This window comes from Trachypithecus francoisi, unplaced genomic scaffold (assembly GCF_009764315.1).
Source record: "Trachypithecus francoisi isolate TF-2019V2 unplaced genomic scaffold, Tfra_2.0 Lachesis_group2, whole genome shotgun sequence".
NCBI classification, from domain to species: domain Eukaryota; kingdom Metazoa; phylum Chordata; class Mammalia; order Primates; family Cercopithecidae; genus Trachypithecus; species Trachypithecus francoisi.
In genome coordinates this window covers 117,745,384-118,282,305 of record NW_022681465.1, presented here as the reverse complement: position 1 = coordinate 118,282,305, position 536,922 = coordinate 117,745,384, and the positions used below count along the sequence as shown (strand labels likewise).

The window sequence follows — 536,922 nt, the reverse complement described above, 5'->3', positions numbered from 1 at the left end:
TTCTTTTTCTTTTTTTCTTTTTAAGACGGAGTTTTGCTCTTGTTGCCCAGACTGGAGTGCAATGGTGCCATCTTGGCTCACTGCAACCTCCGCCTCCCAGGTTCAAGTGATTCGCCTGCCTCAACTTCCCAAGTAGCTGGGATTACAGGCATGCACCACCACACCAGGCTGATTTTGTATTTTTAGTAGAGGTGGGGTTTCTCCATGTTTGTCAGCTGGTCTTGAATTCCTGACCTCAGGTGATCCGCCTCCTCAGCCTCTCAAAGTGCTGGGATTACAGGAGTGAGCCACCGCACCTGGCAGAAGTTTTTTTATTCTAGTAGTTTAAAGATGTTGCCCCAATGTCTTCTGGCTTGCTTTATTTTTTTCTTCTAACAAGAAGTCAGCTGTCATTTTAATATTTTTTCCTCTCTATGCAATGTCTTATTTCTCTGACTACTTTTAAGATTTTCTCTTTATTCCTGATTTTAAGCAATCTGATTATAATATATAGTATATATATTATACAGTAAAATATAGTATAGTTTCATGTTTCTTTTGTCTGGGGTCCTTTGATTTTCTTGGATCTGTGGACATATAGTTTCCATTAAATATAGAACATTTGAAGCCATTATTATTTAAAATACTAAAATATTTCCTTTTCCCTTTTTTACCTCCTCTCCTAAGAGATTCCAGCTCCACATACATTGGGATATTTGATTTGTCCTATAGCTCACTGATATTCTATTTTCTTCAGTCTTTTTTTTTCTCAATGTTTCATTTCTGATAATTTATATATATATATATATTTTTTTTTTTTTTTTTTGAGACAGAGTCTCACTCTGTTGCTCAGGCTGGAGTGCAGTGGCGAGATCTTGGCTCACTGCAAGCTCCACCTCCCGGGTTCACGCCTTTCTCCTGCCTCAGTCTCCCGAGTAGCTGGGACTACAGGCGCCCACCACCACGCCCGGCTAATTTTTTGTATTTTTAGTAGAGACGGGATTTCACCGTGTTAGCTAGGATGGTCTCGATCTCCTGACCTCGTGATCCACCCGCCTCGGCCTCCCAAAGTGCTGAGATTACAGGCTTGAGCCACCGCGCCTGGCTCATTTTTGATAACTTCTATTTTACTATATCCCTGTGTTCCACGAATCTTCTTTTGTTTATTATGTAATTTGCTGTTAATCCCATTCAGTGTATTTCTCATTATCTTTTTTTTTTTTTTTTTTGGAGATGGCATCTCGCTTCATCGCCCAGGCTGGAGTGCAGTGGCCTGATCTTCGCTCACTGTAAGCTCCACCTCCCGGGTTCACGCCATTCTTCTGCCTCAGCCTCCCAAGTAGCTGGGACTACAGGAGCCCGCCACCACGCCCGGCTAATTTTTTGTATTTTTAGTAGAGATGGGGTTTCACCATGTGAACCAGGATGGTCTTTATCTCCTGACCTCGTGATCTGCCCTCCTCGGCCTTCGAAAGTGCTGGGATTACAGGCGTGAGCCACCATGCCCGGCCTCTCATTATCTTACACATACTTTTTATCTCTGAAAGTTCTTTTTTTTGAGACAGAGCCTCACTCTGTTGCCCAGGCTGGAGTGCAGTGGCACGATCTCTGCTCATTGTAACCTCCACCTCCTGGGTTCAAGTGATTCTCCCGCTTCAGCCTCCCAAGTAGCTGGGACTACAGGCATGCGCCACCCATACCAAGCTATATCCCTAAGAGTTTTGGGTTTTTTTGGTTTTTGTTTGTTTATTTTTTTACATCATTCATGTTTTCCTTTAATGCCTATGTTTTTTTCTGCATTCTTGACCATATATAATATAATATCTGTTTATTGTCTTTTTCTGCTAATTTTATCATTTGTGTTCATTCTTTCTTTCTCTCTCTCTCTCTTTCTTTCTTTCTTTCCTTTTTTTTTGTTGAGACAGAGTCTTGCCCTGTTGTGCAGGCTGGAGTGCAGTGGTGCGATCTCAGCTCACTGCAACCTCCACCTCCTGGGTTCAAGCAATTCTCCTGCCTCAGCTTCCCAAGTAGCTGGGACTACAGGCGGGCACCACTACACCCACCTAATGTTTTATATTTTTAGCAGACATAGGGTTTCACCATATTGCCCAGGCTGGTCTTGAACTCCTGACCTCATGATCCACCTGCCTTGGCCTCCCAAAGTGCTGGGATTACAGGCATGAGCCACCGCGTCCGGCCATCATTTGTGTTATATCTGAGTATGTTTGTGTGTGTGTGTGTTTTGTTTGTGTTTGTGTTTGTTTTTACCAGAAACAGATGTTTACTGTACGAGAAAATAGATATCAAAAAGTAGCACAAAAAGGAAGCATTCTGAAACGAATACTGCGGAGGTAACTGGAAATTCGCATGGAAAACCGACACAACAATTCAGATGGATTAAGAAAACATGAATACACACACACACATACACACACACAGAGAGAGAGAGAGAGAGAGAGAGAGAGAGAGAGAAAGCCAAAGAAAAAGTAGTTGAAAACAAAAGACAACATTTATCCCAAATGTAGAGGATTCTTACTAAGAACTGAAGATATTACATAAAAGTAAAAGTTCAGGCTGGGCACTGTGGCTCACGCCTGTAATCCCAGCATTTTAGGAGGCTGAGGAGAGTGGATCACCTGAAGTTGGTTGTTCAAGACTAGCCTGACCCACATGAAGAAACCCCATCTCTACTAAACATACAAAAATTAGCCAAGCATGGTGGCACATGCCTGTAATCCCAGTTACTCGGGAGGCTGAGGCAGGAGAATCACTTGAACCCAGGAGGCAGAGGTTGCAGTGAGCCAAGATCATGCCATTGCACTCCAGCCTGGGCAACAAGAGCGAAACTGTCTCAAAAAAAAAGAAAGAAAGAAAGAAAAAAGTAAAAGTTCAACAACTTTGAGTAGTTGGAAAGTTAAAATTTTGGACAGTACAAAATAACAGCCTACAGTAGCTGATGCCTGTAATCCCAAAACTTCGGGAGGCCAAGTTGGGAGGAATGCCTGGGCTCAGGAGTTCAAGACTAACCTGAGCAACATAGCCAGATCCTGTCTCTACAAAAAATAAAAAAATAGGCTGGGCCCAGTGGCTCACGCCTGTAATCCCAGTACTTAGGGAGGCCAAGGTGGGTGGATCACTTGAGGTCAGGAGTTTGAGACCAGCCTAGCCAACTTGGTGAAACCCTGTCTCTGCTTTAAAAAAAAAAAAAAAAAAAAAAAAAAAAGGCCGGGCGCGGTGGCTCACACCTGTAATCCCAGCACTTTGGGAGGCCGAGGCGGGCGGATCACGAAGTCAGGAGTTCGAGACCATCCTGGCTAACATGGTGAAACCCCGTCTCTACTAAAAAATACAAAAAATTAGCCGGGCGCGGTGGCGGGCGCCTGTAGTCCCAGCTACTCGGGAGGCTGAGACAGGAGAATGGCGTGAACCCGGGAGGCGGAGCTTGCAGTGAGCCGAGATCGCGCCACTGCACTCTAGCCTGGGCCACAGAGCGAGACTCCGTCTCAAAAAAAAAAAAAAAAAACCACAAAAATTAGGCATGGTAGCAGGCACCTGTAATCCCAATTGCTCGGGAGGCTGAAGCAGGAGAATCGCTTGAACCCGGCAGGCAGAGGTTGCAGTTCCATTGCACTCCAGCATGGTCAACAGAGTGAGACTCTCTGTCTCAAAAAATAAATAAATAAATAAATAAATATAAAAAATTATCCAGGTGTAGTGGCACCAGCCGTAGTCCTAGCTATTAGGGACCCTTGAGAATCCCTTAAGCCCAGGATTTAGAGAATGCAGTGAGCCATGATGACACCACTGTACTCCAGCCTGGGCGACAGAACAAAACCCCAACTCAATAATAATAGTAACAACAGTAGGAAATACTATACTAGGGGCAATGCCACCAACACAAGAAGCCAAGACCACCAGTGTTCACAATATATCCTCTGCTTCGTTTCATACATGTGGGCAGGATGCATGTGCCATGAGACGATGTAGGCAGTATTCGGACATGCCGAGTGATCAACCTTGCCAGGAAACAGATGCACACAAAAACAGAGAGGTGCCAATACCAGTTGAATCTATGTGGCTGAGGCGGCAGTGACAGGAGCAGCAAGCAGTGCTGCACTAAACCCACACCTGAGCACCCAGGGTCCGCAAGGTCTGGACAGGCGCGGTGGGGGCTGTGGGGCTGCCGGCTCAGGGGCTGGTGGTCCAGGAGCCCTCTTCAGGACCCGGAAGCACCTTCCTTGGATCATCAACTCCTGTCTGGGTTCGGGAGGTGGCACCACTGCCAAGCACGGATCCCAGGGGAATTCTGGTCATGGTGAGAGCAATCCACTTGTCCTTGGATTGCTGAATTTGCAGTTGGAGTTTGAGGAGGAAACCAGGAGAAAGCAAACCTCAACGAGGTTCTGGAAAGCGCAGCCTGATGCGCTTTCTGTCTCTTTTGATTGACCGATTTTATCCTCCTTATGGGTCATATTTTCCTTCTTCGCGACCAGATAAGTTTTTTTTTTTTTTTTTTTTTTTGAGACAGAGTCTCACTCTGTAGCCCAGCCTGGAGTGCAGTAGCACGATCTCAGCTCACTACAAGCTCCACCTCCCGGGTTCACGCCATTCTCCTGCCTTAGCTTCCCAAGTAGCTGGGACTACAGGTGCCCGCCACCACCCCTGGCTCATTTTTTTTGTATTTTTAGTAGAGACAGGGTTTTACCATGTTGGTCAGGCTGGTCTCGAACTCGTGACCTCAGGTAATCCACCTGTCTCGGCCTCCCAAAGTGCTGGGATTACAGGCACCCGCCAGCATGCCCGGCTAATTTTTTGTATTTTAGTAGAGACGGGGTTTCACCATGTTAGCCAGGATGGTCTCAATCTCCTGACCTCGTGATCCACCTGCCTCGGCCTCCCCAAGTGCTGGGATTACAGTTGTGAGCCACTGCACCCAGCGCCATCAGGTAAGTTTTGATCAGATGCCAGGGTGCCAGGTATTGTGAGTTTTACCTTGATGAGTGCTGAATATTTGTTTGTTTGTTTGTTTGTTTGTTTTTGGAGACGGTGTCTCCCTCTATTGCCCAGGCTGGAGTACAGTGGCACAGCCTTGGATCACTGCAACCTCTGCCTCCCAGGTTCAAGGGATTCTCCTGCCTCAGCCTCCTAAGTAGTAGGGACTACAGGCACGTGCCACCATGCCTGGCTAATTTTTGTATTTTTAGTAGAGACGGGGTTTCTCCCTGTTGACCAGGCTGGTCTCAGACTCCTGACCTCAAGTAATCAGCCCACCTTGGCCTCCCAAAGTGCTGGGATTATAGACATGAGCCACCATGCTTGGCCGAGTGCTGAATATTCTTTTTTTTTTTTTTTTTGAGATGGAGTCTTGCTCTGTCGCCCGGGCTGGAGTGCAGTGGCCGGATCTCAGCTCACTGCAAGCTCCGCCTCCCGGGTTCACGCCATTCTCCTGCCTCAGCCTCCGGAGTAGCTGGGACTACAGGCGCCCGCCACCTCGCCCGGCTAGTTTTTTGTATTTTTAGTAGAGACGGGGTTTCACCGTGTTAGCCAGGATGGTCTCGATCTCCTGACCTCGTGATCCACCCGTCTCGGCCTCCCAAAGTGCTGGGATTACAGGCTTGAGCCACCGCGCCCGGCCCTGAATATTCTTGTATTTAAAAAAAATACTGCCCAGCATGGTGGTTCACTCCTGTAATTTCAGCACTTTGGGAGGCCAAGGCAGGGGATAGCTTGAGCCCAGAAGTTCAAGACCAGCCTGGGCAATATAGTGAGACCCTGTCTCTACTAAAATTAAAAAAAAAAAAAATTAGCCAGATGGGGTGGCATGCACCTGTAGTTCTAGCTACTCAGCTACTTGGAGGCTGAGGAGGATCTCTTGAGTCCAGGAGGTCAAGGCTCCAGTGAGCCGAGATCAAGCCACTGCACTCCAGCCTGGGTGATAGAGTGAGACCTTGTCTTTAAAAATTAAATTAAAAATACTATCGAGTTGGCCAGGCGCAGTGGCTCACGCCTATAATCCCAGCACTTTGGGAGGCCAGGGCAGGTGGATCACCTGAGGTCAGGAGTTTGAGACCAGCCCGACCAACATGGTGTAATCCCGTCTCTACTGAAAAATACAAAAATTAGCCAAGCGTGATGGCGCACACCTGTAATCCCAGCTACTGGGGCGGCTGAGCCAGGAGAATGGCTTGAACCCAGGAGGCAGAGGTTGCAGTGAACTGAGATCGTGCCACCGCACTCCAGCCTGGGTGACAGAGCAAGAATCCATCTCAAAAAAAAAAAAAAAAAATACTATTGAGATTTGTTTTGTCACACAGTTAAGATTCTCAGAATGAGTTTGATTCATTGTGAATCTTGCTTTTCAGTTTCATTAGGTGGAATTAAAGCAGCCTATTATCTAGAGCCAGTTTTCTCACCATTTCTGAGGCAAAAACTCTTGAGTACTCTACTGGATGCCCTGGACAGGATGAGGTGTTCCCGCTCTGCCTGGTGGGAATGTGAGCGATCCCCAGCCCTGTGTGAGCTCTAGAGATGATTCTTTTGAGGGAATTCTTTCTCCAGCTTCAAGTGGTTACTTTTCTTTTTCTTTTCTTTTTTTTTTTTTTGAGACGGAGTTTTCACTCTTGTTGCCCAGGCTGGAATCTCAACTTATCACAACCTCCGCCTCCCGGGTTCAAACGATTCTCCTGCCTTAGCGTCCCAAGCAGCTGAGATTACAGGTGCCCGCCACCACCCCTGGCTCATTTTTTTTGTATTTTTAGTAGAGACAGGGTTTTACCATGTTGGTCAGGCTGGTCTCGAACTCGTGACCTCAGGTAATCCACCTGTCTCGGCCTCCCAAAGTGCTGGGATTACAGGCATGAGCCACCACGCCCAGCCTCAAGTGGTTTCTGTCACACGCCTCCGTGTGAAGAGACCACCACACAGGCTTTGTGTGAGCAATAAAGCTTTTTAATCACCTGGGTGCAGGCGGGCTGAGTCTGAAAAGAGAGTCAGCAAAAGGTGGTGGGATTATCATTAGTTCTTAAAGGTTTGGGATAGGCGGTGGAGTTAGGAGCAACTTTTTGGGGGGCAGGGGGTGGATCTTACAAAGTACATTCTCAAGGGTGGGAGAATATTACAAAGTACCTTCTTAAGGGCGGGGGAGTATCACAAAGTACATTACTGCAAGGGTGGGGAGGGCATATTGTCATAAGGCCAATTGACCAGTTAGGGTGGGGCAGGAACAAATCACAATGGTGGACTGTTATCAGTGAAGGCAGGACCTGGCTATTTTCACTTCTTTTGTGGATCTTCAGTTGCTTCAGGCCATCTGGATGTATACGTGCAGGTCACAGGGGATATGATGGCTTAGTTTGGGCTCAGAGGCCTGACAGTTTCTATACATGCCTTTGCTGATTCGTCTTCAGTTGAAGACTTGAAGGGAGCCTTCTGCAGCTGTCTGGGTCTCTCTGTGTGTAACTCTCTCCTCCCCAGTACTCTGCCCTGCAAACACTAGCCACCTGGGCCTCCCCAAACTCCTAACACTACCTCAACTCAGGGAGACAAGCAGGCTCCACACATCCCCGCTCCCTTTGCTGTGGCCTGGAAACGCTCCTAGAACTCAGCCGGGCAATCATCTGTTTCCCCTCTCAAGCGTGAGTGCCCTGTGCTGACTATGTGACGTCTGAAAACACTTATTTCATATATTCTGTCAAGTTTTTAGTTGTTTAAAGTGGAAGTGTAAATCCAATCCCTGTTATCCATCTTAGTCAAACACATTAGTTTAAGACTGTTGTTTTTTGTTTTTGTTTTTGAGACGCAGTCTCGTTCTGTCACCCAGGACAGTGGTGCAATCTTGGCTCACTGCAACCTCCACCTCCTGGGTTCAAGCGATTCTCCTGCCTCAGCCTCTCAAGTAGCTGGGATTACAAGCACCCACCATCATGCCTGGCTAATTTTCATTGTGTGTGTGCGTGGTTTTGTTTTGTTTTGTTTTTTGTAGTAGAGACGGGGTTTCACCATGTTGGCCAGGCTGGTTTTGAACTCTTGACCTCAGGTGATCGGCTCCCCTCCACCTCCCAAAGTGCTGGGATTACAAATGTGAGTCACTGTGCCCAGCAAGACAGTTGCTTTTTAATCTAAGGTTTGAAGTTGCAGTTTCTTCTAAAATTTCCCAGTGGGGAATCATAGCGTTACATGAATACTAACTATGTTCTGGACACTGTGAAAAGCTAGATTCCAGCTTTGGGGAACTTGTCTCTTTTTTTTTTTTCCTTGAGACGGAGTCTCACTCTTTTGCCAGGCTGGCGTACAGTGGTGCGAACTTGGCTCACTGCAACCCCTGACTCCCAGGTTCAAGTGACTCTCTTGCCTCGGCCTCCAGAGTAGCTGGGACCACAGGTATGTGCCACCACACCCAACTAGTTTTTTGTACTTTTAGTAGAGACAGAGTTTCACCATGTTGGCCAGGCTGGTTTCAAACTCCTGACCTCAAGTGATCCACACCCCTGGTGGAGATCTGCCTGCCTCTGTTGTTATTTTTAGAAACTAATGTTTATTTTCCATCAGTCTTATTTTCATGTTGCTTAAGAGTCTGCGGGGCTGGGTGCAGTGGCTCATGCCTGTAATCCCAGCACTCTGGGAGGCCGAGGCAGGTGGATCATCTGAGGTCAGGAGTTCAAGACCAGTCTGGCCAACATGGTGAAGCCCCGCCTCTACTAAAGCTACGGAAAAATTAGCCAGGCGTGGTGACAGGTGTCTGTAATCCCAGCAACTTGGAAGGCTGAGGCATGAGAATCACTTGAATCCGGGAGGCAGAGGTCTCAGTGAGCCAAGATTGCACCATTGCACTTGTCTGACAAAGTAAGACTTCATCTCAAAAAAAAAAAAAAAAAGCTCGTGGAAGAACAGCTTAAGACCACACAGTGGTTGTTCCTACCCATTTAGTGGCCTGAGGAATGGGAGCTGCAGGTCAGTCTTCCACGGCAGGCTGAGCGTTTCACGTCTTCAGTAGAGAACTGCTGGATAGACACTGGGTACCTGCATGCCTCCGACCAGTGTGCAACCTCAGGCTGAGTAGCAGTGAACTCAGGAGGTGGAGCAGTCCATTCACCATTAAATCTGAAATTCCTCTGTCATCTGTGGTCATAGCTTTTTCAGCAGTAGCCTGTTCTTTTTTTTCTTTTCTTTTCTGTTTTTTTTTTTTGAGACGGAGTCTCGTTCTGTCACCCAGGCTAGAGTGTGGAGTGCAGTGGCACGATCTTGGCTCACTGCAACCTCCACCTCCCGGGTTCAAGTGATTCTCCTGTCTCAGCCTCCCAAGTAGCTGGGACTACAGGCATGTGCCACCACGCCTGGCTAGTTTTTTGTATTGTTAGTAGAGACGGGGTTTCATTGTGTTAGCCAGGATGGTCTCGATCTACTGACCTCATGATCCACTTGCCTTGGCCTCCCGAAGTGCTGGGATTACAGGCGTGAGCTTTTCAATCTCTTCAGGGTCTCTGTAGAAGCAGAGATCAGGTATGACCTCTTGTGGGTGTCCACAGGAGACAGCGCCAGGCATATGCAGAACTCCCTTAGCCAGCACTCCCCACATCAGACCCCCTGAGAGAGCTCCATTGTTGCATGGGATGGAAATATCCACACAGCGCAGAGGAGAACCTGTGTTCCACAGACATATGGTAGGTAAGTTATCATGAGATGCCTCTGTGAGAGGCCAGTGGCTACACTGGGATCAGTATCTACCAACAGATGCAGTTCCCAGAAGGCTGCCTGGACCTGGTTAGTGAAGGTTCCAGGAGTGAAGTGGCCAGCAATAGGAGTGGCTCCTGTGGCAGCAGCAAAGCTTAGCTCAGCCCACTGACCAGGATTCCAGGAGGATATGAGACTCACATCAGAAGGGTTTTAATTTTTTTTTGGACAGGAAGTAGAACGTATTGGTGAATATTAAGAGGGGGCAGCACAGTGGAAGCCTTCATGAGTGCAGGGCCCGTCACTTGTCCAGAGGGCCACGACTGGGGATGTACTTGATCCCACAGCCATCTGGGATGAGCCGCTTCTCAGCCACCATGTCTTCAAATGCATCGACATTGAACTTGATGAAGCCCCACTTCTTTGAGATGTGGATCCTCTGGTGGCCAGGAAACTTGAATTTGGGCCTGCGCAGGGCCTCAATCACATGCTCCTTGTTCTGCAGCTTGGTGCAGATGGACATGAGAACTTGGCCAATGAGAACCCTGGCCACAGTGCCCTGGAACTTTCCAAAGGCACCTCGCATGCCTGTTCGGAGCCTACACTGGGGTGGTGCAAAGTCAGAAACATGAACATCCATCACCTGTCTCCAGGGTCCCTTAGAGCAACCCATACAATAAACAGGCTGCATACACTACCAAGGAAGCTGCTGTTTGCAGCGACTGCACACTGGGCCCCCATGACGAAAGGAACTCAGTCAGCTTAATTGGCTGCAGAATCAGAAGGGTTTTCAGTGGCAACAATGGTACGAGCTGCCAACAGAATCAGATTCTTCAAATTTAGGATGTAAATGCCATCACTTTTCCTTTTTTTTTTGAGACAGAGTTTCGCTCTTGTTGCCCAGGCTGGAGTGCAATAGCACGGTCTCGGCTCACTGCAACCTCCACCTCCTGGGTTCAAGTGATTCTCCTGCCTCAGCCTCCTGAGTAGCTGGGATTACAGGCATGCACCATCATGCCCAGCTAATTTTGTATTTTTCGTAGAGACGGGGTTTCTCCATGTTGGTCAGGGTGGTCTCGAACTCCCAAACTCAGGTAATCCACCCGCCTCGGTCTCCCAAAGTGCTGGGATTACAGGCGTGAGCCACCGCGCCCAACACTTTTCCTTTATAGATATACTGTTCCATCTGGAACCAGGTTGGTGCCACCTAAGTGGGTTCCTGCTGCAAGAAACTAGAGGACATTTCCCTCCTTCATTTGCAGGACATCGAGGCTCTGGACATTGTGGAAATTTCCCTTTAAGTTATGATAAGAATGCAGAAGAGCGCTGTATGGCCCCCTCTAGGGGTAGCATGAAGAACCTACAGAATGTTAAATGGGGTCTTACTGATTATCTCGGGCTCCCGGTTCAGTCTCCAGTCTGAGGAAAATAGCTGACATGTCTCCCTCTTTCTAAAGTGCACCAATCAAGCAGAACCTACTAGAAGCTGCTAACCCATCCTATGGCATATAGTTCATTACATATCTCCAGACCACAGAGAAGAGTAACCAGGAGAGTCATTGAGGAGACTGATCGGAGGAGACACAGGATTTCTTTGACAGGAGTTACTGGCCTAGAGGTGAGGGCTATTCCTACCCTGGACCTGAAGTCAAGTCAGAAGGCTCCATTAGCCGAAGTGCTGTCCTGCACTGGAGCAAAACATGATGAGAGAGATCTGGAAAAGGTGACCCGTGTCTCCTGGAGTTAAGGGAGTGCAGAGTCTGCTTTCCAACTCTTTTTTTTTTTTTTTTGAGAAGTCTCACCGGGCGCGGTGGCTCAAGCCTGTAATCCCAGCACTTTGGGAGGCTGAGACGGGCGATTCACGAGGTCAGGAGATCGAGACCATCCTGGCTAACACGGTGAAACCTCGTCTCTACTAAAAGAATACAAAAAAACTAGCCGGGCGAGGTAGCGGGCGCCTGTAGTCCCAGCTACTCGGGAGGCTGAGGCAGGAGAATGGTGTAAACCCGGGAGACGGAGCTTGCAGTGAGCTGAGATCCAGCCACTGCACTCCAGCCTGGGTGGCAGAGCGAGACTCCGTCTCAAAAAAAAAAAAAAAAAAAAAAAGAAGTCTCACTCTGTTGCCCAGGTTGGAGCGCAGTGGTGCGATCTTGGCTCACCTGCCACTTCTGCCTCCTGGTTTAAGCAGTTCTCCTGTCTCAGCCACCTGAGTAGCTGGGACTACAGGCATGCACCACCACGCCCAGCTAATTTTTGTGTTTTTAGTAGAGACAGGGTTTCACCATGTTGGCCAGGCTGGTCTTGAACTCCTGGCCTCAAGTGATCCACTCACCTCGGCCTCCCAGAGTGCTGGGATTACAGGCGTGAGCCACCACGCCTGGCCAGTGCTTCGCAACTCTTGCTTGGAAAAGTCTGAAGGCCAGAGGCTGGCTAGAGCTACCTGGGTTGGCAAAGAAAAGAAAGGACTATGGTGAGCTTGACTGCACTTCCAGAAGTAACCAGCTTAGAGAATTCTTAAAAGGACCTTACCAAGAGGACTTTACCTACTCGGTGAGGCAACGCCAGGCTACAAAGTCTGATTTTTTCCCCCTAGATTGATTGATTGATTGATTATTTTATTTTGTAATCTACCTATATTGCCCAGGCTGGTCTTAAACTTCTGGCCTCAAAATGATCCTTCCTGCCTCATCCTCTCAAAGTGCTGGGATTACAGGCATGAACCACTGCATTCGGCCTCCAGATTTAAATACGTTGCAAAAATAGTACCAGAAAAAATTCCGTATACTTTTTGTCCAGATTCCTCAAATATTAACATTTTACATAACCATAATACATATATAAAAGCCAGGAAATTAACACCGATACAGCACTATGATCTGATCTATAGACCTAATTCAAATTTTACCAACTGTCCCACTGATCTTTTTCTGGTTCAGCATTCAGTGCAGCATGTCACCACACATTAAGTTGCATGTCTCCTTAATCTTCTGTAATCTAGAACTGTTCCTCAGCCCTTTGTCTTCCATGACCCTGACGTTTGTAAAGATAACTGGCCACTTATCTTGTACAATAGCCCGCATCTGGGGTTTGGCTGAGGTTTCCTCGTGACTAATTCAGTTCTGCATTTTTGTTGTGAATATCAGAGAAGCCATGCTATGTCCTGTGTGCATCATGTCAGGAGGCACATGATATTTTTCCCATTTCTCGGGATGTTCACTTTGATCACTTGAGAGGGTGATGTCTAGAGGTTTCTCCACTACAAAGTTACTCTTTCCCCTTTGTAATTAATAAGTATTTTGTGGGAAGATCTTTAAGACTAAGTAACTATCCCATTTTCTGTATTATTTTACCTACTCATCCTAGCTTCTGTTGAAGTGTTTTTACCTAAAAAAGTTATTAGCATAGTATTTGCCAAACAATGCTTTTCAATGTCTATTTGCTAGTTGGAATTCTACTGTAAGGAAGAATTTTTCCATCTTATCTCTGTATTTATTTATGTCAGGATGGATTCATGATTATTACTTTATTCTATGTGTTGTAATGTATTACTGTTAGTATTTACTTTCTTTTTTCTTTCTCTCTCTGTCCTTTTTTTTTCTTTTGAAACAGGGTCTTGCTCTGTTGCCCAGGCTCAAGTGTGGTGGCACAATCATGGCTCACTGCAGCCTTCACCTTCCAGGCTTAAGCAATCCTCCCACCTCAGCCTCCAGAGTAGCTGGGACTACAGGTGCACACCACCACACCTGGCTAAGTTTTAAATTTTTTGTAAAGCTTGGGTGTCACTGTGTTGCCTAGGCTGGTCTCGAACCATGGGTTCAAGAGATCCTTCCATCTTGGCCCCCCAAGGTGCTGGCATTACAGATGTGAGCCACCAGGCCCAGCCTGCTCTCTTGCTTAAACTGTTTAAGGTTTGGCCATTGGAACCCCTTCAAATGGGCTCCTGTGTCCTTTTGACGCATCCCATCATTTTGTGTGTGTGCGGTCCCTATTTTCTGTTGCACATTAATTTTGTACTTTCCCTGCCCTAGCACTGAAATCAGCCACTTCTTCACGGAGATGTAATTCCTTTCATTGGCTAATGGTATTTAGAAATCCAGACCTGGGTGCTAGTTGTATTCATTGGTTGTAGGATGCATGCGCGCGCGCGCACACACACACACACACACACGCACATTAGTTCATACCTCCAATTGCAAACCACAATAATAGGTTTCATGCAGCCTTTCCCATTTCTTATTTTAACTGCTTTCTCTGACAAAGAGAAATTTAGCTTTCATTGTCCATAATGCATTTATTTTCTCCAATACAGATAAATTAGTTTCAGAGATGCTAATATATGTAGCCATGAGAAAAACTACTAAGTATAATACTTATACTCAATATTTTTCTTTGGCCTTATAGGACATAGCCAAAAATGCTCTTTTCCAGAGTTACTTAGGGTAGTTATTGTCTTCCTCCATCCCCAGTGTGGTTTGGTATTCATTTTTGTTACAGCCAGGTTATTTTTTATTTTTTATTTTTAGTTTTTGAGATGAAGTCTCATTCTGTTGCCCAGACTGCAGTACAGTGGCAAGATCTCAGCTCACTGCCATCTCTGCCTCCCAGGTTCAAATGATTCTCCTGTCTCAGCCTTCCGAGTAGCTGGGATTACAGGCGCACGCCACCACGCCCGGCTAATTTTTTGTATTTCAGTAGAGATGGGGTTTCACCATGTTGCCCAGGCTGGTCTTGAACTCCTGAGCTCAGGCAATCCACCTGCCTTGGCCTCCCAAAGTGTTAGGATTACAGGCATGAGCCACTGCGCCCAGCCAGTTTATTGTTTTTGTTTGTATTCCATTTGGGGCCCTATCCTATCTTTGTTGATTACATTTTTATTCATTTTTAAGTATGTGAAATATTTACATGGTTCTAAAAGTCAGAAATATACAAAAAGGATGGCTCAGAGCAGTATCACTTCCCCTATCCTTTCTACGCTATTCCTGTCTACTGCCTATAAATTACCAATCTCATTTGTTTCTCTGTTTTTTTGAGATGGACTCTTGCTCTGTCACACAGGCTGGAGTGCAGTGGAGTGCTTTCAGCTCACTCCAGCCTCTGCCTCCCAGGTTCAAGCAATTCTCGTGCCTCAGCCTCCTGAGTAGCTGGGATTACAGGCGCCCATCACCATGACCTGCTAATTTTTGTATTTTTAAGGGACAGGGTTTCACCACGTTGGCCAGGCTGGTCTCAAACTCCTGACCTCAGGTGATCCACTCGCTTTGGCCTCCCAAAGTGCTGGGATTAAGGCGTGAGCGACTGCACCTGGCCCAATTGTTACAGGAAAGTGGTCTCGATCTAGACCCCAGTAGAGGGTTCTTGGATCTTGTGCAGATCCAAGAATTCAGGGCGAGTCTGCAGTGCAAAGTGAAGGCAAATTTATTAAGAAAGTAAAGGAATAGGCCGGGTGCGGTGGCTCAAGCCTGTAATCCCAGCACTTTGGGAGGCTGAGACGGGCGGATCACGAGGTCAGGAGATCGAGACCATCCTGGCTAACCCGGTGAAACCCCGTCTCTACTAAAAAAATACAAAAACTAGCCGAGCGAGGTGGCGGGTGCCTGTCGTCCCAGCTACTTGGGAGGCTGAGGCAGGAGAATGGCGTGAACCCGGGAGGCGGAGCTTGCAGTGAGCTGAGATCCGGCCACTGCACTCCAGCCTGGGGGATAGAGCGAGACTCCGTCTAAAAAAAAAAAAAAAAGAAAGTAAAGGAATAAGAGAATGGCTACTTCATAGACAGGGGAGCCCTAAGGGCTGCAAGTTCCCCATTTTTATGGTTATTTCTTGATGATATGCTAAACAAGGAGTGGATTATTCATGCCTCCCCTGTTTAGACCGTATAGGGTAATTTCCTAACGTTGTCATGGCATTTGTAAACTGTCATGATGCCGGTGGGAGTGTGGCAGTGAGGACGGCCAGAGGTCAGTCTCATGGCCATCTTGGTTTTGGTGGGTTTTGGTCAGCTCCTTCAATGCTACCTGTTTTATCAGCAAGGTCTTGATGACCCATATTTTGTGCTGACCTCCTATCTCATCCTGTGACTTAGAATGCCTTCACCGCCTGGGAATGCAGCCCAGTAGGTTTCAGCCTCATTTTACCCAGCCCCTATTCAAGATGGAGTTGTTCTGGGTCACATGCCTCTGACACAAACTGATGTTTCTAGATTATTCTTTTTGTGTTCTTTTTTGCACAGTTGAGCTGTAGAGATGAGATTAGGGTAAGATGTGTAAGGAACTCACCTGGGGCACAAAACTGGGGCGGTGTCAAAAAATCAGTAGCCAGGATAAATAATATTTTAATGCAATGTTTTAAAAATAAAAATGAATGCAAAACAATCCATGATAACAAAATATCAAAAATTTGAATAAATGTCACTGCTGTGCTGAGCCATATTGGAACCAGAAACAAAAAGAAAAGTTTTCTCCTTCTCAAAAGTTTTTTGAGAAATTGAGTCTCAAAAAAGTTAATCCCAGCACTTTGGGAGGCCGAAGCGGGTGGATCACTTGAGGTCAGGAGTTCAAGACCAGCCTGGCCAACATGGTGAAACCCCGTCTCTACTAAAAATACAAAAATTAGCTGGGTGTGGTGGTGGGTGCCTATAATCTCAGTTACTTGGGAGGTTGGGGCAGGATAATTGTTTGAACCCAGGAGGCAGAGTTTGTGGTGAGCTGAGATTGTGCCACTACACTCCAGCCTGGGTGACAAGAGTGAAACTGAGTCTCAAAAAAAAAAAAAAGAAAAGAAAAAGAAAAGAAAAATTGTCTAATTTTGATTTTATTTTACCTTTTTTTTTTTTTTTTTTGAGATGGAGTTTTGCTCTTGTTGCCCAGGCTGGAGTGCAATGGCACGATCTTGGCTTACCGCAACTGCAACCTCTGCCTCCCAGATTCAACTGATTCTCCTGCCTCAGCCTCCCGAGTAGCTGGGATTACAGGCATGTGTCACCGCCTGGCTTATTTTGTATTTTTCTTTTTTTTGAGGTGGAGTCTCGCTCTGTCGCCCAGGCTGGAGTGCAGTGGCGCGATCTCTGCTCAATGCAAGCTCTGCCTCCCGGGTTCGCGCCATTCTCCTGCCTCAGCCTCCCGTGTAGCTGGGACAACAGGCGCCCTCCACTATGCCCAGCTAATTTTTTAGTATTTTTAGTAGAGACGGGGTTTACACTGTGGTCTCGATCTCCTGACCTCGTGATCCGCCCGCCTCAGCCTCCCAAAGTGCTGGGATTACAGGCGTGAGCCACCGTGCCCTGCTATTTTTTATTTTTACTAGAGATGAGGTTTCTCCATGTTGGTCAGGCTGGTCTCAACTCCCAACCTCAGGTGATCAGCCCGCCTCGGCCTCCCAAAGTGCTGGGATTACAGACATAAGCCACCGCTCCTGGCCATTTTTTTTTTTTTTTTTTTTTTGAGATGGAGTCTTACTCTGTCACCAAGTCTGGAGTGCAGTGGCATGATCTTGGCTCACTGCAATCTCTGCATCCTGGGTTCAAGTAATTATCCTGCCTCAGCTTCCCGAGTAGCTGGGAGTACAGATGTGCACCACCATGCTAATTTTGTGCGTGTGTGTTTCTAGAAGATACAGGCTTTCACCATATTGGCCAAAACTGGTCTTGAACCCCTGACCGATCCACCCACCTCAGCCTCCCAAAGTGCTGGGATTACAGGTGTGAGCCACCTCGGCCGGCCCTCCTTCCTTATTCAAATCTCTTCTTTTCTATATCTTAAAGTAGCTTTTGATGCCTAGTTTTTCCCCAGAATGTTAAAGCAGTTGAGAGAAAAATATAAAGGTCAATGGATTAAAACTCACATCATTTTAAATTTAAATATTTTATTTATACAAAAAACAGGCCCATCTATGGGGTAGCCCATCTCTGAACCAGCCCACCATTCTTCCTCTGTCATCTGGGCATAGGGAAACTCCCACAAGGCCGTAGGTATACGCTGAGAGAGAAGGATTAGTGCAATGGAGGCAGGTGACATGGGTCTGGGTCCACCCATTCATATAATTTACTTGTGCCCTTTGGGCCTGTCTGAGCCCAATCCTGGATGTTCTACTTCCATTGTACTAGTAGAATGAGGCTGTGCCCATCTAACCTTAGGATTTAGTGGGTCTGACAGTCACTTCATTCCAGCAGTCAGATGCTCAGTCTCTACCAGGACACAGTAGCACTCTAGAAACCCATTTTCTCAAGTGGTTCTCTATTGCAGATAGAATGCCCTTGCTCCAAAACTCTAGGGGTCTGTATTGTGGCTTCTCCATAGAGGTTTGACAGAAACTTCACATGATGTGTTTGCCACCGATAACCTTACCGTGATGGGATCTGTTGGGCCATATGGCCCAGATGGCAGGCCCAGTTATACTGCAGCCGGGAGCTGCCGCAGAGCCGTTTCTGGGCCTGCCCACTGCTCAGACCTGGCATTCTTTCAAGTCACCTGATACATGATATATGGGTCAGAACAATATTTCTGAGAGCAGAACATCCAAAACTCGAGAGGCTTTTTATCAAGCGTTGTGCTTCTTTCTTAGTGGTGGGAGTTGCCAGATGCTGTAATGCACTTGACCTATCTTCCTGCATCCCGCATACCACGGGTACCTGAACACTTCGCTAGCTTCACTGGCTTCTGAACCTTTGCAGGGTTTAACTTCTTGCCCTTTGGAGCACATATATCTTGCCAGAACATCTAAATCCCTGCCATTTCTTTGTTGGCTGCCCACTTTCTTGTCCCGAGGAACACTAGGGCCTATTCGTCATTATAAACGATCCCTGGGAGTCAAGTCCTCCCAGTGGCCATCCCAGCTTTGCTGCCCATTAGAGTCATTCCACGCCCCTTGCCTATGGTAGTTAAGACCTGCTATCTGGCCCCACAGAACAGACAATACTGAGCTTCTCGGCGATGGCAATGGCTCCCTCACTAACTCATTTCATATCACTTAATAAAAGGGAGAATCTCTGGGCCCTCTTTTGCCTGCTCATCTGGCAGGTTCTCAGGTCTTACACAATGAGTGTTTTGGCCGCTTCCTCAACACTCTGCCCTGGCACCTTTCTAGCATGCCCCACTTTTATTTATGTGCACCATCAGCTTTTCCAAGCTTCCAGGAGCCACCACAACTGGGACAGGCTCTAGAAACCCTCAGTAGGGTGCTGAATCCTGAGCGATGGAAGGATCCTTCATATCAAGAAGCTCTTCCTTACTGCCTCTTATATTCTCCCTTCATCCCTTAGCATCCATTCCCAGTGGGTATTTTTTTTCCCAGTTCTGGGCCCTGCAACTCTGCCATTTTCTTCCCCAGCAGGTCCTATACTTCCTCAGCTAGGCCACGCGGTGACTTGACTTTGGTTATTGGTCTCATAGCCATAGGGGAGGTGGGAACCAATCTCGAGGATGGCAAATATCATTTTGAAAGGCATCCACTTTGGTTGAAACACATATAATTTTCAAGAAAGGGGAAGCTGCTGTATACCAGCAAGGGATAGTGGGGCACTCTTGCAGGCCCATGGATTCAGGGGAATCTGGAGTTTCAGTGAGATCACATAAGGTCTACCAATGTAGGTATATATATCTATATCACCATTCCAGGTCTCAGGGGCCCATTTCTTCCTTCTGGTGGCATAAGAGACTAGCAAAGTTTACAAATTCAGGCTTCTTTGTAGTTGTATTGCTATCGAGGCAAGGGTGTGATTTTCAGCATGGTTTGCTCTCTGGATGAAGGTGCCTTAAGCGTTACCATAGAGGCCTTCTGACTCATACCAGGTCCCAAATTGTCAATTGGCCAACCTGAGCTTGAAATTTTCTTCTTCAGCATGGGTCATTGGCATAGATATATTCAGCAACTGGCAGAATCCCCACACTAGCTCCCTGATGTGTGGGATGAGCGCTGTTAGGGTAGAAAAGGCCAAGTGGAAACCACCATCACCGCCTCCACCAAATCTGAAACCAAAACCAATACCATCTTGCTGGAGGGATTGCAGAGACTAATGTTACCATCAAGGACTTGGTAGAATCTGAAGAGGTGGTGATTCTTACCCTATCCTCATTTAACTCACCTTTTTGGCCTGTGCAGAAGACAGATGAACCTTGGAGAACGACAGTGGATTTTGTAAACTTAATCAGTAGTGACTACCACTGCATTACTGTTCTAGATGTGGTTTCATTTCTGAAGTAATTCACCACATCCCCCAGGCCCTGCTGTTCAGCTATTGGAGAATGCTTTTCCCCTCCATATCTGTTAATTTTTTTTTTTTTTAAGACAGAGTCTTGCTGTGTCACCCAGGCTGGAGTGCAGTGGCATGGTCTTGGATCACTGCAATCTCTGCCTCCCAGGTTCAAGCAATTATCCTGCCTCAGCCTCCCAAGTAGCTGGGATTACAGGCAAGCACCACCATGCCTGGCTAATTTTTGTACTTTTAGTAGAGACAGGTTTTCACCATGTTGGCCACACTGGTCTTTAATTCATGACCTCAGGTGATCTGCCCGCCTCGGCCTCACAAAGTCCTGGGATTACAGGCATGAGCCACTACACTCAGCCCATACCTGTTAATTTGCACCATCAGACACAGTTTACTTTCAGCCACCAGGGCCAATAATACACCTTCAATGTCCTGACTCAGGGGTAATCACCCCTCAGGCCCTCTGTCCTGCTTCAGTCTGGAAGGAACTGGATTGCATTTCCATTCCATAAGACATTAGGTTGGTTCACTCTTTTATCATGTCATGTTGGTTGGACATGGTGAACAGGAAGTAGCATCTACTCCAGCTATTTTGGTGAGACACTTACATCCCAAAGCATACGAAGTAAATCCCACAAAACTGCAAGCATCTGCCACCTCAGTAAAGTTTCTATGGGTTCACTGATCTGGGACATTTTGAGATATTCCTTCCAAGATGAAGGGCAAGTTTCTCTATCTGGTCTCTTCAGCCACCAAGAAAGTAGCACAATGCTTTGTGAGCCTCTTTGGATTCTGAAGGCAACATGTATCTTACTAGGCCACGCTGTTGCATTGTGTGTACTGAGTAACCCAAAGGCAGCCAGGTTTCAGCAGAGTCTGGAACAAGTGAAAAATCTGCAGCAAGTCCAGACTACCATGCTGCTCCCCCATTGGGCCATATGACCCAGAAGATCCAATGGTGTTTGTGATGGTTAATTGACTGGATTAGGGATGCTCAGAGACGAGGTGGCGGGCGCCTGTAGTCCCAGCTACTCGGGAGGCTGAGGCAGGAGAATGGTGTGAACCCGGGAGGCAGAGCTTGCAGTGAGCTGAGATCCGGCCACTGCACTCCAGCCTGGGCGACAGAGTGAGACTCCGTCTCAAAAAAAAAAAAAAAAAGGATGCTCAGAGAGCTGGTAAAGCGCTATTCCTGTGTGTATCTGTGAGACTGTTTCCAGAAGACATTGGCATTGGAATCGTCAACTGAGTATGGAAGATCTGTTCTCACCAAAGTGGATGGACATCATCCAGTCAGCTGAGGGCCCAAATTGAGTAAAAAAGCAAAAAAAAAAAAAAAAAAAAAGGTGAATTTGTTCTTTCTCTTCTGGAGCTGAGACATCCAACTTCTCCTGGCCTCGGACATCAGAACTCCAGGTTCTCTGACCCTTTTTTTTTTTTTTTTTTAAGATGGAGTCTTGCTCTATCGTTCAGGCTGGAGTGCAGTGGTGTGATCTCGGCTCGCTGCAACCTCCGCCTCCCAAGTTCAAGTGATTCTCCTGCCTCAGCCTCCCAAGTAGCTGGGACTGCAAGTACCTGCCACCATGCCCTGCTGATTTTTGTATTTTTAGTAGAGATGGGGTTTCGCCATGTTGGCCAGGCTTGAACTCCTGATCTCCAGTGATCTGCCCACCTTGGCCTCCCAAAGTGCTGGGATTACATGCATGAGCCACCCTACTTGGCCCAGGTTCTATGACCTTTGGAATCTGGGACTTGTACCAGCAGCCCCCAGGTTCTCAGGCTTTTGTCCTTGAACAGAGCGTTTCACCATCCGCTTCCCTGATTCTGAGGCCTTTGCACTTGAACCGAGCCTCACTACTGCCTACCCTAGTTCTCTAGCTTGCTGATGGCCTATTATGGGAATTCTCAGCCTCCATAATCATGTGAGCCAATTCCCACAATAAATCCCCACTGCAGACATCTGCAATCCCAGCTTCTTGTGGGGCTGAGGTAGGAGGATCACTTAGGAGTAAGGACCAGGTGTTTGAGACCAGCCTGGGCAACGTACCCCAACACTATGGCATCAAGCAATCCTCCTACCTTGGTCTCTAAGGTCTCCAGGTGCCACTGTGACTCACTTGTGCCACCTCTTGCTGGCTTCGCCTCTCTGAATGTTCTCCTTCAGGCCCTCTGGGGCCTGGGGCAGGGGCATGTGCAGCTCTGTGGCAGAGGGCACCGGCTTTTTCTGCAGTAACCCACGGCATTGAGGTTGGAGGTGCTGAAAAAAAGATATGGGTTCCAATATACCTTCTTGGGTTCCAGTTCTAATTTGTCCTCAGTCTCCCCTGCTTCACATTCAGCTTTGATTTCTAACTTCCAGCCCTGTTGACCTACAGCAACTTCAGCCTAGCCACCAGACACAAAGCCTTCTATAGACGTCATTGGCTTCTCTTCATGGTCCCTGGCTAACGGCTTCCCTCTGATCCTCTAATTGTCTTCTTCTTGACTTTCACTGGCCCAGCTAACCCTGACCCTGACCCTGACCCTGGCCCTAACCCTGAAAATTTCAAACACATTTATTTATTTATTTATTTTTGAGACAGAGTCTTGCTCTGTCGCCCAGGCTGGAGTGCAGTGGCACGATCTTGGCTCACTGCAATCTCTGCCTCCTGGGTTCAGGCGATTCTCATGTCTCAGCCTCTTGTAGGTGGGACTACAGACATGTGCCACCACGCCCAGCTAATTTTTGTATTTTTAGTAGAGACAGGGTTTCACCATATTGGTCAGGCTGGTCTCGAACTCCTGAACTCAGATGTTCCACCTGCCTCGGCCTCCCAAAGTGCTGGGATTAGAGGCATGAACCACCGTGCCCCGCCCACCTACTACATTCTATGGAGTAAGTCAGGATATTTAATATAGAGGGGTAGTAAACTTGATCGTTGAGTCTGTAGGTTACAGGGTATGTGATTATACTAGAAGAGGAATGAACATCATGTAGAGATGGATGCAATGAGACTTGGGTCTCCTTTGTGGGATAAGTTGATTTTTAACTGTATGAGGTATGAGTCACTTATGAGAGTGTGTTGAGTTTTGCTATTAGTTTTGTTTGGGAGATTTACTGGCAGAGGGCTATATATGATCCCGGCGCAGTGGCTCATACCTGTAACCCCAGCACTTTGGGAGGCCAAGGCAGGCGGATCACTTGAGGTCAGGAATTATTGATCAGCCTAGCCAACATGGTGAAACCTCATCTCTACTAAAAATACAAAAAAAATTGGCTGGGCATGGTAGTGGGTGCCTGTAATCCCAGCTACTTGGGAGGCTGAGGCAGGAGAATCGCTCAAATCCAGGAGGTATAGGCTGCACTGAGCCGAGATCGCGCCACTGCACTCCAGCCTGAGGGACAGAGTGAGACTCTGCCTCAAAAAAAAAAAAAAAAGAAAAGAAAAAGAAAGGTTGGCAATGTATGAATGCTACCAAAGGAATTGGCTGTGGCAGATACTACAGACTGGCTCATTCAGCTGCATTCCAGCCACTGTGTATCATGTCTTACTGCCTGCTAAAAGCTGCAAAGCAAAATGCTACATTGCTCAGACTCCCTTACAGTTAACAATGTGCTCATATGAAATTTGAAAAATAAAAATTGGAATTATGAAGCAGAAGCCATCATTCTGTCCGCTCTGCTGTTTTGGCAGTAACCCAGGTTACAGAGGCATTTGGAGTTGCTGTGGCATTTACAGTAGAAGACCCAGGATCCAATTCCTAGTTACATGGGAGTTAAGATGCATCCATTTTGATAGTGTGAATCATCACAGAGGCACTGTGAGTCTAGAGACTGCAGTCATTATGACAACTTCTTTTTTTTTTTTTTTTGAGACAGAGTCTCACTGTGTCACCCAGGCTGGAGTGCAGTGGCCTTATCTCGGCTCACTGCAACCTCTGCCTCCCAGGTTCAAGCAATTCTCCCACCTCAGCATCCCAAGTAGCTGGTGTTACAGGCACAGGCACCATGCCCAGCTAATTTTACTATTTTTAGTAGAGACAGGGTTTTGTCATGTTGGCCAGGCTGGTCTCGAACTCCTGACCTCGAGTGATCCACCCATCTCGGCCTCCCAAAGTGCTGTGATTACAGGCTTGAGCGACTGCCTCCAGCCATAACTTTCTTATCCCCAGGCTTCCAGACAGTGGCAGAGATAGCTCCCTTAGTGAACCAGTTTTGCAGTATGGTTCTGGGGTTTATTCCTGGGAGCTTGGACCAGCCTCTCCCAATCTCCTAATGATTTCCTAATAACTGGCAATAACTCTGCTTTCAGCTAGAGTGGATTCTATTACCTGCAATGCAACTCTGACCAACACAATTGCTAATATGCAGAGTTGGGGAGGGTTCAAGAAAACAGGCCCTTTCACATCCTCCTGATTGGAATATAAATTGGTACAACTTTAAGATGATGTAGCGTGTATCTTTAAAAGTCTTACCCTTTGATTCTGTAATTCATTTCTAGAGGTGTATCCTAAAGAAATAATCAAAAATGCATTAAAAGGTTTGCCATACATTTAGACAATGACAATGTTTGGCAGTGGTTAAAAATAATGTTTCCAGGTGGTGGCTCATGCCTGTAATCCCACTGCTGAGGCAGTGGGATCACAAGGTCAGGAGTTTGAGACTAGCCTGGCCAAAATGGTGAAACCCTGTCTCTACTAAAAATGCAAAAATTAGCCAAGTTAGGTGGTGCGCACCTGTAATCAAATAACTTAAAACAGAATTACCACTCGACCCAGCAATCCCATTATTAGCTATATATCCAAAAGAAAATAAATTGTTCTACCAAAAAGATAGATGCACTCATATGTTCATCACAGCACTATTCACAGTAGTAAAGACATGGAATCAACATAGGTGCCCATCAACAGTGGAGCAGATAAAGAAACCATGGTACATATACACCCTGGAATACTATGCAGCCATAAAAAGAATGAAATCATGTCCTCTGCAGTAACATGGATGTAGCTCCAGGGCATAATCCTAAGTGAATTAATACAGGTACAGAAAACATACTGCATGTTCTCACTTGTAAGTGAGAGTTAAACATTGGATACTCATGGATATAAAGACAGCAACAATAAATACTGGGGACTACTAGATGGGGGAGGGAGGGAATTAAAGGTTGAAAAACTAACCATTGAGTACTATGCTCACTATCGGGGTAACAAGGTCGTTCACATCTCAAACCTCAGCATCACACAACCTACCCATGTAAGAAACCAGCACGTGGGCCAGGCATGGTGTCTCTCGCCTGTAATCCCAGCACTTTGGGAGGCTGAGGCAGGTGGATCATTTGAGCTCAGGAGTTTGAGACCAGCCTGGACAACACCGTGAAACCCCATCTCTACAAAAAATACAAAAAAATTGGTTGGGGATGGTGGCATGCGACTGTAGTCCCAGCTACTTTGGGGGCTAAGGCAGGAGGATTGCTTGAAGCTGAGAAGTTGAGGCTGCAGTGAGGCAAGATGATGCCACTGCACTCCAGACTGGGTGACAAAGTGAGACCAAAAAAACCCCCCCAAAAAAAAAAGAGAGTAAAAGAGAGAGAGAGAGAAGGAAGAAAGAAAGAAAGGAACCAGCACATGTACCCCTAAATCTAAAATAAAAGTTGAAATTATTTTTTAAAACATAGGTATAGGCCAGGGTGTGGTGGCCTATACTTGTAATCTCAGCACTTTGGGAGGCTAAGGCAGGAGGATTGCTTGAGTCCAGAAGTTCAAGACCAGCCTAGACAACATGGCAAAACCCCAATCTCTACAAAAAAATACAAAACTTAGCTGGGTGTGCTGGCATGTGCCTATAGTCCCAGCTACTCAGGAGGCTGAGGTAGGAGGATTGCTTGAGCCTGGGAGTTTGAGGCTGCAGTGATCTATAATCATACCACTACACTCCAGCCTGAGTGACAGAGCAAGACCCTGTCTTGAAAAAAAAATTCAGGAGTGGTGGCTCACGCCTGTAATCCCAGCACTTTGGGAGGCCAAGGCAGGTGGATCACCTGAGGTTAGGAGTTCGAGACCAGCCTGGCCAACATAGTGAAACCCCATCTCTACTAAAAAAACACTAATTAGCCGGGCGTGGTGGCACACACCTGTAGTCCCAGCTGCTTGGGAGGCTGAGGCAGAATAATTGCTTGAACCTGGGAAGCAGAGGTTGCAGTGAGCCGAGGTGATACCATTGCACTCCAGCCTGGGCAACAGAGCAAGACTCTGCCCTAAAAAAATAAAAATTAAATTTAAAAAAGAAGGTATAAAAGGAAGTTACCTTAACACAATAAAGACCCATATATGGGCCGGGTGCGGTGGCTCACGCCTGTAATCCCAACACTTTGTGAGGCCGAGGCTGGCAGATCATGAGGTCAGGAGATTGAGACCATCCTGGCTAACACGATGAAACCCTATCTCTACTTAAAACACAAAAAATTAGCTGGGCCTGTAGTCCCAGCTACTCGGGAAGCTGAGGCAGGAGAATCGCTTGAACCCAGGAGGCGGAGGTTGCAGTAAGCTGAGATTGCACCACTGCACTCCAGCCTGGGTGACAGAAGGAAACATTGTCTGGGGGGTAAAAAAAAAAGAAAGAAAAAAAAGAAAACAATCCCATTTAAAATAGCAACAAAAGGAATAAAATAATTAGGAATAAACTTAAAGAGGTAAATAACTTGTACATTGAAAATTATGAAACATTGATGAAAGAAATTTAAGGCCAAGCGTGGTGGCTCACGCCTGTAATCCCAGCACTTTGGGAGGCCGAAGTGGGTGGATCACCTGAGGTCGGGAGTTTGAGACCAGCCTGGCCAACAAGGCAAAACGTCGTCTCTACTAAAAACACAAAAATTAGCCAGGCATGGTTTCACGCACCTGTAGTCCTAGCTACTTGGGAAGCTGAGGCAGGAGAATTGCTTGAACCTGGCAGGCAGAGGTTGCAGTGACCTGAGGTTGTAGCATTGTACTCCAGCCTGGGTGACAGAGCAAAACTCTGTCTCAAAAAAAAAAAGAAAAAAAGAAATTTAAGAAGACACAGATAAATGGAAAGAGATCCATGTTGATGGGTTGGAGGAATTAACATTGTTAAAATATCCGTACTCCCCAGAGTGACCTACAGATTCAGTGCAATTCCTATCAAAATTCCAATGGTCCCCAAAACAAATTCATCGATTTATAGCCAACAGATTTTCACTTTTTTTTTTTTTGGTCTTTTTTTTTTTTTTTGGAGAATGGGGTCTCACTATATTGCCCAGGCAGGTCTCGAACTCCCGGGCTTAAGCTATTTTCCCGCCTCTGCCTCCCTGAGAGCTGGGATTACAGGCATGAGCCACCACGCTCGGCCTATAGCCAACTGATTTTCAACTAAGATGCCAAAATGCACAGTGGGGGAAAGGAGAGTCTCTTCAATAAAACTGGCAAATGCAGAAGACTGAAATTGGATCTTACACTTGTCACAAAAAATGGACTCAAAACGGATGAAAGATGTAAACATAAGACCTGAAACAGTAAAACTACCAGAAGAAAACACAGAGGAAAAGTTTCTTGACATTCGTCTGGGCAAGGATTCTTTGGATCCGACACCAAAGGCACAGGCGACAAAAGCAAAGAAAGACAACTAGGATCGCATCAAGCTCAAAAGCTTCCGCACAGCAGGAAACAATGAACAGAGCGAAGCCACAACCCATGGAATGGGAGAAAATATTTGCAAACCATATATCCAAGAAGGTGGTTTTTGTCATTGTGGTTGTTTTGGTTTTTTGTTTTTTGAGACAGTCTTACTCTGCTGCCCAGGCTGGAGTGCAGTGGCACAATCTCGGCTCACTGCAACCTCCGCCTCTCGGGTTCAAGCAATTCTCCTGCCTCAGCCTCCCAAGCAGCTGGGCTTACAGGCGTGCACCACCACACCTGGCTAATTTTTTGTATTTTTAGTAGACACGGGGTTTTGCCATGTTGGCCAGGCTGGTCTTAAACTCCTGACCTCAGGTGATCCACCCACCTCGGCCTCCCAAAGTGCTGGGATTATAGATGTGACTCACCGTGCCCAGTCCAAAGAGGGTTTGTTTAAATTAAATTCTTTTTTTTTTCTTTGAGACAGGGTCTCACTCTGACACCCATGCTGGAGTGCAGTGACATGGCTTACGGCTCACTGTAGCCTCGACCTCCCAAGCTCAGGCGATTCTCCCACCTCAGTCTCCCGAGTAGCTGGGACTACAGGCATGCACCACGCCCAGTAGAGACAGGGTTTCCCTTTGTTGCCCAGGCTGGTCTCAAACTCCTGGGTTCAAGTGATCCACCTGCCTCGGCCTCCCAAAGTACTGAGATTACAGGAGTGAGCCACTGCGCCCAGCCCTAAATTGAACTATTGAACTAGCCGATATATAATTTAGAAATTTAGAATTAATTAGAAATTTATTTATTTCATTTTAAATTTTTATTTATTTGTTTTTTTGGAGAGTCTCACTCTGTCACCCAGGCTGGAATGCAGAAGTGCGATCCCAGCTCACTGCAACCTCCACTTCCGGGTTCAAGTGATTCTCCTGCCTCAGCCTCCCAAGTAGCTGGGATTACAGGTACCTGCCACCACGCCTGGCTAATTTTTGTATTTTTGGTAGAAACGGGGTTTCACCATATTGACCAGGCTGGTCTCAAACTCCTGGCCTCAAGTGATCCCCCTGCCTCGGCCTCCCAAAGTGGCTTACAAACATTAACCACTGTGCCTGGCTAGAAATTTAGAATTAATTTAGGATTTTGCTTATACCAACTATTTTCTCCTAAGCGAATGCAGGACCAACTATTTTTTTTTTTTTAGACACAGTCTTGCTCTGACGCCCAAGCTGGAGTGCAGTGTCACAATCTCAGCTCACTGCAACCTCCACATTCTGGGTTCAAGTGATTCTCATGCCTCAGCCTCCCGAGTAGCTGAGATTACAGGCGTGTGCCACCACTCCTGGCTAATTTTGTATTTCTAGCAGAGACGGGGGTTTGTCCATGTTGGTCAGGCTGGTCTCGAACTCCTGACCTCAGGTGATCCGCCCGCCTCAGACCTCCAAAGTGCTGGATTACAGGCGTGAGCCACCGCGCCTGGCCCATGAAGTAGATATTTATAAAGGGCCTCCTATGTGCCAGGTGAGGTAAATCAGACAACTCCCAGCGCTGGGGACTAAGCCACTGAGGAGTGGCGAGCCATTAATGAGGACAGGAAGGCCAAGAGGTAAGTCATACTTGGGCTGGGAGTGGTGGAGTCAAGAGGTCGGGTTGGGAAGTGCTACATTTACATAAAATGCCCATTATATATCGTCTAAGGGTCTGAATGCAGGCGCCCAGGAACTCAGGGGTGAGGGTGGGATGGAAAGAAAAATCCTGGCAGTCAGTCAGTGAACACTGGTCCCTAGAGCTTGCTCGGATTTGAGTTACTGTCGGTATTTGGGTTCAAACCCTAAAAGCTGAGGAGCTGACCCTGACCTGGAGATCCTTTTCATCAGGGATGTGTCTGTCTCCGTGCTGACTCTTCTCAGTGAATTTTAGAATAGTGTGATAAACTCACAGAGGAACAGCAGAGGGCGCTGTGAATCTAAAGTCCTAAAGCACAGGAAAGGTTTGTGATCCGCTGGGTGGATTTCAACTTAAAACATAGTAAAATAATTGAGAAAGGGTCTACACCATGTCTTGGCTTATAACCTGAAATAAAACAGAATCTGTAATATTTTACCTTGAAATATCACTAACTGTGTCCTGAAATGCAAATAAGACAAATAACACATATTAAAGAATTGATAATTTACATGACCACGTGATTGTAGTTTATGATCTTATGAGTTCTTTAAATTCACAGGAGTCAGCAAAGAGCTGACACTTTAGGGAAAACATATTGTATGCCACATTATATACATATACACAGAGTACAATTCAGCTTTTTCTATTTTTTTTTTTTTTTTTTGAGACAGAGTCTCGCTCTGTCGCCCAGGCTGGAGGGCAGTGGCGTGATCTTGGCTTACTGCCAGCTCCGCCTCCCGGGTTCACGCCATCCTCCTGCCTCAGTCTCCCGAGTGGCTGGGACTACAGGCGCCCACCACCACGCCTGGCTAATTTTTTGTATTTTTAGTAGAGACTGGGTTTTACCGTGTTAGCCAGGATGGTCTCGATCTCCTGACCTTGTGATCCGCCCGTCTCAGCCTCCCAAAGTGCTGGGATTACAGGCGTGAGCCACCGCGCCTGGCCCAATTCTGATCTTTTTTAAGAGTTAAGAATAGATGAAATATAGACATTGTAATTGCAGTAAACATGTTAATTGACAATTGATAGCAACTTTTTCCCACAATCAGGGGAAGGAAAGTAGTCCTGATGGTACAAGCTACTTGTAGGACTTAAATGGCATGAACCGAAGGAAAACAAAGGACAAATAGTGGATAGGTGCACAATTCAACATTTAAAAATAATTTTTTATTTATTTATTTATTTATTTATTTTTTGAGACGGAGGCTCGCTCTGTCACCCAGGCTGGAGTGCAGTGGCCGGACCTCAGCTCACTGCAAGCTCCGCCTCCCGGGTTTAAGCCATTCTCCTGCCTCAGCCTCCCGAGTAGCTGGGACTACAGGCGCCCGCCACCTCGCCCGGCTAGTTTTTTGTATTTTTTAGTAGAGACGGGGCTTCACAGTGTTAGCCAGGATGGTCTCGATCTCCTGACCTCGTGATCCGCCCGTCTCGGCCTCCCAAAGTGCTGGGATTACAGGCTTGAGCCACCGCGCCCGGCCTAAAAATAATTTTTTAAATGACCAGGCATGGTGGCTCATGCTTGTAATCCTAGCACTTTGGGAAGCTGGGAGGTAGGAGGATTGCTTGAGCCCTGGAGTTTGAGTCCAGCCTGGGCAACACAAGGAGAACCCTGTCTCTACAAACACTAAAAAAAATTAGCCAGGTGTGGTGGCCGACACCTGTGATCCCAGCTACTCAGGAGGCTGAGGCAGGAGAACTGCTTGAACCTGGGAGGCAGAGGTTGCAGTGAGCCTAGATCGCACCATTGTACTCCAGCCTGGGCGACAAGAGCGAAACTCCATCTCAAAAAACAAACAAACAAACAAAAAAACTGTGTTTCCCACAAAGATTAGTAACATTAAGTATCATTCTTTATTATTGATCTGAGATGTTAGGAATGCAAAAGATAAAAAGTAGGGGCTCTTGGCAAATAGAAAGTAAACTTAGAATTGATAACTCACCCTGTGGGTTTGTTGTCGCTGCTGTTTGTTTTTGATAATGTGCAATTATAGAAATTTACAAAGATCCTTTTAAGAGGGCAGTGTCCTGCTTTCAGAGTCAGTTTGCTTAGGCATAGATCAGCTCATAGACTCTCTGTCGCCTTGCTATTGAATTAGGGCTATATTTTTGACAAGTACGGCAGCTGTATCGTCACTTTAATCACCTAATAATCCACTGTGTCTCTTTATGCTAATAAATAAAACATCCTTCGTTAAATATTTCCTAGTAAGCAATAGAAGACCTGTAATCTCCACCCCTATATGTTACAAAGTAAAATGATATAACAATAATAAAATCAAATCAAATCATGTCTAGGAGTTTTATAGACAACTAATAGCTGCAATTGCAAAGTGCAATCAGATACCAATTTCAGGGTACTTTTTTCTTTAATATAATGTACTATGCATATTTCACTAACTGTCTCATGATGTCAAATGAATTTAACAAGATGATTATGTAGGTCAAATTACTTAGTAAGTTCTTTTAAGAATGGCTTTTAGACCTATTATGACTTTTAATGGTGCAATTTGTTCAATGATTGGAATTTCTAAAATCCTGCCTGCAACTGCCTGTCAGAAATACTTGCTGTGCCCTGGTGATTTATTTTTAAAACCTACTTCTTGCTTGTAGCAATTGAAACAAAAACGACCACCGTAGAGCAACTTCTTGAAGCTCATTTCTCATTTTTAATTATTTAAAAGACTTTCTTATTATCAAATTATAATTTGAATATTCTAATTTCAAAGAGCCTTTTCACCAAATTTCTCTCAGCTCTATATGAAGATGTCCTGGAAGTTCTTTTATTCCCCTCAAATATGAAATATGACCCTGCTTAATTTATGTTGGGAACTGTAGACAGAATAGATATTACTAAACTTTTTAAAGTGGTCTGTTAGTTCTTTTATTGTATATCTCTAACAGTAAAATTTTAAAGGGAGAAAACAATGAAATATGATTGAAACATTCAGTCTTTGCACTTGGAATATTGCCTTTGTATATGTCGCCTTTTGGTATCTATAGGTACTGTATTTCAGTTTTATGCAGTTTGAGAAGGCTCCCTATTCAAGCTAAGTTTTAAAAAATTGCCCACCAAAAATCACATAGCTATCTCTTGTCTCTTGTCTTTTTTTTTTTTTTTTTGAGACAGAGTCTTGCTCTGTTGCCCAGGCTGGAGTGCAGTGGCGCAATCTTGGCACACTGCAACCTCCACCTCCTGGGTTCAAGAGATTCTCCTGCCTCAGCCTCCCGAGTAGCTGGGATTACAGGCCCGTGCCACCACGCCTGGCTAATTTTTTTTATTTTTAGTAGAGACGGGGTTTCACTGTGTTAGCCAGGTCTCGATCTCCTGACCTCGTGATCCGGCCACCTTGGCCTCCCAAAGTGCTGGGATTGATTTTCTTTTCTTTTTTTGGGACAGAGTCTTGTTCTGTGGCCCAGGATGGAGTACAGTGGCAGATCTTGGCTCACTGCAATCTTCACCTCCTGGGTTCAAGCTATTCTCCTGCCTCAGCCTCCTGAGTAGCTGGGACTACACGTGTGCGTCACTTTGCCTGGCTAATTTCTGTATTTTTAGTAGAGATGGGGTTTCACCATGTTGGCCAGGCTGGTCTCGAACTCCTGGCCTCAAGTGATCTGCCTGCCTTGGCCTCCCAAAGTGCTGGGATTACAGATGTGAGCCACCATACCCAGCTTTGATTTTCTACCTTTAAAAATTATTGTATAGAGTTACTTGAAAATACCATCATGTAATAATTAATCTTAGAAGTCAATACTGTTTTAAAACTGATCTTCTATCTCCTGTCTTCACATATGTTACATTGAAATTCTCCTAAAACTCCAAAACATCTTAAAATCTTGGTGCTCCCTGATAACTCTGGGCAGGAACCGAAGTCCCTCTACTGACATTCTTCTTGCTGGGGAGCACAGGGCATGCTGGGACAGAAGTTCCAGATGCAGCTAGAAGATGGTGGTTCTGTTCTCTCTCCACCCTGCCTCACTGGATGACCCTGGATGCAAGTCCCTTGGCCACTTGGAGCCCATGGTTGCTGCTTGGAAATGAGGCTGACAACACTTGATCTCTGCTCCTTGGGGTTGTTACAAGCCTTAATAAGATCACTGTGCACATTCTCATTTTCTCTTTCATGTCTTCAGTGAGCTGTAGGTAGGGCAGAGTAATAGTGGAATATGGAAGTCTGTTTGTATGTCTGGGTGAAAGTCACTATAGAACAGTGTTATTTAATTTTTCCACTTCTTTCAGTTCAATGGATGTAACATTCACAATCCTCTCTAAGCCCATCAACCACAAAAACTTAATTAGATATTATATCTCCTTGGTTTAAAATAGTATTTAATTTTACATAATGTGTTCAGCCAAAATATTAGGATTCCCTAAACAGAAATGTTCCCTCTATTTTTTTCCCTCGGGCTCTTCTTTCAATTTTTTTTGTAGCTTTTAAAAAAATTATTCTCCTTAAAGTATGATTTCGGCAGTTTCCCTCTGTGAAACATCTCTAAGTCCCCCGCCACCGCTACTTAATTGAAGATGTAATCCCTACTTAGTGACTGTGCAGGCTTCTAGACACCAAGCACAGCGACCAGTAAATATTAACATTCCTGTTAAATGTGCGCTGCCTCTTATTCCTTTCCCCCCACAAATTGTCTTCTTGCTCCACCGAGTGTCATCCAAAGTGAGATTATATTAACTGTGCCTTATATGGGGCTTGAGAGCTGGAGTTGAAATTAATGGGCAAATATCCTCTTCACTTACAGAGTAAATGAACATTTGGTCTTTAAGCCATACCGAGGTGTGAAAGAAAGGCACAGATAAACCCAGTGAAGACCACCACGTTTTGGGCCAAATCAAAGCTTTTCATTGTTTGATGGGCAAGAAAACAAAATTCGAGTAAACGTTAAAATGAATAAATAATGCTCAGCACACAACAGCTTGAGGTTGTATAAAATCAGACCCAGATTATACTCTTAAAAGATGTCTCCAAAATATCGTGGACCTCTTTTTCAATCCCGAGAGTCATGGTATTTTGGTCAGTTTCCTTTTTTGGTTCCAAGACGCCCCAGTTCCATCTTTGGGGTGAACATTGAGGCTGACTTAACAGGACCCTCCAGGCTTTGAGGGAGCCTGGCCCCCAACCCAAATAACTCCAAACAGCAGGAAGGCCAGATTCTGGCGGAAACTTTTGGGAAGTAAAGCGTAGTTCGTTTTCCTTCCTTGCAGGAGACATGGCTGGCTCCCTAAAGAAGCGCTGGTTTCCCAAGTTACGGCAGAGGGCACTCGAGACTACGGCACGGCCAAGTTCGCGGCGCGGCGTCTGCAGGGGCCGGCGGAGCCCTTCGCCACAATGTTTGGCACCCAAAGATCGGGGACACCTCAAATTCTTTTTAATGGAGGAATTCTTCCCCTGAAGCATTTTGTTTGCGTAATAGGTGCTGGGAGGGAGTGTTGCTTCGGGGCTACGGTCCCATTTCGTGTCGTATGTAGCCGTCTCGAATGCGCATGTCCAATTAGCATTGACACATTTGCGCTCAGAGATGCGCATGCATCATTTTTTTAATCAAAATGAGAAGGAAAAATTATTACATAACCACAATCTCAGTCCTACTGAGGGACCTGTCACGGTGATCCGCTGGGGCTCTATGAACATCTGCTCAGCATCAGTCCCCCACGAAGAAATTATTCTTCTGCTCATTTGAAAGACAGGTAAAGGAACGGTCAGACCGGTAAGACAGCTACGGCAGATGACAAAACCAGCCTCCACCAGCGAGTAACAAAGCTGGGGGGCACGGAAAGCAAAAGCTTTCCGGGTCAGACAGGCACTCATCTGCTATTCCAGACAGCGTTTGAGGCTGACATTGATTGTGAAGGCCAAAAACCGTGGCTGAGATGCCGCTTCTTTCTTGAAGCACCTGGAAAGCTTCCAGGTCATCCGCCTTACCGTGCTCAGTGGCAGATCCAGTTGATTTAGAAAGCATTTGATGGAGGAAGAAGCACCAAGCGTGGCAAGGGCTTCCTGGCCTATCAGAATGTGAGAGGGGGATGTAGTTGTGAAAAATCGTATCCTTATCAGAAAACCATCCCTGGGGTCCTAAGAAGGCAGTCTGTCAAGTTTCTAGAAAAGACTAATGTTTGGATAAGGCACTTTGCTACTTAAAAAATTTTTGCTTCTCCATTTCATTGCATTGAGGGGCTCCGAGTATTAACATTTGCAAACTCAGGTTTACAAGATGTATAACGATTTCTCTATAAGAAGACTCAGTTTCTTTTAAGAGCAACATTCTGACAAATGACAGAAAGTTGATCTTCGGGTTTTCCTGGATTGACCTCCATTCTGCAGGGCTACAAGGCATCAATGCAAGCCAGGCTCCTGTCCTCATCGTCAGCCACTGTCCATGTATCCTGGCATCTGGGGTGAAGACCATCATCTGGCCTTGATCTGGGTTCATGAAGGAGGCAGCTTCCTTTCTCAAGCAGAAGGGCCCTCCGGATATGCTTTCCAAGCGCCTCCAGACTCCTCCCTCCCTGGGCATATGGGAGTCATTTTGCATAGTCCCTTTGCCCTCTGGGGTGCAGGAAGCTCTGGGAGGTGGTCTCAGGCCCATCTGTCTAACCACGCAGCCATTCTGCCATGGGTCTGGTGTTGTCCTTGTGCACTGAGTGGGAAGCAGGGCACAGGCTCCCTCTGGGACAGATGTCTCTGCAGTTCCGGTTTTCTGCTGTTCCCTCACTCTCAATTTCCTTTTGCTCCCTTCTCCTCCAGTCTGGGAAGCTTCAGCCTGCTTTTCTCCATCTGACTCCATCCCTCCTCTCCCAAATCTGTTGCTCAGGCCCAAAGTCCCTCAGGGTTTGGGCTTTGCAACTCAAAAGATTTTTTCATCCTTCTACTGTGACATCCCTTCCCTGAGGCAAAGATGCCACCTGGTCTTGTTGAACGAATGAGGGTAGGGATAGGGAAGGGGGACAAGGAAATGTAGGGAGAGCAAAAAACATCAGTTGAAAATCCAAAATTTTTTTTAGACCATAGGCAATAAAATCAATCGTAATTTCAATTTGAATAGAGAAGCAAATTCAAAGAACATGAAATAGACATAGGAAATCAAACCTAGAGGAAATAAAAGCATTTAACATATAGCCCAGGCAGCTAACATATAATTGAGTTTGGTCTGTGAGCTTCCTGGTAGCCAAAGCAGGGAAAGAAGACACTGTTACTTTATGTTCCTGTTTTGTTGTAGTTGTTATTGTTTCCAGAGTCCCTTTTCCCAATGCATATTTCCTATTTTCAAAACAGAGAAAACATACAAGTCCATCAAGAGAAATAAAAAACGCTTCTTTTACTCTAAGTTTCAAAGCATTGGGGCCTTATGATGACAGCACCAGGGGACAGAAGACAATGTGACATAATCCAGAAATGAGCTCAAATAGCTCTCTAGTCCTGGCCATTCCAGACCAGAAACTTGGAGTCAGAACAGAAGGGCTGCTTGGCATCCTATTAGCTTGCTTGCTTTTTCTCTTTACATTTTTAAGCATTACACGCTTAAAACTGATTTTTTAAAATGTTCACAGGAAAAAAACAAAAAAAAAAAAGAGAGAGAGACAGAGAGAGAAATTTCAGACACCCAAAACGAAAATAAATAGGAAAAAAAAAAAGTCTTTTGCCCTTGTATCTCTGTTTCCCATTCCCCAACTCCCCTCCCTGAACAATGGGAATACCAGCTCCTCATCCATTCTTCTAGAGCTGATCCGTGCATATGTTAAGGGCTTTCAGCTCTCCTCATCTTTTGTATACAAATGTAAGTTACTATGCTCCCATTCTGTACCTTGCTCTTTCACTTTGCAATATATCTGGAGATAGTTACATATTAGTCCCTTTTTTTTTTTTTTTTTTTTTTTTTTTTGAGACGGAGTCTCACTCTGTCACTCAGGCTGGAGTGCAGTAGCACAATCTCAGGTCACTGCAAGCTCCACCTCCCAGGTTCACCCCATTCTCCTGCCTCAGCCTCCCGAGTAGCTGGGACTACAGGTGCCCGCCACTATGCCCGGCTAATTTTTTTGTATTTTTAGTAGAGACGGGGTTTCACTGTGTTAGCCAGGATGGTCTCGATCTCCTGATGTCATGATCTATCTGCCTCGGCCTCCCAAAGTGCTGAGATTACAGGCATGAGCCACTGTGCCCAGCCATTAGTCCATTTTTTTAAAGTGGTTGCATAGTATTCCACAACATGGGTATTCTATATGCTTTTGAATCAGTTTCCTGTTGACATTCATCTAGGTCATTTTCAATCAACTGCTTTTAAAATGGTACTGGAACAAATTGCCTTGTTTGCTCTTTCTTCCTTCCTTCCTTCCTTTTTTTTTTTTTTTTTTTTTTTTTTTTTTTTAGGCGGAGTCTCGCTCTGTCTCCCGGGCTGGAGTGCAGTGGCCAGATCTCAGCTCACTGCAAGCTCCGCCTCCCGGGTTTACGCCATTCTCCCGCCTCAGCCTCCCGAGTAGCTGGGACTACAGGTGCCCGCCACCTCGCCCGGCTAGTTTTTTGTATTTTTTTTAGTAGAGACGGGGTTTCACCGGGTTAGCCAGGATGGTCTCGATCTCCTGACCTCGTGATCCACCCGTCTCGGCCTCCCAAAGTGCTGGGATTACAGGCTTGAGCCACCGCGCCCGGCCCCTTCCTTCCTTCCTTCCTTCCTTCCTTCCTTCCTTCCTTCCTTCCTTCCTTCCTTCCTTCCTTTCTTTCTTTCTTCCTTTCTTTCTTTCCTTTTTCTTTTTTTTTGGGGAGGGACTGGGGGGACAGGCTCCCACTCTGTCCCCCAGGCTGGAGTACAATGGCACAGTCTTGGCCCCCTGCAACCTCTGCCTCCCAGGTTCAAGTGATCCTTCTACCTCAGCCTCCCGACCAGCACACCTGGCTAATTTTTTGTATTTTTTATTTTAGAGACAGGGTTTTGCTATGTTGCCCAGGCTGGTCTTGAACTCCTAGGCTCAAGCAATCAGCCTGCCTCAGCCTCCCAAAGTGCTGGGATTACAGGCATGAGACACTGCACCCAGCCCCATGTACTTCTTTGAACAAACATAGAAGTATATGTGTTCAATAAAAACCTGTTTGTGGAATCATTCAATTAAAGGGAATGGGCATTTTCAGTTAGGAAAATCATTGTCAAATTGTACTACAAAAGGGCTGAACTATTAACACTCCTGCCGATAGTGTATGAGAGTGCCTGTTTCCTCCATTCTTACTAACATAGTAGATCATCAAAAATTTTAAATCTTCCAATTAGATAATCTTTTTCTCAATTGTTGACTGTTGTGTTTATAGAGGAGGAAAGCTGCGTGAGGGGAAATGCTCAAAAGTAAAGGACGGCCGGGCGCAGTGGCTCAAGCCTGTAATCCCAGCACTTTGGGAGGCTGAGATGGGCGGATCACAAGGTCAGGAGATCGAGACCATCCTGGCTAACACAGTGAAACCCTGTCTCTACTAAAAAATACAAAAAAACTAGCCGGGCGAGGTGGCGGGGCGCCTGTAGTCCCAGCTACTCGGGAGGCTGAGGCAGGAGAATGGCGTAAACCCGGGAGAGGGAGCTTGAAGTGAGCTGAGATCCGGCCACTGCACTCCAGCCTGGGCGACAGAGCGAGACTCCGTCTCAAAAAAAAAAAAAAAAAAAATAAAGGACATCTGAATTATGCAGGCAAGACCATGGACATAACCTGCAGGCCTACTGCAAAATGAAAATGTGAGGCCAGGCGCGGTGGCTCACGCCTGTGATCCCAGCACTTTGGGAGGCCGAGGCGGGTGGATCACTTGAGGTCAGGAGTTCGAGACCAGCCTGGCCAACAGGGTGAGACCCCATCTCTACTAAAAATACAAACATTAGCCGGGTGTGGTGGTGGGTGCCTGTAGTCCCAGCTACTTGGGAGGCTGCGGCAGGAGAATCACCCGAACCCAGGAGGTGGAGGTTGCAATGAGCCAAGACCACGCCACTGCACTCTAGCCTGGGTGATACAGTGAGACTCTATCTCAAAAAAAAAAAAAAAAAAAAAAAAATGTGGATCCCCTTCAGAAATTCTTAAGAATTTCAAGATGTCAACAGGAGAGCATTGAACCAAGAGCTGGACTCTCCTTGAGGCTGGGGCTCTGTAGATTGCGCAGGTTGCATATTCATGAAACTGGCTCTACATGGAAGGTAGAGCAGAACAATTGAATATCAAGTACAGTAAGCATTAAAAAGGACAAGCTGGGCCGGGCGCGGTGGCTCAAGCCTGTAATCCCAGCACTTTGGGAGGCTGAGACGGGCGGATCACGAGGTCAGGAGATCGAGACCATCCTGGCTAACACGGTGAAACCCCGTCTCTACTAAAAATACAAAAACTAGCCGGGCGAGGTGGCGGGGCGCCTGTAGTCCCAGCTACTCTGGAGGCTGAGGCAGGAGAATGGCGTAAATCCGGGAGGCGGAGCTTGCAGTGAGCTGAGAGCCGGCCACTGCACTCCAGCCTGGGTGACAGAGCGAGACTCCGCCTCAAAAAAAAAAAAAAAAAAAAAAAAAAAAAAAAAAAAGGACAAGCTGGACACTGCCATTAGGACAGGAAAACACAGATGAAAAAGCAAATATGGAATTGTACCTGCACACAGTCTACAGCTCACAAACACAGATATGTTTGAGTTCACAGAGATCAGACATGTTGCTTTGGCATCTTCATACATATAAGCTTATGCACCAAGAATGATGAGTTACCCCTTATGAACTTGCTGTGGTAATAGGTGGCAATTTCATAGGTTCTGTGTAGCTAACTCCATTTTGTTTTGTTTGGGTTTCCCCCAAAAGCAGACTCTAAGATGAGTACTTGGGTGCAAACAGCTTATTTGGCAGTGATCCCAGGAGTCAACGGCAAGAGAGTAGAGAGGCGAGGCAGGGAAGGGAAGATGATCAATAAAAGGTGTGCCTCCAGCCAGGCACAGTGGCTCACACCTGTAATCCCAGCACTTTGGGAGGCTAGGTGGGTGGATCACTTGAGCCCAGGAGTTTGAGACCAGCCTGGGCAACACGGCAGCAGAGTGAGACTCCATCTCAAAAAAACCCCCAAAACCAAAAACAAACAAACAAACAAACAAACAACAAAAGGGTGTGCTTTCAAGCAAGCTCCTATTGTGGGCAACGGAGCTCATTCTCACCAGCGATGTCTAGGAGATGTGAGAACATGCCTCTCGACGCAGGGCCATGTTGCTGGGACATGAATCCATCAACTCCTTGAACATTATTGGTTGAGAGCTATAAGCAGCAACTCTCTGGCCCTTCCAGTATGCCCTGCTTGTAGGGCAAGAGATCCTGTGCTCCATGACCAGGAAAAAAGTCCTGAAGGCCTGAGAGGCACAGGGATGGACCCTAAGGAGGAGTTTGTTGTATCAGAGCTGTGGGCATCCCACCTAAGTTCACGTCCAGTCCCCCTGGAACTCACCTCCCTGAGTCCACACTATGGTCACTTGGAAGGGTCAGCCATGGCCGGGTGTGGTGGCTGACACCTGTAATCCCAGCACTTTGGGAGTCCGAGGTGGGCAGATCATGAGGTCAGGAGTTTAAGACCAGCCTGGTCAACATAGTGAAACCCTTCTATACTAAAAAAAAAAAAGAAAATTAGCTGGGTGTGGTGGCGGGTGCCTGTAATCCCAACTACTCGGGAGGCTGAAGCAGGAGAATTGCTTGAACCCGGGAGGAGGAGGTTGCGGTGAGTGGAGATTGCGCCACTACACTCCAACCTGGGTGACAGTTCAAGACTCTCTGTCTCAAAAAAAAAAAAAGAAGAAAGAAAAAGAAAGGGTCAGCCACAACAAATTGTACAAATAAGCTCACACAAACAGCAGCACCTGCTTTAGCACTGACACAGGGACGGAACTGCAGTGTCATGGGAATAAATGTGCTGTGGCTTGATTTGCTCCCAAAGCTGAGTTTTGTGGTAAATGTGGCAGGCACCCCCCTAAGAATGGAGTACTCATGGAATGTGCCCCTGCTAGGCTGAGAGCAGACCTCATGCCAGGGGAGCCTGCGTTCCGGAGGAATGGAGTGGCTTGAGGACTTGGGAGGTCCAGGAGGCTTTGCCAGATTTCTCTTACAATATTTTGCAAGCAGCTCATACAACTTTGGGGGTGTAGCCACCAGGATTTCCCCTCTATTATAGTTTCTGTGATGAGACAAAACCCTTGTAGTGTCCTACTACCTCGAAGCGCCCATCTCGGAGTTAGCCAGCGGGCTTCTCGATGTGTATTCAGTCTGTAATAACGACCTTTTCCTCCATCCCCTCCACAGGACCCTCTCTCGTCACCCAGGCTGGAGTGCTGGCCTCCCAACCCTAGGGGCTGGGCATGGAGGCTCACACCTGTAATCCCAGCACTCTGGGAGGCCGAGGTGGGTGGATCCCTTGAGGCCAGGAGTTTGAGACCAACCTGGCCAACATGGTGAAAGCCTGTCTCTACTAAAAATACAAAAAAATTAGCTTGGCATGGTGGCGCACTCCTGTAAACCCAGCTACTTGGGAGGCTGAGGCAGGAGAATCGCTTGAACCTGGGAAGCGGAGGTTACAGTGAGGTGAGATCACACCACTGCAACAGAGTGAGACTCCGTCTCAAGAAAAAAAAAAGTTCCTGGGGATCTTTGAGCATTGAACACTTTAAAAATACTGTAAAGAAAATAAATAAATATGCACCTTCAGCAGGTTGGCAAGGCTGCTTTAAAAAAACTGTTAAAAGTCTGGATCAGTGTCAGCACTGTTTGTTCTTAGGAGCTTAAGGACTCGGTACTATTCGAGAATGGGCATCATTTTCCAAAGTTATCCTCTGGCTCCTTCCCTGATGTCCACTCACTCTGAGCTGCCTGTCCCCTCTCTGGAGTCAGCTGGTGGTATCAAAGCCAAGACTGTATGAAGGAGGCCAGAGGGAGAGAGACAGAGAGAACAGCGGGGGCAGGCGGGAAAATGCATCTGTGGTCTCGGGTATTTCTGCCAGAACTGACACGCTGCCACTTTTTTTTTTTTTTCCTTTGACAACAGTCTGCTTGGAAATGCATCCAGACTGGTCTGTAGCTCTCTCTTTCCCTCGTTCAAAGGTCTCCTCATTCAGGAAGGCTTCCGAGATTCACTTCCCATGGCCACAGCTGTTGTCAGCTCTGAAGTGCAGGACTCTGTGTTAGTTCCTCTGTAAGTGTGTTTGTGGAAGGCCAATTCCACCATGAGATAATAATCATCCCTACTATTTACTGAGCGATTGGGATGTGCTGACAGAAACAGGCAAAGCGGATGTCATTATGCACAAATGACAGGGGAGAAGACCATACTTCAGAGAGGGGAAGCAACTTGCCCAAGGTCACAGAGCTACCAGGTGGCGGCACCGAGATACGAACCTTCCTGTCTCATTCTCATCTCTGCCTCCCTGTCTCAGGTGACTTGAGTGTTCAGGGAGGTCTGGGCTTCAAATCGCCCTCTTCAAGTTCCCTTGTATCTGTCACTTGGGCCTCAATGCCTCCCACTCATTCCATGAAGCTGCCTCACTTTGGAGAAGGTTTCTGGAGCCTGCGCTCTTCTCCTTCACATTTTTGGGAACTTTCTTTAGCAGCCTGAACCCTTTAGTCCTGCTTCCAGTCTCACCTCCAGACCCTCCCCCCTCAAGGCCACCAGAAAGACTTCCCTAGAATTTAACACCTCCCCACCCATATAAAACCCTTGCGTAACCAGCATCATGTGCAAGGTGACGTTCCCAGCTCCCAGATATAGAATTCAACTCCCAATGAATAAGCCCTCCCTCACCCACCAAATGGCTCTGCCATCTCTCTCTTTTGGATGCTATCCCCCCAACCCCAACCCTGAGTGCCCGTCCCAGTCTCCATGCTTGATGTCACCTGCACCATCGGCCAGGCAGCTGAGATGACCCTTCTCCGGTTCCCATTTCCTCTGCACCCAGTCGCTGCACATAGCGCCCTGGTGATAAACATCTATTTGTCCAACCCCCTACTGTGAGTCCCTCCAGGGTGAGGAGCTTTTTTTCTTTTCTTTTCTTTTCTTTTTTTTTTTTTTGAGACAGAGTCTCACTCTGTTGCCCAGGGTGGAGTACAGTGGCATGATCTCGGCTCACTGTAACCTCCACATCCTGGGTTCAAGCGAGTCTCCTGCCTCAGCCTCCCAAGTGGCTGGGATTACAAGCATGAGCCACCGTAACCAGCTGCTTTTCTTTTAAATTAACAAATAATAATCGTATATAATTACAGTATGGAGTACAGTGTGAAGTTTTGATATATGTATAAATTATGGAATGATTAAATTAGGCTAATTAACATATCTATCACCTCACTTAACTTTTTTTTCTGGTGAGAACATTTAAAATCTACTCCTTTAGCAACTTTAAAATACACAGTACATTATTATTACCTATAGTCACCTACTAACAATGTGCTGGGCAATAGATCACCAAATCTTATTCCTCTGCATAACCAAACTTTGTACCCTTTGCCCAACATCCCCTTTCCCTATCTCACCACCCTTTAGCCCTTGGTAACCACCATTGTATTCTCTGCTTCTTTGAGTTGGACATTTTTAGATTGCAAAAATGGGTGAGATCGTGCAGCATTTGTCTCTTCATGCCTCACTTATTTGAATTAGCATCATGTCCTCCAGGTTCATCCATGATGTTGCAAATGATAGGATTTCCTTCTTTTTAAAGGCCAAACAGTATTCCATTGTGTATATGTACCACATTTTCCTTATCCATTCATCCACTGATGGACACTTAGGTTGCCTCCGTATCTTGGCTATTGTGAACAGTGTTGTGATGAACACGGGCTTTTTCATTGCAGCGTCTCCAGCACCAATCACTGAGTAGGGCACATGGTGGAGATGAGGAAGGGTTTGTTGAATCCAGAGATGGATGAGACAGAGTCTCACTCTGTCACTCAGTCTGGAGTGCAGTGGCATGATCACTGGGAGGCTTCCACCTGTTGCCTCTCTCCTTGTAGGGAAAGGTTTAGATACCAGGTTTCCACGAAGGGAGGGGGCAACCAGGAGCTGTCATTAAGAAGTTGACTGGAACGACATTGGGGGGTGGAAGAAAAGACAAAGAAAACTCAATGATTCCAAATGGTACCAAGTCCTCAAACTTCCTTGTCCTATATTGCCTTTTTGTGCCTGACTCACCAACTAGCCCAAAGTAGGTCTTGGGACCAGGCAAGTCTTTTCTCCAAGTGATCTCCCAGGCTTATGTCCTTTCTGTTCACTTGTCATCTCCACTGAAATCAGCCTTGTGTCCCCTCACCCCCAGTCCTCAGCCAGCACATTCTGCATTGCAGCCTATCCAGGGTGAGTAAATATAGCCTGTACTTAACGTGGATCTAAATTCACTCATTACCGGAAAAGCTATCGGTGTTGACGTGTAGGGACATCCATTTTAATTATGGAAAGGGACCTCCTTATCAATTATTTACAACCCACAGAAAAGAATACACTGAAAATACGAGAGAAAGCTAGCTGTCTCTTCTGCCTGGAATATCTGACATGGGGCTGCCACGGTACATGAACACACCTGCGCATATGCACACACAGAAACACCAAAGTCCACACATCAGTTTGATCCAATTCTTGCAGATTTAAAAAATGCTACCTTTTGAAAAGAGATAAGACAGCATACTTTAAAATGTTGGCTGTGTTAAAATTTATTTAAACATAAATAAACCATTGAAAAACAAACACAGATTTTACAACTTGGCAACATGAATCTGGAAAAATATTTAGTTGAGTAACTGATACCCTTCCTGAACTCAAATCAGTCTGCAGAGCTAGTCAAAACAAAGATTGAGATAATTATCCAAATCATTCTGAGTAAAAATCCCTTCTGATGCATTCCAATAACGAAGATAAAAAGCTTTCCCTGGGTAGTCGTGGTCTAGAGCTGCTTAGCTGAGTCTTACTCTTGCACTTTGCACACGGAGCACAGCCACTTTGTCTCATAAACATTTTATGTTCGATGTCTTTATTCTGGATCCTGAAAACCGTAAGAAAATGCGGTACTTTAAAAATCTTTTAAAAATTGGGGGGTTGAGGCTCTCATGAGCTCCTATTACTCTTGATGCCTGGTGCTTTGAAACACAATGCAGTCAGGCAGGATAAGGAAGGCCCTGCTTAGTCAAAAGTTTCTTTTGATTCTTCTTTTTTCTTCTTTTTTGAGATATTGCCTGCTCTGTCGCCCAGGCTGGAGTGCAGCTCACTGCAACCTCTGCCTCCTGAGTTCAAACAATTCTCCTGCTTCAGCCTCCCAAGCAGCTGGGGTTACAGGTGTAGCCACACGTCTGGCTAATTTTTGTATTTTTAATAGAGACAGGGTTTCACTATGTTGGCCAGGCTGGTCAGGCTGGTCTCAAACTCCTGACCTCAGGAGATCCACCTGCTCGGCCTCTCAAAGTGCTGGAATTACAGGTGTGAGCCACCTCGCCCAGCCTCTTTTGATGTCTTATAGGGTTTTTTGGTAATACTAAAAAAAAAAAAAACTTGGTGTCCTATGTGTTTAAAAAAAACACAAACCCACAAAATGCTGGAGCCATACACACTAAAAAAGGGTTTGGGTGGCTAGATGATGAACCGTTTCCTTTTTTCCTCACCCTTCTGCAGTTGATACATTAGTAAATCCTTTGACTTAATTCAAAATTATTTTTATTTTGGCCGGGCGCGGTGGCTCAAACCTGTAATCCCAGCACTTTGGGAGGCCGAGACGGGCGGATCATGAGGTCAGGAGATCGAGACCATCCTGGCTAACACTGTGAAACCCCGTCTCTACTAAAAAATACAAAAAACTAGCTGGGCGAGGTGGCGGGCGCCTGTAGTCCCAGCTACTCGGGAGGCTGAGGCAGGAGAATGGTGTAAACCCGGGAGGCGGAGCTTGCAGTGAGCAGAGATGCGGCCACTGCACTCCAGCCTGGGCAAGAGAGCGAAACTCCGTCTCAAAAAAAAAAAAAAAAAAAATTATTTTTATTTTCAAAAAGTCTTTAATTTTCTGCAAATCACAATGTGATACATTAAAGTAGGAGTCCCCTCCCATTCCCTCCAGCCTTCTCTCCTTAGCAGTAACTTGGGAAATCATTAGTTTTCTATCCTTCCAGATTTTGTCCTATGCCTATCTGAGGGACACATGTGCATGCATGCGTGTGCGTGTGTCATATACATAAATAGAAACCAGATCTCACTTTGTTGTCCAGGCTGGTCTTGAACTCATGGCCTCAAGTGATCCTTCCACCTCAGCCTCCCCAAGTTTTGGGATTACCAGTGTGAGCTACCATGCCTGGCCAGTGTATGCATTTTTCTTGTTGTTTTTGAGACATAGGCTCAGTCTGTCACCCAGGCTGGAGTGCAGTAGCATGATCATGACTCACTTCAGCCTTTACCTCCCCAGGCTCAAGTGATTCTCCCACCTCAGTCTCCCAAGTAGCTGGGACTACAGGCATGAGCCACCGTGCCCAGCTAATTTTTGTGTATTTTACAGAGATGGGGTTTTGCCATGTTGAGTTGGATGGTCTTGAACTCCTCGGCTCAAGCGATCCACCTGCCTCAGCCTCCCAAAGTGCTGGGACTGCAGCTGTGAACCACCATGCCCAGCCCTATTTATGTGTTTTAAGGGGGTATGATATACATGTTATTTTGAAACTAAGTTATTTCACTTTATAATGCATTGTGGATATTATTTCCATGTTGGTACCTACCAATTCACCCCCACTTCCCACTTTTTTTGATGGCTACCTCTTCTTATTCCATAGCATAATTGATTTTATGTGGCTAATTTTTAAATGATGGATATATGGTTATTTCCAATTTCCGCCTCTTACAGCCACTACCGTGATGAACACCCAGGAAAATGTATCTCTGGACACTTAATGCTAATATTCCTCAAATGACTTTAAAAAATTAGATTAAATTCATATAACATATAATCATTTTAAGGTGTAGAAGTCAGTGGCATTTAGTACATTTCCAATATTAGGCAATCAATCACCACTTTTATTTAAGTTTCAAAACTTTTTCATCACCCCGTTAAGTAATCACTTCCAGTCCCCCTGTCCTCTGGTAAACACTAATCTCCTTTCTATCTCTATGGATTTACTTGTTCCAGAACCGAACAATTCACATCAATGGAATCATACAATCTGTAGCTTTTGCGTCTGATTTCTTTCTTTCTTTTTTTTTTGAGACAGAGTTTCACTTTTGTTGCCCAGGCTGGAGTGCAATGGTGTGTTCTCGGCTCACTGTATCCTCAGCCTCTCAGGTTCAAGCGATTCTCCTGCCTCAGATTCCTAAGTAGCTGGGATTACAGGTGCCCATCACCATGCCCAGTTAATTTTGTTGTATATTTAGTAGAGACAGGGTTTCACCATGTTGGCCAGATTGGTCTCGAACTCCTGACCTCAAGTGATCCTCCTGCCTCAGCCTCCCAAAGTGCTGGATTGCAAGCGTGGGTCTGACTTCCTTCACATAGCAACGTGGTTTTGAGGTTCATCCACATTCATATTGCAGCATGTTTCAATATTTCCTTCCTCTTTATGGCTGAATAATATTCCACAATTTGTTTGTCCCTTTACCCACTGAAGGACTAAGATTCTTCTTCAGAGGGAACAGCTCTGCAGAGTAACGTGCTCTGACGAGCCTCTTGGGTCCCTCCCAAAGTGGACCAGGTCTCAGACACTGTGCTTCTTTTTCTAGAAACAGCCCACGCTATTTTACCACATATCCTGGAAAATTTCTGTCCAAGAACTTTCACTGTTTTTGTTATTTTTCTCTTTTAATCAAGGGCTGGATAAATGAGCCATCAGCCCTCAAGTGCCTCATGATACGGAGCTTCTCAAATTGGAGAGAATGTTAGGAAAGTAACTGGTTTGGTCAGTTTTTATTACGAGCACTAAGAAAGAATCCGCTTACTGTAGGAAAGATTCCCGCTGCTCCTAAGACCTGGCCCTTGGGGGCTAGAAAAAATGGCAATAATAATAGCCCCTTATACTTGAGCCAGCGTTGCATGGGCTTGGTGGTGGGGAGGCAGGTGAGTTTCTGCAACACAACACAATATATTTATCCAAGGCAGTATTTCTCCCGTTAACACCGAAAACCGAAGCTGTATTTGATTCTCCTTTTCACCTCTTTTTTTCCTTGGACTTAAGTCATTTTTTTTTTTTTAAATGCCTACTATGTGCCAGGCACTGAGGACCCCCCAGGAGGTAAGAAACAGCCCCTGTTCTTGTGAGCCTATACCACAGTAGGGAAGATGGACATATAAAGGGGCAAGGACAGTAAGAGGTGGAAATGCGCCAGCCCACTCACGTGAAAATGCAAGCCCCCAATTGGTGGTCCGGATGCGCCCTCTGCAGTCTGGACCCTCATGTGACTGACATCATGTGGACAAAATACGCAGGGGAAGAATGGGGTCAGTTGCGCCTCACATTGGGGCTGTCTTGCAGGGGCCAGTGCACTGAGGTTTTCGCATACCTGGGTTCAAATCCTGCTCCATGCATGAGCTATAAAACCTGAGGCCAGGATCTTACTCTCCAGGGCTTTACTTGCTTACCCACAAAGCGAGGCTAATGCTACCTTTCTGCTGTGAAGATTTAAATACTATAGATGTGTGTAAGTAAATGATGGAAGAGATAGTAAATATTATGTGTGTCCTTTTCCTGTGTTCGCTGCATACAGTTTCCGATGGCTTTTGAATTAATAGCAGCCCAACTTCCCAAAGACCTGTTCCAGTTAGGACAAAAAACCACTGGCACCCCAGAAAATGTCTTCGGAGGGACTCAGGCTGGCCTGCCTTCCTCTTTGCAGAAAACTTGACTTCGTTCAAGTTAAAATTAGCATTCCCACCCAAGCCTCATATTCCCCTCCTCTAGTGTGAACTCTCTGTTTAGCTCCAAGCGAACCTCTTTCAAAGGCAGAGGACCCCGTCTGGCCTCTGCACCCCAGCAGCCCCTGAAAATCACCCATATCTGGCCTTCCACAAAAGGCAGCCGTGGTTGTGCTCCCCTGACAAATTGAGCCCGAAGCGGTAAAGATCTCTTCCATTAGAACTTTCTAACGGTGTCATAAATCTTTTATTAACATTTGGTATTATACTAATTAAAACTGTTCTCTGTATGTATTATTAATTTCCCTAGCACTTTTTGCTGGGGTGACGTTTTTAGCCAGCTAAGCAGAATGTAGCACAGTAAATAAGAAGAAACTCATTTCCAGACAATTAGCCTTGCAGAAAAATAAGTTGGTTAATGGAAGGCTTGATGATTACAAATTTTACCTAAATAAACAGGGTATCTTAATGGTAACTCTTCAAGCTAAGTAAACAGATTGGGGTGGTAATGTCCTAAGCAATACTTAAATGTAACTGTTTAATAAATTGGTAAATTACTCATTTCATCTTAGAACAAAATGGTAATACTGTAGTAATAACCTAGTATATATTCCGTAAATATGAAGCATTATCACTTTAGCTCTGTAGAAATCACCACAGTGATATGTCAGCATTGATCTAAAACTGCAGCATTTTATCTCAAGTTTATTACCCATTTTTGAGAATCGCTGAGATTTTCAGAGCATAATGGCAATAAAAGAAGAATTTAAAAAGCGCTTTAATGTGCATAAGTTAATCAGAGGTATCCTCGGGGGGAAAAGGAAATTTGGTAAAACATGAATTATAAGCATCATTTAAACTTACTTTGGACACTAGAGATAATAAATGGCACCATAATTTAGAAATAGCTTTTAACATCAATGACGGTAAGTACCACTTTACTGTTCATAAGAATTGCAGAGCAATGGTGCTGAGGCCAATTTTATTAGCCATTTTTTTCTTTATAAAAGCAATCCAGCCCTTTCCACAACTGAGGAGACAGGAACAAGAGTTACGTGCTAATATGCAAAATGCATTTAAGTTTTTTGAAATAGAGAATAATAAATTGTGCCAAAAGATAGAGTCTGGAGACAAATGAATGATCATTTAAAAAGAATAAGGCACTCTCAGAGTTTACATATTTGGGGAAACTTGATTTAAAAAAAAGGCCAACAAATTGTTCATACATTTTCCCATTTGCTAGAGCATGCTGGTATACTTTCAGATCCAGGAGATGAAGCCATAAATCCCAGCTATTGGGAGATACTGCAACAGGAATATATTTTTGTAAATTGTTGCCATTGACAAATTGTTTTAAAATATATAAAGGGCAGGTTCATCTTTGTCTTCAGGGCGCCCAAGCAACCTTCCTGCAGGAAGCCTCAGACCCTAACCTCTTCTCACCGAGCAGAGACAGCCTGACAGCTTAAGTGCAGAGCTCAGACTGTGGGTCGGGCAGTTGCCTGGACTCAGTGAGACACTTACTAAGGGCTCGGTGCTCTGCTGAGCATCACGAGGCCTCAGGAGAAGCTTGTATGGAACAGTGCATGGCCGTGTCGGCAAAAGCTGGCTTATGTGGAAGAAACAAATCCAAGAAGTCAGTCTGGACCCTGCTCTTCAGGATTTAGTTACTCCAGGTTCAAGGTCTTTTGCTTTCCACCTCAAGAATTTAAGAACAAACCAAACGATCCACCTTTCTTGATCTTTAAACCTTAGATGCAATTGAGCGACACAGATGCCCTTCCCTCCGATGCTTTTGAACGGGAACTGTGCAACAGGCCTGGGAACTTTGTCCAAGGCAGCTCCTTCTGGAGGCAGTAGGAACAGAGTCAGTGGTGCAGGGAGAGGCAGGCGGGGGGAGGGGAAGAAATCAGCAAGGAGGGGCAGCTCCTAGCAATGCAGCCAGAGAACAAGCCTGCAAGCCCTCTGCCCACCTCGCCGCTGATGGAACACTCTGTGTTCCTCTTGCTTCTGGACACTTCATCGTTGTCTGGTCCCTGTCAGGGACATTCCTTCCTTGAGAGCCCAAGGAATATCATTTGCCTAACCTCCTCATGGGAGAAGCTGCATTTTACGTGAGAGCGATCTCTCCCTTAACAGTGTCTGCTCCACCTGCAGAGAGCACCCCAGCTTTGGTTGAAGACTTCGAGGTCAACTTTTGAAATGGATTGAAGCATCCTGAACTAGTAGGCAGAGAACTGTTGTATTTAGCTATGAGGCTTTGGGTAAAAACACTTTCAAGTTACTGAACCTTAAGTTTTCTTGTCTGTAAAATGGGGCTTCAAAACTGTTTTCTAAAGTGATTGTGAGGACTGAGTGAGAAAATGCACATCATGACCCAGAACACAGTGCTTGACACGCAGTGGACACCCGGCATTGATCAGGTTTCTTCCCTCTCTGGAGTCAGAACACCTGCATCCCATCTCATACTCTATGTGACATTGATAAGTTACTTAACATTCCCACATCTCAATTTTCTCATCTTCAAGATGGAATATTACTATCTACAGTTGACCCTTGAACAATGTGGGGGTTAGGAGAACCAACCTTTGTGCAGTCAAAAATCCATGTGTAATTACTACTCTTATTATTTTTGGCGGGGGGGGGGGGGGTTGGAGTGCAGTGGTGCGATCTCGGCTCACTGCAACCTCCGCCTCCCAGGTTCAAGCGATTCTCCCGCCTCAGCCTCTTGAGTAGCCAGGATTACAGGTGCATGCCACCACACCCGGCTGATTTTTTTGTGTTTTTAGTAGAGACAGGGTTTTACCATGTTGGCCAGCCTGGTCTCAAACTCCTGACCTCGTGATCCGCCTGCCTCGGCCTCTCATAGTGCTGGGATTGCAGGGGTGAGTCACTGCACCCGGCCTATGTGTAACTTTTGACTCCCCCCAAACTTAAATGCTCATAGCTTACTGTTGACTGGAAGTCTTACTGACAAACAGTTGATGAACATATATTTAGTATGTTATATGTATTATGTACTGTATTCCTATAATAAAGTCAGTTAGACAAAAGAAAATACTAAAAAATCATAAAGGGGAGAAAAATGTCTTTACTGTAGATTAAGTGAAAGTAGATCATCATAATGGTCTTCATCTTCATCATCTTCATATTGAGTAGGCTGAGGAGGAGGAAGTAGGCGGGGTGGGGGTTGGTCTTGCTGTCTCAGGGGTGGCAGAGGTAGAAGAGAATCTGTGTATATATGAACCTACGCAGTTTAAACCCATGTGGTTTAAAAGCAACTGTACTTCCTAGGCTTACTTTAAGGGTAAATGTGTAAGATGCTTGTATAAATGCTCAGTTCACTGCCTGGCCCACAGTAGCAGTTCTAGAATTGCTACTTACCCATTAGTACGATTATTTTATGAACATGTACTGAGTACGTGCAATGTGCCAAAATCAGCAACCAAAGGAAACAGAAGCTCCAGAAGGCAGCAGAGTCACTGGTGACTCTTAGAATAATCTGGATTTGCAACAATCAGTCAACAACCTTTTCTGAAGGTCTTCTTCAGGGGAGACATGGCGCAGACTGAGGCAAGACAGGGCTCTAAACTCAGGCATAACTAGGTTTGAATTCCAGCTCCTTTACTTAAATGTCTGCCGGTGATCAAGTTACTCACTACTTGAGTTACTAGGTTTGCTTCCTTCTCTCTATGAGGAAAACAAGAACAGTATTTACTGTGTGGAAATTCACCTACGACTTGTAATAGCATCGTAGTGTTTACTGGGCTCCAGGTTTAATCTTTCAAACCACTCCATGAGGAAGATCTATTTTTTGCAATATCCAGATGAGCACACTGAGGTACAGAGACGCAAACTGACTTGTCTAGGACCACACAGCTTGTGAGTGACAAAGCTGAGATTTTAACCCAGGCCTGCTAAAGCTTCATATATGTGGTGGGCATTTTGGTGCAGGAGGCAAAATGCATTAATGTGCCTGTCATCTTCCTTCCCTAGGGCTGAAAGTCCTCAGGCCCAGCAGCTGTGGGCTACACCAGGGCATCTCACCACCACAGGGGTTCCCCGGCATTGAACTCAGCCAGTTCTTCTGCCTGAGCTGGGAGTTGGAGGTGTGGGGGTGGGCAGTAGAGTCTTCCTGAATCCCTTACAGCACAAGAGCTATCCCCTTCCAACCATCTTCAGGAGGAACAAAAGAGAAATAACAAGGGATTCTAATGGTAGCTGCAGCAACAACAATGTTAAAAAAACAGAAACAAACAACCACAACAACAAAACAAAAACACGATTGGGCGCAGTGGCTCATGCCTATAATCCCAGCGCTTTCGGAGGCTGAGACCGGGAGATCACTTGAGGTCTGAGTTTGAGACCAGCCTGGCCAATATGGTGAAATCCCGTCTCTACCAAAAATACAAAAATTAGCCAGGCGTCGTGGCAGGTGCCTGTAATCCCAGCTATTCAGGAGGCTGAGGCAGAAGAATTGCTTGAACCTGGGAAGCGGAGGTTGCAGTGAGCCGAGATTGCCCCACTGCAATCCAGCCTGGGTTACAGAGTGAGACTCCATCTCAAAAAACAAAACAAACAAAACAAACAAAACCCCACCCAGGACTTTCTGGTTTATATCTGGTGTTGTTTAGGGTTGGTAATAGTCAACCCAGTCAGAATTCCCTTCAGCAGTCACATAAAGACCTTGGGTTTAGTAACAAGAAGGTTTGGGGTGCCTCACTGGAGAAAACCAATGAGCTGTATTCAGGCGGCTTCCCTTAAAGTCCTGGCACTAGACTAGACTTGGGAATGTGGTGTCACTCCTCAGAGCCTCAGTTTACTCATTTCTAAAATGGAGATTACAATAGTATCTATCCCTTGGAGTCCTTTGAGGATTACTCGGGGTCGTGCAGGTGCCCTCACCAAATGGTAGCTGCTGGGCGCCGGAAGCCTGGGCTCAGGAGGATACAGGTGGCCACGGCTCCAGTTCCCGGAGCTGGGAACTATTAATAAAGGCATGGCCCCATCCCTGCCCAGGGGCCCTGCCCGCCCCCTCCAACAGACAAGCTGGAAAGGGCGGGCATTAATAAAGTTCACCCCTGCCCAGCACCCTCTCTTGGAGTCTTCCCCGGGGTTGCGTTTCCTCTCTGCTCTCCCCTCCCCTTCTTAGTCTCACTATGTCCTGGGAACAAAAGTGCCCCAGCTGTGGCGCTTGAACAGTGGATGCAAATGCAAGGCAGCTTCGCATGCTGGATAATCACCATCGGCCCCTGAGCCCTACACCAACTTCTCCAGCCTCAGGGCGGACCGCCCCCCACCTAGGACCAGCGGAGGGCTATCTCCTTGATTGGGGGTGGTGGGGACGGGGGAAGGGGCGGTTCTGGGTTATTCTCTGAAGTGCTCTGCATTCCTCTTTTTGGCTGAGTCTCTGCTGGCTGGAGGAAGACGTGGATTTTTCCTGGATGGGGGACAGAGGCAAAGGGTGCGCTGCCATCCCAGGCTCCCCGCCCTGGAGAGTTTTAGCACAGCTGGGATAAATCCATCGACCAACAGTGCTTGATAGCAAAGCCAGTACAACCCCTGTAGCAGCCAGCGCATGGGCTGTGCGAGATCTGGAGGCGTTTAAAGCCAATCTAGGACTCTCACTCCACTCAAGGATCTGGCTTCTTAAAATCAGGGTCTGGATCAGCACAAATCTCTCTAATGAACCTGCGGCCAATGGGGCTTTTCCAAGCTGTGATCCATGGTCTGGTGGGGACACCGCCTGGCTCGGGCCACACAGCCAGCCATACACCCAGGGGCCTTTGAGGCCAGAGGTGGTTAAGGCACCTGGGGGTGAACTTAGGTGGGTCGCCTGCCTTCTCTCCTCAACTTCCTACTTACTGGGAACACAGGACTGCTTTAGGGGATCAATGGGATGGTGGAAGGTGTAGGAAAAAACCTGCTCACACATGTTTTATCTTCTCCCATCCCACCTCTCTGACACAAAGTGAGAGCATAGTAAAGGGGTTTAATAACGAACTCATTAATTGGCAGCGGGTCCGACACAGGAACAACATTCGTCTCAACTGGTGTGATGGCCACTAACCTCAGGGTGACACCAGGACACTGACAAGTCTAGGCAGAGGGAGCCAGGCCAAGTTTCCCAGATGACTGTGCCACTGTCTCTACTACCGGTGACCAGAGGACAGTTCATGGCAGTGGAGGACGCTGTTCCATTCCTGTCTTTTCCTCCAAAACAGCAACACCTTTGATTAAACCCCGCATTTAGATTTTTATCCGAAAAATACTTCTAAAATACTTTTGTTTTCATAAAAAACTGATCATCAGCTGTACCATATGCCATGGTTTTTTTTTTTTTTTTTTTTTTTTGCTTTTTCTGGAAGAGTCTTTAATGACTATTTTTACAGTTTCAGAAACCAAGCTGCAGATAATCAAAACCATTTGCTCAGGGCCACACAGCGAGGGTCCGCAAAACTGCACGGAAGACTCCGTGCCACTGGCGGCTGGGTGGCCCGAGGGAAGGCACCGATCACCAGGGCAATTTCTCGAGGACTTTGCCAGTGTCTGAGCCAAGAAAGTGCACGCCTGGGCTTGGGCGTCGCTGAGAGTAGATGCTTTTAACGGAGCAGGTGCTTGGAAACGGGGGGCCGAATTTCGAATTTCACAGAAGGAAAACCGCCTTCCCTGTGGAGAAACCTTCACTACCCCGGGATACAGGCGCCTGCACCACACCAGCCGCTCTGCGGCCTTGGTGCACATGTTTACACACGGTTTAGTTGGACCGAGGCAGAGGTTGGGATTTTGGCAAAGGTTCCCAGGAACCTTCAGCGGGGTCGCTGCATAGGCCCGGCGCTGCCCGACGGTCTCTGCAGAAAGTTGGAGGCCATGTTCCCGAATTCCTATTCCGGAACGCCTGGCCCGGTCGCGGCGGAACAGAGCGCACAAAGCTGTCTGCAGCCCAGGCCTTGGCCGTCGAACTGGCTCAGACGCCTGCTTCGACAGCAGGTCCACAAGAGCCTCAGCCCTAGCTGCGCGCCACTCTTCGCAAAGCTGCCGAAGCGGACAGGCGAAGGTTACTCTGCCCAGGGGCCCGGTGGCACCTCTGGGTTTCACCGCTGCTCTCCTGGTGGCCGCGGCTAGGTCTCTCCACTTCGACACGGATGGCAAAGGCGCCAGCGCGCAAGCCTGGGAGGCTAGAAGTGCCGGGCGCCCTCGGAACTCAGAGCCCAAGCCGGAGCGGCAGACTCTTCTGTCCCACTGCGACCCCGGGCCTCGTGTCAGGGTGGCTGCAGGCGTCTCCCTCAGCCACCCCGAAGCCGCATCTCCACACTCAGTACTCAAAGCTCCTCCACCCAGTACAAAGAGCACTTGCTTTGGGTGCGAGAGCGCGGGGCCGCCACCGCTGCACGATACAGAACTAATGTCTGAACTTCTTTGAAGCTTACTTTATTTTTCTTTCTTTCTTTTTTTGAGACAGGGTCTCACTCTGTCGCCCAGGCTGGAGTGCAGAGGTGCGATCATGGCTCACTGTAGCCTCGACCTCCTGGGCTCAAGCGATCCTCCCACCTCAGCCTCCGGAATAGCTGGAACCACAGGAATGTGCCACCACGCCCGATAATTTATTTTATTTTATTTTATTTTGTAGAGACGGGGTCTCTATGTTGCTCAGGCTGGTTTTGAATTATTGGGTTAAAACAATCCTCCAGGCTTGGCCTCTCAAAGGGCTAAGATGATAGGCTTCAGCCACCACGCCTGGCCTAGGCTTAGTTTTTCCATCTGCAAATTGGGGAGGGCACTCGAACCTCGCAAGTGCTGTGCGTCGCAAATCAGAGCTCCTGTCCCGGCGCTGGACTGGGAACTGATGACTGGAAACCATTCCCACTAGCGGGAAGCGAGCGGCCGGCCCCAGAATTTTCGGCGTTCTCTCCGGAGGGCTCTGATTGGGCCAGGTTCCCATTGCGTCCCCGAGTCCCAGAACCTACCCGCTGCGCGGCCTCCTAGGGAGAACTGATGGCGGCCTCACTCCCTGCCCAGGCCCGGCAGCCTCGCCTCTCCTTGCAGACGCCTTCGGCCCAGGCCTCCCCACCTGCATGTAGGGCCCCGGGCGCAGCCTAGAAATCAGGGCCCCGGGGGAAACCGCGCGATCTTTCTGTTCGGCCCCCGGAGCTGCCTCTCGTCTCCCTGCCCTGCATCTGTAAAATGGGCGCGGCTTTAGAGACGCTGGGACTGAGGCCGAGGCGGCGAGGCGGCGTCCCCAGCTCTCGCCCAGAGGCAGGCTGCTTCTTGTCCTCCATCCCGTCCTCGGCCGGGCTGGGCGCCAACACTCGGCCGCCTGCCTCCGGAACCTTGGCCTAAGGCTGGGAGACGATCGCAAAGGAGGCGCCCTCGTGGGGCCCCTCAGGCTATTCCAGATTCCTTTTTCCTTAAGCTCAGTCTCAGGGAAGCCTGCCCCATCCAGATATTACCGTTGCCCCAATTCTGCCCATAGTCCGCCTGGCTGGGGGCGGTGGGAACTGTGTTTCCTACTTCAGTCCCGCGCAGCCACGGCGGAAACGACGACCTAGCGGCTTGGCACCCCAGGAGGAGGGGGTTAGGCGTTAAACGCCCTTTAACCGCTTGGCAGTCGCTCCCATCCGCTGGGGGCGCCCACATTGCTCTGGGTGGACGTGGGCGAGAGATGGTCGCTACTCGGCACCACATGAGTAGACTCAGTTCTGTAACTGGAAAAGACCCGTAGCCCGTCTCTGGCTCGGCAAGGCTGGGTGAGGGCAAAGAGCTGGAAGACGCCAAATGCCCCGAAGGCACTGGGTGCGGGAAAGCCCGGCGTCCCGGAGGGCCGAAGCCAGACCAGCTCCCCACCCCCGGCCTGCCTGGACGCCTACCCCGGACAGGCCTCCCGGCCAGAGGCCTTCTGCGCAAAGCGAGGCGCCGGACAGAAAGAAAAAGTCAACGTGCGTGTGTCTCCAAAGAGGCACAAAGAAGGGAGGGTCACCCAGGCAAAACAACAAAAGTAATTTTGAAAAACAAAAACTCTAAGCCTTATAAGAATATGTTTGGCCGGGCGCTGTGGCTCACGCCTGTAATCCCAGCACTTTGGGAGGCCGAGGTGGGCAGATCACGAGGCCAAAAGATTGAGACCATCTTGGCCAACATGGTGAAACTCCGTCTCTACTAAAATGCAAAAAATTAGCCGGGCGTGGTGGCGGGCGCCTGTAGTCCCAGGTACGCGGGAGGCCGAGGCAGGAGAATCGCCTGAACCCGGGAGGCGGAGGTTGCAGTGAGACGATATCGCGTCACTGCACTCCAGCCTGGCGACAAAGCTAGACTCCGTCTCAGGAGAAAAAGAGAGAGAGAGAGAAAGAAAAAAGAAACATTGGACTTTGGGGCCTCGGGGAGAAGGGTGGAAGGGCAAGGGCTAAAAGACTACACAGTGGGTACAGTGTACGCTGCTCGGGTGAAGGACGCACCAAAATCTCAGAAATCACCACTAAAGAACTTATTCATGTAACCAAACACCACCTGACCATCTGTTCCCCAAAAACCGATGGAAATATAACAAAAAAAAAAAAAAAAAAACCCGCTAGGCCTTATTATGGAGCAACAGAATAAAACGGAACGGAGCTGGACCGCGACACCCGTCTCTAAGGAAGGCGCTTCTCCGCCAGCAAATTTAAGGGTCCCTCTAGCCCTCAGCCGAAGGGCCAGCCTTTCCCAACCCGATGACGGCGTTCATCAGGCTTTTTAGTGGAGAAAATAAAAGCATTTCAGGAAAACACTCACGGAAGAGACCCGAAGTTCTGAGTCACCCTAGTCCCTCCCCGGGTGTCTTTATGTCCCCAAAGGCGCAGATCCCAGACTAGCTGGGCTTGGGGGTGGAGGTGAGGGCGGGAGCGCTGGGGGTTCAAAGATGTTTCTCAAGCGCCCTCCCCTTCCTCCGGCCCTGCAGGTGCAGACAGTCCCGCAGTCCGCATAGAACGAAGGCTCGGAGCACGGGGACCCGCAGGGTGGCCCACGGCTCTGGCACCGAGGGAGGCAGTGGGATGAGGCGGGTGGGGGTGCTCGTGGAGTGGGGGGCTCTGGGACACGGCCTCGAAAGTGTTTTGCCTCAGGAGCTGCTGGGAGCTGGGCCTGGAAGAGGGAGAGAAGGAGTCAGGGAGAAAGGAAAGGAGAGAGAGAGACAAAGACAGATACATCAAGGCAAAGAGATTCGAGAAACAAGAAAGGGAAGACAAAAGGACAAAAAGAGGACAACGGAGAGGAGGGAGACAAAGAAAGGCAGAGAGACACAGAGGCCAAGAGTCAGAACTGGGGAGAGGAGGAGGAGACCACAGAACAAGAAAAGGCTGAGGGCAGTGAAAAGCAATAGAGGACGAACTACACTGGAAAAATCATACAACTGTAAAGAAAAGGAGAAAGATACGGTACAACAGAGACCCAGGGTAACACACAGAGGAGAAAACAGGGAACATTGTAGAGAAAGAAACGGAGAGGCCAGAAAGTAAGTTTTTAGAAGACTGAAAGCGAGAATGATAAAAGAGGGGGAAAAATCCAAGAACAAGAGAAAACGTTCACGGGTTTTGTTTGTTAGTCACGGTTGGAAGGGGTCAGCCGCTCCCAATCTCGCAATTCTGAAACTTCCAACTCTTGAGCCACGGTGGAGCTGGGTGGACCAGGCCACGCCGCTGCCACACCAGGGCTTGGAGTTCTGAGTTCCGGGCGCCCCGCCCACTCCAGCCCAGTGACGCCGCGGGGGCTGCGGTGACGTCACATGACGTCATGCTCCACCTGGGGTCCCACGCAAACCCGACAAGGAGCGGGGTCCCCGGGGTTGTGCGCTGCATTTGCTTCCCAGGCCTTTGGAGACCGAGGATTTGCACCGGTTCTGCGCGCAAAGCCTGCCCACAGAGCGCCCAGACCCGTCAGAGCCAGGTCCTCTCTGAGGCTCCGCAGGAAAAAGAGGGCGGAAAGCGGGTTGCGGGGTGAAGGGGAGCTCTGAGTTCCGGTTTGAGTTCCAAGAAGTTCGAGGCCACTCTGCCTCCCGCCCCCCAGGTGGATTTGACCTGGGGACGGCCTATGCATCTGTCCAGGCCCGGCCTTTTACTCACCAGCCCGCCCCGGCGTTGGCCCGCGGCCCTCGGGCCTGGGGCACCTTTCCCGCCTCCAGTTCCCATCCCGCGCGCACCCAGGCTGAGGGCGGCCGGCACCAACTGACCTGCACCGCGCGTCCTCCGCGGGGCCCCGGGCCGGGGTTGCAGCCGAGGCGAATGCAGACGAACCTTCAGAAGTGGACGCTTCCTGCGCACCTCCGCTCGGCTTCTACCGCCGCGGGGGTGGGGCGCAGGGCCGCGGGGTGGGGCGCAGGGCCGGAGGTCGCCGAGTATTATTGGAACGAAAACGAAATAAAAGCGGCGTTAAGTGAAATAGCTAACTTTTTTATTAAATAAAACGACTTAAATAAAAGGAACGGAAAAGAAGAAGAGTGGACCCAGCCTAAACCGCAGGGTGCCCCGGGCCCCTGACACTTCCCCCAGGGGCCGGGTCGGCTGCCCCTCCTCCAGCGGCCCCCGCGGGGGAAGCAGGTGGCCGGTTTCTAAAGCAAAAAAAAGCCAAAACTTTTTATTATTTACACGTTTGGGCAAAAGTACAAAGTATAATACAGGCGCCCGGCCCGGGGGGTGCGGGCGGGGGGCGGAGAAACGTAAGGCGCTTTCTTGTCAGGCCCGGGCCTGGGGCGGGACGGGGCGCGGGGCTGGGGCTCGGATTGTGCGGCCGCGCGGAGCCCAGGCCCGACCCCCTTCCGCGGCCGGCCAGTCTATAGCCGCGCCCTGGGGCCTACTCGGGCTTGGCGACCCCTTTCCCTCTCGGCCCCGGTTCCCCCGCAGCCCGGCTGGGGGGTCCGGGGCTCCCGGCTGAGTGGGGGCGGCGATCCGTGGCGACGGTGCGCGCTGGTGGGCTCACACCAGGGAGGTGACGGCAGGAACCTTGGAACTATCCTCCTCCCAGGGCTGCAGATTCTGCAGAGCAAAGAGTGACGAGTTGTGCAGACAGAGCGGGTCGGGCTGGATGGAGTCGTTGAGGCTCTTTTGGAAGGCGTCGTGTTGCAGCTGCAGCATGAGCCGGCTCGCCTGCTGCCGCTCCGCCTCCCGCTCCTCCGCCGTCTGCCGCCTGCACCGGGGGAGGGAGAGGGACAGCACCGTCATGCACCCGGCACCGCGGGGCCGCCGGCGGGGCCCCGGCCCTCCCGGGAGCCGAGGCCATCCGGGAGCCTCGAGGCGCAGAAACCGTCTGCCTCCCAGCCCGCGCTTTACGCCCGAGGCCCTCACATCCAGGGAGCAGGTTGGGATCATTTGTTTTTGTTGTGTGCCAGAGGGTCTCCAGGAGGGGACTCTGCCCGCCGCCCACCTGCACGCCCGGGTACTGTGGCTTCACCAACAATAAAGATTGTTCCTTTCGCCGAATAGCAAGGGCAGGGCCTATGTGTAACTGACTTGGCCCTGCGGGAACCGGGGTCGCTGGGCTCCGCGGGTGGGCAGTCTGGCTCTGCACCACCCGCACGACGCCCGGGGGCTGGGTCAGCCTCATCCAGTTCGCCCAGAGCCTGTCATGAAACCCTTTGCAGACGCGATCGCTTCGTCGTTTACGGGTTGAATCAAAACAGAGATCGGATAAAAACGCGGCTGGAGTGGAGACGCGGAGATGGGTTGGGGGTGGGGGAGGAAAACGGCGTCCACGAGGATTGTTGAAAATCTGAGAGGGCGGGCTGGAAGAAGGAGGAGAAGGAACGTGCGAGAGGCCCGTGTGTGCGTGTGTGCGCGTGTGTGTGTGTGTGCGCGTGTGTGTTTGGGGCGGGGGGTGAGAGGAAATCAAGTGAGCGCAGGAGACCGTACAAAACACGGGGAGAGAGTTGGAGGGGCTCACGAAAGATGGAGATGGGGATAGAGGAGAAACCGAGGCGTGGGAGACCACGATGGAGAGAGAAGCACAGGCCAGCGAGAAGGATGAAAGGAAGAGGTACAATCTGCGAAGGCGGGTGGAGGTGTGTTGCGGAGAGGATGGGAGGGGGCGGGGGTACTGGATAGCCTTAAAATGGGGCAAGTCGAGGCTGCGGCTCGGGGCGGGGCAGGTGAAGGGCAGGTGTAAGGTGGGCCGGGTCAGGCCTCTCTCACCGCCACTTGGTCCTCCGGTTTTGGAACCAGGTCTTGACCTGCGCGTCCGTCATTTTGAGGGACTTGGCGAGCGCCGCCCTCTCGGCAGAGGCCAGGTACTTCTGGCGATGGAAGCGCTTTTCCAGCTCACAGATCTGCACCCGGGAAAAGGACGTGCGCGGCTTCTTACGCTTGGGCGGCGTCCGGTTCTGGTAGGGGTGGCCGATGCGCCGGGTCACGGTGAAGGGCGTGAGTGCGGCCGCCGCTGCGGAGACACACGAGAGCCCCTGAAGCCCAGCCCGGCTCGGCCACCGTTCAGGCCCCATGCGGACCCCGTGGCGCCCCGTGGGACACGGAGAGCTCAGCTATTTCGCTGGTCGCGCGCGTTTCCAGCGACACCAAGCCGGTCGGGAGACGCCCTCGCCCCCTGTCCCTTCCCCCAGGCACGAGCTTATTTTCCTGCAACTCTCCGATTACCCTCCCCACTACGGCTGCCCGGGGCCCTGGGGCCGAGGCCTCAGCCGCGCTTGGGCCTCTGGAATGGTTTCCGGGAGTGGAGCGCACAGGGCGCGGCGCCTCTGGCCCCGAGAGGGCGGAGGCCTGGAGCCTGGTCGCCAGCTCTGCTCACCTGTGAAGCGGTCTTTGACGAAGCGGCGGCTGCTCTCCATCCAGGGGAAATTGAGGCCGCCCAGGCTTGACACCGTGGGCACGGAAGGCATGGCGGGTAGCGCGCTTGGCAGAGGCGGTGGCACGGCCCCGGGCAGCGGCCTGTGCGCGGGCACCCGGATCACGCCGGCGGGCGCTAGGCTCAGGTTGACACTGTAAGATCCCGCGTCCTCGAAGGGCGCGCCGAGGCCCGCAAAGGAGGTGGGCAGAGATGGGTATGTGGCGCCCGGACGGCCCCCCGGGGGCCCTCCCAGGTAGCTGGCGCTGTCGGGGCCCCGCGGGGCGGGTGCGCTGTCCTGGTCCGGGCTGTTAAGGATCTGGTCGATGCCGAAGCTGATGGGCTCGTGCGGGTGCGGGGTCTGCGCGCTGGCGGGCGCCTCCATCCTGGGCGGGCGGAAGGGCTGGGCTGGGCTGGGCGGGGAGGCGGCTGGGTCCCCGTTACGGCGCGGCCATGGAGCGCCCGGCGCCTCTCGTCGCACTGAAACTTTGCCAAGAGTGCGCGGGCCCGACAGGCTCTGTGTCATCTTTCTTGAACCGAACCTGGAGTTTCCGCTGCTAATTCCTCTCCCGCAGCAGCCATTGGCTGCGATCAACAAGCCTCTCTCCTCTCATTGGCTCCCGGCTTTCAATAAAGGCCTAATTCATGGAAATAGGAGCTTAGGGACTGTTCCAAGGTGACATCATTTTAACAAACGAACAATAGGTCAAATTTATTAGCCGGGATAATGGGCGGCGGATATTAGCGCCCGAACGGCAGCCTCCCAAACCCGAAATCTAACGAAGCTGCAATTAGCAGACGCTCCCCGCTCCTCCCGGCCCGGCCGCTTCCCAGACACTGCGCTGGGCGGGTAGAGCGCTACGCTTGTGAAATTGTCTTTTGCTGAGCGGGTTTTCGTTTTCTTCCAGTTTTTTTTTTTTCGTCTGAGCAAAAGCCAAACCAAATGCATCCTTTCAGTTACAATGGAGTTGCAACCCCGGGACGACCCGGCGGAATCCGCAGAAGCCCCTTGGACACTACCGCTGCTGGAGGAACGAAAGGGGCACACTCCCGGGGGCAGGCTTCACGCTGCCTGCGCGCGGGGCGAGGGGAGCACCGTAGCGTTCTCCGCACTCCGGAGGACGCCGACCCGCGTGGGGAGAATTCGCCCCCGCCCGGGTTTCGGCCGCGGCGTCGCGGCCACTTTGGAGACACTCCCTGGCTTCGGCCAGGCGGACCGAGGCGTGACTCGCAGGTGCCCACGCGTGCCAGCTGCGGCTGGGCTAGGGACGCGGGGTCGCCCGGTGGGGAGCGGGAACCTGACTCTCGAAATTCGTTGCAGGATGGAGGGGGCTGCCGTCGCGCATGGGAACCCGCTCGCGGCTCGGCGGGTCTAGGGACTTCGGGTTACCGAATGTCAAAGGCCGGGCAGCTCATAGTTAGAGCAAATCGCAGATTTCTTTGGGAAACGCGAGTGGTGAGCCCCTCCCGGCTCCAGTCCAGTCTGGGCGCTGGAACCACTCCCCGTTCTGCCCGCGCCTCAGTGACTGTCTATCCGGGCCCAGGGCACCGTGGACAGGACCGCACACAAAGTAGTCACCTTCCGCTGCAGCTTTGGGGAGACAAGCGGAATCATTTTCTTCCAGCTAATTCTAAAATCGTTAGGTGTAAACTCTTTGAGTGTCGAACCCCTGGCCCGGGCTCTTCCTCCCGCTCCTTGTGGTGCGGACAGTGGTGAGAGCTCGGAGGTACTGTGGGCCAGAAGTGTGTTCAAATTTGGACTGGCCACTTCCTAGCTGAGTGACCTTGAGTAAGTGACTCCATATATTTAGGTTTCGGTTTTCTCGTTTGCAAAAAGGGAAATAATGCGTGCATGCAGGTTGTTCGTGAGCCGCGAGTGAGATATTGAGGGAGCGCAGAGCACTGGGCCTGGCACGTAGTGGGCACTCGGAAGCTGGCTCACCTCCCACTGCATCCCCCCAGAGTAATGGCTAATATATTATTGTTGTGACTCTTGTTTATTTTGTTGGCAGTTTTATTTTATTTGCAGGGGCTCAGTACGTTGGAGAGAAAGGTGTTTGTCTACCAGTAGGGTCAGTTTCAGAGGACCGGGAAGGACAGGAGGTGCAAGTTGGGGATTCTGTCTCTCTTCTCCCAACAATCCAAACGCCTCGGGATTTTCAGGACCTCCAGGCCTGGGTCTGGAGTTAGGTCACTTGCCCGCTGTGTGACCTTGGGCAATTTACTGGCCCTTGCTGAGCCTTCCTGGTGGGTGTGGAGAGGGAGGCCCAACAGTGAGGCGTGAAAGCTGCAGGATGCCTGGGGTCTGGGCAAGTGCTCCCTCACTCCCTTCCAGCGACAAAGACCCTCAGACCGGGTAGATGCCATTGCTCTGGCCCCAGGGGGCCTCCTGCTTCTAATTCAGGCTCTGCCACTGGCAGGGTGGGGGCTGTTGGGTCCCTAACTGCCCCTCCCAGAACCGCATTTTCCTTATTTGTAAAACAAAAAGGGCACCAGCTACCCCCAGGGTGGCTGTGAGAGCAAAATGAGATAGCATCTGTGGAAGTGCCTGTGAGAAACTCTGGCGGTTATATAATAATAACTTTGATGACAACTATAAAGCTACTGTAGCTGAGAACCTAGCCTGTGCCAGGCAGGGAAGTGGACACTTATTTATTCTTCACAATGACCCTGTGAGGAAAGGGCTGTTAGTGGCCCCAATTTCTCACTAATGAGGGAATGGAGGCTTTGAGAGTTCAAGGGAAGCACAGCTCCCCACTTGGGGACTGGAGTTGGCACCTCACCAGCTCCACTTCCCTTCCGGCTTCCAGTGCCCCGGACTCAGGGCTGCCCTTGTCACTTCAGACACTGTTAAATCGGGACAACAAGGCCCAGCGCACAGAGGTTTGTGGCACGGAACTAAGGTGTGGGTGGTACAGCACTGCTCCCAGGGCGTGTGCTTAAGAATGGGATTCCCACTTCAGTTTACCAGCTGTGGACTCGGAATTATTCATCTTCTTTGTGCCTCAGTTTTCTCATCTAGTAAGTAAACCTCATAGGATTAAATAAGCTCCTCCAGGTAAAGCCTGGCACGGGTCAGGGCTCTGCTTCACTGCTTGGGTTCTGGCTTCCTGAGATCCACGGTTCCTCATGGTCCAGCCCTGTCATCCAGATGAAGGTGCTTTGGGCCACTAATCATAAGCCTCCTTTCACTTCCTATCGAGATAGCTCTTAGGCAGCTCAGGAGTGGGGGTAACTTGGGTCAGGGATTAGTCCCTAGGACAGTGGTTCTCAGAGTGTGTTCCCAGAGCAGCAGCAGCAGCATCACTGGAGAATTTGTTAGAAATGCAAATTCCTGGACCCTCGCCAGACCTATGGAATCAGAACTCTGGGGTAGGACTCTGCAGTCTGTGTTTAACAAGCCCTCCAGGTGACATTGATGCCTGCTCAACTCTGGAAGCCAGTGCCCAGAATACTGTCCATTTCATCCGAGTTTTCAAATGTGTTGTTACAACACTGTGGGAAGATTCTCTCAGAATTTGCAACTTTCATACGAATCTGTACTAATACCTTCCACATCTCATTCCCTGTGTTGCTCATTCATGTCTTCTCCTGATCATACTTGCCAAAGGTTTGTTATTTTGTTGGTTTTAAAAAAAGCCTTTGATGTCTTATCCCCTTTTAAAATGCCACCTCCTTCATGAATGTTGTGGTTTCAAAAATTATTTATTTCTTCTTTGCTGAGTTGAAAATTTGTCAATTTTTCTTTCTTTTTAAATAAATGCATTCGAGGGCATACATTTTCCTCTGAGCACTGTTTTGGCCAGATATGTTCCGATATGTATTTGGTGTTCCTGAGGTTGTAATTTCTTGCTGCCCTTGTAATTTACCTGCTGTCGCTTGAACAGTGAGGCACACACACTGAAAGAGATTAGGAAATGAGAATTGTAAGAACCGGGACCAGATTCCTGGAGCTAGAGAGACTTTCAGGATGCAGCACATCCTCTCCTCTTCTCCATGAAGAAGCTGGGAGAAAGGGGTGCAGCTGGTGGAGGCTTTGCTGAGAGTCATCTAGAAGACGGTGGGGCTTCAGCCGTGACAGGAAAGATGCTGGGATTTCCAGCTGGCCCAGGAACCCAGCTGTGGGAGGCTCCTCCAGGCTCATTTTGCCATTGACTTCCTGAGTGAAATGGGACTGCATTTCCCGTCTGTGAAAAGGGGTAGAGACTGAATCAGGACTTTAAAAGTATTTGGGTCAGCTACCCTATTTGAAACACCGATGAAAATATTGTGGTCTGCTTCCATAGAAAAGGACAGAAACACAATTTGGCGCACACACCATGTCACAGGTTGCTGACCTGCCGTGCTGTTCTTGGCTTACACACCCTAGTTAGGAGTCCCTATGGGCCCTTCCAGTTCTCCTGATGGAAGGCTCTAAAGACACTTGCCCAAATTTATTCGCCCATTCATTTATTTATTCAACGAATATTTACTGAGCACCTACTCACGTTTCCTGGACCATACCCCAGCGCAGGGGCTTGGTTTCCCCATCTGACAGTGGGGACAAAGCAGTCTGGGCTCTTCATCACTGCTTCCCCCAGTGGGCAGGACGTGGGGAAGAACCTTCCTGAGGCGGTCTGATCAGTCTCAAGAGTCTGCCAGCCAGTGGAAGGAAAAGGGCACGTAGTGGAAAGGGGTGAGCTGGGATTTGAACCCAGGACTTTTAGACTACAAAGCCCACACTTTCTCCTTTACATTACACCCCTATTTGGGAGTAGGTGGTAAAGACTGTAAGTCACAGGACTGAGTGGAGAGGGGAATCAGTGCAGGGTCTGGGTGAATGAGGCCAAGAGTGGTGATGAGGGCTGGCCATAGGGGGGCTCACTTTTCTCCCCTACTGGCTTGAGAGTTCCTTTCAGGCAAAATGGTGTTGGTGGCATTTGATCCCATGTCCCAGGACTGGGTCCAGGGCGTGGAGGACTGGAGGACATTATCAAGGTTTATAATATTAAACTCAATAGCACAAAGCAAGGTCAGACAAGGGATAAGAAAAAGGGGTCAGAATTGGGCGCAGGCATTTGCGTGCACTCAGTTTGGCATTCACCTCCCCCAGCACCCCCACGGCTGGTTCCTTGCATTCTTTACGACCCAGGCCAGCCCTCACCTCTCTGCCCATCCTCCAGAGCAGCACCCTCACCTCATCATCCTCTCTACCCGTTGATTTCCGTCATTCCCCTCAGAACTGATCTTATTTATCCAGCTCATTAGCTTTATCTGTGGCAGGTGATGTGAAAGAATGATTGCCAAGGTGCTTGGGCTGGGCCAGACCCAGGCCCTGGCAGGGAGACTGGCAGCAGCCTGAGGAAGCTGGCCCTAGGGCTGGGGGTTAGAGGAGAGGAGAGCAGGGAGAGATTCCTTTTTCCATGGGGTGGGGGACTGATGGAGATAATAAAGGGCACGTGAGCAGGGACTGTGCAGATGGCAGCGTGTGCAGGGTGGCAGGAATCGGTCAGTGTGCTCAGGCTCAGGTGAGGAAGGGCAGGCAGGGTGGGCAAATGCATGAGGTGGCCTTCTCAGGGACCTCCAAACCTGATCTCATGCCCTTGTTTCCTTCCCCTACACATCAGCCATTTTCCCCATTTGTGCTCCACAACTTTCCTCCCTTCCTGACAGATTTCTCTACTAAATTTGACTTCGTTTCAACACTTTCGTTGGGCAAATTACATTAAGATGAATGTTGCAGGTACCCTTTATGGTTTATTTATCGTGATACTGTTTGTATCTCACACTTATAAATAACTTATGTTATAGCTTTTGTTTGTGGAAATGTAACTTACATATTTTATTACGCTTTCTGTAAACCTCAAAAAGAATCTTGTCAAGGAAGCACTCTTATCAGCAATCCAAACTATGGGATGTAAAAACCGACACATTATTTTTTAATATGCCAAGGAGGCAGGTTACTCTTGCTGTAGTTTGAAAGGTTTGCTGTCATTGTAAACTTGCACCTCAATAAAACATTTAAAAGTCTCAAGAATGATTTTAGGAAGTTCAGGGAGGAGGATGAATCGGTGGCAGGACCCACAGACGCAGCACACAACGGGCCCAGGTCCTGGACTGGCCTTTCTCTGGGAGTGCCTAGTCCCATTGTGGGTGTCAAAGTGGTTCACATTGAGTTCTCCCACCCAACTGTCCCCTAGGCCCAGCTGTGAAGGACCTAGTTCAAGGAATTATAGTGAAAAAGAAACACGAGTTTTGAGGTCAGGCAGATCTGACTTTGAATTATGATGTGTCTACTTTCTAGCTATGTGGCTTTGGGTCAGTCTTTTAGTCTCAGTTTTCTCATCTCTAAAATGGGGATAATTCTTGACATTCTTACTGGAAAGCATAAAATTAGATAGCAGTTTGCAATGCTTATTTGGTGCTCAATAAATGATAGCAGTTCTGATTATTTTATGTTCATCTTAAAACTTTTAAGACCAGGAGTGGTGGCTCACATCTGTAATCCCAGCACTTTGGGAGGCTGTGGCAGGTGGATCGCTTGAGCCCAGAAGTTCAAGACCAGCCTAGCCAACATGGCAAAACCCTGTCTTTACAAAAAATACAAAAATTCGCCGGGTGCAGTGACATGAGCCTGTAGTCTCAGCTACTCAGGAGGCAGAGGTGGGAGGATTGTTTGAGCCCAGGAGGTTGAGGCTGCAGTGAGCTGTGAGCGTGCCGCTGCATTCCATCCTGGGCAAGAGTGAGATCCTGTCTTAAAAAAAAAAAAAAAAAAGGAAAAAAAAAGAAACATTTACTTCCTCCCTTTTTACTCTACCCTGCTTTTCTCTTCAGGAACTCCTTTCCCTCCTTATCATAAGGGGCTGGGTTCTCTCAAATGTTACTTCTCCAAAACTGCCGAACATCTAGATCAAGTTTCCCATATGCTAGATCTTTCAGTTTCTTCAATTTTTCTCACCAAACCCACTCTGTTTTCGGTTCTCATGTCCAGCTGTTGGTAGTTAGCTAATCTGGTCACTAATCTCAGCTAACAGCTACATGGCAAGCCACTTCTGCATTTTGAAAGGGGCCCTCACTACCGTAATCCGTAGGTACTTCTAGGATGTCAGGGCCAATAGAAGGGAGTCCAGAAGGCCAGGAGGGCTTTTCTGGGCAGTTCAGATAATCACACGCAGTGCAGGGACTCTACACTCCTTTGTCCCCCATCCTAGAGAAGCCTGATTGGAAAACACAGAATAACAGAAACATCCGGAATACAGGAAGAATACATCTTTCTCAGAGGCCAGGTTCTGAAGTCAGTGTGGAAGGCAAAAACTGAGCAAAGTACAAATCCCTTCAAACTGTTTCTTGTTTGAGCATCCCTGAAGCAGCTGGCTTGACTTAGCACCCACATTGCAGGAACAGTCCATCTGTCTGTACACTAGAGTCCCATCAGAAGGATGGGTGTGCAAACAGCAGCCACACCTCCCACCTCATCCTCTCTGAGCACGTGTGTGAAGTGGTAGGCCCTTTGGAACTGCCAGCACTAATTTTTCCTGTTGTTCAATCTGAGTAAGTTGAATCTGATTAGACCCAGCAGCTCCATTAGTTGTCTTTCACACAGCCTCCACAGGTTTGTGTGTCTGTGCATGCTTTATCCTTGGGACAGGATGTCCCTACAGGGCCCACTCCCACGTGGAACTCCAGGTCTCTTCTCAAGAATCCCCTGTCCCTCACCAAGGCAGACTCTGGCAGTCTTGGAGGCAGAGTCCCAAATCTGGTTCTCATCCACTGTGGGATGAGTGTGTAGTATGCGTGAGTGTGATCCTTAAACATCCCAGCTTCCCCACTTCCTTTTCCTCCCTCAGTAAGGGCTCAGAATGGAACCTGGCCCTCTAAAGGAAAAGGAGGGTTCCTTTCCAGGTTTTAAGAAAGAAATTTACAGCTAAAACTCAACCTTTCTAGCAACACCCAGACAAGAGTTTTGGCAGACAGCTTTGAAAATGGCTCCCAATGGCCGGGAATGGTGGCTCAGGCCTGTAATCCCAAAACTTTGGGAGGCCAAGGCAGGCGGATCACGAGGTCAGGAGATCGAGATCATCCTGGCTAACATGGTGAAACCCTTTCTCTACTAAAAATACAAAAAATTAGCCAGGCGTGGTGGCAGGCGCCTGTAGTCCCAGCTACTCGGGAGGCTGACGCAGAATGGCTTGAACCCGAGAGGCGGAGCTTGCAGTAAGCGGAGATTGTGCCACTGCACTCCAGCCTGGGTGACAGAGCGAGACTCTGTCCAAAAAAAAAAAAAAAAAAATGGCTCCCCATGATCCCCACCTTGTGATTTACTTCTAATGAACAGAATACAGCAAAAGTGATGGGATGGCCCTTCTGAGATTAGGTTATAAAAGACGGTGACTTCCAGATTGCTGCAATCTCTCTGGCTCTTCTCTGATGAAACAAGGTTCCATGCTGTGAGCTGCCCTGTGAAGAGACCCATTTGGCAAGAAACTGAGGCAACAACCTGTGAGAAACTGACTCCTGCTAACCATCACGAGTGAGTCTGGACGCAGAGCCTTACCCAGTCAAGCCCTGAGATGATCACAGCCTGTGAGAGAGACAGCCTGAAACCCAGCTGCAAATTCCGGACCTATAGGAACCGTCAGTTAATAAACATGGCTTTAAGGCACTGAGTTTTGGAGTAATGTGTTATGTAACAATAGAGTCCTGAGAAACAGATGACAATGGACCTAAATATTAACTAGTTTCAACTCACCATTCTGAAATACAGGTCTTCCTTGCAAGGGGCCAGGAATTCCTTTGAGGTGAGACAGATCTGGGTTCAAATCTTGCCTGTGTGACCCATGTAAGCTATAGACACCATCTTTTAACCTCGTTTCCTTATCTGCAAAGTGGAGCTAACACTGTCTAAACTTTAGAGGGCTATTGTGAGGACTAGAAGAGATCATGTATGTAAAGGGCACGATGCATGTTCAATAACTGTCTGCTGAGTCTTCTCCAGCTGATGCATGCTGCCTGCAGTGTGCCCTGTGAGGCCAGCTCTACTAGCAGGTCCTGTAGACGTCAGCAGTGGGGTAGGCCTGACCTGTCCTCTGAGAACAGCTCTCCCAGGCCAAGTCTGATGGAGCCATTCTTGTCTGCTGTGAAATCACCAGGTGACCTCTGGCAGTGTGGCAAGGAGAAGTGAGTGCCCATGGTCATTTTCTGGTGAACATTTTAATGCAAACAGTATGGTGCTTTTAGATACTAGACATCGGTAAAGAATGCCAGAATGGGACAACCTTCCTTAACACATTTCTGTGTGGTGAGTGTGCAGTTATACGCCTTCAAGAAACAGAAATTCATGTCAAACTTCTCTGAACAGCTGATGTTTTACAGAATTCAGAATTCACCTTCTCAAGGAAAATTATAAATCCCATTTCTAACGAAACATAGTGTAAGGCCAAAGCTTATTTATCCATTAAATACTAGAAGTAACCCCATATGTAACATATTTTTGCCTCATTTCCTTCATACACAGAAGACAAACATTTTGAGATAAACTTGAGTGACTCTGCTTTTATATGACAAGCCTATTGCAAAACTCAACTATCACGGAAGGTTTCAAGAGACACTAGTCTGAGAAATGAGATTATAACAGGAGCCTGTGGATTTACTTCTTGTTCAACAGTAAGGCCAACCTTTCATGTCTTATCAGAAATAAAGGACACAATATTTATTGTAAGCCAGAATCATAAAAACAGCAGTGAGACAGTAAAACACTTGACAGTGGGCAATCTCAAATTAATAGCCTAGTAACAGTATAGCACAAACTGTAAAGGTCTTCTTCATGTTCTGGGTTTGGGTTAAGTCACAATCCCAAGTCCCAACAGTAATAAGAGTTTTTGTGGAGAGTTGGAAACCTGTTTCTCATCCTCTGAAAATCTGAATTTTAGCACCTAGAACTGTTTTGGGTAGCCCTAAGAAAGCAGAGCTGCTTCAAATATTATATTCTAATAGTTACCTTCACCTTCTCTTAAAAATTAAATGGAGGCAGAGGACTGGATGCTGGCACCACCCAGAACTCCTGACTGGGGCTACATGACTCCTCCTGAAGAAATATCTCTGCAGGCAGTAATTGCACAGCTTAATTCTTCTAGACTGAACCACTTCAGATTTATGCCAGTGAAAAGCAAACATTGTTTGTAAGTCATTTAATTGTGTTACTGTCTCTCAACTTTATCAGATGCAGCTGAGGCAGGGAGGCCTGCGTGTGGTCCTGTGGGATGCTCTGTAGTGCTTCCAGGCTCGTTCTAAATGCTCACAGCCCAAAGTCCCTAATGCTGCTTCTTCCAGACACATAACAAACTACTCATTTAACAGGTTCCAATGGCATTCATCTCAATCCAGAGTCCATGGTGAAGGCTGCATCTCCAACACATTGACAACCTTGATTGCAGAACCATAAACTAGTACACACTTAGGTGCAAACCTGGTTTATTATGTTCTTTGGTTAAATATTGTTTCCATATCCTTTCAGAGCATTAGGAGAACAAAGATAGTATTTGATAGAAAGACTGAAAACACATCCTTTGCTTTTCAGAGAAAAGACTGAGTTTACGCTGTGTACTATTAGAAATTCTTATAATTAGGTTAGACATATAAGAAGGTAGGGCTTTTGTTGTTGCTTGTATATTTTGAAAAATACATTCCCCTGGGCTAGCCAACATCACTGTCCTGAGACCCAGACCTTCAGGAGTCTCTTGACAAAGGCTGCTCCACACATGGTCAGAAAAATCGGGTCAGCTCATCATGTCGAGACTGCATGGTTCAGTGTTGCCATCACTGCGCAGAGCCTCTGCCACATCTCTTCTGAATACAGACAGATTTTGGGTGAACCTGCAGAAAGAGGAAGAAAGGGTCAAGGGTAGTAATGAGGCCAAGCCTCCATGAATTTCTGGACGATAAAGCCACTCTGGAGTTCAGGACTTTGGGGAGGCCCCTCCTGGAGGAAGGCTCTAGATTTCAGCTGAGCTCCTTTCTCTCCACTTTCACCGCCACTGCTGCTCTGCCACCAGTACTGCCAACCCCTCATCCCTTCCTGGAAAACAGGGTTGCCACTAAATTCACTCTGACCATCTTGAGGTGTACATTTTGTGGTTCTACTTTTAAAAAACAATTTTAGAAAAGTTAAATTACACATAGATGGCAATATTATTAAAAAAAAACCAAAAGTTTATGTGCCAGGCATTGGATTGAGTTTACTGGTAAGCTCATTTAATCATCACAAGTCTTCCCTGAGGTAGGTATGAGTATCCTCATTTTACAGGTGAGAAAACTGAATTTAGTAGCTGAAAAAGAGGGGGCATGGGGTTAGACTACCTGGGTTCAAATCCTAGCTCTACACTTACAAGTCGGATGATACTGGATGAATACTTAACCTCTTGTCTTGGTACCTAATATGAGTAGTTACTCAAAGGATTGTAGAAAGTGAGAATTTAGGCCGGTTGCGGTGGCTCATGCCTGTAATTCCAGCACTTTTGGAGGCCAAGGCAGGTGGATCACCTGAGGTCAGGAGTTTGACACCAGCCTGGCCAACATGGTGAAACTATGTCTCTACTAAAAATATAAAAAATTAGCCAGGTGTGGTGGCGGGCGCCTGTAAACCCAGCTACTCGGGAGGCTGAGGTGGGAGAATTACTTGAACCTGGGAGGTGGGGGCTGCGGTGAGCCAAGATTGTGCCACTGCACTCCAGCCTGGGAAACAGAGCGAGACTCTGTCTCAAGAAGAAAAAAAAAAAAAAAGAATTTATTGGGTCAGTTTGAGGCAATGCCTGTATGCCTGTAAGTACTCAACACAGTGCCTGGTACATGGACAATAGTCAGTCTTCGCTGCCTATTACTCTCATTAAACTAGGAGGACCACCTTCCATCATTTCACAGAGCAGCTCAGGAGGCAGTACTCAAATTTCCAAGCCTTAGGTGAAATAATTTCCACCGAGACACCTAGGGCTTCCCCATTCAAGTCTCATTGGCTGGCTTCTGAGGTTGTCCCTTTCTGTGTGATAGAGGATCTTGAAGCGAACAGTCAAGGGAATATGTCTGCAGACTCCAACTGACTTGGTCTTGTATTACCAAAGCCCAGGCTGGTAACTCCAGAATACACTGTGGTAACTCCATAATACACTGATGATTTGCATTTCAAATGGAGAAGCATTTGAATGCTACTGCATTTATAAAAGGATGGTGCAGACCTTTTTTTTTTTCCCTGAACACATGTTCTTTCTCCATCATTCATTACTGTCTGTCTTTTCTACTAGAATGTAAGATCCATGAGGGGGAGGAACCTTACATAATTGGTTTACCACTGGTAACCCCAATGCCTACACAGTAGATTCTGAATAAAGTTTTATGAACTAAATGAATGAATGAATAAAGTCAGACCTAGCTGATAAGTTCAGGTTCCTTTCATTTAGATCTCATTGGCAACTGAGATACCAGCCATTCTTAAATGACAGGCAGAGGGAGAAACTAATACTGTAGGTCATAGGCCCCAGATGCCATGCTTCACTGCATTCTGTCATTTAAACATCACAACTGATTATTATCATCTCCATTTCACTGGTAAAGAAACTGAGGAGTACAGAAGTTAACTGCCTACTGCCACACAACCTAAAAAGGCCAGATATAAAATATCATCTTAAAAAAATTTTAATTTAAATTTATTATTTTTGAGACAGAGTCTCACTCTGTTGCCCAGGCTGGAGTGCAGTGGTGTGATCTCGGCTCACTGCAACTTCTGCCTCCCAGGTTCAAGCGATTCTCCTAGCTCAGCCTCCTGAGTAGCTGGGACTATAGGCACGTGCCACCACGCCCAGCTAATTTTTGTATATTTAGTAGAGACAGGGTTTCACCATGTTGGCCAGGCTGGTCTCAAACTCCTGACCTCAGGTGATCTGCCCGCCTTGGCTTCCCAAAGTGCTGGGATTACAGGCGTGAGCTGCCGTGCCCGGCCAATTTGTTTTTTAATTGATACATAATATTTTTACATCATTATGGGGTACATGCAATATTTTGTTACATGCACAGAATGTGTAATGATCAAGTCAGAGGATTTAGGGTATCCATCACCTAGGGTATTTATCATTTCTATATGTTGGGGACATTTCAAGTTCTCTCTTTTAGCTATTTTGAAATATACAATACATTATTATTAGCTATAGTCAGGATCCTAACTCAGCTGTAACTGGGATCTGTCTGACCTCAAGGCCTATATTTGTTCAAATGCCAAGAAGTCTTTCTTCACTTTCCATAGCAGATTTGCACTTTCCTTCTTTTTATCTTTCAGTTGTAGTTATTTTTTCATATCTCTCCTGTTGAATTGTAAACTGCTTAAGGGCAGAGACTACATTTTATTAATCTCTGCATCCCAGTATAATGCCTAGTATGACGCTTGGAAGAAAGCAAATAACCAGTAATATTTACTGAATTTGGAATGGAACTGAGTCTAGGATCACAAGGTGAAATAGAAAAGGGACATCCATGCGTGAGCTGTGTCAAGCACAAGACAGTTATTTTCAACAAACCTGGAATGTCTACTTTCCCCAGCGACACACTACTGGGCAATGCTCACCTGTCTCTGTTCTTGATGGACAGATTCTGCTCCACTCCTTCCATTAGGTTTCTGAAGCACTGGAAAAGGACCTCCTGCCTGGGGAGAGGCTGGCTGTTTATCAAACTTGCTCTCAGTTCACTGAAATACTGATGGGAGACAGAATAGTGTCAGAGCTCTGACTCCAAACCCGGCCCGAAGACAGCTGGTAGGGGGATGGCTAGACCAGCTCTAGTCTACTCAGGGCTCACTAATGCTCAGAGGAGTTTTTGTCTAGTTCCACTTTGAACTTTAAGCCCTTAGAGAAAATCTACGCCATAGAGACGCTCCTGTTATAAATTCTATGATCCCTTCCATAAAAGGTCTTGCTGTAATTGTTCTATTGTCACTGCTTACGCTCGTGAAGTCCTTGTCTCCTCTGGGGGGACTGAATGCGTGCTTTTCCTGACTCTCATCTCTTCTAATCACACAAAGACTGAGATGGGAGGGGTCTCCAGGCTGAAGAAAATAACTAAAAATGCCCAGGGAGCATTTTAAGTGACTGAAGGCAAGGCCAGGGGTCTTTCCTCAGGCCTTATCATCTTTCCTGGCTTCACTGAGTCACTCCTTAAACAACTTCGGGCTTTGTTCCAAGTCTCTGTCCTTGGGGGCTGGAATGGATTTACTCCTCTGAGGTGGGGTACTGGAGGGGCTTGCTTTAGTTTGGGGAGAGCTTTCTGGCACTAAGAAAAATATCTGTCATGCCTGGTCACAAATATCTGCACAGCCTTTTCTTTTCTGCTGAGGACTGTGGGCTTTTATACAAACACAAGCTCTGATGCTAAACACAGCTCCTAATCATTGGAAACAGCCTAATTTCAGCACAAAGACAACATTTTGTCAGTCATGCATTTATTCTTTCAAGCCCCAAAAGCATGATATTTAATTTCCATCATACATTAAAACAGCTTACATCAGAAAACACACATAATTAATATGTAGTCAGACTAATACCTAAATACTATATATCACAGGCATTATACTTAAACCACAATGTCTTACTGAACAAGATTGGGAATGCACAAAACTACTTATTTTTCCCTTTTATAATGATGCAGTGACTCACACCAAATAGAAAATTATTAGTTTTTCATCCTAAATGGTGAAATATTGCCTCCATCAGTAAAGTATAATATTGTGATGTCATAAGCTTTTCCCAAACACTGAATTTGCCCTTATTCCCTCTCAATCATTTTAAAAGAACTGCTCTCTTTTATAGAGCTTGGATTTAAATCACAGTAACACCGAGGGAAGATGAATGACAGTGCTACTGAATGTGGCTAAAATTGGATACTTCAGCACAGGTGAATGATGAGACAGCTCTTCTCTTTTTGATATATTTTCTTCTTCTATTAGTTTCCTTCCAAGGCTGGGATTTTAGTTTGAATTTTAATGCATGCAGCTGCCTCTAATCTCACTGTCTTTTTCCCCAGTACTATCTTAGTGTATAGACAATTCATTCTCCCAAGCTGTAATGCACTGTTCCTACTGACTACTAGGGAGATGCATGGGTTCAACAGGAAGCTGGAGAGGCTTGGGAGGCAGCCCAGGTGGTGAGTCCTCTAAAGAAGCTGGAGACGTGTGCTCCCCAGATGAAGACTGCTGGTTCTGTGAGGAATCCCTGATGGGCTGCTGCTGCCACCATCTAGGGCAGTGGGGATCTCAGACATAAAGAGTGGTCAAGGAAGGCAAAAAGGGTTGTTGCTCAGAATTCTCCTGGAATGCGGGGAGTGGAGTGAGGACAATCTTGAAACACTAGTGAGCAAACCACCTAGCTGGTGAGCGGGAGCTCTAGCTCCAGAAGCACTTGTTCTGAGGCCTCTCTTACCTGAAGAAGATCTGAGACCTTTGGGGAAGGGCCTTGTAGGGGAATACAGCCTCACAGAGTTCTCAAGGTCCCAGCTCAAACTCAGTCGGCTCTGCTCCTCTGTCCTTCATCATCACAGCTCACCCTAGTTTACAGCTGCTCTCTTCTCCCAGGGACCACCTCCCATGACTTCCTGCAATCACACTCACCTTCTCATTGAGCAGGATGAGCCCCAGGAGAGGCCTGGATACTGACCACTGGTTCCGACAGTCTTCAAAGACAATGGTGTTCATGAGGACAGACATCATCTAGAAGACAGAGTCACATAAAGACTGAGATGCCCTGGCTCAGAGTCCCCCTAATCCTAGGCCTTTCATGTGCTCAAATTCCACCCCTCCATCTTACTAACAGCTATGAAAGCTCTTCCTGGACAAACAGCCTAGACTCTAGCTTATAATGTTGCCTGTAGAAACTATTGGCAAAGACCCCCAGCTAGCTCCCTGTGGAAGAGCTTCTACTTCTGAAAGCCTTGGTGAGAACATTCCAGATAGGCAGATGTCAAGAGGTCCCTGGGCTAAGATGATCAGTCCCTGTCTCTCAAACCTGATACGCTTTCCTCTATGCTAGGGCACCAGGCAAAAGCTCAGCTCACCTTCCTGTCTGCCTCCCATTTCACCTAAGAGGTCATGTTATAGAGATGAAATCTCTCCATGGCCCCTCTTGGAGGGATGGGATGATTCTGAATCCTTGAGGAGAAGTCAGGAAGACTCCACGGAGAACATTTAAGGAGTTCATTATAAATGTGTTCTAAGCAGAGAAGGCATCAAAAAAGGAGGGTGGGGATGCACACAAAGTGTTCTGCAATGGTAAAAAACTTAGCATGACAGGAGAGAAGAGAGGTGGGCCAGAGGTGAGACGCTAGTGCCAGACTGGAAGACACTGCTGAGGAATCTGGACTTCATCCTGATGGTAGCGGGGAGCTAGTGATATGTTTGCAGCAAAGGTGGAGACATGCTCTGATTTGCATTTAAGAAAGATCTCTTTGGAGACATGTAGAATGTGTACTGTGCAGGTGAAACTAAAGGAGGAAGACCAGGGATAAGGCTGCTGCAATAGTCCAGGCAAGTGGCTGTGAAACAGGTTTCTGTCATTTATGTGGAACTGATGATACAGTTTCTGCTTCTTGGACTCTTTACCTCCTACCTCTAAGCTCTTCTGTTCCCACAGCTCCAGAACTCCTTTCCCCCAAAAGAGGGCAGGGGAAATGGCCGTTATGTGGCAAAGATCACTGCACACACCATTCCTTATTGGGCTTTGGTGACCTGGCTTGTTTGGAACACAGCTGGTTTTGTCCTCTGGTATTTTTTGAAATCCAGTTTACCCTGTGATATCAGGCAAGTTACTGAATCTCTCTGTGTCTCAGTTTCATTAACTATAAGGAGGGAAATAATAATCCAGCACAAGGAAGCTCTGAGAATCAAATGAGATAGTGTATACAAAATGCATTGCAAAGATTAAAAGTGCTATAAACATTTAAGGTATATAGTAACAGTAATGAGCTTTTTTGCAGTTCTAAAAGTCTGCCATTCTATACATCATCATAACAATTAGGCTGGTTGCAAATGAAATCTGCCAATTGCGTATTTATTCTATGTCCAGTCTCTCTGGGGAGAGGCTAGGACTTAAGCTTGGGATGTTGAACATCATCTGCAGATCACAAGTTTCCATGTACAATCTAACAAGCCACCCAAAGTCATAGAGCCACAAATTACACTGACAAGCAAAACTAACAGATCCATCTAGACAGTCTAAAATATTATGGGCTTCACAATCTGAAGGCAGAACAGATAGTTTAATGGAAAAGATTAAAGTTAGAGGCACCAAATTCCTCCAGTAACTGACAAAGCATCTTGAAGTGATGCACCAATTACTTTATATGGTTCTCCTGTGTATTCATTTGTCTGAATGCATGTATTTATGTCTGTAATAAGTAAGGAGATGTTTGAATAAAACGCTTTTCTAAAAATAAAGTTGGCTAAAATGGGTGATTCTTTTTTCCTTTTTATTCTTCTGGAAATATGAAAATTAGTGAGCAAATCTGCTTAAATGGTACTGACATGGCAGCCCATATCCAGAATTATTTTTTGTAATATCTTACAGTAGGGTATGGGGGAAACAGCCAACCAATGGGGGCAAATTCCTTTGGAGAAGGAGCATGTGGAAGAATACTGGATGAAATGCTTAAGTACAGAATCACTTCCCAGGTCATATGAAATCTCTGGTGGGAGGCTTTCTGTGGTTAACGATACAAATACATGAATACTGAAAGGAGACAGCTCTTGACAATTCTGCACCACCTGGCCCACAGTGAGTCACAAGGCACCATCAGTATTTGGTACAAGGAATGGCTGTGTGAGCTGAGGCTCCAGTCCTTCAACTTCTGCTCACTTTCAGTACTGCTACAGGGATGGCTGGAATGGCTGGAATGGCTGTTTCTAATCTGCCCAACTTCTGGAGGTCTAGATCTAAATAAAATAAAATTAAACAAATGTGCCCAACATAGGCTACATTTTCTAGGGCCTATGTCTGAAAACACACACAGTGTCTACTGCATTACCCCGAGCAGCTATTCTGCCAAACCAGGAAAGGGCCCATTTCTGAGGCAGAGTTGTATGACTTGCTCCACTTAGGAAAAGCACACTCCACACTGCCTCAGGTGCTTCCTCATTCTCCTCCATCCTTCCCACAGGATTTGGCAGGTGTTTTAGGAAATTTCTCTCAATGAAGAGAAACCAATATGGTATGGTAAAGCCAGGCTTTGGAGCCAATCAAAATAGAATCCCAATCTGGCCCTGCCACTTAACTTGAGACATCGGGCGAGTCATTTCACTTGCTTGAGACTTTATTTCTTTACATATAAAATGGAGGACAGTAACAGCTACTTCAAAGGGCTGCTGTGAGAAATAACTTCTCTGATATATATCAAGCATTTGATACTGTGCTTGCCACACAGTAGGCATCAATCTACTGCTCCTTTACTGCTACTACAGCTACTCTCTCTGGCCTAGCCCCGTGGAATTTCATGGCTCAATGAAGGGCCCCAATTCATGTCCTGATTAGATACAGATAAATGAGATTATAGTCTCTTCACAACTATCTAACTTTGTTGAGAGTTGCAGTAAAACACAGACACATACACAACCAAAATAGGAAACAGTTCAGAAAGCATCCTTATTTGATCTGGCACATGTATTTGTAAGGATTTTGAATGACAATGTTTCTGTTGTTCTGAAAACCTGTAATTCTAAAGAAAACACAAAATTACAAATATTTGACCTGGAAAAGTAAAACAAAGCAATGTTGTGTGATCTGTATCTCTGTTCATTCCCCAGCTCCTCTCTTACTCTTCTACCCTAACATGGGATATAAAGCACAAGCATAAAGCAAATTGGACTTTCCTACCCAAATATGCTGCGTCATACTTTCTTTCATTTTTTTTTTTTTTTGAGATGGAGTCTCTCTCTGTTGCCCAGGCTGGAGGGCAACGGCACGATCTCAGCTCACTGCACCTCTGCCTCCTGGGTTCAAGCGATTCTCCTGCATCAGCCTCCTGAGTAGCTGGGTTTACAGGCACGTGCCACCACGCCCAGCTAATTTTTGTATTTTTTTTTGTAGAGACGGGGTTTCACCATGTTGGTCAGGCCGGTCTTGAACTCCTGACCTCATGATCCGCCTGCCTCAGCCTCCCAAAGTGCTGGGATTACAGGCGTGTGCCCACCATGTCTGGCCCGAGTCATACTTTCTCTATGGCAAGGCGGTAACTAAATGCTCACTTTATATGTATGTATGTATGTATGTATGTATGTATCTATCTATCTATCTATTGATCGATCCATCGAGACAGGATTTCACTCCTATCACCCAGGCTAGCGTGCAGTGGCGCACTCTCAGCTCACTGCAACCTCTGCCTCCTGGGCTCAAGTGATCCTACTGTCTCAGCCTCCCAAGTAAATGGGACTACAGGCATGCACCACCACACCTGGCTAATTTTTCTATTTTTAGTAGAGATGAGGTTTCACCATGTTGGCCTGGCTGGTCTCAAACTCCTAACCTCAAGTGATCTGACTGCCTTGGCCTCCTGAGGTGCTGGGATTACAGACATGAGCCAGCACACCCAGCCTGTTCATTTTTATTTTTAGAGATAGGGTCTCACTCTGATGCTCACGCTGGAGTGCAGTAGTGTGATCATGGCTCACTGCAGCCTCAAACTCCTGGTCTCAAGCAATCCTCCCACCTCAGCCTTCTGTGTAGCTGAGACTACAGGCAGGTGCCACTATACTTGGCTAATTATTTGATTTTTTGTAGAGACCAGGCCTCTTTTTGTTGCCCAGGCTGGTCTCCAATTCCTGGCTTCAAGCAATCCTCCCCCCTCAGCCTCCCAAAGTGCTAGGAGTGAGCCACAATGCCTGGCCGAAATGCCCAATTTAAACCACTTCTGTTCTGTCTCCTGCTGAAATAGAATAGACAAAGATGTGGCTTGTGTTGGATGCTTTACTGCTAAACAGTGAACTGTATTTTTTTCTAAGAAAGTTGAAGGCTCAGTGTGTCTAGAATCTGATGGCTGGACATTATCAAAGAGCAGGATGGTTGGAGAAATAGGAGCAGAGGCTGAGAAAATGGAAAAAGCCAACTTGAATGAGTACAGGGTGATGACTGCAATGGCAGCAGGGTGGGGAGACCAGACTGCAAACTCCCGTGGTACTGTATCCCCAGGGCCTAGGGTTAGGCACCGGCACACATCAGAGATTTGGGAAAGAGCAACTGAAAGAGTAAATACATAAATGAATAAATGCAAAAGGATGAATGACATATCAGAAGGCAAAGTACAAAGAGCTAAAGAGATGAAAGGGCACTATACAGAAAACAGGGAAGTTCTTGTCTTAATCTATGACTAAAACTTAAAATGATTACCTACTGGAAGTAATACATTGTTCATTTGCAAGGATCTTGTTTTTGTGTGTACAGCCTGAGAACTCTTCTATGCCACTGCTGTCCTACAGCCAGCTCCAGAAAGTGCCTTTGTAGGGACTTGCAGGTTGCAAAGGTCAAAGGCCGGGGCACCATCATTTCTAACGACAAGAACTTTCACCTAAGAGTAGGCTATGCCTGACAAGTATTCTCACCACCCAACAACAGTAATAGCCCTCATTTATGGAGCATCTTCTGGGTGCTCAGTGCTCTGCTGCGTACTCGCATACACTGTCTCTAATCCTTAATTAACTGTGGGAAGTTGATATTATTCCCATTTTACAGACTAAGGATCTGAGCTTCTCGGCAAATAAGTAACTTGTTCAAGATACTGCAGCTACCAGGATGTGAAGCTGAACTGGGCTATGTGCATAGGTCTACCTAAGTCCAACATGCCAGTCTGCTGGCTGCCACTGTCTTGCTGTCTGTGTGAGGACCAAGAGCATCAGCATAGTGGCTGAGGCAGTATGACCTACTGCACATCTGGAGGACTGATGGTGTGACAAACAAGGCTCATTTCTGGCCATGGCTCATTCTTCCACCTTCAGTGAATCTCTTAGGTATGTGGTCCATGTGTACCTCCTCTGCTCAGACACCCTGCTGCCTACTGATGAGTGAGGCCACCACTGAAAGTCTTGTGCTTAGAATTCAAGGTAGTGGTTCCTGGAGAGTTCTCAGCAGAACTTCCTGCCTCCCACCTAAAGCTCAACTCTCACGATGAACAATGGCAGGCTTAACAGGCTGTCTCTGGAAAATGGTCCACTGAACATTTTGATAAAAATAATGGTTTTCCTCCCGCCAAGACTACCATGTACACAGCAATTTAAATTAACATAATAGGAAACATTAGTAAATTAAGCCAATTTCCTCTGAGTTACAGTACTCCCTATAAAGTGGACACTTTTCATCATTGTTAATTTTAAGCATACTGAATAATATAACTAAAAAAATTCCATAAAGTTCTAAGAAATAGAAAAAAATTCAGACTATTCCCTCCTGCTCCCTATTTGTACCATAAAGACAAAACTGAGGCTAAAGTGATGATATGAATCCTGGTCCATCCTGGTCAGCATGGTGAAACCCTGTCTCTACTAAAACCACAAAAATTAGCCAGGCGCGGTGGCTCGCACCTGTAATCCCAGCTACTCATGAGGCTGAGGCAGGAGAATCGCTTGAACCCCGGAGGCGGAGGTTGCAGTGAGCTGAGATCATGCCACTGCACTCCAGCCTGGGCAACAGAGTGAGACTCCACCTCAAAAAAGAAAAAGGAGGCTCTGGTTTAGGCGAAGGAAGGACAGACCAAAAAGACAGACCAAAGAAAAGGTGAGAGACCAATGACAAAGCATCCCTGTTGTCTAGATCTGGATAGGGGGTGGGGTGGGGGAGGGCAGAGGACAAAAAAAAAGATGATCAGAGCTGTGCCCAATAGGGTATGCACCATAGAATGGGTAACTTAATCTGTTAATCTTTCTTTTTTTTTTTTTGAGATGGAGTTTTTCTCTTGTCACCCAGGCTGGAGTGCAATGTTACGATCTTAGCTTGTTACACCCTCTGCCTCCGGGGTTCAAGCGATTCTCCTGCCTCAGCCTCCTGAATAGCTGGGGCCACAGGCACGGGCCACCACACCCAGCTGATTTTTTTTTTTTTTTTGTATTTTTAGTATAGATGGGGTTTCACCATGTTGGCCAGGCTGATCTCGAACTTCTGACCTCAGATGATCCGCCCACCTCAGCCTCCCAAAGTGCTGGGATTACAGGGGTGAGCCACTGCACCCAGCCAATCTATTAATCTTAATTTGTCAGCCTGAATGGGAAGACGAATAGGATACAAGATTATCTGTACTTCTGACCAAGCTAGATTGTCCTTCATTCCGATGCAATAAGTTGGTCACGTTTTGAGGAACAACCAATAATAAATGCATCTAAGTTTCAAGAGCTGCTTCTGAGTCTCAGGAATTTTCTGGTACTTGTCATTGGCCTTTCAGAAGGTCAATAAAAGAGAAGGGGAAGGCTGGCCCCAACAAGAACAATAAAACAAAAACAAACAAACAAACAAAAAACAGGATTGCTTACAGTACAGTAGGATTTGAAAAAGTAGAGAAACCTACCCATCTCCACAGCAATTTCACCTAAGCTCCATGCCCTGGTTGGAGACCCAGGATTAGGCAAAATCTGAGTGCTGCTGAAAGAGAAAAAGCTTCCAGATTTTCAGGGTTTGTGGAAGTAAGGGAGTTTCTGTCATTTTGGAATGCTGTTCCTGAGGCCATGTGTATAGCAGATATTGAAATGCGATCCTGCTCAAATTAGATAATAGTTATCTTTAGGGAAAAGAAATCAATTGTTCTCTCTGTCTGCTATTCACCTATGTGATATTAGTGGAATGCTATGAAAAATGAACATAATGGATAAATAAGCATATAATTAGTTATATTTTCCTGCCTGGATTAACTAAGTTCTACCATCTAAGTTACATTAAATTTTAAAATTATCTCTCTATATTAAGAACATTACTAAGTGCTTATAGTGTTTTTGCAGTCTTATAATAAAAGTATTTAGCATTTTAAATAAAAAAAAAAGTCAAATGAAATGCAGGATGAGGTGAGCCTCTCTTTTAAAGAAACAAGACTGCAATCAATTACGGATGACCTACTCTCCCCCGGAATCACTGGGGATCCCTGCCAACTTGTTCTTTGCACAATGCTAGCCTTGCTCTTAAAAAAAGAAGCTTCTTACCTCAAAAGCACCTCAGGACCAGGAAACTCAGCTGGTTTTGGTCATACATTAGCACTGCATGCCTCCACGTCTAAACTGAAAGCATCCCCCACTCTGCCATCCCCTCCTTACAGAAAGCTAAGGGACGCTTTTGTTCAAAGTGATTAATTGCTTCAAAAATGAAAAAACTCTTCCAACTATTGTTAAATCTAAGGAAAAACACAACTTAGTTTTGCTGTTTCAATTTACTCTATTACCAGCATCACCCCTAGTTCTCAAAACATGCATTTTAATCACAGTTTACTGGGGCAAGAATTACCTGTCAGTCTCCTAGCTTATAAGAAAGAAGATAAAGTTAGAACGAAACTTCAGGATTAATTAATTGAGAGTACTGCATGTAATGTGTCTATTCTGAATGTTACTGCACACATCACAATGAAAGCAGTTTTATTTTCCATGGTTGAAATAAATTATGATAAATAATTCATTTCAATGGCAGAGATGTACTGTAGAGCAACAGCAACAAAATTGACTACACTACACCACTGTGAGTCTCATTCCTGAATCTTCATTATCCATTTGAAACTTTTTACGAGTAGTAAATCATATTTCAAGTGGTTGCAGATCTCATAAAGCAGCTTGCTGCATTAAAATAAAACCAGAAAACCTGGGGCATTGGAAGGCTGTAGGGTTTGCCACTCAGCACTATTTGGGAAACTCTTTTTCACTCTTGCCAATAACAAACAGAACACTTTTCAATTTGATGTAAAAATTAAGGATTACTTGTCAAAAATACCATCTAAATTTCCTCTGGGTAGGAATGTTGGGAAGATCTGTATTTTTGAGGAATAACTTTCAACTCCACAGCCACTTTCCCCTAATTTTTATTCAGGTGACCCTTATTTTTAGTTCAAGGTACTTCCTAAACGACCACCACATAGGTTCTAGAACCTCTAATGGCCTATACCAGCCTCTGGGGGTGCCCCAACTAGCAAACAATGTGTGCAAGCTTAAGAGAGACTAACAAAGGCGCATGTGCTCTGATTCTATCTAAAAAGACCAGCCTATCTTCATAGGATAGGTGATTTTAAGTTGAATCTTAAAAGATGTGTACAGCATTACCTGGGAAGAAGTATATATTTGGAAGAGGAAATAAAATGAGAAAAGCCACTGGAGACAGAGATTGGCATATTCGAGGAACGAACAGCCCATGCCCAGGAGGTTTTTGAAAGAGACCTTTTGAGTGGCAGGGAGTAGATTTGAGGGGCAAGGAGTAGAAGACTGGGCTTGGTCCAGGCTATAAAAGGGCTTTTATGCCATGCTGAATATAGAAATGATTTTGGGCTAATACATGAAGGGTAGCCTTCAAAGAATTTTTGAGGAGAAGGTGACATGATGAGGTCTGCCATTCAGAACAATACTGATTAGGTTCTGGAGAATAGCAATTACGGGTAAGTGCTGGAGGCAAGGTAACAAGTTTAGATATTGCAAGAAGTTCAAAATGAGGGGAGTCAAGGGGTAGGGTAGCAGAGACAGAGAGAAACGGTCAGAATCCTTGACTGCATACCCCGTTTTCTTCCCAATGAAATATATCTAAGAAGCATAATCTTAGAAACACACTGAAGCTGTGGATAAACTCAGAGCTTTAGGAACATGCCCTCAGGCCAGGCGCATGGCTCACATCTGTAATCCCAGCACTTTGGAGGCCAAGGTGGGCAGACTGCTTGAGTTCAGGAGTTCGAGACCAGCCTGTGAAACATGGCGAAACTCCGCCTTTACAAAAAAATACAAAAATTAGCCAGGTGTGGTGGTGTGTGCCTGTAGTCCTAGCTACTTAAGAGGCTGAGGTGGGAAGATTGCTTGAGCCCTGGAGGCTGAGGCTGCAGTGAGCCATGATCATGCCACTGCACTCCAGCCTGGGTGACTGAGTGAAATTCTGTCTCCAAAATAAATAAAATAAAATAAAATAAAATAAAAAGAACATGGTCTCAAAGTCAAGACTTCCAATGAAGAGAAGGATGCCAGACTGTTCCAGAAATGCTATATGTAGTGTAGACGTGGCTGCTGTTTAGGTGGCTGTAGCAATGAACTGAACCCTAAGCAATGTGCATATGCATCACAGAGATGACTACAAGCACATGTTTATATTAAATATTCAATGATAAAGTAAACTCTAACTGAAGCCATTCAAAATCAAGGAAGGGAGTGGGGAAACAGCAAGGCACGTTATTAAACAGTTATCAGACATTTCCCAATTAATATCATACTTCACAACAGAACAACATAAACATAATGGCACCAGGGCATCTCATGCAGTCATCAAAGCAGAGTGCCATGAATATTGTAATGTACCAAGGAGAAAGAGCCTGGGAGAGAGTCCAAGAAATAGAAACTCTCAGAGACAGAGTCAGACACAAAAACAGAGATGTGGAGAAAGAGATGTGAGTCTTTTGAATGGCCTCAGAGTTTATTACTGAATAATATAAACATATGCTTAATCTCTGTCGTGTATATGCATACTGCTTAGGGCTCATATATGCACGTGAACACCCAATCACCATGCTCATGAACTACAAAAGGATCCAAAATGTTTTCATTTTTCATATGGGGGAAAAATTATTCTTGTGGACAATTCATGGGACCCTTCAGAAATACTTTCCATTAAATAGTAGAGTTTCTATTTAAACCATGCAGAATCTTCAGATTTGAGAGTTTTTATTTACAGTTATCTAATGGCATAGAAAGTGCTGGCCAAGAGGCCAGGGAGATGATTCAAAGATGCTACTGAGATTTGGAAGCTCTTTTTCCTTAATAATTACAAAGAGGGCCCAAGGAATGCTAGTGACTGAAAGTGTTGGGAACTGAACCTCATTCCTCAATTAAACATTTACTGACCACCTAATTTGGGCAAGGCTCTGTGTCAGACCCTGAAAATATACAGATGAACAAGTCACAGTTCCAGCCCTCAAAGAGCTTACAGTTGAGTAGGGGAGGAGATACGCAGTACAGAAACAATGGCAGAAGATACAGTAAGTGGCCATAAACAGAAGCTTACACAGGAGGCTTTTAGAAACCAGAGGAGGCTAACCCTGCCTAGGGGTGGAAGCAGACAGGGATGGCTTCATAGAGAAGGTGACATTTGGATCTGTTGTTGAGAGTAAGAGAAGTTTGACAGTCAGGCAGGAAGAAGGACAAGCAGGTGCAAAGATTTGGAGAAGAGTATGGGGGAATGATGAGCAGTTCTGTGGGAATGGAAAGGGTGGATGGGGAGTACTGGTGGCAGATGAAGGTGATTACATAGGCCGGGCGCAGATCTTGTGTGCAGGAAATGGGGTGCCATTAAAACTGAATAAATCTTTCTGGCAGTGATGTGGTAGTGAACTGCTGGTTTAACCATTCTCCACAGGGTCTGAGCCTTTAGGAGGTCTAGGCCATCTGATTTTTCCCAAGAAGATGCAGCTTTTTGCCGGGCGTGGTGGCTCATGCCTGTAATCCCAGCACTTTGGAAGGCCGATGCAGGTGGGTCACCTGAGTTCAGGAGTTCAAGACCAGCCTGGCCAACATGGTGAAACCCCACCTACTAAAAATACAAAAAACTAGCCAGGAGTGGCAGTGCGTGCCTGTAATCCCAGCTACTTGGGAGGCTGAGACTGGGGAATTGCTTGAACCAGGGAGGCAGGGGCTACAGTGAGATGAGATCATGCGACGGCACTCCAGCCTGGGCGACAGAACAAGACTCCATCTAACAACGACGACGACGACGACAACAGCAACAACAACAACATGATGCAGCTTTCTTCCTTTTCTAGGATTGGGAAGCCGCAGACACAGAAGCTTTCCTGCTTGGCTCCTGTGCCTTGGTCAAGAGGACACTTCTTGGGTCCTATCTTGCTGGCTCTGTTGCCAGTACTCTGAGAAATGGCACTGACATTACTTCCCCTTGGCCTACAGCACATAACTTAATAGTGTACCCTGTCAGGAATAGTTCTGTTTATCAGGAAGCTTTTTATTGATGTTCAGCCTTCATTTTCCCTTTCTTAATATTATTCCATTATGCCAATACTCTATTGTACCATGCTAAATAATTCCCTTTCCTTCTTGGCATTTACATCTTCCAAGTATTTATAGACTTATCAAATGCCCCATTTAGTTGTCACTTAGGTAAGCTATACATATTTAGCTTCTTTAATCTGGCCCTATAAGCCAGCCCTTCCATTCTCCTAAATCACTTGAGTTACTTTCCTCCAGATTTCTGTCAATTTGTTTTCAGACTCTCTGCAATGCAAGGGGCCCAGGAAAAAGATGAAGTTGGCAGGGGAGGGCTTACTCTCTTGAGGGGTAAGTGTACTAATGGCCTAGCGTGGAACTTCTGCCCTTAAAGTGCCGTCTCCAAAACAGGCTAAGCCTCAGGACGGACTGTGAATGCCTCTTGTTATCTACAAGGTTTCTTTTACCTGTGTACATCTCAAGTCAATCATATCCTATTATCAGCTCTTTTTACGTGTTAGGTGCACACATGTAACTACATACTTCCTGAGTACCTACAGTGTGTCTGGTACTGTGCAAGGGACTTTTCCTTCTGTCTTTTCCCCTCCCTCTTCATTTCTCACACTTATTCACTGCTCAAGGAATTTCTGACCTCCTACTGTGTGTCCAGCACCACTGGACGGAATCGGATGAAGTGTGGTCTCTGTGGCCTTAAGGGCTCATGTAACCTTAGTATTTATTAATCTTTTACTGCCCACCCATCAAGTTGTTTCCTTCCAGTCTTAAGGGGTTCAGAGAGGTCCCTAAATGCACTTATCTCTAATTGATGCTTTTAGTTCCCTGACCTTAGTGGAACTTGTTTGCTCCATTTAAATAAGAAGCCACATTAAATATGGGCATTCACACAGAGCTCTTTTTTAGGGTTTTCTTTCTGGCAGGTTGCCTTGGTGCCTAAGAGATTTCTCTTCAGACCTTGCACTTTTCATCACTGTCTTTCTTGGGAGTTTATTTGACATTTTTTGTTTATAGGATCTCAACTAAGTATGTACTCAACTGTTTTCCTTTTCCATGGTACCAATGTTCCAGACTATAGAGTAGGCTGAGGGAGTGATGGACTGGGAGAGAATCGAAGACAGTGAGTCTTAACTAAACTCTGGGCATGACACCACAGGAGGGAGTGGTTCAGCTATCTGATCCCGGAGGCCAGTTCAGATAAGCTATAGAATTCCCTTGGGTGAGGTGGTGTTATCCTCCAAGGGGTGGAGTAACTATTCCAAGGACATACAGTTAGCAAATAGTATAACTGGTATTCAAAACCAGGTATACCGACTGCAAAACCTGTCTGCTCTGATTGTTGTAAAATAGAAAGTCTCAACAAATATGGAGAATTTGCGATTTAAAAACTTAGAAAGGAGGATGAAATTTCCATCATTTGAAAGCACTCAGTCTATATCCTTCTAAGCATGCTAAAGGATAGAGAATTAATAAGCAAGAATTCTTCTAGGTTGCCAAGCATAAGAGGCAGCATTAATTCATGAAGGGACAGAGGATTAAGGAACCTCTTTTTACCTTGTTCTTCAAATAGGGATAAGACTGCAAACAAACAAGAAGTCTTCCTCAACACACTATATAAACTCACAGATCCATCAGTGGCTACTGCTCATTAAACTTTCCATGAGTTAAGGCCAGGTGTGGTGGTGCACACTTGTAATCTCAGCACTTTGGGAGGATGAGGCAGGTGGATCACTTCAGCTCAGGAGTTCGGGACTAGTCTGGGCACTATTGGTGAAACCCTGTCTCCACCAAAAATACAAAAAAATTAGCTGGGTGTGGTGGTGCACAACTGTAATCCCAGCTGCTTGGGAGGCTGAGGTGAGAGGATCATTTGAGCCTGGGAGGCAGATGTCACAGTAAGCTGAGATTGTGCCACTGCACTCCAGCCTGGGTGACAAGGTGAGACCCTATTTAAAACAAACAAACAACCCAAAAAACAACTTTCCATGAGTTAAGAGAGAAATGAATGTAAAGGTTGGATTCACATTTCCAGCACTCTACAGCACACTATACTTTGGGAATCACATAATTTAACCTCCAACTGTGTGTAAAAACCAGTAATAACTTTAAAATAAATAAGTCATGCGATTTATTAAGCCTAGTCTTACTTTATACTGTGCCACTCTTTGAAGAAATTCAAGGAGCTTCTCACACCACTCACAATTCCACGCAGGTAAATGAAGGCAGGGGAAACATTCTCATTTACTCTACTGTCTCTCTTAGACAAGGATGAAAAGGTAAGAAGAAATGCCACAAAGAAATAGGTTAAGGCCCTGAGAAACCTTAGTGTGGTATTATGAAAACTGTGTGAGATCTAGTGATAAGAAGCCTTAATTATAATCTAGATGCCACTATTTCCTAGCTGTGGGACTTGGGCAAGTTCTTTCACACATCTCTGAATCTCTGCATAGGTCTCTTATACAGTCACTGTGGGATTACATTTGTTGATGTACCTAGACTCCCCAGTTAAAAAAAAAAAATCCATGTTGGCCTTATCTCCCTGTTAGGGTTATTGCGAGAATTAGAGACATTAGGTATGAAGACATTATATGAATGGGAAGAATTATGAAGTACTATGGTTTGAATGTGTCCCCCAAAAAGAACATGTTAGAAACTTAATCCTCAATGTAACAGCATTAAGAGGTGATTAGGCATGAGGGCTCTGCCTTCATGCTTGGATTAATGCCATTATTTTGGGATTGGTTCTTTATAAAAGGTTGAGTTTGGCCTCCTGGTGCTCTTTCTTGCCCTTCCACCCACCTCCATTAGATGACACAGCAAGAAGGCCCTTGCCAGATGCAGACTCTTGATCGTGGGCTTCCTAGTCTCCAGGACTGTGAGGCAAATACATTTCTGTTCATTACATATTACCCAATCTATGATATTCTGCTATAGTAGCACATCATGGACCAAGAAATTAGATTTATTTTCATTTTGGCCATTGCAAGGCAATGCCTGAAGTATGCAGAAGGAACAGGTAAGAAAAAAGTCAGTTTGGGGCCAAGAATTTCAAACTTACACCACACCATGCCCTCATCCAGTCCAGGGGGTGTGATTTTGAGAATGCTTATCACAGAAAGAATATTAAGAAAGGCAAAACACAGGGATGGGACCAGGAAAGATCTCAGTGATCTGGCTTCAAAATCAAACTATCTTTGAAAGGAAGTCTTGGGCTTGGAATCTCCTGAAAGGATATTTTTCACATTTATAGTATAAATAGCAGGGACATTTTCCCCTCAAGGACACAAAAAAGTGGTACCTGCATATTGTTTTTCAAAGTGAAGGCCAATTTTACATGTTTATCGAATACTTTCTTTGTGTTAGGTAAGTCTATACTCATTGTTTCATTTTGTCCTCACAACTCTCCTGAGTCAAGATTCTTTTGGCTGTCAGGACAGAGAGACTACCTCTGATAAAACTTAGGTCTATAAGGGGTAGTTTGACCCCCGGACAAGGGAGTGCAGTCAAGTCTCTCAAGGGCTCCGAACCATGGACAAGGCAGCTGGCAGGGTATTTCTCAGTCTTTTTCTTTCTCTGGGGCTGCTTGGCCTCTCCTTTGAGATCCTCAGCATGTCTGCTTCTTTTTTCTCTCCTCTAAGACTGGCTATTTCTCTGAGCATATGGCAGGGAATGGCTGCCTCATGGCTCTTGAGTTTTCAAGTCTTCAGTTTAGGTGAGGACTAGTGGCTGACCAGCATCTTTACAATTTTTTTTTTAATAATTTTCTTTTTTTGGAGACGGAGTCTCACTCTGTTGCTCAGGCTGGAGTGCAGTGGCACAATCTTGACTTACTGCAACCTCCACCTCCCGGGTTCAAGCAGTTCTCCTGCCTCAGCCTCCTGAGTAGCTGGGATTACAAGCACACGCCAACACACTCAGCTAATTTTTGTATTTTTTTTAGTAGAGACAGGGTTTCACCAGGTTGGTCAGACTGGTCTCGAACTCCTGACCTCATGATCCGCCCACTTTGGCCTCCCAAAGTGCTGAGATTACAGGCGTGAACCACCACGCCCAGCCAATTTAATTTTTTTTGTAGAGACAGAGTCTTGCTATGTTGCCCAGGCTGGTCAGGAACTCTTGGCCTAAAGCAGTCCTCCTGCTTCAGCTTCTCAAAGTGATGAGATTACAGGCATGAGCCACTGTGCCTCGCAACCAGCATCTTTTAAGTGCCTGTTTCTAAATCTAGGGAGGAAAGACTCTAACTGAGCCAGCTTGGGTCAAGTGTCTAACTCCTGTCCAATCAGTTCTAAAAAAGAAAAAAAAAAAGTCCTAGGCTCAAGGACTGAAGACTCAATTTAGTTCTTGATTGAAGAATGCTGTATGGCTCTTCCTGCCACTCTTCCATTCCTGCCAATCCTGTTTCTAGCCCAGTTAGTTACTAGTACTGTATAGTGGTTAAGAGCACAGGTTCTGCTACTTACTAGCTGTATGATATTGGGTGAGTTATTTAACTTCTCAGAGCTATAATTACAATATTTTGATTATAAAGTGGAGATAAAATACCTACCTCACAGAGTATTGACGTAAATAGAAATATATACATGTATATACATATACGTATATGTAAGGCACTTAGCACACAGCCTAGCATATAATTGATTCTACTGTTTTTTTCATCATAATCATTCTCATTAAACTTCTCTGTCTGAGCCTGAGGTTTTCCTTCTATAGTAATGTCTTACATCCCAGAAACCCTGCAGGAAATAAGGCTTCTGTTGCAGAATGAAGGAAAAGCTTAGGTCTTCAAGAAGGATGTATGAAGGTTCTTTGGAATGGTAAGAAAACATTACTGAATCATTATTTTCTGGCCAAGGTAGCCATCCTCTTTGTGGTAGTCATACAAATTTATGATCTGTCTGGTATGTCCTGGGCTAGCTTCGTGTGATGCAGGGAGACGATCCTAGGTGTCATTTTCTTATGTCATAGAAACACTCTTAGAAAGGCTGCACTTGTATCAAAACTTGGGAGTGCAAGTGAAATCCTAAATAACTTCTATTTGTGAAACAGAGCTATCTGTGTTATGTTAGCATAAAGACAAAGATGTTCTCTGCAGTGCTTCTTTTTCTGAGAATTCTTAAGGAAAAAAGAAAGACAAATCAAAAATCACTGAACGTTAACCAATTCCTTTTGAATACATATTGTTAAAAGGCTTCCCAGAGTTGGGGTTAGTATTTAATCTATGGGTTAGAAATTTGCCTTGCAGAGGTTTTTTTTTTTTTTTTTAAAGATACATTTAGTGAATTCTTTTTGTTCTTAATTTAAAATTATAGCAATTATGCCGGCCACTATTAATGAAGAGGCTAAAAACCATTTTGGTTGCCATTTGCCATACTGGTGAGTGACTGTTATAAAGCATGCCTAATTATTATTGGGCTAACCCTGTGTAGCTGTGCTTTCTTCCCTTATGAAATATTCTATATCTGCTTTACATGAATGTGAGCAAAAAGGTATGGCTGTTGTTTATTTTTTACCACTCCCTTGCTATCCTGAGAACATTTGTTGCAGACTAATAACTAAACTGTAGGTAAAAGAGAGATGACAGATTACAGTCCCCTTTAATTCATAAGGAAAGCATTTGGAGCCCCTGAGAATACCAAATCAAGCCACTGGCACCCAATGGCTTCACACTAAGTTCCAAACCATATCATATTTTTTAGTTTAAAGACAAAGTCAAATGGATATGCGGCTTATTTATTCCAAATTCTTCTTCATGAAGAGCTGCTTTCTTTTTTTCTTTTAGCTCCTTGTAAAACATTATAATTCCCCTATTCTATAAACATATAAACATACAAATATAATTGTAAAATGACATCATTCTGTTTTCATTTAATTACCCCTGAAATGCTTTCTATTTAATATTCATTACTCAAAAGCTAATTTAAAAGAGAAAGAGATGTGACTTATTCAAAAAAATGTACTGTCATTCACAGCAATAGTTATCTAATATACAGAAGTTAATAAAGCAGATTAATCTACAAGTCCCTTTAAGCCATTCTTGAGTTTTGAACAACTGCCTCTTTGACCTTTCACCTCCATGCTGTGCACCAGTAGCAGGTGCCAGCTGAACAGAAATTATGGCTGCTGTGTTTGGACGCAAAATCTTTTCTTACTTTGCTTCTGACCAGCAGCTGACCCTGTAGGAGTGATTGTTTCTGGTGCCGGCCTAAAGGCTACATAAACCAGTAGCAGATAAACAAAAGGCTACATATACCAGCTGCCTTGCCTAAGGGTACTATCCTAGACTGACACCTCCACTCCTTCTTCAGCGTTCCAAATTGCTCCTTGTTTGTTTCCATACGTGCATTTCATCCATGTTATTTTGTGTGAGGGGTGGGGGTAGGGGAAGCCTCCCTCAAAACAACAACAAAAAAACCCTCTGCTCCCCCGAACTTGACTTTTGAGTATTCCATGTCAAACTGTGCCATTATAATGCTAATCCAGGCCTGATTTAGCAACTTTAATAAGAGGCTAAACCCTCTTGTAATTAGATAATAAAATTTTATTATGTATTTTAATATTAAAAGTCTTAAAATCAAACTCTTCAAATCATACACTGGCACAAAACTAAGGTGCTTACATATCATAGCCTCAGAAAATGGGAACCTGAAAAAGCACATTGTGGCTAATTTTTCATTCTCAGAAATGTAAACATGGAATTCCTATGTGGTAATAGTGAAAGCTCCAATACTCTTAATTATGTACAGGGAAGAATGAATCTATTCAAGTATGAAGCACACTGTACCATTTCCAGCAACGGCATGAGATGACTTTGACAGTTATTTCTTGGATACAAATTACACAAGTATAAAAACAATCCCCATAATGATTAAATGCAGTTATGTACATAGGAGAATACCAGTGCAAATGGTAACATATTTAAATAGTTTTCCTTCATTAAAAAAATTATATATGATATTAAACCATCAATCACTGCTGAGGCACAGGAGTTTAAATGTATTGTCACTGGCTGAAATAAATGACTTGGAGACTGGATTCTGGCTCACTCAATATGGTGTCTTTGCTGTTGCTTAGTCACCCAACTCTCTGCTGGTTTGGGTACATCTGGTGGATTCCATCCCTTTCAATTAATAAGGCAAGTTATGCTATCAATGGGTTACATCCTTAAACTGTGCTTAGAGGTAGAAAAACACATGTCCTAGTGGGGGTTGGAGTGGGGGTTCTCTCTGTTCTGTTAACCATTTGGAACAATATCTGAAGTACTTTTTTCTTTCTTCACCCATGTTTAGAATAAAATTTTCTTTTAGAATTTCAGCAAGGTTATATAATCTTATCTTAGCATTTCCATTTGGTTTATTATGTAGCAGTCTATGACTACACTAGGTTTGATACTTAAAATAACCGCCTGCGATCATACTTCTGAAAACTAATATTTTGGGGGGTTTACTTTGCAAATATTCATTGACTATCATGAAGTGTCAGGCTCTGCTGGGTGCTGGGACAAGTATCAGGATGTAGGTGATCTTTGAGGGAGGAAAAAACCACTCTATAAATATGTATTCTTATGGCTACAATGTTAATTTGATGACTTATAAATCAATAAAAAATATATTTTTTAATCGTTTTTTGTTTTAAAATGCCATTTTTGTTACCATTGAGATAGTCATTCATCAAATATTTCTATAATAAAAATTAAATTAAAATGGCAAAGATATGGTTAATAACAAAGGATCTGGACTAGATTATTCTTGTAAAGATAGGTAAGTACTTTTATAGCATCACAGGTAAAATGTCATCTTAATATTAAAAAAACTAGTGTTTCTCTATTTTTAAAATTATAAGCATTAACTTTCTAAACTGATCTCTTGAGGCAATGGTCACAAATTTTTCATTCTTAAGAGGTTTACTCTCTTTTGGACTTTTATTACCTGGTTGTTACCTAGATACTTTTGTCCAGTCCCAGACCTCTTAAATATTTAATTTGATCCTTAGTAGTTTGATTTTGTACACATACACACACACACTTGACCAAACTAAACTTTATTTTTATCTCAAACAAACCTGGCTATTTTGAAGAAAAAGAAAGTTTGAAAAGTATTAAGTGAGCTTCGTTTCATCTCCTATTTCTTGTATTCCTTACGTGCAAAGATGTAACCCAAAAGTGATAAAATAGCCCCTTTAAGTTCAAGTAGACAAGTATAGTAAAAGTAAAAGCAAGAGCAAAATAAATTAAGAAATAACCCCCAAAGCCCTAGATTAAGTAAAATCAAAGTAACTATATCCTTTTAAAACTAACCAAAAAAGTATGCTTAAAAAGTTAGCAAAAAACCATACAGAAATAAAAATATCACTGTAGCAGTGTTATACGGGTTGGCTGTGAGAAATACAAGGTATCATGCACTGGGAGATCTTAGTTCTGAAATTTCTTAAGATTCTATACTACAGAAGTGGAAAGCTGGTATCCAGGCATACAGTGTTGTCCTGCCAAGTGTTTCTATTTTTTTTTTTTTTAAATTTTCAATCAGTGGCCACACCTAAAAATCTGAATTTCTGGCTGTTCTTCAATGGAGAAATTTCAATATATCTGGCAACACTGGGTCTGACCTTCTTATAAGGCAACAATTGGCTGGAGGTGTGCTGAGGCTGCCCCCTTTAGACAGAGATGTGCACTCAACTTTAGGATTCCTTCATGTCTACCTCATTCAGGTTTTTTGCTTCTTGGCCCTATAGGCATCTTAGTTTGTGACACCTGGTATAGTTATAATGGATAGGAAAGTGAGAAGGAGGCTCAAAGGAACTCAGGTATAGATTCAGACCTTAAGAATGACCACTGATAGAGTTAATGGTACTCAACAGCAGAAATTTCCTTTAGAAAACAGCAGTTTACAACCAGAAAGAGGTTAAAAATAGCATTCTACGCTGATGAATCAGGGGTGACAGTCAGGACAGTGAACAGAGATGTGCTCGATATGGGAGAGAGATACAAAGCACATGTTGCTTCCCTATCATCATTTCACAGCTGCCATATTGATTCTGTCCTAGAAAAATCAGGTTAAACCTCAAGAGCTACCTCACAGGCATTAAAGAAAAGTCACAAAGGACATAATAACACAGCTGTACTACTAGATTCTGACCTTCTCAAGACTACATGTCCTACTACATTATATACCTCCAACATCTGGCTGTAAAATTAATGCATGGGTGTGGGCGTAGAATGAGAAAGTGGAAGCTTGGTTAGGTCTGCCTTGGTGGTGGTGGGAGCCACAGGGTTTTTTTGCAGCAGCTGGCAAAGCCACCTCCTTCTCCCTTGCCCGCTGCCTCTCGGTCACTGCCCATCTGTTTTGTCCTGGCTGTAGTATAATGCTGGGGTATAGAATGACTGCTTTAAACCATTCTACCTTAAGGATGGCCCCAGTGGGACTTACTGGAAGCTCAACTTGCCTCATTTTATGTGCTCAAAACATACGTACTTTAGATTAGAAACCACTAAACAAAGGAACAGAGATAGCTTTGTGTTTAAGCATGTGAACCCTAGAGTTAAATAGATTTCAGTTAAAATTTTAGTTCTTCCAGTTACTGACTTTGTGATTTTGGGAATGTTTCCTAATTTTTTTGTGCCTCAGTTCCTATATCTGTAAAATGGTAATGATAACACTACACCTTCACAAAGATACAGTCATGATTAAACCAGATAATGCATACGTAAGTAGGTTAAGCTAGTGCCTGCACATAGTAAGCACTTATATTTGAAAAGTTTTATTCCTTAAATTTCTAAATTTTAAATCTTTTATTTTAGGTTCAGGGTACATGTACAGGTTTGTTATATAGGTAAATGGCATGTCACAGGGGTCTGGTATACAGATTCCTTTGTCATGCAGGTAATAAGCACAGTACCCCAGTAGGTAGTTTTTTGATCTTCACCCTCCTCCAACTCTCTACTCTTAAGTAGGCCCCAGTATCTGTTGTTCACTTCATGTCCATGTGTACTCAATGTTTAGCTCCCACTTATAAGTGAGAACATGCTGTATTTAGTTTTCTGTTTCTGCATTAGTTTGCTTAGGATAATGACCTCCAACTCCATCCATGTTGCTGCAAAGGACATGATCTCTTTCTTTTTGATGGCTGTGTAGTATTCCATGGTGTATATGGTGTGTATATGTACCACATTTTCTATCCCGTCGACCACTGATGGGCATTTAGGTTGATTCCATGTCTTTGCTATTGTGAATAGAAGCATGTACATTTTGCCAATATTATTTTTTTCCCACTATGTATATGCATAATATATACATTGATTGCTGTTAAAACCAAGATTGTAGCACCAGGTGCAAAAACTATGTTATGTAATTTGAGTTCCTATTTTCCAGTTTCAGTGTCTAATGACATATCCCTGGCTTCCTTTAAACTTTTTAAATCTGTTATTACCTGATCCAGTTGTGAATGTTCTTTCAGTTTGTTTTTGATATCAATATACTACTGTATTATTGAGAATACAGTTGTAAATCAACCAGAGTGAGCTAATGGGTTACATAAAGAGCATACTTTTTATTTAAGGATCACTAGAAATGTCTTTATTAACATTAGAACATCTGACTATTCTTTTTAAGAGGACAAGAGATATGACTGTATTTTATCTGCTTAAGTGTTTTTGACTGTAAGAGTCTTACTAAGGTTCCTGTAGGCCAAAATCTCAACATCAGTTAAATATGCGACTGCATTTTCTCCTACTTAGTATTATGGAATGGAATCTTAAGTATGAAAGATGTCTTGTATAGTATGTCAAAATGTTGAGCAATATCATTTCAGTCTAAACACAGAAATGAAAAAAGAGCAGATGATTTCCCTTTTGCTGTAATTCACTTTGGGATGCATGTCATGAAGAGCACTATACAAAAGCAATTTTCATTGATTGACTGACTGATTGAGGAAAAGGGTGAATGTTCTTTCAGCTTAAGTCCCTACTGAAGTATGATTTTTATAACTCCTGACAGCTCTTCACAATTTGTAGTTAAATGCCATGTTAGCAAAAAAAAAAAAAAAAAATAAAAATAAAAATAAAAAGGAGGGAGAAAAGAGAGAGAAAGAAAATCACAATTAGAATTTCTTTTGGATTTCAGTACAGTTGACTTGAGCAAAATAGATAAATAGACGAGAGTAAGATGAATTCAACACTAACTGCTCTAATTCCTCTATGCAATATATTAAGGCTTTTAAGACTATAATTGCTAAAAATACCCCTTTTAACAAATTAATTGCATAATAGTCCTTGTTATATTTCTGTGGAAGGTGCTACAATTTCTAGAGCAATTAGTTTTAACTGGAATTCTGATTTAGAGAAGCTTTCAGGATCAGTGTCTTATTCTAATAATCTCACAAATTACATATAACTATGTGTTATGGATGCAAATACTTACTGACCAGTGATGAAACTGAAAAAATCTCACAAAGAAATGTTGTCTTCCGAATTATTGTAGCAGATCAGTGTCTTAGCTGCTACGAGTCAGTAGTAATTAGTAATCTGATCACTGTTACTGTTGGTCTCTCCTTAAATTTTTAGTTTATCCTTCTAATAACATAAAAATGCTTGGGGAATTTTCCACCTTAATTTATGTAAACTGGGTTTTTCTCAATTGTTAGGTCAAAGCAATGCTGGTGACGCAATTGTTTTTACTTCAAACAGATTCACATACAATGGACCTTCACATGAACTAAATTTTAATGCTTGCAAAGTTAGAGTTGTTTGCGAAATATGAAAAATGGCTTATTTGGAGAACATTTTTAAAAATTTTGAAGCTCTAAAGCCACATATCAGGGAATAATAAACACATTTCCAGGTGAGAGGCACATAAAATATCTTTCCCAGGCTGCTATATACAAATAGAAGGGCCTGTAAGGATGTTGGAAAACCTTTATGTAGGTTCATGCTTCCTTTACTATGGAAGCTTGAGGAGATAACTTTTGCAATTTGGAATTAACATTCCTCATGCAATTATGCTTCCAGCAAAATAGGCCCAGGTTGGGGGGAAAAACAGTTCAAACTAGTAAATAATTGCAGTATCATTGTATCAGTTTAGTTTAAAGAGCTGACAAACCCTCTCTAAACTCCAAGCACAATTAGTCATTAGGGTCTAGTTTTTCAGCACTGCTAAGCAATTTGTAATCCATTCCTTTTAATAGGGTTAGGCATTACTTAACCGACACAGATGCCTTGAAAACTGAAACCTCAAGTTATGAAGCAGCAACCTTGTTCATTACCTTCTGTGATAGGCAAGTCATCTATTAAAAACAGCATTTAATGGGCAACCAATGAATAATCAATGGCTCACTTTTCATCTGAGTGTGAAAATGAAAATAATCCAATACAAAATCCCACTGGTAACAGGCTGAATCTTGGGTTCTGCTGCTCTTCAGGGCTGATTTATAAGGTCTTGGAAAGCTGATGTAAACAGATGATCAATGGGACCCATCCCTGCTAATAATAACCCCCAACTGGCCCACTCCCTCTTTTTCAAGTCCATCCCTTCAGGCTATTAGTTCTGTCCAGCTAATTCTTCCCACTACTCCTGCCTGCTGCTTTTACTCTGGCCATCCGTTCAGTCCAGCCGACTCAGAAGTAATTTTATATGCAGCAGAGAGCGGGTGGAATTGATTTTTCACTCAGCGCTCTGTTCCCATCTGAATAATTATCAATTTTACTGCCTCATAAAGGGAAGAGTCAAAATTTCAAATCAATTCAAAAGAGCTTTCGAGACGACAGAAACTGTGCATAAGAATAGAGGTCAAAGTTGTCAGTGACCTAAGGAGATGATGTCAGATACTACTATACCTAATAGCTGACATCAGAGGCACTCAAGATGATATAACCTAGTACTAATGCAAATCATATTTATGCTGACTACCAGAGCCCAGTCATTAATATTTAAAATGCTATCTGAAAGCCTACATTCCAAATAAATAGAATGTATTCCACTGTTAATAAAGATATATCACTACTTACTCATATGCTATAAAGTGAAGGATTACCAAGTATTATTAACACACAGAAATTACTTAAACCAACAAATGCATGCTAATTCTGAGTAAAGACAAACTTGATTTGTCTCCTGCCCAACCACATTACTTGCTTTGCAAAATCTGATACGGTATTTTGTCTAGGGCCATAGCCTATTGATTTTTGCGAAAATTTTCTACCAACTTAAAAGTTTCTGCCAAAGTTTATGGGAGAATACTGTGATTATGGCTGAGTGCTGGTAGGAGTGATTTGGTGGCAGACTTGTCCCTTGCCATGGTGGGGTAAAGGCTGGGTCTGATTCCTGGCCAATCCATGTATATATATATATATATTTTGGTGTGAACATGCTCTAAGTCAGTGATCCTCAACTTTCTCCATGTAAAACACATGAGGGCTGTGATACACTCCCACCAGTACCAGTCGCTACTGCATTTGGGTGGAGTGGGGAGGGAGGAGAGAAGCACTGACATTTTGATAGCGTGTATATTTTGAAAAGCCACTCCAGGTGAAGCAGAGATATTATCCTCACCTTGAATATCAATTGTGTGAGTAGTAAGGACTTGGGCTTTTGAGTCAAACAGACCTTGCTTCAAATTCCAGCTCTACCACTTTCTAGCTGATCTCTCTGTACCTCAATTTATTCATCTGTAAAATGGGGATGCTGATACCCACTTTTTGGGGTTGTTGTGGGGTCTAAATGAGGAGACTTCTCTAACAATACTCCCTCCCCTTATATTTCACTTTCTTTGTCATCACTATATTAATTAAATTATCAAATAACTGGTGAGTTACTTGTCTCTTTGTCCCATGGCAAGAAATTTTGTAAGGAGATAAACTATGTCTTATGAATCTTAATAGCTCTTGCACCTGGTACATAATAAATTCTCACTAAATGTGAGATACCTTCCTTTTTCCTTTACATTACCAACACGTTGTAACAGCTCCAGGGTCACACCAAATAATTACAGGTCTACAGCCCTTTGCCTAGTTACACAAAATATGAATGACACCCATTATCCCTGGAAAATAACTGGTTAACTGAAACATCACCACAAATAAAGTTTACATAATTTCATTTAAATATTAGCCAAAAATGACAGCCAGGAAGGAACCCTCTTTCATAGCTGTCTCATTCTATTTTCATCATTTACTGATATAGAGTGACATTTTTTCTTTTTCTTTTTTTTTGAGATGGACGCTCGCTCTGTCGCCAGGCTGGAGTGCAGTAGTGTGATCTCGCTCACTGCAACCTCTGCTTCCCAGGTTCAAGCAATTCTCCTGCCTCAGCCTCCCACATAGCTGAGAATACAGGCACATACCACCATGCCCAGCTAATTTTTGTATTTTTAGTAGAGACAGGGTTTCACCATATTGGCCAGGCTGGTCTCGAACTCCTGACCTCATGATCCACCTGCCTTGGCCTCCCAAAGTGCTGATATTACAGGCGTGAGTCACTGCACCCGGCCGTCATTTTCTGATGATTGCAGGCAACTTATTTGCTCCCTAACGGTCATACAGTAACACACTATTGATGTGTTTACATTTGCAAATTACAAACTATTATGGATGTAATTTGGCAAAAGAAAACAACTGAAAACAGGATGAAGATACTTTCCAAATTTAGTGGAATTAGCACATATAGTGATGGGGCTAGGTGCAGTGGCTCACACCTGTAATCCCAGCACCTTGGGAGGCTGAGGTGGGAGGACTGTTTGTGCTCAGGAGTTCAAAACTAGCCTGGCAACGTGGCAAAACCCCTTCTCTACCAAAAAAAAAAAAAAAAAAAAAAGAAAGAAAAGAAAATATAGTGATGGCATAGCCATAAAAAATAGTATTGTTCTTTTTGAAATATTTTTAGCATGTACATTTAAAAATTTTTTTAAACATTTTCTTTCTTTCTTTTTTTTTTTTTTTTGAGATGGAGTCTCGCTCTCTCGCCAGGCTGGAGTGCAGTGGCATGATCTCGGCTCACTGCAACCTCTGCCTCCCGGGTTCAAGCGATTCTTCTGCCTCAGCCTCCCGACTAGCTGGGACTACAGGTGCATGCCACCATGCCTGGCTAATTTTTGTATTTTTAGTAGAGACGGGGTTTCACCATATCAGTCAGGCTGGTCTTGAAGTCCTGAACTCGTGATCTGCCTGCCTTGGCCTCCCAAAGTGCTGGGATTACAGGCATGACCACCGTGCCCAGCCTAAATCTTCTTATTTAGAGATGGGGTCTTGCTATGTTGCCCAGGCTGGTCTTGAACTTCTGGGCTCAAGCAATCCTCCTGCCTCTGCCTCTGGAGCAGCTGGTACTACAGGTACTGCACCTTGCAATATTCATTTCTTATGCATGCTGTTACTGTTATTTGCACAAGTGAGTTTTTTAAAAATGATATTAAACTTGGACCTAACCCATTAGCTAGTTAGAAAATACATTAGAAAATAAACAGATTGTGGCTTTATTACTTATTAGTTAGATGTTATTGAACATATTACCTAACCTACCTGAACCAAGATTTCTCATTTTAAAATGGGAAAAATAACAACTATGATATGATGAATGAAATTCCTAGCAAGCTGCCTGGCATACACCAGGAGTCCAGCAAACTGCAGTTTCCCAATATACCGGAGTATTCATAAGGCAAACTTAAGATGACATTATCAGAGACACCAGGAGAGAAATCAGGGGCTGACTGTTTCCAGTTCCAGTTTTGTCTAATTTTTCTCAGGCCTCTGGAAAAACTATCCTCTTTTTGAATTCTTGCTCCACTGAGGTGAGATGAACAACCCAGGTATTTCTTGAGGGTAGGTAATCCTAAGGCCTGTGTTTTTTCCCCACTTTCAGGGAAAATACTCCCAGACTATATATATATATATATACAGACACATACATATATATGTATTTATATATGTATGTATTTATATTATTATATATATACACATATATGTATACACACACACATATACATACATATATATATATATATTTTAACCAGTGTAAAAAGTCTTGGCAAGATCGGCTGCTCTAAGATAAATTCAGGGCCAGGTATGGCTTCTGGGAACATTTGTTTCATAAGCTAGGTGATCAACCACCAGTTACCTGCTGCAGGACATCTGGGTTTTGCTGCATAAAATGTAATAGTCTCTGACCAGCCTGGGTAGCCTCTCTGCATCGAAGTGGCTTCTTGCCCTCTTTTGCTATGTGCTTGAAGAGGTAGGTGACGATGTAGTCTAAACTGGTACAGCAGCTGGAGGAGACAACTGTATCTGTACAAAAAGTAAATAAGAATTCATTTGCACTACTTAAGTTTTTGCTCCATTTGATTATATAACGGCTCCATTAAAAATAATTACTTTCTGATTTCAAAGTGCTTTTATCAAATTGCAAGTTCTTTGAGGGCAGGAATTTGTTTGTTTTTTTGAGACAGAGTTTCATTATTGCCACCCAGGCTAGAGTGCAATGGCGTGATCTCGGCTCACTGCAACCTCCGCCTCCTGGGTTTAAGCGATTCTCCTGCTTCAGCCTCCTGAGTAGCTGAGATTATAGGTGCACACCACCACACCCGGCTAATTTTTGTATTTCTAGTAGAGATGGGGTTTCTCCATGTTGGCCAGACTGATCTCGAACTCCTGACCTCAGGTGATTCACCCACCTCGGCCTCCCAAAGTGCTGGGATTACAGGCGTGAGCCACCATACTCGGCCAGGAATTTGTCTTATATAACTCTTTGAACCCAGTGTCTATTATAGGGTCTGGCCTAGAGACACATAAATAAATGATTCCTGGATTGATTAGGCAGATTTTCCCACCTGTGACCTTAACAACTTCTTTTCAGTTCAAGCAACTGTTTATTAAGTATCTACTGAGTGCAAAGTGCTCTGTTTTACGGGAAACAGTGGTCTAACCTCATTCTGGTGTCAAAGAACTCATGGTTTAGTGTTTAAGTCACTGTAGCATAATGCTGTGTAAAAATGACAAATTGAGGATTTTGAGGGGGGGATCACATTTAGATGGGGATCAAGGAGAGTTTGGTGAAGGAGGCAGCACCTGATATGGGTTTCAAAAGATTATTCCAATTAGACATAAGGAAGGATACTTTTCAGGTAGAGGGATTAGCACAAGGCAACAATGTGGTAGGAAAGATAGGGATTTTGGAACCAGACAGTTCTGGTTTCAAGTCCCATCTTTGCCAATTACTTGCTGTGTTGCTGATCTGAAAGAGCTACTTCACTTTTTTTCACCATTTATAAAAGACCTTGCAGAGTTGAATGAGAAGAAAATGACAAGAAGTTCATTAGTAATAAAAACAGCTGACATTTATTAAGAGCTTACTATGAGTTACTGTGTTAACTGCTTTACATAAGTTATTATTTTTAATTCTCACACAGCACTATAATAGTTACTGTTATTGCCGGGCGCGGTGGCTCAAGCCTGTAATCCCAGCACTTTGGGAGGCCGAGGCGGGCGGATCACGAGGTCAGGAGATCGAGACCATCCTGGCTAACACGGTGAAACCCCGTCTCTACTAAAAATACAAAAAACTAGCCGGGCGCGGTGGCGGGCGCCTGTAGTCCCAGCTGCTCGGAGGCTGAGGCGGGAGAATGGTGGGAACCCGGGAGGCGGAGCTTGCAGTGAGCTGAGATTGGGCCACTGCACTCCAGCCTGGGCGACAGAGCGAGACTCCGTCTCAAAAAAAAAAAAAAAAAAAAAAAAAAAAAAATAGTTACTGTTATTATCTCCATTTACAGATGAGGACACTGAATTTTAGGGAGCTTAGGTGACTTGTCCATTGTCACACAGCTAGAAGACTGCACAGCCAAGGTATGAAAATTAACAAGAAGTTGGACTCTGGATCTGTACTCTTTTTGAAAATTTTGTTGTATTTTTTATTTTTTTGTTTCAATAATTTTTGGGGAATAGGTGGTTTTTGGTTACATGAATAAGTTCCTTAGTGGTAGTTTCTGAGATTCTGGTGCACCCATCACCCAAGCAGTGTACACTCTACCCATTGTGTAGTCTTTTATCCTTCACCCCACTTACCTTCCTTCTACCTGAGTCCCCAAAGTCCACTGTATCATTCTCACGCCTTTGCGTCCTCATAGCTTAGCTCCCACTTATCAATGGGAACATATGACATTTGTTTTTTCTGGATCTGTATTCTTAACCACTACATTAAAACTAGGTAATAAGCAAAAATATATGTAAGCACCAAACACCTTTTTGTTGTTGTTGAGATAGGTTCTCACTCTGTCACTAAGGCTAGAGTGCAGTGGTGTGATCTTGGCTCACTGCAGCCTTGACCTCCTGAGCTCAACTGATCCTCCCACCTCAGCCTCCCAAGTAGCTGGGACTGTAGGTGTGCACCACCATGCCTGGCTACTTTTTGTATTTTTTGTAGAAGTAGGGTTTTGCATGTTGCTCAGGCTGGCCTTGAACTCCTGGGCTCAAGCGATCTGCTAGCCTCAGCCTCCCAAACTGCTGGGATTATAGACGTGTGCTACCATGCCCAGGCTAGAACGCCTTCTTAAATCACAACGGGCACTCAAAACATGGCAGTAACTACTGGTTTGCCTCATGGTAAAAAGAGAAGGGTATATTCAAGAAGTAGAACTTTTGATTTCAGAGAGAGAATGTGTAGAGGATATGTAAGAGAAGGCTGACAGAGCAGGTGGAGGATCTTACTTGAGGGCATCCAATAGAGGAGTGTAACATTTATATTTAATATGAAAGGTTAATGGAAGTGTTATTGACAAGTAAGTGACATGACAGAGCAATCATTTATTATCTCCTTTGTACACTAAAATTATTAACTCATTTACTTGTAACAACTACTTTGTATAGTAAGAATAATTTGCATTTTAAATGAGAAAACTGAAGCTTAGAGGTTAAGTTGCTTATCAGAAGTCCACGGTTTTGAATCAGCATGACATCACCCACATTTTTTGGCTAACGACAACATTTGCACATGATCCCTGGGAGTTTATGATTAGTAAGAGAAACAGTTAACAAGAGCAACAATTAAAATGGTGAACAGGTAGACTCAGAAGAGGAGAAGTAGACTAAGAGAGTAGGGTTGGGAAGCAGATTATAAACTTCCTAAGGGAGTAGTTTCTCATTCATCTTATTCATCTCTGAGGTTCTGAGACATATGTATGTCTGACATAGATTACAGGTGAAATATCAGCAGAATTAATTAAAGAATGCGTAGCTAAAGGTAACCTCAGAAAGTTTTCTTAGAAGAAGGTCTTGAGTTGTGTTTAGTAATAATACCCAGCATTGATAAAACACTACCGTTTAAAAGCTCACATTTATCATTTTAGAGAGAAATGTCATGGAAAATAGAAAGAGGGAAGTTTTGGGGCAAGTTTTGAAGTACAGTCATATGCATTTAACACAGAGGAAAATGGTAGCTAATACAGGATCATGAGGGACGAGGAGTTGAATGGAGGTCTAAAAGACAGCCGTCGACTATAGTTCTGGAAAACTGTGGAATTACAAAGCTTTTAAGAAAGGAGCTTTTCCAAAGGTTGGTTAATGGATACAAAAGTATAGCCAGATAAGAGGATTAAGTTGTAGTGTTCTGTAGCACTAATAAGGTGACTATAATGAACAACTGGTTATATATTTTCAAGTAGCTAAAAGAGTAGATTTTGAATGTTCCCAACACAAAGAAATGATAAATGTTTGCAGTGATGGATACCCTAAATGGTCATTACACAGTGTATACCTATATCAAATATCACATGGTACTCCATAAATATATGAAATTATCATGTGTCAATTAAAAATAATAAAAGCCAAAAATAGAGTTTCCCTCCTAAAGACATGGCATTTGATTAATCAAATAACTGATTAATTAATTAGTTAATTTATTCTTCATCTCTCCATATTAACTGGGTTACTTTGTAGAAAAGGGAGCTTTGGTTTTACAACTCTGGGATGTAGCATACTATAAGTGGAAAATGTCTGGGCCTAAAAGTCAAACACAGACTTGTTGAGCCTGGTTGCTTTTCTCTTTTCCTTCATATTTCTACATTTCAAGTACCAACCATGAAAGTACATGGATTAAGTAACTCTACATCTACAAAGATAAGCAGGAAGCAGATATGGTTCCCCTCACCAGTGAAGAGCAATATGCTATCAATCATATAAAAATTATAAAGACTTCACATAGATTTGGTGACCACATGCCATGCAGGTTGCATTAAAAGGTTCCAATCTACTGAGTCAGCTGTGAAAAAGCCAGGTAAACACTTTAGACATGAAGATTGCAGCATATATCCTTGCAATAAAAGCAAGAAGAGCTTCCATTATGGTTGATTTATGGTTGAGGACTTTGAAAAAGATAAATGTTATTTCAGGGTAGATTTTAAAGTGTGGAATCATAAGGATCACAGGGCATTTGGTCAAAAACAGAATGAACGGTGGTGAAGACTATGTATAACTATTGGTTTTCTTTATTTGCAGCTCAAGATACTATGTGAGGTTCAAATAATGATACTTTCCAGACTAAAAACATAGGCAGAAGTCATGAATTTTCATATTTTGTCCTAGTTCTTGGTGTTCAAAATATTTTAAAAGGGATTACATCTGTAATTTTGGAAATAATTTTTAAGCCTAATAGGCATTTTGTCCTCTCTAGCAACTTGTTGTTTGGCACTGAAAACAATCAAGTGCTCCTCTTCTCCTGGAACCAGTCTCCACAGGAAGCACATGCATCATTAATAGCCTACTGCTCACTAAGACCCATCATTGAAAGCTGTGCTGAAAAGTTAACAGTATAGGAAAGAATTGCTTAACTGAGAGTCAGGAAGAATGAGGCTGAGCTGAAATCTGCCTTCAGCTCAAAACTTGTCACTACAACACAAAGGAGAATGAAGGTCTTAGAAAAATATAGTCTGAAGGACAATTTCAGAGACGAAAGGCCTATTTGGGTGGGGCAGTGGTTTTGGAAATAGGTGAGTCTAGGTTTGAATCTATTATTTCCTAGATGTTTGACTTCTTGAGCTTCAGGTGTGCCTCTGTAAAATGTGATTAATATTACCTGCTTTGTAAGGTTTGGCATTAAGTGTGCAAAAACTGTAACACAGCACTCAACAACACATAGAAGGTTTTCCCTTCCCATTTGTTTTCTTGGCTACTTCAATCCCTAAACACCAAAGCTCTCTTCTCTCTTTAGGTGTTTTGTCCTTTTTTTTTTTTTTGGGTGGGGGGTGAAACTAATGTGTAAAATCTCTAAGTTCTAAATATTTCCTAAATGTGTCACTCCCATATTACATTCAAACCACATGACATCCAATTCAATAATGTGTTCAAAATAACAACATATCCTCTTTTATTCTTTATATAAGTTTTATTAATAATGAACTTCATGGGAAATGATCTAGTCATTCCTAGTTGGTTCAACTTTTTGCTTGCCCTTACCTTTCCTTGTTTAGGCTTTTAGCCTACCCTTTACTTGTGCCTGAAATGCACCCATCCCTGCTATGACTAATCTTAAAGGTCTTCCTCCATCAGTTCTGAAATAGCTACATTTAGACACTCTCTATCAAACACTTCACTTTGTTTTTTAAATTTGTCACAAATTTATAGGGTACATGTGAAGTTTTGTTATAAGTATATAATGCTTTCAGATCAATATATGGTACTTAGGCTGTCACCTGACTACATTTTTGTTAACTATAGTCACCCTACTCTGCTATCAAACATTGAATTTATTCCTTCCACCTTACCATGTTTGTACCTTTAAACCTACTTCTCTTCATCCTCTCCCTTGCCCCTCACTCACCCTTTCATCGCTGTTATCTGTTTCTTTCTTTTTTTTTGAGACAGAGTCTTGCTCTTTTGTCCAGGGTGAAGTGCAGTGATCTTGACTCACTGCAATCTCTGCCTCCTGGGTTCAAGCTATTCTTACTTCAGCCTCCCGAGTAGCTGCCACCACAGGTGTGTGTGCCACCATGCCCAGATAATTTTTTTTTTTGAGATGGAGTCTCACTGTGTCACCCAGGTTGGAGTGCAGTGGCATGATCTTGGCTTACTGCAACCTCTGCCTCCTGAGTTCAAGTGATTCTCCTGCCTCAGCCTCCCTGAGTAGCTGGGATTACAAGTGCCTGCCACCATGCCTGACTAATTTTTGTATTTTTAGTAGAGACAGGGTTTCACTATGTTGGCCAGGCTGGTCTCCTGACCTCAAGTGATCTGCCCACCTGGGTCTCCTAAAGTGCTAGGATTACAGGTGTGAGCCACTGTGCCCCACCTCATTTTTGTATTTATTTATTTATTTTTGAGTCAGAGTCTCGCTCTGTTGCCCAGGCTGGAGTGCAGTGGCGCAATCTCGGTTCATCGCAAACTCCACCTCCCAGGTTCAAGCCATGCTGCCGCAGCCTCCTGAGTAGCTGGGATTACAGGCATCCGCCATCACACCCAGTTAATTTTTGTACTTTTAGTAGAGATGGGTTTCACCATGTTGGCCAGGCTGGTCTCAAACTCCGGACCTCAAGTGATCCACCAACCTCAGCCTCCCAAAGTGCTGGGATTACAGGCGTGAGCCACCATGTCTGACCCTTGTTATCTATCTTTCCATTCTCTACCTCCATGTGATTAAATTTTTGAGCTCCCACATACGAATGAGAATGTGTGGTATCTGTCTTTCTTTGCCTGGTTTATTTCAGTTAAGATAAAGACCTCCAGTTCCATTCATGTTGCTACAAAAGACATTATTTCATTCTTTTTTTATGGCTGAACAGTATTCCATTGTGTATATATACACATTTTCTTTATCCATTCATCTATTGATAGATACTTAGGTTGATTCTATGTCTTTGCCACTGCGAATACTGATGTAATAAACATATGAGTGAGGTATCCCTGTGATATACTGACTTATTTTCCTTTGGGTATACTCCCAGTAGTAGGACTGCTGGATTGAATAGTAATTCTATTTTTAGTTTTTTGAGAAATCTCCATACTGCTTTCCATAGTGGCTGTATTAGTTTACATTCCCACCAACAGTGTACGAGTTTCCTTTTCTCTGCATCCTTGACAACATCTGTTCTTTTTTGCCTTTTTAATAATATCCATTCTCATAGGGGTAAGATGGTATCTCACTGTGGTTTTGATTTGCATTTCTCTGATGATTAGTGATGTTGAACATTTTTTCACATACATCTTGGCTGTTCGTGTATCTTCTTTTGAGAAATGTCTATTCATGTCATTTGCCCAGTTTTAAAGGGAATTATTTGTTTTTTTCCTATTGAATTGAGTTCCTTATATATTCTAGATATTGGCCTCCTGTTAGATGAATAGTTTATAAATATTCTCTCCCATTCAACAGATTGTCTGTTTACTCTGTTGGTTATTTCTTTTGTGATTCAGAAGTTTTTAGTTTAAAGAAGTCCCATTTGTCTAATTTTTGTTTTTGTTGCTGTATTTTTGAGGTCTTTGTCATAAATTTTTTGCCTAGATCAATGTTCAGAAGAGTTTTCCCTAGGTTTTCTTTTTTTTTTTTTTTTTTTTTGAGGCGGAGTCTCGCTCTGTCTCCCGGACTGGAGTGCAGTGGCCGGATCTCAGCTCACTGCAAGCTCCGCCTCCCGGGTTTACGCCATTCTCCTGCCTCAGCCTCCCGAGTAGCTGGGACTACAGGCGCCCGCCACCTCGCCCAGCTAGTTTTTGTATTTTTAGTAGAGACGGGGTTTCACCGTGTTAGCCAGGATGGTCTCGATCTCCTGACCTCGTGATCCACCCGTCTCGGCCTCCCAAAGTGCTGGGATTACAGGCTTGAGCCACCGCGCCCGGCCCCCTAGGTTTTCTTCCAGCATTTTTTAACAGTTTTAGGCTTTAAGTCTTTAATCCATTTTGAGTTGATTTTTATATATGGTGAGACAGAGGTCCAGTTTCATTCTTCTGCATATGGCTATCCCATTTTTCCAGCACCATTTTATTGGAGAGACTGTCCTTTCCCCATTGTGTATTCTTGTCAGCTTTGTTGAAGATCAGTTGGCTGTAAGTATGTGACTTGATCTCTGGGCTCTCTATTCTGTTCCATTGGTCTGTGTCTATTTTCATACCAATATCATGTTGCTTTGGTTACTACAGCCTTGTAATATATTTTGAAGTCAGGTAATGCAATGCCTACAAGCTTAGTTATGGTTGGTCAAGATTACTTTGGCTCTTCAGGCTCTTTTATGGTTCCATATGAATTGTACAATTTTTAAAAAAATTCTGTGAAGAAGGATGGTATTTTGATAGGGATTGCATTGAATCTATACACTGCTTTGGGCAATATGGTCATTTTAACAATATTAATTCTTCCGATCCATGAGCATAGGATGTTTTTCCATTTATTTGTGTCATCTTCAACTTCTTTCATCAGTGTTTTGTAGTTTTCCTTGTAGAGATCTTTCACCTTCTTGGTTAAATGCATTCCTAGGGGTGTGTGTGTGTGTGTGTATTTATTTTTTATTTATTTTTTATTTTTGAGATGGAGTTTTGCTCTTGTTGCCAAGGCTGGAGTGCAATGGAGTGATCTTGGCTCAACGCAACCTCCGTTTCCTGGGTTCAAGCGATTCTCCTGCCTCAGCCTACGGAGTAGCTGGGATTACAGGCATGCACCACCATGCCTGGCTAATTTTGTATTTTTAGTAGAGATGTGGTTTCTCCATGTTGGTCAGGCTGGTCTTGAACTCCTGACCTCAGGCGATCTGCCCACCTCAGCTTCCCAAAGTGTTGGGATTACAGGCGTGAGCCACCGTGCCTGGCTTCCTAGGTATTTCATAGCTATTGTAAATGGCACTGCCTACTTGATTTCATTCTTGGCTAGATCATTATTGGTATATAGAAATAATATTGATTTCTGTACAATGATTTTCTATCCTGTAACTTTTGTGCATTCATTTATCAAATCTAAGTTTCTTGAAATCTTTAGGTTTTTCTGGATATAAGATCTATCATCAGCAAAGAAGGACAATTTGACTTTCACTTTTCCAATCCGGATGCCTTTTATTTCTTCTCTTGCCTCACTGCTCTGGCTAGGACTTTCAGTACTATGTTGAATAAGAGTGGTGAAAATGGGAATCCTTGTCTTGTTTCAGTTCTTGAAGGGAATGCTTTCACCTTTTCCCCATTCAGTATGATTTTGGCTGTGGGTTTGTCACACGTGGCCTTTATTGGTTTAAGGTATGTTCCTTCTATGCCTAGTTTGTTGAGGGTTTTTATCATGAAGGATGCTGAATTTTATCAAACGGTTTTTCTGCATCTACTCAGATGATGATACGGGTTTTTGTCCTTAATTTTGTTGATGTGATGTATCACATTTAATGATTTGTGTACATTGAATTAACGTTGCATTCCTGGGATAAATCCCACTTGATAATTGTGTATGATCTTTTGGATATGCTGTTGGCTTTGATTAGCTAGCATTTTGTTGAGGATTTCTGCACCTATGTTCATACTGGCCTGTAGTTTTCTTTTTTTGTTGCGTCCTTGTCTGATATTGGTATCACGGTGATAGTGTCCTCATAGAATGGGTTAGGGAGAGTTCCCTCCTCCTCAATTTTTTGGAACAGTTTCAGGAGGACTGGTATTAGTTCTTCTTTGTATATTTGGTTTTGTATGTTTGTACGTCTGGATTTGAATCCATCTGGTCTTGAGTTTTTTTTTTTTGGCTAGGATTTTTTTTTTTTTTTTTTAATTACTGATTTGATCTCACTAGTTGTTATTGGTCTGTTCAGGTCTTCTGTTTCTTCCTGGTTCAATCTCAGAACCTTGTATGTTTCCAGGAACTTACCCAATTTTTTCTAGGCTTTCTAGTTGGTGAGCATATCGTTGTTCATAACAGTCTCTGATGATCTTTCATATTTCTGTGGTATCAGTTGTAATGTCTCCTTTTTCATTTCTGATTTAATTTGGGTCTTTTCTTGGTCAGTCTAGCTAGTGGTTTACCTATTTTGTTTACCTTTTTGAAGAAGAACCAACTTTTTGTTGTGTTGATCCTTTGTATTTTTTATTTCTTAGTCTCTATTTCATTTACTTCTGCTCTGATCTTTACTATTTCTTTTCTATTGGTAATTTTGGGTTTGGTTTTTCCTTGCTTTTCTAGCTCCCTGAGGTGCACTGTGAGATTGTTAATTTGTAATCTTTCCACTTTTTTAGATATTAGCATTTATTGCTATAAACTTCCTTTTTTCACAAATAAACCAACTTTAATATATATTATTTTGTATCTACATAGAGCTTTCTTCAAGAACCTTAAATGCTTTACAGACATTATCTCTAATGAATCCCCACAACAACCCTACGAGGTAGGTATTACTCCCATTTTAAAAGACAGGGAGACTGAAGCACAGAGAGGTTAAGTGACTTGCCCAAGGTCACACAGTTAAATTTACGGAAGAGCCAGGACATGAGTGCTTTAGCCTCTCAGCTCCCAAATACCTCATGATAGAATCTTTAATAAAAAGTGTTTTTAAGGAAAGTATCAAGAGTAGTTATGTTATGAAAATGAGGTCTTTCTGCTGCCATCAAGGAAAGAAAAAAACCCTATACTGATGGTTAGAGGCCACAAGACCCATATAATACAACATTTCCTTCTTTCCCTATTCCCAAGCCTCCTGATTCCTGTCTTAAATAATCTTTTAAAGGTAAAATTTCCAAGACAGAAGCCATGTGACTTAAGAAGTGGGATTTAATTTAGAATATTTACTTTTAGTTAAAATAATTTATAGAATTTTTTATTCCAATATACAAAATATGGGACAGCCATCCCAACAATCATGTACATAGTTACATAGCAATCAGCCACCATTTACAACTTAAACCAGTCCCTCATTTTAATCACAACCAACATACAGCCACACAATGCTTTCTTCATGGGTCACTTTTCTTACTTACTATACCTGTATTTTTTTCCCCAACCCTGATCCTATATGTTTTACAAGTATATTGAGTTTTTGATAAACTTCAAAACATTTTACTTAGATCCAGCTGCATCAAGAAGAAAAAGTAAATGTAAAACTGTCACCCCACAGTCCCTCCCCTGACAAATCATACTATGAAGTATGGTGTGATGTGAACAAAGTGTGTGACTACCAGGAACTCAATACATATACTAGAACTTGCTTTAATATGAAATTTAACTTGGCTTTTACTGCATGTTTTTTTTAATGCAAAAATGTAAAAACAAACACAACATAGTATTACAATGCTATACCTTTATGCAAATGACTTCATCTATCTTTCTTGAACATGTTGTGATATAGCTAATGTTAAAACTGACATAGCTTCACTTTCTTCTTTTTCTCTGCACTGAAAGCTGCAGAAATACAGCTTTAATTTCAAGACAATTTGGTTTAAGCCCTTAAAATAAAAAGCATATCTCCACTTCTACTGCCCTGACTTTCCCCACATGGTTGATTTTGATTCTCTGTGGCGTGTTGGTAGATCAGGCAGGCTATATATAATTTGTACAAAACATCTCTAGCCAGGATAAGGCTTTATAAACTATCTTAAAGAGAAACTTGTCAAAATACTTTTGATATTTAGTACAAACACTAATTTTTTCTTTTTTCTTTTGAGATGGAGTCTCATTCTGTCGCCCAGGCTATAGTGCAGTGGCGCAATCTCGGCTCACTGCAAGCTCCGCCTCCCGGGTTCACGCCATTCTCCTGCCTCAGCCTCCTGAGTAGCTGGAACTACAGGCGCCCGCCACCACACCCAGCTAATTTTTTGTATTTTTAGTAGAGACAGGGTTTCACCGTGTTAGCCCAGATGGTCTCGATCTCCTGACCTGGTGATTCGCCTGCCTCGGCCTCCCAAAGTGCTGGGATTACAGGCGTGAGCCACCATGCCCAGCCACAAATACTAAATATTATAATTTTCTCCTAGCACATCTGTTTAAGCAGCCCAATTACCTAAGTGATCCTGTTAAAGGTCTGCTTATGGAACAAATAGGTGAAGTCATTTCCTGAGCTAAAAGATACAGATAATAAATGTTAATAACAGCAGCAGACTAAAATATTCCTTTTTGTTGTTTGTTTTCCATAGTCAACAGTTTTAGCAAAAGAATTGTAGAAAATGACAGATTTTTTTTTTTTAAAATTTACTGCCTGAAAAGAGTTTGATAAAGAACATCCAAGGCCTGATTGCTATTATTCTGAATATAACTTTCGATAATTTTCTGCAAGTTACATTTGGCTACTGTCAGACAACTTACTGATGCATGGAAAAATGTCCGAAAAAACTGCAATGGTTTACATACATTTTATGTTACAAATATTACTTCTTAAAACCCCCAACAGAATTAAGTCTTAGCAAACACAAATTTTAATTTCTGAACACCCTTCCAGTAAGATTTGTAAAGGTAGGGGGAACGGGAGGAAGGACTTGTTTTTTCTATTCCTAGTCTACTTGATTAAAATTTAATCTTCAAAGGGTTTGTTTAGCTCACTATCCAGACTGCTAGGGTTATGATGAACATTATTACTTCTTTCCAGGGTAAAAAAATGACATCTGAAAATAACATAAATGCTATGACATGATTTTCCCAAGCATGACCTCAACTTGAAACATTAGAATATTTAAGAATTCTAAAGACTGGTATACCACCACTGCACCAGAATTTTTAATTATTCCAACAATCACAGGATTTTTTTTTTTTTTTTTTTTTTGAGACCAAGTCTCGCTCTGTTGCCCAGGCTGGAGTACAGTGGCATGATTTTGGCTCACTGCAACCTCCGCCCCCTGGGTTCCAGTGATTCTCCCACCTCAGCCTCCCAAATAGCTGGGACTACAGGCGCGTGCCACCATGCCCGGCTAATTTTTTGTATTTTTAGTAGAGACTGGGTTTCACCATGTTAGCCAGGATGGTCTCAATCTCCTGACCTCGTGATCTGCCCACCTCGGCCTCCTAAAGCATTGGGATTACAGGTGTGAGCCACCGTGCCTGGTCAGGAACTTTTTTTTATAGTTTTTTAATTTTATGAAACTAAAGCTGAAGAAAATAACTGATTTAGAAACCACAATAAAAGGACAAATATTTGGCCAGAGATATCAGTTCCTCCTGAAAAAGGATATTTACCTCCTCTCATTGCAGTTTTTCTCAAGGTATCTTACTGATTTCAGATAGAATTTAAAATTCACCTTAAAAATAGAAACAAACGAAAGGACTACTTAAACTGACATTAATTAATAAAAATATGCTCAAATTTACTGATAGAATCATGGGCACTTCATATAATACTTAGACTCTACCAGTTTTAAGTAAAATAAATAAGGAAAAAATTATGATTACAAAGCCAGTTTTTCCCCTTGGGGAAACAAAAAGCGACTTTTGACCAATTGCTCCCTACATATACTATTATAAGCTTCTTCAGAGAAGCAAAACATCTTTGTCTTCCTGACACTGGATTATCTAGCATGTTAGTTTTTACATTAGGAAGGCAACCGCAAGTGTTGGGCCCAAAAGTATTTCTGGTTTACTCTTGAAAAGACCACCAAATATGCTTCTATACACACTGAACCAGGCAAATTTATGTAGTGTGTTCAACATCATCTCCTTATCAATACAGCACAGATTCCGATTCTTTCTACTGCACCCCCAAGGAATTCACAGCATTATTGGTACAATTAATAAAGAGAAAATGCGTGTCAATGACTGGAAGGCTGTTTTACAAGAGGAGCTGGTATCTCTGATTTCACCTCCTTGTGGAATGGAACTGTACAGACAGCATGATACCTGAGCAAATAAATGAACTACCATGATTGGAAGGGCTTGTCAATCCATCATCTTTGCTTTATCATGTGCAAAGTGTGCTACTGCCCCCTGAGCTTCCTGCATTTCTCTTTTCTTGAAAAATCAGTGCTTGATCCTTTCCAAAATAACCAGAGAAGAAATGAGGCAGAAAGTATCTCTTTATCACGTGCAGGGGCCATTGAAAACAATATGCTAAGAATAGATAAGGCTCAAGGACAGTATCTCTAGCTAGTTGCACTTTTAATGAACTCCAGTAGTCAAGGACAGTATCTCTAGTTGAACTTTTAATGAACTGTAGTAGGCGCCAAGAAGGCAGACAAATAAGAAAGAGCTTAGAGACAAGGAACTAAGCAGAAGGTTACATCTGGGTGCAGAAAGTTTGTTTTGCATTGTGTTATTTTTGCTGACGTGGGGTTTATGGAGTATAAATAAAGTGAAGCGGAGGCTCTAGGCGCGGCCGCCATGTTCTCTGTTTGTCTTTGTCTCTTGTGTCTGTTCATTCTTCACCACCCCCAGCGCGGTCCTCAATATCACGGTTCCCCCTCAGGCCCGAGACTGATAGAAAAGGATGTAACCAGACTCAGAGTTCTTTGAGATATCTGATGTCAGCCCTGTAGACTTCTTCAACAGCTTGTACATCTATTTTTTGTACAATGTCATCATCAAATAACAACCAAAAATCATGACTCTTAACTACTGCAACATAATGGCCTCGATTAGGATCAATGCTGACAATGAGGCTGCACACACCCTCCATACTTTCATATGAAGCAAATCTACAAATAAGTCTTCCACAGTGAACCACAACAGCAACAAGATCGTACATTCTGTCTGGATAGGTGGTGCCACCTGAAGTGTTAAATAGATGAAGTTTTAAAGGAAAAACTACCTGGTAAGAGAGTTTTGTATATCGATGAAGTTGATCCATATGTTTAAATTTCTTCAGGTGTAGAGCTAGAATCATGGGCAGTTTAACTTTCATCTGTTTGTGTGCTTCCTGTTTGCCGTGACACTCTTCACAGTAATACTTGTATTCACTGCATAGAGTTTTTGTGTTGCTGAAAGCCCTTAAGCAGTGAGTAATTGATGTATTTTGTTCCACGTTAACAGAAAGGTCTAAAAAATCTTCATCTTTACTAGTTTCACAAGTAAGACATCTGGTTTCACTAGTTAATGTTCCCTGAAAAAAATCTCATGAACCCACGTTGGGTCTAGGGTGCTGTCATTATTTTCATAATTAATATTACCATTAGGTAGGCAACCATTTTGTTTTTCCTGCGTTCTCTCTTCTTGTAATATATCAGCAATTGCATTTAGTAGGTAATTTAAGAACTCACGGGCATCTTGTTCCATGCAGTTGTCAAAAAGCTCATTTTCTTTCTATAATCTTGTGATGAACTTCTTAGGAGGTATTACTCCAACCTTTTTCTTCTGAGTGGCTATGCTATGGAAGAAATCTGCTAAGCATGTAAGAAGGATCTCCTTTTTCCTAGGTTGACTCTTATATGCAAGAACTTTTTCACGAAATGGACGACAAAAATAAAGTGCTTGAAGAACTGAATTGCAGTAGCTGGTATTCCCCAAACTGACTAATCCAAAATAGTGCTCATTGACCGGAAACTGTTCTGGACCAAACTTTTTCTACTGCTGAAGCACTGGCGCCCATGGTACAGATGGAGGTGAATTTGGAGACTGTCATTAGTTTTTCCATCTGGCCAGCGCCAACTTCCACCCAATCACAGTGGCGGGGTGGGTGCAGGAGGAGGGGAGCCGGGACGCCAGCTCACACCGCAGCCCCGCCCACCGATCCCGCCGGGCCGCAGCTGCCGTAGTTGCTACAGGCGCTCAGGCCTATAAACTTACCTCTTAGCACTGCTTTTGCTATATCCCACAGGTTTTGGTATGTTGTGTTTCCATTTTCATTTGTTTCAACAAGTTTTTTAAAATTTCCACTATAATTTTTCATTGACCCAATGATTATTTGGGAGCGAGTTGTTTAATTTCCATTTATTTGTATAGTTTCCAAGTTCCTCTTGGTATTGATTTCTGGTTTTATTCCATTGTGGTCTGAGAAGATACCTGATATGATTTCAATTTTTAAAAATTTGTTGGGCTGGGTGCAGTGGCTCATGCCTGTAATCCCAGCACTTTGAGAGGCCAAGGTGAGCAGATTGCTTGAACCCAGGAGTTTGAGACCAGCCTGGACAACAAAGCAAAAACTCGTCTCCAAAAAAAAAAAAGTTGGGCCTGGTGGCACATGCCTGTAGTCCCAGCTACTTGGGAGGCTAAGGCAGGAGAATTGCTTGAGCTTGGGAACTCAAGGCTGCAGTGAGCCATGACTATGCCACTGTGCTCCAGCTTGGGTGACAAAGTGAGACCCTGTCTCTAAAAAAAATTTTTGTTGAGACTTGTTTTGTGGCTTAACATATGGTCTATCCTAGAGAATGCTCCATGCTCCGATGAAAAGAATGTATATTCTGTAGTTGAGTAGATTCTGTAGCTCTGTTAGGTCCATCTGGTCTAACGTCCAGTTTAAATGCAAAGTGTCTTTGTTGACGTTCTGTCTAGATGATGTTTAATGCTGAGAGTGGGACGTTGAAGTCCTCCACTAGTATTATATTGTAGTGTCTCTCTTCAAATTTAGTCATTTTAGAAATCCAGGTGTTCCAGCGTTGGGTACACACCTGTTTAGAACTGTTATATCCTCTTGCTGGATTGATCCCTTTATCATTATATAATGATCTTCTTTGTCTTTTTCCCCCTTTTGTTCTTGATGTAAAATCTGTTTTATCTGATAAAAGGGTAGCTATTCCTGTTCACTTTTGGTTTTTGTTGTGTGGATTTTCTTTTTCCATCTCTTTACTTTCACTCTATATGTGTTGACTGCTAAGGTGAGTTTCTTGTAAGCAGTATATAGTTCGATCAAGTTTTTTTTTCTAATCCATTCAGTCATTATGTATCTTTTTAACTAGATAATTTAATCCATTTATGTTCAAGGCTATTACTGGTATGTGAAGGTTTGTTCCTGTCATATTGTTAATTGTTTTCTGGTTGTTTTACATATTCTTTTTTCCTGTCCTTTTCTCTTACTAATTGTTGTGGTTTGGTGAATTTCTGTAGTGGTACCATTTTAGTCCTTTCTTCTCTTTGTGTGATTGCTTAACAAGTGAATTTTACACTCTTGTGTGTTTTCATGATGCTAATATCATCCTTTGTTTTCAGGTTTAGGACTCCCTTGAGCATTTCTTGTGGCTGCAGTCTAGTGGTAGCAAACAAATTCCCTTAGCATTTGCTTCTCTTGTAAAGACTTTATTTCTCCTTCATTTACAAAGGTTAATTTTACTGGATATAGTATTCTTGGCCAGTTTTTCTTTCTGTACTTTGAATATATCATCCCATTGTCTTCTGGCCTGTAAAGCTTCTGCTGAGAAATCCACTGTTAGCCTGATGGGGTTCCTTTTATAAGTAACTAGATGCTTTTCTTTTGCAGTTTTAAGGATTTGCTCTTTAAGTTTTACTTTAGATATTCTGACTATAATGTACCATGGAAAAGACCCTTCTGCATTGTGTCTTCCTAGGGATCACTGAGTTTCCTGTATGTGAATGTCTACATTTCTTGTAATAAATGGAACATTTTCTTCTATTATTTCTGTAAATGGGCTTTTTAATCCTTTGTCTCTTTGATCTCATGGATGCTGGCAATTTGAATATTCAGTCACTTTATGTTGTTTCATATGTCATGAAGGCTTTGTTCATTCTTATTCTTTCAAAATTTTTTTGTTTGACTGGATTATTTGAAAAAGTCCTGTCTTCAAGTTCTGAGATTTTCTTCTGCCTTATCTAGCCTATTGTTGAAGCTTTCAAATGTATTTTGTATTTCCCTCAATGAATTCTTCAGTTCCAGAATTTCTATTTATTTATTTTTTTTTAAATCTCTTTGGTAATGTTCTCATTCATATCCTGAACTGCATTTGTATTGTTTTTCAGATTTCTCTTATAATACATGGAGCTGCTTTAAAATCAGCATTTTGAATTCTTTATCTGGTATTTTGAAAATTTCTTTTTGAGTAAGATCTATTGCTGGAGAATTACTCTGTTCCTTGGATGGTGTCATATTTTCTTGCTTTTTCATGTTTCCTGTGGCCTTATGTTGATATCTGCCCATCCAGTTTAACAGTCATTTTTTCTTACTTTTGAATTTACTTTCATAGGGGAGTCATTTTTCCTGAAGAAGTATCTGTGGTATTGGTTGGGTAGGGCACTTTGGCTTTGATTCTGGATGTATGCAGTAGTGTAGTGTGTAATATTATTTCTTTGGCTGTAAGTAGAATTAGTGCTGTCTGTAATTTTCTTGGAGGGTTAGGGTGCAGTTATTAGCGGAAGCTGTGGCAAATTTGTGCTGGGAGCTGGGAAGCCAGGTAGGTCTCAGTCTTCAGGCCCTAGTCCTGACAATGGTGGGATGAATGTGCCTGTCTTTGTGCCCTAGGGTGGCATAGGCTGGCACTTGTGTTGGCAGTTACGAGCAAGCTGATTCTTGGGCCTCCAGGTGGCTTGCACATATGCTGGTAGCAGCAGCGGTGGGCTGGGTGGGCGAGCAGATTCTAGGGTCCTTGGGTGGCCCATGTTGCGTGGGTGATGGAAGTAGGAGTGGTAGGATGACCCTCTGGGTCTTGAGTGGTGCAGGCTGGGTGAGTGCAGCTCTCTGGGTGGACACCGGGGAATGTCAGCAGGAATTCTCAGGACGTGGAGATACAAGGGCTGTGGTTACCAGGGTCAGATGCAGTCCTGTGATGGCTGCACTCCTCAAATGGTACCCTGCTGTACCTGTTCAGGTCTAGAAGAGTGAGTGACCCAGCACAAGTTCCCTGGCTGGTGCAATGCCTTTATAGGGTCTTCAAATCACTGCTCATGCTAATGTTAAGAGTTCATAAGGGTAGAAAAGCTTTCATGTGATTAGGATTGCAGTAGTCTGTGGCAGGCATGTGGACTGCCTAAGTTCTCTCATTTACCCTTTTCTCTGCAATACTGAGCCTCTCTGGGCTTCTGGCCAATCTTGGCCGAGCTGGCTGCTTGCTTCCTTCTCTTTCTGTGCCTTGAATGTTTCCTGTGAGTTCTTTATAAGACTCTAGTCTTCTCTTCTAGATGTTCTATTCGAGGTATAAGATTATCTATTCATAATTTTGGTTCTTCCTTCAGGAGAGAGCAGGTGTCTGATGTCTTCAGTCAGCCATCTTGACTTATTCTTTTTCCACCACCCAATTTTAATTCTTTGTTTAGTACATATAATGACTTGATATTTTTGGTATGTGTATTTGCTTGTTCAATTATTGCTTGTCTCTTCCCACTAGAATGCAAGCTTTCATGTGAGCAGAAATCTTATCTGTCTTGTTCCCTTCAGTACTGCCAAGGTTTAGAAAGGTACTTGGTATATAGTATATGCACAACTGATAATTACTGAATGAAGGAATTCAGAGCCATCAGTACGAGCAACTTTTTAAAGACATTGTAGCCGGCCGGGCGCGGTGGCTCAAGCCTGTAATCCCAGCACTTTGGGAGGCCGAGACGGGCGGATCACGAGGTCAGGAGATCGAGACCATCCTGGCTAACATGGTGAAACCCCGTCTCTACTAAAAAATACAAAAAACTAGCCGGGCGACATGGCGGGCGCCTGTAGTCCCAGCTGCTTGGGAGGCTGAGGCAGGAGAATGGCGTAAACCCAGGAGGCGGAGCTTGCAGTGAGCTGAGACCCGGCCACTGCACTCCAGCCTGGGCGGCAGAGCGAGACTCCGTCTCAAAAAAAAAAAAAATAAAAAAATAAAGACATTGTACTTGGTGTCTGTGTATAAGAGTTTGGGGTTGGGGTGGGCAGAGAATGGATGGATGATTAAAAAGATAGCATGAAATTAAAAATGCTAATGAATGAAATTAACCGAAATTTTTTTATCATTTTCGGAATATTAGGCAAGTCATCACTCTATCACTGATTCAACTTTTCTGTACCTCCTCATTTTTTCCATCAAGGCAACAACAGAAATGAAACCTGCCTATAATCCAAACAATACCAATAAATTCCTCTTTTTAAAATATATAATTGTTGGGAAAGGAAAAATCCAAGTGGTTACTTTCAACATTCTAAATAGTCCCCTTTCTTAATGACACAGGGCCCAATTCACTTGCCAGAGTTATCCAGTGGTTACAATGTGAATTTGCAACAATACAAGAGGCTGAAGATAAAACCACCAATATGTACAAAGAAAATAATCTCTACCAGGCCTCTAGCTGTCAAAGCTGTGACCTTTATCAGGTAGATCTAGCAGGGTAGTGTGGTCAGGAAGAATGGGTTTTAGAGTTTGAATGACTCCTAGGTCATTCACTTATTAGTTTTATGATCTTAGGCAAATTATTTCACCTCTCTGAGCCACAGCTTACCTCATTTGTACAATGAAAATAATATTACCTAATTAATGCATTCAGTAAATATTTATTGAGCACTTACTATAATGCTAGGAACTGGAAGTAAAGTAGTAATAGACTGTTCCTGTCCTTTAGAAACTTACAAGTAGAAAGTAAGAATAAAGTAGAAAATAAGTAGAAAATAAGAATAAAGAGTGCTCTTAGAGTACCTAACCTGCTTTTGGTACACAAATGGTTCTGAGAATGAAAACAGTCAAGTATCCACATGAATCACCTATTGACAGCAGCAGGCACAGAGTATGTGCCCATGGTCACACAAGTAGTAAGTGGCAGTGCTGGGACTTAAATCCAAGTTCAGTATTCCCTTCCTAATGCCACTTTGTCAAGACGCCCTTGAGAGTCTGTTAAAATGCAGATTCTAAGTCTTAACAAGATCATATATCAAAAATAACATAGCTACCTGCAACTAATTCAAAATCTTCAAGTATTACTATGATGTGAGATAAAAGAATGTCAAGCTAAACTGTAATAATAGAAGACAGAATTTCTTCTTATTCCATGAAGAATTAACTGCTATGAGAATTTGCCCTCCTGCCAAACAACTAGAAAACAGGACAAATTATACGAAACAATGGTTTTCAATTATTGTACAACAAGCAGTACAGGACCATTAAACTAGAGAGGAGGAAAACAATTGCTCAAGCTTATTGCCCAAAGCAGTTTCCAGATTGCAGGCTAGTAAGGGAAAACCCAAACAAAGCCAAGCAGTCTCACTGAGTTGGAGAATAAAAGGTTGAAATCTGGGAAGGCTAAAGCAGCTAAAACTTGTAGTACAGAGTACCAGAGTGTGGGACCTATGTAAGAGAGTTCTACAGATCTCCAAGGAGTCTTCTCCAGTGTTTGTCTGAACAGTGACCTATAAAAGTATGAGAAGAGGCCAGGTGCAGTGGCTCATGCCTGTAATCCCAGCACTTTGGGAGATCACTTGAGGTCAGGAGTTTGAGACCAGCCTGGCCAACAAGGTGAAACCCCATCTCTACTAACAATACAAAACAATTAGTTGGGCGTGGTGGCAAATGCCTGTAATCCCAGGTACTTGGGAGGTGGAGGCTGCAGTGATCCGGGATCACGCCACTGTACTCCAGCCTGGGCGACGGAGAGAGACTCCATCTAAAAAAAAAAAAAAAAGGAAGAGAAGGCTGGGGAAAGAACCACTGAAAAGCAATAGGCCAAATAATTCTTGAAGATTACAAGCTGGAAATCATTTGTGGAGGAACTTCATAGCACATGGAGCGCTGCAGTGTCCTCACAGGGATAACACTTTAGTGGTGGGACCCAATTACTCCAAAATAAGAGTTGCCATCTGATCTCAAATGAGTCAAACTGATCCAAAAGTTATTCAACTGAAGGATAGAATAAAATCCACATTAAGAAAATCAAAATTGGCCGAGTGTGGTAGCTCATGCCTATAATCCCAGCACTTTGAGAGGCTGAGGCGAGAGGATTACCCAAGGTCGGGAGTTTGAGACCAGCTTGACAAACATGGAGAAACCCTGTCTCTACTAAAAATATAGAATTAGCTGGGCGTGGTAGTGCATGCCTGTAATCCCAGCTACTCGGGAGGCTGAGGCAGGAGAAACACTTGAACCCGGGAGACGGAGGTTGCAGTGAGCCGAGATCACGCTGTTACACTCCAGCCTGGGCAACAAGAGCGAAACTCTGTCTCCAAAAAATAAAAACCAAAATCTAGCACAGAAAATTCAAAATGTAAAATTCATGATGTCTGGCACACATTCAAAAATAACAAGTTATATTAAGAATGAAAAAAACATGACCCATAAGGAGAAAAATCCATAGAAACAGATCCAGAAATCACATCAGTAGACAAGGACCTTAAAACAGCTATTAAAAATCTTTTGGTTTTTGGAGACCTGGAGTGCAGTGGCATGATCTTGACTCACTGCAAGCTCTGCCTCCTGGGTTCATGCCATTCTCCCGCCTCAGCCTCCTGGGTAGCTGGGACTACAGGTGCCCACTACCAGGCCTGGCTAATTTTGTTTTTGTATTTTTAGTAGCGATGGGGTTTCACTGTGTTAGCCAGGATGGTCTCAATCTCCTGACCTTGTGATCTGCCTGCCTCGGCCTCCCAAAGTGCTGGGATTACAGGTGTGAGCCACCGCACCTGGCCTATTATAACTCTTATACATATGATCAATGTTAAAAAAACATAAACCTGATGAGGAGAAAATGGAAAATATTTAAAAATTCAATATTAAAATATTGAAGTCCAGGCATGGTGGTTCACGCCTGTAATCCCAGTGCTTTGGGAGGCCGAGGTGGGCGGATCATTTGAGGTCAGGAGTTCAAGACCAGCCTCGCCAACATGGCAAAACCTTATCTCTACTAAAAATACAAAGATTAGCTGGGTATGGTGGCGCAAGCCTGTAATCTCAGCTACTCGGCAGGCTGAGGCACAAGAATCGCTTGAACCTGGGAGATGGAGGTTGCAGTGAGATGAGATCATATCACTGCGCTCCAGTCTGGGCAACAGAGCGAGACTCTGTCTTAAAAATAATAATAATAATTCTAGAGAATAAAAATATAATGTCTAAAATGAAAACAAATGCAGTTCTTTTGTTTTTTTTTTGAGATGGAGTTCTGCTCTTGTTGCCCAGGCTGGAGTGCAATGGCGCCATCTTGGCTTATTGTAACCTCAGCGATTCTCCTGCCTTGGCCTCTCGAGTAGTTGGGACTACAGGCAGGTGCCACCACCCCTGGCTAATGTTTTGTATTTTCAGTAGAGACAGGGTTTCACCATGTTGGTCAACCTAGGCTTGAATTCCTGACCTCAGGTAATCCACCCGCCTTGGCCTCCCAAAGTGCTAGAATTACAGGCACGAGCCACCGTGCTCAGCTAAAATCTTTTTTTCATTTTTTTTTTGAGACAGAATTTCATTCTTGTTGTCCAGGCTGAGTGCAATGGTGCAGTCTCAGCTCACTGCAACCTATGCCTCCTGGGTGCATCTGGGTGCATGTGATTCTCCTGCCTCAGCCTCCCGAGTAGTTGGGATTATAGGCGCCCACCATCAGGCCTGGCTAACTTTTTTGTATTTTTAGTAGAGATGGGGCTTCACCATGTTGGCCAGGCTGGTCTTGAACTCCTGACCTAAGGTGATCCACCCGCCTCAGCCTCCCAAAGTGCTGGGATTACAGGCTGAGCCACTGCGCCCAGCCCCAAATACAGTATTAATAGAAGATTAGGTATCACAGAAGAAAAGATTAGTCAGCTTGAAGATTCTACTTCACACCCACTGTCATGGGTAAGATGAAAAAGACATGAATAATGTTAGCAAGTATACAGAGCAACTGGAATCCTCATATACTGTTGTTGACAGCAAAATGCTGTCACTGTCACTCTGGGAAATAGTTTGTTAGTTTCTTATATGTTAAAAATACACTTAGCATATAACCTAGAAATCCCACTTCTAGGTATGTACCCAAGAGAAATAAAAAAAATTTACCTACATAAATACTTGTATAGGAATGTTCATAATAGCTGTATTCAAAATAGTCAAATAATGAAAGCAACCCAAATGTCCATCAGCTGGTGAATAAACAAACTAATAATCCATACAATGGAATAATACTCAGCAACAGAAAGGAATAAACTAATTGATTTTCAAAATAATGTGAATGAATCTCAAAGTCACTATGCTAAATGAAAGAAGCCAGACACAAATAATGTCATATTATATAATTCCACTTATATGTAGTTCTGGAAAAGGCAAACTATTGTGAGAGAAAGCAGGCATTAGTTCCCTGGGGTGAGAGGTAGGGGGAAGGGATTGATTAGAAGGAGGAAAAAAGAGCTTTTAGTGATGATGAAAATGTACTACACATTGGTCGCGGCGGCTATGTTTGTGTACGTGTACACATTTGTACAAGGACTCATTGGACCGTCCACTTAAAATCAGTGAATTTTATTATATGTAAATTATACCTCAGTAAAGCTGATGAAAACGTAACTATGTATCAAAATATGAAGAAATACGTTTTTCCCACTTGCAAGTAATGGTTATAAAATAATCTTTCAGTTTGGGTTCACAATATCTTTTCCCCCTTTGTAGGATGATAGTCTCAATAATCACATACATTAAAAGCCCATAATCAAGTTTTTCCTATGGAAACAATGTCCTCTATGATCCTTACCAAGAGTAGTGAGTCCCTCTGAGATAGATGTGAGAACATACATGAGTACAGGAGGCTCTAAGTTGATGACGAAGCTCATGTGGTCCTGAGTGAGACATTCCAGGAGTGGATAGTAAGACTGGCTCAGTTTCCGGTATTGCTACAAGACAGAGACATACTAAATGTCAAACCACAGGGAAGAAAAATACATGTTACAGTTCAGGGAAAATTGTCATTTATAATAGTGGAAATTGTAAACGTATTTAAACACAAAGTCAATAAATATATAGAGCAAATGACATAATGAGTCCGAATCCAGCATTTAAAGGGGTTCTGATAGGAATCTCTTGATCTCTTTACCTTACATGGTTAGCACTTAAAAGTAAAATCCCTGCAATATGACATTTAGAAGACTGTGTGAATTATTTTTCTGGATTGGAATACTTAACACTGAACAGTGCTTAACAGTGGCTAGGAAACCTTTTTTTGGTTGGTTTTTTAAACACAAAGACATTTGCTGTTATAATGGGATTTGGCACCATAGTCTGTTGTATTAATATAATGCTAATCCATCTAACTAAATAATAATTTGGTAAAGGGCTTAATATTTACCATACACTACAGGCAAAAGATAAGTGCATGAGAAAGATACCTGAAAAATCTCAAATGCAATCCAAACCAGTATCAAAGAAACACACTTGCATGATAAATTAGAGAAGCTGGGCATGGAGGTTCATGCTGGTAATTCCAGCTACTTGGGAGGCTGAGGCAGGAGAACTGCTTAAGCCCAGGAGTCTAAGAACAGCGCTGGGCAACACAACAAGACCCCACCTCTAAAAAAAAAGAAAAAAAAAAAAGAGAGAAACCAGAGGAGCATTTCTTAAAGTGACGTTAAGACCAACTCAATAGGAATCACTTGGGGTGCTTGCCAAAAATGCAGTTGCCTGATTTCCACTTCAGACTCACTAAATGACAAGCTCTAGTTTAGGCCCTGAAATGTACATTTTTAACACACAAGTTAAGAGAATCTTATGCACCCTCAAGTTTGAGAATTACTGGATTGAAGGTTTGCTTGACTATTAGAATAAAAAAATTAAGAGAAAAATTCTTGGAACCATACCAGTTGTCTTGGTGGACTTTAACTGTAGTGAAGTAACACTTTGATGAGGTGATATTAACATATGGCTGATGTGACTCAAGTTTCTATTTTGTAATTTCTGTCTAACAGACATATCCTTCAATGATCATTCCATTCTACTATAAGGAAGCTTAATAACTTTGGCTTGAGATGTGGCCATTCCAAGATTAGTTTATAAAGGTGGAAGATGATGGACTAGCCCACTAGGAGATCAAGGATTTCTTACACAGGTTGACTAACAAAGGCCTTCAGGCCTTCCAGATTTTACTCGTAACCTTGGGTGGGAGCAGGTGGGAAAGCCTGAACGAAGCCTGAGCATGATTTGGCTATGTTACTTAAGTAATTACTGTGACTACATTGGGCACATATTGGCTTCTGTATAATCAGGCAGAGATGTTAAAAAAAAAAAAAAAAGCCACTATAGTTTTCCAAATTCTGTAAGTTAGATCAAGTATGCTGTCTTAAAACATAAAATGTTCTAGGCTGACTCCCTGGACTTCATTATAACACTTCCAGGCCTGTGGTGGTATTACTTCACATTTCATACAAAGACTCCCATGATGCATGATTGCTTACTAGCAAGTCACTGTGGGACACTGACAGCAGCATTTTGACAAAGGCCTGGAGTACATTGTCAAAATGGTTGTCCCCATACAACTTGAAGACGCCAAAACTGACATAATTTCCACACAAGGCAGACTTGAGAGCTGAATAGCAGATGGAGATGCCCTTGAGTTTCATTGGATAAATCTGATCTTTTGAGAGGCTCCCAAGGGACAGGATCTGATTACCTGTTTTAGGGTAAAAGCAGAAAGAGAAAGTGACATAAGTAGATGTCATTCAAAGCAGTTATGGGACACACTATTTAACATTCTTACTTTACTGCGAATGTTCTCTTCCTCCCAGCATATTTTTAAGAAATTTTTTTTTCATTGTAATAAAAAATATAAATACATATGGCAATTTACCTGGAAGTACAAAAGGTCCAAGGAAAAATCAATCAAGGATATTGGAAAAGTGCTATATTTTTATCTGCATAGTGATTACAGAGATGTATACACAGATATGTGAAAATTCATTAAGTTGTACTCTTAAGATTAGTTCATTTGGCTGGGTGTCATGGCTCATGCCTGTAATCCCAGCACTTTGGGAGGCCAAGGTGGGCGGATCATGAGGTCAGGAGATCGAGACCATCCTGGCTAACATGGTGAAACCCTGTCTCTACTAAAAATATAAAAAATTAGCCGAGTGTGGTGGCAGGCGCCCGTAGTCCCAGCTACTTGGGAGGCTTAGGTGGGAGAATGGCGTGAACCCGGGAGGCGGAGCTTGCAGTGAGCTGAGATCGCGCCACTGCACTCCAGCTTGGGTGACAGAGCGAGACTCCATCTCAAAAAAAAAAAAAAAAGATTAGTTCATTTTACTTTATGTGTTATCCTGTCAGTAAAAAATTTGAAAAAGTAGGATAAAACTAAGTCAAGAGAAAAAGATAACCTGACTGAGATGTAAATTACCCTAAATTCTCGGCAAATTTTTAACCTTTTATATGAATTTGATTGAATTTGATCTTGATTTACTTCACTTTTAGGAGCCTCACAGGTTTGGTACATGAATTCAATGAACTAACACACACAGAAGTTCTTGGTGCAGTGTATAGTAAATATTACTTCCTTTTTCTTCTTAGATCCTTCTTCAGAAGATCTCAAGAGATGTTTTAAAAATTGTACTTATTCTGTATTGACCATCAGAAGACAAAGAAATGTTTGTATGATCACCTTAAAATCTTCTGTAGTAGTTAGCATTTACAATCAATAATTTGTTTCTGAAATGTGTGCTAGTTAGTATGTTACTAGGCAATACTTGATAATGCTTTAAAAAATATAAAGTAATATATGTTTCTTACCTCTGCTTTCTCCTGGTCAAATGAGTATTGCTTCTAAAATTGAAACTAAATTCAATTTACAAAATTTAGAAGTATAATTTAGTGGCTTATACCGTGTCAACTTAGCTAACAAGAATTAAGTTTCTTAGAATCCACTTGCCTTTATGGTTGTGGGCTACAATTGGCCAAAAGAGAAATTTGTGTGAGATTTGGATGCTGGGAGTGCAGTAGCTGCCACGACTTGCTGTGATTAGAGGTGGTGAGAGTAACAGGTAGAAATGCTGCTCGGTTTCACTTTGTCCTTGTGCTTCCTTGTTCTGTTTGTGTCTAGAACTACCAACCCTGCTGACCAGTATCTCCAAGCACACCACCAAACAGGTGGTAGCACACTTACAGAAGCAATAGCTATGCAGAGGCAACAGCCTTCTACTGACTTCTATACCGTAAAACCAGCTACCTTCTCACCCCTAATCCTTTCATAGTTCCACTCTAGCACCTAAATGTGCCTGGTTTCTAGATTTCCCTGCAAATTCCAATTATGCCATTATTTCCAGAGGGCTGATTGTTGATTTTTTTCCCCTGAACCTTCAACTCCCCGCTTTGGCCCTGTTTCCCCATCTTTGCCTAAGATTGTATAAGGTCTAATTTCTAAAATAAGTTATCCATTCCAAAAGTATTATCGTGCTTGTTTTTCCTGGTTTGAAGCTTGACTCATTATATATATTATGGTAACCCCATGTGTACTAAGAGGTTAAGAAGGACCAATACTTCTAGCAGAGCATGAAACACAGGACCAGTGCAGGGTAAAAGTTCCCTCTTCTTGATCTGCCTTGGTCTGTTCCATGTATGTGGAGCATTTCTATATGCACATTTTCTTCTGTGTAGCCTTAGAAGTCCATGTGACTTTGCTTATAATTTATATATCTGAATGACAAAACCAGTGTCTAGAAGGCTGAAGCATATCTTATAATTTACTCCATATTAAATACTGTACCCTCTTTCATGATCTCATTGTAACTTACCTTAGAGAGATATAATAGTTGCATAAAGATTCAACTCAGTATGACAGCATTTATTTAACAGCTACTATGTGTGAGGTGTTGCTATAAACAAATGAATACAGTAAAATTTCTGCCCTGAGGGAGTTCAGTCTGTTGGGGGAAATAGATCTGTAAATAAATAATTCCATACAATGTGATAAATGCTATCAGAGAGGTATGTCAAGATGTTATGTGAACAGAAAAAGAGGCTAACTTTCCTTTGGCCGGAAGGCAGGGGGAAAGGCTTCACAGAACAGGTTAAGTTTGAAGGATAATTGAAGTTGCCACACGGACTTGGAAAAAGAGGAGTGTACTCTGGGTAGATAAAGCGCAAAGGCATGAATGTCTAAGAAAGTCAAGTACTCCAGAAAGGAATAGTTCTAAACCACTGTTTTTCTACCTTTGCCTCGAATTCAATTTAAACCAAGGTTAGACATTTTCTCTCCTTCCCTTTCCCAAGAAAGAACAGCACTGTATACCCATGCGATGAAAAGAGCTAGGGTAATTTTGGTAATTTTCACTGGTTTTGTGTTTGTTGGGAAGTGGGAAGGCCAAGGTAAAAGTGAGAAAACTTTTGGGGCCTTTTTATGCTGATATCCTTATGGGGAAAGTAAAGGTCCTATATTCTGTAGCAACAGATGAAATAGGCAGGCCAAGAACTGCCTGATGGGAAAAAAAAAATCCGTAAAGGACTGGATAATCTATCATCAAGAAGCATTATCTAGAATCATAACTGTTATCTCTATATTAATATGTTGCAATTTGGCATATATGTCCTGCCTTTTGGACTATGTCAGACACATCTGTATTAACCCATTTACGCCGAACGTTGCAAATTTTTTTGTGTGAAAAATCAGATCTCGGAGATGACCTTGAGCAACAGGATACAAATAACTCCCACAAGCTTAGCGTCCTAATAATGGAACACTAGGCATAAATGGGTTAAGACAGTAATTAATATACAATTTTGACCTTGCAACAGTAGAATGATGAATACTTTTGAAATAGGAAACTACCTCATTTTGCTCAAGTGCCTCAGCATTCCATGGTGATTATAAAAGACTATGGAAAAGAAGGCTCGGCCATGTTATCCACTTATTTACTGGAATGCAGCTTTATTCAATATGTATTATTCAGCAATACTTACTGAAACTGTTGATCCTGCCCTCAAAAAGCTGGAAATCTAGGAGTTAGACTCACATTAGTATAAACAAAAGTGACAGGGCTTAGGTTTGCTTTTGATCTTCCTCTCCTCTCTAGGTATGATGTCCCTCCTTGTCCTCCCTGCTCCACCCCACACCTAGAAAATTCTACTCCTTCCGTGTCAGCATTTCCTTCCTAAGAGGGAGATCTATATTGCCCTGATGGACAGCGAGGAGATGATGGCATTGCCAGGTTAGCAGCTACTAAAGCCAGTAACAGCTGCTACTTTGGTACTACTGTAGCAGCACAAAAATAAGTCATACTTTAATGAAATAAAACAGACTTTCAAAGGCTAGAACTAAAAGGAAAAACTCTGTTTCCCACTGAGCACATATGCCATAATTTGGGGAGGGTAAAAGAGATACTGTAACATCCTTAAGCTGGGTAAGATAGATGCTGAGGCTATCTTGGGGCTCAGGGTAAAAGAATGCTGTGAACTGAATGGTTAACTTGGCCAAAGGTAATAACGGGGAACGGAGGCACAAGTACTTTGGAATTCCCATTCTTACTCTTGTACATGCTGGAGCAGTATAAGAAATCTCATTAAATAATGTGGGAAAACAACTAGGAAATGAGCACAGATAATTATTCCTGATCTACATAATTTGGCTTATTAGAAATATTTTCCTCATTATTAGCTTAAGAGAACTGCTTGGGGTTCTCCTTCACCTCCACTTTCTGTCCTTCATGGAGAGGCCTTTGTTGTTGTTATTAGCTTCTAGCACTCACAAGTACCCTTCTAGACAACTCTGAAGATGTACTTTTAAAGAGGGATACACATAGGAAGATGTCAAATCTTCTGCTCATCTGCGACCGACTCTCAGGTGTATTTTTTTTAAAATTATTTTTTCTCCTGAGATCCATCCTTTTTGCTGAGTGACTGACTCCAGGATGTCTTCCTCTTCAGAAGAGACCCCCACTACCCAAAGAAGAATGGCTTTCTTTCACAGGCCTCAGCTGAGAACTACATAATAAGGTAATACTGTAACAGAAGATAAACATATAGTACAGAAGGTAGTGATTCACAGTGTGAGCTTCTGACTCATACTGACCTGGTCTGAATCCTAGACGTTTCCTTACTATCTAGGTATCTGAGCAGATTATTAACTTATATAAGTCACAGTTTCCTCATCTACAAAATGAGGATAACAACACTTATAATTCACAAGGCTCTTATATGGAGTAAAGGAGACAGCATATGTAAAGTAGCTGGCACAGTGCTCTATAAACATAAACTATGACAATACACAGTACTTGGGGTTCATTTTTTTTCTCTTGTCTAATGGCCTGTAAGTTCACATTTGGAGGAACTATAGCCTTGAAAAGAGGAGGAGGTGAAGCTGAGTGTGTGCGATATAAAATAATGTCACTTCCCTCTAGTCCTTTTCATTTACACAATTCAAAGTAAGGTCAATACTCTTATCATTTGACAGCCTCTCCTCTGTTTCTTCAATAGAGAATTAGCTGCAGAGGATTAGTTTTGCTTTTTGCTTCCCATTCCACCAATTTATATGCCTCAAAATACTTAGAAAAGTGATGCAAGGGATAAGATATACCATGGTAGTATCTTATACCAGGAGAAACTAACAGTATAAACAATGTTATTTCTTGGCTTACAAAGCAATCAATCAATCACATTGATTTACCTTTTCTTTTTTTCTTTTAATCTCTAAAATTTTAAAGTGAATGTGATAGCTAGCTGACAACTGTACCAGCTGAATGTCTTCACTCATCATTGGAAGGCGCAGTTATGTGAAGAGTACTGCAACTTGCTGACGTTCTTTTACTTCAGGTTACTCAACCCACTCTTGTCTCTCTGCAAACCAGCCAAGGTCTCTGGACATAAATGGTTTGGGACAGAATTGAAGCTGTAAAGGCTGGAGGGAATATAGTATTTCCCTTTCAGATTGAAAAAGATAACACAATGCAGTGTTGATAAGGATGTAGGAAAATAAAAAAATTGTTGGGAATATAAAATTAGTATAACCATTCTAGAAGGCAATTTGGTAACATTTATTAAAAATATTTTTAAAAGGCTGGGTGAAATGGCTTGCATCTGTAATCCCAGCATTTTGGGAGGCTGAAGGGGATGGATCACTTGAGCCCAGTAGCTTGAGACCAGCCTGGGCAACATGGCAAAATCCCATTTCTACAAAAAATTAGCCAGGTATAGTGGCATGCATCATTACTCCCAGCTATTTGGGAGGCTGAGGTGGGAGGATCACTTGAGCCCAAGAGGCTGAAGCTGCAGTGAGCCATGATCACACCACTGCACTCCAGCCTGAGTGACAGAGTAAGACCCCATCTTGAAAAAATATATGTATGTGTGTGTGTGTAGATCAATTTCTATATTCTAATGCTAACATTCCCTACCATTTATAGCTTTCTACTAGCATCTGCACTCACATATACTGTCTTTAGTAAAAGTCAATCCCTCAACATGTCCAACTAGTTCCCATCTCCTCTCTCTTATGTGCTTAAGGACAAGGCACCAACAATTTTTGCCCTTCTCTACTATGCAATCTTGTTTGTTTGCTATTGGCTCATTCTCATCAGAATACAAGTCACACTATTGTCTCTTCCATGAAAAAAAAAAAAAAAAAAAAAGACACGTAAAACCTTCTGTTGGCCTCACTTCCTCTGTTAGATATTGCTCAATTCATTGTCTCCATTTCTTCTCTTCTCATTCTCTTTTATGCCCGCTCCACTCAAAGTGCTCTTTTCAAGGTTACTAGTGACTTCTGGTTGCGAAATGTAATGGTTGACTCTTAGTCTTCATCTTACTTGACTGGCAACTTTTGATAGGTCATAGGTGACCACCTCGTCTTCCAAGACACATTGTCTCGATTTTCTTCAGTGTTCGCTCAATCTTCTTTGCCAGTTCCTTCTTCTTTTTTACCTTCCAACATTGGAGTGCACCAGAACTCAAACCGAAGTCTTCCTCTATATTTACACTCATCTTTAGTCCTAGTAGGTGTGTTGATGAAGCAAGCACACTCATTCCTAGTTCTTACCTAGTTCTGCAGCTGTAAATATCACTGAATGAATCAAAGGACTCCCTAGACCTATTTTCCAAACTCCAGAATCAAAAATCCATATTGGCACTCAACATCTCCACTTGGATATTAATTGATATCTCAAATTCAACATAACCAAAATGGAACTTTGGTCCCCCACACCCATCTTAGCCTTCTCCATCTCCATAGAAGATGGCAACTACTTCTTTCTAGTCGCTTGTGTTCAAATCTCTTGACTACATTTTTTTCTGTCCTACCATTCATCCAATGAATCAAGAAATTTGATTTGTCTTACCTTCATAATATATCCAGAATCTGACCACTCCCACTGCTATTACTTTGTTCAAAGCCAGTATCAAACTTTGCCTGAATTACTGCAATATTGTCTTATCTGACTTCCCTGCTTACACCTTTAATCCTCTATAGTCTACCCTTAATATAGCAGCCTGAGTAATTTTTCAGAAACTTAGGTCAGGCCATGTCATTCCTGTGCTCAGAATGTTCCTGAGGTCCTCTATTTTATTTAGAGTTAAGTCAAAGTGATGTTAGTGGGCTACAGGCCTTATATGATACTGTTCTTATTACTCTTCCTTTTGTTCACTCTGCTTCAGCTACTGACCTCCTTGCTGCCCTTCAGACATGCCAGATACACTCCTGCCTTAAGACTCTACTACTTGCTGTTTCCTCAGCCTAGAATGGTCTTCAAGAAATCCACGTGACTAACTCCCTCATTTACTGGAAATCTTTGTTCAAATGTCATATTTTCAATGAGGCCTACCTTGACCACTCTAACAATGCAACATGTCCCTAAATCCCTGCCACTTAAGATATGTGTGTGTATTTTTTTTCTTTTTTAACAATAAGGAGTTTAAGGATCACAGCAAAGCTGAGAGAGAGGTACAGCGATTACCATACATCTCCTGTCCCCACACATGCACAGCTTCCCTACTATCAACATCCCCCACTAGAGTGGTACATTTGTTACAATCTGGACCTATATTGACATATCATTATCAGCCAATGTCATAGTTTACATCAGCATTCACTGTTGGTGGTGTACATTCTATGGGTTTGGACAAATGTATAATGAACATGCATCCACCATTATAGTATCACACAGAGTTTCAATGCCCCCCAAATCCTCTGCTCTGCCTATTCATCCTTCACTCTCCCCTAACCACTGGCAGCCACTGAGCTTTTACTGTCTTCATAGTTTTCCCTTTTCCAGAATGTCACGTACTTGGGATTATACAGTATGTAAGGCTTTTCAGATTGGCTTCTTTCACTCAGTAAGAGGCATTATGGTTCTTATATATCTTTTTGTAATTTTATAGCTTTATTATTATTATTATTTTTTAGCACTGAATAACATTCCATCATCTGGTTGTACTGTTGTTTATTTATCCACTCACCTACTGAAGAAAATCAGTTTTAGCAATTGAGAATAAAGCTGCTATAAACATCAGTGTACATGTTTTTGTGTGATCATAAGTTTTTGATGCCTTTGGTTAATACTAGATCCATGATTACTGGATCTTACAATGACGATGTTTAGTTTCATAAGAAGCTGCCAAACTGTCTTCTAAAGTGGCCGCACCATTCTGCATTCTACCAGCAATGAATTAGTATTTCTGTTGTTTCACTCTCTGGGATTAGATGGCCCCTTATCCTAATCTATTTTCTTTCTTTTCTTTTCTTTTCTTTTTTCTCTTTCTTTCTTTCTTTATAGCACTTATTACCTTCTTTTTCTTTTCTAATTTTTTTTTTTTTTTTTTTGAGGCGGAGTCTCGCTCTGTCGCCCGGACTGGAGTGCAGTGGCCGGATCTCAGCTCACTGCAAGCTCCGTCTCCCAGGTTTACGCCATTCTCCTGCCTCAGCCTCCCGAGTAGCTGGGACTACAGGCGCCCGCCACCTCGCCCGGCTAGTTTTTGTATTTTTAGTAGAGACGGGGTTTCACCGTGTTCGCCAGGATGGTCTCGATCTCCTGACCTCGTGATCCGCCCGTCTCGGCCTCCCAAAGTGCTGGGATTACAGGCTTGAGCCACCGCGCCCGGCCTTCTTTTTTAATTTTTTTATGGAGACGGGGTCTCACTGTGATGTCCAGGCTAGTCTCAAACTCCTGGGTTCAAGCAGTCCTCCTACATCAGCCTCCTAAAGTGCTAGAACTACAAGGCACGAGCAGCTGTGCCCAGCCTACCTTCTAATTACTAGTTAATTTCTTTTTTGGTTTGCCCACTGAGGTATCCAAAGAGCCTGTAACAGCACCTGCTGTACTACACATCTGTTGAATGAATGACTGAAACTCACAAAGCTGAATGTACAAAGTTATTGACTGAAGCACTATGAATGATAATGAAAAAGCAGATGTTCAGCTAAAGGCGATTAATAAATTATAGTATGACCATAAAATGGAATATTTTGCAGCTATTTAAAAAGAGGTAGATTTATATATGTTAACATAGAACAATGACCATAATATAAATAAAAAACAACAAATTACAAAATAGCACACATGATATCATGTTTGGGAAAATATGTGTGTATGTACACATAAAAAGCATAGAAGGGTACATACACTGAACTGTTAATAATGGTTAACTTTGGGTGATGAATGGGGGGTTTTCTTTTCCTGTACTAAGTGAAAAATGAAAAATTTAAAGCTTACAGAGTTTATTTTGAAATAACATTGCTGGATCTTTTCCCTCCATGAGTATATTATTTTATAGTTAGAGAAAAGCAAAAAAAGAAAAAAAATTATTTTGGATGAAAAAAGATGGGAAAGAAAGTGATAGGTACAGAAAAACATGATAGAAAAAGACATGGTAGTACAAGTGGACCCCAGGCTGTATGCTTATGGTGGTTCCATACCTTTCTTAACTTTGCAGCATAAGTTGCTGACATAGAAGATGGAATTTCAGCACTGATGTAATTTTGTTTCCGAACTCTCGGAGTAATGTTGTCCAATAATGTAATTACAGATTTACGTATGATTCACTACCTTTTTTGAATAAAAGATTTTGTATAGCTTATTTTATAAGCATATTAGTAGATATAAAAATCTTAAAAACATTAACTTGCAACCTCAATATTTCAAACTATTTTGAAGTTTGTTTTCTTTCAATTGTTGCCATGTATATAGAAGTCTAACATGACCTAGAGTATAGGTAAAATTTGAATTCTAGCTTGATATGGTATTATTTATATTTTCCATAAGCTGGGTAACCTGAAAAGATAATTTTTAATGGTTGCAATGTATTCCACTGAACTGACATATCCTTCTGTGTTATTCGAGCATTTTGCTATTTGTAGCATTTTGTTTGTTTTCCCAGTTTTTACTATTATGGATAATGTAACATCAAGGATCTTTAGCTGTAGTTAGCTGTCCTCTATCATGAGATTATTTCCTTAGAAGAAAAATAGAAATGAGTTTATAAAGGTTATGGACATTTTTATAATTCTTGCTTTTCCATAGAGCCATACCAAGTAACTGAAAAAAAAAAAAAAAAATTCCCAGTATTTAAAGTTTACAGAGTTTATTCTGAAATCATTATATATTTTTTCTTATTTGTTGAAAGGAATTTCAACTAGACGCACAATTGTTAACTGGTGGCTACCAGCAAAACCTACTTCTAGTCTCTCAGTCAGATGCAACCACTTCTTGAGTGATCTCATGTGCAAACAATAGAATTAGGTATTGGGGAAAGTCTTGTCCCAGACTGAACAGTAACAAAAAGAAAACTATATTGAAGATGGCAAGATGGCAAGGATCCTACATATAGTCTTAGAGTAGTACACAATATTCTATAAATTCCCAAGAACTGGTATACTTTTCTTTGTATGATAATATAAATTTTGTAAAATCATATTATCATATAGGAGGCAATCATGTTGAGACAGGAAAGGAAGAGTAGACATAATTTTATGTCTACTAACATTGTATGCTAATTTAAATAACAATTCTGGCCAGGCGTGGTGGCTGAAGCCTGTGATCCAAGGACTTTGGGAGGCTGAGGGGGGAGGATTGCTTACGGTAAGGAGTTTACAAAAGCCTGGGCAACATAGTGAGGACCTATCTCTACTTAAAATTAAAAAAAAAAAAAAAAAAAAAAAAGCCAGGCATGGTGGTACATGCCTGTAGTCCCAGCTACTCAGGAAGTTGAGGCGGGAGGATAACCTGAGCCCAGGACTTCGAGGGTTCAGCGAATTATGATCATGACACTGCACTCCAGCCTGGGTGACAGAGTGAGATCTTGTCTCAACAAAAAACAAAACCAAACCAAAAAAAGCCTAATTCTGTTCTTTTCTCTTCTAGCTTTACATCAAATAATTCACCTGCCACAACGCTATCAAAGTGGTTTCTCAAAAATGTAAATATGGTCATACTATGCAGTATTTTCCTTAAAGAATGTGTATCTTTAAGGATGAAGTTATAAATCTTTTTTTTTTTTTTTTTAACAGAGTCTTCTCTGTCGCCCAGGCTGGAGTGCAAAGGTGTGATCTCAGCTCACTGCAACCTCCGTCTCCCAGGTTCAAGCAATTCTCCTGCCTTAGCCTCCCAGGTAGCTGGGATTACAGGTGCCCGCCACCACACCTGGCTAATTTTTTGTATTTTTAGTAGAGACGGGGTTTCGCCATGTAGGCCAGGCTGGTCTCGAACTCCTGACCTCAGGTGATCCATGTGCCTCGGCCTTCCAAAGTGCCAGGATTACAGGCGTGAGTCACCGTGCCCAGCCTAAAGTTGTAATGCTTTACTTTGACCCAAAAGTTACTTCATAACTGGTTGTCTCTCACTGCCTAAAGCTCCTTAACATTAGCTTTAGTCTTCAGCAATTTTGAAATTCCTTGAGTTTCCTAACCAACCAGGCTGTTCTATATTTATGTGCTTTGTAAAATCTATTCTCTCCTTTAAATGCCCTTCTATAACTGCTGAGCCTTATTCTTTTTCCTTCAAGAAATATTGCCTTCTCTAAACCCCCAGTTTCAGCTAGAAATCTCTTCTGGGCTCCTATGGCACTCTAAATACTTCTCAAGGATAACACAGAGCACAGCACATCATAATTCTTTTTTCATTTGTCTGACTCCCCTGCTGGACTTAAGTTTCTTAAGGGAAGAAACAGTAAGATTCTTTTTTTTTTTTTTGAGACGGAGTTTTGCTCTTGTTGCCCAGGCTGAAGTGCAATGGCATGATCTCAGCTCACTGCAACCTCCACCTTCTGGGTTCAAGCAATTCTCCTGCCTTAGCCTCCTGAGTAGCTGGAATTACAGGCAGACGCCACCACGCCTGGCTAATTTTGTATTTTTAGTAGAGATGGGGTTTCTCCATGTTGGACAGGCTGGTCTCAAACTCCCAACCTCAGGTGACCCACCCTCCTTGGCCTCCCAAAGTGCTGGGATTACAGGTGTGAGCCACCGTGCCCTGGTGGATTCTTTTTTTTTTTTTCTTTTCCTTTTGCATCTTATTTATCTTCCTATCTCTCACAGGATCAGAAACATATTAACAGTAAATGCTTAGCCAGGCATAGCGGCTCACGCCTGTAATCCCAGCACTTTGGGGGGCCGAGGCAGGCAGATCACTTGAGGTCAGGAGTTTGAGACCAGCCTGGCCAATAAGGTGAAACATCGTCTCTACCAAAAATACAAAAATTAGCAGGGCGTGGTGGTGCGCACCTGTAATCCCAGCTACTCGGGAGGCTGAGGAAGAAGAATCGCTTGAACCCAGGAGGCAGAGGTTGCAGTGAGCTAAGACCATGCCACTGCAGGCCAAGCCTGGGTGACAGAACAAGACTGTTTCAAACAAAACAAAACAAAACAAAACAAAACAAGTAAATGCTCAACAAATGTTAGGTGCATGGATGAAGGAATCCACTGAAATCTAAGCATTTGTTCAGCTATCATCCTCAAGGCCTTGCTTTGTAAGCCACCCGATCCTGGTTTTGGGATCCTCAAGGTGTTGATCATTCTACTGCCTCCACAAGACTTTTGTGAACCTTACTCTTTGCTCCTTTGTAATCATATGCCCTAACCAACTGATAAGATCTAAGACCCTGGCCGGGTGCGGGTGGCTCAAGCCTGTAATCCCAGCACTTTGGGAGGCTGAGACGGGCGGATCACGAGGTCAGGAGATCGAGATCATCCTGGCTAACACGGTGAAACCCCGTCTCTACTAAAAAAAATACAGAACACTAGCCGGGCGAGGTGGCGGGCGCCTGTAGTCCCAGCTACTCAGGAGGCTGAGGCAGGAGAATGGTGTAAACCTGGGAGGCGGAGCTTGCAGTGAGCTGAGATCCGGCCACTGCGCTCCAGCCTGGGCCACAGAGCGAGACTCCGTCTCAAAAAAAAAAAAAAAAAAGATCTAAGACCCTATCCATAGTTCCTGGACAATCTATTCTCTCAAGAACTGTTATTTTTTTGGTGACATTTTATTAGCTCTCTAGTTATTTCAAGACCAATGAATTCTTTAGCTATCTTCTTATAATCATTTATACATAAGTATCATTTATACATAACTATAACACCTTGGAAATATTGTGAGTTCAGTTGCAGACCACTACAATAAAGCAAATATCACAATAAAGTTAGTCATACAGCTTTTTTCTTGTTTCTCAGTGCATATAAAAGTTTACACTGTACCATAGTCTATTAACTGTGCAACAACCTTATGTCTAAAATAATATGTATACACTATAACTAAAAATATTTTATTGCTAAAAATTGCTAGCAATCATCTGAGCCTTTGGGGAGCTGTAATCTTTTTCCTGGTGGAAGGTCTGTTCTCGATGTTGATAGCTGCTGACTGATCAGGGCAGTTGCCAAAGTTTGAGGTGGCTGTGGCAATTTCTTTTTTTTTTTTTTTTTTTTTTTACTTTTTTCATTTTAATTAAAAAGTAATCATTTCATTTTATTAACAACACAAGAGTTCCAAAGAGGAAAAAACAAAAAACCACTATATAACACAAACAGGTCAGAACATAAAATGCTGCCATTTGGGGACCTTGAATTTTGAAACCATTGTTTATTTAACCACTGGCAGGGACTCAGCTGAAGTCGCTGCTCCCCCTCACCCCTGCTAGAGGACCTCGAGATTGATCCACAGGGCTCTACTGAGCATAAACCCTGGGGGGAGGGCAGTTTCCTGGGGCTCCATTTAGAACCACAGCCAGAAGCCCTCCCTCTAACAATTTCATTCTGGTGCAAAAGTCATGAACAGCCGCCTATCTCGAGAACATGTCCAGCTACCAGAAGTCTGACATCAAAGTGGTCCCTACCTCCTGCTGCTCAGGAAACAGAGTAAGAGTCTAGACAAAAACAAGAGCCTGGGGTTTTGAGCCAAAAGCCCAAAACAAATCACTGAAGAAACAAACGGGTGTTCATGGCCAGAGTCTCAGAATCGACTCCATGGAAGTGCCGCTGGAGAGGGGGATGCTGACAGAACTGGTAAGGGGGAAAAGTGGTGGGGCCCAGATTCACAGTTTGTGGTAACTGCTGCTGACTGGAGCTGTTCAGTTCATTGGAGATCTTCCAATGAAATGAAAACAAAAAAGAAAAGAGAAAAAAAACAAAAAACAACCTTGGCTCAGGGAGAAAAATTCTTTTTTCTGTGGCTGCCATGGCCATTCCTCAACAATCCAGAGTGGCTGATTTATGAATCCTCAAGCAGACCCCAAACCTGTGGGGTGAGAGTATGATGACACTGTGCCTGCCAAGGCCAGTTTGCTTTTCTTCAACTCTAGGCAGGAGTTGCAGGCAGGAGCTTGAGCTCTGGTCGATGTGTATGAAGCTGGAAAGTCCTGGTAGGTTCACAATGAACAAAGGTGGTGCCTACTGACATGGCAAATGCCATTCCATACTTGGCTAGCTGGGCCTGGCTCCAAATCCAGTAGATACAGGGACTGGAGAAACCCCATCAAATATAAGCCCAGACACCTGTACTGCCCCAGTGACCCCCGGAGATATTTATTTTCTACAAAAAACAAAACAAAAAAAAGATACAGCCCCAAATGCAGTATAAACTTTGTAAGGAATAAGCAACACAGCCTTGGGCAGAAGAGAGAGCAGGTGGTAGAAACTGATGACACTCGATGCCGGCCTGGGAGCGCAGAGAACATCCTCCAAACAGCTCTATTTAGAACACAGTAGTGGGAGGAGGCCAGGGGATGAGGGGACTGGGAAGAGTTGAAAGATTTAGCCTCAGTAATGCCTCTGGTAAGATCCCATGGGGGCCTGTGGCTGCCCCATCTGTGCCGTGGTCTGGCTAACCAGGTGGGAGAGAGCAGGGCCACTCTGGATCAGGGTATCCAGAGCCTTCTGTACACTTGGATTGTCAAAGTTGATACCTGTGGAAGACACGGGCCTCTGGCTAGCCATGTTGCTAGCAGGTGCCAGGCGACTGGAAGGCTGGCCAAAAAGCCCCTGGGAAGGAGCCCCAGGTCTGGGGCCCATGTTCTGAGCAGACCCTCCCTGTCCCAAAATGCTTGGAGGCTGATTGCCAGAGGCCTGTGATCTTTGTTGAGGCTGGCTGTTTGGTGCTGTGGAAAAATTCTGGTTTGGGGTGTTTCCGGCAGCAACCGAGGGGGATGCAGAGCTGCTATTGGCCGTCACCGTGCCACTATTGAAGAGGCTGAGGATTTTGGCCTGAAGCTCTTGCTGGGAGGTGGGGGGTGCAGATGGAGTGGGTGTAGCAGAGGGGAGCACTTGGCCGCTCTGGAGCGGTTGGGAGCTTGGCTGTGTCTTCAGCGAGGCACCCGAGGTCGCCCCGAGTGGTTGGCGGGAAATCGGGCCTCGGCCCTGCCACGTAGCTCACCAGGCAGAGAGTCGGTGCTGCTCCTCATTAGCCGCTCCTTCCGCTCTCGCAGGTAGTTGATGATCTTGTCAGTCTCTTCAGCAGTGAGGTACCTGTTGTCTGCCAGCAGGTTAATGAGACTCTGGATGGCTGGAGGGTGGCCCCCGCGCACTCCCTCCTCAGGGCCTCCTCTCTCTCTTTCCTGCAGGATGGCTTCATCGGCCATCTTGGCTGCCTGTCTGGCAATCTCCTCACGTTCCTTCTCCTGGCACTCATTCTTGTAGCGCTCATAATTTCTGGCCACCAGCACCATGGCATCTGCCTGGGGCATGTTGCGATGCTCTTGCGGGGTTCCAAACATGATGTTGACTGTGCAAGAGCGGTGAATCTGGTGTTGCTGGGTGATGACAATAGCAAAAGGAGAACCTTCCCTGCTAACATCCTCCAAGGCTTGCGACAATGACACCTCTGTGTTAAGGAAGATCAAGTCCACTACCATGCCCAGGTCTCGCACCTTCCGCCCCACAGACTCAGCATAGTCTTTTGTCTGTTTGTTGACGACAATCACAGAACAATCAACGGGCCTTTCCGCATCAAAGCGTCTCTGGATTTCCTCAAAATATTGACGATAAAGCTCTTCTCTACGCCGTTCCTCACGTTTCAAACGCTCTTTTGCACGAGACTGACTTTCTGGGCCTGGAGGGCCTCGTCCATCAAAGCTATCTCTGTAACGGTCAAAATAAGAGTCATCCTTTCTCCTGCAATAGTCATCCATTCGTAGGTATCGGTCATAAGAGCCTTCTCTCCTGTACATAGGATCTCGGGAGTCTCTCATGTCTCTGTATCTGTCATACATGGGGTCTCGCTGATCTCGAAAATCCCTAGAGTCTCTTAGATCACGAAAGTCTCTAAGATCCCTCATGTCCCGAACGTCGCGCATACTCCTGCTGTCTCTGTGATCCTGCAAGTCTCTACTATGTCTGTGGTCCCGCAAGTCTCGGGGATCTCGAATGTCTCTGCTGTCCCAGGCATCCTGGCCATTTCTGCCATCCCTGGGCTCTCTCCTTGGACTTCCTCGAATTGGGGATCGATCACGCCTTGAATCTCGACTGTCTCCAAAGCCATATGGATCCCTTCGTGTGGGGCTGGGTCTTGATGGAGCCGTATTCATATTTCTTCCTTCCGCTGCCTTATTAATATCGCTACCAGTGCGGCGGGCTCCCGGCCGTTCCTTCGCCTCAGGCCCACCGCTGCCGCCTCCGCGTCGGCCCACCTGCCCGCCGTAGGACAAAGGCGCCACCAACCGACCGGCGCGGGCACGAGGCAATCTTTTTTTTTTTTTTTTTTTTTTTTTGAGACGGAGTCTTGCTCTGCCGCCCGGACTGGAGTGCAGTGGCCAGATCTCAGCTCACTGCAAGCTCCGCCTCCCGGGTTTACGCCATTCTCCTGTCTCAGCCTCCCGAGTAGCTGGGACTACAGGCGCCCGCCACCTCGCCCGGCTAGTTTTTTTTTGTATTTTTAGTAGAGACGGGGTTTCACCGTGTTAGCCAGGATGGTCTCGATCTCCTGACCTCGTGATCCGCCCGTCTCGGCCTCCCAAAGTGCTGGGATTACAGGCTTGAGCCACCGCGCCCGGCGGCAATTTCTTAAAATAAGACAACAATGAAATCTGCTGCATCAATTGACTTCCTTTCACAAAAGATTTCTCTGTAGCATACAATGCTGTTTGATAGCATTTGACCCACAGGAGAACTTCTTTAAAAACTGGAGTCAGTCCTCTCAAACTGTGCTGCCACTTTATCAACTAAGGTTATGTAATATTTTAAAGCTTTTTACCACAAGTAGATTCCATCGTTGGTCATCCAGAAGAAGCGACTCCTCATCCATTCAAGTTTGATCACGAGACTGCGGCAGTTCAGTCACATCTTCAGTCTCCACTTCTAATTATAGGTCTCTTGCTGTTTCTTTCTTTTTTTTTTTTTTCTGAGACAGAGTCTCACTCTGTCGCCCAGGCTGGAGTGCAGTGGCCGGATCCCAGCTCACTGCAAGCTCCGCCTCCCGGGTTCATGCCATTCTCTTGCCTCAGCCTCCTAAGTAGTTGGGACTACAGGCGCCCGCCACCTCGCCTGGCTAGTTTTTTGTCTTTTTTAGTAGAGACGGGGTTTCACCGTGTTAGCCAGGATGGTCTCGATCTCCTGACCTCGTGATCCACCCGTCTCGGCCTCCCAAAGTGCTGGGATTACAGGCTTGGGCCACTGCACCCAGCTGTCTCTTGCTGTTTCAACCACATCTGCAGTTAATTTCCCCCTTGAAGTCTTGGAACTCTTCAAAGTCACCCATGAGGGTTGGAATCAACTTCTTCCAAACTCCTGCTAAATGTTGATTTTCACCTCCTCCTGTGAATCACAAATGTTCTTGATGGCATCTAGAATACTGAATCCTTTCTGGAAGGTTTTCAATTTACTTTGTCCAGATCCATCAGAGGAATCACTATCTATGGCAGCTACAGCCTTGCAAAATGTATTTCTGAAATAATACGACTTGAAAGTCAAAATGACTCCTTGACCCATGGGCTGCAGAATGGATGTTGTGTTAGCAGACATGAAAACAACATTAATCTCCTTGTACATCTCCATCAGAGCTCCTGGGTGACCAGGTGCACTGTCAGTGAGCAGTAACCTTTTGAAAGGAATCTTTTTCTGAGCAGTAGGCTTCAACAGTGGGCTTAAAATAGTAAAGCATGCTGTAAACAGATGTGCTGTCATCCAGTCTTTGTTGCTATATTTCTAGAGCACAGGCAGAGTAGATTTAGCATAATTCTTAAGGGCCCTAGGATTTTCAAAACGGTAAATGAGTATTGGCTTCCGCTTCAAGTCACCGTCAGCATTAAGCCCTAACAAGAGTCAGCTTGTCCTCTGAAGACTTCTCTAGCTGTGAAAGTCCTAGATGGTATCTTCTTCCAATAGCATTTTGTCTCCATGAAAAATGTTGTTTAGTGTAGCCACCTTCTTCAAAATGAATCTTAGCTAGATCATCGTGATAACTTGCTGCAGCTTCTCCATCAGCACTTGCTGCAGCTTCTCCATCAGCACTTGCTGCTTCACTTTGCACTTTGATGTTATGGAGATGGCCTCTTTCTGTAAACCTCATGAACCAACGTCTGCTAGCTTCCAACTTTTCTTCTGTAGCCTCCTCACCTCTCTCAGCCTTCGTAGAAGTGAACAGAGTTAGAACCTTACTCTGGATTAGGCTTTGCCTTAAGGGAATATGATGACTGATTTGATCTCAGACTACTAAAACCTTCTGCATATCAGCAATAAGGTTGTTTCCACTTTTTTCTTTTTTTATCATTTGTGTGTTTGCTAGTGTAGAACTTTTAATTTCTTTCAGGAGCTTTTCCTTTGCATTCACCACTTGGCTGTTTGGTGTGAGAGGCCTAGCTTTTGACCTGTCTCAGCATTTGACATGCCTTCTTTGCTAAGCTTAATCATTTCTAGCTTTTGATTTAAAGTGAGACATGTACAACTCTTCCTTTCACTTGAATACTTAGAGGCCATTGTAGCATTATTCATTGGCCTAATTTCAATATTGCTGTGTCAGAGAATAGGGTGACCAGAGGAGAGGGGAAGAGAAGGGGAATGGCCAGAGCAGAGCAGTCAGTACACACACATTTATTACTGTGACTCAGAGACACAAAGTAAGCATATGCTGGCACTGATACACTTGCTCGATGCAGGGTTGCTGTAAACTTTCAATTTATAAAAAATGCAGTATCTGCAAAGTACAACAAAAAGAAGTATGCCTGTATACCATCCTAATCTTCCACTCTTACAACACTTCTGATAGTACATGCAAGTGATTTTCAGCCTCTTTTTTTTTTTTTTTTTTAAAAAAAAAGCCCTAACAGGTGACAGCTTTTACGGACAAGTCTAGCATAACTACAAAGATGGGTGGTTCTGGTCAAAGTGGCAAAGTAGTCTTCTTTCCCCCTTTTTCTGGAGGGCTGCTGTGGCACTTTCACAGGCCCCTAAAGCTCTGTAAAACCAACGGTGAAAACAAATGGCCTGTTATCTAGGTGATGATGATAAACAGTGGCTTGTATACCACTTTAGAAATTCAATTTATGCATGTTAAGTTATACCTTACATACACCCAGAGCATATACTGCTTAAAAGAACCCTGACATAAATTCTTATGTACAGTGACTAATCATAGCTTGTACCATCCATTTTTAAAGTTTAGAATCTTTATACATTGCATTCTTAAATCGGTACCTAAGGAAGAAATGAAGCAGTTCTATTTTGGCCAATCTTATGAAAACAATCATTATTTCTCCCTTCTGTGCACTCTTCAACCAACAGATGTCACTAAAGATACCAGGACCCAGAGGCAAAGAGAAGGAAAGATTAGACAAATGGAAATTGAACATAAAAATCATCCAGTTCTTAAAACTGAGAAGTAGGTTTCCAAAGTAATAACATTTATTACACTGCATGCAACATTTTAACCAAAAATTTAAGAAAGAAATTTCTTTTATTAAGTTGCTCAGGCTGAACGGATCATAGCACTAAGTTTTGAAATACATGTTCTTGAAGCAATTTAAAACTCATTAGAAATAATAGGCTTGGGCTAGTAGAAAATGTGGTAAAATTTAATCCTCACCCAAATGTTACCTGGGCTGTACAAACAGGAAATTGTTTTGTGCTACTGTGGCTAACCTCATTGCTGACCCTGAGCTGTAACGGCAAGAGAAGCTGAGAGCTGAAGCAAAATTAAAAACTTACATCAAAGTATATCATGACAGACTGTAGATAAATAAAACAGCATATCAAAAGTATTATTTTTCTGCCAGTCTCACAGAGCAGTGAGGTGGAGGTATTTTACAAAATACATAACAAGTCAGTTGCATTTGGAAATGATTCCTTCCCTCTCTGCACCGCCCTGATCACTGACTAACCAAAAACTGCTCATGAGAGGTGATCAGAGAAGAAACCCAGTGAGGATGGAAACAGAAGGGATCACAGAATGTTCTGGCCTTTTTCCTCTAATGGCTTCCCTTTCCTTCACCTCAGCTTACCAAAGAAATTAACAATCCTGGCTCTTCTGTGCCCTCCCAGTCACTCTTTCCCTCATCTTGTAGACTCCTGAATGGCAACTACATGATCTTCCTCCAATGTGTATATTAGAATTTTTCAGAGGTAAAAGCACGGGTAATAAAACATTACAGAAGGTAAAGACAGACAAATCGGATGGCTTATGTGGACCAGCAAGAGAATTAGTAGAGGTTAAGGACATTTTTCTATTATTCTATGTAAAGTGCATGTATCAAAGTCACTGTCAGAGTCACTGGTGACCCAGTTGAAGGACACTTTTCCATTGAACCTTTGATTTCCTTTAAGTTTAGAGATAGAAATCACCATACTTTAAAGAACAGTGCTTCATCATAAATATCCATGGTAAAATCTTACTTTGGCAAATCCCAAGAGGCAGTAAAGAATATGAAAAGAACTACTGTCAGTATGACTGAATGAAATTCCAATTCAGCTACTTGCTAGCTATGTAATATTTGGCAAAATTTTTAACCTCTATGAGCTTCAATTTCTTCATAACTGTAATCACAGTCAGTAACTACTCTAAGGGCTTTCCATACATTACCTAACTGAATTCTCACAACCACGTCTTTGAGGTATGTAGTATTTTCTCTAATGAGAAGCTGAAGCAAGAGAGGCTTGCAACTTAACCAAGGTCATATAACTTGGTGAGTAGCATATAATACCTACCTTGAGGATTCAACAGGGTAATGTATGATAAATGGTCTAATATAAGACTATAAAAGTTGATAACAGAAGGAAGGCTACCAGTACTATTAGTCTAAATTGAAGAGCAGAGCCTTACTCTAACCTTGTCTTTCTTCCGGGTAAGAAAACTCCTTACTGGCTTTTCTTTGCAAGAATGCTCTGAAGGTTTTGCCTCTTCCCCCACTCCACTTAACTTCTCCTATCCTTTCATTTCCTTTCTCTTCTGTCTCCTCTTCCTCCTCCTCCAATATAATCCTCACATAGTTATTTTTCTCAACTTTTGCTGCAATGTCTTTTTCTATGTCAGACAACCCAACAGAGAACGGAACAACTTTTGAAGCCCATAGATTTGGCATTGTTCTGTCAGATTCCTTTTGGTGTCACTTACTGGACATACATTCTGTCCTAGAAAGTCAGTGATACTGGAAGAGGAAGCTGGCTTAACAGCCCTAGTGCAACAGTAAATAAACCCCCAAAGAAAAAATACATTTAGTGAAAAGAAAGATCCAGAGAATGTAGTTACTGGTACGGATGAAAATAAGAGAGTACAGGTTTACTCTACATGGAGTTGATAAAGTATTGGTAATAGGATTAGTACTCAGATCTTATAAATCCGAAAACTGTGCTTTTTCTAATATACCATGCTGTTTTTGAAAAAAGGTCCAGACACACATCTTATATGACAAAACATGGAATAGAATTAGATATACACTATAAGTATGGCAAATTGTATTAGACTTTTTAAAAATGCGTCCATTTTTACCTCTAGGAGGCAAAGTATTTCCACTTTATATGATTTTATTTTTATTTTATTTTTTGAGACAGAGTTTCGCTCTTGTTGCCCAGGCTGGAGCACAATGGTGCAATATTGGCTCACTGCAACCTCCGTCTCCCAGGTTCAAATGATTCTCCTGCCTCAGCCTCCCGAGTAGCTGGGATTACAGGTGCCCGCCACCACGCCTGGCTAATTTTTTGTATTTTTAGTAGAGATGGGGTTTCACCATGTTGATCAGGCTGGTCTTGAACTCCTGGCCTCAAGTGATCTGCCTGCCCTGGCCTCCCAAAGTGCTGGGATTACAGGCATAAGCCACTGTATCCAGCCCACTTTATATGATTTTAATGTGTCTATTTTCAAACAGGATACAAAAGTTGTGGCAATGTAGTTGCTGGTACGGATGAAAATAAGAGAGTACAGGTTTACTCTCCTATATAGGTGCTTTCTCTAGTTTTCACATATGAAAAATCTCAAATTCTACAAATCAGATGTGCAATTAAAATGAAGTATTTTAATGGAGGCCCACAATGTATACAGATCAGAGCCCCAGAATGTGTTCTGAAGTGAGGTAAAAACAACTTAAAACACCCATTTTTTTCTTTTTAAAAATAGGCTTTTACTTTAAAAAAAAGTGATAATGCTTCTATTGGTTGTTCTTACATACATGCACAAACACATGCAGAATTAAAATAAAGAGACTTTATAAAATTTTGTAAAGTTTGTTTCTTGATACTCAAAAAGAAATAGGAGAATCACGGCTGGGTGCAGTGGCTCATGCCTGTAATCAATCCCATTACTTTGGGAGGCCAAGGTGGGTGGATCACTTGAGGTCAGAGTTCGAGACCAGCCTGGCCAACATGGTGAAACCTTGCCTCTATTGAAAATACAAAAATTAGCCAGGTGCGGTGGCGTGCCTATAACCCCAGCTACTCGGGAGGCTGAGGTGGGAGGATCACCTGAGCCTGGGATGTGGAGGCTGCAGTGAGCTGAGATTGTGCCACTGCACTGTCCAGTCTGGGTGTCAGAGTGGGACTCCATCTCAAAAAAAAAAAAAAAGAATCAGGCAATTTTTAAGACTAAATTTACTTAAGGCTTTGCTGTTGATTTGGGAAAGAACAGACGGGGGAAAAAAAGGACACAGGGAAACATTTATCAAGGAGAAGCGCATTGCACAGAGCCCAGCTCAGTTGACATTCAGTCACTGTGTGCCAAATTAGATTACAGAGGATTTTTATCCATCCTATCTCCATTCCCTATCTACATACAGGTCACAGAGAGTAGAGAATTTCATTGATGACAGTGTCAGAATTGGCAAATATTAGAGTTTATGGTAGTTGTAAGGGCCAAACTGCTAACCAAATACTAAATTTAGGACTATAATTGAATAGGACAACCTTTCCTGTAGAACTCTGCTTCTAGAGGTGCAGTACCCAAAAGTTCCTCATAATAAAATATTTACTCCTCTTTACAAGGATATTTTCCTACAATTCAGTGACATCCTGGTTTAAGCATTCCTTGGTTCAACATAGTAAACTCCCTGATGTAACTCTGAGTAATTTTGAATATGCTGTAACTTTTCAATATTCTATCTAGTGTATTCCCTCATCTACTGACACTGCAATTTTATCCAAAAGAAATTCATCAAGTTGGTCAGGCATGATTTAGTCAAAGGCATGCTGCTTACTTCTCCTGATGCCAATATGATAGCTACCTGGCTTTGTGCACTTGTATTACCCACTTCACAAATTCATAAAGATATGAAAGTTCAAAAGAACAAAATAACTAACATCTTTCTTTCCTCCAAAGAGATAAGACGATATTGCAGAGACACATGGAAAAGGATACTCACCGTAAGTGCAAACCATTTTACTAGCTTCTCTGAAGAGAAGAATTCCATTAGGAGATGATACATCGAAATTCAGACGCTGGGATCTAAGAAATACAGAAAAAAAATGGACTATATGTGAAGATAAAGAAATCAAACACAGATTTCAAATGCCTAGCATTTTCATTTATAAGAAGTAGCAGCAGTACAATTGTCTCTTAAATTCCACTCCATATTATAAACTGTTGATAACATACGTATGCTAATTTCTTCACTCTAAAGATAGTAGGACAATTAGGAAGAATTATTTTCATTTATTTGCTAAATCAAAGAGTTCTTTTTTATCTGTCAAAACGATATCCTGACATTCTTTATCACAGATTTCTTGCCCCTTCTTTCATGCCAACTGGATGATGGATAATAATAAAACATCCCAGGTGTCTAAGTTTAGACAAATACTTGGATAATGATATATATTTACATTTGAGGTTTCCTGCAGTGCCTGATATACATTTTTAAAACAAATTCTAAAGTGATGAATAGGAAATCCAGTACTTTAAAAATACTGCACATATGTGTAATGAATTACCTGATACTTCAAGCATATTTCAAACACATGACAGTTTCCACTACATACAACTTAAGTAAACAGAAACAAATCTCATAAGTTCACTGAGAGCAATTCTACTTCCCTGGTTCCTGCTGGGGTTGGAGAAGTGTGAACAGGGTAAAGAACTAACATGACCTCCTGACATATTTGATTTTTAAACATTGCTTTGGCTTTTAAGAAATAGTGGTATTTTAAAAAAAGGATTAGCAAAACAAAAACTACCAAAAAGCAAGACATTGCTAAATACCTGTTTACCAAGAATAAAACAACTTTTTGCTTTTCCATGCTTTTTAAAAATGCTTTAGTATTAAGTGCAATGATTACCTATTAGAAATATTATTATGAACATATGATTGTTGGCATGCAAGTTCTGATTAAAGAAATGCATATACATAATTTGCATTAAATTCTAGAGAAATATAGGCAAGATAACATTTTCCAAAATAACAAAATTTCAGAAGGTAATTCTTAGGACAGTTGTGCTACATAAGAATCATCTGGGCCAGGCGCAGTGGCTCATGCTTGTAATCCCAGCACTTTGGGAGGCCGAGACAGGTGAATCACCTGAGGTCAGGAATTTGAGACCAGCCTGGCCAATATGGCAAAACTCTGTCCCTACTAAAAACACAAAAATTAGCCAGGTGTGGTGGCACATGCTTGTATCCCAGCTACTCAGGAGGCTGAGGCAGGAGAATCACTTGAACCTGGGAGGTGGAGGTTGCAATGAGTCAAGATTGGGCCACTGCACTCCCTGGGCAACAGGCTGAGACTCTGTCTCAAAAAAAAAAAAAAAAAAAAGAATCATCTGGGGAGGGGCCAAGATGGCCGAATAGGAAGAGCTCTGGTCTGCAGCTCCCAGCGAGACCAATGCAGAAGGTGGGTGATTTCTGCACTTCCACGTGAGGTACCCGATTCAGCTCATTGGGACTGGTTAGGCACGCAGGATGAGCAGAAGCAGGATGGGGCATCATTTCACCTGGGAAGCGCAAGGAGCTGGGGACCTCCATCCCTCAGCCAAGGTAAGCCATGATGAAATGTGCTACCCGGCCGGGCTACTATGCTTTTCCCATGGTTTTTGCAATACGCAGATCAGGAGATTCCCTTGTGTGCTTATACCACCAGGACCCTGGGTTTCAAGCACAAAACTGGGCAGCTGTTTGGGCAGACACCGAGCTAGCTGCAGGAGTAATGTTTCATACTCTGGTGGCGCCTGGAACCCTAGTGGGACAGAACCATTCACTCCCCTGGAAAGGGTGCTGAAGCCAGGGAACCAAGTGGTCTTGCTCAGCAGGTCCCACTCCCACGGAGCCCAGCAAGCTAAGAACCACTGGTTTGAAATTCTCACTGCCAGCACAGCAGTCTGAAGTTGACCTGGGACAATCGAGTTGGTGGGAGGAGGGGCATCCGCCATTACTGAGGTTTTAGTAGGCAGTTTTCCCCTGACAGTGCTAAGGAGGCTGGAAGGTCTGGGCTAGGTGTGGCAAAGCAGCTATGGCCAGGCTGCTTCTCTAGATTCCTCCTCACTGGGCAGGGCATCTCTGAAGGAAAGGTGATAGCCCCAGTCAGGGGCTTACAGACAAAACCCCCATCTTCCTGGGACAGAGCACCTGAAGGAAGGGGCGACTGTGGGCACAACTTCAGCAGATTTAATCATTCCTGCCTGCTGGCTCTGAAGAGAGCAGCCGATCCTGACAAGAGGGATTCTCCCAGCACAGCACACCAGCTCTGCTAAGGGACAGACCTGCCTCCTCAAGTTGGTCCCTGACCCCCGTACTTCCTGAATGGGAGAAACCTCCCAACAGGGGTCGACACACAGGAGAGCTCTGGCTGGCATCAGGCTGGTGTCCCTCTGGGACAAAGCTTCCAGAGGAAGGAGCAGACAGCAGCCTTTGCTGTTCTGCAGCCTCCACTAATGACACCCAGGCAAACAGGGCCTGGAGTGGACCTCCAGCAAACTGCAGCAGACCTGCAGAAGAGGGACCTGTTAGAAGAAAAACTAACAAACACAAAGCAACAACATCAACATGAACATGAAGGACCCCCATACAAAAACTCCATTTAAAGGTCATCAGCCTCAAAGATCGAAGTTAGATACATACACAAAGATGAGGAAAAACGAGCAGAAAAAACACTGAAAATTCCAAAAACCAGAATGCCTCTTCTCCTCCAAATGATCGCAGCTCCTCTCCAGCAAGGGCACAAAACTGGAGAGAATAAGACAGACAAATTGACAGAAGTAGGCTTCAGAAGGTGGTTAATAACAAACTCCTCTGAGCTAAAGGAGCATGTTCTAATCCAATGTAAGGAAACAAAGAACCTTGATAAAAGGTTAGAGGAGCTGCTAACTGGAATAATCAATTTAGAGAAGAACATAAATGACCTTACGGAGCTGAAAAACATGGCATGAGAACTTCGTGAAGCATACACAAGTATCAATAGCCAAATCGATCAAGCGGAAGAAAGGAGATCAGAGACTGAAGATAAACTTAATGAAATAAAATGTGAAGACAAGATTAGACAAAAAAGAATGGAAAGAACAAAGCCTCCAAGAAAAATGGGACTATGTGAAAAGACCAAACCTGCCACTGATTGGTGTACCTGAAAGTGACAGGGAGAATGGAACCAAGTTGGAAAACACATTTCAGGATATTCTTCAAGAGAACTTCTCCAACCTAGCAAGACGGGCCAACATTCAAATTCAGGAAATACAGAGAACACCACTAACACACTCCTCGAGAAGAGCAACCCTAAGACACATAATCATCAGCTTCTCCAAGGTTGAAACGAAGGAAAAAATGTTAAGGGCAGCCAGAGAGAAAGGTCAGGTTACCTACAAAGAGAAGCCCATCAGACTAACAGCGAATCTCTCTGCAGAAACCCTATAAGCCAGAAGAGAGGGGGGGCCGATATTCGACACTCTTAAATATAAGAATTTTCTATTGTGAATAGTGCTGCAATAAACATATGTGTGCATGTGTCTTTATAGCAGTATGATTTATAATCCTTTGGGTATATACCCAGTAATGGGATGGCTGGGTCATACGGTACTTCTAGTTCTAGATTCCTGAGGAATCGCCATACTGTTTTCCATAATGGTTGAACTAGTTTACAATCCCACCAACAGTGTAAAAGTGTTCCTATTTCTCCACATCCTCTCCAGCACCTGTTGTTTCCTGACTTTTTAATGATTGCCATTCTAACTGGTGTGAGATGGTATCTCATTGTGGTTTTGATTTGCATTTTTCTGATGGCCAGTGATGATGAGCATTTTTTCATGTGTCTGTTGGCTGTATGAATGTCTTCTTTTGAGAAATGTCTGTTCATATCCTTTGCCCACTTTTTGATGGGGTTGTTTGTTTTTTTCTTGTAAATTTGTTTGAGTTCTTTGTAGGTTCTGGATATTAGCCCTTTGCCAGATGAGTAGATTGCAAAAATTTTCTCCGATTCTGTAGGTTGCGGCACTATTCACAATAGCAAAGACTTGGAATCAACCCAAATGGCCATCAGTGACAGACTGGATTAAGAAAATGTGGCACATATACACCATGGAATACTATGTAGCCATAAAAAAGGATGAGTTTGAGTCCTTTGTAGGGACATGGATGCAGCTGGAAACCATCATTCTCAGCAAACTATCTCAAGAACAGAAAACCAAACCCTGCATGTTCTCACTCATAGGTGGGAACTGAACAATGAGATCACTTGGACTCGGGAAGGGGAACATCACACACCGGGGCCTATCATGGGGAGGGGGGAGGGGGGAGGGGGGAGGGGGGAGGGATTGCATTGGTAGTTATACCTGATGTAAATGACAAGTTGATGGGTGCTGACGAGTTGATGGGTGCAGCACACCAACATGGCACAAGCATACATATGTAACAAACCTGCACGTTATGCACATGTACCCTAAAACTTAAAGTATAATAAAAAAAATAATAATAATAAAAAAAAGAAAAGAATTTTCAACCTAGAATTTCATATCCAGCCAAACTAAGCTTCATAAGCAAAGGAGAAATAAAATCCTGTACAGACAAGCAAATGCTGAGGGATTTTGTCACCACCAGGTCTGCCTTACAAGAGCTCCTATAGGAAGCACTCAATATGGAAAGGAAAAGCTGGTACCAGCCACTGCAAAAACACACCAAAATATAAAGACTAATGACACTATGAAGAGACTGCATCAACTAATGTGCAAAATAACCAGCTAGCATCATGATGACAGGATCAAATTCACATATAATATTAACTTTAAATGTAAATGGGCTGAATGCCCCAATTAAAAGATACAGACTGGCAAATTGGATAAAGAGTTAAGACCCATCGGTGTGCTGTATTCAGGAGACCCATCTCACATGCAAACACACACATAGGCTCAAAATAAAGGGATAGAGGAATATTTACCAAGCAAATAGAAAGAAAGAAAAAAAAAGCAGGCATGGCAATCCTAGTGTCTGAGATGAAACAGACTTAAAAACAAAAAAAACAAAAAACGAAGGGTGTTACATAACGGTAAAGGGATCAATGCAACAATAAGAGTTAACATAAATATACATGCACCCAATACAGGAGCACCCAGATTCATAAAACAAGTTCTTAGAGATACATAAAGAGATTTAGACTCCCACACAGTAATAGTGGGAGACTTTAACACCCCACTGTCAATATTAGACAGATCGATGAGATAGAAAATTAAGAAGGATATTCAGGACTTGAACTCAGGTCTGGACCAAGTAGATCTAATAGACATCTACAGAACTCTCCACTCCAAATCAACAGAGTATATATTCTTCTCAGTGCCACATTGCACGTATTCTAAAATCGACTACATAATTGGAAGTAAAATACTCCTCAGCAAATGCAAATGAACAGAAATCATAACAAACAGTCTCTCAGACCACAGTGCAATCAAATTAGAACTCAGCATTAAGAGACTCACTCAGAACCACACAACTACAGGGAAACTGAATAACCTGCTCCTGAATGACTACTGGGTAAATAATAAAATTAAGTCAGAAAAAAATAAGTTCTTTAAAACCAATGAGAACAAAGAGACAACGTGCCAGAATCTCTGGGACACAGCTACAGCAGTGTTATAGGGAAATTTATAGCACTAAATGCCCACAACAGAAAGCTGGCAAGATCTAAAATAGACACCCTAACATCACAATTAAAAGAACTAGAGAAGCAAGAGCAAACAAATTCAAAAGCTAGCTGAAGACAAGAAATAACTAAGATCAGAGCAGAACTGAAGGAGATAGAGACATGAAAAACCCTTCGAAAAATCAATGAATCCAGGAGCCGTTTTTTTTTTTTTTGAAAAAATTAACAAAATAGATGGACCACTATCTAGATTAATAAAGAAGAAAGGAGAGAAGAATCAAATAGACACAATAAAAATGATAAGGGGGATATCACCACTGATCCCACAGAGATACAAACTACCATCAAATACTATAAACACCTCTACACAAATAAACTAGAAAATCCAGAAGAAATGGATAAATTCCTGGACACATACACCTTCCCAAGACTAAATCAGGAGCAAGTCAAATCCCTGAAAAGACCAATAACAAGTTCTGAAATTGAGGCAGTAATTAATAGCCTACCAAACAAAAAAAGCCCAGACAGATTAACAGCCAAACTCTACCATAGGTACCAAAAGGAGCTGGTACCATTCCTTCTGAAGCTGTTCCAAACAATAGAAAAAGACAGACCCCTCCCTAACTCATTTTATGAGGCCAGCATCATCCTGATACCAAAACCTGGCAGAAACACAACAAAAAGAGAAAATTTCAGGTCAATATCCCTGATGAACATCAATGCGAAAATCCTCAATAAAATACTGACAAACTGAATCCAGCAGCACATTAAAAAGCTTATCCACCACGATGAAGTTGGCTTTATCCCTAGGATGCAAAACTGGTTCAACATATGCAAATCAATAAACATAATCCATCACATAAACAGAACCAATGACAAAAGTCACATATGATGATCTCAATAGATGCAGAAAAGGCCTTCGATAAAATTCAACATCCCTCCATGCTAAGAACTCTCAATAAACTAGGTATTGATGGAACATATCTCAAAATAGTAAGAGCTATTTATGACAAACCCACAGCCAATATCATACTGAATGGGCAAAAACTGGAAGCATTCCCTTTGAAAACCAGCACAAGACAACAATGCCTTCTCTTACTACTCCTATTCAACGAAGTATTGGAAGTTCTGGCCAGGGCAATCAGGCAAGAGAAAGAAATAAAGGGTATTCAGATAGGAAGAGAGGAAGTCAAATTGTCTCTGCAGATGACATGACTGTATATTTAGAAAACCCCATTGTTTCAGCCCCAAAACTCCTTAAGCTGATAAGCAATTTCAGCAAAGTCTCAGGATACAAAATCAATGTGCAAAAATCACAAGCATTCCTATACACAAACAATAGACAAGCAGAGAGCCAAATCATGAGTGAACTCCCATTTGCAATTGCTCCAAAGAGAATACAATACTTAGGAATACAACTTATAAGGGACGTGAATGACCTTTTCAAGGAGAACTACAAACCACTGCTCAAGGAAATAAGAGAGGACACAAACAAATGGAAAAACATTCCATGCTCATGGATAGGAAGAAATCAATATCATGAAAATGGCCATCCTGCTCAAAGTAATTTATAGATTACATGCTATTCCCATCAAACGGCCAGTATCTTTCTTTGCGGAACTAGAAAAAACTACTTTAAATTTCATATGGAACCAAGAATGAGCCCGTATAGCCAAGACAATCCTAAGCAAAAAGAACAAAGCTGGAGGCATCATGCCACCTGACTTCATACTATACTACAAGGCTACAGTAACCAAAATAGCATGATACTGGTACAAAAACAGATACATAGACCAATGGAACAGAATAGAGGCCTCAGAAATAACACCACACTTCTACAACTATCTGATCTTTGACAAACCTGACAATAACAAGCAATGGGGAAAAGATCTCCTATTTAATAAATGGTGCTGGGAAAACTGGCTAGCCATATGCAGAAAACTGAAACTGGACCCCTTCCTTACACCTTATGCAAAAATTAACTCAAGATAGATTAAAGACTTAAATGTAAAAACCAAAACCATAAAAATCCTAGAAGAAAACCTAGGCAATACCTTTCAGGACATAGGCATGGGCAGAGACTTCATGATGAAAACACCAAAAGCAATTGCAACAAAAGCCAACACTGACAAACGAGATCTAATCAAACTGAAGAGCTTCTGCACAGCAAAAGAAACTATCATCAGAGTGAACAGGCAACCTACAGAATGGGAGAAAATTTTTGCAAGCTACCCATCTGACAATGGTCTAATATCCAGAATCTACAAGGAACTTAAACGAATTTACAAGAAAAAAACAAACAACTCCATCAAAAAGTGAGCACAGAATATGAACAGATACTTCTCAAAAGAAGACATTTATGTGGCCAACAAAATATGAAAAAAAAAGCTCATCGTCACTGGTCATTAGAGAAATGCAAATCAAAACCACAGTGAGATACCGTCTCATGCCTGTTAGAATGGTAATCATTAAAGAGTCAGGAAACAACAGATGCTGGTGAGGCTGTGGAGAAATAGGAATGCTTTTACATTGTTGGCGGGAGTGTAAATTAGTTCAACCATTGTGGAAGACAGTGTGGCCATTCCTCAGGGATCTAGAATCAGAAATACCATTTGACCCAGCCATCCCATTACTGGGTATATACCCAAAGGATTATAAATCATGCTGCTATGAAGACACATGCACACGTATGTTTATTGCGGCACTATTCACAATAGCAAAGACTTGGAACCAACCCAAATGTCCATCAATGACAGACTGGATTAAGAAAATATGGCACATATATACCATGGAATACTATGCAGCCATAAAAAAGAAGGAGCTCATGTCCTTTGCAGGGACATGGAAGAAGCTGGAAACAATTATTCTCAGCAAACTAACACAGGAACAGAAAACCAAACACCACATGTTCTCACTCATAAGTGGGAGTTGAACAATCAGATCACATGGACACAGGGAGGGGAACATCACACACTGGGGCCTGTTGGGGGATGGGGGGCAAGGGGATGGAGAGCATTAGGACAAATACCTAATGCATGCGGGGCTTAAAACCTAGGTGATGGGCTGACAAGTACAGCAAACCACCATGGCACATGTACACCTATGTAACAAACCTGCATATTCTGCACATGTATTCCAGAACTTGAGGTAAAATTAAAAAAAAATTATCTGCCTATGGCTGACATAAAATACTTTATAATATACAATGCAATGATTTTTTTCCCTTTAGTATTAAATGTTCTATCAGTAATAAATCATATCAATTTTCTGGTTGAAAAATGGAAATATAATTAAAAAGCACACTAAATTTCTAATATAAAATACAAAGCCACCCTTCCTTTAAGACACCTATGAGGGTGGCTTTTAAAAATGAATAGTTTAAAAAAAAGATAGATAATAATATTTCTTTATTTGCAAGGTCTTTTTTCACTTCTTGTTTTAGGGTAAAAATTTTAAATTATTGCTGTGAAAAACTCAGCACCAGAGGTAACATTAGAGCTGCAACCCATACCTTTTCCCTGTCTGGATACCTCCCTTCTAAACACACAGTTTACAAAGGGCAACTGATGAAACAGGATGGCTAAGTGACAGGTAATTTGGTGCTAAACCATATCCACAATGACATATTTTAAACCCAATTAGCTTATTGCCAGATTTTCTCTTTTAGCTACATCTTTGTTAATATTTATATGCAGAATATTTGAATTTCTGCCAGTCTATGCAAATTATAAGGTCAACTGGGCAATTTCAGAGAAGTGTTAATAGTTGCTCTCTCAATGAAAATTGTGAGTGTATAAATCATCCAGATACATGCATCTTGGCATAAAGGAAGAAGCATAGCTTAGAAGTGAAAGCAGGAATAATTCCCAGAGCTTCTGAGGCAAACTATGTTCCCATGAATTGCTGTGAGAACCAGTTTCCTTCTCCATCAAATAAAGCATCTCAACTCAGAGACCTCTAAACTTCTTTCCTGCTTTAAAATTCTATAGAATTGCATTTAAGCACTGAAATAGTTAAAATAGCTGCCCTCCCTTCATTTTGTACCTTTGAATATTTTAAATAATGGTGGCTGCAGTCTTCCAATTTATTTTCTATTTCCCTAGTCCCCATAGACAGCCAAGTATACTGTAGTTCTTTCTCTCAAAAGGCCTCAATCTTACGTCTCTAATTCTGTTTTCACTAATCATCTTAAGTCTTGGTTCCTGGGCTTCTGCTAACTACCTTGAAAATACACAAACCAAGAAAGAAAGTCAGACTGTTGGAGATTTCTGCTAATAGTAGACTGTTTTTTTCATTGCCGGTCACACTGCTTACCTGTTCTGCATCAGTTCTGCCATAAGTTTCAAGATGGGAGTTGTACATGCTGGCTCTCCATACCACCGTTCAACAGCGTTTTGAAGAATGGGAAGATATGTTGGGTACCTTTTATAAAGCCTGTTAAAGAATTTAAGGGCCTAAAGAAATACTGTTCCTGAAAATTAGTGCCACACACACACACACACACACACACACACACACAAAGGGGAATCCACATTTGTTCTATGTTTATACTAATTCGTTCTATGTTTATACTATACAATGGCATTTTATAAATTGCTCTCCCTAACCTGCACAGATATACATATATTTTTGGGGCTGCCAGTGATTTGTTCTTATTTGTAACATATCCTACACATTATATTGCTTTGTTGTTAGAATACTGAATAAAATACACACTTTTCAAGTATCATATAAGCAGCACATTTAAAGATTTATGCCTAATGTTGCAGGAAAGGAAAATAAATTTAGTGAATGAGGATAAACATATATTTGAGTTATTATCAGTTTCTTGGGTACTACACTACTTAGAAAAATATTTTTATTATGAAATTAAAAAATATGTAAAAGTAGAAGGAACTAGTAATGATAAACCTCACGTATCTCTCAGTTTCAAAATTACTCTTTTTAAAAAAATGTTGTTGAATTGCTCTTTTTGGTCTCACTGTAGCTCCAAGGAATATCTGGGATGCTGGCTTGAAGAAAAGCTTTGGGTAACTATTAATCTACTCAACATAAGTGTCACTAAAGATAGTCCCATGTATACACAAGGAGATATTCTCTCACATCCTTATTAACACTAAGGAGTATATGCCTCTGATAAATCTACGCCGAAGGCCATCAGAACCTCGAAAACTGACTCAGCTCCACTGACCCTTTAATCGACACTGGGCATCTCCTTGCCAAGTAGAAACATGAATATAGGATTAAGGTCCCAAACTGTAGCAGAAAAACTCTATGTCACTGTCTTCATTTCTCTTTTCTTTTCCCAATCCTCAAGTCTCTTTCTGATGTTTTCCAACATACTTGTCTTTTGTTTCAGATCAAAATGCTAAACTAAATCACTTAATGGTGTTTCTTTTCGGTGTGCTTCTGGGTAGAAATCTCCACGGTGAGGTCATCACAATTTTCTTCCCTGCTCTTAGAATAAATTTCAAACTCCTTAGCATGGTGTTCAAGGTCCTTTACGATTTGGTTTTGCCTACCTCCAGCTTCATCTCTTAGCATTTCTGCTCATGATTTAGCTTTTCACAACTCTCTGCAAACCCACTAATGCCAGCTCTTGTCTCCATTCCCTCATAAACCACTTCTTCTGTCTAACATATCCCTGTCTTTCAATACCTAGCTCAAGTTTTATCTCCCATGGGATGTTTTCTCTATTTTATCCAAAGGCATCAGTCTCTTCCTCATCTACGTTCAATGAGTACTCATGCCGGGCACGGTGGCTCAAGCCTGTAATCCCAGCACTTTGGGAGGCCGAGACGGGCGGATCACGAGGTCAGGACATCAAGACCATCCTGGCTAACCCGGTGAAACCCCGTCTCTACTAAAAATACAAAAAACTAGCTGGGCGAGGTGGCGGGCGCCTGTAGTCCCAGCTACTCGGGAGGCTGAGGCAGGAGAATGGCGTGAACCCGGGAGGCGGAGCTTGCAGTGAGCTGAGATCCGGCCACTGCACTCCAGTCTGGGCGGCAGAGCGAGACTCCGTCTCAAAAAAAAAAAACAAAAAAAAAACAAACAAACAAAAAAAAAAATCAATGAGTACTCATGACCATATCTCTTACAACACAGTATGTTAGGCTTGGTTGCTTGTGTTATTTGTCTGCCCCATTAGATAGTGCATTTCTAAAGAGCAGAGACCTACCATCTTCCTGCTAATTTCTATTTGAATGTCGGATTTCAATATGGGTGTCAATTATCCCAGGAGGCCTTCTCTGACATCACATGCACTTGCCTCCTACCTCTCCCTAAAGGGTTAGGAGTGTCTCCTGTGTATGGTGGTGGAACCCGGTGCTAGCATAATCATAGTACTTGTATATCTCTCCTATTATAAGCTTTTTGAGGGCATATGCTAAGTACTTATTGCATGCATGGCCTGGCACAAAATAGATTTCAATACATTATTTGTTGCTATAAACGTGCAACCTAAAAATGAAGTGTAGCTTATTTGATTAGAACTATTTAATTGTGTATTTCACTTTGAAGTTTTAGAAAACAGTTCACATGATGTTCAATGAAAATAAGCCATCTATAACTTTAAGAGTGGTATGCTTCCTAAAAGTGCAAAAAGCAATACTTTCTCCTATTAGATATACATACCATGCTAAGGCTGCATTTGTATATACTGAAACAGTTTTCTTATCAACTATTTTCTGAAGTCCTATTCTATAACAAGCATTGCTTGACACTCTCCAGACACCAGTAAAAAAAAAAAAAAAAAAAAAAAAAAAAAAAAAAAAAAAAAAAAAAGAAAATCCCTGCCCTCATGGAGTTTATATTCTAGTAAGACAGAAAATAAACAAAATAAATATACATTAGAAAGTACTTCAAAGAAAGCCAGGCACGGTGGCTCACACCTATAATCCCAGCACTCTGGGAGGCTGAGGTGGGTGGATCACTTGAGTTCAAGGGTTTGAGACCAGCCTGGGCAACATGGTGAAACCCTGTCTCTACTAAAAACACAAAAATTAGCTAGGCATAGTGGCGCTCGCCTGTAATCCCAGCTACTCGGGAGGCTGAGGCACAAGAATCACTTGAACCCCGGAGGCGGAGGTTGCAGTGAGCCTAGACTGCACCACTGCACTCCAGCCTGGGTGACAAGAGACTCTGTCTCAAAAAGTACTACAAAGGAAAATAAGGCAGGGAAGGGGGATAAGAAGTGAGTGTATATGTGAGAATAAGGTTTCAGTTGGATGAAAATAACAAAAATAAAGTCAGTCCACTTGATTCACTTTATTTTGACTGTTATCAGACAACTTACTGTTTTGTTTCTATGGACTACAAAAGCTGTTATTTTTGATAGATGTAGATACCATGTGCTATGTACTGTGCTAAGGGCTAGGGATCCAGAGTTAAGAAAGATATAACCCTTTTTTTTTTTTTTTTTTTGATGGAGTCTTGTTCTGCTAATTAAGGCACCTGCCACCATGCCTAGCTAATTTTTGTATTTTTAGTAGAGATGGGGTTTCACCATGTTGGCCAGGATGGTCTTGATCTCTTGACCTCGTGATCTGCCCACCTTTGCCTCCCAAAGTGCTGGGATTACAGGCATGAGCCACCATCCCTGGCCAGAAAGATATAGCTTTTAATCTTGGGGAACACATGCTCAAATCAGGGTGACCAACATATAATAAGGATGTTTTGAGTACAGAAATTCTGAACCAATGCCACAGGAGCACAGGTGAGAAAATATTCCACCAAGGGACCTCCTGAGCACAAACTCATTAGTGGGAATGCATCTGGAAGGCTCATGAGAAAATGGATTCAACCCAAATCTCAGAACCAAAGAATACCAGAGGCACATATAGGCCTCTGCAAGACATTCTATAATGGCATTAGGACCATGATATTTTTCCGAGCACACAGTATTCACTATGGGATAAGGCAGGGAGATATAAGGGGATGCTTCTTTTTCTGTGTGGAATGAGAGTGGTACCAATTCTAATATGCTTCTGACAGAGGTGACTGCCACAGAGAAAATGAGGGATTATTGGAAAGCAGAGTAGAGGTCTACTCAACAGAGAGGTTAAAAGGGCTGCAGAGTGAGAGTGCCAGGCTCAATTACAGGATGAGAACCAGAACCCACTCTAGGAGTTTAATTTTCCAGTGGCCTTGTGAGGACTATGTATATATGAGTAGGAAGAAGAGAATGGGAGCCGTTAGGTAGAAGAAGCACAGATCTAATTGCTTTCACTGAGATCTTCTCAATGAATTTCTAAGGTCCACATCAGATAAATTAAAAATCAAAGGCATTAATGATATGACATTGCCTGATAGGATACCAAATATGAAAATGTGAAAAATATCAGGTTTGCTTCTTTACAACATCCATCCATCCATCCATCCATCCATCCATCCATCCACCCATTCATCAGTTGTTAATACCAGAAGGCAAAAGAATTTTCATTAAAAGTGTTAGGACACCAGGGTTTGCGGATGTGGCTCCAGAATAGAAATAGCTTGCCAGTTCAGAGCTTCAATGTACTCCATGAATATGTAAACATCTGAACCTTTGTTCACAAGGGGACTGCTGCTGGAAACCTTTCCTCTCTTGTGTCTGGCAAATGCCTATCCATCTTTCAAGGCTTAGCTTAACTTTCACTTCTTCTGAGAAGCTTTCTCTGTCTTGCAAAAAGCACTGCTCTTTTTCTCATACATGCTCATATAGCCCTTTGCATGCATCTTTGTTATAACACACTGACATCTGATTGTTTATTAGTCATGTGTAATCAACTAGAGAGTGGGCTTCTAAAGAGCAATCATTTTATTCATTCTCACATTCCTTTTGCCTGGCACAGAAATAAAACTAAAAAAAAAAAAAAAAAAATGCTTGCTGAACAGTGAATTTTCAGCTTTACTTTCTTCTCTATTTCAGTTTGCCCAAAATGATATTGCCAATTACTTTCTTCTGGAAACAATTCTGATTTTGTTAGTCAATCAAAACCATTAGTTTTTTTATACTACCTATGGAATAAGGGTCTAAATTCCTTAGACTGATATTCAAGAGTCCCAAACAAACTACATTTCCAACCATGAAATGAGTAGTATCTGTAACAAAACATCTTTGCTACTGACTCCCTCAACCTGATGCCTAGACCAATCAAAAACCTGTATTTCTTCCTATTTCCATATGGTCCAATCCTACTTATTTGGTAAGACCCAAGGAAACACCTTCACCTTTCCAGAGCCCTTTCTGATTCCCCAGCTAAATGCACTCACTGTCCTGTTTGTATCTTTGTTATGGATCTTAGCACTTTCTATATTTGATTATAGTAATTTATGTAAATAAGAAACTGACTTTGTTTGGGGTCAGATCTATATTCCTCATGAACCTAGCACAGCCCTTAGCCCACTTTGCTGAATAAGTGAGCAAATGGGATTCCTTTGTCTCATTATGTATCAGGGAAAAGAACTAACAGCAGCTGTAGAGTATTTACTTTATGACAGCCACTGTACTGGGCCCTTTACTAATCACAGAATCATGACACTTCTTACAACATACCTGTGAGATAGGTATTATTAGTCTTGTTCTATGGAAAGCAAAATTGTGATTCTGGGATTTTTTTTTTTTTTTGAGACAGAGTCTCACTCTGTCACCCAGCCTGGAGTGCAGTGGCATGATCTCGACTCACTGCAAACTCCGCCTCCCGGGTTCACGCCATTCTCCTGCCTCAGCCTCCCAAGTAGCTGGGACTACAGGTGCCCATCACCACGCCCAGCTAATTTTTTGTATTTTCTAGTAGAGACGGGGTTTCACCGTGTTTGCCAGGATGGTCTCGATCTCCTGACCTCGTGATCCACCCGCCTCGCCTCCCAAAGTGCTGGGATTATAGGCTTGTCATTCTGGGATATTAAGTAGCTTACTCAAGACCCACAGTTTAAGTGGTGAATCCAGGAATGGAATCTAGGATTGTCCTATTCTGAAGTTTGTATCTCTTCTACGTATCTTGTTATCTTGCCTTGCCATTGTATAACAGGACTGACTTCCTGACTAAAAATTGGTGAGCTCAATAATCAGACTTTAACAGTTAAAAGATTGCATGTGAGGAAATAATGTCATACAAATTCTTAATTTTTTCCCCAACTTCCGTCTGGATTTTTGATACTTCAGTTTAAGTATGATCTAGGAAAATTTTAAAGGAGGAGATTAGATGCACTGCAAGATAAGGTGTTTTCTTATTGTTGCATTCCCATCACAGGGGCAAAGAAGTATGTCAATGATCTTCTTTCAATTCTCCAGCCCTGGAAACCATTTATCAAGATGGTTGCTGTGTAGTTTCAGGCAATTTAGTTTTGGAAGGACAGAGTGAAAAGCAATGTAGTTTGTGTGGCAGTTAATGCAGTCAGTGTTTATAGAAATGTTTTTGAATTAAATAGCTAACCACTAAAATAGCATTTTATCAAATAATCGCCATAAATAAAATGCATTTTGACTTTAAGATGACATGTGCTCTTACAGGATGTTTCTTCTGCATGCTAAAGATTGTATAACAAATTAAAGAACACACATTTATGTGGATAAAAGGCAAATAAACTTTCCCCAGCAGTAATGTGAAAATCATCACTGACGGTTTGACATATCAATATTTCAGGAAGAATAAATGACTTTCATATCCATGGCATTTTTTTATCATACTTATTCATTTTTGCATTACTTGAATACTTTGAAAAGAATCTGTACTTTATCACCTGAAACTGCTTAAAGTATTTCAAAATATTTTAATAAAGCTTTTTGAATTATCAAATAATATAACTTTTAAACAAATTTTACTATTATTATAAATATTTGCTCTTCATCCCTCGCCCAAAGGAAAACTATAAATCTTGTCTCAACTGAATGAACACCATTTATCATATTCATTTTGTTGTCAATACAATTATGAAAAGCCCCTAGCCTTTTCCCAAGGAAGCTGATTTGCTACTGAAACTCAATTATTACAAGCAATGCCAGTACCAAACCACCCCATTTGGCAATCTAACACAGCTTCCGGCATAACTGACACTTCTCTCCGCCCCTGACCCTGAGAGCTTCAACATCTATGGTCAAATGGAGGAGACAAAGGTTTCTAGTTCAAAACAAAACATTAAGTCCCAGGATTTTCCGTTTGCTATTTTCTGCCATCTGCTGGACAAAAGTTTCATTTCAGAAGGGTTCCCCTGCTACCCCCAAAGGAGCTAAATAAGGAATTGGAAAACAATACAGTATCTTCTCTAAATTTTGGGCGGTATCAGTTATGGCAGGTAGTTCTTCTTTGACACTGAGGGGAAGGTTTCTGATCTTGACTCTTGGTTGAAATTGTTGAAGAAAAAAACATGAAATGTTAATCACTAGATAGCCTAGAGTTGTAGACTGGTTTCAAGATCACCATCGATATTACAGTGCCCAAAGTAGACTTTTATTATTTTTCAAATAATGAAAATTTTGATTTTGAGAGTTGCTCTTTATGTTTAGAGAAATAAAAGAGTCAAGCTGGGTGCCGTGGAGCTCACCTGTAGTCCCACAGTCCCAGCTAGTCGGGAGGCTGAGGTGGGAGGATCGCTTGAGCCCAGGAGTTTTGAGTCCAGCCTGAGCAACACACAAGCCCCTCTCTCTTAAAAATTAAAAAAAAAGAGGCAGAAATGAAAGGGTCATATATAATTCCAGTTTAACTGTCATTAAGAGAATTTTAAGACTTTCCATGTTGAAATTTCATAATCTCTATACATATTATATGCAGATACAAACCATGTGCATGATTACTCAATGACATAAAAATTTTATCTGTAACCCTTCTCTGGGTACATAAATCTGATGAAGTATATTTTAATAATAATTAAAGATACATCAGTATCAAATTAATGTTTAAAAAATTTTATAATATGTAGAGTTCTTCCTAAAACATGCCTAGATCCCCTGGTAGTTATATTTTTGGCCATAACTGTGGCATAGTAGTTGAAAGTTACCTTTAAGAAGCTTCCATTGCAATTTAATTTACAGGAAACTTTGGATAAGAAGGGTTTAAGCAAAGCAACTGAGAAATAGTTTAGATTAAAAAGTAAATCAGGTTTGAGATTATATAATTTTTTTCACATGCTCTGATGGTTTCATGTATAAAAGACATGAAAGCATTATATGACACTTATATGACTTGCGTACAATATCACTTCCTGTTGGGATCAAAGATTAGTCATACAATACTATTAGACTAATATTAATAACCATTTACAACTACTAAAAATGTGCCAGACATTATACAGAGTATACTTTACCTATTTTAATGGTTACAATATATCATGATACTGAATTATATCTGTTTTCAAATGAGAAAACCAAGACAGGTGAAATGACTTGCCAAGGTCCACGACACAGTAAATGAAGAGCTGGGATTTTATCACCAAAGTCTATGCTCTTTTAACTCTTATATGATAAGGCGTTTCTGTGGGGGATTTTTTTTTTCCTGTCTGTACTAACCCTTGGCAAAGGTCAATTCAAAATTTACACCAAATGACAAATCTTGACTATTTATTTTCCCCTTTTCATGTCCATTAATTATTTTCATGATAATGAAAAACTGTGGCAGGATGAGTTAGGCCTTGAAGAGATAAAATGATCTTCCCGGCCTTGCTAATTGAGATGGAGATTCAAATCTCCCCTCAAAAATGCCAAATGGTAGGATTCATTGATCCCCAAAGATGTTAGCCAGATTATCCCTTCAACTTCAACATAAACAATCATTTGGGGGAAGTCATTTTTAAGTTATCAATATTTAACGGCATCAAAAAAGTGACCTCTCTGAGCTGGGTCTCCAAATACTGTGCTCAGTTATCTGCTTTGCTGCCACTGTGCTGTAATTTTTAGCTGATTACACATTAGTTCATTTAGCTTTGTTTCCTCTTCCCTACTGTGCCATACTATTAAACGAAAGCGAGGGGCCTGGCATCCCTCTGTGCACAGAGCTGGTATTGTCACAGTGTAATAAGGATACATCCAGTCAAACAGCATGGTGTAGCTGGTCTTTGTGTTCAGTGCAAAGGCAATCCCTCGAAGATCTCTTGCCAGCCCGATCAACATACGCTGTCAGTGGGAAAGAGACACAGTAATTGATTTTCACGTTAGCGCAGAGCAGATGGAGTAATAATCAGGCAATAATGACCACATATCTGATTTTGATTCATTAGCTAAAATGTCTCCTTCAGACCTCTTTCTACAGAAAAGCATAGACTCTTTAAACAAACAGACCATCAAATCCGCTGATAACTCCACTTTACTTCTTATAAATTTAGCTAAGTCATAATTCCGGTAGCGTAGCTAAGCATTTAAGAGTCTTAATATACTTTGTTTCTGAATAATGCCAAATCAGAAAAAAGAGATCAGGATTGATAATTACACAAAACAGATATGTACAGGGTCTAGCCATTATTTAATAACAGCAAATCTTGAACATCAGCTTGCAGGCAATCGGTCCCACAACGTAATTTAGAGTCTATCCTAGAAAGGCACTGGCATTTAAAAATTCCTAATGAATATCCTTAATAACTTTAGGACAAAATAAAACTGGCCAAGTGACCTACTGGTACTATGATATACGCAGAATGGCAGTCACATTCCCCAAGTGAGGAAGATGTAAGGAAAAGAGTTCTGTATTTGATGTCACAAGACTTGAATTTGAATCCCAGCTTTAAGACTTAGGGCAAGGCAATTTATCAGGCTCACTTTTGTCATCTATAAAAGGGGCTAATAATGCATTTCTCACAGAAGCACTGTGACAAATAAATGTGATAAATTCATGTGAAAATGCCTAGCAGAGCCTGATACACAGTAAATGTTCCATAAATATTTAGTTTTAGAGAAAAAACCAAAAACTTGACTCTTGAAGAGATCTGACTCGTACTCTGGACTCTTAATTAAGCTGTCCTTAGGTTGATGCTTGGGAAGAGAAAAAGAAAACCCATGAACAGATGCTAGAATGTTGGAACAAAGAGCACAAATAAACATAATTACAAAACAAGGGGGTGGGATAATTGAGATATACAACTGTGACTTCCAAAGATACTGTTTCATTGCAAATACTCAGCTAGAAAATGCTCTCTGAACTTTTTTTTCTACCAGATTTTCTCTTTCCTCACACTTTGGTAATAAATGAAAACGTCTTTAGGAAGGAGTTCAAATTATTATTAAGCAAACAGTGAATCCTGACCCTCATCTTAATGGCTGATTTAATTAATTTAATTTCAAAGTAGCAAATAATAGTTTAACTCTCGGAAGTATCTAGGATTTCTCATCCTCTCCTTTCTTTCTGCCTAAGAGGTGACTCAATATAACTGGATGTTATTTATAGGAATATTCAGTTTCTATACTGTCTAACAGTTCACAGAATGATGGTTATCTGAATTTCTGAATCTTGAAAACTGAATTTTTGTTTCTGCTCCATTAAATGACTTACTCCTTTTTTCCCTCATACTCTCACCAGTTCTTGTTTTTCTGTAACCAGCTGGCCTCCTTGTAGCTCCCTCATGTAACCTGCCATTTGTTTTTAAACATTTTGCCTTTTTATATAGCCTTTTTTCACCACCTGGAGTCTGTTCCTCTCTTTCTCAGCTTTTCACATTCCTGGCAGCCTCCACAACAAAACACATCTTCTAAGAAGCCTTCTTCAAACTTTTCTATTCTGACTCTTTGGCTTTGCAATCTTTCTATTAAAGTAGGCTTTCTGTTCTATTTTTATTAGGTACACTTACAAGTTTCAGGCTATGCTTCAAAAAATTTTAAGCTTCCACATACACATGAGGTATCTACCATTTAAATCTAAATTAGTCAACAAGAACCATGAGTTTTACTTTCTTTGTGTCTAGTATAAGGGGCTCTTGAAATATTTTAGACTATCCTCGTTATACAAAAAGATTAACTTTTATTTTATCACAATTTTTTCATGCCTTAAACGATGTCAAATTAATAGAAGTGGTCTATAGGACTCAAATCTATGGGCTTTTTTTTTTTAAGTGGCAAAATGTGGCTATGAAATTATATCTATGTATCATTCTAGAAAATGTTACTACAGAGGAAGCATATAATAATGTTTTAAATGAATTCAACTGAACAGAAAAATTCAGTGTTAATAAGAAATAGCTTTCTTATGCTCAAACAATATATTTTATCTCAAAAGCAGCAGATAATATTGTAATAATCTATGTGGATACACAAACAACACTAAAGAGAGTGTTTTCTTAATAGCCAAAACATATCCAGCCCTGATACTAAAAAGAAAAGCTGTTAACTAAGAGCTCAACCAGCCTACTAAGTAATTTGAGAGTGAGAGGTGATCTTATTGAATTTGAGGAACGGAGGAGCTACAGTTTACCATCTCATTTAAAATAGTGCAAAGAGTTTTATTTTAAAAGTTGCCTTTCTCTTACAGTTTGTCAACACAAGACTGATCTGAAGAATGAGAGGCTCTTGTATTTTTAGTGAGGCTGTTTTGGGGAGTGGGATATGTCTGGGGATCTAACCGTATGGATTCCTTTTTGGATAGTTAGGGAGTAACTGCTGAGTTCTTCAGTCTGCTGCATGGTGAACAGTTGTCTGTGTGCCAAGTGTGAGACAAATGGGCTGGGAAACAGCTGAAACGAGGCTCCTTCCACCCTGACCCCCAAAACAGGGTTTCTAATGGAAAGTCTGACAGACCCTTTACTGTAGTGGCACTACTGGGGGCGGCTATAATATTATCCTCATAATTCTACTATATAATAACAACAAAGAAAAAGAAGGTGAAGGGTCATTGTGCTTTGTCTTTAGAATTAAGATGGCTGTCTTCATCCTTACAGCATACTCTTAATTCTGAAGACACATCTTAATAACCTCTAAATAGTTCCAACAAAAGAGCCGTGTCAGAGGAATGAGCAGGCCCCAAGGTGTTTCAACTGGAGTGTTTTCATCTGCCTTTATTGCTCTATCCCTCTCCAGAATTAAGGCAATAACCTGTGATAAATTATTCAGGAACTGCTACAGGGATCAAAGCAAAATCATTCTGTTAAAGTGCTGTTTGCAACATTTGGCACTTAGTGCGAAAACTTTTAATGTGTGCATGCTGAAAATCAAGGATTTTAAATAATTTAACATTGTGGAGTTTTTACGAAAGGACTAAAGATAGCAGGTTCCTATTTAACTGCTCCTCTTTCTCTGAGAAGTTTTCATTCATTTTCCTTGAAACTGATGATGTCATGACCAAATCAAAAACGATGCATGAGTCAGGGGAGTACTGGACTATATTTTACCATGGACACAATTATAGGGGGAAACATATGCTTTGAAAGAATACTCTAAAGCTAGGATTTGTCAGAGTGTTTTTTCCTCTTCCCCTTTACTTTGAAGAGAAAAACCCAAGACAAAATTTCAATGTTTTCTTCAATTTTGTTAAGAGTAAGAAAATAAAGCTATAAATTCAAGACTTTTGCTGCATTCCTCCCCTCACAACTATATTTCAATTTGGCAACACACGTCCTTAATGTTTAAGTTTATCCTGAAATCTGCATTTGAAAATATCTATAAATAGGGAGTTAGAAAATCCTGGTAAGAGTTGCAAATTAAATGAATTTGGCAGTCCTGCGGCATTTTCATAGAGATATTTTAACAGCATCACCTCCTGTGGATTGGAATACTAAATACTTTATTGAAGAACAAAACAGAAATGTTTTTATCTCTAGTACTTGCAGAATGAAGTACCTGAAAGCACTTTTGCACATATTATTTATTCATCATGATAGAAAAATAGCCTTAACCTAATAAATTACATTTAAAAGCATTTAGTGCAAAAGTTTTGTTTATGATAAAGCAACAGATTTAGTTTTTTATCGGTAGCTTAAAGCACCAAGTTTTCTTTATACAAATTAGACAGATGGTGCTTACAGTAGAATTTACTAAAGGTCTGTCACAACAAATGCAGCCAAGCTGCATATTTAATCACTGCAGAATCTTGTCTACCTGCAGCTGCCAACTGCTAATCCAATTTCCCTGATAAATGTGGCAAGAGACACGATCAGCAATAAAGAGCATCTAACTCCATTTTCCTGCAGGGCGTCTTTTGATGAACATTTAGGACGGAAGTACGGAGTGCACTGTGTGGCCTTGGTTCGTGGCAGCTGCATGCATTCTGAGGCACAGTTCTCAGGTTACTCACTTAATTCTGCCACTATCATTACGTTGCTATTGATCTCAGTAGCTGTTGCCTACACAGCATTACTCTAGATGAAGCTGAATCAGGCAGTTATCATGCATCAAACTTGCTCAAAAGCCTGGAGATTTCCCTTTAATTACTTGTGATTTTATTTGCAAATACCGTTAAAGTGTAATCAAGCAGTCACTTTCCAGGGTCGTTAAGAACTTGCTGGTTTAGGGATATATCACTGGAACTCCATTAAAAATGACTCTAGGAAGATGGTTTCTATCAAACTAGATGGGATTACAACAAAATGGTCTTGGAATATAATGAAATCTTCAGATGAGACAGATGTAATTTTTATAAAGATGATGTTTTTCAACTTCTCTGCTTCTTTTTGATAAAGGGCAGAAATAGCAACCTAAAAGCTGCAAAGATTTTGTTGGTCACTGAAAATATTTGGAAGACATCTAAAAGATACAGCTAACCTGAGTGGAAACTCTGCTGGTGAATTTCAGGAAGAGTATAAACACAAAGAGAATCTGTAAGATCCTTTTTTTGGTTTTAAAATTCTATAACTATAGCATGCTGATAAACATTAATTTTAAAAATTCTTTTAAATTAAGAGGTATAGCATTTGGCTGATTATTTTTTGGTAGAAGTACTACATAAAGATAATTATCAAAGGCCATCATTTTTCTATTTGGCTTCTTACTGCTAGTTTTTTTTTTTTTTTTGTGAAGAGATGCTATGCAAAAGATGGTTAATATTTCTAACATATTTCAAATAACTATGAAATATATGACTCAATTATCACCAACAAAGGTGTCTACATTCTCTGGAGTGCATTTATTAGTCTGTTAAAGATAATAATCATTGTCAATTTATTTAATATTGCCCTGATACATTGTAATTTCAGAAGATACTATTTCTATTTAGCAGAGCTTGTGCTTCCCATCCCCCACCTTAAAATATGGGGCTGTTTTGTCATAGACAGCTTGCTACACTTAAGGATTTTACTAATAAAACATAATGTTGTCTTAGATATTATGACTGTTGCCACAGCTGAACTGACTTGTCAAATCAATCCTAATATGGCTCCCACAGGCACATAAAAACCTTATTTAGCTATCAGTTATCCTAATCACTTTGTTCCGTTTAAGAATGCAATACTTCAAGACCAGTTCCTATTTATACATATATGCCTAGCCATTTAATAAAGTCTTGATTTATATAAATTCTTGTTTAAAAAATATTTAGAGATGTAGTGTTTTAGTATGTGTATGTTTGTGCATTCCTCTATATAGATACGTTGAAACATAACAGTGCAGGACAGATGAGGGAATAGGGGTGTTTAAAGTGGTGTACCCACAAGAAATATCCTATTAAAGATAGTAACTGCCAGAGGAGACAAATCTATGTCATCTAATCATGAACTGACTGTCCAAAACTATTTGCTGACCTCAAAGTTCATTTGCATAAGAAACTAGAAAAGTGCTTAAATAAAAGTAAAAATTAAAGACATGCAGTTGGGAAAGCAGGTCTGAGGAGGCAAAGAGCACACACAGATATGCAAAGCCCTTTTCTGGATCTAGATATCCTAGAAAAAACAAAACTGTCATTCCTCATATTTGGAAACAAACCCACCTTTACGTCTTCTTGTTTAAAGTTGTTGTTGAATATTTGTAATACTGTTTCAAAAGCAACTGTAAGAGGCAGCATGAAATTCTCAAATTCATCCTCATCTTCGCCTATCAGAGAAACAAAAGGGTCACTATGGTTTAAAATGCATAGAATTGTACATTGTCCTCAGCATGGAGCACTTCATTTAGGCTTAGAAATATTCCCAAGAAGGGGTCAGCCTGCATTCACATCCATGCCACATTTTGTACTTTTGCTCACTGAATATTCTGGTGTTTTGCCTTCTCTTTTGCACCAAATGAAATAGCAAAATTACTTACCAGCCATTTTTTCCCCCTGGTTCTTTAGTGGATCTAACAGACTCATGCCCCAGGCATCTCAGTCCTTTAGCTCCTAGGGCCCCTAGAGCTTCTCTAATACCTCAAGGAAGGCCACTTTCAAAGCCTCAGAGATGCAGTGTTTTTTTCCCCTTCTCTTTGGGTGCCAAGGCCCTAAAGGCTCATAGACTCAGGTGCCCAGATAGCTCTAAGTTATTATTCTCTTTTATTTATGTTCTTTTTAATTAATTTATTAAATAAATGGCAGGGAAACTTTTATCTGCCAAAAAGGATGGGGTCCTTATGGGTCATTTGGATTTTAAATATTCTTCATGGGTACATTTCTTCTTACATTAAGCTTCCTTTTTTTTTTTTTTAAATAGAGAAGCGGGAAAGGAGACATTTCCTATTAACTTTTTACTTTAAAGGTAGACTGAAGTTTCCTCAAGGATTCTGTCAAAGCAGAATCTTCACTTCACACGTGGATATGCACAATTGATAATTTATATAGTATCCTTTTTCAAAAGGGGTTTCTTTTAAATGAGAGATTGAATCCACTTATTCATCCTACGTCACAGGGAGCTATGAGCTGCACTCTACTTAAGAAACAGGCAGAGAAAGATTAAGTGTCTTGCTTAAGGTGGAATACTTAGTTGGAGGTGGAACGACATGATTCAGACTGCCTAATTTCTACGCTATTAGTAGAGTTTTTACATAGAGTATGAGAGAGGAAATGAGTTCTCAGAGAAGGTCCTCAAAGTTTGGTCCTTGACCTAGCAGCATCAACATCACTTGCGAACTTGTTAGATGTAAATGCCCAGGTTCCATCCCAATCCATTGCATCAGAAACTCTGGGGGTGGGTCCCAGCAATTTTGTTTTAATAGGCTCTCCAGATGATTCAGATGCCTGCAAATGTTTGAAAAACACTGGCCTATAGTCATTGTTCAGACAAAGAAACGGAGGTCCTGGCAGGATCAAGATCCTTTGACTCTTAAGGAATGGCTGATCTGGCTGACTCTGATCTTCTGTGATTTATCTCTTTCCTTCAACTTCACATTTTTTCAGGAGTACAACAGAATCGTGGACTTAGCTTTGTTACAAACAGATGCCAAAAGGCTAACTAATCTTTACTGGTGTGCTGTTCTAAACGAAGGTCAGTGTCCTGAGTGAAGAGCAAGGCAGACCAAACTAGAATCTCTTCTCTGTCAACTGGCTATGTGACCAAGTGACTCCTCTTCTCTGTTAACTGGTGACAACACAGACCCATACAGATGTTATTTTTCAAGGCCCAGGTGAAATAATATCTTTCCCAATGTCTAAGCTAAGCTTTCCTAACTCCCAATCAAGTTATCTCCCTTCTCCCTTTGGATTCCCATAGCATTTTGCCTGGCTCTTAACCATCGTACCAGTCTGCCTTGAATTGCAGATATGTAAGCGCATGTCTAATAATAGCAATAATAATACCACCTACATTATACCACAACTACCATTTGATCAGGGTTACTATGGGAACTAAATGAGATAAAATTTATAAAGCATACATGTGAATTATCAGATCTACTAGCTTACGCTGATAGTATCTTCAGATTAGCTTCTACAGCGCTGAGACTGTATCTTTGTGTTTCTTGGTGAAGGAGAATGATGTAGAGCTCTGCAGTAAACAGGCCCAGGTGTCTGACTCCACCATATATTATTTAACTTCAGATATTTTACTAATTACTCTGAGTCTCAGTTTCTTCATCTATAAAATAAGTATAAAAATACTTATCTTCGAGGGTCACTGTGAAGATTAAATGTTATATGGAAAATAGAAGACACTCAATATATAGTAGTGGTGGTACTAGTATTATAGTATAAGCACAGAATAGAGCCTGGCATTATTAGGGAAATACTGTGTTTAGATAAAAAGTAATTTCTCAATAAAGGTGAATTTTAGAACGTCTTTATTTTCTTAACACCTGACATAGAATAATACAATAAACAATTGAAATATACATTATCAAATCCTAAATACATAAAATATATGTACATTATACTTAAGCCATGTAATCTTATTCTTCTAAGATAAAGTATTTTCTAAACATGGAGTTATTAATGAGAACAGTGGAAATTATCACTGCAGGAAGATGACGGTGCTATAAAGAATGGATGCTTTGAAATCACAAAGTTTATCTAAGCTTAGCTGGAGCAGTGGTGAATGCTTATAATCCTGCCACCTTGGGAGGTGGGGTAGAAGGACCCCTTGGGTCCAGGATTTGAGACCAACCTGGGCAACACAGTGAGATCTCATCTCTTAAAAAAAGAAAAAAAGTTTATCTAAGCTTGAATCCTGGTTCTGCTACTATTAGCTGTCTGGTTTTGGGTAAAGTCACTTCACTCATCAAAGCCTTAGTGTGCTCACCTGTAATTAAGAGACATAATATTTACTTCATAAAGTTAGCCATGAGAATTAAGTAAATGACAAAACATCTGTAACCGCCCCCCCGCCCCCCGCCTTGCTCAGTGTCTGGTACTTAATAAGTGACAGCCATTAGCACTATTGTTGTCTTGAGTCTAACATGGACTTAGAGAGGTGATTATGGTAATCAAGAAAAGTATAACTGCAAGATTGCCAGCCCAGTGCCCTTCCTTTGGGAACAAAGTTTTCCAAGGTAAGGATGCTTATTCAGAAAAAAAGACAAATTCAGACTTTTAACATTTCAACTCCTAACTTAATATTCTGAGCTACAGATAAAAAAACCTTCCTGATTCCATCTCTTTCTCCATTCAAATTTTAAAGCAAACAGGGATACCAGGAGCACAAGAGACAAGCCACCAAAATGTGCAGGGAGAAGTCAAGGAGCAAATACTATAAACGCAGTAATGTGAGCAGCAATTCTGCTTAACTCTCACTTCCTCAGAGAGGCCTTCCCTGACCACTTTATCTAAAATCCTGGCCGGGCGCGGTGGCTCAAGCCTGTAATCCCAGCACTTTGGGAGGCCGAGACGGGTGGATCGCGAGGTCAGGAGATCGAGACCATCCTGGCTAACACGGCGAAACCCCGTCTCTACTAAAAAAATAGAAAAAACTAGCCGGGCGAGTTGGTGGGTGCCTGTAGTCCTAGCTACTCGGGAGGCTGAGGCAGGAGAATGGCGTAAACCCGGGAGGCGGAGCTTGCAGTGAGCTGAGATCCGGCCACTGCACTCCAGCCTGGGCGATTGCGAGACTCCGTCTCAAAAAAAAAAAAAAAAAAAAAAAAAAAATCCTACCCACAGTTCCCCCTCCCCCCACATCACTTTTCCAACCCCATAACCTGCTTTACTTTTCTTATGGGGCTTACTATACTGGCTATTCATTGACATATTTATTCATTTGTTGTTTATCCTCTCTATTAGGATGTAAGTTCCTTGGGAAGGAACTTGTTCTATTTCCATCATAGAGGATCCCCAGTGCCTTGAATGGGGTCTAGCACTCAAGAAATATTTGTGGAGTGACTGAATAACACTGTTATTCCTTGAGTTCTCACGCAGGCAATGGATTTGGTACCTTATTTGCTTAAAAAATACTTATGTGGCTCTTACTGTTTTCAAAGTACTGTTGCAAGTCAATAATGGTCAGAACAATCTCATGAAGTTGGATGATTTTCTTCATTTTACATGTGAACAGAGAGACTCAAAGGAATTAGGTAGCCTGCCCAACCTCCTCCAGCTGGTAAATGTCAGCCAGGATTCCCAACCATGTCTGCTTTACTCCCAAGCTCATGCTTTTCCAGGTCTCTGATAAGGTGGAAGACATCAGAGATGGGGACTAATGTTATTGTCACAGAGTCCTGAATTTGGAGCTGCATGAAGTCAGAAGAGAGTGAAGATCAGCCAGCTTGGTTCTGGTGAGGAAAATGGAATTCCTAGACAATCACTTGGGTTTAAAGTAGGCAAATATAAGACACTGGTGCATTATACTATAAAAATGTTTACTGTTTTAGTTAGCACTGTTCCTGCTCTTGCAACGTGATATGCTGTGCCATCAAAGCTGGAGAACTGGATATTTTTGTTTATATCATGCAAACAACTTTATACAACATTACTATTAGAGACTTTTTCTAATCTATATTACCATACAGGTATCATTTACTATTTCTGATGCAAAAGGAGAAAATATGAGCTCACTCTCTTACAACTTCACATTCAAGTATGTAGTCATATATTTAGTGTTCCAAATGTACATATGATTATTTTATGAATAATAATTGAAGCTGTTAGTTTTTTTTTTAATAAGACAAAGGTCCAGAAACCAATATGATTTGAAGGTAAAGTGCCAATTTATAGATTAATATTTTCACTGCCATCAGGAAAAGTAAATGTGAACATAACATTGTAAGTTCTCAGTCATGCATAGATAAAAATTGTAAATTTCTTAGCTTTTAGGTAAAACCCAAAGCTAATCACCTCCACTGTGCCTCTGAGTATATGTTTAAACAGAAAGTTATTCATTTTGTAAGTTCTAAACATTTTGTTTCCTTCAGAGACATCACATTAAAATATAAGAGTAACTGTTTAAGTATGTTGGCTGACAGATACTTTATTTGTAGGACATTTCATTTATTATTTTGTACAATTTAAAACCTCCATCGGTGGAAATGTAAAATGGTACAACCAATGTAATATGGTGTAGTCACTGTGGAAAACAGTTTGGCAGTTACTCAAAAAGTTTGAGTTGCCAGTTGACTCATCAATTTCACTTCTAGGTATTTACCCAAGAAAAGTGAATATACATGTCCACACAAAAAGTTGTACGCAAATGCTCACAGCTGTATTATTTCATAATAACCAAAGGTAGAAAAAACTCAAATGTTCATCAACTGATGAATGGCTAAACAAAATGTGGTACATCCACTATGGAATATTATTCAGCCATAAAAAGGAACAAAGTATTAATACATGCCAAAACATGAATGCGCCTTGAAAACATGCTAAGTGAAAGAGGCCAGATACAGAGGCCACAAACTGTATGATTCCATTTATATTAATGCCCAGAATAGGCAAATCCATAGAGACAGAAAACAGATTAGTGGTTTCCAGGGTTTGGGGGAGGGGAGAAGAGGAGCGATTACTTAACGGTACAGGGCTTTTTGGGGGTGATGAAAATGTTGCAGAATTAGATAATGGTTATGGCTGCACAATTTTATGAATATTCTGAATATACTAAATACCAGTGAATTATGTACTTTACAAAAGTGAATTTTATGGCATGTGAATCTAAAACAATAACACCGACAACAAAAATCTGGGTTTGCTCCCCCTCCGAAGTGTATACAAAACAGTGAAACTTCTCATTTCCTTAAATTTGAATGCAAATAGCAGCTGGATTACTGGGGAGTTGGGGGAAGTGGGCAAGGAGAAGCAAGTAATAGAAATGATATGGTAACTGTAAATGATGGTAGCCAACAGTTACTGAGGATTTACTGTATAAGTACTGTGTGAAACACTTTGGCAATTGTGATAAACCAATATGGCAGGTAGAATACAGAATAATTACCCTTTCAAAGACATCCATTCTAATTCTTGGAACCTGTGAATATATTAGGTTATATGATAAAGGGAAATTAAGGTTGCTAATAAACTGACTTTAAAACAGAAAAGTATTCTGGATTACCCAGGTGGGTCCAATGTAATCACAAGAGTCCTTAACAGTGGAAAAGAGAAGCAGAAGTTGGAGAACCACAAAGATGGCAGCATGGGAAGGATTCGGCCTGACGCTGATGGAGAAAGGGAGGCCATGAGCCAAGGAACGCAGGTGGTCTCTAGAAGCCGCAAAAGGCAAAAGAACAGATTCTTCCTTAGACCCCTGCTGACACCTTGATTTTAGCTCACTGAGAACCATTTGGACATCTGACCTCCAGGATTATAAAATAATACATTAGTATTGTTTAAGCTACTTCCTTGTGGTAATCTGTTACAGCAATAATAACAGAAAACCAATATAGTCAGTAAAGGTCAGGTTTATTGCCAATCACCCCTCCCCCATTTTCATCTGAAACACAACCTGGGGCACATAGCATCTAATTAAATTCATACAAAGTGCAAATCACTGAGTAGAAACCAAAATGCATTTCAAAGTTAATACCAATTAATGTGACACCCAATTTCTTTCCCCCTTTCTAATCACTCCAATGCGCATGGCTTATATACAAGACATATTTATTTTTGTAGGATTCAATTAGAATGTTTTATATTTCCATCCAAGAATCACATCCAACACTTTTGGAAGAAAGTAGGTGTAATGAAGCTCTGGTCCAAATTAAGGAAAATTAAGAGGAGAGATAAACAAGGAGACACAGGCACGGGGTGAAGAAAATAGTCCATTCGAAACCAAGTAACAATGGGTGATCTCGTAAGAGTTGGTGACTTGCAGGTCTAGGCCCAGATCATCTGCTATTTCCCAGTGCTTCATTAAGATACCACTTCTAAGTTATATTACAGTAAAACTTGGAGAAATGTGCTTAACTGGTCCCTGAAACTTGGGCCACAATTTGGTTTTCATTTCAGTTTCCCTCTAAATTGCCTAGGCGTTCTAGCTAGTTTTGAAATGACTTGTGGCTTCAGGCAGGGCAGGATATTTTGGTATGTGATGGGAAGTGTCATCAGATCTTGCTTCCACAGGAAAATAATAGCCCTAAATATTGAGGGCAGAGTAGATGGCATTAAGAGCACCAAACTTGCCTCATTTTGAGGTCCCAGCAGCAGTCAATGCTTCTTCTAATAGTGCACTCAACAAACGTTTCTTAATATTTTCTAAGAACTTGCTTTGTGATAGGAATTGCTCTAGGCCCTTTTGTATATCTTTCTTATTAAAACCACATGATAACTCTTCTATGTAGTTTTCTCCATTTAACAGATGAGAAAACTGAGGTGCCTTTCATTCTTCCCTCTAGGGAACCAGAGTGTTTATTTTAGTTCCCAGAAAAAAAAATATACTGCCCACTGCAGACTATAGCTACCCATTTTCAAAGAATCCCACCCTAAAAGTCTCATCCATGAAACACTTCATTCCCTGGGGTGCTCTGGACTGTCTAGCCTCAAAACCAGGTAAGTTATTAAAACTGGATCTGGACTTAATGGGCTGCTTTCTGCCTACAGGGCCAGCTAATTAGTCTTAATTATCTCATTATAGATTTTAAGTATTTCCAGCTGCTTCTTTACCCCTTACTGCCCACTCCCTCATCCCCCATGTCTATTTTTCAGATAATCTCTGCCAAGTCATGGACACAGTTGATATACTGATGTATTCTTCCGATCTATCAGCTATTTCTGATCAAGCCCCTCACTTGCTAAGTCTCCCTGAGATATCCACCTCTGTGTTCCTTTATCCATGAGAAGAAATATGCTTTGGCCAATTATTGGACATAAGAACAAATTTTAAAAACTACATTTTTCACTGACCATCAAACTGTAATATAGCACAAACAATAAACATGCATCTATCTGTTTATTTCATAGAAGCTTAGGAAGTAATCCTTTCTCCTTTTCTTTCACTGCCTGCAAGCCCCAAATCAATCATTCGGACCAAATAGTTCAAATAAAAATGAAGGAAACAGTTTTATTTCTTAATTGGTTGACAAGGAAAAAGATGAAGTAATAGTTTAGTGAAAGTGGATGAAAATATATGGTCAGAGGGCTACTACTTACATGACTGACCTTGGGCAGGTCATTTAATCTCTCTGAACCTCAGTTTTCTTTTTTTTTGAGACGGAGTCTCGCTCTCTTGCCCAGGCTGGAGTACAGTGGTGGGATCTCGGCTCACTGCAAGCTCCGCCTCCTGGATTCAAGCCATTCTCCTCCCAATTCACGCCATTCTCAGCCTCCCAAGTAGCTGGGACTACAGGTGCCCACTACCATGCCCAGCTAATTTTTTTGTATTTTTAGCAGAGACAGGGTTTCACTGTGTTAGCCAGGATGGTCTCAATCTCCTCACCTCGTGATCTGCCCACCTCGGCCTCCCAAAGTGCTGGGATTACAGGCACGAGCCACTGCGCCCGGCCTCTGAACCTCAGTTTTCTAACAGATAAACAATGGAATAATACCTATTTAATGTGGGCAGTTGTAAGGGTCAAAAAGGATAAACGCCTGTTAAAGTGGTTTATAAACTATATATTTTTAAAAAATGTTAACTATTATTAATAAAGAAAAGAAAAAATTTCCTTCCTCTGTGTTTTCACTTTTATTTTTAGTAGCTATTTCTAGAATACTCTTCCCTTGTTATTCAAGTCATTCGTTATTTAAAATTTCTTAAATTTAAGCTAGTGATATCTTCAGATGCCAATTACCTCTTATAAGACAAAGCATATGGATACTGTGCTACCCTCACCCCTAAGGATAGAACTCTTTACATCCATAAACATCATTTTAATATTAGTATCCCCCTAGTAATTAAAAATATGGCTGCTTCTTAAAGAGTTTAAATACCCAAGGAATGCATTGCTCACTCAAATCCTATCCACGTGCTTCTCCTCTTAGTAGTACAACATAAGATGCAATCATGAAATGTCCAAGGAAAATCAACCATTGGTGACACTGAGCACTTTCAAATTTGTGGCTGGTAAAAACTGAATTTGCAAATAATAATTTCGATTCTTCACAAAATGAAAAGTGTTGTTATAGCACCCTGCCACACTTACCCTCCTCAGTATTTGTCAACTAAATTCACCTGCATTCAAATTAAACAAAATAGAAGATTTTTATGTATTCAAGTATTTTATACTGAATAGCTCCTTGGAGGGTCTCCATTTACTGGCTCGGGTAATACTATCTTTCCTTTAGTTTATTAGATCGACCAAGTTAATTTTAAATAACCTAGGGAACTTTAAGTGATTCTTGGAAGGGCTAACATGCGTGCACATACGGTTGGTCATCCATTTTTTTTCTGCACATGAAGGGATTTTCTGCATTCATTTTGATCATTTCTTGGAACACTAAAAACACTTGCCAACATCTCTCACATGTTTTGAAACACCACCATTCTAATGATGAAATGCTTTCAATTCTGTTTTTTATGCAAGTGAACATTTTGTCTAGTTTAGCTAAAGCAATCCGATAAAATGGAACAACTGTTTATTGCCAACCACCCCCACCCCCTACATTTTCATCTGAAACACAACCTGGGGCACATAGCATCTAATTAAATTCATACAAAGTGCAAATCACTGAGTAGAAACCAAAATGCATTTCAAAGTAAATACCAATTAATGTGACACCCAATTTCTTTCCCCCTTTCTAATCACTCCAATGTGTATGGCTTATACACAAGACATATTCAATTTATTTTTGTAGGATTCAATTAGAATGTTTTGTATTTCCATCTAAGAATCACATCCGACACTTTTGCAAGAAAGTAGGTGTTTTTTTTCTATGTGATTCTTATCCCCACTCCCACTCTCCAAAATCAGTGATATAAAAAGTTTGTCTTCATTTTTTTTTTTAAATTTGAGGAGGATTCTCATTATCTAATGTTTTTATTTTTTTCATTTAATATATGAATCTATGCTGCTCTTGACAACAGCACTATCTTTTTCTTCCTTGTTTCCATGACAATGAACACACAATAGAAAACTATCAAGCCATATATACAGAAATTCTGACAGCCATGTTCCAGTCTAGTTTGTGAGACAAGGCTTCAAATAATAAAAACTGTGTTCAACAATGCTCAACAAATCATCGTCTATAAAGTAATAACACTTTGAACAGAGAGCAACAAGAGACTAATCGGGCACAAGAGTGGCCAAGTGTAGCTAATCACTTGTGAAAGTAATCAGCCACTTGATTTGTTTTGTCTTGGAGAGGCCAATGATCAGAGCTACGTCCAGAAAGAACCTGGCAGTCAGAGCTGATTCCAGGAGCCACAATGATGGTATCTTGGTTACTGTATACTTGTTTGTCATTCATTCAACATTGAGTATCTGCAATGTAAAGACCTAGACTGGTGCTAGAAAAATATAAAACAGGTAGTCCATACCGGGAAGGTGCCTAACATAATTTTGGGAAGAAGAACAACTCTAGTGTTTTTTTTTCTTCTTTATTATACTTTAAGTTCTAGGGTACATGTGCACAACATGGTTTGTTACATATGTATACATGTGCCATGTTGGTGTGCTGCACCCATTAACTCGTCATTTACATTAGGTATATCTCCTAATGCTATCCCTCCCTGCTCCCCCCACCCCACAACAGGCCCTAGTGTGTGATGTTCCCCTTCCTGTGTCCAAGTGTTCTCATCGAAACAACTCTAGTTTTTAACAAGAGAAAGAAGCTCTGGTAATTTATACAACAAATCATACTTGATGCTCTTAATCATAACTTGATGCATATCATATACATTTCATTATTTTAAAAAGTAAAAATTACTGATAAATAAGGAAGGGGTTTCTTTTCAAACATGTGGAAGATCTATGGGGGTAGCTACTATGATTTCAAATTTTTTTATATCCAGATTCAACTGACTTATATTCAGCACCTACCATGCACCAAGCACTTCCACCATAGACTATCTCTTTCTGTTTCTCTCAAGGTGTCTAAAAAGTGTTTGTAAAACAACAGATATTTACATTAAAAAAAAAAAAAACTTTGAACTAAAAACGTGAATTTATTCTTTATATTGTTATGGTTAAGTATTTCAAAGGAATAGAATCCTGGGAAAACTACTAAAATCCAATTATTTAAATTAAATGTGTTTCAGTTTCTCATATCTCATAGTTTACATTAAGCAATACTAAATAAGAGCAAATCTGCTTTCCAAAAAGTGTGCAATGTCTTTCTGGGTATCATCCTGAATGTCAATTATCAATGCAGTAATAAGTACAGTAGTACTGTGAATACAGAGTTGGGGCTGTGTGCAGGCTCTGATAGTGCTATCCTGTTGTTTAACCTACCACAGATACATAGCAGATTCCATATCTGTGATGACCATATCAAAAAGCAAACGTTAACCCATTCCATTCCCAGGTTCTGAAAATGTGAGTGACATGGACCTAGTTTTAAAAACTCTCCTCCAGATACTTCTCTTTAACTTTGGTGTCCTCACTTCTTTCACTCTGTGTGACAGGGTTATTAAAAGAGCCTTTTTAAGGCCTGGGAAATAAATTAAGTCCAGACAAGTGTTTCGAGGTCTCTTTAATGCTTGGACAACTGGGAAAGCGAGAAGACAAGCTCCTTGAGGCCAGGACCCAGTATGCCTGATTCATCTGTGTCTTGCCCTCAAAGTTTAGCACACTGTGCTTTCTAAATGATTGTCAAGGACAATGACACAGTCTGGGCTGCTCCTCTTCTCTCCAACACAGCAGCCAAGAGGTAAAATAGGCCAGGATGCGGTACAAAAACCTGTCACTCCATTACATCTCCCACTTGCCTAAGGTAGCAGATGATTGGGTTTTGCATGCCTGGTTTACACTCTTCAAATATTTATAGACAGTTCTCTTTGCCTCCAGCCCTAGTTGTCACTTAGCCAAGTTATACATACATGGTTCTTTTAATCTTTCCTTAGAAATCAATCCCACTAAGCTCTTTAATCATTCTAGTTGCATTTCTCTCAACTTTTGGCAGTTTGTCTTTCTGGTGATTTAGTCTGTGGCAAAGCAGGGAAAAAAGCATGAAATATAGAGGGGTGTGGTCCCCTTTCCATTTCAAAATTCAATGCCTTTTATGTGCAAAATAAAATTATTTTTCTTCTGTTTGTATGAATATGTTTTTAAATATTCATATTTAAGTTGATGTATTAATAGACTGCAAGATAAACAAAAAAAGTATTATTGGTACTATACTGTCTAAGGATGATATTGTCACTGACTGAACCCTCTCATGTATAACTGGTCTAAGTTGCAGTATTCAAATATGAGAAATGGGAATCTAGAGTAACATAGTCACTACAAAGAAGCTTAAGTGCCCATCCTAAGGTACTGCCCATCTGTAAATACCTCTCACTAACTTTAGCTTTTTAGTAACAAATTTTAAAAATAAGTTAATTTTTACCATTATAAAAAGAATACACTAAAAAAATTCAAATGATCAGAACTAGAAAAAATTACCTACATGCTACAACCCAAAGTCAACATTTAGCATTTTTAATTATTTTTTAAATTTACAGATAAAATGTTATGTTATTTATTGTATACAACAGGTTTTGAAGTATATAGACAGGCCTTGTTTTATTGTGCTTCACAGATACTACACTTTTTTTTTTTTAAAAAAACAACTGAAGATTTGTGGCAAACCTGAGTCAAGAAATTCTATTGGCATCATTCTGCCAACATCACGAACCTACTTCGTGTTTCTGGGCCACATTTTGATAATTTTACTAATATTTAAAACTTTTGTCATTATTATTATATCTGTTATGGTAATCTGTGCCCTTTGATGTTACTATTGTAACTGTTGTGGGGCACCACAAATTGTGCCCTTATAGGATAGCCAACTTCACTGATACACATTGTGTATGCTGACTGCTCCACAAACCAGCCACTCCTCTGTATCTCTCCGTCTTCTCAGGCCTCTCTATTTTCTGAGACACAACAATATTGATGTTAGGCCAATTAATAACCCTGTGATGGTCTCCAAGTATTCACGTGAAAGGAAGAGCTGCACAACTCTCACTTTAAATCAAAAGCTGGAAATGATTAAGCTCAGTGAGAAAGGCATGTCAAAAGCTTTCATCGGTCAAACACTGGGTCTCCTGCACCAGTTAGCCAGGTGATGAATGAAAAGGAAAAATTATTGAAGAAAATTAAAGCGATTAAACTAAAATGACAGCAAAAACACACAATGAGAAAGTGAAACAACCTTACTGCTGATATAAAGAAAGTTTTACTGGTCTGCATAGAAAACCATACCAGCCATAACATTTCCTAAGCCAAAGCCTAATGCAAAGCAAGGCCCTAACTCTATTCTATGAAAGCTGAGAGGTGAGGAAGTTGCAGAAGAAGAGTTAGAAGCTGGCAGAAGTTGGTTCATGAGGTTTAAGGAAAGATGATGCCTCCATAACCTAAGAGTGCAGGGTGAAGCAGTCAAGTGCTGATGGAGAAGCTGCAGTGAGTTATACTGAAGATCTAGCTAAGACCATTGATGAAAGTGGCTGCACTTAAACAACAGATTTTCAGTGCAGATGAAACAGCCTTTTATTGGAAGAAGATGCTATCTAGGACTTTCATAGCTAGAGAGGAGAGGTCAATGTCTGACTTCAAAGCTTCCAAGACCCGGCTGACTCTCTCATTAGGGGCTAATGCTGACAGTGACTTGAAGTTGATGCCAGTGCCCATTTGCCATTTAGAAAATCCTAGGGTCCTTAAGGATTATGCTTAATCTACTCTGCCTGTGCTCTAGAAATAGAGCAACAAAGCCTGGATGACAGCATGACAGCACATCTGTTTATGGCATGGTTTACTGAAAATTTTAAGCCCAGTGTTGAAGCCTACTGCTCAGAAAAAGGATTTTGTAAGGCTAGAGCTGCCACAGATTCCTCTGATGAATCAGGGAAAAGTAAATCAAAAACCTTCTGGAAAGGACTCACCATTCTGGATACCACTAAGAACATTTGTGATTCAGTGGGGAGGTCATAATATCAACATTAACAGGAATTTGGAAGACGTTGATTCCAGCTCTCACGGATGACTCTGAGGGGTTCAAGACTTCAGGGGAGGAAGTAACTGCAGATGTGATTTAAAGAGCAAGAGACCTATAATTAGAAGTGGAGCCTGAAGATGTGACTGAACTGCCGCAGTCTCGTGATAAAACTTGAATGGATGAGGAGTTGCTTCTTCCGGATGACCAATACAGTGGTGTCTTCAAATGGAATCTACTTGTGGTAAAGATGCTGTGAACATTGTTGAAATAACAAAAGATTTAGAATATTACATAACCTTAGTTGATAAAGCGGCAGCAGAATTTGAGAGGACTGACTCCAGTTTTTAAAGAAGTTCTCCTGTGGGTCAAATTGTATCAAACAGCATCGTATGCTACAGAGAAATCTTTTGTGAAAGGAAGTCAACTGATGCAGCAGATTTCATTGTTGTTTTATTTTAAGAAATTGCCACAGCCACCTCAAACTTTGGCAACTACCCTGATCAGTCAGCAGGGCAACTACCCTGATCGAGACCAGACCTTCCACCAGGAAAAAGATTACAACACGCTGAAAGCTCAGATGGTTGCCAGAATTTTTTAGCAATAAAGTATTTAATTTAGTTTTATTGTTTTTTGAGATGGAGTTCTGCTCTTGTTACCCAGGCTGGAGTGCAGTGGCGTGATCTTGGCTCACTGCAACCTCCGTCTCCTGGGTTCAAGCAATTCTCCTGCCTCAGCCTCCGAAGTAGCTGGGATTACAAAACATTCACCACCATGCCTGGCTAATTTTGTATTTTTAGTAGAGACAGGGTTTCACCACATTAGTCAGGCTGGTCTCGAATTCCTGACCTCAGGTGATCCACCCGCCTCGGCCTCCCAAAGTGCTAGGATTACAGGTGTGAGCCACTACCACACCAGGCTGCAATACAGTATTTTAAATTAAGATATGTACATTGTATCTACATCATGATATTACACACTTAATAGACTACAGTACAGTAAGTTTAACTTTTATATACACTGGAAAACAAAAACTGTGTGACTTGCTTTATTGTATCACTTTATCATGATGGTCTGGAACTAAATCTGCAATATATCTGAGGTACATATGTATGACGTAGAGTAACTAAATCTAACTAATTGACAAATGGATTACCTCTATAGTTATCATTTTTGTGGTGAGAACCTTTAACATCCACTCTCTTAGTATTTTTCAAGAATACAATATATTGTTATTACCTATACTCACCATCTATGTACAACAGATCTCTTTAACTTATTCTATCTACCTGAAACTTTGTATCTTTTGACCAGCATCAACCCAAAGTCCTCAGCTCTTAGTAACCACCATTCTACTTTGTAGTTCTATGAGATCAACTTTTTCAGATTTCACATATGAGTGATATCATATAGTATTTATCCTCTGTGCCTGGTTTATTTCTCTTAACATAGTATCCTCCAGGTTCATCCATACTGTGGCAAATGGCAGACTTTTTTTCTTTTTTATGGCTGAATAGTATTCCATTGTGTATATATACCACATTTTCTTTATCCATTCATCTGTGGGTGGACACTTAGGTTGATTCCATATATCCTGGCTATTGTGAATATGCAATAAACATACGGTAACGCAGCTGTTTGATATACTCATTTCATTTCCTTTGGATACATATACACCCAGTAGTAGGATTGCTGGATTGTATAGTCATTTTATTTTGAATTTTCTGAGGACCCTCTACACGGTTTTTCACAATGAATGTACTAATCATTTTTGAAGAATTCCATTTAAGCCTTTTCTGAAGTATTGTCCCCCCATCTCCAACATACATGGTCATACCATTTGCACCAGTGTAACACTTTGCCTTTTCACTTAATGTTATAATATAAAATTTCATGTATTGCCTTGTCTTTAAATATTCATTTTTATTGAGCGCCAATCATTCCATAAGTAAGTGGGCATGCCATAATTTTACAATTCCCTACTGTTGGACAGTTACATCATTTCCACTTTTTCTCTAGCTTAGACATCACTATGACGAAAATCTTCTTTACACACAAGCAAGAAAAACTTGTGTGTAAAGTTTTTCTCTGTTTAAGATTATTCCTAGATTCACAGCAGTAAAATCAATGTGTCAAAGGACAGGCAGAAAGTAAGCTGTGAGATAAAAAATCAGTGCAAGTGTTACGTGAAGTGAAAAATGCCACCTTAAGTACAAAGATTTGTCTTTTGGCTCTAATGCTAGCAAGTGAACACTCAAATCTTAGAAGGTTGTAGAAAACTGTCTGAAATGGCTAATTCTAATAAGTTACATGTTGTACCCACTAGTATTCCACTTCTTTATTCACACAAGCGTATGGCTGATCCCTTATTGAGTTTAAATTCTTAACCTTACCTAGATCTACCATCAGAAGGCGAGTGAGCGCTGTGTAGAAGGTTGTTCGACACCTGAAGTCACTGAGACTGTAACTGTCACTGATGCCAAGGAAAGGGAAGTGTTCACTCTAATGAAAGCAAAAGAGTAATCCAAGTTACTAACGCTTTACCTCAACTATTTGTAAAATTCTATTCATTAATTAAAGAAATAAGACTTACCGTGTGGTTTTTTAGCATGAATTTCACAGCATCTATCTTCACAAGTTTTTTTAAAAGGATATAGGTAATAGAAGTTAAGGACTCTAAGGAAATATATTTGTCATATCAGTATGTAATAAATCACAAAGTAACAGTGAACTGTAGTGGCATCAATTTCTACTTATAAAAAATAAATATAATTTCTAAAGAGCATTCCTATAGAAATGTCTTTCCTTTTGTTAAGAATGATAATCTATTATTAACCAATGCAATACTTTTCTATCTTATATATATTCTAGTTATGGAAAGAAAGAATGAATTTTATAATTAAGACAAGAACTCTTTTACTATTAAAGTCTTGATAGTGGAAAATTAAAACTGACCCCTTTTTATATTTTGGGTGTAACTTGTGAACTTCTACTTACTTAATGTTATTTCATAATGAAATAATTATAAAAGACCCATAATAGGCTATCAAAAAAGAGAAAATTACTCAATTCTAAGAAACAGTGAGCTCTCTTAGTAGAAATCTAAGATCAGAATATAATTAGGAGGATATAGCAGACTGCATGTCATCAAGTATAGAAGGACAGCTTAAAGGAACTAATATTTCTCAAGTGCCGAGTATGTAAAAGGCATTTTCCATATGTTAATTCACCTAATCTTCACAATTATACTGTTAAGTATTGATTATTATTTTTAGTCCATAAATAATGAAACAGGAGCTAAGAGAAATTAAGTTGCTTGCCCAAGATTATACAGCCATGGATCGACAGTGCTGCGATTTGAACTGTAGTTTGGTTCCAAAGGCCATGTTCTTTCTGCTGTACCACATTATCACCTGAACAGTTCAACTTAGAAGGAGTATGAAGTTAAGAAATTGGAAACATGAATACAAGGCCTAAATAGGCCTAAATAATTTCAGGTATGATGTGGATTCTAAACACATCTACTCAGTATGCAAATACCCTCTTCTCTTACTCTACCATAGTCATGTGTTTCTACCACAGCTAGAGCATCTCTCGGCCATTCCCTAACACCCACTCATGCCTTTCTTGAAGGCTATAATAATCTTATATGGTTCCATTCATATTACAAGGAAAACACTGGCTTTCTTTTTCCTTCACATCATCTCCAAATATATGACTCAGTCTACTGCCTCTGCACAGGGGCACTGAAAAGTATAATTCTAAATTTTAGTCACTCAGGCATGGGTATCAAAGAGTGGAAAACACATTGGAACACGAGTCAGGAGACCTGGGCTTGACTATACCATTCAATGAATCCAAGTAATAAACTTAGCCTGTCTCAGCCTTAGTTTCTCTCTCCAACAAATGAGGATGAAACCTCTGCCCAAGCTACCTTACAGGATTGTTCTGAGGATCATATAATGCAAATGTCTTTGCCAGTTATCAATCACGGAAAAAGAAAGATGTAGAGAATTCACAAAACGTGTGCAACTTGCAAGGCTTATTTTCACAATTCCATGAGATAGACAGTATCACTTCTATTTTTCAGGTAAGGAAATAAACTAAAAAAAGTTAAATAATTTTTCAAAAGATAAACAATTAGTATGATTTATATTCAAGTCCCTCTGATTCCAAAGCAACTATTCCAGTTGCATATGAAGCATGTATGTTTGGCTTAGCCATATACCTGATTATTTAAAATATGCATCTACATTTTAGCATGTATCTGTATTAGACAGTAAACTTTCTAAGGGCAGGGACGATATCCATGCATTTTCCCTCTTGCACTGCTCTCAGCAGGTGCTCAATGCACTGTATTTTTCTTTTTTTTCTTTTTTTGAGACAGACTCTTGCTCTGTCCCCAGGCTGGAGTGCAGTGGCGTGATCTCAGCTCACTGCAACCTCCACCCCCCCGGGTTCAAGTGATTCTCCTGCCTCAGCCTCCCGAGTAGCCAGGACTACAATCATGGGTCACCACGTCTAGCTAATTTTTTGTATTTTTAGTAGAGATGGGGTTTCACTATGTTGGTCATGCTGGTCTCGAACTCCTTACCTCAAGTGATCCACTGTGCCTGGCTGGCCACAATGCACTGGGTTTTTCTGGCAGGCTGCAGGGCAACAAGACCAAGGCTGACAGGTAGCAAGTTTTTCCTTGCCTCCAAAGATGCAGATTTGATGATTATTCCCAGTGTCAGTCACTGGGCTGAAGACCTGCCACTCAAACTTCACTCAGTTAAACAGGGGTAGGATCAATAAACTTAGAAATATCTTAAGTAATTACCAAATAGAATTCTCTTAAAATTGCAAAGTTAAAAGTGACAGGGTCTATGGGTAATAAGAATGCTGCCATTAATAGGAATCTTCCTGTCAGTGCTGTTAATAAACAGCAAGTCATGTTTTGACAATAGAATATTTATGAAAGCAATAAACAGAACATTCACAGGAAGAATCTCATCTGTCAAAGACACATTTTCTGCAGAACGGCATCTGTGCACTTTGTACCAAGGCCAGCCTCACTGCCTTTTAATTACATTCCAAAGAAAAAAATGATTAAGAATGAATTTTTACATTTTTCAATAAAGAAAAAAATGAGAGTTCACCTGAATATTTATGTTCTCTTATAGAAATTCAATTCAAAGCTAGTTATGGCTCTTAAGTGGGTCTGTAATGTTAAAAAAGGCAAATGAACACGTCATCTTTATGATCTTTACACTCTGATCTTATTCTTCTCTAAGAGACTAGGGTTCATCTGAGTTGTGCCATTTTGGCTGCGTGGAGCATTAGATAAATTATGGCAACACTAAGTTAGATTTCAGAGGTCTATTCAAAACACCTCTTAGCAGTAAACCTGGTAATGGTGGTAACAGTAACAGTAGCAACAGTACTAGAAGTCTTGAGAGTGAATATAAACATAACGTACAGAACATGTCAACAGAAGAGTCACGATTCAAATCCAGATCTGTCTGGCTCTAAAGTATAGGGTCTTTTCATTAGGGTATATCAGATCCATTTGATTTTAAAGAGACTAGTTCTCCTCTAGAGATCATTTGCTCCTTGAAATACAATTGAAATCGGAATCAAGTCCCAGAAGGGACAGGGAAACATTTTATTTTAGGAGGGACCAATTCATTAATGAGCCAGCATCACATCCAGGATTGAGCAAACTCTATAGTCTGGCTGGCAGTAACCCATTAAACCAAATTCTCAGAAAATCCCTGTCTCTAGCCATACAGTTATGACAACAGTGAAGAGGGTGAAGATAGTCTTATTGATAGCTAGGATAACACATAAAGAAAAACAAGAAAATAATCTTGTAAGATGGCTGAAAACTCTGAAAATCTGTATCCTTTGAAAAGGAGGATAACTAAATTGAGAATGAACTGCTTTCTTAGGTTACAGGAGTACTACACAATTCAGTAGCTGCTCGACACAGTATCACCAAGTATGACTTCAATTCACAGTATCAGGCCTTTTCTGACTATTTACCACATTTCATCAAATCTAAAACACCACTGATTGTAAAACAAAAAAATCAATATAATATGTACTACTAAGAAAAAGCACTTAAAAATACCATCAATTATAAGATATATCCTATTTACAGAAGCGTAAAGACATGAAAACATTTGATTTAGAATACAGTAGTGTACTAGATACATCATATTCACTAAGTACAAAAGAGTGGGTAATCATACTGAATCTGGGCAAATATTTAAAAGTCATACATGTTCATAGATACTTTTTGCAGACAGAGTTAGATCCTGATGAAAGAAGAAAGTTCACAGATGACAATATTACATGTCAGAAATTGCCATACTTAGGTTATACGTACAAAGTATAGTAACTGAAATGTAAGTTTAGTTATTTCAAAAGTAGAATTTTGCTCATGAACCCTACTAGACATACACACACACACATACACACCCACAGACATGCACACAGACACACAAACGCACAATTCCTTTTAAGCAAATATAAAGAAAAGAACAGAAGGAAGAACTACCCATTATAAAAGTACTAAGGGAGATTATATAGGCCAAAAACTATACTAATTGGTTATCCTCATATGATATCTGGCCATTTCCGATAAGTTGGGTAATAACATCAATATTTATTCACAAGATGGACTGAAGACTTAAACGTAAGACCTAAAACCATAAAAACCCTAGAAGAAAAACTAGGCAACACCATTCAGGACATAGGCATGGGCAAAGACTTCATGACTAAAACATCAAAAGTAATGGCAACAAAAGCCAAAACTGACATATGGGATCTAATTAAACTAAAGAGCTTCTGCACAGCAAAAGAAACTATCATCAGAATGAACAGGCAACCTAAAGAATGGGAGAAAATTTTTGCAATCTATCCATCTGACAAAGGGCTAATATCCAGAATCTACAAGGAACTTAAACAAATTTACAAGAAAAAAACAACCCCATCAAAAAGTGGGCAAAGGATATGAACAGACACTTCTCAAAAGAAGACATTTATGCGACCAATAATCATATGATAAAAAGCTCTTCATCACTGGTCATTAGAGAAATGCAAATCAAAACCACAATGAGATACTATCTCATGCCAGTTAGAATGGTGATCACTAAAAAGTCAGGAAACAACAGATGCTGGAGAGGATATGGAGAAATAGGAATGCCTTTACACTGTTGGTGGGAGTGTAAATTTGTTCAATCACTGTGGAAGACAGTGTGGTGATTCCTCAAGATTCTAGAACCAGAAATACCATTTGACCCAGCAATCCCATTACTGGGTATATACCCAAAGGATGATAAATCATTCTCCTCTAAAGACACATGCACATGTATGTTTATTGCAGCACTGTTCACAATAGCAAAGACTTGGAACCAAAACAAATGCCCATCAATGACAGACTGGATAAAAAAAATGTGCCACATATACACAATGGAATACTATGCAGCCATAAAAAAAATGAGTTCATGTTCTCTGTAGGGACATGGATGAAGCAGGAAACCATCATTCTCAGCAAACTAACACAGGAACAGAAAACCAAACATCATATGTTCTCACTCATAAGTGGGAGTTGAACAATGAGAACACATGGACAGAGGGAGGGGAACATCACACACCAGGGCCAGTCGGGGGTGGGGGGCTAGGGGAGGGATAGCATTAGGAGAAATACCTAATGTAGATGACAGGTTGATGGGTGCAGCAAACCACCACGGCACGTGTATGCCTATGTAACAAACCGCCACATTCTGTACATGTATCCCAGAACTTAAAGTATAATAAAAAAAATACACATAAAAAATCCAAATAGGTATAACCAAGATGAAGTATCTTAAGGGATACTAATAATCATTTACAAGGAACTGAAGTTAAGGCATAATCACAGAACAGAAGGGGTAACAATAAGTTCTAAATGCCCACGGTATGAAGTTTTGAAACTATAAAGGAAGAGAAAAAAGTCTTAATCTCTAACAATTTACAATCTAATAGGAGACAAGACCAGCAAATACTAAACTATATTAATATAACATTCATACCCAGATATATAGATTGAAAACAAGGTGTTCAAAATATTAAGAAAAATAAACCACGACTTGAAAGAAAATGAAGGAAATTAATATTTAGTGAGTATTAAAGGACTAAGGATTAAGCTATTTCATGATGGCTTTACTAAGTCTATAGCCAAGACTGAAAAATTGAATAAGCCTAATTGAGTTACAAAGTATAAATGAGGGAGAGCGGCAAATGTGGTGATTCAGTGAAAGATAATGAAGGGTGTCAAGGGGTAGGTAAAATGAATTTCCTTGGCCCAAGTATAAAGTACAAATTGTGGTCGAATGGAAGATCAGGAAATTAGCTATGGGAACTCAATAAGTCAAGTACCGTCAAAGGGCTCAAATTTAAGTCAATAATTTTGCTTGACCTAAGAAGCAAGTGGAAGAGATTGTGGGCTTTTGGGAAGAGAAATGATCAGATCAAAACAATACTCAAGGTACGTAATTTTGTGAAACAAAAATCTAAAGAACTTGGTGAAGGTCTACATAAGGGGGCTACAGAAGGGGAATATGGAGGATTCTACACCTGATTCTAGTATACAAACAAACAGAGGAGATAAATTATGGGATGACTTTTCTATGGCTGATAGAGGCAGAAAACAATGAAATAAATCAACATTTCCTCTGATGAAAAATGCTAATAGAAGTATGCCTGAGGGATGTAAGCTGAAACTAGTTTTATTTAACATTCTCACAAACCATCTGGAGATGGTGGTATTCAGTAAAATAAAGCAATGCATTTTAATATTGTTTCACAAAAGCAGAAATATTACTGTTTATTTCTAAATAGTTACTGTAACAGACATAAACAATTTTACTTTCATCCTTCACCCTTGTTTCGTTCTTGCCCTTTGCGTCATCTCTCATTCTCTACTCCTTCCTGACACCACATTCAGGATTCATACCCAAATGGTGGGAAGGTCAGAAACAGATGTGAGGATGTCTGGTTTGCACACTACTTAGTAAAGTTTAAAAGTCGCATACTTAATGGTTTATCTATAAGCTTATGTCTAAATGACCTCAAATAAAAGGGGCTCCCTCAAATCAGCCATATCACAATGTCACATACCCACATTATTTTTAATGTGCAGATTATCAGAAAATTAGTATGTAATTTATCTGAGTTAAATTTAAACAGAAGAAAAAGAAACTATAATAATAAAACAACTGACTTTAAGCTCTTTGGAGCAATATAGAAAAGGAAGTTTGGAATCAGTGTCAATTCTGTCAGAATTTAAAATCCATTAGGGCAGGGTCTATGTTTTATTTGTCCTTTTGCCGTGTACTTAGCAAATGCTTAATAAATATTTGTGAAAGAGGCCAGTAAGATTCAAGATGAGTATGGAATTAAATTTAAAAATCACTATTTTAGTCTTACTAATGTTAACTCTAGATAAGGATGAAGTTCTAATTATTGTACTTAAAACAAGCAAGCAAAAGAAAGACACATGAAGCTGGGAAAGGTAGGGGTGAAAAATAAAATTTTCATGGTCATCAAGTGACTTTGAAAGAAAACAGATTCTTTGGCTTGTAGAAATGAAAATGACTGAAATAAACTAGTAGATAAATAGATTTATGATATATATGGATGGGACTTACATTCACCAAATTCAGGTGTACAGGAACTTAAGGGGACAATCTTAGCGAGTCAGTCTGAGGCCAAATGGAAGGAATTACTTCTTTATACCAAACAAAACCAGAGCCAGCTCCATAGGCACGTGGGCTGTACACTTGCATAGGGGACCCTGTGCCTAGAAGAGTCTCTTCATGGTTTAATGCTTTGCTCTTGAGGTCTTGAAATTCTTAATATTTTTTGAACAAGTAACCTCACATTCTTCTTTTTGAGGTGGGCCCTGCAAATTATGTAGCTGGCCTTGCAATAACATGGAGAAGTCATTAATCTTGAGAACTGTTGAGGTTAACAGTATCAATAAGGTAAAAAAAAAAAAGTTTGGATAAACTCAAAAGCTAATGTGGAAGTCTCTTATAGAGTCTGATTTTAAAAAGCTAGATATTGGTACTCATTGTAGTTTTGATTTGCATTTCTCCAGTGACCATTGGTGATGAGCTTTATTTCATATGTATGTTGGCTAGATAAATGTCTTCTTTTGAGAAGTGTCTGTTCATATCCATCGCCCACTTTTTGATGGGGTTGTTTTTTTCTTGTAAATTTGTTTAAGTTCCTTGTAGATTCTGGATATTAGCCCTTTGTCAGATGGAGAGATTTAAAAAATTTTCTCCCATTCTTTAGGTTGCCTGTTCACTCTGATGATCAGTGATCATTAAAAAGTCAGGAAAGAATAGATGCTGGAGAGGATGTGGAGAAATAGCTTTTACAGTGTTGGTGGGAGCATAAATTAGTTCAACCACTGTGGCAATTCCTCAGGGATCTAGAACCAGATATACCATTTGACCCAGCAATCCCATTACTGGGTATATACCCAAAGGATGATAAATCATTCTACTATAAAGCCACATGCACACGTATGTTTATTGCAGCATTATTCACAATGGTGAAGACTTTGGAACCAACCCAAATGCCCATCAATGACAGACTGGATAAAGAAAATGTGCCACATATACACCATGGAATACTATGCAGCCATAAAAAAGGATGAGTTCATGTTCTTTGCAGGGACATGGATGAAGAAGGAAACCATCCTTCTCAGCAAACTAACATAGGACCAGAAAACCAAATACCACATGTTCTCACTTGTAAGTGGGAGCTGAACAATGAGAACACATGGACACAGGGAGGGGAACATCACACACTGGGGCCTGTTGGGGGTTTGCAGGGCTAGGGGAGGGATAGCATTAGGAGAAATACCTAATGTAGATGATGGGTTGATAGGTGCAGCAAACTACCACGGCACGTGTATACCTATGTAACAAACCTCTATGTCCTGCACATGTATCCCAGAACTTAAAGTATATTACAAAAAGGACTTCAAAACACACACACACACACACACACACACACACACTCTCTCTCTCTCTCTCTCTCTCTCTCTCTCTAGATATTTTTAGTTTTCCCATGTTTGATGATTATGTAATAAAGGCCAACTACCAACAGAGGGCCTGATAGAGAATGAAATTTCCTTTCTGAAACCCAAGTGGAGCATGTTAACTGCTACAAATTTGAGTAAACAATAAATTGCAGAAGAAATACTGATCAATTATCTTTCAAAAGAACAAAAACTTGAAATAATGATTAACAAACAAACAGAATTTTGGATAAAATGTGATACTGTTCTCCGTTTTCAGCATTTAAAATAAGTTTACTTGATTGCTCTGTATGACCCTTATTCTCGCTCCAGTTTTCCCAGAAGCTTCCTTGTTCCAATCATTTGAACAATCTCACCCTTTTCCCATTTAGATAGAAACTAAAATTTCTGACCAGGAAACATTTCAAAGAAGGAAAAGATCCCCAAGTACCGAACGTGAACACAGAACACAGAGGGCTGGCTCTGTACAGAGCCATTTCAGCTCTGTGCCTGTTCAAAAAAGCTATTTAATCAGAAATTCTTGGACTTTAGTCTTGAAAATATAAAGAGTATGTTAAACAGTTACTCAAATGTATTTGCTAAATTTATTATAAATACCCATGTAATGAATCTGATGGGAAAACATAAACTTTCTGTCAAAAAGGTCACTGGATTTTAAAATAACAATAATCTTACCAATTTGAAAAGTTTCAAATTTGGCAAACAGCAATTTTGGGGTAAAATGCAACAGCCACCCAGTTACAATCCGGGACCCAGTTATAATCCGGGGATTTACACCCCACATCGTTATTTAGGAACTAGACTATCCCTAAAAATGTGAGTCTAGTGAGTCTTACGAAGTCCTATGAAAGTGTCTGTGACAGAAGTACCAGACTTTTCTGCTCAGGACATACAATGCAGCTCTATTTTCTAACTACCTAAAGGCAGAGGTTCTCAAAGTATGGTCCTGGAGCCACCAACTTAACCAGAGGCTTGTGAAAACTACAATTCTCAGGCCCAGGCCTAACACTTCCTGAAAGAGAAACTCTGGGGAGTGGGGCCTAATACTTTGTGTTTTAAAAAGCACTCACATTCTGATGCTCACTAAAGTCTGAGACTACTGCTTTAAGGCAACCAAAGGCTTTTTAATACTTCCTAAAAACGGGGTCTTCTGTGATTTCAATTTCTAACAAGTGGTCAGATAAAAGAACACCAAAGTTCAGAGACTGGCTTTGAGCACCATTAACACTGAGTAAGGTTCATCTGAAGCAGATAAAATAGAAAAAATAAAACAGAAAGTATCTGAAGACATGTACTATAAACAAAGAACATTAAAAAACCTCATAGTGAGATAACATGCTTTTCATTTACTTCTAATATTTTAAATAAAAATATTTTGAATATTAACATACAAACAGATTTCCATTAACAAGGGCCTATAGGTGATGATTTTGATCTTATATAAGTGTTTCTATTGCTGAAGAATGCCATCTTATTCCCAATACAGAAATAATATATTGCTTTAAAATCAAGACTGAAAAACATATTATAATAAAGAAATCGATTGGAAAAACAAAACATGCATTAGGTAACCAGTAACTGCACTAAAAACAGATACACCACTCACATATTCCATTATGTAAATGAATTCAAAGATATTTCATGACTGATCAGCTAGAAGGGACATAATGATTTATAATTCAAATAACTGAGCACTGAAATCAAATTGAACTAATATATATTTCTAAATATGCAAACCTGAAATAATTGCTAAAAAATATAAATCAGTGTACTCATGTTGAAATCATTCCTATATCCTGGTTTAAAATATTATAGCTTTTAAACTTTTATCTAGTAAGTTTTCTGAAAATATGATTTTTTATTTACTTCAAGAAGTACTCAAAAGCAATAAACAGCATGTAAAATAAAAGGCTATATTATTTGAATTAAAGAATATATAACAGGTTTAATAGGATAGAAAAAAGATCTTAAATAGCAGACACAAATAAATTAGGCATTATGCAAATTAAACTAAAAGAATACAAATCAAATTAATTTTATACTAAATATCAATTTCAACCTAAAAAATAGGGTAAATCTAAACAATAGATATATGCTATAAAATAACTGAGGCTTCTTTGCAGATAATATGCTCTCAAAGTAATTCATTGTGAAAAGGCCAGAGTTTGCAATACTAGGAAGTACTTATAAGCCACTTCATATGTTAGAAATAAAGAGTATTTCAGCATTATTATTAGAAAAAAATATGGGTTGAGTTTTTTTTTAATAAGAAAAAATACATATCTTAAAAAGCCAAATGACCATTGGAATTGGGTTGTACATCACCTTCCAGTAAAAAGGAAAAACAGCCTGGACAGGTGTAATTTATCATTTTTCTGATTTAATATCAAAGAAATATATTAAAATAATAAAAAGAATCCTGAAATCCTCAAAATTTGTAGTGATAAATAGCCCTCCCTGTCTTTATTGCATTATACCTACTAACAGAAATATTGCATGGTGGATTTTGCCAGACAAGGACGATTATTTTCCAATAAAAAGTTGCATATTAAATTCCAGCACAAAAGTGGGTGTCTAATACTTTGGAAATCTTTTATGGTTTACCAAGGAATACAATTTTAAACTTAACTAACATAAACATATTCCTGGAATGAACCTGCATTAAAGGTTTCTATCCAATGCTACCATTTTCAGAATCTGTCCTCATATTAAAAGATCAGTTAATCTTAGTGATTAACTAATCCAACACTTATCTTTCACAAGTCCTACATATTTGATAGCTAACATAGAAAAGACAATCTACATGATTCTCTCTAGTTTTTAGAAATATGACAATACTGTCAACCATAATTTAGGAAGAAGATTCTTGGTTTTAGAATTTTAAAAACCTGCCAGACAGAGAAATCTAAACATTTAATGTATAATGGGAAATCTTATTTTAGATTAGATTAGATGTTGATTTGGTGGGGGCAATAATCAAAGAAATGGTCAAAAGCGTATCATTTTCTTTGTATTACTCTACTGTGCCTTTCAACTAATGAAAATGATGTTCTTTTCAACTGAAGAATATTATAGATACATTTACTCATAGGAATGTAGTTTTTCTAAGGTAATATTTTTGGAATACTTTGACCTCCTTAAAATTAAGTCACATACTTTCTTTTAGGACACGAATTTCTGACAAATACAAAAAAGCATGAACTAAAATATATGTGGTTGCATACTTTCTTATATAACCATTTATTAGCCTGGGTGAGTATAAATATAACTGTAACTACTTAGGAATCTATATGTCCGTATAAATTCAACAGTGATTCCGACTAAATGCTTCATAGTATACAGCTAATTAAAACCTTTCAAAAACATGCATTTACAGATAAGAATAAATGAAAGAACTTTTTATTTAAAAAAATTGCAAAAATTATAAACAAGAAAAATACCTGGTAAATTAAATGCATTTGCTAGGTTGTTTATACATAATGTCAGATATACAGTGAAAAGGATATCCAACAGAAAGGTCATTTAGGAACTGAAGAGTCCTTGAAATTACAGGCTCACATCTTCCCCAGTATTTAAGGTTTGTAACACTAAATAGGAAAAAAAGTCTTTAATTATAAGTAAGTTACTTGTTTGTCTAGGGAGAATCAGAAAATACACATAAATTTATGTAAGTTTGATGACCTAAGTCACAAATATTTTAAAAGTGAAAAACAGGCTCAAAAACATTTTCTATTCTTTCTATAGCATATTCAAAATTATATGCAATCTACAGTGAATACCGCACTCCAAATGGTGTATAATTCTATATATTTAGTTTTGTAAATTAAAAAGTTGTCTAAGTGTTTCACCGGAAAACATCAAGTTTGTACCCAAAACATAGGGAGGAAAAGCAGGAGTCACAAAGAAAGCCAGAGGCTCACTGTTACTGCCAAATAATGAACCATCAATATGTGGCTCCAAAACTCACTTCTTATGATCATAACTGTTTATCTAACTTTGTTCTCTGCAATCAAGACAGTGTTGTTTGTCTGTTACACAGATAAAGCGGGGTGCCAGGTGGAGGCATGCAAGTTTGGCTATGGGTACAAAGTTATGTCTGTGACTAGAAACTAGTTTATTCTGCTAATATTATAAGTCCAACATAAGGACAGTTTCCATGAATATGTCTCTGCCAGACATAGCTTTCTCTTAGAACTAATGAATGCCCTATCAGACCTCTTTCAAAGATTTCAATTTGCAATAATCTCTTAATGTGGTCTTTCAAATCAAATATACAGGTGTTTTTCTTTTTAAATTAAAAAAAAATGCTGCCCAATTGATCTGAAGAGTCAAGGTCTGTAAATCTTTTAAAATCATCATCTGATGCTGCACACTCCAGTTGTATGGAAACTTGACAAATTACAATGTCCTTTGGATGGTGAGTTTTCAATATGTGAAATTAAGTTTCAGTTAAGAACAATGCTAATATTCTAACAATTAAAACATAATTTTAGGTCTTTTATTTAAAAAACTAATATATAAAAAGATTTAAATACAGTAAAAAGATCTATTACATTTAAAACAACAACAAAAGAAAAATCAAAGACCAAAACAAGAACTCACATTTTTGTCACGAATGTTTCTAGAACGTGATTGTCATCTGTTATTCCTAAGACTTCTGACATACAAGCATATACCTGCATTAAAACACTTCATTGTTAAAAGCTTTATTATTAACATATATTTTCAAAAGACTATTCAAATTGAACAAACATAAGATTTAATGCACTGTTGTATCCACATTGAAGTAGGGAGTGGGTGGGGGAGCAAATGAATTTTTTAAAAAGAATCTTATAATTTTAAAATTTGCTAACTTTTTCCTCCAGAAAGCTCCTATTTTGAAATATATAAACGCTTACACACAAACACACCCATATATCCATTTTGCTCCCACCACACCACATACATTTTTTTCCCCTCAAAGTGGTAGACCACCCCTTTCTTGAAGACGGGAGTAAGTATGCAAAGGGCTGGAAAGTAGAGTACTTCAACAAAAGGCTCCAACACTTAAAAATTTTCCACGTATTCTAGATTTCAGTAAAATATTAACCATTTCAGGATTATTTAAGGCAGTTATAAAAATAAGGATTTTAAAAAATCAAAGGAAGTTAAAGAACTTAAGAGAAATTCTCCTCAAATATTACCTAATTAAGCTTCCCCAAATATACAGGTAGGTCTTACTTTTCATGTTGACACTGAAATCCCAAGCTCAGGGATTCTCTGTTGAAAACATCAGGGCCTGGGAATCCACTAAGCTTCCAATTAGGGAGTGTTGGTTGCAGAGTTTGGGGTGCAACATTTCAGTCTCAATCCAAGCCACATTGAGCTTATAAACACATACCCCCACTTCAAGTGGGAAAATGCCACTTATACTCCTTACTAGCCTGGCAAAGCTGAGAGGTGGGTTGACACCTCCATACTCCCTGATGCTCTGGTGTGATTCCAGGTTATCCCTGCCAGACACCAGCTGTATGGGATTTCTCTTCTGTGATTTGATCCTCTATGATTGTGTTCTCTCACTTTCTCCTAATCTGCCTATTTCTTATGTACAGCAACATAGCTTCTACTCCCTCTGTCTTTTGTTTTTTTTTATATCTGAAAACCAGTTTGATACACCGCCATAGGTCATGAAGGTAAGATAAAAATCACAGGGGCAACACAAATCACCCATAGCTATAGGGTCACAAAGGGGAGGAAAGCTGCCATTGTAGAAATTTCTTTTCTGTATTTTAAACACCATTTGAACCAGCAGGTTGTGTTCCAGACTTTCAACCTGAGTCCTGTGTCTGGAAGGTTTCTCCTCAGGCTGATGGAGTCAATCAGAGGGAGAGAAAAAGAGGGAGAGAAGGAGGGGTTAGGTGTAAAGGGTGACAGAAGGAAGGAGGGGCTGAATGGTGGGGAGGAGAAGCTGGGGAAGAGAGAGAGAGAGAGAAAGAGAGAGGGAGAGAGATTGAGATTCAAATTCCTGCTGCCTTACCTACTAACTTCTAAGCCCTACAGAAAAGCATTTCAATGAATATATGTCTGTGGCTTTGCCCATGAGAGTCGGCCTTCATCTCTTACTAGATTGAAGTGACCATTGTTGCTTGTAAGATGTTTGGGGGAAAGAGGGAGCTAAGGAGAGAGAATCTAGAGAAGTTAGTTACCAACAATCCTCAATAATCACAAACCTTTAGGCACAAAGAGGGCTCAAATGAAGAATGATATGTAGAATGGAAAGTTTCCCTAAGCTCACCACGATGCAAAACCTCTCTCATATATAGAAGTATACATATTGGGTCCCTTGGGAAACCTGGTATCCACATGATTGATGGCACACAAAGCATTTGACAACTTGGCCTCAACCTACCTCATCTTCCACATTTCCCTCAACCTCAAGCCACAATAAAATGCTGATGGATCACTGAGGCATCTCATGCAATTTCAGATTTTTATACGTTCATGTGCTGGTCATTTTGCCTCAATCAGCCTTCTTCCTCTTTTTCCCCTCATACTCATTCAAAAGTCTCTCCTCTGAAGCCTTCCTAGGCACAGTGATTTGAACTCTCCTTTATGTTCCCACAACATCCAGTCCACTCCTCTATCATGGCAGTTTTCACACTGTAACTGTTTGAATGTCAATTTCCCTCATTACACTGAGTGCTTCTTGAGGGGTGACACTATGCCTTATTCTTTGTGTCCCTAATATCGCACCTAAGGCAATATTTGTCAAGTGAATACGATGTGTTTTTAATGTGCAGCGGCAAAACACACGGTCTGGATCTACTAGGACTATTTTATAATGTGAATATTACACAAAGAAAGAAAAACGACTTTTCCCATTAAGCATATATTGGATTCTATGTATAAAATACATAGAATCATAAATTACAACAGAAAAAGAAAAGTAGCTAGAGAGAACAGCTTGAATATTTAGTAACTGATTATAGCAATTGTCTTTTAATTTTATTTTAGTGGCACCCTCGTCAAAAGCAATCCTTAAAATAAGCCCAGTTTTATAAAATCAACTAACAGTAGGGATCAGACACCCTACTGTGTGCCCTGCTTTGCCTACTTGCTCAGTTCCAGGGCCAGAGACTGTGTGCCCTTAACTCTGACTGGAATTTAAAAGGCATGTTTGTTTAACAAAGATGAAAGTATGAATGAGTATGTTTAAACTACAACTCAAAGCACAAATTCTTTGATGGTATACAGGATCATTTTTATAGATAAATGAAATTAATAATAAATTCCATGACATAGCAGGCATTATCTCAAATCACTTATTTTCTTCTTATTGTGTTTATATCTTTACTGGTTAATTTTCTTGTTTTTGATAACATAACTACAGTGGACTTTTGTAAAATCAAATTTTACATTTTCAAGACATTATAAATGCCTATTTTTATGGCAAACTCAGAAATAATATAATTTTTGTTTTAATTATTTTATTATTTATTTTAAAATGTGATTTTAAACATTTCAAACATTTTAACATTAAAAAATGTGCTTTCTAATTCAATGGGTCCTAAGGAAGTTTTCCTATCGTGTCCCTGGCATTCAAAAGAGGAGGAAACTAGGCAGGCAGATCTGTTGTGTTCTGCTGTCAAAACAGTTTCTCAAAGATCAGATCTGACCCAATAATATACTAGAAAAACAGTCAACATTGACACATGGCAGTGCTTTAATCCACAATTATCCTTGTAACTTGCACCATTCCTTTTATCATCCATTAGCTTTGATTCCCATTATCCCATCTAGAACTGTGTCAACGCTTTTGTCCTTGGGGATTTCTCTCCACTACTAGGATCTGACAGTCAAGCTTCAGTACTAAACAGGATCATTACCTCTTAAATCCACTTATCTGATCTACTGAATAGTAAATTGAAAAGCTCATTAAGAGCAACAATCTGATTTGTTTTCACGTGTGACAGGGTCATTTAAAATCAATGTATGATTACAGCGTTTCTTTTAAAAGACTGTTCCTCATTTTCCAAGGTACCTTATCATTCAGATAACATGCAGAAAACATGAAAATGTCTCCAAACATTTGAAATTTAATTATCCCTTTTAAACATGGATAATTTGGGAGTGAGAAGTAATTTGTTCAGTTAGGAAATACCTACAAAATTGTTTATCATCAAGCACAGGTCAATGAAAGTCTTCTACAGAAAAATCTTCCAACACAGTATTTAGAGTTTTTAACACTTTCTACAACTTTTATCATTTCACCCGAAATAATTTTTATGACACCAAGAAGAAATCATATTGCAATATCTATTTTAAGGAAGTACATAGGAGTTACATAGGAATGCAAGAAAAGGAAACAAAACAAAACAAAGCAAAACTCACTTTCAGTCCACAGATTCCTTGTCTCTTATTTCAGAATCTATTAAGACAATCTCATCACAATGAAAAATGAGTCAAAATCTAAGAAATAAGAGACTAAATCGATCTGTGTGGTCATCCTTCAGAGAAGGATGGCCAGTACAATGACACTGAATATATGGTTATGCCTTTGGTTATGTGTTTTATATAGTCAGAGATGAACAATCTGTAACCAAGCTTTTGCCTGTCTTAGCCTTCCTCCCTTCTTTCCTTCTTCTGCATTTCATAATAAGGCTGCATAATAGACTGTAAGCTCCCTGAGAACAGAAATGATGCTCTGGGTTTCTTAAATCTCACATGCCTACTACTCAATAATGTTTCTTAAATGAATAAAAAGAATATAGGGTTAAAATGTACATTTTGGCCAATCCCATTTCATGTATGATTCTTTAACAAAAGGAAAACAACCCATAAAAGGCATGTATTTTCCCCCTATAAAATAATATACCCCAAATTCTACTCATCTGGGATGAACATTGGTAAAATGTTGTCATTTTAAAAGATGTGGTTTTAATGCTTAAATAATATTTCTGGAAGAAGGTCTCCCTGTAGATTCAGTAAGAAGGGTCTTAATTTGAAACCTGCCAGCCTTTTATGGGCACTTCTCAAAACATATAATAGAATATGATATTTTTGTAGTAATAACTTCCATGTGAATATGTTTTCTCCACTATTTTGAGCATATACTCCTGGAAGGCAGGGGAAATGTCTATTTCTCTTTACATCTCCAGTAGTTTATTGTCTTAGAACACTGTCATGATAAACTTAGCAAAATAGAAAAGGCACAGACCTTGGTCCCCAAAACATCTGCATTTGAATTCTATATCTGCCTCTAACTAGGTGTTTCTTAAGGTCTCTGAATCTTGGTTTCTCACCTATAAAACAGTAACAATAATAATACCTGCTTTAGGCTGGGTGCGGAGGCTCATGCCTGTAATCCCAGCACTTTGGGAGGCCGAGGTGGGAGGATTGCCTGAGCTCAGGAGTTTGAGACCAGCCTGGACAACACAGTGAAACCCCAAACTAAAATGCAAAAAATTAGCTGAGTGTGGTGGTGTGTGCTTGTAATACCAGCTACTCGGGAGGCAGAGACAGGAAAATTGTTTGAACCCGGGAGGTGGAGGTTGCAGTGAGCTGAGATCGCGCCACTGCACTCCAGCCTGGGTGGCAGAGCGAGACTCCATCTCAAAATAAAAAAAACCTACTTTATGGGCTTTTGATTAGATTAAATGATGATCCTGAACTCAGAGCCTGACATTTAGTAGTTACTCAACAAATGCTATTTCCCTGTACAACCTTTCATTGACCCTTCTGCATAGTAGGTGCTAAAGTGGTCAGCTAACACCTTTTGAAGAGAAGGCTCTACACATGAAAAATAACAGAAGAATCAGAAGGTGCTTACCTTGAAGATTTTCACACAGCATAAAGATGGTTAAAACAAATAAACAAAATCTTATAATCTGTGTCCATAACTCTTAAATCTTCACAAACACATTCAATTCACACCTTCTAGTCAAACTCAGAAATTGCATTTGTTTAAAGGCATAAAAGAACAGCTTCAAAATTTCATGATACAAAAATCAAATTATTATTTGATTATTATTATTATTACTTCTCAATGGTTATTGTCTTAGAAGCTAGAAAAATTATCCATTTTAACCAGTTACTCATCTCTCTTGCTCCTGAAATATGTAAAGTGATTAGAAATGTAAGGAATTATCATTATCACAGATTTGAGAAGGCATGTTCTTAAAAAACTGTTTTAATATTTTAAAACAGTTTGTTTTCTTAGCTGTATTTATTTTACTGCAAAGGTTCTTACACATTTAAGAAAAGAGCATTTAGATAGTACATAATGCTTCAATGAGCCAATGCACGTTCCAACTTCTCAACTCATCAAATGACAAATGTTGCCTGTAGAATTTGCAAGTAGCTTAAAAGATCTTACATATGGTTTTAAAAAGGGAACTAGGTAAGAAAAATAGATGAGGGCATAAACTACAAATAGCAACATAATTTTGAGTTGTAAATTTAATAAAGAATAAAAAAAAGCATGTGCTGTAATAATTTTTAAAATTTCTTTTTCCAATCCTAATCCGTAGTCTTGGGTATCTGGAGCACTGTCTCTAACATTCTGGTTATAACTCTGAGGAAACTAATTATGTCCATCTTTAAATTTGAAGTAGATTACAGAACTGGGAAACCAAGAATATTAGTTCCTAAAGATTGTATGGATATATAATGACAGTCACAGAAATTCAATAACAGCCCTCTATGAAATGCACTCAAAAGCACCACATGAAACAAATTAAAAAGAACAACGAATCTCTCATTCTGTGCAAATAAGAAAATAAGAGAAAACACTGGTTCTACAGGTTTTCAAAAGAGTTTTTATAATGAATTAAGATTTTGGATAATGAATCTTCAGAAAATTACAGCAAGTTAATACCCTTAGGCTTTCTACAAATGTTTAAGATGTTAACAACTTCTCAAAGAGCTTTAGTACACTGTTTAAGCAGGCTCAATGCAGAAAATTAACAGTGCTGTAGAAGTCAACAACAAAGTATTTTGCCGTTGGACGACAAACCTTCTGTGAACCAATTCATTCTCAAAAACATATCAGGTAATACAAAAGTGGTAACACAAAAGATCCCCCAAATATTACTGTGAATTTTCAAGTATTGTTTCAATCTATTGGAATGACTTATTAATGAAGGTTTTCAACTGGTTGTACATTGGTAAAACAAAACCTGTCACTGGAAAGGATCCAATATAATGAAAGCATTAATGTTCCTTAGGAAGAGAATTTAGGAACACAGTATGAAATCACTTACTATGAATAAGAAATCAATGTTCATATTTTTGTTTTAGGCTTCAAGTGCCTTTGAGGTCAATTCAGTGCTTTCTATAAGAAAGACCTCATCAATGTGAAAGGCATTAGTAGAGGAGGGAGAAAGAGAGGTGTAAGAAAGAATAGAGCATTTAATGACTTGGATCTAAACCATGTGGAACTAAAGGTACTTAGCTCTTTCATTAACATTTGAAGCAGGGTAAAATATGATAATCACAATTAACTTATCACCATAACAAGAGAATTAATGGTACAAACATCATTGCTGTATATTAAATACACAAACTTAGTGCCACTGAATAGATCCATATTAATCTTGGGTGACTAATTTTTCCATATCATTTAAAATAACATCACTAAATATAAGCCTGAAATCAGACAGAAAAATCTTTTGCCAGAATTTAATTTTAAGACCATAATTTATGTTGGAAACCAAGTGGGAAAAGGTGAATAATCCTGCTTGCCTCATTCAGTTGAATAAAGAACGGCATCTGATAAAGAAAAACTGGTTATGGAAGTATAAAATAAATCTGAATGTTAAACATTTATTTCAATTAGAATATCTGAACCCACCATCTGTGGTGGCCATCTTGCTAAGGCCACATGTACCTAACAAATCTCTTAAGAGGCATTCCCAGTCTGCTTGAATAAGCTATTGTATAAGAAAACTTGGAGTGACCACTTTGGCCTCACATTTCCTTCGCTCCACATCCTGTGGCACAAAGCATGAACTCAGCAGGCTGGGGTGCAGGGCTGCCTGCTGCCTTGTGATAATCCCCTCTCCCAGTAGGGGCCTCCACTGATGCATGGCTAAGAACATGCTTCCTCTTTTGCTTGCACCCCAGTGGGGTTTCCATTTCTAACTTGGGCCCAAATCCAACTGCTAAGGAAGGTGGAAAAGTTAGAAAGCTCCAGATGCTGCCAGAGATATTTTTGAGTCCGTTTCTAAACAATAATTTATTAGAAAGAGTACAGGTATAATGTGAAAACCAGCAAGGCTGGTGATTTTGGAGAGATTCTTTCCCTCCCACCCCCAACCAGATCTAGGGTCTAACTACCACCTGTTCAACAGAAGCTGGCTGTTTGCCTTCCTTTCCTTCAGGGAGCCACTGACTAAGGATCTCCACCAGCATGAACCTAATGCCTCCCGACAGGCCTTCCCTAGCCAAGAGGGACCTGGGTTGAGTGCACCAGTTACTGGTCACAGGATATGCAGTCCACAGAAAGACTCCTGTGGTGCAACCAGCTGAAAGCCAACCAGAGAAAATGGAGAGTGTACATTTGTCCTGACACAGCTTTGCTCCTGCCGGCTGCCAACTCTCTCCATGTCTGGGGCCAAGCTTCTGTTGAACTAGTCTTCTATGGATAAAGCCATGGTAAAAGCCCTGGGTAAATATACTATCTCCCCAAGCCCATTCAAAAAGAAGCTAACTATGGCTATGGCACCAGATGCTTGGAAAGGCGGCTTGATTTTAGTAGAGGATTTTGGGACCATGTTTTGAAAGAGCATTTCAGACATTTAAAGGAATATTTATAATTCTTTGCAATAGCAAGTTTATAAGATGACACGATTAGATTTTAGGGCAAAGAAGCTGATGCTGGATGAAGTTTGTGAGAGGGTGATAGTAGAGGTGGGGAACTGGGAATTGAAATATTTTGTTTAATCCCCTGTATCTCCTAAAGGTGTCAGCCAGAAACACATTCTGGCACAAGGGATACATGTGCTCTAGACACTGTTCAATAACAGATGCTATTCAATATAGCCAAATAAAACTTTCTTAAGTATTAATAACTGATTGGAATTGGTTACTCAGCAATGTTAGCATCAAGAAATCTAGGGTGCTTTTGCACTGTGCAACCACATTTAATATAGGCATCGCAGCTAATACTGCTTATTAGTGGACTACTAAACCTTTGGCTGTAAAATATGCACACTGTAAAATTATATAGTGCATAAAAAGGGAATTAAGACAATGCATGCCTACACTTAATCACTGTGTGCATATGCCTGTTTTACTAATAAGAATCTGAGGCTGTAGTGAGACAAGCACAAAGATTGCTGCTTCACCATCATAACCAGCAACCCAACTCACCTTAACTATTTTCCAAGCCTTCTCTGGAACTCTGGTACATTGTTCCTCAGGAGTACAACCTAAAAAGCACAAAGTTTAGGGACCTGCTACCTGGCACCAGAAATAAGAGCAAAAGGCCTCCTCAAATAGAAAGGAGAAAGTGGCTGACAATCTTTGTGGTTGTTACGTACAATATTCTTGGGACTTTGATTTTATTCTGGAGCCCATGCCCGGAGACATGGTGAAGTCCTGTTCAAATTCTGGATGTGGTTTTATGAATGACAGTGGGTTTGCTTCAGTGAGATAATTCCAGAAACCAATTACTAAAAGCTAGCCCTAAAAAGAATAAAGCATAAATAATATTTGATAGAATGATTTTTAAGAATCTCAGCCAGGCGTGCTGGCTCACGCCTGTAATCACAGCACTTTAGGAGGCTGAGGCAGGTGGATCACCTGAGTTCCAGACCAGCCTGGCCAACATGGTGAAACCCCACTTCTACTAAAAATACAGAAAATTAGCGGGGCGTGGTGGCATGTGCCTGTAATCCCAGCAACTTTGGAGGCTGAGGCAGGAGGATCACTTGAACCCAGGAGGGAGAAGTTGCAGTGAGCTGAGATCGCTCTATTGCATTCCAGCCTGGGTGACAAGAATGAGACTCCACCTCAAAAAAAAAAAAAAAAAAAAAAAAAAAAAAGAATCTCTTAGTACTGTTTCCCATGAATCACTTTCATTATACAAGTGTGGCAACTGAGGTGAATGATTTAAGTAGGCAAACTAACCTTCTGATAGGCAAAAGTACATCTTTTAACTAGGGTTACAAAGAATAGTGCCACAAAACAGGAGGTAGTCTAATGGTCAGGAATAGATTCTGAAGCCCAAGACTAGTGAGATTCTGCCACTTACTAAGTAATTCTGAGCAAGTTGCTTACCCTTTAGATCTTAGTTTCCTCAAATATAAAAAGGATGACAGTAGTACCCAACCTGTGGAATTTTTGAGAAGATTTAAATGGTTAATTTATGTGAAGGATCTACAACATTCCTGGCATATAGTAAAATTTTCATAAGTGTTACCTATTATTATTATTGGAATGTCCCTTTTCTTTGTGCTTTATCTGGACTAGATACTAGAAAATAGACATATGTTCTAGGGTATGTGAGTAGCTTTAGTAGTAGTTAGAGAGGAGAGGGCCTTAATGAAAGATAACATAACTTCTAATATTAAATAATGGGTCTAGTCTTTGAGTCTTACAAAGAAATAAAGTAGTAAAAAACGTGATAGAAAAAAAGTCAGGAGGAAAACAGAATGGTCTGTGGTATTTGGTTGTTATTTTATCTCAATAACTTATCTGCATCACCTATATTGCCAGATTCAAAGCTTTTATCCTCATTTTTTGAGTCAATACAAGTTCCTGCTTCCTATCTCCAAGGTAAGTTTTCAACTCACTAAGTAGATGATCACTGTGTCCAATAAGTTATCAAAGTTTTTCCCATTCAGATCAATAGGTCCATCCAATTGTCCAAATTTTCTCTTTTTTTTTGTTGAGATGGAGTCTCGCTCTGTTGCCCAGGCTGGAGTGGCGCGATCCCGGCTCACCACAAGCTCTGCCTCCTGGGTTCACGCCATTCTGCCGCCTCAGCCTCCCAAGTAGATGGGACCACAGGTGACTGTCACTACGCCTGGCTAAGTTTTTGTACTTTTTTAGTAGAGACGGGGATTCACTGTGTTAGCCAGGATAGTCTTGATCTCCTGACCTCGTGATCCGCCTGCCTCGGCCTCCCAAAGCGCTGGGATTACAGGCGTGAGCCACCGTGCCCAGCCCAAATTTTCTTTACTAAATTAATGTACACAGACACGGGATTCCAGAACACCATCATTAGTTTCAAATTATTAAGAGCTCTTAGGTGATGGGCTCCCAAGGGGCATTCTCTCCCAGTAGGAACAGAAACGGGCTACCTTTCATTAATAAATACAGTACTACTGATCTCTGACACTAGACTATGGGTTCTAGGTTGCTTCTCCTATTGTAGGATACAAAATATCAAGGATCTAGCTTAGTTCTTTTGTGACTGATGGCCAGCCAGGACTAGACATCCAATCTTCAGTTAGAGAAATGAGTCTTTTCCTTGGGAAATAAAACAGCTAGTATGGAGATGAAACTTATGACACTGGCATTATCAGTCATCACACTCTGAAACTGGTCATTCCTGGACTCACGCCTAAATACATACACAGCCAATGTGATACAGTGAAAAGCAAACTGGGTTCAGAGTAAGATGATCTGGTTGAAACCAAGGGTCTGCCACTAAACAGGCTTTTAATTCTCAAATTGTTTCACATTTCTGCAAAATGGTACTCATATCTATTAAACAGAACATTGCTGAGAAGACTAAATGAGAAAATATAATGGATAATTCAGCAAAGTGGTTAAATGCAAAGTAGAAACCCACTGCAGGTTAGATTAAGGTTGAAGATAAACTGTATTCTCAAATGATATTTCCTAGATATTTCTCATTCTACATTACCTGAAAATACAGGATTTATAACTTTCAACATGGATAATGTTTTAATACCCAACACCTTAATCTTTAGGAAGGTTAGAGAGTACCATGTGTTAGGCAGCCGCACCTGCTGGAAAGTGTGGTATGACAGCCCACGGCTCATGAAAGCAAATGACCAGATAAAAAGGGCAGTTGAGAACTGGTATCAACAAGCATGAAAATATTTCTAATGAGTCAGAAAAGTGGGCCAAGAGGGAGCATGGAAGGAAGTGACCATGAAAATTGAGAGACAGAAATGGACAATAAATGCGCAAAAGGCTTAAAAAAAAAAAAAAAAAAAAGGAGGTTACAACCAAACTTGAGAATTGTAATTCTCAGCAAATGGAAAGCCACCAGTACTAAGGTGTTTGGTACATTTCACAATTTTCTATCATGTTATAATTTTTCTTGTTAAAAGTTTCCAACTAAACTTACTGGGCATAGAGGATTTTCCATGGAAATGCATTTCCAATTTTGTAATGGGTGTCAACCAGAAAATGCAATTCACATAGGAGAAACTTGTTTCAAAGCCAACTTGCTTAAACACATCTATTCAGTAAAGCAAGGGATACTGGCGCTGGGGAGCCACACAAGGCCTAGGGGAAAACAAAATTCCAATAAGTATGCCAAATGTGCTTTTATATTTCAAGACTCCTTCAAAAGAAATATTATGGGGAGATAAAAATTAGGAAAACACTGAACTTAACTAATTTAAAATGTGAAAAAATATTTTGCATTTATGTTTTATAACCAAGTGCTTTTCTCACATTTGTCCCAAGGCAGCAGATAAAGCACTATATTCACCATTGCTAATACTAGCAATTGGAACATGCTCTTTGGCAAAGCAGAAATAAGATAATTGTTCAACATAGGCTGGCTTTTCAGAAATACTGGAAGCATTGCCTGTAATTATAGACATCTGTCACTGCTAGCCACTCAGTACTAACCCTGACATCAATATACAACCATAGCACTAAACTGCCTGCAGGCATAGCAATGGAGACCAGATACGCTAGGCAGGCAATCATCTGCTTCATCCGAACTATCTGTCAAAGGTTCCCAACCACAAATAGCTCTTACATTTTGTATCCTTAGGATAATATGTTGATTTATTTTAGATTCTCTAATATTTACAGTCTAGACCATCTACTAAAATAAAGAAACAAAACTTATGGCTAATGGACGCAGTTACTGTTCACAGTCATCATAAAAGGTCATAGCTCAACCCTCAAATGTTAAAAATTGATGGCAGCTTTAACCATGTGCTATCATACAGATGTTTCCTTTTGTAGAGGCAATTATTTCCTAAAGCAATTCAAAATGGTAAATACAATCTTTCATCAGCAAATATGTTGCCACATTGTTTTAGCAGAAATGCTCATATTTTAAAGCCCTTTTTAAGAAGTAATGACAAGTTTTAATGTTCATCGCTGAAGAGTCCAGATCATCAGTTTGGGTTTAGCTTTACATACAGTATCTTATTTGGCAATCCCTATATAAATGAAGTAATATCAAAAACTAGGAAATGATACTGAAGAATAAAATACTTCGTCAATGAATGAGTCAACTGACATAATCTTGCTGGATGTAAAACTTACTGAAATATACATGCACATGTACATTCATATTTTTAAAAGGCCAAAGACACACTGTAGCTTTAAACATCACCCTCTGTTTTCTTTTAAACAGCCAGAGAAGCAAGCTGAAAATTATTAGACATTTACACTAATTAGGAATAAACATTCACAATTATCATAATGTGTTACTAAAAACCCAGATATTTCTTGGTCTGATCACAACAGCCAATGCTGAAGAAAAACTATTAATTACTGACAGACAGTTAGCTTACAAGTGAGCTGCATTTTAAAAACCTCCTTTAAAATACAATTGCTAAATGCCTTACAGTGCTGTAATGTGAGACAGGTTCAAATCTTATTACTTCACTGAAATTAAAACCTAAGTTTTAATACTGTTCAAGTCGAACAATGATTCCACACTTTATTGCTTTTGAAATCCCTTGATGATCATAGGGAAAAATGCCCCGGAGAAAAAAAGACTGTTTTCGATAAACAGAAAATACAGTTTGCACTCTTAGCCTCTTTGTCATCACAAAAAAAGGATTTAATGCCAATTCTTTAAAAAAAGACTTTTTTTCCCACAAAATGTGCACCTTGTGTGCCATTTGTAAAATCAGTTCACTTTCTTTTATTTATTACTGCAGCGCGGCAAGGCAATAAAGAAGCTACCGATAGCTAATAAATTACATGCCTTTTAAAACAATTCTCTTGCTACAAAAACATGTAACTACAAAGGTTTACATTTACATGGTACATCATATGAAATGTCTATATTTGTGTCCTATTAACCATTTTGGCAAATTGTGGACTTTTACCAAATAGCTAATAGGAAAAAAAATATAGTGATCCACACATGTTCACATGACATAAAAGCTGTTCTAGAAAACTACTGATGTATTTGCATTTTATAAAAATACTCTAAAATTTATTTTAAAAACATTTAAATAAATTATTTCATGCATCAAAATGGTACTCAAGGATCTTCTAATCAGGATTAAACTTTACTCAATTACTGAGAACTAAGAAAGTATCTTTTTGTTCTAATTTATGTTCCTAGTACCACACAGTCTTTTAAAAATCATAATTTTAGCAGTTACTTAAAATAAATTATATAGAAGGTAAGATTGCTGGAACGTAACCCAGAATGTACCAATTCTGATTCTTAATGAATATAGTACAGTACTTATAGAAAGATACAGAAACTAGGTAATTTCAGAAACATTAAGGAACATCTGCTTATAATCTTTCTTTTAAAAGAGTATTATCTTCACATATTCATAAGAATTGCTTTTAAAATCTTAATGAAAGTAAGTTATTTTGTGTCTCTGGTTTGTCTATGTACAAATGAATTCCGATATAACTATACTCCAATTTACAGGATTAAATTGTTAAATTAATCAGGGTATTTTCTTAATGCTTTCATGCTCCAATCATGATGAGAATATATTTATGAGGTAGTGTATTGCCTTTTATTATTAATTTCCTCCATTTCCTGTAATAGCTATCATAGCTGTGGCTCTTTTGTGTGTGATTCATACTTACAAAATTTCAACTTCGCTAATTACGCATGAACAATGCTTCAATGTTCGAAGCACAAACAACTTTGTTTCATTTCATATTTACTTCAAGATGACAATTCACTATACAGATGAATGAAAACTTTATATTCTGTAGCACTCGATTTCTCCATTCAAATCTACTTTTTCTCCTTTCTTTTGAAATCAATTTGATTAGGAATATGTGGGAGATATATTTTTTGAAGAGTTCACTGAAATAAGTTTATTTCATTTTCACAGTTTATAGGAGAATCACTATCATAAATCATAATTGTATAACATATATCAATGTATGTGGAGAATTCTGCTATATTTCATAACTTATTTTTGCTTCTTAATAGTAAATGCTCATTTGCTGAAATCATCATTGCCTTTCCCCACAATGTAGTTGATATTAAATGATATTATTCTCAATTAGTGATCAAGAAAAGTAACGGCAAAATGTCCTACTTTCTCTACCTCCTACATCTTATTCATAAAATTTTATTCTAAATCTTTAATTACTTGGATTATCCTCTTTTTCGCTGGGGGAAGGCTAATTATATTCTCCCGCTTGCATCACTTAAGAATGTACATTCAAAATAGGCACAGCTAGGTATCATTAACTCCATACACATTTTTTTTTTTTTTTTACATGGAATCTCGCTCTGTCGCTCAGGCTAGAGTGCAGTGGCACGATCTCAGCTCACTGCAACCTCTGCCTCCCGGGTTCAAGCCATTCTCCTGCCTCAGCCTCCTGAGTAGCTGGGATTACAGGTGCCCACCATCATGCCCGACTAATTTTTTGTATTTTTACTAGAGACAGGGTTTCATCATGTTGGCCAGGCTGGTCTAAAAATTCCTGACCTCAGGTGATCCACGTGCCTCGGCCTCCCAAAGTGCAGGGATTACAGGTGTGAGCCACTGTGCATGGCCTAACTCTATATTTTAGATGGCACAATCAAATAGTGATTAGATTTCTCAAGGTTATACAGTAGAATGGTTTCCCCAACTTCCTGTTTTCACTGTTTGACAATGCTGCTTCTTAGCTGCTAGGGAAAAATACGTATTCACTGACATTTGTTCTAGTAAATCCAAATTAAACACCATATTAAGTGCTATTTCATTCAATACACATAAAATAACGTTGGCTGGGAATGGTAGCTCACATCTGTAACCCCAGCATTTTGGGAGGCCGAGGTGGGCAGTTCATTTGAGGTCAGAAGTTCAAGACCAGCTTGGTTGACGTGGGGAAACCCCGTCTCTAATAAAAATACAAAAAAATTATCTGGGCGTGGTGGTGCGTGCCTGTAATCTCAGCAGGAGAATGGTGTGAACTCGGGAGGTGGAGCTTGCAGTGAGCCGAGATCACGCCACTGCACTCCAGCCTGGGCAACAGAGCGAGACTCCGTCTCAGAAAAAACAAAACAAAACAAAACAAAACTTGACTTGCACATAAAATAATCTTGGCACCTATCAGACAGTGGAAATAGTAGGTAGTTCTTGGTGCCAACTGAGAGGAGTAGGTCAAATTCATTTGTTTTACTAATTATCTTCTTAGAAAAGATGGAATATTCACTCTGTCCTCAACCCCTCTAGTTTGGTAAAAAAAAAATCTCAAGTGAACTGTTATTTAGATTTCTTGGTCTTGTTTGCATTTTTTTTTTTTTTTTGAGATGGAGTTTTGCTCTTGCTGCCCAGGCTGGAGTGCAGTGGCGTGATCTTGGCTCACCGCAACCTCCGCCTCCCAGGTTCAGGCAATTCTCCTGCCTCAGCCTTCAGAGTGGCTGGGATTACACGCATGTGCCACCGTGCCCGGCTAATTTTGTATTTGTAGTAGAGACGGGGTTTCTCCATGTTGGTCAGGCTGGTCTTGAACTCCTGACCTCAGGTAATCCACCTCCCACAATTGTGGGATTACAGGCGTGAGCCACTGCGCTCAGCCTGTTTGCAATCTTGAATGGAAAAGTGGAAAACGTGAAGGTGAACACTTCTGTTCTCTTTTTGTACCAATATGCAACTCTTGGTCCTATCTTACGTACCTGTTTATGTTATATGCAGAAGTGAATGACACTAAAAGAAACCCAAGCACCCCCCGGGTGTCAGTCTTCCCCTGTCTTCCCCAAGATTTCATCAGTTATCTTCCAATATGTTCCCAGTGTTCTGCATATCAGTCATGGGCCTCATTAGATTGAACAATGATTACCTATTAACTTTGTGTTCTCCGCCAGTCTGTGACGGCAGGAGTATCTTTCCCTAGGCAATACTGTGTTCCACTGTTTAGCATATAATAAATAAACAGATTTGTAATGATAAGTATTTGTATAATAAATGAAAGAAAAAAAAAGAGTGCCACGAATCTAGCCAAAAAGAACGTTCTTACAGACTCTGTATAAGTCTTTTTCTAATGTACAATTCTTAAAAACTAAACACTGGCTGGTTCCAATCCACTGTTTCCTAATAAGATGCTGCTCTAATTAACAACACCTACTTCAGAAATATGACTAGGATCAGAATAAAATTTCTCTCTTTCTGTCACCATAAAATCTGACCATCTCACTCCAACTAATCGGTATCCAATCAATCAATGAGAAAACAGGTGATAATCTGGTACTGTCCTAGTTGTGTGACAGATATATGTATAGATATTGCCCCTTTCCTCAAGAATCTCAAACTTTGTCAAGAGAACAAGGACACAGAGCATAAAATGCTCTAGGAGCAAGATCAGGAATTACACTTCATCATTTAATGGATTTAGAGTTAGAAGGAGCTGAGGTCAAATCTTGTGAATGCCACTTCCTACCTATGTACTCTTAGTTGAGTTACTCTATTACAGAAATGAGGTTAATGACACCTTCGTCATAAGATTGAGACTTATAAGATATAATGCATGTAAAAGGTTTATCATCATAGTGACTGGTATATAATAAACAATAAATGAGTGTGAGCACTGCCATTACCAAGTTTTAACAGCAAGTATGATCCAGGTACTAAAAACTGTAAGTGTGTATGACTAAACAGAATTTTAAAGGATGGGGATCGTATGAGTGTGGGCAGAAGGAGGAAGGGAAGAGTATGACCCAAGTTAAAAATGGGAGTCAGCATGACTGAGGGGAGCTGTGGAAACTAAAAACTGGACAGTAGATGGAGCTAGATTATGGAGAACCTTAAAAGCCAGAGTACTGGTTTGATGTCATGGGCAACAGGGAGACTTTTTTTTTTGAGACAGAGTTTCTCTCTGTCGCCCAGGCTGGAGTACAGTGGCGCAATCTCTGCTCACTGCAAGCTCCGCCTCCTGGGTTCACGCCATTCTCCTGCCTCAGCTTCCCGAGTAGCTGGGACTACAGGCACCTGCCACTGGGACCGGCTAATTTTTTGTATTTTTAGTAGAGACGGGGTTTTCACTATGTTAGCCAGGATGGTCTCGATCTCCTGATCTTGTGATCCACCCGCCTCGGCCTCGGATTACAGACGTGAGCCACCGCACCCCAACAGCAGGGAGATTTTCAAGTGGGAAGAACCCTATGACAAGAGTGACGTTTAAGATTTGTCTGACTACATTGCACATGATAGTTCAGAGTCAGAGGGGTAAAGTTTTTATCTTTCTGCCCCCCTCCCCTTTTTTTTTAGACAGAGTCTCGTTCTGTAGCCCAGGCTGGAGTGCAATAGTGATCACAGCTCACTGCAACCTCTGCCTCCCGGGTTCAAGAGGTTCTCCTACCTCAGCCTCCCGAGTAACTGGGATTACAGGCATGTGCCACCACGCCCGGCTAATTTTGTGTGTGTGTTTTTTTTTCAGTAGAGATGAGGCTTCACCATGTTGGCCAGGCTGGCCTCGAACTCCTGACCTCAAGTGATCCTCCTGCCTTGGCCTCCCAAAGTGCTGGGATTACAGGCGTGAGTCAGCAACCGTGCCCCGCTTCTGGGGCCCTTTATTGCCTCTGTTACCATGTGTTCTTTCTCCTTGATATTCTGAGTTTCATGGACATCTTACTCTGGTTTCTCACTTTTCTAATTATTTATTTTCAGTTAGAAATTTTTATTCTTCACATTCTTGAATTGAGACTGCACTCCACCCTCATATACTCAGTTCCTCGGGGGAGTTCATCTGCTCCCAATAGTTCAGTTAAATATATACCAAAATGATTCTAAATCCACAGTTCTGAATGCAGAAAAACCAGCCCTCTCTGGTTTAGTTGTATTACTGAAGAAAGGTAGTTAGGTTTGGGAATTGAAAAGAAATGTTGAGGTGGCAAAATGGCAACAATTTTGGCTCTTTTTCCTTGGTTCGAGAAAGGCTAGGAACTTGAAGGAGGCGATTACCACTGCCTAGGTTAATTATATAAGAACACAAGGCATCAGCTCAATGGCTCACCCAGTTCGTAACTGTCTCTGATTAAGCCTTCAATGAACTACCTTCCACCAATGGCCATTAACCTCATAGGGTTAGAAATGTAGCCCAGACATTTATATCTTTTCATAATAACTTGTTAGGGATCTTTAATTCATGAACTTATTAGGTCTATTTCTATTTTTAGTTTGTGCCATTGCTTGGGACAAGTTCTGTAAATTTTTTTATTGACCAGAGAAAGTGGAATTGCTTCTTATTTTCCCTGAAATTAATGTATATTTAAGGAGACTCTTGAATTTAAATATTTCAGAAATTTTCAAGTCCTGCCAATATCCTAACTAAAAAACCAAAAACCTGATCTTCTCTTTCAAGTGTTTAAATTCCTAGGCCAAAGAGGCCTGATTCTTTCATAATATTGATTTCTATGGTCTTCATGTGAGCTTTGCTCTAGAAAAGTGAAATATAAATATGGATTATATCTATTAACCCTGTGCCTTTAAATAATTTGAACTGAACCTCCACTTATTGTATCTTTAAGGTCTATCTTGCACAGATCACATTTCTGGGTAGTGACAAAGGTCAACAAAATGTTAACATAGCCATTCTATTCTGACTATAATCTTGAAAGGTTACTAGAGGCCCCAGTAGACAGATAAAAAGTTTAAGGAAAAAGCAAATTCACTGCTGTAATTTTTTATAGAGACCTCAACTAGTTCATTTTCTTTGTAAAGTAAAAGCATTTTTGAAAAACCCTTCAAAATGCAAAAGCAGAGGACCAAGTGCCAACAGTGTTTCTCAATGACAAAAGGAACAAAATGTCTGCAGACCATCAGAAAAGAGCTAGGAATTTAACAAACCAAATGAAGCGTGTTCACTTCTAACTAAACAAAATGCACCACCTCTCATTCCTTATGCAGAAATCTTGTATCACATAATCATCTCTTGGGTATGACACAATTTTTGAAAAACAATGTAAAAACCAGAGTTCAAATCTCCAGTCACAAATGTGAGCATGAACAACTTCCTCAACTTCTTGGAGAATCATTTTCTTCATCTATAAAATAAGGACAATAATATCTACCTTGCAAGACTGTAGAGAAGATTTGCGATAATGTGGACAAAATGCCTAGCATAGTATCTGGTGCAAAATAGATATTTATAAATACTATACATTTTTATTGCATATCATCTAGTAGGTAAGCTTATAAAAAATTAGTACCTTTCATCAAATTGTGTAATGCTTTTTTCTTTTCTTTCTTTTTTTAATGAGAAGGGCCATATAAACTAATATTTACATTCAATCATTATGAATCTGTTATTAGTGTTATCACACTATGGCCAAGTACCTATTTAGGCAATTTAAACTTTGATTTCTAAGAATAAGTAATTGGGAAGGGAGAAAAACATTTTAATTATGTAACATTTAACACATTGCACCTAAATTAAAAAGTAATTATTCTCTGGAGGATTAAATGGGAATACCCTGAAAACACAAAGTTTTTAAAGAGTGGTATAGATTCCCAGCTCACTGTGAAAAATTCCCAACTACTTTCAAAGCTTTTAACAACTCCAAAATGGCTAACAGTAGGTAAACAGAATATAAAAGCAGATGGTTCGGACAATCTGAATACAAAAAAAGCAGGTGTTTAGCAAAACAGAAGCATTTGCCAGTTTGCCAATGCTGCTGGTTCCTGCTTCAACACTCTGCTTGCCTCCCCTACCCCCACATCTGTTCACTAGTTCTTACACGATACATTAAATTGACACAGAGGATGAAGACTAACAACCTGCAAACCAAGAGTCCACAGAGGAGATTGCTGTTATCTTAAAAAAGGATTTCCTCTTCTTTGAGGTTTCTCTCACTATTTTAGTCTTAGAAAGGTGGAAAAATTTGTCTTTCTTCACAAGTAAGACATGTTCTGTATAAAGAGATATTAAGGCCTGGTTTACAAAACCCATTAACATAGATAGATGCAAACTAATTTAAAGCTTAAACCATGTCTGCAGAGTATACTCTATATTGCTCAAGTACAGTAAACAAAGAAAGTACCATAAATTAGCTTCTAGACACTGAAAGAAAGCAATCACAGGGTGTCTTTACCAGATGTGGAACCAAACTACGCGTTTCTCACAAAATTTTTCACTTTTGTTTTGCCTCTGAACAAACTAATCTGGGGACTTCAAAGGTGATTATGATATAATTTAGAAGGAGGCTGACACAGTAAGTGAAATATGCTAAGTGAACAGAATAACATTAACAGTCATGTGGTGAGAGAACCCAAGACAGGAAACAGTTCTCCTGTTTAGATTTTTTTATTTGTGTGATATGGGATTTTGGGGGGAAAATATATATAACTATGTGGACTTCAGTGGACACATGAAAAATGAGCATAGCTCAGAGCTCGGTAAAAAACGAACAGTGAAAAAGATCCAGGGTATCTCCAAAAAAGGTTAGGGATGCTCAGAGTGGATGCTGGTAGATACCAAATGAGGAAAGGAGCCTTTGTACAGTGGCCAGGGAAGTCGAGGTGATTTTATAGAATGGGTGAAGATGGTAGGTAAACTTATAGTTTGTGTGTGGTAGCTACAGAACCTATGGTTAGGTTTACTTTACTAGCAATCAGCCTCTTAGTCGGCTATCCTAGTTTTTACTACATTACTTGTACTAAAGTTTCAGGGACAGGGATGATGACGATAATATGAACAGCTCTCACTGACTGAGTGCTCATTATGGGGAAGCACTATGCTAAGCACTTTATATACTTTATCTCATTTAATCAACATGGTAAATCTAGGAAGCAGGTAGACGTTCATATCACAATTTTACCACTGAAGAAATCACATTACAATCACACCAATTAACATCACAATTTACCACAAAAGAAACTGAGAAGTTACCACAAAAGATAAAGAGAAGTTATGTGTTTATTGACTCACATAATCTGTATGTGACAGGGCTGGGATTTAAACCCAAGTCAGAATAATGTCAAAGCCCATACTCTTAACCAATTACTTTTTATATATGATCATGAAATGCTCTCTCTCTCTATATATATGTATCTATATATCTGTATCGATATAGATATATAGATATACAGATATATCGATACAGATACATAGATATATAGACAAGTATATGAATACTAGACAGAATTAAACTATAAACTGCAAGTATCTGATAGCATCAAATGTGGTTTCATATTCATTTACACTATCAAACATTCGTATTTTAAATGGGTTTTTCCATATAATATTGAAGTTCTGACTATTAATTAAAGCCATTTAATATCTGAGATTAAAAATTTTACTTTTCTTTAGCTGCTTAGAAAAGATGATTATGGCCGGGTGCGGTGGCTCATGCTTGTAATTCCAGCACTTTGGGAGGCTGAGGCGGGTAGATCATGAAGTCAGGAGTTCAAGACCAGCCTGGCCAAAATGGTGAAACCCCGTCTCTACTAAAAATACAAAAATTAGCAGGGTGTGGTGGCAGGTGCCTGTAATCCCAGCTACTCAGGAGGCTGAGGCAGAGAACTGCTTGAACCCAGGAGGCGGAGGTTGCAGTGAGTTGAGATGGTGCCACTGTACTCTAGTCGAGGTGACACAGGGAGACTTCGTCTCAAAAACAAACAAACAAACAAACAAAAACCCAAACCCCCCGCCCCCAAACACAAACAAAACAAAGATGATTATATAATAATTTTACTTTTTCTTCCATGTTTTTCTTCGACTTCAGCACAAAATAATAGCAAATGTTTATAAAAATGTACATGCCACTCATTGTGCTAAACCGAGGCTTCTCAACTTCAATACTATTGACATTTTGGCCAGATAATTCTTTGTTGTTGGGCTGTCTTGTGCACTGCAAAATGCACCTGGACTCTTATCACTAGATGACAGTGGCACCCCTCTCCCAAATTGTGACAACCAAAAATATCTTTAAATATCATCAAATGTCCTCTGGAAACTGCTGTCTGCACTAAGTAATTTACACATATTTACTAATTTAACGTCCACATATACCACAAGATAGTACTATTACTATTCTACTTTTATAAATGAGGAAACTGAGATAGTACAATTAGGTGTACTATTTGACGTAACAGAATGAATAAGTGGTAGAGTTAGAATTTACATTTAAGCAATTCAACTCCAGCAACTGTACGTTCACCCAGCACACTATACCTCTTCTCCAACAAAATAAAAGGCAGGCTTCTTAGCCTTAAAGGATTATGAAGGATATATGTATGTATTTTCTGGTTTACCTTGCTACTATTACCTGGGTAGAAGTTAAGGGGGATATAAAGACAGGGTTCACATAGCTCCAATTTCCCTGCTCTGTACTGCTTATCTTAAGATGGCATAATATAGAAGTTGTTCTATTCTGGGGGGGTTAAGAACTTCTTTGTAAATCTGGGGGGGTTAAGAACTTCTTTGTGAATCTGATCAAAGATATTAACTCTCTCCCAGAAAAATATACAACATATTACATGCCGGTCTTTTTGGTCTTAGAGGGTATTACCTGCAGAACCTGAGTTTAATTTCTGTCCCAACAATTACCAACTGTATGACTTCGAAGAAGTTACTTAACGATGTTGACCGCTAAGGTCCCCTCTGCAAAATGAAGAAAAGCGTATTTACCCCATGTGATTGTTGTGAGGCTTAAAATGATTACACGTGTGAAACACTAGCAGACTACTGGCACGTAGAAGTTACACAATAAACAACATTCCTCCTCTTGATAATTACATTTTCTTGTTCAGCCCTTTGTCTACAAAGAAAGCCTCATCCACTTTTCAATATGCTCTGAGATTTTTGGGCACACTGCTTATCATCCATGTCTTCCTTCAACTCTCATATGCATAGAAGATAAATTAGGTCTTTATCCTTATTTGTTGGCTGTTATTATTATTTGGTCACCTCACCCCAATGCCCAAGGCTTAAGGTAAAAAAGAAGGAAAAGAAGGCATTCCTCCTTGGCTGTGTTTCCTTACCAATGTTAGAAGTAGAATTTTATGGGATTGTTGCAAGGAATAGAAAAAATTTATGTAAAATGTTTGGGATTGTCTATTATAGGTGATTAACATATGTTTTTTCTTCTTCCTGGGGTCTGTTACACACGATATGGGGTTTCCTCTAAAATGTTATCCTTTGAGTATCTAAACACCCACATTATTAATTAAAGTAATACGTTTTCTCTTACTTTTGGGGGGAATTAGTTTTTAAAGAAGAGTTAATCCACTACACGACCTCACAGAAACACTATTTTTTGGGAATGAAATATGGATCCCATTATGTGGTTTCCAGGAGACTAGACACGACATATACTTTGGGCCTATTCAGTTAACAATTTCATTACTGTCATGAGCAACTTTTGGTGTGAGTCTTCTTGAAGCTGTGTAATTGGTTCTTGCGTGTTATGCAATCGTTCTCTATTGCGCTGATAAAAATATTTCATTATTTTTGCTAGTATCAAAACACTCAGAAATCTCCAAAAGGGCTGTTGAGAAAAGTATGGAGGACCAGGGAGCAGAGGAACCTTGGAATGAAGTAAGGGCAAGTCTACTCCTATGGCCTTTAGAATATGCATTGTTTCTAAGAATTTATATCAAAGAAAAGTTTCTGCTTCTCTTCTGTATTTCATTAAAAAAAGACAAATACATCTTGCTTAGGAGAAAGTGTAATGCAGATTTTATTTTAAAGCACAAGTGATCTAAGGTTTGGAGAGAGAGAATGCTAAGATACTAGCTTACCCAGAATTCTGATTGAGTCTGAAGCATAATGCCAAGAAAAATGGCCCCCGAAGACCAAATGTTTGGGGCTTTTGATGAGAAAGAGAGTCTTAGGTTTCTTAGGAACCACTGCTAAGGTTACTTACTAAAGTAATTTAAGATAAGAAATCTGGCTTGACTTTATATACAGAAGCCCTGGTATTTAATATCTAGCCTTCATAGTATATGCTAAAGCACTTTTTGATAAAACAATAGCTCTTTCAATTTAATATTATACAAGCATCACACAAATAATTTAACACTATTTAGTCACAAAATAGCCAAGTGAAATATAAAATTCTCTCCCAACAGGCTGCTTCTCCATATATCTTTATGCCTGGAGCCAAAATCCATCACAAGCGAGAATACTCAAGAGAAATAGTAATATAAAAATCTTGTGTCTTTCTCATTCTCAGTTCCTCTGAACCAATGCAGAACGCTCCATGGTCTATGACATCCAAAGAAGATCATGACAAAAGAAACTACAAATTATCCTGTCTCACAGTAAGTCATAATGTCATTTCAAGTGAAGCAAAACACAAAAAGGGATTTCACAGATAGTCAAAAACTCAGTTTTAAAAGGTCCTCCAAATCTGATCTATGCTATTGTGGCAGGCAGAGACTATAAAGGACAAAACACCTTTAACAAAACAAAGACATAATGAACACTTATTGCCATTGGGGAAGGCAATGGGAGCACCATTTGCAGCCATCAATAAGTGAAAGAGGCAAGATGGCTGAAGGGCAACCTGCAGTTTGTATTTTTTTCCCTCTAGGACTAGGCCACTACCACCAGAATAATTCTTTTTTTGAAATAAATAAATCATCAATCACATCACTTACCTAGTTAAAAATATTCAATGGCACCCTATTTCTTTTCTTTTTTTTTTTTTGAGATAGGGTCTTGCTCTGTCACCCAGGCTGTAGGGAACAGCATGATTTTGGCTCATCATAACCTCCACCTCCTGGGCTCAAGTGATCCTGTTACCTCACCTCAGCCTCCTGAGTAACTGGGAGTAGTGGCGTCACCATTCCTAGCTAATTTTTTGTATTTTTGGTAGAGACAGGATTTCACCATGTTGCCGAGGCTGGTCTCAACCACCCGAGCTCAAGTGACCCATCTGCTTTGGGCTCCCAAAGTGTTGAAATTACAGGCAGGAGCCACCACGCCCAGATGGCAGCCTATTTCTTACAGGGCAAAACCTTCCTTCCTTACCTTGCTATGGAGCATCCTTCCTGTTCTGGCCCTTCCCAATTATAGTAATAACTTAATAAAAATAGTAATAAAATAATAGAAAAAAATTTTCCCTAATTGCTATTGTATCTTCCCAGAATTTTACCCCTTCAATCCCTCTGATACGGACTAATCATGTCATGCTCTTTAATACTCCCATGGCTTTCGGTCTACTGTTCCCTCAGCTGGGAATAATCATCCTCTCCTTTTCAACCTGGCAAAATCATCTCCATCTTTAAGACCTGGTTCAAATATAATTTTTCTTAGGATGCTTCTCTTGACGTCTTTCATATGGAACTTCATACATTTCCCTTGTCATTCTGTGCTGTCAATTATTTGTTCGTCCATCTGTCTCTTCCACTCACCTGTGAGCTCTAAGCATAGGGACTGGGATACAGCAGATATTCAATAAATGTTTACTGAAGAAATGAATAAACTACAATACTGAAAGACCTACTCCAGCAAGTGGAATGACCTCAGAAAGGTAATTCATATCTCTAGGCCTTAAACTGCCATCTGTAAAATCAGGAAATGGTGAAAAAAATTTTTTTAAAGATGTGAAACCATTTCTTTAAATAAGGGCTTACATGGAAGACCAATATGAGCAATATGAGAAAGTAAGTGATAAAGAAAGTAAGCACTTTAAAGTAAAGTGCTTTGTTTCATAGAAGGAGAAGACAACTTGCCAAGCTCCTCCTTCTCCCCTCCCTGTCCCAACCACGGAGCAAACTGAAAAACTACTCGACTATATATTATACGATCTCTTTCAGTTCTAATATTCTATGATTCCATGATGTTATTCAATAGTGTTTCATAGCAACACACACAAGAATTATTAAGTGTAAAATTCCTTTGTTCTATCATCCTTTAGGAACGAAAACTTCCATTTGGAACTATATTTTCCTATAGTGGATTATTTTGTGGAGGTATCAAATTTGGACTAGCTGTGCGACACAACAGTGAGTAACCATGGAGCTGTTTATCCCACTAGCTTACCAGATAAAAGCAGGTGATTTGTGACAATCATTAATTTTAGGTACAAAACACTGCAATGGATAAAATAGATTTAAAAAATAAAAAACAAATTGTTGATTAATCTTTTAAGAACCAGGTCTTTATTACTTATGCCTGGAAAAATAACATAAATGCCTATAATTTCAATTTTCATGTGCCTCTGTAGTTAAAAGCTCAAGGTCTGAAACACTGGTCTATAATTCATTAGCTAGTATTGACATTTATTCTGAGAATTCATTTCCTCATCCCTAAAACTGGTATGATACTTGCTTTATGCAGTTGTTATAAAGACCAAAGTAAACAAAGTATCCAGCATACTGGTACATGGTAAGCCTTTGAGATAGTCTATACTTCATTCCTTAATGAATGCTAGCAAATACAAAGAGACAAGCTTCACCAAAGTTCTACTAAGGAAAAAAAAGTTATGTTTTGGACAGATCGCATTCACAACTAGCCATCTTACTACTGGCAATTTACTAAGATGAGAAGACCATGCTTGAAAATATCTCAAACTTGGCGGAGCAAGATGGCCGAATAGGAACAGCTCCAGTCTCCAACTCCCAGCGCGAGTAACACAGAAGACCGGTGATTTCTGCATTTTCAACTGAGGTACTGGGGTCATCTCTCTAGGGAGTGCCGGACAATCGGTGCTGGTCAGCTGCTGCAGCCTGACCAGCGTGAGCTGAAGCAGGGCGAGGCATCGCCTCACCTGGAAGCGCAAGGGGGAAGGAAATCCGTTTTCCTAGCCAGGGGAACTGAGACACATAACACCTGGAAAATCGCGTAACTCCCACCCCAATACTGCGCTTTAAGGAAACAGGCACACCAGGAGAATATATCCCACACCTGGCCGGGAGGGTCCCACGCCCACGGAGCCTCCCTCACTGCTAACACAGCCGTCTGCGGCGATCTATCCGCAAGGCAGCAGCGAGGCTGGGGAGGGGCGCCCGCCATTGCTGAGGCTTAAGTAGGTAAAGCCGCTGGGAAGCTCGAACTGGGTGGAGCTCACAGCAGCTCAAGGAAACCTGCCTGTCTCTGTAGACTCCACCTCTGGGGACAGCCCACAGCTGAGGTCCAATAGGGAAAGCAGCGGGGGCGGTGCAGAGGCGAACGACTCTGTCTGACAGCTTTGGGGAGAGCCGTGGATCTCCCAACGCGGAGGTTGAGATCCGAGAGCGGACAGACTGCCTGCTCAGGTGGGTCCCTGACCCCTGAGTAGCCTAGCTGGGAGACATCCCCGACTAGGGGCAGTCTGACACCCCACACCTCACAGGGTGGAGTCATCCCTGAGAGGAAACTTCCAAAGGAAGAATCAGACAGGTACACTCGCTGCTCAGCAATATTCTATCTTTGGCAACCTCTGCTGCTGATACCCAGGCAAACAGGGTCTGGAGTGGACCTCAAGCAATCTCCAACAGACCAACAGACAGTCCTTCTGACTGTCAGACGGAAAACTATCAAACAGGAAGGACACCTATACCAAAACCCCATCAGTACGTCACCATCATCAAAGACCAGAGACAGATAAAACCACAAAGATGGGGAAAAAGCAGGGCAGAAAAGCTGGAAATTCAAAAAATAAGACCGCATCTCCCCCTGCAAAGGAGCGCAGCCCATCGCCAGCAACGGATCAAAGCTGGTCAGAGAATGACTTTGACGAGATGAGAGAAGAAGGCTTCAGTCCATCAAACTTCTCAGAGGTAAAGGAGGAATTACGTACCCAGCGCAAAGAAACTAAAAATCTTGAAAAAAAGTGGAAGAATTGACAGCTAGACTAATTAATGCAGAGAAGATCATAAACGAAATGACAGAGATGAAAACCATGACACGAGAAATACGTGACAAATGCACAAGCTTCAGTAACCGACTCGATCAACTGGAAGAAAGAGTATCAGCGATTGAGGATCAAATGAATGAAATGAAGCGAGAAGAGAAACCAAAAGAAAAAAGAAGAAAAAGAAATGAACAAAGCCTGCAAGAAGTATGGGATTATGTAAAAAGACCAAATCTACGTCTGATTGGGGTGCCTGAAAGTGAGGGGGAAAATGGAACCAAGTTGGAAAACACTCTTCAGGATATCATCCAGGAGAACTTCCCCAACCTAGTAGGGCAGGCCAACATTCAAATTCAGGAAATACAGAGAACGCCACAAAGATACTCCTCCAGAAGAGCAACTCCAAGACACATAATTGCCAGATTCACCAAAGTTGAAATGAAGGAAAAAATCTTAAGGGCAGCCAGAGAGAAAGGTCAGGTTACCCACAAAGGGAAGCCCATCAGACTAACAGCAGATCTCTCGGCAGAAACTCTACAAGCCAGAAGAGAGTGGGGGCCAATATTCAACGTTCTTAAAGAAAAGAATTTTCAACCCAGAATTTCATATCCAGCCAAACTAAGTTTCATCAGTGAAGGAGAAATAAAATCCTTTACAGATAAGCAAATGCTTAGAGATTTTGTCACCACCAGGCCTGCCTTACAAGAGACCCTGAAGGAAGCCCTAAACATGGAAAGGAACAACCGGTACCAGCCATTGCAAAAACATGCCAAAATGTAAAGACCATCGAGGCTAGGAAGAAACTGCATCAACTAATGAGCAAAATAACCAGTTAATATCATAATGACAGGATCAAGTTCACACATAACAATATTAACCTTAAATGTAAATGGACTAAATGCTCCAATTAAAAGACACAGACTGGCAAACTGGATAAAGAGTCAAGACCCATCAGTCTGCTGTATTCAGGAGACCCATCTCACATGCAGAGACATACATAGGCTCAAAATAAAGGGATGGAGAAAGATCTACCAAGCAAATGGAGAACAAAAAAAAGCAGGGGTTGCAATCCTAGTCTCTGATAAAACAGACTTTAAACCATCAAAGATCAAAAGAGACAAAGAAGGCCATTACATAATGGTAAAGGGATCAATTCAACAGGAAGAGCTAACTCTCCTAAATATATATGCACCCAATACAGGAGCACCCAGATTCATAAAGCAAGTCCTTAGAGACCTACAAAGAGACTTAGACTCCCATACAATAATAATGGGAGATTTCAACACTCCACTGTCAACATTAGACAGATCAACGAGACAGAAAGTTAACAAGGATATCCAGGAATTGAACTCATCTCTGCACCAAGCGGACCTAATAGACATCTATAGAACTCTCCACCCCAAATCAACAGAATATACATTCTTCTCAGCACCACATCGCACTTATTCCAAAATTGACCACATAATTGGAAGTAAAGCACTCCTCAGCAAATGTACAAGAACAGAAATTATAACAAACTGTCTCTCAGACCACAGTGCAATCAAACTAGAACTCAGGACTAAGAAACTCAATCAAAACCGCTCATCTACATGGAAACTGAATAACCTGCTCCTGAATGACTACTGGGTACATAACGAAATGAAAGCAGAAATAAAGATGTTCTTTGAAACCAATGAGAACAAAGATACAACATACCAGAATCTCTGGGACACATTTAAAGCAGTGTGTAGAGGGAAATTTATAGCACTAAATGCCCACAAGAGAAAGCAGGAAAGATCTAAAATTGACACTCTAACATCACAATTAAAAGAACTAGAGAGGCAAGAGCAAACACATTCAAAAGCTAGCAGAAGGCAAGAAATAACTAAGATCAGAGCAGAACTGAAGGAGATAGAGTCACAAAAAACCCTCCAAAAAATCAATGAATCCAGGAGTTGGTTTTTTGAAAAGATCAACAAAATTGACAGACCGATTGCAAGACTAATAAAGAAGAAAAGAGAGAGGAATCAAATAGACGCAATAAAAAATGATAAAGGGGATATCACCACCGACCCCACAGAAATACAAACACCATCAGAGAATACTATAAATGCCTCTACGCAAATCGACTAGAAAATCTAGAAGAAATGGATAATTTCCTGGACACTTACACTCTCCCAAGACTGAACCAGGAAGAAGTTGAATCCCTGAATAGACCAATAACAGGCTCTGAAATTGAGGCAACAATTAATAGCCTACCCACGAAAAAAAGTCCAGGACCAGATGGATTCACAGCTGAATTCTACCAGAGGTACAAGGAGGAGCTGGTACCATTCCTTCTGAAACTATTCCAATCAATAGAAAAAGAGGGAATCCTCCCTAACTCATTTTATGAGGCCAACATCATCCTGATACCAAAGCCTGGCAGAGACACAACAAAAAAAGAGAATTTTAGACCAATATCCCTGATGAACATCGATGCAAAAATTCTCAATAAAATACTGGCAAACCGGATTCAGCAGCACATCAAAAAGCTTATCCACCATGATCAAGTGGGCTTCATCCCTGGGATGCAAGGCTGGTTCAACATTCGCAAATCAATAAATGTAATCCAGCATATAAACAGAACCAAAGACAAGAACCACATGATTATCTCAATAGATGCAGAAAAGGCTTTTGACAAAATTCAACAGCCCTTTATGCTAAAAACGCTCAATAAATTCGGTATTGATGGAACGTACCTCAAAATAATAAGAGCTATTTACGACAAACCCACAGCTAATATCATACTGAATGGGCAAAAACTGGAAAAATTCCCTTTGAAAACTGGCACAAGACAGGGATGCCCTCTCTCACCACTCCTATTCAACATAGTGTTGGAAGTTCTGGCTAGGGCAATCAGGCAAGAGAAAGAAATCAAGGGCATCCAGTTAGGAAAAGAAGAAGTCAAATTGTCCCTGTTTGCAGATGACATGATTGTATATTTAGAAAAACCCATCGTCTCAGCCCAAAATCTCCTTAAGCTGATAAGCAACTTCAGCAAAGTCTCAGGATACAAAATTAATGTGCAAAAATCACAAGCATTCTTATACACCAGTAACAGACAAGCAGAGAGCCAAGTCAGGAATGAACTTCCATTCACAATTGCTTCAAAGAGAATAAAATACCTAGGAATCCAGCTTACAAGGGATGTAAAGGACCTCTTCAAGGAGAACTACAAACCACTGCTCAGTGAAATCAAAGAGGACACAAACAAATGGAAGAACATACCATGCTCATGGATAGGAAGAATCAATATCGTGAAAATGGCCATACTGCCCAAGTTATTTATAGATTCAATGCCATCCCCATCAAGCTACCAATGAGTTTCTTCACAGAATTGAAAAAACTGCTTTAAAGTTCATATGGAACCAAAAAAGAGCCCGCATTGCCAAGACAATCCTAGGTCAAAAGGACAAAGCTGGAGGCGTCACGCTACCTGACTTCAAACTATACTACAAGGCTACAGTAACCAAAACAGCATGGTACTGGTACCACAACAGAGAAATAGACCAGTGGAACAGAACAGAGTCCTCAGAAATAATACCACACATCTACAGCCATCTGATCTTTGACAAACCTGACAAAAACAAGAAATGGGGAAAGGATTCCCTATTTAATAAATGGTGCTGGGAAAATTGGCTAGCCACAAGTAGAAAGCTGAAACTGGATCCTTTCCTTACCCCTTATACGAAAATTAATTCAAGATGGATTAGAGACTTAAATGTTAGACCTAATACCATAAAAACCCTAGAAGAAAATCTAGGTAGTACCATTCAGGACATAGGCATGGGCAAGGACTTCATGTCTAAAACACCAAAAGCAACGGCAGCAAAAGCCAAAATTGACAAATGGGATCTCATTAAACTAAAGAGCTTTTGCACAGCAAAAGAAACTACCATCAGAGTGAACAGGCAACCTACAGAATGGGAGAAAATTTTTGCAACCTACTCATCTGACAAAGGGCTAATATCCAGAATCTACAAAGAACTCAAACAAATATACAAGAAAAAAACAAACAACCCCATCAAAAAGTGGGGAAAGGATATGAACAGACATTTCTCAAAAGAAGACATCCATACAGCCAACAGACACATGAAAAAATGCTCGTCATCACTCGCCATCAGAGAAATGCAAATCAAAACCACAATGAGATACCATCTCACACCAGTTAGAATGGCAATCATTAAGAAGTCAGGAAACAATAGATGTTGGAGAGGATGTGGAGAAATAGGAACACTTTTACACTGTTGGTGGGATTGTAAACTAGTTCAACCATTATGGAAAACAGTATGGCGATTCCTCAAGGATCTAGAACTAGATGTACCATATGACCCAGCCATCCCACTACTGGGTATATACCCAAAGGATTATAAATTACTCTACTACAAAGACACATGCACACGTATGTTTATTGCGGCACTATTCACAATAGCAAAGACTTGGAATCAACCCAAATGTCCATCTGTGACAGACTGGATTAAGAAAATGTGGCACATATACACCATGGAATACTATGCAGCCATCAAAAAGGATGAGTTTGCGTCCTTTGTAGGGACATGGATGCAGCTGGAAACCATCATTCTTAGCAAACTATCACAAGAAGAGAAAACCAAACACCGCATGTTCTCACTCATAGGTGGGAACTGAACAATGAGATCACTTGGACTCGGGAAGGGGAACATCACACACTGGGGCCTATCATGGGGAGGGGGGAGGAGGGAGGGATTGCACTGGGGAGTTATACATGATATAAACGTTATGCACATGTACCCTAGAACTTAAAGTATAATAAAAAATAAAAATAAAAATAAAAAAAAATAAAAAAATAAAAAAATTAAAAAAAAAAAAAAAAAAAAAAAGAAAATATCTCAAACTTGAATTATAACTGAAACAGCAAATTTGGAATTAATATTTGTGATGGGTGTAAAATCTTATCTATAAAGGATAGGGAAGAACATTTGGTTCAGAGTGTATCACCAACAGCAATAACAGCCTGGATTCCAAGGTCTCACTACCTAACAAGAACATTTATTTACTGAACATCCAGTTAGCGAACAAGAACGATACGGTTGTACTCTAACGATATTGTTTTCTTCAATTACTGTTTAAATATCTGAAACTACATTTTGGCAGAAAATTCTATGAAAAAGAGACCAGTCTCACTTTTTTTTTTAATTTAATTTTTATTATACTTTAAGTTCTAGGGTACATGGACACAATGTGCAGGTTTGTTACATATGTATACCTGTGTCATGTTGGTGTGCTGCACCCATTAACTCCTCATTTACATTAGGTATATCTCCTAATATTATCCCTCCCCGCTCCCCCGCGCCCACCCCATGACAGGCCCTGTTGTGTGATGTTCCCCTTCTGGTGTCCAAGTGTTCTCAAAACTCCATTCACACCTATGAGTGAGAACATGTGGTGTTTGGTTTTCTGTTCTTGCGATAGGTCTGCTGAGAATGATGGTTTCCAGCTGCATCCATGTCCCTATAAAGGACATGAACTCATCTTTTTTATGGCTGCATAGTATTCCATAGTGTGTATGTGCCACATTTTCTTAATCCGGTCTGTCATTGATGGACATTTGAGTTGGTTCCAAGTCTTTGCTATTGTGAATAGGGCCGCAATAAACATACGTGTGCATGTGCCTTTACAGCAGCATGATTTATAATCCTTTGGGTATACACCCAATAATGGGATGGCTGGGTCAAATGGTATTTCTAGTTCTAAATCCTAGAGGAATTGCCATACTGTCTTCCACAATAGTTGAACTAGTTTACAGTCCCGCCAACAGTGTAAAAGTGTTCCTATTTCTCCACATCCTCTCTAGCACCTGTTGTTTCCTTTTTAATGATCGCCATTCTAACGGGTGTGAGATGGTATCTCATTGTGGTTTTGATTTGCATTTCTCTGATGGCCAGTGATGATGAGCATTTTTTCATGTGTCTGTTGGCTGCATAAATGTCTTCTTTTGAGAAGTGTTTGTTCATATCCATTGCCCACTTTTTGAAGGGGTTGTTTTTTTCTTGTAAGTTTGAGTTCTTTGTTGGTTCTGGATATTAGCCCTTTGTCAAATGAGTAGATTGCAAAAATTTTCTCCCATTCTGTAGGTTCCCTGTTCACTCTGATGGTAGTTTCTTTTGCTGTGCAGTAGCTCTTTAGTTTAATTAGATCCCATTTGTTAATTTTGGCTTTTGTGGCCAATTCTTTTGGTGTTTTGGACATGAAGTCCTTACCCATGCCTATGTCCTGAATGGTATTGCCTAGGTTTTCTTCTAGGGTTTTTATGGTTTTAGTTCTAACATTTAAGTTTCTGATCCATCTTGAATTAATTTTTGTATAAGGTGTAAGGAAGGGATCCAGTTTCAGCATTCTACGTATGGCTAGCCAGTTTTCCCAGCACCATTTATTAAATAGGGGAGTCCTTTCCACATTTCTTGTTTCTCTCAGGTTTGTCAAAGATCAGATGGCTGTAGATGTGTGGTATTATTTCTGAGGGCTCTGTTCTGTTCCATTGGTCTAGATCTCTGTTTTGGTACCAGTACCATGCTCTTTTGCTTACTGTAGCCTTGTAGTATAGTTTGAAGTCAGGTAGCATGATGCCTCCAACTTTGTTCTTTTGGCTTAGGATTGTCTTGGCAATGCAGGCTTTTTTGGTTCCATGTGAACTTTAAAGTAGTTTTTTCCAATTCTGTGAAGAAAGTCATTGGTAGCTTAATGGGGATGGCACTGAACCTATAAATTACCTCGGGCACTATGGCCATTTTCACTATATTGATTCTTCCTATCCATGAGCAGGGAATGTTCTTCCATTTGTTTGTGTCCTCTTTTCTTTCATTGAGCAGTGGTTTGTAGTTCTCCTTGAAAAGGTCCTTCACATCCCTTGTAAGTTGGATTCCTAGGTATTTTATTCTCTTTGAAGTAATTGTGAATGGGAGTTCACCCATGATTTGGTTATTAGTCTGTTATTGGTGTATAAGAATGCTTGTGATTTTTGCACATTGATTTTGTATCCTGAGACTTTGCTGAAGTTGCTTATCAGCTTAAGGAGATTTTGGGTTGAGACGATGGGGTTTTCTAAATATACAATCATGACATCTGCAAACAGGGACAATTTGACTTCCTCTTTTCCTAATTGAATACCCTTTATTTCTTTCTCCTGCCTGATTGCCCTGGCCAGAACTTCCAATACTATGCTGAATAGGAGTGGTGAGAGAGGGCATCCCTGTCTTGTGCCAGTTTTCAAAGGGAATGCTTCCAGTTTTTGCCCATTCAGTATGATATTGGATGTGGGTTTGTCATAAATAGCTCTTATTATTTTGAGATATGTTCATCAATACCAAATTTATTGAGAGTTTTTAGCATGAAGGGCTGTTGAATTTTGTCAAAGGCCTTTCCTGTATCTATTGAGATAATCATGTGGTTTTTGTCTTTGGTTCTGTCTATATGCTGGATTACGTTTATTGATTTGCATGTGTTGAACCAGCCTTACATCCCAAGGATGAAGCCCACTTGATCACGGTGGATAAGTTTTTTGATGTGCTGCTGTATTTGGTTTGCCAATATTTTATTGAGGATTTCTGTATCAATGTTCATCAGGGATATTGGTCTAAAATTCTCTTTTTTTGTTGTGTCTCTGCCAGGCTTTGGTATCAGGATGATGTTGGCCTCATAAAATGAGTTAGGGAGGATTCCCTCTTTTTCTATTGATTGGAATAGTTTCAGAAGGAATGGTACCAGCTGCTCCTTGTATCTCTGGTAGAATTTGGCTGTGAATCCGTCTGGTACTGGACTTTTTTTTGGTTGGTAGGCTATTAATTACTGCCTCAATTTCAGAGCCTGTTATTGGTCTATTCAGGGATTCAACTTCTTCCTGGTTTAGTATTGGGATAGTGTATGTGTCCAGGAATTTATCCATTTCTTCTAGGTTTTCTAGTTGATTTGCGTAGAGGTTGGCTGTATAGTATTCTCTGATGATAGTTTGTATTTCTGTGGGGTCGGTGGTAATATCCCCTTTATCATTTTTTATTGTGTCTATTTGATTCTTCTCTCTTTTCTTATTAGTCTTGCTAGCGGTCTATCAATTTTGTTGATCGTTTCAAAAAACCAGCTCCTGGATTCATCGATTTTTTGAAGGTTTTTTTGTGTCTCTCTCTCTTTCAGTTCTGCTCTGATCTTAGTTATTTCTTGCCTTCTGCTAGCTTTTGAATGTGTTTGCTCTTGTTTCTCTAGTTCTTTTAATTGTGATGTTAGAGTGTCAATTTTAGATCTTCCCTGCTTTCTCTTGTGGGCATTTATTGCTATACATTTCCCTCTACACACTGTTTTAGCTGTGTCCCAGAGATTCTGGTATGTTGTATCTTTGTTCTCATTGGTTTCAAAGAACATCTTTATTTCTGCCTTCATTTCATTATGTACCCAGTAGTCATTCAGGAGCAAGTTGTTCAGTTTCCACATAGCTGAGAGGTTTTGAGTGAGTTTCTTAATCCTGATATCTAGTTTGATTGCATTGTGGTCTGAGAGACAGTTTGTTATAATTTCTGTTCTTTTACATTTGCTGAGGAGTGCTTTACTTCCAACTGTGTGGTCAATTTTGGAATAAGTGTGATGTGGTGCTGACAAAAATGTATATTCTGTTGATATGGGGTGGAGAATTCTGTAGATGTCTATTAGGTCCGCTTGGTGCAGAGGTGAGTTCAAGTCCTGGATATCCTTGTTAATTTTCTGTTTCATTGATCTAATGTTGACAGTGGGGTATTAAAGTCTCCCATTATCATTGTGTGGGAGTCTAAGTCTCGGTAGCTCTGCAAGGACTTGCTTTATGAATCTGGGTGCTCCTTTATTGGGTGCATATATATTTAGGATAGTTAGCTCTTCTTGTTGAATTGACCCCTTTACCATTATGTAATGGCCTTGTCTCTTTTGATCTTTGTTGTTTTAAAGTCTGTTTTATCAGAGACTAGGATTGCAACCCCTGCCTTTTTTTGTTTTCCATTTGCTTGGTGGATCTTCCTCCATCCCTTTAGTTTGAGCTTATGTGTGTCTCTGCACATGAGATAGGTCTCCTGAATACAGCACACTGATGAGTCTTGACTCTTAACCCAATTTGCCAGTCTTTGTCTTTTAATTGAAGCATTCAGCCCATTTACATTTAAGGTTAATATTGTTATGTGTGCATTTGATCCTATCATTATGACGTTAGCTGGTTATTTTGCTCGTTAGTTGATGCAGTTTCTTCCTAGCATCAATGGTCTTTACATTTTGGCATGTTTTTGCAGTGGCTGGTACTGGTTGTTCCTTTCCATGTTTAGTGCTTCCTTCAGGAGCTCTTGTAGGGCAGGCCTGGTGGTGACAAAATCTCTCAGCATTTGCTTGTCTGTAAAGGATTTTATTTCTCCTTCACTTATGAAACTCAGTTTGGGTGGATATGAAATTCTGGGTTGAAAATTCTTTTCTTTAAGAATGTTGAATATCGGTCCCCACTCTCTTCTGGCTTGTAGAGTTTCTGCCGAGAGATCTGCTGTTAGTCTGATGGGCTTCCCTTTGTGGGTAACCCGATCTTTCTCTCTGGCTGCCCTTAACATTTTTTCCTTCATTTCAACTTTGGTGAATCTGACAATTATGTGTCTTGGAGTTACTCTTCTTGAGGAGTATCTTTGTGGTGTTCTCTGTATTTCCTGAAATTGAATGTTGGCCTGCCTTGCTAGGTTGGGGAAGTTCTCCTGGATAATCTGTAGTGTTTTCCAACTTGGTTCCATTGTCCCCATCACTTTCAAGTACACCAATCAGACATAGATTTGGTCTGTTCGCATAGTTCCACATGTCTCGGAGGCTTTGTTCATTTCTTTGTACTCTTTTTTCTTTAAACTTCTCTTCTCACTTCATTTCATTCATTTGATCTTCAATCACTGATACCCTTTCTTCCAGTTGATCGAATCGGTTACTGAAGCTTGTGCATTTGTCATGTAGCTCTCGTGCCATAGTTTTCAGCTCTGTCAGGTCATTTAAGGACTTCTCTACATTGGTTATTCTTGTTAGCCATTTGTCTAATCTTTTTTCAAGGTTTTTAGCTTCTTTGCAATGGGTTCAAACTTTCTCCTTTAGCTCAGAGAAGTTTGATCGTCTGAAGCCTTCTTCTCTCAACCTGTGAAAGTCATTCTCCATCCAGCTTTGTTTGGTTGCTGTCGAGGAGCTGCGTTCCTTTGGAGTGGGGGAGGCACTCCGATTTTTAGAATTTTCAGCTTTTCTGCTCTGGTTTTTCCCCATCCCTGTGGTTTTCTCTACCTTTCGTCTTTGATCATGGTGACGTACAGATGGGGTTTTGGTGTGGATGTCCTTTCTGTTTGTTAGTTTTCCTTCTAACAATCAGGACCCTCAGCTGCAGGCCTGCTGGAGTTTGCTGGAGGTCCACTCCAGACCCTGTTTGCCTGGGTATCAACAGCAGAGGCTGCAGAAGAGTGAATATTGCTGAGCAGAAATGTTGCTGCCTGATTATTCCTCTGGAAGCTTTTTCTCAGAGGGGTACCCAGCCGCGTGAGGTGTCAGTCTGCCCCTACTGAGGGGGGCCTCCCAGTTAGGCTACTTGACCCACTTGAGGAGGCAGTCTGACCGTTCTCAGATCTCAAACTCCGTGCTGGGAGAACCACTACTCTCTTCAATGCTGTCAGACAGGGACATTTAAATCTGCAGAGGTTTCTGCTGCCTTTTGTTTAGCTATGCCCTGTCCCCAGGGGTGGAGTCTACAGAGGCAGGCAGGCCTCCTTGATCTGTGGTGGGCTCCACCCAGTTCAAGCTTCCCTGCCGCTTTCTTTACCTACTCAAGCCTCAGCAATGGCGGGCGCCCATCCCCCAGCCTTGCTGAGGCCTTGCAGTTGGATCTCAGACTGCTGTGCTAGCAAAGAGGGAGGCTCTGTGGGCATGGGACCCTCGGAGCCATGTGGGGGATATAATCTCCTGGTGTGCCGTTTGCTAAGACCCTTGGAAAAGAGCAGTATTAGGGTAGGAGTGACCCAATTTTCCAGGTGCTATGTGTCACGGTTTCTCTTGGCTGGGAAAGGGCATTCCCTTACCCCTTGTGCTTCCTGGGTGAGGTGATGCCTCGTCCTGCTTCGGCTCTTGTTTGGTGGACTGCACCCCCTGTCCTGCACTCACTGTCCAACACGCCCCATTGAGATGAACTCGGTACCTCAGTTGGAAATGCAGAAGTCACCTGTCTTCTGTGTCGCTCATGCTGGGAGCTGTAGGCTAGAGCTGTTCCTATTTGGCCATCTTAGAACCACCCCAGTCTCACTTTTAAGAATCACCTATCATCTTGAGAGAGGGGCTCTACAAACATTCCACTAAAAATATAGAGCACAGAAGACAAAAAAAAAATGGAAGCTCTATTATCATTAAAAACCAAAAGTAAACTCATGGCCATAACAGGTAGAAATTTAACACCTCTATTTCCAATATAGGAAATGAAAAAGATTTGAAACTAATGATAGGATCTTGTATATTTCAAGCAATCTGCACCTGCTGGTATTTCAGTAATAAGTTTGAATTTCTTAGTCTTGATTTTACTTTGAAGGCATGCAAATTACACATTTTTATATGATATACTAAATAGGTAGAAAAGAAAACAAAGAGTTAACCAAAAAATAAAGTATATAAAACCCAAGATGGATATGCCAGGTATTCTGTGCTACAGGCATTATTCAGCATTAGGTCAACCATAATGTTTAAAATGAACTCTTGAATAAGGATGTAATCATAAAAAAAAATTGAGTGACTTAACTGAATGGTGGCAGTAGCAAAAGTCAGAATAGATACTCCTGTCAAATAAGCACTGTGATTTTAGCCTCCTCTTAATTAATTTAACCAATTCCCCAGTTTAGGCTTTTTGCTTGATCAAAGTATATATCTTTACTTTTTTTTTTGAGATGGAGTCTCGCTCTGTCACCCAGGCTGGAGTGCAGTGGCGCTCTCGGCTCACTGCAAGCTCCGCCTCCAGGGTTCACACCATTCTCCTGCCTTAGCCTCCCAAGTAGCTGGGGCTACAGGCGCCCACCACCACACCCGGCTAATTTCTTTTTGTATTTTTAGTAGAGACGGGGTTTCACTGTTGTTAGCCAGGATGGTCTCGATCTCTTGACCTTGTGACTCGCCTGCCTCTGCCTCCAAAAGTGCTGGGATTACAGACGTGAGGCACTGCACCCAGCCTATCTTTACATTTTTAACTTCCCATCCTTAATAAACCAACGTTATATACTAACTCAATTGAACTTGTAGGTCTGAGTATACTTTGTTTTCATTGAGAAAGAGATTTTATCTTGGCCTGAGTTTAGGAAATCGTGTTATAGTGAAAGGCCCTCTTTGACACATTTATTTTTAGTAAGGAGTAGGGAAAGGAAAAAAGAAACATTTTTAGGGATTCTGCAAATGTTTCTTAAATGAATGTTATGAGGAAGAATCAGGTATACACAAGTAAAGACCGCCTATCATGGGAACAGAATGGTCTCAGAGCTGTCCTGATATGATCAAATAGCCAAAGATCATTTCTGCTTTTCATTAATTCATTCAATTTTCATAAAATTTGATTGGGTTAAAGGGTGGGAGTAAGACACAGGTAGTGTGGAATATTCTGGACTTGGAATAGCTTTTCATGTCTTCATGACACATGGATCTACCCTTCACAGTAACATAAGGGTAGGATGAAGAGGTCCTTAGATACAAAGCAGATGTCTACCTGAAAATAGGAATTTTTTTTAAGTTGGTTATAATTTATATACAATAAAATTCAACCTTCTCAAAAGCATAGAGTTTTATGAGTTCTGACAAATGCATATGGATATGTAACTACCACCATAATAAAAGTTTCCATTACCGCAAAATGCTCCCTTGTGCCTTGTTGTACAAACCTCTCAGCCCACTCCCATCCCTGTACTCAGGGATTCTTAACTTTGGCAGGACCTGTTCTCAAACAGAAAAGACTGAGCATCAAAAGGACTTGGGGTGGGGTTTTAGAAACTGGAGTATGACATGATATCTGCTCTTTATAGCCCAAACTCTGCTCACAGAAGAGGTGGCTAATCTGGTGTTGGGTATATGTACTCAGTTGTAGTTCCAGCTCCGTCACTTAGCACAGTATAGCTTATTCTTTTATTCCTTTAATAAACATTGAACTCAACTTGATTAATGTGAGCTTGATAAATATTCCAACATGTGTTGAATACTATGCCAGATGCTGGAATGAACAAAACCAAACATGATCCCTATCCGCATGGAAGTTACAGTTCTAGGAAAGAGACAGATAATAATTTAATCATCGCACAAACATTATGACAAACTGTGCGAGTTGCTATAATGGAAAAGTACAAGGTGCTCTGAAAGTATATAAAAAGATAACACAACTTAGTCTGGGAGATCAGGGAAGGCTTCCACGAGGAGGTGTAATTTAAGCAGAAAGCTCAGGGGTAAGCAAGAAATAATGGTGAAAGGGGAAGGCTGGGAGAAACAGAAAAGAATGTTCCTGACTGAAGAAGTGATATGTGTAAAGGCCTGGAGTTATAAGAGAGTTTGTGCTGCTCAGGGTCTTAAAGAAGACCAGTGGGCTGGCTAGAAGAGTATGGTTTACATGAAGTTAAAGAGGAAAACTGAGGCTAGGCCAGTAAGGGCCATATACCTATGTAAAGTTGGGTTTTATCCTAAAAACAATAGAAAGTTATTTAAACAGGCAGAAAGGCAAAATCAGGTTTATAATCAGGTTTATATTTTTGAAGACTACCCTGGCTAGTATATATAGTGAAAGTACAATATAGGCTGAAAGTAGGGGGAAGGTGAGAATAGATTCAGGATTCAAGTTAGGAGTATAACTTAATATCCCAAGTAAAACAGATGGTCGCTTGGAGTTGGGCTATAGAAGAGACAGAAACAGATAGATTGGTGATATATTTATAAGGCAAAAAATATATATTAGAACTTGGTAGAGAGTAAGGAAGGAATGAAATAAAAATGATTCCTAGGTTTCTGGCTTATCCTAAAATGGTGCCATTCATCAAGACAAGTGACAATTAAAGACCAGGTTTATTACAATAAATATCACTGAATGCCTACCATGGGCCAAGCACCGAGGATTCTGAAAGAAAGATAAGTAGATAGAAAAGTCTCATATAATGGGATAAAAACCATGACAAGGATAAACACAGAAAGAAAAGATACTCAGGCCAACAGTAGGGGAGAGCAGGGAAAAGATGGCTGGAGAAGACTTTCAGGATTTTGTAACTACATAAAATTCTTTTAATAATAAAAGAATCCTAATCTTCCAAATAAGGGAACTATCTCTACTTCAAAGGAATGCAATCCGAAAAGGGGTGGGGCTACAGTTGCTGCCTGTTTTTCTAAACTCTGCATTTGAAAGAATTTTATTTTTAAATTGTTATTTATAGTTTTTTAAATTTAAAATTTATTAGTTTTCTTTTTTCTTCTTCTTCTTCTTCTTTTTTTTTTTTTTTTAAGAGACAGGGTCTCAGTGTGTTGCCCAGGCTGAAGTACAGTGGCACAATCATAGCTCATCGTAGCTTTGAATTCTTGGGCTTGAGTGATTCTCCTGTTTTAGTCTCTCAAGTACCTGGCACTACGGGAGCATGCCACCATTTCTCAGCCAATTTTTCCATTTTTTGTAGAGACAAAGTCTCATTATGTTGTCCGGGACAGTCCTGAATTCCTGGCCTCAAGTGATCCTCCTGAGTGCCTCAGCCTCCCAAAGTGTTGGGATTCGTGGTGTGAACCATTGCACCTGGCCTGGCATAATTTTAGATATACAGCAAAGTTGCAAATATAGTACAAAGAATTCCTATATACCCTCCATTTAGTTTTCCCTCAGGTTAACATCCTATATAACAATGGTATATCTGTCAAAATAAAAATATTTCCAGTTGGGAAAATAGGAAGAAGTGTTCAGGTGGAGTTTTGTGTCCCTTTCACTGTTGCTTTTGTTCTCTAAGCCTGCATTATGAAGGATGCTTTCTCAGGATTCTTGCCTTTTTTTTTTTTTTTTTTGAGGTAGGGAAGGATAGGAGAAACTGCCTGGTGGGACTGTGATGAAAGAGCCTGCAAGAGGGTATAAAATCTCCATATATCTAAGGCTACCTGGGGCTTCACTTTCTCTTGCCAGCCCACACTCGGCCTCTACCAATTTATTAACTATCTAGCCCAGTTATACTTACGGCATTCATGAATCAACCTTAGGTAAGAAAGTGCTCATGTTCCTTTTTTCCTAGCAAGTATCTATCTCTGCTTACATTTCTGGCGATTTGGTTGTCCTTCCACTTCAGTTGTCTGGTAGATTCAAGAAAAGTCATAAGCTTGCAGTTTTCCCAGCTTTATTGTTGTTTTAGGGGTGAAAGTAATGCTCTTTCCGGCTTTCTAGGCTCCAAATGGAAACTGGAACTCCTCTGTTGTTTTTAATCCTAGAATTTGAGTCTAAAAAGTTCTGAAGGGCAATCTAGTTCATTCTTTATTTTACAAGTGAGAATACTAAAGCCCTAAAAGGAATAACTGACTTTTGAATATTTAGTGATAGAGTCAGGGCAATTCTACTTATTTACAAAGTGACTCAGTATATATATATGTATGTATATATAATACACACACACTACTTATAGATATACATATATATTTACTTATTTACACAGTGACTCAGTATTTGGGGTGACATACAGAAAATCCCGGACATTAAAAAAGTAGAGATAAAGTAAAATGAGACACAAGGACCAGTTATAATATAAAGTTGAATCAGTGGGAGTAATATGAGGATAAAAATTCATGAAAACAGATTATAAATATTATAGGCAATTGTACAGTTGAACCATAAATTGGTGGCAAATTTCCAGATGGCCAAAGTGAAAAGGCAAAGATTATTTTATAGTTTATCAACTAGGGGAATACACACACACACACACACACACACACATCTCTTAAGTAAACAGAAGCATTTCCTAGGGCTCAATTAAGAAGTTTCTCTTATTTGGCTTCATACAGGGACCACTAAGAAACATAACGAGGCAATACTTTCAATGACAACCCTGTAGCAAAAATAGTGTTCAGGTTTATACAAATGTTGGAGTGAGACCCTGGATGGAAGTGTTCAGTCTTCAAATCTAAATCTATTTACCCCACGACGCAGTCTATACTACAGCAATTCCCTAGGATAGATGTCTATTATGCAAACCGCTAATGAGCACTGGTGACTCAGTTACTATCAAAATAGATATGTCTGGAGTTACAAAACTTTCAAATTGGAAGAGACCTCATCAACTTGTCCCATCATCTCATTCTGGAAATCAAATAGAACACAATAAATAGTTTCATGTGGAAAAATATATATTAAGTATAGGTAAGTTAAATTCCTATCCAGTTTAAAAAGAAGTCTTAAAACCCAGCCAATATAAGATACTCTCTCTTTAGGATGCTACTGATGTCAAAAATAGAATTTTATATTTTAAAATAATTATCAGGAATCAGAAGCAGAAGAAAAACAAAACAAAAGCCAGCCACAAGTCTTCCTGCTCTATTAACAATTTACTGGAGTGAAAAAGGTCAAGATCTAGACAAAAACTGAGAGAAAGCATGAAGAAAAAGAAAATGAAGAGTTACTCTAGGGATAAGATTTCCTACAACCACTCAACAATATAACTTCACAGTTCCAAGTTTCAAGTCTATGATGAATTTTTATTTAATTGTGTACATCAAGTGGAAAATTAATTTCTAAATCTCTGATTAGACACCAAAGGCAGAGTGAGCTAGAAAAGACCTAAGCTAGGAAGTAATACATATCTACACATACCAATGTTTAAAAAACATTTAAAGAGGCTCCAGTTCATAAGACTATAATTAGAAATAAGAGACTCTCCTAAGACAATAATCTGAGTTTTGCTTTTAAAGAGTCCTGGTAGCACAGTGTCTGAAAAGATACAAGATTCATTTCTGATTCTGCTCAAAATGTGTTTGCTGCTAAAAGTCCTGAAAGATGACCTCTTTAAATATAATCTTACCTAAAGTGAGTCCTACATTATGAACCCAGGAGACAGAATTAGAGACCCTAGATTTCTCTCTTTCAAGAAAAGAAAAGAAAAGAAAAGAAAAAAAAGGTGAGAAAACCCAAGTAAAATGAAAATTTATATAAAATATGTAGACATAACACACATACAGACATATATTATAAACATGAACATCCAGTTGATATTCCTGAGTATCTTGAAATGGAGAAAATAATTTCGCTTCCCACTTGGCATAAGTGATTTCATGTTTGAATAAAAATAATTTGTGAATAATACTCATGTGAAAATACCCTTATACAAATTAAATGGAAAAAGTGTTATTTTGAATCTATAATACTGCAGCCTTTCAGTTGGGATGTTGATCTTAATGAGATAAATTATTTGATTCAAGTATCAACTAAATAGTAATTAAGATGAACATAAATGCATGAAAGGAAAATTAACTGTATATGGCAAGTGCATGCCTCATAGCACCTGTCCTCACATGTAGAAAAGAACATCAGCCTTTGACTGATTATTTCTTTTTGACATGATTTATCACCCAGTATTCTTTAAACTTGATAAAGCAAATTAATCTTTGATTGCAGGCGGCACTGGAGGTTGCCATTAGTCATGTAGTTTGGTGAGGTTCCTTGTGTTTCATTTACCAGGCACACAGAAAGAGAGCCCAGAAGCAATTGCCTCAGCTAGGACTTCTTTCCCAATCCACCCAGGAGAAATGATCAAAGAATTCAATATACGGTATTTTAAATTACTTCTATAGAACTGACCAGTAAAGAGAAAAAAGAATTTTCTCTTTACTCTCTTTTTATAATTATTTTTTAACCAAGGACAAAGGAAGACTTGTAACTTGTGATTTCAACATTAACAACTCAAAGTGATTTTTGTTTGTTGTGGGGTAAGGGGTCAGGTGGAGAGTAATTATAATTTTTAAGACTGCTATCTTAAGAAAAGGTATTTAGGAATTGACTATGCAGGAATACAGAAATAGCAAATAAATATTCCATACTGAAAATATTCCCACAGGCTCAGGTACCAAAATGCTCCAGTTTATTAAAACCATTGTCTCTATCTTTTAAAATACTGAAGAAATATTTTCTAGATTGGTGAATATTTCATCCTAAAGCATTATCCAATTTTTGCTTTTTAAAAAAGTCAGTAAACAATGATAAAAAATCATGACTTTTTAAAAGTATTCTTTTTTTTTGAGACGGAGTCTTGCTTTGTTGCCCAGGCTGGAGTGCAGTGGCATGATCTCAGCTCACTGCAACCTGCACCTCCTGGGTTCAACTGATTCTCCTGCCTCAGCCTCCCGGGTAGCTGGGATTACAGGCGTGCACGACCATGCCTGGCTAATTTTTTTTCTTTTGTATTTTTAGTAGAGACATGTTTCACCATGCTGGCCAGGCTGGTCTTGAACTCCTCACCTCAAGTGATCTGCCCACCTCAGCCTCCCAAAGTGCTGGGATTACAGGTGTGAGCCACCATACACAGACTTAAACTTTTCTCTTTACTTACTTTTCTTTTTTGGGCATTTTATTTTATTTTTATTTTATTTGAGACAGGATCTCACCCTGTCACCCTGGCTGGAGCGCAGTGGCGCAATCTCAGCTCACTACAACCACTGCTTCCCAGGCTCAAATGGTTCTCCAGCCTCAGCCTCCCCTATAGCTGGGACTACAGGCATGAGCGACCAACGCCCAGCCAATTTTTGTATTTTTTGTAGAGATAGGGTTATACCATGTTGCCCAGGCTGGTCTTGAATTCCTGAGCTCAAAGCAATCCATCTGCCTCAACCTGGGCTGCTTCTTTTATAATTTAATATTCAAAAGAGCATTACACTGGCCTAATGCTCACTATTACTCACCCTAATACCTCAGTGTGCAAGAGTAAGATTTATTTGACAAAACAACTATTAGGGGACAATGTTTGATTTAGAACTTAGGGCTTTCTACTTTTAGTCCTTTACTTAACTGATAAGGCCTATCAGAGACATTTCCCACAATTTCAAAAGCAGATTCTTTGACTATGCTAACCATTAACAAATCATCACTTCCTATATAATCTGATTATTTCAATGAAAAATTTCTTCAATCTAGCCCTAAGTACAGGATTGATATTTGATCCCTATGAAAGATGATAATCCTTATTAGGCTAAATATTGTATCTTCTAAAATTGCTGGAAAAACAATGTGAACAAACTACTAGAAAACTTAATAAAATCCCAATATTTATGACCATTACAATTCCCAGTTAGTCTGCATGGAAGGCATTTCTACACCTAAAGGGGAAGAAGAGCCCACTGGGTAATGGATATCCATCTTTTAAAAATAGTTTACTTTTAGAAAGGAATCCAAAGAATATATGAATAACCATAAAAATTGCATATTCCATTTAGGACTTATGCAATAAGTATTCATTTTCAAAAAATAATATTTCATGAAAATTAACTGAGGTAGGGTTAACATCAATGTTTCAAGTATTTATCTTAGATGGTACCACTTGCTCATAGAACAAAATTCATTAAATGATCCAAATGTGCAAATAAAGGCAGTATATGTATACATACTTAAAAGACCTGTCTCTTAAATAAAATGTAAAAGCAGCTCCTAATGCATTACAATGCACAGCCACAACCTGAAAGCTCAAGTACAATGTTCTTTTTCAAAATAAGAACTGTTAGTGTTCCTCCTCCAATGTTTGGGAAACCACACTCACCAGACTCCTAGCCATACACTTAAGCACAAAGAAATACAGTAACTAGGTTTCTGTCAATTTTCCTACCATCTAAATATGAGCTGAAAATCCTGGGTAGCCTATGCCCACATGGGTTTAACAATTCTATGATCTTTCCAAGCATTTATGAAAAATTTTGCAAAAATGTAATTTCCTAAAAACAATCCTCTATTTTCTCTTAGTATATATGAAAGTTTATTGAAACTATAATTTTATAAATAAGTTGTAAAGAATTAGGAATAAATCTTTACATAATGATACTTGAAATGCATGAAGCTGGCATATACTGTCTTGTCACTAATTGCAAACAAAATGTATCAAGGGATTCGGCATTTTTTATAGAAACTTTAAAAAGCTAATTAACTATTTTTTTTTTTTTTTAGTAGAGATGGGGCTTCACTGTGTTAGCCAGGATGGTCTCGAACTCCTGACCTCGTGATCCACCCGTCTCGGCCTCCCAAAGTGCTGGGATTACAGGCTTGAGCCACCGCGCCCGGCCCCCGCTAATTAACTATTAACTATAATATTCATATCAGAGTTCTGAAAACTATGTATCTCCTTACAGCAAATTATATCAGATATAAGCAAATAATATGTGTAAATGTATTATTTTTCAAAAAATACAACTGCATATTATTTTAACATGTTAGCTTAATTTATTAAAAGACAAACATTCAGCCGGGTGTGGTGGCTCAAGTCCGTAATCTCAGCACTTTTGGAGGCTGAGGCGGGTAGATCAGGAGTTCGAGACCAGCCTGGCCAACATGGTGAAACCCTGATTCTACTAAAGACACAAAAATTAGCCAAGCATGGTGGCGGGCCCCTGTAGTCCCAGCCACTTGGGAGGCTGAGGCAGGAGACTTGTTTGAAACCGGAAGGTGGAGGTTGCAGTGAGCCAAGATCACGCCACTGCACTCCAGCCTGGGCAACGACAGCAAAACTCCTTCTCAGAAACAAAACAAAACAAAAACAAACAAACAAAAAAACCAAAAGACAAACATTCTGACTAATCTCGAGTTATTTAACAAACAATTTAGTTGAAACATATTTTCTTCTAGAATAATAAAGTATTATAGCTTAGAAAATCAGAGTAAGCTAAAAGAGTTGAAAAACTGTCAGTACAGAGTGAATGAGAGGACTTCAAATACAGTCTTTTTTTTTTTTTTCTTGAGATAGAGTCTTGCTCTGTTGCCTAGGCTAGAGTGCAGTGGTGTGATCAGGGTTCACTGTAGCCTCAAACTCTGAGGCTGAAAGGATTCTCCTGCCTCAGCCTCCTGAATAGCTGGGACTGCAGGCAGCACCACCATACTTGGCTAATTTTTAAATTTTTTGTAGAGATGGGGTCTCCCTATGTTGCCTAGACTGGTCTTGAACTCCTGGGCTTGAGTGATCCTCCCATCTCGGCCTCCCAAAGTGTTTGGATTACATGCATGAGCTACCCTGCTCAGCCCAAATAAACTGTATCAAAACAGATTTTAGTCTTGTCCCTGCAGACAATTAAAAAAAAAAACACTAAAGTCAGAAAAACAACTTGCTCCATAATAAGAATTTAAGCCAGCCTTCCTTCCTTTGTTCCTTCCCTTCCCTACTTTCTTCTTTTCTCTCCTTTCTTTCCTTCCTTCCCTTGGGTAGGGGGTAGGGCTTGGAAGAGTAAAGAAGGATATTTCAGGAAAGAATAAATTTAGTAGGACAATTAAAAGTGTCTTTCCCTTTATAAAAACTTCAGTTGTAACTTACATGTTTATTTAAAGCAAGTTCACATGTAAGAACCTATTATTTATATATGAATATACACTTACTGCTTGGCTCCATTGAGAAACTATAAATTTCATCTATTGAACATTAGCAAAAAATTACATGTGTTTATCATCTGGATTATTCTCAGATTAATAGAGATAAATGACAAAACATAATCACTAGCAGCTCTGCAACTTAATCATTGCATCTGAGCTATAGGAAGCACTTAATTACTCTCATTTACTAGGTTCAATCTAATGAGAAAGCATTAGCCAAATGAAAAGAATGCAGTACAAACAAACAAAATAGTTATACCATCATTAAAAAGAAACTCTGACAGTGCAGGTGACAGCATAGGCAGGATAAATTACCATAATGTTCTAAATGCTGAGCTGTCAGCATGCTAATGCCATGATCAGATACCCTGGGAATCTCTGCACTATAGCTGTCAGAAACAGGTATCATAAATCACCTCTCTCTACTGTACTGCTCATTATCACAGCTATAGTATACATGTTTTTCAGCATACTTCAGTACAAATTTGAAGGCAACACTTATTCTTATGAGTGGGTCTCTTTACTCTTGTAGACACTGTAGACAATCCTTGCCTAATAAATGGATATTTTATTTTGCAATAATGAACTACTGGATCTTAGAACATGATAGGCCTCTGCTTTTAATTCATAAGCCATCTGAATGAACAGACTGCAAAAACAGCACATTTTCCCAAGCTGTGTGAAACAGTAGCAGTGAGCTAGGTAAATTAACATTATTCCATCTAAAGGAATCTCATTATTTGCAAGTTATTCCTGGATCTGGAAAGCAATAGTAGCAGATACAAATAGGAACCACTTGCAATGCTTAGAAATCTTTGTGACATAATCTTAATATTTTTAAGGAAAATTGTGTATTTTATACAGAAAAAGAACTAATATTTTGAGAGCTTACTACAGGTAATCTCCTTTAATCCTTATAACAGCCTTGTGAGTTAAATATTACTATTGTAAATTTGTAGACAAGAAAGCTGAGGATCTGAGTTTGAAAAATTCACCCAAAGGTTACTAAGTGATAGAACCATATGCGAACCCAATTCTGTGTAAATGAAAAGTTCATACCCTTAGTATTGGTAGAGTTAGCAAAGGAATTCTGAAGACAAAGTCTCTGAACATGTGAAACATAACACATTTCTTTAAATAATCATATAAACATGTATACTATAGTTTTATTATAAATAAAATGCTATAACACTCCTAATTTCTGTTCACCAAAAGTAGTAGCTAGAAGGGAAACCAGCTTTTCACCTTCACAACATAACTTGTAATACAATTATACAAAGATAACAGTCAATTTGATGATGTATCTGTATTCTTAAAATACTTCTTAATAAAAAGTACCTGACATATTTTACAAATAAAATGGTTTCTACATATATATAAAAGTATTTTTTTAGTCGGGTGTGGTGGGTCATGCCTGTAATCCCAGCACTGTGGGAAGGTGAGGCGGGTGGATCACCTGAGGTTGGGAGTTCAAGACCAGCCTGGACAACATGGAGAAACCCTGTCTCTACTAAAAATACAAAATTAGCCAGGCGTGGTGGCGCATGTCTGTGGTCCCAGCTACTCGGGAGGCTGAGGCAGGAGAATCACCTGAACCCCAGAGGTGGAGGTTGTAGTAAGCTGAGATCATGACACTGCACTCCAGCCTGAGCAACAAGAGCGAAACTCCATCTCAGGAAAAAAACAAAAACAAAAACAAAAACTTATTTTTAAAGTGTTCTGATTGAGCATATTTTAAAAATGTGAGAAAAAATATGATAATATATTCAGGGAGAAAAGCTAAATTTCCAAAGAAAATGAAAACGGTGAATGACATTTTCTAATAATCTGTTTGCAAATTGTTCTCATGTGCTTAATCCAAGAGAGTGATATTTCTTACTAACTTCTTGTATTTTGGTGGGTGGTTAGTGATGGGGAAGGAGAGTGTTCCAAGAATTGTTTTAATGTTCTTATGCAAAGTACAATTTAGTTGTATGTTGAAAACTCGGTGAGTTTTAGTTCAACAATGACATAGTTCTTCCATGCTGTAACCAGAATACTTATTAATGTGAATTTAAGTCCTTCCCTGATTTACATGTACACCACAGACCATGATTCTCCTTTTAAAAAGTAGAGCCCTGACACCAAATAGATTTGTAAAATGTCCATTTTCTTTTCTCATGTTGCACAAATTAGTTTCATTATTTTTGTAGAATTTTTCTTGTTTTCTGGCTCCATCTAATACTATCCATATGACTGTGAAAGAAAACAACATGACTCACTTCTAGGGGCCTATCCTGTTCTAAGCATTCTGCACATTGCAACAGAGAAACTCTACAAGCCCAGAGGGTGGAATTGGACCTGGGTTAGTCTAGGACAAAGCCAGTATAACTATGCATAGTAAGGTGTGAGTCTGATTTCTTAGATTGTCATGAAGATAAAATTCTCTATAAATTTAATACTAATTTATTTCTGTGACATAATTTTGCAGAATCGCTCATTGGAAATGGTAGCTTTGGTGGCCACTGGTTAACAGCCCCATTAGACATGATTTAGAACTGGAGAGAAGAGTTCTGAAGCTACAATGCCTAGCCAAATGGCTAGGCACAGAATGCCTAAGGTCATATCCCCTGACCCACAGAAGTTGCTCTGGGCTTGACTACAGTGCCAGATTGAAGCCAATGGTGGCGATATAGGGATGGGTTGGGGCATGGGGTGAGCAGAAGGAAGAGGAAACTGTTTTCTAAGCTAAAAGTCCACACAGCTTTCATTAATTATAACTTAGCTATCTGAAATATCATCTGAGTCAGGCAGAAGTAGAAATGGATTGCATTTTCGCAATAAATATGTGGTAAAAGAATTGCTATAAATTGATTCCTGCTGACCTACATTGTAATTTCAGAAACTGATAAAATTGTATTTTCATTTTGATTGATTTCCAGAAACAACGACAGCTAGACTTGTTGCTTTATGTCTCTCTACCCATTCTTCCCTCTTTCCCTTTCAACATGAGGTTAAGGATTTTGAAAACCTTTAAGACACAGGGCAGGTTCTGTGACAGAGAATGGTGATGGGGGTCGGGGAAAGAGACAGGATACAATGCCTATCTTTGAGGAGTTCACCAACGAAAGTAGGAACTTAATCTCTTCAACTGTATTGTATGCTCATTAAGCGCAGGGCCAGGACTAATTTGTTTATATTGATATTCTTTATAAGCACTCATTAATATCTATTGAAAGAATAAATAGGAAAATACATTAGTTGCCATTTATATAAGTTTAGAGGGCAGAGTTTTCATTATTGCATTTCATGTCCAAACTTTTTTTGGGGGAGTCGTGACTACTGTATTTTTTAAATTAATAATCATTGTATATATTTATGAGGTACATGTGATATATTGATACATGAATAAAATGTGTAATGATAAAATCAAGATATTTAGGACATCCATCACCTCATTCGTTACTTCTTTGTGATGGGAATATTTCAAATCCTCTCGTGTAGCTATCTTGAAATATATGACACATTGTTGGTAGTTATAGTCACCTTATTGTACTACCAAACACTAGAACTTATTCCTTTATATAACTAAGGTTTGTACCCATTAACTCCTCTCGTCATCCAGTCCCTTCCCTTCCCAGCCTCTGGTAACCATCATTCTACTTTAGATCTTCAGGAGATCAATTTTTTAGCTCTCACATATGAGAAAGAACATGAGATAACTATCTTTCTGTGTCTGCTTATTTGACTTAACAATGACCTTCAGTTCCATCTAATGGAATGGATGGATGCTTCAATGACATGATTTCACTCTTTTTTTTTTTTCATAGCTGAATGGCATTCCATTGTATATATATACATTTTCTTTATCCATTCATTCACTGATGGATACTTAGGTTGATTCCGTATCTTGGCTATTGCTAATAGTGCTGCAACAAACATGAATGTATTGATGTCTCTTTGATATACTGATATTCTTTCCTTTAGATAAATTCCCAGTAATGAGATTGCTGAATCATATGGTAGTTCTATTTTTTGTTTATCGAGAAACCTCTCTACTCTTTTTCTATAATGGTTGTACTAATTAACATTCCCACAGTGTATGACAGTTCCCTTTTCACCTCATCTTTTTCAGCACTTGTTATTTATTGTCTTTTTGATAATAACCATTCTAACTGCGATGAGAAGACATTTCATTGTGGTTTTGATTTGCATTTTATGGATGATTAGTAATATTGAAGATTTTTTAAATATACTTTTTGGCTATTTGTATGTCTTCTTTGAGAAATGTCTATTCAAAGCCTTTGCCCATGTTTAATACGACTGTTTCTTTTTTTTTTTTTTCCTGTTTTTGCATTCCTTGCATATTCTGGATATAAGTAACTTGTCAGATGAATAGCTTGCAGATATTTTCTACCATTCTTCACGTTGTCTCCTCTTTGTCTTGCTCCAATTATTAGAGAAAAGACATTCAACTTTTCCCAGTTCAGTATGTTAGCTGCGGGTTTTTCATATATAGCTTTTCTTATGTGGAGACGTTCCTTCTGTAACAAATTAGTTGAGAATTTTTGTCATGAAGGCATGTTGAATTTTATCAAATGTTTTTCTACATCTATTGAGAGGTTCACATGCTTTCTACCCTTCGCTCTGTTGATGTGATGTATCTCGTTCATTTATTTATATATGATGAACCATCTCTGAATCCCTGGAATAAATCCCATTTGATTATGGTGTATCATCTTTTGATGTGCTATTTGGTTTGCAAGTATTTTGTTGAGGGGTTTTGCATCTATGTTTATCAGAAATATTGGCCCGTAGTTTTTGTTTTCTTGTGTTCTTGTCTGGTTTTGGTATCAAGGTTTTGCTGACCTTACAGAATGTCTTAGAAAGAATTCCCTCCATTGCAATTTTCTGAAATAGTTTGAAAAGCATTGGTGTTAGATCTTCTTTATAAGTTTGGTAAAATTCAGTACTAAAGCCATGCAGTCCTAGGCTCTTCTTTTTTGGGAGACTTTCTATTACTGATTCAGTCTTGTTACTTGTTACTGGTCTGTTCAGGTTTTCTACTTTTTCTTGGGTCAATTTTGGTAGGTTGTATGTTTATAGACATTTATCCATTTTGTCTAGGCTTTCCATTCTGTTAGTGTATATTTATTCATAATAGTCTCAAACGATCCTTGGTATTTCTGTGGTATCAGTTGTAATGTCTCCTCTTTTGTTTCTGAACTTATTTATCTGGGTTTTCTCTCTTTGGTCCTTGGTTAGTTTACCTAACAGCTTATCAAATTTATTTATATTTTCAGAAAACCAACTGTTTCTTTCATTGATATTTTGCATTTTTATTTTAGTTTCTATTATGTTTACTTCTGCTCCAATCTTCATTATTTCTGTCCTTCAACTAATCTGGGGTTTGGGTTTGTTCTTATTTTTCTAGTTCCCTGACGTGCATCATTTGGTTGTTTATGTGAACTCTACTTTTTTGATGTAGGAGTTTATTGCTATAAAATTCCTTCTTAGATTGCTGCTATGTGATGCTATAGTATCACATAGGTTTTGTTATGTTGTGTTTCGATTTTCATTTGTCTCAAGAGTTTTTAAAAATTTCCTTCTTAATTTATCCATTGACCCAGTGGTTATTCAGGAACATGTTTACACTGCATGTATTTGTACAGTTCCCAAAGTTCTTCTCATTACTAATTTCTAGTTTTATCCAGTTGTGGTCAGATATGATATGTGGCATAATTTCAACTTTTAAAAATTTACTGAGATTGGTTTTGTGTGTCTTAACATGTGGCAACCCTGCGAGAATGTTCCATGTGCTGATAAAAAGAGTGTATACTTTGCAGGTATTGGGCTAAATGTTCTGGAAATCTTTGTTAGGTCCGTTTGGCCTACAGTGTAGATCAAGTCCAATGTTTCTTTGTGTATTTTTTGTCTAATGATCTGTTGAATGCTGAAAGCATAATAGTTGGGGACTTAATCGTTCTCGTTAGCCCTAGTAGTATTTGCTGTATATATGTCAGCGCTCCACTGTTTAATGCATATATATTTACAACTATTATATCCCTTTGTTGTACTGATCTCTTTACCATTTTATAATGACCTTCTTTGTCTCTTTTTGTGTCTTTCCCTTTGTTTGATCTAAATATACTTCCTTTTGGCAGCTTTTGGTTACTGTGTGGATGGAGTATCTTTTTCCATCCCTTCACCTTTTTTTTTATACAGAGTCTCATTCTGTCACCCAGGCTGGAATGCACTGGTGTGCTCTTGGCTCACCACAACCTCCATCGCCCGGGTTCAAGTGATTCTCATGCCTTAGCCTCCTGAGTAGCTGGGATTATAGGCATCCGCCACCACGCCCAGCTAATTTTTATATTTTTTCAGTAGAGATGGGGTTTTGCCATGTTGGCCAGACTGGTTTCAAACTCCTGACCTCAGATGATCTGCCTGCCTTGGCCTCCCAAAGTGTTGGGATTACAGATATAAGCCACTGTGCCCAGCCCATTCCTTCACTTTCAATCTATGTGTCTATGGGTGAAGTGAGTTTCTTGTAGCAGCATACAGTTGGGTCCCACTTTTTATGTCCATTCAGCCAATCTGTATCTTTTAATTGGAGGAATTTAAACAGTTTACATTCAAGGTTGTAATTGACAGGTGATGACTTACTCCTGCCATTTTATTGCTTTCTGGTTGTTTTGGATATTCTTTGTTCTGGCCTTCCTCTTTTATTGTTTACATTTATGATTTGGTGTTTTTTTTTTTTATAGTGATAATGTTTGACTCCTTTTTCTCTTTTATTTGTGTATCAGCTCTACCAGTGAGTTTTATGCTGTTATGTGTTTTCGTAACAGTAGATACTGTCCCATATAAGCATTCCCTTATACGTAACTGGACACTTTTGCTGTTTTTTGTAATTCTCTTTATGTCTTTGACTTTTGACAGTTTGACTATGATGTGATTTGCAGAAGACCTTTTGGGTTGAATATATTAGGGGATCTTTGAGTTTCCTGTATCTGGAAGTCTATATCTTTTGCAAGACTACATATTTTGTAAGATTAATTTTCAGCTAGTATTTCGTTAAATAGGTTTTCTATGACTTTTCCTATCTCTTCCCCTTCTAAAAATTAACAAAATTCGGATATCTGGTTACTTTATGGCATATTATATGGTACACCGGTTTCTTCACTTATTTTTATTCTTTTATCTTTTCTTTCTCTGCCTGTGTAATTGCAAGCAACCTGTCTTCAAGTTCAGATATTCTTTCTTCTGCTTGATCTCGTGTATTGCTGAAGCTCCTGATTGCATTTTTAAATTTCATTCACTGAATTCTTTGGTTTCAGATTGTTTGGTTCCTTTTTATGCCATCTATCTCTTTGATAAATTTCTCATTGAGATCATGAATTGTTTTCCCGATTTCTTGTTATTGTTTATCTATGTTTTCTTGTATCTCATCATTATTTTGAATTCTTTTTAAGGCATTTTATAGATTTTATTTTCTTTGGGATCTGTTACTTTAGAATTATTGTACTCCTTTGGAATTGCTTTTTCATGTTTCTCATGTCCTTATGTTGATATCTCTGCATCTTGTGTAAGCTGCTTCTTCTAATTATACAGACTAGCTTCCACAGGGAAATAGTTTCTATAGTGTTCGTTAAGTAGAGTGCTTTGGTTTTTGATTTGGATTGGTGGGGGGTGCAGTAGTGTGTTCCCTGGATGGGTGCAGTAGCCAATTCCTTTGGCTGTTCCTTATAGTTGTTCCTGCAAGTTCCTCTGGTTTAGGTCACAGTTGTTAGCAGAGGCTGTGGTGAGGCTTTTCTTAAGATGGGGATACCAAGTGGGTTGGCCGTTAGGCACCCACGCAGTAGCAGGCCATGCTTGCCAGTCCTTGGGCCCCTAGGGAGTGTACATGGGTGCCAGTGGTGGGCAGGTATTGACAGGCCAGTCCTCGGGCCTCCAGGTGCTGTGTTTAGAAGTGGCAGTGGCAGTGGGGTAGGTAGTTTATCAACCTTCTAGGCAATGTCTATGACATCAGGAGTGGCAGCAGTGGTAGGGCAACCACCTAACTTCAACACTTGAGTCCCCAAACGACACACATGTGCCAGCATTGGCAGTGGCAGTTTGGGTGGGCTGGTTCCTGGTAGCTGTGTGTGGGTGCTGGCATCTGGTGTACAAGGCAGGCCAGTCCCTGGATGGTACACACAGGAAGCAGTGATGGTGAGCAGAACAGGTATGTCCTCCGGTGCCTGGATGACATGTGTGGGTACCAGCAGGTGGCATGTGCCTGTATTCAGGTACCTTGGTGGTGCATATGGGTGCTAGCTCTGGTAGGTCAATCTCCAGGGTCTCTGAAGGTATATGCAGGTATGCCAGAACTTCTACCAGTGGAAGGGGCAGGGTTACTGTCTATGGCAGCAACACCAGGGAGGCGGTTCTCAGGCTCTGGGGAGTGCACGCATTGGCTCCCTTTATCCCAGGGCCACTCCTCTACTCCTGGTGTGCTGCACTGCCTGTTTCGTATGGTGCAGAGGACTGCATTAGCTAGAATGTTGGGAACCTGGCTGCACCACTGGGTGAGTCAGCATCACAGTACTAAAGTCCTCTGAGTGGACATGGGAGGATGCCAGTAAGGCTCCAGGTATGTGGGGATGCAAAGTCTGTGGGCTCCAGGGCAGAATGTAACCTGGCAGTGGTTGGGCTCCCAAAATGGCACTATGCTGCAGGTGTTTGGGGAGAGGGGTGTGAGAAACAGTACAAATTCCCTCCCTAGAACAATGCCACTGCGTGGACTACAAGTAGCTTCCTATACTAATCTCAGGGCCTTCAAAGGTCAAGGGGTACTCCTATGGCTAGGACTGCAGGAGTCTGCAGTGGGAACGTGAACTGCTAGGGATCTCTTGTTTGCCTTTTATTTGCAGTGTGGAGCTCCTCCTGGCTCTGAGCCAACCCTGGGCAGGCTGGCTGTTTCACTTCTTCCTGCTGTGACTCAGAGGTTCCCTGTCACTTCCACGCTGAATTTGTGTTTTTCCCTAGAAGCTCTATTCAATGTGTATTTATACTTACTATTTTGGTCTCTTATTTGTGGAGAAGGGGAGTGTTGGGCACCTGCAGTCAGCCATCTTGAAGTCACACCCAAAGTGCACTTTCAAACTTTCTTGAAACACATAGGCAAGATGTCAGCAAGATAGCTGACTAGAGATACCTGATGCTTGTTGACCCCAAAAGAAAAAAACCAAGGCAACAAATAAACAGATAAGATTTGACTGGAGTGATGAAAGGAGGGCACTAGAGTACAGCAGGGGAGTACAGACAGACCTGTGGTGACTGCAAGTCCAGGAGGGCACCACTGAGGCACCAGTGACTTCTGCACTCTATCTTCCCTGTGTGGACTGGATCTGCCTAGAGTCATGAGGGAAGTCGTATTGCAGGGAAAAAGTAAGCAGAAGAACCCCACCAGCCCGCAATGCCACGAAAAACAACGGCAGTCCTTACTATAGGAGAATGCAACAGTCCTCTCAAGCCCTGAGCCCAGTTTAAAGTACTGCTGGAAATTCATGCAGCTGCACTGCCCGGAGTAAGGAATACAACTCTCTCCCCTCTACTTACCCCACGAATCAAGCTGCTGTAGCATAGTGCCATCTTGAGATCAGAGGCACTTCTGGAGTGTGCCCTTTTTGGCAGGGGTGGGGGTGTGGTGGAGGTGAGTAGCTACTGCACTTATCCAGCACTGCAGCTCCCATCTTCATTTCACCAAGCCCACACCAGTGGCTGAACACCACAAACCTAGCTGCATGGAGCCTGGGCCCAGGAGTGGCTGTGACTCTGGTCCTGCGCAGTAGGAAAACCACCTCCCAATGTCCTCACTTCTACCCAGAACAACAGTCTGGCAGTCTCACCCGGTGTGAACCTGTCCTTTAGCATAACAAACTGCTGCATGTTCTGCCCTGCATGGGAGAAGCTCTCAAGCCTCTGAACAGCCAGCATGCTACTGGGCCAGCAGAACAGTGAATCAGCCAACTCAGAATCTGAGAAGCAGCCCTGCAGCACCCCAAGCTCTGCGGATAAGTTCCTGATCTGCACAACGGCCCTGTGCCTGCAATAGCTCCTGAGAAACAGCTCCACAGGCCACTCTTGGAAGATACAATTCTGTCTGGCAGAGCAGACTTGCACTAGCGTTCCAGGCCTGAATAGTAGCCCTACAGGCTGCCCCTGGCACACATGCCCCCAGGCGGGAGGAGCAGTTATGCACCCATGTCCCAAGCCTGAGAAATAGTCCCAAGGGCCATCCCTGATAAGCACACCCCCAGGCCAGCTGAGCAACTGTGTGCACATGCTCCTGGTCAGAGAAACAACTCTTAGCATAGCCCCAACACCAGCTCCAAGTTGGCAGACCTGCTGTGGCACACATATGCTCCTGACAGGAGAAACAGCCTTGTGAGCCCACCCTCAGCAAAGATGGACCACCGCCACCATAAAGTCTCTCATTCTAGGCCATTGAGACACTTGCATACACGACTAGCATGGATTACAGCTGAAGAAGCTACACAGAATTCATTGCTGCATCCATATAAAACCGAAGCCACCAAAACATATCAAACCCATTCATATGAATAAATCTTTGTCTATCAACGAAAAATTAATTCATACAAGTAAATTACAGTCTGTCAAACCTACTTCATAAAATTGGAAGAGGCAATTTTCAAACCAGATGTATAGAAATCAACCTAGAGACATACCAAACATGAAAAAGTAAGGAAACATAACATGTCTAAAGGAACACAATAATTCAGTAACAGACTCCAATTGCAAAGAAATATATGAAATGCCAGAAAAATAATTCACAGCGATATTCCTAAGAAAACTCAGTGAGATACAAGAGAATACAGCTAGGCAATTTCAGAAAATCAAGCAAACAATTCCCAATTTTAATGAGAAATTCAGTTAAGAGACAGAGAGCACGAAAAGAACTAAACAGACTACAGCTAAACAAGTCAAAGAGTGAAATGAAAAATACAATTGAGAGCTTCACAGACTAGACCAAGGAGAAGAAATAATTTCTAAATTTGGAGATAGGCAAAGAGAGGGAAGGACTTTGTATCATGACTTCAGTGCCAGCTTAGCCACAGTAGAACATAAAAGCAGGTAAACTGCTAAGGTTTTTTACTCCAATTTCTGGCTCCCGGACAGCATCTCTGGACATACGTAGGGAAACTCGCTGCCCTGAAAAGAAGGGCCTTGGGCAAGGCGCAATGCTGTGCTGGCTTCAAGTCTGACCCAGAGCAGTTCCAGTGGTGGGGACCAAGAGGTCCTTGCATCACCACAATCCCAGTTCCAGGTGGCACAGCACAGAGAGAGAGAGAGAGAGACTCCATTTGTTTGGAAGAAAGTAAGGGAAAAGAATAGGAGCCTCTCTGTCTGATAACACAGAAAATTATTTGCGATCTTATCCAAGACCACCAAGGTACTACCTCTCTCTCTCTTTTTTTTTTTTTTTTGAGACAAAGTTTCGCTCTTGTTGCCCAGGCCAGAGTGCAATGGCTCAATCTTGGCTCACATAACCTCTGCCTCCCGGGTTCAACTGATTCTCCTGCCTCAGCCTCCCGAGTAGCTGGGATTACAGACATGTGCCACCACGCCCAGCTAATTTTGAATTTTTAGTAGAGACAGGGTTAATCGATGTTGGTCAGGCTGATCTTGAACTCCCGATCTCAGGTGATCCTCCTGCCTCAGCCTCCCACAGTGCTAGGATTACAGGCATGAGCCACCATGCCTGGCCAGGTGGTACCTCTCTTTAATCATCTGCAAAAACCACAGCATTACTAGTCTTGTGCTCCAAGTCCCTTTGAATACCTAGTAGGCTTTACCAAGGAGGACATATCTCAACATAATAAAACCATATACGACAGACCCACTAGTATCATACAGAATGGGGAAAAACCAAAAGACTTTCCTCTAAGATCTGAGACATGAAAAGGATGTTCACTTTCACCACTGTTATTCAAAATAGTACTGAAGTCCCAACAAAGAAAAGTCCAGGAGTAGATGGCTGCACTGCTTAATTCTACCAAATCTTTAAGGATGAATTAATACCAAGTCTTCCCAAGCTATTAAAAAAATGATGTGAAGGAAATTTTTCCTAACTATTTTATACGGTGAGTATAACCCCAATATCAAAATCAGGACAACAAAAAATGAAAACTACAGGCCAATATCCCTCATGGATGTAGATGCAAAAACCAACAAATACTAGCAAACTGAATCAAATAGCACATGAAAAAGATAATACACCATAATCAAGTGGGATTTATCACAGGTATGCAAGGATAGTTCAACATATGTAAATCAACAAATGTGATATGTCACATCAACAGAACGAAGGACAAAAAATTCAGCATCCCTTTATGATAAAAATTCTCAACAAATCTGGTATAGAAGGAAATTACCTTAACACAATCAAGGCTGTATATGTCAAACCCACAGCTAACATCATACTGAGTGAAGAAAATCTCAAAGTTTTTCCTTTATAAACCGGAACAAGGGTTTCCACTCTCATTCTTATTCAACATAGCACTGAAGTCCTATCCAGAGCAATTAGACAAGAGAAAGAAATAAAAGGCATCTAAATTGGAAAGGAGAAAGCCAAATTGTCCCTGTTTGCAGATGACATGATCCTATATACAGAAAAACCTAAAGATTCTACCAGAAAACATTTAGAACTGATCAATGAATTCAGTAAAGTTGCAGGATACACCCTTAACATAAAAATATCAGTAGCATTTCTATACACAATGAAATAGCTGAAAAAGAAATCAAGAAGGCAATCCATTTTTTTGTAGCTACTATTTACAATATTTACAATACAAATTTACAATAGTAGCTACAAAAAATATCTAGGAATAAATTTAACCAAGGAATTGAAAATCCTTTACAAGGAAAACTACAGAATATGAATGAAAAAAATTGAAGAGGATACATACAAAGAAAAAAAATCCTATGCTCATAGATCAGAAGACTTAATATTGTAAAAATGACAATACTACCCAAAGCAATTTATAGTCAGTGCACTCTTTATGAAAATGCCAATGACATTCTTCACAGAAATAGAAAAAAAATCCTAAAATTCATATGGAAGCAAAAAGACCCCAAATATAGCCAAAATGATATTGAGTAAAAAGAATAAAGCTGCAGGCATTAGATTACCAGACTTCAAAATGTAACACAAAACTGTAGTAGGCTAAACAGTATGATATTGGCATACAAACAGAAAGATGGACCAATAAAACAGAACAGAGAACCCCCAAATTAATCGATTTTTCTATAGCCAACTGCTTTTTTTTTTCTTTCTTTTTTGAGATGGAGTATCACTGTGTTGCCCAGGCTGCAGTGCAGTGGTGTGATCTCGACTCACTGCAACCTCTGCCTCCGAGGTTCAAGTGATTCTCCTGCCTCAGCCTCCCAAGTAGCTGGGATTACAGGCACCCATCACCACGCCCAGCTAATTTTTGTATTTTTAATATAGATGGGGTTTTACCATGTTGGCCAGGCTGGTCTCCAACTCCCAAGCTCGGGTGATTCGCCTGACTCAGCCTCCCTAAGTACTGGGATTACAGGTGTGAGCCACCACACCGAGCCAAGCCAACTGACTTTTGACAGACACCAAGAATATACACTGGGGAGCAAGAATCTCTTCAATAAATGGTGCTGGGAAAACTGAATATCCATACGCTGAAGTATGAAACTAGATGACAATCAACTCAAAATAGTTCAAAGACCTAAATGTAAGACCTAAAACAACAAAATTACTAGAAGAAAATACTTCAGGACACTGGTCTGGGAAATATTTTATGTATAAGACCTCAAAATCACAGGCAACAGAAGCAAAAGTAAATAAATGGAATTATATCAAATTATGTATCTTCTGCACAGCAAAGGAAACAATCAACAGAGTGAACAGACGACCTACAGGGTGGCAGAAAATACTGGCAAACTATTTATTGTCGAGGGATTAATATATAGAATATAACATCTCAACAGCAAAACAACAACAACAACAACAACACCCCACAAACAATCCAATTAGAAAATGGGCAAACAGGCCAGGTGTGGTGGCTCTGTAATCCCAGCACTTTGGGAGGCCGAGGTGGGTGGATCACAAGGTCAGGAGTTCAAGTCCAGCCTGGCCAACATGGTGAAACCCCATCTCTACTAAAAATACAAAAATTAGCTGGGTGTCATGGCGTGCATCTGTAATCCCAGCTACTCGGGAGGCTGAGGCAGGAGAATTTCTTGAACCTGGGAGGTGGAGGTTGCAGTGAGCCAAACCACTGCACTCCAGCCTGGTCAACAGAGCAAGATTCCCTCCCCCAAAATAATGATATTTTAAAAAAACAGAAAATGGACAAATACTCTGAGTAGACATTTCTCAAAAGAAGACACAGCAATGGTCGACAAACATATTTAATCACTAATCATCAGGGAAATGCAAATCAAAACCACAATGAAATACCATTTCATCCCATTAGCATGGCTATTATCAGAAAGAGGAAAAAAAAAAAATACTGGTGGGAATGTGGACAACATACTGTTTCTATACTGTTGGTGGGAATGTGACCACCACCTTATATGGAGAAAATAAGGAGGTTCCTCAAAATACTACAAATAGAACTACCCTATGATTTGACAATCCTATTACTGGTACTTTATCCAAAGGAAAGGATATCAGTATATCAAAGGAACATCCGCACCCTGTCCCCGGCCATGTTTGTCGCAGCACTATTCATAATAGCCAAGATATGGAATCAGCCTTTATGTCCATTTGTGGATAAATGTATAAAGAAAATGTGGTACACATACACAATGGAATACTACTCAGCCATAAAACAGAAGGAAATCCTATCATTCACGGCACCATGGATGGAACTGCAGGCATTATGTTAAGTGAAATAAGCCCAAACAGAAAGTGAAACACCGCATGTTCTCACTCACATGTGGAGGCTAAGAAAGAGTTGGTCTCATAGAAGTAAAAACTAGAATAGAGAATATTAGAGGCTGGGAAAGGCTAGGGAGAATAGAAAGATAAGGAGAGGTTTGTTTATAAAAAAACACACACAAAATTACAGCTAGATAAGAGGAATAAATTCTAACTACAGTAGAATGGCTATATAGTTAATGATAATATATTACACAATTTTAAATAGAAGATATTGTATATTCCCAAGAAATGATAAATGTTTGAGATGATGGATATGCTAATAATCCTGATCTGATCACTATACATTATATGTATCACAACATCTCTATGTGCCCCATAAATATGCACGATTATTATGTGTCAATTAGAAAATGTTTTAAAACAGAGAAAAACAAGAATTTTAAAAAATAAAATCGACAGGCTAGTAAGACAGTGCTCAGGACTCTGGCCATTACGCCAGTGTTATTAATATTTTAATTCCCATTCTTGGAATACTTTTCCCCATCTTTCCACCATCCATCATCACTTTGATAAACATAAAAGTTCTCAAATCACCCCAGAGATTCTCAGTCCCTCTTAGTAGAAGATGAGAGGGCAGGGGCAATTTGCCCCTTCCCCAGAAAAAAAAAAAAAATCACAGTATCTTTTTCAGTCAGGAAGATTTCATTGAGTCTTATTTCAGTAATAGCTGGTGTTATAAAAATATATTTTTTATTTCCCCACAATTAGCAATACATTGTATACTTCTCTAACTACTCCCTCCTCCTGTAACAGGAAGTAATACCAAGCCAAGAAATCTTAAATTTACCTGTCTTTAATTCTCTCTACAAGAAGTTAGTAAAACTGATCATTAATCTATACAACATTTAAAAATTCAAAACAAAGCCACAATTTCATTAAAATGTACCTCTTTATTCATGCCCATTTTTACTGGGCCCTAGAAACTCCACATAATCTAAATGGTTGGGCTAGGATTCAGATACTATTCTAGGTTAGCGTCACACTGTGCATCTCAAAAGATGTTATTAAGTTTTAGGTAACACCAAGTTCATACTTCATTAGAATAAAATTTTTAGTAGTAAAAATTTTGCTAGCAAGTTTCAGAGTTTTAACTTTGTTTCTGGACAAACTGTCATCTATGAAGCTCACGATATTTACCACACGGGAGTCCCACTTCCCCTTTCCCGTGAAATACCAGTAATGTGATACTTGTTGGAATCCCATTAGATTGTGCACTAAGTATGTAAGTAAGGCAGACCTATAAAGCATTCCTAGCTGCAAAAATTTAAACTGCGATCAGTTCGTTCAGCATAAAAAGGGGTATACATTCACTGTAATATTTGGATATGCAGTCTAGTTATTTAAAATCTACACCTACATGTTTCACAACTTTCTGGGAAATTTAGGATACTGTTCTTTTTGATGATCACATGTACAAACTCATGGCAATTAACTTTGTCTTAGAGTGAACAGTCTCTGTGTCCACTATATGCATAGACAATATTATCTCATTTTATCTTGAGAGAGATTACAATATTTAGCCATTGTTTTATGAAATACTTTATCATTGTATTAGATCTCAATAATTTCCATTTCATAATGGAAGTAGAATTTACTAACATACTATACTCATATCAAATAGGCTACCTTTTATTCACATAGAATCAATGATAATCATCATTCATCAAGAACAAAAAAGATGTTATTTTTAAGAAGTTTAATAGTAGCTTAGCAAAAATATCTTTCATTTGTTTTCTTTTTTTATCTCCCCTCACATAAAGGTTTTGTTTTGTTTTGTTTTAAAGACAAGGTCTTGCTCTGTCCCCGAGGTTGGAGTGCAGTGGCATAATCATAGTTCACTGCATTCTTGAACTCCTGGGCTGCAGCCATCCTCCCAAGCAGTTGGGTCTATAGGTGCACACCACCACACCCAGCTATTTTTAAAATTTTTTGTAGAGACAGGGTCTCACTAAATTGCCATGGCTGGTTTCAAACTCCTGGCCTCAAGTGATCCTCCTGCCCTGGCCTCCCAAAGCGCTAGGATTACAGGCTTGAGCTACCACACCTGGCCACTCATAAGATTTTTAAGAATCAAGACCACATTTAGTCTGTGTCCCTGGTACTTAAGCAAAGGGTCTGGCATATGATTAACAACTGTTAAATGAAATAAACAGTTCTATTAGAAACCATCTAGTGTGCCATACTCTATAATGCTTCTAAAATGCTGGCAAATATATTATACAATAAAGTGTGTTAAAACATTCAGCCATTTCATTATCTAAGAAAGAAAACAGAATATTCCCTTTGTGGCTGAATAAACTTTTGGAGACAGTGAAAAACTAGCTGTCACACCAGTGATATACTGAAATATAAACATTTATACCCAATCTGCTTTAATTAAAAAATCATTCTATGTATTTCAAAAAACTTACTTTAAAAGTGACTCAAGTACACCAGAATCATGATATTCTGGTATGTACTGTAAGCTCTTGGAGCAGGTAAACAGGGTCAAAGAACATACAAAGATCTCAAGTATTACTGCTAACAATTCTGAAAACTTGTAAGAAAGGCCTTTTTTAACAGAATGGCTGGATTGTCTGAAATTGGGAGGTTAACTTAAAAAATACAAAATATATGCCAAAAGAAAGGTTCTGAAATATGAGGAAGGTTCTAACACTGTAGAGTAGCAGTTCTCAAACTTTTTGTGCATGGACACTTTCATAATTTAAAAACATTACTGAAGAACCCAGGAAGCTTTTATTTATATAGGTTATGTCAATTGATATTTATCATATTAGAAATTAAAACTGAGAATTAAAAAATATTAATTTATTTTAAAATAATACATGTATGGCATGTTAATATAAATAATACATTTTTGTGAAAAAGCTGTATTTTCTGAAACAAAAACTTTTAAAATTAGAGTGGTGCTGTTTTACATTTTATAAGTCTCTTTCATATCTGCTTCTGCATTCAATCTGTTGTGATATCATAATGGCATAGAGCTTCTAGAAAACTCCATTGTATATTCATGAGAGTGAAAAAGGCAAATATTATTCTAGCATTATTTTAAAAGTAGTTTTGATCTCATCGACTCCCTGAAAGGGTCTTGGGGATGTCTAATAAGTCCCTGAAACTCACTTTGATACCTCCTGGCACAGAGGTTAAAATAACACATTCTAGACCCAAAGTGCCTAGGTCTGAATCCTAGCTCCTTTTTTAATTAGCTATGTGAACTTCAGGATATCACTTAACTTCTCCAGGACTCAATTTCCTTATCTGTAAAATGAAGGTTAATTATAGCACCTACCTTGGAGAAACCACTGTATAAATTAATTCATTTCAAGAGCTTGGCCTGGTATATAACGATATTGGGTAATAATAAGATAGCTAAGATTAAAATATCTATTACATTGTAAGAATTATGGTATTTGTCTGGACCATGTCTGTTCCATGTCTGGAACATAGCAGGTACAAAAATTTTTGTCAGTAAATGAATGAGTGAATGGATGAATGGCTGTTCACACACAATGACTGCATTCTCATCCCAAGAGTAACATATTTTTATCTATTTCTAAGTTGTAGCAGCATGGGTAATGATTGCCAAGAATGCTCAAATCTAAACAAATTAACCACTGGTAGTTTAGTAGGCAGGGAAAAGATGTGTGATCACATGAAGGGCAGATGATGTAACAGTGATTATTTAAGCAGGAGATTGTTTAGCGATACATCTTCAGAGAGATTTGCAACCTGCAGTTTGGGTGGGTTCCTTGATTACAATTATTCTGTACACATGCTATATGGGGAAGCAGGAAGAAAGAAAGAAAACCAGCTTTTATTAAGTATCTACTCTATGCCAGACATGATTTTGAAGTAGGGATTTTTATTCCCAAGCTTTAAAGGGGAAACCAAGACTCAGGCAATTTATATAACTTTGCTTATGGGCATAGAGCTAATACTTGACAAAGCCAAGAAGGGCCTGGATTTTTCCTGCTTTGTTTCTTGCACTATCTCTAAAATTTTTTATAGAGCTTTGTTTAATTCCTTGCAAATTACATACCTTAATAAATGCTTACAGGATAAAAATGGCAGATAGTGTCCCAACAAAAAAGGCAGACGCTTAACAGAAAAGTAAGATTATACCATGGAAACAAAGGATATTATGCTGCAAGCAGGTCACTGTTACCACAGACAGACAACTCTATTTTGGCTACATGAACTCTTTAAGAGAAGTTAAGACAAAATCATCTCTTGCACTGCTGTTCCTTTACCAGATCCATCAATCAGTGCTTCCTTTTTCATGAGTCTGGTGACAGTCTATAAACCTCCTTTTAAAGAGGAGGTTTTGAATCTTCACTTTTCTTGTGAAGGCTCCTATGTACATGTAAAAGTTACTAAATAAAATTTGTATGCTTTTCCCTTGGTAATTTGTCTTTTGGTAGTATCATGTACAGGGCCACAGTCAGAAAATGTAGAAGGGGTAGAGGAAAAAGTTTTTGCCTCCCCTACAGAGCTCATGAGACATACAGATGGAGATACAGAGAAGGAAGATAGATATGAAGGCTAACGGTGAGCCGTAAAGCAACAGGCTGTGCACTATGCTACAACACTAGAAGGGCTATGCTCAGAACGGAGCGGACAAGGTTACAGCACTCACAGCATTATGTGATTACGTGCTTACTTAGTTTAACTCCAAATATATTATTATTAATATACAATTAATCTTCATATCAATCCTACAAGACAGGTTCTTGTACTCATTTTACAGACGAGGAAACTGAAGCATAAAGAATATAAACATTTGTCCAATGTCACACAGCCACACAGCCAGGAAGTAACAGAGTTGGAATCTGAACCAGGCAGTCAGGCCTTACATACTATGCTATACTGATACTGACAAACATTTCAGAAAAAATTTTTTACATGATAAAATACATAAATAAGAAAAAAGACATAATACTACCACTTATAGGAGACCACCGTTTACATTTTAGTATACTTCCTTCCAGTCTTTCTCAATAACCCTCATCCCTAAATATGCAATTTTCTAACCTACTTTTTAACTTTTAAGGTACAATTTCCCAAGTTATTGAAATTCTATCCTATCATCATGTAAATACCTATAATATTTCTTCAAAGTGATGTACACAATATACTCAACCAATGCCTTAGCGTTGGACATTCATGTTCTCAATTTCTCACTATATAGTTGGACCTTCGTATCTGTGGGTTCCACATCTATAGATTCAACCAATCGCAGATTGAAAATATGGGGAAAAATGGATGGTTGCAACCGTACTGAACACATATGGACTTTCTCTTTGTCATTATTCCCTAAACAATATAGTATAACAAATATTTACATAGCATTTACATTGTATTAGTTATTATAAATAATCTAGAGATGATTTAAAGTATGAGAGAGGATATGCATTGGTTAAATGTAAATACTACACCATTCTATGTAAGTGACCAAAGCATCCATGGATTTTGGTATCTGTGGGGTGTCTTGGAACCAATCCTACACAGATACTGAGGGACGACTATCATTTCAAAACAATATGTATGGTGAAATTACAATTAAAACTTCAATAAATAAAACCTCAGTGCAACTTTTTTCTAGAAATAACTTCTAAGACATATTTGATTTTAATAAAACATTATTTCTAAAACTAATAGGATAAGTTAACAGAATAAACAACTGCAGCTTAAAAACAAATAGCTGCTTAGTTTGGGCAGTTATCTTTTGACTATAATAGATAATTTAAATTCATAAAAATGGCAAATTTCCCTTCATTTGGACTGGCAATTAATATTTTCAGTTTTACCTCATTAATAAACATTCTATTAAGTTTTTCCAAAATAAGCAAAATTCAGTCAGTCATTTTTCTGATACTATTTTGAGTGAAATACTGTATAGAAAAAGAAGACACAAAAATTTTAACGTCTAGGGTTGATGGCTCATGCATGTAATTCCAGCATTTTTGGAAGCAGAGGTGGGTGGATCACTTGAGCCGAGGAGTTTGAGACCAACCTGGACATCATACGGAGTCTCCATCTTTACAAAATATAAAAAAATCAGCAGGGCATGGTGATGCATGGCTGTAGTCCCAGCTACTTGGGAGGGTAAGATAGGAGCACCGCTTGAACCAAGGAGTTTAAGGCTACAGTGAGCTGTGTTTGTACCATTGCACTCCACTGTGGGTGACAGAGTGAGACCTCCTCTCAAAACAAATAAATAAATAAAATACATGATTTCACTTGAACTTTAATTTTTTAAGCTTATTTTTAAAGTATGTTGGTATGTTATGTGTGAGTTTTTTTCTAGTATAATTTGACATATGCAATTCTAAAAGTCCCCTTATTAGTTGCACTGCTTCATACATAGGAAACTAAAAAACAATACTGAAAATTAACAATCCCCCTCCACCCCAAGAAAAAACCCAAACAAGAACAGCTGTTGCTTATAGAACTGTTTGGCAAGGAATCTCTTTCCAAAAGCAAAAAACGAAATTATTTGTTGTAACATTTCTATTTGTTAAGCACACAACAGGAAGATGAGTAAATTATAATATCTATCACCAATAAGCCTTCTTTGAATATTAATTGACTCTAACCATAATTGATAACCTAAGCGAACAGTACATTCTGCTACAATTCCAAGTTCAAAAGGTTAATTATGGCTTGGCCACAGGCTCATCCAGAAACCTGAAACTGATTGCTATATGCCTTCCTAATGAAGATGTACTGCATGTATTATAGGAGCATAGTGGTAAATGACTGGGACCTCCAACATCAATGCAGCAAGCATGCATTAACCTTCACCATATCAATTTAACTGTCATTTGCACAGTTTATATCCTACAAGGTCTTTTTATTCTATGAGAAAGAAAGCGTCTGATAACCATATTTCCCTTGTAAGGCAAAATTTCCCTTTTCATTCTAATAAATAAAGAAATCAATAATAGTAAGTCAATTCAAACTATGTTATGAATTAACAACACCCAGGAAAGTTAAGAAGAGATCGGAGTCATGATGGGTGTTTCTCATTTGTTACCAAAATCTTTAATTTGCATGTAGATTTACTGCCCTAGCACAGAGGGCATGAGGAAAGTATCGGCATCTTTCCTTTCTTAGAGACACTTACACAGCTTGCTTTCTTACTTACAGGCCAAGAAAAAAAAATGGCAGGCTGAACTATAAAGCATCCACTCACAAATAAGAGCAATTCAGCAAACTTTGTTGCTTGCACTCAACACTCACTGCCAGTCTGAGGAACAACAGGAACTAGGGATGCTCTAGAACAGAACTGTAGGGACAAAGATCTTCAATATAGTATAGTTCTGAACATATCATGTGACACTAACTAGCAACAAACTAATTTCTTTGATACCAGGCAACAGGCTGATAATGTAATGGCTGTGTTCTTTACTATCTGTGTGGCCTTTTAACAAACCACAGAGCCCTCTGTTTTTCTCCTGTAAAATGAGAATAATAATTCCTGCTTTGTCTATCTTATAAAGTAAAAGTTTTCAACCATGGCTAAACACCATAAACATGTTGAACTCAAACAACAACAACAACAACAACAACAAAGATATCTGGGTCCTAAACCCCAAGAAATTTTGACCTAATTGGTTTAGGATGGGGCCCAAGTATGGGTATTTTTTGGTGGCTGTTCATAAAAAATTCTAATTTTACTTTTTAAACTTTTAGTTATATAAATGCTCAAACATATACCAACATAATGGAAACATATTACCAACTCTCAGTAATTAGCAGTATTTTGCAAATCTTTTATCATCTATTTCCCCACCTCCCAACATTAAAAAAATTTCTACTGGGACATTTTATAGCAAATCCACACTTATTTTTACAAAACTTCCTCATGTGATTATATTGTAAAACCAGTATTGAGAACCATGTGAAGATTTTGAAAAAAATTTTCCAAGTTACAAAGTTAACAATAAAGACAAATTGATGCCCAAATGGATTATCAGGCTCCAAGTCTGACTTGATTGACCAAGACAGCAGAATAAAATATTTAGTTTAATGAATACCACTTCAATCATTTTCCTCCTCTGAACTGACTAGTTTCTTCACAAAACAGACCCTCTAACTGATAGGCTACCTAGTGCAAAAAAGTTACATCCAGAAAAATCTCATTCTTCTCTAACACCTAGTATTCTCATTTGATTCCCCTATCTTATAGTTCCTCAAACATGTTGCTCTCTCAACCTGGAAAAATTTACCCCCTCCTCCTCCTACCCTCCATCTACCTAGCCAGCGCCTACTTCATCTTCAAGGCCGAGAACAGACATCAATATTGTGAAGACTTCTGACTCCTCTCTCCTGTCTGTCTTACCTTCCCCAAGCCTGAGGAAAGTACTCCTCTTAAGGGCTGCTGTAACCTTGTGTTTACCTCAGTCACAGTACCATTTTTTGTCAGTCTCACCAATGAGTACAGGATTCTTAAAGATAGTGGTTATTTCACAATGGATCTATTCTATCATGGTCATCCAATTTATGAATATTTCCATTTTCAAAATTGTATGTCGGCCACTTTCTCTAACAAACAAATTAGGTTTGCTCAACAATTTGCTTACCCAGCTTACTAATGTGTAGAACAATTTACCCCTTGCAGTGCACCTCAATTGATGGCCTAAAGCAATAAATAATCAGGGGTGACTGCTTCACTGACAAAAAACAAATAAATATAAGAATGTATAATAAATCCTAATCACATTTTTTCCAACAATACCCCCAACAACCTCAGAATGGTCTGCTGCAGACAACCTTGGTTTCCGTATGAGACTAACGTCTAAAAAAACTGACTCTAAAAATATAGGCTTTTGCAAGTCAAAGATATAAGACAGAAGAAATTTTAATTTTTTTTTTCTTTTTGAGACAGGTTCTCAATCTTTCACCCAGGCTGGAGTACAGTGGTGTGATCACAGTTCACCGGAACTTCAAACTCCTGGGCTCAAGTGATTCTCTTATTTCAGCCCCTTAAGTAGCCAGTACTACAGGGTGTATGCCACCAAACCCACCCAACTAATCTTTTAATTTTTTTTTTTTTTTTTTTGTAAGACAGGTTTTTGCTATGTTCTCTGGGCTGGTCTTGAACTCCTGGGCTTAAGTGATCCTCCTGCCACAGTCTCCTAAAGTGTGGGGGATTATAGGTGTGAGCCACCATGCCAGTCCCAGGAAAATTTTTTAAATAAAGAAAATTGTTTTATCCTCTCCAAAAGTTTTAATTTAAAGGTACTCACAACATGTTAAGAAGCAAAGTTTATTAATGTACAATATATAATGAAGGCCATCATTTATATAAATACACTCCCTCTGATTATTTCCTAACGACGTTTCCTGGGTTTAGGGGACCACTGGAAAAATGAAATCACCGTATTCAAAGATGATAATAATATTTGTTTTTTTTTAAATTTTTAAATTTTTTATTATTATACTTTAAGTTTTAGGGTACATGTGCATAACGTGCAGGTTTGTTACATATGTATACTTGTGCCATGTTGGTGTGCTGCACCCATCAACTCGTCAGCACCCATCAATTCGTCATTTATATCAGGTATAACTCCCAATGCAATCCCTCCCACCTCCCCCCTCCCCATGATAGGCCCCAGTGTGTGATGTTCCCCTTCCCGAGTCCAAGTGATCTCATTGTTCAGTTCCCACCTATGAGTGAGAACATGCGGTGTTTGGTTTTCTCTTCTTGTGATAGTTTGCTAAGAATGATGGTTTCCAGATGCATCCATGTCCCTACAAAGGACGCAAACTCATCCTTTTTTATGGCTGCATAGTATTCCATGGTGTGTATGTGCCACATTTTCTTAATCCCGTCTATCATTGATGGACATTTGGGTTGGTTCCAAGTCTTTGCTATTGTGAATATTGCCACAATAAACATACGTGTGCATGTGTCTTTATAGCAGCATGATTTATAATCTTTTGGGTATATACCCTAGTGGGATGGCTGGGTCATATGGTACATCTAGTTCTAGATCCTTGAGGAATCGCCATACTGTTTTCCATAATGGTTGAATTAGTTTACAACCCACCAAGTGTAAAAGTGTTCCTATTTCTCCACATCCTCTCCAGCACCTGTTGTTTCCTGACTTTTTAAATTGCCATTCTAACTGGTGTGAGATGGTATCTCATTGTGGTTTTGATTTGCATTTCTCTGATGGCGAGTGATGATGAGCATTTTTTCATGTGTCTGTTGGCTGTATGAATGTCTTCTTTTGAGAAATGTCTGTTCATATCCTTTGCCCACTTTTTGATGGGGTTGTTTCTCTCTTGTAAATTTGTTTGAGTTCTTTGTAGGTTCTGGATATCAGCCCTTTGTCAGATGAGCAGATTGCAAAAATTTTCTCCCATTCTTTAGGTTGCCTGTTCACTCTAATGGTAGTTTCTTTTGCTGTGCAGAAGCTGTTTAGTTTAATTAGATCCCATTTGTCAATTTTTACTTTTGCTGCCATTGCCTTTGGTGTTTTAGACATGAAGTCCTTGCCCATGCCTAGGTCCTGAATGGTACTACCTAGGTTTTCTTCTAGGGTTTTTATGGTATTAGGTCTAACATTTAAGTCTCTAATCCATCTTGAATTAATCTTCGTATAAGGAGTAAGGAAAGGATCCAGTTTCAGCTTTCTACTTATGGCTAGCCAGTTTTCCCAGCACCATTTATTAAATAGGGAATCCTTTCCCCATTTCTTGTTTCTCTCAGGTTTGTCAAAGATCAGATGGCTGTAGATGTGTGGTATTATTTGAGGACTCTGTTCTGTTCCATTGGTCTATAGCTCTGTTTTGGTACCAGTACCATGCTGTTTTGGTTACTGTAGCCTTGTAGTATAGTTTGAAGTCAGGTAGCGTGACGCCTCCAGCTTTGTCCTTTTGACTTAGGATTGTCTTGGCAATGCGGGCTCTTTTTGGTTCCATATGAACTTTAAAGCAGTTTTTTCCAATTCTGTGAAGAAACTCATTGGTAGCTTGATGGGATGGCATTGAATCTATAAATAACCTGGGCAGTATGGCCATTTTGACGATACTGATTCTTCCTATCCATGAGCATGGTATGTTCTTCCATTTGTTTGTGTCCTCTTTGATTTCACTGAGCAGTGGTTGTAGTTCTCCTTGAAGAGGTCCTTTACATCCCTTGTAAGTTGGATTCCTAGGTATTTTATTCTCTTTGAAGCAATTGTGAATGGAAGTTCATTCCTGATTTGGCTCTCTGTTTGTCTGTTACTGGTGTATAAGAATGCTTGTGATTTTTGCACATTAATTTTGTATCCTGAGACTTTGCTGAAGTTGCTTATCAGCTTAAGGAGATTTTGGGCTGAGACGATGGGGCTTTCTAAATATACAATCATGTCATCTGCAAACAGGGACAATTTGACTTCTTCTTTTCCTAACTGAATACCCTTGATTTCTTTCTCTTGCCTGATTGCCCTAGCCAGAACTTCCAACACTATGTTGAATAGGAGCGGTGAGAGAGGGCATCCCTGTCTTGTGCCAGTTTTCAAAGGGAATTTTCCAGATTTTGCCCATTCAGTATGATATTGGCTGTGGGTTTGTCATAAATAGCTCTTATTATTTTGAGGTATGTTCCATCAATACCGAATTTATTGAGCGTTTTTAGCATGAAGGGCTGTTGAATTTTGTCAAAAGCCTTTTCTGCATCTATTGAGATATCAGTGGTTCTTGTCTTTGGTTCGTTTATATGCTGGATTACGTTTATTGATTTGCGATGTTGAACCAGCCTTGCATCCCAGGGATGAAGCCCACTTGATCATGGTGGATAAGCTTTTTGATGTGCTGCTGAATCCGTTTTGCCAGTATTTTATTGAGGATTTTTGCATCGATGTTCATCAGGGATATTGGTCTAAATTCTCTTTTTTTGTTGTGTCTCTGCCAGGCTTTGGTATCAGGATGATGTTGGCCTCATAAAATGAGTTAGGGAGGATTCCCTCTTTTTCTATTGATTGGAATAGTTTCAGAAGGAATGGTACCAGCTCCTCCTTGTATCTCTGGTAGAATTCAGCTGTGAATCCATCTGGTCCTGGACTTTTTTTGGTTGGTAGGCTATTAATTATTGCCTCAATTTCAGAGCCTGCTATTGGTCTATTCAGGGATTCCACTTCTTCCTGGTTTAGTCTTGGAAGAGTGTAAGTGTCCAGGAAATTATCCATTTCTTCTAGATTTTATAGTTGATTTGAGTAGAGGTGTTTATAGTATTCTCTGATGGTAGTTTGTATTTCTGTGGGGTCGCTGGTGATATCCCCTTTATCATTTTTTATTGCGTCTATTTGATTCTTCTCTCTTTTCTTCTTTATTAGTCTTGCTAGCGGTCTGTCAATTTTGTTGATCTTTTCAAAAAACCAACTCCTGGATTCATTGATTTTTTGGAGGGTTTTTTGTGTCTCTCCTTCAATTCTGCTCTGATCTTAGTTATTGTCTTCTTAGCCTTATTTGCTTTTGCTTTCTTTTACTTTTTGTGTTCTCTTGCCTCTCTAGTTCTTTTAATTGTGATGTTAGAGTGTCAATTTTAGATCTTCCTGCTTTCTCTTGTGGGCATTTGGTGCTATAAATTTCCCTCTACACACTGCTTTAAATGTGTCCCAGAGATTCTGGTATGTTGTATCTTTGTCTCATTGGTTTCAAAGAACATCTTTTTTCTGCCTTCATTTCATTATGTACCCAGTAATCATTCAAGAGCAGGTTATTCAGTTTCCATGTAGTGAGCGGTTTTGATTGAGTTTCTTAGTCCTGAGTTCTAGTTTGATTGCACTGTGGTCTGAGAGACAGTTTGTTATAATTTCTGTTCTTGTACATTTGCTGAGGAGTGCTTTACTTCCACTTATGTGGTCAATTTTGGAATAAGTGTGATGTGGTGCTGAGAAGAATGTATATTCTGTTGATTTGGGGGGGAGAGTTCTGTAGATGTCTATTAGCCGCTTGGTGCAGAGATGAGTTCAATTCCTGGATATCCTTGTTAACTTTCTGTCTCGTTGATCTGTCTAATGTTGACAGTGGAGTGTTGAAGTCTCCCATTATTATTGTATGGGAGTCTAAGTCTCTTTGTAAGTTTCTAAGGACTTGCTTTATGAATCTGGGTGCTCCTGTATTGGGTGCATATATATTTAGGATAGTTAGCTCTTCCTGTTGAATTGATCCCTTTACCATTATGTAATGGCCTTCTTTGTCTCTTTTAATCTTTGATGGTTTAAGTCTGTTTTATCAGAGACTAGGATTGCAACCCCTGCTTTTTTTGTTTCTCCATTGCTTGGTAGATCTTCCTCCATCCTTTGAGCCTATGTATGTCTCTGCATGTGAGATGGGTCTCCTGAATACAGCAGACTGATGGGTCTTGACTCTTTATCCAGTTTGCCAGTCTGTGTCTTTTAATTGGAGCATTTAGTCCATTTACATTTACGGTTAATACTGTTATGTGTGAACTTGATCCTGCCATTATGATATTACCTGGTTATTTTGCTCGTTAGTTGATGCAGTTTCTTCCTAGCCTCGGGTCTTACTTTTGGCATGTTTTGCAATGGCTGGTACTGGTTGTTCCTTTCCATGTTTAGGCTTCCTTCAGGGTCTCTTGTAAGGCAGTCCTGGTGGTGACAAAATCTCTAAGCATTTGCTTATCTGTAAAGGATTTTATTTCTCCTTCACTTATGAAACTTAGTTTGGCTGGATATGAAATTCTGGGTTGAAAATTCTTTTCTTAAGAATGTTGAATATTGGCCCCCACTCTCTTCTGGCTTGTAGAGTTTCTGCCGAAGATCTGCTGTTAGTCTGATGGGCTTCCTTTGTGGGTAACCCGACCTTTCTCTCTGGCTGCCCTTAAGATTCTTTCCTTCATTTCAACTTTGGTGAATCTGGCAATTATGTTCTTGGATTTGCTCTTCTCGAGGAGTATCTTTGTGGAGTTCTCTGTATTTCCTGAATTTGAATGTTGGCCTGCCCTACTGTTGGGGAATTTCTCCGGATGATATCTGAAGAGAGTGTTTTCCAGCTTGGTTCCATTTTCCTCCTCACTTTCAGGCACCCCAATCAGACGTAGATTTGGTCTTTTTACATAATCCATACTTCTTGCAGGCTTTGTTCATTTCTTTTTCTTCTTTTCTTCTTTTTTCTTTCTCTTCTCTCACTCGTTTCATTCATTTGATCCTCAATCGCTGATACTCTTTCTTCCAGTTGATCGAGTCGGTTACTGAAGCTTGTGCATTTGTCACGTATTTCTCGTGTCATGGTTTTCATCTCTGTCATTTTGTTTATGACCTTCTCTGCATTATTCTAGCTGTCAATTCTTCCACTTTTTTTTTCTAGATTTTTAGTTTCTTTGCGCTGGGTACGTAATTCCTCCTTTAGCTCTGAGAAGTTTGATGGACTGAAGTCTTCTTCTCTCATCTCGTCAAAGTCATTCTCTGACAACCTTCGATCCGTTGCTGGTGATGAGCTGCGCTCCTTTGCAGGGGGAGATGCGCTCTTATTTTTTGAATTTCCAGCTTTTCTGCCCTGCTTTTTCCCCATCTTTGTGGTTTTATCTGTCTCTGGTCTTTGATGATTGTGACGTACTGATGGGGTTTTGGTATAGGTGTCCTTCCTGTTTGATAGTTTTCCTTCTAACAGTCAGGACCCTCAGCTGCAGGTCTGTCGGAGATTGCTTGAGGTCCACTCCAGACCCTGTTTGCCTGGGTATCAGCAGCAGAGGTTGCAGAAGATAGAATATTGCTGAACAGTGAGTGTACCTGTCTGATTCTTACTTTGGAAGCTTCCTCTCAGGGGTGTACTCCACCCTGTGAGGTGTGGGGTGTCAGACTGCCCCTAGTGGGGGATGTCTCCCAGTTAGGCTACTCAGGGGTCAGGGACCCACTTGAGCAGGCAGTCTGTCCCTTCTCAGATCTCAACCTCCGTGTTGGGAGATCCACTGCTCTCTTCAAAGCTGTCAGACAGAGTCGTTTGCATCTGCAGAGGTTCCTGTTGCTTTTTTTGTTGTTGTTGTTTAGCTGTGCCCTGTCCCCAGAGGTGGAGTCTACAGAGACAGGCAGGTTTCCTTGAGCTGCTGTGAGCTCCACCCAGCTTGAGCTTCCCAGCGGCTTTGTTTACCTACTTAAGCCTCAGCAATGGCGGGCACCCCTCCCCCAGCCTCCCTGCTGCCTTATGGTTAGATTGCAGACTCCTGTGCTAGCAATGAGGGAGGCTCCGTGGCCGTGGGACCCTCCCGGCCAGGTGTGGGATACAATCTCCTGGTGTGCCCGTTTGCTCAAAGCGCAGTATTGGGGTGGGAGTCACCCGATTTTCCGGTTGTTGTGTGTCTCAGGTCCCCTGGCTAGGAAAAGGGATTCCCTTCCCCCTTGTGCTTCCCAGGTGAGGCGATGCCTCACCCTGCTTCAGCTCTCGCTGGTTGGGCTGCAGCAGCTGACCAGCACTGATTGTCTGGCACTCCCCAGTGAGATGACCCCAGTACCTCAGTTGAAAATGCAGAAATCACCGGTCTTCTGTGTCGCTCGCGCTGGGAGTTGGAGACTGGTGCTGTTCCTATTCGGCCATCTTGCTCCGCCCCCGATAATAATGTTTGTAATAGCAATTACAACAACAACAGAAGCATCCAATTTTAACTAACTCTAAACAAGCATCTTCTCTATGCAAGTTATTGAGCTAAGCATATTATCTCTATCCCCACATTAGCCCTATAAGGTAAGTATTATTATTTCCATTTTATGGCAAAAGTGAAGCTTAGAGAGGTTCTTCAGGCAAAAAAAATTTGCCTAAAGAAAAAGAGCCAGTTAGTAGCATGACTGAGACTAAGTTTGTCTAACTACTTAGTTCAAGCTCTTGACCACTAATATTACTCAAAAGCAAAGATAATCCTCCTAACAGGTCATTTCTTTTCTGTGGAAAATAGTTCAGAGGTATAACTGTTACTCACAGCGAATGTGGCAATGAAGCAGAAATAACAAGGCAACAGTGTGGATAGTCTTATATTTCATCCTCTACATGAAAACTATTTTGACTATTGCATTTATGTTCTCTTTCTGGGTGAATGAATTGCAGGGTGCTGAAAAATCAAGCTCATAACTGACATATGTAAGATGACTAAAGAGTACAGGCCAGGTGCGGTGGCTCACCCCTGTAATCCCAGCACTTTGGGAGGATGAGGCGGGTGGATCACCTGAGGTGATACCCAGGCAAACAGGGTCTGCTGTGGGCCCCCAGCAAACTCCAGCAGACCGTCAGCAGAGGGGCCTGACTGTTAGAAAGAAAACTAACAAACAGAAAGCAATAGCACCACCACCAACAACAAAAAAGGAGGACCAAGCAAAAACTCCTTCAGAAGGTTACCAACATCAAAGACCAAAGGTAAATAAATTCACAAAGATGAGGAAAAAAACAGCACAAAAAGGCTGAAAATGCCAAAAACCTGAATGCCTCTTCTCCTCCAAAGGATCACAACTCCTTGCCAGCGAAGGAGCTAAAGTGGACAGAGAATAAGTTTGACGAATTGACAAAAGGAGGCTTCAGAAGGTGGGTAATAACAAACTCCTCTGAGCTAAAGGAGCATGTTCTAATCCAATGTAAGGAAGCTAAGAACCTTGATAAAAGGTTAGAGGAATTGCTAACTGGAATAACCAGTTTAGAGAAGAACATAAATGACCTGATGGAGCTGAAAAAAATAGCATGAGAAGTTTGTGAAGCATACACAAGTATTAACAGCCAAACCGATCAAGTGGAAGAAAGGATATCAGAGACTGAAGACTGACTTAATCAAATAAAGTGTGAAGACAAGATTAGAGAAAACAGAATAAAAAAGAATGAACAAAGCCACCAAGAAATATGGGACTATGTGAAAAGACCAAACCTACGTTTGATTGGTGTACTGGAAAGTGACGGGAAGAATGGAACCAAGTTGGAAAACACACTTCAGTATATTATCCAAGAGAACTTCCCCAATCTAGCAAAACAGGCCAACATTTAAATTCAGAAAATACAGAGAACACCACAAAGATACTCCTTGAGAAGAGTAACCCAAGACACATGATCGTCAGATTCACCAAGGTTGAAAAGAAGGAAAAAATGTTAAAGGCAGACAGAGAGAAAGGTCAGGTTACTCACAAAGGGAAGCCCATCAGGCTAACAGTGGATTTCTCTGCAGAAACCCTACAAGCCAGAAGAGAGTGGGGGCCAATATTCAACATTCTTAAAGACAAGAATTTTCAACCCAGAATTTCACATCCAGCCAAACGAAGCTTCATAAGTGAAGGGAAATAAGATCCTTTACAGACAAGCAAATGCTGAGGGATTCTGTCACCACCAGGCCTGCCTTACAAGAGTTCCTGAAGGAGACACTAAATATGGAAAAGAACAACCAGTATCAGCCGCTGCAAAAACAAACCAAAATATAAAGACCATCGACACTGAAGAAACTGCATCAACTAATGGGCAAAATAACTAGCTAGCATCATAATGACAGGATCATATTCACACATAACAATATTAACCTTAAATGTAAATGGGTTAAATGCCCAAATTAAAAGGCACAGATGGAAAATTGGATAAAGGGTCAAGACTCATCAGTGTGCTGTATTCAGGAGACCCATCTCACATGCAAAGACACACATAGGCTCAAAATAAAAGGATGGAAGAAGATTTACCAAGCAAATGGAAAGCAAAAAAAGAGCAGGGGTTGCAATTCTACTCTCTGATAAAACAGACTTTAAACCAACAAAGACAAAGAAGTGCATCACAAAATAATAAAGGGATCAATGCAACAAGGAGAGCTAACTATATTAAAAATATATGCACCTAATACAGGAGCACCCAGATTCATAAAGCAAGTCCTTAGAGAACTAAAAAGAGACTTATACTGCCACACAATAATAACGGGAGACTTTAACACTCCACTGTCAATATTAGACAGATCAACGAGACAGAAAATTAACAAGGATATTCAGGACTTGAACTCAGCTATGGACCATGCAGACCTAATATATAGCTACAGAACTCTCCACCCCAAATCAACAGAATATACATTCTTCTCAGCACCACTGAGACCTTATTCTAAAATTGATCACATAATTGGAAGTAAAACACTCCTCAGCAAATGCAAAATAACAGAAATCATAACAGTTTCTCTGAACACAATGCAATCAAATTAAAACTCAGGATTAAGAAACTCACTCAAAACTACACAACTACATGGAAACTGAACAACCTGCTCCTGAATGACTACTGGGTAAATAATGAAATTAAGACAGAAATAAATAAGTTCTTTGAAACCAGTGAGAACAAAGACACAACGTCCCAGAACCTCAGACACAGCTAAAGCTGTGTTTACAGGGAAATTTACAGCACTAAATGACCACAGGAGAAAGCTAGAAAGATTTAATATTGACACCCTAACATCACAATTAAAAGAACTAGAGAAGCAAGAACAAATTCAAAAGCTAGCAGAAGACAAGAAATAACTAAGATCAGAGCACAACTGAAGGAGATAGAGACACAAAAAACCCTTCAAAAAAAATCAATGAATCCAGGACCTGGTTTTTTGAAAAGATTAACAAAATAGATAGACTGCTAGTCGGACTAATAAAGAAAAGAGAGAAGAATCAAATAGACACAATAAAAAATGATAAAGGGGATATCGCCGCTGATCCCACAGAAATACAATCAAACATCAGAGAATACTATAAACTAGAAAATCACAAATAAACTAGAAAATCTAGAAGAAATGGATAAATTCCTGGACACATACACCTTCCCAAGACTAAACCAGGAATAAGTTGAATTCCTGAATAGACCAATAACAAGTTCTGAAATTGAGGCAGTAACTAATAGCCTGGACCAGATGAATTCACAGCCAAATTCTACCATAGGTACAAAAAGGAGCTGGCACCATTCCTTCTGAAACTATTCCAAACAACAGAAAAAGAGGGACTAATGAGGCCAGCATCATCCTGATACCAAAACCTGGTAGAGACGCAACAGAAAAAGAACATTTCAGGCCAATATTCCTGATGAACATCGATGCGAAAATTCTCAGTAAAATACTGGCAAACCGAATCCAGGAGCATATTAAAAAGCCTATCTACCACAATTAAGTCAGCTTCATCCATGGGCTGCAAGACTGGTTCAACAAATGCAAATCAATAAATATAATCCATCACATAAACAGAACCAATGACAAAAACCACATGATTATCTCAATAGATGCAGAAAAGGCCTTTGATAAAATTCAACACCCCTTCATGTTACAAACACTCAATAAATTAGGAATTGATGGAACATATCTCAAAATAATAAGAGCTATTTATGACAAACCCACAGCCAATATCATACTAATGGGCAAAAGCTGAAAGCATTCCATTTGAAAATTGGCACAAGACAAGGATGCCCTCTCTCACCACTCCTATTCAATATAGTATTGGAATTTCTGGCCAGGGCAACCAGGCAAGAGAAAGAAACAAGAGGTATTCAAATAGGAAGAGAGGAAGTTAAATTATCTTTGTTTGCAGATAACATGAATGTATATTTAGAAAACCCCAACATCTCAGTCCAAAATCTCCTTAAGCCGAAAAGCAGCGCCAGCAGTCTCAGGACACAAAATCAATGTGCAAAAATCACAAGCATTCCTATACACCAATAATAGAGAGCCAAATCATGAGCAAACTCTCATTCACAATTGCTACAAAGAGAATAAAATACCTAGGAATACAACTTACAAGGGATGTGAAGGACCTCTTCAAGGAGAACTACAAACCACTGCTCAAGGAAATAAGAGAGGACACAAACAAATGGAAAAACATCTCAAGGTCATGGATAGGAAGAATCAATATCGTGAAAATGGCCATACTGCCCAAGTAATTTATAGATTCAACACTATTCCCATCAAACTACCATTGACTTTCTTCACAGAATTAGGACAAACTACTTTAAATTTCATATGGACACAAAAAAGAGCCCATATAGCCATGACAATCCTAAGCAAAAAGAACAAAGCTGGAGGCATCATGCTACCTGACTTCAAACTATACTGCAAGGCTACTGTAACCAAAACAGCATGGTACTGGTACCAAAACAGAGACAGAGATCAATGGAATAGAACAGAGGCCTCAGAAATAACACCACACATCTACAACTATCTGATTTTTAACAAACCTGACAAAAACAAGCAACGGGGAAAGAATTCCCTATTTAATAAATGGTGTTGCAGAAAACTGAAACTGGACCCCTTCCTTATATCTTATACAAAAATTAACTCAAGATAGATTAAAGATTTAAATATAAGACCTAAAACCATAAAACCCTAGAAGAAAACTTAGGCAATACCATTCAGGACATAGGCATGGGTGATAACTTCATGACTAAAACACCAAAAGCAACTGCAACAAAAGCCAAAATTGACAAATGGGATCTAATTAAACTAAAGAGCTTCTGTATAGCAAAAGAAATGATCATCAGAGTGAACAGGCAATCTACAGAATGGGAGAAAATTTTTGCAATCTATCCATCTGACAAATGGCTAATATCCAGAATCTACAAAGAACTTAAACAAATTTACAAGAAAAAAATGAACAATGCTATCAAAAAGTGGGCAAAGGATACGAACAGACACTTCTCAAAAGAAGACATTTATGTGGCCAACGAATATATGAAAAGCAGCTCATCATCACTGGTCACTAGAGAAATGCAAATCAAAACCACAATGACATACCATCTCATGCCAGTTAGAATGGCCATCATTACAAAGTCATGAAACAACAGATGCTGGAGAGTATGTGGAAAAACAAGAATGCTTTTATAATGTTGGTGGGAGTGTAAATTAGTTCAACCATTGTGGAAGACAGTGTGGCAATTCATCAATGATCTAGAATCAGAAATACCATTTGACCCAGCAATCCCATTACTGGGTATATACCCAAAGGATTACAAATCATTCTAGTACAAAGACACACACGTATGTTTACTGCAGCACTGTTCACAATAGCAGAGACTTGGAACCAACCCAAATGCCCATCAATGATAGACTGGTTAAAGAAAATGTGCCACACATATACCATGGAATACTATGCAGCCATAAAAAAGGATGAGTTCATATCATTTGCAGGGACATGGATGAAGCTGGAAACCATATTCTCAGCAAACTAACACATGAACAGAAAACCAAGACCACATATTCTCACTCTTAAGTAGGACTTGCCCTATCAGAACACATGGACACAGGGAGGGGAACATCACGTACTGGGGCCTGTCAGGGAGTGTGGGGCAAGGGGAGGGATAGCATTAGGAGAAATACCTAATGTAGATGACTTGTTGATGGGAGAAGCAAACCACCATGGCATGTGTATACCTACGTAATAAACCTGCATGTTCTGCAGATGTATCCCAGAACTTAAAGTATAATAATAATAAAAAGAGTACGTACAGGTTAAAGTTTTGCCGCTTAGTAGCTATGGGACTACTGATAGACTCAATTTCAGACGCCCATTTTATTTTCTCTAAAATGAGGAAAATAATTTATAGACTTATTTACTCATTCAGTGTTTATCTAACTGTATACACTTATTAAACATATAGCTAATTAGAGAGATTATGTAGATGAAGACCCAAAGCTGTGCTCTAAGGAGTTTATGGTCTAACAGACCTTTCTGAAAATTAAATTACATATTAACATCTAGAATTTGATACATAAGAAGCACTCAGTGACCACTATTTGCTTTCAAACTTCTCCTACGTTTCCTCAATGAGATCATTAGATGAAAAATTATAGGGATATGGTATTCTAAATTTTTATAAACCTAACAGATACCTGGACTAAAGTAAGGGACAAGCTAAAGAGAAGACACTAAAAATGGAGGTAACGTGACTCAAATTTCTTCCCTCCACTACTTACTCATAGCCTGGAACAATTTCAGCATTAGATTCAGAAAATTATCGAGGGAAAATTCTTATAACCTCCTTGAAGAAGACATAAAATCTTTTTGTAAAACATAAGTATAAAAAACACAAATTCAAGAATCACAAACTTTAGTTACATGGTCACTATCAACACTGAATGACTTCAACCAAAACCATTATAATCCTTTTTGTATTAAGATTATTTTCTTAAAGTTCTATCATATACTTACAATTTTCTCTAAGATCTTAGAAACATCCCTCCACCCCTTTTTCACAGAGTTTTTGTTGTTGTTGTTGATGATGATGATTAAGCAGGCTTTAAAGTACATACCAGATCTTCAGAAAAGTTAATAAGAACTAGCTCCTTCTTTACATACAGATATAAAAAAGGTCCTATCCTGGTTACATTATTATTTCCCTAAATTTACTCTTTCTCTGTAAGTTTCAACATTTCCCCCAAATACTCAAAGTCAAGTTATTTTGTAATTTATTATCCTAATCTTTTTATCTTACCTTTTGGTATGCAGTATCTCTCTAGATCTACTGTGTATTACAGTTGTTTTAAAAATCTCTCTTTGCCAACAACAATCAAATTTGCACATTTTATTCCATCTATGAGGATGTGCTACCTAAATATTTACTGCCTATGTAGCAAATGAATTCAACATTCTTACAAAGCATTTCTCCTCGGATTTTCTCTCACTTCACTTATATCGCCAATAACACATTCAATTCAATGACTTCATTAGTGACTTTTACTTCAAATCCTTTTTGGAAGACAGACAACAATAAGTTAATATGTATGATATGGCAACACAGTCTCTTTCCTTAAAGGATTACTTGGTCACTAACACTTTATAATCATAAAGTATATAATGCTTTGATGACAGACACATTGTTTTTATATGCATTTCACATTACAGCTGACCTTTCAATAATGCAGGTTGGAACTGTGCAGGTCCACTTAAATGCAGATATTTTTCAATAAAAGTTACACCAAGTGGGCCTGCCACTTCTTCCTCCCCTTCCACCTTCTTGGCTTACTCCTTCTGCCTCTGCCACCTCTGAGACACAAGGACCAACCCCTTCCCATCCTCCAGCATCCTTGACACAAAGATGATGAAAATAAAGACTTTTGTGATGACCTACTTCCACTTAATGAACAGTAAATATATTTTCTCTTCATGATTTCTTCTCTAGCTTGCTTTATTGTAAGGGCATACTACACAATACATATAACACTAAAACATGTGTTAATTGTTCATTTTATTCGTAAGGCTTTCAGTCAGCAGTAGGTTATTAGCAGGTAAGTTTTTGAGGAGTCTAAAGTTATGCTCAGATTTTTGACTGTGTGGGTGTGTGTTGGGGGGTGTCAGTTCCTCTAACTCCTGTGTTGTTCAAGGGTTAACTATATTTCATCTGAACTTTATACAATCCACGGAAATAGAAAGGGCAGTAAACATGTCCATTTTTTACCGAAGAAAACTAAGGCCCAGAAAGCTGACAACCTTCCAAAGCTCACTGGACTACTATAACCCTTCTGAATTTCCATTCATTTGTTTATCAGCATAAACAACAGAGTTCCTTTGGTAGGCTATAAATCTAATACAAGATTGAAAGAATTGTCCTTTCTTTTTATTTGATTTCCTTACAGTAGCCAGTAATGTCCTACATTAAGTTCAACTCCAAGATGATAAAACAGAAAAGATTGACAACAGCCATATAAAGTCCATAGCCTATTTCTGTACCTGTTGTGATCCTCTCTTCTCCACAAACCAGTCTAAACATGATTAAAGTTGTCACAACAAGTACATTAAAGGGAAAGACAAAAATATAGAGTAAAACAATATAAGATGGCATTACAAACTATTCAGTGAGAATGTATTTAGAATAAAATCTTAAAACTATTAGGAAAAAGTAAAATTAAATCATCACAAGTCTCTTAGTCCGTTTTCTGTTGCTGTAACAGAATACCACAGACTACGTAAGTTATAAAGAAAAGAGATTTATTTGGCTCACAGTTCCGGAGGCTGGGAAGTCCAAGAATATGGTACCAGCATCTGACAAGGGCCTTTCTGCTATGTCATAACATGTTGGAATGGCAAGCAAACACCAAGAGAGACCAAGAGAGAGGTACCAGGGATCGGACTTACTTTATTCAACCCAATCACCTCTTATTAGATCCCACCTCCTAACACTATTGCATTGGGATGAAATTTCAAACACACAAACTTTGGGGGAACATAGTCAAATCACAGCCAACAGGTAAAAGAAAAAAAGTAGGGACAGAATACTGAAAACTTATGAGTAAATTAAGATTGGCAATTAGATAGCACAAAATGAATGCATTCCTCTTGGGAAAATTGCAGATACTACCATATAGCAAGAACAGCCAGATAGCAAACTCTTCCATAATTCCTTTACACGAAGAGAACATACTTCTGAAAGATCAGAAGAATCAATGGTAGGAGACAGGCTTAGGTGGGAATAGAAAAAGTTAAGAACATTTTTATTCTCAGACGCATAGAGAGCTTCTATTGTTATTTAAAGGATGTGTTTCTAAGGAACAGGAAAATATTGGGAGCCTCCTCCCAATATTTTTTGTCCTCAAAGGACAAACCCACCTTAAATACATAGATCATTATATAAAAACAACGATGATAATAATGAGAAAAATTAAAGGTTCAATTTATAGAAGCATTTTCAGAATGCCAGGCACTGGGCATTTTACTGACATAATCATCAATCTTCATAACTTTGCAACACAAATAGTATTGGCCTTATTTTTACTAGAGAAAATGTACTCTTAGAGTTGAGCTCATCTAGTGACTTGCCTCAGGCATTAAACCTCTCATCATGCAACACACACAATTAAAACGCACACTAGTTGGCTGCCACCATCAGACCCTGCCACAATCTGATGACTGTTATCTTCCATTAAATAAAAAAGCACAAGGCCTCACAAAAGAGTTAGTTGGTGCTTTCATTCTTGGTCTGTTTCAGAACCTGAGTCTCCTTTTTAGGTAGGCATGTTTCCACAGAGCTAACAAATATCAAGATACATTGTATGTTGGTAAACTGTACTTTCAAGGCAACAGACTTCGTACCTTTAACACAGTTTTTCCTACCTAATGATTATTTTAAAAACTATGCACTCTTTAAAGTAAAATAACATTAGCTACCATTTATGGGGCAATTTACCAGGAGCCACGCACTGTGTTCAGTATTTTATATTCATTACCTCAATTAATGGGAATCCAGGTCTATCTAATTACAAAGCCAGGGATCTTTCCAACTCATCATCTTGGCTCATATCCAGCTTTGATTTAGTCTGCATTACTTTATTGCCCAAAGCACTAAATTAGACTGATGTAGATAGAGGATTACTGCTATAAGTGAAAAAGTGTGTGATACATACATACTTAATCTGATTACTTTGCCAGACTGCATAAAACTAAACTGAAAATAACCAATAAACTTCTGAAGTCATTAAAAAATACAGAACTGTTTAGAGGTCATGAAAATTATACCAGTGATTGTGACTATATTTGTCTTTTGTCTCTGAAAATATAACAGTGATAACTGGCAGGTGCTTTTCCAGAAGCTTCCCTCTTATACAACTGGGTTCTTAATTGTTTTTCTGGTAGAGAGGAATCATTACAAAGAAACTGATTTTCTTTTCATTAACAACTCAGCTATTACATCATGTGTGATTTCTTATAATCATCAACTTAGTAAATGTAACTGATTGTCCTATATGCGCTAAGTAGTAGTAAACAGTGGAGGGACATAAATAAAGTAGAGCTTTTAACCTCAAGCAGCTTACAGTCCACAAGAGACAAGATCATCTATAAAACTTGACTGACTGTGATATGTATAAAAATATCTTTTTTTTTTTTTTTTAGACTGAGTTTTGCTGCTATTGTCCAGGTTGGAGTGCAATGGTGTGATCTTGCCTCACTGCAACCTCTGCCTCCCGGGTTCAAGCAATTCTCCGGCCTTAGCCTCCCAAGTAGCTGGGATTATAGGCTTAATAACAAATTTGGAGGACTAAAGCAAAGCTGTGAGGACTTAGATGTTGGTAGAAAACTGGAGTGGCAGGAATCTGACTTTACAATACACTTGTTTGGCCGGGCGCGGTGGCTCAAGCCTGTAATCCCAGCACTTTGGGAGGCCGAGACGGGTGGATCACGAGGTCAGGAGATCGAGACCATCCTGGCTAACACGGTGAAACCCCGTCTCTACTAAAAAATACAAAAAAATTAGCCAGGCGAGGTGGTGGGCGCCTGTAGTCCCAGCTACTCGGGAGGCTGAGGCAGGAGAATGGCGTGAACCCAGGAGGCGGAGCTTGCAGTGAGCTGAGATCTGGCCACAGCACTCCAGCCTGGGTGGCAGAGCGAGACTCCGTCTCAAAAAAAAAAAAAAAAAAAAAAAAAAAAAACATACACTTGTCTTCCCACAGATTCAAAGGCAGTGGCATAGACATTAATATAGATGAATGCTTTCCATAATATGCAACACAAACCAAACTAAGTATTAGTAGGCATCCATTAAATGCCAACTACAGAGTTTAAGGACTAGAGATCAAAGGTGAATAACAATTCTTCTCAGAACATAAGAAGCTCCTTGTGGTGCACAGGACAGGTTCCTTCATTACTATGGGGTGAATAACAACCGTGTTTCCTAGATTTTATTAGAATCTGGATGGACTTCATCAGAATGATCATGTCACTATCATATGAAAAAGATCTCTTAGGAAAAATAATAGGTGACAAACACCATTAAGCTCTCCTGGTTGATAATTTCTCCAGATAGATAGAACCTTAGCAATAGTCCAGTGTCAGCCCTCATTTTATAAATAAGACCTTAACAGGGTAAGGTCACCCAGGTAATTGGAGGCATAGTCTTACACCTGGTTTGTCCTAATGGTTGCAAGAGAAGTTTCAGTAGATCCTCTTTGTCTTAGTATGTTATGCTGACACTATTATGAAAGATGGCTGTATATTCGGGAAGTAAATACGACACAGAGCATCACTCACAAACTGGAATATTTTTGTTGTATGAGTCACTGCAACAGAATTTGTCTTTGTAGTCATAGATCAGTTTGGCCAAGTAGTCTTAGATCTGCAACATAATTTGAAGTACCATTCAATATATTATTAGGGGTTCACTAAATGCCAAATGCTAAGCATAAGAATTAGATATCAAAGGCAAATAAGAATTCTCACAAAGGAAATTTTTTTTCCTTTGTTTTACTGCAATTTCTTAAGTATTATATCACATTTTCCTATTGACTTCCATAAATTTAAAGCATGTCCTTGGGTTACCAGAATGAACCGTTAAAGATCACTTCATCAAAATAAAATATTTAAACATAAAAACCTATAGTACAGTTGTCCCTCAGTGTATTCTGGGGATTGGTTCCAGGATGCCTCACATATACCAAAATCCGTGCATATTCCAGTCCTGCAGTTGGCCCTGTGGAACCTGCATATATGAAAAGCTGGTGTATTAGTCTGTTTTCACGCTGTTGATAAAGACATACCCAAGACTGGGCAATTTAAAAAAGAAAGAAGTTTACTGGACTTACAGTTCCATGTGACTGAGGAGGCCTCACAATCGTGGTGAAAGGTGAAATGCACATCTCACATAGCAGCAGGCAAGAGAGGAACTTGTGTAAGGAAACTCCCCTCATAATACCATCAGATCTCATGAGACTTATTCGCTATCACGAGAACAGCATGGGAAAGATCTGCCCAATGATTGAATTACCTCCCACCAGGTCTCTCCCACAACACATGGGAATTCAAGATGAGATTTGGGTGCTGACACAGCCAAACCATATCATTTCACTCCTGGCTCCTCCCAAATCTCATGCCCTTACATTTCAAAACCAGTCATGCATTCCCAACAGTCCCCTAAAGTCTTAACTCATTTCAACATTAACTCAAAAGTCCACAGTCCAAAGTCTCATCCAAGACAAGGCAAGTCCCTTCTGCCTATGAGCCTGTAACATCAAAAGCAAGTTACTTATTTCCTAGACATAGTTGGCGTATAGGCACTGGATAAATACAGCCATTCCAAATGCGGGAAACTGGCCAAAACAAAGGGGCTACAGGCCCCATGCAAATCTGAAATCCAGTGGGGAAGTAAAATCTTAAAGCTCCAAAATGATCTCCTTTGACTCCATGTCTCACATCCAGGTCATGATGATGCAAGAAGAGGGTTCCCACAGTCTTGGGCAGCTCCACCCCTGTGGCTTTGCAGGGTACAGACTCCCTCCTGGCTGCTTTCATGGGCTGGCGTTGAGTGTCTGCAGCTTTTCCAGATGCATGGTGCAAGCTGTTGGTAAATCTACCATTCTGGGGTCTGGAGGATGGTGGCCCTCTTCTCACAGCTCCACTTGGCAGTGCCCCAGTAGGTACTCTGTGAGGGAGCTCTGACCCCACACTTCCCTTCTGCACTGCTCTAGCAGAGGCTCCATCCCTGCAGCAAAATTCTGCCTGGGCATCCAGATGTTTCCATACATCTTTTGAGGTCTAGGCAGAGGCTCTCAAATTTCAATTCCTGACTTTTGTGCACCCACAGGCTCAACACTAAGTGGAAGCTGCCAAGGCTTGGGGCTTCCACCCTCTGAAGCAACAGCCCGAGCTGTAGCTTGGCCCCTTTTAGTCACAGCTGGAGTGGCTGGGACACAGGTCACCAAGTCCCTAGACTGCAGACAGCAGAGGGACCCTGGGCCCTGCCCATGAAACCATTTTTTTTTTCTCCCAAACCTCTGGGTTTGTGATGGGAGCGGCTGCTGCAAAGTTCTTTGATATGCCCTGGAGACATTTTCCCCATTGTCTTAGTGATTAACATTCAGTTCCTCGTTACTTCCGCAGCCAGCTTGAATTTTTCCTCAGAAAATGGGATTTTCTTTTCTATCACATTGTCAGGCTGCAAATTTTCCAAACTTTTATGCTCTGTTTCCCTTTTAAAACTGAACGCCTTTAACAGCACCCAAGTCACCTCTTGAATGCTTTGCTGTTTAGAAATTTAATCTGCCAGATAGCCTAAATCATCTCTCTTGAGTTCAAAGTTCCACAAATCTCTAGGGCAGAGTCAAAATGCTGCCAGTCTCTTTGCTAAAACATACCAGCAGTCACCTTTGCTCCAGTTCCCAACAAGTTCCTCATCTCCATCTGAGACCACCTCAGCCTGGATTTCATTGTCCATATCATTATCAGCATTTCAGTCAAAACCATTCAACAAGTCTCTAGGGAGTTCCAAACTCTTCATTTTCCTGTCTTCTTCTGAGCCCTCAAAACTGTTTCAATCTCTGTCTGTTACCCAGTTCCAAAGTTGCTTCCACATTTTTAGGTCTCTTTTCAGCAGCACCCCACTCTACTGGTACCAGTTTACTATACTGGTCTATTTTCACGTTGCTGATAAAGACATACCCACAACTGGGCAATTTATAAAAGAATTAGGTTTACTGGACTTACATTTCCAAGTGGCTGGGGAGGCCTTGCAATCATGGCAAAAGGTGAAAGGCACGTCCCACATGGCAGAAGGCAAGACAAGAAACATAATACATAATAAGGAAACTCCCCCTTATAATACTGTCAGATCTTGTGAGACTTATTCACTATCATGAGAACAGCATGGAAAAGACCTGCCTCACGATTTACTTACCTCCCACTAGGTCCCTCCCACGTGGGAATTCAAGATGAGATGTGGATGGGGACATAGCCAAACCATATCAGCTGGCCCTCCATATATATATATGTGTGTATATATATAGGTTTTGCATTACATTAATAAAGTATTTTCCACCCCTGACTGAACAGAAAAAAAAAAGCATAGAAGTTGACATGCACAGTTCAAACTTGTGTTGTTCAAGGTCAACTGTAATTGTCTTAGTTCAGGCTGCTGTAACAGAATACCTTAGACCAGGTAGCTTATAAACAACAGAAATTTATTTCTCACAGTTCTGGAGATTGGAAGATGAAGATAAGGGTGCCAGCATAGTCAGGTCTGGTGAGGGCCCTCTTCTGGGTTGCAGACTACTAACTTTTCATTCTCTCCTTACATGGTGGAAGGAGTGGGCTAGCTTTTTGGCATCTTTTTAAAGGGCACTTACGTCTTTCATGAAGGATCCACTCTCATGTCTTCATTACCTCTTAAAGGCCCCACCTCCAAATACCATCATATTGGGATTAGATTTCAACAAATGTTGGGGGCACAAAAATATGCAGTCCATGACAGTAACCAATGCAAAATATAAATGCAAGGTAACTAGGGAATTCCTTTGATATTTACCACGAAGATTAAAAGTTCAAAGTCAAATTTAAGAAAAGAAAATGAATTAAACTGAATTGAAGACTTTATTCTGAAAAGCCATCTTTCATTTGTTCAATTCATAATCCCTTTTGGGGAGTTGACTGTCTTTTTTAAAAATGGACATGTTTACTTGATAAGAGAGGCAAGGAAGAAAACTATGATTTTCTTCCTTGAAACAGGAAGTAAATAAATTCAGCTGTTCCTTTTTTTTTTTCTTTAAAGAGGTTACATCTGATCACGCCCAAAATGTTATAGTATATCTAAGGTTACACACCAAACCCAGGTTATAAAAACTTGTACTAGAAAATAAGATATCTAAATAAATTGTCTGGCAAAGCAGAAGTTATGTAAGAGTTCAAATTATTTCACATATGTTAACTAAAATAATTCCCACAGTAACTGCTTAATAGGTATTATCACCATCATTTTGCAGACAAGAAAGTTCAGGCCTCAAAAGGTTATGTGACCTTCCAATTTATGTGACCAGAAAATTAGGGGTAGAGTCACACCAGAACAGAAGCTTCCTAATTTCTACTATGCTCTCTTTTTAGAGGTACTGGGTCAGTATAAAAATGTTGAGCAAAGGGTAGATGAGACTATAATTTTTTCTGAGATGTATACATTGATTATAGCTTCTCCCACACTGAGATTGCCTAAGGATCATCCTCTAATCACAAGTTGAGATGTTTCTTACAAGCTTAGCAGTTAATTACCTATTCAAACTGATCAACTGGCTCTTTTATCAAATACAGAATTAATCCTCATGTACCTTCAGGCTCCCAGAAACACAAGAAAATGGCTGATTAATCATCATTCCTTTACTGACACCTGAAGGTGCCTGGAGTAACAATGCCACATATATTCTATATGTGTGTGTGTATTTTAATGAAAAACAAAGGTAAGATATTCTATTTGAGGTGAGCACAAGTCAGGTGTGAAATATAGTATCACCAATTCAAAGAAGGCAACTGGATATTAGAAAAATATCTGCTTTAAGGGGTAGGAAGAAGAACATTTAGAAATGCTGTAACAAAAAAATATTTTTAAGGTTTTATTAATTAGAAGTATGTGAAGGAAAAAATGACTTCAAGTGAAAATTCTAAGCATAAAAAGTTATACAATTTTAGAGTTAGAAGGATTCTCAGGTCATTTCATTTATTTCAGTTTAAATAAGGAAATGAAAAATGATAAACATTAAGTGACTGCTCTAAAATAGATTCATGAAAGAGTAGGAAATGAACTGTTCATCTGATAGTAATTGCATTCAACATAACGTTAGCCAGGAATCTAGACACAACATGGCGGTATCACCAGGCATGGCAGGCCCTTGTTAGGACTTCCTGCCCTTCACTTCCCGCTAAGACTCTCAGCACGCGAAAAAAGCCCGGCGTCCGCCAAAAAACCCCTGCTCTGCACAAGCTCCTGGACATGTCATTCCTCAGAAATCGAAACCTAACTCAGGAAAACCGAAACCTACAAGCCCCGCCTACCTCGCCCTATAAAAGGCCCCCCGATACCCGCCCCAAGCACAACTTCCTCGGCCCTCCTCCTAGGGGACCGGTGAACCTTGCCCGGGAGCCCAATAAAGGCTATCTCTGTTCCATCTGCCTTGTGTCTTCTTGCTCGGCTCCCCATTACATTACATTGGTGCCGAAACCCAGGAGGAGATCCCTCCCTGGATCCCTGATGGTTCGGGCAGGCTCTTCTCTCCCAGAGCCAGGACCTCCTCTCCGAGCTGGGAGCGGTTTCACCAAATCCGAGACTCAATTCGATCACTGCTGGGTAAGTTTTCCCCCGTCCTGCAGGCTCTGGGAGTCCCTGCCCGAAAATGCGGCCGCGTCAGGGCCTCCCCTGTCCGTCACTTGTGATCTTGGCAAAGGGGACTAGGAGACGTCCAACCTCCCCGGAAGCCGCCATACCCCACACTCTGCATGGCAGTAGGAGGATGCTCCCGTTGCCTCCGGACTGCCCGCCTCAGGATCATGGGGACTGCCCAGTCCAAACCAGACCCAAAATCCCCTCTGGGGTGCCTCTTGGCTAATTTCCAGGCTTTAGGTCTCAGCCAAGACCTAAAACCAAAGCAGCTTATTTTCTTCTGCACAGTGGCATGGCCACAGTATAAATTAGATAATCAGTCTCAGTGGCCTGCAGAAGGCACTCTTGACTTTGACATCCTCACAGATCTGACCAACTTTTGCAAGAGAGTAGGCAAATGGTCCGAGGTACCATACGTTCAGGCCTTTTGGGACTTGAGCTCCCGCCCAGACCTCTGTGCCCAATGTTTGTTGGCCCAGGTCTTGCTCCCGACATCTTCTTCCTCAGGCCAGAAGAACAATCTTCCCTCTCTCTCTGAGCCCCCAGATGCTTTTTTTCCGCCTCCGCTTCAGTCCCCCGCTCAACCTCCCCCTTACCTGTCCTCGTCTCCGTCCTCATCGGCGCCACCCTTCCCTCCACTCCTCCTGTGTCCCCACCAAACCTGACGGACCCTGTCTCTCCTACCTCGTCCTCCTCACCTGTCTCAGCCCATACCCGGTCCAGGACCGACCTCCTGTGCCCCTTGCGGGAAGTGGCAGGTGCCGAAGGAACAGTCCGGGTCCATGTGCCATTTTTGCTGGCAGACCTGTCTAAGATTGAAGAGCTTGCAGGCTCTTTCTCAGCCAACCCCACTCTGTATATCAAAGAGTTCAGATACCTATGCCAGGTGTATGACCTCACCTGGCATGATCTCCATGTCGTTATGACCTCAACCTTGTCCCCTGAGGAATGGAAGCGTATCCTAGCGGCAGTCAGGCAAAACGCTGACCAGGTTCATTTAACTGACCCCACCATGCCAGTCGGCACCAAGGCGGCGCCCTTGGCTGAGCCCGGCTGGGACTACCAGGTTGGGCAGGCAGGCCGCCACCGCCGAGACATGATGGTCCAGTGCCTTCTTGCCGGCACTGCTCAACTTTAATAAATTAAAGGAGGTAGTCCAAGACTCACATGAGAATCCGGCCGTCTTTCTTAACCGATTGACTGAGGCACTCATTCAGTACACCCGCCTTGACCCTGCCTCCCCCGCAGGAGGGACTGTCTTGGCTATGTACTTTATTTCTCAGTCAGCTCCAGATATCCGAAAAAAAATTTAAAAAGGTGGAGGACGGCCCTCAATCTCCCATCCAGGATTGAGTCAAACTGGCCTTCAAGGTCTACAACTCCAGGGAGGAAGCAGCTGAGGCTCAGCGACAGGCAAGACTAAAACAGAAGGTAGACCTCCAAACCCAGGCCTTGATAGCAGCCCTGAAGACGGCCAGCTCCAGGAGCTCTCCAGGAGGAGGTACTCCCCAAGCGCCACCTGGTGCCTGCTTCAAGTGCCGCAATGAAGGCCACTGGGCCAGGCAGTGCCCCAAACCTGAGGAACCAACTCGCCCCTGTCCGAGCTGTTGGCAGATAGGCCACTGGAAGTCGGACTGCCCCAACCTGAGGACGGTCGCTATGCCTCTACGTGATGACCCTCCTCCGGGTACTGGAGGCGCCTTCCAGCTCCTCGACACCGAGGAAGATTAAAAGGCCCAGGCTGGGGAACCCCTCCTACTCTCACCATGCCCAGGGTTACGCTCCAGGCAGCGGTAAGTCCATATCCTTCCTTACGGACACAGGAGGGTACCTACTCTGTTTTGCCTTCCTCCAGTGGCCCAGCCATCCCCCCGTTGTCACAGTCATAGGAATTGAGGGCACTCCCTCCACCTACCACCTGACTCCTCCTCTGTCTTGCTGCCTGGATGGCTCCAGACTCCTCCTCTGTCTTGCCGCCTGGATGGTTCCCCTCCGCACCTCGCATTTCTCTTTCCCCTCCTGATAAAGCCTGCGAGGCTGATACCTCACTCCTGGTTTTCGGTCCCCATTAACCCTTAGGTGTAGGTGGCAACAATTCTCCTAGAAGCTCCACATTCCCTACTACCCACAGTCATCTGAAAAAGGAGGACCATACACTGTAATCCCCACCAACCCCACTGCTGCCAAGCTCCTTGGTCTTCCCTCCTAGTATCACCTGTCCCAGCTGAAAAAGGCGCCCACCCAACATGATTCCAATTGGACTACTCAGGTTGTTACCCCTACCAAGTTACGACTCATGCGCGCGGGTAATGACCCTCTGCCTGACCTTCCTTGGACACCTAGTCCTCCCAAGTCTAGGTAAGTCTCCTACCTAAGCTTCCCGCACTAACCCATTCCGGTGGAGGTTCTACCTTTCCGAGACCTGGACCCAAAGAAATCGCATGAGCTCCCTCACCATAGCCATAGTAGATTGCCAACCCCAAGTAACCTTTAATTTCTCCTCCTTCAACAGTGTGTCCCATGAGTGGAGGCACCCGTATATCTGTTTCACATATGATAAGACATATAATGCTTGTCGATCTACTTGGGTTGAAACCAATGGGGGCTGCCCTTATAACTACTGCAACATGCACAAGGCCATACAGGACACCAAAGAAACCCTCTGGCAGCAGCCCACTTCCTCTGTGCGGCTGACTACGAACCTTAAGTCTACCTTTTTCCTCACCATCCCTGACCCTTGGGACTCAAGGTGGGCAGCAGGGGTGGAGGCCCGCCTCTACCGAGCAGGGTATGATTCCTATCCTGTGGTCCGACTCAAGATCTTTAGGGCCTACGTCAGGGTGGTAAGCAGCCTTGTCAGCCTGGCCTCTGACATCAAACAACAGGAAAAAGCCATCTCAGCTATAGTCAACCCAGGCAGCAAGCCCCAGGACAGCAGCAACCCTTTTTCCTGGCTAACCTTAGTCAGAGAAGGGGCTCAAGTGGCACACATGGCCGGGGTACGCAACATCTCTCGCTGTTTCCTGTGTGCAGCCTTAGGTAAATCCCCCCTGGTTGTGGTACCCTTACCCAGCCCTGTTAACTCCTCTAACCTAACCCTCTCCTTTCCCCTTCCCAGCTGAACCCTGGGGGAAGTCCCCTTGTTCCAAGACCCACTTAGACAACAGCTCCCCTTTTGCTACTCCACCTCCAATGCTTCCTGGTGCAACCAGACAGGATCTGCGCCTCCAAATCTAACTGCCCCCCCCAAGGTGAGTATTTTTGATGCAATTCCACTCTGTCAAACACTCTCAAGGCTTCCAACACTACCCTATGCGTTCCCATCTCCCTAGTCCCCAGCCTCACCCTGTACAGTGAGGCCGAGCTATCCTCCCTTCTGCCCCTTGCCCGCCCCCACCAGGCAAGGGCAGTATTCCTTCCATTGATGATTGGGGTCTCTTTAGCCTCATCCCTCTAGCCTCCGGCCTAGGAACCGGAGCCCTAACTCATTCTGTCCGGACCTCTCAAGACCTTTCAGCCCGATTACAGGTAGCAATCGAAGCTTCTGCGGAGTCCTTGGCCTCCCTCCAACAACAGATCACCTCAGTTGCCCAGGTGGCAGCCCAAAACCGTGGGGCACTCGACCTCCTTACGGCCGATAAGGGCGGCACCTGCATGTTCCTCAATGAAGAATGTTGCTACTACATCCATGAGTCAGGACTAGTAGAAACCAATCTCCCCACTCTAGAAAGATTCAGGAAGGACTCCACCAGAAAAACCTCGATCAGGGCCCTCATTTGGGTGGTGGCAGACGTCTATGGCCAGTTGGGTCTTACCCTTTCTAAGCCCCTTACTAATCATTGGCTTCTTACTACTTATAGCTCCGTGTCATCCGCTTCGTCCAGGACCGCATAAAAGAAGCCTCCCAGGTCACTTTCAATCAGATGCTACTCCACCCCTATACCCGAGTTCTGACCTCCGAAGAACCCCACGATGGCCTATATCAGCAGGAAGCAGCCAGATGAATACGTTGCCCCTTTTTCTTATTAGAAAGAGGTCGGAATGTTAGGCAGGAATCTAGACCCAACATGGCGGTATGACCCCGCATGGCAGGCCCTTTGTTAGGACTTCCCGCCCTTCACTTCCTGCTAAGACTCTCAGCCTGTGCCTGCCAAAAAACCCCGCTCTGCGCAAGCTCCTGGACACGTCATTCCTTAGAAATCGAAACCTAACTCAGGAAAACCGAAACCTACAAACCCCGCCTACCTCACCCTATAAAAGGCCCCCGATACCCGCTCCGAGCGTGACTTCCTTGGCCCTCCTCCTAGGGGACCGGTGAACCTCACCTGCGAGCCCAATAAAGGCTACCTCTGTTCTCATCTGCCTCGTGTCTTCTTGCTCGGCTCCCCATTACATTACACATATTACATATATTACAATAAACTGGTAAGAAGCTATCTTATTTCCTTTATAAAAATTCCAATTAAGTAATGTGCCTTTAAATGTAAAATAACATCAAATCAGGAGGTTTTAGGTGAAAATTTTTATTTAGCAGTATATGTTCCATGATATTTATTATAACAAAACTAAGTTGATTTTCTTAGTTTGAATTACAAAGACTATTTCCAGATCACAAAATAAATACCTTACTTTCTCAAGGACAACAGTTGTACAACGATATGTACAAATTAAACAGCTGGAAAGTTAACTATTTTGTAAAGTCAAGATTATGTTTTAAACAAAGGACACTACATGATACGTTCAGTTAATACTTGAACACTTGGTATTAGATTGCAGCTGATTGTGAATACACTGCTAACTACTATATAGCAATCTAGTATCTCATAAATCATTCATAATAAATCAAATCTGCAGAGTATATTGGGAACCATTCTCAACCCATATTCTTTTATTCAATGACCATGATGTATCTCTTATCCTCTTATTAAATGATGTGAAGGTCCATCACTTACATTAGTTTTACTGACTAGGGGGAAAAGGAGAAAGAAAATAAGAGATACCACTACTGAAGAAACAGAATCAAGGGCAAGAACACCTATTAAGTGCCTGTCCTCAGAGACATAGTTGGAAAGTAGTAAAAGGATAAGCTTTAAACTTAGATGGACCAGGGTTTTAAATATCAGTTCTATCATTAGTTAGATGAACTTAGAGCCTTTGGGCCCCAATTTCATCATCTATAAAGTGGAGTCAAATAATCTACCTTAAAACATCACACGGTCAATGCCCAGTATAAAGGAGGTGCTCAGTGTATAAAAACTGTTATTATTTGGTTGAGGAAAAAGTTTGGCATATAAATTACACTTAAGACGAAAAGAAAATTGTAAGATATGGTCCTCTCTTTTCATACAAAAATGCCCCAAAAGGCTCTACATTGCCAAGGCCAGTCTTACACAGTTTCTTTCTTATAATAATGATGAAGAGTGTTCTATGCAGAATGTTCTATTTGCAGCAGCGATTCATTGTGTGCATGGAAAAAACTGCTGACACGTAGAGAAGATATTTTCCCGTAAAAGGTTGAAGTCCTTAAGCAGCAAAACACACCAACGTCCATCATCTTTAAACCCTATTGATTTCTGGTGAAGATTTAAAAGGCTGTTTACTTATTTCCCATCATTTCTGTCAGAGCTGTAACAGTTCTCTTCCCACTGAATAAACCTCACATGATCCTCCTGGTGATTAAGGTCAGACAAAATGTCAAACTCCTAATGCTAAGTGCTTTCACATTAAAAATTCATATGAAATCACCAAGTAAAATCCAAACAAGAAGTCAGACATGTAAACAATTCACAAAAAAGAGTTGCACTGACTATTATAGAATATAGGTGGACTGTAGATGTGGAAAAAAAGGTTTGGCAATAGGTCAGAGCACTTTGTCCTTCATCCTGGCATTTACACTGTCATTTCCTATTTTAAAATCAGTAGGCCATGCTGGACTCAAGCCGTGTGTGTGTGTGTGTGTTGTGTGTATATGTGTGTGTGTGTGTGTCTAGTATCGCCCCAAGTAATTAGCAATCATTTGGTTCTGCAAGTTCAGCATGGCCTTTCGTTTTAAAGCAGGAAGTGTGTGGGCAGAGGGAGTATTTGCTCAATATCTAAAAACAAAACAAAACACTGACAGATTTTCTTCCAGGCATGAGTGGATCCAAAGGGTAAAAAAAATGTTATCAGGATCTATTTATCTCCATCTCTCAGTGTTTCTTTTCACCCTTTTCATTCACTCCCAAGCTAGCTACTTGAATATGGTAGCCCCTAAATACCAGTCAAGACTTGTATTTTCCAAGCTACAAATTCACTGAAATGAGAACTTCTCTTCCCAAATACAGGCACACCTTAAAGATATTGCAGTTTATGTTCCAGACCACTGCAATAAAGCAAGTCATACAAATATTTGTGTTTGCAAAAAAAAATTGTTGCATTTACATGTTTACATACCATAGTCTACTACATGTGCAATCACACTATGTCTAAAAAATAATGTATACACCTTAATTAAAATATACTTTATTGCTAAAAAAAATGCTAACAATCACCTGAGCCTTCAGTGAACTGTAATTTTTTTGCTGGCAGAGGGTCTGGCCTCAATGTTGGTGTCTTTTGACCGATAAGGGTGGTAGTGGCCAAAGGTTAGTGTAGCATATGGCAATTTCTTAAAATAAAACATTGAAATTTGCTGCACTGATTGACTTCTTTTCACAAAACATTCCCCTGCAACATACAATGCTGCTTGATAGCATTTAACCCACAGGAGAACTGGAGTCAATCCTCTCAAACCTTGCCATCACTTTATCAACTAATGTTATGTAATTTTCTAAACCTTTTGTCATTTCAACAACGTTCACGGCATCTTCACCACAAGTAGATTCCATCTGAAGACATCGTTTTATTTGCTCATTCATAAGAAGCTATTCCTCATCTGTTCGATTTTTATCATGAGATTAAAGTAATTCAGTCACATCTTCAGGCTCCACTTCTACTCTCATAGGTCTCTTGCTGTTTCAACCACATCTGCAGTTATTGCTGATCCTGAAGTCTTGAACCCCTCAGAGTCATCCGTGAGGGTTAGAATCAACTTCTTTCAGAGTCAATATATTAATGTTAATATATTGACCTACTTCCATGAATCACAAATGTTCTTATTAGTATCCAGAATGGTGAAACCTTTCCAGAAGGTTTTCAATTTACTTTGCCCAGATCCATCAGAGAAATCACTATCTATGGCAGCTGCAGTCTTATGAAATGTATTTATCAAATGATAAGACTCGAAAGTCAAAACCACTCCTTGATCCATGAGTTGCAGAATGGATGTTGTGTCAGAAGACATGAAAACAACAATATTCTTGTACATCTCCATCAGAGCTCTTGAGTGACCAAGTGTGTGGTCAGTGAGCAATAATCTTTTGAAAATTAATCTTTTTTTCTTAGCAGTAGGTCTCAACAGTGGGCTTAAAATGTTCAATGTTGTAAAAAGATGTCCTGTCATCCAGACTTTGTTGTTCCATTTCAGAGCACCGATAGATTTAGCATAATTCTTAACAGCTCTAGGATTTTCAGGTGGTAAGCGAGCACTGGCTTCAACTTAAAGTCACCAGCTGGATTAGCCTGTACTAAGAGAATCAGCCTGTCTTTTGAAGCTTTGAAGCCAGGCATTGACTTCTCTTCTCTAGCTAGGAAAGTTCTAGATGGCATTTTCTTCAACAGAAGACTGTTTCATCCACATTGAAAATCTGTTGTTTTTGAGTCAGGCACGGTGGCTCATGCCTGTAATCCCAGCACTTTGGGAGGTCGAGGCAGGTGGATTACTTGATGTCAGGAGTTTGAGACCAGCCTTGCCAACATGGTGAAACTCTGTCTCTACCAAAAAATTAGCTGGGTGTGGTGGTGGGTGCTTGTAATCCCAGCTACTCAGGAGGCTGAGGCATGAGAATCACTTGGGAGGCTGAGTGAGACTCGAGAATCACTTGAACCCAGGAGGCAGAGGTTGCAGTGAGCCAGATTGTGTCACTGCACTCTAGCCTGTTTGGTAGAGCGAGACTCATTCTCAAAAAAAAAAAGAAAAAACAAAAACAAAAACCAAAACAAAACAAAAAAAAAGAAAATCTGTTGTTTAGTGCAGCCACATTCACCAATTATCTTAGCTAGCTCTTTTAGACAACCTGCTGCAACTTCTCCACCAGCACTTGCTGCTCCACTTTGCACCTTTGTTATGGAGATGGTTTCTTTCCTTAAATCTCATGAACCAACCTCTGCTAGCTTCCAACTTTTCTTCTGTACCTTCCTCACCTCTCTCAGCCTTCATAGAAGTGAATAGAGTTAGGATTTTGCTCTGGATTAGGCTTTGTCTTGAGGGAATGTTATGGCTGTTTTGATCTTCTATCCAGACAAGGACAATTTTCTCCATATCAGCAATAAGGCTGCTTCACTTATCATTTGTATGTTCATTGAAGTAGCACTTTTAATATCTTGGTGCTTTTCCTGTGACTTAAAAATTTATGTTTTTTAAAAAAGTAATAGGGTACAGAATGCAACATGCAGAGAGAAATGTGTAGTAACAAGCAATTACCCTTTCCTTTCTGCCCATCAGCCTCAAATTCTAACCCTTAGAAACCAGTTATCAGTTTTTTTTTTTTTTTTTTTTATAGAACTGTTCTATGCATGCTCATGTTGTCTCTAACTTAGCTTATGGTGTCTTCTCTTTTAAGGGGATTTTAAATTTATATATACTGAATAACCTGTCTTGTTCTGTAAATTTAAACATGTTCCTCTGGCACTGTATTTCCTGTATTTTATTAGTAAGACCTACAGACTTCAGGCTTGCCTTTTTGTTTTCTGGTAAGATTACCTCATAACTTACGTTGTACACTTTTTTTTTTTTTTTTGAGATGGAGTCTCGCTCTGTTGCCCAGTCTGGAGTGCAGTGGTGCGATCTTGGCTCACTGCAAACTCCACCTACCAGGTTGATGCCATTCTCCTGCCTCAGCCTCCTGAGTAGCTGGGACTACAGGCGCCTGCCACCACATCTGGCTAATTTTTTTGTATTTTTAGTAGAGACGAGGTTTCACCATGTTAGCCAGGATGGTTTCTAGTTCCTGACCTCGTGATTCACCCGCCTCGGCCTCCCAAAGTGCTGGGATTACAGGGGTGAGTCAAAGGGCCCGGCACGTTGTACACCTTTTTTAGGAGCCATATAATGGCTGGTTGTCAATGATCCACATTGTGAATGATCATTATTTCATTAAAGATTACAAAAATAGTAATATTTTAATTCTCATTCCTTCCTCCTTCATTTATTTGTTAGATATGTCCATAGAGAAAACATTCCTCTACTCAATTACTTGCTTACCTCAAGTTACAACTCAACTGGTATAGTCAAATTGGATATAAATGTTGGATTTATTTTTTCCCTAATAACTTTCAAGTGAGTTTTTCTTTAGTATGATCATGAACACATGGATTTAAACATGTTTGGTATTAGTACTGATACTCTCTAATATCAATAGAGATTTTTCTATATACAAGATGATATCATCTGCATCCCCTCTTGATGGCCTTCAGAAGTCTCTTCAAGTTGGATTCAGCTTCTCCTGAATCTTTCTGACCCATACCTAGTAGTTTTTGACATCTTTCTTGCTATTTGGTATAATAAGGTATTCCACAATTACCTATTTCCTGCCACAGATCTGGAATCAGCCATTTCTCCCAGGAGCCCTTGTTCATTTAAGTGGAAAATAAATACCTTTGTAGTCACATTTCATTATTGCTGAAGTGGTTCTTATTTCTAGGCCTATTCGGTGGCTGGAACTAGGATACATGCACTTGTTTTGACGGCAAAGTCAACATAAGATTATAGTGATATTTCCAGTAGAAATTCAGGGTATTGACTGAAACTCAGACATCTTTCATTGTTTCTTCTTTCCCCAGAACCCAAAATCCCAGTCTTGCTATACCAACATAATTACTTATTATTTTATCACAAAATACAAATCTTGTAATCTTAGAAAAAGTCAGCTTTTTACTATCCACAGTGTCATTACAGAAAGCAGTTTACAGTTTTAAAGGTTGTTTTCATCCTTAGGTTATATATCACACAAGAGTCAAATTAACTGTTTAAAGTATTTTGTCATTACAAGTCATTTTTTAGCAACTTTATTGAGATATAATCCACATACCATATAATTCCCCATTTAAAGTGTTTTCTTTTTTTTCTTTTTTTTCCCACAAGTCTCACTCTGACGCCCAGGCTGCAATGCAGTGGCATGATCTTGGCTCACTGCAACCTCCGCCTCCCAGGTTCAGGCGATTCTCATGCCTCAACCTCCCAAGTAGCTGGGATTATAGGTGTGTGTCACCATGCCCAACTAATTTTTGTATTTTTAGCAGAGACGGGGTTTTGCCATCTTGGCCAGGCTGGTCTCAAACTCCTGGCCTCAAGTAATCTGCGTGCCCTGGCCTCCCAAAGTGCTGGCATTACAGGCTTGAGCCACCATGCCTGGCCTGAAGTGTTTATTCAGTGACTTTCAGTATATTCACAGAGTTGTGCAACTGTCACACCCCCAAAAGAAACACTACTCTCCTTAGCCATCATTCTCCAAACCTCCATGTATCCAGCCCTTGGCAATCAATAATGTACTTCCTGTTCCTTGGATTTGCCTACTTTGGAAATTTCATATAAATGAAATCTATATAACACGTGGGTTATTGTGACTTACTTCGTTTATCACTTTTTGAAGTTTCACCCATGTTGTAGCATGTGCCAATACTTTATTTACCTTTACCATTTCTTTAATCAAGTTGGCATACTTATAAGCAGAAAAGATATGTTTTTTTATTTTACATTTTGTAAATGTATGTTATTTAATTCTAAATCATCTAAAATAATTTCTCTGAATTTTTCCTATTATATTGGAGGAAAGGCAAATTATCATATTAGAAAGAAAAGAGACTAAAGCAAGAACTGCATTTAAATCCTGTGGTTGCTAAATTTCATTTTTGGCAAGTTATTAACATTTAAGCCTCATATTTCATCATTGGAACATTAAGCTTGTGGGAGTTATTTGTATCCTACTGCTCGAGGTCATCGCCAAGGTCTGATTTTTCACAAAAAAATTTTGCAGCCTCCAGCATAAATGGGTTAACCTCTGAGTTTCAGTTTTCTTATCTGCAAAGTGGGTAAACATCACATACTTAACATGGATTGAGACAGCATGTGCAAAAGCTCGCAGCATCTAAAGCAGAGAAGACAACAACAAACTTTTAAAATAAGCCTTCCTTTTAGAACACAAAGTCTCGAAAATAGTGTGTAAATAATATAAACAAGCTTTTTCAGGTATTGATATAATTTATTTATTTATTTATTTTTTGAGACGGAGTCTCGCTCTGTCGCCCAGGCTGGAGTGCAGTGGCGCGATCTCGGCTCACTGCAAGCTCCGCCTCCTGGGTTCACACCATTCTCCTGTCTCAGCCTCCTGAGTAGCTGTGACTACAGGCGCCCGCCACCGCGCCCGGCTAATTTTTTTTTTGTATTTTTAGTAGAGATGGGGTTTCACCGTGGTCTCGATCTCCTGACCTTGTGATCCACCCGCCTCGGCCTCCCAAAGTGCTGGGATTACAGGCGTGAGCCACCGCGTCCGGCTCAGGTATTGATGTAATTTATAGAGAGCCCAAAAGAAGCCACAGATAGTAGTAACATGTAAAAGTGCACCTAAATCTAAAAAATGGACAAAGATTATAATAGCCAATTAATAAAAGGACGATCAACAAAGAGATGTTCATTCATTTGCATAAATATTTGTTGACAGAATGTACCTTTATTATATAAACATTTGTCTTGGAACAATTTTAAATTTATGGGAAGGTTGCAAAGAGAGTACAGAGTTCCCAGATATCCTCTATTGAGCTTCTCCTAATGTTAGCATCTTCCATAATCAAGGTGCATTTGTCAAAATTAAATGATTAATACTGGTAGAATTAATACTATTAACTGAATTACAGACTTTATATGTATTTCACCAGTTTTCTCATTAATGTCTTTTTTCGATTCTAAGATCCAATCCAGGATTCCATTTGCATTTAATCATCATGTTTCCTTCGTCTCTCCAATCTGTGACAGCTTTTCAGACTTTTCCTTGTTTTTCGTGTTCTTGACACTTGTGAAGAGTAGTAATCAAGTATTTCATATTTTGTAAAATTTCCTTCAATTTTAATGTGTTCACATGATTAGGCTGGGATTATGGGTTATGGAAGGAATATCACAGATGTGCTACCACATGACTTATCACTGGTGATTTTAACCTTAACACTTGACTAAGGTGGAGTCTGCCTGATTTCCTAACTATAAAGTTATTTCTTTTTTCTTTTCCATATTTTCCTCTCTGGAAACAAATCAACAAGTCCAGTCCACAAGGAGGCAGAAAAGCTCACCTCCAGAAGGGGATAGCATTTATATATTAAAAACTATTCCTTAAGGAAGATTTGTCTGTTTTCTCTAAAGAATTCATCAATTCAGTCATTTATTTATATCAGTATGGATTTTTTTTTTTTTTAAATAATACTTTAAGTTCTAGGGTACATGTGCATAACGTGCAGGTTTGTTACATATGTATACTTGTGCCATGTTGGTGTGCTGCACCCATCAACTCATCAGCACCCATCAATTCATCATTTATATCATGTATAACTGCCCAATGCAATCCTTCCCCCCTCCCCCCTCCCCATGATAGGCCCCAGTGTGTGATGTTCCCCTTCCCGAGTCCAAGTGATCTCATTGTTCAGTTCCCACCTATGAGTGAGAACATGCGGTGTTTGGTTTTCTCTTCTTGTGATAGTTTGCTAAGAATGATGGTTTCCAGATGCATCCATGTCCCTATAAAGGACGCAAACTCATCCTTTTTTATGGCTGCATAGTATTCCATGGTGTGTATGTGCCACGTTTTCTTAATCCAGTCTGTCACTGATGGACATTTGGGTTGATTCCAAGTCTTTGCTATTGTGAATAGTGCCGCAATAAACATACGTGTGCATGTGTCTTTATAGCAGCATGATTTATAATCTTTTGGATAGATACCCAGTAGTGGGATGGCTGGGTCATATGGTACATCTAGTTCTAGATCCTTGAGGAATTGCCATACTGTTTTCCATAATGGTTGAACTAGTTTACAATCCCACCAACAGTGTAAAAGTGTTCCTATTTCTCCACATCCTCTCCAACACCTGTTGTTTCCTGACTTTTTAATGATTGCCATTCTAACTGGTGTGAGATGGTATCTCATTGTGGTTTTGATTTGCATTTCTCTGATGGCGAGTGATGAGCATTTTTTGATGTGTCTGTTGGCTGTATGAATGTCTTCTTTTGAGAAATGTCTGTTCATATCCTTTGTCCACTTTTTGATGGGGTTGTTTTTTTCTTGTATATTTGTTTGAGTTCTTTGTAGATTCTGGATATTAGCCCTTTGTCAGATGAGTAGATTGCAAAAATTTTCTCCCATTCTGTAGGCTGCCTATTCACTCTGATGGTAGTTTCTTTTGCTGTGCAGAAGCTCTTTAGTTTAATTAGATCCCATTTGTCAATTTTTACTTTTGCTGCCGTTGCTTTTGGTGTTTTAGACATGAAGTCCTTGCCCATGCCTAGGTCCTGAATGGTATTACCTAGGTTTTCTTCTAGGGTTTTTATGGTAGTAGGTCTAACATTTAAGTCTCTAATCCATCTTGAATTACTCTTCGTATAAGGAGTAAGGAAAGGATCCAGTTTCAGCTTTCTACTTATGGCTAGCCAATTTTCCCAGCACCATTTATTAAATAGGGAATCCTTTCCCCATTCCTTGTTTCTCTCAGGTTTGTCAAAGATCAGATGGCTGTAGATGTGTGGTATTATTTCTGAGGACTCTGTTCTGTTCCATTGGTCTATAGCTCTGTTGTGGTACCAGTACCATGCTGTTTTGGTTACTGTAGCCTTGTAGTATAGTTTGAAGTCAGGTAGCGTGACGCCTCCAGCTTTGTCCTTTTGACTTAGGATTGTCTTGGCAATGCGGGCTCTTTTTTGGTTCCATATGAACTTTAAAGCAGTTTTTTCCAATTCTGTGAAGAAACTCATTGGTAGCTTGATGGGGATGGCATTGAATCTATAAATAACCTTGGGCAGTATGGCCATTTTCACGATATTGATTCTTCCTATCCATGAGCATGGTATGTTCTTCCATTTGTTTGTGTCCTCTTTGATTTCACTGAGCAGTGGTTTGTAGTTCTCCTTGAAGAGGTCCTTTACATCCCTTGTAAGTTGGATTCCTAGGTATTTTATTCTCTTTGAAGCAATTGTGAATGGAAGTTCATTCCTGATTTGGCTCTCTGTTTGTCTGTTACTGGTGTATAAGAATGCTTGTGATTTTTGCACATTAATTTTGTATCCTGAGACTTTGCTGAAATTGCTTATCAGCTTAAGGAGATTTTGGGCTGAGACGATGGGGTTTTCTAAATATACAATCATGTCATCTGCAAACAGGGACAATTTGACTTCTTCTTTTCCTAACTGAATACCCTTGATTTCTTTCTCTTGTCTGATTGCCCTAGCCAGAACTTCCAACACTATGTTGAATAGGAGCGGTGAGAGAGGGCATCCCTGTCTTGTGCCAGTTTTCAAAGGGAATTTTTCCAGATTTTGCCCATTCAGTATGATATTGGCTGTGGGTTTGTCATAAATAGCTCTTATTATTTTGAGGTATGTTCCATCAATACCGAATTTATTGAGCGTTTTTAGCATGAAGGGCTGTTGAATTTTGTCAAAAGCCTTTTCTGCATCTATTGAGATATCAGGTGGTTCTTGTCTTTGGTTTCGTTTATATGCTGGATTACGTTTATTGATTTGCGAATGTTGAACCAGCCTTGCGTCCCAGGGATGAAGCCCACTTGATCATGGTGGATAAGCTTTTTGATGTGCTGCTGAATCCGTTTTGCCAGTCTTTTATTGAGGATTTTTGCATCGATGTTCATCAGGGATATTGGTCTAAAATTCTCTTTTTTTGTTGTGTCTCTGCCAGGCTTTGGTATCAGGATGATGTTGGCCTCATAAAATGAGTTAGGGAGGATTCCCTCTTTTTCTATTGATTGGAATAGTTTCAGAAGGAATGGTACCAGCTCCTCCTTGTATCTCTGGTAGAATTCAGCTGTGAATCCATCTGGTCCTGGACTTTTTTTGGTTGGTAGGCTATTAATTATTGCCTCAATTTCAGAGCCTGCTATTGGTCTATATAGGGATTCCACTTCTTCCTGGTTTAGTCTTGGAAGAGTGTAAGTGTCCAGGAAATTATCCATTTCTTCTAGATTTTACAGTTGATTTGCGTAGAGGTGTTTATAGTATTCTCTGATGGTAGTTTGTATTTCTGTGGGGTCGCTGGTGATATCCCCTTTATCATTTTTTATTGCGTCTATTTGATTCTTCTCTCTTTTCTTCTTTATTAGGCTTGCTAGCGGTCTGTCAATTTTGTTGATCTTTTCAAAAAACCAACTCCTGGGCCGGGCGCGGTGGCTCAAGCCTGTAATCCCAGCACTTTGGGAGGCCGAGACGGGCGGATCACGAGGTCAGGAGATCGAGACCATCCTGGCTAACACGGTGAAACCCCATCTCTACTAAAAATACAAAAACTAGCTGGGCGAGGTGGCGGGCGCCTGTAGTCCCAGCTACTCGGGAGGCTGAGGCAGGAGAATGGCATAAACCCAGGAGGTGGAGCTTGCAGTGAGCTGAGATCCGGCCACTGCACTCCAGTCCGGGCGACAGAGCGAGACTCCGCCTCAAAAAAAAAAAAAAAAAAAAAACCAACTCCTGGATTCATTGATTTTTTGGAGGGTTTTTTGTGTCTCTATCTCCTTCAGTTCTGCTCTGATCTTAGTTATTTCTTGCCTTCTGCTAGCTTTTGAATGTGTTTGCTCTTGCCTCTCTAGTTCTTTTAATTGTGATGTTAGAGTGTCAATTTTAGATCTTTCCTGCTTTCTCTTGTGGGCATTTAGTGCTATAAATTTCCCTCTACACACTGCTTTAAATGTGTCCCAGAGATTCTGGTATGTTGTATCTTTGTTCTCATTGGTTTCAAAGAACATCTTTATTTCTGCCTTCATTTCGTTATGTACCCAGTAATCATTCAAGAGCAGGTTATTCAGTTTCCATGTAGTTGAGTGGTTTTGACTGAGTTTCTTAGTCCTGAGTTCTAGTTTGATTGCACTGTGGTCTGAGAGACAGTTTGTTATAATTTCTGTTCTTGTACATTTGCTGAGGAGTGCTTTACTTCCACTTATGTGGTCAATTTTGGAATAAGTGTGATGTGGTGCTGAGAAGAATGTATATTCTGTTGATTTGGGGTGGAGAGTTCTGTAGATGTCTATTAGGTCCGCTTGGTGCAGAGAGGAGTTCAATTCCTGGATATCCTTGTTAACTTTCTGTCTCGTTGATCTGTCTAATGTTGACAGTGGAGTGTTGAAGTCTCCCATTATTATTGTATGGGAGTCTAAGTCTCTTTGTAAGTCTCTAAGGACTTGCTTTATGAATCTGGGTGCTCCTGTATTGGGTGTATATATATTTAGGAGAGTTAGCTTTTCCTATTGAATTGATCCCTTTACCATTATGTAATGGCCTTCTTTGTCTCTTTTGATCTTTGATGGTTTAAAGTCTGTTTTATCAGAGACTAGGATTGCAACCCCTGCTTTTTTTTGTTCTCCATTTGCTTGGTAAATCTTCCTCCATCCCTTTATTTTGAGCCTATGTATGTCTCTGCATGTGAGATGGGTCTCCTGAATACAGCAGACTGATGGGTCTTGACTCTTTATCCAGTTTGCCAGTCTGTGTCTTTTAATTGGAGCATTTAGTCCATTTACATTTACGGTTAATACTGTTATGTGTGAACTTGATCCTGCCATTATGATATTACCTGGTTATTTTGCTCGTTAGTTGATGCAGTTTCTTCCTAGCCTCGATGGTCTTTACATTTTGGCATGTTTTTGCAATGGCTGGTACTGGTTGTTCCTTTCCATGTTTAGGGCTTCCTTCAGGGTCTCTTGTAAGGCAGGCCTGGTGGTGACAAAATCTCTAAGCATTTGCTTATCTGTAAAGGATTTTATTTCTCCTTCACTTATGAAACTTAGTTTGGCTGGATATGAAATTCTGGGTTGAAAATTCTTTTCTTTAAGAATGTTGAATATTGGCCCCCACTCTCTTCTGGCTTGTAGAGTTTCTGCCGAGAGATCTGCTGTTAGTCTGATGGGCTTCCCTTTGTGGGTAACCCGACCTTTCTCTCTGGCTGCCCTTACGATTCTTTCCTTCATTTCAACTTTGGTGAATCTGGCAATTATGTGTCTTGGATTTGCTCTTCTCGAGGAGTATCTTTGTGGAGTTCTCTGTATTTCCTGAATTTGAATGTTGGCCTGCCCTACTAGGTTGGGGAAGTTCTCCTGGATGATATCCTGAAGAGTGTTTTCCAACTTGGTTCCATTTTCCCCCTCACTTTCAGGTACCCCAATCAGACGTAGATTTGGTCTTTTTACATAACCCCATACTTCTTGCAGGCTTTGTTCATTTTTTTCTTCTTTTTTCTTTTGGTTTCTCTTCTCGCTTCATTTCATTCATTTGATCCTCAATCGCTGATACTCTTTCTTCCAGTTGATCGAGTCGGTTACTGAAGCTTGTGCGTTTGTCATGTATTTCTCGTGTCATGGTTTTCATCTCTGTCATTTCGTTTATGACCTTCTCTGCATTAATTAGTCTAGCTGTCAATTCTTCCACTCTTTTTTCAAGATTTTTAGTTTCTTTGCGCTGGGTACGTAATTCCTCCTTTAGCTCTGAGAAGTTTGATGGACTGAAGCCTTCTTCTCTCATCTCATCAAAGTCATTCTCTGACCAGCTTTGATCCGTTGCTGGCGATGGGCTGCGCTCCTTTGCAGGGGGAGATGCGGTCTTATTTTTTGAATTTCCAGCTTTTCTGCCCTGCTTCTTCCCCATCTTTGTGGTTTTATCTGCCTCTGGTCTTTGATGATGGTGACGTACTGATGGGGTTTTGGTATAGGTGTCCTTCCTGTTTGATAGTTTTCCTTCTGACAGTCAGGACCCTCACTGTAGGTCTGCTGGAGATTGCTTGAGGTCCACTCCAGACCCTGTTTGCCTGGGTATCAGCAGCAGAGGTTGCAGAAGATAGAATATTGCTGAACAGTGAGTGTACCTGTCTGATTCTTACTTTGGAAGCTTCCTCTCAGGGGTGTACTCCACCCTGTGAGGTGTGGGGTGTCAGACTGCCCCTAGTGGGAGACGTCTCCCAGTTAGGCTACTCAGGGGTCAGTGACCCACTTAAGCAGGCAGTCTGTCCGTTCTCAGACCTCAACCTCCGTGTTAGGAGATCCACTGCTCTCTTCAAAGCTGTCAGACAGAGTCGTTCGCGTCTGCTCAGGCCTCTGCTACTTCCCCTGTTGTTTTTTTAGCTGAGCCCTGCCCCCAGAGGTGGAGTCTACAGAGAGAGGCAGGTTTCCTTGAGCTGCTGTGAGCTCCACCCAGTTCGAGCTCCCCAGCGGCTTTGTTTACCTACTTAAGCCTCAGCAATGGCGGGCGCCCCTCCCCCAGCCTCACTGCTGCCTTGAGGTTAGATCGCCACAGACTGCTGTGTTAGCAGTGAGGGAGGCTCCGTGGGCGTGGGACCCTCCCGGCCAGGTGAGGGATGTATTCTTCTGGTGTGCCCGTTTGCTTAAAGCGTGGTATTGGGGTGGGAGTTACCCGATTTTCCAGGTGTTGTGTGTCTCAGGTCCCCTGGCTAGGAAAAGGGATTCCCTTCCCCCTTGCGCTTTCCAGGTGAGGCGATGTCTCACCCTGCTTCAGCTCTCGCTGGTCAGGCTGCAGCAGCTGACCAGCACCGATTGTCCGGCACTCCCTAGTGAGATGACCCCAGTACCTCAGTTGAAAATGCAGAAATCACCGGTTTTCTGTGTCGCTTGCGCTGGGAGTTGGAGACTGGAGCTGTTCCTATTCGTCCATCTTGCTCCGCCCCCCTGAAGGATTTTTTTTGAGTAAAATGCAATATCCTATTTTGTTGCTCAAACTGTTCCATGTTTAAAAAAAAAAAAAACAAAAAAACAGCACCTCCTTACTTTCTGACCCCGTAAGATATTCCAGGCTCATCTTATATTTTACCTGTCCCAGATGCAGCAGTAGCCATTTCTCCAGGAAGCCGTGCTTCTTTTTATTACAAAATGGTATGCAGAAACCAAGATTAGGATAGGTGCTGAATGAGTCTGCAGCTGCTGGGGTGTCATTGCTTCTAGGCTTTTACATACATGTACACTAAGCCATGTATCCACTTGTATCTGAGATTAGTTATATATATATTTATCTGTAATATATTAAAATAAACATGAGTCTCTGCTCACACATCTCTCCAGAGCCACAGAGTTCATTCTAGTTTCTCTGTTGTTTATTTGTAATTTCTTACTCTGACAGAAACTTGGCTCTTCACACCTACAATATGTTCACTTATCATTCAATCCTAGAATAGAGGTAGTTTTAGGACTGCTAACCTGTACCTGTAAGAAACAAATTTACCAACTAGAGTTCAATGTTTATTATGTATAGTTCTTTTTGTCTTTAGCCCTACATTATCCAGTCAAAACATTACATTACCCGCTTTCCAAAGTTACTTAGGTTAGTTCCCCTCCCCCTACCAGTTTCATTAAGATATGTCATGTATTTATAACATAGTTAGATTCATAAGTTACAGTTTCCATTTCATCCTGGGATCCCCTGACATTTTGATGTTTTAATTTACACCCGGAAAGTTCATTCTACAAATGATTGGACAGAATCCATCTACCATCCCATTACCACACAGAACAGTTCTATCACACCCCTTTTGTAGTTGACCCCTCCCTCACCTCCTGGTAACCATCTATCTGTTTTCTGTTCTTATTAGCTTTGCCTTTTCCAGTATGTCATGTAAATGGAATAATACAATACACTGCCTTTTAGCTCTGGCTTTGCTCAGCAAAATGCATGTAATATTTATTCATGTTGTTGCAGGAATAACCAACTCACTCCATTTTATTGTCTTCCAGTATTCCACTGTACCACTTACTGAAAGACATCTTGGTTGTTCCTAGTTTTTGGTGATTTATAAATAAAGCTGCTATAAACATTTGCATACAGGTTTCTGTGTGAACAAAAGTTTTCAATACATTTAGGTAAATACCCAGGAGTGATACTTAAGAAACTATCAAACTGTCTTCCAAAGTGGCTATATCATTTTTCCATTCCCACTGGCAATAAATGAGAATGCCTGTTGCTCTAGATCTTTGCCATTATTTATTGTCTGTTTGTAATAATTCTAACAACTGTGACATAGCATCTAATTGTGATTTTAATTTCTATTCTGTAATGATAAATGATGTTAAGTACCTTTTCATGTCCTTGTTTGCCATCCATATATCTTCTTTGGAGAAGTACCTATTCAGATATTTTGTCTTTTTTTTTTTTTTTTTCAATTAGCTTGTTTACTTTCTTCCTATATTAGGTTCTTATTGCTGCTGTAACAAATTGTCACAAATATGGTGTCTTAAAACAATGCAAATTTACTATCTTATAGTTCTGTACGTTAGAAATTTGTCAGAGGTTAGTGGGCAAAGGATATGAACAGACATTTCTCAAAAGAAGACATTCATACAGCCAACAGACACATGAAAAAATGCTCATCATCACTGGTCATCAGAGAAATGCAAATCAAAACCACAATGAGATACCATCTCACATCAGTTAGAATGGCAATTATTAAAAAGTCAGGAAACAATAGGTGCTGGAGAGGATGTGGAGAAATAGGAACACTTTTACACTGTTGGTGGGATTGTAAACTAGTTCAACCATTATGGAAAACAGTATGGCAATTCCTCAAGGATCTAGAACTAGATGTACCATATGACCCAGCCATCCCACTACTGGGTATATACCCAAAGGATTATAAATCATGCTGCTATAAAGACACATGCACACGTATGTTTATTGCGCCACTATTCACAATAGCAAAGACTTGGAATCAACCCAAATGTCCATCTGTGACAGACTGGATTAAGAAAATGTGGCACATATACACCATGGAATACTATGCAGCCATAAAAAAGGATGAGTTTGTGTCCTTTGTAGGGACATGGATGCATCTGGAAACCATCATTCTTAGCAAACTATCACAAGAAGAGAAAACCAAACACCGCATGTTCTCACTCATAGGTGGGAACTGAACAATGAGATCACTTGGACTCGGGAAGGGGAACATCACACACTGGGGCCTATCATGGGGAGGGGGGTGTGGGAGGGATTGCATTGGGAGTTATACCTGATATAAATGACGAATTGATGGGTGCTGACGAGTTGATGGGTGCAGCACACCAACATGGCACAAGTATACATATGTAACAAACCTGCACGTTATGCACATGTACCCTAGAACTTAAAGTATAATAATAATAATAATAATAATTTAAAAAAAAAAAAAAAGAAAGTTGTCAGAGGTCTCCCTGGCCTAAAATTAAGGTGTCAGTAGGACTGTGTTCCTTTCTTAAGGTTCTAGGGGAAAGTCCATTCCATGCTTTTTCTAGCTTCTAGAAATCACTCATGACCCTTGGCTCATATTTCTCTTTCTTCATCTTTCAAGCCAACATCATTGGATTAAGTCTTTTTCACATGATATCTCTGACTTCCTCTTTTACATCATCACTCCCTTTTGTATTAGGATGTAGGCATCTTTGGGTGATGGGGGTGGGGGGGGCATTATTCTTCCTATCACACTTAGTGGCAAGTTCTTCAGAGTCCTTTGTATATTTTGGATAATCCATGTCACTTGTTGGACTTGGAATTTTCAAATGTTTTCTCCCATTCAGCACTTGACTTTTCATTCTTGTTAACAGTGCCTTTCTTAGAGTGAAAGTTTAAAAGTTTAAACTTTTGATAATAAAGTCAAATTTATCAAAAAAATTTTAATGAGTTGTGTTTTTGGTGTCAATTTTAAGCACTTCCCACCTAAGTCAAAATTATGGAGATTTTCTTAAATGTTTTCTTCTAGAAGTTTTACAGTTTTACGCTATACATTTTAGGTCTATGATGCATTCTCAGTTAATTTTTGTACAAGTTGTGTGGTACATGTTGACATGTTGAGGTTTTTAGTTTAGTTTAGTTTAGTTTTTTGCATAAAGCTGTTCCAGTACCATTTACTGAACAAACTACCCATTTCCTGTGGAATTTCTTTTTAGCTTCTGCCAACAATCAGTTGATAATATTTGTGTGGGTCTACTTCTTTTTTTTTTTTTTTTTTGAGGCGGAGTCTCGCTCTGTCGCCCGGACTGGAGTGCAGTGGCCGGATCTCAGCTCACTGCAAGCTCCGCCTCCCGGGTTTACGCCATTCTCCTGCCTCAGCCTCCCGAGTAGCTGGGACTACAGGCGCCCACCACCTCGCCCGGCTAGTTTTTGTATTTTTAGCAGAGACGGGGTTTCACGGTGTTAGCCAGGATGGTCTCGATCTCCTGACCTTGTGATCCGCCCGTCTCGGCCTCCCAAAGTGCTGGGATTACAGGCTTGAGCCACCGCGCCCGGCCGTGGGTCTACTTCTGAGCTCTTTATTTTGTCTCACTGAATTATATGTTTATCCTTTGGCCGGGACCCCACTGGCTTGACTTATGCAGCCTTATATTAAAATTGGGTAGTGTGAATTCTCAACTTTGTTCCTCTTTTTCCATTTCAAAATTTGGGGGCTCTTCTGGTTCACTTGCCTTTCCATATAAGTTTTAGAATTAGCTTGTCAATATCCACAAAAAATATGCTGGGATTTTGATCACAATTACACTGAATTTATATGTCACACTGGGGCAAATTGACATCTTAATAATATTGAGTCCAATCGCACTAATACTGAATGACATACAGATTAAATAAAAGTAAGATACTTCCAATTACCAGACTTGTAAAGATCACAAAAGAAGGGTTAAAAAATGGCAAGGTTACACAGAAACATGAACTGTATGTTTTGCTGGTGATGTACAAATTGGTTCAATATTTTTGGAAGGCGAACTGTAACTTTTTGTGTGTTTACTCTTTCAGCCAGCAATTTTATTTCTAGGAATTTTTGGCACACATACTTGCAGAACAGTTATATACCAGAATGTTTACCACAGTACTGAATGTAACATATATGTATTTTAAATTTAAGCTTCTATATTGGAGACAGGTTAAATAAATGGTACTTTCATTAAATGGAAAACAATGCAATCATTAAGGCAAAACTAAATGTTTAAGTAAGAGTAAAAATCAAGTTCTAGGTATGATGAGGATACACTGAAGAAGTCTCCATATAGCAGAGACCATACAGATTAACTCAGAAAACTGATACTAGTATTGTAAAGTGTAGAGGAGGGGAAGGCAAACAGGAAAGAAAACTATCTCATTATTATAATTTGAAGAACTTAACTATTAGGGGTAATGCATGAGTAGACCATTCTAATTTCTTCTATCATTGACCTACTTTTGAATCTTGAAAAAAATTACTGTCTCCTGGTCTTGAGTTTTTCCACCTATGTCAGAAATTATTACATACCTAAGTCAGTAGTCTATGGATAGGGCATAGCAAACAAATTTTATCCAATTCTCAAAATGATCTTTGATCCAAAAAAGATGAAGAACAGCTAATTTCTACGAACTTTTCCAATGTTAACATTATATTTATTCAGACTATATACAAAAACAAACAGCAGAAGTAATTCCAAGTAAGAGAATATATTTTGTGCTAAAAGTTTCTTCTGAATTACTCAGGAGGGAGAGATACTAAGTATACTGAAAAAGGAACAAAATGGTAATCAGGAAGTTTTTGTCCTTTATGGTAATTAATTTTGTTGGATCTCAACTTTCTCACCTGTAAAATTAGGAGTCAGAATTAGCCTTATTTCAACTAAAGTGCCCTATAAGTAAGAACATTCTCAGATCATCTGTCCTACTGAAGTTTGGGTTAACTAATAGAACTTGCTTAGTCTGACCAATAGAAAGGTTAGATTTTTTTTCTCTCAGGACAGAAAGGAAAAATACAGACGTGCTCAGCCTTTAAGGCTATGTTTTAGAAATTTTGTCTATTGAGTTCCCCTCTGTTTAATTTTATATTCTTGATAATATTATACTACCTTTCAATTCTTTTACAAGGAGGAGCAGATGCAGGTTTGGCAGACCCTTTTGAGAAGGTTAGATTTCAACAGCACTATGGCAAACCTACCTATGCTTAATCTCTTTTCTGATCTTGTCATCCTATCTCTGTATTTCTTCTAAAGTACTTTGTACTTTGGCTTTACATATGATCCTCGACTTATGATGGGGTTACATCCTGACAAACCCATCATGAGTTGAAAATATCTACCTACTGAATATTGTAGCTTAGCCTACCCTACCTCAAATATGATCAGAACACTTAAATTAGTTTAAAGTTGAGCAAAAGCACCTAAAAAAGCTCTATTTTATAACACAGTGTTGAATACCTCATGTAATTTATTGAATACTGTACTGAAAATGAAAAAAAGAATGACTATGTGATTACTAAGTATGGTTTTAATTTACGATGCAGAAATAATATTTTCAGAAGTAATGGCTAAATGATGACACAACAATGGCAGGGTAAGAAGTTCTAGTAATCAGTTCCTCCACTGAAACCACTGAGCTAGCAAGAATTCTCAGAATCAATGATTTCAGAACTCTAGACTCTAGCTGAATACTTGTGGCATCCAGGTGACTGCTTGATGAAGAAAGAAGCTGGTAAATTTCAGCATTTTGCACAGCAACTATCACCTCCAGACCTGCAGAAGGCAGTGAGGGGAAAAAGGCCCAAGTTCCTGGTGCAGCTCCCTGCTGCTAGGGTAGAAAATAAGAACCCTGTCTAACAAAAATCAGAGTTGTATATTTGAATCTGCTTAGTGGTTCAATGACTGGCCAGCACTGTTTCAAGTAGAAGCAGATTTCCTGGAGGCCTCTGTTGAAATAATTTAAAGAAAGAGAACACCTATTTTTTTTCCCTTTTCTTATTGGTTCCAGGCATTCAGGTAAAACGCTGTCAGGTCACCAGCTGGCTGTAGAGAATATGAAATAGTGACCTCAGTGGACCACACATGACAAGGAATAACTTTTGCAAAAATAGTTTGGAAAGTTACTAAATAAATGAGTAACTGCAGCCTTCAAGAAGTATTAGCACCAGCTGGGCGTGGTGGCTTACTGCCTATAATCCCAGGAGTTTGGGAGGCCAAGGCAAGTGGATCACTTGAGGTCAAGGGTTTGACCTTGGCTGACATGGTGAAACCCTGTCTCTACTAAAAATACAAACAAAATTTAGCCAGGCATGATGGTGTATGCCTGTAATCCCAGCTACTTGGGTGGCTGAGGCAGGAGAATCACTTGAATCTGGGAGGCAGAAGTTACAGTGAGCTGAGATCACATCCCTGCACTCCAACGTGGGCAACAGAGTGAGACTCTGTAACAATAACAACAACAACAACAACAACAACAACAAAAACAACAGGAAAGTAACAGCAGTATTCCCTGGGGAGGAAATAATATAATTTTCAGAGTTACCACATTATAATACTCAAAATGTCTATTTCTCAACTAGAAATGACAAAGCATACAGAGAAACCAGGAAAGTATAAGCTATGCACAGGAAGAAAATTGACAAAAACAATCTCTGAGGGAAGCCCATACACTGGATTTACTAGAGAAAGACTTTAAATATGTTCAAAGAGCTAAAGGAAAGCATGGAACAGGAATGAAAAGAAACCAGGAGAACAATGTATGAACAAGTAGGTAATATTAACAAAAAATAGAAGTTACAAAATTAACCAAGCAGGAATTCTGGAGTTGAAAAGTACAATAGCTGAAAGAAAATAAAATTATAATAGCTGAAATAAAAAAAATCAATATAGAAGTTCAAAAGCAGATCTGAGCATCCAGAAGAAAGAATCAGTGAAAATAAACACAAGAATAGCAAGGAAATTACTGAATATAAAGATCTGTGAAAGGTGGGAAAGGGGGCAGGGAAGAACTACTCCAAGGTATAAAAACATGCTACAAACCTCTTTCATCAAACAGTATGGTACTGGTACAAGAATAAGCTATCAAACCAATGGAATAAAATGTCATTTCTAGAAGTAGATCCAATTACATATAAACATATGATAAAAGTGGTATCTCAAATCACTGGGTCAAAGATGCTCTGGTTAACACACAGTGTAGGGCAGGGGAGGGGTCCCAAAGTCCTGGGCCATGGACTGGTACCAGTTAGGAAATGGGAGTCACAAAGCAGGAGGTGAGCAGAGGGCAAGCCAGCATTATCACGTGACAGCTCTGTCTCTCTCAGGTCAGCAGCAGCATTAGATTATCACAGGAGCAGGAACCCTACTGTGAACTGTGCATGGGAGGGATCTAGGTTGTGCACTCCTTATGAGAATCTAACTGATGCCTGATGGTCTGAGGCAGAACAGTTTCATCCCAAAACCATCCCCTTCATCCCACCACCCATTCTGTGGAAAATCTGTCTTCCATGAACCTGGTCCCTGATGTCAAAAAGGTTGAGGATGGTTGGTGTAGGGAATACTGGATAGCCATTTGAAAAAAGGTAAAAGTAGATTAATTCCTTTCTTTCCACACCCAAGAACAAACTCCAAATGGATCAGAGATATAAATATAAAAAGTAAATCTATATATGCACCAAAAGAAATTATCAGTGAATTCCTCTAAAACCCATCTGTAAGGAAAGGGTTCCTAACTATGACTAAAATCCTAGATGCAATTAAAAACAAAATAAGATGATAGACTGGAAAATTTGCATAGCCAAAGAAAACTCATTAACAAAATCAAAGGTAACTGACAAAACTGGGAAAAACATGCACAGCATATATTGCAGATAAATATTAAGGATTTTTTTTTTTTAATTGAGGAAAATCAACCTACAGAAATCCTACAGAAAAATGGGCAGGGAGGCTGGGCATGGTGACTCATGCCTGTAATCCCAGCACTTTGGGAAGCAGAGGCAGGCAGATTGTGTGAGCTCAAGAGTTTGACACCAGCCTAGGCAACATGGAGAGAAACCCCATGTCTATGAGAAAAAAAAACCCACAAAAACAAAAAACAAAAATTAGCCAGGCATGGTGGCATGTGGCTCTAGTCCCAGCTCCTTGGAAGGCCAAAGTGGGAGGATCACTTGAGCCTGGAAGGAGGAGGTTGCAGTGAGCCAAGACAGCCTGGGCAACAGAGTGAAAACGCTGTCTCAAAACAAACAACAAACAAACAACAAACAAACAAATGGGCAAAGATTTGAATAAACAACTCAAAAGAGATATAAAAATGCCTCTTAATTATGTAAGAAGATACGTAATTTCATTCATATAAAAGAGAAATGAAAATTAAAATTACAATAAAATTTAATTTTTTTACACATCAAATTAGCAAAAAGTCAAAAAGCTTAACAATACATTCTATTAGTAAGGTGAGAAACAGGTAATGCCATATATTGCTGATGGATACAGAAAATGTCACAATCCCTATGAAGGGGAATTTGTCAATATCTAACCAATTATATATAATCAAATCTCAAGCCAGAAATCCCTGTATGAATTTATCTAAAATATGTATCTCCAACAATATGAAAACACATGATATGGTTTGGCTCTGTGTCCCCACCCAAATCTCACCTCCAATTGTAATCCCCATAATCTCCATGTGTCAAGGTCAAGACCAGGTGGAGGTAACTGGATCATGAGGGCAGTTTCCTGAGGCCTCACCAGCAAAATAAAACCATAAATCAATTAAGCCTCTTTCCTTTATAAATGATATATCAAGTCTTGGGTATTTCTTCATAGTTGAGAACAGACTAAGACACACATAATCACAAAGTTATTCGTACAGTATTATTTGTGATTGTAAAGCAACGGAGATTGGGTAAATACTCTATGATATCAACATGAAATGGAGTAAGTAAGCTATAAGAAATGAAAGGTGTAAGACAGAATGAAGAAGAACTCTATGTACTGAAATGGAATGATTTCCAGGAGATATAATTAAGTAAAAAAAGCAAAATGCAATAAACACATATATAAGCACAATTATATAGATACGTATAAAATATGCTAACTTTATTGTTCAAAAGGCAAACATTTAAAAAACAGATTAAATGGTTTGTCACTATAAAAAGGAACACAGGAAGCACAAACCAGAAAACAATCAAGTTGTGGAGGATTTGTGAAAAATTAATCTTGTAAAAGAAATTCTGTGTGTGAACATATTGGCTAAAGTTAAAGTGGTACTCAGTTTTTCCATAAATTGAACATTAGAATAAAAGCACATCAGAATTTTCTTAGAGCATGGATCTGCTCTTTCACAAAAGTTGTAAAGGGTTATAAAAGGTTTATATGAATTTTACCTTAAGTTCATACTTATTGAGACTAGATGGATTTGTTTATAGGGTTTTGTTAAGGTTTCACATCAATAGTGCACTAATGCAAAGGTGAAATTTAGTTTCCTCTCTTGAACAAGATTTTCATGTTACATTAAAAAATAATGAAATATTTTTATTGCCTTTTGAACAAACTGTAGGAAAAAGAAGGGAAAGAAAAGAGACAGATTGGAAAGCTGTCTTCCCCTTAATGAGTAAAGGTTTTTGCCTTTTTAAAATGTTTGAGTTATCATTTTGGCTAAATTAATGACTTCTGGTGACCTGGGATTTGATTTTACAATATCAAGTATTTTAAACTTTTAATATATGACAAACTTTCCAAAGTAAAATTATAAATTATGTCTTTTCTAACCTATTTCATCTTTTAGGTATTAGGTCCCCTAAAGTCCAAAAGTGACATATTTGGCTTATTTGGTATAAAAATTACAAGAAACACTGCCAAATATAAAATGGTGTTTGGCTTTCCTGGGGCTGTATTTGCTTAAATATGTTATTGGTGTTATTGGTATCTGTTCCAAAATTATGGGAAACTTCTGTAATTCTGATATGACTTAGCGCACGTTATCAGTAATAATTATAATTGTTACATAAAATCATTGTATGCCACCAAGATAACAAAATTTCTTTGTCAATCACGCTTTTGACTGTGGCTGCCCCAAGACATGTTGTCATTCACAAATGATTGTTATCTTGTTCTGATCCTCTCTAAGAGATGGTTTATAAGTCAGCTACAGGACTTTGACAGGTGCTCCTGAATGCAGGTTTCTGATAACTTTGGAGACTGTCACATTAGAATAGAGGAAAAAACTTTCGGGACTCATGGAGAGCTGAAATGTTTGTGACAATAAGTCAGGACAGGAGTTAACTGCGTGGACTGAACTAATAGAAGATTGAAGTAATCTATTTTGGCTTTTTGCTTAAAATGTTACCGATCCTTTGTTTTGGTTTTCAGAGTCAAGAAAATTTTCTTTTGAGCTATTTACAACTTTTAACAATTGAATAAAGTATTCTGTAAACAAAATTTGGAACATATTTGTTTCTCTCTACCTGATTTCACCAGAATTTGGAAACTATTTGTGAGTACTCTTAATTTACGGCAACATAGTTGCTTGCACACGTGTAATAAGAATATTTTATTTTGCAACAGGACACAACTGGAGAAACTGGTTATTTTACCAAGGCTTTGACTGGAATAGCATGCCTTTCTTTAAGGTATCAAACTTGACTTACAGAGCCAATAAAAGCCCCTTGGGAAAACTGGCCTCATACCTTGCCTACACAGTTCCTATAGAGGGTTCCTGATCTGTGGTGAGTAAAGAAATGTCACTTTCTAACAGGTCCAAAAGCTCCAAGTTATCTTGGCACCTCAACATGAGAGGAATTTACTCAACTCATAGGTATCTGATGGTACAAACCCATGGCTGGACTCGGTTTTATGAAAAAAAGTCTTGTCTGAGATTCATTTTATGGAACAAAGTTTCATCAAAGCCAATTTAAAAAGGGTATGTGAAAATTAATTATTCTTGCTGCACTTTACAGAAATAATCAGGCCAAGTATAAGAATACAGCTTATTTTGAAAACAAATCATTCTTAACATGATTTGTCTTAAGTAAAAATGGAAGACTGGAGAGAGAAAAACTTTTTTTTCAAGAAATATGGTACACCTGTTAGTAAATTTTAGTTTTAATCAGTTGTTTCTGATGTTTTTTTCCTGCAATTCAGGCTAACCCTGCCTATTCCTGTAAACCAACCAGTGATTTCTGGCTGCTGCTCACAAGAAACAAGAGGGATGAGTAATGTAAAAATCTGGATCAGTATTCTAATTCTGGACACATATTGGACTCAGCTAGCAACCCCGTATCAGTTTGGTTCCAACAGTGGCCCAGTTAATGGAAAGCTCTCTTTACTTGGGATAATTTTGCTTATTTTTCTTTACTGTTGTGGAATACATTGCTGTTGTACTCTTTGTGTAGATATGTAGGATAAACTCACTCAATGTTTTCTTAAGCTGAACACTTATTAGTCTTCCAGATATCACCTTTTATCAGATCTCAAGAGTTATGCATGGCCCTCAGCATATGGATGCTTTCTAAATGAGTGCCTCTCCACCCTGAATACAAGAGACCCTAATAGACAGGCATATCATCACCTCTGTTCAGCCTGAAGAAGTCATAGAAGATGGATCTTTGTTCCTCTACAACCCTTAGGATTAAGGATTCTCTTGTAAAAGGGAGGGGGGAAATATGTCACAGGCGTTTGAACCAGAGCAACTCCATCTTGAATAGGGGCTGGGTAAAATAAGGTTGAGACCTACTGGGCTGCATTCCCAGGAGGCTAGGCATTTTAAGTCACAGGAAGAGAAAGAAGATCGGTAAAAGGTAAAGGTCACAAAGTCCTTGCTGACAAAAGAATATGGTAAAGAAGCCAGCCAAAATGCACCAAAACCAAGATGGTGATAAAAGTGACCTCTGGTCATCCTCACTGCTCTTTATATGCTAATTATAATATATTAGCATGCTAAAAATCACCCCTACTAGTGCCATGACAATTTACAAATACCATGGCAACGTTAGCAAGTTACCCTCTATGGTCTAAAATGGGGGAGGAACCCTCAGTTTCAAGAACTGCCCACCTCTTTTCCAGAAAACTCATGAATAATCAATCCCTTGTTTAGCATATAATCAAGAAATAACTATAAGTGTAATCACAGTGAGCAGCCCAAGATGCTGGCTCTGCCAATGAAGTGGTCATTCTTTATTCCTTTGCTTTCTTAATAAACTTGCTTTCACTTGTTCATTTCACTAAAAATGAACAAACGAACAAAAAACAGCCCAAAACAAAACCAAACCAAACCAGTCAACTATATGCTGCTTATAGGAGACTCACTTTAGATCCAAAGACACAAACAAATTGAAAGTGAAAGGATAAAAAAAGATATTCTATGCAAACAGTAACTAAAAGAGAGCTTGAATGGCTATTCAAATATCAAAATACATAGACTTTAAGCAGAGAATTATAAGAGACAAAGGAAGACATTATATATTGATAAAATAGTCATTTCAGTAAGAATATGTAACAATGGTAAGCATATATGCATCAAAGACAGCAACAAATATATATGTGTATATATATGTGTGTGTGTATATATATATACTGTGTGTGTGTGTGTATATATATACACACACTTCATATATATATATATATATATGAAGCTAACACTGACAGGATTTGAAGGAAAAAAATGTAACATCACACTCAATGGTGAAAGACTGAAAGCTTTCCCCCAAGATGAGTAACAAGAGGATGACCACTTTCACCACTGCTATTCAACACTGTACTGGAAGTCCTGGCTAAAGCAATTAGGCCAAACAAATAAATGGCTTACAAATTGCAGAGTCGGGTAAAAAAACCCTAAACTACCTCTTTACAGATGACATAATTCTATATACAGAAAATCTATAAAAGTCCATAAAAAATCTACTACAGTTAATAAATGAATTTGGCAAAGTTGCAGGGTACATGATCAACAAACAAAAATTCTGTTAAGTTCCTATATACTAGCAATCAACAATTCAAAAAGGAAAATTTTAAAAATTCCATTTATTTATTTATTTTTTTTTTTATTATTATTTTTTTTTGTTTTTTTGTTTTTTTTTTTTGAGACGGAGTCTTGCTCTTTCGTCCGGGCTGGAGTGCAGTGGCCGGATCTCAGCTCACTGCAAGCTCCGCCTCCCGGGTTTTACGCCATTCTCCTGCCTCAGCCTCCGGAGTAGCTGGGACTACAGGCGCCCGCCACCTCGCCCGGCTAGTTTTTTGTATTTTTAGTAGAGACGGGGTTTCACCCTGTTAGCCAGGATGGTCTCGATCTCCTGACCTCGTGATCCGCCCGTCTCGGCCTCCCAAAGTGCTGGGATTACAGGCTTGAGCCACCGCGCCCGGCCAAAAAATTCCATTTATAATATCACTCAAAAGGATACAATATCTAGGAATGAATTTAACAAGGGAGGTGAAAGATTTGTACACTGAAAATTCTACATGGACAGAAAAATGAAAACAAGAGACACTGGGGACTATTAGAAGGGAAGTAGGGGAGCAAGAGTTGAAAAGCTACCTCTTAGGTTTTATGTTCACTACCTGAGTGATGGGATCATTTGTACAGTGAACCTCAGCAACACACAATTTACACCCATGTAACAAATCTGCACTTGTACTACCTGAACCTAAAATAAAACTTGAGAAAAAAGAAAACTTGCCTAATTTAAAAAAGAAAAAAATTCTAAGGCATTGTTGAAATAAATTAAAGAAGGCTTAACTAAATAGAAAGACATGACCGGGTATAGTGGCTCACGTCTGTAATCCCAGCACTTTGGGATACGGAGGCAGGTGGATGACCTGAGGTTAAGATTTTGAGACCAGCCTGGCCAACAGGATGAAACCTCATCTCTAGTAAAAATACAAAAGTAGCCAGGAGTGGTGGCACATGCCTGTAATCCCAGCTACTCGGAAGGCTGGGGCAGAATAATCGCTTGAACCCAGGAGGTGGAGTTTGCTGTGAGCTGAGATTGTACCATTGTACCCCAGCCTGGGCAATAAGAGTGAAACTCTGTGTCAAAAAAAAAAGACATTTCATGTTCATGGGTTAGAAAACTTAGTATTATTAAGATGGCAATACTTTCCCAAATAATCTACAGATTAAACACAATCCCTATCAAAATTCAATGGCATTTTTGCAAAATAGAAAATCTGATGTTCAAATTCATTTGCAATTGGAAAGAGTCCTGGATAGTCAAAACAATACTGAAAAACAAAGTTGGAGATCTCATACTTCCTGATTTTGGAACTTACTGCAAAGCTACAGTAACCAAAACTGTGTGATAATGGCATAAGAATAGACATATAGAACAAAGGAACAAAACTGAGAATCCAGAAGTAAATCCTATAATCTATGGATAAATGATTTTTTGACTATGGTGCTAAGATATTTTTAGGGGGAAAGAATAGTATCTTCAACAAATGGCACTGGGACAACTGGATGATCACATGCAAAAGAATGAAGTTGTATCCTATATCACACGCTATATACAAAATATAAGAGTTAAAAGTATAAAATATTTTTAAAAAAATAGGGTTGAGTTTTCATGACCTTATAACTGTCATTAAATTCTTAGATTTGACTCAAAAATCACAAGCAACCAAAGAATAGATAAATTAGACGTCCTCAAAATTAAAGAATCTTGTGCTTCAAAGAACATCATCAAAAAAGTGAAAAGATAACCTACAAAAAGGGAGAACATATTTGCAAATCATGTATTTGATAAGGGATTTCATACCCAGAATATATAAACAACACTAACAATTCAACAAAAAAAATTCAAATGACTGAAATTAAAAATAAGCAAAGGATTTAAAAATCCAGATCCTCCTTCAAAGAATATATACAAACAGCCAACAAACAAATGATGCTAAACCTCAGCGGACATTAGGAAAATGCAAATCAAAACCACAATGAGCTATAACCTCACACCTACCAAGATGGCTACAATAACATGAAACAACAACAAAGCGACCCTAAAAATAACAAATGTTAACAAGGATGTGAAGAAAGAGAAACTCTTTTACATTGCTGATGGGAATGTAAAATGGTGTGGCCACGATGGAAAATAGTTTGACAGCAATTCAGTTAAAGAATTCCCATATGAGTTAGCAACTCTACTTTTATGTATAAACCCAAGAGAAATGAAAATATATGTCCACATGGTAACTTGTAAACAAATGTTTACAGCAACACTACTCGTAAGAGCCAAAAGGTGAAATCAACTCAAATCCAAACCAGCTGATGAAAAGATGATCAAAATGTGTAATAGCCATAAAGTGAAATATTAAATAGTATTCAGCCGTAAAAAGAAGCAAGCACATGTTACAACTTGGATGAACCTTGAAAACATAATGTTAGGTAAAAACAGCAAGATAGAAAAGCTCAAATATTGTATGATTTATTTAAAATAAAATATACAGAATTGGCACATCTATAAAGACAGAAAGTAGATTAGTATTATTTTCAAGGGGCAAGGGAAATAAAGAATAGAGAGTGATTACTTAATAGGTACAAAGTATTTCTCTGAAGTGGTGAAAAGTTTTAAAACTAGAGAGAGCTGGCAAATGCACTAAAGGTCACTGAATGTGTACACTTAAAAACACTCAATACAGCATGTGAGTTTCAACAATAAAGAAAGAAAAAAAGGAATAATGACAAATTCTCAAATTTGGCAAAACATATAAACTTACAGTCTCATGAAAGATTAACACAAAGAAATCCAACCCAGACAATTTTAACTGAATTGCTGAAAACTAAGGCCAAGGAAAAAAAAAATTCTGAAAGTAGTCCAAGAAAAACAGCACATAACATAGAAGTGAATAACAATTCAAATGAATGTGCAATTTCTATCAGAAACCACCCAGTCAGATATAAATAGAACATTTTTAAAGTGCTGAAAGAGAAAGAACCATCAAATCAGAACTCTATAAGAGAATTACATTTTCTAATTCTAATTCAATTAGAGAATATATTCTTCATGAATAAAGATGAAATAATGACATTCTCAGATAAAGGAAAACTAAGAAAATTCACTGTCTATAGATCTGCTCTATAAGAAGTAAGGGAATTTCTTCAGACAAAAGGGAAAGTATGTGAGGGGAAAACTTGGAATATTTGGAGTGAAAGAAAACAGAAAGGGTAGATATTTAAATAAATGTAACAATATTACTTTCCTCTTACATTGTGTAAAAAAAATTATTTTTTCTTTTTTATTTTCTTTTTTAGGTAGGGTCTCACTCTGTCACCCAGGCTGAACTGCAGTGGCGCGATCTCACTCCTGCACTCAAGCCATCCTTCCACCTCAGCCTCCCGAGAAGCTGGGACCACAGGCATATGTCACAATGCCTAGCTAACTTTTGAATTTTTTGTAGAGATGAGGTTTTGCTGGTCTTAAACTCCTGAGCTCAAGCCATCTGCCCACATTGGTCTCCCAAAGTGCTGGGATTAAAGATGTGAGCCACATAACATATGTATTACAGTTAAGTTAAAAGCAAAAGTCACAACATTATCTGGTAGGTTTTCAATGTATGTAAAAATGTATGTAATATATTACATACAAAGAGTGAAGAATAAGGGGACTTACATTCTACTTTAAAGGGTAAAATATTAATTCTAAGTAGACTGTGAAAAGTTAAATATGTATAATTTCTAGAGGAATCATGAAAAAATCCATTTGAAGATACTAATAGTAGTTTATGGTAATAAACTCAATAGACAAAATGGAAAACTAAAATGTTAAGTAATCTAAAGATAGCAAGAAGGAAAAATCAGAGAGGGAACTGCTCAAAGAAATCAGAGTGACACAAAGGATAAACATTTCATGTTCATGGATAGGAAGAATTAATATTGTTAAAATGGCCATACTGCCCAAAGCAATTTACAGATTCAGTGCTACTCCTATCAACTACCAATGTGATTCTTCACAGAACTAGAAAAAACTGTTCTAAAACTCACATGGAACCAAAAATGAGCCCAAATACCCAAAGCAATCCTAAGCAAAAGGAACAAAGCTGGAGGTATCACATTACCCGACTTCAAACTGTAATACAAGGCTACAGCAACCAAAACAGCATGGTACTGGTACAAAAACAGACACATAGACCAATGGAACAAAAAGGAGTGTGCAGAAGTAATTCTACATACCTACAACCATGTGCTTTTTGACAAAGTGAACAAAAACAAGCAATGAGGAACAAAGTTCATATTCAATAAATGGTGCTGCGATAACTAGCAAGTTATATGCAGAAGACTGAAACTGGACCCCTAGCATTCACCATATACAAAAATCAATTCAAGATTGATTAAAGCTTAAATGTAAAACCCAAAATTATAAAAACCCTGGAAGCTAACCTAGAAAATACCACTCTGTACATAGGTCTTGGCAAAGATTTCATGACAAAGATGTCAAAAGCAAACGCAATAAAACCAAAAATTGACAAATGGGACCTAATTAAACTAAAGAGCTTTTTGCACAGCAAAAATAAACTATCAACAGAGTTAACAGACAACCTATAGAATGCAAGAAAACATATGCCAACTATGCTTCCAACGAAGGTCTAATATCCAGAGATTATAAGGAACTTAAACAAATTTACAAGAACCCCACTGAAAAGTGGGCAAATGACATGAACTGACACTTTTCAAAAGACATACATGCAGCCAACAAGCATATAAAAAATGTTCAGCACCACTAATCATTAGAGAAATGCAAATCAAAATTACAATGGGATACCTCCTCACACCAGTCAGAGTAAATATTAAAAAGTCAAAAAATAATAGACGGTGGCGAAGTTGCAGAGAAAAGGGAATGCTTATAAACTGCTCTTGGGAATGTAAATTATTTCAGCCATTGTGGAAAGCAGTGTGGTGATTTCTTGAAGAACTTAAAGTAGAATTACCATTTCACCCAGCAATCCCATTATTGGGTATACACCCAGAGGAATATAAAGTGTTCTACCATAAAGACACATGCACGAGTATGTTCACTGCAGCAATATTCACAGTAACAAAGACATGCATATCAACCCAAATGCCCATCAACGGTAGACTGGATAAAAAAACGTGGCACATACACACTGTGCACTATTATGCAGCCACTAAAAAAATGAGATTATGCCTTCTGCAGGAACATGAATGGATCTTGAGGCCATTATCCTAAGCAAACTAACACAGGAACAGAAAACCAAATGCCGCATGTTCTCACTGGTAAGTGGAAGCTAAACACTGAGTACACATGGACAGAGAGAAGACAACAGACAGCACAGTCTACTAGATGGTGGGGGATAGGAGAACGGAGAGGACTGAAAAACTACCTACCGAGTACTATGGTTATTAACTGGGTGACAAAATAATCTGTACACCAAACCCCGGTGACACACAATTTACCTACGTAACAAACTTGCACATGTACCCCTGAACCTAAAATAAAGGGTAGATCTACATCCAAGCATCAGTAATAATTAAACGCAAATGATGTAAACATAGCAGTTAAAAGACAGATTGTGTGAATAGATTAAAACCAAGACCTAAAGATATGCTTTTGGGCTAGGCATCGTGGCTCACACTTAATAATTCCAGCACTTTGAAAGACTCAGATAGGAAGATCACTTGAGCTCAGGAATTTGAGACCAGCCAGGGCAACAGAGCAAGAACATGTCTCTACAAAAAATAAAAAAGTTAGTTGGGTGTGTAGTGCACCTGTGGTCCCAGCTACACGGGAAGCTGAGGTGAGATCACTTGACTCCGAGAGGTCAAGGCTGCAGTGAACCATGATCGTGTCATTGCACTCCAGTCTGGGCAACAGGACGAGACTCTATCTCAATTAAAAAACAAAAAAAATCTATCAGAAACTCATGTTAACTGTAAAGATGCAGATTAGTTAAAGCAAATGCAAAAAAGGCCAAAAGATTTATATAAAATTCCATCACTTTCAGGAGAAAATATTTGTGACCCAGAATTAGTCAAAGATTTCTCAGGTATGATATCAAAAGCATGATCCATAAAAAAGTAATAAATTAGGTTCTGTCAAAATAAAAACTTTTGCTATTTAATGAGCACTTCAGAATGTGAAAAAAACAAGCTACATACTTAGAGAAAAAATGTGCAAATCATATATCCAACAAATAACTTGTACTCAAAATCTATAAAGAATTCTCAAAACTCAACAGCAAGGAAACAAATGACCTAACTTTAAAAATGTGTAAGACTTGGGAGGCTGAGGCAGGTGGATCACGAGGTCAGGAGTTCGAGACCAGCCTGACTAACATGGTGAAACCTCGTCTCTACTAAAAATAAAAAAATTAGCCGGTGTGGTGGCATGCACCTGTAATCCCAGCTACTCAGGAGGCTGAGGCAGAAGAATCTGTTGAACCCGGGAGGCGGAGGTTGCAGTGAGCCGAGATCACGCCACTGCACTCCAGCCTGGGTGACACAGCAAGACTCTATCTCAAAAAAAAAAAAAAAAAAAAAAGGTAAGACTTGAACAGATACTTTTCCAAAGAGGATATATGGAGGCAATTAAGTTAGTGGGAACAAACAAACAAACAAACAAAAGTTCAACATCATTACTCCTCAAGAAAATGCAAAACAAGGTCAGGTGCAGTGCCTCACGCCTGTAATCCCAACACTCTGGGGAGCCGAGGTGGGTGGATCACCTGAGGTCAGGAGTTCAAGACCAGTCTGGCCAACATGGTGAAATGCAAAAATTTAGCTGGGTGTGGTGGCGGGCACCTGTAATCCCAGCTACTCAGGAGGCTGAAGCAGGAGAATCACTTGAACCCTGGAGGCAGAGGTTGCAGTGAGTTGAGATTGCACCATTGCACTACAGCCTGGGGAACAAGAGCAAAACTCCATCTCAAAAAAAAAAAAAAATCTCATTAAAATGGCAAAAATAAAATGACAAACTAGTTGAGATTTATAAAAGTTAAGATTGTGTTGAAACTGCTCAAATTGGAGAGAAATGATATATTAAGAATACTGAGTTCAAATGTCCTAATATTTAATGAAATATAAATTAAATATAAGTAAGATAGTTTCAGTTACTAGACTTGCAAAGATTACAAATGACATTGATGGCAAGATAATGGAGTGAGGTTCAAACTGTTTCAATCTTCTTGGAAGGCAAATTGCAATCCATACAACCATATAATTTTGTATATATTTTTTAATCCAGCAACTGCTTTTCTAGGAATTGAAGGCAGCTATTCTTACTAACATATACTTATAAGCATGTTTACTGTAACATTGAAGATAATTTTTAAAAAAATCAAAGTATCTATGTTGGAGACAGGTTAAAGCAAGTATGGTACATCCATAAAATTACAATGCAGCCATTAAAAAGGCAGAACTGGCCGGGCATGGTGGCTCATGCCTGTAATCCCAGCACTTTGGGAAGCCAAGGAGGGCGCATCACAAGGTCAAGACATCAAGACTATCCTGCCCAACATGGTGAAGCCCCATCTTTACTAAAAACACAAAAAATTAGCTGGGTGTGGTGGTGGGCACCTGTAGTCCCAGCTACTCAGGAGGCTGAGGCAGGAGAATCACTTGAACCCAGGAGGCGGAGGTTGCAGTCAGCTGAGATCACACCACTGCAGCACTCACTCCAGCCTGGTGACAGCAAGTCTCCATCCCCCCTGTACCCAAAAAAAGGCAGAACTATAGGCACAAATAGGGTAAAAAAGTCAAGTTCTAGCTCTTTTGGGGATCCTATAAAGGAGAAAATAAATATCCATACGGCACAGGTAATTTATATTCACTTCAAAAACTGATACTAGTGTTGCTATAATTTGGCAAGAAGGAGACAGAAAACAAACTGTATTGTAAAAACATGGAGGATTCTCAAAGGCATTGTGCTAAAAGAAACCAGTTTCAAAAGGTCAAATTTTATATGATTCCATTTACATAACGTTCTGGAAAAAGGCAAAACTGTAGTGAATGGGAACAGATCAGTGGATCCCAAGTGTTAGGGATAGAGAGAAGATGTGACACCATAAGGGAGGTTTTATTTATTATTTATTTTGTTTTCAGGTGACAGAACTACTCTGTATCCTGACAGTGATAGTGGTGACATGAATATATACTCGGGTTAAAACTGAACTGTATACCAGAAAAGATGGAAATGTGAATTTTACTGTATATTAATTTTTAAAAGAAGAATGATTTACATTGTATACTGTTCTGGAGGCTATTTTGCTTTTCTCCCAGAAAGCCTAAACCTGGAACCTGTATTTTTTATTACTAAAGCCTTTGTTCTCATTTATTTCTGATTTAAAGACAATTAGTCTAAGTAAAAGTGATTAAGAAGCATATTGTTTTTGACATCCACAATACATTATTACTATAAATCTTTCTTTTTGAGAATGAGGATCGAGTTTTTCACTCTCTAGATAGGGCATGAAGAAAACTCTTCTTTCCAGCTTTAAAATAACAATTAAATCTCTTATGTTATACCATATTTTAGGTGAAACTAATGAGTCACTGGCTTAGCTTCTCCTGAATGAAATCTGTTCATTCTTCTTATTTATATAGTTATATCAAGTACCTTGGATATTGAGTTTTTCTTCTCTATTTACACATATATTGCTATGTGAATTTGTATCAAACCTTTATTTTCCTGTAAACTAGAAATAATGTTTACTTTTGCATAAGAGAACACTATAAGCATTACAAAACTCAAATTGTTTGTTAAGCTATACATTATAATTAGTTTGGCAGAGCTAATACAAATCACATTTACAGACAAACAATAATAAAATTGAAGTACCAGTTAAATATCCAAAATAATTAAAGGAATCATTTTTAGCCTGGTATAATTAGCTAATTCACTTTACAAGCATTTATTAAAATGAATTCACATGTTATTATTCCATAGGTAGTTACACAATAGTGTTTACACAGGAAAAAATAATGAACCAAACTCTTTGTATCCAGCACTCCACAATTAAAACGAAGACTCCCCAAGTAATATCAATCTAGGATAGACTAATTAAGTTTGGTTTGATAACCATTCATTTCTTCTATTGCCTCTGAGCAAATTGTTTATTAGAGAAAGTTATTTTACACAAATCAAATCAAACTGGGTAAACCATTATATTTGAGGGAAACTTTAGCCATCAGTCAATTAATCCATCATTTTCTCCAGACACTATTGTTTAACGAGCAGATCATATTATCAACAATTTAGATATCATGTGATTCAATTATAACAGTAAATTTATTGACAGTTTCTCTAATATTTTTATTATGAGTAAATTTGGAATTCTCTTTACCTTTGTGAGCAAAGCAAAACCAATCTGAGTATTATAGTCAAATACCAAATAAATATAAAATTCTCTACAAAATTTACAGTGGTTTGAAAAAATGTTATTATTACAAAAGCAAAAATAAGCCTTAATGAATTAAAATTGCTAATAAGGTAAAGTAAGTTTCCAACATAAAAAATGTTACTTATTATTTAATATGCTGAAATATATATTACCTTATATACCTTAATGTTATATTAAAATTCATTTTAAGAAAAGCCTTGTAAAAAAGTTAATTTGTACTCATAAACAATACGATCTGTTAAAGCTGAAAAATTCAGATTTCTAGTTCTTTAAGGATACAGATTTCACAGGAGGCATGAAAATTAAAATACAATATATATTAATACTCATAGGCACCAGGAGAAAGAAAGCAACTAATACCTTTCTACACATGTTTAGGAGATCATATTTAAGATCATAATAGTGCAACAAGACTGATTTCTAGTTCTTAATAGGAAATACATATGTGTGTAATTTGCCAGTTCATCAAATCAGATGAAATGTCAAACAGGCACTTTTATTTTAAATGTAAGTATTTTAAAATAGATCCTTTCTATTTTCCTCTTTATAAGTTTAGGTCCTATAGTGCCAAACAATTTATTAATACTTTGATAGATTGTCTCCAACAGTTTCATGTTGGCTAGTTTTATCTCACCAATCTGAGTTTAAATCTCTTAGAGTTCCAAACCATGGCTTAAGACTTTTTCTTTATCTCATAGCAGAAAAGTTCTAGACTCTTCATTGAAGGTCAATAAATATTATCAGAACAACAGAATGGCAGGTGCCAGGAGCTTCTGCTTATCTAGTCCAACTCCCTCTAGTTACATACATATAAAGAAATTGAGAATTGGAAGTGTCTGACCCCACATCACACATCTCATTATCAGTGTCGATTAGACAAACATGTTCACTAATAATAACTTTTATATGCAATAAATATATTCCTGTTTACTGTTGACTAGCCTATGTGATCTAACAATGACACTGAGGCAGTGTCATCTAACACTCAAATAAATAGCATATGGCCTATGAATTACAAATTCCTACATATGTCCACAGTTCTCAAAATGCACTCCTTAGAGGCTTACGATGCCAGAGAGACACCCCAAGGGCACCACAGAGAGAATAAGAACTGAACCATTGGAACATCTGGCTTCTTGCAACCCCACAACCTCATTTCAGTCTGAGCCACTTGCTTCTGTGTAAAATTTCATTTGAAGAAACAGTTCCACTGATTGTAATCCAGTTTGAAACCACTATTTTATCCTATGTATGTTCCTGGAATCTTCAGAATAAGATATTTTAAGTAAAAAAAGAAAGATCCTAGGTTTTCTTAAAGAAGAACACTTCATTTTACATATTTGTCTCAAAAAGAATTCGTGATTACAAAAGTAATTCAAGGAATATCTGCATGAAAATATTGTAGTCAGTCACTTGATACAGGTCAATATTTGCACAGCATAAACTGTTTAAGTACAGGAAAGTGGTCATCAATCAATATACACCATCAGCTATACCTCTTTTTTCTGAAGTTATCCCACATTCATCCACTTTAGTGCCCACTAAGTACACTCTTATTTATTTTTAATCAAATTACTTTATCTTTTAGAAAATACTGCAGAAAATACTTTATGAAATGATTTCTCCAAGTGTCTGTAATATATATTCCCTCTGTACAAAGCACAAATTTAAGAGTAGGAGCCTATCTGTAAACCTGATTGTCCTGATAAAAAGATGATGACCCCCTCTAGAGTGGGTTATTACAATCATTAAATGGGCCTTAGAAAACATTTGGCACACTATAGTTTTACATGTGTTTGATTTATAGTTATAATTAAGAAAAGCAATGGAAAAAGGACACTAGTTAGAACCTTTTAATCCAAAGATGATTCAAATGTGAGTGCTACTGTAATAAAAACCTATTCTTGATGTTCCTGATCATCCTCAAAATATTAGCAAAAGGAAAATTTCCTCTTCTATGCAAACACCACACTAGCATTAATTAATCATCTCTTTCACTACAAATATTTCCCTAACACTGAAGACAAGCATATTTAAATGTAGCCATGAGGTACAAAAGCCATGCACTATATAATGACATGTTGGTCAACAATTGGCTGCATATAAGATGGTGATCCCTTAGGATTACATGGAGTTGAAAAATTCCTATCATACAGTTAGGATAGGACCTAATTATTTTGTTAGTTCCTATATAGTTAACTATATATAACTATGTAGTTAGGTCCTATCCTAATTACACAATAGGAATTTTTCAACTCCATAGTTAGTAGTGTCTTGCTGATCCTGACCCTGTATAAGCCTAGGGTCTATGAAAAATATAAGTGTATTTTTCAATAGCAAAGACATGGAATCAACCCTAATGCCCATCAATGGTAGACTGGATAAAGAAAACGTGGTACATATATATCATAGAATACTATGCAGCCATGAAAAAGAATAAGATCATGTCCTTTGCAGGGACGTGGATGGAGCTGGAAGCCATTATCCTCAGCAAACTAACACAAGTACAGAAGACTAAACACCACATATTCTCACTTATTAAGTGGGAGCAGAATAATGAGAACGCATGGACACAGGGAGGAGAAAGATGCATATTGGGGCCTGTCAGGGGTACAGGGGAAGGGAGAGCATCAGGATAAATAGCTAATGCATGTGGGGCTTAATACCTAGGTGATGGGTTGATAGGTGCAGCAAACCACCATCGCACACATTTACCTATATAACAAACCTGCACGTCTTGCACATGTATCCCAGAACTTAAAAACTATTAAATTTTTAAAAAGTGTATTTTTACTGTGCCTTTTCGATGTTTAGGTACATAAGTACTTACCATTGTGTTACAACTGTTACAGTATTCAGTACAGTACCATGCTGTACAGGTTTGTAGCCTAGGAGCAACAGGCTGTACCATGCAGCTTAGGTGTGTAGTAGGCTACACCATCTAGGTTTGCGTAAGAACAGTTCATGATGTTCCCACAACAACAAAATAGCCTAACAGCACATTTCGTAGAACATACTCTTGTGGTTAAGTGATGTGTGACTGTACTTCAAGAAATGATTTCAACTAGGATATTACATGACTTCCTTCAAAAATATATATATATTTTTGTATTTTATCACACGTTGGTGGTGGTAGCTTGGTTTCTTTGTTTTGGGAGATTGTTATTTTGTGCAAGAGATGATCAAAAACTGAGGAATCACAAAATAAATGAAGAAAATGAGTGCCAGCAACTACTGAAATAGTTCACTACTTAATAGCAATAATAAATAAATAAATAATAACATGACCCCCAATTTTTACAGTAGCTTTGCCACCCTCTCTCTTGCATCACTCACTTTGGGGAAATTGGCTGCCATATCATGGGGACAATCAAGCAGCCCTGTGGAGGGCTTTACGTGGCAAGGAGGTGAGGCCTCCTGTCAACAATAGGCTAGAACTGATGAGGCCTTCTGTCAACAGTTATGTGAGTAAACCATTCTGCAAGCTGATCTTCCAATCTCAGTCAAGTCTTCAGAGTTTTCAGCCCTGGACGAATATTTTGACTGAAACCTCATAAAAGACCTTAAGTCAGAACCACTCAGCTAAGCCATTCCCAAATTCCTGTCCCTCAGGAAGTCTGTAAAACAGAATATGATTTTTGCTAAAACTTCTAAGTTTAGGGGTAATTTGTTCCACAGCAATAGATAACTAATGCAGGATGCAGCGAGGAAGAATTCCTTCTTCACTAGTTTCCTCTTCTCTGTTTCAAAAGTTAACTTTTTATATTTTTAACTTATTCCCTCTCTCTGAACCTCAGGTTTCTCCTAAGGTTTTCTTTTCTACCTCAGTTTTACCATGTTTGGGACCTCTGCCCCATCTTTTGCCAGGCAAGAAGGCAACTGGTTCTCAAAACCTTTTTCAATTCAAGGACCCCTTTTACAGGATTAAAATCCCCAAAACTTCGTATCTCACCTATTTCCACTTGTTAGCAACCTAAATAAATGAAAGAACAAGACTTCACAAACTTAAGCAGAGTCATATACTATACTGGAAGAGCTAGTAAATGAAATAATATGTTTTTACCGAGTGCTGGGAATAAATGGACAACCTATTTAGGCCAGAAGTTAGGAAAAAAAAAAAAAAGACATTTTACAACTATAAGCTCTAAAATTATTTAAGAAAGTCCCTGGCTCAGACTCTGAGACTTCCTGTCATATCTTATCAAAAACAAAATCAAAAGCTTTTCCCCCATCTATTGAAATGATTATATGGTTTTTCATTCTGTTTAAGTGGTGAATGACATTTATTGATTTGTGTATGTTGAAACAACCTTGAATCCCAAGTCTACTTGGTTATGGTGAACTAACTTTTTGATGTGATGATAGATGTGGATTGCTAGTATTTTTTTGAGGGTTTTTTGTATCCATGTTCATCAGAGATACTGGCCCGTAGGTTTTTTTGTCGTGTCCTTGCCAGATTTTGGTATCAGGCTGATGCTGGCTTCATGGAATGAGTTAGGGAGGAGTACTTCCTCCTCAATTTTTTTTGAATAGTTTTGGCAGAGTTGGTACCAGCTCTTCTAGGTACATCTGGTAGAACTTGGCTGTGAATCCACCTGATCGGGGGCTTTTATTGGTTGGTAGGTTTTTTTAATTACTGATTCAATTTCAAATGTCAATATTGGTCTTCAAGGGGCTTCAATTTCTTCCTGATTCAAATTTGGAAGGTTTCGTTTCCAGCGATTAGTCCATTTCCTCTAGATTTTCTAAGTTTGTGTGCACAGGGGTGTTCATAATAGTCTCTGAGAATCTTTTGTTATTTTTCTGGAATCAGATGTAATGCCACCTTTGTCATTTCTGACTGCTTATTTGCATCATCTCTCTTTTTTTCTTTGTTAGTCTAGCTAGCAGTCTATCAAATCAACAAAACAAATATTGACAAACAGGAACTCATTAAAGAGTTTCTGCACAGCAAAAGTAACCACCAACAAACAGACAATCTATAAACTGGAAGGAAATATTCGTAAACTACGCATTCAACAAAGGTCTAATATGCAGAATCTATTAGGAACTTAATTCAACAAGCAAAAAACAAATACATCTCGTTAAAAAATAGACAAAAGACATGAACAGACACTTTTCAGAAGACATACAGGTAGAAACAAAAACATCACTGATCATCAGAGAGAAGCAAATCAAAACCATATTGCACCAGTCAGAATAGTTCTTAAAAAAAAAAAAAAAAAAAAAAAAAAAACAGATGCTAACAAGACTGTAGAGAAAAAGGAACTCTTATACACTGTTGGTAGGAAGATAAATTAGTTCAGACACTGCCTCCACAGTCTGGAGACTTCTCAAGGAACTTAGAACTACCATTTGAATAGGGAATCCTTTCCCCATTTCTTGTTTTTGTCAGGTTTGTCAAAGATCAGATGGTTATAGATGTGTGGTATTATTTCTGAGGGCTCTGTTCTGTTCCATTGGTCTAGATCTCTGTTTTGGTACCAGTACCATGCTCTTTTGCTTACTGTAGCCTTAGTATAGTTTGAAGTCAGGTAGCGTGACGCCTCCAGCTTTGTTCTTTTAGCTTAGGATTGTCTTGGCAATGCGGGCTCTTTTTTGATTCCATGTGAACTTTAAAGTAGTTTTTTGCAATTCTGTGGAGAAAGTCATTGGTAGCTTGATGGGGATAGCATTGAATCTATAAATTACCTTGGGCACTATGGCCATTTTCACGATATTGATTCTTCCTATCCATGAGCAGGGAATGTTCTTCCATTTGTTTGTGTCCTCTTTTATTTCATTGAGCAGTGGTTTGTAGTTCTCCTTGAAAAGGTCCTTCACCCCGTGTAAGTTGGATTCCTAGGTATTTTATTCTCTTTGAAGCAGTTGTGAATGGGAGTTCACTCGTGATTTGGCTCTCTGTCTGTTATTGGTGTATAAGAATGCTTGTGATTTTTGCACATTGATTTTGTATCCTGAGACTTTGCTGAAGTTGCTTATCAGCTTAAGGAGATTTTGGGCTGAGACAATGGGGTTTTCTAAATATACAATCATGTCATCTGCAAACAGGGACAATTTGACTTTCTCGTTTCCTAAATGAATACCCTTTATTTCTTTCTCCTGCCGGATTGCCCTGGCCCAGAACTTCCAACACTATGTTGAATAGGAGCGGTGAGAGAGGGCATCCCTGTCTTGTGCCAGTTTTCAAAGGGAATGCTTCCAGTTTTAGCCCATTCAGTATGATACTGGCTGTGGGTTTGTCATAAATAGCTCTTATTATTTTGAGATGCGTCCCATCAATACCAAATTTATTGAGAGTTTTTAGCATGAAGGGCTGTTGAATTTTGTCAAACGCCTTTCCTGCATCTATTGAGATAATCATGTGGTTTTTGTCTTTGGTTCTGTTTATATGCTAGATTACGTTTATTGATTTGCGTATGTTGAACCAGCCTTGCATCCCAGGGATGAAGCCCACTTGATCATGGTGGATAAGCTTTTTGATGTGCTGCTGGATTCGGTTTGCCATTATTTTATTGAGGATTTTTGCATCAATGTTCATCAGGGATATTGGTCTAAAATTCTCTTTTTTTGTTGTGTCTCTGCCAAGCTTTGGTATCAGGATGATGCTGGCCTCATAAAATGAGTTAGGGAGGATTCCCTCTTTTTCTATTGATTGGAATAGTTTCAGAAGGAATGGTACCAGCTCCTCCTTGTACCTCCGTAGAAAGCTGAAACTGGATCCCTTCCTTACACCTTATACAAAAATTAATTCAAGATGGATTAAAGACTTAAACATTAGACCTAAAACCATAAAAACCCTAGAAGAAAACCTAGGCAATACCATTCAGGACATAGGCACGGGCAAGGACTTCATGTCTAAAACACCAAAAGCAATGGCCACAAAAGCCAAAATTGACAAATGGGATCTAATTAAACAAAAGAGCTTCTGCACAGCAAAAGAAACTATCATCAGGGTGAACAGGCAACCTACAGAATGGGAGAAAATTTTTGCAATCTACTCATCTGACAAAGGGCTAATATCCGGAATCTACAAAGAACTCAAACAAATTTACAAGAAAAAAACAAACAACCCTATCAAAAAGTGGCCAAAGGATATGAACAGACATTTCTCAAAAGAAGATATTTATGCATCCAACAGACACATGAAAAAATGCTCATCATCACTGGCCATCAGAGAAATGCAAATCAAAACCACAATGAGATACCATCTCACATCAGTTAGAATGGTGACCATTAAAAAGTCAGGAAACAACAGGTGCTGGAGAGGATGTGGAGAAATAGGAACACTTTTACCCTGTTGGCAGGACTGTAAACTAGTTCAACCATTGTGGAAGAGAGTGTGGCGATTCCTCAAGTATCTAGAATCAGAAATACCATTTAATCCAGCCATCCCATTACTGAGTATATACCCAAAGGATTATAAATCACGCTGCTATGAAGACACATGCACACGTATGTTTATTGTGGCACTATTCACAATAGCAAAGACTTGGAACCAACCCAAATGTCCATCAATGATAGACGGGATTAAGAAAATGTGGCATATATACACCATGGAATACTACGCAGCCATAGAAAAGGATGAGTTCATGTCCTTTGTAGGGACATGGATGAAACTGGAAACCATCACTCTCAGCAAACTATCACAAGGACAAAAAACCAAACACTGCATGTTCTCACTCATAGGTGGGAACTGAACAATGAGAACACTTGGACACAGGAAGGGGAACATCACACACTGGAGTCTGTCGTGGGGTGGGGGGAGGAGGGAGGGATAGCATTAGGAGATACACCTACCATAAATGATGAGTTAATGGGTGCGGCACACCAACATGGCACATGTATACATATGTAACAAACCTGCATGTTGTGCACATGTACCCTAGAACTTAAAGTATAATAATAATAAAAAAAAGAAGAATTCCATTTTTCTCACCAGTGGAGCTATATTATAGAAAATTATACTTAACTATTATTATCAAATTTTCCATTTTTGTCAATAAAGATTTATAGAAAAAAAAAAGAACTGCAATTTGACCTAGCAATTCCATTACTGGGTATATAGTCAAAAGAAAATAAATCATTTTACCAAAAAGACACATGCACTTGCATGTTTGTCACAGCACTGTTCACAAAAGCAAAGATATGGAAACAATCTAGGTGCCCATAAATGGTGGAATGGATAAAGAAAATGTGGTACATCCCGGCAAAGACACAATGATAAAAGAAAACTACAAGTCAATACCCACGATGAACACAGACACAAAAATCAACAATATACAAGCAAACTAAATCCAGCAGCCTATCAACAATTAATTCACCAGGAACAAGTAAGCTTCACTCCTGGGAAGCAAAGTTGGTTCAACATATGCAAATCAATAAATGTGATTCATCACTGGCCATCAGAGAAATGCAAATCAAAACCACAATGAGATACCATCTCACACCAGTTAGAATGGCAATCATTAAGAAGTCAGGAAACAACAGGTGTTGGAGAGGATGTGGAGAAATAGGAACACTTTTACACTGTTGGTGGGATTGTAAACTAGTTCAACCATTATGGAAAACAGTATGGCGATTCCTCAAGGATCTAGAACTAGATGTACCATATGACCCAGCCATCCCACTACTGGGTATATACCCAAAGGATTATAAATCATGCTGCTATAAAGACACATGCACACGTATGTTTATTGCGCCACTATTCACAATAGCAAAGACTTGGAATCAACCCAAATGTCCATCTGTGACAGACTGGATTAAGAAAATGTGGCACATATACACCATGGAATACTATGCAGCCATCAAAAAGGATGAGTTTGCGTCCTTTGTAGGGACATGGATGCAGCTGGAAACCATCATTCTTAGCAAACTATCACAAGAAGAGAAAACCAAACACCGCATGTTCTCACTCATAGGTGGGAACTGAACAATGAGATCACTTGGACTCGGGAAGGGGAACATCACACACTGGGGCCTATCATGGGGAGGGGGGAGGAGGGAGGGATTGCATGGGGGAGTTATACATGATATAAACGTCATGCACATGTACCCTAGAACTTAAAGTATAATAAAAAAAAAAAAAATGTGATTCACCATGTAAACAGATCATCTCAACAGATGTGGAAAAAAACTTTCAATAAAATCCAACATACCATCATGATAAAAACCCTCAACAAACTAGGCATCAAAGGATCATACCTCAAAATAATAAGAGCCATCTATGATAAACCCATACCCGACATGATACAGAATGGGCAAAAGCTGGAAGTATTCTCCTTGAGAACTGGAACAAGACAAGAATGCCCACTTTCACCACTCCTATTCAGCATACTACCGGAAGCCCTCGCCACAGTATTCGGGCAAGAGAAAGAAATAAAAGGCACGCAAATAGGAAAAGAAGTCAAACTATCTCTCTTAGCCAACAATTGATTGTATACCCGCAAAAACCCTTAAGAGTCTGTCAAAAGGCTCTTGGAACTGATAAACAACTTCACTAAAGTTTCAGGATACAAAAATTAATGTACAAAAATTAGTAGCATTTCTATACACCAATAATATTAAAGCTGAGAGACAAATCAAGACTAAAATCCCATTTATAACTGCCACACACACGCACACACACACACACACACACACACACAAAATACCTAAGAATACATCTAAACAAAAAGGTCAAAGATTTCTACAAGGAGAACTCCAAAACACTGCTGAAAGAAGTCACAGATGACACAAACAAATGGAAAAACATTGCATGCTCATGGATTGGAGGAATCAATATTGTTAAAATGGCCATACTGTCCAAAGCAATCTATAGATTCGACACTATTCCTATCAAATTACCATGCCATTTTTTCACAGTAGAAAAAACTATTCTAAAATTCATACAAAACAAAAAGAGCCTGAACAGCCAAAGCAACCCTAAACAAAAAGAACAAACCTGGAGACATTTATCACATCACCCAACTTCAAACTACACTACAAGGCTACAGTAACCAAAACAGCATGTTAATGGTACAAAAACAGATGCGTAGACCAATGGAACAGAATAGAGAAGCCAGAAGTAAAGCTACACACCTACAGCCAACTGATCTTAACAAGGTCAACAAAAATAAGCATTGGGGGAAGGACTTCCTATTGAATAAATGGTTCTGGGATAGCTGGCTAGCTATATGCAGAAGAATGAAACTGGACTCCTATCATTCATCATATACAAAAATTAACTAAAGACAGATTAACAGATTTTAATGTAAGACCTCAAACAATAAGAATCCTAGAAGAAAACCTAGGAAACATCATTTTGAACATCAGTCATGGGAAAGAATTTACGTTTATGTCCTCAAAAGCAATCGCAACAGAAACAACTGACAAATGGAACCTAACGAAACGACAGAGCTTCTGCACAGCAAAAGAAACTATCAACAGAATAAATAAACAATCTACAGAATGAGAGAAAAACTATGCATACAACAAAAGTCTAATATCCAAACTTTATAATAAACAATTCAGCAAGCAAAAAACAGCTCCATTAAAATGTGGGCAAAGGACATGAATCGACACTTCTCAAAAGAAGACATATAAGCAGCCAACAAACAAGTGAAACAATGCTCCACATCACTAATCATCAGGGAAATGAAAATCAAAATTACAATAACATACTATTGCATACCAGTCAGGATGGCTATTATTAAAAAGTCAAAAAAAAACACAAAAAACAATAGATGCTGGCAAAGGGAACGCTTATACACTGTTGGGGGGAACGTGTATTAGTTCAGCTACTGTGGAAAGTACCTTGGGATTTCTCAAAGAACTTGAAATAGAACTACCATTTGGCCCAGCAATCCTATTACTGGGCATATATCCAAAAGAAAATGAATTGTTCTACCAAAAAAACCACATATACTCATATGTTCACTGCAGCACTATTCACAATAGCAATGACGTGGAATCAATCTAGATGCTCATTAATGGTGGACTGGGTAAAGACAATATAGTACATATACACCATGGAATACTACCCAGCCATAAAAAGAATGAAATCATGTCCTTTGCAGTAAAATGGAGCAGCTGGAGGCCGTTATCCTAAACAAATTAACACAGGAACAGAAAAACAAACACCCCATGTTATTACTTGCAAGTGGTAGCTAAACAGTGGGTACCCATGGACACACAGATGGCAATAAGAGACACAAGGGACTGTTAGAGGGAGAAAGGGCTGAAAAACTAACTATGGGTACTATGCTCACTTCCAGGGTGATGGGTTCAATCGTACTCCAAACCTCAGCATCACGTAATATACCCATGTAATAAACCTTCAGACGTACCCCTGACATCTAAAAACAAACGCTGAAATTATAAAGAAAAAAACAGAAAATTTTAAGAAAAAAAGGAAAAAGTAGCATATATATATCGTAGACTACTATGCAAACATAAAAAAGAAGGAAATTGTGACCTTTGCAGCAACATGGATGCAGATGGAGGCCATTATCTTAAGCGAATTAACACAGGAAAAAAAACCCCAAATATCGCATATTCTCACTTATAAGTGGGAGCTAAACATTGAGTACTCATGGACATAAAGACAGCAACAAGAGACACTGGGGAGAGGCACAGAGGTGGCTCACATCTGTAATCCTAGCACTTTGGGAGGCCAAGGTGTTTGGATCACTTGAGGCCAGGAGTTTGACACCAGCTTGGCCAACAAAACAGCCTGAATATTTTGTTGTATTTTGTAAAAATACAAAAATTAGCTGGGCATGGAAGAACACACCTACAGTCCCAGCTACTTGGGAGGCTGAGGCACAAGAACTGCTTAGACTGGGAGGTGGAGATTTAGTGGGCTGAGATCACAGCACTGCACTTCAGCCTTGGCAAGAGAGCAAGACTCTGTCTCGAAGGAAAAAAAGAAAGAAAGAAAGAAAAGAAAACCTACTGGGTACTATGCTCCCTACCTTGGTAACTGGTTGTAGCGTATCCCAAACCTCAGCATTATACAGTATACCCATGGAACAAACCTGCACACATATCCTGAATCTAAAATAAAAGTTGAAATTAATTCAAAAAATGAAAAAAGAAAAAAACTGCAAACAATGGCTAAAAATTCAAAATCTGGGCTATACTTTCTGAATTTGATTCCTGGCTTTAGCACCTACCAGCTTATCAGCCATTGGGTAGATGCCTCAGTGTTCTCATCTGCAAAATGGGGAAGATAATAAAGCCTGTATCATTAAAAACAAAACAAAACAAAACAAAACTCTGTATCTTCACAAAAGATATACATGATCGGGTTAATATGTTCAAGCATATTTAAATACTTAAAAAACAAGGTCATTTCAAATATATTAAGATATTAGAAGCATCATTTGACTTAGAACCACCTAACAGCAAAAACCTAACCAAACAAAAAAACTTTAATGTTATTAAATTCATTTAAAAAATTACTAAGGTATCAAGTTTAATTTCTTATGTTTCCCCCTTTATCTGCTGAGCCATAGCAGTCTTGCTATTCTGCATACACATCAAATATGCTTCTCTCTCAGAACATTTGCATTCACTGTCTCTGGGATATTTTTACCGTAGATAAATATCTTGTCTTATCCTGCACTTTATTTAGATTTTTCCTTAAATGCCATCTCATCAGAAAGGCCTTCTACAAAAAAACATATATATAAAAACCCTATCTGGTATTTCTTATACTCTATAATTTCATTTTATTTTTCTTCTTAGCACTTACTCTTTTTAAATTTTTTTGTTTATTTTTTATTTATAGCCACATATCCAACCTATTAAAAAAAACAAAAACAAAATAAACATGTGGTGGCTCATGCCCCCAGCTACTCGGGAGGCTGAGGCGGGAGTGTCACTTGAGCCTGGAGGTTGAAGCTGCCAGGAGCCATGAGCCGTGATGGCAACACTGCACTCCAGCCTGGAAAACAGAGTGAGACCTTGTCTCAAAAAAACAAACAAAGAAAAAAACCTTTAATTTATTCATCTTCTCTCTTTTCCCCCAAAAGATGTTGAGGCAGATAAAAGTCATAAAGGATTTTAAAGATTTAAAATGCATCTTTCCCTAACTTTGCCTCTCACTATTATTTCTGGCTTTCTGCTTTTGCACCACATCTCTGTTTTTAATATGGAAGGTGCTCCCATGAAGTGATGAAATGAACCGAGTCACAAAAACATTCACGTAATTCAAAGTGGCTATATACTCTGGTAAGCATTGAAAGAAGTTGGTTGATTAGGATGTTTCACAGTTTCCTTCATTGAAGAGTATATACTACGTGGAAACGGCTGAGGCATCATTTAGGCTTAGTCCCCTTAGCCAATTCTAAGCTTTCCTTTTATGCAGCATGTCTCATTGCAGTTCTTTGGTAAGAAAGCATTCAGGTTTTATACCACTACAACTACAGTATGTGTTATAAATAAAAAATATGCTTTACAAAGGGGGTTTTAATTACATATGACAACCATAAGAGTAATGTGTAAGTGGCTTATAGTTACAACCTGGGACCAAAGTTTCCTAGTTGGAAAAACATGTTGCCTTTTCTAAGTTAACAAGAGGTTACTATTGCTTTGGCAAAGTATTTATATGTAAAGTGTTTCATAATCATGAACATATGTGAATTTCTGGCTTTTATTTTATAGTATTGATATTTATTTATTCATTCATTTATTATTATTTTTTAGAGACAGGTCTCACTCCTGCCCAGGCTGGGATGTAGTGGCCCCATCACGGTTCACTAGAGCATCGAACTCCTGGGATCAAATGATCCTCCTGTTCCAGTCTCCTGAGAAGCTGAGACTACAGGAATGCGCCACCATGCCCAGCTCATATTTTATTTTTATTTTTAGTAGAGACAGAGTCTCACTATGTTGCCCAGACAGGTCATTGTAGATATTTAAACTGTCGTGGTATCAAATCACAATGAGACTGAGATCAGAAAACTACTCTGCACTGAGTAGAACTTTAAATCCATGCAATCTTATCTCCAAAGTCAGTAACCTGGGCTTTACACTGTTCATATTATGCTCTCAGTGTTATAACTCATAAAAAAGACTCAACAGAGAGTGAATGAACATACACATACTTTAATAAGTTCTAGTTATAGTGCCACTGCCCTCCAGCCTGGGCAACAGTGAGATTGGTCTCTAAAAAATAATACTAAATAAATAAACATCAAATAATAATATAAAACAAAACCCAGAAATTAGCGTTATGTTCATGATTATAAAACACTTTGCATATAAATTCTTAGCCAAAGCAACAATAACCTCTGAAGTTAGAAAAGGCAAGATAGGCAACATATTCTTCCAAAGAGGACAGCACGGTCCCAGGTTATAATTACAATAAGTTCTGCTGTCGTAGGATTTTCTTCTTTAATATGGACACAGTCTTTTTTTTCTATTTTCGTCTTTGAAACATCAAGTCTTTTACAATCAGGCCTTAGACAGTTCCATATTTTAAACCTGTATTCATTGCTTAGAATATTGCTGCATTCATACATTTATTTCAGCTGAAGAGCCTGACGACCACTGGCCTATCCACACTGTAAATAAAATGTATAGTATGCTGAAAATAGCCTAAAGTTTAAAGGGTTCTACCCACCCTCAGAAATGGTAGGCTTAGTAGCAGTAAAACATCTCATCTCACAACAGGAAAAATGCAGATTCCAAGTCCAGTCCTAAGCATTCAAAGTGCATCAGGCTACAGACTTTGAAAGGATATAATTGGGGGTGGGGGTGGGGGTTAAAAAAAATCTTTAGAAAATATTAAAAGGCTATGATTCATGTAATACAAAAACAATAACCTGAGTTTAACAAATATATTTGACCTTTAAAGTAATAAAAACAAATGTAAAAAGGGTCTCCAGTTTTCTATTACTGCCAAGTTTATTTTCCTCGTAAGTTTCAACCCATTATGGTACAATAATCCCTCATTACTGTAGCAAGATAATGCGCAGTCTCTACTCCACCTATAGTTGTCTTGTGTCTATTTAGTTTTATAGCAAGCAAGCAATTTGAGAATATGGTAATAAAGCCTCAATCACAGTAATGATGTATGATGGGCTGTAATTTCTCTGTGCTAATGGGTTACAAACAGTATTACAGTGATGACGGGAATCTCATTGATTCATTATATGACTGCAATAATATCAAAATGACTTAATATAGATCACTATTAAGTCATGCACATGTTACTAACAACCTCTATATTTCACTATACAGATATATAGGGGAATAAAATTAATATTAGTCTTCCTATATAAAAGTTCACACAGCACAAAACATTTTGTGTTGAGTCCTCTAAATCAATGTTTAAAGTTGGAATTACTGCATTGAACTGGTTCTTTGAAAAGAAAACCATTGATTTTAATCTGCTTGAAGCAATCAATTACTCCCTGTCCTCTTTATTCCAAACTGTAATGAAAACTAAACTGCGTTGTCTTGAAAACTAAATGTGAAGATGATCATAAACAGAATTTAAACTCCATGGATTATTCATATCTACCCATTTAGATTTGCCATTTCCATTATGAGTACATTTGCCATGAGCATTTAATGGACATCTAAAAGGGAATTCATTAAAGCAGGAGCTGTTGGCAGCACTTATGGGCTTCAGACTGCTTTATGCTTGCCTTTAATAGCTCACTATTATAAAAGTGATATATTGTGTTCATCCCATTAGTAGTTTGCAGGAAGGTCTGCAAGAGATAACAAATCCTTCTGAATATTTTCAGAACTGAAAGTAAATCACTATTTGTTTGTTTTAAGTGACATATTCTAAGAATATACAATTTTACTCAGTCAACTAAATTTAGTTGTTTCTAGCCAAATAAGACTTTAGCAATCATAGGCACATTTTATAAAGTGGACGCCACCTTTCTGAAATATTCTGTGGCTATTAACTTGAGACATTAGTAGCCATCAGGCAATCTAACCAATGACACGAAGGTATGGTAGAGATAATAGTAGGATATACATTTTTATGAGTTAATGGCAAGATATCACCAAAAGAAAAGCTAGGTGGAATATTTCTTCCTATACCATTGCATGTTGCCACTACTCAGGAGGTATGAAAGGGTTATTTCTGGCATCTTGGATGCATTTAAAGAGCTTCTTAGAAGAAATGGCATTCACTGGTCTGTTCTGTGTGTGCCTTACAGAGGCCAGAAAATGAACACGAAGAAATTTAAAACATAATTTCAATGTTAATGTTTATTACAGTAATGCAATCAAATCCTAACTGGAAAGGGAGAATGAGGAAAAGAACCCCCAGTTTCAGCATCATCTCCATAATGCCTGGCTCTAGGCTATGCTATATTCCAAAAACAACATATTTTACTTAACAGGTAAAGCTTATGGTGGGGTCAGCAGTATGCTCTTGTGTAAGAAAAGGCAGATCATCCAACAACATATAGAATAGTCCAAAAGTCACATATTTGGTTTTGGAAATCACCAATTTCTTATTTTTCATAACAAATCTGCTTTTATAATTTTGTTTTGCTTACAGTAAGGTACAATCAGCTAGCATGTCCCTTAATATACATAGCACATGTCTCTGAAATGCGTTAACTGGTACAGAATGAAAATGCTATCACAGATAATCTAAATGTACATATTTAAAGCCTATAAATCTTTGTATAGATGATTAAGAACTCATCCTGTTCTAATGTTTTAAAGACTAAAAACTGATCTTTTAAGTTTCCAAATTTTAGTTCATTCATATATTGAAACAGATGCTGTAATAATTACACTACTATAAATATGGAAATGTTTAAAGTTCACATATGTGTCTACCTAAAAAACTACTGGTTACAAAACCATACAAGAAGGATAAAAGTAGGAAAAAAAGTAGGAAAAATTATTTAAAAATTCACAGTCTTAGATATATAAGCAATTCCAAAGACAGTCAGATACACCCATCAAGTATCCTTTGTAGTCTGCAAATTTCTCCAAAATTACAACCCTTTGAGGATGTAATTGACTTGCCCAGCCCAAGAGCATAAGTGAAATCTGTACTACTTCCTAAGCCTTTGAAACATGTCTACTGAGTTCATTACAATACAGATTCAAATATTTAATACACACTTAAATGGGTATGACATTCTTAGTTTAATAATGTTATTGAGATTTCCAAATATTTAAATTACTTTATGTATCTATAAAATTGGTTTAGGATATGTTTACATACTCAATGCACATATAGGAACCTAATCATCTTAAAACACTTATGATCTAGTGGGAAATAATTTTCTACTAGAATCTGAAGCAGAGTTAAATAAATGGCTTTTCTGTTCAAGAGAGATATCACTGGAGACATTTTTAAACACTTCATAAATATTTTGATTCTTCTGCACATATTACACAAACATAACGAGATAGAAACAGAGGTACCCAACAATTTCTAAGTCCACACTAACTTAGTTGTCCTAATATAGACTCAAGTAAATAACTACTTTATTTAGGTTGCAACGGTAACACAGTTCCAAATAACGAATGCTTTAAAAAGTTGCCTTTCCAGCCAAAGAAATGTTCTCTTGCTCAAAACTAGTACAGATGTTTTTGAGTAATAAACACAAAACAATGTATCTCAAGAAGCCAACAGTATTCTTACAACCCATTTACCTTCATGGTTGGAAAAATTTCAGAGGAAGACAATCTCTCTTCTTCCTAGTGACCAGGAGTCATTACTGTAGCAAACTCACTGAAGTATATTAACTTCATATAAATTCATATTAAGTTCATAACTTAAGAGTCACTTGGAAAATTAGCCAACAGGAGAAATAAATGCCCAATTTATTCTTATCTGTTATGTGTGGGTGAAAATCAGAGACAAGGTATATTAAAGTACTACTTTTGTTTTCTTCACAATCAAATGCACACTATGTTATTAGCATGATGAAACAAATTAATGTTTTGTAAGACTTAAACTAATTTACTTAAAAAGGCCACCTATAAAACAAATTTCACATAATGCACAAGTGCATTTTGAAGAATTATGAATGTCAGAATATATGGTAGATTTCTTTCCTCAATTAAATTTTTTTTTTTTTTGAAATATAAGACGCTACTTTGTCTAGAAAATAGCCTTACAGCGACAGACCTAATTTACTTCCCAAGTTGTAAGATAGCATTAAGGTACAAAACCGGATTTCAATTAGCTATGACCACTTGCCTGAGGCACAATCAGAAATTTCTTATTACTAGCATATACAAGTGGGATACAGAACAGGAAAATTCTTGTCTCTGTCTTAGTCATTTTGACATTAAATGAAAGAATTCATGGCAAGCCAACAAAGACCTCCATGATGACCATGGGTGCAAATGTTAGCTCTAATATTCTCAATCAGCTTCTGGTTCCAAACCATCTACAAACATACTTAAAAGTTACTAAAATTATGAAGGTATAAGATCATATATTCTAGGCTGATTTTAAGTTGTTCTAAACTCTTACGCGTAAAATAAAAATGAAGATAAGGATAAGTATTAAAATTGCAACTAGAAATACCTGTCTGTTTCAATATTTTTCTCCCTCTCACCCCACACATATACTCCTTTTACGATTTCTGGAATTTAAGATGAACAAGTGTGTTGAAAATGATCACATTATACACAGAATGGAATTATTTAATAATGTGATTAATCATCAATAGTTTCGGTGCATCCTAGAATAAATGAATAAATAAACTGTATTATCTCTCTAGGGACTAGGAAACTTTAAAAAAACTAAGGCTCACTGATGCTGAGTGAGTTCATGCCTGAGTGTGACTTACCTGACCAGAAAAGAACTGGCTTAACATATAGACTGACTTGCCCTCACCTGGACCCTGAGACTGTGATCCCTGGTTCAGATGATGATGAATCAGATCGTTCTCAAGGAAGAAGAAACCCGAGTTGGATAGGTTTGCCACAAGCCCTTCACAGGAAGATGTCTGTCTTCTGTGCAAGACAAAAAAGAAAAGAAAAAAAAGGTACAATGGCAGTGGATGAATTCTCCTTTCTTAGGAGAGGGAAAAAAGGCAGGTTTGCACATTCTCCATTAGCTACTAGCTCTTTTCCGTATGCAAGCAAGGAAAGTCTCTGCAAAAGTTGGAAGAGACAAAGGTATCAAGATATCAAAAGCCTAAAATTATCTTGGAATGGATATAATAATAAAGATGCTAACCACAATTGATCACGACACCTTATGAATCAATTCTGTGAAGATCAATCATCAAAAGATTGCTTTTTTGGACAAAATAATTAGTCCTAAAATATATTTTTTAAATGCTTAAGGTTAGATATGGAAGATGCCTACATTCAGCATCAGTTCAAAATAATAAATTATCTTCACATACTATAGCTATGCTAGTAGTGATTTATAAGAAAATATATCTTCACACAGTTTAACTTATCTGGCACTCCAAACACCAGTGCCTGATATGTCTCTAATGTGTACCAATCAGGTTTTCCATTGGTATAAAAATGTCCTTATTGAAGTTTCCATATAAGATTCCTAAAAATGTGTTTCATCTCCAAAACTGATGATATTCTTCTTTCAATATTAGAATCTATATTTTAAAATATAATGTGTCTTTCTTACATATATGAAGAACATTAATTAGTAAACTTTAGGATTCTGCAATGTCTATTCCACCCCCCATCAACACTATTAATTGTTTTTTAAATTAAAAATTTATTTAGTGCTTTTTTTTTTTTTTGCAGTGCCTTATAAATCTAGCATTAATTTAACTGTTTTCTTTCGTGGCAAAGCCTGGAATTTCATTGTTATTGGTATGTATGGGTATCACTTAATTTTTTTTTTTGAGACGGAGTCTCGCTCTGTCGCCCAGGCTGGAGTGCAGTGGTCAGATCTTGGCTCACTGCAAGCTCCGCCTCCCGGGTTCACGCCATTCTCCTGCCTCAGCCTCCCGAGTAGCTGGGACTACAGGCGCCTGCCACTTCGCCCGGCTAGTTTTTTGTATTTTTTAGTAGAGACGGGGTTTCACCGAGTTAGCCAGGATGGTCTCGATCTCCTGACCTCATGATCCGCTCGTCTCGGCCTCCCAAAGTGCTGGGATTACAGGCTTGAGCCACCGAGCCTGGCCTTATCACTTAATTCTTATGTAAAAAATTAGTAAGCAAAACATTCCATTTTACCTCAGTAAGATAATATGATGAGATGATACAAAAAGCTAGCAGACGATACTTTAATAAAGTACTCAATAAAACTGGTTGCAAAAGTTCAATAGCTACTCTAAAAATTTAATAGGCCTACTAATTAATAGCAGAAAAATTTATATGAAATTGAAATCACTTCCTCAATTCCAGTTCCCAATTCCCATTCTACAAAATAACCAAGAAAAACTCGGTCTAGTGTTCTCTGTTCTTACATATAGTTCAAAAGGTAAATAAAAAAGTTTATCATTGTGATGAAAATCACTATATTAGGCTACAAAATGTAGTAGTTAAACTTAAGTGTAAAGACAATTATTATGAATTGTTATGCAAGCCCTGGTGACATTAATATTATTAATTATAATATGATCCTACTGGGGCTAGTTCACATGCTTTACAGCCTCTTTTTAAATATACAAATCGATGAGTTTCTTACAAAGGCACATTGCAATACAAAAAATTCCAGAAGAAGGCAACAATACTATCTGCAGATCTCACAGATAGAAAAAGGGACATAAGAGTTTAGTTCTACCAAACTATCATAGGTAATTCCACTTATATTAACACTTTAAGAGCATTATAAGGAGAAAGATGTTCCATGACAAAAATGAATCTGCCAATGCTGAAAGGACAAAAATTAATTCCTTAAGACACTGCTGTAAAGTTGCTGAATCTTTAAGAATCTTGAACCAAGCAGTAATAACAGAGTGAAATAAGCTATATTTTTTCAAAGCAATGCCTGGTTTTATGTGATAAATTCATTAAAGAAACAGATTGTTAAACAATCTGTTCAAGTTTTACTGCGTGTTCTAAAGCAGAGGTCCCCAATGTTTTTGGCACAAGGGACCAAATTTTTCCCTGGACGGAGGGTGGGGGAGTTTCAGGATAAAACTGTCCCACCTCAGATCATCAGGCATTAGTTAGAGTCTCATGAAGAGTCCGCAACCTAGATCTCTTGCGTGTGTTCACAATAAGGTCCGTCCTCCTATGAGAATCTAATGCCGTTGCTGACCTGACAGGAGGTGGAGCTCAGGCAGTAATGCTTCTCACGCACCACTCACCTCCTTCCACGTAGTCCAGGTCCTAACAGGTCACAAACCAGTACAAACCCATGGCCTGGGGGTTGGGGACCCCTGTTCTAAAGTAGAGAAAATATGAAGCATTCCAGTATTTAATTGAAATTTGCGAATAATTCCTCATCTTAGGGTCAAAACTTGTTAACAGCAATTAAGAAAAAAAGTGTAAACCAGTTGTAACTTCTGGAAAGCAATTCTACAGAATATCTTCAAAGATCCAAACCAAATTACTAAATTTCAATACTCCTTCACGATTTCACAGATGTTTGGTAATCTAAGGAACACTTATATTTCTACAATCATTGTGTGAATATAAATTATTAATGAATATATAAGCTGGTAGGTCTAGACACTAACTTTAAACTCTTCTGTTAAAGGACTGAAAAGGGGGAAAATTAGTGGGAGTCTTGTGATAAAATTAGAAATTGCAGGAGTTTTTGCAGTAACTATCTGGTTAGAAGGCAGCAACATACAGTGTTAGAGTATAACAGCATATAGAGAAAGATCAATTAGGTTTGAATTATGGCTCTGTCACTAACTGTGTACACTGGGCAAGTGAAATACCTTCTCTGAGACTGTTTTCCCACATAAAAATGGGAATAAAGTTAACTACATTGTAGGGGTGTTGTAAGGGTTAAAATAAGATTGTGTATGTAGCCTAGTGAACAGCAGGCACACGGGAGTTTCTCAATAAATGGCAGCTATTACAATTATTCTTTACCAAATTTCTTCCAAGGAATTTAAAAGCCTCCTAAAGAGAAATAATAAATTACAGGGTTTGTATGATAATTAAAATACATAATATACTTCTTTACTATTTCATTTCACAAATATTTAGTATCAGAAAATGTGCTTGGTGCTGTCAATGCAATGGTGAACAACACAGACACAAAGCCTTCTTTTATGGAGTTTACAGTTTTGTGAGGAAGACAATTATATTAATTATAGTTGTGATTAATCACAGATGTAATAAGTGCACTTAAGACTAAGGATAGGCTGGGCATAGTGGCTCATGTCTGTAATCCCAGAACATTGGGAGACTGAGGCAGGAGTATCATTTGAGGCTAGGAGTTCAAGACATGGCTGGGCAACATAGCAAGATTCTGTCTTTACAAAAAAATGTACTGAAAACAACAACAATAACAACAATTACTTGGGCATGTACCTGTAGTCCCAGCTACTTGGGAGGCTTTGGCATGGAGAATTGCTTAAACCCAGCAATTCAGGGCTGCAGTGAGCTACGATCACATCACTGCACTCCAACCTGGGTAACAGTGATATTCTGTCTCAAAAAAAAAGGACTAAGGACAAAATAATATGAGAATCTAAGAGGAGGGAGTGAGGGTGAAGGAAGGCTGCCTAGAGAAAACAGATAGGAATTAAGTAAGCAAAGAAGAAAGAAAACAGTCATTCCATGCAAGAAAGAAACAATACATGCAAAGACCTTAATAAAATATTTGGAGAATTTAGGAAGTAAAAGAATGCCAGATCACCTAGAAAAAAGAAAATGGTATAGAATAAAGCTAGAGAGGACAGTTTCTTCAGTGGACTCTATAAACCATGGAAAAGACTTTGATCTTTATCCTAAAAACACTGGGAAGCCACTGATTTTCATTTACAATAACTCTGGCTATGGTATCCAATGAACCACTTTGAGAATGGGTATGTGGAGACAAACAGGAATTTACCACAGAGGTCATGGAAAGGCAGCTTTGACTAGGAATACAGAAGCACAGAAAGAACTATAAACAATCAAATACTTAGAAGGGAGAATTTTGAAAGGCCTTAATGACTGACTGGTTACACTGCTGAATTCCAGATTAATGACAATAAGCAATAGATGTCATTTACTGAAAGAGAGACATATAAAGGTAAAGCAGCTTTTTCAGAGGATATCATGAATTCTGTTTATAACCTATTGAATTTAAGGTGATGAATGTCATGTAGATAGTTGGAGACACAGGTTTAAAATTCAGAAGACAGGCCTAGCTAGATAGAGATATGTATTTGGAAGTCATCAGGAAATAGACAGCAATTGAAGACACAGGAGTGCATGACACTATTTAAGAAAAAAAAAAAAAAGGAGAAGACAGACATGAAACCCAGCCCTAATATACTGTAACATTAAATATCAGATTCAGGAAAATTATTAGACTCAAGAAGCCAAGAAGAAGTTGCCACAGAGATTAGAAAATAAAACAAGAGAACGTGGTATCAGACAAGCTAAGAGAATGAAGAAACGATTTCTAGAAGAAGCAAGTGGTTGATTATGTTGAATAAGGATAGAAAGTATATACCAGGTTTATAAGTAATGTAGTCAGTGGTGATCTCAGCTCAGTCAGCAAGTGGTATGCTTCTTTTATGTTAGAGATTGGCAAACTTTTTCTGAAAAGACCAGATAGTAAATATTTTAGGCTTATGGTCCAATTACTCAACTTTGCCATTATTGTCACAAAGCAGCTATAGACAATATGTAAAAGAATGACTGTGGCTGTATTCCCATAAAACCTTATTTACAAAACAGATACTGGCCTTCAGACCATAGTCTGTCAATTCCTGTTTTTTATTAATCAAGGCTAAAGTCAAATATTACCACCTCAGCAATTTCATGTTTTTCCTATCTAAAGTATACTCTTTTCCCCATCACTCTATCATACCACCCTGCAGTACTGTCTTCACAGATTCTCTATCATCTTAAATTACCTTTTTGATTTGCATAGTTATTAAATGTTTCCGATTCCACTGGAATGCAAATTTCATGAGACTAGAGACCAAGCCTATACAGTTAATGTTTTTATATTTCTAGCATCTAAAGAAGGAATGTCATTCCTAGTGCATTCAACGAATATTTATTTTTTAACTTTCTGAAATAAAGAACATGTTATTCTAGCTATGATACAGTAACAGGGTCCAGATTTACTCTCTTGCTCTTTGCAACAATAAAAAACTGGATTAAATATATAAAGTAACACTTTTGATCCAAGAGCAAACAGCTAGTGAAGGACTAGAATCTATGTGAGAAAGAAAATAAGGTGAGCATTCCAAACTACAGAGAAAAAGGCAGGATCCTAAGTAAAGTACAGAAATTTCATTGAGTTGAGAAGACAGAGATAACAGTTCAGTCTAAGGTAACTTGTACTTTCAGGGTGGAGTTCTGGAATGGCCACAGACTTCTTGTCAGAAACTATGAGACCCAGATGACAGTGGAATACATTTTCAAATAGCTGAAAGAAAAACAAAATGCCAAACTGGAATTTTATACCCAGTGAAAATATCTTTCAAAATTAAGGAGAAAATAAATTTTTCAAATAGAAAAAGAGTAGCTGAGAGAATCCATTTTCATCAAATCTGTACTATATGTTAAAGAGTTTTTCAAATAGAAAATAAAAAGGATATCACATCAAAATTTAGATCTATAAAGTGTCAAACAGCACACAGGTGACAAAAATTTTCCTCTCACTGTTAAATTTCTTAATAGGCAATTAAAAAATAATAAAATGTTTGGATAGGTTTAATGTATATATAAAATCTATAAGAAGAATAGTACAAAGGATAGAAGTATACTGTTATAAAAGTCTTACATTAGAAGTGAAGTAATGTAATACCATTAAGGAAGTAGATAAAGATGCATACTGGGGGCAGGGCCAAGATGGCCGAGTAGAAACAGAACAGCGGCGTTCAGAGGGTCCCATCAAAAAGAACTATAATAGGCATGTGAATCCTTCACTGGCAACCAAGGTATCCAGGTTCCCTCATCAGAACTGACTAGAAGGCTGGCGTGATCCACAGAGAGGAAAGAAGAACAATGTGGTGCAGTGGCCCATCTGAGCCACATGGGGCAGGGGAGCCCTCTCCCATCAGTGAAGGGAGTGGGTGAGCATTCTACCCAGCAAGGGAAACTGCTTTTTCCACAGAACTGTGCAACCCATGGATCGGAGGATTCCACTTGCAAAACCACACCACTGGGGCTAGCATCCCAATCCTAGAGCCCTGCAGATTCTCAACCATCTCTCAGCTGGAATCTGCTTAAGCCTACCAAACTCCCAGGGTGAGGGGCGACCAGTACCATAGCTGTGATTGCCTGATGTCTAAGCCATTTGAGCTCCTTGTGGGAGGCGTAAGAGCCAGCACCGGGACTCACAACTGCCTAACACGCTAAGTTCCCTGGGCAAGGGAAGGGTGGCATCCCTCTCTATAGCTCCAGACTACGTTTTTCCCCTCCTGGGACCAGGGAGGCTGGAAGGCTTGGTCCCAAGACATGTCTCCCATAGCCCAACACACTGGCTGTGGCAGACTGTGGCCAGAGTGCCTCTTCAGGCTTGACGCTGACCCATCCTTCCTCATTGGGTGGGGTTCCCCTGCAGGAACTCCTCTGTAACTCCAGCCAGAGGGTCAGGGACAGAACCTGGATCTCCCTGGGCCTGAGACCCTAGGGGGAAGGATGGCCACAGTCTTTGCAGACCAGCAGACTTAGCCTTTCCTCCTGGTAGTTCTGAGGAATCCAGGCAGCCCGGATGAATGGGTTTCCCCCGAGTGAAGCACACCCTACCACCAAGGGACAAAGTGCTTCGTTAAATAGTTCCACATCCCTGTGCCACCCAACCAGGTGACACCCTCCAACATGCGTTGTCAGACACCCAATACAGGAGTGATCCTACGGGCATCAGGTTGGTGTCCTTCAAGGTCAAAGATCCGAGAAGAAGGAGCAGGCACCCATCTTTCCTATTCTCCAGCCTCCTTGAGTGACATCTCCAGGTATGGGAGTGAACCAGATGAATAGGGGCTGAAGTGAACCCCCAGCAAACCCAGCAAACCCTACAGAGGAGGGATCTGAATATTGAAACAAACAAACAAACCAGCAAACAGAATGCAACAACAGGAGCATCAACAACAACAAAGCCCACGCAAAAACCCCATTCAAGGATCAGCAGCCTCAAAGATCGAAAGTAGACAAACTCACGAAGATGAGACAGAACCAATGAAAAAACACTGAAAATCCAAAAGGCTAGAGTGACTCTTCTTCTCCATATGATCGCAACATTTCACCAGCAAGGGTGTAGAACTAGACGGAGGATGAAATGGATGAATTAACGGAAGTAACCTTCAAAAGATGGGTAACAGAAAACTATGCCACGCTAAAAGAGCATGTTCCAACTCAATGCAAAGAAGTTAAGAACCATGATAAAAGGTTAGAGGAGCTGCTAACTAGAATAACCAGTTTAGAGAGGAACATAAATGACCTGATGGAGCTGAATAACACAGCAGAACTTCGTGAAGCATATATAATCAACAGCCGAATCGATCAGCTGAAAGAAAGGATATCAGAGATTGAAGATCAACTTACTGAAATAAGGCATGAAGACAAGACTAGAGAAAAAAGAATGAAAAGGAATGAACAAAGCCTCCAAGAAATATGGGACTCATGAGAAAAGACCAAACCTACGTTTGATTAGTGTACCTGAAAGTGACAGAGAGAATGGAACCAAGTTGGAAAACACACTTCAGGATATTATCCAGGAGAACTTCCCCAACCTAGCAAGAAAGGCCAACATTCAAATTCAGGAAACACAGAGAACACCACTAACATACTCCTTGAGAAGAGCAACCCCCAAGACACATAATCGTCACATACTCCAAGACTGAAATGAAGAAAAATATGTTAAGGGCAGCCAGAGAGAAAGGTCAGGTTACCTACAAATGGAAGCCCATCAGACCAACAGTGAATCTCTCTGCAGAAACCCTATAAGCCAGAAGAGAGTGGTGGCCAATATTCAACACTCTTAAAGAAAAGAATTTTCAACCCAGAATTTTCACCTCCAGCCAAACTAAGCTTCATAAGTGAAGGAGAAATAAAATCCATTTCAGACAAGCAAATACTGAGGGAGTTTGTCACCACCAGGCCTGCCTTACAAGAGCTCTTGAAGGAAGCACTAAATATGGAAAGGAAAAACTGGTACCAGCCACTGCAAAAACACACCAACATACAAAGACCAATGACACTATGAAGAAACTGCATCGACTAATGTGCAAAATAACCAGCTAGGATTATCACGACAGAATCAAATTCACACATAACAATATTAACCTTAAATGTAAATGGGCTAAATGCCCCAATTAAAAGACACAGACTGGCAAATTGGATAAAGAGTTAAGACCCATCAGTGTGCTGTATTCAGGAGACCCATCCCACATGCAAAGACACACATAGGCTCAAAATAAAGGGATGGAGGAAAATCTACCAAGCAAATGAAAGGCAAGAGAAAAAAAAAATACACACACACACGAAAAAACAGGAGTTGCAATCCTAGTCTCAGACAAACAGATTTTAAAACAACAAAGACCAAAAAGAGACAAAGAAGGGCATTACATAGTGGTAAAAGGAACAATTCAACAAGAAGAGCTAACTATTCTAAACATATATGCACCCAAACAGGAGCACTCAGATTCATAAAACAAGTTCTTACAGACCTACAAAGAGACTCAGACTCCCATACAATAATAATGGGAGATTTTAACACCCCACTGTCAATTTTAGACAGATCAACAAGACAGAAAATTAACAGGGATATTCAAGACTTGAACTCAGCTCAGGATCAAGTGGACCCTATAGACAGCCACAGAACTCTCCACCCCAAATCAACAGAATATACATTCTTCTCAGTGCCACATGGCATTTACTCTAAAATCAATCACATAATTGGAAGTGAAACACTTCTCAGCAAATGCAAAAGAACGGAAATCATAATAGTCTCTCAGGCCACACTGCAATCAAATCAGAATTCAGGATTATGAAATTCGCTCAGAACCACACAATTACATGGAAACTGAACAACCTGCTCCTGAATAACTCCTCGGTAAACAGTGAAATTAAGGCATAAATCAAATTCTTTGAAACCAATGAGAACAAAGAGACAATGTACTAGAATCTCTGGGATGCAGCTAAAGCAATGTTGAGAGGCAAATTTATAGCACTAAAATACCCATATCAGAAAGCTGGAAATATCTCAAATCGGCACCCTAGTATCATGATTAAAAGAGCTAGAGAGGAAAGAGCAAACTAATCTGAAAGCTAGCAGAAGACAAGAAATAACTAAGACCAGAGAAGAACTGAATTGAAGAATTGAAGGAGATAAAGACACGAAAAAGCCTCCAAAAAAATCAACGAATCCAGGAACTGTTTAAAAAAAATAACAAAATAGATAGGCCTCTGGCTAGACTAATAAAGAAAAGAGAGAAGAATCAAATAAATGCAAGAAAAAATGATAAAGGGGATATCACCACTGACCCCACAGAAATACAAACTACCATCAGAGAATACTATAAACACCTCTACACAAATAAACTAGAAAATTTAGAAGAAATGGATAAATTGCTGTACACATATGCCCTCCCAAGACTAAACCAGGAATAAGTCGAATCCCTGAATAGACCAATAACAAGCTTCAAAATTGAGGCAGTAAGTCATAGCTTACCAACAAAAAAAAGCCCAGAACCAGACGGATTCACAGTCAAATTCTACCAGAGGTACAAAAAGGAGTTGGCACCATTCCTTCTGAAACTAATCCAAACAAATGAAAAGGAGGGGCTCCTTCCTAACTTATTTTATGCAACCGGCATCATCCTGATACCAAAGCCGGGAAGAGACATGATAAAAAGAAAATTTCAGGCCAATAACCCTAATGAACATTGATGCAAAAATCCTGAATAAAATACTGGCAAACTGAATCCAGCAGCACATCAAAAAACTTATCCACCACGATCTAGTTGGCTTCATTCCTTGGATACAAGGCTGGTTCTACGTATACAAATCAATAAATGTAATCTACCACATAAACAGAAACAAAGACAAAAATCACATGATTATCTCAATAGATGCAGAAAAGAACTTCGATAAAATTCAACATCCCTTCATATTAAAAACTCTCAATAAACTAGGTATTGATGGAATATATCTCAAAGTAATAAGAGCTATTTATGACAAACCCACAGTCAATGTCATACTGAATGGGCAAAATCTGGAAGCATTCCCTTTGAAAACTGGCACAAGGCAAGGATACCCTCTTTCACCACTCCTATTCAACATAGTATTGGAAGTTCTGGCTAGGGCAATCAGGCAAGAGAAAGAAATAAAGAGTATTTAAATAGGAAGAAAGGAAGTCAAATTGTCTGTTTGCAGATGACATGATTTTATATTTATAAAACCCCATCATCTCAGCCCCGAAACTCTTTTTTTTTTTTTTTTTTTTTTATTTTTTATTATACTTTAAGTTCTAGGGTACATGTGCATAACGTTTATATCATGTATAACTCCCCAATGCAATCCCTCCCTCCTCCCCCCTCCCCATGATAGGCCCCAGTGTGTGATGTTCTGATAAGGAACTTCAGCAAAGTCTCAGGATACAAAATCAACGTGCAAAAATCACAGGCATTCCTTTACACCAACAATAGACTAGCAGACAGCCAAATCATGAATGAACTCCCACTCACAACTGCTACAAAGAAAATAAAATACCTATGAATACAGCTAACAGGGATGTAAGGACCTCTCCAAGGAGAACTACAAACAACTGCTCAAGGAAATAAGAGAGGACACAAACAAATGGAAAAACATTCCATCCTCATGGATACGAAGAATCAATATCGTGAAAATGGCCATACTTCCCAAAGCAATCTATAGATTCAATGCTATTCTCATCAAACTACCATTGACATTTTTCACAGAATTAGAAAAAAACTACTTAAAATTTCATACAGAACCAAAAAAGAGCCCATACAGCCAAGATAATCCTAAGCAAAAAGAACAAAGCTGGAGGCATCACACGACCTGACTTCAAACTAGACCACATGGCTACAGTAACCAAAACAATATGGTACTGGTACCAAAACAGACATAGAGACCAATGGAACAGAACAGAGACCTCAGAAATACCACCATAAAGCTACAACCATCTGATTTTCAACAAAATTGAAAAAAACAAGCAATGGGGAAAGGATCTCCTATTCAACAAATGGTGCTGGGAAAACTGGCTTAGCCATATGCAGAAAACCGAAATCGGACCCCTTCCTTACACCTTATACAAAAATTAACTCAAGATGGATTAAAGACTTCAATGTAAAAACCAAAACCATAAAAACCCTAGAAGAAAACCTAACCAACACCATTCAGGATATAGGCATGGGCAAAGACTTCATGATGAAAATGCCAAAAGCAACTGCAAAAAAACCCAAAACTGATAAATGGGACCTAATTAAACTAAAGAGCTTCTGTACAGCAAAAGAAACGATCATCAGAGTGAACACGCAACCTATAGATGGGAGAAAATTTTTGCATTTATCCATCTGACAAAGGTCTAATATTCAGAATTTATATGGAACTTAAACAAATTTTCAAGAAAACAACATACAACACCAGCAAAAAGTAGGCATAGGATATGAACAGACACTTCTCAAAAGAAGACATTTATCCAGCCAGCAAACATAATGGAAAAAAACTTAACATCACTGATCATCAGAGAAATGCACATCAAATCTACAATGAGATACCATAACATACCAGTCAGAATGGTGATTATTAAAAAGTCAAGAAACAATAGATGCTGGCGAGGGTGCAGAGAAACATGAATGCTTTTATGCTGCTGGTGGGAACATAAATTAGTTCAACCATTGTGGAAGATAGTATGTCAATTCCTCAAGGATCTAGAACTAGAAATACCATTTAACCCAGCAATCCTATTACTGGGTACATATCCAAAGGAATATAAATAATTCTACTATAAAGACACATGTACACGTATGTTTACTGCAGCACTATTTACAATAGCAAAGACATAGAACCAACTTAAATGCCCATCAATGATAGACTGGATAAAGAAAATGTGGTACATATACACCATGGAATACCATGCAGCCATAATAAGGAATGAGATCATGTCCTTTTGTGGGACATGGGATGAAGCTGGAAGCCATCATCCTCCAGCAAACTAACACAGGAACAGAAAACCAAACACCGAATGTTCTCACACATAAGTGGGAGTTTAACAATGAGAACACATGGACACATAGAGGGGAACAGCACATGCCAGGGCCTGTTGGGGGGTGGGGGGCAAGGTGAGGGAACTCAGAGGACGGGTCAATAGGTGCAGCAAACCACCATGGCACATGTATACCTATGTAACAAACCTGTATGTTCTGCACGTGTATCCCGCTTTTTTTTTTTAAAGAAGAAATAAAAAAATGCATATTATAAATCACAGGGAAACAAATAACAAATAAAACAGAGGTACAACTATTAAGTCAACAGTGAAAATAAAATGGAATAATAAAAAATACTCAAAAAGAACAAAAAACAGATGGGATAAATAGAAAACAAACGGCAAGGTGGTAGCCATATTAATAATCATATTAAGGAAAAATGGTCTAAAGAGAAGTCAGCAAACTACAGATTACAGGCAAAACTCAGCCTCTCACTTAGGTCTTTATGGTCTGTAAGCTAAGAATAGCTTTTTCACACACAGAAATTTTCAAAAATTTTCCAAAAAAATTTAAAACTTGTGCCAATATGGAGTAACAGCGATTGTATTGACCCTCTTGCCTAAAACAACTAAAAAAACTGGACACTTTAAATATATGAAACAACAACCTTCAAGACACTGGAGTCAAGCAAAGAAAAAAAAAAGGCAGTGATCCCTAAGAAACAGGACACAAGGGTGAGCCCTGGGATTGCCCCAGAAAAGCAGAACCTTGGTGGAATCCAGCAGACTCCTTTTAAGTTAAGGAGATGGAAAGACAAGTCCAGAGGTCAAAGGAACTAGAGTTTGCAAAGAGTCCTGGAGAGGAGAGAGCTCCAATGAGTGAGAAGTCTAGAGATGTGAAGGGGATCAATCAATACATGCAGGTGAGATGTCACGCATCCAATGTTACAGAGGAAAAAAAAAAAACATCAAAAGGATGAGACAGAATAGTATCTAGGGTTCATACAAGGCCAGAAATAATCTCTAAATCAACAGATACAGTAGAAAACCTTCTAATTCATGGTGCATCAAGTACTAAGAAAGATTTTCTTTCAGCACTGGAGAAAAATTAGTCCTAGACTATGTGCTTTTCTGGTTTTGCATAATAAAGTTTAAAAGCAAGATCTGAAAGAAACACATTGTTTCCAAGTAATTTCATTGTTTCCCAGAACAAAACTCAAAAATATTTATAGGAATACAAAAGATATGTCTGCAATCCAATATAAAAATTACTAGGCATGCAAAGAGAAGAAAAATTTACAGATTATTATTAGACAAAGACATTGAAATGAATATAACATGTATTCCATATGTTCAAAAAGTTAGAAAATACATTTAGAGATGTAGAAAATATAAAAACAGCCCAAGCCAGACTGCATGAAAAGAAAACACAATGTCTGAGAATTTAAAAAATAGACTGGATATGATTAATAAGAGATCAGACATTGTGGAGGAAGGTATTAGTAAACTTATCAACAGCAATAGAAATCATCCAAAGTAAAGTACATAGAGAAAGAAAGACATCAGCAAGCTGCTGGGTAACTTCAAGTCGTCTAATAAATGCATAACTGCAGTCTTTAAGAAAGTGAAGGGTGAGGGACAGAAAAAAATATTTGAAGAAACAAAAGCTAAAAGTTTTCCAAATTTTACAAATGAAACTCAAAATTTACAGATTCAAGAAGCTCAACTCCAAGCACAAGAAATATAAGAAAACAACCAAGGGACACAATAATCAAACTGCTTAAATCCAGTAAGAAGGAAAATATTTTACAAGCAGGCAGAGCAAAAAGGCAAATTACATACAGTGATACAGAGAAAAGGATTACAGCAGATTTCTCATCATAAAAAATACAAGTGAGAAGACAATGACACAACTTCTTTAATGTATTGAAAGGGGAAAAACACTATCAACCTACAATTATATACAAATGTTAACATCTTCCAAAACAGTAGGTAAAATAAATGTTTTTCCAGACATATGAAAGCTGAAAGAATCTGTCATTAAGATTTCTCTAATACATGAAATTTTACAAGAAACCCTTCAGAAAGAAAGAAAATGATATCACATGAAACTCTGGATCTGCACAAAATGAATGAAAACTGGAAATGGTAATTATCTGAGTAAAATACTTATTTTCTTATTATTTAAATCTCTTCAGAAGGTAATTAACTTCTTAAACCAAAAGTAATACCACAGTATTATGAGGCTTAAAACGTACATATAAGTAAAATATATGACAACAACAGAACAAGGTCAGCCAGGGAGAAATGGAAGTACACTGCTGGAAGGTTCTGTTGTGATAAGTAAAATGGTATAATATCATTTTAAAGGGAACAGTGATAATTAAGGATGTATACTATAAACCCTAAAGCATAACTACCAAAATAATAGTTATAGCTAGTAAATTCAAAAAGGGAGATAAATGAAATATTAAATGTTCAATCCAAAGAAAGGCAAAAATCCATTGAATAAAACAGATAAAAAGGGAAGACAGTAGATTAAATCCAAGCATGCTAATAATTGCCGTAAATGTAAATGGTCTATACAGTTCAATTAAAAGGCAGAGATTTTCATCTAGGATAAAGAAAGAAAAGAGGCTGAATCATATGCTGCCTACCATCCTATTTAAGACATAAATAGGTTAAAGATCAAAAAATGAAAAAAAGATAAACCATGCTAACATTAATCGAAAGAAAATAGAAGTCGCTATATTAATATCAAACAAAGTAGATTTTGGAGCAAAGAATATTAGCATGAATAAAGAGGATCTTTTCAAAATAATAAAAAGGTCAATTCATAAGGATATAAAAATGTGTGGACTTAACAACAGAGTTTCAAAATATAAAAAGTGAAACTGTATAGAAGTGTGAGAAGATAAATCCATAAGAGAACTTTAACACTTCTCTCTCAACAACTGAGAGAACCAAGTACACAGAGAATTAGGAAGAATACGAAAACCCTCAATTTCCTTAAAATGTTAAATTTTAAGACAAATTGATCTATAAGTTCAGTGCAATTCCAATAAACACCATACTCTTCTATTTTTTGTAGAAATGTATGTGCTAATTCTAAAATTTGCATGGAGTGGCACAAAACTAAAATAGCCAAAGCCAGTTTTAAAAAAGAGTATCAAATTTGGAGGTTTGAATGCTATCTGACTTCAAGACTTCTTAGAAGCTACAGTAATCCAAATATTGGGATAGGATAGCCTTAAAGATCAATGGGATAAAATAGAGAGTTCAGAAAAAGATCTACACATATATTGAGTTTCTCAAAAAAGGCCAAGATAATTAAATGGAAGAAAGGATAGCCTTTTCAACTAATAGTGCTGCAACAACCTGATACTAATATGTTAAAAAAATATCTAGAACAGGCTTAGAAATGAGGAGGTGATGAGGGCATGGAGATAAGTGGTACAGACAACATTTCTAAGAAGACTGGTTATGAACAAGAAAAAAAGATGAGGTAGTAACCAACAAGGGTGCTATGTGGCTTCTCAATCGGGAAGTCGGCTGGGTCATAGTTAGAAGTCCAACAGTTGAGAGCTCTGCTTCAGTCTGATGCTCCATGAAGGCTAGCAGCTGAGCTGAAAGCAGCAGTTTGGGCCATTTAGTGGGTGATGAATGCTGAGATTATCTTTGAGTTCTGGGAACTGCTCTGAACACGTTCATAAGGAACTGTAAGCAGTATCAACTAAATGATTGTGCATCAGTATTATTGCAGCAGTGTAAGGCAGTTCTAAGCTGAACGTACACATACACTCAATGGAATATGTCTTCTGAGATTTACCTCTAAAGTCAAAATAGACATTCAAAGCTTCTGAATATCTTTCAAAAATTGACTGTTTCCTCATTTGGGTTTACTGAAAAGCTGACTGATGAATAATGAAGCTATACAGACTATCTTAACACGACAGGAGAAATTAAAATGTATGATGGAAGGAATTAAAATGTAACCATTCTATGATTTGATCATATCTGCAAGTAACCATATGCATTTGTTTTTAAAAGTATACTTTAAACTTCTCAACTAAAAGAAAATATTCAACTTGTAGAAAAAGTCTGAGTTAGAAAGTAATTATTTCTACCTATTAATGTCATGAAAATTATGAGGCAACTGAAAATGGAACAGCAAATAATGACTTAAACAAGGAAATATACTGTTATTACTTTCTCTTTGGGTTTGATCACTGAAAATGTTTCAATTGACTACTAACAATTCCTACTTTAACTTATGAGAAGCAAACTTCTCAAAAGATGAAGAGGTACTTTGCCCAATGACTCTTCTCAGTAAAGAGTGAGAACCTTGATCAAAATTAGTTTTCTCAAAAGAATCCTAGGAAATGTACAATAACTATAATATACAGATTCCAGGCAGCAGATTTTTCAGCAAGGGTTTATGTAAACTGAAAAGACTGGCAATTCACAAACAGCTATAGAATTTTACCTTGGATAAATACTAAATATTAGTTCATTTCCTTCATGTAAGATCAGCTAAATGAAAAGCAAGCAACGACACTGCAATGCAGAATCAGTATCTCCAGGATAACCATATGAACTTAAGGCTGCTGTTTCTGTCATTTTGTCTTTTGCTCCATAGTTCATTGCTCTGAAGTGCTCTTTTTGCAAAAAAATTTATTAAGAATTATCTTTCCTCAGCTACACAGTATTCTTGGCAAATACTGTTTAAACAAATCTATTTCTGAGGCAATAACCAGAATAGCTCAAATAGTAAGACTTTCTATAAAACAGTGGCTTGGACTTTTCAAAAATGTTAAAATCATGCAAGAACATAAAAGGTAGCAAAAATGATTTTAGATTAAAGAGACATTAAATGCAATGCATGTATGGTTCAGACTTTTTCTTTAAAGTTATATAGGACATTACTGGGACAAACAAGAGAAACAACTAGGAACTATGTATTAAATAATATTCTTATATCATTACAACATTTGAGTGTAATAATAGTATTGTGTATGAGAATATTCCTGTTCTCAGGAGGTATATAAAAAATAATAGGGGTTAACTCCCATGATGTTATGTAACTTATTTTCAAATGGTTTACCAAAAAAAGGTTATGCATCATATGTATGCATAAATGTATATATAGACGTAGAAAGAGAGAGATCAAACAAATGTGGCAAAATGCACAGTATGAAGGCATTTGTTAAATTATTAAATTTTCTGTGGGTTTGAAATTTTCCAAAATATGTCATTGGAAAAAATAATTTTCCATAATTATCACGAAAAAATGGGTTAAAATTCAATTCCTTTTGAGCACATATAAAGAAAAGAACAGAAAGAATAACGATCCATTATACAAGTACTAAGGGAGACTATATAGGCCAAAAACCATACTAATTGGTTATCCTCATATGATACCTGGCCATTTCTGATAATAAATTGGATAATATCAATATTTATTCACATTCTTATGTGATGGCAAATTGAACAAACATAAGCAGTACAATATCTACTGTTAGTTGAATTAATCTTAAAAACAAATGAATTCTTTTTGAAACCTAATCATTTGCATAAAGTTTAAAATTATTGGCAATTTTTGTGTCTGTGCTCATGAGAGATATTAGTCTGCAATCTTTTTTGGAAATGCCCTCGTCAGGTTTTGTATTGGTTAACTTAAGACTCATAAAAGAAACTGGGAAGTTCTTCTCTTCCTCTTTTTTCTGAATGTTTATGTAAGAGTGGTATTATTTTTTCCTCCAATGTTTGATAGAAATCGTCAGTGAAATCCTGTGGGCCTGCAATTTCCTTTGTATGAAGGTTTTAAATTACATATTAAAATTCCTTTTATTAAAATGCAAACCCTTTAGATTTTCCATTTCTTCTCTTATTAGTTCTGATAAGTTCTGCTTTTAAAAGATTTTCTCTAAGTTGTCAAATTTACTAGTATGAACTTATTCATAAGGTTCCCTAATAATCCCTTTAACATCCATAGGATCTATACTGATGTCCCCTCTTTCATTCCTGATAGTGGTTTTTTGTGGGGGGATATGGGAGTTTCCTCATTTTTTCCCCTTAGATTTTTTAGCATATTTATTATAAAGGTCCCTGTCTAGTAATCCAGCATCTGAGTGAACTGCTTGTCTCTTTCTGTAGATTTTTTTCCAGTGAGTTGCCTTTCCTTGTTTCCTCACTTGCCTATTAATTTCTGGCTGGGCACTTCACATAATCTTGGAACTCTGTATTGTATTAGCTTCCTCCAGAAAATAATGAATTTTATTCTTCCAGACAACTGAATTAATGGAGGATCACCTTAACCTTGTAAGGGCTTGCTTAAAGGTTAGAACATATTGATAGCTATTTCTGTTTGGCTTTGGTTTTATCACAAAGATCTTAATCATAGGATAAGATCTATACTGTGTGCGGCCATTTCAGGTTTTCGGTAGCAAGCCTGAGTCATTTACCAAGTTCCTCTATTGAAGCAGGGCAGAAACTCTAAAATCTCCAGCAACTGCTAAGATCGCTCTTTAATTCTTTAAGCTTTCTGCCTATTGTTCCTTCACTGCCTCTGGGTTTCCTACGATCTTGTCCCACATGGATGTGGGGGAAACTTGCATACAAATTTTACAGTTCTCTCACTTTGTGGCTCCTTCCTTTCTGGGATCACTCTCAATTTTTCACCTGCTCTTATTGCCCTAAATATCATCCTCTAACTCATCAAAAAGAGGGCTGATTTCTACTTCAGCTGTATTCCCATATACTGCATAAACTTGTGAATTTATTTAAAGAATAAGTCAGATAAATGTAGACCTCAACCAGTTTAGTTCCTTTCCATAAAGGTGCATCTTATCTCCAATTTCTACCTACTTTTGGTCACTCTCCAGCACCTTCAGTGCCTTTTTTTTTAATGTTTTGTCCAGAGGTTACAATTGTTATCAGCAAGATGATTATCTGATACAAGTGCTTCCATCAGTTACCAAAAGCTAGAAGACTACAATAATTACTTTTAACAGCAACAAACATTTACATTCTGAGGTCCTGATTGAAAATATTTTTCAGAAATAATTTCCTTAACCTCAGTCACACTGAGGTTGACTACGTAGCCTATAGGCAGAAAATTTTATCCTAAGAAAAGTACTTGGAGATCACCTAGTTTAGAATTTACCCTTTATTGGGGGGATTTACAAGTCACTTTATGAATCTGATGAACACTACAAATCTCACAAAAGTGTACAAAATAAAAATATCTGTATATTACCTCAAGGGTGCTAAGACCCACTTATTCTGATCCAATTCAATCCTTTCATTTTACATGAAGTAAATCAGATTTAGATTCTAAGTAACTTATCCAAAGTTACAAGAAAAGCAATGTTAATAGCTATGATTTAGAGAACACTAATCTTGTTTGATGCTCTTTATATTTATTATCTCTAACCCTCAAACAATCCAGCGTGTTTTATTTAGGGAAACTGACATGCAGAAAAGTTAGGTAAATTGCCTAACTGCCACAAACCTACTAAGTGATAAGGATTGACAATGAAATCAAGTTCGTCAGATTTCAAAGCCAAAATGATTTCCACTACAAGATGCAGCCTTAGTGGCAGGGACAAAACGAGGCAAGAAGTCTCTTCACTGTGTCTTCCTCATTAAATGGCTCATTAATATGCCCAAGCCATGGCACTGAAATGAACATTTAGTAGTGCCAAATAAATAAGTAATGCCATATAACAACATGTAAATTATACAAATGGAAAAGGAGCACTGCAGAAACTGGGAAGTATCTATATTTAACAGTCATCATAACACCCTTCCAAATTGTGGTAACAGTAAAGAAAGGTGATACATTTAATTGAAAATACAAGTCCAGTATGTCAGCCTCTGAGCCCAAGCTAAGCCATCACATCCCCTGTGACCTGCACATTTACATCCAGATGGCCTGAAGCAATTGAAGATCCACAAAAGAAGTGAAAATAGACTTAACTGATGACATTCCACCATTGTGATTTGTTTCTGCCCCACCCTAACTGATCAATGTACTTTGTAATCTCCCCCACCCTTAAGAAGGTTCTTTGTAATTCTCCCCACCCTTGAGAATGTACTTTGTGAGATCCACCCCCTGCCCGCAAAACATTGCTCCTAACTCGTCCACCTATCCCAAAAGCTGTAAGAACTAATGATAATCCCACCACCCTTTGCTGACAATCTTTTCAGACTCAGCCCACCTGCACCCAGGTGAAATAAACAGTCTTGTTGCTCACACAAAGCCTGTTTGGTGGTCTCTTCACAAGCACACGGATGACACTTAGTGCCAAAGACCTGGGTCAGAAGGACTCCTTCGGGAGACCAGTCTCCTGTTCTCACCCTCACTGCATTAAGAGATCCACCTACGACCTCGGGTCCTCAGAACAACCAGCCGAAGGAACATCTCACCAATTTCAAATCGGGTAAGCGGTCTTTTTCACTCTCTTCTCCAGCCTCTCTCACTACCCTTAAATCTCCCTGTCCTTACAATTCCAGTTCTTTTTCCTTTCTAGTAGAGACAAAGGAGACACATTTTATCCGTGAACCCAAAATTCTGGTGCCAGTCACGGACTCGGGAAGACAGTCTTCCCTTGGTGTTTAATCACTGCGGGGACGCCTGCCTTGGTCATTTACCCACATTCCCTTGGTGGCATGTCAACTGTGGGGACTCCTGCTTTGGCTGCTCACCCACATTGCAGCCCAGGGTTGCTACCCACCCCCTTCTTCATGTCTACCCTTCTCTTGAAACTTGCCTCCTTCACTAAGGGTTGCTGTTAAGTGGGCCATGACTGGGCTGGGTTTTTGTCTTTACCTTGGTTAGTTTATTTAAGTTTAAGGAATGGGCAACCTTCCACCCTCCATTCCTCCTTCTTCTCCCTTAGTCTGTGTTCTTGAGAACTTAAAACCTCTTCAACTCTTGCCAGACCTAAAATCTAAGCATCTTATTTTCTTCTGCAACGTCGCTTGGCTGCAATACAAACTCGACAATCATTCTAAATGGCCAGGAAACAGCACTTTTGATTTCTCCATCCTACGAGACCTAGATAATATTTGTCCAAAAATGGGCAAATGGTCTGAGGCACCTTATGTCCAGGCATTTTTCACACTTCGTTCCCTCCCTGGTCTCTGTTCCCAATGTGACTCGTCTCAAATCCTCCTTCTTTCCCTCCCTCCTGTCCCTTCAATCCCAACCCCAAGCGTTGCTGTGTCTTGTGAATCTTCCTTTTCTACTGACCTGTCTGACCTCTCACCTCCTCCCCAGACTGCTCCTCCGCAGGTTGCTCCTCGCCAGGCTGAATCAGGCTCCAACTCTTCTTCAGCCTCTGCTCCACCACCCTATAATCCTTCTATTACCTCCTCTCCCCACACCCTGTCTGGTTTACAGTTTCACTTTGCAACTAGCTCTCCCCCACCTGCCCGACAATTTCCTCTTAGAGGGGTGGCTGGAGCTGAAGGCATAGTCAGGGTACATGTGCCTTTTTCTCTATCAGACCTTTCTCAAATCAGCCAGCATTTAGGCTCTTTCTCATCAGACCCCACTAAATATATACAGGAATTCTGATATCTAACTCTGTCCTACAATTTAATCTGGAGTGACTTAAATGTCATCCTAACTTCTACCCTCTCCCCAGATGAACAGGAAAGTTTTTTCTCTAGCCCAATCTCACACTGATAACCGCCGACTTCATGAGCCAGAGCTCTGGGAAGGCATTAGAGCAGTTGCCTGAGAAGATCCCCAATGGAACTATCAGGCAGATTCCCCAGGTATAGCTAGGCGAGATTACATGGTTTCTTGCCTAGTTGAAGGGCTTTAAAAAGCAGCGTACAAAGCTGTTAATTATAACAAACTTAAATAAACTAACCAAGGTAAAGACAAAAACCCAGCCCAGTCATGGCCCGCTTAACAGCAACCCTTAGACACTTTACCGCCCTAGACCCAGAGGGGCCGGAAGGCCACCTTATTCTTAATATGCATTTTATCACCCAGTCAGCTCCTGACATTAGAAAAAAGCTTCAAAAATTGGAATCCGGCCTTCAAACCCCACAACAGGAATTAATCAACCTCACCTTTATGGTGTACAATAATAGAGAGGAGGCAGCCAGACAACAACACATTTCTGAGTTACAGCTACTTGCCTCCGCTGTAAGACAACCCACAATTACGTCTCCAGCATACCAGAACTTCAGAACATCCAAGCCACAGCTCCCAGAGGCTCCTTCAAATCATCCTCGTGGACCTTGCTTCAAATGCCAAAAGCCTGGCCACTGGGCCTCAGAATACCCATAGCCTGGGATTCCTCTTCAGCTGTGCCCTGTCTGTGCGGGCCCCCACTGGAGGTCGGACTGTCCGACTCACATCGCTGCTGCTCCTAAAGACCCTGGAGCCCAAACCCAACATTCCTTGGCCGACTCCTTCCCAGATCTCCTCGGCTTAGCAGCTGAAGTCTGACGCTGCCTGATGGCCTCAGAAGCCCCCTGGACCATCACGGATGCTGAGCTTCAGGTAACTCTTACAGTGGTGGGTAAATCCGTCCCGTTTAATTGATACGGGGGCTACCTACTCCACATTACCTTCTTTTTCAAGGGCCTGTTTCCCTTGCCCCCATAACTGTTGCGGGTATTGACAGCCAAGCTTCAAAACCCCTTAAAACTTCCTCACTCTGGTGCCAACTTGGACAACATTCTTTTATGCACTCTTTTAGTTATCCCCACCTGCCCAGTTCCCCTATTAGGCCGAGACATTTTAACCAAATTATCTGCTTCCCTGATTATTCCTGGACTACAGCCGCATCACATTGCCACCCTTCTTCCCAGCCCAAAGGCTCCTTCGTGTCTTCCTCTCGTATGCTCCCACCTTAACCAACAAGTATGGGACACCTCCACTCCCTCCCTGGAAACCGATCACACCCCCATTACTATCCCATTAAAACCTAATCACCCTTACCCCACTCAATGCCAGTATCTCATCCTACAACAGGTTTTTAGGGGATTAAAGTCTGTTATCATTTGCCTGCTATAGCATGGGCTTCTAAAACCTATAGACTCTCCTTACAATTCTCCCATTTTACCTGTTCAAAAACCAGACAGGTCTTATAGGTTAGTTCAGGATCTGTGCCTTATCAACCAAATTGTTTTGCCTATCCACTCTGTGGTGCCCAACCCGTATAACTTTTTTGTCCTCAATATCTTCTTCCACAACTCACTATTCTGGTTCTTGATCTTAAAGATGCTTTTTTCACTATTCCACTACATCCCTCATCCCAGCCTCTCTTTGCTTTTACCTGGACTGACCCTGACACTCGTCAGTCCCAACAGCTTACCTGGGCTGTACTGCCACAAGGCTTCAGGGACAGTCCTCTTTACTTCAGCCAAGCTCCTTCTCATTATTTACTTTCTTTCCACCCCTCCGCTTCTCACCTTATTCAATATACTGATGACCTACTTTGTAGCCCCTCCTTTGAATCTTCTCAACAAGACACCCTCATGATCCTTCAACATTTATTCTCCAACGGATATCAGGTATCCCCCTCCAAAGCTCAAATTACTTCTCCATCTGTTACCTACCTTGGCATAATTTTTCATAAAAACACACATGCTCTCCCTGTCGACTGTGTCCGACTGATCTCTCAAACCCCAACCCCTTCTACAAAACAACTCCTTTCCTTCCTGGGCATGGTTGGATACTTTCGCCTTTGGATACCTAGTTTTGCCATCCTAACAAAACCATTATATAAACTCACAGAAGGAAACCTAGTTGACCCCATAGATCCTAAATCCTTTCCCCACTCCTCTTTCCATTCCTTGAAGACAGCTTTAGAGGTTGTTCCCACACTAGCTCTCCCTGACTCATCCCAACCCTTTTCATTACACACAGCCGAAATGCAGGGCTGTGCAGTCGGAATTCTTACACAAGGACCAGAACCACGTCCTGTAGCCTTTTTGTCCAAACAACTTAACCTTACTGTTTTAGGCTGGCCATGTCTCTGTGCGGCAGCCGCCGCCACCCTAACACTTTTAGAGGCCCTCAAAAATCACAAACTATGCTCAACTCACTCTCTACAGTTCTCATAACTTCCAAAACCTATTTTCTTCCTCATGCCTGACACATAAACTTTCTGCTCCCCGGCTCCTTCATCTGTACTCACTCTTTGTTGAGTCTCCCACAATCACCATTGTTCCTAACCCGGACTTTAATCCAGCCTCCCACATTATTCCTGACACCACACCTGACCCCCATGAAGGTATCTCTCTTGATACACCTGACATTCACTCCATTTCCCCATTTTTCCTTCTTTCCTGTTCCTCACTCTGATCACACTTGGTTTATTAATGACAGTTCCACCAGGCCTAATTACCACCCACCAGCAAAGGCAGGCTATGTTATAGTATCTTCCACATCTATTATTGAGGCTACCATTCTGCCCCCTTCCACTACCTCTCAGCAAGCCAAACTCATTGCCTTAACTGAGGCCTTCACTCTTGCAAAGGGACTGTGCATCAATATTTATACTGACTCTAAATATGCCTTCCATATCCTGCACCACCATGACGTTATACAGGCTGATAAAGGTTTCCTCACTACAGAAGGGTCCTCCATCATTAACGCCTCTTTAATAAAAACTCTTCTCAAGACTGCTTTACTTCCAAAGGAAGCTGGAGTCATACACTGCAAGGGCCACCAAAAGGCATCAGATCCCATCGCGCAGGGCAATGCTTATGCTGATAAGGTAGTTAAAGAAGCAGCTAGCATTCCAACTTCTGTCCCTCACGGCCAGTTCTTCTCCTTCTCATCAGTCACTCCCACCTACTCTCCCACTGAAACTTCCACCTATCAAAATTCTGCCAACACAAGGCAAATGGTTCTTGGACCAAGGAAAATTATCTCCTTCCAGCCTCACAGGCCCATTCTATTCTATCATCATTTCATAACCTCTTCCATGTAGGTTACAAGCTGCTAGCCCACCTCTTAGAACCTCTCATTTCCTTTCCATTGTGGAAATCTATCTTTAAGGAAATCACTTCTCAGTGTACCATCTGCTATTCTACTACTCCTCAGGGATTGTTCAGGTCCCCTCCCTTCCCTACACATCAAGCTCAAGGATTTGCCCCAGCCCAGGATTGGCAAATTGACTTTACTCACATCCCTCAAGTCAGGAAACTAAAATACATTCTTGGTCTGGGTAGACGCTTTCACTGGATGGGTAGAGGCCTTTCCCACAGGGTCAGAGAAGGTCACCATGGTCATTTCTTCCCTTTTGTCAGACATAATTCCTTGGTTTGGCCTTCCCACCTCTATAGAGTCTGATAATGGACTGGCCATTATTAGTCAAATCACCCAAGCAATTTCTCAGGCTCTTGCTATTCAGTGGAACCTTTGTACCCCTTACCATCCTCAATCTTCAGGAAAGGTAAAACAGACTAACAGTCTTTTAAAAGACACACCTCACCAAGCTCAGCCTCCAACTTAAAAAGGACTAGACAGTACTTTTACCTCTTGCCCTTCTCAGAATTAGATCCTGTCCTCGAGATGCTACAGGGTACAGCCCATTTAAGCTCCTGTATGGACACTCCTTTTTATTAGGCCCCAGTCTCATTCCAGACACTAGCCCAACTTGAATCGTACCCCAAAAACTTGGATAGAGCCTAAAAACTCGCCAACCAAGCAAACAATAATGTTGAACTCCCTTGGACACTCTCTAATTGGATGTCCTGGTTACTCCCAATTCTTAGTCCTTTAATACTTTTCTCCTTCTTTTATTCCGACCTTGTGTCTTTCGTTTAGTTTCTCAATTCATACAAAACCACATCCAGGCCATTGCCAATAATTCTATAAGACAAATGTTCCTTCTAACAATCCCACAATATCACTCCTTACCCAAAAATCTTTCTTCAGTTGAATCTCTCCCACTGTAGGTTCTCACACTGCCCCTAATCCCGCTTGAAGCAGCCCTAAGAAACATTGCCCATTCTCTCTCCATACCACCCCCAAAATTTTTCACCACTCCAACACTTCACCACTATTTTGTTTTGCTTTTCTTATTAATATAAGAAGACAAGAATGCAGGCCTGTGAGCTCAAGCTAAGCCATCATATCCCGTGACCTGCACATAATACATCCAGATGGCCTGAAGCAACTGAAGATCCACAAAAGAAGTGAAAATAGCCTTAACTGATGACATTCCACCATTGTGATTTGTTTCTGCCCCACCCTAACTGATCAACATACTTTGTAATCTCCCTCACCCTTAAGAAGGTTCTTTTTAATTCTTCCCACGCTTGAGAATGTACCTTGTCAGATCCACCCCGTCTGCAAAACATTGCTCCTAACTCATCGCCTCTCCCAAAACCTATAAGAACTAATGATAATCCCACCACCCTTTGCTCTCTTTTCAGACTCAGCTTGCCTGCACCCAGGTGAAATAAACAGCCTTGTTGCTCACACAAGTGCCTGTTTGGTGGTCTCTTCACACGGACACGCATGACATGGACGCGCATGACACAGTAGATTTCGATAGTCGATATATTCAGATTTAAAAGCAATTTTGCAATGATAGGCCCAAAAAGACCTTTCAAGTTAAAAAGCTTGATAATAGCTACTTCAGTTCTTTTGTAAACAGAATTTATACATATTTTATTTTGTATGAATAAAACACTTCAGTAAAACAAAGTAGAAAATAAATGTTGGTGAGGATGTGGAGAAACTGGAACCCTTGTGCAAAGTTGGTGGAAATATTAAGTGGTATAACTGCTGTAGAAAAGAGCATGGAGGTTCCTCAAAAAAGTGAACACAAAATTACCCATGATGCAGAAATTCTACTTCAAAAGAATCAAAAGCAGGATCTTGAAGAGATATTTGTATACCCATATTCATAGCAGCATTATTCATGATAGCTAAAACATGGAAGCAACCCAAGTGTCTACTGATGAATGAATGGATAAGCAAAACATGATATACATATACAATGGAATAATATCATTCAGCCTTAAAATAGAAAAAAATTCTGATCTATGCTACAATATAAGCTACCCTTAAGGACATTATGTGAAGTAAAGTAAGCCAGTCACAAGCACACTAATACTGTGTGATTCCACTTACATGAAGTACCTAGGGTTGTCACAGTCACTGAGACAATAAGTAGAATGGTAGTTGCCAAGGACTGTTGGGAGAATGGAAATTATTGTTTAATGGGTATAGTGTTTCAGTTTTGCAGATGAAAAGACTTCTGGAGATGAATGGTGGTGATGGCTGTACAACAATATGAATGTATTTAATATCAGTGAACTGCATACTTTAAAATGGTTAAGATAGTAAATTTTATGTTGTATATATTTTACCACAATAAAAAATATGGAAAAAAAAGACTTCAGAAAGAATAATAGGTATTAGGTTATAGCAACTATATTAAAAATTCATCTATCTCAAGACACATATTTCAATTATCTTTGAGAATTCCCATATTTTTCTAAGCACATAAAAACAATCAAACTAAATGTATATAGCATTCATTTTTAAGTTCACAAAGATTATATCAATTCTGAATTATTTAAATATTAGTTTACAAATATTATTTATAGTTTAATAGCATTATAGGTACAGCTTCACAAAGATATTGGCTCTCGACAGTAATTATATACTCAGCCTAATGTTTCAGTTAATGGACATGCATTTCAGTGATAATTGCAATGCTTGGACGTAATGTGCCTTTATTAGCAGTATAAAATAAAGCCAGCTTATACCAATTGAAAAACTAGGCTATTTATTTTTATAATTGCTTAATTTTTATTATAAAAATATGATAAAAAAAGCCCATCCTGTAACAAATGTCAGGATTTTATTTACAATTACAGAAATATACTTGAAAATTTAATTACTGCAAACACTGACATATGCTCTACTTGTGAAAAATGAATTAATGCAATGATTTAAGGAAATAAAAAATAATTAGATAAAATCATTACATCAGGAAAATAAAGGCCTACATTCTAGTTTTCTCTGTAATACTAGCAATATGAGACAGTGGGCAAGTCACACACTTTCAGTGAGCCTCAAATTTTTTTTAACTGCCTCATGGTAGCAGATGATTTATCAAGATATTTTCTTGTTCTGAACTATACAACGCTATTATAGTCTATAAATACAAGATAAAAATATGCAAGCAAAATATCCTAAAATGTGATATTTATCTAGGTTTATGAATTATTCATTTCTGTATCTACAAAATAATACTCACAAATGAAAAATTACTAGAAAAAATCTGAAATTTCCTTTACAAAATAAAAAAAGATTACAGAAATTAAAAATCACAGCCCTAAGACCTGTACCCCTCTAATATGCATTTTTCAATTGAAACTGTAATAGATGATTTGATTTCTCAACAGCAAAAGTATCTGAGTGAACACCCAAGACACAAGAAAGCATAGTAAAAAAGACTAGTCAGTAGGTCTATTTTTAATTAGTAGTGCTTAAAATGCCTAACAAACTTCAATAAGACTATTACAGTGTTTAATGAGAAGGGCTTAACAATGGATTAATATTGCTATCAAAGCCCTCTACTTTTAGTACTGACATTATTTCTAAGTGGAAATACATTTTTCATATTGTATACATTTAAATACAGTGATAATGTAGAGTCTAACCACAATCATTTTGGTAATTTTACACGTATAAGGTTCAGAATGAAATAAATTTTTACAAAGCAAACCAAGGTTTATAAATGGCTTCTATGTCTTTTACAAAATAGCTCCATGCCAACGTGACCTGAGTGTTCTTATGATTTGAAATGGCAATTGCTCCAATGTGACCATTATGTTCAAAATGCTATATTCAAAAATCTACACACGTAACAATAAAATATTCCAGTCAGTGAGAAACGTACATGCATTTCACAGACTTCACAGCATACTGGGAAACTAAGTATAAAAGTAAGCAATGTGAAACCGTTAGACTTTCATCTATATAATCAAGTTAACTGTGAAGACAGAAAAAGAGTTTTGTTTTGTTTTGTTTTCCAGTACAGATGGGGTTTCTCCATGTTAGCCAGGCCGGTCTCAAATCCCTAGCCTCACGTGATCCGCCCGCCTCAGCCTCCCAAAGTGCTGGGATTACAGGTATAAGCCACCACGCCAGGCCAAAAAAAGGGTATTTTTAAAATTAATATGTTTCTTAAGAAATAATACTGGCAAATACAGAAAAGTAGAGGAAAATAAATTCTCTGTGTCATGAGAACTAAAGAAAATGAACATTTTGGTTCATTTCCTTATAGTGCTTTTGTTCCTCCTGTTGTCATACAGTTGAGATCTTATTATATTATTTAATACTGTGTATTGTTTTCCATTCACAACATAAAGGAAACATTTTTCTCATGTGATTTCAAAATTTCCCTAATGATAGATGTGACTCTGCTCATGCTAAATTTAACAGAAATAGTGGATTAGTATATGCTTTTCTAACAGTTTGGAATTACACAAGAATGGGTATGTAGTATTTAACTAAGCCAAACACGCAAACAGCAACCTATATCAAGCATGCTAGACTTTCTGAGAGTACCTATAAAGAAATCCCTCAAACCTTGGTAGTACATTCACTGTGTGGACTGGAAGAACTTTTGGACCAGTTTCTTCAAGAGTAGCTGAGGGATCATCTATCTCGAAATGACCAGAAGCGCTTGTTAAAACACAGATTTATGGGTCCTACCTCAGATTTACTACATGTGAATCTCTGAGGGATACAGGACTCTGGATTTAACAAACTCACCACCCTCACTCTGTGTATAAGTCCATTCTTACACTGCCATAAAGAACTGTCCAAGACTGGGTAATTTAAAAAGGAAAGAGACTTAACTGATTCACAGTTCTATATGGCGGGGGAAGCCTCAGGAAACTTACAATCATGGCAAAAGGTGAAGGGGAAGCAAGGTAACTTCTTCACAAGGTGGCAGGAGGGAGAATGAATGCAGGAGGAACTAACGAACATATAAAACCATCAGATCTCGTGAGAACTCACTCACTATCACGAGAACAGCATGGGGGGAAACTGTCCCCATGATCCTATCTCCTCCATCTGGTCTCTCTTTTGACACATGAGGATTACGATTCAAAATGAGATTTGCGGGGGGAGGACAAAGCCTAACCATATCATTCAGGATTCTTATGTGTTTAATCACCTTTGTAGACACATCACACTGAAGATTTGGAGTCAAAATGCAGTTTTGGGGACTTAACTGTAATTGGGTTCCCCTCCTTTTTGCTAGCAATCCACTTCAATTTTATAGAAACTAATGTAAAATGAGTAGGAACACAGAGAAAGGTTCTTCCCTTTCATATACTTGAGAAAGATAAATTATTCTTTTCTAAAAGCAAACGTCGTAATGATGACAATGTAACCTAAGATACATTTTTTATTTCCAAACTGAAGCAGTACATCTTACCCAGAAAGTAAAATGCTAAACATAATGTACATCTACAGCAAGTGTTTTTGAGTACAATCATTCTAAGTCTGAATGCTATCTTTCTAACTTTTTTTATTCTAATTTTTTAGTATACTTTTAAGTTCTAGGGTACATGTGCACAATGTGCAGGTTTGTTACATATGTATACATGTGCCATGTTGGTGTGCTGCACCCATTAACTCATCATTTACATTAGTTATATCTCCTAATGCTATCTCTACCCCCTTCCTCCACCCAATACAGGCCCTGGTATGTGATGTTCCCCTTCCTGTGTCCAAGTGTTCTCATTGTTCAATTCTCACCTATGAGTGAGAACATGTGGTTTAGTTTTCTGTTTTTTTTTTTTAATTTTGATTTATATATATATGAATATAACATACACATTTCTCCATACTTGTTATATTGTGCTCACTACATTTTAAACCACATTTGTCATAAGACAGTAAATTGCCTCCTTAACAAAAAATAATTAACCCAGTTATAATGACCTCAATTATTTTGTTCAATTATAATTAACCAATTACTACGTTCAGACTGCACTGCTACTAGTTTAGGCACATTATGTAAAAGCACTCTTCCTTGCCTAAGTTCCCTGTAAGAATAACAAGTGTCTCTCACAGCTGAATTTTTTTTTTTTTTAATAGAGGTACTTTTTATCACCGCACAGAAAGGAAATTATATACAATCTCTTTTTTTTTAAATTATTATACTTTAAGTTCTAGGGTACATGTGAATAATGTGCAGGTTTGTTACATATCTATACTTGTGGCATATTGGTGTGCTGCACCCATCAACTCGTCAGTACCCATCAATTCATCATTTATATCAGGTATAACTCCCTATGCAATCCCTCCCCCCAGCCCCCTCCCCATGATAGGCCCCGGTGTGTGATGTTCCCCTTCCCGAGTCCAAGTGATCTCATTGTTCAGTTCCCACCTATGAGTGAGAACATGCGGTGTTTGGTTTTCTCTTCTTGTGATAGTTTGCTAAGAATGATGGTTTCCAGCTGCATCCATGTCCCTACAAAGGACGCAAACTCATCCTTTTTTATGGCTGCATAGTATTCCATGGTGTGTATGTGCCACGTTTTCTTAATCCAGTCTGTCACTGATGGACATTTGGGTTGATTCCAAGTCTTTGCTATTGTGAATAGTGCCGCAATAAACATACGTGTGCATGTGTCTTTATAGCAGCATGATTTATAATCTTTTGGGTATATACCCAGTATTGGGATGGCTGGGTCATATGGTACATCTAGTTCTAGATCCTTGAGGAATTGCCATACTGTTTTCCATAATGGTTGAACTAGTTTACAATCCCACCAACAGTGTAAAAGTGTTCCTATTTCTCCACATCCTCTCCAACACCTGTTGTTTCCTGACTTTTTAATGATTGCCATTCTAACTGGTGTGAGATGGTATCTCATTGTGGTTTTGATTTGCATTTCTCTGATGGCCAGTGATGATGAGCATTTTTTCATGTGTCTGTTGGCTGTATGAATGTCTTCTTTTGGGAAATGTCTGTTCATATCCTTTGCCCACTTTTTGATGGGGTTGTTTTTTTCTTGTATATTAGTTTGAGTTCTTTGTAGATTCTGGATATTAGCCCTTTGTCAGATGAGTAGATTGCAAAAATTTTCTCCCATTCTGTAGGCTGCCTGTTCACTCTGATGGTAGTTTTGTCAGATGAGTAGATTGCAAAAATTTTCTCCCATTCTGTAGGCTGCCTGTTCACTCTGATGGTAGTTTCTTTTGCTGTGCAGAAGCTCTTTAGTTTAATTAGATCCCATTTGTCAATTTTTACTTTTGCTGCCGTTGCTTTTGGTGTTTTAGACATGAAGTCCTTGCCCATGCCTAGGTCCTGAATGGTATTACCTAGGTTTTCTTCTAGGGTTTTTATGGTAGTAGGTCTAACATTTAAGTCTCTAATCCATCTTGAATTAATGTTCGTATAAGGAGTAAGGAAAGGATCCAGTTTCAGCTTTCTACTTATGGCTAGCCAATTTTCCCAGCACCATTTATTAAATAGGGAATCCTTTCCCCGTTTCTTGTTTCTCTCAGGTTTGTCAAAGATCAGATGGCTGTAGATGTGTGGTATTATTTCTGAGGACTCTGTTCTGTTCCATTGGTCTATAGCTCTGTTGTGGTACCAGTACCATGCTGTTTTGGTTACTGTAGCCTTGTAGTATAGTTTGAAGTCAGGTAGCCAGACGCCTCCAGCTTTGTCCTTTTGACTTAGGATTGTCTTGGCAATGCGGGCTCTTTTTTGGTTCCATATGAACTTTAAAGCAGTTTTTTCCAATTCTGTGAAGAAACTCATTGGTAGCTTGATGGGGATGGCATTGAATCTATAAATAACCTTGGGCAGTATGGCCATTTTCACGACATTGGTTCTTCCATTTGTTTGTGTCCTCTTTGATTTCACTGAGCTGTGGTTTGTAGTTCTGCCTGAAGAGGTCCTTTACATCCCTTGTAAGTTGGATTCCTAGGTATTTTATTCTCTTTGAAGCAATTGTGAATGGAAGTTCATGCATGATTTGGATCGCTGTTTGTCTGTTACTGGTGTATAAGAATGCTTGTGATTTTTGCACATTAATTTTGTATCATGAGACTTTGCTGAAGTTGCTTATCAGCTTACGGAGATTTTGGGCTGAGACAATGGGGTTTTCTAAATATACAATCATGTCATCTGCAAACAGGGACAATTTGACTTCTTCTTTTCCTAACTGAATACCCTTGATTTCTTTCTCTTGCCTGATTGCCCTAGCCAGAACTTCCAACACTATGTTGAATAGGAGTGGTGAGAGAGGGCATCCCTGTCTTGTGCCAGTTTTCAAAGGGAATTTTTCCAGTTTTTGCGCATTCAGTATATTAGCTGTGGGTTTGTCATAAATAGCTCTTATTATTTTGAGGTACGTTCCATCAATACCAAATTTATTGAGCGTTTTTAGCACGAAGGGCTGTTGAATTTTGTCAAAAGCCTTTTCTGCATCTATTGAGATAATCATGTGGTCTTGTCTTTGATTCTGTTTATATGCTGGATTACGTTTATTGATTTGCGAATGTTGAACCAGCCTTGCATCCAAGGGATGAAGCCCACTTGATCATGGTGGATAAGCTTTTTGATGTGCTGCTGAATCCGACTTGCCAGTATTTTATTGAGGATTTTTGCATCGATGTTCATCAGGGATATTGGTCTAAAATTCTCTTTTTTTGTTGTGTCTCTGCCAGGCTTTGGTATCAGGATGATGTTGGCCTCATAAAATGAGTTAGGGAGGATTCCCTCTTTTTCTATTGATTGGAATAGTTTCAGAAGGAATGGTACCAGCTCCTCCTTGTACCTCTGGTAGAATTCAGCTGTGAATCCATCTGGTCCTGGACTTTTTTTGGTTGGTAGGCTATTAATTATTGCCTCAATTTCAGAGCCTGCTATTGGTCTATTCAGGGATTCAACTGCTTCCTGGTTTAGTCTTGGAAGAGTGTAAGTGCCCAGGAAATTATCCATTTCTTCTAGATTTTATAGTTGATTTGCGTAGAGGTGTTTATAGTATTCTCTGGTGGTAGTTTGTATTTCTGTGGGGTCAGTGGTGATATCCCCTTTATCATTTTTTATTGCATCTATTTGATTCCTCTCTCTTTTCTTCTTTATTAGTCTTGCAATCGGTCTGTCAATTTTGTTGATCTTTTCAAAAAACCAACTCCTGGATTCACTGATATTTTGGAGGGTTTTTTGTGTCTCTATCTCCTTCAGTTCTGCTCTGATCTTAGTTATTTCTTGCCTTCTGCTAGCTTTTGAATGTGTTTGCTCTTGCCTCTCTAGTTCTTTTAATTGTGATGTTAGAGTGTCAATTTTAGATCTTTCCTGCTTTCTCTTGTGGGCATTTAGTGCTATAAATTTCCCTCTACACACTGCTTTAAATGTGTCCCAGAGATTCTGGTATGTTGTATCTTTGTTCTCATTGGTTTCAAAGAACATCTTTATTTCTGCCTTCATTTCGTTATGTACCCAGTAATCATTCAGGAGCAGGTTGTTCAGTTTCCATGTAGTTGAGCGGTTTGGATTGAGTTTCTTAGTCCTGAGTTCTAGTTTGATTGCACTGTGGTCTGAGAGACAGTTTGTTATAATTTCTGTTCTTGTACATTTGCTGAGGAGTGCTTTACTTCCACTTATGTGGTCAATTTTGGAATAAGTGTGATGTGGTGCTGAGAAGAATGTATATTCTGTTGATTTGGGGTGGAGAGTTCTGTAGATGTCTATTAGGTCCGCTTGGTGCAGAGAGGAGTTCAATTCCTGGATATCCTTGTTAACTTTCTGTCTCGTTGATCTGTCTAATGTTGACAGTGGAGTGTTGAAGTCTCCCATTATTATTGTATGGGAGTCTAAGTCTCTTTGTAAGTCTCTAAGGACTTGCTTTATGAATCTGGGTGCTCCTGTATTGGGTGTATATATATTTAGGATAGTTAGCTCTTCCTGTTGAATTGATCCCTTTACCATTATGTAATGGCCTTCTTTGTCTCTTTTGATCTTTGATGGTTTAAAGTCTGTTTTATCGGAGACTAGTATTGCAAACCCTGCTTTTTTTTGTTCTCCATTTGTTTGGTAGATCTTCCTCTATCCCTTTATTTTGAGCCTATGTATGTCTCTGCATGTGAGATGGGTCTCCTGAATACAGCAGACTGATGGGTCTTGACTCTTTATCCAGTTTGCCAGTCTGTGTCTTTTAATTGGAGCATTTAGTCCATTTACATTTACGGTTAATATTGTTATGTGTGAACTTGATCCTGCCATTATGATATTACCTGGTTATTTTGCTCGCTAGTTGATGCAGTTTCTTCCTAGCCTCGATGGTCTTTACATTTTGGCATGTTTTTGCAATGGCTGGTACCGCTTGTTCCTTTCCATGTTTAGGGCTTCCTTCAGGGTCTCTTGTAAGGCAGGCCTGGTAGTGACAAAATCTCTAAGCATTTGCTTATCTGTAAAGGATTTTATTTCTCCTTCACTTATGAAACTTAGTTTGGCTGGATATGAAATTCTGGGTTGAAAATTCTTTTCTTTAAGAATGTTGAATATTGGCCCCCACTCTCTTCTGGCTTGGAGAGTTTCTGCCGAGAGATCCGCTGTTAGTCTGATGGGCTTCCCTTTGTGGGTAACCCGACCTTTCTCTCTGGCTGCCCTTAAGATTCTTTCCTTCATTTCAACTTTGGTCAGTCTGGAATTATGTGTCTTGGAGTCGCTCTTCTCAAGGAATATCTTTGTGGAGTTCTCTGTATTTCCTGTATTTGAATGTTGGCCTGCCCTACTATGTTGGGGAAGTTCTCCTGGATGATATCCTGAAGAGTGTTTTCCAACTTGGTTCCATTTTCCCCCTCACTTTCAGGCACCCCAATCAGACGTAGATTTGGTCTTTTTACATAACCCCATACTTCTTGCAGGCTTTGTTCATTTCTTTTTCTTCTTTTTTCTTTTGGTTTCTCTTCTCGCTTCATTTCATTCATTTGATCCTCAATCGCTGATACTCTTTCTTCCAGTTGATTGAGTCGGTTACTAAAGCTTGTGCATTTGTCACGTATTTCTCGTGTCATGGTTTTCATCTCTGTCATTTCGTTTATGACCTTCTCTGCATTAATTAGTCTAGCTGTCAATTCTTCCACTCTTTTTTCAAGATTTTTAGTTTCTTTGCACTGGGTATGTAATTCCTCCTTTAGCTCTGAGAAGTTTGATGGACTGAAGCCTTCTTCTCTCATCTTGTCAAAGTCATTCTCTGACCAGCTTCGATCCGTTGCTGGCGATGGGCTGCGCTCCTTTGCAGGGGGAGATTGCGCTCTTATTTTTTGAATTTCCAGCTTTTCTGCCCTGCTTTTTCCCCATCTTTGTGGTTTTATCTGCCTCTGGTCTTTGATGATTGTGACGTACTGATGGGGTTTTGGTATAGGTGTCCTTCCTGTTTGATAGTTTTCCTTCTAACAGTCAGGACCCTCAGCTGTAGGTCTGTTGGAGATTGCTTGAGGTCCACTCCAGACACTGTTTGCCTGGTATCAGCAGCAGAGGTTGCAGAAGATAGAATATTGCTGAACAGCGAGTGTACCTGTCTGATTCTTGCTTTGGAAGCTTCCTCTCAGGGGTGTATTCCACCCTGTGAGGTGTGGTGTGTCAGACTGCCCCTAGTGGGGGATGTCTCCCAGTTAGACTACTCAGGGGTCAGGGACCCACTTGAGCAGGCAGTCTGTCCCTTCTCAGATCTCAACCTCAGTGTTGGGAGATCCACTGCTCTCTTCAAAGCTGTCAGAGTCGTTTGCATCTGCAGAGGTTCCTGCTGCTTTTGTTGTTGTTGTTGTTAACTGTGTCCTGTCCCCAGAGGTGGAGTCTACAGAGACAGGCAGGTTTCCTTGAGCTGCTGTGAGCTCCACCCAGTTTGAGCTTCCCAGCGTCTTTGTTTACTTACTTAAGCCTCAGCAATGGTGGGCGCCCCTCCCCCAGCCTCCCAGCTGCCTTGCGGTTAGATCGCAGGCAGACTGCTGTGTTAGCAATGAGGGAGGCTCCGTGGGCGTGGGACCCTCCCGGCCAGGTGTGGGATATATTCTCCTGGTGTGCCCATTTGCTTAAAGCACAGTATTGGGGTGGGAGTCACCCGATTTTCCAGCTGTTGTGTGTCTCAGTTCCCCTGGCTAGGAAAAGGGATTCCCTTCCCCCTTGCGCTTCCCAGGTGAGGCAATGCCTAGCCCTGCTTCAGCTCTCGCTGGTCGGGCTGCAGCAGCTGACCAGCACCAATTGTCCGGCACTCCTTAGTGAGGTGACCCCTGTACCTCAGTTGAAAATGCAGAAATCACCGGTCTTCTGTGTCGCTCACGCTGGGATTTGGAGACTGGAGCTGTTCCTATTCGGACATCTTGCTCCGCCCCCCAGTTTTCTGTTCTTGCGACAGTTTGCTGAGAATGATGGTTTCCAGCTTCACTTATGTCCCTACAAAGGACATGAACTCATCCTTTTTTATGGCTGCATAGTATTCCATGGTGTATATGTGCCACATTTTCTTAATCTGGTCTGTCATTGATGGATATTTGCGTTGGTTCCAAGCTTTGCTATCGTGAATAGTGCCACAATAAACATACATGTGCATGTGTCTTTATAGCAGCATGACTTATAATCCTTTGGGTATATACCCAGTAATAGGATGGCTGGGTCAAATGGTATTTTTAGTTCTAGATCCTTAAGGAATCGCCACACTGTCTTCCACAATGGTTGAACTAGTTTACAGTCCTGCCAACAGTGTAAAAGTGTTCCTATTTCTCCACATCCTCTCCAGCACCTGTTGTTTCCTGACTTTTTAATGATCTCCATTCTAATTGGTGTGAGATGGTATCTCATTGCGGTTTTGATTTGCATTTCTCTGATTGGCAGGGATGAGTATTTTTTCATGTGTCTGTTGGTTACATAAATGTCTTCTTTGAGAACTGTCTGTTCTTATCCTTCGCCCACTTTTTGATGGGGTTGCTTTTTTCTTGTAAATTTTTTTGAGTTCTTTGGAGATTTCTGGATAGTAGCCCTTTGTCAGATGAGTAGATTGCAAAAATTTTCTCCCATTCTGTAGGTTGCCTGTTCACTCTGATGGCAGTTTCTTTTGCTGTGCAGAAGCTCTTTAGTTTAATTAGATCCTATTTGTCAATTCTGTCTTTTGTTGCCATTGCTTTTGGTGTTTTAGACATGAAGTCCTTGCCCATGCCTATGTCCTGAATGGTATTGCCTAGGTTTTCTTCTAGGGTTTTTATGGTTTTAGGGCTAACACTTAAGTCTCTAATCCATCTTGAATTAATTTTCATATAAGGTGTAAGGTAACTGATTATATATTTTAAAAACCCCATTGTCTCAGCCCAAAATCAACTTCAGCAAAGTCTCAGGATACAATATCAATGTGCAAAAATCACAAGCATTCTTATACATCAATAACAGACTAACAGAGAGCCAAATTATGAGTCACCTCCCATTCACAACTGATACAAAGAGAATAAAATACCTAGGAATCGAACTTACAAGGGATGTGAAGGACCTCTTCAAGGAGAACTACAAACCACTGCTCAAATAAACAAATGAGGACACAAACAAATGGAAGAACATTCCATGCTCATGGATAGGAAGAATCAATATCATGAAAATGGCCATACTGCCCAAGGTAATTTACAGATTCAATGCCCTCCCCATTAAGCTACCAATGACTTTCTTCACAGAATTGGAAAAAACTACTTCAAAGTTCATATGGAACCAAAAAAGAGTCTGCATTGCCAAGACAATCCTTAGACAAAAGAACAAAGCTGGAGACATCATGCTATCTGACTTCAAACTATACTACAAGGCTACAGTAACCAAAACAGCATGGTACTGGTACCAAAACAGAGATGCAGACCAATGGAACAGAACAGAATCTTCATGACTTGTTATCTGCAAAAACTTTTTGGCATATTGTAACTATGAAATCAAAATGCTCCAGAACAGAAAACTTTCTTCATATTCACCTAGTATAGTGGCTGAAATGCTATTTTACACAGTATGGATAAAACAAATTCCAATTTTGAATGATCAAGATAAACAATCTCATGAAGACTATTTTTGCTTCCTCTAAAGTCCATTACAGGTATTATGACAATCAGTCCAAGTCAAATTTCCATTAAAAAATTTTCCATTCCTCATTTTATTTCATTGACATTATTGTCTACTACTGTCATTATCTTTTCATTCAGTGCCTTGTTTTTTAGGGAAAGAAAATAGCTTTAACTAACACTTAAATTTAATAACAATTAGAAAGGAGAAGGTCCCTCAAGCATTCTCTTTCTCAGACATTTAGATTTCTAGCCCTTTTGATGTAGAAAGATTATCTGTATCCGACGAGCTTTTTTTAAAAATAAAGTTATTTGAGGGGCTATGGAGGGCAACTGCAGGTATACAAGAGGCCCTGAGATGAGCAATAACTTTTTTGTTGTTGTTGTTAAGAGACAGGGTCTCCTATGTTGCCAGGCTGAAGTGCAGTGGCTGTTCTCAGGTGTGATCATAACATACTGCAGCCTCAAAATCCTGGCCTCATGGGATCCTCCTGCATCAGTTCCCCAAGTATCTGGAACTACAAGGCACATGCCACTGTGACCAGCATTAACACTTTAATGTATTTTCTTTGAATCTTTTTAGTGATGCTTAAAAACATTTATGTTTATAATTTGTTCACCTTCTCCCTTTTAAATGTAGGATCGTATGCAAAACATTGTATCACGTAAAACATTTTTCATAAAGGAAAATGTCTGGAGTGATAAGGTGGTTATGCCTAGAAAGAGGGAATACAATGGGGTAAAGAACAAAACTTTTTACATTCAGTAAACCAATTTCATTATCTGCCTAATATTTCATCATATAGCTGTATAACCTATTTAATCAATCATCTACTCTATTAAATATCACTGGGATTAATACCTTGGTATACAAAGCTTTGCCTGCACTTCAAATTATTTATTCAGGCTGCACTTCCAGACATGAAACACTATGTCAACAGATATGAATATTTTTAAGGACCTTCATATTATAATTTTATTTGGTTTGGTTTCTCTGAAGTCAAAACAGGAAAGAAAAGTAGGTTACAAAATAAATTGGAGAACAAAATAGCATTACAAGTTTGAAAGTAAAAGCCACACAAACCCATCTTTAATCTAATACGTAGAAAATTCATGCTAACTGACAATTTGTAAAAAAACAACATGCTAAATGGAAACATGTGTATGTAGCTTGGCCATAAATGTCAAGATCTTAAAGATATGCATACAATATGTCTCAGAAATGTTTCAACTGTAACACATAAAATCACCACATAAGATCATAAAAATATTAATTTAATTAATGCAATATACAGTTTTACTTTCTTCAACTGGCTGGTTTAACTATAAGTATTTGAAAGCAGATATCTCAATATATACCAGAACTAATTCTCATCTCATTGGGAATTCTTACTGTCTTTATAGGCCTTGAAGAGGTATCAGTTATAAAGGCAATGTTATTATTCTAGATAGTATTAATATTTACCTGTTACAAATTCTTAGATGTTTTCTGACATAAGATCTAGATTTAAGTTTAAATTATAGGTATACTATCCCTTTAGGATAAATCCAACAATGTCATGGTCAAAAGTAAAAAGTGAATATAATGAGTCATTTATGAAAAGAGAGCTTAAACTCGCTGATAATGTGTTAGGCTGATTAAAATGTATAGCTCTAAATGACCTTATAGCTACCTTAATAGATTTCTATAACTGCATTAGGCACTAGCTACTAGAGGGTATTGAAAGGAAAGACAACAAATAAGTAAACCAAATTCTTTTTTAAAGATCTAAGTGTACATGAAATGAGGTTTATGAGCATCTTTTGGGATAGAATCTGGTCCATATTTAATCATGTTTCTGCCAATACAGAAAGTTAACACCAATTATCTAGTTACTCAGAATCATAAGACACAATTTATAAAGATCAAACTCTGAAAATCTTGGACCTTTTCACGTATGATCCAGCAATGATAATCCACCTCATCCCTACAAATTAAAATTTACAGGAGTCTAAGAATCTGTGTTTTAAACAACTATCTTGGATTCTCCTACAATCAGGCAAAAATAAGCAGCACTATATTAAAATTATCTCTCATTCCTCTTTCCTTCTACATAATAGAACCATCTCTAATTTTCTACCAATTCAAATAATTTTCCTTTCTATATCCGATCTTGATTAGATAAACAAGTGAAATAAGACTAGGAAAAGCTTTGAGTTCCAAACTGAGTCTACAGCTGTATGACCTAAGGCAAGTCATCAATTTCTATGGAGTGGGGTAGGGGAGATGCTTCTTAATAAAAGAAAGTGCCTGGTCTAGATAGTATTTCCCAGACTATATTTTGCAAAACATAAGTAGGTATTTCCCACAGAGAAGGTTTCTATGGTTAAGTAATTTTGATAGCTGCTAAGGATCATTTAAGGTAGAAGCTCCTTAAAGCCTTTAATATGTCAATATGCATTATAAATTTCCAAGAGAGATATAATACACTGGCTTTTCCAAATTTATTTTGGAAAAAAAAAATTTTTTTTTAAAAATTGCTGTTAACTTGTTAAATTCTGTTTGCAAGAGTCTTGTGATATGTAGAAAACAGCTGGGAGAGGGCTCATTTAAATTACATCTGTAGCCTCTTCAGGTCTCTAATGTTTTGCAACTCTAAAAACTGTGTATATTGGTTAAATTGAACCAGAAGAGTGACAGTCATGCAATGGTCATCATTATCATCATCATTACAACAGTTAATATTCATTAAGCACTTCCATGTTAGGCACTGTGCCAACTATTTTATATACACTCTCACGTTTTTTAAGTCTAAAAACAGTGTATGTTGGTTAAATTGAACCAGAAAAGTGACAGCCATGCAATGGTCATCAGTATCATCATCATTACAACAGTTAATATTTATTAAGTACTTACATGTTAGGCACTGTGCCAACTATTTTATATATAATCTCATTCATTGTCAAAACTTTCCTAAAGTTATTATTCTCATTTTCTAGATGAAGAAAGAATGGCTTAGAGATACTACATATTTGCCTAAGACAGAACTGGCAGTTAAATCCAAACAATCTGATTCTAAAGCCAAAATTCTAGAAACCAAGTGCGACTGCTGACCTAATCTTGCTACAGTGTCTCAAGTACTTTTCTTTAAAAATATTTATTTGAGAAAGTTAAAATCTACAGATAACCAGCAATATAATACAAGTAAAATGCCAGGAACAGGGAATAGTTACATTTGAGAACTAAGACATCGGTCCAATTCCAGTTTTCTGAAAAGTCATTAGGAGAAAATTTAAAACAATTTAAATAAAAACTGTGTATAATCATTCAAATTTTAGTTCTTGGAACAGGAGAACACAGATCCTATTGACTTATACCTTCCCCTAGAGTATTTTAGCACAATGTTTAACATACAATGGACAAGTGGCTTTTTCCCCCTTCCCTTCTCTAGATGACAGGTTAAGATAAAAGAAAGGATCTGGTAGTCATGTTAAAAACAGGGAGGGGATATTACTAAACAAACCTAGTTCCTTGTGACGATAAAAAAGAAACAAGACAGAGCATCTGCCTTCAAACAACAATTCAGAGTTCTCGAATTTTTGTGAGCATCAGAATTACCTGAAGGGCTTGCTGGGCCTACCTCAGAGCTTCTAATTCAGAAGATGTGGAGCAGGGCTCGAGAATTTGCATTTTTAACATTTCCAGGTGGACTGCCACTGCTAATCTGGGACCTCGGCTTGAGGTCACTACTCCAATTCAACATTTCTAACCTTTTAAAACCCTATCCCTTTTGATAAACATAAAAATCCTACCTTCTCTCTTCCTCTCTGACATTCTCTTCCACTCTCCTATACCCTCCACAGAAACAAACTCATTCATTTTCCTTCTCTTCAGAATCACTGTTTTAATTGTTCTTTTTGGTCAGTTTGCAAGCAGGTGAAAGGTAGTATGCTGATTTGACATGTACCATGGAGACATGCACAATGCTTTATAGTTTATAACTTACTTTCACATACAGTATATTTATTTAGCATTCATAATTCTGTTAAGTAGACTGGGCAATGCTTATTTTTTAAGGTAGTACAGTATTCATATCTTGATAAATTATGAAATGTCTTTCCCCCCTCTCCTCTTTCCTATTCAAATTTTTTTTTGACAAAAAAGGCAACATAACTAATGAAAGGATGTTGGCATAACACACTGATTACACTAATTAAATTACCAAAAAGAGCAATGAATATTATTATTTTATTTTACTGGCAAGGAAAACACAGGAGAGAATCAGTGTCACAGATATAGTTAATAGCCAGTTTATTTCATGACTACTACCCCCAAAAAGGATAGCAGAAGAGAGCAAAAGAGGAGGAATGGATGGAAACACAAATGCAACACAAGCATCAAAAGCAACTGAGGGTAGAAGCAGAGCTTTTGAACTCATTATAGATTTCATTAGGTCAGAAGTCACACTTTTGTCTTTTTCTAGAGTCTTGAGTTTAGAATCAAACTGTCTGGTTTTAATTCCAAGTTCTGCCTGGCATTATGAGACAACATGTATAATCACCATAAATACTTGCCCCAAAGACCAACTGTTTCCAAATTCTTCACCAAAAAAATCAATCTGTGATAAACTGGTTGGTTTCCAACACAATTTAGAATTACATTAGGTGTTCTAAAGATTACACATAATTCTTTCAAAGAGAATTTTCCCATTAAATTTAAATAGTGGTAAAATTTTAAAAATAGTCTTTTCTTCTTATTCTTACCAATAACAGCAGCTATGCTTTTTTGAACATCTGTACTATACTAAATTCTGTGCTTGGTATTTGCCATATTTTACTTAATCATCCCAAATTTCTGTAAAAGGTATCACTTCTGTTGACAGGTTAGGAAACTGATACTCAGAAAAAGTAATGGGATTTCCCAGGGGTAGTAAGAGCTAGTTGAAGCCCAGAGAAGGCTGGAGATCTATTTGACGAAAAGGCCAAGGTGCTTCCCACTGCAACACCACATCTTTATTCTAAATAGATGAATCTTTTCTTAACTGGATTGTTGATAACTACCTTATTTGAGGAAAGAAAAGGAATCACAAGCCAAGTTTCTAGAACATATAGCCTCTAATTCTCCACCCTGACTACCTGAAATAAACAAGGTGACTACCTTTACAAGCAACAATTGGGTTGCTTTTTAAAAATTCAAAATAAATAATCATCATTGTCCTATTGTAACAAATAACAGAGACTATATGCAGTTCTCATTATGATGCTTTCTTAAATCCTAACTGATAAACTTAAATGAGAGGCATTTGGTACAATCTGAAAAATATTCAGTTCAATTAAAAATAATTGATGCATGGTGAAATAATTCTTCCCAAAGCTGCTGTAAAATCTTCAAAAAAATAAAGCTACTTAATAATTTTCATCTCCTACAGGCTAGAGAGAAGCATTATTGCATATTAAAAATTGGAGTGTAGTTTTCCCAGAGGTAAAAGAAAGTTATTAAAACAACCTATTTATTGTTGATATAACTATCCATTTGTGCCACACAAAAAATAACAAATTTCAGTACATTAAAAGAAAAGCTAATTAAGGCATAATTAGTATTTTCTGTATTTTGATAATTAGGGGTTAGTTGGCTATTCCTTTTCAAATTTCTATTTGATGCACCCCGACAATGCCTTTAATGAGCAACTAACGCTATTGAATCCCTCATGGCAGAGGAGTTTAGTGACCACTACTACATTACTTTCATTTATCACTGCCTCTTTACCTATAAATTAATCTAGCCCTGTAGCTATGTTGATCTACTTTATATCAATTTCTTCATCCATATCAGCTGAATATGTATGGCATTAACCTCATTTGCTAGTTGAGAAAAGCAGAATTAAAATGAGATCTAATTTCTCGTGCACAGCACAATTTCAAAAACTGCCTGCTAATTTCCACCACCTGTCAGTGTGAAGCGCCTTTACTTTCTTATAATTAAATAAAACAGTATATTTTTTTACCAGCTCTGAAAAATGCTAATCTTTCAAAAGTGTTCAGTGATCATTAATCATTAGGACAGTAAAGAAGCCTTATTCAGAATGCTCATTTATCCTTTGTTTAAACTGAAAAAAAATTTGTTGGCCTTTTCAGAGGAAGGAAAAAAATAAATGTACCAGATGGAATATAAAAATAAACTATTATATTCCACACTACTAAAGTTTATATTTATCTGGTTTACTGCCACATGGTGGCAAGACGCTTAACATTACATAACCAAGAGGTAGCTACTTTGATAAAATAAGCAGATATATCGTAAGCACAACTTTTGCTGAAATCAGTGGGAATCTAATAAATACACATTGCATTCATTTATGTGTAGTGGAACCTAAAGTTATAAGACTTACAATATAGTATAATTGGAGAATAATTATTGATACCATATTTTAAAATTTTTATTCTATAAACTGCAAACTATGCTACGAATTAAACTGTTGCTTAAAAGTATTATCTGAACAATGGCAATACCATTCAAACTTAGACAATTATACTTAAGCACTTTAACTTGGACTTTGCTGATTTTCCAAAATGTATATAACAAGTAGGGAAAATGTGAAAATATAAAAAACAAGAAAATAAATGCTCATTGTTTTAGTACTAAAGACAATAAATATTTTGTCAGATTTCTTCTGTCCTTTTGCTAATATTTTAGCTTTTATTGTTTGTTTTACATCTTTGTAATCATACTATATACATGTAAGTTGATAGTCTGCAATTCTGGCTTAACAGTCATATATATTTTTCAATAAGCCTAACTTGTTAACTTTTCTTCCTGGGTATTAGATAAGAGCATGAATTAGCAAAGAACAGTATACATTTGAGGAAAAAATACAAAAACACACATACTCCAATACATTCTTAAAATGTTTTGCCGAGACGGGCGGATCACAAGGTCAGGAGATCGAGACCATGGTGAAACCCTGTCTCTACTAAAAAAAAAATACAAAAAACTAGCCGGGCGCGGTGGCGGGCGCCTGTAGTCCCAGCTACTCAGGAGGCTGAGGCAGGAGAATGGTGTGAACCCGGGAGGCGGAGCTTGCAGTGAGCCGAGATCGTGCCACTGCACTCCAGCCTGGGCGACAGAACGAGACTCCGTCTCAAAAAAAAAAAAAAAAAGTTTTAATTACTTAATACCAAGCTCTCAGGCTAAACGTATATATTCTCCAAATACTAATTTGCCTGGGAATAATATGCATTGATTATCTTCTTACACTTATCCTACCAAAACAGTATAACATATTAGTATAGAAGTGATTAAGTAATTAATATAGAGAACTTTTAAGTTATAATGAAATAAATGATTAAAAAATGAAATAATGGCCAGGCGCGGTGGCTCAAGCCTGTAATCCCAGCACTTTGGGAGGCCGAGGCGGGCGGATCACGAGGTCAGGAGATCGAGACCATCCTGGCTAACACGGTGAAACCCCGTCTCTACTAAAAAATACAAAAAGCTAGCCGGGCGAGGTGGCTGGCGCCTGTAGTCCCAGCTACTCGGGAGGCTGAGGCAGGAGAATGGCGTAAACCCAGAGGCGGAGCTTGCAGTGAGCTGAGATCCAGCCACTGCACTCCAGCCCGGGAGACAGAGCAAGACTGCGTCTCAAAAAAAAAAAAAAAAAAAGAAATAATTCACAATATTCCTCATTCAGTTTTGCAGGAAACATTTGACACTAAAGGATCACCATCTTGAAAACTAAAATTATTTTGGAAATATTTCAATGATTTTTATTTACAAACTTATAGCTATTATGACTTATCTTTCCAAATGATGCTCAAGCCATCATAATATATGGATGTTAAGCATTCACTGAAGAGGAAGCAAAGATGTGGGATGGATTATTTATATAGACTGAATAGCTTCAGCATTTCTGCAGCACAAGATAGATTATATCTCATCCTAATTCCCTTCAAGCAAGATACTTAAATCAATTATAAGCATTAGAAAATACTTTCAGGTATGCAGTATAAGATTCTCACTGACAACTATTTTTGACAAATAATAAAGATAATTTTAGTACTACTGTTACAGGTGAACATACTTCTAGTAAAAACTTAGTAGATGGTGTGCCTATGAGTTTATCACTGAAATACCAAAGTTACTAACGTGTATTCACACATGATCCTACTTTAAGCAACTTGAGTATTTTTAAGATAGCAAACTCCACCCAAGACTCCGGTAAGAAAGGCTTCCCATCATCTTACAAACTGGTTGCCAGTAGCTAGGACTATAGGTGCATTACCACCATGCCTGGCTAATTTTTTTTTCTAGTTAAATAATGGTATATTTAATTTAGTATGAATAAATAAGAGGTATCTGGCAGAGTCTCTGAATGTCCAACAACATCCATCCTTATTCCAGAAGCAAGAACTATCACATAAATGCAAAGATCATTTTGTATAATACATATATAATGAACTGCAGACATAAAATTTTAATTATGAAAATCTTTTATCGGGGAAAATATGCATATTTGTAGGCCTAGCCTTCCGATTTGTGGAGGAAGACTGCCTTGTTCATGATTTCCACAAGATCCAATGACTATTAAAAAAAATTACAGACTGATGGAGGACAGGGTTTTCAAGTTGTAAAATGTAGTAACTAAAACCTCTTTCAAATTGAAAGTCTTCTTTAGTGCTGACAACTCTTCAAAGTACATCTACTTGGTATTTAGGTATTTAGTCACATACTACATGGTATTTCATTTACTATTTTTATTCCTAGAATCACCAAAAAAATACCAAACACTAAAAGATAAGTGGAATACAGAAAACTTTTCTCTACCGACATTATCACCTTCTCCCTTAAAAAAAAAAAAAAAAAATCAAACTATAATTACTCAAGAGAACAATCCAAAAAGTGTCATTCATATCAGAATGCACGTGGAGTTTTACTTTGTGCATTTATCCACAGATATCAAATACTATAATGCTTGATAATTTATAATCATTAAAAGTACATAGAAAAAAATGAGAGGAAAAAATAGATTAAAAATATTCTGTGGGTAAGCATATATTTTATTAAGTAATCACAAAAAATCATCATCTTTGAATTCTTCCAGGATCTAGCATAGTGCTTGGCACAAGGGAGAGAGTAAGTGTTTAATGAATGTATATATAAATAATTACATAACAAAATATAATTCTCACAAGATTTGATGTCAAATAGTGGTATATTTGGTGTGATAAATAAATAGTAAAAGTCAGCTTATTAAAAAAAATCTAAGCTCATATTTTTCCAATTTACTTCCTGTATTTCTCTAATTTACACCATAATTTTAATTACCAGTGGCTGCGAAGATTTTAACTAGATTTTTCTGCCCCAAACATCCTCATCTAGTGCTTAATGCTCTTGCATCAACACTTAAATGCACTTAAGGAATTCATTCTCAAAAGTATAATTTGGCAAATCTATTTACACAGCAAAGACATTTTTAAAATAAAACAATTAGGCCTTTGGTCTGCTTTGCTCAACTTTCTGTTAAGCAGGTATAAAATGTGATTTTTAAAAAAACAGTTAATATATATTACCACATAGGATAAAAAAGTGGGAAGGGGTATAGAGAAATTAATTTTTTTTAAAAGCCTATCTGAATACTGATGTATTACATATGTATTGAACGTATGACATGACTAATGAAATAAATCCCTGAGCAATAAAACTATCTAGCAGTATGTTCATTAACTTGAAATATAAGCACTAACCACTTACCAAGAAGGAAAACCTAACTAGGTCAAATTGTTATCTATTACAAAAACTGATTATGATATGTTTATTCAGTATATGGTAGTCAAAAAGTAGCCCAGAAATAGTCTGAAAAGCTTTAAAACACTTAACAGAAAAAAATCCCCAAAGTCACTAAGCAATATTCCGTAACAATCAAGCTTCAACATATAATCTTAAAGGTCACAGGTACCTCTCCCCTATAATCTACATGATCTATTTGGCATGCTGAAATATTTAAAATGTTTCAACGTTTAGTGTTTAAAAGGCACTAAAACTGCTACTTATTCTTCACCAAAGTGAAAATTCTATGTATGAAACAGTTTGTTTAGGCTGAACTTTCTAAACACTTTTCCACCAAATTGTGTATCAAATACAAACATACAAGTGGCCAGTAATCAAAATATATCCAAGTACCAAGAAACAGTAGCTAGTTCATTATTTTAACATTGGATTGTACTTAAAGGTGTAGTAGTCCACTGCAGATACTATTACGATATGTTTTTCTATTTCCTTATTCGTGTTTTCCTTACCCAAATTAACAGTAACTGTTATTATAGTAACGTACCATACAGGAAGACATAACAATTGCAGGGAAAGAATGCCATCTGCTGCTTCATATGTGTACTCAACAGTAGGAAAAAGGCTGAATAATAAGTAATTACACAAAACAATTTAGAAATCCATATACACATATGAAGCTTGAAAGTTTAGATAATTCCCATTTTTATTTTGGACAATTTGAAAATACATCAATAAGCACTTATCTTTTAGAAAATTTCTAGATTTGCAAGTATTCTGGGTACATCACAGGTATGTATGTTTATGGGGTTCATCTGATGTTTTGATAAAGGCAGACAATATGTAATAAACATCAGGGTAACTGGGGTGTATCCCTTACCTCAAGCACTTGCCATTTGTGTTAGTAGCATTCCAATTCCACTCGTTTAGTGATTTTCAAATATACAATAAATTATTGTTCACTATAGTTACACTATTGGAGCACTTATCAGCTTAATGCAAATTTCAAGTTATTCCACAAAAAAGATCTAAACGTGCTTGTATATCACTAGTTCATGACACTTATAAACAAGGCTTTTACTCAGGTACTTACAGCCACAGAGTCAGAAGGACAGGCTCACTTCCTGGCCTTTACAAACTTACTTATAAATGACTATATTGTCCTCTTTAGAAACATGTGGTTTATATGTAGGTGACCATATAATTTATCATCCAGAGACATTTATGAGAATGAAAGATGAAGCTATTAACTAATAATTTGCCATGACAACAAGCGTGAGCTGGGGAAACCTTAGGCAAATCTGGACATATGTTCACCTTATTTATAAATTACTATTCTGTTTTCACTCCCTCTGGCTTCATAACCTTCCCAATGCCTTGAAAATCTTCCTGAAAAGCAATTTGGAAATTTTTAGGAAATATGCAAATTCAGAAGAATGAAGACAAAAAATAAAAAGGAGGAAACTAGCATAGGTGTACACTCCCAGACAAGATGGTACCCCTAACCAAGCAGCTACCTCAACACATGATGATTTTTTCACTTCACTTTGCTATACTATTTGAATTATTTGGCACTAATAAATATTTTCTTTAGGAAGGGCAATCCTTTCTAGGAGAATTCATTTATACAATAGCATGACATCCTTGGAATGTTTTCCAGTTGACATCTGGCAGACGCAAGGTACTGGAAAGAAAGCAGACTGGCACAAATGCATACACGTGTGTGTTTTCCTGTATATGTAGATGGTGATGAATAAAAGAGATACAGGGGATTTCACCCTTTGTTGGTGAAAGATTGAATCGGATATCAAAACAAGGAATGAAGAATGAGAGCAAAAATTTCTAAGATTAACTTATTTCAAAATTTAAATCGAAGAGAGAAAGGGAATCACTTCTCTCAATTTCTGGTATCCTGTTTTGGGAGGACAGAATTCAGGCAAATTCTATTATACTATGCTTGATCAGTATCACTGTTTATGGGTCTATTTTTAAAGGAAAATACATTCCAGGATCTTAACAACCACATATTTACTAATTTTTGGTATTTCACTCACTGTTAAGGTTTCATAATCAACCAAGACAAAACTGATGGCTATGGTAGGGTAAGCTTGAATAAATAAAGGGATTTAAGAACAAAGTTCAAAACTTCTAACTTTTGGTAGATATTCAGAAGCTAAGATGTGTGTGTGTGTGTATCTGTGCATGTCTGTGTGTGCGTGTTTGTGTGTCTGTGTTTGTATGCCTGTGTGTGGCTGTGTGCCTATGTGTACCCCTGTGTCTGTCTGTGTGTGTATATGTGTCTGTGTGTGCCTCTGTGTGTCTGTGTGTTTATATGTGTATATGTCTGTGTGTGTGTATTTTAAAAGGACTCTTCCTTATCCATTTTTAAAACTTAAAAATCACATTTTAATTGGATTAAAAATTAAAATGGACCTTTTCTAATAGACATTTAGTATAAAAATGTAATACTTAAAATTATTATCAATAAACTAAGATAGCTTATAATTAGAGTAAATGGTGACATACCAGGTAACAAGTAATGGATAAAAAAGTAAAAAGGAAATACTGCAAAATTCTGATACAGTCTAAGAAATATTCGAAGAGTTTTAATGTTTTAAATTATACCCTAATAAACAGGTGATATGTTTACATATATATTTAACTATTAGCTACACTCTTTTTTGTTGTTTGTTTTTTTGAGACAATGTCTTGCTGCCTCATCCAAGCTGAAATGCAGTGGTGTGATCACAGCTCACTGCAGCCCGGAACTCCTAGACTCAAGTGATCTTCCATTCCAGCCTCATGAGTATCTGGGACTACAGGCGTGTGTCACCACGCCCAGCTAATTTTTAAAATTTTTTGTAGAGACAGGGTCTTGCTATGTTGCACAGGCTGGTCTCAAACTTCTGGCCTCAAGCAATCCTCCCGCCTTATCTCCCATAGCACTAGGATTACAGGGGTGAGCCACTGTGTCTGGCCTAAATACACTTTTGGTTAGTATGTTTAATTCCATGAACATTCTGGAGTACTTAAATTATAAATTACTAAACTCCTGGGTGGATTATTTATGTACCTCAGAAAGAAACCATACACCTGGATGACAAACTAGTCAGTCGGTAGAGACCTGAATTTGCTATACTTTCTTGACTAGAATTCTGGTGCTCTAGACACAAGGTAGGCTGCATGTGACTGCTATGTGTCTGCTTTCCCAGACTTCCTACTCTTAAACTCCTTCTCTTACATCAGTTATTTATTTATTTATTCAGTATTTGCTGAGAATCTAATGTTAGGCTCTGCAATGGTCACTGGGAATACTACAAGCCTCAGCTATACTAACCTATCTGGATTTCTTTTAGTGTAGAGCTTTAAGGCTTTGCACATTCTGCTTCTACCTCCTAGAACATGCATCCCTCTTTCCTTCCTCTTCAGCAGCTTCAACTAATTCTTCTGGATTTCATTCAGGAATCTTCTCTCCCAGAAGCGTTTCTGATTCCCAAAATCTGGGTTAAATACACTGTCCCCTGTGTTTCCAAGGCACCAAATGCTTACCATTATTTTTGCACGCATAAAACTACATTGTAATTGTCTAAATTTGTATTTCTACTAAAATTATACATACACATGATTTAAAAAGTAAAACAGTAATAAAAAACTGCCATCCTCTGACATACTCCTCTCCATATCGATATGATTCCAATACTCAGTCAACCCACTTTCAACTCTTTTAGCTATTTCTTTTACTATTTTCATTCATTCTTCTAAACAAACATGCAGACAGAGCTATTTCCTGATTTCAAAATTTTTCACATTATCTTTTGACTCTCTAACATAATTATGACAATGTATTCATTATTCATAACTAAGTTCCATGGTACTATGATTCAATTTCCTTTTGTGTAGGAATGTTTAGTTTGACTTCCTTTTCATTTACCTAAGTTTTCTGTGATTCTATTTCTTACTAGTTGACCCTCAAACACTATTCCAGATCTGTAAAACTCAATTCCTCTCAACCTGGTCCAAGACAGCAAGTAATCTATCAGTTCTTTAAAGAAAAATGACAAAACAAAACACCTATGACCTCCCATCTGCTCCAGTTTGAACTGGTTGCTCTTAAGGCCTGAGGCACAACTGTTATTCCAGAGTTTCCCCTGGCCTCTCTCCTGTGTTTGATCCTCTGATTCTCAGATACCATGTCTCCCCTCTTCCTCTTCTCTGGGTTTACTTTTTTAATTGAGTAGTATATAGTCTCCAGCAACTTCCTGGTAAAAGATTTAAGAGAAGTAAAGTTTGAGGCTTTGTCTAAGTGAAAATGTCTTTATTCTATTTTCATACTTAAGTTTTACTGGATATACAATTTTAAGTTGAAATTCATTTTCTTTCTCAAAACTGGCAAGACAATGTTTCACTGTCTTCTATTTTAGTATTGCTATTGAGAAGACCAATATAATTTTCATTCTTAGCCCTATGAATATAACCCTTCTTCTCTCTGAAAGCTTTAAGGATCTCCTCTTTTTCCATTCCTGATGCTGTGAACTTCCAATACTATATCTTAATATGGATCTTCTTTCACTCACTTTGCTGGACCTCTGCATAGTCCTGTTCAATATGGAACCTGTTATCTTTCACTACAGGAAAATTTCTATTATTCTTTCTTTTTCTCTTACTGGAACTCCCATTAATTCAACGTTGGACCTCCCGGATTCTCTTAATTTTCCTTTCTCTCCTACTGTTCTGCATTCTAGGTGATATTGGCTACTTTATCTTCCAAACCTACTAAGTTTTAATTTCTTCTACCATGTCTTCCAAAGAGCTCTTCTCTGAATCATCCTTTTAGCAAAATCCTGTTCTAGTTTCATGGTTTCAATATTAATTCTGTTTTCCTCCAATTTCCTATTTTCTGTTTGTTTTTCTCTTTGGTTTTCATATGAGATTTTCTTCAAGAGCCTAGCCATTGTCAATTGTATTATCAGAATGAGTTACTCAAAAAAGAAGAGGAGCTTTTTGTTCACAACAGGCCTTCTCATCCAGTAAACCTCACTGTAGGGTCATAAGCAGTTAGGCTGATTTTAAAATGGAGGCTCCTATATATCTATATCTGTAGGTCTCTCTCTTGAATAAGCTTCTTCATCACAAAAGCATTTCACTAATTTCTTGCTTTGGGGTTTTAACCCTAGCTAACAGTTCATGACAACTAAGAGCTGTAAAGTATCTAGGAATATTTTTCAGTCCAGTGTCTTATTCTTATTCCCTTGGACCTCATGTTCAAACCTCCATAAAAAACCTCCTGTCTCTTGCAAGAATTTGGGAGAGAGACAATCTCCTGTTGTGCTGGGCCAGGTAAGGGTTCTAGGAATTTAATTAATCCTAATTAAATCAGTTATCCTATTTTTAGCCACACCCTGAACTGCAGCATTCAAATGTATCTAGAGTCTCCAAGTTCTGAGCTTTTCCAGGGTTCTTAGGGCAAGTCATCTAACTACTGGTTTTCTTCCCTATAGGAATTTAAGGTTAAAATCTCTCAGGTACATTAAGACAGATACCACTTATACATCTGGTTGCTAGTTTCAAGTCTCCTAACACACTGTATTAGTCCGTTTTCATGCTGCTGATAAAGACATACCTGAGACTGAGTAATTTACGAAACAGGTTTATTGGACTGACAGTTTCACATGGCTGGGGAGGCTTCACAACCATGGCACAAGGCAAGGAACAGCAAGTCATGTCTTACATGGATAGCGGCAGGCAAAAACAATAGAGCTTGTGCGGGAAAACTCCCCTTTATAATAACCATCAGATCTCATGAGACTTCCTATCATAAGAACAGCAGGGGATAGACCCACCCCCATGATTCAATTACCTCCCACCGATCCCTCCCACAACACATGGGAATTCAAGATGAGATTTGGGTGGGGACATAGCCAAACCATATCATTCCACACCTGGCCCCTTCCAAATCTCATGTACTCACATTTCAAAACCAATCATGCCATCCCAACAGTCCCCCAAAGTCTTAACTCATTTCAGCATTAACTCAAAAGTCCACAGTCCAAAGTCTCATCCAAGACAAGGCAAGTCCCTTCTGCCTATGAGCCTGTAAAATCAAAAGCAAGTTATGTCCTAGACACAATGGGGGTATAGGCATTGCATAAATACAGCCATTCCAAATGGGAGACACCAGCCAAAACAAAGGGGATACAAGCCCCATGCAAATCTGAAGTCCAGCAGGGCAGTCAAATCTTAAAGCTCCAAAATGACCTCCTTTAACTCCATGTCTCACATCCAGGTCACGATGATATACGAGGTGGGTTCCCACGGTCTTGGGTAGCTCCACTCCTGTGGCTTTGCAGGGTAGAGACACCCTCCTGACTGCTTTCACAGGCTGGCATTGAATGTCTGTGGCTTTCAGCTTTTCCAGGAGAACAGCGTAAACTGTCAGTGGATCTGCCATTCTGGGGTCTGGAAGACAGTGGCCCTCTTCTCACAGCTCCACTAGGTGATGCCCCAGTAGGGACAGTGTGTGGGGGCTCCAATCCCACATTTCCCTTCCACACTGCCTTAGCAGAGGTTCTCCATGAGGGCCCTGCTCCTGTAGCAAAATTCTGTCTGGGCATCCAAGCATTTCTAGATATCCTCTGAAATCTAGGTGGAGGTTCCCAAACTCTAATTCTTGACTTCTGTGCATTTACAGGCTCAACACCACATGGAAGCTGCCAAGGCTTGGGGTTTGCACCCTCTGAAGCCATGGCATGAGCTCTACACTGGCCGCTTTCAGCCACAGCTGGAGCAGCTGCGACACAGGGTACCAAGTTCCTAGGCTGCACACAGCATGGGGACCCTGGGCCCAGCTCATGAAACCATTTTTTCTTCCTAGGCCTCTGAACCTGTGATGGGAGGGGTTCCCCCAGAGGTCTTTGACATGCCCTGGGGACATTTTCCCCATTGTCTTGGGGATTATTATTCAGCTTCTCATTACTCATACAAATTTCTGCAGCCAGCTTGAATCTTTCCTCAGAAAATGGGATTTTCTTTTTTATTGCATTGTCAGGCTACAAATTTTCCAAACTTTTATGCTGTTTCCCTTTTAAAATTGAATGCTTTTAACAGCACCCAAGTCACCTCTTGAATGCTTTGCTTAGAAATGTCTTCCACCAGATACCCTAAATTATCAACCTCAAGTTCAAAGTTACACAAATCTCTAGGGCAGGGTCAAAATTCCACCAGTCTTGTTAAAACGTAGCAAGAGTCACCTTTGCTCCAGTTCATCATCTCCATCTGAGATCACATCAGCCTGAATTTCACTGTCAATATCATTATCAGCATTTTGGTCAAAGCCATTCAACAAGTCTCTAAGGAAGTTCAAAACTTTCCCACATTTTCCTGTCTTCTTTTGAGCTCTCCAAACTGTTCCAACCTCTGCCTGTTACCCAGTTCCAAAGTTGCTTCCAGATTTTCTGGTATCTCTTCAGCAATGTCCCACTCCAGTACCAATTTACTTTATTAGTCCGTTTTCATGCTGCTGATAAAGACATACCTGAGACTGGGAATTTACACAAGAAAGAGGTTTATTGGACTTACAGTTCCATATGGCTGGGGAGGCCTCACAATCATGGCAGAAGGCAAGAAGCAGCAAGTTACATCCTACATGGATGGCAGCAGGCAAATTAAGAGAGCTTATGCAGGAAAACTCCCTTTTATAATAACCATCAGATTTTGTGAGATTTAGTCACTACCATGAGAACAGCATAAGAAAGACCTGTCCTACGAGTTCAATTACCTCCCACCAAGTCCCTCTCACAACACATGGGAATTCAAGGTGAGATTTGGGTGGGGACACAGCCAGACCATATAATTCTCTAATTTTTTCCTTGCAAGTGTATTATCTTTTATTGTTCTACTTTCATTATAATACAGTTTCAAGTGGATAGAAGGGTAAATGCGAAAATTTAATTTGCTATATTTAACTAGAGTTCTTGTAATTATTTCTTTTGCAAATTAAATATTTCAAATATACAGAAAGGCATAAAATATAATAAACACCCATGCACACCCACCATGCAGACTAAGAAAATATTACAGATATGGTTGAACTATGCCTTTTGCTCTAATCCATTCCTCTTCTCAACCAGAGATAACCATTATCCTGAATTTAGTGTTTACTAATCCCATGCATATATTATTTTTACCATAGGTAGAATTCATGAGCATACAATTTTCTTAACATATTTGACATAGGAGTATCATTTGTATCCTTGTACGACTTTTTTCATACCATACTGTGGATGGTTTTATACATTTATCCAAAAATAAATGTAGTTTTAGATCATTTATTTTCATTGTTATACAAAAATTCCACTGTGTGACTACACCATAATTCATCCATTCTTCTACTGATGGGCAAGTTCCCACTTTTTTTCACAATTACACACCAGTCTTCTGTGAATAACCTTTTGTAAAAAAAAAAAAAATTACTTGAGGCATAATATGAAGTGCATAAATCATAATATGACCTCAGTGTGTCTTTATATATGTTTACACTCACTTTATATATGTTTACACTCATGTAAGCCCCATCAACATAAAACATTTCAAGGTACCCAGAAGGCTCCCAGTGAGTGTAAAGTGGTATCATATTCATCCCAGTGAGTGTAAAGTGGTATCTAATTCCAGCACCGACATGAATTTCTACGATAAATAATGATGCTGAAGATCTTTCCATGTCCTTATTGGCCATTCATACATTTTCTTTGAAGAAATGTCTGTTTAGATCTTGCCCATTTAAAAAACTGGGTTATTTATCTTTTTATTATAGAGTTATAAGAATTCTTTATAGATTCTAGATGCAAGACCTTTATCAAATATGATATGCAAACATCTTCTCCCATTTTTGTAGGTTGCACTTTCACTTTCTCGATGATGTCCTCTGAAGTAAAAAAGTTTTTAAATGAAGTCCAATGTATCTTTTTCTTTAGCTGCTTGAGCTTTTGATGTCATAGCTAAGAAACCATTGTCCAAAGTCATAAAGACTTACTTCTACGTTTTAAGCATTTTATATTTTTCTCACCTTTAGATCTGATTCATTTTGAGTTAACTTTTGTGTATGGTGTGAGAGAGGGGACTAACTTCATTCTTTTGAATGTGAATATCCAGTGGTACCAGCACCATTTGTTGAAAATTCTTTCACTACTGAGTTATCTCGATGCCCTTGTCAAAAATCACCTGACTACAAATGTGAAGGTTTTTACCTGGACTCTCCATTCTATTTCATTCATTTATATGTATATTCTTACCACACTGTCTTACTATTCTTACTATAATAACTTTATTGTAAGTAATAACTTACTGTTGCTTTGTAGTAAGTTTTGAAATTAGAAAGTGTGAGTATTCCAACTTTGTTTTTGGCCAAGATTGTTTTGGTTATTCGGCGTTCTTTTAATTTCACATGAATTTAAGGATAAACTTGTCAATTCCTGCAAAGACCACAGCTAGGATTTTGGTAGAGACTGTGTTAAACCTAGATCAACTTGAAGAGCACTGCTATCTTAACAATATTAAGTCTTGTAATCCATGACTATAAGCTATCTTTCCAGTTATTACATTCCCTTTAATTTGTTTCAACAATGTTTTATGGTTTTCAGATTATAAGTTTTACACTTCTTTTGTTAAATTTATTCCTATTTAATTCTTTCTGGTGCTATTATAAATGGAATGTTTTGTTCATTTTGTTTTTGGTTTGTTTATCCAAGTACACAGAAATTCAGTCGAGTTTTTGTATTGATCTTATATCCTGCAAACTTACCGATGTTATTAGTTCTAACAGTTTTTCAGTGGATCCTTAGGATTTCCTATACATAAGATCATGTCATCTGCATTTAGAGTTGTAATCCCTTTATTCTAGATTTCCTTTGTTTTAAAAAATCTGAATGTCTCTTTTTTTTTTTTCCTATTCATCTGGCTAGAACCCCTAGTACACTATTTAATAGAAGAGAAGGGAGTAGCCATCCTTGTCTTATTCTCGATCATAAGAGAAAGTACTTATAAGATGTTGGAATCCATTTTCCATTTTTTAATAGCTTTTACATCTATATTAAGACCCTAGTACTATTCAAAGAACAGAGAGAAAAAGAATAAAAAACAAACAGAGCTGCAGAAAAAAATGTGGGAAATTCATATGTTAAAACCTAATTTCCAATGTGATGGTTTTAAGACAGAGGGCCTTTGGGAGAGAATTATAAGGGGGATTAGTGCCCTTATAAAAGTGGCAAAGAACCTAGTTGAATTATTGTTTGTGTCTTACCGTTTTGTAAAAAAGAACTTGTAAGGAATGACGCAGAATATTTGGCTGAATAAATTTCTTTCTTTTTTTTTGAGACTGGAGTCTCACTCTGTCGCCCAGGCTGGTGTACAGTGGCACGATCTCAGTTCACCGCAACCTCTGCCTCCCAGGTTCGTGCAATTCTGTCTCAGCCTCCAGAGTAGCTGGGACTACAGGTGCATGCCACCATGCCTGGCTAATTTTTGTATTTTTAGTAGAGACGAGGTTTCACCACATTGGTCAGGCTGGTCTCGAACTCCTGACCTCAGGTGATCCACCCGCCTCGGCCTCCCAAAGTGCTGGAATTACAGGTGTGAGCCACCACGCCCAGCTGGCTGAATAAATTTCTAAGCAAAATGGTAGCTTGGTTTCCCTTGAATGTTTATAATAAAAAAAATGAGAAGAAAAATGATTTAAAGAAAAAATTATTAATCAAAAGGAAAAAGAACTTAAAGGTTTGAAAAATTATCAGCCTGTCCATACTGTAAAAAATGAGAAAGTGTGTTCAGGAGAGAACACAAACGGTGTGGCTGGACTGGCAGGTACTATTCATCAAGACAAGGGAAAAAATGACCCTGAAAGTGTATCACAGATCTTTGGGGCTGTCTCCCAGTCTGTCTCCCAGGCCCAGAGTACAAGTGCCTGGAAGAAAGAATGACTTCAAAGGAAGGGCCATAGGTACTCACAGGACCCTAGCACGTGCTACCTGGCCCTGCCTTAATACTCCACTCCCCACATTCTTATGCAGTGCTCCTTGGCTGCCCCTGGTGCAGTTCCATAGGCCCACATGCAGCCTGCACTATAGGGATTACCCCTTCAGAGGGCACAGATAGTAAATGCTGGTGGCACACATGCAGTACCACCTCCTCCAGCTTGCAAAATGCTCAAGCCATGGGGGTGTGGCCACCTCCATTTCCAAAATTAGAGCTGCCTGGAGCTTCAGGTGTACAACTCAGGCAGAGGGTTTCTATGAGGACAGGGCCACCAGAGAAAGTCCCCAGTATGGCAACGCCTAGTGGAGTCATGGGGGCAGGCAGAGTCATCTCTGGAACTCTAGACTAAAAAAGCCACTGGCATGTGATTCAATCCTGGGAGAGCGGCCGGCACCCAACTCCAATATATGAGAACTCTACCACCTAGAGCCTTGGGAGCCTAATTCCTACCCCAGTGTGTTCAGAAGGTAGGATGTTAAGTCAAAGTCAAAGAAGATTATTCTGGAGCCTGAAGATTTAATGTTGCCTTAAGTTTTGAACCTGTTCGAGACCTGTCATTTCTTCATTGCTGTGTCTCCCTTGTGGAATGGCAAGGTCTATCCTGTGCCTGTCCCACCAATGTATTTTGGAAGCATATGACGTTATCTGATTTAACAGGCTCACAGCTAGAGGGGTAATTTGGCGCCGAATGAATCATCATGGAGTCTCAATATCTCATTTAGATGATATTTACATGAGACTCTAGGCTTCAGACTTTGGAGCTGATTGTAGGATAAACTAAGAGTTTAGGGACTAAACTAGAATGGAATGGCGTTTTGCATAGGAAAAGGACACACACTTTGTGGGGCAAGTGTGAAATGCTATGGTCTGAATGTTTATGTCCCTGACAAAATCATATGTTGAAATCTAATCCCCAGCATGATGATATTAAGAGGTAGGACCTTTGGAGACAATTAGGTCATGAGGGCAGAGCTCTCGTGGAGGAGACTAGTGTCCTCATAAGAGGTCTGAGAGAGTTTGTGTGCCCTTTCCACTATGTGAACACACAGGGAGACGGCAGCAACTATGAAAATGGAAAAGGGCTCCTACCAGACACAAAATCTGCCAGCCTTAATCTTGAACTTCTCAGACTCTCAAACTGTGAGAAACAAATGTTTGCTGTTTATGGTATTTGTTAACAGCAGCCCAGAGGACTAAGCCAATGTTTACTGACCATTGTGATTTCTTTTTCTGTGAAGTGTTTATTCATTTATTTTGGCCACTTTACTACTAGGTAGCTTTTCTCTTATTTATTCACAGAAATTACATAACTGAATGTTGATTCTCCGTAAGTCACATGTATTATGAATGTATTCCTACAGTTTTTCTTTATTACTCTGTCTATTGTGTCTTCTGATTTACAGTTTTCCCTTTTAATATAGGTCTAGAAGTTACCAACTTTTGAGTTTAGAGCTTAGCCTTTTTATGTCTTAAAAGATTCTTCCCTATCCCTAAATCATAATATTCTGCTTTTCATATTTAGAGTCTGTCTTCTACTAGAAACTGATTTTTGCATGATATGAAGTCATAATCCAAATTTTCACATACAGATAACCAAAAATCCCAGCAGTATGTATTTAATAGTCTGTCTGGTCCTCATTTCATCATATGCTGTTTGAATGCATACATGAATCAATTTTATAATTTTTCCCTTATTTGCCCATGTTCCCTTTAACAAAAAACTTACAGGGGAGATGGATGATCCTATTCACTTTTGTATCCCTGGCATTAATACACAGTGGTTACTTATCAATAGTCACTGAGTAATGAACAGGAACAAACCAAAGGAAAAAAGGCAGCAGCACATATGAATCATGTTATAAAGTGGAATGAAAAGAAATGATTTCAAAGGTAGGCAAAGTTTCATCATAAGCAAGAATTCATTTTATAAGTAACAAGAAACCAATAAAAAAATTTAAGCAGAAAAATTGCACAGGAAAAATTTTTCTTAAAGACTGGCCAAACTTAAAGTCTGACAAAAGCACATATAATGACAATAGAAACAGACACCTACCCTGCTGGGCGAGAGAAAATAAACTGTTACAACACATAGGAAGGCAACCTAATAATATCTAGTAAAGCTTAAGATATGTACATTTTATAGCCCAGCAATTCTACTATTTATCTTCACAAAACTCTTACATATGCATGAGGAGGCAGATATGAGAATATTTACTGCAGTATTGTTTGGAAAAATTGAAAATCTGGAAACGATCTAGCATATCAACAATAAAATGACTGTATAATGGCATAATAATCCACTTGAATACCACTCACTAATTAAAATAATTAGAACTATATGTGTCATTATGAATAAATCTCAAAAATAGTGATCAAAAAAGATGAATTCCGGCCGGGTGTGGTGGCTCATGCTTGTAATCCCAACACTTAGGGAAGCCAAGATGGGTGGATCACCTGAGGTCAGGAGTTTGAAACCAGCTTGGCCAACATGGTGAAACCTCATCTCTACTAAAAATACAATAAAATTAGCCAGGCGTGGTGGCGCATGCCTGTAATCCAAGCTACTTGGGAGGCTGAGGCAGGAAAATTGCTTGAACCTGGAGGCAGTGATTGCAGTGAGTTAAAATTGTGCCATTGCAGTCCAGCCTGGACAACAAGAGTGAAACTCCACCTCAAAAAAAAAAAAAAAAAGGAATTCCTAAAGATCCAAACTGCATAATACTTTTATATAAAGTTAATAGTGCTGTGTTTTGTTTATAAATACACAGAAATGTAGAAAAAGTACAAAATCATGGATGAGAATAATACTAAATTTAGGACAGTGGTTACTTTGGGGCAAGAAGCTAGAGAAATAAAATCGGAGCAGCAACAGGATTATTAATGTTTAACTCAAAAATATACAGATCTAAAGCAAATATTAGCAAAGCATTAAGACTTGACAAAACTGAACGATGGGCATATGAGTGTTCATTACATTATTCTCCTTGGTTTTCTAATAAAAAATACTGTGGTGGCAGTATGGAAAATAGACTAGAGTGGGGAGAAGCAAAATGGAAACAAAGAGGGCAAGTAGAATACTTCTGAAATTCCATGGGAAATGACAAGCAGTGAGAGTAAGGCTAAAAAGAAACGGGCAGAAGAAAGGAGTACATCTGAGAGATACTCTGAAAATAAAATTCACAGGATTAGGTGACAGATTGGATAGAAGAGGTACAAAACGGAAATTCAATGTCATTCTTCTTTAATATAGGAGAAGTAGGAAGAGAGAGTTTTAAAAGATAGTGAGTTCCTTTTTGGAAATAAGTTTGAAGGGCCCATTCAACATACCAGTGGAAAGATCCAATAGAAAGGAGGCAATATACCAAAGTGGTCGGCAGCTCAGGCTCTGCAGTCAGGTGCCTAGGGTTCAAATTCAGGTTGAACCACGTAAACGCATTAGTTAACCACTCTAAACCTCAATTTCCATGTCTACAGAAAGGGAGGATGTTAACAAAATCACTATTTTCATAGCATTTTGTGAGAATGAAATTATATAATGCCTTTCAAGTCCTGGGCAAAATATGTGACACAGACTTATTGCTCAATAAATGCCTATGGCTACTGTTTCAACATTTTTCTCAGGTATAGGACTTCTACCACATACATCACTTAGGACATTTTAGTAATTCCACCTTGGTTCCTAAATAACTTATTTCTATAAATTATATTCTGCTGTCTATACAGGCTTTTATAAAATGTTCAAGATGCTTAATATCATACTTTATTTATAACTGCTGAATAATTTCACTCAAGTCAGCGTAATTTTCCAACTCAAGAATATATCCTTTATTACCTGAAAGTATTATACATGAGATCTAGGCCAAATTCCTATAGAATTCTACTAAATACACACATTCAACAGTAAGTTGAAAGCACACAAACAATACATACATGCCAGGCTCTTTCAGACGATAACAATAAACAAGGCAGAAATAGTACTAACCAAAATTATAGTCTATTCACTAACAAGTAATTACAAAGCAGTGTAATAAATATTAAAACAGGGAAAAAATGGGTGCTACAGAACACAGACAAAAAGAACACTCAGAACTTGAGAGTTAAAAAGGGTATCCTAAAGGATGGGGTCTCTGACGACAATAAGTAGTTGGCAGAATAAGGCAGAGAAGTGAAAGCTGGATTAAAAAAAAAAAAATAGAGTCTTAACCCATTTATGCCTGAGGTTGGAATTTTTTGAATTTTTGCAATCAGACCTTGGCGATGACCTTCAGCAGTAGGATATAAATAACTCCTGCATGCTCAGTGTTCCAATAATGGAACACTAGGCATAATTAAGCAGGGGGAACATTTTCTTCTAATACCTGGAATGAACAGACAGTACAGACTGTTGAACCTGAAATAAGTTTACCACATATAAAGTATGCAGTGCAAGCATGGTGTACTGAAGTATGAAGCTGGCGACATATGCAGAAGAGAGATTGGGAAGAACCTTGAAGTCATACACTATATATGCAATTAAATGAGACTGCTTAAAAGTGCTTAGCACAGTTCCTGGTACAAAATAAGCACACATTAATTGTTAAACATTCATTTGCTATTATCTAGTACTCTCCCACTTTTTGTCACAATTTGGAATCAGACAATACACCCACCAAGAAATATGTTCTACCCACTCTTCTTTACATAGTTGGTTGCTAAAAAAATTGTATATATAGTACTTTATAGTACTTATGAAATGTCTTAGAGAGTCTGTTCTTTCATTAGTAAAATGAGGACATTAACACCAACCTTGCAAGCCTACAGTAAGGAATAAAGCTAGTATGAAGAGTTCCTAGTAAGGAATAAAGCTAGTATGAAGAGTTCCTAGGAGAGTGACGGGACACATAATTAAGGACTTCCGAAAATGATTTCTATTAAAATAGATTAGCAGGTAAGTCAGAGAAATTAGAAAGTAGGAAGATTTAGTTTCACTCTGGGGTTATGCAATAGAAATGCCTTAGAAATTTTGTCACCTTCTTTTAATAAGGTAAGATACACACACCAACAATGTTAAAGTTACAATAAAGGAGTCAATATCATTCTGATGACGTGTTTACTTTTTCCTAAAGTGCAAGCTTTTTCAAAAATGAAAAACTAATCTGTAATTTGCTTTTTTCACAATTACCTTACATTAAAAGTTTTCAAAGAAAATCCAAAATCCCATAGCCCTAAAACAACTAGTCTCATTTTACATATTTCCTTCCAGGTGCTTTCAAAACAATAATTAGGTTTTTCTACTCCGTATTATAGTGTTTTGATTTAAGACCTACACCAAATGGATATTGTATTAGCAATATTTTGAGGGTAACCCTTTTGCAAAAGCAAAGATACTCTCTGGACATATTAAACAAGAAGATTTATCATCATTTGATTTATATTCAATCTTCAAGTATCACATCTGGGACTATAAAAAAGGCACTCTGTTATATAAATTTTATAGTATGTAATTATTGTCTGATTCTAATTTGTCTTACTGACAACCTAAAACATTTATTTCTAGCTACTCTTTTTCTTCCAAATGGTCTCATTCAGTGGCAGCTAAATTCTAAGAGAATTTTATTGATATTAATCCTAAATGACAATATCATAATATATTTGAGAAAGAAATTATCAAGTGACATCATTTCCTTAAAAAAGTAAAGAATATTTTACCTGAAATAAACTAAAGGATAATCTTAAAATCAAACAAAATATTTTTTTCACACTACTACACAATTATTATCAGAAAATCCTAAGTAAACTGAAGGTTAAGTTAAATTTCCTAAGACAAAACAGCTAAAATGAGTATAAAAAGTTTATTTTAGAATTTTCAAGTAAAAAATCCTACAACATCACTAAAACAAACCGTAAGTTCAAAAGAAATGAGAATATCCTTAGGACTTCTTATGGAGAAGATTTTACTCAGTGTCAATATCTAATTCTACTAAATATCTGCTTAGGGTTCACATAAATGCCCTTAATAATCTTTCATTAGATTTTAAGATCAAGCCATCTTAACTTGCTGATGCTAAACATTCAATTATCATACTATGAGTATTCCTAACATTAAGGTTATTTGCAGTCTCTTAAGGACACATCTAATTTTCCTAGTTCTCGTTATTTAATCATCTAAAAATGCCAAGAAATTAGTGAAACATACCAGAAGCCACATAAATAAGTAAGTGTCAAAAAAACCCCGGAACTACTAAAACAGCAAATCTTATGCTTTCAGTCTTGAAATACAATAGGGCAAAATTGATTAGTGTTTAAAATAATCTCAACTATTTAATGACTATCCATGTAAAACATATTCACTACCTCTCTTGTCACTCAATCTTTAAAGAAAATGGTAAATTAGGTATAAAACAAGCAACTTAATTTTACATTGCACTTCAATACCAATTCATCAATGGATTAATCAATTACACATCTTATGTAGAAATTTCCCAAATATATCATTCAGTTATATATGTACATCTTTCTTCATCTCCAATAACATGTTTTAAACTCTCTAGTAGTAAAAACCTACCTTTGAGGTTCTTTGAAGTTGATCACCAACATATGTTTTACGAAACTGATCCAAGAACCACAGAATTGCAAGCTCTATTTTCTCATTAGAACACCGAGGCAATCCAGTATCCATTAAAGATATAAGCTGAAAAACTCTTCATGGGGGGGGGGGAGGGGGGAAGCTTCAGTACAAAACCTTAGAGAAACGACATTAAAACACTTACCATAAATGTATATGATATATAATCACTGTAAAAAGTGGGAAAATACAAAAACACATAAAGAAAATATTTTTTGAATCATCTGAAATCCTACTATTGAGAGATATTACAACTTGGTCTAATTCCTTCTAGCCTTTTTTCCCTAAGACATACACACACATGCACATAAATGCAAAACTCTGTATGTATATACAGATATTATTTTACTAAAAACTGATAAAATAAATGCATGGCATACACATAAAAAATCCTATACACAGATATAAATTTTCAGTAAAAGAAGAATGATATTAAGTATGTAGTCTAGTATTTCACTTTTTAACTTAATCTTATATTTCTAAATAATTATTTTGAGGTTATGACTCAAAGTTCAAAAAAATCCAGACGTACATCTATCAAAAGTTATATTCCACCCTTAATGAATAATAAAATTTTACCTTAAACTACAAGGTGATCTTAACAAAATCAAATATTTCTAACACCAGCTAAACTATTATTAAGAGAAAATCATAACTTTTCTATTTATTATTATTCAAAACTATTATTAGGAAATCATAAATGAACTGAAGATTATGTTAAATTTCCTACAGAAAAAGTTTAATTCAATATAATGAAAAACTTAGTGCAGAACCTCAAAAAATAAATCCTTCAGTATTATCTATTTTCATTAAAATTTTCTGGTGGATGACTGCCAAGTACCTTGTGCTAACAAAATCAATATAATATAATACTTTTTCAAGAGACAGAAGTAGAGGTTGTTGAGGAAGCAGTACCCTTTTCTAATTTGCACAAAGAGAGCTCTGCCTAGCCCTGACACATCCAGTTTTCCATATATGCACACATGAACATATACACACACATTATTAATAGTTTATATTTCCTTTCAGATAATGTTTTATGTATGTACATGCAAATATGACTACAGATTCTCCTCCCAAACCTTCTGAACACATAGAACATATTACCCACATGGTTCTAAGCTTAGCTTTTTCCATTTAACAATCTATCTTAGAGCTCTTTACACATCAGACATAAGAAGGTTCCTCATACTCTTCTGAAGCTGTTTAACATTCCATTATATAAATACACCATAATATTTTCAAACATTCCCCTACTGATGGACGCTAAAGTTGTTTACAATTTTTTTGCTGTTACAAAATGCTGCAATTAACAATCTTGCATATGTCATTTCACACATGTCCATCTATAACATACATTTCAAAAAGTCAAGCTACTCACTCAAATGCATAAATTATTATAATTTTGATAGCTATTACCAAAGTGCACTCCATAAAAATTAAAATAATTTATACTCTTACCATCACTCCATAAGAGTATCTATATACATACAGACAAGATAATTCAGGATGACAGAAAATTAGAATTTCTGGAAAGTGGAAAAATGGCATCTCAGTGTATTTTAATTTGTATACCTCTTATGCATGCGAGGTTAAAAATTTTTCATGTCATTTTCTGTGACCTGTTTGCTCATATACTTTGCTGATTTTTTTTCCATTTGGTTGTCTTTTAATTACTGAGTTTTACAAATTATTTACACATCAGAGGGTGACCTCTTTGCCTACAATTGAACTGTAAACAACTTTGTGTTTCAATTGTCTCTTGGCTTTATGACAAAGGTCCCCAACCCCAGGCTGCAGACCGGTACTAGTCCGCGGCCTGTCAGGAAACAGGCTGCCCAGCAGGAGGTGGGCAATGAGCAAGCAAGCATTATCGCCCGAGCTCTGCCTCCTGTCAGATCAGTGGCAGCATGAGTCTCACAGGAGTGCAAACCCTACTGTGAACTGTGCATGTGAGGGATCTAGGTTGTGTGCTCTATATGATAATCTAATGCCTGGTGATCTGAGGTGGAACAGTTTCATCCTGAAACCATCCCCTGCCCTGGTCCATGGAAAAACTGTCTTCCGCTAAACCAGTCCCTAGGACCACTGCTTTATAATGTTTAATGCCATGCAGAAGTTTTTGTTATTGTTTTTCTCATGCAGAAAATTTGATCAATTTTTTCTTTCATGGATTTTGCACAATAGCAAGGTCTTACCTGAATCTGAGGAATTTTGTGATTCTTTTTTTCTACATTTACCTCTATGATACACTGGGATTCATCTTGATTATACAGTGTGAGACAGGGAGCTAACATTATTTTTTAAAGATGCCTATCCAGTTGCTTCAAAACCATTTATTTCCTGTAGAGTTTATCTTTTGTTCACCATTATGAAGTACTTATCATATATACTAGGATTCACTTATGCATTCAAAACACTTACTGAACCCTTTATTCTTTTCTACACTCCATCACACTAAATATATCCTGACCAATTATTTTTACCATATTATTAAATAATTTTCCAAAGCACTGTTTTTAATGGTTGCATAAAAGTAAGGCTACATCAAAATTTAATCATCTTATTTTGGATAAAAATTCATTTTTCTAAGTAAAACATAACTACTTTCCCCTCCTTTACCCTCAATGACTTCTCGAAACAAAATATCTAAGTCACAGCATACGAACTTTTTCAAAAACTTGCTATGTATTGCCAAAATGTTAAGAAAAAATATTTTGACAAGCGTTTTTATAGTGATTATTTCCTATATTTATAAATAAAGCTACTTATTTAAAAGTACCCTTTGCATACCAAATATCCTCAGTACTGCTACGATTTACGGAGAACTTGCTAAGGAATTAGATTTAAGAATTAGATTGTTACAACCAGGTTTTGAGGATTTTTCCCTAAAATGATGTTTGATACGCTTATCCTCTAATTTTGAGAGGAGGAGTAAAGCTAAATTTTAAAATCTGTGTACTGGTGAATTAGCAGATTATTGGAGTAGGTTTTAGTTAAATAAATAGATGTATACATCAAACTTCATCTCTGGAGCCAAGTGATTTGTCAAGTGACTTAAAGAAGGTGTATCTTGCTTTTAAATTCTTTACTGCATAGGACCTCCCTTCTCCTACTCAAGTTCTTTGTTGATTTTATGTACTTTCTCTTGTTTATTTTTATTTCCTTTTTATAGCACACATTCCCAAATTCAAAGAAGATGTGGAACAAAAAGTCTGTTGTGGTGCCTTTATAACTCATATTAAGCTGGTGATCTGCATTTGCCTAAGAGGCAATGATATCCCCACCAGGAGGAGAGTAGGAATGAGTTCCCAGCAGGGTACACAATCCATCTGTCAAAGAAGTTTTAGCAGTTGTATAGGTTCAGCTGCAAGTGTCTGAAATCCAAAATAACAATGGCTTAAATAATATAGTTATTTATTTCTCTCTCAAGCAAAAATCCACGGTAGTTCCCTAAAGCTAGCTGGTGCTCCATGATGTATCAGGGGCTCAGGTTCCTTCCATCTTATCACACTTACCTCCACAAGCACTTTGTAGTCTAAGGTAGCTTCTTCAGCTCCACATTTGGTCTATATATGTTACACATAACACGTTCATTTACACTCAACTTCCCAGAACATAGTCACTTTGCCATACCTAGCTGCAAAACAACCTAGTAAATCTAGTCTTTATTCAGAGTGGCCATCTGCCCAAGAAAACAATCAAGCACTTTATTATGGGAAGGGAAAGGAAGAAATGAAAGACAATTGACAGTCTCTACCACAGTGCCCCCTGAAGATGTGCTGCCACCTCTAACAAATGTATAAGACCAATGCCTATACATACCAATATATACAGGTTTAGTATCCCTTTGCTGAAATGCTTCAAACCAGAAGTGTTTCCGATTTTTAATTTTTAAAAAATTTGGAATATCTGCATTACACTTAACATCTAAGCATCTCCAATCCAAAAATCCATAATCTGAAATGCTTCAATGAGCATTTCCTTTAAGCATGACCTTTGAGATTCATGTTGATGCTCAAAATGTTTCAGATTTTGAAGCATTTCGAATTTCAGATTTTTGGATTAGGGAATGCTCAATGTGTATATAATATCCACTCCTAGTTCCAATTTATTGTCCTACATATATTATTCCTTTATCTTAAATTGTTTTTGGTAAAAAGCACAGAATAAAAAGATAAATAATTTTTGATCCAAGTATAAGCATGCCATTTCAAATACAATGAAATGAATTTTGGATAACTGTTCTGAATTTTCCTAGGTATCCAACTAAATAAGTATTTCTTCAGTCAACAAATTTGAGGGCCCACTATATGTCAGATATGTGTTAGGCATTCAAAATACAAGAAAGTACAAGACATAAATATCCCCAGTCCTCTAGAAATCTGTAATCTATAAAGAAGAAGACAAAAGAAGCAGTTAGAATAAAGAATGACAAGTTCTATAACAAATGCTATCTCCTAATATTCTAGGATGGAACAAGGCAAAGCCATAAATTGTTGCAACAAAGAGGAAAGCATGTGTAGCCATCTAAAGGGGCAGGGGGCTGGGCGTGGTGGCTCAGGCCTGTAATTCCAGCACTTTGGGAGTCCAAGGCAGGCAAATCCCTGGAGGTCAAGAGTTTGAGATCATCCTGGCCAACACGGTGAAACCCTGTCTCTACTAAAAATAAAAAAATTAGCCAGGCATGGTGGCAGGCGCCCGTAACCCAGCTACTCAGCTGTATAATGTTCAACATGGCTATAATGTAGTGAACGGCAGAAAATGAGGCTAATGGGACAGGCAGGAGCCAGATAATGAACAGCCTCATAAGCCATGTTGTTAATCTCAAAAACAATGAAGTCACTGCATAGTTTAAGCAAACATCCCAGTGAAACAGTCCAATGGGTGTTTGGAAGTCAGAAGACAAGAATTACTGAAACAAAATACAATCACTGAGCAATGCTGAGGGCCTAGTTGAGGTTAAAAACAACAAGTGACAATGGGTCCTATCCACAGAAGTGTGCAATTTCTTTTACTATCACTCAATAAATTCCCTCAGGGTTAAGCTTTTGCCACACAGAGGAGATAAAATACAGCAGTAAGCAAAACAAAGCTTATTCCTTCCCTTACTCTAGTAGAAAAAACAACATCAAGAGGTAGTAAGTACTATTAAGAAAAATAAAGTGGGGTAAAGATGTTATTTTGGATAGGGAGGTCAGAGGAGCTCTCTGTGAAAAAGACATCTGAGTACAGAGACCTGACTGAAGCGAGGGAGAACAGTTAGCCCTTGAACAACACAGGTTTGAACTGTGCGGGTCCACTTATATGCAAATTTTCTTGCACCACTGCCATCCCTGAGACAGCAAGACCAACTTCACCTTCTCAGCATTTAAGCCTACCCAATGTTTAAGATGAGGAGGAGGAAGACCTTTATGAAGATCCACTTAATGAACAGAAAATTTATTTTCTCTTACTTATGATTTCCTTAATAACATGTTCTTTTCTCTAGTTTATTTTGTCAGAATACAGTATATAACACGTATAACATACAAAATATGTTTTAATGACTATGTTATCAATAAGGTTTGCAGTCAGCAGTAGGCTATTAACAGTTAAATTTGGGGGAGTCAAAAGATATAGGCAGATTTTCAACTGTGTGGGAGTTTGGTGCCCCTGACTCCCTCATTGTTCAAGGGCCAAATGTACTATACAAACATCTGGAAGAAAGTATTCTTAGCAGAAGAAAGAGAAGTGCAAAGGCCCTAAAGTGAAAACACACTGGTAATACTCAAAGGACAGCAAGGAGGCCAGTGTTAAATGGGAAAGGGTAGGAATGAGGTCAGAAGTAGCACAGGATACTCTGGGCCATCACAAGGGCCTTGAAATTGGTCTCAAGTGTGATAGGAAGCCACTGGAGGCTTATGAGTAGGAAAAGGGGAGAAATATTATCTGATCAGAAAGCAGTTGAAGTTATTTACATAATAGTAGGGTTTGGGAGAGAGAGGAAAACTCTGAGCTAGTTATTAAGGTCTTCATAATGAGGGATGACTGGGAGATGAGTAGGTGAGAGCAATGAGAGACAGAGGATGGCACAGCTAAGTAGAACAGGTCTGAAAGAAGCTAGCACTCTACTAGCACTAGTGGATTATATTTATGCCTAGTGTTCCACTATTGGAACACTAAGCATATGGGAGTTATTTATATCCTACTGCTCAAGGTCATAGCCAAGGTCTGATTGCAAAAATTAGAAAAAAAAATGCAACTGCGTGCATAAATGGGTTAACAGGACACATGATAAGACAAAATCCCCAAAGAATCTCTCAAGAAGTTTTCATTTTAGTCATGACAAATGAAACTAAAATGACTATAAAATGTCTTTAATTAGAATTATGTGGCCTGAGTATAATTATATTTATTTGCTATGTTTAAAGTAGTATGTTTCAATCATAACATAAATCATCACAATGTTAGGAGCTTTTATGACTCAAACTTTTCATGCCAAAATAGCACATAAGTTTTTGGCAGGAGCTTCACGATCTCCTAATTTGGTAGTGTTCTCCGAGGAGCTGGAATGCTATCATATACAACATATAGAAGGCCACAGTACTTGTAGTTCCAATTATTTGGAACATCTTCATATGAAAGTGTTTTGGAATTTTACATAAGACATCATTCTTAATTTAGAATCTCAATATTCTAAAATGCCTATTTATTTCCAGACCATTGGGTAAGTCCTAGAATACGCCCCACCTTGAATTTGCTTGGCCCTGCTTGCACACCCACCAACCACACTATCATCTCTCACCTCACCCCTGGCTTCAGCCACTTGTTTTGTAGCCCCAGAAAAGATTCACACAGTTTCTGCAGTTACAAATCTTCCCAGAAAAGAGAGACAAACCACCATTCCTGTTCATAGCTCCAACAGGACCAATTAAAGCTCCGTCTCCCCAGCAGCTCCTCAAAGAGGCCAGGAAACACAACTAAGAAGTGTGGAAAAGTTAAATCCCCCAGGAGTAGACATTAACTAGTAAGAAACGAGACACAGAAAGAAGCCAACGGATATACACTGCTTGTCCTTACTCCCCCAACCACGAGTTGTTCTGAGGCACAAGTGGTTTCATGTGGCCTCTGGGGAAAATTCCTATAAAAGCAAGCAATCAGTTGTATTTTCTCAGTAATACACCACCTTACATAGTTGGTTCTCATTATTCATGGTAGTTATGTTCTATAAAGTCACTGTGAACACTGAATCAGAGAATAATGAACCATTGCTCCGAGGTAAAATACAGAATTAGGTTCCTGCAAGCCTCTAGTGACAACATTTTGGTCAATGGATTACAATCTTGTTTGATGTGTGTTTCTGTTTAGAGAGGCTTTTTCAAATATACTGTTGACTTGTTAACACTGAACTTAGACACTACTGCAGTATTCACAGTACTCCCACTGGTGCCCAGACAAAGAGAATCTAACCCATGTATGGCACATGATAACCTTCTTGTATTTAGGAATACTAAATAGCACTTTAACAATACAGCTGGGCTATTTTAAACACTGAAAGCACCAACAAAAAGCACAAAAGTACGACAAATGTGGCTCTAAACAGAATATAAAAAGGACAATTCTTTGCAGTACGAGAGCTGAAACAAGGCAGAGTATCACCTGTTCAACCTCAGCTGGGAAAGTGCAACACAAAACTCAAATTTCTTCATCCCTATGCACATGTCTGCAAGTGATCACCAAAGCACCATGAGGACTGATTTTGGGGTTAGAAACACATTTTATCAAGTAGGCAAATTCACAAAAAATGGAACCCAGGTATAATGAGGATTGACTGTATTTGTTTTCTCTTATTGTCTCACTTACTTTCCCTTTCCTCTGATTCTTTCTTCTCTAAAAATGTACTCTTCTCCCTAACCTCCAGAAAAATATTAGCCCATGAACTTCACCAAAGGCTCTGTTTTCCAGGGAATGCAGGCTAAAACACAAATCTTAGTTCAAAATGTCCAATATGTTTGCTGCTTAAATAAAAAACTAATTTTTTTTTCTCATTGGCAAATGTACACCTACTTTATTTCCTAATATACATTTTCTCATGAGATAGTGGCAGTGCGTGAATGCGTGTGTGTGTGTTTTTTGAGACAGAGTCTTACTCTGTCGCCCAGGCTGAAGTACAGTGGCACGATCCCGGCTCACTGCAAGCTCCGCCTCCCGGGTTCATGCCATTCTCCTGCCTCAGCCTCCCTCCCAAGTAGCTGGGATTACAGGCGCCCACCACCATGCCTGGCTAATTTTTGTATTTTTAGTAGAGACGGGGTTTCACCGTGTTAGTCAGGATGGTCTCGATCTCCTGACCTCATGATCCGCCCACCTTGGCCTCCCAAAGTGCTGGGATTACAGGTGTTAGCTACCGCGCCCAGCTGTGTATTTCCCTACTTGATGATTAAACTTTAAAAAAAAATCAGCTGGGCACGGTGGCTCACACCTGTAATCCCAGCACTTTGGGAGGCCAAGGCAGGCAGATCACCTGCCAGGCAGATCGGCAAGGCAGGCAGAGTTGGAGACCAGCCTGATCAACATGGAGAAACCCCATCTCTACTAAAAATACAAAATTGGCCAGGCAAGGTGGCACATGCCTGTAATTCCAGCTACTTGGGAGACTGAAGCAGGAGAATCACTTCAACTCAGGAGGTGGAAGTTGCAGTGAGCCAAGATCGTGCCATTGCACTCCACCCTGGGCAACAAGAGCAAAATTCTGTCTCAAAAAAAAAAAAATCGAACTATAGCAAAAAGTATGCCTAATTTCCACTTTATTAAATGTGTAATGTCTTAAAAGATGGTGCAGAGGCAAATTTTTTGCTTGGTTGAAAATTAACTAATGCTTTTTAAGGAGGCCCCAAACACCTATTATTCATATTTTCAAGTAATTTAATTTGATACAGAAAATAATAAATCTTAGAAAAACTAAAAATATTCATGGTCCATGAAGATTCACATTTTATTGAAGAAATAGTTTAAAGGTTGAAAGGGAATGGAACAAAATGAAATTTTTTATCCAAAAGTACAACAGATCTATTAAGCATTTAGAAATATATTTAAGAAGAATAATGAAGGAGAATATCACAACTAGGTATAACAATTTTAAGGTCTTTAATAGGATAAAAATACATAACAATATACTTCTAAGACCAATGGAAAAGTACGAAAGGCCTGAAAAAAAGATGTAACAATTTTGTGTAAGATATAAGTGGCACTTCAAATCAGTAGAGGGTAGGATTGGCATTAATTGGAAATCTTGGAAAAAATAAATGAAACCAAATGTCAAGATATATTAAAAATAAATATAAAAAGCTATTAATAATACCAAAGAGAGCTGGGAGAAAATACAGGTGGATAATTTTATTAACCAGAAGTGGAAAAAAAAATCTTTCTAAATATAGGCAGCAGAGAAATATGAAGGAAAAAGTCCACAGATCTGAATACATAATATTTAAAGCCAGTAAAGAAGAAATTTCTGAAGTAAAAATATGGAGAAAACATTTTCAACATGAGGAGCAAAATATTAAGATCTCTGAGACACATATATATATACACACACACACATACATACATACATACATACTGAGCTCTTACAAATAAGTTAGAAAAGATCATCACAAAAGAAAAGCAGGTAAATAATATAATCAATATAGATATAAAAGTCACAAAGAAAAAATGGCAAAGCTGGAAGTGGAAAAGAATGTTTGATACCACTAGTAACCAAATAAATACAAATTGAAACAATACATTTGTTACCCATAAACTGGCAATAATATGAACCCTACATGGGCAGCTCAACCACTAACAAATGTTAACTATCACACAATTTGGGTTCAGCACAGTGGTCCCCAACCCTTTTGGCACCAGGGACCAGTTTCCTGGAAGACAATGTTTCCATGGATAGGGTTTGGGATGGTGTGGGGTGATGGTCTCAGGATGAAACTGTTCCACCTCAGATCACCAGATATTAGATTCCCGTAAGGAGCATGCAACCCAGATCCCTCACATGTGCAGTTTAGGGTTCAGGCTCCTGTGAGAATCTATATTCCTGCTGATCTGACAGAAGGCAGAGCTCAGGCGGTAATCCTTGCTCACCTGCAGCTCACCTGCTACGCAGCCCAGTTCCTAACAGGCCACAGACCAGTACAAGGGTTGGAAACCCTTGGTTCAGAGGATACATTGGTTCTTTTTCAGAAAACCATGTGGTAATGAGTACTGAAAGTCTTTCAAATGCTACATAACCTTTGACCAGCTATTCTGCATTTAGGAACAAACTCTAATGAAATTATCTCAATCGACATAAAGATACAACTAAAAATAATTTAGTTATACCTATAAGTAATTTGTAATAAGAAAAAATTGAGAAACAACCTAAAATTCCAAAAACAAGGGTCTATTTAAATTATTGTACAGCTTAGAAAATTTAATGTCCAGGTAAAATGTTGATATTGTGCTTGATTTTAAAAAGTGGTGTTGGGGTGTGTATGTGTGTGTATGTGCGTGTGTGTGTGTAATATATCACTAATTGCCAAGCACTGTTCTAAGCATTTAAAAAAATAAATTCCTTGTAACAGCCCAAAATAAGTTAGGTATTATTATTAGCTACATCTTATATTGTTTCGCAATGTTTAAGAAAAGTTGAAAAACACACATGCAGCAAACATATTCCCATACACATTAATTAAAAAGACTCAAAGGGACTTTACAAAATAACAGTAGTGGTCATCTCCAGATTAACACATAATTTTCATTTTCATTTGAATTTTTAAGTCTTCAATAAAAACATATATGACTCTAAGGAGATTTGTTATTAAAAATAAAATATATGGAAAATCAATTCGCTTGTATTATTCATATATAGAAATTTTCCTCAGGTTAGAATAGAAACTTGAAGAGAATAATTCAACTGCTTTTTCCTAAGGCTGTGGCCAATAGGTGACAAAACTTGCAATGGGTAATTGACTACCTAGTACTTTCTGACTAGATGCAAGTCATCTAATTTTACCACCTTTCCAATACACACTGGATGTGACTGCTCAGATCCTAAGTAATAAAAAGCAACCTAAATCTTTATCACATTATTTGCACAAATATGTACAAAGCATTTTGAGTCTATCGCTTATTAGAGATTTGACTTCTACAAATCACTTAACCTCTGAGTCTTGGTTTTCTCAGCAATAAAAAGGGAAATAATACCTTCCTCAAAGGCCACATACAAAATGTCTTCGCTCATAATACTTGTTCAATAACTAATTTTTTTAACTATTTAGCAAAATTCAGTAAATTACACAGTTCTTACTTACCGACAGGATAATTCTCCATCCATAGCATCATGCTCATCTGTACTGGTATATGTTAATCTTCCTCCTACAACTGTCCCAACTAAGTATATCAGCCATGCAAGACGTCCTGATACAGAATAAGAAAGAAAAAAGTTTAAGAAGTATTCACAGAAACACAGCTTATTTGGGGGGAAATTCCAAAATTAGCACAACGATCTACTCTTCCAAACAAGTGATAAATCACTGTGAACTCAGTTCTTGATAGAAAGCAGATGGGTTTTAAGTTTATCAAGGCAGCAGAACAGTGAAAATGCCATAGAATTTAGAGCCAAATAAAACTAATTTGAATCCCAGCTCTACTAAGTTGCTATGTGATCTTGCATAAGTTACTTATCTCTTTAAGTCTTAAGGTTTTCATTTGTAAAATGGAAAAAACAATGTCTACCATGAAGACATGACTGAAAATAAATTTGAGTACAAAACACTAAACTGTCTAGGACCAGGTCTGTTATTCAGTCAGGTCATACTCTTATGATCCAAGGACCAACATCTTTTCTGAATGGTCAATGTCATGATAGTACCAGTGTGATCATTTTAAATATTTCCCCTGCTTGGAATATAATAGACAGTAATAAATTTATTCCTTCTGTATTTTTATGCATGATGTATAAAAAAATCCAAGATTTCACATTGTTCTGACAGTACAGTCAACTTCACAGCTGATAGCAGTAGAGGATTAAATAGCTTTAAAGCAGTGGCACAAATGGCAACATCTACAGTTTTCATAAATCTTACTTTGGGGGCAGCTGAAATTGACTAATTTAGAAACGCAGATATTTACTGAATGATTTTTGCTTAAAGTATATTATTTTACATCTCTGGATTCATTGATCGAGGTGATCCTTCAGTACTTTTGAGACCTTTATAGATAATTAACAACATAAAATTATCTTGCTAAAAACAAATTTTATGCTATTCTTGGAGACTGATTTTTCAAAGATAAGAGGGCTATTTCATAATACTGAAATCAATTGTTTCTCATTAAGAAACCTTTTCAAGTAAAAATGCTTTTTTAAAAGGTATGGAACTGAACAATGAAGAAAAGAGGCCATCTGTGCTTGTTAGAACACTCAGGAAGGATAAATAAAAGGTAGAAAAAGAACACATTCTTTCTGTTTTCCCACGGATACTAGCAGTTATTATTATACTACAATTAATCAACAACTCTTTTATAAATTTTTGGAGAGACACATCAACCTTTTAGGGTGACAAGATTCCTGTAAATTAGAAATCTAATCTGGCAAGTATTCACATCCTTTATTCTCTCACAAAACAACAATAAATCAGAATTGACCAATTATGCAGCCTTATACATTAGGAATGTGAAATAGATTAAGTAGGAGAACAAGAACACTAATTTAATCAAGTAATCCATTGAAAAACAGACTCAAGTTTCATCACATATAATTCATGACAAAGGTAACAGAACAAAAACTTCATGTAAGAAGCTGAAAGTATCCAGAAAGTTACCTTATGAATTTCAAAGTATTTTAGGGTCAATATAAAAATCTATCAGAGAAAGTCTACCCTGATGACCCTGCTTTCTCTGTGGGCTCTATCAAGTGGCAGCTGCTTTTTCTTCCACCTCTCATGTACTTGGGCCTTGAATATGGAGTAGATGATCTTCACGTTCCTCATTTCTACTTAACATTTTATCTTTCTTCATCATGAAAGCATTCGCCTTCACATCTTACATCATCAACAACACTAACAAATATCCCTTCTTATTGCAATTTACTCTCCTGCAGATTATTTCCCCGTTTTTTGAAAGTATTGGTTCTTGGCTGTCACTCTTTCTAACAATATTTATCTCATAATCACTAGTGATTTCAATATCTACAAAGATGAATCTTACAATTCCAACAATCCTTTGTTCCACTGGGAATCTTCAATCCATGAGCCTATCACTTTTTGAACAGCTTCACTTAAATATAATTCACATACCATACAAGTAACCCACTTAAAGTACATAATTCAATGTTTTTTAGTAAATTAACAGGGTTATGCAAGCATCACCACAATCTAATTTTAGAACATTTTCATACTAGCTGTCATTCTGCATCCTACCACCACGCCCCTTGCCCCTAAGCAATCACTAAGCTACTTTATGTCTCATTAAATTTTTCCCATTCTGGGCAATTCATATAAATGGAATCATACAATAAGTGAGTGTTGTGACTGTCTCCTTTCACTCAGCATAATGTTTTCAAGGATCACCCATATTTTAGCTTGTATCAATACTTATTTTTCTTTATAGCTGAATAACATTCCATTATTTGTATAGATCTTATTTTTACTGATACACCATATTTGTTCATACTTGTGGTGTACATGTTGATATTTTCTTACATAGGAAGAACGTGTAATTATCATGTCAGGGTATTTGGTGTATTTACTGCCTCAAGTATTTGCCATTTCTGCGTTGAGAAGAATTCAAATCCTGCCTTCTAGCTATTTTGAAATTGTTAACTATAGTCACCCTACTCTATCAAACATTATAACTTATACCTTTTATCTAACTGTATGTTTATACTCATTAACCAACCTCTCTTCAACCTGCCCCACTCCCCAGCCCACCCACACACCATTCTCAGCTTCTCCTATCATTCTATTCTTCACCTCAATGAAATGAATTTTTTAGGTCCCACATATGTATGAGAACACATGGTATCTGTCTTTCTGTGCCAGGCTTCTTTCACTTAACCTCCAGTTCCATCTACGTTGCTGCAAATGATATGATTTCATTCTTTCTTATGGCCTAATGGTATTCTACTATGTATATCTACCACATTATTTTATCCATCCATCAATGGGAATGTAGGTTGATTCCATATCTTTGCTATTGTGAACAGTGCTGCAATAAACATGGAAGTACAAGTATTCTTTTAACATACTGAACTATTTTCCTTTGGATAAATGCTCAGTATTGTGATTGCTGGACCATATGGTAGTTCTATTTTTAATTTTTGAGAAATCTCCCTATTTTCCAAAATGGCTGTTTTAATTTTCCCATTCCCACCACCAGTGTGTAGGAGTTCCCTTTTATCCACATCTTTGCCAGCTTCTGTTCTTTTTCCTGTTTAATAATAATCATTCTGACTGGGGTAAGATGGTATCTTACTGTGGTTTTGATTTGCATTTCCCTGATGATTAGTGATGTTGAGTATTTCTTCATATACCTATTGGCCATTTGTATGTTCTCCTTTTGAGAAATGTCTATTCACGTCATTTGCCTGCCATTTATTTGAATTATTTGGTTTTTGGTTTTTGTTTTTTACTGTTATTTGTGATCCTTGCATATTCTATTCCTCCCTAATCAGATAGTTTGCAAATATTTTCTCCCACTCAACAGGCTCTCTTCACTCTGTTGACTGTTTCCTTTGCTGTGAAGGGGCTTTTTAGCTCAATATAATCCCATTCGTCTATTTTGATCTTCGTTGCCTGTGCTTTTGAGGTCTTAGCCATAAAATATTTGTATAGATCAATGTCCTGAGGTGTCTCCCATGTTTTCTTCTAGTAGTTTTATAGTTTCAGGTCTAAAGTCTAATCCATCTAGATTTCATTTTTGTATATGGTAAGAGATAGAAGTCCAGTTTCATTCTTCTGCATCTGGATATACAATTTTCCCAGCACCATTTTATTAAAGAGGGTATCCTTTCCCCAATGTATGTTCTTGACACCTTTGTCAAAAACCAATTGGCTGTAAATATATGATTTATGGGTTTTCTATTCTGTTCCATTGGTCTATGTGTCTGTTTTTATACCAATACCATGCTATTTTGGTTACTATGGATATATCACATTTCATTTACCCATTCAGTTAATGGATACTTGGATTGTCTCCATCTTTGGACTATTATAAACAATACTGCTATGAACATTTTTATACAAGATTTTATGTGGATGTATGTTTTCATTTCTCTTGAAAATACCTAGAAGTGGAAATGCTGAGTTACACGGCACCTCTCCTTTTCACATTTTGAGGAACTGCCAAAATGTTTTCAAAAGCAGCTGCACCATTTTACATTCCCACCAGCAATGTATGAAGATTAAATTTATCCTAATCTTGCCAACACTTGTAGTTGTCTTTTTTTTTTTTTGAGACGGAGTCTCGCTCTGTCGCCCAGGCTGGAGTGCTGTGGCCGGATCTCAGCTCACTGCAAGCTCCGCCTCCCAGGTTCACGCCATTCTCCTGCCTCAGCCTCCCAAGTAGCTGGGACTACAGGCGCCCGCCACCTCGCCCAGCTAATTTTTTATATTTTTTAGTAGAGACGGGGTTTCATCGTGTTAGCCAGGATGGTCTCGATCGCCTGACCTCGTGATCCGCCCGTCTCGGCCTCCCAAAGTGCTGGGATTACAGGCTTGAGCCACCGTGCCCGGCCTGTAGTTGTCTTTTTTATTATATCCATCCTAGTTGGTGTGAGGAGGTATTTGATTATAATTTTGATCTGCCTTTCCTTAATAACTAAGGATGCTGAGCATCCTTTCATGTGTTTAGCAGTCATGTGTGTGTCCTCTTTGGAGAAATGTCTATTCAAATCCATTGCCCATTTTTAAGGGTTGTCTTTCATTACTGGGTTGTAAGAATTATTTATGCCCTTTTGACTTAGGATTGTCTTGGCAATGCGGGCTCTTTTTTGGTTCCATATGAACTTTAAAGCAGTTTTTTCCAATTCTGTGAAGAAACTCATTGGTAGCTTGATGGGGATGGCACTGAATCTATAAATCACCTTGGGCAGTATGGCCATTTTCACGATATTGATTCTTCCTATCCATGAGCATGGTATGTTCTTCCATTTGTTTGTGTCCTCTTTGATTTCACTGAGCAGTGGTTTGTAGTTCTCCTTGAAGAGGTCCTTTACATCCCTTGTAAGCTGGATTCCTAGGTATTTTATTCTCTTTGAAGCAATTGTGAATGGAAGTTCATTCCTGATTTGGCTCTCTGCTTGTCTGTTACTGGTGTATAAGAATGCTTGTGATTTTTGCACATTAATTTTGTATCCTGAGACTTTGCTGAAGTTGCTTATCAGCTTAAGGAGATTTTGGGCTGAGACGATGGGGTTTTCTAAATATACAATCATGTCATCTGCAAACAGGGACAATTTGACTTCTTCTTTTCCTAACTGGATACCCTTGATTTCTTTCTCTTGCCTGATTGCCCTAGCCAGAACTTCCAACACTATGTTGAATAGGAGTGGTGAGAGAGGGCATCCCTGTCTTGTGCCAGTTTTCAAAGGGAATTTTTCCAGTTTTTGCCCATTCAGTATGATATTAGCTGTGGGTTTGTCATAAATAGCTCTTATTATTTTGAGGTACGTTCCATTAATACCAAATTTATTGAGCGTTTTTAGCATAAAGGGCTGTTGAATTTTGTCAAAAGCCTTTTCTGCATCTATTGAGATAATTATGTGGTTCTTGTCTTTGGTTCTGTTTCTGACTTCAAACTATACTACAAGGCTACAGTAACCAAAACAGCATGGTACTGGTACCACAACAGAGATATAGACCAATGGAACAGAACAGAGTCCTCAGAAATAATACCACACATCTACAGCCATCTGATCTTTGACAAACCTGAGAGAAACAAGAAATGGGGAAAGGATTCCCTATTTAATAAATGGTGCTGGGAAAATTGGCTAGCCATAAGTAGAAAGCTGAAACTGGATCCTTTCCTTACCCCTTATACGAAAATTAATTCAAGATGGATTAGAGACTTAAATGTTAGACCTAATACCATAAAAACCCTAGAAGAAAATCTAGGTAGTACCATTCAGGACATAGGCATGGGCAAGGACTTCATGTCTAAAACACCAAAAGCAACGGCAGCAAAAGCAAAAATTGACACATGGGATCTAATTAAACTAAAGAGCTTTTGCACAGCTAAAGAAATTACCATCAGAGTGAACAGGCAACCTACAGAATGGGAAAAAATTTTTGCAACCTACTCATCTGACAAAGGGCTAATATCCAGAATCTACAAAGAACTCAAACAAATATACAAGAAAAAAACAAACAACCCCATCAAAAAGTGGGGAAAGGATATGAACAGACATTTCTCAAAAGAAGACATCCATACAGCCAACAGACACATGAAAAAATGCTCATCATCACTCGCCATCAGAGAAATGCAAATCAAAACTACAATGAGATACCATCTCACACCAGTTAGAATGGCAATCATTAAGAAGTCAGGAAACAACAGGTGTTGGAGAGGATGTGGAGAAATAGGAACACTTTTACACTGTTGGTGGGATTGTAAACTAGTTCAACCATTATGGAAAACAGTATGGCGATTCCTCAAGGATCTAGAACTAGATGTACCATATGACCCAGCCATCCCACTACTGGGTATATACCCAAAGGATTATAAATTACTCTACTACAAAGACACATGCACACGTATGTTTATTGCAGCACTATTCACAATAGCAAAGACTTGGAATCAACCCAAATGTCCATCTGTGACAGACTGGATTAAGAAAATGTGGCACATATACACCATGGAATACTATGCAGCCATCAAAAAGGATGAGTTTGCATCCTTTGTAGGGACATGGATGCAGCTGGAAACCATCATTCTTAGCAAACTATCACAAGAAGAGAAAACCAAACACCGCATGTTCTCACTCATAGGTGGGAACTGAACAATGAGATCACTTGGACTCGGGAAGGGGAACATCACACACTGGGGCCTATCATGGGGAGGGGGGAGGAGGGAGGGATTGCATTGGGGAGTTATACATGATATAAAAGTCATGCACATGTACCCTAGAACTTAAAGTATAATAAAAAAAAAAAAAAAAAAAAAGAATTATTTATGTATTCTAGATGCTAATCTCTTATCAGTCACATGATTTGCAAATATTTTCTCCCATTCTGTGGGCTGTACTTTCTTGATGGCATGCTTTGATGTGCAAAATTTGCAACTCTATTGTACCTAATTTGTCTAATTAATTAGATAATCTGATTTATCTAATTTGTCTTCTGTTTTCTGCTTCAGGTGTCATATCTAAGAAATAGTTGCTCAACCCAAAGTCACTTAAGATTTACTCGGTCACCCAGGCTGGAGGGCAGTGACAAAATCATAGCTCACTGCAGCCTCTAACTCCCAGGCACAAGTGATCCTCCTGAACAGCTGGGATTACAGGCCCACACCAACATACCTACCTAATTTTAAAATATATTTTGTAGAGATGAGGTCTCACTATGTTGACCAGGCTGTTCCTGAACATCCTGGGCTCAAGTGATCCTCCCACCTTGGCCTCCCAAAGTGCTGGGATTACAGGCATGAGCCACCGCACCCAGGCCCTATAATGTGTACCTTTATGCTGGTACCAAACAGTCTTGATTACCGTTGTTTTGTAGTAAATTCTGAAATCAAAAAAAAAAAAAAAAATGAGTCTTCCAATTTCACTATTTTACAAGATTATCTTGGCTATTTTGGGTCCCATGGATTTCCATAGGAACTTTAGGACCAGTTTGTCAATCCCTGCAAAAAACCCATGGGATTTTAACGTGGATTGCATTGGATTTGGAGATCAATGTGAAGAGTACTGCCATCTAAACAATATTAAGTCTTCTGATCCATGACCATGAGAAGTCTTGCTGTTTATTTACATCTTTAATTTCTTTCAACACCGTTACAGTGTCAGTATATAATTCTTACACTTCTTTTTAAAATGTATGCCTAAGTATTTTATCCTCTTTGATACTATTGTAAATGGACTTTCTTCCTTTCATATTCCATTGCTGATCGTTAAAAAATAGACATACCATTGATTTTATTTACTGATCCCATATCCTGCAAGTTTGCTGATCTCTTTTTTTTGGGAATCTGCCATTTTTTCACTCTCTCTTACACCCTTCACATATTCTCTACCCTATGTACCTAGCTTTAATTCTGTAGTCAATAATTATCATCTCTGCCTTGCATTTACATTTAGCCCTCTTTTGCTATGATATACTCATCTTACAAAACCGTAACTGTTTATGTCCACTACACCACTACTCTGCCAATACTCACACAGTTTAATATAACTGGGGAAAGATACAACTATGCTGACCAGTCTTACTTGATGTCACCTTCTCAGGCCTTACCAAGATATCCTATCAATTTTCAATACCTAGCATGGCAGTCTGTCTGCAAATATTCACCACCAATTCCTTCCTTCCATGTATGTATATGCCATCAAGAGGTGGAGTTTATTCTTCCAATCTTTGGAAATTTGTAACTGCTTTGACCAATAGAATTCAGTGAAAGTGACAGCATCCTAGTATTGTGCCTAACCTTTATAAGAACCGGCAAATTCCTCCAGTCTCTCAGAGAATGTTCACTCTGGGGAAGCCAGTCACCATTTAAGATCATATACCCTGAGACCATTATATGTTCGGACGCCCAAACTAGCCATTTGGAGAGACTGAACAGAGAGAGAAATGTCCAACTAGATAAAGTATACACTCTAAGCCTTCCAGTCCACACACCAGACCACTGAGTAAAGAAGCATTCAGGCATCTCCAGTCCCAACTGTCATCTGATTACAATGACTGAAAGACCCCTAAAGAGAATCATCTGAGACTTATCAACCCCTAGAACACTGAGAGATAATAATGCAATTGTTATCTGATAAGCCATTAAGTTTTGGCAATACATAACACAAGCCCCCCCAGCATTTACTATCTTCTTTCCTTGCTTCATTATTTTAAATGTTAGCACTTAACACTTTCTAACATATTTTACATATTTATCTTGTATGTTACCTGCGTATTCCAATAGAATGCAAACTGCATGAAAGCATGTATTTTTGTCTGTTTTGCTCTCTATGTATATTCAGAGCCTAAAACAATGCTGGGTATATTGTATATCATCAACAGATATGGATTACTGAATTAAGAAATCATTATATAGAAAACACGGCATGAAAAAGGAAAGAAAAGGTTAACATTACCAAATTAGTAAATGTATTAAAATGTAGACCCATTATTAATAATGAACGGTAATAGTAATTATATTTCTATTGCTTACATTAAAGCAACTTCTCCAATAATATTCAATATATGATATAGTTGATCCTCATTATTCATAGATTTCATTATTTGTGAATTTGCCTACTTGATAAAATTTATTTATAATCCCCAAATCAACACTCACAGTCATCTACAGATGTGCAAAGCAGTGAAAATCTGTAGTTGTCCAGTACACATTTCAAGCTCAGAGCAAACAAAGTGAAACTCTACCTTCTTGTTTCAGCTTCATAATGTAAACAAGTACGCTTTTAATGGTCTATCTACTGCCACATTTTTGTGTTTTTTATTAGTGATTTCACTGTTTAAGATGATCTAAGCATAATGCTGAAGTGCTATGCAGTGTTTCTAAAGAAAAAAAGCTTGTTATGTGACTTATATAAAAAACACATGTTAGATAAGCTTTGTTCCAGCATGAAAAACAGTGCTGCTGGCTATGAGTTCAGTGTCAATAAATCGACAATATATATTAAATAAGGTGTTTTTCTACAGAAACATACATTAAAAAGGTTATGTGTTGGTTAGCTGATGAAAATGTTGCAGTCAGTGGCCCACAGGAGCAATGATTCGGTATTTGCTAATTTATTGTTCACAGTGACTTTATATAACATAACTACCAAACAACGACAATTAGTAGTATTTCTCAGAATTTTACAGAGGTCGCCATTAATAGACTATGCTCCAATTGTGTGTAGGACATGTCATACACTTCATGTAATGGATGTGAATCTGAAACATTGCAAGCATGACTTTTGGTGAATGCAAATGTAGTATTTTACCTCTCTATGGGAGTCACTCTTTTTAAAATCTCCTATTGTAAATTATTTCTCAAAATGAAAAACACTGAAATGTAAATAATTACCTTCCTGTTATGTTTTATCAATTTAGATTTTTAGATACTGGTTTCTTAAAACAAGATTTATTATTATTAAAAATGACAGCAAATATTTATATAGTAGTTACTCTGCACTAGGCACTGTTTAAAACACTGTGCCTATATTCATTTAATGTTACAAATCCCTATTTAAAAGTGTAGAGCTGTGATTGAAATCTAGGCAACGAATTTACAAAAGATCATTCTCAAACTATTATACTTCCTCTCAAGATTGGTAAAAGGGAAAGTTCCAGCAATACAGTTGTCAATTAGCTAGACAGACCTTCATGATCCAACAGTATCTTATAATTCAACAATCTCTTAAGGATTTAACGCATTATGAGTCCTAACCCTGAACTGTTCTTTAGCTATCTCCTGAGTCTTAACCACAGATGAGATTGCATATGCTTTGGGGATCATTACCAAGGAGACATTTAACACTTTTCTTGATTCCCAAAACAAGACACAGAAAATGAATACTGGTTGATATAGGTGAATTTACAATAAGCAAGCTTAATTTTTGGGCTTGCCAATAATGTAAACACAGAAATAACTGCCTACTAGCCCTTGATAAAACATGCCTACCTGAAAACAGACAAAGACTTCACCATGCATGTAATTTTTTATATTTCTCTATTGGAAGATAAATACTTGTTTTAAAAAAGGAAAGCAGTACAATTTAGCTAACAAGAACACAGCCTAGGTTAAAATTCTGCTTCTAGTGCTTATTTACACTAGCTACTTAATCTTACAAGGATAATAATACCTGGCCCATAGAGTTGTGACAAGGACCAACTGGTATTTTGCGTGTAAAGTATATGAGTAAATGCTGTAAGTGCTCAGTAAATGTTGGCTAGTGTAACTATTATTAAATTGTCATCCCCTTTTTAACATGGTTCTGTATCATACCTACAAAAAAAATAAGACATACCAATATGTAACAATCACGTTCTTTCTGTGCCTTACCTCAGATGCTGCTCAAGAAAATGAAGTCACATAGTAAGAATTTTTAAGTTCTTTCCTCTCTACCAAAGAGGCTTATTACAATTAAAGCTAGTTATGATTAGCCATATACACTTTCTAATGCTCTTAGTAAAACAAACACCCTCCAAATAGGAAAAAAAAAAAATTCCAAGTAAAAGACATTTCAGAAAAATATCTGCTATAAGTATCTTCTTTGTATCATGTTCTATGGTAGGGATATAACTAAATACACAAATGTATGGGAAAGGGTGGGGCAGGGGAGAGAGAGACTCCATGCTCAGTGAACTGAGCCTAGTGAGAGACAGATAAGACAGAGGAAAAAATCAATAATTTTTGCAATGCAGTATGATGAGCACCATTGTCTAAAAACAATGACTAAAGCATCTAAATATAAAATTGTGAATTTCTCAAAATTTAAATTTGTACTAATTTCTGTGACCTTGGAATTAAACTTATTAGATCAAGGAATGCTTCGCAAAGATAGCATGTGATTAATTATGAGCACTTTCTTCTAAAATTACAGTAAATTTTGAAAGTTTATTTAGAGAAAAACAGAGTACATATTTACTGTTTTAGAAGCAATGGTTTCTATTGTATAAGAAACAGAAAAGCAGATTTCTTAAACCTTAAAAAATCCAGCAAGTACTGAATGAGTTAGAATTAATATTAGAGATAAACAGTGAAATATAAAGATATTATTATTGGCCGGTTGTGGTGGCTCATGCCTGTAATCCCAACACTTTGGGAGGCCGAGGCAGGCGCATCACTTCAGGTCATGGGCTCGAGACCAGCCCGGCCAGCATGGAAAAACCCCATCTCTACCAAAAAATACCAAAATTAGCTGGGCGTGGTGGCATGTGCCTGTAATCTCAGCTACTCAGGAGGCTGAGGTGGGAGAGTAGCTTGAACCTGGGAGGCAAAGGTTGCAGTGAACTGAGATCGCACCACCGCACTCTAGCCTAGGTGATAATGAGACCCTGTCTCAAAAAAAAGATGTTATTATTAAGCTGTCAAATGTAATTTTGATATTTAGGTGAAAGAGAAACTATTTCTCATAAACGTTAAACTATTTCCTAACCCTGAACTAATTTTAGACTCACAGTGTTCAAAACAGTAAACGTTAATAAGTTACTTTGGGAAAATTACCTACTAACAGAAAGAAAAATACTATACGGTCTCACTCATATGCAGAATCTTAAAAAAGGCAGAATACATAGGAACGAAGTGTAAAATGGTGGTTACTAGAGGTAAGGAAAGGGAGGAAATTAGAAATTAGGTCAAACAGTACAAACTTGCAGCGGTACAGGAGGAGTAAGATTACTGATGTACAGCATGAGGACTATAGTTAATAATACTTTATTTGCTAAAAGAGTAGATTTTAAGTGCTCTTACCACAAAAATTTTAAAGACGGTAACAATGGAAGGTGATAAGATAATTTGACTGACTGTAGTATTCATTTCACTATGTATTTGTTTATCAAAACATCATGCTATACACCTATACAAAAAAAGTTATTTTGGTAACATAATTACATTCACAAAATTTAAAGAACCATGTAAATACACATATCTAAATTGCATGTAGAGAAAAAAAAATCTGTTACATGAGTTTCATATCTACAAATTTTTTTAAATCTCATTTTATAATAATACTAAATTTCCATTATAATTTTCCATTTTTCTATTTATCCTGAAATGTTCAGCGTGCTTGTTTTAGCAGCTGTTCAAACACAGAACATTTTTTCCTTAACAAAATAATTATTGCTGTAATAATCTGTAATTACGGTTTATAACTGCAATAATCCCAAAGAAATCAGTCATTACCATAGATCACAAGTAAACGTTAACTACTGTTAATGACCTATTTCTTAGGGATTATTGTTTTCGTAAACCATGACCATATCACCACAAATACAGAAGAGCAAGACAATATAATACAAATGAGATCATAATATAATAATAAACTTATTTTGTAACATTAAAAGCCATTAAGCATCTAAATTAAAGCACACATAACAAGAGCATATAATTTTCTTTGTTCAACACTAACTGAAGCATTTACACACACACAAAAAGACTGAATACTACTACACACAGTGTATACAAACTAGGGCCATGTTAGGCATTTTTCATAATATAAAACGATCATTTTTGAGCAGACCACAAATATCTCTGAAAGGGCAGGCAGATTCCTTCCCACTGACCTTTTGACTAATACTATTAAAAATTTTTCTAAGTACCAGGCATTATATTACAAACTCTGAAACATTTTTTACTAAAACTGCATAGTGTACTCAACCATAAAGACTCCTTCAGTTTGTATTAACAAAGAATGAGGTCTGGCATTTTATTCAAGAGACAGTCCTATTTAATACCACTAAATTATTACATTTCAACTAACTGATTGATATATTTTAAACATTCATACCTTCATTCAATATCCTTTTGAAGGAAAATAGGTCTTTTCCAAGTGAATCTTTTTATATTTTAATGTAATAATTGACATATATGAAAACATATATGTAATGCATATGAAGTGTAACAAAACTAACACCTACCCAATTGAACAATCAATGCATTACCAATACTATCACACCTACCTCCATACCCTTCCCCGAGCTTGTCCCCTTACCTTCCACCCTAGAAGTAACCATGATTCAATATTTAACGCTTATTGTTCTTTTGATTTTTTAAAGTTTCCTCACATATACATATATTTCTAAACAATACGCTTCAAGTCTCATTTGTTTGGAGACTTTATTAAGTTTCATGCTGTATATAGCTTCCTGAGAGTTGCTTTTCATTAAACATCTTATCTCTGACACTCATCCTTATTAGGTATAGTTCATTCATTTTTATTGTTATATAATATTGTATAATTACATTATGATCTATTTATTCATCTTCATATTGATGGGCATCTGAGCTGTTTCCACTTTTTGCCATTATAAACAATAATGCTATGAACATTACTGCACATCTTGTGTACAGATTTTCTAGAGCAGCGGTCCCCTACCTTTTTGGTACCAGGGACAGGTTTCGTGGAATACAATTCTTCCATGGACTGGGGAGGAAGGGGAGGTGATGGTTTTGGGATGAAACTGTTCCACCTTGGGTCATCAGGCATTATACACCTTAGATTCTCATAAGGAGCGTGCAACTTAGATCCCTCGCATGCGCAGTTCACAATAGGGTTCACGCTCCTGTGATAGAATCTAGTGCCACTGCTGATCTGACAGGAGGCAGAGCTCAGGCAGTAATGCTTGTTCACCTGCCACTTACCTCCTGCTGTGCAGCCCAGTTCCTGGCAAACCATGGACCAGTACCGCTTCATGGCCTGGGGTTTGGGGACCCCTGTTCTAGAGCACACATGTAAGGGTGCAAGTGTCAGGTCAACGGGTATTCAAAAGTTCTACTTTACAAGACTATACCAAATTCATTTCTATTCCATTTCCAACTGATTCCACTTTATACTCCCACCAGAAGTATATAAGAATTCCTTTTGACTCACAGTTTTCTGTAAGATTTCTTATGATTTTATTCCCAGTAGACTGGAAAATATATTTCATGTGGTCTATTTATTTTATTAGTAATGAAGTTGGGCATTTTTTAAAAACGTATGCACCATTTATGTTTTTCTACCTGATGGCTATTGATCATTTTCCTAAAGAACTGTTTATTTTACTGATTTGTAAGAATTCTTCCCATATTTTTCTAGATGGTGATTCTTGCTTATTGTGTGTGTTGCAAATATCTTCTAAATTCTTGTCTCTTTTTTAAGTCAATTTTATTATTTTTTTCTAGAAATTTAATAATTTCCTCATTTACTGACCTCTGGAAATAGCAAGAATGATTTTACTTTTTAAATCTTTGCTGTATCCATTATTACATTTCCTCCATTTGTTCCTAATAGTATATATTTGTGAATTCTTTCTTCCTAATCACGAGAGGTTTGTTAGTCTGTCTTTTTAAAGATCTAACTTCTGATTTTTAAATTCTACTGAATCTTTATTTTTTAGTACATTCATTTCTGCTTAGTTTCCTTCTTTCTCCATTCTCAGGGTTTAATCTGTTCCTCTCATTCTAACTTCTCAAGTTAGATGCTTAGGTCCCAACATTCTGGCCTTTTTTCTTTTCCAAGTAAGCTTTTTGGCCAATAAATTTCCTTTGAATTAAGTCTTTCACTGAATTCCAAAAATGTTGTACTTCTTTATTATTGGGTTAACTCTATTTTAAAATTTTCCTCCAGATTTCTTTTACCTCACATTTACAAGTATATGTTTTAAATTCCCAAGTGTATGGGGTTTTGTGAAGTTTTTGTTTTGTTTCACAATTTAGTTTTTTTTTTTTTTTAACCAATTGGCAATTAAAACTACATTGCAAAAAAAAAAAAATAGTGGTCTCTATGATACTGAGTCATCAACATTTGTTAAGACTCACTTTATATACTAATGCTTGGACAATTTTTTTAAAACATGCCATGTGTCCTGGAGAAAATTGGTATTTTCAAACTGTTGGTTCCAGTGTTTTATATATATCAATTCATTAAAGTCTATTAATCACATTGTTCAAATCCTTTCTAAATTTACTAACTTGCTACTTATTTGATATGTCAACAATTAAGAAGTGCACTGCAGCCTTCCATTATGATGGCAAGTCTGTCCATTTCTCCCTGCAGGACTACCAATTTTTGCTTGATACGTTTTGAGACTACTTCACTAAGTACTAGATATTTAAAATTGTTATACAGGTTGCGTACCCCTGATCTGAAATACTTGGGACCAGAAGTGCTCTCAGTTCTGAATTTTTTCAGATTTTGGAATATTTGCATGCCTGGGTGAGAATGCCAATTCCAAAAATCCGAAATTCTTAATGCTTGAATGAGCATTTCCTTTGAGCATCATGTCAGTGCTCAAAAAGTTTTAAATTTTGGAGCTTTTCAGATTTGAGATTTTTGCATTTCGTGTATTCAACCTGTAACTCCCTGGTACAAAAACTAATAGCTCTAGTTGTAATAATGCTTTTTCTCTTAAAGTCATTTTTGTTTGATATTAACAATGACCCTAGCCTCCTTTAGGTTCATATTTGCACAGCACATTTTAAAAAATCCTTTTACTTTCAACTTTCCACGTTTTAATGTTTTGAGTATGTAACTTATAATTAATTGGCTATTTTAAAAATATTCAAATTTACAACCTGGTTTAACTGTAAATTTAACTCATTTGTTTATTGGATTAATAACATCTCTGGGACACACCTACCTTTTTTTATTGTTGTCTATTGTCCTACTGTCTCTGGTTATTTTCCTCCTTTCTTGGCTTTTAAAAAAGTTGAATTTGCTTATTTTTCTATTGCATTATTTTCTCTTTGCTGGGTTATGGGAGACAATCATACAGTTTCTACTCTTTTAGTTGCCACCCTTCAAGTGCTGCCATTTTAATTCCCTTCCTAAATAAGACAAGAACTTAAAATAATTTTAATTCTCACCACTTCCCCAGCTCTCTCTCTGACATGCTTCTGTTTTTCCTGTTTTTATTCTGTTCTTAATTCCACAAACTAAACATAATCCTTTTTTTGTACAGACTATGAATGTTAAAATGTTACGTGTTTACAGCCAGGTGCGGTAGCTCATGCCTGTAATCCAAGCATTTTAGGAGGCCAAGGTGGGCAGATCACTTGAGATCAGAAGTTCGAGACCAAGCTGGAAAACATGGCAAAACTCCATCTCTACTAAAAAAATACAAAAAAATTAGCCCGGCATGGCACGTGACTATAGTCCCAGCTACTCAGGAGGCTGCCACAAGAGAATGGCTTGAATTTGGGAGGCAGAGGTTGCAGTGAACCGAGATCATGACACTGCACTCCAGCCTGGGTGACAGGGCAAGACTGCATCTTAAATAAATAAATAAAATAAAATTTATGAGTTTACCAATTTCCATGTACTCCTTACTCCTTTTCTTCCTTCTGGGACCATGCCCCTTCTTCCTCAAAAATCTTTAAAATGTTTATTTAAAAACCTTTAATGAAAGATCTTCTAGTAGCAACTTTCTGCTTTCATTTGTCTGAAATCTCTATCGTTCATCCTTTTTCTTGAAAGATATTTTTGCTGATATACAATAATAGGATGGCAATTATTTTTGCTCAGTTATTTGAGAATAATATTCTAACATCTTCTGGCTTCCATTTTTACTGTTGTGAAGTGAGTTATCAATCCAGTTTACACTACTTTGTAAGTGATCTTTCTTCTCCAGCTGCTTTTAACATTTTGTCTTTGGGGTTATATAGTTTGACTAAAGTGTTGTTTTTGGTTTCTGATGGGTATATGTTGGGCTTGCTGTATTGATGAATTCATGTCTTCTATTAAGTCAAAAAAATTGTCAGAATTTCTTCAGTTATCACCTCCCCTCTTTCCTGTATTCTATCTTTCTGGGACTCATTCTGACATACCTGACCTTCTCATTCTATCGTTTAACATCTCTTTTAATATTTTCATTTTCCTTCTTTCCTGAAGTCTTGAAAATGTCTTCAGTTCTAACTGCCAATTTGCTAATTCTTTCCTCAGTTGGGTCCAATTTACTATTTAACACATCCATGAAATTTTAGATCACAAAGTTTTCAATAAAAAAAAGTTTTTTCAGGTCCTTTTCACATCCTCCTTCTTGTTTTTCACTCCTGTTATCTGCTCACTTGTGATTCTTTTTTTATTTTTTTAAATATTTCACACATAATTGCTTTATATTGCTATCCAATTCCAACATCTTAAGAGTCTCTAGAAGACAGGGGTTCTAAATCAAATAAATAACTTATTTTTGTTAGTGCTCATTCATGGCAGCTTATTTCGTTGTTTATGTGCTGGCTTTTATTGTTTTTGTTTATTATGAACACTTGTTTATCTTAATCTGCAGGATTTCCAAGGCCCTATATTATGGTTGCCATCCTTTGGAGAAAGTTTTAATTCCCTTCTGCTGGAAGCCAGGGTATCTACAAATTTAGAACCATGTTATACCCTTTTGAGGGTTCAACTTAATACAAGAGTCTCAGGTTGGCACACCTACCTTGCTACCAGCCTAAGGCTTTGTCACCAATTTTATCATTGATATTGATAATGTCTTTGAGAACAACCCTGTTTTTTGCCCTTGTTTGCTGTTTGACCCGTCCCACTCTGATTAAAGTTCACTTTTTGATCTGGGTGATGGGAGAGGTTGGGAGGGAAGAGGTCAGAGAAAGGAGAGACAGTGAATCAGAGAGCAGAGGAGTGGGAAGAAAAAAAAAAAACTAAGAAATTTCATGTACTTACTGTAAGCCCAGGATCTGACTGTTTTGCAGCTAAAAGGCCTTTCAGAGGATCTAGCTGACCACACTGAAGTTATTACTAACTCTACTTCTGAAGAACCAAACACTAATTGTCTGTGTTATATATTTTTTAAAAAATGTAATTTTATAGGTAGCTGGCTAAACACAATCCAAATTATAAAATAACATAATCCAAATTAATGTCTGTACACAGAACACAAATCTGAAATGACAAAAGATTGTCATTGTGTCATCAGTCAAAACAAAAACAGTAACACTACAAGACAAGCTTACAGGGTCACTTGTAAAGATACTCAACTAAAAGGACAAGTTGGGACTGAAATCCAGCCTATATTCTACTCACCAATCTATTTACTCTAGCATGCTGTTGCACTGGCCTGGATGAAATGGAACATTTTTCTAATTAGCACAAAGGTACCAAATGTACTACTGAGCTGGGAGAAGAGTGAAATAATCCTCAATGTCCAAAAATAATATGAAGGCTGAAATTTAGATACATAGGCACAGAAACAACTAGAAAGTTTGAGCTTCTCCTCTAATGGCCAAAGGAAAAAGCCTAGGACAAACCCAATGTGAGAAGTCCAAAAAAGCTGATGCAAAGAGTTACACACTAAATGAAAATACAAACTAGGGGAAAAAATCTGTCCTAAGCAGAGAAAGACAACACAGAAACCTGTCTGACTTGACCTCACTGCTAAGTGAACAGCAGGAAAAAACCTCTAAGTCAGACCTCAAATGGTTTGTGGACTAAATACAGACTACCAGTGTGATATGAAAATCTCATTCTAAGGAAATAATTTAAATGGAATTAAGTTGGTGTCCCCACCTCCATCTAGCAAATGAACTAAACACTCCAATGAAAAGAGATGGTCAGAATGGATTTTTTAAAAGGTAACAACTATGTACCACCTACAAGAGACACAATTTAAATATAAAGACACAGGCAGACAGGAAGTAAATGGATGGAGAAAGATATACTATATAAACAGTAAGCATAAGAAGACAGCGGTTATAGTAATATCAGGTAAGACAGATTTCAAGAGAAAAGGTCAATTAATAAGGAAGACATAACAATTACAAATGTTTATGTGATGCAAAAATTTAAGGAATTAGAATATAAATAATTCCACAATCATATTTGGATATTTTAACACCCCTCTCTCTGCAAATAAAAGAAATAGACAAAAAAAAAAAAAATCAATAAAGACAAAGAATATATGAACATTATTACCTTAATTTATACTGACATAATATTACACTCAACAATAACAAAATACATATTCTTTTCAGGTGTATATGCTTTGTTTGCCAGGACAGACCATGTTCTGGGTCATATGACAAGTCTTAATAAATTCAGAAAGACTGAAATCACACAAAATGACATTTGACCAAGGTAAAATTTAAAAATCAGTAATGATAACTAGGAAAACCCTAAATATTTGTAACTTAAAAGCACACTTCTAAACAATCCAAAAATTCACAAAGAACAAAGAAATAACAATTAAATTAGGAATTATCTTTAAATGAAAATAAAAATAAAACAACAAAACTTGTGGGATCCAACTAAAGTAATGTTTAAAAAAAAATTTATAGCTTTAAATGTTTTTATTAGAAAAGACCAAAAATCTCAAACTCAAAGATCTGGAGTCTACACCCAGAATTAGAAAAGGAATATTAAACAACATCCAAAGCAAGTATAAGGCAAAAAAAAAAAATAAAGCTGAAAAAAATCAATGAAATAGAAAATGAAGAAAGAATAAAGAAGATCAATGAAACTAAAAATGGTTCTCTGAAAATATCAACAAAAGTGATGAAAATCTAGTTGGATCACTCAGAGCAAAAAAAAAAATGACAAAATTATCAATCTCAACTTCAATTTCTGGAGATATTAATAACAATGGAATATTAAGAATAATTTTATTCCAATACATAGAAACATTGAGCAAATTCCTTGAAAGACACAAATGACTAAATTTGACTCCAAGGGAAACAGAAAATTTGAATATTTCTATGCTGATTAAAGAAAATGAATTCGCCATTATAAACTCTCTTGGCCCAATGGCTTTAGAGATGAATTCTATCACTCTTAAAGAAGAAATAATAGCATTACTACACAAATTCTTTCAGAAGATACAGGAGGAAGAGGGAACAGTACCTGACTCATTTTATGAAGCCAGTATTACCATGTTACCCAAACCAGGCAAAATCACCACAAGAAAACTACAAACCAATATTCTTCTTAAACACTGATATAAAATAACAAAAGTGTTGCAAATTGAATTTAACAATTTCTAAAGAAATATTATATTATGATCAAGTAGGATTTATCCAGAGAATGCAAAGCTGACTTCACATCGAAAAATCAATAATATAATTCACTACATTCGTAAAATAAAGGAAGTCATTTGAATAGATGCATAAAAGGTCTATTTTAAAACCCCAAAATAATATGCTATCATTATAAACACCCTAAGGAATTGAAGAGAACTTCCTCAAACTTACAAATGTCTTCAAATAGCGTACAGATAACATCATACTCAACGGTAAAATGCTCAACGCTTTCTATGTACAAACCGGAACAAGGCAAGAATGTTCCCGTCTTAGCACTTTTATTCAACACTGTACTGAAAGTCCTACCAGTAGAATAAGGCAAGAAAAATAAATAAAAGGCATCGAGACTGGAAAGACGACATAAAACTATCTTTACTTGCAGACAACATGATCACATAGACAATCCTAAGAATCTATGAAATCGTTATTAGAACTAATAAATTTAGCAAAGTTATAAGGCACAAAGACAAAATTCAATTCTGGTTTAACAGAATAGCAGAGCATAATCAGGAAATTTACAACAGCATCAAAATGCCCAGGAATAAACTCAGTGAACAATTTCAATAATTGTACACTGAAAACAATAAAACAGTGCAAAGAAAACCAAATGTTTATGAACTGCAAGCCTCAATGTTGTTAAGCTGGCCTAAACTGATGTATAGATTTGAGGTAAACCCTACCAAAATTCTAGCACCTACTTTGAAGAAACTGAGAAGCTGATGCTAAAATTAATTAGTAAAGGAAAAGACCTAGAATGGCCAAAACTGTATTGAAAAAAAAAGTTAAAGAATTTATATTACCTGATTTCAAGAATTACTGAAGCTACAGTAATCAAGCCAATATAGTATTAGCATAAGGATAAACATATATAGATCAGTGGTGCAGAACAAAAACTCCAATAATAGACCCTAGCACTTTATGGTCAATTGATTTTTGACCAAGGTGTCATGGTAATTCAATGGGGGAGAAAGACAGTCTTTTCTACAAATGGTGTTAGAACAACTGGATAACTGTAAGCCTTGACCCTTAACTCACAACATTCACAAAAATGAACACCAAATGGATCACAGGCCTCAACATAATAGCCAAAACTATTAAACTTATAGAAATCATAGAAGTCTTCATAGCATTAGGTTAGAAAAGATTTCATAAACACAAAAACCTCAAGCCATAAAGAAAAAAGTGAAAAAGTAGACCATCAAAATTAAAAACTTTTCAGCTTTCAAAAACAGTTAAGAAGACAAACCATAGACTGGGAGAAAATATTTGTAAAATATATATGTGAAAAAGAGATTATATACAGAATATAGAGCATATAAAGCACTCTTACAATTCCATAACAAAAGAGCCAACAATTCAATTTAAAAATGGGCAACAGACTTCTCACAAAATAAGAAATACGGGTGGCAAAAAAGAATAGAAAAATGTTTAACATCATTAGTCATTAGGGAAATGCAAATTATAACCACAACGAGATAACACTAGACATCAAGTATTGTGCCTAAACAAAACAGATAGCAAACGATGGCAAGGATGCAGAGTAAGTGAAACTCTCATACAGTGTTAATGGGAATGAAAAATGATACATCCACTTCATAAAACTGTTTAGTAGTATCTTACAACATTAAACATGCATTTACCATATGACCTAGCACTCATCTTAGGTACCTATCCAAAAGAAATTTCTTCTACAAAGACTTGTCTAAAAATGTTAATAACATCATTATTTGCAAAAGCCAAAAACTGGAAGTGTAATTCAAAGTCCATCAGCTGGTGAATGGATAATGGTAAGACCATACTATGGAATACTATGTAACAACAAAAAGAAAATATGTACAACATATTTGAATCTCTAAAACATATGCTAAGCAAAAAAGGAAAAAAGATATTTGCAACTCTGATCATAGACAAGGGGCTCACTTTCAAACTGTAAAAAGCTCTTAGAAATCAAGGAGAAAAAAAGGACCAACGATCCAACAGAAAAAATGGCAAAGGAAATGAACAGTTCATTTACCAAAAAACAAGACCAAATGGCTCTTATCTAAATTTAAACAATGCACAACCTCACTGACAAGAGAAATGCAAAAGTTAAATTATACTGAGAAATCATTTGTCACACACAGGACTGCCAAGAATTCAAAGAAATACCTAATGTAGATGACAGATTGATGGGTACAGCAAACCACCATGGCACGTGTATACCTACGTAACAAACCTGCACGTTCTGCACATGTATCCCAGAACTTAAAGTATAATAAAAAAAATTGTCCTATGAAGGATACATAGAAATAATCTCATACATTTCTAGTGGACAAGTAAATGGTATACTCCTTACAGAAAACAACTGGGCAACATTTGCAAAATTACAAATACATTAAACTTCCACCCAACAGCAATTCCACTAGGAGAAATTTATAAATTCATATATACATGAAATGACATGTACAAAGTTTATCTGTATAGGAATACTTTTAATAGGAAAAGACTGTAAATCACTCAAATCATTGTCAACAGTGGATGGAATGGTTAAATAAATTATGATATATTCAAAATGTAAAATATTACGTATGTATCTATAAAAAATAAGAGTTTTCTCTATATTACGAAAATAGTCATAAAACACTTTAAATGAAAAAAGCAAGAAGTAGAGTAGTGAGTATGGTATGCTGTATTCTATGCAAATAAGGGAGGTAAGAATTTACATACTCATAACTGTTTGCATACGCACATAGAAACTTTGGAAAGACACGCAAAACTATAAGAATAACTATTTGCTAGAGTGAAGAAAGGGAGGGCAGAGTACTGGAACAGGTCACTTTTTTTTTTTTAATTTTTGCACAATGAAATACATTACCTCTTCAAAAAAAATTTTGTGAATTAATCAAAATCAAGTTTGATAAGAAAATAAAAATATCACACTAAAATGATATGCAGCAGACAGTCACAAACTTGGGAGTGATATTTACAATTCAAAAACCTAAATGATTAATGTCAAAATACATAAAAGACTCCTAAAAATCAGTGAAAGAAAGCAATCCAGTGGTGAGGTGGAAATGAACAAAAGAGATGGACATACACGTCACTGATGATGACACAACAATCAATAAACATGAAACAATACTGAACTTAATAATCAGCAGAGTGAAAAGTAAACCCATGAGGTATATTATTCTCAACTAGATCATCAAAAATGTAGGTATAATAATATGAGCTGCTGGCAAGAATCTAGGTCCAGGTTAGCAAACTACAGTCTATAAGACAGTCTCCTGTTTTTGTAAACAAAACTTTACTGAAACACAGACATGAGTATGGTCTATGGCTGCCTCCTAGCTACAAAGGCAGACTTGAGTAGTTGTGACGGAGACCTAAAACATTTACAATTTGGCGCTTTAAGAAAAAGGTTGCCACTTCCTGATAGAGATTGATGGGAACACATGAACACTATTGGTAGGAGGTCAAGTAGTACAATCACTTTGTAAAACAGTTTAACAGTATCTACTAAAGCTGAATGTATAATGGATATACACAACAATTGTTACAGGAGCACTGATTTTATTAGCAAAACCCAGAAAACAAATACCTATTAACAAGAGAATGCACAAATAAACTGAGGTACATTCAAACAACGTTAACAGTGCATGGCACTGAAAATGAAGGAACTATAGCTATATGCATCAATATGAGCTGTCATAAATATAATATGGAGAAATGATAAGAATAAAGTTGTCAAAGAAAAATATAGTATGATTCCATTTGTATAAAGTTGGGAAATATGCAGTATCATGTATTATTTTCAGAATGCATACACGTGGTAAAACTGAAGTAAAGGCATGAATTGATAAACCCAAAATTCAAAATTGTTAAGTATTTTCTGCTGATAGGAAAGAGGACAGATTTGGAAAGAGGAACAAAAAATGCTGCAAAGGTATTGGCAATGATCTAATCTTTAAGCGAGGTAATGGTGTTTGTAGTTACTGCTATTCTGTATGTCTCAATATATATAAATATCCTTTAATATGAATTTGATATTTAATAACTTTCAAAACTCTTCTAGAAGAATAAGTCAATAATGAAGAGACTAAATGCTGCAAAAGTGTTAGTTCTCCCCATTTAATTTACAAATAAGATCCCAATGAAAGAAAAAGAACACTGAAGTAAAGATTATCTCCCACTAGCCCCTCAACAGTACTATGTGACTTAATGCAAGATGGACAGACAATAAACAAAAGGCATTTTTAAAAAACATTATTTAAATGTAAAGGATAATCTTCTAAAAAAATTTTTTAAAGTTAAAATGGGAAATCACTGGAAGTAAATTTGATTATGATCCCTTACTAAACTCACTTTCCAATACAAGATATACAAATACGAAAAACTTCAGAACTATAAAGCGCTTTCTCCTAGAAATTTCCATTCCCATAGTGTATCTTATTAAGAAAATTGGAAAAATGTATTTATTTTTACTCCTAATGTTCCTAAAAGGACCTAAAAGGATATACAGAAATAAATACCTCCTGCAACAATAAAGGATTAAAAACAAAACAAAGAAGAAATTGAGGAATAAAAATAACAGTAAAGCCATAATGAAGGCTAATACATAAAAGCAAAATCATAATGATATATTATATACTTTTTTTGGCTGAAATTGGGTTCTGAGTTTGCAATCAAGTACCACAAAGAAGAAAACACAACCAGTTATGATAGTTATGTTCATAAACTATCTGCTCAAGGGTCATTATCAATTTTTCTTGGTATTGATTCCAGAGAGAAGTATATCCTATGAATCTTATAGAGAAAAACTGAAAGAAAAAAAATATCATCCAACAAATTACCAATATACACAGGAAGTTAATAAAATGAACGGTTTGGCCGGGCGCGGTGGCTCAAGTCTGTAATCCCAGCACTTTGGGAGGCCGAGATGGGCGGATCACGAGGTCAGAAGATCGAGACCATCCTGGCTAACACGGTGAAACCCCGTCTCTACTAAAAAATGCAAAAACTAGCCGAGCGAGGTGGCGGGCACCTGTAGTCCCAGCTACTCCGGAGGCTGAGTCAGGAGAATGGCGTGAACCTGGGAGGCAGAGCTTGCAGTGAGCTGAGATCCACCCACTGCACTCCAGCCCTGGGCGACAGAGCGAGACTCCGTCTCAAAAAAAAACAAAATAAAATAAAATGAACGGTTTATTAGGGGACCAGGAATTGAGGAAAATACATAAAAATAATTTGCAGTAAAACTATTAAAGTGATTATTGATGTTACTTAACATTCAACATAATACTCAGTAATCATATAAAGTTTACTGACCTTCCTGAATGGTGATGTCCACAGTTACACCAGAAGATGGATGCAGAAGTTTTTGGTAATTCTGTGCATTTTGGTCGAATAACTGCACAAGAAGAGCACATGTCTTTTCATATTCACATCTGCTGACAGTGCACAACTGCTCCAATTGCTGAAACACAGTGGCAGTATCATCCAGTGGATCATCTAAGTGATCTCTGCAAACACAGAATAAGTTTGCAGACAGCATTAGAATGTGAAGGACTTTTATTCACCACAAGTAAACTTTACGTTAAATAAAAACTCTATAATAAATGAGGCCGGGCGCGGTGGCTCAAGCCTGTAATCCCAGCACTTTGGGAGGCCGAGGTGGGCGGATCACGAGGTCAGGAGATCGAGACCATCCTGACTAACACTGTGAAACCCCGTCTCTACTAAAAAATGCAAAAACTAGCCGAGCGAGGTGGCGGGCGCCTGTGTCCCAGCTACTCCGGAGGCTGAGGCAGGAGAATGGCGTAAACCCGGGAGGCGGAGCTTGCAGTGAGCTTAGATCTGGCCACTGCAGTCCAGCCCGGGCGACAGAGCGAGACTCCGTCTCAAAAAAAAAAAAAAAAACTCTATAATAAAGGAATAAAAGACAGAGACAGGAGGATCACCTGGGGCCAGGAGTTTGAGAACAGCCAGGCCAACATAGTGAAATCCCGACTCTAAAAATACAAAAATTAGCTGGGCATGGTGGCACACACCTGTAATCCCAGCTACGAAGCAGGCTGAGGCAAGAGAACTGCTTGAACTTGGGAGGCGGAGGTTGCAGTAAGCTAAGATTGCGCCACTGCACTCCAGCTGGGGTGACAGAGTGAGACTCTATCTCTAAAAAAATCAAAAAAGAAATAAAAAATGAAATGTATTAGTAGGTAAAAAATAAAACTGTCTATATCTCAAGATGGTATGATTATGTAAATAGAAAATATTTTTAGAAACACAAAAATGCTACTCAAACTAATAAGTAAGTTTACTAAGGTCATAGCATGCAAGGTCAACATACAAAATGATGGATATTAGTATATATTGGCAGTGAACAACCAGAAATTGAAATTTAAAAGACGGTAGGCAGTAGGAAACATAAACTATCAATTAAATCTACCTAAACGTATGCAAGATCTTTAGGCTACAAACCATAAAACGTTTGATGAAAGAAATCAGAGAAGAGCTAAATAAAAGATAGACATGCTCAGAGACTAAGAGACTCAATATTGTTGAGATGTCAATTCTTTCCCCAAGTTAATCTATAGTTTCAATGCAATCCCAGTCAAAATCCCAGAAGAACTTCTTAGTAGAAACTGAGAAACTGATTCAAACATATATATGGAAAAGCAAAGAAAGGAGAATTGCGAAAACAATTTTGAAAGAGAAAAGCCACTTAGAGAACTCATACTATCTGGTTTCAAAGCTTATTATAAACCTAATCAAGACAGGGTATTGGTGAAAAAACAGACACATAGATTAATGAAGACAGAGTCCAGAAATAGAACTACATGTATGTGGTATATTAATTTCTGACAAAAGCATAAAAACAATTCAATGAAGAAAGGATAGTTTGTTACACAAACGATGTTGCAATAACTGGTCAGCTATATGCCAAAAAAAGAAAGAACTCTAGCCTTATACCAGCTAATACACAAAAATTAGCCTGAAAGAGATCACAGACTAAAACGTAAATTCTAAGAGAAAATAAAAGAAAATCTCTGTGACATTGGGTTAGTTTCCATGGGTATAACAACTAAAACATAACACTTAAAAGAAAAAGTAAAGCACTGGACTTCGTCAAAACTTTAAAATTCTGCTCTTCTAAAGACTCTGTTAAGAAAATGAAAAGGGAGAAGGCTTCCAAGATGGCCAAATAGGAACAGCTCCGGTCTGCAGCTCCCAGCGAGACCGACACAGAAGATGGGTGATTTCTGCATTTCCAACTGAGGTACCTGGTTCATCTCACTGGGACTGGCTGAACAGTGGGTGCAGTCCACGGAGGGCAAGCTGAAGCAGGGCAAGGCGTCGCCTCACCCAGGAAGCGCAAGGGGTAGGGGGATTTCCCTTTCCTAGCAAAGGGAAGCCACGACAGACTATATCTGCAGAAACAGTACACTTCTGACCAAATGCTGTGCTTTTCTCATGGTCTTAGCAATCCGCAGACCAGGGGATATCCTCCCATGCCTGGCTAGGCAGGTCCCACGCCCACGGAGCCTTGCTCACTGCTAGTGCGACAGTCTGAGATCGAATTGCGACACTGCAGCTTGATGGGGAGAGGGGCATTCGCCATTGCTGAAGCCTGAGTAGCTCACAAGTGTAAACAAAGCATGGACTGGGCGGAGCCCACTGCAACTCAGCAAGGCTTACTATCTCTATAGATTTCACCTCTGGGGACAGGGCATTGCAGAACAAAAGGCAGCAGACAGCTTCTGCAGACTTAAACGTCCCTATCTGACAGCTCTGAAGAGAGCAGTGGTTCTCTCAGCACAGCGTTTGAGCTTTGAGAACGAACACACTGCCTCCTTAAGCGGGTCCCTGACCCCCATGTAGCCTGACTGGGAAACACCTCCCAGTAGGGGCCGACAGACACCTCAAACAGACAGGTGACCCTCTAGGACAAAGCTTCCAGAGGAAGGATCAGGCAGCCATATTTGCTGTTCTGCAGCCTCCACTGGTGATACCCAGGCAAACAGGGTCTGGAGTGGAACTCCAGCAAACACCAACAGACCTGAAGCTGAGGGGTCTGTTAGAAGGAAAACTAACAAACAGAAAGGAATAGCATCAACATCAACAAAAAGGACATCCATACAGAAACCCCATCTGTAGGTCACCAATATCAAAGACCAAAGGTAGATAAAACCACAAAGATGGGGCGAAACCAGAGCAGAAAAGCTGAAAATTCCAAAAAACAGAGCGCTTCTTCTCCTCCAAAGGATTGCAGCTCCTCATAAGCAAGGGAACAAAAGTGGATGGAGACTGAGTTTGACATGTTGACAGAAGTAGGTTTCAGAAGGTCAGTAATAACCAACTTCTCGAGCTAAAGGAGCATGTTCTAAACCAATGCAAGGAAGCTATGAACCTTGATAAAACATTCCATGCTCATGAATAGGAAGAATCAATATTGTGAAAATGGCCATACCACCCAAGGTAATTTATAGATTCAATGCTATCCCCATCAAGCTACCATTGACTTTCTTCACAAAATTGGAAAAAACTACTTTAAAGTTCATATGGAACCAAAAAAGAGCCTGCATAGCCAAGACAATCCTAAGCAAAAAGAACAAAGCTGGAGGCATCATGCTACCTGACTTCAAACTATACTACAAGGCTACAGTAACCAAAACAGCATGGTACTGGTACCAAAACAGAGATACAGACCAATGGTACAGAACAGAGGCCTCAGAAATAACACCACACATCTACAACCACCTGATCTTTGACAAACCTGACAAAAACAAGCAATGAGGAAAGGATTACCTACTTAATAAATGGTGCTGGAAAAACTGGCTAGTCATACACAGAAAGCTGAAACTGGATCCCTTCCTTACACCTTACACAAAAATTAACTCAAGATGCATTAAAGACTTAAATGTAAGACCTAAAACAATAAAAACCCTAGAAGAAAATCTAGGCAATACCACTCAGGACATAGGCATGAGCAAAGACTTCATGATTAAAATACCAAAAGTAATGGCAACAAAAGCCAAAATAGACAAATGGAATCTGATTAAACTAAAGAGCTTCGACACAGCAAAAGAAACTATCATCAGAGTGAACAAGCAACCTACAGAATGGGAGAAAAATCTTTGCAATCCACCCATCTGACAAAGGGCTAATATCCAGAATCTACAAAGAACTCAAACAAATTTACAAGAAAAAAACAAACAACCCCATCAAAAAGTGGCCAAAGGATATGAACAGACACTTCTCAAAAAGAAGACATTTATGCAGCCAACAGACATATGAAAAAATGCTCATCATCACTGGTCATCAGAGAAATGCAAATCAAAACCACAATGAGATACCATCTCATGCCAGTTAGAATGGTGATCATTAAAAAGTCAGGAAACAACAGATGCTGGAGAGGATGTGGAGAAACAGGAACACTTTTACACTGTTGGTGGGAGTGTAAATTACTTCAACCATTGTGGAAGACAGTGTGGCAAGACATTGTGCACATGTACCCTGGAACTTAGAAGTATAATAATAATAAAAAAAAGAAAATGAAAAGGTAAACAACAGAGAAAATATTTGCAAACACACAACAGAAAGACTTGTAAAGAAAATATACGGAGAGCTCAAATCTTAATATAAGAAAATATACAACCCAATTAAAAAATGGGAAAAGGGTTTGACTAGCACATTACCAATGAATACATACAGATGGTAAATAAGTACATGAAAATATGCTCAATATTATTAGTCATTAAGGGAAAACCACAATGAGGTACCACTACACACCCATTAGAATAAGTAAAATTGTTTCAAACTAACAATATCAACTGCTAGTGAGAACACATAACAACTGAGTCTTTCATACATTGCAAGCAGGAATGCAAAATAGTACAGCCACTTTGGAAAATAGTTTGGCAGCTTCTTATGAAGTAAAATACATGCTTAACATGCATCCCAGGAATCCCACACCTAGGTATTTACCCAGGAGAAACAAAAACTTACGTTCGTACAAAATCTGTGCAGGAGTACTTACACAGTTTTATTTACAATTGCCAAAAACATAAACAACTCAAATGTCCAGCAACAGGTGAATTGTTAAACAAACTGATATATCCACAAAATGGAATACTGCTCAGCAATGAAAGGAAAGCACTAACACAACACCGAGGAATCTCAAATGCATTATTGCTAAGTGGAAAAAAATCAGACTAAAAAGCTGCATACTGTATAATTTCATTTATAAAACATTCTGGAAAAGGCAAAAAAAAAAAAAAAAATCACAGGGACACAAAACAGATCAGTAACTGCCAGAGATGAGGGTGAGGAGAGGGGCTGACTGAGAAGGGAGCCAAAAGAACTTTCTGGGTTGATGGAACTATTCTATATCTTGATTGTGATGGTAGTTATACAACTGTGTGCACTTGTCAGAAATCATACAACTGTACACTAAAAAGAGTGAATCTTAAATTTATACCTTTATCTTAAAAAATTCCAAGTATCAAAAGGAAATACAACAAAAACATTTAGTTTTTGAATACCTCACAACTATGGCAACAGATTCCAACCGAGAAGTGATAAAGGCCTTCGTGATTTCTGGTGCATAAGTGTCTAAGAGATGGGGTTCAGTTGATTTCACAAAAGGAACAGATGCTACCATCCTTTGCCACAGAGTTAATAAATAATGAACACTGTTAGGCGCAAATTCCCAATGCTACAAATAAATAAAGCAGAAGTTATTTAAAATATTACATCTTCCTACAAGAATTACAGAACAAAGTTACTAAATATATATTTTCAAATTAACTTTTATTCTTATCATATAACTAAAGAACACTTAATATAGCAAATTTGTAAATGCAAAAAAGTATAAAGAAACCAACAACTCTATTATTTTACCACCCGGTGTAACATTAAAATATGACTCTACTTCCCTCTAATCATTCCATGAATATTTTTCAGAGTTGATATCATGTGAAAAATATGGTTTCATAACCTCTCCCTTAAACTTATAAAAAAAAACTTTTCTATAGTACAATCTGCAAAAATTTTATTTCTTCACATAGATTTTATTATAGTTTCTCAAGACATTCTTCAATTATTAGATATTTAAGTAGCTTCTCAATTTTTATTATGTACATTGCAATGAACTTTTTTACCTAAAACTCTGCAATTAACATTTCCAGGAAAGTAATCAAATTAATAGATATTTTTAAAATACCCCCACCAACCCTTACCAGGAAGTTGTTTTAAAACTGGCTACAGTTTAATATAATTACATATTTTTACCTACCTGTAGGCTAGTAATGGTAAAATTAGCAATCAATCTAATAACTTCAGGATATTCCTTCACCATAACTAATTCTCCCAGCTGATAATTTGTCTTTAAGCGAGCCAAAAATCGACAAAATTCATGATAATTACCTGGATCAGACAAACCCTAAATTATGAGACAAAAAGAAAGCCTTAAAAACAAGCCAACCTACTGACAATAAAATCAGTAAAACCCCAAAGCATCTTAAGTCTCCCAATTCTCATGGGTACTTACTTAAAATACTCTGTGTCAATTGGATAGTTAATAATGTAAAAAAAGAGAGGAATTTCTGCTAGGTTTAGTTTTGTCATCAATGATTAACAATAAGGAATCCAAAGTAGAGGTCTTGGAAGAAGATCTGCATCACAATGACTAGATTATAATTTTTGAGAAGCTATTATAGCACACAAAAGTGTGTATGTGTGTATGTGTGTACTGTGGTTTAAACAGAAGTCAACAAAGGACCTGGAAAATATTTACAATTAAAAGTAAACTCTAGGAAAGAACAATACTCACCAGACTTAAATGGTGTATACTGGCACACAAATAACAGAAATTTTCTGAATTAAACTAATATTTATTGAGTATCTACAGGCACTGTACCTGCAAGCAACTCTGTGTATCTCCATGTCTCTAGATAGTCATTCAAACAAATTACTGTAATGTAAGGAATAACACTAAACAAATAACTAAAGTTGAGCAAAACCAAAATTTACCTGGTAAATTTTGGAGGAGAATAGATTAAAAAAAAGAACAAAAAAGGTCTTGCCCAGTTATCTGTAAACTACCTGAAAAGAGTTTTAGTATGCACTGTAGCTGGCATGAAACAGAATTCTTATCTTTGTAAAACTGAAAGTCTCTAAGCAATTTCATTCATACGAGCTCCATGAAACATACAGAAAATAGTATCTAATTATTAAGGACAAATAACCAAAAATATTTTGTAATCATAGATCTTTAAAACATGTTTGTGATTCTAAAACAATCTAATATTCATACCAACTTTTACAGCCATGAAACATCAACATAAGGATGTTGGAAAATTATTTAAGATAAATTATCAGGCATTAGCATATTATCTTCCACCTATCGGTTGATGATAGTGAGTTAAACTAAAAACTTTAAAGTATATTGGTAAAATCCTCTTTATCAGCTAAACAGAAAATTTCACAACTACCCTAACATTGAAAAGATAAAATAAATGCATAACCCATAAAATACTTCTGAGATACACAAAAACAACTGCTTTTTGTAGAACATTCTTATTGAACAAAGATATTACATATCACCCCCCAAAATTAATAACCAAGAGAATTAGATAAACCTCCTTAAATCATTTAATCTTCAAAAATCTGTATTTTACAGATATTTTAAACCAAAAACAAAATAAAAAGTAAAACAAAATATTTTATCTAAGCACCCAAAATCACTCAATAGCAGCTTTGCAATTCTCTGAAATGAATATTGGCAATGAAGCTCTAAAGTTAATGCAGAAAAGATTATAAAATCTACAAACTCTTACTTGTCCACAAGAGGGCAAGAAAACATTATTTCATAATTTAAGGCCACTTGCTCCAATATGAACATTTACATTTATATTATGTCTTCCAGTTCAGAAGGTGGACATACTGAATTAATCACTTCAGTAGTTTAAGAAGTGCAAACAAAGAAATGTAATAGAATAGTAAAAGACAGAAGCATAGTAAGATAGATAATCTCTAGTCATATTTGCCTAAAAGAAAAAAATTGGAGAAACACAGAAGTCAGCCATGGAAACAACCATTTTTAAAAACTACCCATCTCTACTACAAATGAGATCTAAGAGCTGAGCATGGTGGCTCATGCCTGTAATCCCAGCACTTTGGGAGGCCAAGGCAGGTGGATCACTAGAGGTCAGGATTTCGAGACCAGCCTGGCCAACATGTTGAAACTCCGGCTCTAATAAAAATACAAAAATAGCAGGGGTGGTGGTGCACACCTGTAATCCCAGCTACTCAAGAGGCTGAGGCAGGAGAATCGCTCGAATCCAGGAGGCAGAGGTTGCAGTGGGCCAAGATCGCGCCACTGCATTCCAGCCTGGGCAACAGAGCAAGACGTGGTATCAAAAAAAAAAAAAAAAAAAAAGAGCTCTAAGGAAGATAAATATAATACTAAATATTTTCTTCCAGAATCATAATAAATTCATGATGAGTTTATTATGTGCCTTTAGCTGAAAAACTGTATCTGTATATGCTAAGTATTAAATTACTTCATAAATACCTGAGGGTTTTCAAGTATCCTTTTTACTCCCTTAATTAAATTACCAAGGTACTCGGCACGTTCAAGACTGTTAAATAAGGACCTTCTCGTCGAAGCAAACTGAACTAAACATGAAAGTGCCTAAAAAACACCAAAAAAATTTCATTTCAATTTTCAAAGTAACTGTGGCCACATGTAAGGAATACTAGTCTTTACATTTAAAATGAATTTAATCTTAATGCATTAGAGAATATAATGCATTATAATGCAATATAAAAAGCATTACAGAACATAAAAATAATAAAAGCTAAATATCATCAACCACTCCCACCACCCACAATTCTTCTACCCCATCATTAAAATTCCTGTTTGTATGTATTTCCCTCCAATGTTCTTTCATTAACAAAATCTGCCAGTTCAAGGCCTGGACATGCTATACATTTAATAGGCTCTCAATTGCTTATGATGCCCAGTTCCATTTTCTAATGAATCAGGTTTTCTGCCAAAAACAAAACATGGTTTTGTGGTACAGCATGTTTGGAAAACAGTGCACATTATGTACTGTGGTATCCAGTGGGAGGGGGTGGGGGAACCTGTAATTTAATCCAGCATATTCCAAATTTAGTTGGTCAAGGAATATTTTACACCATCCATTAGCATTTTAAAAAACAGTCTGAAAATGGTGCTGAAAAAGGTAGGTACTTTATGGTGAGAAAAGAGACAAAAATCAAATGACGCCGTTTTTAGATGTGCTCCAGTTTGCCACAGCCCCTACCATTAGAACCTAAAACCCAAATTAAAAACAAAAACAAAAACAAAAAACTCCTTAGAAAACTCAGAAGTACAAGCACGGGAACCACTGATGTATTAAAAACACCTGGGGCTTGGGGGCAAAAAAGACCTGTGTTTGAATCTCAATGCCAATATATTCTTTGTTGCCCTGGGGGAAGTCACTTAGTCAATCTGGGTCTGTTTTCTGTTTTTCTGGGTCTACATAGTGGGGATTTTATTATTTACCTTTCAGGGCCACTTTGAGGATTAAGTGAGATAAGTATCATACAATAAATAGGACATGTCCAATAAATGTTCGTTACTATCTCTCAAAGCAGATGTTTTCTACTTTATTTTTTAAGCACTGGTACCTTTTTTGTTTTATCCCAAAACATAATTACATGAAACCATGGTTTTTAAACAACTAAAAGCAAGCCTGTTGTGACTGAAAGACAGAAGGCTGTGGCCCCAACTGGAAACATGAGGTACCCTAAGAAACCCAGTTTAAAAAGCACTACCTTAAACTCTAGATTCAAGAGAAGACATGTTTTTTTTTAAAGGACATTTCTGTGAATGCTTTTCTCCCTTTCAGGCAACAAGATACCTAAACATATATATCGCTGATATATACTTTAAATCTGGAATATGTTTTTTCAGAAAATGGCAATATTAGAACTCCCCAGCTTTACTTCTGCAAGTTTCAACATTAAACTTACAATTTTTTAATAACCTTGACATATTTGCTTTAGGCTCCACAAAGATGGAGCTCAGAGTCTCAAAGTTCTATATAACTATGGAGTATCAAGAACTTTTTAAGCATGCAATAGAATTTACACTGATTCAAAAAACACATAAATAACTGGCTTGAAGCACACAATTCAAGTGAGTAGATTCCCTTCCTTTCTTATTCAGAGATCTGAAGGGGGCAGCCTTCTGTCAAACCTAAGACATGGACCCAGGCAAGGTTGAGGAAGAGTTGAAGAGTAGTAGAAGGGAAAGTTCTTGTGTGGTGATCAGCTGCTGGACTTAGGCCCTGTGGGAACTGAGTAGGAAAAATATATATATTTAGAGATTGGGAGGTTGTCCGGGCTCTGGGCAAGAGCTAAATCAACAGTTACTGGTTCTAGGCTCACCCATGAAATAAATTTATGTAATGTTGACACAACAAAAATTTGACAAATAGTTTAAGCACTATACATCCTAGAAAATATAAAAACTTATTGCGAAATGTAAACTCAATTGAATATAAAGACAGAATTTTTGAAGTAAATATATACCACTCCTTATTTAAATTAGATAAAAATCACAGGTATTTTTTAATGAAGTAATGAATGACTTTTACTTACTAACTGAGACAGCTGCGGTGGAAGTGAATGATACAAATTGAAGAAAAGATCCAGTGTTTCTGGTTCCAGGAAAACTGGGGAAAAAAAATATTTTCTAACACCATTACTTTCAATTCAGAGATCTTAACAAAGTAAGACAATATCACACAAACTGAGAAATCCAAGCCCTCTGCATGTGGCCATTCCTTCCAGTTAGGCCTATTTTTAATTCCTAGCTATTTTCCTTTGAAAGATGAAATAATACAGAGAGAAATTAACTACTGAGGCTCTTCCTCATTTCTATGCAGCACTACAGTTTGAACTGGAAGAATCTTACTATTTTCATTTGTAATAAAGTAATATAAACATTGAGAATTCAAACAGTATCAAAAAGTAAACAGTACTAAAAAGCTTATAATTAAAAAAAAACTGTACCCTATTCCATTCCAACTGCTTTTCAACTCTTTTGCTATAGTTACATTCATAATAGCCTATATTATTTCTTCATTTGTTTCACTTTAGATATCAACTGCATTCCTATTACAGTGTATAACGCTTTAGCTGTCTAATCACTAATGCCACATCCCTACCACTCTCTCCACAATCAATCCTCTCAAAAACCCATCCACTATCATCACAATTTGTGATTAAATCAGTTCTATGTGTTTACATGTATTATGACTATGTAAATAATATTAACGGCTGAGCTGTAATTACATCACATTTCTAATACTCACTGGACTTAATCATCTTTTCTGTGCTTAGTTGTGTATCTGTCACTAATTCTCTCCAAATGCTCTGACAGGTTGGCACAATGTTCTTCATGACATATTCCACAACATCAATAGCATCAAATAACTCATCATTTGCATTCACTCACCCCTACCTCCCAGAGCCTTCAACGTAAACTGGTTGTTCCTTAACTTTATTATACAACTGTAACCTTTTTATGTCTTTCACTGTTATCTTGTGTTGAAGTGCTGAAGTGCCCATTTCCCAAATTCCATTATCTTCCACTTTCTTTGTTTGTACATCAAGTAGCTTCCTGAGAGCAAGTACATAAGGGATAAATTTTGGAAGGACCTGCATATCTGAAAATGTCTTTATTCTATCTTACATTTGATAAGTTTGGTCTAGTTTGGAAACAATTTTCCCTCAGAAGCCTGAAGATACTACTTGTTGTCTTCTAGCTTTCAGTGCTGCTGTTGAGAAGTCTAATACCTTCTTGAACCAATCCTTTGTAGGAGGAGACTCAGACTTACTCTTTTCTTTCTGGTAAGTTTTAGAATTTTTTCTTTATCCTTACTATTCTAAAATGTCATGATTATAAAACTTAGTGAATATCTTTTTTCATTCATTATGCTGGGAACTTGGTGGGATCTTTCCGTTCAAAAAATGCACACCCTTCAGTGCTGAGAACCTTTTGGGGTACTGTCTGTTGGCAAATTTCTTTCTTTCTCCATCCTCTCTTTCTAGAACTCCTAACCACCACACCTCCTTAATTTCATCTTCTAGTTTTCTTATGTTTTTCCTATCAAATATCTCCTTGCTTTTTTGTTCTACAATCTAGATTGTGTTAACTTTGTCTTACAACTTTTCTACTGGATGTTTTATTTTGGCAACTGTCCTGTAAATTTGAAACAGTCTCTGAACAATATCCTGTCCTTGTTTCAGGGATGCATTATCTTATCATCTCTCTGGATCTCCAAGTTGTTGAAATCTGTACTGTGCAAAGATTATTTGCAGAATCATCTATTGAACTGCCAGTGAAGTCAAAGTAAAGGCAGTTAAGGACCAGTTTCAAGACCTTCATTACCAGATTTTGCTAACATTGATCCTGAAGATTTAAAGGTTTGGCCAACACCTGAAAATGATCATAAACAGAGTGGAATCCTGTCCATTTAGCCCTAGTGCGGTCCTTGTTTTTTCTTTTTTCCAAAATCAAAATATGGAGGTTACTATAATACAAATTAGAGAAAACATTTCAATATTAGCCATCAGCAGCTACTTCAGGTTACAAATTCATTTGAGCTCTTTTTTTAATTCCTAGCAAAAAGGTAACTATACACAGGGAAACTATATTGCTTAATACTGTGCCTTTATGTTGATGACCCTTCATACCAAACTTTTTTCTTACTTGTTCTCCAAGTTGTTGGAATCTGCACCGTGCAAAGATCATCTGCAGATTCATCTGCTGAACTGCCAATGAAGTCAAAGTTAAGGCAGTTAAGGACTAGTTTCAAGACCTGCATTACCAGATTTTGCTGACATTGATCCTGAAGATTTAAAGGTTTGGCCAACACCTGAAAAAAGTATAAAATCAAAACACTGTGAAATACATCAATAAATTTACACTTCATGAATTAAAATAATTTTTCAATGTCAAACGAAAACTAGTAAAAGAGTTTACAAAGTTATAGTGTTCCATATATGAGGAAGTAATGTTACTTTCTTCAAGAAAAATTGGGTTAACTTCATGCATAAAACAATCACATTCAGCTTAGGCAATCAGAACTCTGAATGTTGGAGGAAAACTCACAAAGCTTCTGGAGAACAATCCTATTTCCAAAATAATGCCCATTCTCATACAAACCGAAAACAATTATACCTTTTAGAGATACATTGTGAAATATTTATAGAGGAAATTATATGAAATTTGGGATTCTGCTTGAAGAATAAAGAAGTGGGTAGGTAGGAATAGAGGGAAAACAAGATTGGCCATGAGTTGCTACTGTTTAACTGGCTGACAGCTTAACCGGTTATTCTACCTACTTTTGTGTATGTTAAAATTTTCTATGCTAAATGAAAAATTTTAAGATAACAGAAGGTCTTTGGGTCTGACATAGTGTGGCAGTTGTCATGTTACTATACCAAAGAATTGAAATAACTGGAAACTAGTGCTTATTGGAGCATACTTGCAGAAATGCTATATTACACCAATTATCAGGCTTGAACAGCATGATGGAGTCCCTATATCACACAAGAGAAGACAGAATCATTATGAATCATGGTATCACCAATATTCAATAGGGTACTAAGTAGCAAATGGGGAAATACTATTTCCCAAAGAAGTTGTTAAAGTCAATGATCTTGGCTAAACTATGAATAAATTTTGATAGTTGATGAATCAGGAAAATATTGCCATTTCATTTTTCATCTGTATCCTATCAAAATATAAGCAAGCAGATAAAGAAATTAATACTCAATTTGCTTCTGTAATTAAAGAATCTACACTGGGAAGGCAATGAAACTGCTACCTAAAGATAAGTTATTAGATTCCCTGTAGGTTTCACCTTCTCATACGCCCAGTAAGTAAAAGTGAATTTTTTGGAACTGCTTACAGATTTACGCAAATTTACTATACTTAAATCTGTCCACAATAATTCTTTAAAAGGCAGAATTGGGGGGAAAATCCAACTGAAATTATTTTGAAACTCTTAAAATTTCCCAAATATTCTAACTAGGAAGTTGAATTATTAAATAACTTACCTCTTTTAAAAGAGAGCATGCTAGCACTAAAATGTCTTTGAGAGAAGTATCACGAAATGAGGTAGCTATTTTCCTGTGTTTTGCTGAAGGTCTAGAATAATCAACCTAAAAAGATAAAGATGAAATTAGTTTAACCAGACCTATGAAAAAGCAAAGCAAAATTTATTTAAAAAAAAAAGGAAATAAACTTGAGTAGAACCCAAGTTTCTAGACTGTTTTAATTTAATGTTCTTCCTACAACCCATACTGATCCCAATTCTAAAAAGCAAAGTGAATCACACTTTCAGAGGCAGTATAAATATAGATTACAAAATAAAAATAGATACTAAGACTATTAACTCCTGAACCATGTACCATATTTTACACCATGCAGTAACAACTTCCCTGTTCCTCACATTCCACCTGTAAAATGAGAAATCTCCAAGACAATCTCCAAATTCTAACTTTGTCTATGAATAAGCAAACTGAATTAGCCACAGAAAAATTCTTCTAGTTGAAAGTGATATTCCCATATATACCATATATGTCATTGGTTCATATATCTTTAATACTAGGAAAACAAGGCAGAAATTATAAATAATCAGAAATCTGATTTATTATATAAAGAATAGTATATTCCCTCTGAATACTTTATTAGCTAATGACAAATAATTTTTAAGAATAAACTAAGACTAGCTATTAGGCTTCTAACCTAAAATGTAGTATATTCAAAATTATACTATTAATACCATTAATATTTCCATTTATCAATAGGAAACAGGCAAAGCTGAAGTCTGACACTCATACTAACATTAACACTATGGTCTACAGTTGCTATAGCATTACTATTTATTCTTATTGCTATTTGGAAGAAGAAAACAAACCATTTTCCTTGCTAGTGTTTATAGATAGGAAAGAAGCAACAGGCTCAAAACTGACTATGTCATACTTCCTAAGCTCCAACATATAATTTAGATTATACTCAATTACCATATTTACTTATAAAACATGAAACATGACAGAAGGCCAAATGATTACACAAAGTAGTTATGGAAACTATACCCAATGTGTAAGATTTAAATTAGCATTTTCAGTGTTCCTAACTTTTTTTTTCAACTTTCATTTTAGTTTGTGGGGGTACATGTGTAGGTTTGCTGCCTGGGTATACTGCATGTTGCTGAGGTTTGGGGTATGAATGATCCTGTCACCCAAAAGTTAGTTTTTCAACCTTTACCCCTTTCTATCTCTCCCATGTCTAGCAGTCCCCAGTTTCTACTGTTGCCATATTTATGTCCATGAGTATCTAGCGTTTAGCTCCCACTGGTAAGTGAGAACATGTAGTATTTGGTTTCCTGCTCCTGCATTAATTTGCTTAGGATAAGGGCCTCCAGCTGCATCCATGTTGCTGCAAAGGACATGATTTCATTATTTTTTATGGCTGCATAATATTCTATGGTACACGTGCATTTTCTTTATCCAATCAACCATCAATGGGTACTAAGGTTGATTCCATGTCTTTGCTGTTCTGGATAGCATTGCAATGAACATGTAAGTGCATGTTTCTTTTTGACAGATTTGGGTTTTGGGGGATATATACTCAGTAATAGGACTGCTGGGTTGAATAGTAGTTCTATTTTAAGTTCTTTGAGAAATCTCCAAACTACTTTCCACAGTGGCTGAACTAATTTACATTCCCACCAACATAAGAGTTCCCTTTTCTCCACAGCCTTGCTAGCATCTGTGGCTTTTTGACTATTTAATAATGGCCATTCTGACTGGTGTGAGATGGTATTTCATTGTGGTTTTGATTTGCATTTCTATGACGACTAGTAACGTGGAACATTTCTCCATGTTTCTTGGCCACTTGTCTTCTTTTGAGAAGTATCTGTTCACGTTTTGTGCCTATTTTTAATGCCTCTCTTGATTAATTTAAATCAATTCTCAAAGTCTGTCTCTCCTACAACACTTTCCCCAATATATAAAAATATTTTTCCTTAATACAAATTAAAAGCAAAGAGCATTATAATTGCAATTTATAAAGTATTCTTCATATATTATCTCGCTTATTCTTTAAAACTAATCTGTGAGACACATTTTATCTTTTTAAAACACGAGTTTTGAAATAAAGGATGATTTTAAAAGATGAGAAATTCAAGTTTACAGGCACACTATCTTAGACTAACTTCTCACTCTCATCATATCCATAATATGGAAAGAAACTTAGGTGTACTGAGCACTTTCTACACACTAAGTCCTGTGCAAGTTAATATAATCTTAGTAAGATCCATGTAAATAGTTGTCATTCTCACTTTACAGGTAACAATATGTAAGTTTTAAAGAAGCTAAGAAGTTTGTAAAAGGTAAAAATAGAGCAAAAATACCACTCCACATCTTATCCCAGATTTATACTAAAGGACTGCATGCTTATTTCACTTGGGTTACTCATTTAGATATCCAATCTTTTGAGAAGAAGGATTGCACATCCATTTTCTATTGCATATATATACCTCTACCTCGGAGGCACAGGATTATTTTACTTCTTAATGACTAGATAGTGAATATACTCCAGGAACGGGAACTCTAGCTTCTAAAACAGCAGGATATCTTATATAATCCTCCTAACTTTTAGGAAAACTCAAGTATAGATCCTATTCTTATAAGACACATCCTGTTATGGATACTACATGAATTTATCTGGCTCATATCTGATAACCAGAATATTTAATTATCCTCATGCATTATAGATCTCCCTACTTCCTGGTTCAGACATGCTTAATAAATGCTAGCTGAAACTGTAAATGTCATAAAATTAGGCTGAATGAAATGTCTCCACAGAAGCCATATATATTTTTCACCATATAAAGCCAAAATCACACTTCAGACCTTAAAGCTTTTCTTAAAAGGTGCCTGGCTCAACGCAAGAAAAGCTTGGACTATCTTGTGCCAGAAGGTAAGAAAGAACCCAAAGAATGGTGAAGAAATGTCAATGGACACAAAGATCAGCTTGAAAAAGGTCCTATTGGTCAAATCTTGGAAAATCTGAGCAAGAAAACAAATAATGTTAGCAATGAATTATAACCTATTAAATAAAATGAAACAAGGAATCCACACTAATACAAATTAACAAATCAGTAAGTTGAAAGTCTGATAAGGAACAAAATATTTTCAGAGACTTCAGTACCTTTTCACAAAATATGTATTAATTACAACAGGGAAAAGAATAAGTCTACAATGGGGGAGCCCGGAGGAGTTCATCTTAATTAAGAGATCAAAGTGAACATCATCAGTAATGTGACAAATCATCACGTGCTTCCTGATAGGAGGCAATGAGACGGCCACAGTATCATTTCTGTGATATTCCTGACAAATTCACATAAGCTGAATCTGATAATGAGAAAATATCAGACAATCCCAAATTGAGGGACGTTTTACAAAACAACTGGCCTATAATCTTCATAAATGTCAAGGCCATGAAAGTGAAAAAGATTGAGAAATTTTTCTCCAGTTTGAAGAAGACTAATAGAAGAACTAAATGTGATACACAATCTTAAACTGGTTCTTTTGCTAGAAAGAGTGTTTTGAGGATAACCGGTGAAACTTGAATGGGGTATGAGGATTAGATAGTGGGAATAATTCCAGTGTTCATTTTCTGATTTTAACATTGTATTGTGGTTATGTAGAAGAATGTCCTTGTGTGTAGGAAATACACTAAATTCCCTGGTGGTGGAGAATCATGTCAGCAACTTAGTGTCCAATAGTTGAGAAAAAACTTCTCTGGACTATACTTACAACTTTTCTGGAAGTTTGCTAATTTAAAAAAAGAAGCTAACCTGTTGCTCTCTAAACTACACATTTACCAGAACTTCACATTAATTAGTCTTATTTCAGTGATACTCTAAACACAGTACTCTCATTTCCAGAGGAGACTATTTTCCTATTATGCTGAGAAGCAGGAAATGAATCAAACTGCTAGTTTCAAAATTAGCAAAAAGTTGTAAAATGAAGATGACAAGTACATGAGATTATCATACTATTCACTTTTATGAAAATATCCAAATGTAGTTTTTTTGGAAGGAAGCTACAGTTCTTTAGACATATTTAGAGTTCAATAAGATTATCCCTGTCATAACATCCCTGCCAACACAGTATTATTAATACATACCTATGTACATACACACAAACACACAGCACATACTCTGGGGTGGAGGAGTCAGGAAGGTGACAGCCATGATAAGTTAAGAGATCACTTTAAATTTTAGAAATCCATCCTATAAATCTAAAAATATTTTCTAATTTCTGATTGAACACAAGTAGAAAATGGTTTTTGTATTTTTTTATGCACATGGCTATATTGTTACTCCAAAGGGAGCTGGCAAGTGATCCTGGGTATGCAAGCTCTTCCACATATATACATCTCTATGTGTGCATGGACATGCATGCACACATGCAAACACGTACCACTGAAGATGACAGTTTTTAAACACTACATTCCTCTTCATTATAAAATTATTCCACATAGGACCCAACTTCTGCTTTCATTCTGTTTAGAACCATGTTATGTGCAAATGAACAGGTGATAACATGTTCAGATCACAAAAGCACTGCTGGGGAGAAGTACAGCTTCTGAAAACTCCCCCTGTACAGAGTAAAAATCCAAGCTAGGAGCCATAAAGTGAAAAAAGGCCTGTTTTGTTTCTTAATATGAACATTTATTATTATAAAATCAACTGGTTTGATAAGAAAGTAATTATTTAAAAAATGTAATACCAATACATGTTAAGTATACAAATTAGAATTCTTTTGAACAAACAAGTTATTATCTAAAGAAGAAACAAAACCTCCTTAATAGTTGGAATAAAATCTATCCCTGAATAGTTAGTGGATAGTACACAGAAATATTTATATTATGTTCCTCTACTCCCAGTACCTATTTTTACAGAATCAGGAGAATTTAAATAGAATATCAAAATATAAATGAGAAATATCTGTACAATATTTTTATCGAAGATGACTATCAGTGTATAAATGCCTAAATAAGAGGTTATAAATATGACATAATACTGAAGAACTCCATTCTCTCAATTTTAGAAACGGGGACTTTTCTGAGGACAAATGTCTGAAGTTCAGGTTCTACGATTTCACTAATTTCACACATTGGTATTATCAACAAATTGTGATTAAACAGAAATCACTCTTTTAGAAAAAAATATTTCCTACCATTAAAAACAAACTGGACTTTCTGAATCTCAAAGAAATGCTGAAACAGAAAGGTGAGAAAAAACAATGTGAAATTAAGAAAGTATTTTGGAGGGTTTCTTTTTTACACAGCTATGCTTAGGCTCGGTAAATCTTGCACAGGTTGTTTTTTTGTGGCATCCACTCATACAGTTGTGGCCACTCCCATATGAATGCTGATAAAAATAACACAGCTTCTGTGAAATAGCTTTCTTCCATCCCTTCAACTTGTAGACAGTGATGAAGGTGAGCTTTTTTCTTGCAGAGCCTCATGAATCTCTCTTTCAGTTCCATGAATGTCAGCTTCACACGTGTGTTATTTACTAAAGCTAATAATGAATAAAAATGGCCCATAGGAGGGACAGGCTGGTCTTCTAGCCTTCTTGATTCCAGGAGACAAATTGTAGAGATGATTTTAATCTTTCAATATCTCTGCGAAGATGTAAAATCTGTACATTTCCTCTAACCATGAGCACGCAGGTGAGGTAAAGACTATGTTTGGGGTCTGCCTGAAGCAGCTCGTGATCTTTACTAAAGGCATCTGAAAACATCTGATCCAATCTTTTAGTAGGAATGCTAACATCCGCCAGCGTACATAGAGGTGTTAGGCTTGATACAAGATAATGAAGCTAAGGAAAAGGAACCAAATTCATGCTGATTTCATTACAGTCCTTATTAAGGGACCCTTCAAATCTTGCAGAGCTTGTTAGGTTGAGCAAATTTGCCACAATGTTGTTGACCGCAACAGAGGGCTTATTATGCTGCTTTTTAAAGTCACAGCACTTGAAGTGCATCTACAGTTGTACCCAACTTTCCAGAATTCACTATGAGGTCAATTTTGCTAATGATGTCAAATAAAGATTGTCAATGGGCAACACATAGTCTGCATGCTCATTAAGTTCCTTCATCGCCAAGATGCCATTATGAGGTAAAGTTATGATATCCTCCTCACCGGAAGGATAAATGGAGGTCATAAATCTACAAACTTCTGGGAATTCATCTTCAAGCATCTTTAAAAGAAATGTGCCAAGTGGCAACTGGAACACTAGCAAAACAGAAGCGTTCACTCCCCTGGAAAAGGGGCTGAAGCCAGGGAGAAAAGTGGTCTAGAGCAGAGGATTCCACCTCCACGGAGCTCAGCAAACTAAGATTAACTGGCTTGAAATTCTTGCTGCCAGTACAGCAGTCTGAAGTCAACCTGGGATGCTCCAGCTTGGTGGGGGTGAGGGGCATCCACCATTACTGAGGCTTGAGTAGGCGGTTTTGCCCTCACAGTATAAACAAAGCCACTAGGAAGTTCAAAATGGGCACAGCCCACCACAGTAGCCAGACTGCTTCTGCAGATTCCTCCTCTCTGGGCAGGGCATTTCTGAAAGAAAGGCAGCAACCTGTCAGGGGCTTATAGATAAAACTCCCATCTCCCTGGAACAGAGCACCTGGGGGAAGGGGCAGCTGTGGGCACAGCTTCAGCAGAGGTAAATGTTCCTCCTTGCCAGCTCTGAAGAGAGCAGGGGATCTCCCAAGCTCTGCTAAGGGACAGACCCCCATGCCTCCCGACTGGGAGACATCTCCCAGCAGGGGTCAACAGACACCTCATACAGGAGAGCACCAGCTGGCATCTGGCGGGTGCCCCTCTGGAACAAAGCTTCCAAAGGAAGAAACAGACAGCAATCTTTGCTGTTCTGCAGCCTCCACTGGTGATAGCCTCCGCTGGTGATACCCAGGCAAACAGTGTCTGGAGTGGACCTCCAGCAAACTCCAGCAGACCTGCAGCAGAGGGGCCTGACTGTTAGATGGAAAACTAACAAACAGAAAGCAATAGCATCAGCATCAACGAAATGGACGTCCACACAAAAACCCCACCCGAAGGTCACCAACATCAAAGACCAAAAGTAAATTAATCCACGAAGATGAGGAAAAACCAGTGCAAAAAGGCTGAAAATTCCAAAAACTGGAACATCTGTTCTCCTCCAAAGGATCACAACTTCTCGCCAGCAAGGGAACAAAACAGGACGGAGAATGAGTTTGACAAACTGACAGAAGGAGGCTTCAGAAGATGGGTAATAACAAACTCCTTTGAGCTAAAGGAGCATGTTCTAACCCAATGCAAGGAAGCTAAGAACCTTGAAATACGGTTAGAGGAATTGCTAACTGGAATAACCAGTTTAGAGAAGAACATAAATGACCTGATGGAGCTGAAAAACACAGCACAAGAATTTTGTGAAGCATACACAAGTATCAATAGCCGAATTGATCAAGCGGAAGAAAGGAGATCAGAGATTGAAGAACAACTTAATGAAATAAAATGTGAAGACAAGATTAGAGAAAAAGAAATGAAAAGGAATCAACAAAGCCTCCAAGAAATATGGGACTAAGTGAAAAGACCAAACCTACGTTTGTTTGGTGTACCTGAAAGTGACAGGGAGAATGTAACCAAGTTGGAAAACACTCTTCAGGATATTATTCAGGAGAACTTCCCCAAACTAGCAAGACAGGCCAACGTTCAAATTGAGGAAATACAGAGAACACCACAAAGACACTCCTAGGGAAGTGCAACCCCAACACACACGATCGTCAGATTCACCAAGGTTGAAATGAAGGAAAAAATGTTAAGGGCAGACAGAGATAAAGGCTGGGTTACCCACAAAGGGAAGCCCATCAGACTAACAGCAGATCTCTCTGCAGAAACCCTACAAGCCAGAAGAGAGTGGAGGCCAACATTCAACATTCTTAAAGAAAATAATTTTCAACCCAGAATTTCATATCCACCCAAACTAAGCTTCATAAGCAAAGGAGAAATAAAATCCTTTACAGAGTTTTGTCACCACCAGGACTGCCTTACCAGAGCTCCTGAAGGAAGCACTAAATATGGAAGGGAAAAACTGGTACCAGCCACTGCAAAAACATACCAAATTATAAAGACCATCAACACTATGAAGAAACTGCATCAACTAACAGGCAAAATAACCAGCTAGACTCATAATGACAGGATCAAACTCACATACAACAATACTAACCTTAAATGTAAATGGGCTAAATGCCCCAATTAAAAGACACAGACTGACAAATTGGAAAGAGTCAAGACCCATCAGTACGCTGTATTCAGGAGACTCATCTCGTGCCTTTGCACGTAGCCTACACACATAGGCTCAAAATAAAGGGATGGAGGAAGATTAACCAAGCAAATGGAAAGCAAAAAAAAGCAGGGGTTGCAATCCTAGTCTCCGATAAAACAGAATTTAAACCAACAAAGATCAAAGGAGACAAAGAAAGGCATAATGTTAAAGGGATCAATGCAACAAGAAGAGCTAACTATCCTAAATATATATATGCATCCAATACAGGAGCACCCAGATTCATAAAGCAAGTCCTTAGAGACCTACAAAGAGACTGAGACTCCCACATAATAGTGGGAGACGTTAACACCCCACTATCAATATTAGAGAGATCAACAAGAAAGAAAATTAACAAGGATATTCAGGACTTGAACTCAGCTCTGGACCAAGTGGACCCAATAGACATCTACAGAACTCTGCACCTCAAATCAACAGAATATACATTCTTCTCACCGCCACATCATACTTATTCTAAAATTGACCACATAATTGGAAGTAAAGCAATCCTCGGCAAATGCAAAGAACCAAAATCATAACAATCTCTCAGACCACAGTGTAATCAAATTAAAACTCAGGATTAAGAAACTCACCCAAAACCGCACAACTACATGGAAACTGAACAACCTGCTCCTGAATGACTACTGGGGTAAATAACAAAACTAAGGCAGAAATAAATAAGTTATTTAAATCCAATGAGAACAAAGACACAATGTATCAGAATCTCTGGGACACAGCTAAAGCAGTGTTTAGAAGGAAATGTATAGCACTAAATGCTCACAACCAGAAAGCTGGAAAGACATCAAATCGACACCCTAACATCACAATTAAAAGATCTAGAAAAGCTGGAGCAAAAAAATTCAAAAGCTAGCAGAAGACAAGAAATAACTAAGATCAGAGCAGAACTGAAGGAGACAGAGACACAAAAAACCCTTCAAAAAATCAATGAATCCAGGAGCTGGTTCTTTGAAAAGATTAACAGAATAGATAGACCACTAGTCAGACTAATAAAAAATTAAAAAAAGAGAGAGAGAAAAATCAAACAGACACAATAAAAAATGATAAAGGGGAGATCACCACTGATCCCACAGAAACACAAACTACCATCAGAGAACACTATAAACACCTCTACGCAAATAAACTAGAAAATCTAGAAGAAATAGATAAATTCCTGGACACATAGACTTCCCAAGGCTAAATCAGGAAGAAGTTGAATCCCTGAATAGACCAATAACAGGCTCTGAAATTGAGGCAATAATTAATAGCTTACCAACCAAAAAAAGCCTGGGATCAGACAAATTCACAACCTAATTCTACCAGAGTTACAAAGAGGAGCTGGTACCACTCCTTCTGAAACTATTTCAATCAATAGAAAAAGAAGGACTCCTCCCTAATTCATTTTATGAGGCCAGCATCATCCTGATACCAAATCCTGGCAGAGACACAACAAAAAAAGAAAATTTCAGGCCACTAAACCTGATGAACATCAACTCAAAAATCCTCAATAAAATACTGGCAAGCCAAATTCAGCAGCACATCAAAGAGCTTATCTACCACAATCAAGTCGGCTTCATCTCTGGGATGCAAAGCTGGTTCAACATATGTAAATCAATAAACATAATCCATCATATAAACAGAACCAATGACAAAAACCACATGATTTTCTCAATAGAGGCAGAAAAGGCCTTTGATAAAATTCAACAACACTTCATGCTAAACACTCTCAATATACTAGGTATTGATGGAACACATCTCAAAATAATAAGAGCTATTTATGACAGACCCACAGCCAATAGCATACAGAATGGGTAAAAGCTGGAAGCATTCCCTTTGAAAACCGGCACAAGACAAGGATTCCCTCTCTCACCACTCCTATTCAACGTAGTATTGGAAGTTCTGGCCAGGGCAATCAGGTAAGAGAAAGAAATAAAGGTATTCAGATAGGAAGATAGGAAGTCAAATTGTCTGTTTGCAGATGACATGATTGTATATTTAGAAAACCCCATCATCTCAGCCCCAAAACTCCTTAAGCTGATAAGCAACTTCAGCAAAATCTCAGGATACAAAATCAATGTGCAAAAATCACAAGCGCTCCCATACACCAATAACAGAGAGCCAAATCATGAGTGAACTCCCATTCACAACTGATACAAAGGGAATGAAATATCTAGGAATCCAACTCACAAAGGGTGTGAAGGACCTCTTCAAGGAGAACTACAAACCACTGCTCAAGTAAATAAGAGAGGATACAAACAAATGCAAAAACAGTCCATGCTCATGGATCAGTATTGTGAAAATGGCCATACTGCCCAAAGTAATTTATAGATTCAATGCTATCCCCATCAAGCTACCACTGACTTTCTTCAAAGAATTAGATAAAGCTATTTTAAATTTCATATGGAACCAAAAAAGAGCCCATATAGCCAATACAATCCTAAGCAAAAAGAACAAAGCTGGAGGCATCACGCTACCTGACTTCAAACTATATTACAAGGCTACAGTAACCAAAACAGCATGGTACTGGTACCAAAACAGATATGTAGACTAATGGAACAGAATAGAAGCCTCAGAAATAATGCCCCACATCTGCAACCATCTGATTTTTGACAACCTGACAAAAACAAGAAATGATTCCCTATTTAATAAATGGTATTGGGAAAACTGGCTAGCCATATACAGAAAACTGAAACTGGGCCCTTACCTGACACCTTATACAAAAATTAAATCAAGATGGATTAAAGACTTAAACATAAGACCTAATACCATAAAAACCCTAACCTAGGCAATACCCTTAAGGACATAGGCCTGGGCATACACTTCATGACTAAAACACCAAAAGCAATGACAACAAAAGCCAAAATTGACAAATGGGATCTAATTAAACTAAAGCGCTTCTGCACAGCAAAAGACACTATCATCAGAGTGAACAGGCAACCTACAGAATGGGAGAAAATTTTTACAATATATCCATCTGACAAAGGGCTAATATCCAGAATCTACAAGGAACTTAAACAAATTTACAACAACAATTTAAAAAACCATCAGAAAGTGGGCAAAGGATATGTATGAACAGACATTTCTCAAAAGCAGACATTTATGTGGCCAACAACCATATGAAAAAAAGCTCATCAACGGTCATTAGAGAAATGCAAATCAAAACTACAATGAGATACCATCAAAGGAGACAAAGAAGGGCATTACATAATGTTAAAGGGATCAATGCAACAAGAAGAGCTAACTCTCCTAAATATATATGCACCCAATACAGGAGCACTCAGATTCATAAAGCAAGATCTCACCTCACGCCAGCTAGATTTGCAATCATTAAAAAGTCATAAAACAATAGATGCTGGAGAGGATATGGAGAAATAGGAACACTTTTACATTGTTGATGGGAGTGTAAATTAGTTCAACCATTGTGGAAGACAGTGTGGCGATTCCTCAAGGATCTAGAACCAGAAATACCATTTGACCCAGTAATCCCATTACTGGGTATACACCCAAAGGATTATAAATCATTCTACTATAAAGACACATGCACACATATGTTTATTACAGCACTATTCACAATAGCAAAGATTTGGAACCAACCCAAATGTCCATCAATGATAGATTGGATAAAGAAAATGTGGCACATATACACCATGGAATACTATGCAGCCATAAAAAAGGATGAGTTCATATCCTTTGCAGGGACATGGATGAAGCTGGAAACCATCATTCTCAGCAAACTAACACAGGAACAGAAAACCGAACACCGTATGTTCTCACTCATAAGTGAGAGTTGAACAATGAGAACACATGGACACAGGGAGGGAAACAGCACACACTGGGGCCTATTGGGGGTTAGGGGGCTAGGGGAAGGATAGCATTAGGAGAAATAACTAATGTAGATGGCTGGTTGATGGGTGCAGCAAACCATCGTAGCACATGTATATCTATGCAACAAACCTGCACATTCTGCACATGTATCCCAGAACTTAAACTACAATAATAAAGAAAATATGGTTGTACATACACACACATGCAATAGAATATTTTAAAAAATAATAAAAAAGAAGAAGAAATGTGCCGAGTCCAGATCCTGATTCTCCTCCCACGGAATGTATTATAAAGAAACACTGTAAGCAATCACAGTGCTCTGCCAACTTTGAGTTTCTCTAAAACCTGGTCTTGAAAAAGACTGCCAAAAACTTTGTGATCCACAGCCCAATTATTTCCTGAGCCAGAAATATCAGTGATGAGCTGTTTGGTATCAAATACATCTCTCACTGGTCCCTGAAGAATTTCACTCACTATCCCTTCTTCCATGCCAATCAAGACGGCTGGTATACACATTTCTAAAAAAGCTGCTTATTGTCTCATAATAAATTCCTTTCTGGGTGACCGCAGCATGCTCCCTTAGCACCAGGTCCCAGAAGCAGCAGCTGATCTGGTTTTCGCATCGGCCAACCAATATGACCACTAACTGGGTCATGCTGGTGCACAGCCAGCTGGGGGCGCTTGTGAGCCACACCGGCCTCTGCATTCTGCCTGCAACCCAAAAGGCCTGTATTGTTCATTGTTGTTGTTGCTGCTGTTGTTTGAGACTGAGTCTTGCTCTGTCACCCAGGGTGCAGTGCAGTGGCACAATCTCAGCTCACTGCAACCTCCGCCTCCCGGGTTCAAGCAATTCTCCTGCCTCAGCCTCCCCAGTAGCTGAGATTACAGGCGCCCATCACCATGCCTGGCTAATTTTTGTATTTTTAGTAGAGATGGAGTTTCTCCATGTTGGCCAGGCTGGTCTCGAACTCCTCACCTCAGGTGATCCACCTGCCTCAGCCTCCCAAAGTGCTGGGATTATAGGCGCCAGCCACCACGCCCAGCCAAAAAAAGGCCTGTTTTTTTTATGAGTACTACTGCATATCCACTGTTGAGAACCAATTCCTCAAACCACCTCTATTTTATTTGTAAGTGAATAAAGGTTTGTTTCTCTTTTGCATATATTTCTTATGGTTAGCGTATTATGATATATGAGGTAAAGGACAATTCTCCAAGTGCCCATGTAGCAAGAACCATGTCTAATTCTCTGTTCTTTGTAATACTCTGTACTGTTGCAGATATTTTCAATAACAATGCAAATATTCCACCACTTAATTACCCCATCAATAAAACAGACAGACACAAAAAAACTTGATTATTCAGAGTTTTATGCCACAAAAAGAAGGCTGTCTATTTTGCCACAGATAAATGCAGAAAAGAAACAGCATTACTTAAACAAACTCAGGCTCCTGTTAGATGGAAAGGCTTGCTTACCAGGTTCATTTCCTGAGTCAATTCAGAAAGGATTATTACTCCTATTTCGCAGTGTTCCACAGTACCCTTTGGAGAAAATAGCAAAGTTTAGTCTAAGTGGAGACAAATGATTGGTTCTTAATGTGTGCACCAAGTAATATTTACAAATAATTAAAGACTAAAACACCACATTTACTTAATCATAAAATTGAAATAAAATTTTAAAATATAAATAAAAATCACTATGATTTCTATAAACAAAATAATTTCAAACCTATTTTTTGAAGGATAAATTTAGGTACACCGAGCTAAATGGGAAAAAGCTCCTACCTTATAAATGCAAGATACTCAACAAAATGGTTCCAGCACTTAGGACAAATAATAAACTAAGTTTCAAAATACAAGAATTTAGCTTAATACTTTTTATAAGACCAAGATTAAAAATAAGCAAGAAATGCTTTTAGCTGTATAATTTGCTTAAAGCCTACTGAGATAGAGGCACTCAATAAAAAAATAATAAATAGCTCAGTAACTAATTCAAATCTCTTGTTCTAACAAGCTGGCTTTTTTTTTTCATAGCAAGTCTTTCTCAATGAAGAAGTTACTATGTTCATTTACAGTCTTACATAAGCTCCTTATTGTGCTGAAGACCAGTAATTTGAATAGCACTGCCCTAAATGACAGTAGGATCTCCTGAGTATATAAGTAGAAAGGAGACACATAAGTATGTTTGGAGTGTGGCAGCAAGAGGGCTGTAATAATAGAAAAAAGAACACACAAAAGTTCAGGCTGTTAAAGATGTGACAAACTTAAAATAATTTTTAGGACAAAATTCACAAAAGCTACTAATACCCAAAGGAACCATACGGTAATATTCTAGAATACTAAAACACTAAAGCCAAAATTGACTTTCTCATGATGCAGGGTCAGGGTTAGGTCAAGAAAGGTATATATATATATATATCTATCTCCAGAGATATATATATCTAGAAAACAAGTACTAACTATTCTGTGGTGATACTATTATATAATAAACTTTCAAGCTAAAACATTTTGGTTCTTTTGGTCTTCTAGAACTGGTAAAAGTACATTGAATCCCAATTTAAGTTGAGCTTACTGGCCACTAAAGAGGGAGCTTGAGATATGTTAGCCAACAAGAATTTCATTCAGTTTCAATCTTGATTTTATTTTAAAAGAATTGCATGGTCGCTTCTTGTCTACTCAAATAAGTTTTGATGAATAATCTTAGTAAAAGACAAAAGGGGGATGCTACTGTGCTTGCCAAAATTACAAATGCAACTCTGAAGTGTGAAGTTCATACTTGTCCTGAATAAACTACCCTTCTGCCCTAGTATAAACTGACCCCCTCAGAGCTAGGAACACTTATTCCTGTAAAGTTCTAAACGATCAAATATTTGTTAACCAGGTTTTAACAACATGGATAAGACAGAAGCAGCATAACCTAGCATTTCATATTCTGAGGTTTCCAGCACTGCACTATATGATGAAGTTATTTCTTACACAGGGGTTGAATCCTAAAGTTACTGCATAAAAGTAAAATCTCCGAAAGTCAAAATTGCCCATACTCAACCATGAACCAAAATTGAACCATCTCTCTATTAATCAAAACTGTCAATTTTTCCTCAAGAATACTAACAGATCATGTTCCTTGTTTTTTGGGTTTTTTTTTTTGAGACGGAATCTCGCTTTGTCACCCAGGTTGGAGTGCAGTGGTACGATCTCCGCTCACTGCAAGCTCCACCTACCGGGTTCACGCTGTTCTCCTGCCTCAGCCTCCCAAGTAGCTGGGACTACAGGCGCCCGCCACCACGCCCAGCTAATTTTTTGTGTTTTTAGTAGAGACGAGATTTCACCATGTTAGCCAGGATGGTCTCGATCTCCTGACCTTGTGATCCACCCTCCTCAGCCTCCCAAAGTGCTGGGATTATAGATGTGAGCCACCATGCCCAGCCCAGGTCGTTTCTTTAGCTGGACATCAGATAAAATAGTTTTCTTCTACTTGGGAATTACGTTTGTATGAAAAAATATATACATATATCTTCAAATATCTGAATCATACTGAGCAAGGCATGACACTCATCCTAAGTAAGAGTTAACAGGAAACAAGAGCAGATTCAGGTTTCCCTAAATCATCTCAGGACATGGAATCACTGGCATAATTTAGTTTAATGCTTTCCTACCTTTCTTTCTTTTTTTTTTTTTTTTTTTTTGGCAGTCCATATATCTGAATTTATGTAAGTTAAATGTGCATATGCTATGACTTTATTTTAATCACTTAGGTTAAAAATATTGTTTTTAAAATAACCATTCTTTATTGACAAATAATAGCTGTACCTATTTGATACCTATACACAACGTGTAATGATCAAATTGAAAACATTCTTGAGAAACTAATATAGTCAATGTGGTATAGCGTAAAAATTTAAAAATGTATCATAAGTTGGAGGCTTGTTAAAAGTGCTAGTTGCATGCTTTAATCAGTCACCACCATGCAATCTTACAGAAATTTAACCCCTCTAAGCCTGTTTTCTTATTTACAAAATAAAATCCATTTCATTTTAGGTTGTGACAAACATTTAATTACATAATCTATGAAAAGCATTATATACATATTTTATATATATACAGTACATAGACATACATGTCATAAACGAACATACATTTTGAAATTAGAAAACATGATTATTTACATTCTTCTGGTCTGGAAATTGTGTAACAGCAGGACCCTCATTTACTGACAATAAATGATAAAGGATCCAGAGGATAAATAATAAATCTTAATTAACATGGTACTAGTAGTCACAAAACAAACCATATGGCGTTAAGAAGAGCAGCATTCTAAACCAAAAAAGCAAGTAGTGATGTTCTAACAACGTAGCAACAACTTCTTACCTGGAGAAACTTCTTCACATCAGCAATAATTTCTCTGAAGACAAATTGCTCTTTCTGAACCTCAAACCACCCCAACTTAGTGATTTTAGCAATGACTTGAATAAGAGCTTGGATGACAAAGGGGGCCAGCTTGGGTTGTGATGCCACATAATTCAGAATGTAGTTTCCTACAAAGAAAACACTCCATGATCATTTGGACTTTTCAGAAACAACATAGTGTGAATCATATGAAGAAAGAGAGGTGGGGGTGGGGGGAAGGGGAGGGAGAGCATTAAGACAAATACCTAATACATGCAGGGCTTAAAACCTAGATGACAGGTTGATAGGTACAGCAAAACACCATGACACATATATACCTATGTAACAAACCTCCATGTTCAGCAAACGTATCCCAGAACTTAAAGTCAAACAAAAAAAAGATTTTTGTCAACTTTAAACAAAAAGTTGCAGTATTTGTGGGGGAGGAAAAAAAAAAAAAAACAGAAAAAGAGGCGGCAATGACATGCTGTGACACTGTGACAAAAAGTTAATAGCTCTACTCAAGATATATATTTATTTATATAGTTATTTTATTAGGCTTGTTTTGGAAAAGCAAATTTGTTCCAATGCATTTGATATATTAGGGAAAAACTTGAATAGAACACTTCTGTTGTATACATCACTTTTGTTTCTGCATGATTTTATCTATCAAAAAATGCTAGGTGAATGCAGAAAACTGAAACCAGGCTGATATGGTTTGGATTTGTGTCCCTGCCCAAGTCTCATGTCCCAAGTGTTGGAGGAGGGACCTGTTGTTGGGAGATGATTGGATTATGGGGGCAGATTACCATCTTGATGTTCTCATGATAGTAATTTTCACTAGATCTTCTTGTTTAAAGTGTGTAGTACCTCCCCCTTCTCTCTTCCTCCTGCTCCAGCCATGTAAAACATGCCAGCTTCCCCTTTACCTACTGCCATGATTGGAAGTTTCCTGAGGCCTCCCCAGCCAGGCTACCTGTACAGCCTGCAGAACCATGAGCCAATTAAACTTCTTTTCTTTATAAATCACCCAGTCTCAGATATTTCTTTATAGCATTGTGAGAACCTACTAATATAGAGGCCAAATTGAACTAAGCTACCAACAAAATGCATACACCTCAAACATCTACTATGTATCATCAACCCCACCCATCCTTATCTGGTATTATATTTTTCCATACTATTTCAGATCATCTTTCTTTTACCACTTTACAATAACTCACAAACTGCAACCCTTCTGAGGCCCACTTCTATGAACAAATTTCAGGTCTTTCCGAAGATAGAGTGTCATATTTATTGTACTATGTTTTTCTTAACCATTTAACATGTGTAAAACTCTACTAACCTTTGATTTGATTTCTACCTTTTTTAAAATATGTCACTGACAAGACTTTTAAATTTTATTTTCATAATCTAATTTCTCTCATAAGCACTGTGCTTTTTATTATGCAGCACTGCATAGCACAGTCACTTTTAGGAACATGTCATATTACAGCAAAAGTGACTATACACTGTCTTCTTGAGGTAGCATTAAAAATACAAATAAACCCCGTCTCTACAAAAAATTGTTAAAACACTAGCTGGGTATTGTGACATGCACCTACTGTCCTAGCTACTCGGGATGCTGAGAATGACGGTGCCACTGCACTTCAGCCTGGGTGACAGACTGAGATCCTGTCCCAAAAAAACAAACACAAATAGTACAATATGATAAAATAAATATATTAATTCAAGAAAGCATGAGTAGAATAGGAAAGTCAAGCTTGTAATAAAGGTAATACACCATAACTGTTAACAGTGGGTAGTAAATTCAGTTATGAGCTTTCTAGTTGACTGTCAGATAATAGTTGACTTTCTAGTTGAAGTCAGATAACAAATACATCAAGAAGTCTCTCAGAAAATTACAAGAAGAATTTTTAAAAGAGAAAAAACTCCATTTCCACTTTGGCCTGAAAGGCCAGCATGCCATTTGGGAAAAGAGTAAAGAAAAGGTAAATACCTCAATATTTAATTAAAAACAGCCTTGATGGAAACAACTCCAAAATCTAAGAATGTACTCAACAAGCATTCTTGATAATTGTAGTAAGATTCTTGATATTTAAAAAAGTTCTTGTTAACTATTATACTTCAACCTTAATTTTTATTATTAAAATATTGTTATACAATTAAAAAGATAAAATATATTTTGAAAAAAAGCATAATTTCCTTAGCATTAGGACACATTTCAGAGAGGTTTCTCTTATGAATCACAGTAATATGGTTCTAAGCTTTGTTGCATGTAATCTTTTGTTTCAATAACAAAACTTAAGAAGATGACACTGCTTCCTGAATATAAAAGAAAATCCAGTGTATTTACTTCAATTACACTTTTATTTTTAATATCTTGAAAATGCTCATTTTGGAGTGGGTACAGGCAAACCATATATGGGTAGTGGTAACCACTAGGAGGAGGGCAAACTCAAAATAATAATAAAACAAACAAATGGGAGACAACCCAAGCTTCACATTGACAGCTAGATACCAACAAGGACACGCTCCCAGACTGCCCAAACAAAGGTTCCTGATAAATAAATTCATTATCTAAAGCAGAAAAAAAAATTCACTAGAATATGTTTCCGTTACTTCAGCTGAATGTTTTAGACAAAATATTCTCATGTTATGCTTTTTATACAAACTATAAGATTGTTCCAATTCAGTAAGCACCAATAATTACAATCATTTAAAACACCAGCAATCTTCTCCTCACTGGCACAATAGAGAAAAGCCATACTAAGAAGAAATGGAAATGTTCAGGAAGATACATGGGAGGACAACAACCACAACAAACAGCTGGGAAAAAACCCCAGACAAAAGTCAGTAGAAAATTGGAAAGCTACACACTAGAGGTCCTTTGCATGTCAAAAGCCTAAATCTCAGTAACAACAGTATTTAATGTTTATGAAGCATGTCAGAAATTGTGAAGTGCTTCCCATCAAATATTTGATGTGGCTCTCATAGCAATGTGAAGATACTGCTATTATGTATTACCATTACTCTGTCTTATAGGCCAAAAATACGAAGGTCAAAAAGGTGAAATGACTGGGACTCTGAGTCAGGTTATTTTGGTTCATTCCGATTTTTTGTTTGTTTCCTGTTTCCAAATATTGGACAAACCATATATTTTAACAATAATTCATAATTCAAAACTCTAAATCCAAACTTGTAGATAGTCTTTTAGAGTATGCTATCTAAATATAAAAATAATCAAAACTCTAAATCCAAACTTGTAGATAGTCTTTTAGAGTGTGCTATCTAAATATAAAAATAATACAAAAGAAAGGAGAAACATTCAATTTCTACCTTGGTCCCAAAAACCAGTATGTTATTTAGGAAAGGAGAGAGACGATACACACCTCAAAATTTAACTAAGAATCCTTTGATGGAAACAACCCTAAATTCTAAGAACAGTGAGAAGTATAAGCTATAATCTATGTGTAGAGAGTTAGCTTATGAACTATTTGGAGAGACAGTGTGAGAGCAAGACAGGGCAGCAAAAGAAAACAAGGAGAGAGAGAGAACATGGAACCAAAAGAAAAATCACATGATAACATAAATAGATGCAGAAAAAGTATTTGACAAAATTCAACATGCATTGATGGTAAAAAACTCTCAGCAAACTAGGAATAGAAGACAACTTTCTCAATCTGATAAAGTACATCTACAAAAAACCTACAGCTAAAATCATATTTAATGGTGAGAAACCTGAAGCTTTCTCACTAAGATTGGGAAAAAGGCAAGATGTCCCCTCTCACCACTGCTCTGCAACATAACACTGTCAGTCCTAGCTAACACAATAAGGTAAGAAGAAGAAATAGAATGCATATAGATTAGGAAAGAAATAAATAGAAATAAAAGTGTCTGTGCTCACAGATGGCATGATAATCTATGTAGAAAATCTGAAAGAACTGACAAAAAATTATGAACTAATAAATGATTACAGCAAGGTTACAGAACACAGGTTAATGTTTACCAAAGTCAATTACTCTGCTTTACCACCAAGTGGAACTTGAAATAAAACACAAAATAATTTACATTATACCCTCAAAAATGAAATATTAATACTTAGGTTTAAATCTAACAAAATATGTACAAGACCCATATGAGGAAAATTACAAAACTATAATAAAACCAACCAAAGAAGATCTAAATAAATGAATACATATTACATGTTCATAGACAGGAAACTCAATACTGTCAAGGTATCAGTACTTTCCAACTTGATCCAAAGATTCAATGCAATCCCAATCAAAATCCCCGTATTTTGTATGTATCAATGAACTGATTCTAAAGGTTATATTGAGAGGCAAAAGACCCAAAATAGCCAACACAATACTGAAGAAGAAAAAAGTTGGAAGACTGACACTACCCCTCTTCAAGGCATACCATAAAGCTACGGTAATCAAGAGAGTGTGGTATCGGGGAAAGAAATGACATATCAACGGCTACAGTTTGAATGTCCGTCCCCTCCCATACTCATGCTGAAACTTAATTACCACTGTAACATCTTAAGAGGCAGGATCTTTAAGAGATGATTACACCAAGAGTGCTTTGCCCATATGAATGGTTTAATGTCATTATTTCAGTAGTAGGTTCCTTTAAAAAGGATTTCAGCCCCCTTTTATCCCTCTCTTTTGCCTTCTTTTTGCCCTCCCACCATGGGATAATGCACCAAGATGGCCCTCACCAGATGCCAGCCCCTTCATCTTGAACTTTCCATCCTCCAGAACTGTAAGAAATACATTTCTTTCAGCCAGGCGCAGTGGCTCACGCCTGTAATCCCAGCACTTTGGGAGGCAGAGGCGGGTGGATCACGAGGTCAGGAGATCAAGACCATCCTGGCTAACTCACGGTGAAACCCCATCTCTATTAAAAATACAAAAAAATTGGCCAGGTGTGGTGGCACGCACCTGTAGTCCCAGCTACTTTGGAGGCTGAGGCAGGAGAATTGCTTGAACATGGGAGGCAGAGCTTGCAGTGAGCCAAGATAGCACCATTGCACTCCAGGCTGGGTGACAGAGCAAGACTCCATCTCAAAAAAAAAAAAAAAAAGAAAGAAATACATTTCTTTCTTGATAAATTACCCAGTCTCAGGTATTCTGTGGCAGCAGCACAAAACCAACTAATATGTCAATCAACAGAACAGAATAAAAAACCCAGAAATAGACCCATATAAATATAGTCAATTGATCTCTGACAAAGGAGCAAAGGGAAAAACAAAGTATGTTATGAGTCTTTTAAATATGAAAAAAGTCTTTTCAGCAAATACTGCTGGAACAACTGGACATTCACATGGAAAAATGGAATCTTGACACAGACTATATGCCCTTCACAAAAATTAAAATGGTTCACAGACCTGAGTGTAAAACATAAAGCTATAAAACTCCTAGAAGATAAAATAAGAGAAAATCTAAGTGACCTTGGTTCAGTGATGACTTTTTAGATGCAACACCAAAGACATGATCCACAAAAGAAAGAATGAATAAGGTAAACTTTGTGATGAAAATGAAAAATTTCTGCTCTGCAAAAGACACTGTCAAGAGAATAAAAAGCCACAGATCAGGAGAAAATATTTGCACAAGACATACCAAAGGAACCATTTTCCAAACTACACAAAGAACTCTTAAAACTCAAAAATAAGAATACAACCTGAAAAAAATGGGCCGATGACCTTAACAGACACCTCTCCAAAGAAGGTAACAGTTCACTCTTGAACAATATGAGTTTGAACTGTACAGAACCACTTACACGCAGATTTTTTTCAATAAATATATCGGAAAATTTTTTGGAGACTTACGACATTTTTTAAAAACTCGGATGTAGCCAGGCATAGTGGCTCACACCTATGATCCCAGCACTTTGGGAGGTTGAGGCAGGTAGATCGCTTGAGCTCAGCAGTTCGAGACCAGCCTGAGCAACATAGTGAAACCCCATCTCTACAAAAAATACACAAAAAATTAGCCAGGCATAGATGCTTTGTCCCTGAAGTTACTAAATACCTTGCAGGTAAGGGAATACGTTTTAAAGTTCTTTCATATTGGACAATGTCCCTGGCCACTCAGAACCCCATGAGTTCAATGAGGACATTAAAGTGGTCTATGTGCACCCAAACACATCTCTAATTTAGCCTCTAAATTAGGGGGTCATAAGGACCTTTATTCAAAGCTCATGACACACGGTACTGTATAAAAAGGATTGTCAACACTATGGAAGAGAACTCCCTCAGAGAGAACATTCATGAAAGTCTGGAAGGATTTTACCACTGAGGATGCCACTGTTGTTACAGAAAAAGCCATGAAAGCCATCAAGCCTGAAACAATAAATTCCTGCTGGAGGAGCTCTGTCCAGATGTTGTACATGACTTCACAGGATTTAGAACAGAGCCAATCGAGGAAATCATGAGAGAGACTGGATATGGCAAAAAAAAAAAAAAAAAAAAAGGTGGAGAGTGAAGGTTTCAAGATACGGATCTTGGAGAAATTCAAGATCTAATAAAGCTAACAGGTAGTTTTCATATGAAACATTTAAAAAAAATCAAATATGTTTCAATGGGCACTACTGTTTACAAGCAGTATTAAAGAAGACAAAACAACACTTATGTAATAGGGACAAATATACCACAAGGTGCAGGATCAGTGCAATAAATTCACAAAACTATATTACAGCTAATTAGTTTAAGAACTGTTCCCAAGTCAGTCACATTTTTGGCCCCCAGAAGTGCATTCCTACAGATTTCAACTACTCTAAATTTTTAGCTACAAAGAGGTGAAGAATGATTATAAGAGGCTTTCCAAGGAGTTACAAAATCTTTGTAGACCGGAGATCAACTATCACCACTGCAAGTCTGCTCTTACCAACAGCTCTTACATTTTTCAGGAAGAAATCTCCAGGAAAAGAGTCACACACCAGTACAGTCACTATCTCCTATGCCAAACCTAGGGAACTGAAATGGACGATATTACCATAAAATGAGAATTTTGAGGTTTATCTTTAAAGGCTTATTCCAATCTCAAAAAGTAGTCAGAGAAGATTATCTTCTACTGAAATAAATCTTGGCTAAATATAGAAGACTTCTGTACTTTACTGCTGTTCTTCGAGTAAAAGTCATAGACATGAGTCTTAACCTACTGTATACTATAGCTAAAGTCAGCTGAAAACCTGAAATTAAAAGTATGCTAATTTTGAAATGAGGATAACTCAAAAATCTTATTTGGTGGATAAAATGAGATAGCACAAATCTTAACAAATAGTACACAAAATGCTAGTTATTGTTTACTATTAAATACATGCTTTTTTGGCCAGGCGCGGTGGCTCACGCCTGTAATCCTAGCACTTTGGGAGGCCAAGGCGGGTGGATCACGAGGTCAAGAGATCAAGACCATCCTGGTCAATATGGTGAAACCCTGTCTCTACTAAAAATACAAAAATTAGCTGGGCATGGTATCGCACACCTGTAGTCCCAGCTACTTGGGAGGCTGAGGCAGGAGAATTGCTTGAACCCAGGAGGTGGAGCTTGCAGTGAGTTGAGATTGCGCCACTGCACTCCAGCCTGGCCACAGAGCAAGACTCTGTCTCAAAAAAAAAAAAGCTTTTTTGATTAGAGATTGCTTTATGTAACACAACATTGTTCATCAATAGATGAGTAAATGAGACTTGATACTCATGTTTTAAAAAATGACAGACTCAAAAAATTTGCAATCCTAGTAACAGTTTAGTATATTTAAAAGAAGAAGATTTCTAAAGCACAGTTAGTGAAAAAGCATAATAAGCCACTTACTGATGTCCATCCTCTGCTCAATAGGTAAAGGACTGACACGGCTGACAAGTTTTGAAAGACATGTTGCTGCAAGGAGCTGAGCATAGGATGTCTGTAAAGAATAATTTTATTTATTATTATCATAAATGAAATTAAAATAAAGCATTGTGATAGAAATGTTCTTCTGAGCAATAACAGAAATTCTTCTGGTTTTCCAAACAGGCAAATTTACAATAGATAAAATACATCAATTTGAGATACATATATACAGAAAAGGATACACATACACAGGCATACAATCTATCATAAGAAATCATTAGTTGAGGGAGGTACAGACAGTCATCTCAAATAACAATGAGCAAACAGGAGAAATAAATTACTCAGTAAGTTCAAATAAAATACAGTACTCTTACCATGGTCTACAGCCCTACATCATCTGGTCTCTGATTATCTCTTCAAATTCATCTGATTCCATTCTTGACTTTGCTCTGACCATGATAGCCTTCAGGTTCCTTTCCATATCTTCCCCACCCTAACCTCCGTGTTCCTTGAAACCCATGTCTGACTATATTCTCTCTGGCCCCCAATTATCTTAATACTATACTCAAACTCTCTAAATGCATGCTCACTCTTTAAAATTTGGTTCACGTATTCACTCCGCCTCCTAGAAATTCTTGCAAAGATACTCCCTCTTTTTTTCTCTAGACCAGAGGCTGGCAAACTATGGCCCTTGACCAAATCCTGCCTGTTTTTACATAGGTTGTGATCTAAGAATGTTTTTTACAATTTTAAACAGCTTTTCAATTGTTCAAAAAAAATCAAACAATAACAATATTTTGTGACACAAAAACATGCAAAATCCATATTTTGGTGTCCATAAAGTTTATTAAAACACAGCCACGCTCATTCATTTACACACTGCCTATGGCTGCTTTCACGCCACGATGGCAGAATTTAATAGTTAAGACAGAGACCACATGTGGCGCTCAGTGCTTTCTACTGCTGCTCAGAGTATCATAAACCGCAGTGAGGTAGGCACAACTCTACAGTGCCTAGAGAGCCATGGGTGTTGTCATGACATGACACACACCTTTTATTATTACCAGCACATGTCTATCATATCAAAATAAGAAAAGATAAAAGTGGACTTCAAATATCTAATTTTTAAGGCACAAAGGCGTTTGGACTATTCTTTTATTGATTACATGGCAAAACAATGTGCTTTTTATGCAATGGTACTATGGTTGTCCTAAAAGAATATAATACACACTGACAATATCAGACCAAGTAATATCCCCAATATTCCCATCACAATATTCCCAACTCAGGAAATCAAAAGTCAGAAAAAATAGAAAATTTGATTATCTCATCATAGTAGACTGTCTTTACAAATATAAAAAATAAGACTGCAACCAAAGTTTCCAAGTGGCTCATTTGTTAGCCAATCACACAGCCGTTTACCAATGATGAGTTAATTAAATCATCATTGTTTTATTATAGCGGCCAAAGTTATGTGTGCAGAGAAAATAAGATTACTAGTTTCTGGTGGGAACAAATTCTCAAAGAGTTGAAGACACTGGAACAACATCAAAAGTCAATTTGAAAACAAGACAAATGATTTGGAAAGGTTCTCCTTAAGTCTTGATGAGTGGACAGATGTTTCTCATAATGCTCATACTCTTAATTACCAATACTTACTATCTGTTTATTCTAGAAGTCAATGCTGAGTGTGAAGCAACTAAAGAATTGACCTCTATGAAGACTGTGGGAGAACTACAGGCCAGAATATTTTCAAAGAAGTTGAGGACACATTAATTCAATATAAACTGAAGTAGAATCTGCTACGGTATGTCACACTAGTGGTAAAAATATATGGAGCAGAAAAGGGCTTAGCTGAATAAATTTACAAAGCTTGTGAAAAATGTAACATGTTTAAAGCCTATGGTTATTCACCATATTGTTCACCAGCAGATACTGTGTGGTAAATACATGAATCTATTTTTTTTTTTTGAGATGGAGTCTTGCTCTGTCACCCGGGCTGGAGTGCAGTGGCCGGATCTCAGCTCACTGCAAGCTCCGCCTCCCGGGTTTACGCCATTCTCCTGCCTCAGCCTCCCGAGTAGCTGGGACTACAGGCGCCCACCACCTCGCTCGGCTAGTATTTTGTATTTTTTTGTAGAGACGGGGTTTCACCGTGTTAGCCAGGATGGTCTCGATCTCCTGACCTCGTGATCCGCCCGTCTTGGCCTCCCGAAGTGCTGGGATTACAGGCTTGAGCCACCGCGCCTGGCCATGAATCTGTTTTAAGTTAATGAATCAGTAGTGTTAACAGTGGACTTCATTCACTTTTGTGAACTTTAGTTCTGTTCATTTCTATAAGATACAGAAGCAGTATCTGAATATTCTGTATTGGAAATAATATCCTCTCTTGTCTCATCACACAATAGTTTAATAGTTTATCAGTGATAAAGTTTTACTGCTATTTTTTTAGTTTAGGAATAAGGCTAAATTTTCTGAATGAGACAACCAAGTCACTATTGTTCAACACTAAATGGCTTTGGAACTTACTTTTTGCTGCAAAATTGATAACGTTCCTTAATAAATTCAACTTAAAATTACAAAATTGCCTAAAAAGTGCTTAGAACCTATATGCAGAACTTATACTGCAGTAAAGCCATTTTGATAACGTCATTTGAATTGCAAGTAATGTCAGGTAGCTTTATATACTTCCCACATTGTCAAAAGTTAAAACAAGTAGTGAGGTCTCTATTCAGAGATATATTTTCTGAACTTCAACTACAGCTCCAGCTTCAGATCGTGATGCAAGTGTAAAGACAATTTCCATAATCCATTTAACTGTGCAATTAAGAGCTCCCACCTAATCTTCAATTGGAAGTGGTCAATCTGCAGTATAATGACATGCTAAAAGGCAAATATCATGATTTAACAGAATTTTTTAAATGCCTTCTAAACGATGAATGTGCTTAATTATAATCATATGCTCACGGACTGATATTAGTATTTGGCAGTGCCTATCTATGTGAAAAGATATTTTCAAATATAAAATATGTAAAATCTCATTATAGATCAGCATTAACATATGAACATTTGCAATCAATGTTGATGATAGAAAACAACTCTAAACTCCAATTATTAATAGCAAAATGTTATCTCCCAAAAAAACAGTTCTATTCTCTTTAGTAACAGACCTGTATTATTAAAAAATCTGTATCAGATTATTGTATTTTGAATCTCATCAATAAAACTTTGTAGAAATTTGTTTTTTCTCTTTCTATAGATGTTCTTACAAAATATCTTCCATTTTGTCTTCTGGCCCAAAAAGTCTACAATATTTGCTATCTGACCCTTCACAGAAAAAGTTTGCCAACTCTGCTCTAGACCACACAGTCTCTTACTGCAATCGTTTCATAGCTATTTATATATCTGCCTCTCCAACTAAACAAAGCTACTTTAATTCATGTACATAAATCAAGTAAGCAGTACAGCGCCTGGTTTGACATTTAAATATTTTACTAAATGAATATGAATGTCTGGACTACAAATATCTAGATGGGAGGCAGGCAAGAGGTAATCAGCATGCTTTCAAATCATTCTTTCATGTTTCTGAGGTAATTACAATCTGCCTCCCCTATCTAGATTTTTTAAAGTTGTTACTCAACTTCCTAAAATGTAATTTTTGCCCACTAATATGAGACATAAAAAGAGACCAACAGTAATCAAGAAACTATCTCAATTCATTCCTACTTCATTTCCTGGCTCCTCCCTAAGTTTGCTTTCCAGGTTTTCCCATTCTTTTCCTGATTAATCCCTTTAACAGTGAAACTACAGTTTCACAAAAACAAAAAAACCATGTGGCAGTATCTATCAGTTACCACTGCTAACACAGGCATTCATTAACAATGACATACATCTACTGATCTTTCATGGTTAATCATTGTTACCAAATACTTACTGTTCCTCGTTCTAATAAAAGTTGACACTTGCTGAGACATTCTGGGCTGTCAATAAGTTCCAAGAGTGCTTTCTCAGCCTCTATTCTTTGTGTAAGATCAGTCCCTATGTAGAGATGAGTATATAACACTTCCAATTCAGCCAAACTCTTCAAAGAAAAAAAATTAATATTTTACTTCAATGAAAAAAATAAGGTAAATATTTAATCACAGAAAACAAGGGATATAAATATCACGTGTATTCACTAATTCAATACATGTTAATTGAAATACAACTACTTACTAGGGGAAAAAGTTGCAAACAAAACAGGCCCATCTCTTACTCCCCAAATTATTTACTTACAAATTGATAGTTCTGCAATGGAAAAGCACAAGAAAGGGAGAACCTGTCTACAACAAGGATTTGGAAAGGTATGCCTGAAGAAATAATATTTATGCTGAGACCTACAACGTTGAATCAGATTTTAAAAAGACTAGAAGGCAGTCCAGGCAAAGAAAGAACATTTACCAGGGTCCTTCAGTAGAATGGAGTTCAGTCATTTCAAAGCATTAAAGGTTAGTGCGGCTGATAAACACAGCAAGGAGACACCAGATGAGGCTAGGGAGATGGATGGGGGGAAATGATCACGCACAAGTTGCAGATAACCAAATTTATATTCTTTCTCAAATTTTAAGAATTTAAGGCTGGGCATGGTGACTCATGCCTATAATCCCAGCATTGTGAGAGGCCAAGGCGGACGGATCGCTTGAGCCCAGGAGTTCAAGACCACGGCAGGTAATATGGCAAAATCCGCTCTACAAATAAAACAAAAGTAGCCGGGTATAGTAGGGTATACCTGTAGTCCCAGCTACTAGAGGGCTGAAGTGGGAGAACTACTTGAGCCTGGGAGGTCGAGACTGCAGTGGGCCATGATACCATCACTGTACTTCAGCCTGGGTGACAGAGCAAGACCTTGTCTCAAAAATATATATATTATTTTTGTTATAAGTTGATTTGGAGCTTCTGAACCAACAACTCAAAGTGCTGCATGATTTTCAGGAACTGTGACTTGATCCCAGGGTATTTCTAGCAATGTAATAACCAGTTATATTAAAGGCTCCTATTTTACAAGCATAAAGATTAAAGCGTTATGTTTACAATCCTATCTTGATGATACAAATCTAATCTCATATGACGGCATGTGACACATGGAAACCATCTAAAAAAAGAATTAGAAAATGAGTTCATCACTCCTCTCCAGCTTAAAAATTTTTCTGTTAAAGAGGTCTTCTGAAAACAAATTACCTCACTTTAAACTTGAATTAGAGAATTAGTCTCTGAAAGAAAAAATATTGGCACAGATTTCAAAGTCAGGTAGGCATATGAAAATAATGGGATATTCATTGTAAAAAATGCCATGTTTTTTGTCCTTTCTAGCCTGAATATTACGCGGCAACCTTACAGCTACACTAGCCCACACATTCCCTCATGTGCATATACCTTCTCAGAAAAAGGAATACACAATAAACATCAAAATGAGACCTACTCCAGCTCCCATTATTCTTTTTACTTTCTCTTCCTCTCTCCTTCTTAGCTCTTTTATAGCATTTTCCATTTCCCTATCTACTTCAGAGCCCAGCATCCCAGACTTGGAAATTTCCTGCTACAGTAAACACAGAAGTCCAAAAGTAAGATTTCAAATAGGCTGATTAAGATAAAGAACCTCAAATGAACCACATTTTAAACATTTCCCCCACCTAGATTAGCCCAAAAAACCCAGGTTACTACTACATACTGTTCACAACAGTAAAATGCATACAATATTTATGGTTCATGAATACATAAAAATTATCTTGTTTTCTCCAGGGTAAGAAATACAAAAACAGGGGGTCAAGATGGCCAACTAGAAGCAGTGGCGATCGGAGGCTCCGAACCAAAACAGCATGCGAATCCTGCACTGATAACCAAGGTATCCAGGTTCTGACATCAGGACTGACTAGGCAGTTGGGGTAACCCACAGGGAGGAGGGAAGAGCAAGGTGGTGCATTGGCCCACCTGAGAGCCACACAGGGCAGGGGAGCCCCTACTCCCAGCCAAGGGAAGTGGTCGGTGCCCCTCGAGGACAGAGATCCCAGAGAAAGGAACAGGCACCCATCTCTGCCATTCTCCAGCCTCCTCAGGTGACATCTTCAGGTGTAGGAGCGACCCAGATTAACAGGGCCTGAAGTGAACTCCCAGCAAACCGCAGCAGCCCCACAGAAGAGGGACCTGGCCATTGGGGAAAAAACAAACAGAAACAACAACAACAGCATCAACAAAGAGTCCCCACAAAAACTTCATCCAAGGGTGAGCAGCCCCAAAGATCGAAACTAGACAAACTCATGAAGATGAGAAAGAATCAATGAAAGAATGCTGAAAACCCAAAAGGCCAGAGTGCCTCTTCTCCAAATGATCGCAACACCTCTCCAGGAAGGGCACAGAACTGGATGGGGGATGAGATGCACATATTTTTAGAAGTAGGCTTCAGAAGGCGGGTAATAACAAACTTCACTGAGGTAAAGAAGCATGTTCTAACCCAATGAAAAGACGCTAAGAACCAAAATAAAAGGTTACAGGAGCTGCTAACTATCCATTTGAGAGAGGAACATAACTAACCTGATGGTGCTGAAAAACACAGCACGAGAACTTCGTGAAGCATAAACAAGTATCAATAACCAAATCCATCCAGCAGAAGAAAGAGTATCAGAGCTTGAAGACTATCTTGCTGAAATAAGACAGGCAGAGAAAAAAGAATGAAAAGAAACAAACAAAACCTCTGAGACTATGGGACTATGTAAAAAGACCAAACCTATGACTGATTGAAGTACTTGAAAGAGACAGAGAGAGTGGAATCAAGTTGGAAAACACACTTCAGGATATCATCCAGGAGAACTTCCCCAACCTAGCAAGATAGGCTAACATTCAAATTCAGAAAATACAGAGAACTCCACTAAGATACTCCACAAGACAATCAACCCCAAGACACATAATCATGAGATCCTCCAAGGTCAAAATGAAGGAAAAAATATAAAGAGCAGCAGGAGGGAAAGGCCAGGTCACCTACAAAGGGAAGCCCATCAGACTAATAGCAGATCTCTCTGTAGAAACCCTGCAAGCCAAAAGAGAGTGGGGGCCAATATTCAACATTCTTAAAGACAAGATTTTTCAAACCAGAATGTCATATCCGGCCAAACTAAGCTTCATAAGAGAAGGACAAATAAAATCCTTTACAGACAAGCAAATGCTGAGGGAATTTGCCACGACCAGGCCTGCCTTCCAAGAGCTCCTGAAGGAAGCACTAAATATGGAAAGGAAAAACTGGTACTAGCCACTGCAAAAACACCCTGAAATACAAAGACAAAGCACACTATGAAGAAACTGCATTAACTAACGGGCAAAATAACCAACCAGCTAGCATCATGATGACAAGATCAAATTCACACATAACGATATTAACTTTTAATGTAAATGGACTAAACGCCCCAATAAAAAAACATAGACTGGCAAATTGGACAGAGTCAAGTTCCATCAGTGTACTGTATTCAAGAGACCCATCTCACATGCAAAGACACACATAGGCTCAAAATAAAGGGATAGAGGAAAATTTACCAAGCAAATGGAAAGAAAAAAAAAGCAAGGGTTGCAATCCTAGTTTCCGACAAAACAGACTTTTAAACCAACAAAGATCAAAAAAGACAAAGAAGGGCATTACATAATGATAAAGGGAACAATTCAACATGATGAGCTATCTTAAATATATATGCAACCAATGCAGGAGCACCTAGATTCATAAAATGAGTTCTTAGAGACCTACAAAGAGACTTAGACTCCCACACAGTTAGTAGTGGGAAAATTTAACACTCCACTCCCAATATTAGGTAGATCAACAAGACAGAAAATTAACAAGGATATTCAGACTTGAACTAAGCTCTGGATCAAGGGGACCTGATAGATATCTACAGAACTCTCCACCCCAAAACAACAGAACATACATTCTTCTAATGCCACATGGCACTTACTCTAAAATCAAACACATAATTGGAAGTAAAGCACTCCTCAGCAAATACAAAAGAACTGAAATCGTAACAGTCTCACAGACCACAATCCAATCAAATTAGAACTCAAGATTAAGAAACTCACTCAAAACCACACAACTACATAGAAATTAAACAACCGGCCGGGCGCGGTGGCTCAAGCCTGTAATCCCAGCACTTTGGGAGGCCGAGGCGGGCGGATCACGAGGTCAGGAGATCGAGACCATCCTGGCTAACATGGTGAAACCCCGTCTCTACTAAAAAAATACAAAAAACTAGCCGGGTGAGGTGGCGGGCGCCTGTAGTCCCAGCTACTCGGGAGGCTGAGGCAGGAGAATGGCGTAACCCAGGAGACGGAGCTTGCAGTGAGCTGAGATTTGGCCACTGCACTCCAGCCTGGGCGACAGAGCGAGACTCCGTCTCAAAAAAAAAAAAAAAAAAAAAAAAAAAAAAGAAATTAAACAACCTTGCTCCTGAATGACTCCTGGGTAAATAATGAAATGAACACAGATATCAAGAAATTCTATGAAACCAGTGAGAACAAAGAGCCAACATACCAGAATCTCTGGGTTGCAGCTATAGTAGCATTAAGAGGGAAATGTATAGCACTAAATGCCCACATCAGAAAGCTAGAAAGATCTCAATCAACACCCTAACATCACAACTAAATGTACTAGAGAAGCAAGAGCAAATAAATCCAAAAGCTAGCATAAGACAAGAAATAACTAAGATCAGAGCAGAAATGAAAGAGATAGAGACACGAAAAATCTTTCAAAAAAAAAAATCAATGAACCCAGAAGCTGGTTTTTATTAAAAATTAAGAAAATAGATTGGTAGGTAGACTAATAAAGGAGAAAAGAGAGAAGAATCAAATAGACACAATAAAAATGATTAAGGGATATCACCACTGACCCCACAGAAATACAAACTACCATCAGAGAACACTATAAACACTTTTACGCAAATAAACTAGAAAATCTAGAAGAAATGGAAAAATTCCTGGACATGTATACCCTCACAACACTAAACCAGGAAGAAGTAGAATCCTTGATTAGACCAATAAGTTCTAAAATTGAAGCAGTAAAAAAATAGCCTACCAAACAAAAAAGCCCAAGATCAGACAGATTCACAGCCGAATTCTACCAGAGGTACAAAGAGGAGCTGGTACCATTCTTTCTGAAACTATTCCATACAACTGAAAAGGAGGGACTCCTCCCTAATTCATCTTATGAGGCCAGCGTCAACCTGATACCAAAACCTGGCAGAGACACAACAAGAAAAGAAAACTGCAGGCCAGTATCCCTGATGAACATCGATGTGAAAATCCTCAATAAAATACTGGCAAACCAAATCTAGCAGCACATCAAAAAGCTTATCCAAGCCCAGTGCCATGGCTCATGCCTGTAATCCTAGCCCTTTAGGGGGCCAAGGTGGGTGGATCACCTGACATCAGTTCAAGACCAGTCTGGCCAACGCGGCAAAACCCCATCTGTACTAAAATACAAAAATCAGCCGGGCATGGTTTCATGTGCCTGTAGTCCCAGCTACTCCAGAGGCTAAGGCAGGAGAATCCCATGAACCCGGGAGGTGGAGGTTGCAGTGAGCCAAGATTGCGCCACTGCACTCCAGCCTGGTTGACAGAGTTAAGACTCCGTCTCAAAAAAAGAAAAGAAAAAAAAAAAAAAAGCTTATCCACTACAATCAAGTCGGCTTCATCCCTGGGATGCAAAGCTGGTTCAACATATGCAAATCAGTAAACATAATCCATCACAGAGCCAACGACAAAAACCACATGATGATCTCAATAGAATGATTCAGAAAATGCCTTCAATAAAATTCAACAACCCTGCATGTTAAAAATTCTCAATAAATTAGGTATTGACGGAACATATCTCAAAATAATAAGAGCTATTTATGACAAACCCACAGCCAATGTCATACTGAATGGGCAAAAGCTGGAAGCATTCCCTTTGAAAATTGGCACAAGACAAGGATACCCTCTCTAACCACTCCTATTAAACACAGTATTGGAAGTTCTGGCCAGGGCAATCAGGCAAAAGAAAGAAATAAAGGGTATTCAAATAGGAAGAGACAAAATCAAATTGTCTCTGCAGACAACATGATCCTACAATCTAAAAACACCATCATCTCTGCCCAAAAACTCCTTAAGCTGATAAGCAATTTCAGCAAAGTCTCACAATACAAAATCACTGTGCAAAAATCACAAGCTTTCCTAGACACCAACAATAGACAACCAAATCATGAATGAACTCCTATTCACAATTGCTACAAAGAAAATAAAATACTGAAGAATACAGCAAGGGATGTAAAGGACTTCTTCAAGAAGAAGTATGAACCACTGCTCGAGGAAATGACAGAACACAAACAAATGGAAAAACATTCCATCCTCATGGATAAGGAGAATCAATATTGTGAAAATGGACATACTGCCCAAAGTAATTTATAGATTCAATGCTATTCCCATCAAACTACCATAAACGTTCTTCACAGAATTAGAAAAAAACTACCTTAAAATTCATATATAACCAAAAAAGAGGCTGTAGAGCCATGACAATCCTAAGCAAAAAGAACAAAGCTGGAGGCATCACACTACCTGACTTTGAACTATACTGCAAGGCTGCAGTAACTAAAACAGCATGGTACTGGTACCAAAACAGACACACAGACCAATAGAACAGAATAGAGACCTCAGAAATGAGAACACACATCTACAACCATCTGATCTTCGACAAAGCTGACAAAAACAAGCAATGGGGAGAGAATTCCCTATTTAATAAATGGTGCTGGGAAAACTGGTTAGCTATATGCAGAAAACTGAAACTGGGCCCCTTTCTTCCATTTTATACAAAAATTAACTGAAGCCGGATTAAAGACTTATATGTAAAACCCAAAGCCATAAAAGCTCTAGAAGAAAATCCAGACAATACCATTCAGGATCTAGGCATGGGCAAAGATTTTATGACTAAATTGCCAAAAGCAACTGCAACAAAAGCCAAAACTGACAAATGGGATCTAATTAAAGAGCTTCTACACAGCAAAACAAACTATCATCAGAGTGAATAGGCAATCTACAGAATGGGAGAAAATTTTTGCAATCAACCCATGCAACAAAGGTCTAATATCCAGAATTTACATGGAACCTTAAACAAATTTACAAGAAAAAAAAAACCCCATCAAAAAATAGGCAAAGGTAGTGGCCAGACGTGGTGGCTCATGCCTGTAATCCCAGCACTTTGGGAGGCGGAGGCAGGCGGATCACGAGGTCAGGAGTTCGAGACCAGCCTGGCCAACATAGTGAAACCCTGTCTCTACTAAAAATACAAAAATTAGCTGGGCGTGGTGGCAGGCGCCTGTAATCCCAGCTACTCGGGAGGCTGAGGGAGGAGAATCGCTTGAACTCGGGAGGCAGCGGTTGCAATGAACCAAGATTGTGCCATTGCACTCCAGCCTAGACGACAGTGTGAGACTTCATCTCATTAAAAAAAAAAAAAAAAGTGGGCAAAGGACATGAACAGACACTTCTTGAAAGAAGACATTTATGTGGCCAACAAACATATGAAAAAAAGTTCAGCATCACTATCATAAGAGAAATACAAATCAAAACCACAGCAAGATACCATCTCCCAGCAGTCAGAATGGTGATTATTAAAAAGTTAAGAAACAACAGATGCTGGCCAAGCTGTGGAGAAATAGAAATGCTTTTATACTGTTGGTAGGAATGTAAATTAGTTCAACCACTGTGGAAGACAGTGTGGCGATTCCTCAAGGACCTAGAACCAGAAATATCATCTGATCCAGCAATCCCATTACTGGGTTATATACTCAAAGGAATATAAATCATTTTATTGTAAAGATACATGCACATGTATGTTTACTGCAGCACTACTCACAATAGCAAAGACATGAAAATAACCCAAATGCCCACTGATGATAGACTGGATAAAGAAAATGTGGGACATATACACCATGGAATACTATGCAGCCATGAAAAGGAATGAGATCATGTCCTTTGCTGGGACATGGATGAAGCTGGAAGCCATTATCCTCAGCAAGCTAATACAGGAACAGAAAACCAAACACCAAATGTTCTCACCCATAAGTGGAAGCTGAACAATGAAGACACATGGACACAGGGAGGGGAACAACACATACAGAGGGCCTGTTGTGGGGGTGAGGGGAGGGAGAGAGAGCATCAGGACAAATAGCGAATGCATGCGGGGCTTAATACCTAGATGACAGGTTCACAGATGCAGCAAACCACCACGGCACATGTACACCTATGTAACAAACCTGCACGTTCTGCACATGTATCTCAGAACGTAAAGTAAAATAAAATTAAATATGTATTTATATACGAAAATAAAAAGGAGTCTCTTTTTCCCTCTCATGATCAACCTAAGAAGTCTTTTCCTTCATCTAATAAATATGGAGGACTGAATTTTAGAACTGGTAATACTCAATATAATTAATAAACTGATCCTGCTGGCATGCATTCATCTAGGCCCAAGATTCTTTGAAGTAGACTTTGACTGCAAAAAGAATTAGGCCAAGAAATAGTAACAGACTTGCTCAACAAAAGGCAGCAAAAATGAGACTAGTAACAGTGCCTCATAGGTTTGGAGGATTAAGAGTTAGTGTCATGTAACTTCTGGTACACAGTTGTTTTTAACATTACCTAATAATATTGTAATGATTTTAATTATATCCCCTTAAAATATATGTCCATGTCCCAACTCCAGTACCTATAAATGGGACCTTATTTGGAAATAGGGTCTTCACAAATCCCTAATTAAGAATCTTGGTATGAGATCATGTTGGATTGAGAGTGGGCCCTAAATCCACTGACTGGTCTTCTTGTAAGAGAAAGGAGGTAGACCTGAGATGCAGAGACATAGCAGGGAAAACCATATGAAGATGCAGGCAGAGACTAGAGTGATGTTTCTGCAAGCCAAGGAACACTGAAGATTGCCAGCAGCCATCAGAAAGCAGCTCGGCGAAAGGCATGAAATGGTTTCTCCTTCAGGGCCATTTCAGAAGGGACCAAACCTGTATATGTTTCAGATTTCCGGCCTCCAAATCTATGAAAACAAATTTGTATTAAGGCACAATGGCACATGCCTGTAATCCCAGCTACTCAGTAGGCTGAGGCAGGAGGATCGCTTGAGCCCAGGAGTTCAAGGCCAGCCTGGGAAACATAGCAAGACTCCCAACTCAAAAAAAAAAAAAAAAACAAAAGCGTTGTGAGCCCTAGAAAAGTAATATTAATAGTAATCAATTCAATAGCACCTAAATAAGCCTATTTGGAAAGATTATGGAAAAGTCTGGAAATTATTTGTCTGTTTTGCTTTACTGATATAAAGAACCTCAAGACAGAACAGACCTGGGGTGTATTTACATAGTATTTAAATCAACAATGTTACCACTCTTTTTTTCCAAAGATATTTCAGATTATTAACAAATGAAAGTCCATCCAAGATAAAAAAAAAAAAAAAAAAAAAAAGGGAAAGGTCTGAATTTTCTTTTACAAAAGACTGAAAGGGAAAATCAAGTTATTCTTTCACTGTAATGGTAACAAACATATACCTGGTATACAAAAAACCTTTTTAGAAAAAGGGATACACACACAAAGACCCTTACCCTGGTAGAAAGGCATTATCTAGACATATAAAGCAATTAAACTCACAATATTGTGGTTACTAACCAATCAAGCAATCTTCTGTTTAGCACTTGATTTTCTAAGGAAACTTTATTTTTCATAGTAAACTGATAAATTTTCATTTTAGTTTTATACATTGATATCTGAGAATATGATTAATATGAGAATGGTCTCAGAAAAATGGATCCCTTCTCAATTTGTTGACAAATCAGGTTTCAGTTTTTAAAGCTTCTACAAGTCTTAATGATAACATTAGAAGCCCATATAAATAACTAACAGGTAAAACAAAGAGAACTGGACATCATTCACCTCCCACAGAGTAACTGTCACATATAAACAGGCCAGGCATGGTGGCTCACAGCTGTAATCCCAGCACTTTGGAAGGCCAAGGTGGGTGAATTGTTCGAGCTCAGACATTTGAGACCAGCCTGGCCAACGTGGCGAAACCCCATCTCTTCAAAAAATAAAAAAAAGCAATCAGCCAGGTGTGGCAGCACATGCCTGTAGTCCCAGCTACTTGGGAGGCTGAGGTGGGAGGATCTCTCGAGCACGGGAGGCAGAGGTTGCAGCGAGCCGAGATCCCACCACTACACTCCAGCCTGGGTGACAGAGCAAGACCCTGTCTTAAAAAACCACACACACACAAAACAGACAGCATCCAACTTTCATACCCTAGGAGACAATGATGTAATCCTGACCATAGTCTAAATAAGGGTCTTCCAAATCATTCTGGACTTATTTCTGGCCTTTGTGCCTGACACAGAATTGGCCCCTAAATGAGGAGTTCTTTTTATATGGCAAGTAAAAAGTCACGCATGTGACTATCAACAGGTGAATGCTGTAGAGTGTATATTGTATGGTTCTTAATAAGCAGAAAGCAGGTCAGTGATTTCCTGGCTGGGAGGGAAGACAGCAGAGGAGTGGGGGAAAAAACAGTACAGCAAAGAGAGATTACACAGGGGCACAAGAGCACAAGGAAACTTTTAGGGGGATGCATATGTTCATTTTTTTTATTTTGGTGACAACTTCACAGATGTATACATATGTCAAAACCCATCCAACTGCACAGTTTAAATATACACATTTTATTATCAGTTGTACTTCTGTAAAGCTGAAAAAAGAGAATAAACACTTTTGTTTCACGAAATAAATGTTCCCTAATAGTAAAACATAAATAAGCCACAAAAATCCACTTCAACTGAATTTAAAGATCTTTTCAATTACTTTCCTGTATCTTTCCCACCTTCTGGAATTAAGCTTCTTGATTACAATAAACAGAAACTGCCTTCATTTTGAAGTTACTCATTTCCCACAAACTCTTTTTTTCTTCCTCTTACTACCTTTTCCTGAGTGTCCCTGAAGGCTTTTATCTGGATCTCTTGGAATTCTTCCTTCTTACAATGAAATAGATAATATTTGTTTTAGTGCTTTATAGTTTACAAAAGTATTTCCACCCTTTTTTCAAACCAACCCTGAAAAATAGGCTCTTGTGAAGTATGTATTTTCAGTATATTTACTCTGCAGTTTAAAAAACTGAAGCTGAGATCAAATATGCATAAATTCCTCAAGATCAGAGATAATCAAATTCTGAGTCAAATACAAGTCTACAGACCCCAAATGCATGTTGTTTCCCCCCAACCTGCCCAAATTGCCACTCTTTATTTCCATCATCATCCACCTGGAGATGATGTCCTAGTCCATACTTCAAGAGACAGGGTTTTGTTATGTTGCCCAGGCTGGTTTGCAGTAGCTATGCACAGGCACGGTCCCACTACAGATCACCACTAGAGTTTTGCCCAGCACTGTCTCTGACCTAGGCCAGTTCATCATTCCTTAAGCAACCTGGTGGTCCCCCATTCCCATACTGATGGGAGGTCAATATTATTGATGTTGAACTTAGTAGAGACACTTGATCGGTAGAGCACACTACAATACAGCCCAGAACCCCTAAGCTCAAGTGATCCCCCCACCTCAGCCTCCCAAGTAGCTGGAACTATAGGTACATACCACCATGCCTGGCAGTCCATATTTTTAGCCCTGTCTGTTTACTCTCTTTATATTTGTGTACAAATTTCTTTCTCTTGGAAATCTAGAAAGATGTAATCACCCAAAAACGTCACAAACAGAATTGAACATGCTTTCCACTTTAAGTGCCCCATCTTTTTTTTTTTTTTTTTTTTTGAGACAGAGTCTCGCTCTGCCGCCCAGGCTGGAGTGCAGTGGCGCCATCTCGGCTCACTGTAAGCTCCACCTCCCAGGTTCACACCATTCTCCTGACTTAGTCTCCAGAACAGCTGGGACTACAGGCACCTGCCACCACGCCTGGCTAATTTTTTGTATTTTTAGTAGAGACGAGGTTTCACTGTGTTAGCCAGGATGGTCTTGATCTCCTGACCTCATGATCCACCCACCTCGGCCTCCCAAAGTGCTGGGATTACAGGTGTGAGCCACCGCGCCTGGCCTGAGCAAAAAGGTTGGATCAACTGAGTCCCTTAAATTTTTCCTAACATTCTCCCGATTCTCATCAAGGTACCTCTGTTCTATCTAAAGTGCCTACCTCTTACTTGTTCTCAATTCTATCTCTTTCCTCACTCTGCCCCCTTATCTGGATTGCCTCCTGTCAGGGAATCCAGACCCATTAATTCTTTTGGGATAGTGTATCCTAATTCACATCTTCCTAACCAGAATGCAACTTCTTTGAATGATTCACAGGTATGCCTGAGATATTGATCCCTCTGCTCTCCAGGCAGCAGGGGCAGGGCTTGAGACATTGGGGAAAGTGCACACTGATGGCCTTTGGCAATGAGCGGGTTTATGTTAATGAGACACATAATTAACATTTTTTATGTATGTCATGATGTGAAAAAGATGTTGACCAGTACCCTAACCTCACCCTACACAAATCTGCTTCTTTACTCATCATCTCGATGGCATAATTTTTGCCTAGCTGCCCCTTTGGGTAGGTGACAGTAAGACAGAGGTAATGGGGAACACGGAACTTGTGAGTTACTAGGCCTACTAACTCTGTAATGTTGGGGAAGTCACAACTGTTTTAAGACTCAGGGTCTTCAGAATAAAATGTATATACACACACTTTTTAAGTTAGTGGCAGGGCTCAACTCTATAGTGAGGATACGAAAACTCAAAATGCTAGGTACCGGTTATCACTATTAACAAATGTTCCTTGAGTTAACTGATTAACAATATGATCCAATATGCTAAAAATAATTCAAACGGAGAAATTTCCGTTTTTTTCTAGTCAACAAAACTGTCTGATCTTTTATTTGTTCAACTCCACTTCTAAGCTGTCTACAGGAATGTACTGTGAAGTACTGTGAAGTACATTCCTGCAAAACCAATATGGGTAGTTTCGACATCAGCAGCTAATTTTTCCAACACTGTGCCTAGATAAGAAGAAGTCTTCCAGGACTTGGTGATTTACTATACATCATCTTTCCATGTATGAAAAAATTCCAAAGTTCCACCATACCTTTTAACTTACTCTCAAGATTTACACGGCCTCTGTGAACATCTGATTACCTATTTACAATCCATAAATCCTCCTTGTGAGATTCTTCCTGTGAAAATTTCCCAGAGGGCATATTTAGTAAAGTGGTAATACATTATTTTGACCTGAGAACCCTTAGAAATGGCACGAAGTCAAAAGGTAATGTGTGGGGCTTACCACATAACATTCCAGAACAGTCGATTACCAGACAGTAACTGGTTTAAAAAAAAGACCCTTTAAAAGAATCAATAAATCAGCCAAATTATAAGTCTGTGTGATCACAGGAGGTTCGAAGAAGTCTACAAGGGGAATGAGATTCTTAAATACACTGTCACCATATTATGAAATTCCCTTCACTCTCCGGGGTCATCTCCTGCCACCGACTGCCTCCCCTGGTCCCATCCCTTTGTCCCAACCAAACTTAACTTTCTGCAGTACACCATGTTCTTCCACAATTCTTTGCCTTGGCTCACTCTGTCCTTCTACCTCCATACCCTTCCCTTCCTCTTCACCTGGCAAACACCTACGATTCTTTCAAGGACCAGTAGACTGCAAGTTCCCTGAGAGTATAAACCATAGAGTTTTGTTCAGAGCTGTTGTATCTTCAGCGCCTAACATAGTAGGCACTCAGTAATCAATAAATGGAAGAATGGAGGCTCAAAGAAACTCAAAGCATCTCTTAGCTGAGAGCATAGCAGCTCTGCTTCACTCTTTCTCAACATACACATTTGGCTGGCTGCCCCCTTTTCTGTGCTCCCATGATACTGTGACTATTTCTACCATACATTTTTCACTTGTACTGTAATTCTCTGTGAACTGTATGAGGGCGAGGATAGCAAGATGTCATCCTTCAACCCCAGAACTTTCCACAGTGCTTGAGGCACAGCAGGGAGATAAATGTTTGCTGAATAACTAAAGGGGGATTTCAGAGCAGCCCGAGGATATACAAGCACGCGTCCCATCTTCGTACCCTCTGCGATCCTTGCGTCCGCGCCCGGCTCGGGTTTCCTCCTCCAAAGAGGCGGCCGCGGAGCCCTCCCTCGCAACTCCCCCTAGACGTAGCCCCGGTCTCCTCTGGCCAATTAAAGTCCAACTGCTGCCGCCGCTCCTTCGGTGGATCCCAAGCCCCCGCTCCGGCACGGGCTCAACTGTGTGGAGGGAGGCTGACTACAGAGCCGCGGCGGGAAGGCGGGAAGGCTGCTCCTCCGCTCAGCAGCCGCGCGAGGCGCGCCAAAGCCGGCCCAGCTGGGACTCCCACCTCCCCCAACGCCACTGAAGCCTCGGTGAGCGCGCGTGCCGCCGGCGTCCGCACCTTCCCCCGGGCGAGCCCTGGGCCTGCCCCCGCCCCCTCCACCCGCCGCCCCTTTCTCGGGCTCCGGCCAGGGCCTGGGGTGTGCAGCCCAGACCAGTGTCCCGGTCCCCGGCTAGGGGCAGAGGCAGGGGCTGGGACTCCGGGGACACCGACCCACGGCCCTGCGGCCTCCGCCGCTGTCCTCGGCCCTCGGTCTCCAGACCCCCGCGTCCCGCCGGGTTCCCAGGGCGGCGGAGCGCGGGCCCGCGGCGCAGAGCGCACTGACCTGGAAGTGCAGCGCCATCTTCCCAGGAGGCGGCGCCGGCCGGCCGGTCTGCACCCAGCACCCGAGGGGAGGGAGCGAGGGCGGGCGCCGCGGAAACCCCAGCCGCCCGCGGGGTCCCGGCGCCGCTCCCCGGCGCTCGCTCGGCCCTCACAGTCTCAGCCGCGCTCGGCGTCCGCATTCGAAGCGCTGGAGGGGCGGGGCAGGGAGGGATGGGGCGGGGCGACAGAGGCGGGGCGCGAGGCGGGCCCGATAGGGGCGTGTCCTCCGGGAATCTCAACCACCCTTTGCGCTCAGGTTTCAACCGGCGCGTGTTGTTCGGTCATGACCTCCAAACTCTGCCCTTTGACACAACTACCACGACCCACCTGTCAGCCGTGGACCCTGACTCATAAGTCTTCCAAAGGCTCTCTTGACCCCTGACCCTCAAAATACAACTACTGCCCATGGCTCCCGACCCCTGCGTCTCCAGAGATTTTCTTGTCTTCTAACAGCCGCGAACCACAGACACACACAAGCCATAACCTTTGACTCCCACATGCCAGCTGTTGCCCTTGACCCCTGACTCCCAGGGCCCAAATTCCATTGTTGCTTAACAACGTTTTTAACTTGATTTTGGTTAAAATTAAGCTGACCATGTCTACATGCTATTAAGTTGTAACATTCAAGTTTTACCTCTTATTCTTTGTCTGCATTTTGTTTAATATGAACTCATATTTTACACCAACATTGCAATGAGAATTTATTGGAACAGAAGTGGGTCAAAGTCACTGCTTTCTGATGTTCTTCGTTTTTTCTTCAAGTTCAACAGTTTCATTTGGGAGCACTGTACTTTAGTATTTAAGAGGGAAACTCCCTTAAGCACTTCTTGTATTCAGGTCTGCTAAGAACAAAGTCTCTCAACTTTTGTTAACATAAAATCAGCTTAATTCACCTTCTTTTTTTAAAGGATAGTTTTGCTGGGTATAGAATTTCACATTGGCTTTTTTTTTTTTAATCTTTCAGCATTTTAAAAATGTCTTTTCATTGTCTTCTGGTTGTCATTGTTTCTATTGAGAAATCAGCCATGAGTCTAATTGTTGATCCTGTCTTTCACCCCCATCCTCAGCTACTTGAACATTTTTCTCTTTTTTTATTTTTTCTTTTTTTTTTTTTTTTGTCTTCAGCACTTTGTGCTTGATGTCACTAAGTTTGTGTGCGTGTGTGTGTGTGTGTGTGTGTGTGGTACTTATCCTGCTTGGGATTCATAAAGCTCTTTAAGTGTGAATGTGATCTTTTTCATCAAGTTTTGAAAAATCTTGGTCAGTATTTCTTTAAATGTTGCATCTGTCCCCTTCTCTCTCTCTCTCTCTTTCTTTTTCTCTCTATCTCTCCATTCTGGAACTTCAGTTACATGTATGTTATAACTTTTTGCTATATTCCTTATTTCTCTTCTGTATTTTTTATTTGCCTGCTGCCCATTCCATAGAAACTCTGTTCTACTGTGTCTGAGCTGCTATACATCCCCTCTATTGAATTCTTAGTTTTAGTTATGATATTTTCAGTTCTAGAATTTTCATTTAGAAAGTTGAAATTTTCATGCTTCCTCCTCCTCTCCCATTTTAAAAATAGATTCCAAGGCTTTAATGAAATTCTTTATCTTTATTTTCTTAAACATTTTAACGGTATTATTTAAAGCCCTTATCTGTTAATGTTTTGACGAACGGAGGCAAGATGGTGCATTTCCGGGATTTTCATCACCAACTTTTCCCCGTGTGCGCGAGGATGCAGCTGGCGCCCGGGAAGGTGCAGACCAACCAGGCATGTGCCAGGTGATGTCAATCTGAAGAGATCAAGATTTACCTGGTGGCACCTGCGGTGCCTTCCCCCCCCTTCCCCTGACGCGTCCGTGCCCCGCCTATTGCCCTTCCACTCCTAGAAAAGCCACTCCCGGCAGATGCACGGGGCGGGCTTCCTCAGCCCCTACCTTTGTCGGGGCTGCATTAGGAACTCTGCCCCAGAGCTCTACTGGGTGACTCTCTCGGCCTCCTTTGCCGGAGGCCAACAGACTTCACCCCCATACCTTTTCCTCTGGAGCTAGATGACCAAAGAATAAATTTGCAGTTTTGCTTTTAGCCTTGCCTACTTGCTGGTTCTTTTGTGCTCGCTCTGGTGGTCTTAGAAAAACAAATCAGTTAACACCAATATCTGAATCATCTGAGTCTTCCTGGGTTTTTGGTGCTTGGCCTTTTTTTTCTTTTCTTTTCTTTTTTTTTTTTAAGCATCTTTTTTTTTTTTTTTTTTTTTTTTTAGATTTCTTGTTGAATTCAAACGATGTAGAAGAAAATTTGTAGAGGCTCTGAATGATAGCAGGTTTCTCCAAAGAGGGCTAAGTTTTCTTGTTGTAGTAGGCGGGCAAGAGTACCAGTGGATCATTGAGTTTTTAAAATTCTGGTTAACTTCAGTTTTGATCTTACTCCTAGGCCATGGTCCTTACTAGGTCTTACAACTAAAAGCCTAGAATGTGACTGGGCATGGTGGCTCATGCCTATAATCTCAGCACGTTGGAAAGCCAGAGAGGGTGGATCGCTTGAATCCAGGAGTTTGAGACCAGGCTGGGCAACATGGTAAAAACCCATCTCTACAAGAAATATAAAAAATTAGCTTGGTATAGTAGCATGTGCCTGTAGTCCCAGCTACTCGGGAGGCTGAGGTGGGAAGACCACTTGAGCCCAGAAGCTAGAGGCTGCAGTGAGCCGTGATTGCACCACTGCACTCCAGGCCAGGCAACAGAGCAAGAATCTGTCTCAAAAAACAAAAGCCTGGAATGTTTGCCAAGATCCTTCCACCTTGTGTGGCTTGAACTCTAGTCTCTGTCTCTCCAGCCCTGTGTAGCTGCTGAAATCTTTGTTGAGCTTTTTAGGTGCTGTTGTTCTGCTGGATGTCTTAGAGTCTCTTCATGTGCATGTATATCTTAGGAACGGACACAACTTTGGGGACTCACATCTCTAAAGTTTCTTCCTTTCTAGAATTTTGTCCCTCAAATCTCAGTTGCTCTTGTTCCCAAACTCCAGCCTTTGCTCCTAGCCGATTGAGACTGCTGCTTTCTGTTTAGCTGTTACTCCTTGCTACCACTTGGAAAATGCCTTGGGGTGATGATGGGGAGGAGCAATGGGGAATCTAAGGTAAATTTGAGTCTTACCTTTTGTGCTTTCCTTCTTTCAAGATTTGTGGCCACTTAAGTTCTGCCTTTTCTATTGCCTTTAGTTGTTAAAGATACTTACCTGTTGTGTGTGTGTGTGTGTGTGCATGATTGCTGATAATTCATATTTACTCATAATTTTGTATATATTTAATATATGTGATAGAATTGTCATACACACACACGTGTCCTATCTTTATAACAGTTTTCAGTGGGAGGTCTAATCCAACATGAGATACTTTATTATTACAAGCCTGTTTGCAACTTCCATTCTTGACCCTTGGTTTTCATAGCTCATCCACTGTCCATAAATCTGCATTTCCACAGCTAAACTCCTATAAATCTTAAAATCGTTAATACCCTCCCCCTGCCATTTTTCACTCCTGTGTCCCAAAGTTCCTGATTCCCATAGTCATAACTTCCATTTCCATGTCTCCATACTTTCGATATCCAGTCTCAACTGTGATTCCCACATCCCAACATATCTGATGCCCACATCCCAAACACCCATCATGATTTCTGACCTCTGTAAGATGTCTGCTGCACAATACCCCATTACTTTAACTGCCTGCTGCTTTTGCCTAACTTCTAAAACTCAACCACCTTTTAAAGCTATTGTTTTAAAATGGCATTTTTATCACCTCAAATTTTAGGTCTTTAAGGGAGAAACAATTATTTGAGTTTTGAATCATTTAATATTTTTCCCACTGCAGAATATTGTCACCAGAAATGTAGGGTTGTGAAAACAACAACAGAGGAGGCCGACGACTCTGCGGATTCACCAGGCGATTCTGGACACGAGAAGACCACTGTTTTTTCCCTTTTAAATTTGAGTGGCTGCTTAAGATTTCTGTTTCCAGTCAACACTCTCTTCCATGAGTGTCTATCAACAAAATATGCATACAACTCCATCTCTTTTATGTCAGTTAATAAAATTTAAGATAGAATTATGTCACTACAACTATGAAAATGAGCACAGACGATGCTCCAGGACGTCAAATAATTCATTTCTATCTCAAAACTCAATTAAAGAAAGGACATTTAGAACCCATAGGAATTATAAAATTATCTTCCTTTATGGAAACTAGCCTTCCAAAAAAGACAGGTGGATCTTTGATCTTTGCACTTTTCAGGATATTCAATTAACATTTGTAATTCCCATACCTCAGGAAATTCATCTAACATCTCTGAGTTTTGAGTTGTTATTTCTAAGATCAGGATGACAGTGAGTCTGTATTTCAAATAATTTTCTGAACAATAATGTGAGATGAAGCAGGAGAGCACAGTGGTTAGGAAAACAGAGTCTAGATTTTGATGTCAGCAGCATCCCTTACCAGCTGGCAAACTTGAAGTCACTTCATTGCTATGCTTTCATTTCCCCATCTGAGAAATGGACATGTAATAATACTTATCTCATAGGTTGCTGTGGTGATTAAATGAGTTGATATATGTAAAGTATTTAGAAGGTACTTGGTAAATAATGAGTGCTATATAAATAGAAATCAAGTACATTTATTCTCTGAATATAATGTTTAAAATTATATTTTGATAGCATGGGATTATAATTTTAATCCAATAGACTAAGTTACTCTGTGCTTTTTTAATTTGTAAATTGACCAAACTGGATATTTCCTCATTGCCCTACTCCCACCTCACCCAGCTTTCCTAGGCTGAAAAATTTCGCATGATTGTAACATTACCTACATTACCTTTCCGGATGAAACGGAAAGGCTGTTAATGTTAATATTTTCGTAAATTGTGAGACTGAAACTGAAACTCTATCAGTACTTAAAAAGTAAAATCTATGATCAATCATTTTAGTAACACTTTTAAACAAAGTACAGGAAACATTAGTGTACAATTCCCTTAGCTTATTCTATAACTGCAATTTTGTTAAGTACATTTAGAAATATTGCATAATAACTCAGTAAGCTTTGGGAATCCAGCAGAGGGCAGGCAGGTGAGAGAAACAGGAGGAGAATGCATCCTCAAAATTCAAATTTACATTAAATCCTCCCAAAACGCAACGGTTATATATTAATAAAATATTCACCTGTGTGTTTTCTTTCCTACTGGTTAATTTTTGTTTTGTCAAGTCATTGACCTTAAACATAATTTATTTAAATATCCAATGCAAAACCAGAGTACAATAACAAAAAATTCTTCTCCACTGTTGATATGAATACAAGTTATTTCATAATCTTGATTATTACATATATACTAAAAATTATACCTACTTTTCTTTAGATAGTTTTAAATTTTTAACATACTGGCAATAGTAAAAGTATACTGCTCTGTATTAATAATACCAGTATTGGCTGGGCACGGTGGCTCACGCCTGTAATCCCCAAACTTTGGGAAGCCGAGGTGGCTGGATCATGAGGTCAGGCGTTCAAGACCAGCCTGGCAACCATAGTGAAACCCCATCTCCACTAAAAATGCAAACAAAAATTAGCCAGGCATGGTGGCAGCACCTGTAATCCCAGCTAGTCGGGAGGCTGAAGCAGGAGAATTGCTTGAACCTGGGAGGCTGAAGTTGCAGTGAGCTGAGATCACGCCACTGCACTCCAGCCTGGGCAACAGTATGAGACTCCATCTCAAAATAATAATAATAATAATGACGCCACTATTTTGACAAGTGAAACTTAAATATTTCTTATTCTGTATATTGCCTTATTTGCATATTAGTGCTTACATATAATACTAAGTAGTTTAAGGAATTGATTAGGTAAGCAAGATAGTAATATTATGTTAGTAAGTGTCCTTAAAGTTACTGCTAAGCAAGAATATGATAAAATATCACCTGACAGTCAATGCTATTGGACAAATAAAGCAGTACATCTTTTTGAAAAGCAATTTGGCAATATATACCAAGAACCTTAAAAATGTACACCCTGGCCAGGTGCAGTGGCTCACACCTGTAATCCCAGCACTTTGGGAGGCTGAGGTGGATGGATCACCTGAGATCAGGAGTTCAAGATCAACCTGGCCAACAAGGCAAAACCCCGTCTCTACTAAAAATACAAAAATTAGCTGGGTGTGGTGGCTGGCGCCTGTAATCCCAGCTACTCAGGAGGCTGAGACAGGATAATCACTTGGACCTGAGAGGCGGAGGTTGCGGTGAGCTGAGACTGTGCCCCCGCACTTCAGCCTAGAAAACAGAGTGAGACTCCATCTCAATAATAATAATAAGAAGAAGTACATCCTCTCCACCCAACTTCTAGAAAGTGATCCTAAGAAATAATCTAAACTGCAAAAAAAATACGTGAAGATATTTATTACAGCTGACTTATAATCGAGAAAAGCTGAAAAGGTTAAGTGACAGTACAGCATATGGCAGAATTTTATATAGACACTAAGAATTATGTTTATGTTGTGCTAAGTGAAATAAGCTAGGCACAGAAAGACAAACACCTCATGTTCTCACTCACATGTGGAATCTAAAACTCACAGAAGCAGAGAGGAGAATAGTGGTTACAGAGTCTGGGGAATAAGGAAAATGGGGAGAGTATGGCCAAAGGGTACAAAATCTCAGACAGGAGGAATAGGTTGAACAATGTAGTGAATATACTTAATAATAGTATATTGTACGTTTCAAAATTGCTGAGAGTAACTTTCAAGTGTTCTCACTGCAAAAGATGATTCATATTTGAAGTGATGGATATGTTAGTTAGCTTGATTTAATTATTCCACATTGTATTCATAAATCATAACATCACTTTGTACCCCATAAATATACACAACTGTAAATTGTCAATTTATAATAAAATTTTAGAAAGAACTATGCTTATGGACTGTTTTGTAAAAACACAAAAAAAACCACATTACAAAGTTAAGTGCAAAAAGCAAAATGCAAAATTTGAGTCCAGTGAAAAAAGGTGTAGAAAAAAATTAATGGAACAGAAGACAAACAAATGTTAACATTGCTATCTTGTGAATGGTAATATGGAATTAACAGGTGATTTTTTCTTCTTCATAATGTTTCTGTACTGTCAAGATTCCCTAAAATGTACATTATTCATTTTTATAATAAGAGAAAAACTTATGGTGTAACGAAAAGTCAAATCTAAACAGATTGCCTTAATGCTCATTTAAAAAGTACTTATTGGCCGGGCGCAGTGGCTCACGCCTGTAATCCCAGCACTTTGGGAGGCCAAGGCGGGTGGATCACGAGGTCAGGAGATTGAGATCATCCTGGCCACGGTGAAACCCCATCTCTACCAAAAATACAAAAATGAGCCGGGCGTGGTAGCACGTGCCTGTAATCCCAGCCACTCAGGAAGCTGAGTCAGGAGACTCGCTTGAACCCGGGAGACAGAGGTTGCAGTGAGCCAAGATGGCACCACTACACTCCATGCTGGTGACAGACCAAGACTTGCTCTCAAAAAACAAAACAAAACAAAAAAAAGTACTGGTTAAAGAAACATTGATGGGAGGTGTGTAGAGGACAAGGCCAATCAGAAAAGGTGAATTTAACCAGGTGTTAGTATTGCCACATTTTTTTGTTTTGTTTTTTGTTTGTTTGTTTGGTTTTTGAGAACCTCGCTCTGTTGCCCAGTCTGGAGTGCAGCGGCACGATCTTGGCTCACTGCAACCTCCATCTCCCGGGTTGCCAACTTATCTCAGACAGAATCCTCTTACTGATTTTGCCAATGGTTCTGATCAAAAGCATTGGGATTTATATGAATAAAATGCTTTTGTAATGGTGGAAAAAAAATTGAAATTTGGTTAAGAATGGAATATTTACATAGTCTCACAGTAACACCTCGCAAAATACTTGTTCATTACAAAGCAAAATAAAGTAACTTTTCAGTACAAAAGTCTGGCATATACAGCCATAACTGAGTGATTAATGTGGATACTATTAGTAATGGGACAAGTCTAAATCATGTACTATCTGATAGAATGCAGTAGAACACAGCACCACCTTGTCGATGGTCCAGCAAAAGATGCACTTCCTGAATCTAAACATGAGGAAACATCAAACTATTGAGAAACATTTTACAAAATAACTGGCCTATAGTGCTCACAGGTGTCAAGATGACAAAAGTCAAGGAAAGACTAAGGAATTGTCTCAGAATAATGAAACTAAAGAGACATGATAAATGCAGTGCACAATTCTGAACTGAATTGTTTTCAATAAGAGACGTTTTGGGGATACTTGAATGAGATCTGAGGATTAGAAAGCAGTAATACATCAATATTAATTTCCTGACTTCATGGTTGTATTGTAGTTATGCAAGATAATGCCCTTGTTTGTAGGAGACACACACTGATATTTTTGGAAATTATAGTCATCAGCTTGGCAAATTACTTTGCAGTGTAATTAGAACTTTTCTGTAAGTTTGTATAAGTTTGTGATTGTTTCCAAAAAGAGAATTCTAAAACACAAGAAATACTCCAGGACAATTGGCATAAACTAGATTGTTCTAGAAGACTGGATATTATCATCATCCAATTTAAAAGTAGGTTTAATAATTAAATACTTCTTCAAGAGCAAGCATATTTACCTAGTATCACACCAAGGTATTAATACGTTACCCAAAGTGGTAGTAAATCTTTGCTTTGGTGGAATGAAAGGATTTATCATCCATTATAAGGATTTATGAAACTGTCACTATTAGGTCTAATGGGGACCTTATTAGAATGTTTTATGAGGAATTTTACTTTCACATCCGAA

General features: G+C 39.4%; 4 protein-coding genes, 2 long non-coding RNA genes, 1 other non-coding gene and 3 pseudogenes across 7 annotated transcripts; 2 read left to right on the top strand and 8 right to left on the bottom strand.

Annotated features, from left to right (window-relative positions):
• Window positions 1–9,931: 9,931 nt before the first annotated feature.
• Window positions 9,932–10,389, bottom strand: LOC117066091 (annotated as a pseudogene).
• On the bottom strand, window positions 10,290–10,424 carry LOC117066248. The gene has a single exon (XR_004430230.1). It is a non-coding gene; the product is annotated as a small nucleolar RNA SNORA70 (small nucleolar RNA).
• A 49,925-nt stretch (window positions 10,425–60,349) lies between these two features.
• On the bottom strand, window positions 60,350–63,367 carry TLX3 (T cell leukemia homeobox 3). The gene is made up of 3 exons (XM_033178617.1): window positions 62,707–63,367; window positions 62,100–62,343; window positions 60,350–61,098 (listed from the first exon to the last, which is right to left on the bottom strand). The coding sequence occupies exons 1-3, from the start codon at window positions 63,266–63,268 to the stop codon at window positions 60,888–60,890; spliced, it is 1,017 nt and encodes a 338-aa protein (XP_033034508.1). The 5' UTR covers window positions 63,269–63,367; the 3' UTR covers window positions 60,350–60,887.
• Window positions 63,368–63,685: 318 nt separating this feature from the next.
• LOC117066090 lies at window positions 63,686–66,510 on the top strand. The gene has a single exon (XM_033181559.1). It carries the CDS (start codon window positions 63,686–63,688, stop codon window positions 64,457–64,459), a length of 774 nt encoding a protein of 257 aa, XP_033037450.1. The 3' UTR covers window positions 64,460–66,510.
• Window positions 66,511–73,174: 6,664 nt separating this feature from the next.
• On the bottom strand, window positions 73,175–528,254 carry RANBP17 (RAN binding protein 17). The gene is made up of 28 exons (XM_033180282.1): window positions 528,065–528,254; window positions 513,252–513,398; window positions 509,300–509,390; window positions 501,469–501,635; window positions 498,577–498,642; window positions 484,955–485,059; window positions 483,603–483,768; window positions 481,487–481,560; window positions 479,391–479,510; window positions 477,111–477,257; window positions 476,359–476,531; window positions 471,143–471,336; window positions 445,276–445,381; window positions 433,895–434,030; window positions 209,794–209,867; window positions 208,698–208,778; window positions 196,702–196,765; window positions 196,502–196,610; window positions 180,216–180,319; window positions 174,402–174,490; window positions 165,715–165,822; window positions 155,715–155,797; window positions 131,951–132,165; window positions 130,258–130,396; window positions 105,988–106,154; window positions 78,362–78,460; window positions 76,328–76,455; window positions 73,175–73,593 (listed from the first exon to the last, which is right to left on the bottom strand). Exons 1-28 carry the CDS (start codon window positions 528,080–528,082, stop codon window positions 73,497–73,499), a joined length of 3,267 nt encoding a protein of 1,088 aa, XP_033036173.1. The 5' UTR covers window positions 528,083–528,254; the 3' UTR covers window positions 73,175–73,496.
• LOC117065444 lies at window positions 120,154–121,345 on the bottom strand (annotated as a pseudogene).
• On the bottom strand, window positions 145,377–148,614 carry LOC117065442 (nuclear receptor coactivator 5-like). The gene is given in 2 exon segments (XM_033180281.1): window positions 145,377–147,312; window positions 147,315–148,614. Coding segments are annotated over 2 exon segments (1,761 nt in total). The 5' UTR covers window positions 148,464–148,614; the 3' UTR covers window positions 145,377–146,700.
• Window positions 329,084–331,383, bottom strand: LOC117065447. The gene is made up of 2 exons (XR_004429926.1): window positions 329,507–331,383; window positions 329,084–329,197 (listed from the first exon to the last, which is right to left on the bottom strand). It is a non-coding gene; the product is annotated as an uncharacterized LOC117065447 (long non-coding RNA).
• On the top strand, window positions 342,369–359,954 carry LOC117065446. Its single transcript, XR_004429925.1, has 3 exons — window positions 342,369–342,569; window positions 348,732–348,746; window positions 359,914–359,954. It is a non-coding gene; the product is annotated as an uncharacterized LOC117065446 (long non-coding RNA).
• On the bottom strand, window positions 490,254–497,758 carry LOC117065443 (annotated as a pseudogene).
• Window positions 528,255–536,922: the final 8,668 nt, after the last annotated feature.

Coding starts and splice junctions, on each gene's coding strand:
- TLX3 (XM_033178617.1), bottom strand. CDS start 63,268: ATGACACAGAGCCTGTCGGGCCCGCGCACTCTTGGCAAAGTTTCAGTG. Junction 62,344..62,706: donor CGTCAAAGACCGCTTCACAG/GTGAGCAGAGCT, acceptor GTGTCTCCGCAG/CGGCGGCCGCACTCACGCCC. Junction 61,099..62,099: donor AACCGGAGGACCAAGTGGCG/GTGAGAGAGGCC, acceptor CCCCCGGTGCAG/GCGGCAGACGGCGGAGGAGC.
- LOC117066090 (XM_033181559.1), top strand. CDS start 63,686: ATGCATCCTTTCAGTTACAATGGAGTTGCAACCCCGGGACGACCCGGC.
- RANBP17 (XM_033180282.1), bottom strand. Junction 476,532..477,110: donor TTACCATTACTAGCCTACAG/GTAGGTAAAAAT, acceptor ATTTATTTGTAG/CATTGGGAATTTGCGCCTAA. Junction 208,779..209,793: donor GAAACATTCGTGACAAAAAT/GTGAGTTCTTGT, acceptor TTTCCTATTTAG/TGTTACAAACCTTAAATACT.